The 480,151-nt window shown below is 29.7% G+C and overlaps 84 protein-coding genes, 2 long non-coding RNA genes and 3 other non-coding genes across 138 annotated transcripts; 42 read left to right on the top strand and 47 right to left on the bottom strand.

Annotated features, from left to right (window-relative positions):
• Positions 1–992: 992 nt before the first annotated feature.
• On the top strand, positions 993–5,605 carry LOC124498490 (uncharacterized). The gene is made up of 9 exons (XM_047062249.2): positions 993–2,628; positions 2,705–3,055; positions 3,110–3,290; positions 3,356–3,696; positions 3,755–3,851; positions 3,906–4,167; positions 4,241–4,440; positions 4,509–4,989; positions 5,067–5,605. The coding sequence occupies exons 1-9, from the start codon at positions 1,695–1,697 to the stop codon at positions 5,373–5,375; spliced, it is 3,156 nt and encodes a 1,051-aa protein (XP_046918205.2). The 5' UTR covers positions 993–1,694; the 3' UTR covers positions 5,376–5,605.
• A 482-nt stretch (positions 5,606–6,087) lies between these two features.
• LOC124498498 (uncharacterized) lies at positions 6,088–8,054 on the bottom strand. Its single transcript, XM_047062257.2, has 4 exons — positions 7,588–8,054; positions 7,363–7,523; positions 7,142–7,294; positions 6,088–7,079 (listed from the first exon to the last, which is right to left on the bottom strand). The coding sequence occupies exons 1-4, from the start codon at positions 7,836–7,838 to the stop codon at positions 6,109–6,111; spliced, it is 1,536 nt and encodes a 511-aa protein (XP_046918213.2). The 5' UTR covers positions 7,839–8,054; the 3' UTR covers positions 6,088–6,108.
• A 243-nt stretch (positions 8,055–8,297) lies between these two features.
• LOC124498504 (uncharacterized) lies at positions 8,298–10,225 on the bottom strand. Its single transcript, XM_075729751.1, has 3 exons — positions 9,729–10,225; positions 9,443–9,681; positions 8,298–9,169 (listed from the first exon to the last, which is right to left on the bottom strand). The coding sequence occupies exons 1-3, from the start codon at positions 9,977–9,979 to the stop codon at positions 8,319–8,321; spliced, it is 1,341 nt and encodes a 446-aa protein (XP_075585866.1). The 5' UTR covers positions 9,980–10,225; the 3' UTR covers positions 8,298–8,318.
• A 206-nt stretch (positions 10,226–10,431) lies between these two features.
• Positions 10,432–12,170, bottom strand: LOC142597429 (uncharacterized). Of its 2 annotated transcripts, none has more exons than XM_075729760.1 (4): positions 11,669–12,170; positions 11,446–11,605; positions 11,124–11,375; positions 10,432–11,068 (listed from the first exon to the last, which is right to left on the bottom strand). In XM_075729760.1, the coding sequence occupies exons 1-3, from the start codon at positions 11,938–11,940 to the stop codon at positions 11,346–11,348; spliced, it is 462 nt and encodes a 153-aa protein (XP_075585875.1). In that variant the 5' UTR covers positions 11,941–12,170; the 3' UTR covers positions 10,432–11,068; positions 11,124–11,345. The 2 variants fall into 2 exon arrangements, with proteins under 2 accessions (XP_075585875.1, XP_075585876.1); XM_075729761.1 differs by having other exon boundaries at positions 11,223–11,375.
• A 183-nt stretch (positions 12,171–12,353) lies between these two features.
• Positions 12,354–14,223, bottom strand: LOC124498497 (uncharacterized). Its single transcript, XM_047062256.2, has 3 exons — positions 13,807–14,223; positions 13,440–13,753; positions 12,354–13,377 (listed from the first exon to the last, which is right to left on the bottom strand). The coding sequence occupies exons 1-3, from the start codon at positions 14,055–14,057 to the stop codon at positions 12,392–12,394; spliced, it is 1,551 nt and encodes a 516-aa protein (XP_046918212.1). The 5' UTR covers positions 14,058–14,223; the 3' UTR covers positions 12,354–12,391.
• Positions 14,224–15,089: 866 nt separating this feature from the next.
• Positions 15,090–17,614, top strand: LOC124498514 (crustapain). The gene is made up of 8 exons (XM_075729097.1): positions 15,090–15,420; positions 15,489–15,641; positions 15,707–15,874; positions 15,946–16,197; positions 16,282–16,445; positions 16,496–16,817; positions 17,085–17,398; positions 17,452–17,614. The coding sequence occupies exons 1-8, from the start codon at positions 15,187–15,189 to the stop codon at positions 17,612–17,614; spliced, it is 1,770 nt and encodes a 589-aa protein (XP_075585212.1). The 5' UTR covers positions 15,090–15,186.
• Positions 17,361–19,070, bottom strand: LOC124498502 (geraniol dehydrogenase). The gene is made up of 3 exons (XM_047062261.2): positions 18,929–19,070; positions 18,374–18,841; positions 17,361–18,308 (listed from the first exon to the last, which is right to left on the bottom strand). The coding sequence occupies exons 1-3, from the start codon at positions 18,947–18,949 to the stop codon at positions 17,643–17,645; spliced, it is 1,155 nt and encodes a 384-aa protein (XP_046918217.2). The 5' UTR covers positions 18,950–19,070; the 3' UTR covers positions 17,361–17,642.
• A 124-nt stretch (positions 19,071–19,194) lies between these two features.
• On the bottom strand, positions 19,195–28,453 carry LOC124498503 (geraniol dehydrogenase). 2 transcript variants are annotated; one of them, XM_075729753.1, is made up of 4 exons: positions 28,441–28,453; positions 20,572–20,651; positions 20,045–20,512; positions 19,195–19,981 (listed from the first exon to the last, which is right to left on the bottom strand). In XM_075729753.1, the coding sequence occupies exons 2-4, from the start codon at positions 20,578–20,580 to the stop codon at positions 19,337–19,339; spliced, it is 1,122 nt and encodes a 373-aa protein (XP_075585868.1). In that variant the 5' UTR covers positions 20,581–20,651; positions 28,441–28,453; the 3' UTR covers positions 19,195–19,336. The 2 variants fall into 2 exon arrangements, with proteins under 2 accessions (XP_075585868.1, XP_046918219.2); XM_047062263.2 differs by lacking the exon at positions 28,441–28,453 and having other exon boundaries at positions 20,572–20,788.
• LOC124498575 (geraniol dehydrogenase) lies at positions 26,973–28,534 on the bottom strand. The gene is made up of 3 exons (XM_047062347.2): positions 28,343–28,534; positions 27,815–28,282; positions 26,973–27,752 (listed from the first exon to the last, which is right to left on the bottom strand). Exons 1-3 carry the CDS (start codon positions 28,349–28,351, stop codon positions 27,108–27,110), a joined length of 1,122 nt encoding a protein of 373 aa, XP_046918303.2. The 5' UTR covers positions 28,352–28,534; the 3' UTR covers positions 26,973–27,107.
• Positions 28,535–29,336: 802 nt separating this feature from the next.
• Positions 29,337–42,756, bottom strand: LOC124498491 (uncharacterized). Its single transcript, XM_075729739.1, has 17 exons — positions 42,456–42,756; positions 40,535–40,850; positions 39,933–40,067; positions 39,022–39,141; positions 38,780–38,896; positions 38,583–38,708; positions 38,299–38,526; positions 37,997–38,240; positions 36,696–37,928; positions 36,236–36,632; positions 31,505–31,537; positions 31,306–31,435; positions 30,812–31,243; positions 30,599–30,748; positions 30,217–30,541; positions 29,571–30,148; positions 29,337–29,500 (listed from the first exon to the last, which is right to left on the bottom strand). The coding sequence occupies exons 2-17, from the start codon at positions 40,734–40,736 to the stop codon at positions 29,460–29,462; spliced, it is 4,491 nt and encodes a 1,496-aa protein (XP_075585854.1). The 5' UTR covers positions 40,737–40,850; positions 42,456–42,756; the 3' UTR covers positions 29,337–29,459.
• On the bottom strand, positions 31,795–34,604 carry LOC124498494 (polycystin-2-like protein 1). The gene is made up of 7 exons (XM_047062252.2): positions 34,363–34,604; positions 34,193–34,306; positions 33,999–34,126; positions 32,929–33,924; positions 32,747–32,868; positions 32,558–32,678; positions 31,795–32,502 (listed from the first exon to the last, which is right to left on the bottom strand). The coding sequence occupies exons 1-7, from the start codon at positions 34,481–34,483 to the stop codon at positions 31,960–31,962; spliced, it is 2,145 nt and encodes a 714-aa protein (XP_046918208.1). The 5' UTR covers positions 34,484–34,604; the 3' UTR covers positions 31,795–31,959.
• A 1,043-nt stretch (positions 42,757–43,799) lies between the features above and the next one.
• On the bottom strand, positions 43,800–49,351 carry LOC124498536 (adhesion G protein-coupled receptor L2). 2 transcript variants are annotated; one of them, XM_075729466.1, is made up of 10 exons: positions 49,189–49,351; positions 49,054–49,122; positions 48,666–49,001; positions 48,344–48,597; positions 48,128–48,273; positions 47,933–48,065; positions 47,602–47,631; positions 45,534–46,152; positions 45,232–45,476; positions 44,726–44,865 (listed from the first exon to the last, which is right to left on the bottom strand). In XM_075729466.1, exons 1-10 carry the CDS (start codon positions 49,260–49,262, stop codon positions 44,726–44,728), a joined length of 2,046 nt encoding a protein of 681 aa, XP_075585581.1. In that variant the 5' UTR covers positions 49,263–49,351. The 2 variants fall into 2 exon arrangements, with proteins under 2 accessions (XP_046918258.2, XP_075585581.1); XM_047062302.2 differs by lacking the exons at positions 47,933–48,065; positions 48,128–48,273; positions 48,344–48,597; ... (1 more) ...; positions 49,054–49,122; positions 49,189–49,351 and adding exons at positions 43,800–44,196; positions 44,257–44,501; positions 44,598–44,647; positions 46,238–46,472; positions 47,783–47,921 and having other exon boundaries at positions 44,730–44,995; positions 45,065–45,476; positions 45,534–46,173; positions 46,551–47,671.
• A 7,903-nt stretch (positions 49,352–57,254) lies between these two features.
• LOC124498524 (beta-hexosaminidase subunit beta) lies at positions 57,255–61,500 on the top strand. 3 transcript variants are annotated; one of them, XM_047062289.2, is made up of 9 exons: positions 57,255–58,090; positions 58,165–58,384; positions 58,474–59,100; positions 59,172–59,273; positions 59,394–59,532; positions 59,929–60,126; positions 60,197–60,677; positions 60,784–60,900; positions 61,010–61,500. In XM_047062289.2, the coding sequence occupies exons 2-9, from the start codon at positions 58,217–58,219 to the stop codon at positions 61,422–61,424; spliced, it is 2,247 nt and encodes a 748-aa protein (XP_046918245.2). In that variant the 5' UTR covers positions 57,255–58,090; positions 58,165–58,216; the 3' UTR covers positions 61,425–61,500. The 3 variants fall into 3 exon arrangements, with proteins under 3 accessions (XP_046918245.2, XP_075585853.1, XP_075585852.1); XM_075729738.1 differs by having other exon boundaries at positions 57,255–58,094; XM_075729737.1 differs by having other exon boundaries at positions 57,255–58,100.
• A 447-nt stretch (positions 61,501–61,947) lies between these two features.
• On the top strand, positions 61,948–62,918 carry LOC124498216 (uncharacterized). Its single transcript, XM_047061940.2, has 2 exons — positions 61,948–62,396; positions 62,461–62,918. Exons 1-2 carry the CDS (start codon positions 62,081–62,083, stop codon positions 62,910–62,912), a joined length of 768 nt encoding a protein of 255 aa, XP_046917896.2. The 5' UTR covers positions 61,948–62,080; the 3' UTR covers positions 62,913–62,918.
• Positions 62,919–63,841: 923 nt separating this feature from the next.
• LOC124498394 (cytochrome b5) lies at positions 63,842–72,913 on the bottom strand. 3 transcript variants are annotated; one of them, XM_075729735.1, is made up of 3 exons: positions 65,216–65,345; positions 64,465–65,008; positions 63,913–64,377 (listed from the first exon to the last, which is right to left on the bottom strand). In XM_075729735.1, exons 2-3 carry the CDS (start codon positions 64,894–64,896, stop codon positions 64,279–64,281), a joined length of 531 nt encoding a protein of 176 aa, XP_075585850.1. In that variant the 5' UTR covers positions 64,897–65,008; positions 65,216–65,345; the 3' UTR covers positions 63,913–64,278. The 3 variants fall into 3 exon arrangements, with proteins under 3 accessions (XP_046918092.2, XP_075585850.1, XP_075585849.1); XM_075729734.1 differs by lacking the exon at positions 65,216–65,345 and adding an exon at positions 72,300–72,913 and having other exon boundaries at positions 63,914–64,377; XM_047062136.2 differs by lacking the exon at positions 65,216–65,345 and having other exon boundaries at positions 63,842–64,377; positions 64,465–65,181.
• LOC124498393 (uncharacterized) lies at positions 66,988–70,761 on the top strand. The gene is made up of 5 exons (XM_075729733.1): positions 66,988–67,199; positions 67,296–68,092; positions 69,800–69,995; positions 70,079–70,207; positions 70,300–70,761. The coding sequence occupies exons 2-5, from the start codon at positions 67,539–67,541 to the stop codon at positions 70,408–70,410; spliced, it is 990 nt and encodes a 329-aa protein (XP_075585848.1). The 5' UTR covers positions 66,988–67,199; positions 67,296–67,538; the 3' UTR covers positions 70,411–70,761.
• A 7,247-nt stretch (positions 72,914–80,160) lies between the features above and the next one.
• On the bottom strand, positions 80,161–80,841 carry mRpL36 (mitochondrial ribosomal protein L36). The gene is made up of 2 exons (XM_047062143.2): positions 80,754–80,841; positions 80,161–80,680 (listed from the first exon to the last, which is right to left on the bottom strand). Exon 2 carries the CDS (start codon positions 80,669–80,671, stop codon positions 80,309–80,311), a length of 363 nt encoding a protein of 120 aa, XP_046918099.2. The 5' UTR covers positions 80,672–80,680; positions 80,754–80,841; the 3' UTR covers positions 80,161–80,308.
• Positions 80,842–80,896: 55 nt separating this feature from the next.
• On the top strand, positions 80,897–81,664 carry ND-13A (NADH dehydrogenase (ubiquinone) 13 kDa A subunit). The gene is made up of 3 exons (XM_047062141.2): positions 80,897–81,165; positions 81,226–81,282; positions 81,347–81,664. Exons 1-3 carry the CDS (start codon positions 80,968–80,970, stop codon positions 81,542–81,544), a joined length of 453 nt encoding a protein of 150 aa, XP_046918097.1. The 5' UTR covers positions 80,897–80,967; the 3' UTR covers positions 81,545–81,664.
• A 1,894-nt stretch (positions 81,665–83,558) lies between these two features.
• On the top strand, positions 83,559–88,814 carry Prm (Paramyosin). Its single transcript, XM_047062134.2, has 11 exons — positions 83,559–84,000; positions 84,729–84,785; positions 85,454–85,540; positions 85,625–86,116; positions 86,179–86,375; positions 86,437–86,786; positions 86,845–87,085; positions 87,142–87,337; positions 87,408–87,701; positions 87,777–88,184; positions 88,249–88,814. The coding sequence occupies exons 1-11, from the start codon at positions 83,893–83,895 to the stop codon at positions 88,444–88,446; spliced, it is 2,628 nt and encodes an 875-aa protein (XP_046918090.2). The 5' UTR covers positions 83,559–83,892; the 3' UTR covers positions 88,447–88,814.
• A 255-nt stretch (positions 88,815–89,069) lies between these two features.
• LOC124498340 (pseudouridine synthase 7) lies at positions 89,070–91,428 on the top strand. Its single transcript, XM_075729732.1, is given in 3 exon segments — positions 89,070–89,268; positions 89,332–89,920; positions 89,922–91,428. Coding segments are annotated over 3 exon segments (2,193 nt in total). The 5' UTR covers positions 89,070–89,113; the 3' UTR covers positions 91,371–91,428.
• LOC124498395 (ninjurin-2) lies at positions 91,379–93,352 on the bottom strand. Of its 5 annotated transcripts, none has more exons than XM_047062140.2 (6): positions 93,167–93,352; positions 92,261–92,318; positions 92,166–92,202; positions 92,001–92,088; positions 91,702–91,933; positions 91,379–91,576 (listed from the first exon to the last, which is right to left on the bottom strand). In XM_047062140.2, exons 1-5 carry the CDS (start codon positions 93,233–93,235, stop codon positions 91,748–91,750), a joined length of 438 nt encoding a protein of 145 aa, XP_046918096.2. In that variant the 5' UTR covers positions 93,236–93,352; the 3' UTR covers positions 91,379–91,576; positions 91,702–91,747. The 5 variants fall into 5 exon arrangements, with proteins under 5 accessions (XP_046918096.2, XP_046918093.2, XP_075585851.1 ...); XM_047062137.2 differs by having other exon boundaries at positions 91,789–91,933; XM_075729736.1 differs by having other exon boundaries at positions 91,379–91,567; positions 91,789–91,933.
• A 2,621-nt stretch (positions 93,353–95,973) lies between these two features.
• On the top strand, positions 95,974–106,323 carry LOC124498341 (uncharacterized). Of its 4 annotated transcripts, XM_075729371.1 has the most exons (5): positions 96,055–97,037; positions 102,298–102,526; positions 102,638–102,666; positions 102,882–104,820; positions 104,911–106,323. In XM_075729371.1, the coding sequence occupies exons 4-5, from the start codon at positions 102,978–102,980 to the stop codon at positions 105,882–105,884; spliced, it is 2,817 nt and encodes a 938-aa protein (XP_075585486.1). In that variant the 5' UTR covers positions 96,055–97,037; positions 102,298–102,526; positions 102,638–102,666; positions 102,882–102,977; the 3' UTR covers positions 105,885–106,323. The 4 variants fall into 4 exon arrangements, with proteins under 4 accessions (XP_075585485.1, XP_075585486.1, XP_075585484.1 ...); XM_075729370.1 differs by having other exon boundaries at positions 95,974–97,037; positions 102,638–104,820; XM_075729369.1 differs by lacking the exon at positions 102,638–102,666 and having other exon boundaries at positions 102,952–104,820.
• Positions 106,324–106,399: 76 nt separating this feature from the next.
• Positions 106,400–107,087, top strand: Arpc5 (Actin-related protein 2/3 complex, subunit 5). The gene has a single exon (XM_047061884.2). It carries the CDS (start codon positions 106,523–106,525, stop codon positions 106,982–106,984), a length of 462 nt encoding a protein of 153 aa, XP_046917840.1. The 5' UTR covers positions 106,400–106,522; the 3' UTR covers positions 106,985–107,087.
• On the bottom strand, positions 107,057–109,344 carry CycB3 (cyclin B3). Its single transcript, XM_075729373.1, has 4 exons — positions 109,228–109,344; positions 108,031–108,865; positions 107,541–107,968; positions 107,057–107,475 (listed from the first exon to the last, which is right to left on the bottom strand). Exons 2-4 carry the CDS (start codon positions 108,835–108,837, stop codon positions 107,430–107,432), a joined length of 1,281 nt encoding a protein of 426 aa, XP_075585488.1. The 5' UTR covers positions 108,838–108,865; positions 109,228–109,344; the 3' UTR covers positions 107,057–107,429.
• A 112-nt stretch (positions 109,345–109,456) lies between these two features.
• Positions 109,457–111,591, top strand: Atg3 (Autophagy-related protein 3). The gene is made up of 2 exons (XM_047062291.2): positions 109,457–109,888; positions 109,952–111,591. Exons 1-2 carry the CDS (start codon positions 109,678–109,680, stop codon positions 110,713–110,715), a joined length of 975 nt encoding a protein of 324 aa, XP_046918247.2. The 5' UTR covers positions 109,457–109,677; the 3' UTR covers positions 110,716–111,591.
• Positions 111,592–113,094: 1,503 nt separating this feature from the next.
• On the top strand, positions 113,095–123,348 carry LOC124498614 (uncharacterized). The gene is made up of 6 exons (XM_047062402.2): positions 113,095–114,572; positions 119,002–119,149; positions 119,232–119,513; positions 121,263–121,357; positions 121,527–121,555; positions 121,672–123,348. Exons 2-6 carry the CDS (start codon positions 119,021–119,023, stop codon positions 123,024–123,026), a joined length of 1,890 nt encoding a protein of 629 aa, XP_046918358.2. The 5' UTR covers positions 113,095–114,572; positions 119,002–119,020; the 3' UTR covers positions 123,027–123,348.
• Positions 123,349–123,698: 350 nt separating this feature from the next.
• On the top strand, positions 123,699–124,825 carry LOC124498569 (putative methylthioribulose-1-phosphate dehydratase). The gene has a single exon (XM_047062339.2). It carries the CDS (start codon positions 123,885–123,887, stop codon positions 124,656–124,658), a length of 774 nt encoding a protein of 257 aa, XP_046918295.2. The 5' UTR covers positions 123,699–123,884; the 3' UTR covers positions 124,659–124,825.
• Positions 124,826–126,760: 1,935 nt separating this feature from the next.
• On the top strand, positions 126,761–132,857 carry LOC124498589 (uncharacterized). Of its 2 annotated transcripts, none has more exons than XM_047062366.2 (4): positions 126,761–127,484; positions 130,614–130,778; positions 130,904–131,213; positions 131,424–132,857. In XM_047062366.2, exons 1-4 carry the CDS (start codon positions 127,377–127,379, stop codon positions 132,716–132,718), a joined length of 1,878 nt encoding a protein of 625 aa, XP_046918322.2. In that variant the 5' UTR covers positions 126,761–127,376; the 3' UTR covers positions 132,719–132,857. The 2 variants fall into 2 exon arrangements, with proteins under 2 accessions (XP_046918322.2, XP_046918321.2); XM_047062365.2 differs by having other exon boundaries at positions 127,074–127,484; positions 131,421–132,857.
• Positions 132,842–133,593, bottom strand: LOC124498592 (small ribosomal subunit protein uS11). The gene is made up of 2 exons (XM_047062375.2): positions 133,319–133,593; positions 132,842–133,254 (listed from the first exon to the last, which is right to left on the bottom strand). The coding sequence occupies exons 1-2, from the start codon at positions 133,468–133,470 to the stop codon at positions 132,948–132,950; spliced, it is 459 nt and encodes a 152-aa protein (XP_046918331.1). The 5' UTR covers positions 133,471–133,593; the 3' UTR covers positions 132,842–132,947.
• Positions 133,594–133,762: 169 nt separating this feature from the next.
• LOC124498593 (long-chain-fatty-acid--CoA ligase 1) lies at positions 133,763–139,266 on the top strand. The gene is made up of 19 exons (XM_075729272.1): positions 133,763–133,784; positions 134,238–134,745; positions 134,835–134,923; positions 135,099–135,292; positions 135,360–135,601; positions 136,172–136,307; positions 136,407–136,474; positions 136,583–136,784; positions 136,852–137,021; positions 137,097–137,146; positions 137,194–137,219; positions 137,276–137,373; positions 137,448–137,746; positions 137,833–138,053; positions 138,109–138,200; positions 138,264–138,380; positions 138,457–138,606; positions 138,713–138,814; positions 138,915–139,266. The coding sequence occupies exons 2-19, from the start codon at positions 134,635–134,637 to the stop codon at positions 139,143–139,145; spliced, it is 2,598 nt and encodes an 865-aa protein (XP_075585387.1). The 5' UTR covers positions 133,763–133,784; positions 134,238–134,634; the 3' UTR covers positions 139,146–139,266.
• Positions 139,146–140,419, bottom strand: LOC124498197 (uncharacterized). The gene is made up of 3 exons (XM_075729273.1): positions 140,100–140,419; positions 139,863–140,031; positions 139,146–139,768 (listed from the first exon to the last, which is right to left on the bottom strand). The coding sequence occupies exons 1-3, from the start codon at positions 140,170–140,172 to the stop codon at positions 139,330–139,332; spliced, it is 681 nt and encodes a 226-aa protein (XP_075585388.1). The 5' UTR covers positions 140,173–140,419; the 3' UTR covers positions 139,146–139,329.
• A 13,832-nt stretch (positions 140,420–154,251) lies between these two features.
• On the top strand, positions 154,252–183,763 carry LOC124498343 (uncharacterized). Of its 2 annotated transcripts, XM_075729271.1 has the most exons (10): positions 154,252–155,251; positions 156,489–156,787; positions 156,859–157,004; positions 157,282–157,284; positions 167,558–167,865; positions 167,938–168,352; positions 176,208–177,340; positions 177,414–177,782; positions 180,079–180,174; positions 180,281–183,763. In XM_075729271.1, exons 1-10 carry the CDS (start codon positions 155,107–155,109, stop codon positions 180,967–180,969), a joined length of 3,603 nt encoding a protein of 1,200 aa, XP_075585386.1. In that variant the 5' UTR covers positions 154,252–155,106; the 3' UTR covers positions 180,970–183,763. The 2 variants fall into 2 exon arrangements, with proteins under 2 accessions (XP_075585386.1, XP_075585385.1); XM_075729270.1 differs by lacking the exon at positions 157,282–157,284 and having other exon boundaries at positions 154,253–155,251; positions 167,558–168,352.
• Positions 183,764–193,828: 10,065 nt separating this feature from the next.
• On the top strand, positions 193,829–199,518 carry LOC124498542 (ras GTPase-activating protein 3-like). 2 transcript variants are annotated; one of them, XM_075729208.1, is made up of 14 exons: positions 193,903–194,285; positions 194,878–195,124; positions 195,186–195,306; positions 195,368–195,791; positions 195,863–195,942; positions 196,051–196,152; positions 196,231–196,450; positions 196,675–196,823; positions 197,114–197,534; positions 197,593–197,670; positions 197,747–197,830; positions 197,897–197,970; positions 198,051–198,240; positions 198,308–199,518. In XM_075729208.1, the coding sequence occupies exons 2-14, from the start codon at positions 195,031–195,033 to the stop codon at positions 199,010–199,012; spliced, it is 2,742 nt and encodes a 913-aa protein (XP_075585323.1). In that variant the 5' UTR covers positions 193,903–194,285; positions 194,878–195,030; the 3' UTR covers positions 199,013–199,518. The 2 variants fall into 2 exon arrangements, with proteins under 2 accessions (XP_075585324.1, XP_075585323.1); XM_075729209.1 differs by having other exon boundaries at positions 193,829–195,124.
• On the bottom strand, positions 199,355–200,362 carry LOC124498457 (uncharacterized). Its single transcript, XM_047062213.2, has 2 exons — positions 199,720–200,362; positions 199,355–199,647 (listed from the first exon to the last, which is right to left on the bottom strand). The coding sequence occupies exons 1-2, from the start codon at positions 200,356–200,358 to the stop codon at positions 199,474–199,476; spliced, it is 813 nt and encodes a 270-aa protein (XP_046918169.1). The 5' UTR covers positions 200,359–200,362; the 3' UTR covers positions 199,355–199,473.
• A 248-nt stretch (positions 200,363–200,610) lies between these two features.
• On the top strand, positions 200,611–201,194 carry LOC124498458 (uncharacterized). The gene has a single exon (XM_047062214.2). The coding sequence runs from the start codon at positions 200,611–200,613 to the stop codon at positions 200,914–200,916; it is 306 nt and encodes a 101-aa protein (XP_046918170.2). The 3' UTR covers positions 200,917–201,194.
• Positions 201,195–201,798: 604 nt separating this feature from the next.
• Cadps (calcium-dependent secretion activator 1) lies at positions 201,799–231,830 on the top strand. Of its 2 annotated transcripts, XM_075729206.1 has the most exons (24): positions 201,799–202,329; positions 202,651–203,631; positions 215,144–216,535; positions 218,960–219,040; positions 220,619–220,788; positions 221,856–221,879; positions 222,907–223,004; positions 223,109–223,232; positions 223,490–223,917; positions 225,194–225,385; positions 225,607–225,931; positions 226,010–226,048; positions 226,136–226,237; positions 226,416–226,603; positions 227,040–227,149; positions 228,785–228,941; positions 229,086–229,227; positions 229,398–229,713; positions 229,831–229,905; positions 230,024–230,107; positions 230,247–230,372; positions 230,536–230,640; positions 230,786–230,934; positions 231,032–231,830. In XM_075729206.1, exons 3-24 carry the CDS (start codon positions 215,399–215,401, stop codon positions 231,255–231,257), a joined length of 4,398 nt encoding a protein of 1,465 aa, XP_075585321.1. In that variant the 5' UTR covers positions 201,799–202,329; positions 202,651–203,631; positions 215,144–215,398; the 3' UTR covers positions 231,258–231,830. The 2 variants fall into 2 exon arrangements, with proteins under 2 accessions (XP_075585321.1, XP_075585322.1); XM_075729207.1 differs by lacking the exon at positions 221,856–221,879 and having other exon boundaries at positions 201,799–202,325; positions 203,042–203,631.
• Positions 231,831–231,959: 129 nt separating this feature from the next.
• On the top strand, positions 231,960–237,375 carry MED14 (mediator complex subunit 14). Its single transcript, XM_047062203.2, is given in 10 exon segments — positions 231,960–233,972; positions 233,974–234,558; positions 234,621–234,851; positions 234,955–235,031; positions 235,108–236,284; positions 236,350–236,436; positions 236,500–236,607; positions 236,678–236,803; positions 236,864–237,053; positions 237,138–237,375. Coding segments are annotated over 10 exon segments (4,533 nt in total). The 5' UTR covers positions 231,960–232,097; the 3' UTR covers positions 237,215–237,375.
• Positions 237,376–238,069: 694 nt separating this feature from the next.
• On the top strand, positions 238,070–242,226 carry GckIII (Germinal centre kinase III). The gene is made up of 9 exons (XM_075729205.1): positions 238,070–238,252; positions 238,457–239,760; positions 239,826–240,044; positions 240,104–240,427; positions 240,489–240,674; positions 240,752–240,897; positions 240,957–241,206; positions 241,278–241,859; positions 241,931–242,226. The coding sequence occupies exons 2-9, from the start codon at positions 239,746–239,748 to the stop codon at positions 242,093–242,095; spliced, it is 1,887 nt and encodes a 628-aa protein (XP_075585320.1). The 5' UTR covers positions 238,070–238,252; positions 238,457–239,745; the 3' UTR covers positions 242,096–242,226.
• A 1,987-nt stretch (positions 242,227–244,213) lies between these two features.
• On the bottom strand, positions 244,214–251,703 carry LOC124498182 (DNA-binding protein P3A2). 3 transcript variants are annotated; one of them, XM_075729203.1, is made up of 9 exons: positions 251,006–251,703; positions 247,956–248,902; positions 247,779–247,893; positions 247,588–247,714; positions 247,209–247,517; positions 246,982–247,149; positions 246,348–246,503; positions 246,071–246,272; positions 244,214–245,997 (listed from the first exon to the last, which is right to left on the bottom strand). In XM_075729203.1, the coding sequence occupies exons 2-9, from the start codon at positions 248,473–248,475 to the stop codon at positions 245,771–245,773; spliced, it is 1,824 nt and encodes a 607-aa protein (XP_075585318.1). In that variant the 5' UTR covers positions 248,476–248,902; positions 251,006–251,703; the 3' UTR covers positions 244,214–245,770. The 3 variants fall into 3 exon arrangements, with proteins under 3 accessions (XP_075585318.1, XP_046917859.1, XP_075585319.1); XM_047061903.2 differs by having other exon boundaries at positions 246,853–247,149; positions 251,006–251,702; XM_075729204.1 differs by having other exon boundaries at positions 247,012–247,149; positions 251,006–251,701.
• Positions 251,704–253,339: 1,636 nt separating this feature from the next.
• Positions 253,340–266,543, top strand: Utx (Utx histone demethylase). Its single transcript, XM_047061949.2, has 14 exons — positions 253,340–254,227; positions 254,303–254,369; positions 254,465–254,630; positions 254,695–254,744; positions 254,846–254,904; positions 262,081–262,201; positions 262,288–262,342; positions 262,426–263,080; positions 263,180–263,939; positions 263,995–264,371; positions 264,430–264,774; positions 264,844–265,173; positions 265,257–265,383; positions 265,452–266,543. The coding sequence occupies exons 1-14, from the start codon at positions 253,839–253,841 to the stop codon at positions 265,803–265,805; spliced, it is 3,855 nt and encodes a 1,284-aa protein (XP_046917905.2). The 5' UTR covers positions 253,340–253,838; the 3' UTR covers positions 265,806–266,543.
• A 125-nt stretch (positions 266,544–266,668) lies between these two features.
• On the top strand, positions 266,669–280,806 carry LOC124498371 (cAMP-dependent protein kinase type II regulatory subunit). Its single transcript, XM_075729202.1, has 11 exons — positions 266,669–268,427; positions 276,300–276,383; positions 276,492–276,583; positions 276,749–276,790; positions 277,045–277,109; positions 277,372–277,528; positions 277,836–277,937; positions 278,089–278,163; positions 278,294–278,353; positions 278,641–278,767; positions 278,851–280,806. The coding sequence occupies exons 1-11, from the start codon at positions 266,741–266,743 to the stop codon at positions 278,979–278,981; spliced, it is 2,622 nt and encodes an 873-aa protein (XP_075585317.1). The 5' UTR covers positions 266,669–266,740; the 3' UTR covers positions 278,982–280,806.
• On the top strand, positions 280,774–282,199 carry LOC124498372 (uncharacterized). The gene is made up of 3 exons (XM_047062115.2): positions 280,774–281,152; positions 281,214–281,477; positions 281,558–282,199. The coding sequence occupies exons 1-3, from the start codon at positions 281,002–281,004 to the stop codon at positions 281,971–281,973; spliced, it is 831 nt and encodes a 276-aa protein (XP_046918071.1). The 5' UTR covers positions 280,774–281,001; the 3' UTR covers positions 281,974–282,199.
• Positions 281,969–288,168, bottom strand: Su(dx) (WW domain containing E3 ubiquitin protein ligase suppressor of deltex). Of its 4 annotated transcripts, none has more exons than XM_075729198.1 (12): positions 287,524–288,168; positions 286,341–287,378; positions 285,498–286,275; positions 285,283–285,421; positions 284,509–285,216; positions 284,056–284,440; positions 283,561–283,989; positions 283,371–283,502; positions 283,183–283,316; positions 282,955–283,124; positions 282,625–282,879; positions 281,969–282,545 (listed from the first exon to the last, which is right to left on the bottom strand). In XM_075729198.1, the coding sequence occupies exons 3-12, from the start codon at positions 285,529–285,531 to the stop codon at positions 282,331–282,333; spliced, it is 2,601 nt and encodes an 866-aa protein (XP_075585313.1). In that variant the 5' UTR covers positions 285,532–286,275; positions 286,341–287,378; positions 287,524–288,168; the 3' UTR covers positions 281,969–282,330. The 4 variants fall into 4 exon arrangements, with proteins under 4 accessions (XP_075585313.1, XP_075585315.1, XP_075585316.1 ...); XM_075729200.1 differs by having other exon boundaries at positions 285,498–286,232; XM_075729201.1 differs by having other exon boundaries at positions 285,498–285,556.
• A 785-nt stretch (positions 288,169–288,953) lies between these two features.
• On the top strand, positions 288,954–292,494 carry chic (profilin chickadee). The gene is made up of 3 exons (XM_047062116.2): positions 288,954–290,957; positions 291,629–291,803; positions 291,962–292,494. Exons 1-3 carry the CDS (start codon positions 290,838–290,840, stop codon positions 292,057–292,059), a joined length of 393 nt encoding a protein of 130 aa, XP_046918072.1. The 5' UTR covers positions 288,954–290,837; the 3' UTR covers positions 292,060–292,494.
• Positions 292,495–293,834: 1,340 nt separating this feature from the next.
• On the top strand, positions 293,835–297,037 carry EDTP (Egg-derived tyrosine phosphatase). Its single transcript, XM_075729197.1, has one exon. It carries the CDS (start codon positions 293,835–293,837, stop codon positions 296,715–296,717), a length of 2,883 nt encoding a protein of 960 aa, XP_075585312.1. The 3' UTR covers positions 296,718–297,037.
• Positions 296,949–299,661, bottom strand: LOC124498290 (protein O-mannosyl-transferase Tmtc4). Its single transcript, XM_047062024.2, has 6 exons — positions 299,034–299,661; positions 298,769–298,966; positions 298,129–298,710; positions 298,006–298,065; positions 297,539–297,943; positions 296,949–297,463 (listed from the first exon to the last, which is right to left on the bottom strand). Exons 1-6 carry the CDS (start codon positions 299,502–299,504, stop codon positions 297,035–297,037), a joined length of 2,145 nt encoding a protein of 714 aa, XP_046917980.2. The 5' UTR covers positions 299,505–299,661; the 3' UTR covers positions 296,949–297,034.
• A 282-nt stretch (positions 299,662–299,943) lies between these two features.
• eIF4A (eukaryotic translation initiation factor 4A) lies at positions 299,944–302,832 on the top strand. Of its 2 annotated transcripts, XM_047062026.2 has the most exons (7): positions 299,944–300,358; positions 300,430–300,466; positions 300,530–300,790; positions 300,850–301,015; positions 301,090–301,481; positions 301,725–301,894; positions 301,960–302,832. In XM_047062026.2, exons 1-7 carry the CDS (start codon positions 300,336–300,338, stop codon positions 302,105–302,107), a joined length of 1,197 nt encoding a protein of 398 aa, XP_046917982.2. In that variant the 5' UTR covers positions 299,944–300,335; the 3' UTR covers positions 302,108–302,832. The 2 variants fall into 2 exon arrangements, with proteins under 2 accessions (XP_046917982.2, XP_046917981.2); XM_047062025.2 differs by having other exon boundaries at positions 299,985–300,358; positions 300,430–300,790.
• Positions 302,833–303,184: 352 nt separating this feature from the next.
• Positions 303,185–312,974, bottom strand: LOC124498288 (unconventional myosin-VIIa ck). The gene is given in 20 exon segments (XM_047062023.2): positions 303,185–303,641; positions 303,712–303,852; positions 303,854–303,919; positions 303,987–304,103; positions 304,193–304,259; positions 304,324–304,448; positions 304,520–304,828; positions 304,890–305,210; positions 305,290–305,381; positions 305,507–305,839; positions 305,904–306,453; positions 306,552–307,256; positions 307,374–307,491; positions 307,611–309,235; positions 309,296–310,635; positions 310,700–311,006; positions 311,122–311,268; positions 311,333–311,446; positions 311,542–312,599; positions 312,826–312,974. Coding segments are annotated over 19 exon segments (6,588 nt in total). The 5' UTR covers positions 311,560–312,599; positions 312,826–312,974; the 3' UTR covers positions 303,185–303,548.
• A 1,653-nt stretch (positions 312,975–314,627) lies between these two features.
• Positions 314,628–317,224, bottom strand: Wdfy2 (WD repeat and FYVE domain containing 2). The gene is made up of 9 exons (XM_047062310.2): positions 316,664–317,224; positions 316,499–316,566; positions 316,148–316,427; positions 315,831–316,070; positions 315,665–315,770; positions 315,504–315,605; positions 315,295–315,425; positions 315,115–315,223; positions 314,628–315,049 (listed from the first exon to the last, which is right to left on the bottom strand). The coding sequence occupies exons 1-9, from the start codon at positions 316,798–316,800 to the stop codon at positions 315,017–315,019; spliced, it is 1,206 nt and encodes a 401-aa protein (XP_046918266.1). The 5' UTR covers positions 316,801–317,224; the 3' UTR covers positions 314,628–315,016.
• Positions 317,225–317,306: 82 nt separating this feature from the next.
• On the bottom strand, positions 317,307–318,314 carry LOC124498226 (FUN14 domain-containing protein 1B-like). Its single transcript, XM_047061952.2, has 3 exons — positions 318,165–318,314; positions 317,867–318,105; positions 317,307–317,808 (listed from the first exon to the last, which is right to left on the bottom strand). The coding sequence occupies exons 1-3, from the start codon at positions 318,184–318,186 to the stop codon at positions 317,611–317,613; spliced, it is 459 nt and encodes a 152-aa protein (XP_046917908.1). The 5' UTR covers positions 318,187–318,314; the 3' UTR covers positions 317,307–317,610.
• Positions 318,315–318,374: 60 nt separating this feature from the next.
• LOC142597382 (uncharacterized) lies at positions 318,375–321,547 on the bottom strand. Its single transcript, XM_075729195.1, has 5 exons — positions 320,654–321,547; positions 319,555–320,600; positions 318,963–319,459; positions 318,670–318,883; positions 318,375–318,591 (listed from the first exon to the last, which is right to left on the bottom strand). Exons 1-5 carry the CDS (start codon positions 321,310–321,312, stop codon positions 318,443–318,445), a joined length of 2,565 nt encoding a protein of 854 aa, XP_075585310.1. The 5' UTR covers positions 321,313–321,547; the 3' UTR covers positions 318,375–318,442.
• A 334-nt stretch (positions 321,548–321,881) lies between these two features.
• On the bottom strand, positions 321,882–324,807 carry LOC124498345 (uncharacterized). Its single transcript, XR_012832113.1, has 6 exons — positions 324,771–324,807; positions 324,368–324,705; positions 323,348–324,312; positions 322,460–323,281; positions 322,127–322,391; positions 321,882–322,061 (listed from the first exon to the last, which is right to left on the bottom strand). It is a non-coding gene; the product is annotated as an uncharacterized LOC124498345 (transcript).
• Positions 324,808–324,878: 71 nt separating this feature from the next.
• Positions 324,879–326,041, bottom strand: LOC124498190 (uncharacterized). Its single transcript, XM_075729196.1, has 2 exons — positions 325,831–326,041; positions 324,879–325,771 (listed from the first exon to the last, which is right to left on the bottom strand). The coding sequence occupies exon 2, from the start codon at positions 325,711–325,713 to the stop codon at positions 324,994–324,996; it is 720 nt and encodes a 239-aa protein (XP_075585311.1). The 5' UTR covers positions 325,714–325,771; positions 325,831–326,041; the 3' UTR covers positions 324,879–324,993.
• A 2,708-nt stretch (positions 326,042–328,749) lies between these two features.
• Positions 328,750–330,826, top strand: LOC124498469 (uncharacterized). The gene is made up of 3 exons (XM_047062226.2): positions 328,750–329,296; positions 329,401–330,113; positions 330,196–330,826. The coding sequence occupies exons 1-3, from the start codon at positions 328,750–328,752 to the stop codon at positions 330,259–330,261; spliced, it is 1,326 nt and encodes a 441-aa protein (XP_046918182.2). The 3' UTR covers positions 330,262–330,826.
• On the bottom strand, positions 330,439–339,886 carry LOC124498466 (actin-binding LIM protein 1). 7 transcript variants are annotated; one of them, XM_075729187.1, is made up of 16 exons: positions 334,698–334,791; positions 334,543–334,588; positions 334,217–334,312; positions 333,951–334,146; positions 333,762–333,874; positions 333,530–333,690; positions 333,306–333,400; positions 333,091–333,226; positions 332,837–332,914; positions 332,305–332,688; positions 331,944–332,241; positions 331,755–331,865; positions 331,557–331,691; positions 331,452–331,489; positions 331,194–331,392; positions 330,439–331,104 (listed from the first exon to the last, which is right to left on the bottom strand). In XM_075729187.1, exons 2-16 carry the CDS (start codon positions 334,577–334,579, stop codon positions 330,968–330,970), a joined length of 2,214 nt encoding a protein of 737 aa, XP_075585302.1. In that variant the 5' UTR covers positions 334,580–334,588; positions 334,698–334,791; the 3' UTR covers positions 330,439–330,967. The 7 variants fall into 7 exon arrangements, with proteins under 7 accessions (XP_075585302.1, XP_075585303.1, XP_075585305.1 ...); XM_075729188.1 differs by lacking the exons at positions 334,543–334,588; positions 334,698–334,791 and adding an exon at positions 338,997–339,886; XM_075729190.1 differs by lacking the exons at positions 332,837–332,914; positions 334,543–334,588; positions 334,698–334,791 and adding exons at positions 338,997–339,437; positions 339,531–339,793.
• A 617-nt stretch (positions 339,887–340,503) lies between these two features.
• m-cup (ankyrin repeat protein mann-cup) lies at positions 340,504–345,809 on the bottom strand. The gene is made up of 7 exons (XM_047062224.2): positions 344,891–345,809; positions 343,098–343,685; positions 342,553–342,966; positions 342,422–342,459; positions 342,263–342,349; positions 341,938–342,120; positions 340,504–341,851 (listed from the first exon to the last, which is right to left on the bottom strand). The coding sequence occupies exons 1-7, from the start codon at positions 344,970–344,972 to the stop codon at positions 341,312–341,314; spliced, it is 1,932 nt and encodes a 643-aa protein (XP_046918180.2). The 5' UTR covers positions 344,973–345,809; the 3' UTR covers positions 340,504–341,311.
• A 1,846-nt stretch (positions 345,810–347,655) lies between these two features.
• Positions 347,656–352,736, top strand: LOC124498468 (uncharacterized). 2 transcript variants are annotated; one of them, XM_047062225.2, is made up of 5 exons: positions 349,246–349,851; positions 349,970–350,133; positions 350,768–350,958; positions 351,027–351,464; positions 351,527–352,736. In XM_047062225.2, exons 2-5 carry the CDS (start codon positions 349,995–349,997, stop codon positions 351,842–351,844), a joined length of 1,086 nt encoding a protein of 361 aa, XP_046918181.1. In that variant the 5' UTR covers positions 349,246–349,851; positions 349,970–349,994; the 3' UTR covers positions 351,845–352,736. The 2 variants fall into 2 exon arrangements, with proteins under 2 accessions (XP_075585306.1, XP_046918181.1); XM_075729191.1 differs by lacking the exons at positions 349,246–349,851; positions 349,970–350,133 and adding an exon at positions 347,656–348,788.
• A 40-nt stretch (positions 352,737–352,776) lies between these two features.
• On the bottom strand, positions 352,777–361,396 carry mTor (serine/threonine-protein kinase Tor). The gene is made up of 5 exons (XM_047062383.2): positions 354,595–361,396; positions 354,119–354,522; positions 353,594–354,065; positions 353,368–353,534; positions 352,777–353,306 (listed from the first exon to the last, which is right to left on the bottom strand). The coding sequence occupies exons 1-5, from the start codon at positions 361,374–361,376 to the stop codon at positions 352,789–352,791; spliced, it is 8,343 nt and encodes a 2,780-aa protein (XP_046918339.2). The 5' UTR covers positions 361,377–361,396; the 3' UTR covers positions 352,777–352,788.
• A 78-nt stretch (positions 361,397–361,474) lies between these two features.
• On the bottom strand, positions 361,475–362,671 carry LOC124498595 (glutathione S-transferase kappa 1). Its single transcript, XM_047062379.2, has 2 exons — positions 362,258–362,671; positions 361,475–362,195 (listed from the first exon to the last, which is right to left on the bottom strand). Exons 1-2 carry the CDS (start codon positions 362,552–362,554, stop codon positions 361,755–361,757), a joined length of 738 nt encoding a protein of 245 aa, XP_046918335.1. The 5' UTR covers positions 362,555–362,671; the 3' UTR covers positions 361,475–361,754.
• Positions 362,672–362,679: 8 nt separating this feature from the next.
• LOC124498596 (glutathione S-transferase kappa 1) lies at positions 362,680–363,638 on the top strand. Its single transcript, XM_047062380.2, has 2 exons — positions 362,680–363,039; positions 363,102–363,638. Exons 1-2 carry the CDS (start codon positions 362,815–362,817, stop codon positions 363,537–363,539), a joined length of 663 nt encoding a protein of 220 aa, XP_046918336.2. The 5' UTR covers positions 362,680–362,814; the 3' UTR covers positions 363,540–363,638.
• LOC124498540 (solute carrier family 41 member 3) lies at positions 363,549–367,087 on the bottom strand. Of its 3 annotated transcripts, XM_075729193.1 has the most exons (6): positions 366,669–367,075; positions 366,462–366,515; positions 364,934–365,965; positions 364,543–364,854; positions 364,344–364,478; positions 363,549–364,274 (listed from the first exon to the last, which is right to left on the bottom strand). In XM_075729193.1, the coding sequence occupies exons 3-6, from the start codon at positions 365,790–365,792 to the stop codon at positions 363,796–363,798; spliced, it is 1,785 nt and encodes a 594-aa protein (XP_075585308.1). In that variant the 5' UTR covers positions 365,793–365,965; positions 366,462–366,515; positions 366,669–367,075; the 3' UTR covers positions 363,549–363,795. The 3 variants fall into 3 exon arrangements, with proteins under 3 accessions (XP_075585308.1, XP_075585307.1, XP_075585309.1); XM_075729192.1 differs by having other exon boundaries at positions 366,462–367,087; XM_075729194.1 differs by lacking the exons at positions 366,462–366,515; positions 366,669–367,075 and adding an exon at positions 366,291–366,415.
• Positions 367,088–370,848: 3,761 nt separating this feature from the next.
• On the top strand, positions 370,849–377,814 carry LOC124498267 (uncharacterized). 8 transcript variants are annotated; one of them, XM_075729182.1, is made up of 6 exons: positions 370,849–371,034; positions 371,209–371,294; positions 375,231–375,472; positions 375,621–375,809; positions 376,464–377,168; positions 377,253–377,814. In XM_075729182.1, exons 3-6 carry the CDS (start codon positions 375,266–375,268, stop codon positions 377,718–377,720), a joined length of 1,569 nt encoding a protein of 522 aa, XP_075585297.1. In that variant the 5' UTR covers positions 370,849–371,034; positions 371,209–371,294; positions 375,231–375,265; the 3' UTR covers positions 377,721–377,814. The 8 variants fall into 8 exon arrangements, with proteins under 8 accessions (XP_075585297.1, XP_075585293.1, XP_075585294.1 ...); XM_075729178.1 differs by adding an exon at positions 371,394–371,466 and having other exon boundaries at positions 370,917–371,294; XM_075729183.1 differs by lacking the exons at positions 370,849–371,034; positions 371,209–371,294 and adding an exon at positions 373,901–374,377 and having other exon boundaries at positions 377,253–377,274; positions 377,461–377,814.
• Positions 371,441–374,042, bottom strand: LOC124498265 (uncharacterized). The gene is made up of 2 exons (XM_047061999.2): positions 373,903–374,042; positions 371,441–373,672 (listed from the first exon to the last, which is right to left on the bottom strand). Exon 2 carries the CDS (start codon positions 373,640–373,642, stop codon positions 371,441–371,443), a length of 2,202 nt encoding a protein of 733 aa, XP_046917955.2. The 5' UTR covers positions 373,643–373,672; positions 373,903–374,042.
• On the bottom strand, positions 377,789–378,447 carry LOC124498266 (uncharacterized). The gene is made up of 2 exons (XM_047062000.2): positions 378,353–378,447; positions 377,789–378,290 (listed from the first exon to the last, which is right to left on the bottom strand). Exons 1-2 carry the CDS (start codon positions 378,357–378,359, stop codon positions 377,848–377,850), a joined length of 450 nt encoding a protein of 149 aa, XP_046917956.2. The 5' UTR covers positions 378,360–378,447; the 3' UTR covers positions 377,789–377,847.
• Positions 378,448–378,482: 35 nt separating this feature from the next.
• Positions 378,483–381,891, bottom strand: CstF50 (cleavage stimulation factor subunit 1 Cst50). The gene is made up of 4 exons (XM_075729175.1): positions 380,653–381,891; positions 379,921–380,590; positions 379,060–379,855; positions 378,483–378,988 (listed from the first exon to the last, which is right to left on the bottom strand). The coding sequence occupies exons 1-2, from the start codon at positions 381,802–381,804 to the stop codon at positions 380,249–380,251; spliced, it is 1,494 nt and encodes a 497-aa protein (XP_075585290.1). The 5' UTR covers positions 381,805–381,891; the 3' UTR covers positions 378,483–378,988; positions 379,060–379,855; positions 379,921–380,248.
• Positions 381,892–381,931: 40 nt separating this feature from the next.
• On the top strand, positions 381,932–382,706 carry LOC124498247 (deoxycytidylate deaminase). Its single transcript, XM_047061973.2, has one exon. It carries the CDS (start codon positions 381,989–381,991, stop codon positions 382,652–382,654), a length of 666 nt encoding a protein of 221 aa, XP_046917929.2. The 5' UTR covers positions 381,932–381,988; the 3' UTR covers positions 382,655–382,706.
• Positions 382,707–383,008: 302 nt separating this feature from the next.
• On the bottom strand, positions 383,009–384,755 carry LOC142597380 (uncharacterized). The gene is made up of 2 exons (XR_012832111.1): positions 384,319–384,755; positions 383,009–384,268 (listed from the first exon to the last, which is right to left on the bottom strand). It is a non-coding gene; the product is annotated as an uncharacterized LOC142597380 (long non-coding RNA).
• A 2,078-nt stretch (positions 384,756–386,833) lies between these two features.
• Positions 386,834–389,215, bottom strand: LOC124494535 (uncharacterized). Its single transcript, XM_075729096.1, has 4 exons — positions 389,071–389,215; positions 387,437–387,451; positions 387,231–387,370; positions 386,834–387,172 (listed from the first exon to the last, which is right to left on the bottom strand). The coding sequence occupies exons 1-4, from the start codon at positions 389,213–389,215 to the stop codon at positions 387,020–387,022; spliced, it is 453 nt and encodes a 150-aa protein (XP_075585211.1). The 3' UTR covers positions 386,834–387,019.
• Positions 389,216–391,709: 2,494 nt separating this feature from the next.
• On the top strand, positions 391,710–392,096 carry LOC142597370 (RCC1 and BTB domain-containing protein 2-like). Its single transcript, XM_075729095.1, has one exon. It carries the CDS (start codon positions 391,710–391,712, stop codon positions 392,094–392,096), a length of 387 nt encoding a protein of 128 aa, XP_075585210.1.
• A 1,554-nt stretch (positions 392,097–393,650) lies between these two features.
• LOC142597379 (geraniol dehydrogenase-like) lies at positions 393,651–395,214 on the top strand. The gene is made up of 3 exons (XM_075729174.1): positions 393,651–393,846; positions 393,907–394,374; positions 394,438–395,214. The coding sequence occupies exons 1-3, from the start codon at positions 393,838–393,840 to the stop codon at positions 395,080–395,082; spliced, it is 1,122 nt and encodes a 373-aa protein (XP_075585289.1). The 5' UTR covers positions 393,651–393,837; the 3' UTR covers positions 395,083–395,214.
• A 4,066-nt stretch (positions 395,215–399,280) lies between these two features.
• On the bottom strand, positions 399,281–408,946 carry par-6 (partitioning defective protein 6). Its single transcript, XM_075729173.1, has 7 exons — positions 407,739–408,946; positions 406,934–407,676; positions 404,725–405,198; positions 404,429–404,654; positions 403,351–404,366; positions 399,944–400,772; positions 399,281–399,865 (listed from the first exon to the last, which is right to left on the bottom strand). Exons 3-7 carry the CDS (start codon positions 405,139–405,141, stop codon positions 399,420–399,422), a joined length of 2,934 nt encoding a protein of 977 aa, XP_075585288.1. The 5' UTR covers positions 405,142–405,198; positions 406,934–407,676; positions 407,739–408,946; the 3' UTR covers positions 399,281–399,419.
• Positions 408,947–409,000: 54 nt separating this feature from the next.
• On the bottom strand, positions 409,001–411,130 carry por (Protein-serine O-palmitoleoyltransferase por). The gene is made up of 4 exons (XM_047062051.2): positions 411,007–411,130; positions 409,836–410,930; positions 409,395–409,777; positions 409,001–409,335 (listed from the first exon to the last, which is right to left on the bottom strand). The coding sequence occupies exons 1-4, from the start codon at positions 411,122–411,124 to the stop codon at positions 409,234–409,236; spliced, it is 1,698 nt and encodes a 565-aa protein (XP_046918007.2). The 5' UTR covers positions 411,125–411,130; the 3' UTR covers positions 409,001–409,233.
• A 21-nt stretch (positions 411,131–411,151) lies between these two features.
• LOC124498317 (deoxycytidine kinase 2) lies at positions 411,152–412,512 on the bottom strand. The gene is made up of 4 exons (XM_047062058.2): positions 412,381–412,512; positions 411,772–412,238; positions 411,534–411,702; positions 411,152–411,470 (listed from the first exon to the last, which is right to left on the bottom strand). The coding sequence occupies exons 1-4, from the start codon at positions 412,408–412,410 to the stop codon at positions 411,240–411,242; spliced, it is 897 nt and encodes a 298-aa protein (XP_046918014.2). The 5' UTR covers positions 412,411–412,512; the 3' UTR covers positions 411,152–411,239.
• On the top strand, positions 412,430–413,395 carry LOC124498318 (mitochondrial protein C2orf69-like). Its single transcript, XM_047062059.2, has one exon. It carries the CDS (start codon positions 412,574–412,576, stop codon positions 413,393–413,395), a length of 822 nt encoding a protein of 273 aa, XP_046918015.2. The 5' UTR covers positions 412,430–412,573.
• Positions 413,367–415,691, bottom strand: LOC124498315 (protein-S-isoprenylcysteine O-methyltransferase). Of its 2 annotated transcripts, XM_047062057.2 has the most exons (6): positions 415,535–415,691; positions 415,167–415,463; positions 415,037–415,090; positions 414,901–414,973; positions 413,814–414,298; positions 413,367–413,749 (listed from the first exon to the last, which is right to left on the bottom strand). In XM_047062057.2, the coding sequence occupies exons 1-6, from the start codon at positions 415,535–415,537 to the stop codon at positions 413,579–413,581; spliced, it is 1,083 nt and encodes a 360-aa protein (XP_046918013.1). In that variant the 5' UTR covers positions 415,538–415,691; the 3' UTR covers positions 413,367–413,578. The 2 variants fall into 2 exon arrangements, with proteins under 2 accessions (XP_046918013.1, XP_046918012.1); XM_047062056.2 differs by lacking the exons at positions 415,037–415,090; positions 415,167–415,463; positions 415,535–415,691 and having other exon boundaries at positions 413,814–414,317; positions 414,385–414,973.
• A 257-nt stretch (positions 415,692–415,948) lies between these two features.
• On the bottom strand, positions 415,949–418,098 carry Calr (calreticulin). Its single transcript, XM_047062053.2, has 2 exons — positions 417,654–418,098; positions 415,949–417,594 (listed from the first exon to the last, which is right to left on the bottom strand). Exon 2 carries the CDS (start codon positions 417,591–417,593, stop codon positions 416,355–416,357), a length of 1,239 nt encoding a protein of 412 aa, XP_046918009.1. The 5' UTR covers position 417,594; positions 417,654–418,098; the 3' UTR covers positions 415,949–416,354.
• Positions 418,099–418,732: 634 nt separating this feature from the next.
• LOC124498621 (5S ribosomal RNA) lies at positions 418,733–418,851 on the top strand. Its single transcript, XR_006959503.1, has one exon. It is a non-coding gene; the product is annotated as a 5S ribosomal RNA (ribosomal RNA).
• Positions 418,852–418,923: 72 nt separating this feature from the next.
• On the bottom strand, positions 418,924–421,539 carry LOC142597378 (nose resistant to fluoxetine protein 6-like). 2 transcript variants are annotated; one of them, XM_075729169.1, is made up of 7 exons: positions 421,466–421,539; positions 420,733–421,381; positions 420,413–420,666; positions 420,256–420,349; positions 419,943–420,201; positions 419,690–419,886; positions 418,924–419,619 (listed from the first exon to the last, which is right to left on the bottom strand). In XM_075729169.1, exons 2-7 carry the CDS (start codon positions 421,302–421,304, stop codon positions 418,965–418,967), a joined length of 2,031 nt encoding a protein of 676 aa, XP_075585284.1. In that variant the 5' UTR covers positions 421,305–421,381; positions 421,466–421,539; the 3' UTR covers positions 418,924–418,964. The 2 variants fall into 2 exon arrangements, with proteins under 2 accessions (XP_075585284.1, XP_075585283.1); XM_075729168.1 differs by lacking the exon at positions 421,466–421,539 and having other exon boundaries at positions 420,733–421,442.
• A 186-nt stretch (positions 421,540–421,725) lies between these two features.
• Positions 421,726–421,844, bottom strand: LOC124498620 (5S ribosomal RNA). Its single transcript, XR_006959502.1, has one exon. It is a non-coding gene; the product is annotated as a 5S ribosomal RNA (ribosomal RNA).
• A 68-nt stretch (positions 421,845–421,912) lies between these two features.
• Positions 421,913–424,218, bottom strand: LOC124498312 (uncharacterized). Its single transcript, XM_047062052.2, has one exon. The coding sequence runs from the start codon at positions 424,047–424,049 to the stop codon at positions 422,043–422,045; it is 2,007 nt and encodes a 668-aa protein (XP_046918008.2). The 5' UTR covers positions 424,050–424,218; the 3' UTR covers positions 421,913–422,042.
• Positions 424,219–426,061: 1,843 nt separating this feature from the next.
• Positions 426,062–428,906, bottom strand: LOC124498314 (uncharacterized). 4 transcript variants are annotated; one of them, XM_075729171.1, is made up of 5 exons: positions 428,272–428,688; positions 427,897–427,939; positions 427,474–427,822; positions 426,871–427,389; positions 426,062–426,812 (listed from the first exon to the last, which is right to left on the bottom strand). In XM_075729171.1, the coding sequence occupies exons 3-5, from the start codon at positions 427,816–427,818 to the stop codon at positions 426,558–426,560; spliced, it is 1,119 nt and encodes a 372-aa protein (XP_075585286.1). In that variant the 5' UTR covers positions 427,819–427,822; positions 427,897–427,939; positions 428,272–428,688; the 3' UTR covers positions 426,062–426,557. The 4 variants fall into 4 exon arrangements, with proteins under 4 accessions (XP_075585286.1, XP_075585287.1, XP_046918011.1 ...); XM_075729172.1 differs by lacking the exon at positions 427,897–427,939 and having other exon boundaries at positions 428,309–428,906; XM_047062055.2 differs by lacking the exon at positions 427,897–427,939 and having other exon boundaries at positions 428,272–428,839.
• A 486-nt stretch (positions 428,907–429,392) lies between these two features.
• Positions 429,393–430,491, top strand: LOC124498576 (putative nuclear transport factor 2). Its single transcript, XM_047062348.2, has 3 exons — positions 429,393–429,576; positions 429,653–429,829; positions 429,900–430,491. Exons 2-3 carry the CDS (start codon positions 429,722–429,724, stop codon positions 430,176–430,178), a joined length of 387 nt encoding a protein of 128 aa, XP_046918304.1. The 5' UTR covers positions 429,393–429,576; positions 429,653–429,721; the 3' UTR covers positions 430,179–430,491.
• Positions 430,492–433,578: 3,087 nt separating this feature from the next.
• LOC124498219 (uncharacterized) lies at positions 433,579–434,849 on the top strand. Its single transcript, XM_047061944.2, has 4 exons — positions 433,579–433,696; positions 433,767–433,940; positions 434,015–434,066; positions 434,131–434,849. The coding sequence occupies exons 1-4, from the start codon at positions 433,594–433,596 to the stop codon at positions 434,354–434,356; spliced, it is 555 nt and encodes a 184-aa protein (XP_046917900.2). The 5' UTR covers positions 433,579–433,593; the 3' UTR covers positions 434,357–434,849.
• An 11,868-nt stretch (positions 434,850–446,717) lies between these two features.
• LOC124498570 (uncharacterized) lies at positions 446,718–454,080 on the top strand. Of its 2 annotated transcripts, XM_047062341.2 has the most exons (5): positions 446,718–448,173; positions 449,719–449,948; positions 450,039–450,404; positions 450,468–452,123; positions 452,181–454,080. In XM_047062341.2, the coding sequence occupies exons 1-5, from the start codon at positions 447,443–447,445 to the stop codon at positions 453,605–453,607; spliced, it is 4,410 nt and encodes a 1,469-aa protein (XP_046918297.2). In that variant the 5' UTR covers positions 446,718–447,442; the 3' UTR covers positions 453,608–454,080. The 2 variants fall into 2 exon arrangements, with proteins under 2 accessions (XP_046918297.2, XP_046918296.2); XM_047062340.2 differs by having other exon boundaries at positions 449,719–450,404.
• Positions 454,081–454,290: 210 nt separating this feature from the next.
• LOC124498604 (uncharacterized) lies at positions 454,291–457,081 on the bottom strand. Its single transcript, XM_047062391.2, has 2 exons — positions 456,990–457,081; positions 454,291–456,931 (listed from the first exon to the last, which is right to left on the bottom strand). Exons 1-2 carry the CDS (start codon positions 456,990–456,992, stop codon positions 456,575–456,577), a joined length of 360 nt encoding a protein of 119 aa, XP_046918347.2. The 5' UTR covers positions 456,993–457,081; the 3' UTR covers positions 454,291–456,574.
• Positions 454,484–456,550, top strand: LOC124498602 (acyl-coenzyme A diphosphatase NUDT19). Of its 2 annotated transcripts, none has more exons than XM_047062387.2 (4): positions 454,484–454,698; positions 455,095–455,613; positions 455,673–455,977; positions 456,036–456,550. In XM_047062387.2, exons 1-4 carry the CDS (start codon positions 454,581–454,583, stop codon positions 456,477–456,479), a joined length of 1,386 nt encoding a protein of 461 aa, XP_046918343.2. In that variant the 5' UTR covers positions 454,484–454,580; the 3' UTR covers positions 456,480–456,550. The 2 variants fall into 2 exon arrangements, with proteins under 2 accessions (XP_046918343.2, XP_046918342.2); XM_047062386.2 differs by having other exon boundaries at positions 454,581–454,707.
• A 38-nt stretch (positions 457,082–457,119) lies between the features above and the next one.
• On the top strand, positions 457,120–461,319 carry LOC124498601 (uncharacterized). Its single transcript, XM_047062384.2, has 2 exons — positions 457,120–457,205; positions 457,268–461,319. The coding sequence occupies exon 2, from the start codon at positions 457,296–457,298 to the stop codon at positions 461,211–461,213; it is 3,918 nt and encodes a 1,305-aa protein (XP_046918340.2). The 5' UTR covers positions 457,120–457,205; positions 457,268–457,295; the 3' UTR covers positions 461,214–461,319.
• On the bottom strand, positions 461,251–478,183 carry LOC124498217 (neural cell adhesion molecule 1). Of its 2 annotated transcripts, XM_075729167.1 has the most exons (6): positions 477,993–478,183; positions 477,397–477,793; positions 463,779–464,521; positions 463,543–463,707; positions 463,144–463,467; positions 461,251–463,072 (listed from the first exon to the last, which is right to left on the bottom strand). In XM_075729167.1, the coding sequence occupies exons 3-6, from the start codon at positions 464,482–464,484 to the stop codon at positions 462,783–462,785; spliced, it is 1,485 nt and encodes a 494-aa protein (XP_075585282.1). In that variant the 5' UTR covers positions 464,485–464,521; positions 477,397–477,793; positions 477,993–478,183; the 3' UTR covers positions 461,251–462,782. The 2 variants fall into 2 exon arrangements, with proteins under 2 accessions (XP_075585282.1, XP_075585281.1); XM_075729166.1 differs by lacking the exons at positions 477,397–477,793; positions 477,993–478,183 and adding an exon at positions 475,542–476,210.
• On the top strand, positions 468,995–470,365 carry LOC124490662 (uncharacterized). 2 transcript variants are annotated; one of them, XR_012832110.1, is made up of 4 exons: positions 468,995–469,693; positions 469,822–469,877; positions 469,999–470,038; positions 470,094–470,365. It is a non-coding gene; the product is annotated as an uncharacterized LOC124490662 (long non-coding RNA). The 2 variants fall into 2 exon arrangements; XR_006958883.2 differs by lacking the exon at positions 469,822–469,877.
• Positions 478,184–480,151: the final 1,968 nt, after the last annotated feature.

The raw sequence follows: 480,151 nt of genomic DNA, 5'->3' as shown, positions 1-480,151 counted from the left end.
TACCATTTAAATTGGTGCGTGGACAATTTCCTGTCGTATTGGCTTTTGCTCTGACAATTAATTATTGTTTTAAGGGCAATCTTTCGATAAAATAAGTGTGTACCTTCCTACACCAGTATTGCAACATGGAATGATTTATATGGCTTTTTGCCGCGGCAAAAATCCTAATAATCTGAAGATTTTTGTTCAGGAAATTGAGGAAAAGATCAACAATGACCACAGTATCTATACCAAAAATATCGTATTTCTTCAACTTATCGATTAGCAATAATAATTATGCTGTTCGGTGTACGCAACTTTTTCAACGGTATCAGGTGCAATGCACAAGTGATGGCTGACCCTGCGGTACCAAACCGAAGGCCGAAAGCAACACGCCGTGCATAGAAACCCACCGTCAGGCACGAAGCGTTAAAATTGACACCTTTGGCTGGGTACCAAGCAGGGGGGGCGGCGCAGCCGCCACACCTGCGGGTATCCAGCTATATTGACCGTCAAGGATTGATACCTTTGACTGGATACCAAGCAGGGGGGGCGGCGCAGCCGCCACACCTGCGGGTATCCAGCTATATTGACTGTCAGGAGTCAGCCCCGCGGGCCAGCCTGGGGCAGGCGCGAAGCGCCTGTACCGGGCTGGTTATTATTATTGTTTGAAGCTAATGATCATTATTATCATTTGATCAATTGTGTGTATGTGTGTATGTACAAACATCGATCATCATCGAATCTGGCCAAAAAAATTCCCAAGCATTAGGAAAAAAAAATCTTTTCGGTATATTATAGTTGATTGAATCATTTTATTATCAATAAAAATAAAAAATTTCCATTTCAATTATTATTACCAACAGCACTAATACCGGATATTAATTGAGATTTTCTTGGAAAAGAATCAATTTCAAAAACGAATGTCAAAACTTGATTTTCTTTCCCAAATTCACAATCATCAATCATTCATTCAGTTATCAGGATTGTGATATGTATGTGTTTGTGCAAGATAGATGGTAAAAGACAAGAACAACAACAACAACAACAAAAAAAGAAAGAAAGAAAAAAAAATAAGGTGACAGGATGTTTGAATGTTGTCATTGTTTCATGATGAGACATTTCATTTGTTCATCAATTCAAATAATACAATTCGATAGCAATCAATCACACAGACAATCATCATTTTTTTTTCTTCTTTTTTTTGATTACAATGATGATCATAATCATCGTCATCATCATGACATTGGTCGTCATCATCATCATAGTGTGTTGTTTATTATTATTGTCATACAGAAAAAAAAACCGAAAAAAATACTTTGTTTCACTCCATTCAAACACGTACACACACACACAAAGGATGAACGAACAACAAAAAAATGTATGAAAATCATCGCAACAAAGCTTGGATAACGAGGAAAAAGGCAGTCATTTTTATTTTCTTTTGAATTCAATTAATTCGACACACAAATCAATTATTGTTTTCATTCATGATGACCATTATTGATTTGGCATTCAACTTGTAATACCAGAATCGATCATGTAGAAATTTTTTCATAAATTTCAATCAATTTATCTATAAACAATTTTGTGCTTTAAAGGAAAAAAAAATCTGAAATTTCAAAAATTATGATCATCATTGATTACTATAAATAAGTGATTAATCAATAATAATTATCTCTTGTGTTGAATAAAACCAAATCTATGAAAAAAAAATGATTGCATTGAAAACTTTTCATTTTATTTTCATAATTGCTACCACCACCATTCACCTAAATAATGGTTTGATGAACAATTTAAATGATCCAAATCATGTGAATGTCCCAGATTTTCAACCTCGATTCAGACCTATTGATACAATGATTATGATGATGATGATTCGTGCTAAACGACAATCTAATCTTACTTTATCGGAACTTGATGACAATAATAAAGAGAACATTTTTCCAACAACAATGTTACCATTGACACCTGTAACAATGACTGGTTTCAAAAATTCAACAATAATAACAACAACAACAAGTTCAACAGGTTCGACCAATACAAATCATCATTCAAGTTCGATTGACAATCGAAAAGTTCAAAGTTTTATCAGTTTAATCAAAATTGAAGATGATTTCAAACCATTATTTAAAGGACGTATTATACCGAAAAATGAATTAAATTTGACGGATAAAGCCCGAAAAGTAATGAGTGAATTAGATTATTATGATGATCTGGATAATGATGGTGATGGCGAAGACTATGAAAGTGATGATTATGATGAAAATATTGAAAATGTCATTACAATTGTCACTTCTACCACTGAATCGTCAGTGAAAAAAACGGATGGAAACATCAACAACAATGAAGACAGTTACTCAGAAGAAGATGATATCGATAGAGCTGTCGGTGGTATTAGTGGAATTCTGGAGAAATTAATTCGAGGACCGAATAAAGAAGAAATTAATGCAAAATCCAAACCGGAAGATGTATACATTTTTCTCAGTCGAATCATTCAAAATGAATATGGTAAATCGATTAAAGCAACAATACCAAGAATCTATGATTATCAATTTCCAATTAGTGAACGTATTTCACAACGATGTTTCAATTCTTTTGCTCAATTTGCCGATCGATTACGGAAACATTATATTTGGCCACATAAAAGTAATAATAATAATGACTATCAGGATTACATTACTTTCAATTCAATAAATTTCTATTTTTTTCTCATGATTTCTAGTGATTGAAGCGTCAGCAAGTTTTTCTTCATTTAATAAATTTGCACTCCGTAGTTATGGAGATTTTGATAGCTGTTTGGATATTGTAGCTGATGATGGAGATCGCCGTACTAATGAAGTATTTTTCACTGGACAATATTGTCTTCTACAAGTAGAATTACCCTTGCCGGAATTGAAATCAAGCATCACTTATTATGATCGGATTCTATATTTTAATCAAACAGAATTATTTGGCACATTTAGCGAATATTTTATGATGATAGCACCGTTTCTATATTCAAATCCATTATCATTTGGTCTTTGTTTGCCTTCCACTTGTTCAGCCTCAGAAATTGAAAGAGTTGGCAATTTTTGTTAGTAGAAATTCCATTGATTTAAAATTATTAATTTTTCCCCTCTCTCTCTAGTTCTTCATAGGCTACATATTAATATTCGCCGTTCTTCAGACTGTTATAGCCGATTAAATATGACTGTTGAAGCATTGCCCGAAGATTTTTATGAACTTGATCTAGAATCAATTAAACAGATGCAATCATTTCATATCGGACAATTTATCGGTCAAATGAATCGATATCAAATATTGATCATGCAAGTATCGATTAGCCAGAATAATTAATTTAATCTTGAATCCTGTTATTTTATTTGATTACCAGATTGTTTGCTGTCGCATCAATCATCACTGTACTGTTGGCAACTGTATACGAAGTTTATCATCGATATTCAAATGAAACTTTATGGAAAAGTCATCAACGTGATCGTCCCAAATCTTTTATTGTTTGTTTCTCATTTCGATATAGTCTTGAACAAATATTCATCATTCGTGATCGTTATGTTTGCCAACAAATGCTTGGTCAACCAATTGATTTTCTTAAAAATCAATCACAAATGGTCAATACTGTTTGTTTGGATGCCCTTAAATCAATTGCATTAGCATGGATCTGTCTTAGTAATTTCTATCTTCTTGGCTATCAACCACAAATGATTTCTAGTCTTCGTAAGTTTATTGATTTTTTTTTATTGAATTTGAAATTAATTTCTATATTTCTGATAAGCTCATCTTCGTGATCTCGTATTTAATATGCGAACCAATGTTTTCTATCAAATTGTGATCCAATCTTGGCTTTCATTCGAAATTTTCTTTGCAATCAGGTAGGAATTTAATTGTTCAGTAAAAAATTCTTTCTAAATTCCCAATTCACATAGTGGCTTTCTGCTGGCCTATACATTTCTACCATATATTGCTAAACACGAAGGTCGACCATCGTTATCATTCTTTTTTGCCAAACGATTTGTTCGCCTTTTACCATCAATGTTTTTTCTCTGTATGGCCATTAAATTATTGCCATTATGGAAAAATGCCGGACCATTATATAATTCAAGTGTTGAGAAAATTTTACAACCATGTCAAAATCATATCCTAAGAAGTTTACTATTTTTTGCTGATTTTTATGATTACAATATAACGGTAAATGTTTTTCATTGTTTGAAATTAAAATTGTATTGATTAATGAATTTATTTTCAAAATCAATTCATACAGTGTTTACCACATCTTTGGTATATTAGCAATGAATTTCAGATATCCATGTTTGGCGTATTCGTTCTCATATTTGTCTATAATCGACGTAAACATGCAATGAAAACATTTTTCACATTAATTATGATTGGAATTCTATTTTCCGGTTTGATTGCATATCGTCTTCAACTGAAATCATTGATCATTGTGAATGCAATCATGGAGTAAGTGATTTTATTGTGTGTGTGTGTAAAAAAAAAATTGTTGAAAAATTATTGTTTTCAATTTACAGTGAAATACCTAACATATTCAAATCGATACATTTCAATGGATTCGCTCATTTTCAATCCTATTTTGCCGGTATGGCATTGGGATATTATTTTCGAATGAATTATAGCCAAGCAGCTAAACCATTTAATTTCGTATTACCATTACGAATCCTTATTGCATTGATATTATTAACATTATCATCATCATATGCAATTTATATTCCATTGATATTTTCTCATTATACATCGCCAACAAGTGACGATGTCAACAATTGGTTAATCATTTTATACTATGCAACAGCAAGAATTCTATTCATTGGGCCAACATTATGGATTATTATACAATGTTTACCGCGTAATAATATCTTTACAAAAGTGTTATCATGGTCAATATTTCGAATTTGTAGCCATCTTTCTTTCCAAATCTATTTATGGAATTTGATTATCATTTGGATTTATTTATTCACTAAACGTACATTATTAGAGATTAATCTAATGGAATCGGTATGTTTTTCTTTTCATTTATTATTTGTTTGTTTGTTTTGAATAACTTTTTCTTTTTTCATCATCATTATTATTAGTTTCCTGTTGCAATGAGCTTATTCATATTAACAGTGGTAATATCGATGTTTACTTTTTTGCTATTTGAAGCACCATATCGTAATCTATTTCGATATTATTTTGAATCACCACGTACACATAGTAATTGTTCAACAATATCGATGAATGATCGTAATCAGAACAATGTGAATACAACAACAACAACAACAGCAACAACAATGGACAATGGACAAATGAAAACGACAGTATTAATAGCGAAACAAAATGATTCAATTCGAATGAATGAATATAGAGTTTATGATAATCCAAACATTGTCATCGATTCGTGACCCTGAATTGAAACCTTTAAACAAATTTTTTTTCTATTGCTTTCATCAAAAGTTATACCAAAACAATGTCGATCAAATCATATGATTTATGTATTATAATTGTATTGTTGTTAATTGGATATTTTATGGCGATAAAGTACGTCATTTAATCAAGTAATCAATGATTGATAGGAATCAATCAATTTTGTTGAAATTATTGATGATAAGCTACTGTTTTTTTCCATATTAAAAACAGGATATTTGTCTACAATAAATTTATTGGTATTTTTTCAATTTTCTTTATTATACGATTGATTGGTAATTATGTTTGATCAAATGATCAATGAACTTTTCAAACAAAATAAAAGTGCAAATTTTTTTTAATTGTCAAGGGCATATTATAAAAAACATTTCAGATAAGACAGGCAGACATTTTTTGATCAAAGTTATAATTAAATTGATAATTTCAAACAAATCGATATTTTGTTATTACAAATGACGGTAGTCAAGTATGTTATAACGATAAATGAATTCGAATCGATTGAATCAAGTACTTAATCTATCTGTTGATAATAATCGCCCTATGATTTAATCTCTTAGTCCGTTCGATACTCTAGTGCTTTTTCCGAATATGACTATTGTTCCAGTCAACGCACATCCTTGACCAAAATTTCAGATGAAATTGTCAAAAAAAAAGAAATTGTAAAAAAAACGTAATGATGAACCGTCATAATAAATATTCATTTTTCATATTTTAATCATGAAAATATAAATCCTGAAATAGCGCCAATATTAGACCTAGCAAGGTCATGGCAGCAGAAACATGATAAATAAGGGTAGGATATGTTGAAACACTGGCCGAAAATATGGTGGAAAATATTAATGTGCCAAGAAATGGTACCAATGATTCGATCGTCGAAATAACACTGAAAATTTTGCCAACTTCATCTTTGGGAATTAATTTGGAAATTTTCGTTTTAAGTACAACCGCCGATAATCCACTGATTGATCCGATAACCAATGCTATTAGGTAAACAGTAGGTGTAGCAAATGTACCAATCAAAACTTGGCTGATGAATCCAGTAGAAAATGTTACTGTTAAAATAGTACCATCTTTCCAGTTGAGACGATTGACTAGGATATGTGAGCTTATCAATAAGGCAATGCTTGGTATCACTTTAGACAACGCTGATACATTTGAATAGGTCTTTGAATCGAAATGATAGACTTTTTGTGAAAATTGCAAAAACATTGAATCCATACCATAACTATTGAGAAATTGTAGAAATAACAATAAGATCAGCAACATAATTTGTTCACGTATTCTATTCATTCTAGGCTGAATAAGACATCGAAATGTTTGCCGAACATTTCCAACATCGAAGAATGAACGACATGTATAGTTTATATGAGAACGTAATCGATTTTTGCCCATATTTGTTATATTCGTGTAGGAATTGAAAGAATAAGATCGATTTCGATCACTATTCAATTCAGGATTCGATTCATCAATCTGATCAATGATAGTTTTATCAACATCTCTATGAATTTCTGATAGATTTGGATCTTCTTTTCTATCGATACCAATAACTAAAATCATGATAAAAGAAAAAACTTGTAAGGCTAAAACGATCCACATGTTGAGATCATAATTTCGTAATAATTCGCCACGATCTGAAACAAGCCAAATCAGATGACCACCAAGTAATGAACCCAATGATACAGCTAATGTGATTGAAATAAATAAGTTACTACGTATGATTTGTTGGGAAATAAAGCAAACTCACCAACTATCAGATAAATTTGAAATATAGTGAATCTTAAAGTACGATATTCTTGATCAGTATTAATAATCATATAACGATGCGTTACAGTTAGAAATGTAGCCATACCACCAGTCAAATATCCGGTTATTCCAGTGAATAATAAAATGTATGGATCTTGAGTGAAAAAAAATTTCCATGATGTGGTGATTATAGTCTTTTCAAAATAGAATTAAATGTCATACCAATGGAGAAATCGAAAATATTGAATAGATAAAAAATAGCGGTAAATACACTAAGTAAGCTGATCCATGCAAATATCATTCTGGTTGCACCGGTTTGTCGATCCAAAAAAGAACCGAAAAATAGTGACCAAATAAACATTGGTATAGCCTGTATTAGATTGCTATTATAAATGCAAAAAAAACCAAATTAAGTTTAATTTAATTCAAACAAACTGATGTAATTACCTGTAATTATTGAATAATGCGGCCGAAGAAAGGATTCGATCTTTAATGATTTTATCATCACCTTCGAAAATATCTTCATTTATATGTTGACAGAAAAATTGACTTTGATTATAATGGAGACGACATATTTTATCTTGTAACAATAAATTTGTCGTTATTATTTGTATGCCATAGGTAAACAATGTTAAAAATATATACACATCGAATAGGAAAAAATTATTTCGATGAAGTATTCGAAATATTTTGAACATTTTTGTCAGGTTTGGTCCATTGGATTATTGATCAATCAATCAAACATGAATAATGTTGTCGTTGATTTGTTGAGAATATAGAAATTGACGTGGATGGTTTTCCTAACGTATAAGAATAGCATTTTCTATCTTATCATCATCATTATCATCAACCAAACATAATTATGGAACTTTTAAAAGCAGCTGATCAGAAGCTCCAACAAAATACGTCACATCATTAGTTCGAAATCAAAAATCCAGAAGGTGTTGATTGTTGAGATTTTTTTTTCTTTGATCCTCTCGTATCTTGTCAAGCTAATGGCAATTTATTGACAAATTATGATCATCTCGATTACTTCATCAATTTTCATTTGCTTTATGTGTGGTTTGTTTATAAAACAAAACCAAACTTCTGATAAATAAAATTGATTGATGATAAATAAATGCAGTGTATGCACGATAATAATCGATTTATAAGCATTAATTTTTTCAGATTTTTTTTTATTGATTATGAAAATATAAATCTTGAAATAGAGCTAATATCAAACAAACCAATGTCAAAGCTGCAGCAGCATGATAAATTAGCGTGGGATAGGTTGAAACACTGGCCGAAAATATGGTGGAAAATATTAATGTACCAAGAAACGGTGCTAATGATTCTAATGTTGATATTAGGCTGAAAATTTTGCCAACTTCATCTTTGGGAATCAATCTAGCAATTTCCGTTTTCATTACAATCGATGATAATCCACCAATTGATCCAATAATCAATGCTGCTAGATAAACAGCTCTATTAGTGAATGTACCTATTAAAATTTGACTTATCAATGCAGCAGTAAATGTTATAGCAAAAATGGTTCCTTCTTTCCATTTTAGACATTTGACTAGAACATGTGAACTTATGAATAAGGTGATATTTGGCATTATTTTTGAAAATGCAGTTACATTTGCATAGGTTTTCGAATCGAATCGATAAACTTTTTGAGAGAATTGTAAAAACATTGAATCCAATCCAAGATAGTTGACAAATTGAAGAAATAGTAGCAATATGAGCAGAATGATTTGTTCACGAATTTGATTCATTCGTGGTTTAGTTAGACATCGAATTGTTTGTCGAACATTCTCAATGTCGAAAAATGAACAACATGCATATTTGACATTTTGACATAATGAAGATTTTTTGACCGTTGTTGTCGATTCTATATTTGTATCGGTTATGGATGAATATGATTTTTGATCACCACTTAATACAGGATTTGATTTATCAATTTCATCGACGATAGTTGCATCAAGATCTTCATCGTTTTCCGATGAATTTATTGGATCTGTTACTTTTCGATCAATGCCAATAACTAAAATCATGAAGAAGGAACCAACTTGCAAAGCTAAACCGATCCACATGTTGAGATCATAATTTCGTTAATAATTCACCACGATCCGAAACCAAATGGATTAGATTACCACCAAGTAATGAACCCGATGAAATAGCTGATCAATCAATAAATTATTAGTTATTGATAACTAATAGAATTGCAACAAAATTGACTCACCCACTAATAGACAGATTTGGAATATAGTAAACCTTATAGTACGATATTCTGGATCAGTATTGATAATAATATAACGATGCGTAACAGTTAAAAAAGTGGCCATACCACCGGTTAAATAGGTATGTATACCAGCCAATAATAAATAATATGGATCAATGGAAAAATTGAAAATATTTATCAGATAAAATGCTGCAGTAAATACACCGATTATATTCATCCAGGCAAATATCATTCTGGTTGCACCGGTATGTCGATCCAAAAATGAACCAAAAAATAATGACCAAATAAACATTGGTATAGCCTGTATTATATTGCTATAAAGATTTGGATAAAATTTCAATTACGATTGAACAAATCTTACTTGTAATTATTATACAATGCAGCAGAAGATAGAATTTGATCTTTGGTAATTTTTTCATCACCATCAAAAATATCTTCATGAATATGTTGACAGAAAAATTTACTTTGATTATAACGGATACGACATATTTTATCCTGCACCAAATAATTGATTGTAAGCAACTGTACTCCAAAGCTAAATAAAAATACAACAATATAAACATCAAATAGGAAGAAATTGTTTCTTCGAAGTGTTTGAAATAATGTAGACATTTTTTTTTTGCTGATGCTTCTGAATGATCGATCCAATCAATCAAACAAAAAAAAATGATTTATTTGTTTGTCGATGGCTTTATATTGTTACAGATTTTTTTAAGAATCCGGATCAATCTCATCCTAATTATCGTTAAAAGTAAGTAATTAGGAGTAGCATAAATCTCTTGAGAAGAGAGTTGTAATGATTTTGTTGTGAGTATTTCGTATCCAAATAAAACAAATATCCAAAACATTATGAGGTGTTGAGATCATCATTTTATTTTGTCATAGTATTTATCAATAAAAAAATAAAACCTAGTCTATCGACGTGTGTGTGTATGTGTGCTGATATTTTTTTTCATTTTCTCTCTGATGATAACCAGGCGCGATACTATTTGTCTAAATTTCTAAAAATGATTTCTCATTTAATAAGAAATTGGAAAAAAATTTTGTTTTTAATTGCCATTAAATCAGGTGCCAAAAAAAAATATTTATTGTCCATTTTTATTCCATATGAAACAAAGTAAATATGCCGACCAAAAAAAATTGTATAAACACATTGAATCTATAATTATCATATGGACGTGATGATGATGATAGGTTATCATTATTTGATGAATAATTCTAATGTATCTAATGTCATACCATAACTATTGAGAAATTGTAGAAATAACAATAAGATCAGCAACATAATTTGTTCACGTATTCTATTCATTCTAGGCTGAATAAGACATCGAAATGTTTGCCGAACATTTCCAACATCAAAGAATGAACGACATGTATAGTATATATGAGAACGTAATCGATTTTTGCCCATATTTGTTATATTCGTGTAGGAATTGAAAGAATAAGATCGATTTCGATCACTATTCAATTCAGGATTCGATTCATCAATCTGATCAATGATAGTTTTATCAACATCTCTATGAATTTCTGATAGATTTGGATCTTCTTTTCGATCGATGCCAATAACTAAAATCATGATAAAAGAAAAAACTTGTAAGACTAAAACGATCCACATGTAGAGATCATAATTTCGTAATAATTCTCCACGATCTGTAACAAGCCAAATCAGATGACCACCAAGTAATGAACCAAATGATACAGCTAATGTGATTGAAATAAATAAGTTATGATTTGTCGGGATATGAAGCAGACTCACCAACTATCAAGTAAATTTGAAATACAGTAATACCCCGCTTAACGCGGGGGTTACGTTCCAAAAATTCTGAGTGTAAAGCGAAACAGCGCTAATCGGGGCAGCGTTAAGCGGGGTATGAGTGTATGGTGAATCTTAAAGTACGATATTCTTGATCAGTATTGATAATCATATAACGATGAGTTACAGTTAAAAATGTAGCCATACCACCAGTCAAATATCAAGTTATTCCAGTGAATAGTAAAATGTACGGATCTTGAATAAAAACAAATATTCATGATGTGGTGATTATAATCTTTTCAAAATGGAATTAAATGTCATATACCAATGGAGAAATCGAAAATGTTGACCAGATAAAAATAGCGGTAAATACACTAAGTAAGCTGATCCATGCAAATATCATTCTGGTTGCACCGGTTTGTCGATCCAAAAAAGAACCGAAAAATAGTGACCAAATAAACATTGGTATAGCCTGTATTAGATTGCTATTATAAATGCAAAAAAACCAAATTAAGTTTAATTTAATTCAAACAAACTGATGTAATTACCTGTAATTATTGAACAATGCGGCCGAAGAAAGGATTCGATCTTTAATGATTTTATCATCACCTTCGAAAATAACTTCATTTATATGTTGACAGAAAAATTGACTTTGATTATAATGGAGACGACATATTTTATCTTGTAACAATAAAATTGTCGTTATTATTTGTATGCCATAGGTAAACAATGTTAAAAATATATACATATCGAATAGGAAAAAATTATTTCGATGAAGTATTCGAAATATTTTGAACATTTTTGTCAGGTTTGGTCCCATTGGATTATTGATCAATCAATCAAACATGAATAATGTTGTCGTTGATTTGTTGAGAATATAGAAATTGACGTGGATGGTTTTCCTAACGTATAAGAATAGCATTTTATATCTTATCATCATTATTATCAACTAAAAACCATAATTATGGAACTTTTAAAAGCAGCTGATCAGAAGCTCCAACAAAATACGTCGCATCATTAGTTCGAAATCAAAAATCCAGAAGGTGTTGATTGTTGAGATCTTTTTTTTAGTGATCCTCTCGTGTCTTGTCAAACTAATGGCAATTTATTGGCAAATTATGATTAATTCATTTTTTTCATCCGCTTCATGTGTGGTTTGTTTATAAAACAAAAACAAACTTCTGATAAATAAAATTGATTGATGATAAATAAATGCAGTGTATGCACAATAATAATCGATTTATAAGCATTAATTTTTTTCAGATTTTTTTTTATTGATTATGAAAATATAAATCTTGAAATAGAGCTAATATCAAACAAACCAATGTCATAGCTGCAGCAGCATGATAAATTAGCGTGGGATAGGTTGAAACACTGGCCGAAAATATGGTGGAAAATATTAATGTACCAAAAAACGGTGCTAATGATTCCAATGTTGATATTAGGCTGAAAATTTTACCAACTTCATCTTTGGGAATCAATCTAGCAATTTTCGTTTTCATTACAATCGATGATAATCCACCAATTGATCCAATAATCAATGCTGCTAGATAAACAGCTGGATTAGTGAATGTACCTATTAAAATTTGACTTATCAATGCAGCTGTAAATGTTATAGCAAAAATGGTTCCATCTTTCCATTTAAGACATTTGACTAGAACATGTGAACTTATGAATAATATGATATTTGGCATTATTTTAGAAAATGCAGTTACATTCGCATAAGTTTTCGAATCGAATCGATAAACTTTTTGAGAGAATTGTAAAAACATTGAATCCAATCCAAGATAGTTGACAAATTGAAGAAATAGTAGCAATATGAGCAGAATGATTTGTTCACGAATTTGATTAATTCGTGGTTTAGTTAGACATCGAATTGTTTGTCGAACATTCTCAATGTCGAAAAATGAACTAAATGCACATTTGACATGTTGACATAATGAAAATTTTATGACCGTTGTTGTCGATTCGATATTTGTATCGGTTATGGATGAATATGATTCTCGATCACCACTTAATACAGGACTTGATCTATCAATTTCATCGACAATAGTTGCATCATTATCTTCATCGTTTTCTGGTGAATTTATTGGATCAGTTACTTTTCGATCAATGCCAATAACTAAAATCATGAAGAAGGAACCAACTTGCAAAGCTAAACCGATCCACATGTTGAGATCATAATTTCGTAATAATTCACCACGATCCGAAACCGAATGAATTAGATTACCACCAAGCAATGAACCCAATGATATAGCTGATCAGTCAATAAATTATTATTTATCTATAACTAATAAAATTACAGTAAAATCGACTCACCCATTAATAGACTGATTTGAAATATAGTAAACCTTATAGTGCGATATTCTGGATCAGTATTGATAATAATATAACGATGAGTAACAGTTAAAAAAGTGGCCATACTACCAGTCAAACAGGTAGATATACCAGCCAATAATAAATAATATGGATCAATGGAAAAATTAAAAATATTTATCAGATAAAAAGCCGTAGTCAATACACCGATTATATTCATCCAGGCAAATATCATTCTGGTTGCACCGGTTTGTCGATCCAAAAATGAACCAAAAAATAATGACCAAATAAACATTGGTATAGCCTGTATTATATTTCTATAAAGAATTAGATAAAATTTCAATTTCAATTACAATAAAACGAATCTTACTTGTAATTATTATACAAGGCAGCCGCAGATAGAATATGATCTTTGGTAATTTTTTCATCACCATTAAAAATATCTTCATGAATATGTTGACAGAAAAATTTACTTTGATTATAACGGATACGGCATATTTTATCCTGCACTAAATAGTTGATCGTAAGAATCTCCATTGCATAGCTAAATAAAAATATAACAATATAAACATCGAATAGGAAGAAATTGTTTCTTCGAAGTGTTTGAAATAATGTAGACATTTTTTTTTGCTGCTGCTTCTGAATTATCGATCCGATCAATCAAACAAAAAAAAATGATTTATTTGTTCGTAGATGGCTTTTTATTGTTACAGATTTTTTTTTTAAGAATCCGAATCAATCTCATGATAAAAGTAAGTAATTAGTAGTAGCATAAATCTCTTGAGAAGAAAAGAGTTGTAATGATTTTGTTGTGAGTATTTTATATCCAAATAAAACAAATATGTATATCCAAAACATTATTAGGTGTTGAGATCATCATTTCATGTTGTCATAGTATTTTGACATAGTATTTATAAATAAAAAAAAAATAAAGTCTATCGACTTGTGTGTGTGTGTGTGCTGATATTTTTTTTCATTTTCTTTCTGATTACCAGTCACGATACTATTTGTCTAAATTTCTAATAATGATTTCTCAACAAATAAGAAATTGAAAATAATAACAATTTTGTTTTTAATTGCCATTAAATCAGGTGTCAAACAAAAAAAAAGATATTTATTGTCCATTTTTATTCCATATGAAACAAAGTAAATATGCCGACAAAAAAATTGTATAAACACATTGAATCTATAATTATCGTATGGACGTGATGATGATGACGATGATGATGATGATAGGTTATCATTATTTGATGAATAATTCTAATGTATCTAATGTCAATATATATTCAATTGACAACAACAACAACAAAAGTAACGCCAATATTCATACATTCATTTTTTTCCAATGTCATCATGACAATGGCAAGAAATGAATGAACCAAATGAATTGTTGTTGAACATACATAAACGATTCCATATGAATGATCATGATGAATGATGGTAGAATTGGTGAGCCAAATTTGGTTATAATGATCAAAACAGAATAGGTTAATATATTCACAATATGAATGGATGATTTTTTTTTGTCATAGTCTAGTCATCGTGGTAATCATTATGGTGACAATGCAAATGAAGAAAAAAAAATTTGGGTAAACGAAAACAAACACAGTTATGTTTCGTGTCTCATTTGGTGGATATTAACGGTGTGGCTGTTTAGTGTATCTTGTAATATTACAATTCGAATACAAATCAATTGCCAATTGATCATTCCAATGACTGGTTGTTTATCATCATCATTGATCAATCGATCATGATTCAATTTATTGTTGTATTGTTTTCTACAATGTTAATCATTATGGATCAATCGGCTATGGGACAGCGACGACAATTATTAATAGCTGATTCGAATAAAAATATTCCAGCTCAATCACATCAGGTTGAATATTTACAATTTATGCGTTCAACATATGGAAAACAAAATCTGACTGAAATTGCTGAAGAATTGGGATTAAAAAGTTATGAACAAAATTTTACCGAATTTCAGGTAATGAATTTTTTTCTTTTTTTTTAGCTTTATGATTGATTAATTGACCATTTCATCAAAACGAATAGAAACAATATGATAAACGTTATTACGATGGTGAAGACCTCGAACTACGTCGTGCCAACTTTCTGTATTCATTGAAAATGGTCAAAGATAATGAAAATGATTTTAAAACTGGTAGAGTTCCTTACCGTTTGAAAATAAATAAGTTTGCTGATTTTGTAAGTTTCCTTTGTATTCATTCATTGAGCAAATGATAGTTTTTTTTCTTCATTCAAAATAAAAGGGAATGAATGAAAAAATATTTATCAATCAAAAATTATTGACAGCCAAACATGAAACGGCCAATAAACCGATACCATTCACGAATAATAAAATGTCTACGAATGTCGTTCGAAAAATAAATAAAACATCGATCACATTTCCGGCACAATTTGACTGGCGTTCACAAAGTGTGAGTTTAAAATCATATGATTTGTTTACTCATTCATTTTTCTATTCTGATTAATTGCGATCATCAAACAGATGGTTACACCGATTGAAGATCAAGGACAATGTGGTTCTAGTTGGATATTTGCCGGTGTTGGACTAGTTGAAAGTGCCAATGCAATTGCAGGCAATCCATTAGTTGTTCTATCGAAACAACAAGTATTGGATTGTGTATTACCTCCATTCTATCTAAGTGATGGTTGTAATGGTGGTATGTTAGATGATATATTTCATTATACAAAACAAGTTGGTCTAACCATGGAAAAAACTTATCCATATAAGGGCAAAGTATGAGTTTGATTTGATCAAAAATCCAATGAATCCTTTATTTATTCTTAAATCACTTATGTATTATTATTATTATTATTATAGCAAGAAGAATGTCATCAAGTATTGGGCGAATGGCGTGAATGGATTTATCGTTATAATTATCTTCCATTAAATTCAACCGATGAAATGATCATGTGGTTCATTTACAATAAAGGTCCTGTCGCTGCATTGATAAATGCTGGTGATCGTCAATTTCAGCTATACAGGTTAGTTTTATTAATAAATTGCCATAATTAATGGTCATTTCATGATATAGTGGCGGTATTTTGACCGATGGTGGTGATCGTGGTCTTGATGGTCAACATAATCAATATGTACAGATTATCGGTTGGGGTAATGATAATGGATTAGATTTTTGGATGGTCAAAAATAGCTGGGGCCGTGATTATGGCGAAAGTGGCTATGTTAAAATGATTCGTGGCGTGAATAATCGTGGAATCAATACGGTTGTAGCATATGTGGAAGCATTGCCAATTCGACAACCTGAACCACCGAGACCGACTACAGAAAAACCGGAACCTGGTACCGGCATGACTATTCAACATTCAATCCCACTAACAACATTAATGCTTTCAATTGTGATATTGATTTTTATAACTCATTAAAATAAAATTTAACTTTTATTTATGCTGGTCATTTTCAATTCATTTTCAGATTTAAAGTATAAAAATACTTTTCAAATTGAAAATTTGTTCAAACTATCGAAAATGGCTCGACAACAGTCTTTCATTCTTTTATGGGCTTTGTTAATGATCGTACCGATTGGCCATAGTCAAACATTACCACCGAATGTGACAAACATTCTCAATCAATTGCTTGAACAATCTTTGGCCGATCAACAACAGGATATCAATGGCGATTCAAGTTCTTTAACACCGACAAATCTTGCCGAAATTGTGAGAATTTTCGTCCAATTTTTAGTTGCCATTTTCAATGCATTTCAACGAATTTTCGCACAATCACCAATGCTTCGTAATGATGTCATGTATAAAAGTTGGAGTGATCAAGATTTTGCCTATAATCCTAACATTAGCTTTGAAAAAGTTCTCCAAGATCGTAAGGAAAAATTCAATCAGATTTTCAGTAAGATTTCTAAGATTTTATTTAAACAAAAAGAATTATTTCAACAAATTATTTCAATTATTCATTTTCAGATACGGTACAAAGGTTCAAACGAGGAGCGGGAAAAACATTCAACATGGATGATTTTAGTCAAGAAAATGTGGAAAATTTACTGGAACAATTTCTCAAGAATATCAATGGTTTAACACGAATCAAAAGAAATGTTGAACAATTTATCAATCGTGGACAATTCGATAATAATGCTATTGAAAAATTATTGAACGATTATGTTTCAGCAATGAAACAAAAATGAATTTTTGAGTAAAAATTTCAATAAAAATTTAATTCATTTTTGTACCCGTAAATGTTACTAATGAACGAATAACTTTGCCCGATCTTAAATTATCAAATCCTACATTAATCTTTGTTAATGGAATTTTGTCGGTGATCATTTGATCAATTTTAATTTGTTTTCTTTCATACATTTCCACCAATTCACTGTAGGCTTGTTCACTTTTTTTACCACCAACAAAACCACCAGTTATTGTACGGCCAGTCATCAATTGATTACATGGATAGACAATATTTGTATCATCTGGCGGTACACCAATCAATACAAATGTACCAGTTACTGATAATGATTTCAATGCTTGATCAATGATAATTTGTGATCCAAAACAATCAAATGCATAATCAACACCACCATATTTTTCAAGCAGATATTGTTCCAATGTCTGCCCACCGTTCAATTGTTTGGGATTGACAAATTCAGTAGCGCCAAATTCGATGGCAATGTCTTTTTTACTTGGCGTAATATCGATTGCGATAATATTTTTTGCTTTACTATATTTACATCCTTGCAATACGTTCAATCCAATTGATCCAATTCCCCAGATACCGCATGTACTTCCGGGCAAAACTTTACCCAAATTCACCGCTGAATAGAATCCGGTAGCCACAGCACAGCTGATTATAGCAGAATTTTCAATATTCACTTTGTTTGTCATCTAAAAATTAAATGAATTTTTCACCATTATTCCTATTTGAATAGAATGATTATTGAAATGATTACCTTGAACAATTGATCACGATTGACAGTGATATAATCAGAAAATGTACCCAAACCCATTATTCCATAAAGTGCTTGACCAGATTTGGCCAATTTTTTACTTACACGACTTCCCATATCGGGCAATAAGTTTTTCATGCAGATATTCGTGTTAGGATTTTGGCATAACACACATTCATTACATTGTGGTATAATCGACATCAGGACAACATCACCTGCTTGAAAATCATGGACATTCGAACCGATCGATTCGACGATTCCGGTTCCTTCATGGCCTAAAACTGATGGTAATTTATGGCCCCAGGATTCCATTTTCGCTGTACCCCATACAAAATGAGCATCGGTAGCACAAATACCAACTGATACCATTTTAACTCGAACCTGATTAACATCTGGTGCCGGTACAATTACATCTTCGATGACTAATGGATCACCTTCTTTGTATAGTACAGCGGCACGGCATTTTATTGGCTAAAAACCATAAACATACAAAAATAAGAAATTAAAATTTTATATAATAATTGAAACAACAATAAAATATGATCACCAAAAACATACTTGTGGTGTTTTTGGAGACATCTTAATGATTTTTTTGATGATTGATTATTGGCCAAAATGACACTTTTTATACATTTCGTACTTGAATTCGATACATTGGTTGTTAAAAAAACTGGTGATTATGGATGATAATTAAATAAGAGAAGATTCACTTTGAAATTGAAAATCTATACATTCACATTCATTTGATTGACAATGACGGTTACGTTTCAATAGTGGCCATGAAACATCAATTCTCCCATTACATCAAAACAAAAAAAAATTGTGAATTTCATAAGACAAATTTAGGAAAAAAAACCAACCACAATTTTGATTTTTAATCGATTATTTGTCATTTTTTTAATTTCATCGATTTAAACAAAAAAAAACACATACAAACATGACATACAAAATCAATCAATCAATCAATCAATCAAATACGATTATTGATCGGATACATTTTCCATCTTTTAAAGTTTGAAATGCTTCATTGATTTGATCCAATTTAAATTTGTTCGTTATCAATTCGTCAATTTTGATTTTTTTATCCAAATACAAATCAACCATTTCAGGATAGGCAAGATAAGCTTTTTTAGCACCAAGTAGACAACCCGTGATTGTACGGCCAAAAAGGAGCATAATGACTGGATATTTTAATGTGACTTCAGCTCCTGTCACTCCAACCATGATGAATGTACCAGACATTGCCAATGAATTGACAGCCTGATCAACAATCACTTGGCTACCAAAACAATCGAATGCATAATTAACACCACCATATTTTTCCATTAGATATTGTTCCAATGGTTTATCCAATTCTTTTGGGTTAATAAATTCAGTGGCACCAAATTGCATTGCAATATCACGCTTATCAGGATTAATATCGATTGCAATGATATTCTTGGCTTTATTATATTTACATCCCTGCAGTGTATTCAAACCAATTCCACCGATTCCGAAAACTGCACAACTTGATCCAGCAAAAACATCAGCTCGATAAACGGCAGAATAGAAACCAGTTGCACCAGCACAGCTAATGACACAAAGATTAGCAAGATTGTCTGTTTGTTTGATCTAAAAAGGGTTAACAAATAATTGAATTATTGTTATAACAAAAAAAGTAACCAATTTTATAACCTTGATAACTTGAGGTCGATAAACTGTAATGTATTCGCTATATGTACCAGCTCCGATAGCACCATAGATATTATCACCATTTTTAGCCAATTTTCTTGTCGGTCGACATCCAGTAACATTAAAAGCAAAATTCAAACACATATTATTATCAGGTATGTCACATTGGATACATTTTTGACAATTTGGTACGAACGTAGTCAACACATGATCACCGGGTTTTAAATCGGTTACATTTTGGCCAACCGATTCAACAATACCCGCACCTTCATGACCCAAAACTGTTGGTAATTTATGGAAAAGATCACTAATTTTTTGCTGTCCCCAAACATAATGACCATCACTGGCACAGATACCAGCTGAAATCATTTTGATTCGAACTTGATCATCATCAGGTACAGGTATGATGACCTCTTCAATAACCATGGGTTTACCTTCTTCATATAGAATTGCAGCACGACATTTAATTGGCTAAAATCAATACAAAAAAAATATATTCAAGAATAAATCTCGATAAACAAGACACTTACTTCGGACATTTTTTTTTAAAGAAAATATTTGAAAAAATGCTTTTTACATTTGATGACAATGATTAGACTGAATAAATGTCTTTTTTTTCAAAAAGTTTAAATTTATACCGACATATAAAAATCTTGTTTGTCATTTGTTCAAAACATATCATTACACAAATTCAAATCCTGTTTATATATTGATATATTATTAATATATCATATAAAATTTGACATTGAAAAAACATTGCAAAGATATAGACGATTATATTGCTATACATCATACATATGTAATGTAAATTGACAATAATAATTATTATTATATTATTGAATTCATTTGCAAAAAAAAATCATCATCATTATTGACAGTTGATATGAACAGTTTATATGAATCAAATGTTTTTTTTTATCAATTTTAGAAATAAGCAAATTTGTACAGTCCATGTAATCTATGTTGGTTGTTGTTAGTCAGTGATTATAAATTCAACTATATATATGAAACATGGGATAACACCAACAATTGCAAATATTGAACAAATTTATATTTGATTGAATTCGTTTCCAATTCATCAAATCAATCAATCAACATCAAAATATTTATGCCCAAATTGAAAATATTGTTTGCCATGATGAATGCAATAAATAATCAAAATTTCGTGATAATTACAGGTTTTTGTTTCATGATTCTAACACCGAATCAATGAGTGAATTTTAATGAATCAAGGAGAATTAAGGAGAATAAATAAGAAAGAGATAATGCAAACATAATACAAAAATGGTATACAAATGATGAATCTAGCGATAAAATAAAATCTTGTACCACAATCTATTAATAATTAAATTATTGGACCGATCATGTTGATGGTATTGTTAACGGTTTTAACAATGGTTAACAATCATCAACTTTGTGATCAAAAATCATTTTTCCCAGTGCATTTTTTTTTTACTATCGATCAAATTGAAACCTTCTTCCATTATCGATGTTGATGATATCGGTTGAAAAAACCCCTTGTGACGTCACCACACCCTATTATTTTCTCATCATCATTGTCATTGGTTAATGATTTGACGGCAAATATATATTAACGGATCATCGATAAACGTTGAAAATCGTGGCTAATTTCATATTAAAGACGTCATTTATGATCGATAAAAACAATCAACAAGCGCAATTCTATTATTAATCAATCTAGGTAATTGTTTTCTTAATCGAGAATTAGAAATAAAATATTTATTCATTTTGCTTATAATTTGACTAAAAAAATTTCTCACAAAAACAAATTTATATATCTCAGTCACTATACCAATCAAACAAAGATGATCTTCATTTATTGATAAAACTAAGTGTCCTATGAGAGAATGAGAAGAAAAAAAGGATTTGTTAAGCCATTTTTTAATCAGCAAAAAAAATTGCTTACTTTCGGACGGTAATGTTGCGCCTTCATTTTCATTTAAAATGACTCGATAATTATTACAAAATCATAGTAATTATCGAGTCATTATCGAGTCATAATAATAATATTAATCAAAAAACAATTATTCGTCATCAAAATCCTGAATATGAACTTATTCGTGAACATTCTAAATTTTGATCAACATCGAAAAAAATATCTAATCAAAACTGGTGACCAAAATGGTCAATATTGTATCGTGAAAGATTTACCACCATTGTCTGTTCGTGGTCGCGATCATTCCATATGAATGCCCATACAATAATTTATCAACCTTTCATCACCATGACAATTGGCCAGATCAACAAGTTCGGCTATGTTTTGACGATTAATATGATCCTGTATTTGTAATTTTCATAATGCTAATTCTGTTTTTTAAATAAAATTTACATTGAATAGTATGAATGAGATATAACCACCCCTTATAATTCATTTAATTCGAACGAATTATCCATATGGATGGTTCTGGTAGAAAGGAAAAAAATTAAGCTAAGCAAGTCATTTGAATTGTTTTGATTTTGATTTATTGATCAAAATTGTAAAGAAAAATGAAAAAGTAATAAATTTTTATTTTTTTTAAAACAATATGCAATGAATGATTGTTTATGGTAAAAGTATAGTAAAGATAGTTTTAAAAAATTTTGTACGTTTAATAATAATAATAATTTTATTTTTAATTTGTCCCCTAGAACTAGTCGGGTACGACTAGGGGAGAGTGGATAGAAGAATTTACAAAGAGAGAAAAGAGGCAAAATGTAGAAGAAAAAGATAAAAAAAATACAAAAAGAAGAAAAGAAGAGAAAAATAAAAAATAAAATAAAAATAATAAAAAAAAAGAAATATAGCGCAGGTGTTATAATATTGTTTCAGAGCCTTTTATAGATAGCTTTCATGAACTCTAGCCAGTGGGGTAATTCTTTTGGTGATATACTGAGGGATGTTAGTATTTTGTACGTTTGGATAATGATGATTGTTGGTTTCCATTTTTGTTCAGATGACCAATCTCATCACTAAACGTGTGTGCGTGTTAGAGTGTGTGATCGTGAATGCGGACTCGGAATTTTTGGTTGGAAACATGATCGTTTCTCTCACCGACATTCTCGGTCGAAATAGGAAGAGGGTTACAATAGGCAGGAGCATGCGCAGCCAGTTGACTGCTACAATATGTTATTTTTATATCAAGTAAAGAGGTTATTTTTATTTAGACAGATGGCGCTATCTATAGCAGTATCGAGTTTTGGCTAATTTCTTATTTGTGTTTCCATGTTAATTCAAACGGTTTCTAAATTCAAGTCAAATGTCATCGTTCGATGATCATGATCGTTATTATATATCCATAGGAAATGGTGATGGCTTCACAGCAACAGTTGGTTTTTTCTTCGCCCCATAATAATCAAGTGCAAATTTATTACCGTTGTTTGTAAAGATAAAATCGGACGTCCCGATTCTGACAGATAACCAAGTACAGAATAACAAGCCGGACTTGTATGTTCATGATCTAAAAGAAAACGAAATCACCTTGATAGAAGTTGGTATAACCAACAAGTCATCATTACCGACCACTGAAATTACTAAATCAAGGAAATACGAACTACTGGCAGGAGAATTGAAGATATTGAACCCGGGGGCCAAAGTGAAACAAGTTCCAGTGGTCATCACATGGGATGCCCTGGTTACGCGCCATTTTTCCCGACACATGAACAGTTTGGGGTTGAATGAAAGGCTGCAGGCCTACATCCAAACTGAGGTTTTGCGAAGGACGTGTCAGAGTGTCCTGATTGATTTCAGGGCCAATAGGGAGTTCCCTGTTGACCTGGAGGAGATCATGGACGATCTCTGAGTTTTTCATTGTTTATTTATTTGTTGTTAACATTTCCGATTATTATTGTTATGTTTCGACTTTGTTAGAAGTGAATAAATAAAATTTCTGTTTTATCTTACCGTTGTTCATTGTGAAAACCAAAACCAAAACCTATAAGAATACAAGGCCATTTCATCTATTTTGGCCCTTGAAAAAAAACGAAAAGTCCACAAGAAATCAATGAATCAACCCACTGGTTTCATTTTTCGTCTGTCGTAATGTTTTGGAAATTTCTTTGCTCCTGCGTCGTTCGTTTTGCCCAATGACTCTTCATCAACAGCGTGACACACTCATGTTCGCACCAATGGTATTACAGTAATACCCCGCTTAACGCGGGGGTTACGTTCCAAAAATTCTGAGCGTTAAGCGAAACAGCGCTAAGCGGGGCTATTTTTACATAATGCATTTTTACCCTTCATATACAATGTAACAATGTAATGTAATGTACACAGAGAGAAAAAATCGTCTCAATATCCAGTCAATAAACAACGTTACCATTGAATTTGTATGATAACGTTGTTTATTGACTGGATATTGAGACGATTTTTTCTCTCTGTGTAGGGTAATTGTACAGCGTTATATCGAATCAGCGCTAAACGGGGCAGCGTTAAGCGGGATATTACTGTACACGTATAACAGAAAAAAGGAGAATGAATGTCATTCGATTCACGTATGCGTTTTTAACAAGAAATGAAAGAAAAAAGAACAAAATAATAAATGCAATGCATCGAACTTTTTCAAGGTTAATCTCGAACATATCAATGCACTAAATTGCCATAACATTACAAACGATCAAACAATTCGTTTATAAAGAATTAATTCATTATTTAATTATGAATAATGAACGTTCGATACCAAAATTGGTGGAAGGTTTGAAGCCTGTACAACTAAAAATAATCTATACTTGTATTAAACGTAACGATATACGTGAAATTAAAGTTTCAGATTTAGCTGGATCAGTCAGTGAAATGACTGCCTATCGTCATGGTGAAAAATCACTGATGTGCTGACATTATTAATTATTAATTTGGCCCAAAATTATGTTGGCACAAATAACATAAATTTACTCGAACCGGGTGGACTGTATGGTACAAGATTGAAAAGCGGTAAAGACGTTTGTCAAGAAACAATAGCACAGATGCCGTGAATTATTACACGTCAACATTCGAATATTCGAACTTAATCCAATTTTGTATTTTAATATAAAACTTGTTTTTCAATTGCATATTTAGTTTGGCAACGATAACCACTAAATAAAAAACTACAATTAATTTTATCATTTTACTAAATGTTCTATTGGTTTTTCTGGTTCGTTTAGTGATTTAGAGATAAGTTTTCGTCACAGACGTTGGCAATCCTCGATACCTATCCACCAAGCTCAGTCCATTGGCCAGGAAATTGTTTCCACCTTTGGATGATCCATTATTGCCACATCAGTATGATGGTGATCAAAAAAATGAACCGAAAAACTTAGTTCCCTTTATTCCATTAGTTTGGATATTTTCCCAGTTCGTTTGGAATTATATGCTCGACGTAAAAAATATTATGAAGATATGCCCGAAACTGAAGCATTGAAAAGTGCAAATAAATCACAAATTAATGAGATTAAACAATCAACAAAAGAAATGCTTTGGGAAAATGATTTATAATCATTTCTTGTTGATTATATTCTAAGAATCAATGGCTATTTTACTTGCCCTTATAATGGCTGTAATCGAACATTTGTTTTGAGGGGTAATATTAACAGACACATTAAAGACGTACATCATAAAGTAGGGTATCCCTGCCTGATTCCCGGTTGTGGACATTCATATACCGCTTCAAGCTCACTTAAGGGGCATGAGAAGGTGCATCTTAAGGAGCCCCCGCGACAACCACCACCAGCATCTTCTCCACCACCATCAATCTTAAAAAGAATCAATGGCTATTTTACTTGCCCTTATAATGGCTGTAATCAAACATCTGTTTGGAGGGAAAGTATTAAAAGACACATTAAAAACGTACATCATAAAGTACGGTATCCCTGCCGGATTCCCGGTTGTGGGCATTCATACACCGATCCAAGCTCAGTTAGGAGCCATATCGCTACGGTGCATCATGATGAGCCCCCGCGACAACCAACAACAACATCTTCTCCACCACCATCCCCACCCAAAAAAATTGATGGTTTTTATGGATGTACCTATGATGGCTGCAAAAGAAAATATCGTAGGCTTTACGATTGTCGAAATCATATGAAGGCAAAACATCAAAAACTACGATTTGAGTGCTGGGTATGTAAAAGATTATATTGTTGTCATCTTAAGTCAGTTGAGGTTGAATCAAATAGTGGCACGATTGTCAATATTGGTGAAAAATCGAGTCAAAATGCTGAAAATGAAGAAGACGATGATCGTGAACCAGAAGCGACAACATCAACGAATCGTGGTCGTCCGATTGGATCAACAAATCGCAAATATACGGTTTGTGAAGAACGTTTGAAAACGTTGCGTTCATTTTGTTTGCTGGCTGGTGCAGAACCTTCTACATTTGAAGAAGCTGAAAAATCAGAAGAAAAAGATAAATGGAAGAAAGCTATGGATGAAGAATATGACGCTTTGATTAAGCACAAAACGTGGAAGTTGGTTCCACGACCAGTTGATAAGAATATTGTTTCTGTCAAGTGGATTTTCCGTATCAAAAACGATGGTCGTTATAAAGCACGATTGGTAGCTCGTGGGTTTAGTCAGCGTAAAAATGAAGATTATTTTGAGACGTATAGTCCTGTAGTGTCAATTGAAACAATTAGATTGGCGCTTTCGATTGCAGCAACATTGAATTATAATGTTTGTCAATTTGATGTGTGCACTGCTTTTCTGAATGGTACAATTGATGACGAAATTTACATACATGATTGATTAATGGCCAAAATGACACATTTTATACATTTCGTGCTTGAATTCGATACATTGGTTGTTAAAAAACTGGTGATTATGGATGATAATTAAATAAGAGATTCATTTTGAAATTGAAAATCGATACATTCACATCCATTTGATTGACAATGACGGTTACGTTTCAATAGTGGCCATGAAACATTAATTCTCCCATTACATCAAAACAAAAAAAAATTGTGAATTTCATAAGACAAATTTAGGAAAAAAAACCAACCACAATTTTGATTTTTAATCGATTATTTGTCATTTTTTTAATTTCATCGATTTAAACAAAAAACACATACAAACATGACATACAAAATAAATCAATCAATCAAATACGATTATTGATCGGATACATTTTCCATCTTTTAAAGTTTGAAATGCATCATTGATTTGATCCAATTTAAATTTGTTCGTTATCAATTCATCAATTTTGATTTTTTTATCCAAATACAAATCAACCATTTCAGGGTAGGCAAGATAAGCTTTTTTAGCGCCAAGTTGACAACCCGTGATTGTACGGCCAAACAACAGCATAATGACTGGATATTTTAATGTGACTTCAGCTCCTGTCACTCCAACCATGATGAATGTACCAGACATTGCCAATGAATTGACAGCCTGATCAACAATCATTTGGCTACCAAAACAATCAAATGCATAATTAAGACCACCATATTTTTCCATTAGATATTGTTCCAATGGTTTATCCAATTCTTTTGGGTTAATAAATTCAGTGGCACCAAATTGCATTGCAATATCACGCTTATCAGGATTAATATCGATTGCAATGATATTCTTGGCTTTATTATATTTACATCCCTGCAGTGTATTCAAACCAATACCACCGACACCCCAAATACCACAGGTGGATTCAGGTAAAATATCTGCTCGGTAAACGGCAGAATAGAAACCAGTTGCAGCAGCACAGCTAATGACACAAAGATTAGCAAGATTGTCTGTTTGTTTGATCTAAAAAGGGTTAACAAATAATTGAATTATTGTTATAACAAAAAAACAACAAATTTTCTAACCTTGATAACTTGAGGTCGATAAACTGTAATGTATTCGCTATATGTACCAGTTCCGGTAGCACCATAGATATTATCACCATTTTTAGCCAATTTTCTTGTCGGTCGACATCCAGTAACATTAAAGGCAAAATTCGTACACATATTATTATTAGGTATGTCACATTGGATACATTTTTGACAATTTGGTACGAATGTAGTCAACACATGATCACCGGGTTTTAAATCGGTTACATTTTGGCCAACCGATTCAACAATACCAGCACCTTCATGACCCAAAACTGTTGGTAATTTATGGAAAAGATCACTCATTTTTTGCTGTCCCCAAACATAATGACCATCACTGGCACAGATACCAGCCGAAATCATTTTGATTCGAACTTGATCATCATCAGGTGCAGGTATGATGACCTCTTCAATAACCATGGGTTTACCTTCTTCATATAGAATTGCAGCACGACATTTAATTGGCTAAAATCAATATGAAAAAAAATATATTCAAGAATAAATCTCGATAAACAAGACACTTACTTCGGACATTTTTTTTTGTTAAAGAAAATATTTGAAAAATATATCGAAAAAAATGCTTTTTACATTTGATGACAATGATTAAACTGAATATAAATGTTGTTTTGGCAAAAAAGTTTAAATTTATACCGATATATAAAAATCTTGTTTGTCATTCGTTCAAAACATATCATTACACGAATTCAAATCCTGTTTATTGATATATATCATAAAATTTGGCATTGAAAAAACATTGCAAAGATATAGATGATTATATTGCTATACATCATACATATGTAATGTAAATTGACAATAATAATTATTATTATATTATTGAATTCATTTGCAAAAAAAAATCATCATCATTATTGACAGTTGATATGAACAGTTTATATGAATCAAATGTTTTTTTTTATCAATTTTAGAAATAAGCAAATTTGTACATTCCATGTAATCTATGTTGGTTGTTGTTAGTCAGTGATTATAAATTCAACTATATATATGAAACATGGGATAACACCAACAATTGCAAATATTGAACAAATTTATATTTGATTGAATTCGTTTCCAATTACACGATAATAATCAATTGATTCTCTTTAACTAATCTACATTGGTTAATCAGCAATGTCTAATCAATATTATTCAATGAAACAAAGATTACAATTGATATTTTCCAGATATTTATTCATCAACATCAAAATATTTATGCCGAAATTGAAAATATTGTTTGCCATGATGAATGCAATAAATAATCAAAATTTCGTGATAATTACAGGTTTTTGTTTCATGATTCTAACACGGATGATATCGGTTGAAAAAACCCCTTGTGACGTCACCACACCCTATTATTTTCTCATCATCATTGTCATTGGTTAATGATTTGACGGCAAATATATATTAACGGATCATCGATAAACGTTGAAAATCGTGACTTATCTCATATTAAAAACGTCATTTATGATCGATGAAAACAATCAACAAGTGCAATTCTATTATTAATTAATCTAGGTAATTGTTTTCTTAATCGAGAATTAGAAATAAAATATTTATTCATTTTGCTTATAATTTGACTAAAAAAATTTCTTACAAAAACAAATTTATATATCTCAGTCACTATATCAATCAAACAAAGATGAAACTAATTGAAATGATCTTCATTTATTGATAAAACTAAGTGTCCTATGAGAGAATGAGAAGAAAAAAAGGAATTGTTAAGCCATTTTTTAATCAGCAAAAAAAAATTGCTTACTTTCGGATGGTAATGTTGCGCCTTCATTTTCATTTAAAATGACTCGATAATCACGACTCTTATATCGATAACGGATTAATAGTTTTTTAGGGCCACCAAGATGTGTATCAAAGAAACCAGGTAGATATGATTTCGAAGCTGATGTCAATATTAAACGTGAATCTTCATTGACCAACACTTGTAGGGCAACTTTAAAATCAAAAACATTTGCTTCGGCTGGTATTGGACCATTATAATTATCATATTGTTCAACATGGCTTTCTTGTCCATACAATGCTTTCTCAATGAATAAACCATCGACCGATTTTTCACGTTCAATAATTCGTTCATAAAAATCTTTCATCAATTGTATGTAGGCACATGCATCTTTACGACGTTCTTCGAGTAATAATGCATTCGCTTCTTTTTCTTTTTCTAGTTCTTCTTGTTCCATTTTCTTTACATAAACATCGATTATATAATTCTTGATTAGATAATATGATATTAATGGTAATATTGTTCCATATATTAGAGAACCTGGAACAATCTCTTCCGACAGTAATATTGGTAACATGTAAGTTTGCTGATTTCGTATTAATCTATAGCAATCAACGATATTTACAAAATAATTATAAAGAATTCATTACATTGATTAGATGATCCATACTTGATCCTTAGATTAACACCGGCAATCGTACCGACTGTCATGGCCGCACCAAGTGTGCTATATTGAGATAATCTAGTTTCACAACCATAATCCATCATGATGCCTAAAAATCCGAATTTTAATCCGACTTTTACACGGGTATTATTTTGTTTGAACTTATGCGTATAACTGGACGATATGAATGAATTTCGATAGCCAAATTGCAACGATCCATTAACACGACAATATTCATTTTCGTATATCATTGTCGTATTCATTGATGAATCTATACCGGCCTTATATGATAAATATCCGATAAAATGTTTACTAAATTGTCTGGTCAATACTATTCAAAAAAATTCAAGCATTATTCAATTTGAATTTCAATATTATTGATGCTTACTGAGTGATAGTCCTGGTCGGATACCAAATGATGAAATATACAAATTTGTATTACAGGTAGCATGAAGAGTTGGAGATAATGTACGAAAAACTTTCATACTGAACATTGGACCTTGTCCAGCACCAAATTCTATTTCTCCCCATGTTTTTGCTATAAAATCAATGATTAAAAGAATCGACCCATTTATGATGACAATTATTGTGGGTTACTTACGATTGAAAATATGTCGTAATCCAAGCGCTAGATTACCACTTCCAACGCCATTACGAACGCTTATCATTCCATTCAATATCACATGATTGTTGAGCGTTAATGGAGTATCTAATGATTGAGTTATGGTCATCGAACGAACTTCGATCGATGATGGTGAAATGACCAGTCTTCGATCATCATTATCATCATCATCGTCTGAGTCATCTTGTTGAAATAAATTGGTTGCATCGACCAATACGGTTATATTTCCTTTGGGACTGGTCCGTTGTTGCAGCATACGTTCCTCTTTTGCTTTAATCAATTGTTCATATTCTTCACGAATTTCTTTGACTGATTTGAATTTTTTCTCAACCAATGCCCAGGCTTCATTATTCTGAAGACCTGAAGCTCCTAATGCATCATAAACGGCCCGTTTATCTGGATCGCTTAAAACTAAAATCAGAAAAAAATTGAAAGACAATAATTATATTTAGAATAAAAGTAATGAATCATACCATCATAAGCTTTTTTTAATTTATCAAACATCAACTCGGCTTGTCGTTTGAGTGCCGGATTCGTGTGTTTATCCGGATGAAATTGTCGGCTGAGTAATCGAAAAGAATTACGTATGTCATCGACACTGGCCTGAAGAAAAAATAAAAAAAAATGTGCAAACAAAATTCAAACAAAAAAAACAAATTTAACAAATTTTACATTTTTAGGAACGTTGAGAAAGGCATAATAATCATCGATATGATCATTATTATGGTCATAATTCATGTTTAATTATAATTCCAATGAGGTCAAGTCAAAGGCAACGGGAAATATAATTGATTTAAATCCAAATTCATGGAAATAAAGATACTAAATAATAATAACACAAATAAAGAATTTTTTCAAAGAAAAATTTTTTTTAATCAAAAACAAAAATGTCACATGTATCATTGAAACTGTTCATAAACACTAGTATGGGTGAGAAAAAAAAAATTCAAAAATTCACGCGCTTTTTCTACGTAAAAAATTTCATTCATTTTTTTTATTTATTTTAATCAATCAAAATTTTAAAGCAATTAATTAATTTGAATTTTTCTCAATAAGAATGATAATGATTTGAGTTTTTTTCAAAATTTGACTACAAAAATATCTACTTCAAATCTATGTGATTAATTTTAGTCATCATTTTCGATTCGATTAGCAAAAAGTGAATCCATTTTATTCGATATGGTTGCCAATACATATTCCATACGATCCACACGTTTGGATATCTTTCCGAAATCAAATTGAGGCAAATGTCGTCCATGTAAACTCAACACAGAATCACGACGTTTATTCTTATTTTCTTCCATTTCTTTTTCGATCGATTTCTTTTTACCTTCTAGATCTTCGAACATTGCATGCAATTCAGTTTCATCCAATTCTCTATTCTGATCGATATCATATTTTGCAAACAACATTTCAATTTCTTGATCACTTAGATTTCGTTTCTTCAATTCTTGTCGGATAGTTGAAAAACTCACTCGACGTGAACCATCAAATCCAGATTGTTTGATTGCTTGTTGAATTTCTTCAATTTGTTCTTTTTGGGTACCAAGTTTGTGTAGGATTTGATTCGAAATGGCTTTGAAATAATCCATCATAGCAAATTCTTCATCATCTTTTAATTCAGATTTTACTTCTGCATACGTATCGTTGATGATAGCCAAAAACATGTTCTAAAACCAAAAAGTGAAAGTTTCTGAAATATTTCCGATAGAAAAAAAATCTTACCATCAGCACGAAAAAGACGAAGAAAATGTAGCTGAGGAAAAATATTGGTCCCAATACTCGATTAGCATTTTCAATGGCTTGAAAATCAAAATCACCAAGAATCAGACGTAACAATGTGAAGCTAAAAATGAAATTCAATCGTTAGATTTTTTTTATTGAAGAATCATCATATTACGAATAAAAACGTACACAGCTCTTCCAAATGAACTATAATCTTTGACTTGAGTTCCGAAAAGCAGATAGCCAAGTTGAGCGAATGCAAAGAATACGATAAAAAACATTAGACCGAAACCAGCAATATCTTTAGCGCACTAGAATATAGATAATTATGGATAATGGTAAAAATTTGAGCAAAAAAAAAGAAAACTTACACGACTAAGTGTTGAGCTCAACTGTGACATTGTTTTGTTGAAGCTAATATATTTGAAAATTTTGATCCACGAAACGAATGAAAGAACAGCCAAAATGTTGCTAAATTGAGCTGACCAAAATCCAAGTGTATCAAATTGATAGGTATCAATTTGAAGTGAAACGGTTCGATTGCCCATTTCGACCATATAGCCATGTTCGGCCAATTCTTCAGTGTATGCTTCATCAAAAATTTTTGTTATAATATATTTACGACAAACCAAAAAGAATACTAAAGCTAATGAAATGAGAATGATGAAAAGATCAAGATAATTCCAACCACTTGAACGAAGATAAGGTATGAAACCGAGTGCAGTAATTTCGAAAAATTCTTCAATCGTATAGTAAACAATGAAAATCAAAAACATTATGAAACAAACATAAAGACCAATCTGTGCCTGTGAACTATTTTCCAGTAGATTTAATGTTCGAAATTGCCATGATGTAAACATGCCACCAGTAGCTGGAAATTCGGCAATCAATTTAGTGACCACATATAGATTAATATTTGGATTATAAGTGGTGAAATCAATCAATACGGCACGTGTTCCACGATCAATCCAAAGGAATTCTTTCAATTTTTCAATAGTTTTAATGGCTATTGTTTTATTCAACGATAGATTAACAATATAGCCACCTTCGCCTGAATATGTGGACAATTGTCCCCATACATCATTCTTAGCGAATGATCGTATTTCTTGCCATTCAAATTCTGGTATATGTTTCTCATGAATATCATCACGATCTTCATAAATTTTTGAATAATGATTATAACAGGAAAATATTGCTCGTTGAAAATCTTTATGTATTTCACAGGAATCATTTCGTACACGAATCTGTCGCATACGTGGTGCACCAAGTAGATAATTTTCATACAAAATCGATTTGAATGAACTAGCCGTTTCATTATTATACCATTTATCCCAATACAAGCCATGAATTAATGGACCTTCGACAAACTTTTTTTTATGACAAATTCAAAAAATTGATTACAATTACCAGAGATATTCGAATTCATATTACTACTACTTACATCCCAGAAATGATCCATTTGTGTAGCCATACGAAATGTTATACCTTTTGAATCGGGTTGATCCAAAAACAGATTCGACATGATTTTCGTCTGATAATACATTGTTGGATTCATCATTGAAAATGTGACTGAAAAATGATAGAAAATATTTATGAAAAAAATTCTTCAATAATCTCCAGGTAAATTTTACTTACTATAAGTAATTGTAACCAAAAATGCAATATAGGTCAACAATTCTCGTAAAGTTGTTTTCACCACTTTAGTTTTGTCAGCATCTTTTGGTAGAATTTGTTTAGTGATCCAGAAATCTGTCCAAACTTAAGTTGTAGAAATTTTTTTCACCATAAATTCATAAATAACAAACCTTCGAGATTTCCTTGAATTGTTTGCCATTTAGTCTTCTTATTGATCATACCATCACTTGATGATGCAACCGATGAACTTTCGGCATCAAATTGCCTATCACTAGTAGCTGAATGAATCATTTTTTTTTCACCAGACCGACACACCAGAACAAAACGATAGCCAAATCACAAATGAAATATTTCAAATGGAGTGACTAGAAAATATATTCTTTTTTTTCTCTAGTTATTTGTTGACTTTTGAAGATCATCTTCGTTGTTGGAGACAATCTATTCTGTTTATCTATTAATGAGCATTATTAATTCATAAGAACGGGTGATTTTCAATCTGGATTCTATCTAGAATGGCAAAAAAAATGTATAATTCTGCTTGATAAAAAATGATCACAGATGACGTAAACGAATAAATTTTTTATTGAGCTTTATCCATTCAAATTATTATGGAATACAATTAATAAACAATCAGATAGATGGTCCATTCATGTTGTGAGAACATAATAATAATAATAATAAAATTTTAATAGACAGATAAATCACAGATAAAATGTTTTATATATTCAGGGAGTTTCATTCTGAATTGTTTATCAACATTATGTAAAATGATTGGATAGGAATGACGTAGAAAAAAATGTTGCCTAATTATTTGTCTACACAATTGTTTTAATCGAAATGGTTGATTATTATAATTATAATTGCCATACAAAGATTGTTTCAAAATGAATGTCAAATCTACGGACAATATGTTTGAATCCATAGATTTCAGGAGTAGAATATTCTCTTTCTGATCTTCGGGAAAAACATATCCAATGTTGATCATTTTGATGATTAATTTCGAATCAATATGATAACGAAATGCAACCGATAATGGATTATATGATGAATTTAAACGAAACGATGGATGTGATAGAATTTTATCGACTAGTATTGAATTACGATGTTCCATTGCAAGCATCAATGGTTGACGACAAAACAAATCGGTCACATTGACATTGGTTTCGGTTTGTTCAAGTATCAAACTAGCTATGGAATATTTTCGTTGTCGAATAGCAATAATTAATGGTGATTCTTCATAACCGTTGGATGTTTTATCTCGAGTATTCAAATTAATATGATTCACAATTAAATATTTTGCTATTTTCATTCGATTATGAATTATTGCGTCACCCAAAATTGTCGAACCATTTGCAAGTAATGGGAAATTTTCAAATATTGATTTTGATGATTGAATTGTTGGATTCATTTCACAATGATAATCGAAAATTTTTTTCATCAATGGCAAAAGTTGTTCCAGATTATCATTCATAATTGCTATTCGAATATCGGCATTTATATTGCATAATTTATTCTTCATATTTGATGCCGAGAGAATCTGTTTAATACGTATATGTTAAAGACTTGAGCTAAACTAAATTTAACACATTGAAAACTCTGTGTCAAAGACAGAATTTTCATGCCAACATTTTTTTGTGAGGCAACAGAATAGAGAATATCAGTTGTATAAATAAATATAAAATTAGATTTTGATTTTTGTTTTTTTTTCTGGCAAATTTAGATTTCACCATTTTGATTATACATTATATTGAGATCTTCAATTAAACAAAAAGTATACAACATTCGCACATTATTTTGGATAAAAACATATACAAATACATTTCAACTTTGTTTAGAAATACTATAAATATAATAAGTAGTAGATGAAATCAACATTATCATGTGTTTAAAATGATTTAAATAAATAATACTATAGCATAGCATGAATTATACAAAGAATCGACATTCTTTTTTGGTTTCATTAGTATCATGAGCAACATTCACTTCATCACTTGATGTTTGACTTGGATTCGATGATGATGTACATTCTACTTCGTCTTCTTCTTCTTCTTCTTCATCACCATCATCATCGTCGTCATCATCATTATCGTTATTGATGTTTGGATTTTTATTAAAATAATACGATACATGATTATTACCATTTTTATTATTAATGAGTGTTGATTTTCGTATCAATGAACAATATGGTATTGTTTGATCAGATAAAACTGATGATGAATAACCACTTGATTGATCATCACGACGACCATTCATGAAAAGGCAATTGTCATGTGTCATTTTTAATTGATCACTACAAACATCCGATGAGGATATATTACTTGTTAAATTTGCCGATGATGATTCACCGTTGGCCAATGGATGATGATGAGTTTGATGATGACCAAGACCAAATGAAGAAGGCCGTAAATTATTCAATTGAATTGTTTTGTATTTTTTCTCACTAAAATGAAAAAAATATTAATATTATCATTAGATATAACAAGCATTATTATGTAATTATTACCTGAATTTACGAATCTTTTGACAACATTTTATGAAAACAAACAGAATTATCATTAATATTAATAATAATGATGCAATATGTAGGAAAGAAAAAATTTTCTTGCTCATTGTATTGACAACGTTTGAACAATGTTTTAAACATTGATGATCATCACCATTCATATCACTGCACAGAACATATGGTTCTGGACAGATACATGATAATGTAACATTACAACGATATGGACAATTTAATGGACAATCATATGATTCGTTTCGTGGTTGTTTATACGAATCAATAGTGTCTAGATAGGTTACATTTTGATGTCGTAAACGATTATTAGTAAATAATTCATATATGCCAGAATTACGGCCAAATTTATCGGTCACATAAACCGAACCGGTATGGAGATCGCTCCAAAATACTGTATTATCGAATACATCAATATCGAATGGATGTCCTAAATATTGTTCAGAATTTAATATGATTCGTTGATTACTTCCATCAAAATGTATTGAATTGAGCGAATGTAGTTTGGCATCTAGCCAATAAATCTGCTGTGAAAGATAATCAATTGTCAATCCCATTGGCATGATAACTTGATCGGTAATCAATTTTCGTTCGCTGCCATCTTGAGACATTCGAATAATTTGACCTTTTTCACTCCAAACTATCCACGATTCGATTGGATTTACTTTAATATCTTGAGCTTCATGTAAATTTTCAGCAAATACAAGAACTTTATTCGGTTTGAGCAATTTTATTACTTCGATATGATTTAAATCAGTGTTGATTAAGTAGAGCAAATGATTAATCCAATCTAAAGATAAACTTCTGACACGATGATGACATTGTGCCAGAATGGCAGGTACTGATATTTTTTCCAATCCAATTGGACGATCTTTATCAAAGCGATCCAAATATAATTGACCACGTTGATTTGATGCAACATAATAATTCGAATGAATATTATAATCAAAAACCAGTTGAGATGGCACGTCATCATCATCATCTTGATTGAAGTGAAATAATTTCGTTGAATTATGAATCTTTGGGGCAGAATATAAAGATTTTGACCATCGTATTGTTTGTATGTGATCATCAACCGAATATATCAGCTGATTATGATGATTGGTAAAATTTCGAACACAATAATCATTGAGTACGGTAAATCCATCTGCACATTGACATTGAAAACCACCTAAAGTGTTTATACAACGATGTCCTGAACAAATGCTATAATCTTCGATACATCTGAATATGGAATATAAAATGATGAATGAATATAATGTTCAAAGTAAAGTGCATGAAAAAAAACTTACTCATTTATATCGTAACATCGTTTTAATTTTGGATTCCATCTGAAACCTTTACGACATGATGTAGTATTATTTGGCAGATCAACAATTTGACAATTTGCTTCATCCGAATGATCCATACAATCAGATGAACCATCACAATACAATGAGATCGGTATACATTCTACACCATTATGACAAAGAAATTCTTCGGCAAAATCACATCGATATGTACAATTTCGTTCATCAGAATCGTCACTGCAATCAACTGGATAAAAGTTATCTCGAGTTATTCGCATCTTAATTTATAGTAAAAAAATGCTTACATTTTTGATCACAAACCAAATATTCTGGAATACATTCAAAACTATTGTGACATTTGAATTCATCCGGTTGACAAATTGAACCATGAATAGAATAATGTTGATGATGTTTATCGCAATCAAATTCATCTTCACCATCTGGACAATCATCAATTTGATCACATAATTTCTCTTTTGATATGCATTCATTTGATTTTTTACATTTAAAATCATCGATAAAGCATTGTGTACCTGTGTGTAGATAATTGAATCAAATAATCTATTTGATATACTTAATTATCACTTACAATTTGGTGAATTTTCATCCGAATCATCACCACAATCATTATGGCCATCACATGCCAAATTCAATGGAATACAATGACCATTTGAACATTTAAATTCATCTTTTGTACATAGTGAACGATGAAACACTGAAACAAATTGAAAAATTAAATTTGTTCATCATAGCGAAAGAAAAAACAAACGAAATATGAATACTTACTACATGCAAGAACCGATTCATCAGAATCATCACCACAATCATCAATATGATCGCATACATTTTTCTTATCAATACAACGATTATTAGCACATCGAAATTGATGCTGTTCACAGTTCACTGCCATTGGAATGGATGGATAGAAATAAAAATTAAATTAAATCAAACGAATTGGAATTAATTCATGAAAATGATCATAATGTGTATGATGATGATGATAATAATAATAATAATAATGCACTTACGGCAATCAAGCTCATCGGACCCATCCTCACAATCGGGTTCCCCATCACAACGCCATGCGGCAAATATACATTTCTTTGTTGAATTGCAAGCAAATTCTGTTTCATCGCAACTATTTTTTGCTATATAAATCAATGGATGAAAAAAAAATATACAAAATTGAATTTGAGTTGAAAAAATTATGGTTGAAAAATCCAAATAGAAAGCTACACGCGTCTATTTACATTCAATGAGGAAAAATTGTGTTGTTGTTGTTGTTGTTGTTAACATTATCATCATCACATAATAATTTATAAGTTAGAATTCTAATTCGTTACAGTTGTCCATTGATTTGATTCATTCTCATCATCAATGACAGAATTCAACTATTCTATTTGTATAGTTGGCTATAACTTATCACATTTGACGAGCTGATGGATGAATAAATGATGCTTTCCACAATCAATTAGTGGATTGATGATCACATAGTATACTACTATCGTACAATATCTAACTATTAGAAAATAATTCAAACGGAACGAAATTTGTCATTTCGAAAGAAAAACAAAAAAAAAGTTTTCTATTTGTTTGTCATTGTTCAATTTTGTTCAATAATAATGCATATAGGGACCAAAAAAAAAAAAAAAAAGAAACGGCTTTTTAGCTAATGGCTTGATTTTCGTTCAAATGATGATGATGTTTAAGTCATATGATATACCATATTCAAAAACAAAACAAAAAAAGAAAAAATCCTGTATTACTAATCTTTCAAAGCTTTCGAATAATAATGCATCGATAATAGCATAAAGCGGAACAACAACAGCGACAAATCGAGTGTCAACAATAAGAAATTAATATATGTAGGAAATAAAGGAGCAATGTTTTTAAGCAAAAAAAAAATCAAAACAAAACAAAACAAAATGATTTTACTTACGACAATCGATCTCATCGGATTTATCTCGACAATCCGGATATCCATCACAACGTAATGATAATGGAATGCAACGAATTGGATATGAATTTTCGCATTCAAATTGGCTTATACTACAAACAGCATCATCAGAGAATCCTGTGTTGTCAATTTTTTTTTTTTTGGTCAAACAATAAAAACAAAAAAAAAAATATATCAATAACATCATCATAAATAAGAATATTCTTTGTTTTTCAAATTCACGATTCTACACTTCACGGTTTTTGACCTTTTTGTCAAATTAATTTTGTGTTTATTGAATTAAAAACTTTTTTAAATATCTCTATCATTCTATAATTGCTGCCAAGCTGATTGCTATAATTTATTTTAAATCGTTTTTGTACAATTTAAAGTTTTTAGTCAATAAATTCTAATTTGAAAATTTTTATTTCCATTTTCCAATTTCAATCATGGCAATGATGATCAAACAAATGCCTACCTACATCAGTTGATCAACATGACACATTTCACAAAATCAATGGTTGTAACCTTACAACATAAATCAATCACATATACAAATAATAATAATTTTTCATTGCAATAATAATACAAATTCTTGTGCTTACCAAAACAAATGGTGATAACATTGATAAATGTCAAAATAAATAATAGACGATTAAAGATTTCATTTTTCCGTAATAATAATAATGGCAATGATAATGATGATGGTGTCACCGTTGTTGGAAATTTATTATTATTATTATTATCATCATTTACCGACGACGATTGCCAATCTGATTCCGTTTGTTGTTGATGAAATGATTTCATTTTTTTTTTTTTTTTTGTTGATTTTCGTTTTCACCAAATCAAAATTAAAACATCAACATGATGCATACATTCAAAAAAAAAAAAAAAAAAATTTCCAATATCGATCACAGGACTCTATGATGAGATTGATTGATTTATATGAGAGAAAACAAAAAATATTAATATAATAATTTGATTTGATGAACAAATTGAATGTAAAAAATTGTTGGATTGAAAAACAAAAACATTCACAACGACTAATGACGACGATGATGATGATGATGATGATGATGAAATAACAAATAATCATGTTCAAAAACAGCAGACGAAAGAAACATTTTAAATATAAAAAAAACTGAATTTTAGATTTTTCTCTCTCTCTCTTGCTCTCTCTTATTGGATAAATCTACTACTGTATGGCATAAAAAAAGGTGATGATGATGACACACACGACATTTATCTGTCACACATTTTGTATTTAATAACTTTATTATCATTATTAGTTTGAACTAAAATAGGCTTAAATTTATGAAGAAGCAAAAAAAAATTTTTCTTTTCAATTCAATACCCTTAAATAGGATATATATAATATCTTCTTCGATCCATCATCATGCCGAAAGGCTCGAAGCTATTTGAACTAAGGGATTCAAATTACGGCAATTGAAAGAAGAATACAGGAAATAGAATAGAATATAATACATTATGTACAGTTGACTTTTTTTTTTTTTTTTGGTTTTGGTTTTGGTTTTGGTTTTTGTGATCGTTTGTCTCAAACTACGAATCAATGAGAACAATGAAAAATTCGGGGTTACAAAAATTTGATTATAGTTATCGTCTGAGTCAGTTCTCTCCCTACGGCTAGTTTTTTTTTTACTGGCCCGATATTTACAAAACAAATGACAAAACGCTTTTTTTATAAGGATGGTATGATCCAAAATTTTTGTTGAAAATGTCTCACTATCTATATGTACACACACACACAAAAAAAACACATTTATCGATTACTAAATTCTGACCATTCTGTACTTGTTCATTCAATCATTAAATACATTGTGTGTGATACATCTCAAGGACTAAAATTCATCACATTTTTCTATGTGATCCCATGTGACAATTATAATTCATTTTATTTCAACAACAAATGGTCAACAACAAAATGTTAAGTGCACTTCAATGTCAATGTCGAATGTTTTGTTTTGTTTTCTGATCTCTCTGTTTTGGAGTTGACAACATCCAAGAACAAATGAACAAAAAAAAAATTTGTACCAAAACAATCACCAGATGTAATAATGATAATAATTTTCATTATAATTCTTTTATTGGATTCGTCATCAAAAAAGTCAGCAGTAACAACAACAACAACAACAACAAATCATCAACATTGGATTAATGTTTTGAACGTTTCGAATAATTATCATCATCATCAACAGATTTTATGATATGAATTGCTAATAAAATTTTTCTATGCCTCTCATGTGTATATAGTTTCGAGAAAAAAAAAATTTCTAATCAAAATGCAATTGATAATTATAAATGAGATGGAAAAAAAACAAACATATTTACCAGCCGGTAAATGATGTTTAAAAAAATTTTATGAATAGTTTGATATCATTATCAAAAGTCAAACAGTAAAATGTTTAAAAATTTATTCATCATCATTAGACAAATGAAGAATTTTTTTATTTTTAAATTCACATTCATTAGACCTTGATGTCAAATTTTTATTCGAATGGTACATACATTGGAAATTCTTTTTTTGTTTTTTGTTTTTGTGTGTGTGTGTGGATCGAGAAGAAAAAAATAACACTGCAGTGTCAGTTACATATATATAGTTCCGGTGTTTTATAGTTGTTTATGATTTGTCATATTTTGAATCAAACAACAAGAAAAAAAATGGAAAAATTTTTCACTTTTAATAAACAACCATAAATTTGTTATTGTCACACGAAATTTTTATTTTTTTTTTGCTGATGAATTTAACCAAATCAACATACACCAAGTGCATAGAATAGATGAAATGGTAATGGAATATCAACCATCATCACCATCACCACCACCACCACAAATTAAAGAAAGTTGAAAATGAAAAAAGAGAGAGAGAAAGAAAAAAAAGTGGCGTGATTTAACCACTTTGAAGCACACATGTGCATCAGACTCAAACAATGGAAATTAACCGGCAAGATAAACTACAAAATAAGCATACAAACACACACACAAACAAACACCGTCTGTATGAAATGGTTAAATGGCAACGATTGTCATTTGATGACGATGATGACGACAAAAGCAAAAAAAAAAATGTTAAGAATGATCCAATATTATTATGACCATGAATCATTATTTAGTCATATGTTGAGGTGGAAAAAGAATTCTGTTTGAATGAATGAACCACAAACAAGACAGAATAGTCAGCTATGTATGACAATCGACCGATTGACAATGAAATTTTCGAAAAAAAAGCTCAAATATCATGAATGATGATAGGTTTTTGTGTTTTCGGTAAATGAAAGTGAAATGGAGAAGGGAAAAACACGCGCCGAAAAATTTTTATTCAACCAAAGAAAAAGCAAAAGCAAAAAAAAGAAAGAAAACGGACATGCGAACCCCATACAAAGTCGGTATTCGGTATACCATTATTGATCATCAGTCGATAGCGGTGGTGGTGGCAACCATATGTGGTGCACATATAAGCTATATATATTCAAACGAAGTAGTGAAACTAGATATAACCAGATTTTTCTATTCATTACTGTTATTGTTGTTTACTGAAATTCGAATGAGAACCAAAAAAAAAAAAAAACAAAACAAAACATTTACATTTGAAAATTGATTATTGTCGATTCTTTGTTTTTTTTTGGCCGGATCTTCTTATTTTATTCTGGATTCATCGTAATCAATTTTTTCTTTTTTTTTAGATCGATCACCGGTCATAGGATTATTATTATTTCAAATTCGAATTGAAAAGATTATTATTAGGCCTAGAAAATGAAATGATCCGATTTGTCGAATGTTTTTTCCCCAAGATCAAATTTCTATCTATTTTGTTGTCCAAACACACACACACAGACAAATAAACTAAACACATTTGTTTGTCAGATTTTTATTTATTATTCCGATTATGATTAGTAGTAGTATTTATTTTATATCAATGATTATGATGATTCTGTTTATTAATATTATTATTATTGTGATCATGTTCATCATTTTCGTTCAGATGATTTTCCTTTTCCAACATTTCTGTTCGTCGATATGATGGTTGTATTTCTTGTTGCTGTGATGATGATAAAATTGAATCGCCATTGATTTTATTATATGATGATTTTTGTACTTCATTAAATGATCCTGATCCAGATCCATATGAAATATTACTACTATTTACGCTTATTGATGTACGCATCTTTGTCGACATTGTTTTCGTTTGTTTGATACGATTTTTTCGTTTAAAAAATCTAAAAACTTGTTCAGTCAATAAGAATATTCCCTAACAATCAAAAGAAAAAAAAATAGATGAAAAGTATTCATAGATAAAAATCATTCTTACCTGACTACCATTCAATATAATGAATAATATTGAGAATAGATATGGAATAGGTATTTGTTCATTAATATAAATGATTGCCAATAACCAGGTAAGACCAAAATTACAGAAAAATAAAAATGCATTCAACATGACGGAAAAAAGATGTTTGGTTTTTGAAGATCTAGTATGTATTGGACTTGTACAATAACGATACATAATCAAAACAAAAAGTATGAGATTCGTAGTGAAAAGACCATATAATGGACCTATATATACACATAATTATTATAAATATACGAATAGAGAAATTAATGACCTAGAATAAGCAAAGATAATTCCTGTTTCCGTTGAAGATTATTCACCTAGAAATAGCCAGATATGTTTTGTATATCTATATGATGATAGCCAACAACTTTAAAAAGAAAAAAAATAATTTACAGAATGAGAAAAACATATTTTTTTTAATTCAGAAAAAAAATCAAAAAATAACTTACAAATAACGTCCACATAATGATTCAAGTACATCTTGCCAAACTTGAGTCTCTGTCCAATAGAACCATGTTAAACCAATACCAATGATTGCCATCGGTGAAATGTAACCAATGAGAAGATAATTTCTTGATGAAATGGCTACGCCTAATGGTGAAAACACAATAAACCATGAACAATGAAAACATTTTAGAAATGTAAAACAAATCATTGCCAACAATGAAAATAATAAGATTATTGATATTGATTGACAAAGTAAATTTGGTTCATCCTATTCGTGTGGAATACAACAAAAAAAAATTAGAAAATGATTCGAACAATTTCAATCGATTTGATTTACCTTTTCACGTTCAAGACCAAATAAAATGATCAAATGTGAAACGACTAACCAGATTCCCATATGAAAATTAAGTAGAAATAAATTTGATTTCGTTCGAAATTGATCATTTAAAACATTCAATGTTTCACGATTATAACGAAAAGAAATAAACAATGCAATCATTGTACAAAGAATGGTTATCGTCGATGTAATACGTGTTAGCCATGTTTTTATTTGATCATCACCATCTCGACCATAAATATCGACAATAATGACAATACTGGTCAGATGATTGCATTCACAAATTGAAGCGGAACGATTTGATTGGATTTTGCGATAATAACAACCTTCGGTTGACCAACATTTTTCGGTTATATTCCAATAATAACATGTAGGTTTATCACCAAATATTAGCCGATCATAATTCGTTGTTCTATTCATATATTTCATTCAGTGAAAAATTAAAATGATGGTCATAAAAATAACTTACTCCAGATTGAAATAATGTGGTTCAGGGAAATGAACTGTTTTATTATCATCATTAATGACCATTGAAACGATTGGCGTGTTTAATAGTTGAAATTCGTTCATCGTATCGTTTCCACAAATTTGTGATATGAGATTTTTACTGTTTACGAGAGATGCCGTTGATGAAATTGAAATTTTATCAGTCGAATTACTCGATAGACTCATTGATGGTAATGAAAGTCGAGTATTATTCAATTCATACATCAATGATTGATTCGATTGTAATGTCGAATATTTTGAATGAAGTAAAACATTTGAACATTCAATGACGACTATCGGACGATCATCGAATGGTTCTTCTTCTTGTTTTTTATTCATTAAAAGCGCCAAATTTTCGGCAAGATTTAATACTTTGTCCGAACTTTTTAATCGCTGTACATTGGTCATATTCAACCATGTTTCTGAACGGCCAAGTAAATTATCGACAACCAATAATGATGAATATGTTAAATTAGCCATATTAACATTAGATATAGTTATATTTTTGATTATCTCAGTCAGATCGGATAAAAATTCTTCCAATTTATCCGGTGTTATTGACTGGGATTCATTTTTGATTTGTTCATAAATGGAATCGATTTCTTGAATATGATTACCGATTTCTAAAAAAAATCAATATTTGAATAAAAAAAAATAATTCAAAGAAATCATAAAAATTTAAAATACCATCTGGAGGAAACGGTGTCAACGTTGAAGTGGCCGGTGGTTTATCCGTTGGACCGTTGACAACTAAATGTTTTTAAACATCGAAGATGTTCAACAGATTTTGGTAGATTTTGTTTGCCAACAGGATGTTCAAGTATAATACGATTCGATCGTTTCAATCGATATGATGAAAAACCATTTTCACATGATATTCGTGTATGATTTTTTGGTTCATAACAATTTAGACTACATTTTTCTATTATATATATTATGATTAATATGACATCTATTAGTATAGAATTGGAATTTTTTAAATTAAAATAATTTCAATTACCATCATTAGTATTGTTGAAATTCAATTGTCCAAACACTGGCAATAATAAATGAAATATGAAAATAACAACAACAAATGTCATGTGAATGAGAAACATTGTCACATTTGTTTTAACACAATAACAACAACAACAACAACGAATGATTCTAAATAATTCATTAAATTATTGATGAATCAACAACATTCTGGCCAATAATAATTGGACCATAAATATGAAAATGCATCGATATGAATGAATGTGAGGAATAGCACACAAAATAATGATGATCAGATCATCAAAAAAAAAAAAAAAAAAAAAAAAATAAAAAAATAAAGTAAAAAAAAGCACACGAACGTTGCAAATATATTATTGCCTGTAGGTAAGAAAGAAACAAAATATAAAAAAAATTTTCTTATTATCATCCCACGATGTTTGTGTGTGTGTGTGTATTTGTGATTGGTTGTCCTGGCTAGTTTGTAATGTTTGATTTGGTCTTTCCATACATGAACTGCAACAGCAACAAATTGGCCAATTCGCATAATGATGCTGTTGTTGTTGTTGATGATGATGATGATGATGATGATTGTTAATTGTGATCATCAGTTGATGATCATCATAATACAAAGAAATACAATGAAAGAAAAAAAAAGTCACAAGAAACCAAGAAAATTATCAGTAATCACACAATATGTTTTTTTTTACATATATTTGATTTGGCAAATATAATTACTCTTTCATTTTATTGTTTCATCATCATAATTGACAATTTTTTTGTTGTTGTTGTTGAAAAAGAAAGAAACAAATCATAAAATTTTCATTTCATTGTATGCGTGTTTGTTCTACTATAATGATGATAATTTGTTCGACATCTTAAATGATTAGAGATTGTCATGAAACGAAAAAAAAAACATGAATGTTGATTGAATTAATCGGCGATCGCTTTCATTATTCACATACATACACACACACACACACACGATGTAAATGTGATTGTATCGGTTGATTGCAATAACGAATGCTGCCTTGATCAGTGCAAAGGGGTTTCACTTCCATCATCATCATCATAATCACCATCATCATTTTCCATATCCAAATACACGTGTAATGAAATAGACATTTTTAATGACAATAAATTTCACACCTAAAAAAAATAATCATAATTACTATTACTATAACCACGAAAAATAAATAATAAAAAAAAAATTGAAAGCTATAGGGCAATTAAAGCATTGTATACCACATCACCACCTACCCATTGTTATATTATTAATAATGGAAAATTTTTTCTTTTCCATTATTATTAATAATAATCATCATCATATTCATAATCAACAAAAATGTAAACAACCATTCATTGCCCATCATTAATTGCGAATCATCGATCATCGATCATCATCATTATCGTTGTTATTGACATTTGTTAAATTATCGTCATATAAGTTGGTTAGATTACCATTGAATACATCTAATGGTAATGAATTCAATTCGAATCGTCCTCGTTGAACACCGAAACGATTTTCAATATAACGAAATTCCTATGAATAAATGAATGAATAAATAAATAGATAATTTTATTGATTTTAGCTGATTTTACCACTGGTATGGAATCTCCACGTTGAACCGCTGAAGCATTGGCCAAAAGTTCATCCCAATCGAAAAGCAATGAATCAGTCAATTCACCGAAAACATTCACATCGATCAATTGAATAGTCTGGATCGTTGGTCTTAAAATATCAATGACAACTAAAATAAAATAATAAATAAATAAATTTGAGAAATAAAAAACGAATAAAGCATTAAAATTAAAAATTACAATTATCAAGTGGAAATTTTCCACGAATATTTTCTTCAAAAAAATTCTGTATATCTTGAATGATTTGTGATTTTTCCGAACCAATGTATTCATAAAATGTACGAACATCACGTTGACATATTGCCAACAATGTTTGATTGCCAATGAAACAACGGAATTCCATCGAAGGATTCATGTTGATCCATTTTCGTAGTATTAGTTGATATTGAAATTTAGGTGGATTATGGCAATCGAAATCCGAACAATGATCAAATCTGAAATGAACAACAAATTAAGTCTTTCATGTACAAACGAAATAAAGATAGGTTATTATTAAACATACGGATCGATTAAATCATGAACGATTTTGTCCGAACTTTTAAGCATCAGAAAAACACTGGTTAAATCGGAACATTTTGTACCGTTAGCCTGTACCCAACTTGCATCTTCACATGAACTCCAATTTAATTTGGGAAATAAATTTCCATATCGACGTAATGATCTTCGTATTCGTTTTTCGATCTGAGGAAATTCAATTACATTTATTTCTTCATTATTATCACTTGGATCATCATGGTTATCATCCCAATCAATTCCATTATCGTCATCATGATCATCACTGTGACCATTTTGATTATGTCCATTGCCATTTGTCACATGATAAGATTCAGAATTGCAACTAAACAATATAATCATATAAGATTAATCTAAAACAAAAGAAAAACTCTTACCATTCTGGAAGAATTATTCCATCTGACAGTAGATATTCGCGGAATTTATCATCAATTTCAATAATATCACTATGAACAGATTATTGATAAATGATCAATTTCGAAAAAAGTAAAACAAAAAATTATTTATCAAACCTTTCGATGGATAGATGGCCAAGAATGGAAAACCATGATGAAAAACTGCATTTTAAAACATCATCAACCAACATTGTAAATTTAAATTTAAATTTGACAACACAACAAAATTAAATTTCAAAGCAAAAACATCTAAAACAATTCAAAATTCATCAACACGTGAATAACAAAAAAAAATAATAAAAACAAAATAGGAAATTTCTGAGAAAAATTCTTTGTTGATGAAAAAAAAAATGTTGCAGAAAAAGTTTTCCGATTCGAATTCTGAATACGCGCAGTATAGTTGCTACCGTTGTGTGATATTCTTGGACTGCTAGCAATTCTATGGATTCGAATTCTCTGGGAATTCTCTTTTTTTTTGGAGAAAAAAAATGCACAGATGCTACAATTATTTAGTGGCCTTAAGAATCTTGCCCAATGAAATTCGGCCCGTCTCTTGATTCAGTATGATTCGATTATACTTATAGTGATGATTGAAGGATGTTTTTATTTATCTTGAAAATATATAGTGCAATTTCAGCTTTTTTTTGTTGGGATTTTTGAAAAAAAAATTAATTATTCATCAATGAAAAAAAAAATTAATCTTTAATTATTTGAACAAAACATGTATTCTGTTTGCAATTCAAAAATTCAAGATTTCGTCAATGTTTTCACAGTGACAACAATTTTTTCATCACTGTTCTTACATCATCATCATCATCTTCATCATTGTCATGAGTCGATAAGATGATTTAAAGTTCCAGAAATTTTTTTTTATGTCAACTAACATTCACTAACAATCACCACCATCATCATTGGTATAATAAAAAAAAAGAGAAGAAACGGAAAAAATTTGTTTCCGTCATGGTCGACCATTATATTATATGTACAAAGCATCTTTTGAATCTATTTGTTAGTTGTCAAACATTTTAATCGGTAATGAAAATGCATTAAAATAGTGTTATTTCTGTTCATTTCCGTTATTTGTACAATTTGTTCTATATTTATAATAATGATGTGTGTGGTCATCGAAAATGGTCATTGAATGAATTGAATTTTTTTCACTTATAATTGTCATCAACACAGTGATCATCAATCAATCGATTACTTAGTTGGTTGATTGTATAAATATAAATGATGATGATGATGATGATGATGATAACTCGATTTGTGTATCGACAATTATTACTTATATCGGCCACTATTAACCATCGATGGAAACATTCTAAACATAAAAATCATCATCATCATCATTATAATGAATATTCATTTGTAAATAGAATAATCATGTTGTTCATTAAGATTATACTTATATCATCATCTGTACAAATTCGACCAGTTTGGGCTGTTGGTGGTAGAGGTGTGGCTATATCATCGAAAGGAAATCGTGGCCATATTGGCGCTAAACCAGTGGATTCAGGTGAAGATAGTGGTACATTGACTGTTATATTGGTTGTTATACTTCCTGTTGCTCAAATGTTTGCCGTTCTATTATTAATTATTTTCATAAGAATGTTTTATCGTTGTTTATGTTCATTATCATTATTTCGATCATCATGTTCTGATTGTTGTTCAGATTGTTGTTGTTGTTGTTGCTTGTTGTTGTGATAATCAATCGTCTGTGTCAAAACAAAAATCAAAAAAATCCAAATTGAATGATAAATATCGTGAAAATTCTATACAAATTAAACAGCCAACAAAAACAATAACAACGGTAACAACAACAGCAACAACAAAAAAATTGAATCGTAATAATGGTAGAAATAATCGTGTTAGTGATCGATCATCATCATCACCACAAACATCATCAACAATGATACCAATGACAATGATGACAATGAAACATCAACAACAATATTGTTATGTACCAGAACCATTTGGAAAAGACAACAAAACTAATAATAACCAAGAAAACATTGATCATTCATCAATCAATTTTGTTTTTATCAATAATAATAATAATAATAATAACCGACCATCATCGGTATCGTCGAAAAAATCGGCATCAATCTCAATGAATAATCGACATCATCATCCTCATAATAATGATAATCAATGTTCATCACCATCATCATCATCGAATATATCATCATCAAGATTAAATACTTTTATTACTAAACAAATGATGATCATGCCCAACAGCAGTGCCTGTATGAAACATATGCCATCAATTAATGGATCATCATTAAAGCCTAATAATAATAATAATAATAATAATCCTTCTACAATAATGATCAATGATTATCCAAAACCATGTCAACCACCATTATTATATCGTCCACAACAACAACGATCATCATCAGAATCAATAATGATAATGAATACAAAGATGAACAATGATCTGATTTCTCGTAATCTATCGCTTGATTCACATCAACAACAATTATATTATTTACAAAAATTCCAAAAACAAGATTATAATAATGATGATAATTGTAAACGTGATAATCATTCTAATAATAATAATCAAAATAGTGATTATTCAATAGTCATTGATGATAATATTTACGATGATGATGATGATGATGATAGTAATATTAAAGATTGTAGTGATATGATTGAATGTGATGATGATGATGATGATGATAATAATAACATTGTTCATTCTGCTATCGATCATGATGATATTTACAATCAAAGATCAACAAATCTTTTGCCAACATCATTCTGTCATCAATATCATCAATCATCGAAAAGAGCTTTGTGGCCAACAACATCAATGAATTGTCAATCAAAATCATGTTTAACAACAAAATCATCATCAATTCCACCATGTACAATTGGCAATTCAAATCATTCAAAATGTTTACATACATATTGACAATAAGGAAAACAACAAATTTTCTTTGAAAAAAAAAATAAAATAATAATCCAATTATCATTATTTGCAAATCTATAAATATTATATAAATTTTAATGACGCAAGAATAAAAAAAAAGAAAATGTTATGATTCTATTCACATTCACAGTTTTTTTGTTGTTGTTGTTGTTGTTGTTCAAACATTCGATTCTATTGGTTCACTTTTTTTACGATGACAATGAGAAATTTATTAAATCAATTGGTACCACTATGTACGACAATAACCAGATTTCATTACTCACGAATCCGAAATTAACCCGAAAATCAAAATGAAAATCTATCGTGCAATGAATTGGCAAATAATCGTGTATCCTATCAACTTTTTTTTTTGATTATATTTTTCTTTTTTCTCTTACGCACACACACACACACAGACTTCATTTCAAATTATTACATCCTCGACTGGATTCAGATTTTTTTTTATTAACCAGATGAATCTGTTGATAATTATATCGAAATGAAGTTCACTAACTTTGTACGATGTGTAAAAGTTAATTTATCATTCGTATGTATTGTCAATGTGTGTTTATTATTATCCGATTTCAATGTTTCGGTGGATCTGTTTCGTAAAACGTTTTGAAATCTTTTATTTATTTTTCTTCCAGTCACTGTGTTTTAATGGATTGATATATTCTCCTCGAAATGGCCACAATATATTTCTGTTTCATCATCATCATCGTGGACCATTTGGATTTTTTTTTTTTTGGTTTTGGTTTTTCGTTCCAAAAACAAAAATTGAATTGGTAAATGAGAAAATTTTCATTTCATTTTGGAACTAGAACATAAAACAACAACAACAACAACTTATTTTTTGCTGTTATTATCATCATTATCATAATAATGATCATGATGATCATTTTCATTGTCATTGTAATTGTAATAATAATCATTTTCTTTCTTATAAAAATTCTTATACTGATACTGACTTGAATTATTTGGTCGGTTAAATGTATGATGATGATGGAAAAAAAACAACATACCGGATTACCGAATATAAACAGCTGCTGCTGCTGCTGTTTTTTTTTCAATGGATTTCTTTTTTGAATTTACAAATGTCATCATCATCAAACGAATGAATATTGAGAACAATTTGGAAACAATTTTTACCATCATCATTGTCTTTTTGTCATTTGAAATGACTTTTTTTTGTTGATTCAAATCAATCCCTTGAGATATGAACTTCGTATTCGTTCGATTGAGTATGAGAATATAGATCATAAAAATGTAGAATAATCAAATAGCAATAACAATACACAGTAGTAGTAGTAGTATGACTTTAATTCTGAAATATCAAACGACAGTTAACATTCAGAGAAAATAAAAAAAAAATAAAAACAAACCGTATTTGAACGTGACATTTTTTTTCTAACTTCAACAATCAGTCTCAAGACAGCAGTTTGATAGAATTGAAAATTGTCTTTTTTTTAAGTTGAAAAAAAAGATGCAGAGATTTTTTTTCCAGATTTTTTTTTGTAACATTGATGATCTGATCGATTCTATTTTTGTTTGAAAATTCTTTATCCGGGGGATTGTATTGATGATTTTGTTGTTGTTGTGGTTCAGATAATAATGTCAATGTTTGATTTTGTTTCTTGAAAAATTGTTTTTCATCACTGTGTGTGTGTGTGTGTGTGTGTTGACAGATATGGACAAGGCCACCATATTATTTTGGCATTCAAACAAATCAAATATTTGCCACCGAGAGAGAAACCAAATAGAGAGAAATTTAACTTAAAAATGCCCTAGCCAAAAAAGAAAAAAAAATTGAAATTAAATTTTTTTTTCTTTATTCTGGTTAAATTTTGGAAAAAAAAATTTTAATATTAAAAAATCAGAATTTTTTGATCATCATTTATGTGATAAAGCGGTACAGTATCATTTTTTTGGATTTGAAAAAGTTGAATTAAATTCATGTTCAAGAATAGATTGTCTTTTGAGTAGATAATTTTTTTTGTTCTTTGTTTGCAAATGAAATTGAAAACAACACAAGACATGAGATAGGTAAAGTGTGTGTGTGTGTGTGTGTTTTTGTTGAAATCTAAGATATGATAATGAAGAGGGAAAGAGAAAAAAGAAAAATTCAACAAAAACAAACTGAAATTGAATTTTTTTTTATTTTTAAAAAGATGAGTAGAGAAGTTCCGAATCGTAAATGGAAGCTGGTACCTACACACACATAAATAGACACAAACAGAGAATAAAAAATCTACAGTGTTATGTTATCAACCATTCGTGGATGAAAAATGTTTTTTTCTTTTCGTTTTGTTTTCATTTTTGTTTTTTACACAATCAAATTTATGTACAACATTTGTTTGATGACATTTCTGTCTTTCGGTGTTAGTGTGTGCAGGATGCAAGATGACATTGGAGAAAAAACAACAACGACGACGACAACAACAACAACATTTGGAACAAAGTTGGTCTATGCTGTGATGTGGCCTTATTGTTCGTTGTTCATAATTTTTTCTGATCAAAAGAAATGGCAAAACAAAATTGTTAGATTTAATTTTCTTAAATATATTAGATATAAATAAATAAATAAAATACAAACTGTCATATACATACATCATACACACACACACACACACACACACTTTTTGATTGTTGTCCAATATGAATTTGTTCTTGTTCTTATCATCAACAGGCCAAATAGATATTTTTTTTTCTCGTGTTTCAAAAAATATTGGTTGATGATGATGATGATGATGATGATCATGGTTCATATATTTATTAATTTATTCACATGAATAATTAACATGGTTTTCTTTTCACATGAATTTTCTCTCTCTCTCTCTCTCTCTCTCTTGCTCGATAACAATGAAATGATTATATATGGAGAATGATCAATTCAATTAAAATCATTGTCAAATTCGTTGAAATATTCGTTTATTATTAATACTCCATGCTATTGGATTCAATGGATTGAATCCGATTCAATTCAATTCAATTAAAATAAATTTATTATCCACATTATATAGGGCATAGAAAAAAAAATTTAGATTGATTTGATTGATAAAAATAACTTGCCATTATCATGGATCAGCATCTCATTTTTTTTTGAATGACGTAATGATTGATTTGATCGACATTTTGTAAAATAACATCGATCCATATACATTTATTACAATGTAACGAATGTTTTCTTGGAATAGAACAAAATTACAAACATACTCTGAATCTGAATAAGTGTGTGTGTGTGTGTATGTAACGGTAATTGATTTGCATATGGGAAAAATATTTGACATGACATGCATTTTTGTTTAAGGGGATTCTTTTCCATTATTTTCTTCATATGATAATCTTTTGCATATGGGAAAAATATTTGACATGATTTTTTTTTGAATAAATTTTTCAACAACAAACATTACATCTCTATGGAGCCAAATAAATAAAAAAAAATTTTGTAATTGTAATTCAAGTTTTCCTGATGTGGTATTTAAAAATTGTAAATCAATACAGTAAAAGCAAAAAAAAAAGTCAACATCGTTTTATTATAGTTAATCAATATTCGTTAAGAATATTCTATCACCATGTTTGTCAAAAAAAAAATGTCGTCAGATGTAACAATGAATTATCATTTGAATTATTCGACAGTTTTTCTGGTCTCATTGTATATTATATTGATTGTGAGTTCCATTTTTGTTTAAGGGGATTCTTTTCCATTATTTTCTTCATATGATAATCTTTTGTAGTTGTTTAATGAACAAAATTAGTTGTCTACACAGAATAAACACTGATGATCAGGTAGTAGAATAAATTTAATTTGATTATATATCGTTAGTTATACGGATTTGATGATCCTTTATTTTTGTGTGACAATATATATATTTTCTAATCTATTAACGAATTTATCTACCAGTTTGTTTGCCTATGTTTGTCTGTCATACAATCATTGACGATGAACATGAATGAAAATCCTCTGGAGCATATTCTCACATTATTATTATTATTATTATTATTATATGGACCAAGAATTTCAGAATCCATAACATTCTATGGATTTTGAAATTATGTTTTTTTTCTCTTTCTCTTTTACTCTCTTGCTGAACAATGAAATATGAGACTATAAGAACGAAATTCATTTTCATCAACGATGCATCTGTGTGTGCGTGTGTGTGTTTGTATTTGTCTATGTATTTAAAGATTCAGAAAAGTAGAAAAAAAAACTTTCTTGTTTTGTTTCAACATCATCAGTGTGTGTGTGTGTGTGTGGATTAATTTCACTTATTATTATATATAGTTAAACAATGTGTTTTTTTTCCTTTGCAATTTGTTGTGTCTATTAAAAACTGCCATGATGATGATGATGATGACAAAATGTCATCACAATGGATGATAAAAAAGAGAAACAAATTTTTTCGTGACAAATTAACGATGAATGAATGAATGAATGAATGAATTGAATTAACAAGGCTTGTTTTCAATCCTATAATTTGTGTTCTGTTTGTTTGTTTAAATTAATAAAAAAACAAAACACATTCATTTGAAAAAACATAATTATTATATTATATCGATCGTTAATGATGATGATCGATATAAAACGCATTGCCATTAGCATTCGAAAACAATCGATCGATTTCATTGTCAAAACTATTTGTTGTTGTCGTTGTTGTTTTGATAAGAAACAAGAAAGAATTGACCACAAAGTTTGATTGTGAAAACAAAACGAAAACAAAATGAAAAAAAGTTGGCAATGATTTTGTTTGTTTTCGGGGAAAAAAAATAATGATATGTTGTTCAAGATTTAAAAGTAGAAAAAAAAATTGAAATTTAGATTTCAACTAAAAAAAAAATTGTCATCATCATCATCATCATCATATGATGAACATAAGTAATCCTAAAACAGACAGACAGACAGAAGTGAAAAAAAAACAATTTAGAAAATGAACAAAACGTCATCTGAATTGAATTGCAACGACAAAATGAAATATAAAGAAAATTAAAATTCATATATATGATTCTGTTAGAATAGCCGAGAGAGAGAGAGAATCAATATCGTTCATGATGCTTCTCTGTGGAGCTTCGTATCGATTAAAACCTTGAATTGTGATTGATATGATTTGAGTGAATGTAATGTTACATCATGTTGGATGTTCATTATTATATTATTTCTAATTCAATAAAGGAAAAAAAATCAGACTGACCAGCACATAAACATTTGTAATAAAGAGAAAGAAAGGGAAGGCCAATAGTTAACGATGCATGAATAATGATTATGATGATGATGATTATGATGATGACGAGGAGGATAATCATTAGACCACAACAACAACAACAAACAACAGGTTATATGAATTGTTCACTCTCTTACATTGGTTTTTCTATTATTTCAATCAAGTGCTGTTTTTTTTATTGTTGATGCTAACAAGCACCCATGATCATGGTCATTCAATTCGATGGACTATTATACTATACAATATATCCACACTACTAATATATCTGCAATTGGCAAATTTCCATGAATGAAAGAATAACCAAAAAAAAAATTCCATGGATTCCAACAAATCATCATTCATCAATTTCAATACACACATACAACATCAGTGATTGACCCGATTGATGATTGGAATTTTTTTTTTGATCATTTGATAGAAAAAATTTTCCAATAATCGGAAAAATTCTTGTGTGCATTAAATTTTTTTTTCCTGTTAAGTGTTTGATGTTTTGTAACAAAATTTCACAGCCACAAAGCGGCCACAAAAGTAATTAGCACTCAACAAAAAAAAAAGAAAAAAAAAGAAAAGATATCGAATGTTTGTTTTTTTTGTGTGTGCGTGTGCATGTGTGTTTTTTTTCTTCAAACAACCCAAACAAACCATCAATGGATCAAGTGAATGAAAAAAAATCTAAACAAAGTTTGAAATGGAAAATGTGTCTCTCCCTCTCTGTGTGTGTGAATAGAAAACAACAGACTTAATAATAAAAAAAAACCAACCAAAACACAAATAGTGGGCCTATTCTCTTTTTTTTTATTATTCGCCTGGCAAACAAAATTCCATTATTATTATATAACCGAAATTCCAAATTCACCAATTGTTCTTCCGGTTATTCTACAATTTTATTGTGTGTGTGTGTATGTGTGTGTCCAAATTTTAATCTCTGTCATATATATAAACGTTTTTTTTATTTAAATGTAGAATGTTTTTTCAGTAATAAATTTATTCAATTTGAAAATTTATTATACAAAGAATGGAAATGAACAACGGTAACGACAACGATAACGACGATGACGACAATGGACATTACCATTACAATTACAATGTGATGGTAATGATAACGATGTTATTATTATTATTATTATTACTACCGACAATAAAATGTCATCTTGTTTCAGTTAATCCAAAATATCCATTATTGGTATGATGATTATATATGATAATCTTTGAGAATTTCAAATCTGATCAGATTTATTTTTATCATTTTCGTTATACATGTTTGTAAATAAGGAGCCAACATTATCCGGACCTTTATTATGGCCAGAACCGGAACGTTATCTGATTGATAAAAATCATCAACCATATCGTATTCGATTACCGATTAATTTTGAATTGAATAATGATGATGAAAAAAATACAAAACAATTACAGAAATGTGATATCATTGATTATAATCTGAATAAATATCGTTATTTGATCAATAATATGATTGAACATAATAAATATGTTGTGAATAATGATCGAAATTGTCAAACAGAAACAATGATGATGATGAATGATGATAGAAAATTTTTAAATAAAATTGAAATCCATATCGATCGAATTGATTGTGATCAATATCCTGAATTTGTCGATGATACCATCACCACCACCAATGCATCATCAACAAATCATGATGAAAGTTATGAGATTAAAGTTGAAGCTGAAAATGGAAAATGTCGAATCGCATCGAAAACAATATGGGGCATGATTCGAGCATTGGAAACATTTAGTCAATTATTCTATATGGATAAACAGAATTGTATGATCGTAATTGATGTGGTTCAAGTTTGGGATAGGCCAAGATTTCGTTATCGTTCAATAATGATTGATACGGCAAGACATTATCTTCCATTATGGATAATATTACAGAATCTGGTAATAATTATGAATCTTGACAACATAATTACATACTAATCCGATAATTAATATCATCTACTATGAATAAGGATGCAATGGCATATAATAAATTGAATATTCTACATTGGCATATCAATGATGATCAATCATTTCCATTTAAAAGCGATTTGTTTCCAAATATTTCACGTTTGGTATGTATTGTGTGTTTAGTATGTGTGTTTGCATTTAATAATTTGACATCCCATACCGTGATTGAATAATGATGTCGTAAATTTTTTTTTTTTTTTTGGTTTGATTCTCTTTTTTTTCAGGCATCATATAGCAATCGACATGTATATACTAAACATGATATACAGAATATAATCAAACAGGCAAGAATACGTGGTATACAAGTGATTGTCGAATTAAATACACCAGCACATGGTCATTCATTAGCAAAAGTTTTTCCGGGTAAAATAATAATAATAATAATTAACGTTAATGTTTTAAATGTGACAAAGTTACAATATAATGGTCAGTGTATAATATTATCCCTGTAGTAGTGAATGAAAAAGTTTAGAAAAATTTTTTTTACAGAAAAAAATGTGCACAATATTGATACTTGGTTAATTTGAAACTATACACCAAAGTTTTTTTTTGTGTCCATTTTGATAATTTTTTAAATAATGATGATGTTGTTAATTAATGCGTTTAGATACATATTTTTTTCTTTTTTTTTTGCAAATGGCTGATTTGTTAAAAATTTAGTAAAACCATTAAAAACTAAATGGTCACTCTGTTTTTGACATCAACTTAATATTATCAGCATTAATAATAACGTCAATGTTTTTTTCCCCCCTGATGAAGCAATAATGTCCGGATGTAATAATATCCCGGTAGCAACAGCAGCAGCTGCTGCTGCAATGGAAACATTAAATAATCCCAGTAGTAGCCAAAAAATTCACTCAAACATCATCAATCCAAGTTGTGAATTAACATATGAAATTTTGGAACAAATTCTCAATGAAATGCATCATTTATTTCCATCGAATCGAATACATTTAGGTTTGTTTGTTATTATCAATTTAAGATGTATTAGGATTTGATTAATTATTAATCGATTATTATTGATTAGGTATGGACGATGTTTCTTATGAATGTTGGTCAAATGATCCGAATATTCGACAATTTATGGGCGCAAATCGAATGCATTCATTTGAAAAACTTGAACAATATCATCTGGAACGTATGATTAACATAACTACAAAATTGAAATCAAAACCAATCATATGGCAAGATCCATTCGATAAAGATATTCCAATTCCGGCTGGAACTATTGTACAGGTGTGGAAAGATCACCGATTATTGGATGATGATCCACGTGATTGGCAATTTCATGTACAAAAATTATTACGTTTCAATCATACGGTCATTTTATCGTCATGTTATTTCCTGAATCTAATACAATATGGACAAGATTGGAAACAAATCTATGATTGTGATCCACATGATTTCGATGGATTTGATGAACAACAAAAACAAAAATATGTAATCGGTGGTGAAGCCTGTATTTGGGGTGAATATATTGATCAAACAAATTTTATGTCCAGAACTTGGTAGGTCGAATATACTACGAATTACACAATGTCAACAACAATAAAATGATCAATCAATTTAAATTTAATTTTTTTTTCTATTTGATTTAATTTATTCATAATTTAGGCCAAGAGCTTCAGCTATGGCAGAAAGACTTTGGAGTCATATGAATGACAATTCTAATTATGATGATGATGTTATTGTTCATCATCGTTTGGATGGTCATCGTTGCCGTATGTTAGCGTAGGTTTTCATTTTTTTTTTTTTTTTTTGCAAACAAAATGTTTATCCAATTTGTCAAATGCAATTACCGTATTCTGTGATTATTTTTTTTTTTTTTAATTCAATTTAGACGTGGATTGCCGGCACAACCAATATCGACCGGATTCTGTGAACATTTTGATATTTGGCCAAATTTAATGTCATATTCAAATGGTGAAATGCAAACTTTATTCGACAACGATTTTTTGAACAACAATAACAACAATAATAATTCTACCAAAATGTTACAAGAATTTCTATTGATGGCTAAACATGAACAAAATATGAATATAGAACATAATTATGGCAATAATAAGAATCATTATGATGATGATGATGATGATGATGTTGATTGTTCACTTGAGAATAATGAAGAAAACAATAAATTAATTATGAACCATCATCATCATAATGCTAGTGATAAGTTCACTTGTTCACTATTGTCACCGATTCCATTGATAATGATAATATTCTATTATTATGTTGTACATTTATTTTATTTATAACGAAACCATTCATATTTTACAGTAAATAAATAAATAAAGTGCCTGCATTGTATACAATTGAATTGAAAGAAAAAAACAATGAACAGTCGATATCATCATTTCATTCGCATATATCTCGAATGGAATCGTGATATATGGTGAGAAAAAATTTTTTCTTGAAAATTCAATTCTTGACTGATTCTCTTAGCACAACAATCTAATTAAATTGCAAAACACGGCGCTACTGTTGTGCATTGTTAATGTATCGTTTTATTTATGTTTTGATTCAATATTTCTTCTGGTTTTTTTTGTTGTTTGTTTTTGTTTGTCGAAATAGCCTAATGATTATCAATATTGGTTGTAGACGATGATGTTTTCAATGAAATTCTTCAACTTTCCACTGTGAATTTTTTCTTATATTTTTATCGGGTTAAGAAAGAACAAAAATATTCTGTTTACAATTTTTTTTTTTTTTGATCAACAATAAAATAGAACGTACACGATTGGAATTATTAATAAAATTCGGATGAATGAAAATTGAAATTCCAAACAAACAAACAAAAAAATTGATTTATCCATTTTTGGTTTTAGTAATTGTTGATTGTTGTTGTATTGAAATAGCTTAAAATCGAATCAATTTGATCAATAGATTCGATATTCGAATTTGTAACGAATTCATGAACAAACAAAGACCAAATTTTGTGAGAAATTTCTCCATAATGATGATGATCATGATGATAACAATGGCTTTTGGTCAAAATGATGATGATCATGATGAATATTTTGATCAAAATTGTCATCTAACAATCAATGGTACAAAGAACTGTGATTCAGATCACAATGAAACATTTGTACATATCGGTGGTTTAGGAACATATCCATCCATGAATATAAATGTTTGGGAAACAAAACAAAATCAATCATCATTAACATTTATTGTATGGATTGGTTTCGTCATTATGTTGTCGATATTTATTTTCTTTTCAATCTATTGTAAGTTTATAATTAATCAATCGAATGAATTAATCAATAATTAAATCCATTTCATTTCATATAGTATTATATGTTCCAAGGAAAGATACATCATCACCACATCGAAAAAACAGATATAAAAATAATCAAGGTAAAACACTCAATACAATGGATACAACGGTTTATAGTAAAAAATTGGCAATGTTTAATCCAAATATTGTACGTACATCAATACGTCATAGTGATATACATGGTATCACGGAATTTGGTTCCACAACATCTGAATCAATACAATCATTTAAATCGAATGAAGATAATATTAGTATGAAACGACAACAACAACAACAACAATATCAACAAATGGATCATGGACCAATACGTTCACCACCGGATTTTGGCCAAGATCATCAACAATTCTATAATTCATTGGGTGGTGGATTCATTGTACGACATGATCTAAATAAACAACAACAACAACAGCAGCAGCAACAGCAACAATTTCCGTTGGTGAAAAAAATATCCGAACAACAAAACTAAGATAAGTCAAATAAAAAATCACCAAGGTCGTTGGTGAATTTTTTTTTTTTTTTTTTAAAAAGAAAAATTCATTGTTTTTTTCCATATACAGAAATAATAATAAGAATGGAAAATGATTTCCCAAGACAATTTTTTTTCTGTATTTTATTCACTATTGTCCTGATAAAAATATTTTTTGTTTCTTCACTAGAATTTTTACCTGAACTGTGAAAATACATTTTTTTTGCATACCGACCAAACAAAAAGAAGGCAGAAAGGAAGTGTGAATGTGTTATTGTGTCATTTCAATACTGTATTTGTTTTCTGAAATGGTTGTAAAATTAAAAAAAAATTGTTTTCCAGTAAATAATGTACAGAAAATTTACTATTGTTATATATGTATCTGATGATGATCCATTTAGTCGATAATAATAATAGAAAAAAAATTCTAAAAATAGTTTTCGTTAAAAAAGGTTATCTTTAATGCCAAGATTCTAACAAAAAAAAAATTTGATAGAATCTGTTTATATTGTCATTTTGAATGACACAGTGAATGAATGGTAGAAAAAAAAATTAGATAACATTTTTCCATTCATTCTAATGGATAAAATGTTTTGATTCAAATGAATAGAAGAATGAAAAAAAAGAATATGTCTGGTTCATCAATTCAATGAATCTCTTGAATAAATTATTGAAAAAAAAATTCTCCAATTTTGAATGAATTTTATTTCTGTATCCGGAATATTCATCAATATTTTATTCTCTTTTAACGGTGGTATTCTTTTTTTTTTTTTTTGGATTCAGATTCACCAAACACAAGACAATCTGTTTTGTGTCATAAAATATTTTACTTGTAAATAGAGAGAAAATAATGATGAATGTGAATGTGTATTTGTAATAAAAATCGATCATTTGTCGTTTACAATTTCTGAATAATTTAACCATTTAAAGAAAAGAAAACATCATCACATTGAATTGATAATGTTTTCGAGTTTTTTTTTATTTCAAAATATTTTCATTCTGGCGTTATTATTATTTTTTTTACATGGTTCATTAACTGTCTTTTTTTCTGAATTTTGAAAATAAATTTACGACACACAATGAGATTAAAATATAGGAATTTATGGAATATTCTTATTTTTTTCAATGAAAAAAAACTTGAATGATAATAATGACAATAATTCTTTTTCATGTTTGATTTGAATTAAATGTGTATGTGTGTGTGTGTTTATTAAATACAGAAAAATGAAAAAAATGATAATGTTGAATATTTGACATGATGATGTTTGATGATTTTTTTTAATTCGAACCTGAATGATAATAATAATAGCACGATTGTTGTATAGTGAATACAAATAATTTATTATTCGTCCATCGTTTTTATGGGCTATAAACCTTTTGAAGGTTGTGGTGAACTTCCATATATACTACTACTGTTACTATCATTCGTATTCGAACGGCTACGGCTCCAATAAACACGTTCATTCTATTGTGAATCATAAAAAAAATGTTTTAATTAATAAAAAAATTTCAAATACAAAAAAAAAATAATATCATCAAATGATTAATTTACCTCAATTAGTATTCCAATAAGATATTTATCAAGCATATCATATGCATCTTGACTATGACGACTACCACGAAATACTAATGTAGCATCACGTCCAGCATGTTCCATAACTATATATTGTCCACCGGGATGTTCATCTAAAAATTCAGTTATATCATAAACAAGATCTTCAACGACTACCCAACAATCATTTGTTTGCCAATGTTCTGATACTTGAGCTAATGTATATTCAGGTAGATTTGAATATTTTTCATCATTCGATGATTGTTTTGATTTGATTGCTGATTTTGTTTGATCCAATGGCCATATGCTTGATTTGGCAAGACTCCAAACATCAGATGATGATGATGATGATGATGATGAAGATGATGATGGTGGTGGTGGTGATACACCGGTAGTCACCGTATTCATTAATGATTGTATTAATTCAAGCATTTTTTATTATTATGGTGGATGTGAAATTGTTGATTTTTTTTCGAGATTTGATAATTGAAAAGAAAAAATTTGATGATAAAGATGATGAAAATTTTTTTTTTTTTGTTCAGATCTAAATTGGCATTGGAGATTGTAAAAGAGAAAACAAAGTTGATTATTAGTCTTTTTTTTTATTTGTTCACTTTTTGTGCTCGTGTGTGTGTGTGTGTGTGTTTGAAGTATTTGTCGATTTGAATGAATGAAAATTTTGTCCAAAAAATCCACATTTATATACCCCATAAACATTTCATTTTTTTTTCTCTCTCTCTCATTCGCAGACCTCGAATTACATCGAACCATATTATCAATAATGATGAAATTGAGCAATGATCATCACAAGTGATTATGATTAAGATATATAGGACTATGATCGATGATTATTCTCCAAATCATTGATCGATCAATCGATTGATCGATAACATATATATATATATTTGAAATTGAAAAAAAAAAATTTTTTTTTTTGAACAACAGCCAGACCAGTCAAGTCATTTATAATGATAAGAAACAAAAACAAAACAAAATCAAAGAAGAAACAAAAAAAATAAGTGCCAATTTGTAAATATTTGATTTGATCTTGTATAGATTATTATGTTTTCAAACAAACAAACAAACAAACAAAATTTCAAATCAGGCAAATATGTTTTTTTTCTAATATCAAAAAAAAAAAAAAAAAAAAAAATACGAAAATGCTGGAAAACACTGATGATCCTATATGATGTTGATGATGTAATTTCCGGCTGAAATGTTTGTCATTTATTGATCCTTTTTTTTCGGCAAAAAAAATAATGAAAAATTTCTGAATCGTTTTTTTTTCTTCACAATGCCCTTTGATTTGTTGTATGATGTTTGTTCAATTGAAACGAACAAATCTTATCATCTTATACACATGACAAAAACAATGAAACAAAAAGGATGATTCGACTTTTTGACTTTATAGAATTTACCGAATCACACACATACATACATATATGAATGACACACATATAAATATGTGTGTGTGTGTGTATGTGATATAACTATTGCTATTCTTCAAGGTTCGTTTGTTTTTTTTTTTTTTTTTTTTTTGCTTGTCAAAATAAAATGTCATAAACAAAGAAAAATACGCAAACATCATCATCATCATCATCGGCAATCTAGAATCTAGAATCTAGATTATTATTATGTGATTAAAATAGAGTCATCAATTCTTCAACACAAAAAAAACAACAAAACAATAGAGAATCACTTTCACACACACACACACACGTACAATAATATATCACCGACATAAATATCATCACTTCCGAATTTGGATAGATATTCTTATAATACTTTGAAGTTTGTGTTTTTTGATTATATGTGTGATGTTTATCATCAGATCGATTCTGTCAGTAAGTCAGTCTTTTTGTTGATTAATGTCAACAAACATTCAAGTTAATTGAATCTCAATTCATATCATCAATTGTCATTGTGCGTATTGTGGTGCATTGCATTATGTTCTAATCTAAACATGACGAAAGAAAGATAAATCATAATTTCTGCTAAACTAAGCATCCATTGATCAATTGAATGTCTGTTTGTCTGCCAACAAGTACAAATTCCAATATATGACTATGGCGATTTTTTCGTTGGTTTTATGCTTACATCCGTAAAATTAACAAAGAGAAAAAAAAATTGAACAACCATAATAATAATGATGATGATTGGTGATGAATCTTCTTACTAACCCTTTTTTTTCTTCTTAAGAGGATAATCCAGATAACTTGATTATTTTATTATTGCACAAGAAAACAAACATTCACACCCACACACACACAGAATTAATGTCAGTTGTTGTGTAGTGTAGAAGCATAGTATATTTGACGTCAGTCAAAAAAAAAAACTTTAAACAGCGTCGTGTGATTCTTTATTTCTGATGCTATCGTTGTTGTTGTTGTTGTTGTTGAAAATAAAACGCCCGATGTTCAAAGCCAAGAACAACGAAACAAAACAAAACCGCAAACAAAACAGAAGAATCGTTCGGGAAATATATATGTATATAAATATTCTTATTCTCAAGGTGATATTTTTCCGTTTTGTCTTGATTTTCAAAGTAAAATGAATTTGCTTTTCACTCTTTTGTCGTTTTAGACGTCATTCATTATAATCACTTGACTTTAATATTCTGGCTGAATTTTTTTTCACTTTTTTTTCTTCTCTCATTCACTATAATATAACGTGTGTGTGTGTGTGTGTGTGTGTTTGTGTTGTGATAATAATCTAGTGGGTAGCAAGTAATAAAAGTAAAAGCAAAATTTATCGTCATTTTGTTATGTGAAAATTTTGTTTGTTTGTGCGTGTAGATGCTTAATAATGAAGTGTTGATTTTATTTCCGTAGAAATACTAGAATTCATAGCAGAAAAAAAAATCGTATCGACCATTTTTGACTACACAATTCATCTTAATAATCGTCGTCGAAGAGAAGCATTCAAAAACAACCTTGTTAAAGTTTTTCTTGTTGTTGTTGTTGTTGTTGTTGCCGTTGTTGTCAAGTTTAGATATATAGAATTTAAATTTAAAATTTCAGTGTACGTTCTTTTTGTCATTGATAATTTCATCATCAAATTGTGTATTGTTTTAAATGGCACCAAAATTTGCTCCAAAAGTTTGGAAACGACCATATACAAGTATCTATAACGATAATTATCGTTATGGAAATTCATTGTATTCGGATGCAGTTGATGAAATTGAACGTAAATATAATGAAGCATTGGCTCGTACTAGTTTTCGTCGTGATCGACCTGATTTAGGATTATCAACTTTTGCCGATAGTCAATTGATGGGTGAATCAGTGGCAAGAAATTTACGTACACAGGCAGCAAATGATTCATTATCGAATGAATTAACACGAACATTGTCAACAGAACGTGTTAATAGTTATCTTGAAGGTAGTGAACGACGTGCACATTCAGCTGCATTGGCATCATCGCCATCATTCGATTCATATTATTCATCACGTCAATTGGATCGTTTGAATTCAGAGCTAGAAGATAGCCGTCTACGACGATCCGCATCACGACGATCAATGTCAAGACGACCGGAATCAGCTTATTATACACGACAATCATCATATGAAATGTCAACATTAAACGATGATGTTGGTAAACCACGTGATTCATTCTGGATGGAACGATGGTATAAAAATTCATTGCGAAAAGTTCAAAATGATCTTTATCCTGCACAGCTATTCAAAGCAATGATGCTTGTTTAAAATTTTCAAATTTTTTTTCTGTTGATTTTTGAATTTCAAAACAGAAAATAGCTTCCGCTTTCTTACACGACGACAACAACAACAATTACAACAAAAAAATTATGAATTTTTCAACAAATTTCCTGTTCATCAACGATTACGAATTAAGTGATAACATGAAAGCTAAGCTATTGATTAATCAACCAAATCATTCTATAATTCAGATCCAAAAAAAAAACAGATACAATTTACAAATTGAAACGCAAATTCTTGTCACATACAAATATTATTTTCAAAAAATATGAAATTCTCGTGCTCAATTAAACTGTCACACTATTTTCTCTATCTCTCTCTCTCTGGTCTCATATAAATCAATTTTTCTCTATGTGTGTGTGTGTGTGTTTCTATAAGATGATGATGATTATAAACCATTCAAGATTGGACCAAATGAAACGACAGAAAAAAAACGAAACCGATACAACTACTATTGATGACAGCAGATAAAAAAAAATATTATTGCTATGAAACTAACTGAATAAAATTAAAACGAAAAAAAACCAGAAAAATTCAATAATTTAGCCAAGAATTCTAAGATGAATAATTCTTTTGAAAAAAAAAATTTCTCCACTTCTTCATATTTGTTTTGCTCGGAAATGTGATTCCAAAAATAAAACGACAACGAAGAATATGATGATGATGGTAATGTTTATTTCATTTTTTCGCATCATCATCATCATCATCGAGGTCGACTGTTGTTTTTAACATCATCAATGAATGAAGACGGAGAATATAGAATAGTTTGTTAGTTGATTTTTTTTCTCTATTTCTAACAACATGAAAATTTAATGAAATTTTAGAATAGCAAAAAAAAAAAATAAATTCTTTAGCAACAGAATCAGTCATTCTGTATTAGTAACGGTACTATCAATCGGCAGTATGTTTTCTCTACTCATTTTATTTATGTGTTATGTAATTTTTCTTAGATCTTTTTTCACTCTCTCTATCATTCATTGCTGTCATTGCAATCATTTTTTTTCATCATCAATTCTGTCAAAAATGAGAAAAAAAACAATTATACTCATTCGTTATTTCTAGGCCAGAATTTGAGTCGAAATATTTTGTGATTCCCCCCCAAAAAAAACTTGGCAAAAAGTCAAATTTCATTTATGATTTTTCAAAAAAAAAAAAAAAATCATCCATGAATTATGATTATTGATAATTGAGTCAAAAATTTTGTTTTTTTTCTGGATTCTGAAGAAAAAAAAATTGACATCATTATCAATGAAAAAAAAATCAAATTCAAAACATAATCTTCATATATGGAATTTTAATCTCTATGCTAACAAAATTCAGCCCAAAACTTAAAATCCAAATTCATTCTTCATGGAAATTTTTATATCTCTCTTGTTTTTTTCCAATGAAAATGAGTTCATTACCAGTTATTATTATTATTATTGCGATGTCTTTCCAATGAAGAGATTATGATTTTGTTGTTGTTTTTGTTGTTGTTGTTGTTGTTGTTGTCGTCGTTGTTTGTTGATGCTTTTTTTTGACCAAATAACAATTCTATATGAAGAAAACCCAAATATAGCTCAAAATACACTAAGTTGATTTGTTTTCACTTTCTTTCTTTCTTTCTTTCTCGAAAACAGCAATGAATTATTGAAAGAAGTTGAACTAGTACGTTTGGATCTAAATGAATCGGCTAATAAAATCAAACAAGAACAGGCAGTGTTGAAGGGTAAAACGGATCGTGAAGTAACCGATCTAATGATTACTATTGAAGATCAAGATCGTCAGTTGAATGATTTGCAAAAACAATTACGTAAACAAGCGAAACAAGTTTCGGTAAGTGCAAAAAAAGAAAAGAAAAATAAAAAAGAAAAACCGATTGATCATCATAGGATTTTCATTTTAAAATTTTTATATAGGATATATCGCTTGAATTGCAAGCATCACAACGACAATATCAAGATGTTAATGAACAATTGGGACAATCACAGAAACGTTGTCTAAATCTTCATCATGAATTGGAAGAGATGAAAAATAATCTGGAAAAGGTTTATTATTATTATTATTCGATATATATATGCAAATTCAAATTGATCAGTAACGATTTTTTTTTCTTTTTCATACCCCACATATATACTAGTCACATATCTATACATCGTTTGCAAAAGAATTGAGTAAATCAACATCAACTATGCAAATGCCTGAACATTATAATGTAAAACGTGATCCAAGATTTCAATTGATGGAATAAAATGAAATGAAATGAATAACATGCATACATGAATAGCAAAAGAATCGTGAACAATACAGAAAAAAAACCAATAATTTAAACTGGAACAACAGGAATATACGAATATATAATAAATTCTTGTCAACTGCCACATTTAGAAATTGACATCTTTAACTAATTTTACTTTCATTTGACGAAAAAAAAAACAAAAATCTAATATATCCTTATTTATTTATTTTAATTTGAAAATTATATTTCAACCACCAGCACCACCACCACCACCACCATCAGAAAAAAAAGAAACCTCCACCCTAACCATGAATAGTGTTTATGATTTGTGAAATTTGATTAAATTGCACCTAACACCCAAAACACATATATAAAAGTTTTCATCATCAATGTGTTTATCTAGCAAAAGAAAAAGAGAGAGAATTGAATGAAAATGAGATGAAAATGTCATGTTTATATTATTATTTGTCGTTTTCACTGAGAAAATCTAACCACAATCAATGACATGTTGTTGAATATGTTTGTTTGTTGAATAATCCCAATGATTCGTTGTCGTCGTCGTTGTCGTTGTTGTTGTTGTTGTTGTTCAATTGCAAGGGCAATTAGATATCAAAATCAATAATGATGATCATGATGATGATTTGTAAGCAATATCATTGATGGTGATCAATGATATTGTTGATCAACGAAAAAAAAAAAGATTTTTTGAAAAAGATTGATGAAATAAATAGAAATATATCAAATTGTTTTGTTGGATTTTGCATCGATCATCAAACCATGAACGGAGAAAAATACCAAATATTGAATAGACTGAAAAAACGCGTGCATCTCGCTCTTTGATACTAGAAATAATTGACAAATAATAAACCAAATATATGTTGAAAAAATTTTTTTATTTTCAATTTTTGTTTTATGGTCGTCATTGTGTATGTGGACTACAGAACACAACAGAAGAAAAATCACGCCATTTTCATTTCTATTTGTTCACTAATTATAACAGTGAACAAATAGAAAAAAAAATGATATGATATACAACAATTTTTTCTGTTCATTTTGAAAAAAAACACATCTACTGTTGTCGAGGCTTTTTCAATTTGGTATTTTTGAATTAATATAATGATGATGATGATGATGTGATGTGATTGATTATCATTGATCCAACACACCAACATCTATCAACATCTACATCGAACAGAAACAAACAAAAAAAAATTGACGATTGAATTTTGTTCACTTTTCTCTTTTTTTTCCAATGTTGGAAAAAAACCAATACCTATTTGAATTAAATCATTTTGAATGAAATTTGAATAAAGAATCGATTTCATTCGTTATTTATATTCATCCATATATAAATGAATATGGATCGATATTTGGTCGATAAATGGCAATAAAAATGTACTTGAAAACGTGAAAATAATATTGATGATAAACAGAAAAAAACACAAACAAACAAACAAACAACTATCGTTAAACATACATTAAATCTATGATTTCCGGTCGATGTTTAAATTATTGTTATAAACCAATTTTTAAACATACAACATTACATATACATGTTAATGACATCAATATAATCGATATTGATAACATGTCGAATGTCACGTCGTCGACGTCGTCGTTGTTGTCGTCGCCATTGTCGCGACATTTAACATTCTAACTAATATATGAGGATTTATTTTGGATCGAAAATTGCTTTCAGGCTACTTGTTTATTTTGCCAAAAAAAAAAAAAATATAGGCCATTAGGTAATATATCATCATCAGCATCAGACAGACAGAATTCAGAATTCAGAATAATTCAACTCAACAATTATCACAAACACACAATATGGATTTTTTTTTCTTTGGCTAAGAAAATTTTCTTCAATAATAAAAGATACATAATACAAGAAGAGGACTTACAATTTTTTTTGATAGCCACAATAGTCAAGGAACGAATTTCCGTAATTTTGTAAGAGAATGTTATCTTCTTGAATATCTTCTTTTTTTTCCCGTTGTTGTGGACAATATATTGTTATATAATAATTATATATGTGCGAATGAAAAAAAAACGAAAACGAAAACCAAACGATTATGTTTGATCAGTAGTTATTATTATTATAGTTATAGTTATTAATATTAACAATATTATTAATTGCTGTATTAACGTCAATGATGTTCGTTTTGTTGAAATAGTAATATGATTGGTTGATAATAATGATAATGATGATATCGATAAATACATCGAAAAATTGGATATTTTTCTTCTTTTTACTATTTGATGATGCATAAAAATTTTCTTCTTTCCAATATTGGAATATTGATTCAGCAAATTCAGCGTAATATAATCAGCGATTTAAAAAAAAACAACAACAACAACAGCGATTCCGGATATACGATTCTAAATTGAAATGGACAACAGCTGCACACATCCAAACGCACACACACACACAGGCAGACAGGCAGACAGACAGGCACAAAAGCAAAAGGTTTCAAAAATTTCTGAAATCTTTGATTGCTTGATGATTCTTGAATGATTCAAAATTTACTATCTACGCGAGTTTTTATAACCAATCAACGGAAAACCTTGTTGCGGTCGCTGCCACCATTGACAATGAGATAAAATGAGGAGTCAACTACTAGTGTGTTCATTTCATTTCATAAAAGAGGGCTGTATACATCCGACACACACACACACACACTTGTAGTAGAGAGTCTCTCTTGTTCTTGAACTATTTTGTCTGTTTTTGATATATTCAATTTTAATTTAAACTAACTAAAACTACACTTTGTTTCATGATGAAAACACCACTACATGGATAGAAAAAGAGAGAGAGAGAGAGAAAATGAGAGAATTATAATATTAAATCTGATCTGATCTGATCTGATATGAATATGTGTGTTGTATATGACATTTGTAATGAATGACGTCGATAAAATGCAAAAATTGTCAATGCATAGAGAGAGAGAGAGATAAAAGAGAAAATTTATCATTTATATTGGGGTAAATTATTGTAATATGGTACGTTTTTTTCACGTGAATATTTCATGTACAATATCTAGTAATTGCATCAGAATAATTTTAAATATTAAAATATAAAATTCTATTGAACATCCAACACTTTTCCTAGACGGAAATCTTATCAAACAATCAGGTTCTCGAATAGCCTGAGGTTGTTGTTGTTTTTGATATTCAATATGTGTTTTTTTTGTGTGTGTGTGTGTGTTTGTTTGTTCGATATGGAGATTCCGCCGGAATTATGGTCATCTGATGATTTTGATTCCATCTAAATGATGATAAATGATGGATCTGGATATCTAAAAAATGGAATGTTTCCTCGAATGAAAAAAAAAAGAAAAATGAAATTTTTCTTTTTTCAGTAAACAAAATTTGTTGATGAACTTTTCGCGGTTAAATTGACCTTTTTTTACACAAAATCAAATGATCACTGCATGATTCATATAGTTTATCATTTATAAGTGATGATGTTGATACTATGCTTCTTTCAAAAAATTTTTGACTTTTCATTTCATAATTGAAAAGAATGACCGCCATTACCATTTTCTATGCATGGTTGGCTTTTCTATTCAAAATTTTGTTTTATTTTGGCCTGAATTCCTAGAGATAAACAAAAAAAAAAAAAAAAAGTATAGAAAGAAATCCTTTCAAAATGTATTGTTCATTCATGGAAATTTATTCTCCATCATCTTTTATCTTTTTAGTGAAAATTTATTTTTTTATTTTCATTTGTTTTTCCAATGGACAAAAAAAAAACAAATATGACTGGAATTCCATTTGAATTCCATTCAATATGATTTTGTTTTCGTAGAAATGTTTATTGAAAACAAAACATTCAACCATCTCTTGGGACATTCATTCCATTCATTCATTCATTCATTGCTTTTATGACTGTATTTTAATTTTTATTATCAATTGAATGACAAAAACAACAACAACAACAACAGCGGTAGCAGCTGCAGTTATCATCAATGTCATTATCGGCGGCCATATATTGAAAAAAAAATCCCGAATGACCCGAATTAATAATAATAATCAAAAGAAAAAAAGAAGAACAAAAAAAAACAAACCAGGACAAAAACATAATTTTTATTGACAATTACAACCAAAAAAAAAAATTGCATTTGATTTGACTTTTATGAAATTTTCGATTTCCATTTATTGTCTTATTTTATTATTATTATTATTATATTTTGACCGAATGTTTTTTTTTCTCTGATGACCACCAAAAATCCATTTTTTGTATTGTAAAGTCAACGAACCCTCCACCAGATCACCTGATCAATGTGACAAGGTTCTATTATAATTTCCAAAAAAAAAAAAAAAAAAAATTCAATTGGAATCAATTTTTTTTTTCAATGTCAACGACTTTGTTTCTTCTGTCAACCAGAGGCTATATAGCTAATCGATAGTTGATTTAAAATGGAGAAAAAAATTAATAATAAAGAATTATATATGGCTATAAAATGAAAACAAAAAAAAAAAAAAAATTTCCACAATGTGCAACTTTAAAAGTTGAATGTATTGCAATTTTTTTGTGATTCAATGTCACAATCAATGGCCAATAAACCAATATATATATAATGGATGCAATATGTTTTTTTTTCTGTTGACCGTCTTTTTTTTCTATCTTATTCATTTTGTATGTATACAAAAACAAGTGTAATCACTGTTTGCTTGTTCGGTTCATATCGAAATTCTCCAATTGATTTTTTTTTGATTAGTTGCAATCAATCAGTTATTACTACAACCATAGAATGATGATGATGATACAACCTAAATGAATTGATTGCATCAGCCGTATATCGTCGTCGTCGTCGTCTAGCCATCATATTCATTTCATACTTTTATGTATATATTTTGGACGATTAAAAAACGAAACGTGAAACAACCATACACACTGCCACCGTCATCATCATCATCATCATTATCGGCAATGATTATGATGATGATGATGATGACGGTGGATGATAATTTTTTTTTTTTGCAGTTCAAGATAGCAATCACATTTTTCGAATGAACGTTCTTCTCCCTTTTACATGCACCTACCAATCAACCAACCAACCACGTTGCCTTTGATCTTTGAGCAATTTTACAATAACAACCTATGATTAGCACAAGAAATGAATGATGATGAATACAGGATTATTAGCAAGCACCAAAAAAAACACAGGATATTTACGTATCCATTTTGAATCAAATTACTAATTTTATGATTTTTAAAAAATTTTCTATTGCCATTTCGATGAATGGAAATTTTTTTTTTGTCCTCAATCCGGATGCAAAGAGTGTTGTCTGTAAAACAAACAGATATATATTGTTGTTGTTGATGATTACTAAATAAATGTCTTGATGATATGATTATCAATCAATCAATCATCAACATTTTATTATGAATTCAAAAACAAAACAAAAATTTATGCAGCTAAACTGGCTGATGCAATTTCCAATCATCCAGTGATCATCATCATATGCTAAACATAAATTCATATGCAATGAAATTGAAAAAAAACATTGATTATTCTGACTTTGGTTCGTTTTTTTTCTATGATATGACGATCCAATCATATGCTTTATTGGAAATAGGAATTTGATAGTTACTTTTCAATTTCTATTCTATGGTTATAACTGCAATAGATTCTATGTGTGTGTGTGTACCCATCATGGTCATATTAAATGGAGAATTCCCAAATGGATGATAGAATCGATTAACGATTAATGAATCATTATTATGGCAGTGGCAATGGAAGATATTATGATGGCTATGATTATAAAGATTAAATGTTACTAAATGTTTTATTTTTCACTATACTCAAAGAATTATCGTAAGAAGCTAAAAAAAAATTATTCTTTGAATCAATAAGAATCTCTAATCATAGTGTTGACCCAATGATGATCATGGATCATCATCATCATCATCATCAAAAAAAACGTCAATTAGTTTTAGTTACTTCAAAATTCTTTGAAATTAAACTTGGTTATTATCTATTTTGAGTTTTGTTTGTTTGTTTTGTTTTTTATTTTCTCATTCGACTTGAATGATTATGATGCGGAATCTGACTTACTTATACCCATAATCATTATAATAATGTGATGATGATTTTTGGAGAGAAAAAAAAGTACAATTTGAACCGAAACAAAAAAAAAATACGAAATTGAAACTGACCAGACACGAATAGCGTGAACAAAATAAAAACAGCAACAATGATTGAAAATGAAACAAAAAAAACCCAAACTGGAAATGATTAAACAACAAATATCCAATTCCAATTTTTGGCTATTGATGCCTGAATCGAATTGGAAACTGTGTGTGAACAAACAAACAAACAAACAAAAAAAATTAAATATTTGGATCAAAATGTGTGGACATGATGTAATGAAATTGTGATCAATATTCAGCCTTGAATTTGAACATATATATATATAGCAAACATAAGAAGAATATAATAAGTTTGGACCAAATTATTAATGAATGAGATCATTCAATATGATAGACATATACAGTAGTGAGATATAAATGGAAAAAATTCTTCAACATTATTATCTTTATCATCAATGATCTGTCTGTGTGTCTGTATTTATCATTTGACAATTTTGTTGACAGTTTTTTTTGCTATCTTATTTGAACCATTTTTATTAAATATTTAAAAACAGTATAATGAATGAGATCGAAGTAAAATCCAATCAATTTTTATTTGTTACTGAAATCAAATTTTCTTTTTCAAAGTTTCAAATTATTATTACGCCATGATTATATGAATCATTGATTAATGATTTTTAATGCCAGTGATTTTTTTTTTTTGATTGATCTTTAATTCTACATCTATGATTAACCATTGGTATTCAACCATTTTTTTCCACTGGAAATTCTCTGATCACAACTGATATATTGTTTGCTATAAATTATTGATCAATCGATGATTTTCTTTGTAACATTCATGATGTGTTATTCCGTATTTAATCAAGGTACACTTGTGCCCAATTTATCAATTTGTCTGTAATCAACAAATTTGTGTGCTTGTAATGTTCTTGATGTTTTGTTTTCGTTCTGGATTAGTACAGTAGAAGATTGCTTCAAAGTAACTAACGAAGAATGTACGTTTGAATCAAATTTGAATGCAAAATATTCGTAAAGTACATACTGATTTTGACTTTGATTTTGTATACAAATTGAATTTAGGCAAATACATGTACATGAACTAAAAACTTTGGATTATTACCAACAACAAAAGTGTGAATTACTAACGATTATCAATACAACAACAACAACATCATCATCATCGATTTTTATGATAAAAATGAATGACGTCGAATAATAATTATCAATAATAGTGCTGTTGATTAGTGATGTCATCAATTCCTAAGAAAAAAAAGAAAAGAAAAGAAAAGAAAACAACATTATTGAAAACATAAGATATTCGCAATACTAAAACAAAAAAAAACCAAAACTAAATAAGAAACAAACAACAAAATTCAAATTTCAATTTTTTATCTGACAATCTGACAATAATCCTTTAAGATTGGATGATAATCATCATCTTCATCATCATCATGATTAAAAATCGTATGACATTGGAAAAACACTTGATTTTTGTTATGATGTTTGGCAGTGAAATGTTTTCGGGTTGCATGTGTATATATAATCAAGATTATATCACAGTCACACACACACACACACACACACACAAACAAATTAATTAATCATGAGAATTATCAATTTGGAATCATTCGATTTTCATTATCATGAATTCAATCTATACACCGTTGTTGTTACTAACCAGAAAAAAAATTTATAATTATTATTCCAATGATAAAAGTGTTGTGTTTTTCAATGGAAAAAAACCTGTACATGAATAATAATTCAATCGATTAAATCAGCATATCCATTAGAATATTTTCATATTAGGAAATAACCAATTTATTAGATGATGATCTCTAGTAGGTCAAATCTTATCTTATCATTTTATTTTTTTTTTGTTTGTTTGTTTCCATTTGTTTATCATCATATCCGTGTTTTCCCGGAAAAAATGTGTGTGTGTGTGTTTTTTTTTTTTTTTTTGTTGTTTATTTTAACACACACACAAGATGACTAATCGATTGGAATGAATCCAATAAAATGGAAAAAAATGGGAAAAAAAACACGTTATATATTGTCTTGTGATGATTTTGGAGATTTTCATAAACAATTTTGATAACAAAAAAAATAATTAATGGAAATTTTTTTTTTTAATTCCATTCTAATAGTTTTTATTCTTGGAACTTTTTCACAGAATTTTTCAAACAACATCATCGATACACACACACACACGTACAGCAAAACAAATCTATAGTGATTAATTTAGGATTCAATTATTTTTAAATGATCGGAAAAAAATCAGATCGATTTCAAAGTACCAAATTCAATCAAAATCTTTTATCTATACTCTAGATATTAGAGAATATTCGAATTCTGGAATCGATTTTTTTCAACAACAAAACAAAAACATTCGATTTAAGGAAATACAAGGGATTATTCAAGATTATAATTCCAAAAAAAAAAAAATTCTAATCAATTTCTTCAATTAAATTCCGTCATAATGAATTCTTCATTAATCAATCTATCAATCAATACATTCAATCTAAATATATTTTCATTCAAGGTTATTCTGTCACACAAATATAATGTATGTGACACAAAATAATTTACACTCTCATGATAATGATGATCATCATCATCATATTATAATGATCATTCGATCGATGTTCATTGAATCTGATTTACAGCTACATTCACACACACACATACACACAAAGGATATCACGTGAAGTTCAATGTTTCAATTATTTCCTCTAATTGTTTTTTTTTTGGGGGGGATACAATAACATACATTTACCTGGATTTCGTGTCATTTTTTTTTCTTTACAAAAACAAAATCCACATTGATCATTCATAAATAATATTTAAGAATTTGGTTATTGAAAAATGAAATGATTAAATTCATGAATTGCAAACAAAATGATAAACGGACAGATTATTAAAAATTTAAAAATTGAAAACAAAAAAAAATATTCAATTTTCATACCCTACAGGCTTTGTTTAATGAAAAATGAAATGAAAAAAAAATAATAATAAAAAAATGAAATGAAAATAACGCCAAATCATTCGATTCTATAACAAGTTCATCATCATCATCATCATCATCAAAGAGGGAAAATGATTAATGGCTGATCTTGATGCTGTTCATGTTGTGATTTGGATTTTATTGGATGTTTGATATATATGGTTGATACGTATACAAGGTCCTTTTTTTTCTTTCTTTCTTTCTTTTTTTTTCATTTCTTTTTGTTTTCGATTGCCATTCAAAGTCAAAGTTGAACATCATTGTCACCAACACCATTTTCATTTCATTTCTAAAAATATATTTTTCTTGTTGTTGTTGTTGTTATTGTTGAAAGAAATATACACCTGTATATCAATGATAATAATGATGGCTGTCCATTAATCATTTCATGTGTTATGGATGACAACTTGTTGCCATCATCATTTTGGCTTGAGGCATTTAAACATTTATATATTGATATTTCATTTCATTTAAATGATTGAATTTTTTTTTTGAAACATTTAAACATTTATATATTGATATTTCATTTCATTTAAATGATTGAATTTTTTTTTTGAAACAAATCGATTATTGAAAATACGAAAGAAATGACACCCCTACATTTTGTTGGCCATATATACAGGCAATAATGAGGAAGATCACAAAATAATCTGTTATTAGGACGTATTTCTAACAGGTAATTTATTTATTTTTGTTTTCATGAACAATGAAAATGAAAATACAATAATTATGGGGGTTTTTCCAGCTATTTCAAAAAAAAAAAATAACGAAATTAGACAAATTGTACAAAATGAAATCAAATCCCGAATCAATCAAATATCATGATAAAGATATTGATAATGTTTCTTTTTATATGATCCGGTACGGGTAATGTGTGTGACAATCATTTCATCTTGTTGCTGTATTCGTGACAATTTTTGTCGTTGTTTATGTCGTGGATGTTCATTACAAAGAACCCACCAACGATCATCGATTTTTTTGAAATAACATTTTGAACAACGAAGTTTTAGCACATCTTTATCTTTAAATGTTCGTATTTGTTGCTGTTGAAGCATAGGAAATTTATCCATTGATAACGGTAATTGAAATTCCGGTCTAATTAATGTTGTTTGAATATTTGTTCGTTGAGCAATTCGCCACAAGTTTGTCATGATGTTCAAACAATTTCGAAGCATTATTGTTTTCTGGTTTTAAAAAATCGTTAATTTGAAATCATAAATAAATCATTTTTTAATCAATTAATTATTATCAACTTACAGAGTAATTTAAATTCTAAACAAAAAAAAATCAAAATTGAAAAATTTCAGAAAAAAAAACATGTGACAAAATTTTAAACCATTAAAACCAAATGTAGCAGCTATGAGTTGAAATAGTCGCTAGGTTATTTTTTTCTGTTAAATTCACCTTGTTGTTGTGATTTGTGTTGATAAATAAATTGTATTTATGTTTGAAACAGATTCATATTCCAGAAATGGCCAATCAAATTATGAATAAATTTTGTTCAAAACCACAAATATGGCAACGATTGATGACACAAATCAATCCTATTCGATCACTTTCATCTGATCATCAATTGGATAAACATTCAGCCAACAAAACTCAACCATTATCAAAGGCTGATATACAGAAAATCGATGAATTTGTCGATGTTGAAACACATACCGGACAGGTTTGTATCATAATTGTATTTCCTCATTGTCAATTCTGATCAATTTTTAATCTAAAATAGAAATTTGAACAAAATGACTACCGTCTGTCACGTTTTATTGGTGGTAAATCGAAAAAGGTATTCACATATTCATGTGCTTGACATAATGAATAATTTCTGATTCTCCAATTTATACCATAAGGTGAATACACGTTTTGCTCGTGATCTGATTGCGGAAATACCACCAACAGCTGTAAAAGGACGAAAAGTAGTTTGTGATGGTGGTGGTGGACCATTAGGACATCCAAAAGTATTTATCAATTTAGATCAACCAGGAAATCATACATGTGGCTATTGTGGTCTACGTTTTTATCAAGAACATTCTGATCATCATCATTAGTGTGAAACCTTGAAATTTGTCAATAAAAAAAAAAAATGTAATGTTCTCTGTTATATGTAATTTGAATTCAATTTGCCATGTTTGTATAAATATATTTTGAATAAATAAATTCAAAATGAATTTTTTTTCTCTCTTTTACAAATTAAACAAACAAACAAACTAAAAAAAAAATGGAAATCCATGGAGAATTTGTCAACTTTGTTAACCTAGAATATTTTATTCTTTCATTGTACATTCCCTCTTCTATATATGTGATGGTGATGATAATATTTTTTACGTGTGGCAGTATTGAATAAGTGGAAAAATAAAATTCAAACATTTTTAGTCAGGATGCAACAACTATTTCTTCATGTAGTGGTGAATGAGAATTTTTGAACGAGAGAATTTCTCTCTCTCTCTTCAATTGTTTGCATTGTACAAGTTATCGTTATTTTTGGGAAAAAAAAGAAATCTATGTAGAATAGAATGAATGAATCTTTCGTTTGAAAAAAAAAGTTTTTTTTTCAACAAAAAAAAAAATTTCAATTTGGTCAACCAAGTCAATCAATGTGTTCGTGTGTGTGAATGTGAATGAATGTGTCTCAACATCATGTCTACCATCACTCTCTATGTGCATGATTTGACAAACAGGGAAAAAAAATTGATGCACAGGAAAAAAAATTTTTTTTTTTTATTAATAGAAAAAAAGTGATAATATTTTTTCCTTAAAAAGACCAGGTTTTCATTCAATCGTTTACTTGTCATCATCATCATACGTTTATTTTATTTTTTTTTCGGTGAAAAAAAAAGAATTTCATCCAAGATTGAAAGAAGAAGAAGAAAAAAAAAATTTGTCATTTACACTGTGTTGAACTCAACTAGACAAAATTCATCCATACACAAAAATAAAGGGATTCTTTTCACCATTATTCTTGGATGAAGAAAATTCCAAACTTTAAACCGAAAAAATAAATAGAGAAAGAGAGAGAAAAATGGTTTTTTTTTTATTTTCGAAGGTTTTATTTTAGAAAAATATTCATTTTCGATAACATATAGTAGCATAGAAGCATAGCATTGGGGAGAAATGAATTTTATAAAAAAAAAATATTCCGAATATTCTTAGGAAAGAGAATGTGAAACAAATAACAAATAAAGAATATATAATAATCATCGTCATCAGTGAAAACATTTACATTCCTTTACATAAAAAATTTCCCATATACACATGCTAAATCAAGACCAAAAAGATTAAATTCAAATTGTGAGGAATCCAATTTTTTTTCTAAATCATTCACATTTTCATAATGACGTGTTATAGAATTCAATTCATTGTTGTTGATTTCAAGAATTCCGTCAATGATGTTGTTGCTAGTATGTTGTAGTGTGTATTGAGAATGTCTAAAAAAGGAATGTCGATATATAGGCCAACAACAACAACAACAGGCAAGCAACAAGCCGATGTAGAGAATTTTTTTTTCAATTCAACAATTATTCTATATATTGTCATCATTATCATCATCATCATCATCATCATCATTTGGGAATATTACCACAAAGTTAAGGTGGTGCCAAATCACATATGAAATGTGTGTATTCATATGTATTAACCACCACCACGGCTTTCGACATATCTATCACACACACACCTACACGGCCACATTCGGTAATTATGGATGAGAATGTATTTCATCAACATCAACAACAACAAAAAATTGTTCAAAGACAGAAGAATCAACAAATCATTATAACCAGACAAAATGAAAAGAAAAGAAAAAATATCCCGCTAGCAATTTGAAATTTTCTATTTTTTCAACAACAACAACAACAAAAAAATTCAAATTCCTTATTTTGAATATTCGAAAGGATGCTACTACATAGATTCATCATATCAAGGTTTCTACATAAGAAAATGAAAATGAATACAGTGGAATGATGATGATGATGATGATGATGGACGAAAAAAAAAAAATTCTGGCAGCATTGATCATCAGCAAATCAGAAATATTTTTTCTCTCTTTCACTCTCTCTCTCTCCCATTATTGTTGATTTCATTTGGCTTTGATCTGAAAGAATTTAAAAGATTTTTCATTTTATATTCTGGTAGAAAATCGGCTGCATCTATCACGATTAGTGTGTCAGTTGTTGTTTGATTGTTGGTGTGTATTGGTTTGATCTTCTTGGTTGTCCGTTGTTCGTTTTTTTTATATTGTTGTTAAATATCATTCATCGTTTTGCATCATTCATTTTTTCGAAATCGAAATAAGAATTGAATTTTTCTTCAAAAAATTTTTTTTGATCCGAAAAACGAAAAATAATTGAAGCCGTTTTGATCTGTAACCGGAACAAAGAAAAAAAACAATTTGAAAACAATGTCGGCACGTACAGCTAAATATATGTACCGATCCAGTGGTGCTGGTGCCTCTGGTGATATTTCCGTTGAATATGGTACCGATTTAGGTGCCTTAACTCGACTTGAGGTATGTAATTTGTTCATACATTTTTTGTTTACATATTTGATCATCAACCATTTAATTTTTTTTATTTGTAAAGAATCGAAATTTTTTTCACATATACCAAACATTTATAGTAGACAAAAACAATATTCTAGTTACATCAACCTAATTTTGTTTTCACAAATTTTAAAATTGCCAAATCTGAATCCAATTTTAGCATCTTAAACTTTGATGATGAAAGTGCAATACTTTGTTGTCGCGATGAAGATGACGCCCAGCTAGAATAGGTAATTCTCTATATAGTAGATGAAGAATAACAATCATCGAATCGTTTCCATTTCCATTTCCTTCTGAAACAACGATTCAAAGTCAAGAACATTCATAGAATCACCAATTCAAAAATAAAAAAAAAAATAAAAAAAATTGAAACAGACCATAAGATTTGAACATAAACAAATCTAGATCAAGGTTGTTAATGTTCTACTACTTCTTAACAAATAAACACATGATTAGAGAAAAAAAAATCAATCGATCAATCGATAGATTGATGGCTATATTGATTTTGAAATTGAGCCAACAAATTTAAACTGGCGAAAAATTTTATACCACAAGCAAGCATTATATTGTAAATCGACCTTGAATTGATTATCAATTCGCACACACACACACATATCTACTAACAACTAAGCGATAATTATTTCCAATCTTAATTCTTTATCGTCTTTTTTATTTCTTGTTCAAATGATTTCTAGGACAAAATCCGATTGTTATCCGATGATTTGGAATCCGAACGTGAAATGCGACAACGTGTAAGTTGAATTATTTTTTTTTCTATTCATCACTATTATTGGCCATGATTCACCTTTTTTTAATTATATGTAAATATGATATATTTTTGGTGATGAACTTGATGACACTGTCGAAAATTTTATTGTATGATCAGCAAGATTCCGTTTTAGGCTTGTTTTAGAATTATTATTGCTTGTAAATAAAAAGAATAGAACAGTGCTATATTAATTTTCCGAATGGAACGAGAGAATAATGATATTGGGTACGTAATCAAGTAGGCGAGGCGTTTACACAGTAAACGAATATTTAGCTTCGAAACGGCAGCCAAAAAAAAAATCATACCAACGCCTTAATCCGCCACACTTATACACCATCTATTTTTAGAGATCATCAACATACACACACACACACACACATCACATCACAGAAAAAGCAACAAGAATCCAAGAATTTCATTCCAATGAATGCAATCATAAATATAACGTAAGAGAAAAAATTGCCATAAAGAATTTCAAATAGGAGAAAACAACAGTGAACAAACGATGAATGATTAAATTAAATAAAAAATTAGATCAAGGAGACAATCCTATCCGTCCTATAGAATCAAACGATGAGCCAATGTTTTTTTTCTATAAAATTTCATAAAATGGATCACAAATTGCTAATAATTAAATGAATCAAAATATAGATCGAACGTGAAAAGGCCGAATTACAGATCCAAGTGATGAGCCTTGGTGAACGTTTAGAAGAGGCCGAAGGATCTAGCGAAAGTGTTGTAAGTATACACGATAAATGCACACACACACGCACACACAAAGACAGAACTTTAGACAATTGGTTTTTTCGCCATTTTTCATAGACCGAAATGAACAAAAAAAGAGATTCCGAATTGGCAAAATTGAGAAAATTGTTGGAAGATGTTCACATTGAATCGGAAGAAACGGCCCATCATTTGCGACAGAAACATCAGGCTGCCATCCAGGAAATGCAAGATCAACTTGACCAATTGCAAAAAGCGAAAAATAAATCGGATAAAGAGAAGCAAAAATTTCAGGCTGAAGTTTTTGAATTATTAGCTCAATTGGAAACGTCCAATAAGGAAAAATTAACGGCATTGAAAAATGTAGAAAAATTGGAATACACCGTACATGAATTGAATATCAAAATCGAAGAAATCAACCGTACGGTCATTGAATTGACATCACATAAACAACGTTTAAGTCAGGAGAATACCGAATTGATCAAAGAGGTTCACGAAGTTAAATTACAATTGGACAATGCAAACCATTTGAAGACACAGATTGCCCAACAATTAGAAGACACTCGACATCGTTTGGAAGAAGAGGAACGAGTAAGTTTTTTTTCCATAAATGCTTGATTGGATAAAAATGTTTTAATTTTTGTAATCAATAGAAACGTGCCAGTCTCGAAAATCATGCCCATACATTGGAAGTGGAATTAGAATCATTGAAAGTACAATTGGACGAAGAATCCGAGGCTCGTCTTGAGCTTGAACGTCAATTGACCAAAGCCAATGGCGATGCTGCATCATGGAAGTCCAAATACGAAGCTGAATTGCAAGCACATGCCGATGAAGTTGAAGAACTTCGGTAATTAATCTAATTATCTGTTTTCAATGAATGATTTACAAATATTTCCATTCCAAAATAGTCGTAAAATGGCTCAAAAGATTTCGGAATACGAAGAACAATTGGAAGCCTTATTGAATAAATGCAGTTCATTGGAGAAACAAAAATCTCGACTTCAAAGCGAAGTTGAAGTTTTGATTATGGATCTTGAAAAAGCGACAGCACATGCACAACAATTAGAAAAACGTGTTGCTCAATTGGAAAAGATTAATCTTGATTTGAAGAATAAATTGGAAGAGGTTACCATGTTGATGGAACAAGCACAGAAAGAACTTCGAGTCAAGATTGCTGAATTACAGAAATTGCAACATGAATATGAAAAATTACGTGATCAACGTGATCAATTGGCACGTGAAAACAAGAAACTTACAGGTAATGAAAAACAATATTCAATTGATACAATTGACTGATTGAAATGTATTTGCTATAGACGATCTTGCCGAAGCTAAATCACAATTGAACGATGCTCACCGTAGAATCCATGAACAAGAAATTGAAATCAAACGATTAGAGAATGAACGTGATGAATTATCGGCTGCCTATAAAGAAGCAGAAACATTGAGAAAACAAGAAGAGGCCAAAAATCAACGATTGATTGCCGAATTGGCACAGGTACGACATGATTATGAAAAACGTTTGGCACAAAAAGATGAAGAAATTGAAGCATTGCGGTAAGCAGAGAATTTCCATTTTAAATAATTTCCATTCTAATTACATTTACAAATAGCAAACAATATCAAATTGAAATTGAACAACTTAACATGCGATTGGCCGAAGCTGAGGCTAAACTTAAGACCGAAATTGCTCGATTGAAGAAAAAATATCAGGCACAGATTACCGAATTGGAATTGTCATTGGATGCAGCCAATAAGGCTAATATCGATTTGCAAAAGACTATTAAAAAACAAGCTCTTCAAATTACGGTTAGTTTTTTTTATCAAAGATTCTCACGGTGAATAACATTTGTAATATATGTTCATTTGTAAAATGTAGGAGCTCCAAGCACATTATGATGAAGTTCATCGTCAATTGCAACAAGCAGTGGATCAATTGGGTGTTACACAACGACGATGCCAAGCATTGCAAGCCGAATTGGAAGAGATGCGTATTGCATTGGAACAGGCTAATCGTGCTAAACGACAAGCCGAACAATTGCATGAAGAAGCTGTTGTACGTGTTAACGAACTTACCACAATCAACGTCAATTTGGCATCGGCTAAAAGTAAATTGGAATCAGAATTCTCTGCACTTCAAGCTGATTACGATGAAGTACATAAAGAACTTAGAGTAAGTATTTAATTTAATATTCTATTGCTTGATCCAAATGGAACTAATCAATTCATTATTGAACCGAACAAATAGATTTCTGATGAACGAGTACAGAAACTTACAATTGAACTCAAATCTACTAAAGATTTGTTGATCGAAGAACAAGAACGATTGGTTAAATTGGAAACGGTGAAAAAATCATTGGAACAAGAGGTACGAACATTGCATGTCCGTATTGAAGAGGTCGAAGCCAATGCATTGGCCGGTGGTAAACGTGTCATTGCCAAATTGGAAAGCCGAATTCGTGATGTTGAAATTGAAGTTGAAGAAGAACGACGACGACATGCCGAAACGGACAAAATGTTACGTAAAAAGGATCATCGTGTCAAGGAATTGTTGTTGCAAAATGAGGAGGACCATAAACAAATTCAATTGCTACAGGAAATGACTGATAAATTGAATGAAAAGGTCAAAGTTTACAAACGACAGATGCAAGAACAGGTAATCTATATTATATGATTGAAATTACTTTTCTGACATTTTAAATTACAATACAATTACTTAGGAGGGAATGAGCCAACAGAATTTGACACGTGTCAGACGATTCCAACGTGAATTGGAAGCAGCCGAAGATCGTGCCGATCAAGCTGAATCGAACTTATCGTTCATTCGTGCTAAACATCGTTCATGGGTGACCACAAGCCAGGTTCCAGGCGGTACCCGACAAGTGTTCACGACGCAAGAAGAAACAACCAATTATTAATTAATTTAATTTAATAAAATCAAATCAAATCGAAATTTAACAACCATAGACATATTTGATTTATTTACAACAACAACAACAACAACAACAACGGCAACAACAACAACACCCCAAAAAAAACGTTTATTATTAATAATAAAAAATTATCATAAAATTTTCAAACAAAATACGTCTGTTGCATCGTAATTTTCGGTCCCTGCACAATAACGAATAAACAAAAAAACAAAAAAAAAAATCATTCTGAAACACGCATTCACACACACACACACAGACACATTGACACTGGATTCACAAAGCTTGTTTGTTATTTATTTATTTATAATAATAATTTACTAAAATGATAAAAAAAAACATGCTAAACATTCTTATTGATATTGTGTCGATTATGTTGTGTGTTCGGTGTGTCATTGTGTCCATCGAAGATTGAATTGATTCAAACAAATCATAAAAGCTTTTTATCGCTTTCATTTTTTTTCATTTTTAATTTAGAATTCAATGAATGAATGAAATAAACATGATTATTATTTTACAATTCCAAGATCAAACGTTTTCGTCAGCGGAATTTTTTTTTCAAATTCTACATAGTATAAATCGGATATGCAAGAATCGTATGCAATACTTGTATGGTATGAATTGTCAACAGAAAAATTATTGTGCACGTGTTTAGATGAAAAAAATTTTAAAAATGAATTTTCGACAAGTTAAAAAACTAAAAGTAGATCTTAATGATGTAATTAAACGTGGCTATCTTACTGAACAAAATGTTGGTATAACCGAATTCATTGGTAAACATAAACCATTTCATGGTATATTGAAACATAGGTCAGTATTGGTTTTATATAACTGAATGAAATGAAATTTTTTTTTTAAAAAATTTGTTTCCAGATTTGAAGATTTTGTTGTTCATGAAATCGATCGACAAGGTAATGTCATACGGCTGGAAAACATTGGCAAACCGGAAGATATTGAAACGACGATTGTTGATGAAGAACGACAACGAATAAAATCATCCGAAACGATTCAAATTGATTCGTTAAAAATTGATCCAAGTTTCAAACAGCAAATCGATCATTATGTTCAAAGTAATTTCCAGGCTGTTAATCCATTATTATCTATCGATGGACTTGATAAACAGGAACGTGGTCAGATTCATTTATTCATTAAGCAAAATTATTCGACACTTGAATCATGTACCGAAACAATTGATGGAAAAAGATTTGTAAAAATTTCGCCGAAAAAAGGTGATCGAAATCAACGGCAATATCGACGACAAAATTGGCCATCAAATCGGCCAAGTTTTGTACATTTTGTTTTATATAAAGAAAACATGGAAACCATACAGGTTGTGAATGAACTTTCACGTCGGTTAGGTGTAGGAACGAAAAAATTTACATATGCCGGCAACAAAGACAAACGGGCCATTTCAACTCAGAAATTTTCTGCTTTTCGTACGAATCCGGCTAAAATTTGGCGCTTCTTGTCAAGAATTCAATCAACGAAGTGGTCATCGTATTCGATTACATGTTGGTCATTTTCATTATGAAAAGGAACCATTACGATTAGGCGATCTAAGTGGAAATCAATTCGAAATTGTTTTACGTGATGTACGCCTGGTTGATATTGATGATTCTGATGATGATATGAATCAACAGAAGGGGCTACCATCGTCACTACAACAGCCACAATCATCATCAGACAATATTGATAAACTTTTCGATCGTAATGTCTGTGAACAAGCATTGATGAATGTAAAAACAAATGGTTTCATTAATTATTTTGGGATGCAACGATTTGGTTCACATCGTATTGATTCACATAAGCTTGGTATTCTTATTCTTCGAAAAGAATTTAAAAAATTGGTTGAAGAAATTCTTGTTGAAAAACCGACCGATATTGTACCATATCGTAATCATAATAAAAATAACAGTCGTGAGATTTCATTCAATGATGCCATTCGTTTATGGCGCCAGACAAGAGATGCTAATGAAGCATATCGTAAATTAAATTATAAATATACTATTGAAGGTTCATTATTACGTGGTCTATCTAAAGTCAATCCAAATGATTATCATGGTGGTCTTTGTATTGGTCTGAATCGAAATAGTCGATTATTATATCTACATGCATATCAAAGTTATCTTTGGAATCGTATTGCATCGTTCAGAATTCGCCAATATGGATTGAATGTTGTTGAAGGTGATTTAGTGTTTGTTGGTCCAAATTTCAATGAAACCGTTGATGATGATGCAGATTTTTCACAAGAACAACAACATCAAGATGATGATGATGATCATGATAATGAATCATCAAACATTATCAACAATAATAATATTAAAGCCAACATTTCAAACGACCAGATTGAATTGGTTACCAAAGAAAATTTGGAAAAATTTACTATTTATGATGTAGTAATACCTATCATTGGTGCATTGAGTAAATTTCCAACGAATAGCACTAAAGATTTTATTGATAAAATATTGAATGAAGATTCAGTTTCAATGGAACAATTTTCCAATTTAGGACAACAATGGTGTGTGAATGGTAGCTATCGTAAATTAATGGTTCGACCAATGCAATTCAAATGGGAATGGTGTGAATATCAAGATGATACTGAACCATTAATTGAAACAGATTTAGATCGTATCGGTCAAAATGAACCGAAAATGAATAAGAAAAGAAATGAAAAAAAACGGACACCGATTGATTTACAATTTGATGAAGAAAATAATTATCATGCATTAAAAATTATGATACGATTACCGTCATCATCTTATGCAACTATATGTCTTCGAGAGATAACCAAAGTTAGTACATTAAGTTTGGAGAATAAACCATGGTCTTTTGCGACGAATAATAAAAACATTGACAATGAAAACGATGATGATGATGATGATGAAAAACGAAAGAAAAATGAATCAAAATGAATGAGTAATTTTTTTGTTGTAAAATTTTTTAATTCATTAAATTCATTTCAAAGATTAATGATTATTTATTGGTTACAAATTTGATATTTTTCTAATATTTCATCAATTTTGTTGTTTCCATCTTTGATTGGCTTTTGACCATTGATCATTGTACAATGTTGAATTGAAATCATAATCATTGATTATATGGCTGCCATCTTCATATGCTGATGAAAATGAATGATAACAGGAATTGGGAACAGGAAAAAGAAGAATACCAGTAGTCAATGTAATGAAATGTAGGTCGTAATGTATATATGCACATGAAAAAAAAACAAAACAATAACCATACCGATAATATGTAAAAAAAATAAAGAAAAAAAGGAAAGAAGAATATTTTAATCATAATCAATATCGTTCGATTGATTATTATTGATACCAAAACCAGAGATGAACACATTGACCACTGTGATGATAAACACCAGAATGGTTGTTAAATTATTCAAATTATTTAAACGTTTTTGTCGTTGTTCATTTTCAAGATTATGATAGCCTAAATAGATGAATACGATGCCAACTAGAACCTATTTTTTGTTGTTGTTGTTGTAAATTATAAATTTGTAATAGATCAAAGCAATTACACACACATACCTGTAATAAAATGGATGTACCAATGAGTATTACCATTAATAAATAGAATCTAGATTTATCACCCAACGTAAGTGTATGCTTTAATTGACTGTTATTATTCAAATGACAACAACAAAAAAAAAATAATAATTCAATGTTTAGATGTGAAACCAGAAACCACCAAACCTTGCATTTGCCGTCAACAGAGCAACATCAAACATTCCTATTGAGAAAGATTGTCAATTATAATTTGGATTGATGTCTCGTTGTTTCTACTTTACCTTGTGAAATTGTTTTCTTTGTTGCATATGAATTTGTATTGATACGACTTTTGCCTGACTAAAAAAAAAATGGATGAAAAAACAAAACAAATTGTAAATGCAAAAATGAATTTTTTTTTGAAAATTAATCACAAATTGAAGCTCAGATCAATTACGGGCTAGATACAAGGATGAATAATACGCACACACACACACACACACATGAAAAGGGTTTACCTGAATTACGTTTCGTTCCATTTCCTAAAAAAAACAACTAAAACGTAAAAATAAAACACAACACACTTTTAATTTTGAAGAAAAATAAATATATTTTCTAACAACTTGCAAGATGTCAATAGGAATTTGTCAAGGTAATAAGATCAATAAGTGGCAGATGTGTGTTTGGAAAGCTTATTAACAAAATAAAACAAAACAAAGAATTGAACATTGATGATGATTACGCCTAAAAAATGCCTGCTCATCAAATAAATGAATGGAAACGGATGAATAGAAATCTTTCGTCTGTTGAAGATGGTGGTGGAGGTAGCATCCTGCTATGATGAACACATTATTTATTGTTCATCATCATCATTTTTTTTGCGTGTGTAGGTGTTGCATGAATAATAATTTTTCTATTTTTCCATTATTTTCATCGAATTTTTCTTTGTAAAATGTAATAAAAATCACGCACACACACACACTAATACAAACGCGGATGACGAACAAATCTTTTGATGGAATCAGTTAATTTCGGATATAAATCATATATATAAATGTAATTCGAATCAGAAAATTGTTTCCAATTCATATTCATAACAAAACAAAAAAATTCAATGGAAAAATTGATCAGAAATTGATTTCTATTTTATTGGCCTTGGTGGTTTATTTTCAATCATTATTTGTTTGTTTATCATTAATAATAATTACCTCATCATATTCAGCAATGGATGGTGATGATGATGATGATGATTGATTCATTGGCAATATTGAATTCATTTGAATTTTTTTCCGTGTGTTTGATGGACAATAATGAAATTTTAAAATGTTTTGATGATCTTTCAAAATAAGAATCGTTTCTATGGTTACACAAAAACACCACTCGAAAAAACAATGACAACCATAACCTAATGAAATAATAAAAATACCTGTGCCAAGGAAACATATATCCGACTTGCATTTTTTTTTTTTTTTGGAACAAGAGTTTCAAAATTATTCAAATTATCCCGGTAGTAGTAGTAGTAGTAGTAAAATCAATAATCATCATCATCAATTAAATCGTTACACTTGAATAGGTTTTTTCATTTTATATTTATTTCGATATTTTCATTCGTTTTTTTTTTGTTTTGTTTTTGTTTTCCTATTTTGTAAGTTTGTTTTTTTTTCTTCATTTCTACCGGATTTGACAACCATGATGATAATGATGATGATGATGATAACAATTCGAATGGCGCGCCATTTTTTTTTCTTTCTTGGTCTCTTTTTTTTTGATTGTTTAGTTTGACTTGTTGATAGAATGTCGTGCCACATATATATATAGTTGTCGCTGTGAAATAAATAAAAAAAACAATCGAAACGAAACTATTTTACTGTCATGGGACCTGTTGGCTGGCGGTCTGCACTGTGTGTGTGTGTGTGTGTGTGTGTGTTTGTGGAAATTCAAAAGCAAATTGATGAAAATGAAAACGAAAGAAAAAAAAATAGTCTTCCCGGAAGTATATGAAGCTTCGTTGTTGATTGAGCTTATTTTAAATCCTTTTTTTTGGGTTTTTCTGTTTTTTTTTCAATTTCATTCGTCAACAACGATCATTTCCATGGATATTTATTATTATTGTGATGAACAAGAGACAGTGCCCCGGACATCCATTTTGGATTTAAATTGAAAAAAAAAAATTTTTTTTTTCCCCAGAAAAATAAACATTAAAATAAAATTGTATAAATTGAAAATGTTCGTGGTCAAATGATCAGACATTCACTATAAGAGACTGATGCTGATAATAATGGTGATGATGGTGGAAGGTGATGAATTTTTTTTTTTTTATTAGAATCCGATTGTCATTCACACAGAGTGGTGGCAATTTTTTTTCCTTCATTTATGAGCAACGTCTCTATATTTATATACAATATATTCATTGGGAAAATATTTCCTATAATCAATCAATCAATCAATTTCTGGTGATAAAATTTCCTTACCATTACTGTCACCAATTTATCGCTAATTTAATCGGTGAATGAAAGAGAAAAAATCCGATCAATTGATCGATCATCGAGATGCCAGAAATGAAATTTTTTTTTTATAACTTGTACATCATTTCATGATGATTTGACGGATATTTCCAACATAAATGGCAACGAAAAAATAAAAACACTAAAACACGAAAGAGAAAAAACCTGGCAAATATACATACCATTGACTTCCGTGGTCGAATATATATATATATATAAAAAGTGAAAAAAAAGCCTGGAAGAAAAATCATCAAATTGCCGCCACGGTGCATTCAAAATCCAAACAATCAATCAATCATTACCGCATTCAAAAAGATAGATATCAATCAGGATAGTACACGAATTTATCGAAATGAAAATGTTTCGTTAAAAGTTCGAGGTTGCTAATAATAATAATACTAAAAACGACAAAAAACATGGCAAGCACCGAAATTACAAATATTTTTTTCCGGTACAAATTTGTATCCAACGTATGAAATTTATTGATTCTTTTTATATTAAAAAAAACAAACATAAATCTATTACATACAATAATGATTCCATTGTATCCAGGTATGATAGCATCTTCATATGATCAAGGAAGCCAAACGAAAATAAAAGCAAGCTAGGATTGGCCCCGATAAATTTCCATTTTCATCATAATATCTATCTATCTATCTGAGCAATCTCATCATCATCATCATCATCATATTTTTCTATTTTAACCCGGATAACATTTTTTTATTTTATTTTAGTTGACGATAATAAGATAGACAAGCTATTGTTCTTTTTCGTTTTTTTTTTTTTTTGAAAAATTTATTTCGGCATCTATATGATTTACTACCGCAATTATGGCATTTTTATCTCTCATACAACGAACAACAACTACAACAACAGCAACTGACCGGTACAATCGAAAGTTTCATTCTTTTTATTTCTATAGTCATCATTATTTTAAAATGGAAACAACTGAACCTATGAACACAAAAAACTAATATAATAATTTTCGTATATACAAAACAACAAACGGGAAAACAACGGAAATATAAAGAGAAAAGAAAGATAGAGAGAGAGAGTTAGTAAAATAAAAAATGACCGCGTGTTTTTTTTTTTATTTTTGGGCGTGCAACACGTTGTTGTTGGCGTAATTTTTTTTTTTTTTTTTTAGAAAAAAAAAATCATCCAAATCAGGTGATGTCCGATTAGTTTCAATGTGATGTTCATAATATTTATGTTTTCATATTTCTGTTTTTGTGTTTTGTTCTAATTTCAATCATCTCTTTCATCATCATCATCAGATAGGAAGGAAGGAAGGAAGGAAGACTCTATATTTTGACAAATATCGTCTCTCTCTCTCTCGTTTTATCTTCCCAGTCCAAAAAAAAAATTCTCTTTTTTTTGTTTTGTTTTGTTGTTTTTTTTGGCTTGATCTTTCTTGCCAGATTTTCACTGTTTTTTTTTTTTTTTTTTTTTGGTCGGTAATACCTCGGTCTTTATGTTTTCGTTTGCGCGTGTTTCATTTTTTCACTAGTATTTGTGTATGACTCTTCAAGAGACAAAAGACGTTTTTTTCCAGGTTACACTTGGTACGTGTTGATGATTGTTGTTTGTTGTTTGTGTGTGTGTGTGTGTGTGTGTGTGTGTCTTCAAAACTGTTGTTTTTGTTGGTCCTTCAAAATAATTCTAAAATTGAATCATTTTTTTCTTGTTTTATTTTTTTCATTATTCCGTGTGTTGTTCAACGTCAACTAAATGGCCCATTTGTTATTTTTTTTCGTGTTGTCCTGAAATGAATCGTAATGATACTGAGAACGCGTTTGGATTGATATTGTGATTATTGAAATTCTTTGTATCCATCAGTGATCATTGTGTAAAAAATAATGATGATGATGATGATGATGATGAAATCTAGATCAAATCAACAGGTGATCGATAATTAATCAATCGAAAAAAAAAATTTATCAAAGGACTGTCTATTCATCATCATCATCATCCACGCTACCAGTTATGTTGAAAAAATTGATGATTTACTAAATATTTTGTGGGTGTGTGTGCGTGTGTGTGTGTGTCAGTGTAGGTGTGTATTTGATCTCATTATTTTCCATAAAATTATTATTATTTATGATTAATTTATGTCCATGATCATCATCATTATCATCACAATCATAATCACCATTACCATCATCATCATCATCCTGTATGATATATTTATTCATCAGAAAAAAAAATTCATTCAATTCAATTTTTTTTCCTACCACATTCAACATCCGGCATTATCTTTGAATGAGAAAAAAAATTCTTGATTATCATACGTCATTCAAATATTCACATCCTGCATTTGTTTTTTTTTTTTTTTTTTTGGTTTTGTTTGGTTAATCCAATCCTTATTTGCCATCATTCGTGTGTGTGTGTGTTTATGTTCGTAGTATTTTGTCTTTGATTTCAATCAATTAATTTTTCATCAACTGTGATCCACATCACATCACACACACACACACTGACAAGTGTTAAATTCCATTTTTGTTTTTTTTTCGGTGTTTTTTGAACTGTGAAAAAACAATCATCAAGAATATATCTTGGAGAAAAATCAAATCAAGTGAGTTGTTGATGATCATCAAATTATTTAAACATCTTATGTGATCAATAGTAAACTGGATTTTATTTTTTTTCATACTTAATGCATTTTCTTTTCAAATTAACAAAAAAAAAATCTAATAAATTGATTGAGAAAAGATTGATTTGTTGCTTTATTTTATGTCTTGCATTTCCTAATGATATATTCGTCTGTTTATTTTCGTGTGTACATATATGTAATTTGTGTATGTGTTATATTTCAAGTTTCTTTGCCACACACACACACACACACACACACACAGAAACATCAGATGACCTAAAAAAAAAATTGTTACCTTTTTTTCCGAATATGTTGTTTTCGGAAACAAGCTCTGTATGATATGAGATGTTTTTCATCTCTTGTTTATTATACAACAACAGGTAGCATACACACACACAAACACACACACGAGCCCATTAATAATCTTTTCCGTGTTTGTTTCTCTTTCGATTACTGCTGTTTTTTTTCCACCATCTCGCTCAATAACAATGATGGACGATCAATTGAACAACAATAATTTGTGGGGGTGGGGGAGAAGAAGAAAGAAAACAAAGAGTGAAAAAGAGTGAAAGTTTTTTTTTGGATTTGAAAAATTTCACTCGAAACTTTTTTTTCTCATTGATTTCATTAATTGACATTCTTGTCCGAGATCACTGCTGCTCAATTTTCATAGTAATGTCCAGTAAATGTTTTTTTTTTACAAATTGAAAATTGTCTTTTAAAACCACCACCAAACAAAATGAATAAAATCGACCATGAAATTAATTTAGAAATTAGAATTTATGATTACGATAACCATCAATCAAATGACCATTTCTTTTTCGTTTTCGTTTCTTGCTTTTTATAAATAATTTCTTTGAAAGCAAAGAAAAAAAATTGCGCATAAAAAACCTTATTAAAGAAATTGTAATTTAAACGAAAAATAAAAAATAAAAAAATAAATACGGGAAATGTTCACGGGAAATAAAACCGGTTATTATTGTCTGTAACATACATACATACACACACACATTTACAGACACACAAACAATATATAACCCGTTGCGCGTGTTTGCCGTTATTTTTGAATTGTGTTCCAATTCATTCATTCATTCATTCGTCGTGGTTGTTACTGTTACTGTTGTTGATGATGATTATGATGGAACACCATACCATATTACAATCATTTCATTTCTTTTCTCTTTTTTTTGCGACAAACAACAAACTACTACTGATGATGATGATGATGACTTCCTGGTTGTTTGAATTAAGCTATGGAAAGTAAAAAATTTTTTTTTTCATTTTCGTCCATTTTTGACGTTTATTTTCATCATCAACACATTGTCTGTGTGTGTGTGTGTGTGTGTGTGTGTGTGTGTGCTCCACCTCCGCCTACGCATATAGTTTATTTTCATTTCCATTTTACCCGGCTGAACTGCTTTTGTTTGTTTGTTTGTTTCTTCAATTGTTGTTAATGATGAATAACCGAATGTAAACTAAAAAATCCATATTTTTATCACAATCCTTTAAATGGTTTGAGAGCAAAAATATAAATGTAAAAATTTTCATTTTTCCTTAATGATTCAAAAAAAACAAAAAACAAAAAGATCCTGTTTTTTGTTGTTGTTGTTGTTGTTGTGAAGCGAAATACATATATGATCGATATGTAAAAAGAAATTAAATCACCATAAATAGGCCAATTATTACCGAATGTTTTTGTGTGGATCGACAACAAAACAGGTGTTGTTTTTTTCTTTGGTCAAATCAAAATTCAAATCAATTAAAAAGTGACAAATTTTTACACATTTTTTTTCATTTTCATTTCCATGACCAAAATTGATATTTCGATCAATCCATGAATGATGGAGAGTGAGAGTGAGAAATGTTTAAGAAATTTTGGACACAAGTTATTATTAAAAGATTATTATTTCATTCACAACAAAACAATGACCAACACCACCACTAAGTAATCTATGCGGAAGTGAAACATGTTTTTATTTCATTTCAAATGATTGTCATTTGTTATTTCTTTATGGTAAATCAATGCAAGAGAGAGAGGGAAAGATAGTGAATGTGAATGTGAATGAAAATGAGAGAAAATGAAATGAATTTCAAGATGCAACCAATGAAATGAACAAGAGAAACTGGTTTCAATTCATGATAAAAAAAAATCGACGAAAAAAAAAATGAAAAATTCAATTTAGATATGACTGTTCCGTTTTTTTTGTTTTGTTTTGTTTTGAGAGTCTTCTTCCTATTTTAACAGATTTTTTATTTTGAAATAAAAAACAATGGTTACAATGAGATAATTGTAAACAATTGCCTGTTTGATAATGATGATGATGATGATCGTCATTATATTATTTGTATTATATCACCGGGTTTTGATCAAGATTTAAAAGAAAAGGAATTTTTCTATGGAAAAAAAATTGATTTTGTTTATCTTTTCTGAAACAATTTTGTCTAATCTATTCGTATGAAATTGTAACCAGATGAATAATAATGCCATTAATTTTCATTGGAATTACCTGTTGGAATGTTTTTTTTTCCATGGAATAACCTTACAAAAAAAAGAACCCTTCAATCACACACACCCAAATATGTCTTAAAACATTGTCAATTATTACGACATTTTATGAGGCAACATTTACGTGATTGAACATGATGAATTGGATGAATTCTTGAATTTTTTTTTCTGGGAAAAATTTTCCTTGAAAAACAAAATTTTTAAAAATCTTTATATTCAAATCTTCTGTGTGTGTGTTTATGTTTTTCAGAAAGAAAAATAACACGGAAACCGCTCCCAGCTATTTTACTTATTATTTAAATCAATATATTTTCAATGTCACTAGATTTGTTATGGTTCTCGTGATTGGTAAAGTGTAGGAAACCCTTTTGAAGAAATAAGAGCAAACAAAAAAATTGTAAATAAGGTCAACCGATTCAAAAAAAACCTTGTGATGACCCGTGACAGTGATGACAACAACAACTTTGTATGGGCCATAAAAAAAATCCTAGACCCTCTTCTAACTATCTTGGTTGTATTCAACTCAAAGGTCACTCGCCTTTTTTTTTCTTTACTTTATGTTCAACTCTTTGAATAATGGTGGCCGCTACTGCTCTACAATAGCCCAATGGTGGTTATTCATCGATTGGCCCTCAATAAAAAATATGACAACCATAGAACCGTTATAATAATGATGATGATTTTTATATGACTTATATTGAGATGATGGGTTGGTGGCTGGTGTGATTGTCGCTGTTTGTTGTTTGTGTTGTGTGACAATTTGTGCGACCAAATATCAGTATGTATCCTAAGGGTCCGCCAAAAAAAAATGGTTACGATTATCATTATCATCATAATAACAATAAAAAAAAATGAAACTAATTTTCAAGATGAAACTTATAGGACCGTTGGTTGGTCTGAATTTTTTGTTGTTGTTGTTGTTGTTGTTGAATTTTATATATAGCTTATATGTTGATGTTGTTGTTGTTTACGAATGGCCATTTGATTTTTTCCCCTCCACCCATTTGAATCAGAGAAAAAAAACCCAATCTTATGTAGAACTAGATCATAGAATGAATGATGGCTGTCCATAATACACAGACACACACATGTGTATAGTCTGAAATGATTAGTGACCTAGTTTCTTCTATTTCATCTTTTCAAATAATAATAATAATAATAAAAAATCAATCTACCACCCGCGCAATACTTGACCAATGGCCAGCCAGTAATATTCAGCTAGCTGAATGAATCATTCATCATCATCATCATCATCATATGCAAATGTAAATGCACGCGAATTGCAGTGAAAAAAAAACAGTAACAACAACAACAACAACAAATTTTCCATTGCAAACGAACGAAAAGAAAAAATAAAACGATGACAAACAATAAATAAACAATATTCAGACACACACACACAGCAACCTAGATATTATGTCAAACAACGGTATATGTGGTAAAACTATGGGCCATAGGGTTCACACACACACACTGATAGATTTTTTTTTGTGAATGGCTTAGATGATACACCTAAACCTCACATACATCAACTTGACCTCGGTCGATAAACTTTGCCATTTGGATATTTTTTTTTCTCAGCCACATTTGATATGATATATGAGTGTGTTTTTGGACAGAGAGAGAAAAAAAAATTCTTCAATATTTCACTTTTTTCTTTGGTCGAATTATTTTGTGGTTTTTGTGGAAGAATTTTTTTTCTTTTTTTTTTGACTGATTTCTGACGGTGAATGTATGAGTTTTTTGGTCATTTTAATTTTTTTGTTGTCGCCCAAAAAAAAAATAATAATAATATTCCATCTCCACCTATGAACCATCATTGTTTATTTTTTTGTGTCGAAAAAAAAATTTTTTTTTCTGGTTTTGTTTTGTTTTGTTGTTTTTTTTTCGTACATTTTCATAAATCAACGATGCAAAAAATATTTTAATCAGACTAGAACTAGATGACGATGATGACAAATTGACAATTTACAAAAGATTCAAACGACCAGAAAACTAAACAAAAAAAATTGTCGCATCAACAGTTTTTTTTTGTGATATAACGAAAAAAAAACCAAAATTAAATTAGACCATCCTACCATCAACCAATCTACTAAGTTTCTCTCTCTCTACCGCTAAAATCTTGAACAAAAAAAAATTTCAAATGCCGGAATTATTTTCACGCCATTATGATTTGGAATTTAATTCAATTTATTACAATGGTCGATGATGATGATGATGAGATGCATGTAATATTTATTTATCTGTATAATTTGTAATGTTTGATTTTTTTTCTTTTTTGAATGGTTCGTTGACATTTTGTCATTGGTTACCTGTGTATTAATTCTTTTTTTTCACGTTTTTTTTTTTTGGCTAGAACAAATATTTTTTCTTTTACTCAAAAAAAAAAAAAATTTGAATTAAAATTTTCTATTAGGCTATGTGAATGTTTTCAAGTTTTTTTTTCTCGCTGTGTGTGTGTGTACGTTGAATTTGATTAATTTTTTTTTTTGTTCATCGTTTAAATCTCATTGATATTTTGTTGTTGTTGTTGTTGTTTTTGAAGGGTACACATTATACTGGTGGATTTTTTTTTTGTTGCTGTGATGTGCCCCTTTCTGGTTCTTGTGTTTTTTTTCTGGTGGTGGTGGTGTGAATATTGTTGTAATTTTAAATCTTTTATAGACAAGAAAACCACCAAAACAATTTATTCATAATAAATTAACCTGACTGTTTGTTTTTTCTTATCATTATTAGAATTCAATCGCGATCATCCATTGAAAAGAATTGGATGAAATCATCATCATCATCATCATCATCATGAGAAAATTGAAAAACAATCAGTCAATCAGCTACCACTAGTCCTTCAGTATACATATGTATAATCAATAATCAATGTTTCATCTAATTGATTATTCCAGTATACCACCAAAGATAAAAATTTTCAATCATCCGGTCATCACTCACACACACACACAGCGAAAAGGTAATAGATTCAATAGTTTTTTTTTTATAATTTTTTGGAGTTTTTTGATTAATTTTAATTTTTCAATTTTCAAAATTAAATCTATTGATGATGATGATTGGTCATCTATAGAAAAACACATAGACAGCTGATTGATAACCGTATGTGTGTTTGTGTGTAAACAAACAAGAAAATTTTTTTTTCTAATTATTTATCTTTTATTTTTCTTTATCCTTTTCGACAATTCATAATTTGATCCATTTGGATTTTTTTTTTCATCATCAAACAAATTGAATGGATCGCAACAAAACATCAAAATTCGACAATGTCGAGCACGATTCATCATCAACGTTTTATTTTGTTTTATAACTTGCAGTATTGAATTTTTGATCAATATTTAGTTTGTTTTCTGTTTTGTTTTTTTTTTTTTTGGTTTTTTGATAAAGAAAAAAAAAAGAATCTGTTACAAACTATGAAACCGAAAGAACGTTTTATAAACTATGCGCTATTGTCATCATCAGCAGCCAATCAATGTGTTGAGCCAAATAATCAAAATTTATTTCTAACCAAAGAAGATATTCCTATTGATTTAAGTGTGAAAAAAACATCACCAACAACAATAACAACAACAGCAACAACAACACAGCAATCGATTGTGGTACCATCATCTATCCATCATCAACATGCAAATCATCATCATGTCAAATCTTTTGGTTCATTCAAAGAATATGAACAACATAGACAAGCATTTTTTGGTTCTCCACCACCACCTCAATCGCCAATTAATGATTGGCCATCACCAACAGCGGCAGCAGCGGCAGCAGCTACAGCTGCTGCCGCTTCCGGTCGATATTGTTTCCCTAATCTTATGAAACATCATTACCATCATCCACCACCACCATCACCGTTTCATTCACATCCAACTTCCGGTAATCTATTTCCATATTTATTCATTGATCCAACTGGATGTGGTCAACCAACACCAATACCACAACTACCGCCATCATCATCATCATCATCATCAGCGTCAGCAACATCTCATCCACAATTAAGTCATCATTCGCAATTGAAATCAAAATCATCAATCGATCCAGCTATATTGGATCATTATGTGATGCCTTATCAATTACATGCTGCTGCTGCAGCAGCAGCAGCCGCAGCAGCTGCCGCACAAGATGGAATTATATTTCCATTCACAGCAACGGCTGCCAAAATTGTTGATCATCATCCTATTCATTTAACGAATGGTAGTCACCATCATCATTCGCATTCTCATCATATATTAAATCATCATACACGGGATCGACAATTGAATGATAGGATTGATCATCATCATATTCGTCATCATCATCGTCCACCATTGTCTGCAGAATCGACATCATCATCAACATCATCATCACCGTATGATTATCATACAACAGAATATGGTCAAACAGATATAATTAAAAATAGTGATGATCATCTACCACCGCAACAAGCATTACCATTATCTTCATCTACAACATCTTCATCATCACCACCATCGTCATTGTCGTCATCAACATCGATACCATCACCTACAAGTACGACAACAACAATAATGGTAAAAAATTCACAACAATTATCATCATCATCATCGGTGAAAATCAAATCAAATCACTCATCAATAATGAAATTAAATGGATCTCAAATTGCTTGCTATTACGAAGGCGGCGATGGCGATCCATCACCACCACCACCAGCATCACATCGACGACAAAAAATAAGAAATTTTCGTCTAAAAAAATCATTAAGTTATCCTTGTCTACCATCATTATCGGCAATTTCATCGCCGGCAATGTTATTATTGAAAAGAAATTCTTGGTCATTATGTTGTTCATCATCATCATTACTATTTCGATCTAAATCTGAATCTAGCCTAAATCGACTATTATTGCCAACAACACGACCAATTCTATTTGCTAATAATCATGGAAAATCCATCATCACCACCATCACCAGCACCAACACAACGACGACGACAACAACGACAACGACAGCGACAACAATATCACCAACAAAAATTTGTGCACCAAAAAAATTATTTGCATCCAATTATTTTCTTGATAAATCAATATCACAGAATAATGATTGCAAAGAATCGATTGATTCCATTATAAAAATAAATGAACAAAAACAAAAATGTATTGATTATATTGCTGTTGATTTATCAGAAAAGATTTCATCCAATCACCATCATAATATTGATAATTGCCAAAATGGTAATTCACCGACAAAAATTCAAACAGATTCCAGTCAAACAAAATTTTATCGTAATTATCGAAAAGAAGTTATTGGTAAATTTATTAGAAAAAGTTTTTTTATTTTTGTTCTTTCTTTTTAATTGATTTTTATTTGTTATTTTCTTTCAATTTCATTTTTCATAGAATGTTGGGATAATGAACGTCGTGATAATGAACAAACAACAAGACGACAGAAATCATTGAATAATAACAATAGTGATGATAGTGGTGTTGATATTGGTGGCCATAAAGGAAATGGTACAGTAAACAATATACTCGATCTTCGAACTAATAATGGTCATAATATGAATGTAAATTCTCACTATCATCATCATCATCAAAAGGAAATGGCGATGATGATGATGGCTACAACAACAACAACAACAACAACAGCTTCATCATCATCGCCACCATCATCAACATCATCGATTAAATATATGGCTGCCGATACTAATCATCATCCTGGTACTATAAAACCACAATCACCGATAAGAGAATTTCATGGAACAAAACCAATTGGTCATCATGATCATCATCAATTAGATTTATATAAACATTATTATTATTATCTAATGCAAGAACCGGCATTTGCATCCAGAGCAGCTGTTGCTGTAGCAGAAACTTATGCAAAATTATTATCAACAAATCCATCACAGACAACATCAACAACAAGTTCCAATGATCATCATCTGGATTCATCAACGATGATGATGATGATGAAAAATAAATCACCACCAATGTTGGACACAAAAAGTCATCATCATCATAATCATAATCATAATGGTAAATCATTATCATCACCAACATTCGAAAATAATGGCCTTTATGAAACGAAACGTACATCACCTGATTGTAGCCAAGATGGTGTTGTTGGTATAACGGAATTACGTTCAGCCGATACAACCAATGGAATGAATATGTTCGATAGGAAACGTATTAGTAGACCATTAACTGGTAAACATGTACGTCATGGTACCGGTGCTAGCCCATCAACATTGGTTAGTTTAAGAAATATGATACAACAAAGACAAAAATTGAAAGAAATTGGTAAATTTGATTGTAATGTATTACGTTATGGTAAATCATCGAAAGCAAACAAACGAATCAAACGAAAATAGTGTTATAATATTTAAAAAAAAACAATTTCAAAAACAGAAAAAAAAATTCACATCACCACTATTTATAATAAATGACAATCTCATACACATCATCATTCACCATATATTTTCACAATGTTTCCTGGTACACAAAACACCTACACACACACACACACCCCATTCACCACATAATTTGTTCTATCTAATAATTCTCATGGGATTCTCTTGATTTTGTCAGTCTTCCTATAATTATATTCTATCACATGGTTTTGGATGGAAAGAAATTTATTATTTTTGGAATTATAAAATCAAAACAAAAACCAAAAAAAAAAAAGAACAAAAACAAAAACACATGTGGATAATGAAATGTTTTATTTTTAAAATAATAATCGATTATTACTAATTAATAAAATTGAGATTTATAATTTATTTTTTTTTCAATAAATTGTTCACGGAAAAATATATCTTTTTGTTTCCGATGTGGAATTTCAAGTTACGTACTATATGAACGAAGTGATGATCATATTAAAGCTTGTCAAATCGGGCGTTGTTTATGTTTTTTATTTTTGGTGTGTTGTTTTTCAAATTTTTGCTCGATTTTTTATAAAATCATAATTTGATTATTGTGCAAAGAATATAATTATTTTCACATCAAAATAATGGCCAAAAACACGTTAAGCAGTCAATTTCGTAAGATTGATGTCGATCAATTTGGTGAAGATGTATTCAAAGAAGAAGATCAATTGGATCAATCTAGTCCGGCTGGTTTGAATGTGGACGAAAAAGAGATCTGTAATCTAATAAATTCGGCTAAACAAAAAGATGCATTGAAATTGGTATTGAATTCGGCACCAATCGGATCGAAAAGTCAATATTTACGTGATGCTAATCTTCAATTAGCACTAAAAGTATTATTATCGGTAAAAATATCCGAAATTGAAGCCATTTGTAATGAATTAAATTTTGATGAGATTGATATACTTATGAAATATATTTATCGTGGTTTTGAGCTTCCATCCGATAATTCCAGTGCTCATCTATTAGTATGGCATGATAAAGCATTCCAAAAAGGTGGTGTTGGTTCAATCATTCGTGTGCTTACTGATCGACGACGTGTTTGATGAACAAAAAAAAAAAAAAATGTCATTAATTGTTGAAAACAATCAAATTTAAAGTGAAAATTTCAATCAAATCAAATAAATATTTATACTTTATTATTATTTATTATTCATTTTCTCGCACTTCCTTTATCATATTTTGGTTGGAAAATTTTTTTAAAAAAAAATCAAATCAATAAGAATGATACATATATGTGTGAATAAGTCAAAATATTTGTGGGTAAATACGTTGATTTGCAATTGAAATTTATACAAACACAATGGAATTTTTTGTTGAGAAAGCGAGAGAGAGAGTGAGAGTATTGATGATGAAATGGAAAACAAAAATATTCAGTTAATAATCTAGGTAAATTAATTTATATTAATGGTCTGCCGCTCATCGTGTGTTTGGTCAAAATTTTTTTAAAAAAAATGTTCAATAAAAAGATGTCACAAAAGTCGAAAACAATTAAATATCATCCAATGGTTTGATGTTGGCTACAGCGAAAAATACACTAAAATAAAGAAATAAAATGAAATTAGATCAATTAGATTTGAATTAAATACACACACGTCGTACCTATCGGAATATTTATTTCGAATGGTTTCCTGTTTGGTTTTAGTTTTTATTAATCTATTTAAACGACCAGCCAATTCGATTAGATCTTCTTCATTGTAACCAGTATAAAAATCCAATGTTTTATTCCATTGTAAATGTTTCATACGCATAGCCAATAATAATGATGCGGCAGCCATTTTTGAATCTAATTCATCAACAAATGAATAATCCATTAATGATGATTCAAGAATATAACGACTCAATGTTAATGTTTCCAATGTTTGTGATGAACAACGTGCATAACGACGAAGAAAACTATATGATAATGGATAATTTAAATTAAACTCCAATACTTGTAATATTTCAATCTCCATCTCTATGATATCATCACGAACATATGCATTATCGCTAACGTATACAAAATCTTCGATTATTGGATAGATTCGTTCCTGTAATAGAAAAAAAAGATGAATTTTTTACAATTCAACACACACACATAATTGATACATACATCACATTTAGCGGCAATAAACATTGAAACAATACCAAGCAATTGTAGACGAATCCGTTTAATAGGTTTGTTCATAAGAAAATGATCCATAATTTTGATTGCATGATACAATGTTTCATGATTCAATTCGAATGTTTGTTGTAATTCCACCAGCCAATCAACCAATATTGTACGCATTTTAGGTGAAATTTCTTTCTGATGTTGCATATATTTTTGACATCTTGTTGATTGTTCTTTTTCACGTAAATATTCAAAAATTTTAAATGCATAAATTGGTTCAGAATTGATATTTTCCAATTGTGTACGATCATGATCAATAACATCGTCTGGTAGATTTTTTGGCGGTTGATAATAATCTTGCCAATTGATATAAGGATTTTTACATTTTTTATTATCATTCTTTTTTGGTGATGATGGTTGTTGTTTTTGTTTGATGTTAACATTACGATTTTTAACAGCTTTTATTGTAACTGTTGTTGATATTGTTGTCGTTTCTTGTTTATTATTTACAGGTTTCTTCAATGGTAAATAATCAATTTTTTGTGATATTTTTATATTCTTAATTTTCGTTTCAATTGTACGGGTTGGATCGAATACGACAGCATTTTCATCATTGTTAATGATTTTGGTGGCAGAATTTTTCTTTTTCTTCTGTGCCATCATCATATTTGGTGGTGAATCACGGCCACGTTTCAATAATTTTGGATCATTTTTTGTTGTGGCCAAATTGACGTTCTTTTTTGGACCATCAACATTACCACCACGTACAACAACATTTGCCAGATTAGCCAATGGTTTTTTTTCCATGATATTCTTTATTTCAGGTGAAAATTAGCTAAATAAAAAAAATGAATTTACTACAGGTAAACAAAAAAAACAATAAACACAGAAACAAAATAAAGAAAGATTGATGTTAAAAGAAAAAAAAATTAAATGGCTAGGTGATGTGCTTGAAAAAAAAATCCAACAACGACTATGGCTACAACCAATACGGCTCAAAGTTCATAGTTGAATGTATCAGCAAAAAAAAATCGTTTGATATTTTATGAACCACTTGATTTGTGTTGTGCCTAACGTTGTTAAATGCCATACACAAATTGTCAGTGTCAAATCATCATCATCATCAAACCATTTAAATTTTCAAACGAACCAATCATATTTGAGTATTTTTGTAACGAACTTTTTAAATGTCCTTACCTTTGTGTGTGTGTGTGTGTGTCTGTGAGGTGGTTGTGGTGGTGGTGGGATGTTTTTCGTGCGCGCGCTTAACTTTATAACAAAATAAAAAAAAAACAAAACAAAAAAAATCTTTACTTTATATCAATTATTTGATCTTGAAACTACAGCATCAATCAAAATCAATAATTTACAGAAATTATTTTTCATTGTTTGCAATAATAAATTTGATTAATTAATTGGGAAAAATTTTTTTTAATTTAAAAAAAACTGTCCCGTTCAAATAGAACGTAATCGTATTACGCATCATTTTTTTCTTTTATAAAAGAATGTGTTTACATCACATGATACACGCGCACAGTTTTGTCACCACCGATTTGCTTATTGTGTATTGTATTTCATTTTTTTTACCAAGGTTTTTTTTAATAGTTCTAATAGGAGAATTTAAGATTTTTTACAATTTTCAAAACAATGTCATTGCTTTTAAAAGTAGCCGAATATGTAACACCAGTGTTAAAAGAATCAAGATTTAAAGAAACTGGTGTTATAACGCCTGCTGAATTTGTGATAGCTGGTGATCATCTTGTTCATCATTGTCCAACATGGCAATGGCAAACGGGTGATAAAACAAAATTAAAAACATATTTACCACCAAATAAACAATTTCTAATTACTAAACAAGGTGATAATTGTTTTTTAAAAAAATTTGCTAATAATTATCTTTTGATTTTTTTTTATCCAAAAGTGCATTGTTTCAAACGCTACAAAGATTTGGAATCAATAAAATTTCAGGAACAAATTATTGATGAAAATGATGATGAAGGTGGCTGGGTCGATGCGCATGTCAATGAAACGGAAATGCAAAAAGATGATGGTGATGTAGTTCTTGGCGTTGAAGTAACTGAAGATGATGAATTGATCGATCAGGTTCGTGATTTGAACATGGCTGCTAACAATGATAATCAAAAAAATGATGATGATGATGATGACGATGATAGTGAAGCCGAAGATATTGAAACCTATATGAATCGACAGAATGTTGGTGATGAAGAAGATAAGTGTGTGGCTGATTTGTCGAAAATACAACGAGAATTAATGGAACAAGCAAATCCAAATTCCAGTATACGTTCTGGTGATAATAAAAATGTGATTCAAACACGTACTTATGATCTTTATATTACGTATGATAAATATTATCAAACACCACGATTATGGTTATCCGGTTATGATGAATATTTACGTCCATTATCCATTGATGAAATGTATGAAGATATTAGTCAAGATCATGCCAAAAAAACCGTTACAATGGAATGGCATCCAAATATACCCGGTATGATGGCATCTGTACATCCATGTAGACATGCTGAAATGATGAAAAAAATAATGACAACAATGGAAGAAAATGAAAAACATTTAGAAGTTGATCGTTATTTGATTGTATTTTTGAAATTTGTACAATCAGTTATTCCAACCATACAGTATGATTATACACAAAATGTTTGTATGTAAAATGAGAATATTCGTATTGATTTATCAAAAATATCGAAAACACCAATTATTAGTGAAGAAAATAACAACGACAACAACAACAAAAAAATCAAGATAATCAGACATTATGTCACAATAATGTCTTAAAATTCGTGTGGCCAAACAAACAAACAAAAAATGTATGTCATCATCATTCTATTTAATCATCAAAAAATAATTAATGTTTAATTCGTGAAAAAAAATTGCTAATGTTCATTTATCGTTTCATTTTCTTGTATTTCGCAATTCACCGATAATGTCAATGTATATTCAAATCGAATTCGATTGATTGATAAATTCTCACGATCCCATTTCTTTCATCAAATAGAAGCCTGTTTTTTTTAAAAATCCTGTTTTGTCACCACAAAATTTACCCATTACCAATATTATTATTATTATAATACGAAATGATGGTGATCATAAGCAGAACGAACAAATGAAAAAGGACAACAACAAGCAAAATAATAGAAAAAAAATTGAATAATCACAATGATATACGCCCAACGAATATATAAACCACGAATTATTCGAAATTGAATCGATTGATAATGATAGAAAATGAATGACACAAATGCCAAGACGAATGAAAAAAAAAATCAATCATCTTTCCATAATATTGGATGGAAATTTTTTTTTTCTTTACAATCCAACAAAATTTATCAAAGACAACACACAACATATACACACACACACACACAAACCATAATCATTCTTGGTCTTTTTTTTAAATTAATTATCAAAATTCTTTTTTCAAACATTTACAAAAAAAAAACCAATAAACGATATGATGATAATAAAATGAATTTTCTTTTTCAAATCAAATAAAACAAACAAACAAAAACCCGTGTCTAAGCTAAATTTAAATCTTTAATTTAATTTTTTTTCTGCTCAAATGACAATCGGACATTACCATTGCTTCTTGTTGTAAATGTGTGATTGAATTATAACGATCTAATTTTAGATTTTCATTTTCAATGGCCAAAAAAAACGAAGAAGAACCATTTTTTTTTGGTGCTGGTGTTGTTGGTGGATATAACAATATATGAATGATAATAGAATGAACATTAAACAAAAAATGGCCATATGTAGATAGATTTATATGTTGATTTTTACGACAATCTTTGACTTGTTTGGGTTTGTTTTTCGTATGCAAATGATTTGCATGAATCGTATGGATCGTTTGATTCGGTCTGTCGAATGAATTTTTTTTTCTTTTTTTATTTATTTTTCTCATATATATATATTCATTGGTATGACTATCCATTGTTTTGAATTTTGTTTTAGTTCGTTCATGTTTAAAATAATGGTCAGCATGTTGATTTGTGTTTATTTAATGCTCACAATCAGTACATTATTTGGACACAAAAAAAAAGTGTCCAAATGATGTTGAAAAAACAAAACAAAAATCCATTTCAACAACATTAAGGTGTGTGTGTGATTATTTTTTTTGTTTTGTCTCGATTAAAATGAAAAAAAAAATGGACAAACGAATGATATTATTTAAATATTTTGTCGTTGGTTTAAATATTTTTTTTTTTTTTTGATTTATAAATAGCCACATAATAAATAGGCGTAGGTGTCATCATAATTGTCAAATGATGGTTTATATTAGGTTGTGGTGGTGGTGGTGGTGGTGGTGGACCTCAATGTATGGATTGTGTTCAGGACATGAACACCATATATATAACTGTTTATGTTTGTCTCTCTGTGTGTGTGTGTATGGATATGGATGAACAAATCAGAACAATTAGGTTTGTTATTGGTTGTTATTCAATTCAAAATTATTCTTGGACAACAACAGTGTATGTATTGTGAATAAAGTGAGAGCAATCCATTGACGACGAAGAAAAAAAATTTAAATATCTAAAATAAAATACTTTCTCGAAATATGGTGTATGCACAGACAAAAAAAAATGAATAAACAAACAAAAAATTTTTTTTTTCATTTTGATTTTCACAATGATTTTTTTCGTTTCGTTTCGTTTCGTCGAAACGAAAAACAATTTGTTCGATATGGGAAATTTTCTGGGGAACAAACAGAATTTTTTTTTCTTTCTTTCTTTCATCGATCATCAATTGAATATAATTTTTTGAAAATTTGTGTCACATTCAACAATTCGACCACCAGATCAGACAAAATTTATTTATCGATAATCTATAAAATTAGATAATAATTTAACGATATCATAATGTTGTTCAGACAACATTCAATTCGTTTCATTTATTTATTCGTTTCATTCATTCCTTTTCGTGTAATTTCAATTAGTTTCTTTTGGCAATTACCCTCGCCAACAAAAAAAAAACAACAAAAGTTGACAATCAAAATCATATCATAATAATAAGGTCCGAATGAATATCATTATCATCAATCTTGATGATGATCATCATTATATTCATTGATGATGATGGTATTGCGTTGATTGTTGATCATCATCATCATCATCATGCACCTAATACGACCACCACCAAAGTCAAATATAACATAAATGATCATCGTCTTGATTTTTTTTCTTTTTCTTTTGAAAGATCATTGTCATCATTTTGTCGTTTTGAATTGATTGAATGTAAAATAAATAATAATATCATCATTATAATTCGTTTGAATTTATTCATTCGCTATGCGATGTGAAAAGAAACCCTTCTTCTTCTTCTTCTTCATGTTATCATTATAGAGTAATGAGAATTCATTTCATGATACGACCAGACCGATTCGGAATACCAGTATGTTTGAATGTTATGGTTGTTTTTAATGTTGATGGTCACATAATATATGACAACAAACAACCCAATGAAAAAAAACAGGATTTTGTTCGATCTGATGTGAGGGCGCAATCATCATTGTAAATCTAGGTCATCGGGTGTAGGTCAAAAACTACCAACCAACCAACCATTCGTTCGGTTGCTTGATTTGTCGTCATGTTGTTGTTGTTGTTGTTGTTGTTGTTAGTTTTTTCTTGATTCGACAACGATGATCATGGCTTCTTGGCACATATTATAATATATATATGGTCGGTCAATATGTTTGTGTGTATCCTGATTTATTAGCCAACATTTTCATTCCATTGAAGAGTACAAATCGAAGAAAAACGAAAATTTTTGCCTAAACAAACTTGACCAATTCACAGTTGTTCTGGAATATGTTTCTCTTCATTGACGATTATCATGTCTCTTGTTTTCTTTCTCTTTTATTTCAATTCACGATTTTTCGGCAAAACTTTACGTATGTCTCGTGTGTGTATAATAAATTCTTTTTTTTTCTTCTTCGTTTTCGTTTTTTGTTTCTTTGGTGAGAAAGATATGAAGTGAGAAGATGAGATGAGAGAAAAATAACATGTGAATATTGAACAAAAAAAAATTGGGTGTTATATTTGGTTGTCCAAAAAAAAGATTTTCGGGTTCTTTATATTTACCATTTCATTTCATTACTTTGATCGATATCGTCGTTGTTGTTGAATAGCCGAATAGGTAATAGAATTGTTAAAATATTTGATTGCTTGAAAACGCTTGCCATATGATCGACAGATATTCATCACTTTAAATCGAAAGATTCTTAATCCAATTATATTATATTAATATTAATTTTAAAGTGAAAACATTTTTTTCATCAATTTTTTGAATTCATTAAAGTTGTTTGCGTGGTGGTGGTAGTGGTGGTGTTCTATAATCTATTTTGTGATATCGATTCTATAATCGATAGTGACGATGGTTGCAGTGTTCACTTTGAATTGTTAAATTTTTTCATTTTTTCAAAAAAAAAAAAAAAAAAAAACAACAACAACGATCAAGTGTCATTCATTGGACATTATCAACAAATCTTTGCACAATACCACAACTACAAGGTAAGTTTTGTTTCATTATTTTACATGCATGTCGTTTTTTTAATTTTGATACAAAAAATTCATTCTTATTTTCAAGGTAGACAAATTTTTCAAAAAAAAACCAAAGAAAAAATGAATATTCATGCTATTGATATAATATTTCAAATCGTAGATCATCATGAAAGATAAGATTGACGTCCCTTCCTCAAAAATAAAACAAAACAAAAAAAAATGTCACCCAATCTGAACATTTCCTATTTGAATCAATCATTCAATCAAAACATTCAATATCAAGTTTGTCCACTTGTCTGCTTGTCTGCTTGTCTGTCTGTTTGTCGGTCCATTCCAAATAGATTCGAATTTTTTGTTCAAAGATTTATTAGAAGTTCGAATTTATCTGTCTATATCATCTTTGATTTTTTTTTCTTCTTTTTTCTTCGACCAAAAAAAAACAATCAAGCAATCGTGTAACAATTTTTGCTTGACTGAACACATGAAATCTCATGCCGATCATCATTTTTGATGATGATGATGATGATGATCGAAATGATCATCTCCATCATCATGATGTCATTTCAAGTTTATTCTAGTAAATCAAAAACAAAAAAAAAGAAAGAAAAAGAATTAGACTTATTTATCTATCTGTTTCGCTTCAAAAGAAATTCACAGTGTAAAAGATGAATGAATGAATGAAATGATGAAGAAGAAGAAGAAGAAGAAAAAAAATATTCCGTTACGATCGAACGACAACCAAAACGATATGTTTGATGATGATTATTGATTGAAATAAGGGGCGGACGGGGGGAAATTGTTTACCACACACACTTCTTCATTTCGTTTTATTCGATACTAATTTGGCTTTGATTTTTTTTTGTGGTTTCATTCATGATCATTCTTTTTTTCCTATCTTTTGGCATATGGTGTATCATTTTTTTTTTTTTGATTTCTTTGGTTTTTTTTTCATTGATTAACAACGATTGACACATAAATTCTAGTTGTTCGCTAGTAATGAAAGATATGATGATTGAAATCTGTCACCCTTTTGCTTGTGTGTGTGTGTGTACCCCTTTTCTTATGATTATCACTGTGTATCGTTGTGATGGATAATTTTTTTTTTTTTTTTTTTTTTTTTTTTTTTTTGGTTTCATCATACCATTTTACTAGAATTTCACACTAGGTTAATCAACCACCTCGAAATTATTTCATGTTTTGTTTTATTATTTCACTGTCAATCATTGAATGTTGAATTTTTTCCAGGTTAATATTTTTTTGTGGTGATAGGTGAAAATTATCATCCATCATTTTATATGTGGGTGAGATTTTGAAATAAAAAAAAAAAAAAAAAATTCGAATCCAATAATCGAACACACACACACCATAATATTTCAAAAATCTGCTAATGTTGTATTGTCGATTGAAATTGAATTTTTTGTTGTTGTTGCTTGAAATCATCATCTCTGTGATTATCGATCACCATCTTTATTATTATGATGATGATGATGAATTGAATTCAAATGATCAACACGAATTTTTTTTATTTCGCTATTTTTAACCATTTTTATTTAGCAGCCAAATTGAAAAAAAATGAAAATTTTTTAAAATTTTTTTTTCATTCTTTTCATAGGATTGTTCGTCGAATAATGTTTTTTTTCTCCTTGATCATCGAACCGGTGATTATTATTATTATTATCCATTAAAATACGAATAAATTTTCAAACATCCAAATTGTCGATGATCAGTTTTTTTAACGATCAAATCCGTTCCATTTTTTTACCTCTTTGAAAAAAATTTTGTTAAATGTTTTTTGTTGTTGTTGTTGTAAATGCTGAACATGATTGTTGTCATGGATCATTTGGGATAAATATTCACAGAGTTTTTTTTTCGTCGTTTTGCCACTGATCAATTAAATCAATTTTCATTTACATAAACAAAAGTCATTTTCATGGACTTATGATTCACTTCTTTTTTTTTTTGTTCTCTTCATGATTTAGAATAGAGAAAAAAAATAGTAGTTTTTTTCAGTGTAGTGATATAAAATTGGGTAAAATTTACCGATAGGAACAGAAACAAAAAACAATGCAGATTTAACCATCAATGATGTATATATTGATGATTATTACCTAGTTCGGTTAAATGTAAAATAATTACATCATAATACCATGAAGATTATATGACGGATGATGAATAAAATCATTATCCTTTTTTTCTGCTCATTATTATTATTATTATTATTGTAAATCGAAACTTTCAACAACAACAACAACCGCCACCACCACAACAACAACAACAACAAAGATTATTTTGTTGTCCAATTTTTTTTTATCTTCCGATAAATGGTTTTTTTTCATTGTTATTTTGTGTGTGTGTGTGTGTGTGTATGTGTTTGTTGTTTGTAATTTGTAATTGTGTGATTATAGTCTATGGTCTTTGTCGTTTGTTTTTGTTGTTGTTGTTGTTGTTGTTGTTGTGGCTCTCTGGCTATGGTCATCATCATATCATTCCATTCATTCGTTGTATTGTATTGTCAATCGATTCGATGAATGAATGAATGAGGATTGCATGAAATTTATGATCAAAATTTTTTTTTTTTGAGCAACTGAAGAAAATCATTCAACAAAAGTACAGAGTTATGTTTTTTTTGTATGATTGGGTATTTTTTTTTCATTTTTAAACCAGAAAAAAGTAGAATATCGTTTATGATTATATAATCATCATTTGATTTATTCTTTTCATTTGAAAAAAAAGAAAGAAAGAAATACGCTTTTTATTCGTTTTTTTATTCATTTGGTCATTGTTATGGCCAAAATCAATGCAATGAGATTCATTCATTTCGATTTATAAAAAAAAATATTTCAATGAATCGTTCGACCGACCGACCGACCAACCGACCGACTGACCGATCTAACGTCAAATTATCCATTTGAATTCTATTCAAACTAAATTATTTAGTATTTTTATTTAAAACAAATTATTCACTTGGAATTTTAACTTGTTTCCTTGTTGTGGTTATCATTCAAAAAAAAAATAAAAAAAATAAAAATTCTTAGCCGGTAATTTTTCATCTTTTTTTTCCGGTAAATTTTCGAGGCTAAAAAAATGTGAAAAACGGCTGTTTAAAAAAAAAAAAAAAAATACCACCACGATTATTGATCAAGATGATCATATCGAAAATAAAATAAAAATCTGGGACACCATCGACACACACACACACACGCACACAGAGCAGACGGTTGACATTGAAAATCTACACACACACGAATATGACCTGATTAGCAGCTAAATGGTTGAAAATAAAGATGGTGACCGTGTTTTTTTTTGGTGCTGGTGGTTTCGATCTCAATCCCTCTTTTTTCAGCTAGATTGATCGAGTATTTATCAAAAAAATCAATGTTGCAATGAAAGATGATGATGATTATGATGATGACGGGTAGAAAGAGAGAGAGAGAGAGAGAGAAAACGAGCTACCCATAGAAAAATCTTATTGATTATTAGCTTATGGATTGTGGAACAGAAATTCATTCATCTGCGACTGTGAATTCAGTTTGTTTATCATTTCTTTTTTTTCATTGCATCTAACCAATCTTTTGTTGACAAAATATATTTTTTTTCTTTTCATTGTCAAATAAATGAATCCAAAATGTGTATTGAAAGATGATGATGATCATAATTGCCATAATGATTATGATAATGATGATGATAATGACATTGGATTATGATTATATTGACAGATGAACCGTTTCTTCTTCTTTTATTTATTATTTTTTTTTTTTTGTCGAGACATTCATATTCAACAACGTAAAAGTAAAGATGTACTGAAGTGAGAAGAAGAAGAAGAAAAAAATGTGATAAATAATATTTTTCAAGATAAAACCTAAATTTAACTAAAATGTATATACAGATAAATGTTGATGAATAATAATGATTTTGCCATTTGTCATCATCATCATCATGTAATTATGAAAATAAAAATGTCAAATGTTTTCATGATGATGATGATGATGATAAGAACAAAGATTCATTCGAACAATGTCTTTTCTTGTTATTCGTTATCTATGGTGCATACACGAATACACGAATATAGATGCAAAAAAAAAGAAGAATATCAATGACCAAAGTGTTGTTGTTGTTGTTGTTGTTGACGATGATGTTGATAATGACACAATGACATCCATATTATTATTCAATTTTGTACTGAATACTACGGGGCAACAAAAAAAATTGATTCTTGATAACAGCGAATTGGAATGAATGAATGAAATTTTTTTTTTTTACTTTATAATGATAGATATCATTGTCCACATTTCAATAGCAGTAGATACATGCCATTGTTATTATTATATATAGATCATGACCGGCATTTACGATTTGATCCAGATATTATTTTTTTTTATTTTTATTTTCGATTTTTATTCAAATTGAAATTAATCACTTTTTCTTCCTTCTTTTTCAGATCTAATTATTATATAATAATGTTGAAAAACATTGGCAAAATGTTTACGACAACAACAAGAACAAAAACGGCTCTATTAACAATTGGGACAACAAAATGGTCGATTATAACGACTATTCGTTCGATTATTTTTCTTTGTCTTGTAACGGTAGGTGTCGATTGTTTTTTTTCTGTGATTGATCATCATTGAATTAAATTATTTATTCTATTTTCTATATAATATATAACAGGATATAATGGTAAAAGAAATTGATAGCAAATCAGATTTATTGGAAGAAGAAACAATGGCTATACCTGCAGAACATCGTTCATTTCCTGATCAATATGATATGAATGATGATGATAATAATAATAATAATCATAATAATCATAATGGTGCACCTATTTTTATGAAGAATAAAAATATACCATCAAATTTCTACAATAATAATAATAATAATAATAAAATGCCAATCGATGCAAGTCAAAATGAACTTTGGCCAATGGTTCGTCCGGAATCTTCAATGATCAAGGTAACAAAAAAAAAATCATCACAACAACAACAACAACAAATCAATATATATGTCATACCACACAACAATTGGAAAATTATACAATTAAATCGATTGAATTTGATCGATGATGATTTTCATTCGTACAATTCAATTTGATTCGATTGGTTTTTTTTCAATATCTATCACTTCACCAAGCAACGAATGCTATTCGTATGGTCATCATTTTTTGTTTTGTTTTGTTTTGTTTTTTGTTTATCCTTCATTCTTACTGACCATTTTTCGAATCACAATATATATAAGATAATTGAAAAAAAAGAAATTATCGAACATCAATCTCTCATCTTCATCACCATCACCATCACCATCATCATCTTTATAACTGAACAAATATATGGTGTATAATAGAAACTCTCCTTCAAACACGAAAAAACGTCGATTTGATGATGATTATTGGTGAACAATTCTCTACAAATGTGTTTATAATGAAACAGAAAGAAAACAAAAAATTTAGGTCGTAAGGTAGCATATCTTCGGATATATCGGCCGACTGACTGAGTGACGATGAATACTGAAAACACACACACACACATTCCTCACATGATAACCGATTACCGGTATTTGTATGTGTATGCTTGTCCGTCAAATCGAAATGCAAGTTTACTCATTGTGTTTATATTATTTCTCACGCAACCCATTGTGCGTGTGTGTGTGTGTGTGTGTGCATATTATTTGTAAGAAATTAGCCTTAAACTTGAAATATAGTTTTTTTTTCTTTGCTTTCCTGTTTGGTTGTTTTGACATTCTAAACACATACACACACACACACACACACAGAGATTGAAAACAATGTTGAATTATTAATCATAGAAAAAAAAAATTCTTCCGAGTATATATGAATGAGGATCCACGAGGGTAGTACGAGAAAAAAAATAGCCAAAATTTGCAATGATAATGATTATGATCAATGGTCAGTTCTCTATGTTGATAATAATGATGAAGGAGAAAAAAGAAAGAAAAAGGTGATGAATCTAGCAAGACAATAGTTGAACAAATAACAATAATGATAATCCTCATGGTTGGAAAACAAACGCACATACACACACACACACACAGAAAAAAAATGATCGTACAAATAATCTTGATAATGATGATGATGATCATCATCATGTCGTAGGTAGTATTTTGTTCTGTTCATATTTCATTCATTTTTCTTTCCATTTGCTGACCATGATGATCAATGATGATATGAATTGAATGGACTATAATAACGATGATGATGATGATGATTATAATGGATACCTAAAATGATCAGGGTTTTTTTTGTTGTTTGGGATGCTAAATTGTTTGGAATTTTTTTTTTAATGAATTGGATATTTTGTTACTCCTATTTTTTTACTGGGAAAAAAAACATTGTTATTAAAGGTCATCGTTATCCATTTTTTTTTCATATTTATTTTCATGATGATTTGTATCAGACAAGAAGAAGAAAAAAAGATTTTTCACGGTAAAATTCCATCATATTGAAAAAAATTTGTTCTAAATCCGATGATTTTTCAATGTTTTTTTATGATTTGATGAAAGCTTAAAGATAGATTAATCTATGATTTATGGCCAGCCATAATATTCATCACATTTTAAATTGTCAAATCGATGAAATTTCACACGAAAAAAAACGATGCAATTTTATACATCAGTTTAAAATTTTATTTCATTTCTTTTCACTAACCAACATTTGTTTCTTTCTTCATTTTTGTTTCCCCTACATAGACAATCAACGTAAAATGTGAGAAAAATCAAATGAAAGTTAATATTGAATTTGATCGACCATTCAATGGTGTTATTTTTAGCAAAGGATACTATAGGCAAGTTTAATTTTTTTTCCTTTTTTTCTGAATAATTTATATCAATGAATCGAATCATCATTAATGGTGATGATGATTATTTCGATTTAATTTGACCGACTTTTTTGTTGTTGTTGTTGTAATCATTTCTAATGATTTGTTTTATACCTTTATCGATTAAATTAAATAGCGACCCAAAATGTATCCATTTGCCCGCAGGTATGTTTTATATTCTATTTAATATTAATGTTAACCTTAAAATTGATTCAATTTTCTTTCCATTTAATTTGTATATATGGTTTGATTCGATCATCAATTCCATTCATTTATTAAAGGTTCTGGAAAGCTTCAGGCAAATTTTGAAATCTATCTAGGATCATGTGGAATGGCAAGCAGTGAAAAAACGAATAGTCCATCATCATCATTGGGTCTTTTTATTGAGAATACAATTATTATACAATATGATCCTCAAGTACAAGAAATTTGGGATCAAGCAAGAAAATTACGTTGCACTTGGTATGATTTTTATGAAAAATCCGTTACATTTCGACCATTCAATGTTGATATGTTGGATGCGGTTACCGCTAATTTTTTGGGCGATAATATTCAATGTTGGATGCAGATTCAAGTGGGCAAAGGACCATGGGCTAGTGAAGTTGCTGGCATCGTTAAAATTGGTCAAACAATGACCATGGTATTGGCCATCAAAGATGAAGAGAATAAATTCGATATGTTAGTACGTAATTGTATTGCACATGATGGTAAACATCAACCAATTCAATTGGTGGATGAATATGGCTGTATTGTGAGGCCGAAAATTATGTCGAAATTTCAACGGGTTAAAAATTTCGGTCCATCCGCCACGGTTGTTTCATATGCCTATTTTAAAGCATTCAAATTTCCTGATTCAATGAATGTACATTTTCAATGTGTCATCCAAGTATGTCGCCATGAATGTCCACCGGTCAACTGTGAAGGCGATGATTTTGGTGGTGGCCTACAAAAAGATGATAATCGTAAATTTTTGAATAGATTTGGTGAGATAGCAACGACAACCTTATCGACAGTTCATCATCATAATCATGCTAGTCAACATCATCAACAACAAATGCGACAAAATCAAAGTAATTTACCTATGACATTGAATGCGATTGGTGCCATGCCTAGATCGCTTAATCTAAACAAACTGGAACGAAAGAAAAAATCAATAAATTCTCATGATTATCAATCCGATAATAATGATGATGATGAAACAAAGATTTCGACTGATGTAAATACTGAAAAAATAATCAAAGTAGTTGCACCTGGTGATGTTGCTTTTTCACTGCCGTTAACCAATAATGGTGGTGGTGGTGGTGGTGGTAATGGTCCCGGTTCTACTGATAATTTAATAGAAATCGATGAAACAATAACCGATTTACCTAGTATGATCTGTTTACCAGCTACTGGATTCATTATAAGTATCGTTTTATTTGCATTACTACTATTGATCACTTGTGCAGTTACCGTTATATTGGTTATACGATTAAAAAATACAACATCAACAAAAATGTTTGGAAAACAATGTCAAAAATCATCTACACATATTTGTAATGGAAATTATTGTCCATGTCAATCAGCGACAACAACATTAACACCATCTTTACCTTATTATCTTACAATGAACAGTAGCATGTCAAATGTTTCATAAATGATTTTTTTTTCATTACCTTGGAAGCCAAATTTAATGTCCGTATAGTTTCGGCTCTTCATATTATTTTTTTTTGTGTGTGTGTATTTATCATTATCATTGCCTATTGATTCGTTTGTAATTTGAAATTGGAGAAAAAAAAATTGACAACAAGAATATTTTTGAATTTTCCATGATTATTGATATATTTCCATGTTCTTATTATCATTATTTTTTATTTTTATTTTTTATTTTTTATTATTTATTCATTCATATTTTGTATTTAATTTCACTGCCTATTTGATATATAATGAATAAAAAATTTATTTTTTTTCTATCATCATTCATATTTTGTGTTTTGTTTTTTTTAAAAATTTAAATTTTCATTACTTTTACTGCAAAACTCGAGATGGCAGCATTACTGGTTTTTTTTCTAATCATAATGTTTTATAATTCACACCAATAGATGTCGATAGTGTAGCAATTTTTTTTGTTCATTGATTGATTGATTTTTTATTGCAAAACAATTTTTTTTTTTTTTGAACTTTTAAAATGGCAATTTTTTTGTTGTTTCATCGAAATTGATTAGAAAAAAAAATTGTTGATGATAAGATGATGATGATGATATCAACACATTTTTCATTTGGTTTTACCACTATTTTTTTTTTTTTTTTTTTTTTTTTTTTGCTTCTGTGTTTACCATTTACCACGGAGGAAAAAAAACGTGTAACGTAATTTTTTTTTTCTCTCATAAAATTCTTCCATTCAATTCATTGAAAGATATACTTGTTGATTTAACACAACAACAGAATTGTTTATTTTCTTTTGTTGTTTTTTTTCCTCTTTGCATCAAACAAAAGGTGACAAAATAAAAAAAAAATGTCTACTACTACTAATACTACTATGGTAAATGACCAACAACAAAACAATAACAATGATGATGATATTAATGTTATTATTGTCAATGATGATGATGATGATGAACATCCAAGAAAATTGATACCAAAACTTTGTAGACAAATGTATCAACTTGGTTGGGTAACCGGTACCGGTGGTGGTATGTCGATTCGCATGAATGATGATATTTACATTGCACCATCGGGCGTACAAAAAGAATGCATCAAACCAGAACATTTATTCGTATTGGATATCGATGGTAATGTCAAAAATTTACCACCAAATGAATTATGTTTAAAACAAAGTGAATGTACACCATTATTTTTGGCTGCATATAAACAACGTAATGCTGGTGCCGTCATACATAGCCATTCAATATCGGCCGTTTTAGCTACAATCATAACGGATGGTAATGAATTTTGTGTTAGCCATCAAGAAATGATTAAAGGTATAAAACGTGGTACAACCAATGAAAATTATCGTTATGATCAAACATTAATCGTACCGATTATTGATAATACACCATTTGAACGTGATTTAACTAATCAATTGGAAATGGTTATGGTTAAATATCCGGATACAAATGCTGTACTTGTACGTCGTCATGGTGTTTACATTTGGGGTAGTACATGGAAACAGGCAAAAACAATGGCCGAATGTTATGATTATTTATTCAATTATGTTGTACAATTGAAACAATTCGGAATAGATCCGGTTATATTATCATCAACAAATGGTTGTTCATCAAACAAATGAATTGAATTGAAACTTTTGATTTTCTATGGATAAATAACATACATAACAAAGTGCATAATAATCAAATTAGCTCATGTAGATTTTTTTGTTTTGTTTCTTCTAAAAATAATAATATTACACTTTTTCTCTCATAACAATATAATAACAAAAAATCAAATTGACCAAAATATTATTCAATCTTATGTTGTTCATTATGTGTCTGTGTTGCTTATTGTATTTGATGATACTTGTATTGTAATATAAATGATGATGGCTATAAAAATATACCTTTAAATAGATTCAATTATGAAAATCAATAAAAGAAAAAGAAAAAAAAGTAAACAACAAATATTCCGAAAAAAAAACAAATCCACAATGATTGATGGCTGCTATGTTTGTCCATTTCATGTGTTTATAATGCAAATTGATATGACCAATAATATGATATGATGAGAAAGAAACAATTGAATCAATTTACACAATCCATGAGTATACACACACACACACATCGATTATTATCTAATCATATATATCATGGAAAATGTGTTTCATAAAACAATGAGAATTTTAAATCGACGCCTACTAAAAAATTCGTGTCTTGCTAATTTTCATTTCCATAAACAGTGGGCAAGAAAAAAAAGAGACCGAAAAGAAAAAAAAAACTTTTAAGATCATCATCATCGTAATCATTTTAATCCTGAAAAAAATAAATGTCTTTAAAGGTTAATCTTTGAAAAGAAGAACAACAACAAAAAAAAACGAAATGTTTAAAAATATACCTAAAAAGTATCCAGGTAAATGTAAATGATTCATGTAAATATCCACCAATATACTTGTTTGTCTTTTTTCCTTTCTTTCTTTGAATCGCTTATGATGTGGTTTATGTTTATGTGGATAATCAACAGACAAAAAAACCGACCACTACTTCATTTGGATATTTAGTCCATTTAAATATGAAAATATTTTTTTTAATGATTAAACTACTGTGGACAGTATTGTTGTTTTTCTATATTCATAACGATATATGTTTTTTTTCCATTGTTAAAGTGATGATGATTTGACATATATATAACCATTCACATGATGTGAATGGTTAGGTTTTTTTTTTCTTTTTGAGTAAAGGTCGATTCAAAGATGATCTTTCTCGTATATCTGTTTGTTTTTTTTATTGTTTTGTGTATCATCATTATATTCGAATAAGAAAAAAAAATGACGACGACGACGATGATGATGATGATTTAGACCTTTATCCATTTACCATTCTACCATACCGTTCTATTGTTTATTGTTTTTTATTCAAAACAAACAAGACTTTTTTTCATATACAGCAAAAAAAAAAAAATATTTCAAATGTTTTGTGTTCAAATATATTGATGAAGATATCTATTTGTATGCAGATTCATCACAAAATGAATCGATCATTTTCTTTTTTTTTGTAACGGAAAATTTTTTAGGATTTTTTGTCTCTTTTTGTTCTAAAAATCAAGTTTATTTCTTATCAAAACAATAAATATAAAACAATCAATTCGATAATCATCATAATGATGATTATAAGATAATTATTATGAAATTGATTTAACAATTATCATTATTGAAACACGCCATATATGGAGCAATTAGTAAATTTTTTTATCGACAAAAATATAGATGTTCATCATCATTATTGTTGTCGTTGATGATGATAATGTTTCCATAAATAGGTTTCAAAGTATTTGATGAACAGTAGATTCACAGAATCTTTGTATACAACCAACAGGTGTATATCATATTTATACACACACACAGAAAAAGAACACAGTTCTTTTGTTTGATCTTGATGTTCTCTCTCTCTCTCTTTGGCTTCTTTTTTTCATATCCGATGAATTCAACTTTATCATTGTTGTTGATGTTGTCTCTTAGATCAGAATATAAAAATCTCTTTTTTTTACCTTCTGACACAGAGACATAGATTGAATGAAGCCAGAAAAAAATAACAAACGGTATTGGGTTACCTTCACCTAAATTTTCATCATTCGTTCTTTTTCTCTATTTCACTTTATTTGTGTGTGTGTATGTTTGAGTTTTTCTTGTTTTTTTTGTGTGTTCACAATCATCATTCTTTCCTTCCTATTTTTTTTTGTTACCTGATGTATTTGACTGAAGTTTTCTATTATTATCATCATCATTATTGTCCACATTTAGTATTTCGGACAACAACGACAAAATCAACGTGCCCGACAAACAACGACAAAGATGAGAAACCAACCAACTTGACCACGACTTTCAATGATAATGTTTAGAAAGAGATTTTTTTTTTACTTCGATGAAATAAATTCTGACAACTTTTTTTTGTTTTGTTTACATCACTTTCGTCGTTATTTATTCATCATTTTTTTTTCTCTCTTTCCTATTCTTCACACATTTCTCATCATCATTATCATCTTCATCATTTTTATTTTCGCAGTTTTTTCCATAATCTCCATGTGACATTTGATTTTTAAAAAATATTCATCATTGTTGATTGATCATCATCATCATCATCATCATCATTTTGATTTCAAATTTCAAGAGATATAGAAACTCTGTGTGTGTGTGTGTGTTTTCAAATTTTCTACTTGTTTTTTTTTCTTCTGGTTTTCTTCGAATCAATTGAATCTTCACTTGTTACACACTACAATTGTGTGATTTTCGACAGCAAAACAAAAAAAAAATTCATTCAATGTTAAAATCCATCAATCAATAAAAAAGAATCAGATCGAAATGAAAAAAATGAATTGTGCCACAACAAAAACAACAACAACAACAACAACAACTACGATTGTATCATCATCATTATTATTGGCGTCTATGTTTCTTTCATTATTATCTGTAAGTGTATCCTGTAAATATATATATAGAAGAAATTGTTATATAATTGAATCAAGTGTAAAGTCAATTTATATGTTGACGTAGTAATTTTTTTTATTTGTTTCACCCAAAAAAAAAGAAAAAAAAATTATCACACACACTAATAGAATCATGATCATCAGATTATTTTATTTTTTTTATCTTATTCACCACTATATTTCGTTCTAGTTCAAAGATTTTTATCTTTGTCGTGGTGGTGGTGGTAGTAGGATAAAAAAAATTTCTTCAAACGTGAATTGAATGTCAAATTGAAATGAAATGAAAAAACAATGGTTAAACATAAATATATCGATAAATTATTTCTTTCTCTCTCTCTCTCTGTGTGTATGTGGAACGTGTTGAAATTTTCATTGTTTTATTCCCAGTGGTCATCAAAATGACAAATTAGAGAAGAAAATTGGTTAGAAAATTTTTTAGATGAAATAAGATCATCTTGAATAAACAATCAACAGTGGTATTTTTTTTTTTTTTTTTTACTAAATTCAGTAGTGAGTAGATAAATTGGAAAAAAAACTATGTCAAATCGGATATTTGCATATTATTGGCTATAGTATAAATAAATTAAACTTTTAAAGACAAACAAACAAACAAATGATGATGACCATTATCATCATCAATTGTTGAATGATTATACAAAATTGTTCATTTTTCATTCACTATTTGTTTTTTTTTTTTACTTTTGAAATTGTCAATCAATTTGTCTGACTAAAATAAACGATGATGATGATGATGATATAATCGGGTTAATGAAAGTTTTCGGGTTTGGTTCGGTTTGTTTTTTGTTTTTTTTTTTTTTGGTTGAGAAACAAAAACAAAACAAATTAATGAGAAGCAAAAAGAAAGAAAGAAAAAACGTCAAGTTCAAACCTCATTATATAAGCCATTATTATCATTAAATGTAATTATTACCATCCATGACATTGTTCATCATTGACATCGTTTTCATTCATTCATTCTGGCATTCATTTTGTTGTTGTTGTTGTTGTTATTATAATGTTCATGAATGATAAATTTTTTTCCAAAAATATCATCATCATCATCATCATAATGAAAATGATTAGACAATATCGTAGTAGTAGTAGTAGCAGTAGTAGTAAAAAGTAGAATTTCATTTTCTTTATTTAAATTCATTGAAACAACAACAACAACAACAACAACAACAACAGCACCAACAGAATGAATATGGAAAAAGGAAAAAAAAATAAAAATTAAACGTTTTTTTTTGGCAAATGATGTTACTTATGGAAAAAAGTATGAAGAGAGAGAGAGAGAGAGAGAGCGAGAGAGTAGTGGACTTGACCGCATTATTTATAACCAACAACAATAATAACACACAATGTCCACTGGACAAAAAAAAATCATAATCATTCGTTGTCAGTATTTTTTTTTTTTTTTTGGGCGTAATATTTTACTTTGTTTGTTTGCTTGTATTTTTACATATCTTTCAGTAGTTAGTAGTAGTAGGTAAATACCAAAAATGACCTAGAATAATTAAATTAAAGATGGACATTAGAAAAGATAAACGGTAAATATATGATGCATGTTGTTGATTCGTGAACAGTGTTTCTCATCCATCATCTATGACAAAGATTTTCTATTTTTTTTTTTTTGAGGTTGAGAAAAGTAAACTTGAAATTAATAATAGTGCACCAGACTAGATTTAGATCATTCGTGAAATAAGCTAATCTCATCATCATATGTATGTATAATAGTGGAAATGGAAAAAAAAGTAAATGTGTCAAATGACGATCAATGTGTGACTGAAATTGAAAATAATAATATGATGATGATGATGAAAAGAAACCCTATTTTTTTTATCATCCAGTTGTAATAGTCACCATCATCATCATATTTTTTTTTTGTCACACGAATCGATCACATATCACGATCACAAAATAAATCATACACATGTGTTTTTTTTAAATACATTTTTTTCTATCATGATTTCATCATCACTAGAAAAAAAAATTGATGTCAAAGTTTATAAAATGGGGGAATGAGAGAGAGAGCCATGAAAAAAAATTCACAAGTTTTTTTTATCAATTAAGGAATCTGACATCCATGATGATGCTAATAATAACAATGTGTTTGTGAAATGGAAAAAAAATTGTAATTGACTATAGTGGACAAAGAATAAAAAAAAAAAAACAGGAACATTGTTCATTATTCATTGTCATTGTTGAAGACATGAAAATGTTGACAACAACAACAACAACAACAACAACAACAACGACAACGAAAACAACAACAAAAATTTTGTCAATTGAAATTGTCACCAATAAATTTTCTATATGAAAGACAATGGTTTATATATTACGCTGGATAAATGGATAATGATCTAGCATACTGACACATTGACATTTTGATCATGATGATGATGATGATGATGAATAAAAAAAAACAATCATCAAATTCTCAGGTTATCAACATCAATTTGTTGCAACCATTCATCATCATAATTATCAATTCGAAAAAATTCGAAAATGATCATGATGGGTTCGGTTTGTTTTTTTTTTTTTTTTTTTTGATTTGTTTTTGTTTGATGATTGGGCGATTTAATACATGTATTACAATTGATTGTGTGACCGATTTGTTGTTGTTGTTGTTGTGGTTGGATTTTTTTGTTTGTTTGTTGAATGATATGGTAATATAGGTTTTATATTGTCATTTCATTTCAATTCAAATTTAAAATCCAATGTTGAAAAAGATTGGTTTTTGATGAAACAAAAACAAACCATCAAAAATGATGATCTATATATGTGGATCACAAAATGTCATCCAATCATTTGTAACCCCTACATTCAATATAATTCAAATTGGGTGCGAAAAAAAAATATTTTCCGGGATTTGAAAATTTATTTTTTACTCAATCCCACTCGATGTGTTTTTATGAGAAAAACAACAACAACAACGAAAGAGGGTCAGTTCTCGTTCCTTTTTTTCATTTTCCATAAATCACTTGCCATTGTTTTTTTTTATCTATTTGTTTTATTTCTATCAACCATAATAATTTTTGTTGAAAAATTCTTTTTTCCGCAATTTCATCGTTTTTTTGATTTTATTTTTTATGATTATCTCCATCATTTAAAGGTTATAATTGTTGACGCAACCGTTATCGATCACAATCATATCATTACGAATAATAATAAACACAATCATAATCATCATCATCATAATGGACGGCAAACATCAACTCCAATATCATCATTGCCTCGGAGACAGGTTCGAGATTTTGGTTCGAATCCATATCTACCTGTAAGTTGAAATAGAAATGAATGAATGAATGAATAATTTTTTTACGACCTTAACCCTCTTTTTGTTTCGGTTCGAATTTTTTTTTCATCATCATCATCATCATCATTAAATCCACCAATAAACAGTTGACCGGAAAAGAAATGAATTTTTTATTACTAAGGAATGGTATGACAAGAATATCACCAACATCTTATCAATCAACCATGAACATACAACAACAACAACCACGACCGACATCGCAACAATTTTTCACAAATCGACCTGATCAACACGTCCATTATCAACAACAAACACAACAACAACCATCACAATTACCATCAACGGTATCGAAACAACCACCACCACATGCTGTATTTCAACCACCACCACCAAATTTTAAGCCAAATATTGCTGTTGAAAATAATCTTGAATTTGATCTACAAAGCGATTCATCAAGTAAGTCATCAATGATGATGATGATGATGATGAACAAGGATAATCAGGTCACAATCAACAACCAACAAGCTTAACTAGATCGAATCGATCAGTTTGATTGTTTGCTTTTTTTTATTGTTTGATTTTTTTTTTTTTTTTTTTGGTTATTTTTTTCTGCTCACGCCTATTTTCGTTTTTTTTTATTTTTTACTTATTTTTTTTGTTCAGCAGGAGAAAATTCTGAACAATGGCCATCGTCGAACATTGATCAACCAAAGATTACATTTTTGGATGTCAAATGCGATAGAAATGCTATGAAAGTATCAATACATTTCGATAAACCATTTCATGGCGTAATATTTAGTAAAGGCCATTATACCTATAGAAATTGTATATATCTAATGCCTAATAGTGGAGTGAAAAAATTATTCTTTGATATATCGATCAATTCATGTGGTACTACTGGCAATGCACAGGGAACATTTTACAATGAAGATCTGGGCATTGATAATGGATTATTTTTCGAAAACACAATCATTATACAATATGATCCACAAGTACAAGAAGCATGGGATCAAGCACGACGATTACGATGTACATGGCATGATCAATATGAAAAAGCGGTTACATTTCGTCCGTTTCCTGTCGATATGCTTGATGTGGTTCGTGCAGATTTTGCCGGTGATAATGTTGGCTGTTGGATGCAGATTCAAGTTGGTAAAGGACCATGGGCTAGTGAAGTTGCAGGCATCGTTAAAATTGGTCAAACAATGACCATGGTATTGGCCATCAAAGATGAGGAAAGTAAATTCGATATGTTAGTACGTAATTGTATTGCACACGATGGTAAACGTTCACCAATCGAATTGGTCGATGGAAATGGTTGCATTGTTCGGCCAAAATTGATGACAAAATTTACTAAAATTAAAAATTTTGGATCCAGTGCAAGCGTTCTTGCCTATACACATTTTCAGGCATTCAAATTTCCTGATTCAATGGAAGTACATTTTCAATGTACCATACAGATTTGTCGTTTCCAATGTCCAGAACAATGTACAAAACAATCAAATACTGAAATAATTAATCTTTATAATGAAGATGGTGAAAAGAAACGTAAACGTCGTGATATACATGAAATGCTCATCTCTGGAACATTACGACCAACCAGTGCCAATGATGATGATGATAAAGAAAAAGAAATTGGCCTTAACAAAGCAATACAAGTAGTTTCACCACGTGATTTATCATTTCCATTAGATATATCGAATGTAGAAAAAATGCCATTAATCAATAATATAACCAACAATAATGATCCATCAATGATTATTGATCAATCTTCATCATCATCATCATCATCGAACATAGTCTGCATAACTACAATTAGTTTAATTTCAGCATTCATTTCCATTGTACTTGTTTGTTTTGCATGTGCAACAATATTTCTAATAATGGCACGAAGAAATCCAAATAATCAATTTGCCCATCATTTTCATCCATCATTTTTCAATACTTATTTCCAACAATGATCCATGATGATATTATTTGACGATGATCACATACACAATACACACACACCATGCCATTTATTTATTGTAATTGTATTCATATTACTTGTATTTGAAAATTTGAATAAAAAAAAAATTAGTCCGTTGAATGTCACCAAAATCTTTTTTCGGTTGAAATTTTTATTTTCATTGAAATTTTAGAAAATACAATTTTTCGTTTGGTGAATAGGCGAAAAAAAATATGAATGTTTTACAATCTTCTACCACGGCGACCACCTTTCCTTCGTGTACCACCATGTGGAATTGGTGTTACATCTTCAATACGTCCAATTTTCATACCAGAACGAGCTAAAGCACGTAAAGCACTTTGAGCACCAGGTCCCGGTGTTTTGGTCTTTGTACCACCAGTGGCACGAAGTTTTACATGCAAAGCATTAATGCCTAATGATCGACATTTTTCGGCAACATCTTGTGCGGCTAACATAGCGGCATATGCACTGGATTCATCACGATCAGCTTTTACTTTCATACCACCAGTAACACGTGCAAATGTTTCACTAATTAAATTTCAAATAAATAATTTTAAGAATTAAGAATCAAAAATTTTCGAAAAAAACTTACCTTCCCGATAAATCGGTCACATGAACAAAAGTATCATTGAATGAAGCATAAATATGTGCCACGCCGAATATATTTTCACCATCCAATGCTTGTGGACCCAATTGAACATTTGGAGTTTCCTCCTTTGCCTTTCCTTTACGTTTTCCGGACATTATTCTTGAAGAATTTGATGAAAAACAATGAAAATTCCAACAAAACAACACAGTACACAAGGCGAAAAGAACGAACAGGAAACTTTGAAGCTAGCTGGAAGTGCTAAAAACGTGTCAACACACACATGCACGCTTGAGCCAATGGATACACTAAGCCCAACCCATAAATTGAGTATCCATACCTGTGTTAAAGTATCCTGAAAGGTGTGGCCTAAACTCATGTTCAAAAATTTCTATTCAAACTTGAATGGTTTGTTGATGCAAAATAGATCCTAATTCAACAATTTCATTCAAATTGTATGGATTCAATTGGGGTAAGTAAAAAATTTTATTTTTTTTTTTTTTGGTAGATAAAATAAAAATCAAAATCGTTTATCAATACGCCAAACGAAAACTAAAACAATTTTGTTTTTATTTAATCTATCTAATTTAAAATTCTATTTAGCTTGTTGATAGAATGGACAAAATAATTAATGCATTCTCGTATGCTCAATATATTGTTTACAATTTCATTTGGCATCAAGTTCTCTACTCTTATCTCATCCATACATAATGTCATTTCATGAGAATTTAATTCATCGTAAATTGAAAAAGGTCAAGGGTTACCGATTGATTGATGAGCAATCAAATTTGGATTTCCCTCATTGAATGTTTTATTTCAGTGTGTGTGTGTGTGTGTGTTTGTTGATATATCCAGTTTTATTTTTGTTCATTTGTGATCGGTAATTTTTGTTTCTCCCAATAAATTATTTGATTTGTATATACAGATAACATGGACATTGGGATGTTCATCACCGTCAATCATTATGGTAGCTGGTTGTCCTGTTTTGGTTTTCCGCGTTCCACACCTGTTTACCTTTTTGGCCAATACATACAAACATACAGATAGATTTACAACAAAGTATGATGACCTTTCTCATACACATCATGTCCAGTTCAAACAGGCCCTTTTTTTCGTAATCGTATCAAATCCATACTAAAATTTATATAATATCCAATGATTTGATGAAAATCAAGCTTAGTGTTCAATTGGCTTCATACCAAATCACACTACAAAATAAAACCCTTCACATTTGACTTGGTGAAAATTATCATTCATTTGATTTTTGTTATTATATTGCACGAAAAGCAACAACAAGAAACTTGAACTTTCCAAAATTGAAAATGTTTCGTTTAATCATTTTATTGGCAACAATTTCATTGATTGAAGGTCAACGATTTGTATCCGGACCATGTCCATCTATTCCATCAATGACAACCTTTGATAAGGCTCGAGTATGAAATTATTTTTGTTTTTTTTTTTGCTTTTACTCTGACTAAAAAAAAATAATAATCACAAATTCTTTTTTCTTTATTATTGACAGTTTTTGGGTCATTGGATTGAAGTTGAAAAGACACCATCAATTTTTGATTTTATGATGCGTTGTTTACGTGTTGATTACCTAGGTAGTACAGGTACTTCTGAAATAATCTGAGTGGTTTTTTTATTCAACAAAATTTTTGTTTATTAATTTGTTTGTTCGTAGATAACAATGATGGCAATTTGAATGTGATCGTTAAAGGAACATCACTGTGAGTAATTGATGTTTATTTCTATTTCGCTGTTAACATATTTATGATTATATTAGCGCTGGTTTGCCAATTACCGTCAAAGGTGATGGTCTTCCACATCCAGGAACCAAAGTTGGTAAATACAACATTCGTTATGGTTTTGGTGTACCATTCCAAGGTTCTGAAGTGACAATTATCGATACCGATTATAAGGAGTTTGCTGTTCTTTATTCCTGTACAAGTAGTATTATTCAAGGATTTTATCATACTGGTAAGTACTGAATCAAAAAAAATTTCATTATTCAATATTGGAATAATATTTTTCGCCATACATTCAGAATACTTGTGGCTTTTATCTCGTGATGGTACCTTGTCCAATCCAACTCGTCAAAATATTTATGAAACTTTGGATCATCATAAAATCAATCGTGTTGGATTACAACTTAGTGAACGTTCTACTTGTCCAAATAGTACATTGGTTACACGTGAAAGTGAACAAAATCTTGGCGATCCAGTATTGTTGAATGTACCGGAAAAACCCGATGAAATTAGATTTGAAGTTACCACTGAAGATCGTCCTGTTACCATCAATTAAAACGAATAATGATGACGATGATGATGATGATTTGAAGTGAAACTTATTTATATCGATTTCCATAGTTATATAGCAAATTTTTAAAAAAATTTTCAAAATTCTAAAATGTATCGTATCTAAGGTAACCAGCTCAATAGTTATGATCCTGTTTTTCTATTCTTTTGCTCTTTTGTCAAGAATCTTTAGAATCGAAACAAAAAAAAAACCTTAAAATATTCCCACGGATCGATAATGTTCCATTTGACGTTTTTTTTTCCATTTTATTTTTTTTCAAAAAAAATTTTGTTTGGTTTAAATTGAAATAAAAAAAAATTCAAGGTTTTATTCATTTCACTTTTGATTGACTTTCATCATTGAATAAATTTTGTTACTAAAATAAAAATGGATGATAATAAAGATTCGAATAGCCAAACACAATATGTAAGTTTTTTTTCAGAAAAATTTGCTTACTTTTATTTCTTATCGTTCATCTGAAATTGGTTTTTTTCCTTTCTTTTCGTTGAATTTATCACTTTTCGACGGGATACCACCAATGTCATTGGCCATTTTGATAAGGAAACGACAACGACGACGAAGACTATGGACAGTACAAATATCCGTTGGTATTCACAAACTGAACAATATTTGTTAACCATTAATCCTGAAGTGAAAACTTGCCTAGACTGCATTTATCATGGATTTGAAATAGCAAGTAAGGAAATTTTTTTTTTTTTGGTGAAAGAAAAGAAAGAATCACATCATCAGAACATCATGTGATTTTAAATTTAATATATATTATAATATATAACAGAGGAACAAGATTGTATCGGAAGAAAAAGTGGTTATTCCAGTGATTATGAATGGTTTAGCTACAATCAGGTTAAGTTCATTTTCAATTTTTTTTTTTTTTTTGAAAACTGTCAAATTGATTTAACTTTTCGAATCTTTAAAAAAAAAAAATTTTTCAATGAAAAATTGTATGAATAGACAATATTCAAAATGCATTCATTTGGTTCAGGATTAGTACATATTGGTGGTGAACCAAATAATCATACAATGATTGTATTATATGGACGGAATAATTTTAAATCATTAATTGCTGAATTTGGTTGTTATCATTATTCAATGGTACCGGTGCCTATTTATGATTCATTCAAGGGTAGCATTGTATTGGAAATTCTAAATCAAAGTACTACTGTTGTTTCAATTGTTTTCAAATGGATTAAATGTTTCGTTTTTTTTTTGTTTCATTCCAGTTGAACCAGGTGTCATTGTTACTGATTCAAATGAACGTGCAAAAAAATTGATACGTATTTGTCGTTCATTTCTACATACTATTATTATAACATCGGAAAATATTCATCCGGAAACATTGACATATGGAAAGAAAATGAATATTAAACTTTATCCATTCACTGAGATTGAAGTATTGATTGATTGATTGATTTTTTTGTTTTGTTTTGTTTTGTTAATCAATTTTAAATTCTATCAAATTTATTAGCGGCTAGGTTCTTTACATCCATCACCGGTAAATGTATGTAAGATCCACGGGTTTATTCATGAATTAATTAGTTAATGAAATTGTTAATTGTTGATAGCTTGCCAAGGGCCACTGATTTAGCATGTAAGATTAATGAATGAATAAAGTTTTTAAATTTTTAAACAAAAAAAAAAATTTAGTGATAAGCTATACAAGCGGAGCAACTGGTCAACCAAAAGGTGTACTACTGACACATGGCAATTTAGTCGCAAATTGTTCAGCTATTCTATATCAAATTGTAAGATTTTTTTTTTTTACTAAATTCAATGAAAAAAATTGATATCAAGATTGTGGAATCTTTTTTTTTTGCAGAATGGAAATATTGATTTGAAATTTGAAACAATGGTATCCTATTCATCCATAGCACATTTACGTGAACGTATCATTAAACTTTGTATGTTCTATTCCGGTGGACGTGTTGGAATTTATTTTGGTGATTTCAAAGATTTATCACGTGATCTACCAATTTTGGAACCAACTATTATGGTTTGTGTACCACGAATATTGAATCGTATCTATCATCGTGTAATTGGAAAATTAAAAGGAAATTGGATGAAATCTAGAGTGTTGAATGTTGCATTGAAAACAAAAAATTCAGACACTATTTTCAAGTAATGAATTTCAAGTTTACATTTTAAGCCAACAGCTGACCAATGGTACATTGAATTGTTTTTTTTTTATTTGATATTTCATGCAGTGATAATATTAAAAATTCCATATGGGATAAACTTGTATTCAAAACCGTTCAACAAATGTTGGGTGGTAATCTAAAATTATTGATCAGTGGATCGAATCAGATTTCCGATATGGTTTTGAATTTTATGCGAAATTCATTACGATGTACTGTACTACAATCATATGAGATAACTGAATGTTCATCGTTTGTCACGTTGACCAAATACAATGATCAATCACAACGTAAGTGTTATTCATTTTTTTTTAAATACAAAACAATAACAACATTTAATTTCAGGACATCTAGGCAATCCAATTGCTTGCTGTGCAATCAAATTGATCGATGTACCTGAAATGAATATTTGGACTAAAAATGCCCATATGGGAGAGGTGATTAATTTTGAAAAAAAATGATGATTCCAATCCGATTAATAGTTTTTTTTCCACCCATAGATTTGTGTCAAAGGTACAAATGTATTCTCTGGTTATTATAAAGATTATGAATCTTATATGCAAAATGTGGATGAAGATGGCTGGTTTCATACCGGTGATGTTGGCCAATTTACAATGGTATATTTGTGATTGAAAAATTGTGATTAAAATTCATTTTGATTGTTGTTGTTGTTGTTGTTTTTTTTTGCAATAGAATGGTCTAAAATTTATGGATCGACGACGAGATTTACAAGTAATCCAATATAACAATATAATTCGTTGGGTTGCACCGAATAAAATTGAAAACATTTATATACAAAGTATCTATGTGGGTCAATGTTATGTTGATATCGATATTGAACGGGTATATATATGATGATGATAGGCTTGCTTGAATGATTTCTTTTCTCTTCTGCTATGCTATATCTATAGACTTTTAATTGAATCAAATTATTTTGTTTCATTTCAAGGGCTGTTTAATCGCTGTAATCGTACCCGATATTGATGGCATTAATCTATGGTGTAGTGAAAATAATATGCTATTAAGTTCAGCTGAAGCTTGTAAAAATGTGGTAAATTAATTCAATATATATAAATTTTGATTTTCATTTGATGAATTGTTTCACTCTTTGTTTTTTTTTCGGTCCGGCCAATGTCCGTGTGTTCAAAAAGGCATTCCGTAATACATTGATTAATGATATAAAAAATATTGGAAATCGTGAACGACTTAAAGAATATGAACAAGTACATGATGTTGTATTACATTCAGATCCATTTACACATGATTCAGGCCTATTAACACCAACGATGAAATTGAAACGTTATGAATTATATCATTATTTTCGTGATGAAATTGATGCCGTCATAGAAGCACTGTATAATGGTAGCCATTCACAGCATTAATTTGTTTTTGTTTTTTTTGTTTTGAGAATCATGAAAAAGAAAACATGATATAATTTATAAATTTAAACGAAACAAAAATTGAATGAAAATAATAAAAAAAAATAAAACAAAAATGAAATAATGTCTCTCTCTCTCATTTTCTGTTTTCAATCAACAAGTCATTTTTTTTTTTTTTGGTCCGAGTTCAAGATGATGACGATAATGGACATTGATTCCAATCAAGATTGATACGTGAAATTGAAAATGTTGATCTATTCGTACAATTTTTCGTACATAAAACTTCAAATATGAATGTGTCGCGAGCATTTTTCATTTTGGCCACAAGATTTACATATGCTGTATTCCATACGTTGTTGTTATTGTTATTATTATTTTTATTTTCGATACGATCAAAATGATTTATTTGTTGTTGATTTAATACGTGCAATTGTCCGGTTTCGGTTGATTGTTGACTGATAATTAGCAAAAATTTAACATTACCTTGTATAAGGTAATCAATGGCAAGGCATGCAGCAATAGTGCCATTCGATTTCAGCTGTTTCTGTTGCTGTTGTTGATGATCATAATTATTCAATGATGACAATGATGCTTTGAAATAGAATCTAGCCATTCTAGGGTGTTTTGTAATCTGATTTTGCTATTCCATGATTGCGAATTGATTTAAATAAACAAAACGAAAAAAAAAATTATCGAATGAATTGAATATTATCATTGAATTTACCATTGATTTCGAAATGATAAAAATTTTGTTTTCCATCCGAAAATCGTGTAATATTATTCTTCGGTTGTTCTACAAATCCTTTGACACTGAATATACAAATATCTTTTGTAGATGTACATTCGAATTTATTACTTCGTAATAACATTGGTAATCTAAGTCGTTTGGCTGTTGGCAAAGGATAGAAAAACAAAAATTGTTATAAATATGAAATTTGAATGCAACCAGAAACATACCTGTCGTTGTTAACATTAAGAATATCGAAATAAAAGTGATACAAAATACGTGATAATGGTGAATGGATTTCATTCTTGTTATTATTACAGGAAATCGGTCTAAAAAATGAACAACAATCGAACCAAATAAAATGACAGAAAATGATTAGGTTGATCGATTGATTGATTGATTGATTGAATGTCAGTGTCAGTGGCAATTTATTTTGCATTTTTGTTTTTTTGTTTTGATTGTTTCATCAAATCAATCATCGTCATCGATTAAACACAAACATCATCATCATGTTTTTTTTTAATTAATTTAATTTATTTATTATTACAGATTGATTGACGATGATGAAGAGTCGAATTTCAAACAAGAAAAAAAAATAGATTCCAAAAATCATTTCATTTACAGAACATTGGATGGCGCCATTGTTGCGTTGTAAACAAAAAATTGAGCAATGTTCGAATTTTTGTGACAAAAATTTTCGATTTTTAATCTGATGAACGATCGATCGAAAATATATTAATTACGGTGAACAAAAAAAAAATTGAATTGAATAAATAAACGCGTTCCATTTTCTTCTTAATGGTTATTTTTTGTTTGATTGTGATAAATGTGAAACAGTTTTCCCAGTATTATATATATTAATTTATATCCGTTACTGTAAATATATTTCGTATACGAAGGTTCCATCATCATCAAATATAATTTTCAATACCAAAAAAAAAACGTTTCCGATCATTTTCTATCAATTCTGTTGTCATCATTGTCATCATTGACGATTAAATAAAAAGCGATCATCATCATCATTATCATCGTTATAATCTTCAATAGATGAAACAACAAATTGAAAAAAAATGAATCGAAATGAATCGTCGGTGTTCGTAATAATATTTGCCTCATATACAGAAAAAATATTTAATAACACAATTTCATCGAAATTGATATTAACTATTTTTTTTTTTTTTGGGTGTGTTTACCATTTTTTCCTGATCACCAGACATATATTTCTTCTGAGTTACAATCATCAATTCAACAACAACAACAACGAAAAAAAATCCATTTATTCATTCTTTGATGACACATACACACATGCATACACACAGATGATAATGATACCAGAAAATATTGGTTAAATTCAATGATTCAATCAAAATTGAATTCAAACGTGAGTAAAAAAAAAATTTTTTTCTATTACATTAATATTTGCATGTGAATAATATATATTTTGGTTATTGTCCATAGACATATTAGTATGTGTTTCTGGAGAAAAAAGTCAAATTTTGTTGTTGTTCTTGGTTCCAGGTTCATCGATCGATCGATTTTAGTTTCAAAAATAATAAAAAAAAAACAATAACAAATTTTCTGACTTTTTTTCGGACCGTTTTTCATCATCATCATCATGATTGTCATCGGATCGTGATCATGATCCTGGTTATATCATGATGATGATGATCGTGGATGACGAACAGATTGTTGTTGTTGTTTGTCTGTTATATAGATATTTTTTTTAATTAAAAAATTGAAAAAAAAAGAAATATCCACAACCGACAGCTACTATACAACAAAAAACAACGACACAAACACAAACAATCCATAACTATAACAAAATTGAAAAAAAAGTGTACAACTCCCTGACTCCTGGCTGTCATTTTTTTACTTTATAAAGTTCCGTTTTTTCTGCTGTTGTTGTTGTTGTTATTTTGGATCAATTTAAATTAATGGATCTGTTATTTTTTTCGAGTAATTTTCCCCACATTTTCTATGTGATTGAAAATTTCGGTTGTGTGTGTGTATAGGGCTGTTACCTTTTTTGTTGTTGTTGTTCAAAGGTATCATCACCAGAAAAATATTATTATTATCAACATCATCGTTATGTGTGCGGTGGTGGTGGTGTAAAACCACATGGCCAGAATTTTTTTTTTTTTTTGGAAGCATAAAAAAAAGAAAAATGATGTATGTGTGTGGTTCCTGTCGCCATCGATACAATCTCTACTTTTTTTTGTCATCGTTTCTTATTTATTATTACTATTATTATTTATCCACTTTGAGCGAAAAAAAAGTCATTCCAGTGAGAGAGAGAGAAAAAAAAAATGAAACTAGAATCAATGAAAAACTGTCAAATTTCATTGCTGACAACCATCGATATATTCAGGAGAATCAACTGAATCATAAGATTCATAAAATATGGTTGTTGTGTGTTAATCACTATACTATATTAGCTTGAATTTAATTTTTTTTATTATAGATATCGATGATATTGTTACATTGTGAAAGAATCTCTAGAATTCATCGCTATCATCATCATCGATTCAAGTAACCATAGAATCTATATTCTATCGTTTCGTTTGTTTCAAAATGATATGGTGATGATAATTTTATTTTGTTTTTTCTCCATTTTCACTGTTTCCATCCATTGTCGTGATGATATTCGATGAATCTGAAATGTGTGTGTGTGTGTATGGGGAGATTCTCTGGTTTCATATTTTTGTCGTTGTTGTTGTTTTTTGCTCTATTTAAAATAATTAATTTGATGACATTAACTCTATGTGGTCGTGGTTGTTGTTGTTGTTGTTTTCGTTTTTTTTGTTTGACAAAATTCATTTCTCTTCTTCTCATGTTGTGTGTATATGCAAATGGCACATTTATTTTTTATTTCATTTTTTTTTTTGCTTTGGTAATTCGGGCTCATATTGAATATTAGTGTGTGTGTGTGTATATATACGACATTGTTACCCCATATTCTGAGTATGGTTCGGGTTTTTATAATTGAATTTATGTTGGTTTTTTGCTAACGCTGTATGGCCATAGAAAAAATCCAGTGATGTTTATCGTGGTTTCAGGTTTTTTTTTCATTCTTCTTCTGTGACGAACATATTTTTTTTTCTTTTCGTCGACCATGTTTGGTATTGTAGGTTTTTTTTCGCCTGTTCCACAACCATAACTAGCATTCCGTTTTTTTTTTGTTTTTTTTTTGGTTTTGTTTTTTCTCCATTCTGATTCATCGTCATCATCATCATCATCATCATCATTTGTTTTTGCCCCATACCCACACACACACACACACACACACACACACACACACATTAAATCAATTAGTTGGACAAACATTACCAATGTTGTTCCAATGGATGAAATTCAAAACTAAAAAGTAAATTGTCATTGAATTAGTGAAGCAAATAGAAAAAAAAATGAAAGGAAGGAAAACCATCATCATCATATATCCACACAACCATAATGATCAATTAAATGTGCTAATAGTTTTTTTTCTATTCCACTACTAATTAATGCTGTTGTTGGAACAAATAAATGGAATCTTTCATCTCTCTCTCTTTCTCTCTCTGGAACTGTTGGTAAAACATTAATAATTTGTCATCATCTGAGATCTTGTTTCGTATGTATACATGGAATCTGAATTTTTTGATACAACTGTAATGTTTGAATCATAAACAAGAGAACAAGAAAAACAGAGAAAATGCAAATAAAGAAGTAAAAAAAAACAATTCAATTATAAATGATTAATTTATAATTAGCGTATGTTTGTTTCAGTAGTTCTTTTTGTTTTGAATTTCATTTTCAAAAAAAAAGTTCAAGAATGATGAACCCGTTTTTTTTGGCTGTTTCATTCACAACCATGGCAGCCAGCCATCAAGATTTGGAAATTTTTTTTCCTCGTTTTGATATATGATTCCCTTTCTCGTTTTCATTCACCATGATTGTGGTTTTTATTCTTTCATTTTTCTAATTTGAATCGATTTTTTCGTTTTGGATCGTGAAAATCAAAAATAAAAAATAAAAAATTTCAATCGATTACGATGATGATTGACTTGTGTGTGTGTGTGTATGCATATCAAACCAACAACAACTACAAAGAGAGGGTGAGAGAGAGAGAAAACCACAAATGTTCCTGGTTATTTTCAATTTTTTTTTGTTGCTGTTCAAATCCAAATTGTATTGAATCATGTTTTATTTTTTCATTCGGATGGTAATTTTATGCTCAATCAGTCAAAAAAATCAGTAGTCATTCAGTCTTATTCACTGGAAAAAAGAGAGAGAGAAAGATAGAAGATGAAAAAAACTTTCTGTCTGTTTCTGAAACAACGGCTGTTGTGTTATTATTATTGTATCATCATCATCAACGATTTACTTGGCAAATCTTTATTGTGTTTTTTTTTCATTTTTGATTCAGATCGATTTCAATTTTAGAAACAAATGTTTTTGTGTGTATGTCTGGTATTTGATGGCACGGATGGATGGATCATCAAGTCGTGTGTGTGTATGTGTGTGTTTGTGCATCCAATACTAATGATGATGATGATGATATACATTGCTCAAGAAAAATAATAACTAAAATGGATCGACAATTCAATTCATTTTTTTCCACACACTTACAAAAAAAAGCAATTTTAAACAACAAAAAAATCATTATTTTACGAATCGTATCGATGAGATCGTATCTTGTTTGTGTGTGTGTGTGTGTATCCATTTTTCTCACTCCTTTTTTTTATTCTTGAATTTTAAAATAATTTAAATCTCTCTCTGTGTAAGTGTGTGCGAATGTTGTACGTATCGGATCATCGATAACGTAATGGTAATTTTGATTGCTTGAATTTTTTTTCTTTTGTTTTGTTTTGTTTTAAAAAAATATGAATATTTTCGTTTTTCGTTTTTTGAAAATGTCTGGGTCGTTCTACTTTAACTTATTTTCAGATCGAGAAACGAGAATAAAAATCCATTATTTATGAGATGCACACGCGTTTTATTTTCTTTCACAATTCGTTTGTTGTTGTTGTTGTTTTTCTTCCCGATCGAAAAACCGAGAAGAGAACAAAAAAAATATTCTACGGTTCCGGTTCAATTTTGCAGCTATGAATGGCATAGGGTCGTGAGTGCATCAAGTTTTTGTATTTTTAATGTACTTTCAACTTTTGCTTATCAAGTTTTTTTTCCACTTTTCGTTTCGAGAAACAACAACAACAACAACAACAACAACAATAATAATAATAACAGCAGCAATGGAAACACACTTAAATCGACAAAAGTCATTGATAATAATGATGCATAATAATTTTCTGGTGGTATGGGTTCCATTTCCACAAAAAAAAAAAAAATTATTTCTGGATTCTGGTTTCGGTGTGTCTGTGTGTGTGTGTATCAGTGTGAATGAAGGAATCTCAAAATGGATACGGAGATAACACTCACACACACCGACACTGAGATTATTATCATCATCATCATATTGATTTGTTGGGTTTGAAGAAAAAATTTTTTTTTTATTTTTTCACACAATCAAATTGTGGTCGCTATTGTGTGTTTGCATGTCGTTGGATGGAATTTTTTTTTTCATTCAAAAAAAAAAATTTAAATTTAGAGTTTTTCAAACGATTTGGAAAAATAGAAAAATTTAAATAATGGCTTCGAATGTGTTGTTTCAGAAAACGAAACGAAACAAAACGAAGCAAAACAAAACAAAACTTGTGATGATGATTTGTATGTGTGTGTGTGTGTATGGTGGTCGGTTACATTTTTTGATAAGCGTTTTTTTGTGTTTAAAAAATTTTGCATTCAAAAAAAAAAAGTTTTCAAAAGTCCATTTAGATCCGTGTATGTGTGTGTGTGTGTAATGTAATGACCATTTTTTTTTTGCCTGGCCAAATTCATTTCCATCCATCCATCCATCCATCCATTTGAAATGTAGACCAAGCCTTCGTTTTTCATATATGAATATATGAATTTCACATGATTACATAACATACACACACACACAAATAGACCATACGCATACATTAATTCATTCATTCAAAAGAAAATTAATTTAATTTAAATTGTTTTGAAATTAATTTGAAAATTAATTGCCCTGAATAATGATGATGATGATGATTTGAATTTTTTACCATTTGTAAAAAAAACCATCTCTCATCTTGTTTCATTCCATTCATTCATTCATTCAATATAAATAACGGACAAATGTTAATGGTGATGAACCAAATGTTACCGGCCAGCCTAAATGGCTGACCAGAATGGGAAAAAAAAAGTTTTTTTTTTGAGAATTGAAGACGAAGTTAAATGTGTGTGTGTGTGTGTTTTGCTTTGTTACAAAAAACATTTTTTTTTTCTTTTCTTGAATTGAACGATTAAAAATGCAAATTTTTTTCCGTTTTTAAAAAAAAATCATCATCATCATCATTATAATTGGCCAGCTTTAAAGAACAATTTGTAAGCCTCATTCGGTCATTCCCATTCAATTTATTTATTTGAAAATGTACAACGGATGAACGTGTTGGTCATCATGATTGGTATTATTTACGCGCGTGCAATAGTAGCCATTCTAAATTGTAATGTAATCTATCTATCTATCTATAATAATAATAATTGTTTGTCCACTTACAAAAGAAAAAAAAACAAATGACTAATTATTGAAAAAAAAGAAGCCTGATATATTAATACGAGTTGAAAATTTTCAACTATATTCTCGTCATATGTAAATTCATTACTTCAGTAGTTTGTTTAGGTTTTACGAATGACGACTACCGGGGAAACCTGAACAAATGATTTGAAAGACTGATTTTTTTTTTCTCCGTTTGGTTAAAAAGCCTGTGTAACAGTTTGCTCGTTATTCATATTTTTTTTTGCCTACTGCTGATGATGCTGCTTGTTTTTTTTCGGTTGAAAATTCAGCACACAAACATTGGCCATGATTGTTCATTTCATTTACACTTTTCAAATTTTTTTTTTTTTTTGAATTCCCGAAATGAAGAATTGAATATCATTATAACGAATGTCGTTATACACGATATAATGGTGATATGAGACAGGAAAAAAACAATTAATTTGATCTAGAGCTTAGAGTTTGTGTCAAAAGTTGTTCTTGCTGATCTCTCTCTCTCTCTCACTCTCGCTTTTGGTATACGATTCTAATTAAGTAAATAAGCGAACGAACGTACAAACAAACAAGCACCGTCGTATTAGATTCATGTCGGTAATTATAAATGAAATATTGAAATTTTTGTTGTTTTTTTTCTCTAAATGTTTAGGTGTGCGAAATTGTAACGATAAACAACAACTATCCAAGCGAATTTAATTTTTTTTTTTGTTTTTTCGTTTCACAGAATTTTTAACAAATTGACACACACACACACAGTCTTTTCCGCCATAACCATCATGAGAGAATTGTCTTGATGTCAAATCGTGATGCTTTACATTGAATTTTTTTGTTTTGTTAATGATGTATGAATCATAAAATACTAAAATGATCATGATCTTCATCATCATGATCTTCATCATCATCATCATAAGAACAAGTTTCTCATTTCATTCATTATAATGAAACAATAATAATCATTATTGAATGAGTTTTTTTTATGTTTGATGGTCATAAAGGATACCAGATTTATATATAAAAAAACACCATTATCATCATCAATGGATGTTGATGATGATGATGATGATCATTGATCTTACAATTGGATTCTAAAAAAAAATGTTGATTATAATACAAAAGTCATTACTCCCTTACTATGGATAAGATTTCAAAAACCAAGAAAAAAAATAATAATCACGAGTAGTAGTAGTAGTGGTAATAGCGCAGCAAGCTGAACAAAATCATCATCATCATCATCATCATTCATTTTTTTTATATTCAATAAAAACATCAAAATGAAACAACAAAAAAAAATGGATTGAATGTATTTCTGGTTGTTTTTTTTCACTTTATCATGATTATATCATAATATTCGTAATCATAATCATGATGATGATGATGATGATGATGAAAATCATGAATAAAAACTGATGTTCTATACATACACACACACATGATAATGGTTTTGAAGCTCATCAATTCAATTCAATATATATATCGAATGAATGATTTGAATGGAATGAAATAAAATAGAAAATTATGATGATGATGATGATGATGATGAGATGAAATAAATTCACTTGATTGTCGTCCGGTTCTGTTCTGTTCTTTGAATGAGCCATCATCATTCTTGGATGTATATATAAATGATTTATGTTTTTTGATTTGTAAAAAAAAAAATTTATTTAGATTTTTTTTTTTATTCTACATGATGCCTGGCAAAATTGCACGATATATTATTATTATTATGGCTTGATTTTGATGGTTGCCATCACACACACACACACACACACACACACACACACACACACACACACACACACAACTATGTGTATGCAACAAGTATGAAATTTTCAAGATTTTTGTTTGTTTGTTTCATTTTCTTAATTGCATTTTCATAAAATTTTTTTTCGTCGTCGTCGTCGTTGTTGTTGTTGTTGTTTTTTCTTTTTTGGGTTTTTTTTCCCATATGTCGCACGCGTTTCTATATTTTGTTGTTTGATTTTTTTTTTTGCCAAGTCCCTTAATATTATTATTACTGATAATGATATGATTCTGTTCAGGATTCTGATTTTATGGTTACAGGCAGATAAACAAAAAAAAATTCTTGCCATCATTAATCCACAAGTTTATCCATCTTTGTTTTTGTTTTTGTTTTGAACATCTTGATAAAATAAAATAAAAAAAAATCGTGCTTGAAAGGTGGAGCTGTGGATATCAAAATATTTTATTTTGATTTTGATTTTGATTTTGTTTTTTTTTCGGTGGTCGATAATATTATTATATAACATTGAAAATGATTTTTCCGTGAATTTTTTATGGAAATCCATAAAAAAGCAAGTGTTTTGTATATGTGTATGTTTATTGTCTGTGTGTGTGTGTATGAATCAAATTACTTAGCAGCAGAAACAGAAAAAAAATTCGGTTATTTAGATTTTCATTTCTTTTTTGATGATTAATTAACAGAAAGAAAAAACATTTGTAGCAACAGTGAAACAGCATCAGACAAATATTAATCACACCCTGTGGCATCATATCATCATCATCATCGTCGTCATTATTATAGTCTTTGTTTGATTGCAATGAAGAATTTCTCACACAAAGTCATTGCATTTGTATTTTTCTTTTTTTTCGGTTGTTGTTGTTGTTGTTGTTGCCTGAAAGCAAACGTGCATGCAATTTTTATTTTGAGCATCAGATTTCATAAAATTGTGAATATGCGAGATTTGGTTTTTGGAAAAAAATGACACCTTGATTTTTTTTCCTACAAGTCCTAGGCAATAGTTATAGTGTGTGCGTGTGTGATATAAGATGCCTGCTTATCGTTGATTAGTTGTTGTTGTTGTTGTTAAGAATCTGGTTTCAGGCCTCCTCTTATCGGTTATTGAAACAGATGATGATGTTGATGATGATAATGGCTATTTACAGATAAATTAAACATTTAGATATAGGATTTCATGATGATGATGATGATGATGTTTTTTTTTTCTTTACAAGATTAATTAACAATAAATAAAAAAAAAGAAAGAAAGAAAGAAAAAGATCAAAGATGATTCCATTTCGTCTCGTTTTTGTTATTCACATTTTAATTATATTCACTATAAGTGTGTGTGTGTGTGTATGTCTGAATAAATATCGATTGATCGATCGAATGAATCACGATCATTTCGATTTATATCATCAGGTATATCAGGTATACTTATTTATCCCAAGTATGTATGTAAACGAGCCCGATTTACACTCTGCAAGTTTCAAGTTGCAATCAATGATAATATTAATTACCAGAGACAAATTTGTCGTTTGTCCAATCATCGTTTTATTTTCAAATTGCAAATTGAATGAGATGATGATGATGATAATGATTAAATTCCACATATTTAAATAGATATTATTCGCAAAATCTGATTTGAAATGAATGGTGGTGAAAGTGAGCCACACCTGCTTAAATGAATGTTTTTCATATGTTTTTTTTTGCTTATTCAACTACAACAACAGCAACCAAACGAATTGGTTGATTCATGCTCTCATTCAATTTTGATTCGATTTTTTTTATGTTGCCCGAATTGTGATTCGGTTGTTGATTGCAAATTTTTTGTTTTTTTTTCTTCTTTGAAATATTTTTCTTTTTTTTGCAATGATCATCATTTGAAAAACAATAAAAATGATCTATGATGATGATGATGATGATTATAATAAATTTTTAATTATAGGTTTTTACAACAACAACAACAAATGATCATCAGTGAAAATAAAAGAAAAACTTGAAACACACACACATGGAGCGAGAGAGAGAAATGAAATTAAATTGACCTGTAGCGAGCGCGCGCGACCCAAGTTTACATTTTTTTTGTTTTTTTTGTTCTTTGCAAACGATTCCAAACAAAGCAATTTATTATTATCATCCATCCATCCATCCACCATTTTTATATTCAGATTTGGTTTGAATTTTTTTTTTTGGTCCGTTTATGTTTCTTTTCGTTTCACTTTGTTGTTGTACACACAGTTCATTTGATTATCATAACCATTTTTTTTTCTAATTGCTTCATGGCAATTCTATTCGATCTTGCATAATTTTTTTCCTTCATTTCTGGGAGGAATGATGATGAATACCCCTCTACCATCATCGTCATCATCATCATCTTTGTAGAGGGAATAATAATTCATCGGTTTATTTACCAAACAAAATATATATTCAGAATTATTTCGTTCAGAATAAATGTGGTGTGTGTGTGTGTGTGTTTGCGTTAATTAAACATTAAAAAAAATATCTAAGAATGTTGTACAAAAAGCACTGTAAATGATTAATTGAACATTATAGATTTCATTTCATTTCATTCCATTTTTTGTTCAAACGAAGAAAAAAAAATTTGACATTAACCAAATGTATATTTGATGAACATGGAAACAAAAAACTTGTTTCGATTTTTTTTTCTTGTTTGTTTGTTTGTTTGTGGCCAACGGAAAAAAAAACAAGATGAGAAACAAAATTTAATCATAATAATTAACTGAAAACATTTATTTTTTTCCTTTGATGTTAATGAAATTTACATCTCTCCAACCAGAATTTATTTGTATTTGTATTTTCTTTCCATATATATCTATTATTATTATAAAGATGAATGTTCGATTAATTATCGATTGATTGAATGTAAATGACCGCTTCAATGATTGGCTGTGATTTCAAAATTATGATGGCTAGGCGCCATCCATTAACGTACATATAGAGTTCTGTATGTATATGATGGGCCTGTCTTTTTATTTCTATCACAACCATCATTTAAAAACTTGTGTCTCTGCCAAATCGTCATTCATTCATTCATTCATTCAATTTAAGATCTATTCCACTATACTTGAATTTCAAAGGGCGGTATCTTTACAATTTCTTTTATTTATATGTCTGTATACATATGTGTATGTGTGTTTGTATTTTGGACAATTGTGTGTATAGTTTGTATTCCATTCATATATAATATCATTGAATTCATTCGTAATTCAAAATACAGATATACCAAAAATTGGTACGATTGGTCGATTTTCTTTTACGAATCATCATGATGAACAATCTCAAACCAGATGCACATACACGCTCACAAACACACAAAAATACAATATGATCATTGATCATGAGCAATGGATTGTAGACAAATATGATGATGAACAAAAATTTCTTCATTCTTCTAGTTGCCATTCAGGTTCTCATCCAATACAAGAAAGAAAGAAAGAAAGAAAAAAAACTAGAATGACGAAGAATGGAAATATATAAAAAAAATCAACCGAATAAATGAAATGAATTACAAACAAAAAAAAATAAAAAAAAAAAACTTGTCCTACCAATTTGTTCATGCGCATTGATGAATGTTGATGATGATGTGAATGAATTTTTCTTGTCTTCGAATTCAATCATTGAAAATATATTTGAATGACATGCACACACAGGATGGACAGACAGACGGACGGAAATTCAGAATTCGAATGGCGCCCAATCAATGTAATAATAATAATCATCATTTGTTGTTGATTAGTGCGCCTGTATTAGTGCGCCTGTGTATGTGGAAATGGACGCCATCATCATTTGATTCGAAATCATTCACGCATGTCGTTTAGTTTTCCATAGAGAGAGAGACAGAGAAAAAAAACAGAAATTTTTCCTGTCAAATTCTTTGAAAGACTGAATTTGTGACAATTCTAATGGTATGATTCCAATTATATATGAGAAATGGCTGCTTTCAGTTATTATTTGATTTCGTTTTTTTTCTATCTATCTCTCTTGCTCTATTTGTGTTTGCAATTTGGCACATTCTTGGCTCTATAATGTTTGTTGATGATGATGATGAGCAGGCCCTAGAAAATTCTGGAATTCTAGAATGCCTAGAATTTCAAAAGAATTTTATGTCTCCAAGAGAATTCGTTTTTCTACTTCCACTATATTGATCGATATTTTTTTCTGCATTTTTTTGTGTTTTTGTGTGTGTGTGTGTGTGTGCATGTAGGTTCATTGAGCATCCTTTTCTCGAATAAATTGAATGCATTATGTTTGGTATTTGGAATTTCAATTTGGATCCCATAGCTGTTTGTGATTACGTTTTTTTTCTTTCTCTTTTTTTTTACTTGAAAAGTTTTTCTCGAAAAATGAATAAAAAAAAGTAGGCAATTCTATGGAATATGCGTGTAAAAGATTCTGCAACAATATGAGAATTCTTGTTTTCCGTTTCCGAATGGCAAAAAAAGGATGAACGAATAGTATGAATGATTCGTATTTTGAATGTATGAAATTTTGAATAACAAATGCCACATCCCTAAATTCCACATGCACATTGAACACAAACACAAACCTATTTTATCATTTCAATTCAAATAATTTTTTTTTCTCTTCTAATTTTGTCCATCCTACTATCTATTGCTATACACATCCTTAGAGTTGAAGTTTTATTTCTTTTTCTTCGTCTTCTTCTTCTTTACATTTCTATTTCTTCTCTCTCTCTATATATATGAGTGTGTGTGTGTCTCTTGTATTCTTTTTTTCATATTTCAATTCCAAATATAATATAACCAGCAGAAATAATTCGTGAACACTGAATATGTTTGTATGTATTGAATGACGATTCGGTTCAGTAGAGTTCAGGTTGTTTTTTTTTTTTTTTTTTTTTTGACTGTCATTTTATTTGTTTCTGGTTTCTCCATGAAAAAAAAAACAATACGGAAAAAACTTTTTATTACAAGTTTTAGTTGATTTTTAATACATGATGATGTTTAATAGTAGTGGTATAGTGGCAGCATATTTCATCATAGGAATAACAAAGCCAAAAAAAAAATGTATTTGATATATATATACAAACAAGACAAATGAACCAAAAAAAAAAAAAAAAAAAATTGAAAAAAAACTGAACTGGCTGTTGGAAAGAGAGAGAGAGAGAGAGACTAGAACACAATCTTTTCCATATACTCAATATATATAGCAAAGACACATTACATCTCTTAGTAATGATAGTGATGATAATGGATAATGTAATATAATTGAAATTGAATACAATTGATGATAATGGTGGCCAACAAAAAAAAACGAAAAATTTGAATCATATGAATTTGGCGCTGGATCCACTATCTATCTATCCATCTATCTATCTACTGGTGGAAATATGAAGAATATTCAACACAGACACACATACATTGAATGAATGAATGCCAATGAATTTGAGAATGATTGAAATGTGAATGAAAAAATGAATAAAATGAAATGAATGAATGAGCCAACCAAACAGATATTTTTAAAAAAAAACCAGAAAAAAAAACTAAATGGTGGCAACCCAGAAAAATTTTTTTTTTCTTCCATTTTTTTCTACTGTTCAAATGAGAGATACAGAAAGAGAGAATACAAATATAAAAAGTGGGAGAGACAAACACACACACATACATACATACATACTTCTCTTTGGGTTATATATATAAATTCAATGTGTGGTGTACACACACACATTGGGTGTTTATATCATCGAAACAAAAAAAAAAAATAGTAATTTGAAAAAATAAACTTTTTAACGTTTTGCGTTTGCGTTTCGATTTCAAATCCATTCCCACTTTGGATTGTTCTCGCCTCTTTTTTTTTTATTATTATTCTCCTATTTGGCATTCACATTCACATTCACATTTACAATTCATATTCATTCATTCATTCAAATATACTTCTTTCTTTCTTTATTTCTGGTGGGCATCTTTCTTCTTCTATACATACCATACATACACACACTGTCTCTGTATATATGTGTGTTTTTTTTTCTATTTCTGTTTGCGATTGTATGTATGTCTCTTGTGATTCGGTGTTAAAGTTCTTCATTTTTTTGTTGTTGTTGTTGTTATTCCAATGTTTTTTTTCTGTGTCTGTATGTGTATGTGTGCTTCAACATTCATTTTGGATGATATATATGTATATGTTATATGGAAAAAAAATAGAAAAAATACTTTGGTTTTAGTAGTTATTGCTTCTCTCTGGTATCTATCTATCTATCTGTATATCTGGTATTTATATGTATGTATGTGTGACTGTGTGTGTGTGTGTTGGTTGCACATATATACATTTCTTCTTCGTTTTTGTTGGAACAATTCGAATTTTGTATGTCTGTATATGTGTTTGTGTTTGTGTTTCTGTTTCGGTTTCATTTGGTGTTCAGATTCGATTGTGTGCAAACGTTTATAAAAAAAACTTTTTTTCATTCATTCATTGCATTTGTTTTGTTTGTTGGAATTCAAAGTTTTTTTTTCAAATCATTTGTTCTGTTTTTTAGTGGGGATGTTTTTTTTTTTTTTAAATAGTGACAAGATATCATTGTACACACCCACCACCATATTCACATATAAATGTACTAATAAATCATACGTACACACCTTGTTTTCGAATTTATTCTGTTTTATGTATTTTGATTTCTATGTCCGTATTCTCATCAAATCAATTGTTGATGACATATTTCATATATTTAAATCATCCACATATCCACATATTTTACATTTGTTGCAATAAAAACAATACGCCCATAACATCATAATAATAATAATAATACATCATAACCCACCCATTTTATCACTGCTTTTTTTTCTGTTTTCAATATTGATTGATCTCATCTTTATTATTGATCTTTTGTTTTTGAACAACAACTACAACCAATTACAGAATGTCTCAAGTATCCGTATCGCCAAGCCCAAGACATTCAAGCTATCATCATCAATTACCTGCAAATAGTAGTCCAACATCAACCATCAGTGATGATGATGATCTAAGTAACCATTCGGATTCACCAAATGATCTCAGAACAGCTCGTAAGTATTTTGTTTGGTTTGGTTTTGTTGAAATTCACCAAATTCTTTTGAATGATATGATTATTATCAATATATTTAGACTTTCGGTTAAGAAGAATATTCCTTGCATGTAAAAGTGTCAAAAAATGATTCATTTTGTTGTTGTTTTTGTTTACAAGTCAAGAATATTTCTACTAGATTGATGATAAATATTTTTTTTTCTCACTCAAATCAGGGTCGACATTTCATTGATTCTTGATGATCCTGTTTTTTTTTCTTGGTGAATGGATAGATTGTTTCATAGGGATTTTTGTTTATTTTTTTTTCATTCTAAATATACAATTCAATTTTGGTTCATCATATGGTGGTTTAACCCAAAAGCCCAACCTAAGCTAAGCTCACGCCTTGTATCTATATGTATGTTTCTGGTTGCTCTTGGTGATGATGATGATGATGTTGATGATGACAGTGAGTCGGTTCATAATATTGATGATGATGATATGGTTACCAGATGTGTGTGTATGTGTGTGTGTGTAGTGTCCACCAATCAACTAAACAACCAAACAACCAGATACAATGGCAACCTTTGAAAGATATTCAACAACAACAACAACAACAACAAACACTTTGAGAGGAAAAAAACAAAACAAAAAAAAATAGAAGAAAAAAAAACTATAAGCCACCAGAATATCCTATCCATCGGATAGCTATGGTATGTGTTATGGATGGATGACTAGATGAATGAATGGTATGTGTGTGTGTGTGTGTGTGTGTGTGTATCGGTATGGATGGATGGATATAGCCAACAAACTATATTCTTGAGTATTTTACACATACAAACACTTACTGATAGACTGGCGTGGTTTAAGCGGTGGTTTTATTTTTTGTCTAATAAAGAAACATATAAATGATGTTGATGATGTTTCAGGATCATAAAATGTTAGTAGTATATGTGTCTGTGTGTATGTGTGTGTGTGTGTGTTGTTAATATAATGGGTCAGATCGAGAACGGAATAAAAAAAAATTGAATAAAAAGGATTTAGCCATTGAGTAGTGAAAAAAAAAATTCCATAATCATTTTCTCAGTATTCAGACACAACGTTGTTGTTGTTGTTGTTGTTGTTTTTGTTGTTGATTGTAATGTATTGAATGAATTTCTTTTGCATTTTTTTTTTGTTCTCCATGATCTTTGTATACAATGATGATTATATGAATTCTTTTTTTTCACTATTTCACTAAACAAAAAAAAATTCTGTAGAGAAATCATCACGACATCATAGTAGCGGTGGATTTGGAAATGGTACAGGAAGTGGCTATCATTCATTCTATTCACCACCACAATCACATCATAATAGTGGATCAAATAGTTCACATTCACAACAACCACAATATGTTGCAACTAATGAATGTCGTCTTATTGAATATCGTGGACATCGTATTGCAGCATTTTTGGCTGCAAATCGTCAAGGAGAATATCTACTTTGTTTACCACAGGCATTTGAATTATTCTTGAAACATTTGGTTGGTGGCCTCCATACAGTGTATACTAAACTTAAGGTAATGTTATTTTTTTCTACAAAAACTAATCATCATAATTAATATTAACCATATTATTAATCACATCACAGCGTTTAGATATTGTACCGATCGTATGTAATGTTGAACAGGTACGAATTCTACGTGGTTTAGGAGCAATACAACCAGGTGTGAATCGTTGTAAATTACTATCAGCAAATGATTTCGATGTACTATACAAAGATTGTACAACTGCTCGGTAAGGAAATTTTATTTTTGTTAAAAAATAAAAATTTAAAAAAAAATTAACCATTGATAATAAGAATATTGAAAACTAATCATTGGCCATTTTCTTTGTTGATTTGTTTACAATTGCACTTATCATCTGGATTTTGTCGACAAAAAAACAAAACAAAACAAAAACAAAAACAAAAATACAATGATTCACTTCTATGCGTGGATGGATAATTATAATAACAACACATATGACAATCAATCAAAAATTTGGGAATAAAATGGACATTCCATTCAAGAAGTTGGTAAGTTTCAAAAAAATTTTTTTTTCCACATTCATTTTGTGATGATGATGTTTATTATTACGGTTAATATATCAGTAATATAAACAAATTTTTATTAAATTTTCAAATCTCAAATCTCTTACTCTCAATGTCAATTATCAAACGCACACACACACACAGCCATCATTATAATGGTATGATCTGGTACTTTTGGACACGTTTGAGTGTGCTACGTTCTCATTTTTTTTCTGTTTTTTTTTTGCTAATAATTTATTACGTCAACAATAAATAGACATTTCACAGAAACACAACGATTCAGTTTCGTTTTGTTTTTTTTTTTTAAATCTCAATTCGGTTCCATTGATTCATTCATCTCAAATGATGATGATGATGATGAGACTATGAAAAGGACAAACTGCGAGAACAAAAAAAAAACAGCAAAAGCACTGGCAGCAGCAGCAGCAGTCAATTAATTGGCCAATAAATTAAATGAAATTTGAGATTGTTTAATTGAAAACAACAACAACAACAGCAACAAAAAAACTATCTCAATATACAGCTTATAGTTAGTGAGTGAATATTGAATGAATGAATGAATGGAAAAAAAACATGGAAATTCAACATCACATACACAAACACACACACACAGCATGGTCAAAAAAGCTTTTTTTTCGGGTGGCCATATTGTTTTATTTGAAGAATTGAATCAAAGTATGAATTGAAGTAAAAACCTCACCATTCTCAGGCTATTCATTTTCTTCATCGTCGTCATCATCAACATCAAATAACAAGACTAACAACAACAACAACTCAATTTGTTTATGTTCGTTGTTTAGTCTTGCTCATCATCATCATCATCATGATCAGCATCTAATGTTACATCTGCCTTAAAGAGATATATATCTATCTATCTATAGAACGAAAAACGGTCAACAACATTGGAGATAACAACAGTAACTTCCTACGGATTTTTTTGTTTTGTTTTTATTTTATACACATTGAAATACAATGATGTAGCAGTAGTAGTGGTGGTTGTATTTGAATATTTATTTTTTTTTATTTTTTTGATGAAATTTAATTTTTTTTTCGTTCATTCGATACATCCAAAAGAAGTCAATAAACTAGATTAATATAATTTATCATCGATAATTATTCTGGTTTGCAGAGAGAAAAAAAACTGGTTGGTTGGTCGGTTGTTTTATTTATTTTTATTTATATTTGTTTGTTTGTTTGTGTAATGAAAATAATAAAAAAAAACATGATCATCTCGACCACTGATCATCTGTGCATCATGATTAAGATGATAGCAAAAACAATGGCCACCATCATCATGATCTTTTGGATATCATGATGATCAAAATGATGATGATGATGATGGCCACCATTATTATCATTATCATCAATTGTTTAAATAGAAATGAAACGAAGTTTCAAATGTTTTGAATTCACTCTGTATGTGTGTGTGTGTGTGTGCTATTTTGATTGGCGCCTTAATAATGGTGACCAATCCTGATGTTGATGATGATGATATACGGTATTTTGTGCACAATATAACTATATTTATCATGCCATGAACATTACCATTTGAAATCGAATGAAAAGGAAAAAAAAATAAATGTGAGAATTACATATAAATAAATGAATGAATGAATGAATGAGTGAATGAAAAATATGAATTTCAATAATATCCGCATCGAAATGCCGGATTTGCTGTCGGGTAAATTTTTTTCCATCCCTAATTTTTGATTTGATTTTCATTCTTTGTGTGTATGTATGTGGTTTGACTTGGCAAGAATTTCTTATTTTTTTCACATTGATTTGTTCAATATCTGCGTGTGTGTGTCAGTGTCAGTGTCAGTGTTTACCTTGTTTCAGTGTTTTAGTATTATTAATTGTAAATTCAATGGCAAAAATTTTTTTTTTGTTTTTTGTTTTGTTTTCCATTCCCATTTTTTTCATTTCTGAATCATAAATCTTTTCAAATTGAGAATTTTTTTCTTTCAACTTTGAAAAAAAAAATAATAAATTGGTAACTGACACACACACACACACACACAGGTTTAATTGAGTAGAAAATTGTTGTTGAAACGCCCATCGATTCTTTTCTTTATTTTCTTTGGTTCATTGAAAATGAAATACAGAAAAAAAAACAATTACAGATGATAATTATTACTTTTACATTTGAAAACTTTTTTTTCTTTCGTTTTTGTTTTCAATATTCACAATATTCTAAATGAGTAATGACTAATGACAATTGGCTTGAAAATTGGGTGTCAAATTGAAAATGATTAGGACCAGTTTTTTTTCTCTTGTTTTCAAAATTGAAAATCAAAAGAAATGAAATGATTTTTTTTCCTCGCCAGTATTGATCCGTAATCGCTTCGGGCAGAATTTTTGTACAGTGATCATCAGATCAATCCGTTTGGTTTTGTTTCGTCGTTTAATTAATGTGATTACGCCCTTTTTTTTTGTGTGTGTGTGATATGAATAACAATAACAGGAAAATGAAATGATTTTCGTTTTGTTTTATATTTTGACATTTCAAAACACTCAATTCTCTTGCAATTTTCAACTCAAAACAACAAACAAACAAACAATTTAAATGTGTGTAAAAAGCTGTCAAATAATATGATCATGTCCGTGTTGATTTCAATTATTTTGAATTTAGTTTTTTTTTCATCAAATCTGTTGAACAATTTGTAATTGAACATTTGAGAATAGTTGATTGGTGTACAATCATTAGTCCACTGACAATTACAAGTACATTTGCTATTTGATGTTTGCAATGCTGATTTCTTTGAAGAAAAAAAAACACGCCTTTTTGTTCAAGTGTTATAAATTTTTGAATATAGAACCACCAACGCAATTGGTGAACAAAAAAAAAGGTTTAATTTTTTTTCCCCACTGACCATTATCATTATTTGATTACAATGAATGAAAATAATGATTGCAATGATCATCATCATCATCATCATTTTTGAATTACATTGAAATTTGAATAGTCGAATCAAAAATTTTTTTTTCTTGTTTTTCATTGTATTGGCCATACACAATAATAAAGTGTCGAAAAAAAAATTTTCTTCAAAGATTTGAAAAAATTTTTTTTTTGCCTGACATTTAATTTACATCAATTTCATCATCATCATCATCATCATCATTCATTTTGATGTGAATGAATTGAAAATGGATTTTTTTTTCTTTTTTGAAAAGAAATGAAAAATCCATTTTCAATTATAAATTTTCATCATCATTTCTTTATGGCTCAAACATCCAATTTTGATTCAATTCCATTCCATATATCTAATTCCAAACAACAACAACAACAACAACAAAAACAACCTTCAAATGCCGAACATAGAGAGGAAAAAAAATTAGTTGACAGGCCAATCATGTTTATGCTGTTTTTATTTTTTTTTTCACTTTGTTGTTTATTTGTTTCCATGATAGGTATTTCATCAACAACAACAACAACAACAACAAAAACAGCAATGAAAAAAAAACAACTGGAAATTGGTTGGAAAAAAAACTAAATTCCATTTAAACATAAAATCATCTATAATAATCATAGAAATCATATATTGTGTAGCAACAGACATATAATAAAACAGATAGATTCTATTAATAGATGAATTCTCGATATCCATAGAAAACAAAACAACAATTTAATGATTATCAGACATATACAAAGAGAAAGATATGATATTTGATATGATCATCATCATCGGTTTTCCAATTTGTCCATTGTTGTTGTTGTTGTTGTTGTTGTTATTGTTAATGGAATATCAATCAGTCAGTAAGTCAGTCAGTCAATCATCATTGAATGATTTTTTTTCTTCTGATGATGAGCATGATCATCATACAATGATGTCGTCGAATATTTTTTTTTTTTGATTGGTTGTAATTGCAAAAATGTTTTCATCTTTCCTGTGCCATATCAGTTTGATGATGATGATGATTGGTTCAAAATTGATGATTGCCCATTTTTTTTTCATTTGTCTACCAGATCTGGTATTCAGATCAACCACACACACACACACACACACACACACATACATACTGAAATAGATTCATTTTTTTTCAATTAAATTGTCTATATGATTCAGATGATTTTTGTTTTTTTTCTTTTCTTTTCTTTTATCCATCATCAATGAAATTCGCCACTCATCTTTGTATCATATTTTGGTTATGGTGATGATGATGATGAGTTTTTTAATGTTTCATCAAAAAAAAAAATGAAAAAAAAACCTATTCAAATCGTGATGACCATTTTTATTTTTTGCAATCGTGTGTGTTTATCGTTTTCATCATCATCATCATCATTTTCGATATTTTATATTGAACAACAATTTGTGTTCCAACATTCATCATTCATTCGACAATCGATCGGATCGAATCGAATCGGATCGTGCCGATGTCAAACATACACACACACACACACACACAAAACACAGACTTTGACTTTTTGTATATACACAGAGAAAAAGGTAATAATATCTCATCACTCTCGGTTGGTGGTGATGGTGGTGGTGGCGGCAGGTCTTTTCAAAAAAATTTTTTTTGACGGAATTGTCAAAAATCAATCTCAAAACAATAACACGGCAATAATGATGATAATTTTTCTTTTTTTTTTGCTTCACAAATCAAAACTGAAAAAAAAGTTCAATTTTTTTTCTTGTAAAATGCATGCAAAATTTACAGTTATTTTCTGGCTTGAAATTCAATTTTCAGTTCAATCATTTTTTTTTTTTTGATTAATTTTTCATCAATAAAATATCGACATGTTGATGAATTTGCTTTTTGTTTGGCAAAATGCTAATCATGATGATGATGAAGATGATTAATTAATAAATTAATTGATTAAAATTTTCCATCGCATCATCATAATAAAATAATAGATAACAACAACAACAACAACAATAACAAAAAACAAAGAAATGTGCAAATGAGATAATTCGTGTGTGTGTATGTATTTGTGTCCTTGTGAATCACAACACAATTTCAATTGCAAATTTTGCAAATGAGAAAAAAAAACCAAAATGTAATTTGGCCATCAACCAACAACGAACGAAAAAAAAAATCATTTACAATGATAAGATGATCACCAATCAATGTTGGTTTTTTTTCTGGCCATTCTATTGATTTAATTGCCAATTGCAAAAATTTTCACACTTGTATTTGTACATGAATGTATGCAAAATGTCAAAAGTTAATCACAATATTTTTTTTGTTGTTCGTGATCAAAATTTTTGTTTCTTCGCAAACAAATCCATTTTCATTTTGAATTGCAAAATAGAAAGAATTGTTTGCCCAAAAAAAAGAATAGATTTGTAGTCAGATAGATAGCCATCTCGATGATCAACAGCGATTATTTCATTGAAATCAAATCAAAATCAAATTGCTAATTTGTTTTTCGTTTTTCTTTCTTTTTTTCTCGGTGTTGTGATTATCATCATCAACACATTTGGCAATTTGGAATCATGATATGCAGATGCTCATTTTGTTTGAAAATTTTCCATTTTCATTTCAATTCGTTTTTTTTTTGGTTGGATCTGAAATTGATAAATCTTTGCCCATTTAAAAATCATTTCTGTTGTTGTTGTTGTTTTCACTATACCACTCGATCAACTCGATCACAATATGTTTGTGTGTGTGTGTCATTGGTTAGTGGTGATTGTCGATCAAAGTCGGTTTCTATCTCTCTAGATTGAAATTCGTGTGTGTGTGTGTGTGTGTACCATATACCATCCGTTTTTTTTTCAATGTCACGATTCTTTGAATTTAGACATGGTGACCATCATCATCATCAACATCATCATGCACCAAAAAAAAAAAAAAAAGAAACAGAACATTTGTTGCTTTTTCTGATGGATGGATGTGCATACATTTATTCAATCTTACCCACACACACAACATCCCCCCACTAAAACCATAATTTAAATTGCTCCATTTCCACAATTCATTGATTGTCGAACAATACAATGGCAAACGAATACACAAACACACACACACACACACACATTGCTTGTTTGTTCGTAAATTGAGGCCAATTTTGCATATGTATCCGTGTAATCATTAAAAAAAATGGGCGAATGATATAGAAATCAAACACACACACACACACAGGGTCATTGTAAGTTTTTTTTTATGTTTGCCCATCTTTTTTTCCGTAGATTATTGTATTGTCAAAAATCAACAACAACAACAACAACAACAGATTGTGAAGATATCAAAATTTAGTTTTTTTTCCAAAATCAACTTATATCGGCCATGTTGATGATGATGATGATGATGATAACCGAACAAACGAACAAACAAACAAACAAACAAACCGCACACTTAAAAAATGAATAAGTGTGTCCAATTTTTATGTTTTTTTTTTTCGTTCGAAAGTAAAAAAAAAACATTCAAGTTTTCTGACAAATTTCCAGATATTTTAGAAATATTTTTTTTTCATTCAAGTGATAGACATAAATGTGGTCTAATTGGAAAATCATGTTCAAAAAAACTGAATAATGTTTTTATTTGTAATTCAAAGATTGTTAATCTTGAATTTAAATATTTGTTCAATATGGAATGAATTTTTATTTTTGGAACATATTTTTTTCATCATCATCATCCTCGTTCCAAATTATATGATGATGATGATGATGGATGTGAATTCATCAGAAATTCGAATGTCAAACTGTTCCACTGAAACCATTAACCATTCAAATAATAGAAAATATAAACCATAAAACATGAAAACGTGATCATCTCATCTCATTTGATTGTTTTGTTGCAATTTAAATCTAAATCTTCTATTACCTTGATGAATGGATTTAGATTTCTTGAAAATAACGTTTTTTTTAACTATTTTATTCTGCATAGATTTGATTATTATCATCAACTTCATCTTTTAGTGTTTATTATGTAAATATTTACAATCAATTTTTTGTCCATCGAAAAAAAACATACTTTATAAAAAACTTTGTTTTTCATTTAATGTTTTTGTTTTGTCATGATATACGATGTTGTTGTTGTTGTTTTTTTCTTTTTTACTCTATTTATTCAATTCATTTATATCATCACCATCATCATGTTGATGATGGTTGGATGATGAATGAATATCGAGAATATTTATTTATCGATCCATCGATTGATCATCTTTGTTTGTATTAATGGAAAATTTTACAAAACAAAAATTGATGATGATGATGATGATGATGAAAACCTAACGGTATTATATCCTATATATGTGTTTGGACTGTTATCATCATCAATCAGAAACACAAACACAAACATACACATAGACAGAGATAGAGAAAAACAATAACAAAACGACTGAAATCATAAACAAGTCCAATACTATGTCCTTCAGGCCATTTGGCCACAAACTGATGATGGTAATGTCAAATGCTGATAATCGATTATTTTCCAGATTAAATAATAATTTCGTTTCGTTTCTTTTTTTTTTGTTTGGACTTGCAAACATTTCCACTTGCAGACACACATGAGTCAATAATGATTTATATTACACATCATCATTATATCATCAAATCGAGTGAATCCCTCAGAATAAAAAAAAAATATTAAGTTCCAAACCAAAAAAAAACCGTACCAGAAACGAGAGAAAAAAAACAACACTACAAGTCAAACAACATAACAGCAACAAAACTACTCTTGGGACCGACCGGTGATTTTTGTTTTCAATCATAAAATGGTGTACATTTCCAGATATCCATTGAAAGTGAGGCGAAAAAAAAAGAAAAATTAGATGAAAACCACAACAAAAAACACCAGAAATTCAATTTGATTTTTTTTCCATTTTCGTTTTAAATTTTTTTTTTTGAATTGAAAAATTTCATTCACACACCAAACAAACAAAAAAAAAACGCACACAATACAAGTCACATACAATTTCCGTAACAAATTTATTTTAAAAAATTAAATGGAAAAAAAATTTTTTTCTTTCTTTCGTTTATTGTTGCACAAGAATCAAGCCTAATGCTGCCGGTCGTTTTTTTTTCTCTCTCCATCGATTCTATCGCATGAATTCGATATTCGCATTTGAACGCGAATATCGAATTCATGAACAATAACTTTGTTTTCTCTTTCTCTCTTTCTCTCGTTCTGTCGAATCAAATCGATCAATCATCCTGGTGATGTTTTTTTTTTAAAAAAATAAAACAGTATTCTTGTCGTTTCATGATGAAGAAAAAAAAACCAGCCAAAATTCTTTTTCAATTCATTTCGTTTCTCATTCGCTCATTCATTCATTCATTCAGATGAAAATTTTTTCTGTTGTCTTTTTCCTTTTCCCTTTTTTTTCGTTAGTTCATTCGTTCATCTGTTTGTTTGTTTGTTGTTGTTATTTAAAGTTTGAAAAAAAACTAGAAAATTTTGCCTTGGAATTTTCCTCTTTCTATCTATCTATCTATCTATCTCGATAAACAAAATCGCAACCATCATTCATATTGTGCCCCCTTCCTGAAATCCATTTTATTTCCAATAAAATCATCGATTACCACTCTCTTTCTCTCTCTCTCTCTACTTTGTTTGAGCAAAAAAAAAAGTCTGAATTTCACAAATATTTGTTTTTATAAATTGAAATTTATTGAGCCCATTTCATTCAATAATAATATCGATGTAGAAAAATTGTTCCAGAAACAAAAGAGAGAAAGAAAAAAGTGTTTAGTCAATCGAAATTCAACAACAACAACAACACACCAAACAAACACTTTGTAGTCGTTGTAATAATCAATTTACAATGGTTTTATATTTATTCATTTTTATTTCTCTATATGTTTTTAAATGTGCAATAAATAAATAATTGATTGAATCTGTGGATCTGGTTCTGTGTGTGGAAAGTGGTGTGGATGCCATTTATTATTATTATTATTATCATCAACAAAGAATGAAAATAATGACCCTAAATTGAATGAAATGAGTAGTAGTAGTAGAAAAAAAACAATAAAAATCATCATCAAGTCAACGTCGTTATTGAAGATATATATATATTCTGATGATATTTTTCAACGATGAAAACATTTTAGTTTCAGTTGGGAAAAAAAAGGTGGACCAAAAAGAAAGAAAATAAAAGAAAGAAAAGTTTTATTTATCGAATCAGGCCATCATGGCCACCTCATGAGAAATGAAAATGTTTTTAGTGTGTATATTGTGTGTGTGTGTGTGTGTGTTTTATTATATCATTTAAATGTCGAAAATTTGATCTCGATCATGCCACGTGTACGTTTATATAATAATAAATATAACCATTGATCCAACAAACCGCCTATGGATTTTACCACACACACACACACACACACACACATAGATTTTACGGAAAAAAATGTGTAATATAATACATAATATTTTTTTTCTGGATTATAATCAATCGATCCATTCATACAAATCTAACTTATGGACAATTTTTTTTTTTGGTGATAAATTTATGTGTTTGTGTGAGCTAAAACCTTCCAAATATTAGAACAACATAAAGACGAAGACACACACACCGTTGGTGTTTATGTAAACATCAAAAATGGACCAATTTTTTTTTCGTTCCATTCTGTTGGAACGACAAAAATAAACAAGCGGAAAAACAATAACAACAACAACAACAACGACAACAACATTATATGACGAGCTTAATTATTAATTTTTATTATTATTGGTTTTTTTTCTCTTTTTTTTGCGAAAAAGAATAAACTTTCTATACAAATGTATGTGTGTGTGTGTGACATACGTTTTTCGGTTATATATTGATCCATTTTTTTCAGTGTCTGTGTGTGTGTGTGTTTGTTCCAAATTAATGTGGCCAAAATAGCTTAGCTTTAGCTTTTGATATTTATGACAAGGATGTTGAATGATGACAAACATTTATTTATTTATTTTTTTCTTGGTGTTTGTTTGTTTGTTTGTGTGTGTGTGTGTGTGTGGGTGGGTGGATTTTCAGTTTGTATGGTGATGGTGGTGTATTTGTGTGTGTGAATGTTTGCACCTTTGTTTTTTCTAACGGTAATAATATATTATTATTATTATTCAAGTTTTGAATGTTTGTTCATTTGATATTTGTTTGTTTGTTTTGTTTGCTCATCACACACACACACACACAAACATATGCAAATGTTTTTTTTTCCATTCCATCTGGTTCTTAGTATCCGGATATCCATTATTGATTCATTAATGTTTTTTTCCCATTGAGATTTTGATTTTTTTTTGTATTTTTGAAAAAATTCTTGCATTATTTTCAATGGATGATAGAATATTCTGATCATATTTTCTTTCTTTTTTTTTTTGATTATGAAAAAAATAGGCCTGGTCGTCCACCTAAACGTAGTTCAGGAATACCAAGTCCAGAACCAGGAAATTATGGTACCGTACCAGGATCGCATATGACAACATCACAACAACAACAACAAGCGGCCAATAATTTATTACCATTATTGGGTTTTACTAGTGCAGCTGCAGCAGCCGCTGCTGTATCGAATAATAATTCAAATAATGGCAATGGTGGTGGTACTGGTGGTGGCAATGAAAATATTAATAATAATGGCGGTAGTAATGGTGGTGGTAATAATAAAAAAGCCAGATATTCATCATCCGATTTGGAATGCGATTATGGTAAGCGAAAGAAGCATAATAGAACATCGCTATACGATTCAATACAATCAATTCATAATCGATTACGATCAGATCTCGATTTAAAACAATTGAATAGTGGCAATGTGAATCATACGACATCGGCATCAGTAGCGGCAGCAAATTCAGCCGCAACGGCTGCTACAGCGGCAGCAGCAATGTTAGCTGCAAATGGTTATACTGCAGCTGCATTTCCATTTTTACAACATTTAAGTGCAGCAGCCGCTGCACAACATCAACAGCAGCAGCAGCAACAACAACAACAACAACAACAGAATTCATTATCAAACCAGAATCATCATCAAACAACAACAACAACAACGACAACACCGATAACAACATCAATATCATCAAGAGAACGTGAACAACGTGAACGTGAACGTGAACAACAGCTTGTAGCCGCTGCTGCAGCTCTTGGATTACCAACATTATCCTCATCATCATCAACAACGACAACATCAACAAATAGGTATGTGTGTGTGTGTGTGTGTGGTGGTTGATCAGAATCAATTTTTTTTTTATTCTTTCCCTGATGTCCACTATTTCATTTTGTTCATTCTTTTTTTTCATTTTGTTTGTTGTTGCTTGAAAAACAATTATACCATGATCATAATCATTGATGATCCACTAAGGTCCCTACTGACTCATCATTTTCAGTAAAATTACGCACTCGCCCCACCCATACACACACACACACACACCACATTGACATTTGATTCTAATTTTTTTTTCGTTGGTTAGCTTTTGACATTTTGATGATGATGATGATGATGATGATGTGCTTACGGGCCAATAATTGTCATCATTATTATAAAGCTGGACTTTAATTTACTACCCAAACACATCATCATCATCATCATCCTATTGATCCAGGAACAATAGCATGATGATGATGATGATGATGAAAACTTATTATTATACAAATGTCATATGAGTATATATGAAAATAGATGACATAATTTTTCTATATTTTGGTTCGATAATATTGATTTTTTTTGTTCTATTTTTGGGAACATTTAGAATTACGAAAAAAAACTAATCTCTTTGTTGCTATTGTTGAATTGTTCATAATCAAATAATTTTTCATTTTCAATTTTCGATTATCACGGAGAGAGAGTGAGAGGACAAAACACCATAATAATCATTGAATTCTGTCATTTTTAATTTTTTTTTGTCTATCTAGAATTTTTTTTGCAGTAATTTTTTTTAGAAATGAAACCATTTCCATCCAAAACACCAGATATTTCCAGACCCGAAGTAATTTTCATAAATTTAGCTGAATGATGTCACTTTTTATCACTATTTTTTTTTTTTTTGTTACAAAGCTGAATATTTCTTCTGATTTCTGCTGATTTTTTTTTTTGATTATTAGTTGACTAAAAACGAAGAAAAAATTGCAATTTTTTTTTGTCAGAAACTAGAGAGAAAAATAAAACAAAATTCACCGTCTGATGACCGCGTAATCATTAATCATTTGTGCCATTGAACATCATCATCATCATCATCATTCCATTTGCAATGTCTCATAGAAAGAGCCTATCGCTCGCGCGCACACACACCAATGGAAATGAGAAACTTGAATTGTAGAATATTATAATATCGTAATAATCTTTTACTTTTCACTCGTTGATAATTACTCTTATATAATACGTAGTCGGTTTTTTACTTTCATTACTTTGCTTTTTTTCAAATCGATGAATATGAATGAATATTCTCGACGACGACGACGACGACTACGAGCAGCAAAATCTAAAAAAAAAACAACAACAACAACAATCACCACCACTGCCTTTTTATATAATGTATCAGAATCATTCATTTAAACCTTGTATAAATGAGTAACGAAAGGGTTAAATTCAGACACACACACACACACTCGACAACCGAGAAAAAAAAATACTGATTCCATACGACACCATAAAAGAATTCTTGTGATATGAGTGCGTGTGTATGTGTGTGTGTGTGTGTGTGTGTGTGACACATCTACCGTATCCATTTAATTATCCAACACACATACACAAGCTAAAAATTTTTTTTTTTTTGCTCGCTTGCTGCCATCATCATCATCATCATCATTGAATCACAATCATGAACGAAATTCATGTTGATGATGGTGAATAATAATAATAAAAAAAATAGCAACTTTATCTCGAACAAAACAGAAATCTTTTTTTTTGTAACACAGTGTGTGTGTGTGTGTGTGTGTTATACGATCTAATTAAAAACACATTCGTTATTTTAGGTTTTTTTTCGTTGAATTTTTTTTTCATTCATTCATTCATTGTTGCTTAGGTCCTATGGAAATGTTTTGGATCATTATTCTGATGATTATTAGTACCACCACCCCTGTTTTTCTTGTGAATTAACCAAATTTTTTGTTTTCTAATTTGTTTCGGAAGTTTTGATGATAATTTAAATCAGAAAATTTTTTCTCGTCGTTGTTGTTGTTGTTGTTGAATTGAAAAATTCATTTTTTTTTTGATTTGAATATTATGAAGATATTTGAAGAAATGGCCAAATCAAATTTTGAAATCGATTTTTTTTTGTTTGGTACAGGTGCAGCTCTGTTTTTTTTTCTTTGGTTGTCTTTGGGTCGTTGCCTTTCGTTTTTTTTGCAGTTGCAACATTAGTTGCAATAACAATCATCATCATCCGATTAGATCAGATGATCACACACACACACACACACACACACATACACCATCACCGCTACCCTAATCAATCAAATCAACAAAAGAAATCTATCCCTCCGGCTTTACTATGGCCAACATTTTCAGATGGAGGGTTTTGATGATGATTTTGAAATTTGCTACATTTTCAATCAAGATCAAAAAAAAAAAAAAAAATTCAAGGCAGCAAATGTTTGAATAATAATAATAATATTTGAACAATTTTAATTGCTAGTTCCTGGATCATTCCAGTGATTTTTTTTTTGGTTTGAGCCTTTTTTTTCTCCTATGATGATCGTCGTTGATGGTCTGTTCGGTTGATGAATGATCGTTTAAAAATGTTGAACCAACATTGAAAAAAAAAGTTTCATCATCATCATCATCATTCTTATTTTATATTCAACACAAGATTCGTTTCACTTTTATTTCATAACAGTGAAAATAAAAGATAGAGAGTGAGAGAGAGAGAATGTAATCATTCATTTAAATTTATAACGAATATATTAACAGTGATATTCAAACAAAGTAAAGTTTTTTCCCCTTTTTTTCTCTCTCTCATTTGATCGTTTTTTTTCACTCTGTTTACACACACATACACTATCTATATCCCTTTATACATCTTAACGAGTCATTCATTTTTGAACATTTTATCACATCTTTCCATTGTGTAATTACGTTTTCATAAGTCTCATATACACATCACATCAGTGGTGGTGAAAAAAAAGTTTGTGTGTGTGTTCCAAAATTCCACCCCTTCATTAGCTAGCATCACAACATAATCTCATTGATTCTTGATAGATTGAATGATGAATCAGAATTCAGGAATCAGGAAATATTTTTTATTATTCACCAAAGATCGATATGAGAAAGAAGAAAAAAAAATTATCAGTTTGATTAGTGTGTTTTAATTCATTGTTGTCGGTTCCTGTTCCGATCTTCCGGTTTTCAATTTGATTCAATCCATTCGATGGATAAAATAATAAATAAAAGCTCGATACACTTTTTTTGTGTACCCGAGATAAATTGTGAAATTCTATAAGTTTTTTTTTGTTATTTTATTTTCATCATCGAATGCCTCACAAACCAACCAACTAACGAACAAACGAACGAATGCACACCCCCATACCAATTTTTTTTTTGCTTTTTCTTTTTTGATTCTGTCAACTACCCGAATGATTAATTGCTTTTTTTTCTGTTGTTGTTGTTGTTGTTGGTTGATGGTTCATTTTCATCATTGCGGGTATGCGCGATCTAGTTGTGTTTTCCACTACTACTTTTTTTCGTGTGTGATGTGTGTGGTGTATGTTCCTGTCACATAATGAGAAAAAGAATCAGAAAAAAAACAGAGAAAGAGAGAGAGAGAGAGAGAGAGAGAGAGAGCCTTTTGTCTTGTAGTTTTTTTACTTCTTCATCTTCATCCCGTATCGGATAAATTTCGGATATTTCTGGTGTTGAGATCCTTTTTTTATAATTTTTTTCCCAAAGCTCATACTCTCTTTCTCTCAAATTTCGTCTCAGCAAAAGTAACAAAAAAAACGTCTTTGTCGCCATTTTATGGTATATATGGTATAAATTCGTAATACGAAGAAGAAATAAAATGTAATCAATCATTCTGTCCAAGTAAATTAACTTGCATTCAATTTCAATGATCGCGTCATTGTTGTTGTTATTATTCGTTTGTTGTTGTTGTTGTTGTTTTTGTTGTTGAAATCAAAGATAGATACCAAACAACACACACACAACTATCGATCGATATATTTACACCGCTTAACAAACGAAATTCATTGATGATGATGACAAACACATAATATTCGTGTGTTTGTGTGGGGTGGACAAATTTGACTTTGTCAAATCAATTTCAACTTTTTTTCATATGATGATGATGATGATGATTATGGTCAAAATTGATGATGGACAATTTTTGTTCTGTGTTTTTTTGGGTCATTAAATTTCCATTTTTATTTAATAGCTGAAAATATAGAGTGAGAGAAAAAAAAGGTCAGGTTCGGGTTTTGTTTTCAAATATGAAAATTGTCAACATTTGACACACACACACACACAACAAACATATGTGGATGCCGCAAAAAAAAGAACATATTGACCATATGTTGATGTTGATGATGATATAATAATTAAAAAAAACAAATAAAAAAAATTTCAAATTCGTTGATTGATTGATCGATCGATATCCACCAAAATATCAAAATGAAATGATACCTTTTATTTTTTCTGTTTTGTTTTGTTTTGTTTTGAATTCAAGATTCACAGTCACGCCAAAATTCGATCAAGTTCAATCAATTGATGCACGAATTTTTTTTTTGATTTTTGAAATTGAATTAAATTGTTGAACAAGAACATCTTCATATATCATCATGATGATCGGGAATTGATTTCACGAATTATTATTAATATATACCAATTTAAATGTCATAATTTATAGAAAACAAAAATTTCATTTTTTTCATTCAACCAACTAATTGACACTTTTCATGATGATGATGATGATGATGATAATGATAACATCTTCATTATATCAAACACACACACACACACAAACACAATGATAATGATATAAACTTTGTTCTTTTGCCGAAAATTTATTTGTGGTTTTTTCTTTTTCTTTTTCTTCTTTCCATTCTACTCGTCCATATCCATATTACTTTTATTCTGTATTTGATGTGTGATTGTTTGCCTTTGCTTTTATTTTTTTTTTCTTTGATTGATTGATTCATTTTCATTTCATTCTTTATCTGTAATTTTTTTCTTTCTCATTCTTTTTTATCATCATCATCAAACATTTGTTCGTAAATATGGAAAAATCCAGGAATAATAATGGAAACAAAAATTTATACACGATTCATCATCATCATCATCATCACCACCATAGGCATCGTCATCATACACGCGATCAATTGTTTGGTTTTTTATGCTGGTTATTCGTATGGACAATGTTATTATTGATGCGTTTCGATGCTGATGATGATAATGTCAGTAATGGTGATGGTGGTGGTGGTGATGGTGATGGTGGTAGTTGGTCGATCATGGCTATATTTTTAGTGATTATTTTGGTGGTTATAATGCAAACATTATATGTTCAATTTAGCTAATGTGTGTGTGTGTGTATGTATGTATGTCTTTGAATGATGATCAATGAGATCACAAACACACTCAAATTAAGGAATTTTATTATTTGACTGACTTGTATAAAATAATAATAATAAGAATTTAATGTTATTCTGCGGTATTCTTGTAATGCATCACCAAAAAACAAAAAAACCAAAACTGTCAGACACCTCATCATATTGTGTGTGTGTGTGTGTGCGTTTGTTTGTGGATACGAAAAAAAAAGTTTTCTTTCTTTCTCGGACATCCCTAATGATAATTTAATAGACAAATTGATTTCTTTCTCTCGATTTCGATTTACCACAATCGTATATACATATACAACAAATTGAAACGAAATCAATCGTTCATTTTTTTTCCTGGTGCCATCATTCATGATGATGATGCACGCAATCATATATATCGAATTTGAACGAATGAGCAAAAAAAAAAGATGTATCGATCACTTTTGTGTGTTTGTGTGTGTGTGTTGAAAACATCCGCCACATCAACATAGTCAATGTGTTGTAATGAGCAAGTGAAACAACAACAACAACAAAAACAACAAATTACAAACAAACGAAAAGCATCGGACAAATTGTAATCAATTTATTTATTGAAATGATCAATCACTTAGTTGGTCGATTCTTATTTTTTTTTATTCTTTTCATATGTGTGTGTGTGTGTGCGTGTGAGTGTTTTGGATTTTGATATTCGTGCTTTTCTTCGTTTTTTTTTCATCAAATTGGTTGTGTGTGTGTATGCGATTTCATATCCGCGAATCATTTGCACACACACACACACACGCACACATGATACAATTTGATTCATTTCAACTATTAGTAAAATTTTATTTGTTTTTAAATTCTAAATTCCAAAAAAAAAACAGACATAAACTAAAAACAAAGTAGTTGAACATAAAAACTTAATTCTCGGTGATATATGCTTGATAAGTAAAAAACAAAAAAAAAATCTTTCTGTTCTGTTTTCATTTGGGATTGATTTATGTGTGACCAGTCGATGGAAAAAAAAATACTTAAAAGTCTTATTATTGACATTTACAGGATGCAAACAAACAAACAAACAAATAAATAAAACCAAACCGAAAATGAAATGAAATAAATGTGCCCAGTCATTATGGCGATAATGATGATGATGATGATGATGAACATAAAGATTTTAGTGAAAATTCTGTTTTGTTTTGTCGTTATCCACATACCAAATAGACAGACATACAGCTCAATATTTGTATTGTTTGTTTATTTGGGCCATATATTTTATGGTTTCCTTTCTCGATACAAACACACACACACACACAGTAGCCAAATTCAATTCATTCAATTTTTTTTTTGATTTTTTTTACACCAGAAAAAATAAGTATGTGTGTGTGTGTGTATGATCGTTAAAGTCACCAGAATTTTTTTTTTGGATTTTCTTTTTTTCCATTCAATCAAGAATGAAACAATATGATGATGATCATCATCATGAGAATGATTGAACAACAGCAAAAAAAAAACAATCACTTGAACAAACAAAAAACAGATCCCTGAATTTTCGTTTTTTTTTTGGTTTTGTTTTGTTTTGAATTTCATTCGTTTTTAGAGATGTGTGTGTGTGTGTGTTTCTATTTCATTTCCAATATATTCGTTGTCTCTCTCTATTTTTGATTCAATAAAAACGATGAATTTCATGCCAGCAAGTTTTTCTGTGTGTGTCTTCTGAAAGATAATATGATTTAAAACAAAGCAAAAAAAAAATTTATTTATTTTTTATTCTTCCCCTCTCTATCTCACTCTCAGTCATTCACTCAGGATGATGATGATGATCCATTTTTGGTTACACACGGATATTATTATTGTCGTCGTTGTTATCATTTTTATTCACAGCCATAGACAGAAAGAGAGAGAGCAAATAACATTCAGAAAGTACCAATTTGCTTTATTTTTTTTAACAATATAGATAATTTGGAACCATCACCACCAACTGAGCCCTTCAAATGTCACGTTTCTGAATCATCATCATCATCATCGTCTTCGTCTTTTTCTTGGTTATTGAAATAGTATAGGATAGCTGTCAAAAAGACGTTGTTATTTGTTGTTGATTCAGAGAAAAAAAAAATTTTTTTTTCGCTTGTTTTTCTTTGAACTATTTGTATCCGGATCATCATCATCATCATCATCATCGTTTGATGCATACAGCTTATATAATCCCTCATAATATCAAAAATAAGGGATTGTAATGGTTTTTCTATGCAAATTTTTCTGTTTTGTTTCTGGAGCCCTTTCTATACTTGTTCGTTCGTTCGTTGTTGTTGTTGTTGTTGATGATTGTCGGTGATAATGTCATTGAATAAAAGATAGAAATACAGAAGAGAGAAATAGACATTGAATAATTATTACGACAAACAAGATATGATGAAATACCCTTTTTAGCTTATTTTTGGGAAAAAAAAATAATAATGATCATGATAATAAATAATTAGCTGAGAGAAAAAAAAGATTAATCAATTCTCGTTTTGGTTTTTTTTCGCTTTTTCATTTTTTTTTGTTCTAGATTTGGTAACAGTAGTCCACCACCAGGTATCACTCCACATAACCATCACCATCATCATCATCATCATCATCAGCCACATCATCAACAACAGCAGCAACAACAACAACATTATTCATCGTCACCATCGATAACAACAACATCGACGACATCAGCTGTTGGATCATCATCAACAACTACAACAATAACTGGAAATAATTCAGGAAATTTTGGTTCATCATCATTATCTTCTTTGGGTAATGGCGGAAATAGAAATAATGATGGAATTGGTATCGGTGGTTCGAATACATCACCAACAATATCATCATCAACCAATTCGATAACTGGAACGACAATGGATAATAATCATCATCAACAACAACAACAGGCAGTTGCGGCAGCTGCAGCTGCGGCTGCTGCAGCGGCAGCAGCCGCTGCTGATTTTAATCCAACTGCAGCATATTTGTGGTTATTATCGCAACAACAACAACATTTACCGAATGCAGCGGCAGCTGCAGCTGCATTGAATCTAAGTAATCGTAATTCTTTAACCGGTATTGATGGTCTACAAGCAGCGGCTAATAATTTCCTGAATGGATCCGCTTCATTTGATAAAAATAATTTGAATTCAAATTCCATCAACAATAATAATGGCAATTCAAGTAATTCGGCTACACCAACTATATCTTTGAATGGTGGTATCAGTGATTTGATCAATGAAAAATCATTGACAAACAATTTATTATCATCAACAATTGGTATTGATGATGGTGGTAGTAATGAAAATCATCATATAACATCAGGAAGACATAATAAAATGGATCATCATCATCATCATTCGAAAAATCGTTCATTGGATAAATCTTCTTTATTTCATAATTCAAATAATAATGATACAGATCAATCGACACATAAATCATCATTGATCAATGGTTCATCCAATAACAACAACAACAATAATGCTGGTCAATCAATAATACGATCATCATCAAAAAGATCGATAAAAAATATTGATGATTATGATGAAGATGATGCTGATACAACCGATGATGATGATGATGATAATGATAACGATAATAATCGCGATGATGATGGTGTTGATAGTAATCATAGTGGTGGTAGTGGTAGTAATCGTAGTGATAATCTTAACTATAATGGTAAGTAAAATATTAGAATGGTGGAAAATAAAACTTGAAATAAACCTTTGTTTTTTTTTCCATAAATGCCAAGGTATTGGAAACAATGGTATAACTGGACGAAATTATCCATTTGATAATCCTCATCACCATCATCATCATCATCATCGTAATCAAAATAATAATTCAACAATTGAATCCTCAATATCGAATGGATTGGCAACCACAACAACGAGCTCAGCAGCAGCAGCAGCCGAAGCAGCATCATCAACATCATCGATTATTGGACAGTCATTACAACAACAAACGGCCGTACATCAATTGTTGAATCAATCATTGCAACAACAATCGCATCAACAACCGGAACATTGTCTAGAGACATTATTACGAAATATTGAAGGTTTATTAGCTATTGCAGCACATAATGCACGACAACAACAAGCACAACTTCAGTTACAAAAAGGTTAGTGTTATTGTGTGATGCACATATGTCTTTTTATTTATTTAGAATTTAAAAAATCCTCCATTTTTTTTATCACTCACACACACACACACACACAAATATTATTTTAATACGAAACACGCGTTTTTTTATCATTCATACACTATGATAGATATCCAAGGCTCACACATTCATATTTTTTTTTGGCAATAAAACATGAAAAAAAAATCCGTTGAATAATTGCCATTTGAAAATCAGATCAGATCAATTTATTATGAAAGAGAGAAAAAAAACAATCGACAGAGACCCATCGATACCATCCAAAAAAAAAACAGTGTCATTTCGTTTCCATAATGATGATAATGGTTTTCAATTAAAAAAAACCAACCATGAACTTGATCATAAATGAATAAATTATTCGCATTTTATTATCTTTTCGGCACACACACACACACATTCACACTTGCAGAAAGACCACCATAGAATTTTTTTTTCAAATAGAAAAAAAAAATTTTTTCATTTAAATATTTTGAAAATGTGAGAGAATCAGAAAAAAACAGTCGATTATAATGATGATGATGATTATTACTTATTATGGATTATGGCCACACGAGTTTACTACTACTTGGCTAATTCATTTCATACATCTTTTTTGATTTTCTTTTATCTTTATCATCGTCATCTTTGAATTCTATAGCCATTTTGAATGGAATCACATTTCGGATGAATGAGAAACCAAAAAAAAAAAAAAAAAAGAATGGATGAATAAATGAAAAAAAAGAAACTCAATCCATCATACTAAGCCAAAATAGAAAAAATGAGAAAATGAAACCCAGAAAGATAATTAAACTCTTTTGTAATAAAAACCCACCACTCTCCCGGAATATGAATTCGAAATTATAATCAGAAAAAAAGAGAATGAAAAAAAAATGAAAAAAAAGAGAATCATATCAATATCAAATTTGAAAAACCAGAAAATTCTACGGTTGAACCATTATTATATATTAATATCATCATATCCATCGTCGATTATCATCATCATCATCATCATACGGAAATTAACATCAAATTCATAGTAACGAAAAAAAAAACGAAAAGAAATATCCGCACACACACACACGGGTACCCCCACAATAACAACAACAAAAGTTAAAGTTAATAGAGAATAGAAATAAATTAAATTTTTAGTCACACACACACAACATGAATGATCCGGATTCCTGAGGATCTTTTTTTCTGGAATCAATTCGTATTCGTGTAACATTTCATCAGACATAAAACCACATCAAACAGCAAAAAAAGCTTTTGTTTTTTTCCTCACTTTTTTGTTTGACCAAAAAAAAAAAAAAAAAAAATCCACCACCACCATACAACGATCCGGATCCAGGAACATCATACATTTTTTTCCACTTTCTTTCACTGTTGTTTTTTGTTTTCATAACTGACAACAATTGACTTTTTTTTGAGATATGATTCCTGATTCATACCACACACGTACACACGAAATTCTTTTTGATTCCATTCCATACGGAATTTACGTCCCCTGCCCACACACACACACACACAAAACATATACCCGTATGAGAAAAAAGGATTAAATCACTTTTTACGCTCATATGCGTTCACTATACACGTTCATTCATTCATTCTTTTTTTTTTTTTTATCCGATTCACATCCACGAATTTGAGTTTCGTTATAATGCATTGCACACACACACATTCAAACACACTGGAAAAAGTTTCAAATTCTTTCATCCTGAAGAAAGAAAGTAAAAAAAAAATTGCATGCAAAATATTATTATTTAGTTACATCATCAACTAAATATTTTTCTAATGAATGAATGATATGCGATTCAATGATGCAATAACAACAACAACAACAACAACAAAAAACAAAACAAAAAAAATGTGTGAAATAAAAAAAAATGAGAAATGATGAAAGGGTTACCCAGGCTACGAAACAAAACAAAACAAAACAAAACAAAAAAAAAATCCACACGGGATCAAAACAAAATAATAATGAAGATGATGATGATCATCATCATTATTATAATGGCAGATGTTTATGTGTGTGTGTGTGTGTTTGTGTGTGTGTACGTGTCTTACATAATTTCTGAATCTTTCTGAATTTTTCTCTTGGTTGGTTCAGATTCCATAAATATATAATTTTTTTTCAAATGGGAAACAAAACAAAATAAAATGAAATGAAATGAATAGGAAAAAAATTATATTTTACCACCACGAATAAAGAATGTTGAATTTCTAAAATTCCAATGATGATTTTTTTATTCCTTTTTTGAAATTTTTTTCTGTATAGCTGAAATACGTAATGAATATTCAAATCAATTGGAACGTGAACGTGAACTACGTGAACATGTGGAAAAACAATTGAATGAAGAGCAAAAAATTCGAGGTAAATAACAATACAATCACCATACACCAATGGATTGTAGAATTGGTGTAATTTTGTTTTTTGTTTTGTTTTTTTTTTTATTGAAATGAAACCATTCCATCAATAGTAATATATCAGAAACGATTTAAAAAAGAACGTAAACTTCGACGTAAATTAGAGAACGAGCTTCAACATCAACATCATCATGGTGGTAGTAAAAAATCAACATTGACAACCTTATCATCATCATCATCATCATCAGCAACAACAACATCAACAACAACAACAACAACGACAACCCAAATGGGCAGTCATAATAACAATAATTTATCAATGGCCAATAATAGTAACAATAACAAACAACAACAATATAGTCCACAAACAGTCAATAATAATACAATAGTTGCTAACAATAATAATAACTCATCATCATCATCATCATCCTCACCATTATCTAATGATAATAATGGGTCAATGACCAACCAAAATAGCCAATCACAGCAACAACAACAACAACAACAAAATACAAATAACAATGGCAATAATAATAATAATAACAAATCACCGACAACAACAACAACAGCATTATCACCACCATCATTGTCATCATCATCGTTACCGCCTACACCACCGACGCCATCAACAATACAACAACAGGCACAACAATCATCATCATCGACAACAACTGGACAGCAACAGCAACAACAACAACAACAATCACCATCACGATTATCATCATCAGCATCGCCATCACCATCACCATCAACTTCATCATCATCATCATCTTCGTCATCTTCATCGGATGAAGCTGATTGATTGAAATTTAGTTTTCCGTTTTTGGTCATTTTTATTTCGGGAAATGAATTTGAATTTTATCAATTTGTAATTTAAATTTTCTTTTCTTTCTTTTTTTCTTTTCAAACTTGAGACTTTCATCATTGTTTTTTTTTTTTTTTTTGCTAAAGATGGAACACACACACACACACACCTGATGAGACCACCACGAATTATGATATCACACAGTATACATATACGCCCAACGAAATTAAGCCCAAAATTCAGCCATTTATTTGATTTTTCATTGGAAAAAAAACCGAAAAAAACAAAAAAAAAAATTTTTTGTCATAGAAAGAAAATCATCACTGAATTGAAATTCAAATTATCCAGGCATACAAAAATGAATAAATAGTGATAACAAAATGTTTATTTAAGCAATTTTCAGTTTTCTAGATGCCTCAACAACAACAACAACAACAGAATTCATCTGATCCATAACCCGATCAAACAATAAACAAACAAACACGCACACACACACACACACATTGAAAACTCTTTTTTTTAGAAAATTTTTTTTCCAACCAAAAAAAAAAAAAAAAATAGCTTGTCACATCACACACACACACACACCCACACACGTCATCATCATTGAAATTTTTTTTTATTGTTTCAACAACAACATAACCAAGCCAAATCAATGAATGAACGAACCCGATTATAATTAAATTGGAACAGATTGTGCATCATCATCATGATCAATTTCATTGTTTGTTGTCGTGTGGCCTTTTTTTCAACTCATTCACACACATGCACACATATTCATGTCATTCATACTACGAAAAAAAGAAAATATAAAAACAGCAAACACGTAGAATGTCAATAACAAACAAACAAACAAACATCATCATCATCTCTATCATCATTGTCATCAACAATGAAAATGGATATATGGAATGAAGAAAAAAGAAGTAAAAAAAAAACGGACAATATCTAATGTCAGCATCATCATCATCATTTGATGACAGCCTAAATAGAATAACCAGCGTGACAACGATGAACGAATATATGAACCAGAGAGAGAGAGAGAGAGAGAGAGAGAGAGAGAGAGAGAGAGAGAGAGAGAGAGAGAGAGGGGTGGACACAAGACAAGAATCCGATGAAATGAAATTAATTTGGCAATAATTTTTTTTTTTGGCTGGAATTATTCGTATATAGAAACAATTAGTAGCTGGTAAATGATGAAGCGAATGAATAAAATGGAATGAAAAACTTTTAGAAAATTCAAGAATTTCTACAATAACAAAAACAGATACAGAATTCATGCCGTGTGTGTATGTATGTGCTGGATGTCATTGCCAGAATTCACTGTTTGGGTAATGTCATGAAGTTTTTTTTTTAATAATAATTGTTACAATTGATTCTATTGTTTTGCTGTCACATTATTATATTCACACACACACACATGTAACAATCGATCGACAATGAAACCAAAAAAAAAAAAAAAAAAAAAAAAAACAAAAAACCAAAGAGAAACGATGGAAAAAAAAATTCTTTTGTCTCATTCAAAAAAGAGAATTGTGCTATTTGGACGTCAAGGTGGGCGTCGTCATCATCGTTTCAATCTTTTTCTTTTCATTATTATCAACTGACAAACAATCAATGGATGATGATGATGATGATGATGCATATTATTATATTCTATTCTTAATTAATTAATTAAATAGAAATTTAACTGTACTGCTGCTGCTGATGATGATGATGGTGATGATGAATGCTTCAAAATTATTATATTCAATGTTTGCCTGTGTCTGTGTCTGTGTGTGTGTATGTGTGTGTTTTGATGTCAATGTGTTGTTGTCATAAAAATTAATTAAATTTGTGGATTATCACTTTTTTTTTGTATTGTCATCACCAATGAAAATTTTTTTTTCTTGCTTTGATCTTTTGTTTTGTTTTTTTTAATTTTTTTTCCATCTTTCATTTCATTCGATTCCTTTTTAATGATGACGGTGGTGATGGTGTTGTTGTTGTTGTTCTTGGAACAAACAAAACTTTTTTTTGTTTGTTTGTTTGCATCATTCCATTTGATGCTGATGATGCTATTTATTTTGAAACACACACTTACACACACACACACACATTCTATTGGCTGATATTCTGTTGTTGTTGTTGTTATCCATACACACACACACACACACAAACACACAAACACGTGTTTTATAATAATAACAAATTCTGGAAAAAAAACCTGAAGAAAGAAAAATAGCTGACACATGCACATAAACAAAACAAAACAAAACAAAAAAAATTTCTACTTAAAATCAATTCTCCACAAATTCATTTATAGTGATAATCTTCTATAGAATAGTTTATATGATTCTTCCTCTTTTCACACAACACACAGCACCAGTATTTCCTGTTTCGCATATATATCTACCTGTCAACAACACCTTGATGACACGATGATGATCATCATCACTACATAATGCACGTATACACAAATATTGAAACAAAAAACATGACCACACACACTCACACACGCACAAATCTTGTATTTTATCCTTATATGAAATGTATTCTATTCATATTCTTATTATTTATTATCATAATCACCATAATAATAATTATTATGCAACCTACCACTGACTGTAAACCAAAGAGAGACAGAGAGAAAAAAAATCAATTTTCACACAACCATTATTGATCTATATTGATGATGAATGATAAAATTTGAATATTTGTGTGTGTGAGAGTGAGAGAGAGAGAGAGATGACCAAAATGAAACATGTATTCGATTGAAAAAAACACAAACCAATCATTGAAATAAAAATCTTTTTTTTGCTCGAAGCTGATTTGTTGTTTTGTAACCATTGTGTGTGCGTGTGTGTGTGTTTGTGTCATTTTGAATTCAATCGAATGTCAAAAATTCGATCCTCTTAATGACGATTGATGATGTTTTTTTTCCGACCATCCATTCTTCATTCGTTTGGTTCTGCATATGTTTTTCTTCCTAGATTTTGTGATTATATATGACCAATACAACGACAACGGCGACGACGACGATGACAACAAAAACAGGAAATTCAAGAGAGAGAGAGAGAGAGAGAGAGAGAGAGAGAGAGAGAGAGAGAGAGAGAATGAATGTAGATGACTTGTAGTTGTCGTCGTCGTTTCTGAAATTTACCATTAATAATAAATTGTCATAAAGGTGAGAAAATTTGTTGATGTTTTCAATGTTTAAGTTGATTATTTGTGGATGTTTGTTTGGTTATTTCTCAGTTATTTTTTTTTTGCCATTACAGAGAAGAAAAAAAAAACTTTTTAAGCTGAAAAACACCTGGCCATTATGTAATGTAATGTCCATATCTTTCTCTCTCTGTGTGTGTGTGTGTGTGTGTGTGTGTGTGTGAAAGTGACAATTGTAAATTGATTCAAGTTTGGATCGATCAATTTCGATTTCCAAGATGATTATTGTTGTTGTTGTTGTTGTTATCGCTATTCATTGAAAATAATATTATTCAATTCAATGAATCGTTGAACGATCAAGATCATGGTGTGTGTGTTGTTGTTGTTGTCAACTTGGCTTTTTTTTAGTTATTTCATTTCAAATATTCATTTTTTTTACTTGCTCACCATATCATTGTCGTATCGATTTTTTTTCCAACTATTTTCATTTCGTTATCAGTCTCTCTCTCTCCATAGTTTGAATGATTGATTACCATTTTTTTTTTTGATTCTATTGTCATCATTCATTCATTCATTTTTTTTCTTCTTCTTTTTCTTCGTTCAATTTCATTTCATGTGATTGGATGACAATATAAATAAATGTGTATATATGGCCCTTCTGATGTGTAATATGTATTTTTATTTCTCGATATAAACGCCTTTGGTCCATTTTTTCCATGTCCTGTTACTGGCCCCTGTTAATAATTGCTGGTTGGTAGTAGTAGTAGTAGTAGTAGTAGTAATAATGGTGGTAATCGGTCGTAGATATTACAATGATGATAAAGATGAAGAATTGTAATTCACACAACTACAGGGGAAGGTGATGGTTGAAAAAAGGCAACCATATTTTACACGATGATGATGATGCAAAAAGAAATTAAAAACTTTTTTTTTAGAGAGAGAGAGAATAAAGGGATTTAATGGGCAAAATACGAAGAAAAAAAAATTTTTGCAACACGCGAAAAAAAATAAAACGAACGATTCATTTGAATCGGCCATCATCATCATCGTCATCATTCAAACTTTTTTTTTCTGGATCAAACTCTATTTTATTATTAGTGTGTGTGTGTGTGTGTGTGTGTGTGTGTGTGTGTGTATTGTGCATACCGTATATTTTTTGACTTTGATTGATTATTATTTTTTGTTCAAGAATAACGAGTGTGTGCACACACACACACAGAAAAAAAAGTAATTTATTGTGTTAAAATAAATATATAAAATAAAATGTCGTTTGCTCACATTCACATTCATATATATCTCGATTTCATTTCAATTCAATTCAATTCAATTCAATTTTTTTTTCATTCACTACTTCTGGATCGTTTTTCTGGTTTGGTTTGGTTTGATTTTTTTTTCTGAAGAACAAGGGCAGTGGATGATCCTGGTGTTAGGGGATGGCCATTTCCTATTTATCGTTTACATTTTTTTTTTCATTTCTTATGAAATGAATTTGGTCAGAAATTTATGTGAATGAATGTGTGTGTGTGTTTGGAACAGGATCAACAATCAGCATCGTGATGATGGTGATGATGATGATGATAAACATTCAATCATTATTTGATTAGCATGTTTGTGTGTGTGTGTGTGTGTGTGTGTGTGTGAATTTTTAATCAAAACAATTCAGATTCGAATTCAAATCAAAATGCTTATCTTGAATAACACAGTAGAAATAATGGTGGCAATTGTCAACGACACTTGCCATCATCATCATCATCATTATCTCTGTTGATATCGTCGGATGCTTATTTTTTTAAAATAACAAAAAAAAAAAAAAAAAAATACAGGAGTAAAAAAAACCAATCGATCTCTTTTTGCCAAGGCCACAATATATATATATGATTTAAGATCATCTGTCAATCCATCTCATCTTGCTTGCCCATATTCATATTCTCACACCATAAGTCAATTTTTTTTTTCTTCATCACCATACATGTACTCCTGTGCCTAATGGGCCTGTTTTTGGAACAGTGTCTGTTCTGATTTTTTTTTACTCTCATTCCATTCTACAGAAACCCTCAAAAAAAATTCAAATGGATTTTTTTTTCTCTTCCACTTTACATATTCAATGTGTTGTGTTTAATTTTTGAATAATAAAAAAAAAAATAAAATTTTCATTTTGATCGGATTAATATTCATATTCATATATATAGATTGAAAAAAATGTGTCACATTTAAAGTAAAATAAATGGAAATTTTTTTTTGTTATATCGGCCTGTTTCAAACTGCCACTACAACAACAAAAACGAAAAAAAAATGACAAACGATGATGAAAACACACACACACAGCATCGTTATGCATAATCATCCCAGATGTATACATACATCTATTTGGTCCAATCAATTTTAATTAATTGTTTTTATTCTCCAGTCCCCCCCAAAAAAAAAATCCGTTAGAATGACATATTCGTTGTTCAACAACAACAGAAAAAAATCCCTGTGTTTACATTGTCATTCAATGGGATAGATCGAACCACGGATTCATGAAATTCAACGAGATGAAAATTTTGAGACATTTACTCTCGAATAAGTATTCCTTAAAATCATCATCATCGCTTGTTTTTTTCTTCAAAGATTTATAATCTAATTTTGAATTATGCAAAAGAATCGTTTTTTTTGTTTTCATTCATTTTTTTCTTTTAAATTTTCATTATTTGATTGATGTATGGATGATGATGATCCATGTTATTCACACAATTTGTAATTTGTTCATTGATGATTATAAAGAGATTCACATATTTGATGGATTTTTTTTCTCTTTTTTTTCCATAGAAAAATGTATTTTCAAATGAATAATTCATTCGGGTTTTTCAAGTGAAAAAAAAATACAAAGAAAATTCTACAACAATCACCCGATTCGATTTGAATTTAGAAGAAAAAAAAACAACAACAACACGAGTAATCAGAGAGAAAAATTTTGATGAATCGATTCTCATAGAAATTTCAAGATAAATAAATCTCACGTATATATTCGTGGACAAGTGCAATCCAGGAAACGATGAATTTTTTTTTTCGACGAAAAAAAAAACAAAATATTTCATCATCATCATCAGTGATTATAATTGAACGAGGGATAAATAAAGAGAAAGAAAAAAGATGAATGAATGAATGAATGAATGAAATTGAAATTGAATCGAAATAGAAAATTGACATATCGCGAATATTTTTTTTTTCGATAGTTATTTCCACAGGATTCGTGCACGATTCTCGAATAAATTTTTTTTTTCTATTTTCATTTTCATTGAATTTCTCATTCTTTTCATTGGGTTGCTGTTGTTGTCCAAAACATTAGAATGATCAATCTTGCTTTGGCTTGGGCAATTTGTCTTAACGCACACACACACACACACACACACATTCTTGCTTTCCCCCTTTTGCTTTTTTTTTGCATCCGATATAAATAGAAAGAAAATTTGTTTTTGGTTCTGACGTAATATTCTCTTCCTCGCTCTCTCTCTCTTTGAGTTGTCCATTGTTAGTGTTTTATTTTATTTTTTTTTTTTTTTTGGTTTTGGTTTCTCGTTTGGCTGATCGGCTATAGCTATGTGTGGCAATTTAATTTTCCAAAAGTCCATTCAATCCAATTTTCATATATCTATCGCCAGTGTGTGTGTGTGTGTGTGTATGTTTTGTAAGCTTTGAAAGAATTGAAAATTTGATGAATGCATCTATGATCAAAGATGTATTGAAGATCCGGACTTGATAATAATACAATTGAATGAATCAATTGAATTTGATTGATTCGCAATGCACTACATATACATACATACGCGTATACAGTGTCAATGTAAAATGTATTCAATTCTTGTAACATTTTAACCATGAATAATATTAAACGATAACGAAATAATTTGATGGCTGACAATTAGCTAAAATTAAGGCGAAAAAAAAAAATTTTTTTCTTTTGAGCTTCTCAATGACCAAATGGCCATATATATTTGATGACAGCCGTATTATATAATACATGGCTTTGATTATTATTGGATTAAATGGCATATTCGAAAAGAAAAAAAAAGCCAATGACAACCAGAGCCAAGTCCGATGATTGATTGATTCAAATTGTTTGACCTCTTTTAAAATTGATCGGTTATTTTTTTTCTATTTTGCTTTAGCCCCTTTTTTTTGCCCCACAGAGTGAGGAAAAAAAACCAAACCTACCGTCTTCGGCATCATGGATTTGAATATTTATTTATTATTTTTATTATTGCCCATTCAACACGAATTTCAATTTACAATGCAGTGAGAGCGAAACGAAAACAGTATAAATCAGCATTTCTCATTTCATATATCATGGATCATTTCAAAGTGATGATCATTTGTTTGGGAAGCAGAAAAAAAAATTCTTTTGGCTGATTGAAATCGGATTGCTTGAAAATATCATTCATTCATTCATCCACATATACATCCTTTTTTCTTTCCAGATTCATTCATCTTTTTTCATTTCTTTCAACAACAACAAAAAACAACAACAACAACAACAACCAAAATTGATTGTTTTAGACCGAGAAAAAAAAAATTCTGAAGAATAAATAAAGGAAAAAAAATAGAGATAAAGGCACGTGCCTTATCATTGTTGTTGTTATTGTTAGACTTATTCATTTGAAATTGAAAAATTCCGGTATATAAAAAAAAAAAAAAATGTGCTTACCACGACAGATCTTTGTTTTTGTTCAGAATAAACAGCAACAGAAGAAGAAGAATATTCATTCGTATTTTAAATGAATTATATACGCACCAATTGAAATGAGAATATTGAAACAAGAAAAGAATCTTCTTTAGAAATGAAGAAAAATTCTTTTTTTTTCTCTGTCGGCTATTCAGTTATTGTTGTTGTTGTTGTTACTGAAATATTTATTATATGGAATACAAAAAGAATATAAACCTAGTTGTCAGTTGTTGACACACACACACACACACTGTACGCATATTTATTTTATTCAAATTCATTCATTCATTTAAATTACGACGAAACTGGATTCATTTTCACTTTGTTTGTGTTTTATTTATACGATTAAATTCAATTCCCAAGTTCAAGTTTTTTGTTATTGTTGTTGTTGTTGTTGTTTATTGTCTTGTTCTAGTTGTGTGTGTGTGTGTGTGAGTGTGTTATTATTTCATTTATTTACCCATTTTATTTCAGATCAATTTAACGGTAGCTTTTCGTTTTTGTTTTTCTTTTGGGCAATGGGTTATTGTTGTTGTTGTTGTTGTTTTGTTTTGCTGTTTGTATTGCAAAACTAATCAACGAACCAAAAAGTAAACTGTGTATTTTGAACTGAAATTGTAGTCATCATCATCATCATCATCAGTCGTCAAGCTGTCTAGCTAAATCGATATATAATTTTTTTTTAAAAACATTTGGCACATTTGATTTTGTTCAATTGTTTTTCTACGAGAAAAATTCTTTTTCTCTCGTTTTTTTCCAAGTAATCATCATCATCATTGTAATTTTGAAGAAATTCTCAATTATAATTCATTTGTTGTTGTTGTTGTGAATTTCAAAAAACAAAAAAAAAAAAATGATAAAGATGATGATTCTATGTTTTGAGGAACACACTGTAGTAACTTGTGCGCGCGCGAATCGTTTTATGCCCGTAAGCATCGAATCGTTTAACACACACATACACACACACACCATTCGTTTTCTTTTTCTCTCAATTATCATCGACAGGCTTGTTTTATTCTAAATCATTTTTAGCCATATAATTTAGATCATCATCATCGTCATCATATTTAAATCGTCTAAAATGTTAATGATGATTGTTTGAGAAGCGAAAAAACGAAAAAATTTTTTTTTTCAATTTCAACCAGAGAAAAGCAATAAATTCACCTTGTGTGAAAGTCAATTAACCTAACGAAATTTCCCGAAAGCAATATTATTGAGATTTAATTACTTACAACAACAACAACAACAACAAAAATTGAAAATCAAACCAACAATGAATGAATTGTTATGAAAGAAGAAGAAGACGAAAAAAAATTTATGAAAATATTCAAAATATTTTCATTCAATCTTGAACCATTATCATTATCATCATTAAATCATTCTGATGATCATGAATATATATATATATGGAGAAAGCCATTAACAAACAAAACAAAAAAGACCAGAAATTACCAGAGGTATATATGGAAATGAAATTTTTAGATTTGAAAAAAAAATCTGATGATCAGATCAAACAACAATGATCGATGCTATTACGTTTTCGATGATGAATCCCAAAAAAAATGAATGAATGAATGAACGATACCCTCTCGTTATGTGGAAACAAATAATAAAAAAGAAAAAATATTGCAGATTCAAATGATGAAAATAAATAAAAAAAAATAAAGTGCAACCATTAAATAGTGATATTGTTCAAGAAGAAAAAGAAGGAGAAAAAGATTTATTTTCATTGAAATAAATTGCAATGAAATCGTTATTAACGTTCATGACATTATTATTATCACCATCATCATCATCATCATTATCACCGTAGTAAACACACTAAGAAGATGAACCATTAAGTGTTGGATCTGTTTTTATTTTATTCATATATACACATTTTCACGTTTTTTTTTTGAATATTCACTAACATTCCAATACAGATCCAACGCCCAATGCATACGTATATTCATTGAAAATAAAAAGAAAAAGGGTTTTCCAATGGGAAATGTAGGTTGTCGATGTTGAAAAATTCAAACATTTCCAAACGGCAAGTGAATTATTCACTAGAAAAATTGATAGTGAAGAGAGAAAGCATCTCAATAGATCTATCTTATTATATATTATCATTTAATGTATTATTTATAAATTATCGACATAAAATAAAATTTCAAGGGAATTTTCTCTCTTATTCTCTGTTTAGTGTTCAAAGTTTAAGATGTTACAACGTGTGTAAAAAAAAAACGTATAAAAAATTTATTAGATTTACGGCCGGATATATAATGTGTGTGTGTGTGTGTGTATGATGATAAACTTTATGATGCAAAACGGCAATTCATCGACACACACACAGACACACAATATAATATCAATTGATCCACGATGGATGATCAAATGATTTTTTTTTATTTCAGAAAAAAAATTTCCCAAAACACATCTAGCGAGAGGAAATTGTTATTTATTACGAAAAGTTTTTTTAAATCGATTAATTCCATATATATTGAAAAAAAAAGAAAAATTCAAAATCACACAACACTTCTTACCAGCCATCTAGTGGCAAAGATTAAAACGAAATTTTATTTTTATTTTTTCGAAAAAAATTTTTTTTCGACATTTTTTTTTAAGTCGTCCCTCAATCGTTTGAAGCCAACCGATCAACAAATTATCATCAACGAATGATAAATAAATCATAAATCATATATTTATAATGTGGGTTTATTTGCGGTTCGCCATAGCTCCATCAACAACGACAACAACAACAAAAATCGGAACAACACAAAAAATAATATTATCACTATTTGTGTGTGAAATTGGATAAAAGAAGAAGAAAAAAAATCAACGATAACAAGCACAAAATGATACCATGGGAATCATCATCATTATCATTTGTTTATTATTTTGATTTTAGATAATGATGATGATGATGATGATGGTGAAAATTCAATCAGATTGTTGTAATATTTTAAATATAAACCTCATGGCCAATGCTAATATCATCAACATCGACATCGACATCGACATCGATTAGGATTTTTTTTGTGTGTGTGTGTGTGTGTGTGTGTGTGTGGTTAGTTTTTACGATTTAGAAATTAGATCAAGACAACGGAAATAGGGTTTGATGACTGGTTAAACGCACTTTTTTTTAATCAATGAAAGAGAAAAAAAATATTAGCAACAATAAATCTGATCTCATCTTCTAATCATTAATTATCAAACGAAAATTGATATATATAAATATAGTGATTAATCATGATCAATCACTAATGGGTAAACAACAACAACAACAACGACGGCAATTTTTTTTTGCCTATTGATTTTTAATTAAAAAAAAAATCATGAAAAATAAAAACCGGAAATTAAATTAATTTATTCATATTTAAATTTTCTCCTTTTTCATTTTCAATTCTCTCTCTCTTTTTCTCTACATTTACATTGAAATCCAAAAAAATAATTAATCACAATCAATCGATTCAATCGATCGATCGATTGATATCTGTAATATTCTGTTGTTTAAAAAAAAAAAATTAATGATCTTTGTCTGTTTTTTTTTCATAATGAATGTAAAATGAATAAACAAAATGATGATCACCATCAGCATCATTATGACATCAAACATGATAATAGATCAACTATAGTGTAGTAGCATCCATTCATCCATCCATATGAATGTTATAAACACAAAACAATTTATAAACAGGAAACACCTCCGGAACACACATGTGATTTCATAATCATCATCATCAAACAATCAAACAATCAAAGTTTTAGCTTCCAATTTCATTCATTAAAATTGATGATGATGATGATGATGATTTTTTATTTCATTTCGAGGTTAAAGATGTGTGTGTGTGTGTGTGTAAATCGAATTGAATTGAATTTAATGAATGAATAAAATTTGCATGCATACAAATTTACATTTACAACTACACTACATGTACAACAACAACCACCACCACCACCACCATCATCGTCATCGTCATCATCATTATCGTATACGTAATGAATGATGTTTTTTTTCCATTCATTCAGAATTTTTTTTTTTTTTTTGGTTTTGTTTTGTTTCGTTTTCGAAAACATCAATCGATGATGTTTTGTGACTAATGAACCAATCGTTTAAAGAAATCTAAATTAGATGAACACACACACACAAACACACAAAATGATTGGGCCAAACAAATTCAGGTCATATCATCATAATCCATTATAGTAGAAGCCAAACTAAGACGGTGGCCACCATCGATGATGATCCAATCTGTTTGTCATGATCGAATGAAACAAAACAAAACAAAAAAAAAATCAAATATGAATCTGAATCCGGAATCAATTTTTTTTTCACTCATCGATCAAAATGAATAATAATAATAATAAAAAAATCTGCCAATTTTTTTTTTGTTTTCCAAAAATGATCGTTGGCGCCAGTTTTCTGGTTTCTGACTTACTAAACATCATCATCATCATCATCATCATCATCATTTTTTTGTTTATATTTTGGATTCAACATCATCATCATCATGATCATCGTCAGTAAAAAAAACATATATACAAATACAAATCATTTAATGTAATTAAGTTAACTTAATATTACTCGGAGAGAGAATGAGAGAAAGAGAAAAAAAACATTAAATCTTCCATTCAACCAGAAAACTTTAAAAACAAAAACATTAAAAACATTTTCAATTCTCGTGCATCTTGTTTGCATATATTCTCATCAATAGCGTCATCATCATCAAATCATACAAACATACACCGTATGTTTTTTTGTAACGTCCGTTGTGATCATCATCATCATCATCATCATAATCGTTATACAACAACAACAACAACAGCCAAAAAAAAAAAAACCAATATATCCAAAGCTCACACATTCGTACTTTGATTTTTTTTTTTGTGTGTACAAAGAGAGACACAACATTGGCCGTAGAAAAAATAAAAACGTTTTTCTCTCTCTCTCACTGTTTTTTTTTTGATTTTTTCATTTGCACAACAGATTCAAAGCATTTGCCAAAATGAAAAAAAAAAAAAATTTTGCTCATTGCTTTTGCGTGTGTATTGTATGTATGTATTACACTGTGTGCACAGTGTGTGTGTGTGTGTGTTTTTTTTTCGGTTTTGATTTTGATGATGATTCCATTCACTAAAAGTTTTTTTTTATTATTATTATTAATAATTTTTCAACAACAACAACAACAACAACAATAACCAAGTTTTTGAGAATTGTTGAATCTTTCGATTCTGTCTCTCTGTGTGTGTGTGTTTGACTTTAGTTTTCTCACTGTTGCGCCTTTTTTTTATCGATTATTATCATCATCATCATCATTTTATTATTATTATTCAACGATCATCATCATCATCATCAAATTTATATTGTTGCTGTGTTCATCTATCATTATCATCTATTGTAGTAGCAGCCAAATCATTTTCAAACCATCAATATATATAAATTATAACCAAATAATCATCGACAATTAAATTTTTTTACCAATTAAAGGTGTACTTTTTTTTATTATTATCATCAAAAAACATACATACATACATACACACACAGAGAGTGAAAAATTTAATGAATGACATTCTCTCCCTGTGTGTGTGTGTGTTTTGGTGATTGACGATCATTGTTGTTGAAAATAAAAGTTCAAAGCCAAAAGAAAAAAAAAGTAAACAACAACAAGTGAATTTTGGTTTCTCCAATTGATGTTTTTTGGTTTGTTTGTTATTCAAGAAGAAAAAAATATGAAAATTATCATCATCATCTGATAATTGATAAATTTCATATTTAAAAGAAATGTTTACAAATCATCACGATAATGATGATCATGATGATAATATAAAGATTTCATGTGGTCATTGCTATTGGCAATCATCATCATCAATAACAAGTGATTAAACACGAAATGATGAAATTTCGTTTGATCATAACCAGCATCATTATCGGCCAATTTTTTTTTTGTTGAAATGATTTTGTTTCATTCCTAAGAAATTATCATTTTTTTCTGGTTTCGTTTTTTTTTGTTCCACACGTTTTTTTTTCTTTTGTTTTTTTTTTGTTTTGTTTTGTTTTTTTTTGTCAATGAAAAAAAAAGACTGCCGTCCGTGTGCTGCCACATATTGCATTTTTTGTTCACTTTTTTTTTGTTGGTCCCAATTAAACAAAAAACAATTTTTCCCTCTCTCAAAAAAAAAAAAAAATTAACAATAAATTATTGAAGAAATAAAGAAAAAAAAAATGAGATGACATGGACCAAAGTTTTATTACAACCAAAACAGGCACACAAGATTGTTGCTTGTCAATGAATGTTCGTTTTGTTCAACAAGTTAAAATTCGTATTGGTAAGTTTTTCATTTTTAAAAACAAAAATTTAATGTTTCCATTTATTAAAAAAAAAATTAGGAGAAGCAAAAAATCTTCAACCGAAAAATGGCACCAACAGTCTTAAAGATTGTTATTGTGTCATCAGTTTGGATCGTGAGGAAATATTTCGTACACATAATTCTATCGATAAAACATTAGAGTAAGTTACATTTGTTTACACTATTTCATTTCATTTAATTCCATTTCATTTTTTTTTAAAGTCCATTTTTCGGTGAAGAATTTCATTTCGACATACCACGAATGTTTCGTTATCTATCCATTTATGTTTATGAACGTGAAAGATCCGTACAAAATTGTCGTAATCGTGCCATTGGTAAAGTTACTATCCGACGTGATCATTTGAAAAATTTTGATTCCGAAGAATCATGGTTCCCATTAGTACCTGTTAATCATCCACCCGAAGCACAAGGTGTTATTCATCTACAAATTGAACCACATTATATAATGAATATTAATTCATTACGAATAATAATAACCGTATTTGAATGTCAAGATATTACCGATGATTATTGTGATTCATATTGTTTATTAAATCTACGTATATTTGACGAAACATTTGTAAAAAAATCAAAAATCAAACGAAAAACCACAAATCCTCAATATAATGAACCGTTTTCATTTGAAGTAAGTTTCAAATCAAATAAAAAAAAAACTTAATAAAATCAAATCATTTCTCATCGAACATCGAATCCTAGATCCCATTGGATAAATATTCAAATATCACTTCAAATAGTCAACTTTTACTGGACGATTTGCTCAACAAGTCACATTTAAGGTAAAGTAAAGAGAAAAAAAAATCATCTGTTTTTTTCACATGATTAACAATTGTATACAATTGTTTGTTTGTTTGTGTGTTTTCAACAAACATCAAATTATTATATAGGATTTCTGTACATGAACAATGTTCAAAAACGAACAATAATTATCTTGGTGGCATTAGAATTCCTTTGAATCGACTACAAATCAATAGTACGCACAATGCATGGTATGTTTTTTTTTCGTTTTTCGAATCTTTAAATTATCATCATTATCATTTTTTTGTTGTTGTTGTTTATCGTTTTAGGTATTATCTTCAGCCACAATTATCATCAACATCATTGTCATCATCATCATCTGTATCATCATCAACGAATAATAATAATAATAATAATAATCGTCATCAAAATTGTGATTTCAATCTTGGATCATTACGTTTAAGGATAAATTATATATCTGACTATGTTTTTCCTAGTCCATTTTATGATTCGTTACGTAATTTGTTATTATCATCAACGGAAACAAAGGTTTGTTTTTTTTCACATTGTTCATCCAAAAAAAAACCATCTGGAAAATTTCCACAATCATTTAGACAATTTTGTTTGCAGTAAAGATGATGATGAATGATGATGATGAGAAATTTCCAGAAATAATGTATACATACATATATACATTCGTTTAATTTTCAAATTTTTTTGACCTAAATTTTTTTGTTTTGTTTTTAATCTCCCCCACTAATAATAATCATTAGCCAATTACATCCAGTGTTGCCTATTTGTTGGGTGAATTTGTACTGAACAAAGCCGATGCAGCTCAACCATTGGTGAAAATATTTTTACATTATAAAAAAATCGTCACATTAATCAAATATTTGGCCGAAGATGAAATCTCTAAAGTTAGGTAATTGAAAATAATGAGTGTGTCGGTGTGTGCGCGTGTGATAAAGTTTTATTATGAAAGCAAGAAAAAAAAACATTTATTTTTCCGGTCCACTCGAACACTTTGTGTGTGTGTGTGTATGTGTGTATTGAACACGATTTTAATCAATTTTAATTAGAGTTAATTCATTAATCGTTAAACGATAAATTTTTTTTTTTGCTTGATTTCATTATTTTTATCGGTTTTTTTTCTTCCTTTCTTTATCTTTTTTTGTCTTGTTTTGTTTTGTTTTTTTTGTTCATGTTCCATAGCGATGTCAATACAATTTTTCGTGGAAATAGTCTCGTATCGAAATGTATTGATGAACTAATGAAATTGGTTGGCATACGATATCTACATGAAACATTACGCGATTGTGTTGACATTGTTATACAGGAGAATAAAATCTGTGAAATTGATCCGACAAAAATTCGTGATAATGAATTTTTAATGATAAATATGCAACATTTAAAAAATTATACTGACCTATTTTTCAATGCAATCATTGAATCAATGACCAGATGTCCACAAGTTATGTGCGATATATTCGCTGTGCTCAAAGAATTGGCAATCAAATTTTTTCCAGATAATAAAGATGTCTGTTATTATGTGATATCGGGTTTTGTATTTTTACGTTTTTTTGCACCATCAATACTTAATCCACGATTATTTGAATTGACTGATAAAAAGATTGTAAGTATTTACTTTTCAATAATCGATTAATTGATATTTATTATCGATTTTTTTTTAGAATTTACAAGTAAACAGAACGTTTACTTTGATATCGAAAACCATTCAAAGTATTGGAAATTTGGTTGTATCGAAAAAGGTTGTAATTGATTGTGTTTATAAATTGTAAAATTGAATGAAAAAACTAAATTTCACAATTATTATTATTATAATAGAATACACCATTGATAAAGGAAAATTATATGATGTCGTTCTATAAGGAATTTATAACCGATATTCATGTTTCCAAAACTAAAGAGGTAATGAATGAATGATTGTCTAGAATTTGAAATTGAAAATTTTTTTCTTTTTTTTTTGCTCTCTAGTTTCTAGAATTAATATCATCATCATGTCGTTTATCCACCAAAGATTTTCATGAACCAGTGATTCTAAAGGAAAGGTATGATTTATTGCACTTAATTTTTTTTTGTAATATTCATTCGTTTTATCATTTTCCTCTGATTATATTTTTATATATAGTATTATGTTCAAAAAATCCAACAATGGTTATAAACGTATCGGATTCGGTACAAGTTATAAGAAACGTTATTTCTGTATAACCACACAACATTTTTTCTATGCAAAAGCAAAAAATAAATCACCATTATTTAAATTTCCAATCAGTGAAATAACTGTGAAAAAATTGGCCGATAATTATCCAATGAAAAATGTATGTGGATCATTAATCAATTGATTTTTTATTTTAATTAAAATTTCATTCCAACACCGATATATAGATGTTTCAAGTGATCCATAATAAATGTACATTAAACATACAGGCCAGTAATTGTGTACAGGAACGTGAATGGCTTGATACATTGAATCGATTAATACAATTGAATCAATCATCATTAAATTTGAATAAAATTCAATCATTTAATAATATGGACACAACCACTACCAATACCACGGCGACAGCAACCGCCACCAATAATAATAATAATAATAATTCAGCTACAACAGCAATCAACAACAATTTAACTAAACAAAATCATACATCATCATATTCACAACAGCAAACATTATCATTTGATCTTAGTATACGATTAGATCCTGATCGTGAATTAGCAAGAATATATTCATTATTCATATCAAATATAGAATCGATTCGAACGATTCTTGGTGTATCAATGATGACCATTAATGATCCATGTAATCATCATGATCACCATAATGATGACAACGATGACGATGGTGATGATGATGATGATAATCATAACCACAATCATCATCATCGTAATTGTCATTCAAATATTGTCAAATTTTGGAAAGGAAATTGTCACAATTATCCACCATCACAATTCATTATTGAAGATCGAACATCATTGATGGCCACATTGAATATATTACAAGAATGTATTGGTAATATTGAACAGATGCATAAACAATATTTAACAAGCATAATGGGTTCAGAGATTGCACCAATTGAAAATGTTGGATAAAATTTTATCGAAAGGAAAAATTATTATTTATTCATATATCGACGATTCGAAATTTTTTTTTTTTTTTTTTTTTGAATGCTGTGCTTTATCGTTTGCTCACATAAACAACACACAGGAAAAAAAATCTGTTAACTGATCTCTCTATATATATATTGAGCTTGATATGATCTCTTGTTTATAAAACAACAACAACAACAACAACAACAGCGAAAAAAAAAGAAATGATTCATCACGTGGATTGTAAATATATTTTTTTTTTCTTTTCTTCATAATAAAATAATCTGTTCATTGAAACTGTGATTTTTTTTTGTTCTCATAAATTTTGTAAATCATCGATGATCATCAATATATTCATTTTTATTTCTCAGATTTTACAAACACACACACACACACCATACATATGATATAAAATTATTTGACAAAAAAAAATTTGTATTTTTCTTTTTGGATTGAGATTCTTATTATAAAAATTTTTCAAATTTTCCACGCGAAAATTTTGTTCCAAATGTATTCGATGCTTCGGTGATTAATGTTTTTTTTCGTTTTGAATCCATTTGTGGTGCACAAAGATCTTTTTCACGATCAAATTCACGTCGTTCAGCTTGTGATGATGTGGTGGTGGTGGTTTTTGATTTCTATATTTTTTAAGAACAAAAAAAAAAACGATATGATTTTGAATTTTTGAAACCTGATTAAAAACAACTTACCTTGTTTTTTCGTAAATCTTGTCGATGTATTTCCATTAATGATTGTTCACGTTTATTGGTTTTATCATATTTTTCAAGAAATTCTTCCATTTTTTTATCTTTTTGTGCTTTTGCATGAATTTCCATTTTTTCATCTTCGGTTAAACGTTTATCTTTAGGCGTTTTCTGGCTAAATTTCGTTATCGATTTAGTGGGCACTTGAAATGCTCGACCAAGTGATTTACCTGGTTCAAGCATCCATTTTTCTCTTTTCGGTCCATCCGTTTCATTTCGAATTGATCGATTTTGATTATGAATATGATTCAAATCGATTTCGCCCGGAGGTAATGGTCCTATAATGAAATCGTCATCATCAACATCAGCATTATTATTATTATTATGTTCATTCAGTTGTTTAGATGAATTAAAATTGATTGGTAAGCTTGGTCCAATTACGGGTCCAATAACTGATGATGATGATGATGATGATGATGATGGCAAAATTGGACCATAAACCTCATCATCATTTTCGTCGTCGTCTTCGTTATTAATATTCGATTTTGATTTTTCATCATTTTTTGATTTCAAAAAATTCGCTGGCAATACAGGACCATAAACATTATTATTATCATCATCATCGGAATCTTTTTGTTTTGACATGATTGACGGCAATTCTTTTATTATTAATTTTCAAAGAATTTTCATTTCAATATGCTTATTATGATATTCGGTCATTACTTCTATGAACGTGACACATTATACACAAAACAGTGCACACATGTGAGCTGAAAGAATTTATTTTCAAAACATTTTTTTCATTTTAAAGTTTTGTATTTGTTTTCTCGTTAAAATTTCGAATATATAAACAACAACAAAAAAAAAAAAAAAAAACAATCATCAGATATTATTATTATGGCAAAAACGAAAAACAAGAAGAATAATTCGAAACCATTTCGACGAAATTTAGTACTGGACAAACCGATCAAAACGAATTGGAAGAAAAAAATGCAATTGAAACATGAAAATACACAGATTAAAGCATTGGAAGCTGAATTAAAAGCCGAAAAACGTACATTAATCGAAGAAAAACGACAACGACGTGTAGAGAATCAAAAACGTCGTGAAGAGAATGCAAAAAAAGCCGAAATTGTACAAACAATAAGAAATAAGAATAAGCTAAAAAAATTAAAAGGATCAAGAAAAATACGAAAAGTTTAAATTATAATTTCTCTAACTTTTTTTTATTGTTTTCATAATAAAAATCCTGTCATTGTGTTTTTTTTTAATTTCAATTATCAAATTCTGTTGTTTTGATTTTTGGAATTTTTTTTTCTGTTCATCAAATTTAAATTCCACATAACCCAACCTAACCACATAAGAATTTATCGATTGATTGATCAATCAATCAGGAAATCAAATTACGATTGATTTATTTATTATTGAATTTAATTTTTTTTTATGGAACAATAAATAAATAAAAAAAAAATTAACGGAAACGCTTATCACATTGCAAACAATTTTTAATATATCTGCGCACACGCATTTCCTGTTTTGTTTTTTTTTTGTTATATTTTCATTTTCATTTTCATAATTATTATTATCATTCGATATTGGATTTATTCCACCGTGATATATGATGATAGTGTTTTGTGTTAATGATGATGATGATGGTGGTGGTGGTGGTGGCGGTGACAACAACAACAAAATTTCACCAACAAAATAACTTTTTATAGATCTCTCTTTTTTTTGCCTGTTTGATTATTTGGATCATGATCATGATCATCATCATCATCATTAGTGGATATTATAGCACCAGTTGGTAGCCATTACAAGTAAGTATAGACCATATGATGATGAACCAAAAAAAAAAAAAAACAAAAAAAAAACAAATGATCGTGATCCATTCGTTGACAACAATAACAAAAATGAAAACAACAATGAAATGATCATCATCATCATCATGAAATGCTTCTACCAATGTATATGTTCTACCTTTATCAATTTTTTTTTGTATTTTCCAATATTTCTGGTATCCTGGTAGATCGTCGTTATATGTGTGTGTGTGTGTGTTTCTGGCTGGCTAGGGCCTCCTGGTTTTTTTTATTATTTAGTTTGGTTTCTCTCTTTATCTCCTACTTTACGTTTGGTTGGCGCCATTTGAATTGTGTGCATGTGCATCAAAAATAGAAATAGAAATTTTTTCTTCTGGTTCACCGTTTTCAAAATATACGTATGTGAGTGTGTTTTTATACGACGACGACGAACGAACGACCACGACCAATCGACGGTAGTGTGTGTTCCATTTTAATGTTGTTGTTGTTGTTGTTGTTGTTGTGTCGGCCAAATTGATGGCCAAATTTTTTTTTCTGATTCTAACGTTGTCAAGATTTTTTCTTTAGTGTGCGTGCGATTTAGTCGGTTAGTTTGTGTGTATGTGTGTGTGTGTTTGTATGGTATGTATGTATTTGTTTTTCGTCGACAACGGTATTTCCAATTGGCACCGAATCCAAATATTTATAACGCAAAATAAAATCCACCGAGAATCTATACTATATTCTCTCTCTATCTCTCTCTCTCTCTACTTTATGGGCAAGCAATGATGACGCGATTCTTCAATTCACATGTGTGTATGTATGTATGAATGTTTGTGTGTGTTTGTCGATGGCAAACATTTGTTCCATTCTCTCGAATTCGAATACACTCATCATCATCATCATCATCATCTTGAATCAGATAGAATCAAGAATTGAAATTTGTTTTTTTTTCGTTTTGATTTTAAAATTCTTATTTGTTTTGTTTTTTTCGATGACTGCTCGAATTCTTTTTTTTTCCTGTTTTGTTTTTATTTTTGTTTTTGTTGAGAGCCGTTATCTTTTGTTTGATCAAACATCGTGAATCTAATATCTTTTTTTTTGATCTTATTATCGGATTCTTTTGTTTTTTTGTTTCCAGAAAAAAAATTCAAGTGAATCTTGTCATTTTTTTTCATTTCATTTTCATTTCAATTCGGTCTGTGTTATTTCTACATCCATCCTAAAACACCTAACACCACCTACACCAATAATCATAATATAGTTTTTTACCGGAAAAACTTTCTGGTTTATTTTCTTTGGTATATGAGTTTTTTTTCTCCATTTTTCTTCATCTTTATTTATTATTATTATTTGTTCCATTTTTTTTTTGAACAAATACTCTATTGCTACTACCTGTGTGTCTGTGTACATTTGGTATCCATCACACACACAAAAAAAAAAAAAACATTCGAATTCAAATGTCTGTGTGTGTGCAATACCATTTTTTGTTTTTGTTGTTGTTGTTGTTATTTTTGTTTCCATCAATCCAGAAACCAACAAATGAACCGAAAACCAATATTTCATCAATTTTTTTTTTGCGACGCATTTATTATTGATCTCCAACCACACACACAATGAATGAATGATTTTTTTTGTTGTTGTTGTTGTTGTCAACTTTTTTTAAGCATTGAAAGTATCAATGATAGACATATAAATATAGCAGCAGTCTCGTCTCGTCTCATATTGTTTCATCCGATTTGAAAAAAATCGATATTTTTTTCCAATTTTAAAAATTATCTGACATTAAACTGAATGGAAGAATGTTTTTCAATTTCATTTTGAGGAAATTTTTTTTTTTTTTTTGGTGATTGATTGATTGATTGATTGATAACAACAAAACACCACCTGGAAACATCAACCAAATATTATATATTTTATATGTGTAAACATTTGAATAATTTATCCTCATACGAAAAACATATATATTCATTTAAACGAACAACATCATTCGATTCTTGTTTGACTTCTGTGTTTTCTTCCTCATTTTGAAATCTAATTTTATCGTACGATTATTCATGATTATGGTGATATAATCGTAATAATGTCATCGTAAGAAAATATCCATCTTATTATTCTTATGGTAAGTTTTTTTTTGACAAATTTTTTTCTCTTTAATATTATTCAAATATACAATACAAGTATTACATTATTTCATTGTTTTGAAATATTTATGTCAATGTTTTTTGTTTTTTGTTTTGTCTGTCATGAATGACCAAAATATACACTGAACATACAACAAAAAAGATTCCCTATAGAATAGAAAACACAACAGTAGAACATTATTTGATCAATGATTTCTTTGCTCAAACATCATCATCATTATCATCATCATTTATTACCTCGAAAAAGAAAGCAGTAAAAAATAAATAAATATTCTGGCAAAGATAATGTATACTTACATAGTAGTAGTCTGGTGAGATTAATAAAACATTATATGGACATTATTATATTTTGGGTGGTTTAAATATATCTCTGTTCCAAGCAAACAAAACACATTCGAAATAAAGAAAAAAAAAAGATTTGAGAAAAAAAAATGACAAATTATAGCCCCCTTTTTTGTTTGTTTTTGTACCTATGTTGTGTTATATAAGGTGACTATAGTTTAATATATTCTTATTATGTTTGATTGGAATCCTGTTTTTTTGTTTTGTTTGGCTTCATCATCATCATCATTAGTCATTGTATGTGAATGATGAAAAAAAAATTGAACCCAATTTCCATGAACATTCATTCATTCTTTTTCATTATAATGAATCGTTCATAAGAATTTCAAGGACAAAACTCATAACAATAAAAATAATTTTTTTTTTCATTTTTCTACTGTTTCGTCGTTGTTGTTGTTGTTGTTTGTCATCTGATTGATTCGTTTTTCTTTTCAATTCAAATTCTTTGTCTTTTTGTTTGAAATTTTTTTTTCCATATTCACTATGGTTATTTGAATCATTATATTCCCACCTCTACCATCCACGCAAACAAACGCACACACACACATCCGTTTCATTTTCAGAATTATCAAATTTACAGAATCTCAATCTAATGACAATTACAATTTTTTTTGGTTGGGTTTATGTATGCAATAGAATCATACTAATTGTAAATGTTTCTCCTCCCTTTTTTTTGGACGTCATTTCATTTTAATTATGATATATAATCATTAGATTGTACTTCTTGTGACAATTTTACAATGAATACAATAATTGAATTGAAAAATTCAAGATGAAATTTTTTTTTCTTCATTCTTTCTATTCTATATTCAAGTGGTTTTTTTTCGGATTGAAAATTTTCAAATCTTGAATGTGTCAACAGCCTTTTATGCCTTTTCTATGGGATGCTGTTGCTCAATATAAAATGAATGTCACACTGTCTTGTTCAGACATCCATCATCATCATCATCATCATACATAATTATTATGATTTGAACCAGGATTGATAAGATAATTAGCATTGCAGATTATTTTTCTTTTCGGTTGATAGAATATTCCATCAAAATATGACAATGATTATGATGGTGATGACGCCAATGTCGATAATAAATGATGAGTAAAATAGAGAAACAAAAAATTCTCCTATCTTTCTGGACCACTTGAACAAAAAAAAATTCTGGCTTTTCTTTTTCTGATAAAGATGATGATGATGATGATGTTTATTTAAATGCAAATTCATTCGATTTTTTTCTTCTTCCACTTTTTTTTCAAACGTTTTTAACGAAAACAATTTACGCTCAATTTATTCATTTTATTATTTTTTTTTCTTTTTGTTTCATCATTTTGATTATAATTCTATTCGTCTGAAAATAATAATATTGGCACAGAATTTCTTGCTTATCGTGTTTTGTTTTGTTTTGTTTTTGGCGCCCATTTTTTTTTCTTCCGTTTATTAGTATTTTATGTATTTAAAGCAAACAAAATGAATGAATGAATTTGATATATGACGAAATGCTATGATGTATGGGGAATGGAAAAAAAATCAAATCTCATCTCATTTTTTTTTAGTTTAATTTGCTTGAAGCAATAATAGAAATTATGAATTCTTGAATCTCTTGAACTTGGTAGTTATTAGTTATCAATTGATATCTGAAGTTATATATATATATGGTCGCATAATTTCAAATCTAATTCTATGATGTTGAAGATTCCTAATTTTTTTTTTGCTTTTGGTTTGTCTTTTTTTTCATTTTATTTGATGCTTATATAATCGATCGCCTTTGGGCCAATTTTGTCTGTAGTTTTATGATCATCCACGATATATTATTATTACCTTCCACACTTGATAGTGATCGTCATTGAATTTGTAAAAAAAAGGCAATTTTAAAATTTCCTTTTTTTTCTACTTATGTATGTCAATCTCTACTTTTTTTCCACCATCTTAATTCTCTTCAATTCATGTTGAATTTGGGATTGAAAATTTAATTTTTATTCAATTTTGGTCATGTTTTTTTTTTGCTTTTCGATGATATCATTCTTCGAAAAAAAACATATAATCAATGCATAAAAAGTGTCACTACTATCAACGCAAACGACACACACAATGGCAGGAAGTCTCACAGGAAATCAAAACACAACACGACAATGATTATTTAAGAATGAAAATGTTGTCAAAAAAAAGGTGAAAAAAAAGAATAAGAACAAATTTGATGTGATTTTCATGTAAAATGTCAAATTATTCCACATCATTATATGTATATAGAAAACAACATATATCGTTCATGTGACACAATAATGATAATACCATTGAAGTGATTGAATGAAGAACAACAACACTTTACATTTAATTGATTCAATAATACAATTTATAATAAAATCCATTCGATGAATCCGTTTGACGTTTTCGGATCCAAACCAATCCAATCCAATCCAATCAATTCAATTCAATATATGTGTATGTGTGTAAATTGAAAGAAATTATTCTTGGATTTAATTTCCTGAATCATGTTGTCGTCGATGATGTCTTTTGATGCCTTTATATATAATTGTCATGATTTGCTAAAAATATATCCGTTCCATCATTGTCACGTTGTATTTTTTTTCCTTCGTTCATCTTCAATGGGTTTTGTGTGTGTGTGTGTGTGTGTGTATTTTCGTTTTACCAAATAAAAATTGAACTAAACATAGAAATAATCAGAATTTGATCTTACTCCCTCTTGGCCACACTACGCACACACACACACACACAAACAATAGTTGTTGTTTTTTTTCTTTCAAAAAAAATTGTCATGTTTTTTTCTCGCTATATTGAATTATCGTTTGTGTGTGTGTGTGTGTGTGTGTGTGGGCAAATTGTCTGTTTATAATCATATTTCTATATTATTATTATTCGAGTTTTATTTTCTGGTTCGCTGATTGATTTTGTTTGTTGTCATCATCATCATCATCATCGTCGTCATAGTTGTTGTTGTGATTTTAATTCCATCGTTTTTGTTTGCATCATCATCATTGTAGTTGTTGTTGTTGTTGTTGTTGTTGAAAAACAAAATTTCATGATAATTTTGTTTTGATTTGCTTCGTGACAGAATGTCGAATTCAATTAGACCAGATATAACAACAAATAAGAACAAAAAAAAACCTTTAGTTTGAAATCTATATCTATATATGAATGGATGAAATTTTTCTCTTTTTAATTTATTATTAGTGAAAAAAATAATAATAATCGCAAGTTTTAACAACATCATTGATGACTTTGGCATCATCATCATTATCATTAAATTCTGCTGTTATTCTTGTGTTACTTACATTCTTTAGTTATTTTTCATGTTTTATTTCTTGTAATCAAGAATCGGAATTTTTTTCCCAATAATAATAATAATCATAATATAAAAACAGCAATAGTAATTAGTCAGTCTTACATATACAAATGATGATGATGATGACAAGTTTTTTTTATGGACTATAATACAGTTGTGTTTTGTATAATGAGAATATTAATAATGACGATGATGATGATGATGACAAACAACAACGACAATGGCGGCAATTCATTCAAGAATCGATTCCAACGAAAAATTAAAAAAAAACAAGATTCTCTTCATTTGGATTCAATAACAATAAATTCCATAAAAATAAATAAATGATGGATTCGCCAATTTTTTTTTCTCTCCTTTGTTTGGTTTTATTTTTATTTTTTAATTGAATTTCTTATCCATTCGATTTTTTTTTCTCTCAATGTGTGAAAGGATCGTTTTCGTTTTTTTTTCAATTGCTCTCTCGAACCTCTTTTTTTTCTTTGAACTTCACAAACAATAGTGGTGGTGGTGGTGGTGGTGGTGGTGATGATGATGATGGTGATGAGAAAATGAATGAAAAGAAAGAAAGAAAATTTTGTCTGAATTTCAAACTTTTCTCTTCGGAATTCTTTTGTGTGTGATTGTGTGTGTGTATGTGTGTGCCTTGTTCTCTGGTAGCTTGGCTGCTGTTTATTTTCATTATTATTATTGGTTTGGCCTGGTGGTGGTGTAAATGGAATCAAATTATTCCTGTTCCATATTGGTGACTTACACATTTTTACCCCAGTATATTCGATATAATTTTCTTATTTTTTCACTTTAATTCTGACTTTTATTTCTGTTGTTTTCGTTGTTTTTTTCTGTTGTTGTTGTTGCTGTTGAATGAATGAATGAATGAATGAGAAAAAAATTTGAAAAATGATGAATTTGGAATTCTTTTTATTTTTTTCCCCATTCACTTTCCATTTGTGCACCATATGTATAATGAACTACAACAATATGGTGTTGGAGCCAGTGAAATAAAAATAAAAGAAAAAAAATGATAACGAATGATGATGATGGTTTTAAAAAAAATAGAGAATAAGATCTACAAGAACTGCCATGACAAGGAATTCCATGAATGAATGAATGAATGAAAGAAAATCTTTCTTCATTTTTGTCATCATTCAATTTTTTTTTTATAATCAAATTCAGACCAACCATTTTGTTCTTTATTCTCCATTCATAATAATGTTGAAAATGGTAGAAAGAGTGTAGTGTATTCAGGGCACAATTTGTTGAAAAAAAAATTAGAAAGACCTTATACAACTGAATTCTAAATAATAAGCGGTAAAATTTTTATTATTTTTACAGCATCTTTTTTGATTGCGAAAAAAAAAGAAAAAGAAAACTAAAAAACATTGAATTCAATTAGTTTTTTTTGTGGTTTTTGACTTTGGTTATCATCGTTTATTTTGTCGGTTGATTTTGAATTTTTTTTTTGTTTCTGGAACCGTTTTTTTCTGTCTTGTCTTGTTATATGTGCTTCATAGAGAAATGAATTTTTTTTTTGTTGAGAATGATGTGTATTCGAATGTGTTTTATGTTAGTGAACGCTGACAACAACGACAACATGATGATGATGTCATTGGGTGGGGGGGAGTTGGAACGTTTCACAGCATGTTTTTTTTTTTGGTTTTTTTAAACTCCATATTTTTTCAGGTTATAAAGATTCTATTTCCAATTACATTACATTGTTATTTATTTTCATGAATACTAATGATTTTTGGTTCTTTCTCATTTTTTTTCCAATTTCATCATTTTTATTATTATGAATTTTACGTATAATGAACAAATGAATCGTATATCATACTAGATTATTAAAAAAAATGTTTATGACATGTTCCGAATAATTATAATTATATAATGAGATTGTAAATAGTAAAATGAATGAATGAAAAGAAATTTTTTGTGGTACAATCATTATCATCATCAAATTACGGTGAAAAGAAAAAAAATTTAACTACAAAACACATTGAAAAAATGAATTTTCTTCAACCATTCTCTTATTTTTTTTTGTATGAAAAAAATGCAATTTTTTTAGCTGTCAGATTCTCATTTAGAATATTTGCCCCGTATTGTCATTTTTAGTTTTAAAAAATGAAAGAAAAAACACTTACCATTATTATTATTATTATTGTTATTATTATTTTTTATTCATAAGAATGAAGGCTGGTTTTTTTTTGGTTGCTTCCATTTTTGACCAGAATTTTCCGGTAGATTTTTACCACTTCATCATCATTATCATCATAAGCAATTTGTTTTCACCGGGAGAAAAAAAAATTCTATTCAAGACAACAACAACAACAACAACAACAACAATAAAGAAAATGAAGCATTTACATTTTCATCGGCAGTAGTAGAAGAAAAAAAAAGAGTTATTTTGTCCTTAGTATATAGTTGGTTATTTTGGTTATTATTTAGTTAGTTGGTTGATTGGTTGGTTGGTTGGTTAAAATTTGTGATATATAAAACACACCTACCATTCATGTAGCCAAATCTTTACACACACACACCCACCCACACCCACTAAATGCAAATAAAAGTAAAGAAATGTTTGTATATATTAAAGTTTGCAAAAAAAAGACACAAAGAATAAAGAAAAAAAAAACTTTTCCATCAAATTCAACAACAAAATTGATTGTCATTAATTGCAACATTTCATTCTCTATTTATTCATCTATATAGAGAAATCATTTATTATTCTTGTCATTTAAATGATTTGTTCAATACTTGTTATTGTGTATGTATGTGTGTGTGTGTGTTGTATCAGTATTTTTAAACACAATTATGATTATCATTATTATTTAACCAACAAAAGATGTCGTTTTCAAAAAAATTGACTATTTTAGGTCATATTTTGATGCGGATAATATGGGCTTTGTTTGTCAAAAAAAACTGAAATAAAATTAACATTTTTCTAGTTTTTTTCAGCCACAAAAGAAAAAGTTTGCTTTGATTTTGCTAATAAATTCATTATCATCAAATATTCGGCATCTATAGTAATAATGAATGAAAAAAAAGATGGTTGAATTTGACTTGCCGAACGAAAACGATGTGTGAGAGAATGAGTGAAAAAAAAGTAATCACTGATCGTATCAAGAACAAAAAAAGAGAGTGAGAGATAGGGAAAGTCATAGTGATGATTTGCGTCATCAAATTATGTTGACAACAAAAGATACTGTCTGTCGTTCCCCCTTCTCTTCAATGTATGTACTTTTTCATTCAACGAATAAAATTTGATACCATAATTCCAAAGTAACAATTCCGCTAAAAGTGTCGAATCCTCAAAAGTATTCAAAAAAATTTTTTTTTTTCATAATCACTAGACCTACTATTATTATATAGCATTTTATATGGAAATAAAAAAAAACACTAAAATATCTTCACGTTATATCGAATCTTGAATGGAAATAAAGTTGATTGTGTGTGTGAATATTTTCTACATACGTTTGTCATCATTATTTTTTTTTCTGAATCAAATTTGAAATTTTTTTTTTCTATTCACAAATATTGTAATATATTATTGAATTTAATGCGTGAATTCTGGTTATTTATTAGATTTTTTTTTGTTGTCAATACTACTGATTGCTGATGATTCTGAATCTGTGTTGTTGTTATTTGATTACCGTTGATTCAGGATGATTAACCGTTTTTTATGTTATTGTTATGTCATATGATCATTACCGGTTATATCCGGTAAAAGGATGATCAACAACAGAACACGGAAATAATTCCATTCTTGAAAGACTGAGAATTGAGTTTATAACAATACACAAAAAAAATTACTAGTAGTAGTTTATGCATCACATATTTTCTATAGAAATTTATGAAAAAAAATCCAGTTGAAACAGAAAAAAAAGATTTCAAATTTTGGTAGAAAATTTGATTAAAATACTCGATACACCTATGTTGTAGATGTGGATTCTTTGGAATTCGTTTTTTTTCATTGAAAATTCAAGTACAAATAACCCAAGAGAATGTGTATGCAAGAGAGAGAGAAAGTGGAAGAGAAATTTAAAATTGCATATTTGATCGTTTTTTCTGGTCTTCTAATTGTTTGTTTGTTTTCATTCCATTTTTTTTCTTGATGAATACACATTGTCGATTCATGAATGTTTAACAAAAATTGAAATGGTAAAAAAATAAACATTTCAAACGATTCAAATATTATAGACAGAATCAAAAAAAAAATGTGAAAAGAAATGACTTGAAAAAAATTCTTAATTTTTAAAAATCAAGTGTTTAACATCATGAATCACAATTCCTGTGTTTGTGCGTTTTATCAGTCCATGGTTCCATCATCATCATCATCTTGGTTATAAGTTGTAATTGTCGTTTGCGTTTGCATCTTATTCGTTCATAAAATATCCAGAAACATATACAATTATTCTGGATTCTTTTTAGACTTTTTTTTGTGATATTTCAATGTTGCTGTTGTTGATGATTATTGTCATCATCAATCATCATCATCATCATCATGGCAACATCAATCAGCTTCAATAAATAAATAAAAATGTGAAAGAAAGATATCTTTTTCTCAATAAGTTTTTTCACTGTATTCGTTGTTGTCGTCGTCGTCGTCGTTATTATTGTTGTTGTGTTATTATCATCATCTTTTGGTGATCATTAAGAATGGTGATACACTAATTTAATGACTTATAGTTGACTTATATTGTTTCTATTTTCTGATTATTATTATTTTATTATTATGTAAGACAATTTTATTTGTTCATTCATTCGTTTGAATATCTTATCAAATTACGAATTAATTCCAAGGGTTTTATTATATTATTATTATTATTTTTATTATTATCAAGTCAAATGTCTTTGATGATAATAAAAAATGATACGAATTCAAATGGAAAAATTTGTTATTGCTTCTCTTTTTTTTGGTTGTTTGTTTGCAGTTGTTGGTTGGTTGGTTGGCTGGTTGGCTGCATGTTTGCAAACAACCATTTGGACAATAATAATAAAATTTTTCTATTGGAATTCAATGTCATAGGAATGAATTTTAATTAAACATTCTGTTTGGTATTTTTTGTTGTTGTTTTGGCATTCTTATTTCGAAATTTTACTGGTAGTTCAATAGCCATAGTATGATGAATCTGATCATTATTCTTATTTTGATCAACTAAAATAGTTGAAAGAATTCGATCAAGTACAAAATGTTCAATGTGTATTTCTTTATATTATGAATATCAATGTGTATAATGGTACAAATGTGGAAAATTCAGGTTTCAAGTTTCATATGTCATTTCGATTCGTAGTCAACTTTTCTATTTTTTTTATTCTCACTATTGGATGTGTTTGTGTGTGTGTGTGTGTGTGTGTGTTTCAGGATTCTTGCCAATCGTTGCATGACTTTTTTTCTACTTTACTTTAGATTCTTTTTTTTTACCCACTGGTTCAATCGCTGTTTCCATTTAAAGTGTGGATAATTATTTTTTATTATTCACAATGCGTTTTTTATGTGCAAGTGACTCATTCATAAATTCATTCATTCGTTTGTTCGTGTGTGTGTGTGTTTGCGTGAACACATATGTTCTAAAATTATACCATTTGGAACTCAAAGTTTTTTTTTATTTCTGAATGCTTACTACTGGGTGACCCTTGCTTTTGGTTGTTCATTTTGGTATGTTTGGTTGGTTTGGTATATATCAATTGTTTATGATCCAGATTTTTTTTTCTAGATCTTTGTCGTTATTCATCGTGTTGTTTTTTTTTTACTTTATAGATTTTGGATTTTCTAGTCATGTCGTCGTTTGTTGTTGTTGTTGTTTTTCTTGTCTAGTTTTTCGTTTGGTTGGTTTGGTTTGGTTTATTTTCAACAACAACAATAATTGCAACATTCCATAACAAACAAGAAAGAAAAGGGGAAAAAAGCGGCTTGTATTTTGCTACTGTTCTTTTTTTTATTTTCTCGGTTGTTAGTTGGATTTTTTTTTTCATTCGGGCACCAACTGTGTGTGTGTGTGTATCCAAACTTTTTTATTTTGGTTATTGTTGCTTCTATATTCAACTTACAAGTTTCAAAAGCAAAAATTGTGGTAAATCCAAATGATAGTTTGTTCCCCATGTTTTCTTGCTTTCTTTTTTTTTGGTTAGTTTGATTTTTTTTCTCTGGTGCTGATTCCCGTCGTGCACACGTAAACATAGATAGACAGAATCCGTTCCAAATAGAACAACAACCGGCAACGATCAATATGGCTAGAATTTTTTTTCTTCTCCGTCTTCTTTTTCTTTTGAATCCACCAAATCTTAATGGTAGTAGCCGTACGACTAAATATGCAAACTGTGTGTGTGTGTGTGTGCGTTGTTTATTTGTGTTTACTACATGAAAATAAAATAAAATAAGAATAATAAAAAACTGAAAACAGTGATCTATAATTTTGTTCTGGTAGTAGACCTTTTTTCCCCTGTTGTGTTTTGAAATGACAAAATATTCGTTCAAACGAAACGCATAAACCAAAAAAAAAACTTTGTGTAATATTCCAGCGACCACATATATAAAAAAAATTGATTAAATTAATGAGAAAAAAATTATGAATATTTTTTAGATGCAAATACCATCATTATTATTATTATTATTCATCTCAAAAAAATGAATGTCGAATAAAACTTTTATTTATTATTTGAGACAAACAAACAAACAAACACACATACACACACTTTCTTTTGAAAATTCCAACTCAATCATCGATCCATCATCATCATCATCATCATCAAGTATAATGAATTCCTAGAAATATTGATATCTTCATCAATCTATTCACGATGAAAAGATGATAATGATGATGAAGGTTTCAATTTTTTTTTCTCCTATTGAAAATTGATTTCATATACTCATCAACTTTTGTAAAAAAAAAAAAAAATTTTTTTTTTGCTTGTTTGACATATTTTTAGCATGCATTTTTTTCCATTAATATGGAAAAATATAATCTTCATGAATGATATGACAATCATTGATTGGTTATGGAAATTGAATTTTTCAATTGATAATGGAAAAAAATGTTATTTTATATATGTATGCTTGTGGGTGTTTGCAATACACATGTGAATACACAAACAAATGAAGAATGTAGAGGTGAAAAATGATTGCAGATGAAAATTTTTTTCTTATTGGAATTCAGATGTGTTGATTATACAGGAAACGAAATAAAAAATGAATGAACGAAAAAAAAATGCATCTAATGCAGAATCATGAATGATTGAATGAATGAATGAATCCAATTGAAAATGTAAGCTTTACCTCATTGCATTTTTTTTTGGCATTCTGACTGTTTTGTTTTTTTCATGTTTTCATCAAAGAAAAAAAATAAAAAGAAAATGCCGAATTTTTTTCTCTTATCTATCAACATAACCTTTTGGGGATTTACATTCTGAATGAATTTCATTTTTTTCCCCATAGCTTTCCTGTTTTTTTTTCGGTATTGAAAATTTTTTGTTTCATTCGGAAAAAAAACATTTCTGTTTATTCAAGCATTTTTTTTCCATTTCGGGCTATTTTTTTCGATTATTCGAATCGTTTGTTTTTCGTCTCCCTAGTTGAATGTGATGAATTGATGAAGATTTTTTTTTTTCGTTATAGAGCAATAAATTTTATATATTTAAATAAATTATATTACAACATCCTTGGAAATCGACAATCGACATTGATTCCATTATCATTATGGTTAATTTGTTGGTGCGAAAGAAAGAAAGAAAAAAATTTCTCAATCAATTTTTGTGTCCAAAATTTGATGGAATTTGATTTTATTTTTAAAATGCAAACCATTTCTATTGTTCTAAATGTTTGTTTTTTTTATATTTCTTTTTTTTTGTTAAATAATAGGTTCGATGACCATCAACAGAACAAATTCTTTGATCGACAGTCACGTAATTGCAATGAACATTATTATTTGGATCAAAATTTTTGAGATTTATTGATTACATCTACAATAGTGTCCAGCAGCGTCAATCATCATAATCATTTGATATCATTATAAGAACACGAACACAAACACAAAAGGTTGTAAATCAATCTTCATTTATCGTTTTTTATTGTTATAATTAGATTTAAAAAAAAAATCCGTAAAGCAAGCATAAAATGCTTGAACCATCATCATCGGAAGATGAAAATGAAACCGTAACAATTGCTGAAGTGGATAATGATACATCGAGTGCAATATCGGCAATATCATCACTACGATCCGATGGTGGTGGTGTTGGTATTAATAGCTGCGGTAGTGTTGGACGTCAATTGACGCCTAATATTAATGTTAATCATCCACAAAATCAATTGTCCACAACAACAAATTATGGTATAAATCATCGTAGTATTTCGCCTTGTATTGAACCAAATGCTCAAATATTAAGTCAACAAAATACGAATTATCATCATCATGCTCAACAGCAACAACACCAACAACATCAGCAGCAGCAGCTACATACGAATCAACTACAACAACAACAGCAGCCATTATCAGCAAATGATAAATTATTATTACCAGTACGAGCTTCACTTGCACAGGTTCGAGCCACTAGTCCAAATCCTCCGGAAAGACTTATAGAATCACCAAATAATGAGCTTGATTCATTTGAGAATGATGAAGAAAGAGCCGAACGTGAAGAAGCTGAAAGAAAAACTAAATTACAGCTTTATGTATTTGTTTTACGTTGCATTGCCTATCCATTCAATGCTAAGCAACCAGATTTAAATAAAAGAGAATTAAAAATTACTCTTTCACAATCTGAACAAATAATCAATCGTTTTCAATCATTCCTTAATGGAGAATTGAATATACCGACTGATGATGCATTCACACATGCTATACAGAATTATTTTGATGCATTTCTACGAAGTAATCGGCTTCATATGCTTGTTGTTAGTGGTGCTTGTTCGGCACAGGATTTTCGTGAAGTATTTCGACGAAATATTGAGAAACGAGTTCGTAGTTTACCAGAATCTGAAGGCATGACAAAAGAATTAATTATTAGCCAATGGCTAACCAAATTTGATGCTATATTTCGTGGTGTTGTCGATAGTAGTATTGATGCCGATTCATCATCATCATTGTCATTGACTAAACAGAATGCAACAAAAAACATTAATTTAACCGCTAAAGGACGTCTATTAAATCTAAGTTCAGAAATGATTCTAAGCAAAGAACAATTATATGATATGTTTCAGAATATATTGAAGATTAAGAAATTTGAACATCAACTATTATATAATGCATTACAAGTAAGTTTTTGTTCTTTTTTTCTTGGTTGATTTTCTTGGCAGACTTTTTTTAAAGAATCTTCAAAGTTTATTCATGTGAATGAAACAAGTTTATGCTTATACATTGTCCAAAAAAAAACTCAACGAATTTTTTTTTTCCATCATCAGAAATAGGAAAAAAGAATGAATTTTAGAAACTTTTTAGTTTACAGAAAAAAAATCTTCATTAAAACAAACACCTTCTAAAATAGACAACAAAACTTTGAATACCAAAAATAAAAAAAAACTGTGTAGCTAAACTATTACATTTGATGTTATTTATCGATACACACAATCAAAGTGACAAATATTAACACACATAAGCGGTATTTTTATTGAACTATTTCATATAAACAAAAGAATAAGAATTCAGAACTAAGGAAAAAAATTATTGGAAATCAATATTCCGTTTGTGTGTGTGTATTGAATTGGAAAAATGTTGTTTACTTGTGCTTAGTAGTAGTAAAAGTAGTGGTAGCGGTTGACAAACAAACAATACATACGCATCACGATACTAATCTTTATTTGAATTCTAGATAAGTTTTTTTTTGGGGGGGATTCTCTTTATATTCATCGTTTTTTTTTGTTGTCTCTCCATCTATTTCCATTTTCATTGTATCCAAATACAATACAATACAATATATTAACACAATACATTATTGCAATTTGTTTGCAAATAAAAGAAAAATGATTGAAAATCACAAATTTTTTTTTTTCAATTTCATATATGTGTATGTGGAAGAGAAAAATAGAAAAATAGTCAAGAGAGCAATTTAATTTTTAAATTTAATATTGTTATTATTATCAGTAGTAGTTGAAGCAATAAGTAGTTAATTTTTTTTAATCATCATTGATAATGGTTTTGAACTAGAATTTCTAGAAGAGAAAAAAAAAACAGAAAGACCATCATCATTCTTTTTTTTTCCTGCAAAAAAGCTTAGTTATTTTTAGATTACATTCATTTAATAGAATTTACCTAACACATACACACACACACACATATAGACCATATATATATATAGAATTGGGTGTTCATTTTCGAATTTGATATGAGAATCAGAGAATGAGAGTGAAAAGGTCCTTGTTTGAGCTGAAAACTAATTTAGTTGCCACATGGACGACATAAATGATATTGATACAATGGCACAGAAAATAGTAGAAAAAAAAGAATTTAGCCAACTTCTCAACAACAACAACAACAACAAAAAAATGGTAGATAAAATTGATGAGTTTTTTTTTCTTTTCTCCGTAATCATCATTGTCATAGTTCTGTAGTTTTACGAATGAAAAAGAAAAATGCTTCAATTCCATCTGTGTAAGTAATTTACCTGATACACACACATACACACACACACGCAAAAAATAATAAAATCATCATCATCATCAACGACTACAACAACAAAAACAATGGGAAAAAAACAACAGTAAAATTCAATGAGAAAAACAATATAATAAATGTAACGAATAGTTTTTTTTTCTAGAATTATCATTTTTTTTACCGTTGTTTTTTTTTGTTTTCGTTGTCGTTGTTGTTGTTGTTGTTGTTGTTACCAAAAACAACAGAAAAAACACAAATTATTATTATGTGTGATAGTTGAAATTTCTTTCTCTCGTTTTTCTTTTCTTTTTTTTATTTGTGCCCACAATTCACACATTAACAAACACACACACACACACCGAGATATGATTTGACGATTCCAACCCATAATAGTTTTAGTAGTCAACTACTACTGGGTGGTGGTGGTGGTGGCAGAATATTTATCTTTGTTATCACTAAAATCGAAAATTCTGTCGATTATGGAACCAGTTTTTTTTTATTTTTGCTAAATTATAATTATGATGATTATCTAGCTGAATGAATATAACATGATTGTCGTCATCAATGGTGGTTGTGACCATGGTCACAACTATTAATCTATTTTTTTTTCTTTATTTGTCATCATCATCATCATCATCATCATCCACTTCAAATACGATTATATAATATTCATATTTTTTTTTTCGTTGCTTGATTAAATGATACGTTTACACACACACACACACACAAATATGAATATGATGATGATGATGATGATGATGGCAAACAATAAAAAAAAACCAAATTACAGAATAGACAAAAGTTTCAGAATTCTTTTTATTGTTATTTCTTTTTCATCTTCAAAATGTTTATTCCAAGAATTTGAACAATGAGGAATAAACTTTTTTTTTCATTTGTTATATGATCTGTATATTCTTGTAAGAAATTCAAAATCTAAGTGTATATGAACAGAGATAAGTGATTAATTCACTTATGAATGAATGAGTATTAGGTTTATTTTTGTTGTTGTTGCTATGAATATTAAGATCTCTCATAATTTTATTCATATTCATGGTTTTCATTTTTTTTCTCTCTTTCTTTTTTTTCAGCTTGATTCAGCCGATGAACAAACAGCAGCTATTCGTCGTGAATTGGATGGACGTATACAAAAATGTGCGGAAATGGAAAAAGTAAGTGCTATTGGTGGCTGTCATTGACGTTAATATTTTGTCATCAACTCATTTCCGATTTGATTGTAGGGTTGTTGATCTTATGTTGTCAGTTGTAAATTGGATGATGATAGTGGGTTGTTGAAAGTTTTTTTTTTTTTTTTTTTGGATAAGGAAAATCTAGCCTGCAGGAATAAAAAAAAAATAAGCCAGATCAATCATTCGATTATTCGTGGCCGATGAATTATTGATCATCATCATCGACAATGTTTGTGAATTATAAAAATTGAAGCTGTATTTTAAAAAGAGAAAAAAAATGATAATAATAATAATCAGATTATCCGAAACCAATGGCCACGAATTAAATAGTTTTCATTTCAATTGGTTGTTGAAAATAATTTTTTTTTTCAGTTTTTTCAACTTGCTTACCGGTAAAAAGTCTTTTTTTTCATCGTTTTCAGAATTGTACATCTTATAATTCTACCATCTGATTTTATATACAAAGAGAACGTAGATTCTCATTCTGTTTGGCAATTTTTTTTCTGGCAATTCTATACACTGATGAAAATAATCTTTTAGGTATATATGTATGCAGTACGCTAAGCTGTTATTAATTATTTAACATAATAATATTACTCATGTAATATAAAAAGAGAATTATTTGAATTTCTTCATCATTTTCGTATCATTTCTAGCAGTGTGTGTGTGTGTGTGTGTTTCATGAAAAAAAAAGAAATGATTTGATGATATTGAAGCAAAGTTTTTTTTTACTTATCTCCACCAACAACTTTGAGACTGGAAAAAAAATTGGCTACAATTAGGTCAATTCTCAATTTCAATGTTTTTCCGGTGAATTCTTGATGGTTTTTTTTGGTTGTTGAAAAAAATAGAAAAAAAAAATTTCAAAATGAAGAATCTCTTCTTCCTACCGTGCCATAAAACTGCTTTCATTTTATTTCAGTTTTTTTTCTCTTTATAACTTTTATCTTTTTTTTCCTGTTTTTTTTTCCATGCTATGAAAATTTGCATAATTCTCTTTCGTAATATTAGAAAAAGAAAATAAACTATTCTAGAATTTTCTGAACCAAAATAAAAAAGAATTGCAGCATATTGCAGTGAACAGGAGAAAATTCTTTTCTTTTCTTTTTTCTTTTTTTTTTGTTGATTCGGTCAATTCATATGATGATTCAGTGGGGTATGCAAAACAAATAATAAAAATAAAAATAAAAATTCCAATAAAATATTCTGCATCCGGTATGATGATGATGATGATATATAATAGTGGTAGCGATGTTTGGCTAAAAGTCAAAAAGAAAATGCCTTAACAATGACAGTTCCCTTATGTGTGTTTGTGTGTGTGTGAGGTTTGTAAATAAAAATCAGCCAGCCTCAACTATGTGAGGTTTGACTTTTATAAAAACAAAGTTGATCCCATGTGATTTCAATTTTGTTTTGGCCATTTCTTTTTTTCATTTTTTTTGTCTCTATTCACCATTTATATATATCGTTTGTTTGTTTATTATTTACTATGGAATTTTTTTTTCACTGAAAAAATTTTTTTTTTTGTTTTTCAATTTGATTTCACGTATATTTATATAGAATCGTAAATTATTGCCAAAATTTGTCCTAAAAGAAATGGAAAGCCTTTACACTGATGAGGTACATTCATCGATTAATCAATTGATGGCCAATTTGGAAAGTTTGCCAATATCAAAAAGCAGTACAGATAGCCGTTATGGATTACAGAAATTAAAACGTTATAATAATAAGTAAGTATGGCTATATCGATTCAAACAACAAACAATAATAATAATAACAACAACAACAATTCCAATCAAAATAAGCAAAAAAAAAAAAAAAAAATAGCCACACATGAAAAAAAACGATTGAAAACAAAAATTGATCAGATTTTTCGATTTCTTCTTTCATTGTTCATCGATAAGGTTGACAACAATTGTTATCGTTTTTTTTTAGACAGTGATAGTTTGTTTGTTGCGTGTGTATTTATAGTTAACAAAATACCATCATCATTCAATATTTACTCAATCAAATGACACAAGATATTATGTTTGATCAAACAAACTGAAAAATCATACTGGCCAAAATGATGATGATGGTGATGATTGAGAAAAAACAAAAGATCAAATCAATATCCGATTGTTATAGACTGAAAAAAATATATGAACCTGGTTCTTTTATTATCCCTTTCATTTTCCGCTCCACCACCACCACCCACAAAAAAAACAAAAACAATAAATGGAACAACAAAAGAAATAAATATTAAAAAAAACAGGAAATAATCTACAACAATCCAATCCATTACACATACAACTAAAAAAAAAAAAAACAAACGTAAAACTTTTATTTCCATTTTCTTCTACACAATAATAATAATGGACATTAAGATTGGTCATTTTATATTTCCGGTCACACAGTTTATAATAATAATAATAATAATAATGTCATCACTATTAACAACAAGAGCAACAAAAAAAAAATTCTTTGATTATGAAAATGCATTATTTCTTCTGATTTCTGATCATTTCTTTTTATTTTCTTCTTTTTCTTTTCATTTTTTTTGTTCGTTTCACGATAAAAATAACTCATTAATTCCTGAAATAATTTTCAATCATCGATCTTGCTTGCTTTATATTATGAAAAAAAATTTTTTTTCTAAAAATAACCTTCTCATTCGCTCGCTCGCTCGCTCATAACAAAAACCGAACCAAACCAACAATGTTTTCAACATTTATCCAAAAAAAAAACCAATGTCATTAATATATTACATATATATTCATTTTTCATAAACCAAAAAAAAAAAAAAAAAAAACGATAGTCGCCGCCGGTCATCCGTTTTAAGGCATGTACAAATAAAATAAAATAAAAAAAAATTTCCATTTCATTTTTTATTTCTCAAAAATCGATTTATTGCATTCACAATCACACACACACACACACACTTGCATGCATATATGCATGCATTCAAATGTCCAAATGTTTATGATGGTCTGTTGTCGTTGTTGTACCGTACAACAACAACAACAACAACAAAAAAATTCATTTGCCATGACAATTTTTTTTCTGCTACCGCTGCTTGTGCTTGGAATTTTTTATTTATTTTTCTTTTGAAAATGTGCAAATTTTTTTTATTTGTTCATCTCCAAAACCCCCCCAAAAAAATAGCTTTGCATCATCTGCATTCGTTTGCCCATTCTATTCATGTTTTGATTTTCTTTTTTGTTTTGTTTTTTTTTTCTTCTTAATCGAATCCATTCATCTAAATAAATAGTGGTCGTGACGCTTCTGTTGTAGATTTTCAATCACATTTTATCCATAGAATAAAAAAAAAAACAAAAGCAAAAAATTCTTTAGAATTTTATTCCAATGATAATTTTGTGTTTGTATGTGTGTGTCAGTATATGTTTCAGTGATGTTTATGTCTTTAGAATTTTTCCTTTTGTTTCTTATTGGTTTTTCTATTCACCCACACACACACACACACACACACTTTTTTTCTCAATTCAAAAAATCTAACCTAACACGCTACTTTATATCCACTAATATAAGCATTTTGTATTATTTTTTTGCCTTTTTAATTGTTGATTGTAATTGTATTAGTAGTAGTAGTAGTAGTATTAGTAGTTGCAGTAATAGTAGTATAGTTACACAATATGTGTGTGTGTGCGTGTAGTACAATCTTACACCTATAGGTTTTTAAAAATTAATTAAATTCTGTTGTATAATATGAAAATGATGATTAATTTTTTTTCCATTCTATTTTCATTTTCCAATCATTTTGTTCCTTTTTTTTCTCTTAAATGTTTTTTTTTCTCTAATTTGTTTTTTTTCTACATTTCCTGGTCGAAAATCCGGTCATCATTATGTAGAAGTCAAGCATCATTAGCCAAAGAAGGCTTAGTAGAATTAGAGGCCGAAGTATCGACATTATCCAAAACGGATGTAATGCTTTCATTCACTATTGAAGGTAAATGAATTTTTTTTTATTTTATCTTATTATGACGAAATTCTTTTTTTTGTTTTGTTTTTGTTTTCATAATCAAATTACAACAAATATTATTCGTTCATTAGTTGTCGTTATGGAAGTTCGTGGCCTAAAATCATTACCGTCCAATAGAATCGTTTATTGTACAATGGAAGTTGAAGGTAGTGGTGAAAAATTACAAACCGGTCATGTTGAAGCATCAAAACCATTGTAAGTAAAGAATTTTTTTTTTTTAAAAAAATCACACATGACATTTATTAATGGAATTCATATTTGATAATGGGGGGATGGAAAAATTTTTGTTAATTTAATTCATTGACATTTTTTTATGATGATATGATTATTATTATCATATCATTTATTCTTGTCACATGTGTGTGTATGTGGGTGCATGTTTTTGGAATGCAATAATTATTAGCTTTTATCTCCCACTAAATTTTTTTTTTTTTTTTTGCATTTTACCATAGATGGGCAACACAAGGCGATTTTACAACAACATATCCATTACCAGCCATCAAAGTAAAATTATATGCCGAAAGTCCAGGCATTTTAAGCCTGGATGATAAAGAATTGGGTAAAGTTATCATAAAACCGACACCATTATCACCGAAAACACCAGAATGGTATAAAATGATTGTACCAAAAAATGCAGCCGATCAAGATTTATCGATCAAAATAATAATACGTATGGATAAGCCACAGAATATGAAACATTGTGGCCTATTATTGGCACAAGGAAAACAGTTATGGAAAAAATGGAAAAAACGTTATTTTATTCTTGTACAAGTATCACAATATACATTTGCAATGTGTAGCTATCGTGAAAAGAAATCCGAACCAACCGAAATGCTACAACTGGATGGATATTCTGTTGACTATATTGAACCAATACAAGGTATTTTATATCATAATCATTACAAAATCCCATCATCGTCATCATCATCATCATCATCATAGTTAGATACACACAATCATTTGAAAACAACAGATCATGTAGTGAAAACAAATTTAAAACATAGATGATTTTGCATTCCCAACACAAAAAAAAACAAAATTCACTTTAAATCTTTCCCTTTTCTTTGTCCCCTTCAATATCATCTTTCCGTTTTTTTCCCATCATCATCATTGCCCATTCCATCACATCACACAACATCAATGACAATAGCAGCACATTGTGTGGCAAATGATTTTTTTTTCATTTCATTTCAACTCATAAATATTTCAATTTCTTGAATCATGGTGAAAAAAAAATCGGTTTTTCTCTTTTTTTTCTCTGAAAAATGAATTTATTTTTTTTTATCAGCCATCAAAAATGATAACTGAATGCCCATGGAATGAAAAATCATGGACCATGAAAAAAAATTGATGAAACGGTTCTACGAGAAAACGAAAACGAAAACCAAAAACAGACCAGACCATTTGGGAATGGATTCTGGTTTTTTTTTGCGTTGGTTCTTCATTCTTCTGCTAGAATCAACTAAAACATGTTTTTATGATGCCATATATTTTTTATTTTTACTAGAAAAACAAAATCTCTTGGTGATTTTTTTTTCAGTGGTTAAACAACACGCTGAAATTATTTTATCATATTGATTCATTTCGAAATCAAGAAAAAAATTAGTTTTTTTTCATGTTTGTTCAAATATTTAATATCGGTCTTTGATTTCACTGAAAAAAATTGTCACACTCATCTCATATATGATGATGATGATGATGATGATCAATCTCGTTGATCATGATGTAGCCTACAATGATAAAATCGGTAATAGATCAGTTTCGCGCGCGCACACACACTCAAACATCTTAAATATTGAAACAAAACAGTGGAAAAAATGTTCTCTTTGCTTGTGTTTTAAATTTGAAACTTTCAAGGCTTCTTTTGGCCTTCTAAATGGATATATAGAGGAAAATAGAAACATTCACATCATAATTTTGTGATTACACTTCAAAAAAATAAAAAAAAGTGTCTATTTCAATGTATTTTAAAAACACATTCATTCAGTTATTGTTTACAATGATGATGATGATGATGAAATTAAATTTGACAGATGTGTGTTTTGTTTTTCTTGTCTTATTTCGGTAATTGTAACCGAATTTCATTTTTCTTTTGCACGAAAATTGTTATTTGCTGATGATGATGATTATTTTGTTTTGTTTTTTTACAATTCTAGAGCTTCCTGAAGGTAAATATTTTTTCAATGCTGTTAAAGAAGGCGATAGTATTGTATTTGCCTGTGATGATGAAAATGAATGTGCACTTTGGGTCATGGCCATGTATAGAGCTACTGGTCAAGCGCACAAACCAACACCATTAATGCCCACTACATCGAATAAAAATTCAACAATTTCACGGCTTCAAGGAGGTAAATATTTATATCATCATCATCATCATTACACTATTTCTTTTATTTATTTATTGTATATATTCATTCATGCGTATGTGTGTTTTCATTTGCATGAATAAATTCTGTAAATATTCAATTGGATTCTTTTTATTTCTGGTTCTAATTTATTTTTGTTCATTTTATTCACGATTTAATTATTTTTTTTTTGTTCATTTCTTCATTATTTAAAAAAAAAATAGATGCCGATCGTGCACGAAAACATGGAATGGATGAATTTATACAAGCCGATCCATGTAAATTTAATCATCATCAATTGTTTAGTTTATTACAACGTGAAACACTAACATATCGATTAAATGGTCAATATTGTTCAATGGGCTGGTTTTCACCTGGACAGGTATTTGTACTTGATGAATATGGTGCCCGTTATGGTGTACGAAGCTGTTTTCGTCATTTATCATACATGAGTGATTTGTTGGATTTTGCTGAAAAAGGCATTCTAATTGATCCAACATTGATACATTTTAGTTTTTCATTCTGTTCATCACATGTACATGGTAATATGTATGTATTTCTGAATAACACATACACATAAACACACAGATAAAATTTTCATTTTGTCATTTTTTATTTTATTTATAGAAGCGCTCCACCAATGGGACAGGTAGCCTATGATATCAGGTATATTTCACACGTTACTACTACACATTCTCATTATTCTTCTTTTTGTTCATTGGATTCCTCAAAAAAATAAAAATCTTCCTATAGACCTGGAGGCATATTTACGGTAACCATCGAAGAAAAAGATATGTATATGATCATCAAGGATAGGCTGAAAAATTTGCTTGAATATCAAATAACAAATTTTCGGTTAGTATCATTTCCATAAAACAATTTCACACGTCCATTCATTTTTTTTCTACCTATTCCTATATGATTTGAACAAAAACAAAAACATCATCATCATCATCATCCTTATCATTCAATTCATAATGAAATTGTTTGTTTGTTTGTTTTTGCTTTCAATTATGTCCCATGTTACATATAGCTATTGTTTTCCATTTGGCCGTCCTGAAGGATCGTTAAAGGCAACATTATCATTATTGGAACGTGTATTAATGAAAGATAATTTAACGCCAGCACCACAAGAAGAGGTGCGTGGTATCATCAAAAAGTGCCTTGAAAGTGCTGCTTATGTAAATTATAGTAAAATATCAAGATCGGCTCGTATTGAAGGTATGTATGTATATTGAACTGCTATCATTGATGTTCATTATTGATTAATAAATATTAAGTGTGTGTGTATCTTCCATTCTTTTTCATAAATATTCTGTTCCAATATTTATGGAATAAATAAATGAATATTTCTTGGAACAATGCATAACAATTTTAACAGGATTAATAGCAAGTTAATTCACTTCTCTCTTTCTCTCTTTTTTCTCTTTTATTCAAACAATTCTTCATTGTTTTCATTATCATCATCATCATTATCATCGTGTGTTTAAATGGAAATTCATCCATTTAATTTAATTCAACATGGACAATAACGAAAACGACATTGATTATAACGAACAAATGATAATAATACCCGGGTATTCCAACCGGATAAAACAAAAAACTTTTTTTTTTTGTTTCACAATCACAATTTTCATCATCATCATCGTATGAATAGAAATAGCTCAGGATCCAGAATTAGATTGCTCAACAAAATTACAACGGCTTACACATTTAGCCGAAATGTGTGTGGATCTAATACAGGAGAATAATGAACATTATGCTGAGGTAAGTTTTCCATATTTTTTTTTAATGTATATGTCACGAAATAAACAACGAACTGAAAAAAAATTATAATTCACACATGATGACGAAATAATATCATTTTGATGATAATAATGATCATCATGATGGATATAAGATTGGATTAATGATAATGGTAATATAAACAGTGAATAGTAATAGACACATATTCTGCAATCATAATGATAATGACGAAGAAAATTGGATATTCCTAATTATCATTGTATTCTGGCTAAAAATAAAATTATCATCATCATCATCATCATCATCATCATAATGATAATGATTTATTTATGGACTTTTATTCTGTTACATTTAAAAGAAAATTTTCTGTTTAAATTTGCCATCCATTTTCAGACGGAATTTTTTTTTTATTTTTCGTTTAGGTTTTTATTTGTTTCATTCGGAATCATTCGATTCAGAATCAAAGATTTATTGCAACAAAAAAAATTGCTAGAACTGATGATTCATTGATGATCCCAAATGACCAGAAATGTTCTTTTTTTTTCTTTCATTATTTTCCGTGCTATCATATAATAAGAATTTCTAAGACGCTAATTATTCATTTTATTTGTTTGTTTCTTCAATATATACATCATTGTCATTCGATCTACTTTAATTTTTCTTTTGTCTTTTTTGTGTGTGTCCAAGTTTTGAGATTCATTATTTTTGGATCACACAAAATTTTTTTTTTTCTCTAATTTCTTTTCGCTTTGAGTCTTGATTTATTGTTCATTATTTTATATTTCAATTGAATGCTACAAAGATAAGCATGATGAACATTTCAATCACACACGCACACACACAGACAAAATCCCCATTTAGAAGACAATGATGATGACCAATACACAAACAAAGAAAAACAAAAACAAATTCCTATCATTATAATCAAAATGGTGATGATGATGAATAATGAATTGATCCATTCGAATTTTTTTTTTCGTTTTGTTTTGTTCTCTTTTTACTTTCTTTTTTTCTTTTCCACATTTCATTGAATGAATGCTTTTCCATTTTTGACTAATTTATTTTTTTTACAATTTCCAAAAAAAAACAACTAAAACAAAAAATTATTCTTTTCCATCAAACTCAAACTAAACCGATTCGAACAAAACAAAACAAAACAAAAAAAAAACTGCCAAACTTTGTCTTGATAAATAATAAATAATTAAATTATATCGAACTGAATGACTGGTCTTCCGATTCTCGAACAATGTAATATAGGCAGCATCTGTAAGTTTTTTTTAAACATCTCTCTCTCTCTCTCTCTTTCTCTTTATTTGATTCCATTCATCTTCTTTGATTATCAAAATGGAAATTTCGATGAAAAAAAAAACAAAAAATGAAAATTTTAATCATCAAATTTAAATGGAAAAAAATTGTATGAAAACAAAACTAAACGAAAAAAACTGAAAAATAATCATTTCAATTATCGTAAACAAGCTTATAATTGAAAATGGCTTTTGTTTGTACTTTTATTTTTTGTTTTTATTGCAAAAAAAAAACAAAAGAATCTAATCAAATTCTGTTTTTCTATTTATTCATTTTTGTTTAAATATTTTTTCCCTTGTTTATTTGATGATTACAACAATCATCATCATCATCACCACCATCACTAAAAAGGCGTTTGCCTGGTTTTCCGAATTACTTGTGGAACATTGTGAAACATTTTGGACATTATTTGCTGTCGATATGGATACAATATTATCGTTGCAACCACCAGACACATGGGAAAGTTTTCCATTGTTTCAGGTACTCAATAATTATCTTCGTTTAGATGGTAAGCAATAATAATAATAAAAAAAAAAATTCATGAAACTTTATGTTGACAATTATTAATCTCTCATTCTATTATGTTTGTTTGTCATCACCTGCCTCAATTTTTTTTTCTTGCCAAAAAAAAAAAAAAATTCAATCTATATAGAAAATCTATGTGGAGGTAGATTTCATAATCATCTACGAGATACATTTGCACCACAAGTAATACGATATGTTGATCTTATGGAAAATACTATTGCACAAGCATTATTGAAAGGTTATGATAAAGAAAAATGGGATCTAAAAGGGTAATAATTACGATGATGAAAATTGATTTCTGATGAGAAATTTTTCTTGTTGTTTTTTTTATAATAATATTTATCACATTAACAAACACACATTTGATATATTGCTTTATTGGTTTTCTTTTTTGTTTTGTTTTGTTTTTTTTTTGTTTCTGCACATAAAAAACACACAGACCAGCTGGATGTGCAACATCGGTGGAACTATTCTGGAAATTGAATACATTGCAAAATTTTATACACGATCTTTATTGGCCTGATGATGTATTTGCTAGCCATCTGGAACAAAGATTAAAATTGATGGCTTGTGATATGATTGAAACTTCAATAAATCAAACAATGCAAGCATTTCAACAATGGGAAAGAAAAGGAAATCGTTGGACAACAAGTACTGATTATATAATACCAACAGAAATGTGTACAATGATCAATATTGTATTGGAATCAAGAAATCAATCACTTAAATTGTGTACATTCAGTGGACATGATACGGTAATTTTCTTATTCTTTTTCTTTTCTTTTTTTTTCATGATTGACAATTCATATGTCATCCATTTTTTAAATATTCGAACATTCACAATTTCTTTTTTTTTTATTTCCATTTTATAGAATCAATATCATGCTAAAATTGATCATTTAGTCGATAATACATTGGATATGATGCAAAGTTGTCTTACTAACAAGGTAAATGTTTTTTTTTCATTTATTTACATTGAAAATGATTGACAACAATATATATAATTTTTATTTTATTATTTCCAATAATAAACACCGGACCAAAAAAAATAAAAAATCTTTGTAGTTGATTGGAATATTGGAAAATTGTATCAGTAAACTATCACGTTATGATGAGGGAAGCATTTTGGCGCCAATCCTGTCCTTAACGGTAATTATTACGGATATCATTTTTCTGTTCAATTGATGATGAATAGAAAAAAAACTTTCCGATACATAATAATCTCATCAAAAAATTTTTTCTTTACTTTTTTTCCCCATTCATTTCAAACACACACACACACACACAGTATAATAAAGGTGTATCGAGCACTGGTAAAGATGTGGGAAAATCCTATATAAATTTCATACGAAATTCTGCTGAACAATTACGACAAAAAGTTTGCGATGAACTATGGGCAATTGGTTTTTTTGAGGTAATAAAAGAAACCTATCAATCGATTTGATCTGTTGTTGTTGTTGATCGATTTTTATCAACTTGAATTTTATTGTTGTCATGGATTTTAATATATCATCAATTAATTTATTTTGTTTTTGTTTTTGTTTTCAAAACTATTCAATCAAATTCATCAAACGTAGTCATGGTATGCAGCACAGATTGAATTGATCAACAATTGGCTTCTGGAACGTATCGATAGTAGTCTACATATTTTTCAATTATGTGCCATTTCGCACATTGTTCGGGTATGTGTGTGTGTAACCCGTTGTTGTTGTTTTTTTTTCGTAAACATGATTTTTCCATTTAATTATTCTTATTGATGAAAAAAAAAATTTTCTGGTTTCGTTTTTTTGTTTCTCTGTTTCGTTGGGCTTAAATTACAACATACAGAAAATGTATAGCGATTTTGAATTACAAGGTATTGAAGAAGAAAAATTGAATAATGTTACATATAAAACGGTCATGCAACGAATATTAATGGAAGAGGCAACAGCATCAGTATCCACAAATGATCTTAATCGTGAAAATGAAGATGCTGAGTATGTTGTTTGAACTTTTCAATTTGATTTATTTTTTTTCTTTTTTGTTCCATAAAAACTAATACATTATTATTATTATTATTATTATTATAAATAGTGAATGTCATGCTAATGGTGAACAAATGGGTAATCGTTCGAGAAAAACATCTGCATCAATTTCATCATCATCTGGAACAAATCCTGAAAATTATGTTAGCCGTATACAAAATGCTACAACAAATGTCATGGGTCGAATATCCGGTCTTGGACGTGGTGTAAGCGGTATTGGTGGTATGGCCGGTGGAATCGGTGGTATTGCCAATAAATTCTTGAATAATCTTTAATCATAATAATTGGATTAAATTTTCCATCCGACGTCATTCATGATTTTCGGGACACAACAAAAAAAAAAAAAACACTTATTACTTCTAACAATACAGACACTTTTATGTTTTACATCACTAAATAACAGAAACAAAAAAATTGATTCACTACATTTAAATGATTTATAATCGATATATAATCATCAAGTGCACCTTATAATTATTATTATTCGTTCATCGAATATACCATATTTTATTGGCACTAAAAAAAAATTGATCCAAAGAAAAGAAGCTTATAATCATCATATTATAAATTTTTCAAACGGATCATACCTTTATTTATGCATCATCATCTTGGAAATTCTTATTTTATTTCATTCATTCATCTTCTTTGGTCTTAATCTCATTTTTTCATTTTTTTTTTTTTTGGCATTTCCAACAAACCATATTTTTTTGTAATTTTTATCATCATCATCATCATCATATTATTATTATTATTATTGATGTATGGAAAATATTATTCAACTGTTGCCCTATTCAAAATTATTATCTTCAAAAATAAAAATTAATTATATTTGATGAAAATAATAAAAATCAGATTTTGGATCAACAAAGAATTTGGATTTTTTTTGTTGTTGGAATATTTGTGTAACTTGCCATGTATGAACTTGGCATTCGAATGTACAAATTGGCTCAATATGCTTCACACAATTAGCATTCTGTAAATTCATAGTTTGCTGTGCTTGTCATGTTTTTGTTTTTGTTCAAGGAATTTTTTGTTTCTGTTTTGTTTATTACCGGCTTTTCATTTATTCTAAAAAAATTTTTTGACAAAAAAAAATCATTCAGCAATCATTAAAAATGGCAATCACGATTGCCAATCAGCCAACACAATTAATACCAATGGCTCAAGTGAATAATGGACAGATGCCAACACAAATGGTTTCCATCGGTAATCTACTTGAATTGGCAATCAAAAAAACATTTCGTGATTTATCATTATTGGCCGAATTGTTACCGAGAAAAACTGATATGGAACGTAAAATTGAAATCATGATTTTTGCCAATCGAAATCGTCAGCTATTTGTTCGATTATTGTCATTGGTAAAATGGGCCGGTAGTGCATCCAAAGTGGAAAAATGTTCACAAATCGTATCGTTTCTGGACAAACAATCCATGTTATTTACCGAAACGGCCGACATATTAGCACGATTATCACGTGAAACATTGGTCACAGCTCGTTTACCTGCTTTTCAATTATTGGCCGCTGTTGAAGTGATGACATTGGGAACTTATTCTCGTTTACCAAACATTATACGCGATCGTTTAGTTCCACCTGATCCGATTTCAAATGCCGAAAAACGTGCTGCACTTTTTCAGCTTAATCATATCATTCAACAAAGATTGGTATCATCCGAGTTACCTTTACAAATGCGTAATATTAAAATCAAATTCGGACGTGTAACATTTACTGTGACCAATGAATTTAGTTTAACATTAACATTGTTAAGTGATAATGCCAATATGCCATGGAAAGTATTAAATATTGAAATATTAATCGAAGATAAAGAAATCAATGATATTAAAGATCTTGTACAACCTGACCAGCTCAACTTTATTCGTGGTATCGTACAAACTCGACTAAATGAAAATATCAAACCATTAGTTGAAGCTTATAATATATTGCATACATTTTGTCTTGGTCTTCAACTACAAGTTTTAGCTTTTCAATCAGATTCCGTTTATAAACGATTGAAAGAATTCATTTATATTGATGAATATGTTTCCGGTAAACATCTAGTTTTATCATATTGGAAAGATCAAGATAAATCATCATCTTCATCATCATCATCATCATATAAATTAATTGTTAAAATCGATCCAACTGAACCATCAAAACCATTACAAATACAACATATTCCTGAATTTATTGATTCAAAAGCATTTCTCAAATCAATTCAGGCTAATATACTTTCGATTGAAAAAATTTTACTATTCACAACACATGAAAGATCTAAGCTTAAATTGTTTGATTTGAAAAAATTGATTGAAGAAAAGAATTCATCATTAATTTGTGAACTGAATGAACTTCCGGCTGTACTACATATTTCGTTCATTCAACCATGTATGCCTTCTGAACAATTGCTTGTATCGGTCGATATGCTGACCGGACAATTTTTAGTTCATATACCACAATATGAAGATTGTCCGCTTATTGCCGATGTTGAATCATATCTGAACAAAAGTATTGATCGGTTGTTTCCAATGGTCGATAAATTGAAAATGTGGATCACTCGTGAACGTTGTAAAAAAACGGTTGAAGCTTTGCCTGTTCGTATTATGGATTCATTACCGTTTCCGGCCAATTATTCGCATGATATTCTTAACATTCAAGGAAATAAAATTTATTTCATTTTCACTCGACATCAAGATAAATGTTTAATGGTCATTTTTGATAATGATAAAAGTTCTAGCTTTAATCTATGGATGGACTATTATCTACTTCATTTGAATAATATTTCCATCACAGATAATCAACCTAAAACACATTCACAATCAAATACAATGGATCAATTTGATCAACAAGAATGTCCTAAACAATTTATGGAAATTTTAAAGGTCTTGCCATTAGATTCATCAAGTATACTTCAAAATTATTACTACGGTAACAATGATGTCGATTTGCCCATTATGGTTAATGGTGCTGGAATGAAACGAAAATCAAGCATGATTGAATTTGCCATTGGTAAAACGAAAAAAACTACCCGGCTATTACATTACCGAATTGGCTCATATCGTAAGCTTTTGTGAAGAGAAACTTTCCTACACTTGTTTATCACAAGAACTGTATAAACGAAATATTCATCATCAAGTTGTACCGGATTCAAATGGCTGCACTCATTATATTGATATTATCAAATTTCCATCATGTTCATGGTGTCCACATGAATTAACCGAAAAGATTTTATCGAATACATTAAGCTGTACGATTCGTTTACATGGCAAAAGTTCAAGAGTTTGGAACGTATTAATATCATTTGCTTCGCCACCGATACAGAATCTACCGGTCAAAGAACATTGTTTACGAAAAATTGTCAATAATTCTTATGATTATACAACACTTTCGCAATCGGTTATTGTCAGAATGGTTGATGAATTACTCAACGATTGGACGGCCATTGCACGATTATATGATGTGGTGGAAAAATTTTCACAAGAAATCAAACACAATTCATTGATAACAAATTTATCGTCAATCGAAATTAAATCTTTTAGCTATAAAAAGATTTCCATTGGTTATGGACCAAACAAATCTTTTTTTGTAAGTAAATCTCTTTTAAATTCTTTGATTCTTTCTAAATCTATTCGTTTGAATCGTCGAAGGTTTCAATTTATTATAAATTCTCTGAGAAACGTTTCCAATTATCATTTGGTGTATTACAGCAAGCTTATTCGAATACGAATCCTCATATAATAATATCGACACAATTACAACATGAATTCAATCAACATCTGTCTATTGTACAATTGATACATGTACTTAACTATACATTGAATCCATTGTTGACCATACAGAATCTTAAATCGATTCCTCTCTTGGGAACAGTCAATTCGGTATGGTTTAATTTTTTTTTTCATTCCAAAAATTTTTTTTGTATTCTCATTTTAACTTTACCTATTCTATTTCTACAAAACCATCAAACTTCAAATTATATAGAGACCTCATTGGCCTGTATTATCGTTTTGTGTGTTGCCCGAAGCTTCTACTCATATTAAATTAATCTATCGTAATACGTAAGTTTTTTTCATATCCTTTTCGTAAATGATGATTATCATTGTTAATGAATTCTATTTTTCTTTTCTTTTCTAGATATTGTTTGGATATAGTCATGTATGCGGACAATTTAGTCTCAATTCGTGATGGTGCTTTAAGCAATTTTGATAATTCAAAAGTGATCAGTGATTTCAAACCAATTCAAGGTCTAAAAGCTTTTCTTAGTAAATTTATTGATAAAACTATTCAAACAAGACGGTTATCGCAAACGGAAGATGATAATCCACCATCACCCATTTCTCAAATGGAATTTACTCCTAATGATAATTATATGTTTCCGGGATCTCAAATTAAGCCTAATTCAAATATACAACCAGCAATTAATGAACCAAACCTAGCAAATCGTAGTTCGGCTGTTCCATTGCATTCCAGTCCTCATACACCAGCATCGCCATTGGCCTCAGTACTAAGTGTTCATTCAAATTATGCACCTTCACCGGGAAACTTTTCACTATCATCACCACCATCACATCCTGGATTACAGCAGCAACAAGCCAATCCAATGGCACCATCACCTCAAATGCCACAAATGGAACAATCACCAGCCAGTGTGTTCAATATCAATTCACCAATGAATTCCAATCTGGCTACTCCTTCGCCGTCGTTCTTACCTACACCATCGCCAGGACCTACTACCAGTTTCCATACTCAATCTCCAGCTCCTCAATTCATGTCACAAAATACTCCCGGAAGTCATGAAAGTGGAATAGGATCTCCATTTAATCAACCAAATATACCGGCTTCATTAAGCGCTGCACAGCAATCGATCGCATCACCAGTACCGAATCTTTGGCCTGCAAGTCCTTCGGTTTCTTCACGACCATCACCTCGTCCAGCAGCTGCCTCAACTCAAAGTCCTGGTGGAGCCAGTTTAATCAACAATCAACAACAACAACAGCAATATCAACCTCAACAGATACAATCGCGTTCTTTGCCACAGAAACCATGGGCAGCAGCTTTACCAACAATGTTAACACATCAAGGTTTCGAAATGATGTGCAGACCGGGCAATGATAGTGGTCCTGCTGCATCAAACATTTATTACTCGTATTCCCAATTAGAACGATTTCTTGGTTCAACATTTATGCGAAGACATTTTAGTAAACCAATTGAAGAGAATTTAACCGTCATACCGACCATGGAACCCGGAACGATTATGTTCAAGAATGATACATTACAATTTAAAATCTGGATGGATTTCAATACACTATTGGTATGTAATTTAGATTGATACATTGAATATTTTGATTTCTAATATTCTATATCATTGAAATATAGATTCATATGTTTGTAAAATCAATTTCCGAAATGAATCAATGGACCCGTGAAGAATTGGATATTATTCAACAATATTTTGAAACCAAGGTAATAATCTTGTCTGGTTGTGTTTGAAATATTTCTAATGTGTTTGATTATTTGTTTTATTAGATTGCATGTGCACCATTCAAACCGAATTCATTCAATGCATTCGCTCGATTTTTTAATGTACCCATGAGAGTTTTGAAAGATCTAATTAGAATAATGCGTCTGGAACTTGTAAGTGCTCGCAATCGATACTGACTATTCGATCAATTATCATAATTTGAACTTATTCCATTCACTTTAGCATCCGGATCCATCATTAAAATGGACAGCGAAAATTAGCTTGACAGTTCCACCGTTTGGTTTCATTCATTCAGCCAGTATTGGAATTTCGGCATTTTCGATTTTAAAAACAAAAATTATCATTTTTGTAAGTCATCTTTGTTACTGAATCACATCATGAATAACGTCTTTTTTTTCATTTAATCAGATTCAATTAACACACAAAACCCCGGTACAAGGACAAATGATGGCTGCACAGCCATTTATTCTTTTATTACCATTGATCTATGAAACTTCAATGAATACACTTACGTTGATGAATAATCTATATGAAAGATCACAGAATCAAAGTTTAATACAATTTGTACAGAAAATTTTAAAAAGATGTAATGATTATGGTAAGTAAATTAAAAAAAAAAAAAAAAAATGAATCAATAATAATTCTTTAATCATATATTGTTTTCTACATTTTTTTTACATAGCTCAAAATAACGTTGATTGTATCCTATATTCAGCCATAAGAGAAATAATGAATACATTACAATATCCATTACAATGATGATATGTCCACAACGATATTTTTTTGTTTTACATGCATAGAAAAAAAAACACACACGTGTTGAATCTTAAATTTTATATGTTCAAAATGAAATGAAATATATTATAGAAACTATAAATAACAATATATAAAAATAAATAAAACTTGTAATTTAATATTGATTTCTTTAATGTTATTCGGAAATGATTAAAATGTCATTGAATTTTTGTATTTATGAAAACAACAGTGGTGCTTTTGTATAACACATACACAGGTGTAATATATGAAGTGGTTGATGATGATGATGATAATCTAAAAAATATTTGGTAAAGATTTGAGTGCTAAAATAAAATTAAAAAAAAAATGAGAGAAAAATAGAACAGTGTGGTGATGACGATATATATTAGTGAGATATGTGAGAATGGATTTTGCCCATTTGAAAAATTGCAATTGTGACTGGCTATAATAAATGCTATATATATTTCGCGGATTATTACAAGGTTTCTACCGAGTCAAAAAAAAAAAAAACCAATACAATCCAACATCTAAACTCTTTTTATCATTAGATTAACAGATTTTTTTTTTAGAAAAAAAGACCGAAAAAAAACTGTTAAATTTTTTTTTTGTTGCTGAAAGAGAATTTGTGTTGGAATAGTAGCATATATATATTGGAAGACAAATAACATGTTTTGTCGATCGGGGTCGCCCTTTTTTTTGTTGTTGTGTCCAGTTTTTTTGTGTGTGTGTAGCCAACAACAACCAACCAACAACACTGAATGAACATTGAACTCTTTTTGAGCATCTTTCTTGACGTCGATGACGATGATGAGCAGCAGCAGCAGCAGCAGCCGCAACAGCAACAAATGGGGGTTTGAGTTTTTTTTTTAATTCTATATCATTAGATTCGGAATGTTGTCGTGGTCGTTATCAAACTAATAATAATAATGATGATGATGATCAACTGGTGATGGTCGTCATCATTGAATGTTTTATTATTTTTTTTATTACTATCATAAGCATCTTGTTCTGTTTTTTTTTTTGATCTTATGACCTGACAAAGTGAGTGATTCTGTTTTTGTTTTGTTTCTCATTTTTCTAATCATTTTTTTTTCATTTTATCATTTTGCTCATTATCCAATTTTTTCGTTAAACCAATCATTATCATCATCATCATCATCAATGTTGACGGGGAAAAACAAAAATCAAATTTGTTAATGAACAACAACGAAACAAAAAAAAACGACGATAACATGAAACGAAAAGTTTGAATTTAAAAATCATTCAGTCATCATTATCATGATTAAAACTAACTTTATCATTATCATTATTTTGTGATTTATACCGTTGATGATGATAATCTGAAAAAAAGAAAAATTGTGCCATTCAAATACTACTAATTGATACAAATCGAATGCAAGATAAATTAATTTTGTTTTTTTTTGTTCATTCAAAAATTCATTCCCATCACCAGAAAAAATATTCATTCAATTTAAATCAGATTGATTAATTTTTGTTAATTATTGATAGAGAGAGAGAAAGAAAAAATTGAAAAATTATCGATAAAAAATATCCACAAAAAGATTCAACATGATGAATGATGATTAAATGACATTCACGCATACTCAACCAATCTATATAATAAAAATATCCATCCATTCATTATCATTGTGTTGAAAATCACCGAATATCTTCGACAATAACAACAAGAACAACAGCAACGACAACAACAACAAGGAAGAATTGAGGAAAACAAATTTGGTTTCATATTTCTATTTTCAGTGTTTGTGTGTGTGTTTTTTTTTGATAACTTAAAAAAAAAAATTTTTTTTGTTTGCCGGCAATCGATTATCATCATAATCATCAACATATTGAGGCAATACAAGTGAAAATATTTCCCAAATGCAAATGTTGTCACAATAAATGGAATATTAGCCATATCACAGATTTTTATCCATCACTTTTTCTTTCTCACATCCATTGTCTCAATATATTTGATTTTACATTTTTAGTGTAATAATAATAAAAAAAATTGTAATTGTAATTAATCTAAATACATTTCCAGGCAACCTTTCTATCATTACCTTATGATGGTGATCATCATCATTATTATTAACTGCCATCATCATCATCATAATTTATAATTTATAATTATCGTCATCAAAGAAAAAAAAAAACTAATTTTTCATCTTCCTTAATTATTGTAATATAATATCACAACTAATTCAAGTGCCACCACCATCAAATAACATTCGATTTGTTGTTGTTGTTGTTGTTTTTATTTTTCTGCTTCTGCTGTAAAAATTGAAGTTTTAATTGTTAATATATAATAATTTTTTATGATGATGACCTTTTAAAAAAGAAAATGTTGTAACATCAAAAAATAGCAAAGAAAAAAAAACAAGCCACATCCAATTCAACCATAGTAGTAGCTTCGTTTATTAATTTATTGTATTTTTTTTCTTCAACATTCTTCTGTTTTTTTTTTGTTTCCGATCATTTTCGTTTATTTTATTGATTCGATAAAAAAAAAATTTTCAATTTTTATTATTAAAATGGCCTGTAACGAGGTAAGTTTTTTCTTATAACAAAATTATCTGGATTTTAAAATTTTATTCTCAAACTTCATCTATAGGACCCGGAATTAATTTTCACTAAACAAGAACGTATCGGTAAAGGTTCATTCGGTGAAGTGTTTAAAGGCATTGATAATCGAACACAGCAAGTGGTAGCCATAAAAATTATTGATCTTGAAGAGGCTGAAGATGAGATTGAAGATATACAACAAGAAATTATGGTTTTATCACAATGTGATAGTTCATTTGTGACCAAATATTATGGATCATATCTTAAGGTATTTAAATGTTTTTTTTCTATAGAATTTATTTGATTTTTATGATTAAATTTTTTTAGGGTACAAAATTATGGATCATTATGGAATATCTGGGTGGTGGTTCGGCTTTAGATCTAATGAAAGCCGGACAATTCGATGAGATGCATATTGCAGTCATTCTTCGTGAAGTTCTCAAAGGACTTGACTATCTACATTCAGAACGTAAACTTCATCGTGATATCAAAGCGGCTAATGTACTATTATCGGAAATGGGCGAAGTTAAATTGGCTGATTTTGGTGTTGCTGGTCAGCTGACTAATACGACAAGCAAACGTAGTACGTTTGTTGGTACGCCATTTTGGATGGCACCCGAAGTGATCAAACAATCTGCTTATGATTCCAAGGTATATTGTAATTATTAAGAATTCATTTATTGTACATATTCTTTTATCATATCAATTTTAGGCTGATATATGGTCATTAGGAATCACTGCAATTGAATTAGCAAAAGGTGAACCACCCAATTCCGATCTACATCCTATGAGAGTATTATTTTTGATTCCTAAAAACAATCCACCTCAATTGACTGGCAACTATAGTAAACAATTTAAAGAATTTGTCGAAGCCTGTCTCAACAAAGATCCCGAAAATGTTGGTGAAATTATCATGTCATTGTCATTTTTGTTCAATTTTTTTTAATCAATTTCCCTCAATCTTCATTTCAACAGAGACCATCGGCAAAAGAATTATTGAAATATCCTTTCATAAGAAAGGCAAAGAAAAATTCGTTCCTAATCGATTTGATTGAAAGATATAAACGATATAAAGCTCAAGGTGGTGGAAAAAGTGATAGTGATTCCGATGCCTCTGATTCGTAAGTTTTTTAGAAAAAAAACGTTAATTTTGAAATTAATAAAATCATGATCAATATAGTGATGATGGAAAAGGCAAGTCAACGGTTGATACATTAACATGGGATTTGACAATCAAACAGAATCCAAAACAATCAAATAAAAAACCATTGATAAAAGAAATGGAACAATTATCGATGAATAATCATCATGAAAACAATAATGTTTTACATAATGATTCCGATGGTGATAGGTCAATAAACAATGAGAATAATAATGCTGCTACTGTTACAAACGATGTTAATGTCGATGTGATTGGTAAACCAAACAAGGTAATCAACCCTTTATTCGAAATATCAATCAAATAAATCTAACTAAATATTCAAAAATTTTTTAAATTTAGAAACCTGTTGCGAAATCGCCATCTTCAAAAGAATCAAAATCATCATCATCAAATAAACAGGAAAATTCACATGTTATCAATAATAATAATAATAATAAATTGATGAATAAAAAAGAAAACCAACAACAACAACAACAACAACAGCAGCAGCAACATTCACCATCACAATTACACCATCGATCTTCTAGTGCTAATAATAATATAACCGATAATGTGATTGAAAATTCTATCAATGATAAAAGACATTTTATTGGTGATGAAATTAATCGAAACAAGCGTCATAATGATAGTGATATAAATCATCAACAACAATTACCCAAACATTCATCATCATCACCATCATCTTCATCATCAACATCGAAAAATTATGGTCCTCGAAGCCTTAACAATAATAATGGTAGCCATCATCATCATGAAATACATTCAAACATTAATAATAATAACAACAACAATAACCACAGTCAACCATTATCATCAATATCGAATAAAGGTATCGAACATACAACATCATCGATTATTAGTCATAATTCGTCGAATCATAAAATTCATTCCCAAAATACGATATTTGCCATCCTAAATGAGGTTAGTATTATTGATTGATTTCAATTTTGTTGACCAATAATTTTTTCTGTTTTATATATTCATTTATTTAGCTAAAGAAAAGAGAAAATCCACGTGATAATATTGGTGAATCGAATATCAATATGATTGATAATCTAAAAAATGCATTTGAAACAGCTGAACAATCATTTCCAGGAGTATCGGCATTGTTTATCGATGAAATTGTTTCAAGTCTAGCAGCTTCGAATAGGAAATAGGTGAAAAAAAACAACTACAGTGATATAATTTATCAGAAATTAAATTTTTTTTTTATTCATTCGTTATAAAATATAAATAGCTGAAAACAAAAGAAAATTATTATGTATAATAAAAAGTTTTACCCGATAAATGAATATAAATTTTTTTCGGCATATGAATGTATGTCAAAATCGAATCAATGGCGAATTGAATGGAAGAAAAAAATCAAAACACCAAATAATGATCGATTAATATGACAAATTATTGCTGTCGAGAAATTAATTCTCATTTTAATGATCTGATTATTCATTATGATCATTACGACTCATAATATAGGATGGTTGTAGTCAGTTTTAAGGGAAATAAAAAAAAACCTTGATTCTATAATTCTTTAAATATCATTTATTTTCTTCCCCCATCTTTGAGGTACAGGGGTTTTTATTGAATAAATAAACTGACTAAAAAAACAATAATAAACAAGGTAATACAACACACCGGAATAAGGTTAGGTTGAAATGGATAATCAAACAAAACGACCGTCTTATTGGCAAAACGATGATGATGATGAACTCAACGATGATAATGAAAACACATCAAACAAAAAAAGTGGCACATATTCGAAACAAATCGTATATATTGTCGTGATGTATTTTCTCATCGATCGATAATAAAAGTGTCTACCAAACTAACAATTTTCCTTGTCTTTTGAAGCATAAAATTTTCATTGATGATCAATGAATTAGACAAGGCCGAAATTGTCATCAATATCCAGACCATCCATATAAGCCAAATGACCAACGAATAATAAATAAAAATAAAAAATTCGAAAGCAAATGCTTTTTTATACTAATCATCACACAGTGAATACTGGTTGAATCTTTGGACGAAGATTATGGTACTTGAAAATGATCTGTACATGTGCTTGCATTAAAGTTTTTTTTTTGTTGCATACAACATGCGCAAAAAATGCCAAAATACCACGTTTGAAATTGATCAACCACGGATAAAATTTGAACATCTTGGATGGACAGCGAATTATGGATCTATTTCAAACGGGACAATTAACGTTGTATGGCGCAATTGGGATGTGAAATATGGATGTATTTTATTATTTCCAATTTTTATTAAATTAATATTTCAATAAAATCAATTAAATTTCAATATATATGGATTAAATTAATATGGGGGGTAAAGGGAATAAAAGGGGGTCAAAATTGCTCAACAATCGTGATGAACGACAAATAAAATCGTTTAAAAAAATGAAACTGGTCAAAAAAATTATGATATCTGTGATATAATTTATCAGAAATTAAATTTTTTTTTTATTCATTCGTTATAAAATATAAATAGCTGAAAACAAAAGAAAATTATTATGTATAATAAAAAGTTTTACCCGATAAATGAATATAAATTTTTTTCGGCATATGAATGTATGTCAAAATCGAATCAATGGCGAATTGAATGGAAGAAAAAAATCAAAACACCAAATAATGATCGATTAATATGACAAATTATTGCTGTCGAGAAATTAATTCTCATTTTAATGATCTGATTATTCATTATGATCATTACGACTCATAATATAGGATGGTTGTAGTCAGTTTTAAGGGAAATAAAAAAAAACCTTGATCATCATTGACTGACTAAAAAAACAATAATAAACAAGGTAATACAACACACCGGAATAAGGTTAGGTTGAAATGGATAATCAAACAAAACGACCGTCTTATTGGCAAAACGATGATGATGATGATGATGATAATGAAAACACATCAAACAAAAAAAGTGGCACATATTCGAAACAAATCGTATATATTGTCGTGATGTATTTTCTCATCGATCGATAATAAAAGTGTCTACCAAACACAAGGCCGAAATTGTCATCAATATCCAGACCATCCATATAAGCCAAATGACCAACGAATAATAAATAAAAATAAAAAATTCGAAAGCAAATGCTTTTTTATACTAATCATCACACAGTGAATACTGGTGAACATGGTTCTGTACATGTGCTTGCATTAAAGTTTTTTTTTTGTTGCATACAACATGCGCAAAAAATGCCAAAAACCACGTTTGAAATTTCATCATCGATTTTCAATGTTACCGGTCAAAAAATACTCAACGTCAAAAAAATTATTATTTCAACGCCAATTGTGATCAATTCGAGTTGGTTGTTTATTTATATTTTTATTATTATTATTATTATTCGCATATTTAAATTGTTGAACAAATAATAATAATAATTGTGATTAATGTACATAGAAAAAGAAATGTTTTTGTTTCGAATAGAATGATAATGATGTTGGTGAAAAAAAGAAATTGTGAATTTATAAATGATCATCAGATATAGAATAATTGAAAAGGACTAAAATATTTATAAATAATAAATGTTTGGAAATTAATTTGAAATATAGTTGGATTATTTGGGTGTTGTTTGTTGTCATTCAATTGGGAAACAAAAAAAAAGTGATACATTTCATTCGAATTCAGATACAGAGAAATTCATCGAAATTGATTCGATGAAAACAAAAACAAAAAAAAAACAATTGGAATCTCAACAATTGTGATCTGTCACTGTTATTTTTTTTTCATTTGCTTTTTAAATTTCATTTGATTGCAACGGCCATTTTTGTTTCGAGAGATAATGGTGGTAAACAAACAAAGGGAAAGAAATGATAAAATTTTGGCATCGATTTATGATAAAATTTTCTGGTGAATTAATAAAAAAAAAATTGATGATAACCATGAAGAGAGAAAACAAACGAATAAACAAAGAAAAAAAAATCAGCAAACGAAACGGAAATGGCAACAACGATGAACAGAGGAAAAAAAATTTTGAATTTTCACAGAAACACACACACACACACACACACATGACACAAACAAAACAAAAACACACAAAAATCATATAATTAGGATAATAATAATTGAATTTTAGAAAATAAATTTACATTGAATGCAAGAATCAATTGATGAAGATGATGTGTGTAATAATAGTTTTTTGTTTGAAATATTCAAAAAAAAGAAAGAAAAAAAAATTAGAGAGAATGAAAACGATGTCAATGAAATGTGATATTTCAATCGTGAAATATAATAATCAAATTGTGAATGAGAATATAGAAATGAGTTGAAAAAAATGATTTAATGTAATGGCAATGTGGATTATTTGGGGCCGGATTCTTCGCAATAACGAAAAAAAAGACAGAGAGACATATTAATAAATATTCGATAAAACTTGTGTGTGTGTGGCTGGGTGAATTGATTTACAAAACAGATGATGAGAGAGGATTTTCGTTTAGGGATGGGAAAAAAAATTACAAAGAAAGAAAAACAAAAAAAAAAAATAATTGAAAGGATGAAAGGATTGTTTCTTTCTTCATGGAAATATCTACCGTATATCTCAATTTGATTTGCCTGATGTAATGATGATGATGTAAATAATTTGTTTGTTTGAAGAATAATAAAGGGAAAAAGAGATGCTAATGATGATAATTCAAGAATAAGAATGAAGAAATCGATAATATTAATGTGTTTGTGTGTGTTTGTATACTTTTTGAATATATATCAAGCTATAGGATGATGATGATGATGATGAATTAGAGGTTTGCCTATTTGTATGTTTTTTCTTCTCTGTTTGAATATTGGATGAATTTGAACGATTTTTTCATTATTTTAGGATATATCTTTCCAATTTAACCATTCTCTTCATTAGTCGCTGTAGTGATACGGATTGCATTTTGGCCATTTAAAACAGCTTTAACATCTTCATCATTTTCATCATTTCCAGCTTCTAATTGATTTGTTCCAGTTATTGCTGACATTGCAATTGGTATACTGTTATCGCCTTGTAGATTTAGATTGGTTACCACTGTTTGATACATTGATACCGGTATCGTCACCATTCCAGACATTGGAAAAGCTATTTTTTTCAATTTCAAAATTGATTAAATTAAAGACAACAATTGTTAAAAATTGATTATTTCAACACTTACTGCTTTGTGTGCCATCTTCACCAGTTAAAATAATTTGACCATCTGGACTAATGGTTGCTTCGGCCAACGATACGGCTTGTGTGGCACCTTCACCACCCAATTCAACAGTACCTAATTGGGTAACACGTTCATGATCTTGGCCAGTAGCAATTTCAGCCAATGCTTGCACACCTTGATTGGCATCCGTTCCAGTTGTATTAAACTAAAAAATAATTATAATGTTTACGATGAATTAATTGCATAGGTTAACGAAAAGAAAAGAATTGAAAAAACATACCCTAAGCGGACCAAGTGTTCGAACGCCACCATTACCATCGGAAATGGCAACTACTGCAGATGGATCCATTTGTATGATAGAAACAGTTCCATCTGGATTATTTATCGTTTGAACCACTGGTGTGTAATGGGTTGCGATTGGCTGTGCATATATTGTCTATTGTCATGAATGGAAAAAAATGATTAAAAAAGAAAATTAATTCAAACGTAAATCGTATCCCAAGAGATAAATTGAATAATCATTCCAAATGAAAAAAAAATGAGCAACCAAAAACATCATAACAGCGTCAAGCAAACATAAAAAACTCATTCAAAACAAAATAAAAAAAAGTCATCAAATAAATTCATTTCAAAATGAATCTAGAAATGTCGTAAGAAACGATATAAAACGCAAACTGAAAATCAAAAAAAAAAAAAAATTCAACTAATTGACTATAGTGATTGTGATTGTTTCGTTCTGAATCGATAATAGATTCAAATAACGATACAATCAATCTACGACATACGTTTATGCCCTGTGAAGCTAAACTGGCTGAATCTGCAGTGATCGGTACTGTTGTGATGTTTGTATTAGCAGTTGCGATATTAGCCATATTTATGCTACTATGATGCTGTTGTGTCGATGTTGTGGTCACCGTTGATGTTGTTGTATTACGAGTCTTCACCTTCTCTTTATTTTGTGAACTAGGTCCGGCAGCTGAATTCTTTTCATCATCTTCACTGAATGCTGGCAATAGATCTTCACGGCCATGATATTTGTAACAATTAATGACAATTTGTCTTAGAGCGTGTGTCCATGAAACCTAAATATATTGAAAATAAAAATTATTATCATCAATATAAAGTCCGTTTGGTACAGTACTTTTTGTTTTTCCTCATCATTCCTGGCATCTGAACGAACATTAGCCCAAGGGAGATCTTGTGGCCACCAAGGTGGCCGCGTAGAATCTTTTCCCCAACCAGGTTTACCTCGGCCCGTGGAATATTTCAACATCAAAGGTATGAAAGCTCTCAATTGGGCTTGAGTCATTTTTTCTACTGGAGTGGGAATACCATCAACGACTAGAGGAGGCAATTCATGTAATGATGGATCTTCTTTGACTTGTGGTGGTGCATGTTGAGCTAATGCTGTCTCTAATTCTTGCATTACCATCGAACGACATTGCCGAATCTTTCATGATTCAATAATAAGATCAATTCATTTAGTTTAAAATTTAAAACTTGGATAATCTAATACATACCACACTTTCCAATGGACGTGCACCGAAACATTTGAAATTATTTTGAGGTTTTCCAGGTGTGACTATTAAAACGACTGCTTGTTGACCAACACGGGTTGTATATTCATCAATTGTTTGTTTTAATTTTCTGTTCAAGTGATGATAATCCATTATTTGAAATGATAAACAATTTTTATTTTAAACAATTTTACCTCAATAATCTAGTCTGTTGCCTTTTTCTGATGGAAGGATTCGTTTCGAATGTATGTGGTCGTTTACGTTTTTTTGCTGTTGCAATTGCAGCAGCTGCAGCTATACCAACCGGACCTGGAAATTGAATTTTTCATGAATTATAACAAAATATTCCAACATGACAAGAAAAAACTGACCAGCAGCTGCCAATTGGGCTGTTACTTCATCATGTGCTGTACTAGATAATAGATCACTATCATCAAAATTGTCACTTTCAACTGATGAAGAACCATCACTGAGATCATCAATGTCACCGGATGTATTAACACCGGTACCACCACCATCCGAATGATTTAATGTTTCTTGTTGTAGTTGTTGTTGCTGCTGCTGTTGTTGTTGTTGTTGCTGCTGTTTATTCTTCATTAGTCTTCTTTTCTTTGTACCTAATGGTTGTTTAGATAATATTGTTGGTACAGTATTGGCCGCCACTGTTGTTGGTGCTGCAACCGTTATGGTTGGTGTCGTTATAATTGTTGGATTATTATTATTATCGTTTATACTGATTAAATTCAGATTGGATGTTCCGTTTGTTGTTATTGTTGCTATTGTACCGGTTACCGTTGGTGCAGCTATCGTTGTTAATGATGGTACCAATGTTGATGTTGTTGATGGCGATGATGTGATATCTTGCGCATTACAAAGAATCAAATTCTTCATTTATTCTTGTTATATTTTTTGTCTTGACCAATTTGGCATACGAATTTGTTTTTCAAATAAAAAATAAAAAAAATGTTGATATAAAAAAAATATAATAATGTTTTGTTGTTATTATTGATTCGAAACAAAAACAACATGGAATGTGGACATGATCAAATCGAAAAATTGTGAGAATCGTCGCAATCGAGTCCAATAGTCGATTGTACCATATTATAATGGTGTTTGAGAGAATTCAAAAACCCACGTGCATTAGCCACAGTTTTTAGGGTTACAATTCGGAAATTTATCGCGAATTGAAAATAAATGTTCAATATATAATTAAACTTGATTCAAAATATATAATATGATGATGGCCAAAATTCGAATGATGATCCAAAAAAACAGATGATCAAAAAAATACCAAAAAAATTACTTTAGAAGAATTTTTCTAGATTCAAGAATGAAAAAAAAGATATGAAAAAAATGAATAATTATTCGATTCAATGAAATTAAATGATTAAAACGTATATTAATAAATAAACAATAACCAGTTATATAATATTTATCAACAAGAATCATGAAGAATAAAAAATCGAATCAAAATCAGAATTACACACGCTCCATAGACATACAAATACATACACACAAAATACACAGTCTCAACGATTCTTTAACATTTATTTCACTCGCACAATCTCCCTCTTGTCAACAACAATAACAAAAAAAGAAGAAAAAGCTCACCCAACATTCAGAATTATACTCATCATCATCCGAGAGAAAAAAGAATATTCTTCATTTCAAGAGTTCAATTTTTTTTCGCCTAAAACCAAATAATGAACGAAAAAGAGAGAGGGAAAAAGTAAATTCTGCTTCCTTTTTCATTTGTATTTGTATTATATTATTATAAACATATAAATGATATTCATATATATAGAATATATATTTGGAACTCAGGAGCAAAATAGAAAAAAAACCATTTCCCTCCCTCCTTCTAACCCAACACAACCACCACTCTATGTACACAACACGAATATTCTAGGGAAGTATACATTGTGATGATATATAGAACCAGAAAAACAACAACAGAATCCGTATCGATCGATTGCTGATCCAAACATGCACACACACACACACACACATAGTTCTATATAATTTTTGAGACATCCAACAACAAAAAAAAAAATTCATCATGGATGCACATCTTTTGCACGAAACGATTGAGAATATATAAAGAGCTAACCCGATTGTCTATGGTGGCTTTTGAAAATAGTTGTTGGAACTACCACCACAGCTATCATCATTATCATCACAATCACCATCACCACCACCATCGATGGCTGCCATTGTTGGAATATTCTTCATAATATTATGGAGCCATAACTGTTGTTGTTGTTGTCGTCGTCGGCGTTGTTGTTGTTGAGCCATATTTTTACCGCTATGATTGTTATTGGATTCATTTGTAGCTATCGAAAGATGAAATTGTATCACACACACAAACACACATCCACAATTTTATTCAAAAGGGCATCAACAATTTTCAATTCAATAATTGAGAAAGAGGAAATCAAAAAATTTGAAAAATATTTTTTTTGATCGCAATGATGGAATTTTTAGATTTTCATTTTTTTTTCTTTCGAAATTCATCATCGTTTGATGGCTACTACTGTGATATCAGAAATTGAAATTGATCAGAAAAATCGAATGATGATAAATGTTGATGTTCAGAGGAAATTATGAAACAAAAAAAAAAAACAATGACAAAAAAAAATAATAATCATCACATTTAGGCAGGTTCAACGATTCTGGATTGTGGAAATTAAAAATTAAACTGACTGATGGAATTATGCATTAAATGATAATATATTTGTTAAAATGTTTTTTTTGTGTATGTTTTCACAGTCGTCTTTGTCATTTCTGATCTGTACTGGGGTAAAAATAATTCTTTCTCTTTTTGTGCATTTAATATTATTCTTGTATTCTTTATACTTTTTTTTGTTTGTTTGCTTGTATTTTTTTTCCTTCGATTCTAGTTTTGACTTGAAACGCAATCGCGCGAGGCTGTGCAACACCATTATCATCATCATCATCCATATTATCGTTTCGAAATAAGTATGAGGATAAAATATGAATGAATGAATGGAAAAAAAACGCTAAAAACGAATCGCGCAAGTTACAAAAGACGTTATTTTAGTTATTAGTAGAGTATAATATAATAATATTAGGGAGAAAATCAAAACTATTTAACCATTTTGGTATATGATGATGGTGAGGAGTGGCCGCGCCTGAGTGGTATTTATTGGACGAAATGGCCTTGCGCCCGATGTTAATTGAAATGAAAAAAAAATCCCCGCCAATCATATACACACACGTGCAGCATTTATATTATGATGATTGTAATAAATATATACAATTCCCACCGGTTGATCCATGAACATCGAAATGATCATAAATCACAAATTGATTGTTATCGGTTTTCGATTTTTCTATCGAAAATTTCTTTCAATTAAAAATATTATGCAATAATTGTAATTGACAGCAACATAAAACATACCTAAAATTTTAGGATTAATGATCCGAATAAGCGGATGAGAATCAATCGATGATGATAATGATGATTATTTGATTTTATCATATTTGATTCGAATATGAATTTTTTACCATTTTACAGATGATTATATTTATCATCAAAGATTAAGAATTATTATATTATATATCGATATTATAACACACATGCACCAGAAGTAAATATTGATGAATACAAAAGTTCGAAGGCCGCATGACATCTGTTTCATTCTAAGGATTTTGTTGTTGATTGTTGTTGATGATGATGATGATGGAAAAGATGATCATTTGACTGACGCTTGAGCGTGCGCTGTCCACTATGTTTTTTCTTATTTAAATCACTTTTTAGGCGCAATATAAAATAGTGAATAGATTATTATTTGTTTTCCTGTTGTCAGAATAAATTTTAATTTGAAAATAAAAATGATGATTAGAATAATATCATCAGATTTTTATATTTCTACACTGTGTGAATAGAAAGGATTGCCGAAATTCTATATATCATCTATAAACACCCAAACACACAAATGGATGTGTATAAGTTGACCAATCCATCCATTCAATCATTGAGCAATCTTATTCTATTTTATAAATACAGACACATCATTTATTTTCAATAACAACATCAACTACACAAGGACCGTATTAATTTGAATAAAATATAATCATCATAAGGAGTCATTCAAATAGAGATTAGCATACATATATGCATCAAACACACTAACACTTGCACACAAAAAACACTGAGTCCAGAAAAAATGAAATAGAAAAAAATCAAACTTACCTATCAAAAATATAAGAACCAGAACATTGGTCCGAAAAAAAAATTGATCGAATACGCAACTCGAGAGCATCAAAAAAAACATCAGCTAAAATCGGCCACAAAACGAAAAAAAATAACAAAAATGATGTGTATACACACGAAGGAGAACCAAAGAAGACACACCGTGATCAGTGCAAGTAATGGGGAAAAAAAAGCGAAAGTTCACCAAAAACATATACACAATCAACGATGATGATATTCACTTCATCTGTGAATGATCCATTTATCCTCCTCATCATATTATGATAGTAGCATAGAATAAAGTTATGGTAACAAAAAACGTTAACAATATGGACGACAAAATAATAATTCAATGTGTGTGTGAGCACTACTCATATATTCTTGCTAGTATAGTAGTCGATAGATGGTAGCACAATTTAGAATTTTTTTTGTTTTCTATACTTTTTCCTCTGGTTGACAACAACAAATTGATGGTGGTTGATTGGTGGTAGTGGCAGTATGATGACATGCGCAGTATGGGTGTGGTTAAAAAATTCTATTTTTTTTTATTTTTGCTTATTCTGATTTTTTTATTCGCTGTCTTGATTCCACCATAAAACAATCAACAGACACACACACACACACACATATAACCATCCTCCCGCCAAAAAAAGAAAATTTTTTTTTTTTTTTTAATTTCATTCCCGGGTTTAGTCCGATATCAAGTTCTTGGTGATTATATATTATAATTATTATTATTTTTTTTACATTGCTTTTTGTTTCGTTCGAAATCAGTGAATCAATGAATTCTTTACAAGCATTCTCAATAGGACAATAAAATAATAAAAACAATAAATAAATATATGTTATATATAAGGATTCATTTCAATGTTTTTAGTTTTGTTTTGTTTGAATGTCCCTAATGGCTGCTGACATGATGATGATGATGAGTGTACACGTTGAGAGAAAAAAAAATGGATTCTATTTTTAATTATCATTCATCATTTGAATATGAATGAATGAATGAATGATGATGAATGATGAATAGGAATTAAAACCTTATACTAACCTCGATTTTTTTCGAGAGCGCAAGATTTTTCTCTTTTTCATTCATTCATTTGTTGTTGTTTTTTTTTCTGGATGATCAAGAGCGCAACCGTTTGTTTACAATAAAAATACCGCACGCGGTTGTATGAATACTTTGAATTCAGAATTCGATCTGAGTCTGTCGATTTTTGATTATATAACGATGATGTGATGATGATTAACAAGATAAATTGGCGCCATTTTATTTTCTAGATGAAACTAGGAAAAAAAAATCAATTTTTTTTCGAAAAATGATTTCGATTCGAAATGTTAATTCGAATACGAAGTATGAGAAATTCTATGATCCGGGATATTTGGATTTTTTATCGAACCAAAATTAAATTGATTGAAATTCTTATTATACAAGACGATAATGCCATCTTTTGATAAAGAATCACAACACTGTAACGTTGTGTATGAATCGTTTACAAAAATATGGACAAGTGGTTGGTGTCTCTTGATTATATTCGTGAATAGAACGGAGAGAAAAAAAGAGCGACCGAATGACGGTGAATGGGCGAACAGAAAAAAAAGAAAGAGAAAAAGAAAATAATTTTCGTCAATGATCCACAGCAAATCTAAATTGTATGTAAGAAAAAAAAGAGGAAAAGGGAGAGTGAATTTATGATCATCAATTCTTGAAGAAAAAAAGAGAAATCAAATCCCGAATCTTAAAAGAGAAATTTTAACAACAACAACAACAACAAATATTTCCATGCCTCAATGATGATCATGATCATCATCAACAATGTGAATACCGCCACCGGAATCATCTATTATTCCTTCGTTTTTTTTCCATGAATTCATCATGATTCATTGAATTCGATTCGATCACGTGGATTGAATTTGTTTATTTTTCATTTTTTTTTTTGGTTTTTCATTTTTTTCCTCATTTTTTTCGGTTTCGTTTAAATCATTTTTTTTACATTTGTATTCGAATAATTGATTGATTGAATCAAAAACGAAAAAAAAAATGTTGACAACAATGGTTGAAGATGTAACGAAATCTTTACCACCATCAACACATCATCATCATCATCATCATTTTCATCAAAATCATCAACATCATAATCCAACATTACAATCATCATCAATTTCAACAGCTACGATTTCATTTCAACAACCGCAACAACAACAACAACAGCAACAACAATTAAATAATATTTCATCGATAAATGGTTCGAATGTTGTTGATAGTAACGATGCCGGAATGGCCAATATCAGTAATAATAATAATAATGGTCAGAATCAGAATTCTGCACCACCGCCACCACAAACATCATCATCATCATCATCGTCGCCTTCATTTCAAATGTTACAATTAACAACTGAAGAATGGAATGAATTAAACACTATTGATAGGTGAGTGTAAATATACGATTCGATTGAATAACTTGAATAACTTGTAATGATTTTTTTTCCCATGTCCACAAATAGTCAATTGTTTGGTGTTTTTAAACCAGAAGATTTAAGTTGCCAAAAATTAAAATCACTTTTATTGAAAGTAAGTTAATTTTGAATAATTTTTTTGTCTTATTTTAACTTTTTTTTTCTTCTTTCTGTTATGGTGAATGAACAAAAAAAAAAATGAAAAATTAGGCAATCAAATGTTATGATTTGGCATTATTAAATCGTAATCTAAATGGTTCACAAACAAATTCTGGTGGTAATGGTGGTGCTAACCGTTTGAAATCAAATGCAATTAATCCAAATGTGTTCTGTCGTCTTGGACATTATAATTTTTTACTTGGTAATCGTGTTAAAGGTAAATTTTTTCAATTTGTTGTCATTTTGTATCAATTATTGAATATTTCTCCATTATTAATTAGCTTTATCAGCGTACCAACGATATTTAATAGCCGATAAAAATCATTGGAAAGTAAGTAGTTGTCATTGTTGTTTGATGATGGTAAATGGATGATGAGAAAACTAAAATTTTTATTTTTTGTTTTGTTTTTCAATTCCATTGTTTCAAAATAGAATTCCTCAGCAATATTCGGCCTTGGCCTTACTTATTTCCATTATAATGCATTCAATTGGTGAGTAGAATTTTTTTTCTCAGATTTATTATCTTTTGAAGAAAATTTTACAATCAAAAAAAAAAAATTCTGAATCAATTCCAAATTCAATGTCAAAAAAAAATATTTCAGTCATATTCGGTCTGAGCACAGTAGATGGCGCCATTATAGCAAGAGAATTTTATCAATTAACAAGTGATACCCTAAAAAAAAACACGAGACGATTATCTGTATTCAGACTTTTTTTTTCTCGTAATGATAATGTTGGGCGTTTTCCCATTTATTTTTCTCTTGATAATTGGTTATACATTTGATTACATTTGTCCTTTGAGAACTATAGAGAGAGAGAGAGAGAGTTAATTGATGCTTTTTTTGTCATAAACATACAAAATACTTGAATCTTATCATCAAAACAACACATATTGATAAACAATTTGTTGTTAATTGTATACAAAACTTGCAATTTTTTTCAAGCATTTCCTATTTTATAGGATGATGATATAGGATTCAGGTGAAATTTTGGTTTTTGTGTGTTTTTTTATATGTTGATTCATTGGCCTCAATTTCCTTGAATGGCAACCGGATTCTTATCATCATTTTGAACGGATTTGCCAAAAAAAAAATTTTTTTTTGTTGTTGTTTATTTGTTTTTTTCAATAAAGTGGTGTAAAAGTTTTTTTTTATTGTTTTTTATTGCTTTCTGCATGTGTGTATGAGTGTGATTGTCATAAAAAAACATCATCATCATCATATTTCATCATCCGGTGTTTGAATCATCAAAAAAAAAAAAAAAATATATAAAATTCCTTCTCAAATGATAACAATGATCCGAATTTCCGGTTTTGATGACATTGAAATCAATCAAAATGAAAATGTTTGATATATTTTCTATATTTATTCCCATTATCATCATTGATGATCATCCGGTTCTTGTCACCTTCACACATATACAAAATTTGTTGCTGTAGAATCTTTTTCGTTTCTTTCTTTATTCACATCTTTCACCGGTGTGTGTGTGTCTATTAAATGTGGGCAAGGCCCCTAAATCTTTTTTTTTTTTTTTTTTTTTTTGACTGACTATCTTACCAAACAGGTTTGAATGATTGAAAATAAATAATAATGATGGTTCAAAATATATAAATTCTACACTTGACTGCCTATCTCTATCTATCTATGTATGATAATCCGAATATAATAACATTTTTTTTTTTTTTTGAAACAAAGTCATCATTGTCGAATCCTATTATCATCATCGTTGTTGTTGTTGAAATGATGATATTTTTTTTTTTGATCACAAAATTATACATTGTTTTTTTTTGTATTTGGTCTCGTGACCATGTTGATTTTTTAATGATTTTTTTTCTGGTTTTTGTTGTTTTTTTCTGTTACTGCTGCTGCTTTACATTATCATCTGCAGAAAAAAAAATCTATATTGTCTTTGTCTTATGTGGTTTAGAAATTTGTGTGTGTGTGTGTGTGGCTAGTCTATAGAAAACACAAGACACAAAGATAGTGGATATTATTATAGATGATTTAAGTGAGGCCTACATCCATCGACTTGTTGTAGTCACAAACAGCTGCTTTTTTCTTTCCTATTTTGCTTATGATGATGATGATGATGATCGTAATCATTGTCGTATTGTAAGTGATGAGTCTTTGCTATTATTTTTTGTTTCATATATATAAAAATTGTCGATGATGACGATGATGATGATCCCATACGAATGAATGAAAGCATAGATGGTTAGAATGTAGCTGTTGATGATGATGATGATGGGTAGTATTAGTTGATTTTATTTTGGCCACATTCGACCTTTATAGCTATCTAGCTTATATGATAGTTATATGAATCACACACACAAATATGGCAAAGGTCAAAGGCATTTGCAATTCAATATATATAATTTTAAGGGGTAGAAATAGGAAAAAAATTCTCATGTTGATGATGTTTTGTTGCTATTTTTATAATTTCTTTATGAACGAAATTCTTGTAAAAATTTTTTTTTTATTATGATGAAATTGTTTGTTTATTTTCGTTTTGTTTTTTTTTTCTGAAACTACCCGATTGCAACAAAGTAATGAAAAGTTTTAATATGCTGTGGGTTTTTTTTTCGTTTCTTATATATATTTAATTTAATAATTTGACAACGACGAACAAGTGAGAAATAGGTATTGTTACCGGAAATTGTGCACAGTGTTTTCATTGGAAATTTGATGATTATGATGAAATATCAAGAAATTTTCATATCATATCAATCGTTCTGTTAATAGCGCGTTCGGTGTTTTTTTTTGTTTTTGTTGTTGTTGAAAACTGGTCACCCTTTTTTCTGGTTTTTTCTTCATTTTTGTTTTGTTTTGTTTATTTTTCTTATCCTAAATTTATTTTGCTTTTGATCGAGTTTTTTTTCGGATTGAAATATGATGATAATCTTAACCGACTGATCAAACATTGGAATAAAATATCCAGAAAAAAAAATAAAGAAATCATTCCTTCTACTCTCTACTCCTTTTTTTTACTCTCTTTTTTTCATATTTATCTTCTTAATAATTGTGTTCATTATGATTGAGGAAAGATATTGGTGTGTGTGATAAATAATTTTTTTTGTTGTTTTTGTCCTCTTTTTTTCAATGGTTGCATGTGTGTGTGTAGGTTTTACTGTAAGTTTGAATTTTTCTGTTGACAATTTTTTTTATTTCTTTCTTTTTGGTTTGTTTCACCAAAACAAAAAAAAATTGATGTCAACTTTTTTTTCCTCAAAGATTACCATAAATTTTTTGTTTATGGTTTTTTTTTGGTGGGAGAAGGATGTTTGTTCCTTGATGAAGTTTTCCATTTCTTTTTTCTGTGTGTGAATCCTTTTATTTTATTTTTTTTTCGATTCACAAGTAAATAATTAAAACATACATCCGTAAATTCAATGCCTAAAAACATACGGACATTTGTTAATGAATGTCCACCACCAACATCCATGTACATGATGTATTTTACATCCGGTTTTTTTTCTATCGGAAAAAAAGAATTTTTTTTCATATTCAAATCATAGACCCCAAATAGTTTAGTGATGATGATGATGATGATAATGCATCATGACTGATGTGAAATTCCCTTTAAAAATTTTTTTTCACTTGAATTTGTATTTCTCACTCTCTCTCTTTCTCTCACACTCAAATACACACACACACACACAATTTAATATATTGGTTCATTCAATTTTCATTTCTGGGGTACGTGACCGACCATGAATCTTGAACCATACATACAGTGAATGAACGAATGAATGAATGAATGAATGAATTGAATGGCAATTGAATTTAAACTACATATATATACTACTACTGTACATCATCCACTTTTATTTACAATGAACTTTTTTTTTGGATGTGTGTGTTATATATTAACAACACAGTTTGTAAAAGCAGGAGGATATCTCTCAACTTTCACCTTATACCCTTATGAATGAAATATTAAGTTGTTGTTGTTGTTGCTTTTTAGGTAGTGGTTGTGGTTGTATTTTTTTTTTTTTTTTTTTTTGATCCAATTTATGATTGGTAATTGTGTGGTAGCAGTTTGTATATACAACATTGTAAAATGGAAGCATCATCATTCTTTCGCACACACAATTTCAATTCTGTTGGTGGTTGTCTTGTAATGATGGTGGTATGGATGATGTGTGTATGTATCTTTAAAAAAAAAAATTTTTTTTTTGGGTTGTAGCGGCGAATGACACCCATGAGATCCAAGTTTAATTTAAATAGTAGTGGTTGAATTGGTGCTGGTGGTAATAATAATAATCATTCTTATTATTCGTTGGTTATTGTATCAAAAATCTATTCTATTTTTTCCGTTCAACTTTCCTTTCTCTCTCTCTCTCTCTCTCTCTCTCTCTCTCTCTCTCTCTCTCTCTCTCTCTCTCTCTCTCTTATTTTTTGTTGTTGTTGTTTTTTTTGGGATCAATGAATTTTTTTACCCACCAAAAAGAAATAAACCCCCTTTCCCCCGCCGCTATTGCTTCATTAGCTCCACCACCACCATCACCATTCATACACACTATACCACGACCATTATCATTTTACGAATTGGAGATTTTCGTTCACACACACACACACAATCCGTATGATTTGACGGAAAGAGAGTTTCTTTCGTTCTTTCTTTCTTTTTTTTTTTTTTTTTGCTTGCTTTTGGATAGTTGATCAAGTTAGTCACACAATTTAATAGTTTAGTGGCCATCTGTGCTGATGGTGTTCTCAATTTTTTTTCGGGTTTTCTGTATGATTATTTTGGTTTTGGTTGTGAATATTATAGAGAATAAAAAGAGTGTGTGTGTGTGGTGAGTTGTGTTTGTATATTCTTCACATTTGCAAAAAAAATGTTTGTTGCCTGTTGTTGTTTTTTTGAATCGAAAATATTTTGTTTTTCTTGTCATAAAAAACAAAACACAAAAAAAAATCTTTGATTTAAGTAAAATGATCTCGTTTTTTTCCGTGTTCACATATACATCTGATTAGAGAATTTGTTTTTTTCTCGATTACCTCATTTTATTTGGTGACATTTTTTCTGTATATTTAAATTGAATAGCAACAAGAACATTCCGTGTATTGTGTGCATGTATATAACACATGTGACCAACAATTTTTAAAATTTGAAACCAATCACTGCCAATATATAAGTGTTTCTGTATTATGAAAATTTTCAACAATTCTTCAAAATTCTTATTCCCATATAATTATTGAGAAATTAATTCTTGTCAAAAATACCTCTTTTCATCACATACATACACACATATCTATTCACCCACCACCGTCCACACAAATGTGTTCATATTGATTTCATCGATTAAAAAAAAACAAAAGGTATGTGTATTGTGATTGTGTGTGTATGAGGAAATCATTCTTATTATACAAAATATTAGTCACGATGTTGATTAGAACGCCCAACAAAACTAAAGTGAAGAAAGTGAATCTTTTTTTTTGTTTGGTGTTCATTATTATAAAGAATTTAAATTTCTTTTTTTTCAAAGAACAAAAGCACACATTCACACACATATTATACTATTATAACATGAACAACAACAATTTACACAGGAGCAAAGAACTGGATTCGACAAAAGTTTTTTATTTTTTTTTTTTTTTTTGAACGAGAATTAAATTTTTTTTCTTTATTTTTCTGTTTTGTTGTTGTTGTTGTTGTTTGGTTTATTTGGTTCTGTTGTTCATCGGCTCGAATGAATAACTACGACGAATCTTGTTTTCACTGTGTGTGTGTATGGAAAACTTTGTCGTTTTTTTTTTGGTTTTGTTTTGTTTGAAAATATATCAAGTTGTCCGAGGTTATTTGCCTCTACCCATATATTTATTATTGTTATTATGTAAGGAGGTATTGAATTTCGATGGTTGTAGTTGTGGTGGTAAGTGTGTATGTGTGTAAATAGTTACATCTCTCACCAAGTTGCATAATAATAAGATATTGCATTCTCTCTGTACTGTGCAAATGATCAATGAATCGATGGTGAATTGACCTCGAACATGATAATGATGATGATGATGGTTTATTTATTTTTTTTTTGCAAAGGAAAACTGGATTCCTTATTGCTGTTGTTGATATAATTGCTTTTGATTTTTTTTTTGAATTTTCTTCTGTTCAATTTGATTCTCTTTTTCTCTTTATATTTTTCATGAATCTTGATCTAATTCATTGATTTGATTATCGTTAATTATATAGTATATATGATGAAAAAAATCAGCAATTCTATATTCACCATTAAAGGTGGTCAATCAATTATAGCCAATTTATTCGCGGAAAGAATCTATTTTTGGTAGCTTTTTTTTCTATTTTTACCAAAATAGCAATTTTTATTTGCCATTTTACATGTAAAACATCAATCGATTTGACACCAACATTTTCAATAATCGCGTCATCATTGATGACGTCGAATTGCCGAAAAAAAACCTGAATACGCAAGCCAAATTTCCGGTACAATTCTGGCGCACATATTATCAGATGATCATATGGAGAATGTCTGAAATTTTGGCATTTTTTTCTCACATTATATAGATATAATAGAACATTGTTGGCCTTCAGAATAAGGTCATGCGAATTTCGTTTTTTTTTTCTTGGTTTATCAATGAATTTTCGTTACATTCCTATAGAAATGATTGATTCGCATCTGTTTTATTTGAATTGTTTTTTTTCTGATTCTCTTGATGATGGATTATGCGCAAATAAATAAATAAATATATGATAGTTTGGCGGGTTCTTTGAATTTTTCTAATTTCGTTTTGTTTCATATATTTTTTATCTTAATGATGATGGTGGTGGTCATTTTTTTCATGCAAAACATTTTCTTTTTTAGTTTCACTGTCTCATTCTGAATTTCAGTTCGGCATTTTTTTTCAAATTTTTTTTTGAAATTAGAAAAGAATGAGTTATGTCACATAGAAAAATGGTTATAAATTTTATTTTTTTGTGAGGTAATTACTAGCCACATTCATTATCATTATCATCATCAATGGCAATCAAGTGCTACACCCTGGTTAAATGGGTGGTTGATAATTTTTTCTTTCTTTCTTTTTTGTTTGTTTGTTTCCGAAACAACAACAACAACAACAAGCAACTAATGTGACAGGTCACAAAACTTGCTTACATATTATGTACCACCATCATATCACTAAGCTCCCCTTTCTATTTACAAATTTGTTTCGGTCGAATGAATATCGTAGAGAGAAAGAGAGAGATATTCGATTCATAGGCCCGATTTTTTTTTTAATTTTCCTGGTGATTAATGTTTGGATCTTGTGCATAGTTTTTGTATAGAGGTCGCTCAATGATATTCGACACACATACACACACATGTCCTCGATTTTTTATTATTATTATTTGGCCCTTAGCAGTGATAGACCGCCCTCCCCTATGTTTTTATTGTTCCAAATGGTATTTTCTTTGCTTGAAAAAAAATTTGGTTGACTGGCTGGGACCTACCCGAACAATGGCTGTATATACTGTGATTTAATAAGCCATACGTGAGCCAGCTAGATCCATTTAGCTAGCTGAACTCTGTGTCTGTGTCTGGTTGTTTTGTTTGGTATTTTATTACGAGCGCAGTAGCGTTCATTTTTTACACCCTTTAAAAAAAACACCCATCATTTTTTTTTATTTGTTTGACTTTGGATTTTTATTATTGTCTCTTTATCTTTATTCAGGACAATCAAAGCATTCAAACAATTGATCTATACGGATCGACAATTTTCACGTACGAACGAAGCACATGTACGATTGGCCATCATCTATAAATTTCTTCACCATTATAGTCTTGCTCATAAAGTATAAACTTTGTTTGTTTTATTTCATTTCATTCGTAACTAATTGATTCTTTTTTCTTTAAACATTTTTCCCTTAAACATATTTAGCATTTTCGCATTGCTTTGAATGATACGAATTTTTGTACATTAGGAAAGAATGAATGTAAGTTGTTGCAAATGTTTCAAAGAATTTATTTTATTATTATTTCATTTTTTTGTTGTTTTTTTCTTGTTTGTTTTTTTTAGTAAAATTCCACATAGCTCATCTCTATGAATTAGAAGGAAAAATTAAAACTGCCCGTGATCAATATTTAACGATATTGAAACAGAAAGACATATCACCTTCATTACGTGCCGATTGTTTACGACAATTAGGCTGGATTTGTTATTCGAATGATTCATTACCATTAATTATTGAAAATAATTTACAGCAACCAAAACAACAATCATCACAGCAACAAACACGTTATTATCAGGCAATTAAATATCTAAATGAATCAATTGAATTAGATAATGATCCATATACTGCTTATTATTATCTGGGTCGATGTTATGCCTGTCTAAATCAAGTACATGATGCATTCATTTCATATCGACATTCAGTAGAGAAAACTGAAGCCAATTCAAATACATGGTGTTCGATTGGTATACTTTATCAAAAACAGAATCAACCATTCGATGCATTACAGGCATATATTTGTTCAGTACAATTAAATAAAGAGAATATAACAGCATGGATTAATCTTGGCTTGTTATATGAAACTTATCAACAATATAATGATGCATTCAAATGTTATATACATGCTACGAAATCGACAAAAGAAAAATCATCATTACCAATTGGTGTTATTGAACGTGTCAAGTATTTAAAATCATCACAAAATAATATTATGTCTATTAGGTATGTTATTATTGTTGTTGTTTAGAAGAAAAAAAATTAGCTGCCGTCATTCAAGAGATAACCTTTTGTTTTTTATCATTTTTTTTCTATTTGTCATAGCACTCAGAAATTACCTTCATTAGAATTAGCTTGGAATAATTCTGTCGATAACGATATGGCCTCAAAACGCCATCAATCGTTTGCTGCTGCTGCTGCTTCATCACAATCATCCACAATGGATCCAAATGATCCATTAATGAACAATCATAACACTGCCAAACGACCTAAATTAGAAAATCATCACCATACACATGTTCATCATCCACATCATCACCCAAGTGTTGTCCCATATAATCATCCTCAACAACAAGTTTCCTATGATAATATGAAAAATTCTTTTCAATCAACAACATCAATGTCATCATCAATTGCTCAACCTAATAATACAACAAAACAACAACAATCGCCTACATTCTTTCAGAATAAATCGAAACGTTCATATTCGGTTGATAGTGATGTAATGTCCAATCAGACAATTTCATCCGATGATTCGGGTATCGATTCAAAAGATGTTTATTGTCACCATTCTAGTCAACAACAACAACAACAACCAAATAAAGATAAAGAAGACGCCATCATTTCATTATTATCCTCATCAACAGCATCGGATTCTAGTCAAGATCCGTCCATTAGACAGCCAAAACTATCTATCGAAATGAATGCACAGCAGATAATTGATGAATGTAAAAAATTTCCATCAAAAACAACCAGAATCATAAGCAGTATTACTTCGGATGATGGCTATCCACCTTTTCCGCCTGATCCCCCCTATCCACCCTTACCTCGAGAAAAACTAAATCCACCAACGCCCAGTATCTATGTAAGTTTTTGTATGATTTTACTTATCTTATTAATTAATTGATAACAAAAATTAGGTTGAAAGTAAAAAAGAGGCCTTTTCGCCAGAACTTCAACAATTTTGTCTTTCGAATCATATTGCTGTTATACGTGGCCTATCATCGGTGCTCAAACTGGATTTAGGCCTTTTTTCAACGAAAACATTGGTCGAATCGAATTCCGATCATTATATCGAAGTACGACGTCAATACATGCAACCATCAGATGAGAATTGGGATCCTGAACATCGAGATATGGTTTGGTATTGTGAAAGTCAACGATCACATACAACCATTGCTCGTTACGGTCATTATCAAGCTCTTTCATTCAGTGAATCATTAAAAGAAGATAAGGAGAAAAATTCAACGACAATATTTAGAGATTCAGATTCAGATTCGAATTCAACATTTTCCAAGTATGTCTTAATTGATAAGCAATTTCCGAGTTAGAAACTAATAAAAAAATTTTTTTAGGAATACGAAAAAACATAAAAAATATAGCATGTTCAAACCGGTTAAATTTGGTACGAATGTCGATCTTTCTGATCCGAAAAAATGGAAAATTCAACTTCAAGAACTAGCTAAACTACCTCCATTTGCTCGTGTATCATCAGCGGCAAATATGTTGACACATGTTGGTCATACCATTCTTGGTATGAATTCGGTTCAGCTTTATATGAAAGTTCCTGGTTGTCGTACGCCTGGTCATCAAGAGAATAATAATTTTTGCTCCGTAAATATCAATATCGGTCCAGGAGATTGTGAGTGGTTTGGTGTAGCACCCGAATATTGGGGTGTTATCCATCATATTTGTGAACGGTATGTGATTATGATTGAAGAGAAAATTTTTTTTATAATAATCTTTGTTTTTTTTCGATTACCAAATAGGAATAATATCAATTACTTACATGGTTCATGGTGGCCATTATTGGATGATCTTTATGCTGAACATGTACCAGTTTATAGGTTTGTACAGAAACCGGGTGATATTGTTTGGGTTGGTGCAGGCACTGTACATTGGGTACAAGCTATCGGATGGTGTAATAATATCGCATGGAATGTCGGTCCATTTACTTCATTGCAATATGATCTGGCCATAAAACGTTATGAATGGAATAAACATGAGAATTATAAATCAATTGTGCCAATGATAAATTTATCCTGGAACATTGCTCGTAATGTTAAGATATCTGATAAATCTGTGTTCACTATGATGAAGTATGTATTTTTTTTTTTTTTTTGAATGTTTCAAAATATTGAGAAATTTTTTTTAAAAAAAATTTTTTTTTTCTTTCAATAAGGTCAACTTTGATGCGATCATTAAAATATTCAATAATGTTAACGAATCTAATTGATGATGTTGGCCATGAGATTATTTTACGGCAACGAGATTCACAAGAACCGGCACATTATTGTGTTGTTTGTGACGTAAGTTTCATGAATTTATATCTTATATATTTTTTTTAATTTTACTTTCCATCTCCAATTTACAACAGATTGAAGTATTTAACATTTTATTCGTCAAAGAAGTTGATCGAAAACATGTTGTCCATTGTTTTTATTGTGCACAAAAAATGAATCCTGAATTGAATGATTTTGTTATACTTGAAGAATATAAATTGGATGAATTGACAAAAGTTTATGATAATTTTCAATTGATTACAACACCAGCTGCCTCTACAAATTTGAATACGACAAATAGTAGTAATAATAATCATGCAACAACAACAACAACAACGACGACGACAGCAACAACAATGTCTATTAATAATACGAATAACAGTAATACGACGACAATGACACCCATTACCGTTGGTGGTGGTGGTGGTGGTGGTGGAACATCTTCCTGATATTAAATAGTAAAATTTTATTGCTCACCTTTTTCAGTTTTTATCGCCTTTTTTTATCATCACAGCCATCTCAGTTTTTAATGAATTTTTGCCTCTCCCATTAATGATGAATGAATGAATATATTTATTTTCATCCCTGAAAATTAACTTGAAAAAAATTCGTTCTTTTTTTCTACAAACAAAACAAAACACCATACAGGCAACAACAAGAAATGTGATATGATTTTGGTTGTATTTATCTTAACCCCTTTTGCCCGATTTGTTTTGATCAAAAAAAAAAAAAAAAAAATTTTTTTTGTTCGACCGATTTCTTTCGATAGACATACTACACACCGCCTACAAGCACACACACACACATGTATCTGTAAAATATTTGTTCAACTTTTTTTTCCAGGAAAAAAAGATATTTATTGATCTCTATCTATTTTTCTTCGATTATTTTTTTTCTTGATTATGTAACTTCTTTTTTTTCTACTATATTATTTAACAAATTGAAAATGTAAAATTTTTTTTTCTGTCAATGGAAGAAATGGAAATTTTTAGTTGAAAATCTTTTTTTTTATATTTAAAGTTATCTATTTTTATTTATAAAATTCACAATACACACACACACATTGATGATCAATCAATCATTCAATCATTAGGCACCGCGGTTCCCATTATAATCGAATCGATTATTTGGATCATTTTGGGCACTGTAAAATAAATTGAATAAAAAAAAGTTTTTTTTTCTTTGAATTTTGTTTTGTTTTGATTTGTTTGTTCTAATATTTTGTTTTAAAATGAAAACAGCAAGTCTCGCGCCAAAATTTCGATTTTTGATAAACTTACAGCGTATGAATACTAGCGTACAAACCTGGTATTCATCGTGTGAATATTTGTCAACATTGTAATTGAAATTCTTTGTCGATATGATAAATTGATTTGATTTGATTATGGTCGATTCAATGTCCACAGATTCGGCTAAGCCGGAATTTATCAATCTAAATGTTCATAAAGCTGGATTGGATGGATTGGATCAGCAACGAATCAATCAGATTATTCAAGAGGCAAGTAAAGGTTCGAATTTTTATACATTTCAACAGCGACGTCAAAAACGTATCAATGAACAAATTGAACAATTGAAAAAACGTGCCAATTCGATAACCGATGTCCAACGACAACAAGCGATGAAAAAAGCGGATATGATCATTGCTGATCTTGAACAACGACGAGTATTGAACAAAATTATTGTCCATTTTGATATGGATATGTTTTTCGCGGCTGTAGAAATCAAAAAAGATCCCAGTTTGGCTGATGTACCAATGGCTGTTGGATCATTATCAATGATTTCAACAAGCAATTATATTGCCCGTCGATTCGGTGTACGTTCAGCGATGGCCGGTTTTATAGCAAAAAAGCTTTGTCCACAATTGAAATTGATTAAGCCCAATTTCAAAAACTATGCCGCAGAAAGCGAATTTGTGATGAATATCATTCGTCAATATGACCCAAATCTTCGAACCTTTTCGTTGGATGAAGTTTTCATTGATTTAACTGACTTTGTTTTTGATGGTTATTCGAAAAAGAATAATGTTCCACTTGAAGATCTTTATTGTATGGATGTATTATCCGATGATATTTGGCAATTTACTAATGAAGTTGTCACAGAAATACGTGCCAAAGTTCATGAAGAATCCCGATTGACTGTTAGTGCCGGTATAGCTTGCAATACATTGTTGGCCAAAGTTTGTACGGATATCAATAAACCAAACGGACAATTTATGGTCAAAGGGCAACGTGAAGAAATCATGGATTTTGTATCACAAATTCAAATACGAAAATTCACCGGAATCGGTCCTGTTAGAGATCAAATTCTTTCAGCCTTCAACATTGTCAAACCAACAGATTTGTTTAATGAACGAGTTTTATTGTCATGTTTGTTTGGTGACATTGATTATTATCTCCGAGTTTATCTTGGTATTGGTTCAACACATTTGTCAAACAATGAATCAGTACAGCAAAAATCCCATAGCCGAGAAAGAACTGTGGGCGAAATGAGCAATTTTGATGACATTTGTCATTTGCTAAAAGATATTTCACATCGATTATCCAATGATCTGAAAAACGAACAACAAATTTGTAAAACCATAACATTAAAATTAAAAAAGATCAATTTCGAAATGTTCATCAAATGTAAAACTATCGATCATTACACTGATGATGAACAAATAGTGTTTCGTGTAGGTAAAGAATTGTTATCACAAGAAATGCAAAAATCTCCACAAAATAAATATCGATTAATTGGTCTTAAAGTTTCTAATTTGTGCAATATATCAAATGCTAACGATAAAGTTGTATTACCCAGTGATCAATTAACATTATCAAAATTTTTTCAAACATCAACTAAACGAAAAGCTATAGAATCGGAACCGGATTCGACTCATTCAATTGATCAAATTGATGATTCATCAGATTCAAATTTTAATGAAAATGGTGAATTAGAATGTAATCTATGTGAAAGAACATTTACTAGAATAACGAAATTTCGATATCATCGACAATTTTGTCGTGGTAATACTGGTGATTCTATGTATGGATTGTCTTCCGATAGCGATGATGATGATGATTGTGATGGTGATGGTGATTATTCATATTCTAATTCTGACAACAACAAAGATAATGATGATGAATCGTTTGTCGAAAATGATGATAATCCTTATATTAACAATGGTGAATTGTCATCGGATACGATCGGCAATAAACAAGATGAAAACGAAGCACAATTTCTAAAATGTCCAGTTTGTCAATCAAATACATTGTTCAATACAAACGAAGATCTTAATCGACATATTGACATTTGCCTGAATAGAGAAGTTTGTATTGAATTGACAGCGATTGCTGACAAGCAAAAATCTGATGATTCTTCTTCCAATATGAATATCGATTCATTAGTATCACCAATGAAAAATATTGATTCATCGGCATCATCACATTTATGTAAGTCAAATAAGAAAAAATCCAATAAAAAGAAACGACGTACAAGTACTACTGGGACTGATAGAACATCATCATCATCATCATCATCATTCGATAATACAATCTGCCAATCAAACAAAAATCGATCATTATTACGAATGGCGTAAATGATGAATGGCAATGGGAATTTTCTCTCTTTTTTTTGCAAATCGAAAATATAATGAAATGAATCGTATTATATGTTTGAAAATTGAATTTGAAATTCAATTTGATCCCATCTTGCCAATTCGTTTCTATTTTTTTTTCTTTTTCATTTATCATCGTTTTTTTTCTATATATTTCACATTGTAAATTCTTTATTTTTTTTATATACGCTACAAAATTGATTTAACAGAATTGAATTTTCTTGTTTTTTTCCACTATTCTCCGTTGAATAATAATAATAATAATAATGACAATATAATGTAATGTTGACTCAATTGAATATTTCACTTTTGCAATATAAAATAATAATAATAATAATATTAAAATAAAATGAAAGTGAAAAATGAAAAAAAAAATTCCCAGAAAAAAAAAATTTTTTCCCAATATTTTCATCATTTATCATGAATAAAATGTGGCCAGGTATGGTATGGTATGGTATGCTATGCTATTGTTCAGTGGATATTTCACAAAAAGAAATTGTGGATTTTCCCCACTTGGTTTGTTTGTTTTTGTTTTCGATGCTGATACATTGGTATGGTATGGTAGATTTTCCACGATGGACAAATAGATTGGTTTTGGCTGGATGGTGTATGGCCGATTTGAGATATTGTGAGCTTTCAAAGAAAAAAAAAGTTAATCCCATTATTTTAGTGAATTGTTTTCGAATCCTTTAAACAACGATACAACGATGATTATATTATGATGAGATATGGATATTTATGTGTGTGTGTGTGTGTATGTGTGTGTAATATAAAATGACAACGAGGATGATGACGATGATGACAATGTCATAAAAAATAATAAAAATAACTTTTGCCAAAAAAAAAAAAAAAAAAACAAAAATGATCATCATTCAGGATGATGATGATTTTATCCTTTTTTGAATTCGATCAGTTTTTTTTTGTTTTCTAATATTTTCAACCATCCATTCTGTATTTAGTTATTTTCCATTTTCCATTTTTTGTTTTGTTTTGTTTTGACATAATATTTGTTAATAATAATAAATAACAACGACCATAATAATAAACTATACTATTACTGCCAATTTCATCTTTGATTATCCTCGATAGATCCTGTTCGTTTTCATAATTCTTGCAAAAACACAAAGTGAGTGAGCGAATGAGAATGAGAATTATATTAGGTTTTCGAAATATGGCCAGAAATTTTATTTTTGGTTTTATTTTTTATTTATTTTTTTTTTGTTTCATTCCAAATGATTCTACCATATGATTCGATGTGCAGCACCAGCAGCACTGTTGGTGGTGATGATAATGATGAGCTTATGATGATAATGTTTGGCCCATTTTTAGTCATACAAATAATATAATAATCTCAAACCGATTAATCATCATCATCATCATCATCAATGGTAACTGTACTTTTGGTTTGTGTGAATGTATGTTTTTCTTTACAACAACAACAAAAAATCAATGATATGATTGATTAATTGATTCTAGATATAATTTCAATTTTCCAGACATACACACACACAAACACAAAAAAAATCATATCACAAATATTGAGATTTTCTGATTATAAAGCTGTTTTCGTTGCTGTTGTTGTTGTTGTTGTTGTTGTAATCATAATATTTCTTTTTTTTCATATTCAGGCATCTGCTACTGATTTTTGCATATTTCTACATTATTTACGCATTCCATTCATTTTTTTTCGTTGTTGTTGTTGTTGTTGTTGTTTATCGTCATCATCGTTACGTGTATTCAGGTGCAAACGTGGTATTGGTGTGTGTGTGTGTGTGTATTTAGTTCATAACTTTTTATCTAGTAAATGCAAATGTTTCATAAGTGTAAGTGTTTGGTTAGATTATTTTATCGATAAAATAATTTGATTATTACGCTCGAACAAATATTATTTGCCGTTTGAAGGTCGATAAAGAGATGTGTGTTTGTTTGTTCATTGTTCAAGGTTTCTATTTTCGGGAATAAAGTCCAGGAATTTAGCATGATGATCATGTTTCAAGGATCTCTATTATTTTTTTCTGTTTTTTTTTTTGGTTTTCATTTTAGAATCACTATCACTATCCTGTGTGTGTTCAAAAACATTTAATTATTCTTGAGTGTTGTTTTGTTGTTGAAAATCAAGAATTCGAATGAGAGACAGAGAAAAAAACCTTGTATCAGAACCTTTTTTTTTGCTTTCAATCGATTTTTCCAATGAAACACAAATCATCATCATCATCAAAAAAAAACTGTTGAAAGAAAACGTGCCTTGTCTTGAAAAAAAATCGTTATGGATCATCTTGAATTTCAATGAAAAAAAACACAGAATTCATTCCAGAATCGAATGTTTCCCGTTTTAACAAGGTCTAAGAACTAAAGCCGACTATCAGCCAATCAGTTAATCAGTTAGTCAGTAAAAGTATGACGCCATAAATGTTGAACGAAACGGAATGGAAATAAAAAAAAAAATTCAATCTAACATTAATGAACAAATGTAATTTGAACTATAGAACACATCGTCGTTTGTGAATCATGTATTTAACCCTGCCAATAAAAGGAAGGTAAAGTTTTTCATTACATTTATATATAATATATAAATAAATGTAATGTAATTTGATTGCGAAAATTTTCTTTTCACTACTTTGATTTTTTTTTATTTTATATTTTATTCAATTTCATTTGAAATCGGAAATGTTTACTGTCGTCATGTGTGTGTGTGTGTGTGTGTGTGTGCGTTTGTTTCAAATAAAAAGAAAACTGGAACAAAGCAACATTGAATTCCGTATATTCAGTATGAAAAGAAAAACTAGTAATCGAATGAATGTATGTCAAATTCAAACGTAAACGAAATCTAAACAGAATCGAAATGATGATGATGATGATGATGATGACAATGATTATGCCCAGTTGAATTCCTGTTTATGCAAAAAAAAAAATTGTATGTATGTGTGTTTGGCTGTGTAATAATCACGAATTTGTTTGAGTGAATTTTTTTTTTTTAAACCACCACCGTCACCACTACCGTTTGTTTGTTTTAGAATAGAATAGAATTATAATTGGAACCAGAATGTGAAAATAAAAATAATAAAAAAAAATCTCTTCACTTATATAACTCATCGATATATATGTGGGTGTGGGTGTGTGTGTGTGTGAACGAACAAACGACCACTAGATGCCATTCATTCATTCATTCATACATTTAAATGCCAATCTATGTCACATATCATATATTATACAGAATCTTAAGGAATCCTTAATATAATAAAATAAATGAATGTACCGTTCCAACATGAAACTGTAAACATTATCATCATCAATGGAAAAAAAAGTACAGACAAAAATATGATCATTTTTTTTCATTTCATTTTCGTTCACATTCAATGTATATGTGCAAGTATTCATTCATCGTTTGTATTTTTTTTTTATATATTTATTCTTCTTCTTTCATTTTTTTTTCTGGTGCATCCAACCAATCAGCCAACCCATCAACCAAAAAGAACCAAACAAAATACACACACATACAAAGCCGATTTCAATCTTCGAATATAAATCTTTTTTTTTTTTTTTTGGTGAATCTTGTGTGTGTGTGTGTGTGTTTCATTTGAGAACACGCAATCGGCGTCCACCAACAACCAACGATTCAACCAAGTATATATACCACCTCTGCACACACACACACATTGTTCAAAACGGTGTTTTTTTCTGGTCCATTTTTTTCTTGTATATAGAATCGTATGTGTGTGTGTGTTTTATGTGTGTGTATTGGGATGTATTTTTTTCTCCCCACATTAAATTTTCGTTCATCATCATCATCATCATCATTCTTGTCTATTTTTTCGGTAGTAGTGTTGTATATTATCTGCTTTAAGGTTCGTTTAGTTAGTATTTTGGTATTGCGTGTGTTTCTGGTATCTTTTTCATTGGTCTAGTGAGTGTATCCGAACACATTCATTCATTTTCTTTGCCCGTTGGCCCTAACGTGTGTGTGTGTTTGTGTATTTCATATTCTTCTTCTTCTTTTGGTTTTTCTCTTTTTTCCAATTTTTTTTCCTTTCGCTTCGGTTATTTCATTTCTTGTTTCATTTTTATTTTTATTATTTTCTGTTGTTCACTATTACGATTACTATTGATGCGCACACATAAATCGAACGAGAAAAAAAAATAATTTCATTCTCAATATACTTTTTTTTTTGTTCGGTTGATTGGTGGATTCTACTTTTTGTTTTCTGTTCCATTATTATTGTATTTTTGTTCATCATCAATTCCAGAAAAAACAACAACAACAAGGTTTGTTTTATCGATGATGTCTATATTTGGTTGTTGTTATTATTATTGATTTTGCTACAGAAAGATAACAATAATAATAGAAAACCTAATAGACATATATCAATATATCAATATCGTATACAGAATATGAAGAATTAGGCATACGAAACGGTAAAAATAGTCTGGATAAAAAACCATCATCATCGATAGATAGATAGATCTGGGTATTGAGCCACCACATCGATCGACATTTTTTTTTCGTTCTTCATCATTTCATCGATTCTGTTTTTCCCATCACAAACATTGAAAGTTTTATTATTTCAACAAACAAATTTCATTTGATTTCGTTGGATCATCATCATCATAATTTTTTTGTTTTTGTTCAAATTTCCAATGTTGTTGTTGTTGTTGTTTTTATTCGTGTGTTTACAAAAAAAAATAATGTTGTTTTCATGAATCAACGAAAACAAATTATTTCACCTTTTTTTTATAATTGTGTCCACAATTATTGTCTATCTATCTGTTTGGTTGTTTGATTGTTGTTGTTGTTGACTAATTTTATTTTTTGATCATTTTGTTGAAATTTCTTGTTTTGTTTTGTTTTTTTTTTGCAACTTTTCAAATATCGAAAACACAACAACGGACTCCAAAAAACCAATTCAATCAATCAATTGATCAACAACCCTAATTTTTTTCGTTTAATTTTTTCATTTTCACAGGAAAAAAAAATTTTTTAATTTCAATCAATCAAATGAAAAAAAACCGGTTCAATCTTTTGCAAATCCAAATCAATTTCAACACCATTTTTTTACAGTATAGATGAAAAGAAAAGTTCACTAGTTCCATCCGAAAAAACACCGCAACACAAATTTCTCTCTGCTTTCTGTGTGATGTTTTCGTTCTTTTTTTTTTTTTTGCTGGTAATAACAATAATAATCAAAAAAATTAAACGAAACAAACAATGTGTGTGTGTGTGTTTAGATTATCAACGCGTTGACAACGACATGAATTTGGATAATAATAATTACCAAATAGCCAACATCATAATAAATTGAAATATACCATTATCACCATTGTTAACGACAACGACGACTACGACAACAACAACAACGACCAAGGATATTTTATCTCGACATTACCAGTTGACTCTTATATTATAAACATCATCATCATCAGTGACAAAAAAAAAAAAGAAGAAATCACATTGAAAGCAAACAACCAACCAATCAACCGATCACATCCTAAACATCAACTAGCAAAAAAGAAAAAAAAATTTTTCACAATATTATCATCATCATCATCAACGACGACGACGACGACGACAACGACTCCGTTATCGAATGTATTGTTTTGTGTAATGATAATGATGATGATGATAATAAATAATTAGAAAAAAAAACCAGCAGCATATATATATAAAAACATATACATACATATATATACACACACACATTGAAAGTGTGAGTAGAAAAGTGATGGAAAAAAAATTATGGAAAGATTCATTTGATTTTTTTTTACTTTTGATCCAATGGTTTTGATGTTGTTGTTGTTGTTGGATAATTAATAATAAAAAACAATATCGTCATCATCATCATCATTATAATTTGGATCCTGATTGCAAATTTTACCATTGTCATATATATTTTTTTTCTGTTGAGTAGATTGAAATTCATTTTTTCTTTTCATTTTGACTATTGTGTGTGTGTGTATATATGTTTTTTTTTGTGGTTGACTGTCTGGTTGTGATTTTCAATCTCCTGTTTTTTTTCACATTTTCAATTGTAAATGTTGATGATCATATCATAAATTTATCATCATCATCATCGTCATCATAAAGAACACATTGAGGTAGATAAAGAAAACCAGACATCAGAACGGATCAAACGATAGAGGTGTGTCATTGTGTGTATTGTATTTGTTTGTGTGACCGATTGTGATCATCATCATCATCATCATCCACGTAATCAATTGTGGTCGATTTTTTTTCTTTCTTTATTTCAATCAAATCAAATTGAATCAAAATTTAATTGAAATTGAAAATCGATTATTGAATTGACCGAAAATTTTTTTTTGTTTCCTCCATAAACCATTGTATATTTCATTCAATTGATGAACAATTATTTTGTTATTTCTTGTGTTTTTTTATTATTTTGAAATAATCATTACAACAACAACAACAACAAAAATCATATCCATCGATAGATCGTTAATCAATCAATCAATTCATTTCTGGTTTGCGTGTCAATAGTGAAAAAAAAACCAACCAACCAATGTGCAATACATGTGTATTGTAAATTCGCATTGTATGTGTGTATGTGTGTGTGTGTGTGTGTGTACGTTGATGATCATCATTTCAATCAAATATTTATTTGTTTGTTTCGTTTCATCACGTAATCATTTATGAAATTGATTTTTTTTTGCCATTTCTTTATATTTATATAATAATAAAATCCAATTGGATCGTCTTATCATTCAATCAATCAATCATCATCATCATCCAATTAATTAGTTAATTAATCAAATCAAATCAATACGATAAATCGATATATTTATTTATTTGTCCATTTTGATGCCGGCCAGCAACGCGCATGATTTTTGAATCTAAAGAAGAAGCAAAAAAAAAAAAACATTCAGCTAATTTCATACTTTGACCTATTTATTTGTTTATTTTATTATTTTTTTTTTTGAAATTCATTGCTAATTATCATCATTGACCAATCATCATTATTATCAATATATCAAAAAATGAGTCATCATCCTAATTACGAAATACCAGCCGAATTAAATAATTTATTAATCGATTTCACTGTCAGTGTATTGGTTAATCGACCTGGTGATCTGATTGAATATGCGGCCAATTATTTTAATCGGCTTCTAGATGAACGTCGTAATAGTGCACCAAGTAATCATAGTCTACAAAGTAATCATTGTAATGAAGATGATAATGATTCAACATCAAGTGACATAAGTATGTTTTTTATTCATCATTTTTTTTGTACTTCTTGTTACCAATTAACCAATTAATCAATACTGGATGCCGAAAATTTTTGGCATTTTTTTTGCATTTATTTTTGTTTAATGGCTTGTTGTTGTTTTTTTTTATAAATAGAACCACCAGCACGATTGTCTTTCACTCGCCGTAAATCAGTATTTGCCGAACATTATGATCCTGAAGAAGATGAAGGTGATACTGAACAGGTAATTTGTTCTGTTTGCTAATAATGATGATGATGATCATCATCATGTGATGTGTTAATGAAAAACAAAACTTTTTATTTATTTATTTATTTGTTTTATTTTTGTACAAAGATATTCTATCCAAAAAGTGATGAACAAAGGCAACGTCTTGGTGAAGCTACCAAGAATATTCTACTATTTCGATCTCTTGATCCTGTAAGTTTTTTATGATACTGAGATTTCACCAAAAAATAAAAAAAAACCGATGACGACGACTATTTCGAAACTTTTCCATTTATCTTTTCCATCCATCTATATATTCATCTACTTATTTCAAAAATCTTTCGCAACTAATTTTTTGTTTTCATTTTTTTTTCTTAGACTGACATGAACGAGGTTATTGATGCAATGTTCGAACGAAAGGTATGTTAAAATACAAAACAAAACAAAACAAGAAATCAATTTTCATTGTTAAAAAAAATGATTACCATTTCCGATCTCATCGGAATTGGACAAAAGAAACAACTAAATAACAAAACACACACACACACACGATAATGGATAATTAATTATCAATCAATAATTCCTATTTCTATTCTATTATTCAATTTTTATTCCCATACATTTCGTTTATGAAAATCGAATGGAAACAAAAAAAAATGTTCGAATCAATCAAGGTCGAAGCGAATGAAGTTGTTATTAAACAAGGAGATGATGGAGATAATTTCTATGTTATAGCCGAGTATGTATCATTCTGTATTTGTCTTGTGTGTGTGTGTCGGTAATTGCACATTGATTTTGATCACTAAAAAAAAATCGATTCTCGATTATAATGAAATTCATTGATCGTGATTCATTTATTATTTATGTGTTTGTGTGTGTGCGTGTGTGTGTGTGTTTTCGATTTATATTATTATTATTATTCTTATCATTTTATTTTTATATTTTTTTTCTTCTTTTTTTTTGATGATCAAAACACAAAATAAAAATAAAAATAATTGTAGTGGCACGTTTTCAATCACCGTTGCCAATGATGATGGTACCGAAAAAGAGGTTGGCAAATATGTCGGTTCCGGTAGTTTTGGTGAGCTTGCATTAATGTATAATATGCCAAGAGCGGCAACTGTTCGTGCCGTAACTGCCGGTTCACTTTGGGCAATGGTATGTATCATCTATTTTTTTTTTTTCACCATTACAAATGATAATTTATTCTGTTGCATCCACTCTATATAAATATACCCAACCATACCAACCACCCACCCAACCACCCACCTCCACTCTGTTTACTTCATTATGATGATGATGATGCGGATGACGATGATGTTCATAATTGTCATCATTATTATATCTCACACATCATATAATGGTTTCATTCACTTTCATTTATTCAATTGTTGGATAAATGAAAAAAAAATACACATCCATTACATCCTTTTTTTTCATGTATTCTTAATGTTTTTTTTTCCAGAGCCGACAAACATTTAGAAGAATTGTATTAAAACGGGCTTTCATGAAACGTAAAGAATATGAATCATTTATTGAAAAAGTTGAAATTTTTAAATTTCTTGAGGTACGTAGGTAGTCATCATTATCATCGATTTTTTTTTCAATTCTAATTTTGTCAACATTTTCTCTCCTCTTTGCATTTTCTACTGCCGAAACCATTCGAACCGGCGGCAAAAAAAAAACAAATTCAATTCAATTCATGCTTACCTGTATAGTATTATGAGAAAATGTCACTAAGTGATGCATTCATGGCAAGATGTTATAAAAATGGAGATTTAATTATCAAACAGGTATTTATATATTCTTATTAACTTGCTTACTTGCTTATCATATTATAGGAATTTTTTTTTTTTTTTGATTTAACATTTCATAATTCTAATTATTAATTCATTTTTCCATTATGACAAATTCCTTTTATAGGGAGACCAAGCAGATGGTATGTACTTTGTACAAGAAGGTATTGTCCGCATCATCAAAGAAGTAAGTGTTTGTTTGCTTGTTGATGGCCTTGGCCCGTTTTTTTTGTTGTTGTTGTTAATTTCAATGTTCATCATGATGACGATAATGATTTTTTTTGTGCAATTAACTAGACCAAGTTTTTGCCGTATTACGTCATCATTCATTAAATATTAATTATTACCCGGTTTGACTAATTTGAATTTTTTTTTCCTATTTTTATTTATCCGATTACAAATGAATTTGATTTAAATCTGATTGGAAATGAAATCAAATAAAAAACCAATAAAAAAAACCAAAAATAAAAATAGGAAAACGGACAAGAACAAGAATTATCACGTGTAGAAAAAGGTGGTTATTTTGGTGAATTGGCATTGATAACGAAAAAATCTCGTGCAGCCACCGTTTATGCTGCCAGTGCTGAAGTGAAACTTGCATGTAAGTTGTTCATTTGAACAAAACAAAATAGAAAAAATTGAATTTAAAAATTTTCATTTTTTTTGATTCAAATTCATGAACAGTTTTGGATGTATTAGCATTCGAACGTTTATTGGGACCATGTATGAATATTATGAGACGTAATTTTAATCATTATGAAGATCAACTAGTCAAATTATTTGGTTCAAAATCCAATGTTACCGATCTAAGATGAACTTATTTTTTTCCTTCCCTTCTTCTTCTTCTTCATTTATTTGATTCAATGACGATCTGTCCAAAATTTTGATTATCATTATCATCATCATCATCATCATCACCATCGTCATCTTTATCATCCATAATGTCATTACATTTCAACAACAACAACAACCACAAAAAAAATTAATTAATTAATCAATTATTATTATTACAAGTAAATAATTGGCAAATTTGAATTGGAAATTTACAATGTGCCAAAAAAATAATGATGATAATTTGACAACTAATAAACGCCAGAAAGGATTCACACACACACACACACACACACACAGACACACAATTTATTTCAATCGAACAAATTCTTTTTTTTTCATCAGAATGACAGATTTTTATTTCGACAAAACAATTAAAAAAATTCCAACGATAATTACACAATACAGTAAGATGAATAGCTTCTTCTTTATTCTTTTGATCGAATTCTTTTTTTTTCGTCTCATCAACCAGTTGTTATTCGTCCTTTTTGTTTTCTTCCAAAAAAAAAACCGATTACATAAACGAATTTGTCCTGACGTTCAATTCAATTTTTTTTTGTTTTTGCTAGAATTTCTATTGTTCTTCTATTCTGATTTACATTTTCACATCATCATTTGGATTTTATTTTTCTTTTTTGAATTTATTTTTTCATCCATGGCCATCATAATCAATCATTGATATCAACAAATATCCAGGAAAAAAACATAAACGCCCACAAACACACATCCACACACACACATCGGAATACGAAAATATTCCTGTTATAATTTATAATTCATAAGATCATCATCATCATTTTATTTTTGTTTTTAAAATTTTTAACATCAACATCAACATCAACAACAACAACAACAAAAATTCATATTTCAAATTCAAGAATTATTTATATCAAAATACTATTTTAACTTTATTCATTTATCATCAAAACACACACCCACAATGGCAAGTGGATATAGAAAAGAATTTGATTTGTATTCTTGTTACACACATCATACAAAAGAAACATTTTACATTCAATTCCTGTTATTAATTTGTTCAATTTATGTTTTCAAATTTACTTATTGATGATGAAGATTATTATTATTGATTATTGATATATTAAGATTTTTGTTATTGATATAAAAATCGTGAGAAAGAAAAAAAAAACTGTTGAATGAATTGAAATTGAATATTTGATTCATTTGTAATTTGTGTATCATTTTTTTTTCTTTTATTCTTGTTTTTGTTTCGAAATTCAAAAAAAAACAACGTCCAAAATGGCGAATATAAATCCCAATCCGCCATACATGCAAACATTTCCAAACCATACCAGAACACAAACACACACACACACACTCATCATACTATAAACATTAATATATTTATATAATTCCAAAAATTCATTAATTGTTCTGTAATTCATTTTAAAAAAAACACATACAACAAACAATGAACATGTTGATTTATTCTAATTTCAAACAAAACTTATGAAGAATTAAAACAAAAAAAACCAGAATCCATGATATTTTTAACCACCACCCATTGAGTAGAATAAACACACACACACACACCTACACCCGTCAGCAAGAAATATTTATACATATAAATTTAATGCTGCACATCCGTCGACATATATACACCAGACCAGGCCATTTTCATTCTCATACAAAACAAAAACTCTTCATTTGTACAAATCAATTTGGATTCCAATCCCTGTATTCATTAAAAAAACAAACAAACAAACAAACAAACTATTCAATTCATCTATGTCAAAAAAAAGGAATAAATTAATAAATAAAAACAAATTTTTTTTCTGTTTATTTCAGCAAGTTTTTCTCTCTTGTGTTTTTGTTTATAAAAGAATTTTGTTTCATGACATGACATGAAGCAAAAAAAAAAAAATTCAAATTTCAATTTCCACCGAAACAATGACGGTCCAGTGAATATAGTGCGCGCATCAAGTTTTCGGGCCAATTGTAAATTTTTCAATTTTTAAAATTTTCTTTTTTTTTCATTTTTCAATAATGGATTTCAATCAAATTCCTTTTAAATTACGATTTAATAAAACTTTTAAATTATTCAATGAAGTTAATGAGTATATGAATGAATTGGATAGGATTGTAAAAAAACGTTTGCATCATATACAGGTGAAAAAAACTATTCAACAAATTTCAGGTAAGATTATTTGAAAGCTATATTCTGATTGTATATAAATTCTGATTTTTTTCGAGAATAGAAGAAAATTTTTTCTACATTGGAAACACATTGAAAATGGTACAAAATTATCTAAAATCAGTACAATGTCAAATTGAACAAGATTCATCGAATCTATTGATGAAACAATTGGATGAAAAAATTAAACAATTTCACGAAGATCAACAAGAATATATGACATTGAAAAATATGAAAAATGTCAACGTTTTAATTAATCCACTTCCTCGATGTTGGAAATGTCTAACATGGAAAAATAATGATGATGTATTCATGAAAACTGCTTCTGGTAGGCTAATTTATATATTTTTCAGATCATGATATAAGAAAATTAATTTTTTTCTTCAAAAAATTTTCAATTTTTTATAGTTCCGATATCGAAACCAAAAAATCCATTCTATGAGCCAAATAATATTCATGCTAAATTATATAATGAAGATGATGATGATCAATATGCAAGCATTGATCATTTATTAAATCTATTTAGGAAACAAAATGAATGTTTGAAACAAAAAATTGCCATTCTTGATGAAACAATAATCACATTGTTCAATAATTCACGTGAATATCTGAAAACTTTGCTCAAAGTAGAAATGCTTTTGGAACAACAACAAGAATGTAACCTAAATGAAGAATCAAAATTAATACAATCGGCAATTATGGATTCGTTTTCAATCGAAGATAAAGTTGATTTTTTCTCCACATCACCAGATGCATTCGAATTGAACAATCCTAACCTTCATATGAGAGTTGTGTTGAAAATTCCAGAAAAAAACTCTATTTAGATGAAATGATAATAAGGTTCGAAACTTTTTATTCAATTATTATTGCAATCATATAATTTGCGAAATTTGATTATTTACAAAATGATAATCATCACATTTGTTTGCATGTATTATATATTGTATTGTTGTGTTGTGTTATACCTTAAAGTCAAATTTTTGTTTGTTTTTATATCGTGCTTTGTGTGTAATATAAAATTAAATAAAACAAATTGTCCAAAAAGAAAAATCAACAAAACTTCTTAACAAATTCGAACAAATATTAAAAACCCCAAAGAAATTGTTGGCCATTATCCAATTTTGTTTTTGTTTTTACACAGAATATCAGCATCATCATCATCATCATAATTATTATTGTTATTATTCCTGTGAGAAACCTTCGGTTTCTTCGATTGCAAAATTTAATTTCTCTACCAATTGTCCATACGATTTATATGGTGGTAGATCTAATCTATTGAAACAGGTATGACTTCGTGGAAGCCAATTTTCTTTACCAACTTTTTCAATACAAAATCGTTGTGGTCCATTAGATCCCATTAGTTCAGCGAATCCACCCACAGGTACTCGGCAGGTGCCTAAATAATAGCAAAAAAAATTTTCGGTAAAAATTCCGATCAGAATATGAATAGGTAATTGGTAAGTGTGACGACCAACCTGTAACGAATTGAAGAAGGCGAGCTCGTTTTTCATTATCACATTCTTCACGAACAAATTGCCAAAACCAGATTATCTGACGCGAATTACGTGTATAATGGCGATAGATAGTGTTTCGTTGCCAATCATCAATGTCGATTTTTTGCATACCGCATAGCAGTAATTCCAATTCTCTTTCATCAAAATAATGTAACCATTCCAATGGTAATACTTCGTTGAATCCATCTAAAAATGCCTTTGTTTGTTCTTCTTGTCCTAGTTTTTTTTAATTTACACAAAATAAAGGGTGGATACATCATTGAGAACTATTGTCAATGAATGAATACATACCTCTACTAAATCTCCAATCAGTCATCAATCGTAGATATTCTTCTTTATTTGAATCATCGACACGTTTATCTGCACCACCTTCGCACAAATCATGTGATTGAATTTGGCCTAAAACCTCAAAATCAACCGAGAAATATAGCTCAAGACCACATTCTTCAACGGAATTCTCCCTATAAAATTGAGAAAAATCAATATATTTTTATAGATCACGATAATCGATTAACTTACTTGATCCATTTTAATGAATTATAAAATTCTGGGTCAATCGATTCAATATCTTTCATGACTAATTTTTTACCCAACATTCGTTTATAAAATGGTAATGTAAATCCTGAGTAAATAAATTTTCCGTGGAAAAGTGCCTATTTTAATGAAAGAAAATTAGAACTGGAAAATGTAATAAAAATTTAAAATACCATAGCAATGAATCTTCCGATAAAACCAAAATTAAGAAGATGATCTGGATTTACTGAGCTGGCCGGATTGATTTGCAATGAATAGTTATTCTTGCTAGCATATTCAAATAGACAATACATTGGATTCAGGACCTGATTATAAATGGACAATAATTGATTAGAACAAATTCAGTCAGGAATTTTAACATACCTCATGTGAAAGCAGGAAAAACCATTCACGAGCAATACCACCATAATCTAGTCCTTCTTCACTTTTGAATGTGATAAACAAACGTCTTCGTAATTCATGTGGTTGAACGCGCATTATTGCATGGAAAGAATCCTCGAAAATATTATTCCGAGATACTTGAACTTTGATATGACTTGGTAGAGCATTATACAAACATAGATAACGGAATTGTGTTAATTTCCACCTAAATGACCGTTCATAAGCCATAGGAACGCCATATTGACCATTGATTCGTCTTGGATCTTGATAAGTTGTTGTTTTTGTGTTATGGTCAACAAAATACACTTTTCCTTCTGGTGTGTCTTTGATTTCCCAACCTTGCGGCAATGGTATATCGGCTAAATTGGGCGTTTCTTTTCCTTGTGTTCGTGGATCTTCCCATTGTGTTGTCTTTCAAGAAGAGAGAGAGAGAGAGAGAATTTTATGGACTCAGTTTTTTCTTATGATCAAACTTACCTTATTTTTGTGATTAACAAAATAAACTCGACCACTTTGATCGATACGTTTCTCCCAGCCATCCGGCAATGGTTGAGCATCATCTTGGGATTCTACCGCTACTTGACCATTTGCATTTCCATTGGTCATGTTCCATGATGAAGCATTCGATTGATCATAAAGGAATCGTTGACCACATTGTTGCATCACTGAACCTTGTTGAGCTTGCCAATGTTGATAATTACGAACATGTTCCGGGGTTGGCCGTTGCCATGTCGTTGTTCTTGTGTTATGATCAACATAATAGATACGACCTTTATTGTCTTTCCGCATTTCCCAACCATGTGGCAACGGAGTGGGACGTTGCCATGTTGTCGATTTTGTATTGTGATCAACATAATACTTTCTGTGTGTGTTAATAGAAAATACATTGAAGTAATTTAACTTTAAATGACTTTAAAAAAATATATTTACCTTCCGTATGTGTCGAAACGGATTTCCCAACCATGAGGTAATGGTTCTTCTATTTGCGTCATATTGGACCTTTGAGTACTTTGCTGTGGAGCACTATTTGTTGCCGTCGTTGAAGTTGATGGCTGATGGTCCGTTGGATTATTATCGTTTGTTAAAGTCGATTTTCTTGATGGACTCGTAATTTTTGAATCACTGCCAATGGGCGTTATAGTTCGATTATTGTTTGAAGAATTTGGTTGTTGTTGTTGCTGCTGTTGTTGTTGTGAAGAAGAATATGGATCATTCAAAGACCATTTGGGTAATGATGATGTAATCTCGGCGATAACATTCGATGTAGAGCTTGTACCTGGTTGTTGAACATCAATATTGCAACTATTTTGATCATTATTTATACTATTATTATTATTAGTATTTGGTGTATGATTGCCAGTGTTATTGGCCATAGGAAATTGATTCATATCAATCGATATACCATCTATTGATATGAAAATATAATTTGGACCACGATTTGATAATATCGATTTCGTAACATTTTGTGTAGAAGAAGGAAGCTTGAGCGATAAAGGAAAAGACACATTATTGATCACTCCATTATTCTTTTTAAGAATATCATATAAATCAATGAATGTTTCGCCAATAAGCACATCTTTTTTCAATGAATTGTGATTGAATATACGAAATTTTACATGAGTGTATGGTGTTATAGACCTTTTTTCGAGAATAATGAAAAAAAGAATTAAAATAATCAACATTTTCGATTGATATTTAACTTACAAGTAAAATGTTTCGTTCCATTCTGGATTATTAGTAGATCGTTGATAATTGGTCTTATAAACAGGAGAATTATCCTGTACAATCACAATATATGGATCTGGTTTGAAAACTGATGTAGTAGACAATTGGCCATGTAAAACTTTGAAAAAAAAACAAAAATAAAAAAAAATGATAAACTATTCAATTTAAAAACAAAAATTGCTGAGATTCCATACCTTTTAGTTTTAATTGAAATCTATTTTGAGACATTTGATGAATAATGATTAATAACCAACTATAATTGAACAAATGAAAAAAATGTGGATGAAAAACAAAGAATTGTCTCTTTGACCTAATTGATGAAATTGTTGAATAAATGAATGGAAAATGATGAAATGAAAATGACGACGATATAAACGATGACTATGACAATGATGACGTTGAAGAATTTTATAGAATAATAATAATTACCATCAAGGGCACAAAAAATTTTTTTTTTTTTTTTGGTTTAATATCGATGTGTTCGATTATTGAAAATTTAACAAAAAAAAAATAATAAAAAAATAAACACACCAAACAAATACACTCGAATCGAATCGAACCGAGATAGAGAGAGAAAGAAAGAAAAATTGAAACGCACAAAAAAAACCGATGAATCAGCTGAGCGTTTGAATAATAATTTTCGAATTTTTTTTTGTTTCCCTCTAATTAATTGATTTGTATTAAAAATTTTGTTGTTGTTGTTGTTGTTGTTGCTGTCTACAAAAATTTACAATTCAAGTGATAAAATTAAAAATAAATGAATGATTTTCAGTCGATGATTTTTTATCATTGTGATTTTTACAATTTATATTATTATTATTGTTGTTGTTATTGCCGGAACGCCTACGTTGAACATTTATATATCATATATATATTCATTATTCATTATCGTTTTCTTATCATCAATATAATATATAAATCTTATTATCCTTGTAACCAAAACGACGACAACAAATAAATAACAAAAAAAATCTATATCATTTTCAAATTGATTATTTTAATCATTAAATGATGATGATTATTAATGATAAACTTACGTTTTTTTTTAATTTAAAACGAATGATGATCCAATGGACACTATAACAACAACAACAACAATTACTGTCTCTCACAGGAGAAAAAAAATGATGATGATTTTCTTAAAAAGCTTTTCTTTTTTTTTCTTCTAGTCAAAGTTGTTCCATTCAATCGTCAACTATGGCCTTATCCATCCAGTATAGAAAAACAGAGAGATAGAGAGAAAACAGAAAACTTGCTCCAAACTTTGTTTTGTTGTTATTATTATTATTGTTGTTGTTGTTGTTGTTGTTGTTGTCGCAATATTATATATACAAGTTTACTGCTAATATGGACTTGTGATATGTGTGTGTGTATGATATGTGCTCATTGTATACCATAATGGAGAAACTTTTTCAGAAATCGAATCTGATCATCATTAGATAAATAACATTTTTTTCCCGGGAATATTTCCCGTGGTTTTTTCTTTATAATTTTTTTTTATTGTTGTTGACGATATTTGTTGCTTTTCTCTTTTTGAAAAAAAACTTGAATTTTTCCATTTTTCTGCCTTTCTCTAATGCGCTCATCATCCATCCATCCATCATCATCAGGTCCCGTTATTTGTTTGAATAACAAGCAAAAAAAAAATATGAAAAATTTTTTTTAAAAGAGACCTGTAGACATGGGGTAATCAAAAAAACAAAACAAAACAAAAAAGACTCATAATCATCGTTCGCTCCATTAATTTAATCGCCATTCCAAACACACACACACACACACACACCAAATGGATTTTTCTGGTTATTGTTTTTTTTCACTCTTTTTTTTTGCAATTGTCAAGTTTCACTTTGTTCCATATGGTTAGGTTGTATGCAGAAATAAAGAAAAAAATTTTTTTTGTTGTTCCAATTTGTTTTCTTGTTGTTTTCTTCGAATCACCATACTGATGATGATGATGATGAATTTACAATTGTCATCAATGATTATTGTTGTCATTATGGTCCAAGTCAAATTATGTACCACTTTTTTGTTACTCATGATAATATTATGATTGAATTGTTGTTTGTTGTATGATCCTAAAAAAAGAAAACAAAACAAAAAAACAATCATCATTCGTACTAATTAGATTAATTTACATATATTGTAATAATATGAACAGAACGATGAAGAAAAATTGAAAAAAAAACAATCAATTCAGATCAGAAATGAGTGAATACAAACTTTGGTTTTTTCTTCTCCCCCTCCCTTCCCCTCCTTTCCATCATCACCATTACATTCATTTTTTGTTTCTACACCAAATTTAGGTTGCGCCAATTGTTGTTGTTGTTGTGATTAAATTTAGATTTTTTTTTCTTGTGTTCAACTCTTGTGCAAATTTTGCTTGTTGTTTTTTACGATGGTTGGCATTTCCATAAATTTTTGTTTTGTTTTGTATTATTTCATGCAAAAAACAAATGATGATTGAAAAGGAAAAAAAGGATCATTATATCATATTATCATTATCAAATGGAATCAAATTCCGTTTTCATTGAAAACGATAGATTGTTTATCGTCGTTGATGATGATGGTGAGCATCCGTTTCCTGTTTGATTTTTTTTCCTATTCTTCTTTCGATATCATCATCATATTTTTTTTGTCGTCATCGATTTGATTTGAAAATGAATTATTCTTTCTACATATATGCAAATTATGATTTTTAGTTTGGACGTTGATTTCAATATTTTACGTGATGGTGGCGGTGGCGGTGGCGGTGGTGATTTATATCAGACATAACAGGCAACAATAATGCGCTAATCTATAGTCTGATTTATTATTTTGTTGTTTGTTTGACATAGACAAATTTATTGACACTTGTGTGTAAATGATATGATGATGATGATGATGTCAAACATTCAATAATGATGGTAATAATTGGTTTCCTTGGTTACCATCAATGAATGATTGAGAATACAAAATTTGTCCTTCAAATTGTTTCAGTGGTAAAATTGGTGCCAAAATGAATTAAAAGTGGAATGGATGATGACAATCAAGAATCGAAACAATATTCAGTAACAGAACATTTTTAAGTGCAACAACTGATTTTTTTTTTCACTTAAGCTTATCAAACAAAAAACAATGATTATTCTGATGATTGCCAGGAATAGGTTGTTGTTTGCTGATTTTTTTTTCTTTTTGGTTAGATTTATGTCATATTCTGTTCTTTCTTTCTTTCTTTCATTTTTTTTCTAACCCAATTGCAATTTTATTTAGGGAATAAAGCTGAGTGTTTGATATTATTAGTTGATTACAGAATTATACACAGAGTTAAAATTTCCTTGTTGTTGTTATTGTTGTTGTGGTTTATGGGTTGTTGCATCACGATGATGACAGAATGTCTATTTTTCTGATAAACATTATGATTCTGGCAGAAAATCATTTGAAAAGAATTCAAATGATAAAAAAAGAATCAAACGGAAAGACTGTTACATAGCTATAAATTATAAAAAATCATCATCATGTTTCCTGTGTGTGTGTGTGTGTGTGTGTGTGCAGAAAGAAATTCGAATCAAACTACTATCGATATTATCGATAGTATATCATTCATCATGGACGTATCATTTTATTCAAAACAAAAAAAAAAAAAAAATTCTAATGATTACGTGGCGGGAGTAGCCAAACCAAATGATAATGATGATGATCAAAACAAACACCATCATTCATGTTATATTTTGGATAATGATTCATAGTTTTTTACATTAAATGTTTGCAATCATGATGATGATGATGATACAAACACTTCAATCAACGAAAGTAAACCCGAAAAAAAACTGATATAACTTTTGGAAACCGTTGGATTGGGTTGATTCATCATCATCATCATCATCATCAGATCCTTTTCCTACGCCTTCACCAATTCAAAATAAAAATTGATTGCAACAATTTTCTAAATTAAAAAAAATGAAACGCATGTAGCAGCTGTATATGATCAGCATATTGTTGGATCGTTGCCATGCGGAGGTAAAAAAACCCGGGTTTTTTTTACAAAAAAATTAAAAAAAAAAATCTGGCAAAGCCTCTCCCAAATGCTAGCAACAAAACCAAAACCAAAACCAAAAAAAAAAACGCATCGTAATCAGCTGTCAAAGTCATAATAAAAATCCGATTGGAAACAATCGCATTGTGACAAGTCTTAAATTCATTTTTTCTAATATCATCATCATCATCAACATATATAATTTTTATATAATCCGTACAATCCAATTCTATTGTGACTAATACGGCACACAAAAAAAAATTATATTTTGCGATTACAACGCCACCACCAATACATATAATGATTATCATCATCCACGTATCGAACAAAAGAAAGTATATGCCACAGAAACCACCATATGCATGAACAACAGTGAAAGTTATTCAATTTTTTTTTCGTTTTTGTTGTTGTAGCAGTATGGCGTGGCCATTCATAATAGTAGTAGCATTTATGGTAAAAAAATATAAAAATCACATCCTTTGTGATAGTGATGCTGCTACTACTTGTATCATCATCATCATCATCATCATCAATTGGTAACATTCGAATGATGGCAAGCCCAATATTTATAGCCAAGATATTGCATTGGATTTTTTGAATCTATATTTTTTCGCGATTCGATAGCTAAAGATTGAATGAATTTTTTTTTTTTTTTTTTTTTTATTTTTCTTCATCCGTTTTTGCCTCTTGTGTTTTCTATAAAGAAAATTTTTTTCCATCTTTATTCTTTTCACTGTGTGTTCAAGCAAATCTAAAGCAGAAAAAAAACACATGCACATTTTGTCGTCGTATTTGGTTTTTTTTTCTGGTAATTCATTGCTGCTAGTATAATAACGTCGAAGTGAATTCGAGTCATCAACACACACACAGAGAGAGAGAGAGAGAGAGACACTTTGCTGGTTGTGTGGTGGTACGCCTATTGCACACACGCCGTATTTTTGTGTAAAAAAATTTTTTTTTCTCCTATTTTACATCGTTTTTTTCATTATTTCTCTAATCATCATTCTTTCTCTCGGTGCTCTTATATATATTGAAATCAGCCAACAACAACAACAAAAAAAACCGATTTCATTTAAAATCAAATAGTTTTTTTTATCACTTTCATTCTCCTAAAAAGTTAAAATTGTGTATTTGAATTCGCATACACACACACTCACAACCAACCGACAAACAAACTAGAAATCAATCAATCAAATATCATTATCATCAACGAAATTTGAAAAATCCTAAAGTAATTTGAAAACCGCCGAACATTTTTCTTGTTCGTGTCTGTCTTCCCATCTTCTCAAAAGTTTTTTTTTTGTTTGTTTGTTTTCGTTGTTTCATCTTTGTGTTTGTGATTCTTTTGTAATTTTTACCAAAAAAAAAATAACAAACAAAAGAAAAAAATTCATAACAATCATCATCATCATCATTATATTGCACCAGAACAAACCGGCAACGAACCCGTGAAACGTTTATTTTTGTCTTCTTTTTTTTCGAATAAAATAAATATATTTTTTTCAATTCAAATCCAACAAAAATGTCTTGGCAATCATATGTCGATAACCAAATCTGCCAACACGTCGATTGTACGCTTGCTGCTATAGCCAATATTCAAGATGGTTCTGTTTGGGCCAAATTTGAAAAAGATGATAAAAAGGTATGAATGATTAATCCATAATATTGTTGATTATTATAGTCCTAATCCGTCGACATTGTATACATGTCATCCGGTTGATTTTTTTCTTTTGCTGATTCGATACGATTAATTGTCATGATATATGAATTTTTCTGTGTGTTTGTGTCTGTGTGTGTGTTGTGATTTTTTCTTTTTGGCAACAAAATATCAACAACAGTTACAAATAGGTTATATTTTTAAAAACAACAAATGTCCTGGCATCCTGTGGTAACGAATATTTTTTTTTTTTTTTTTTGGTGACGATCGCCATTACAAAACACAGCCATCGCCCAATTATTATATGGCCTATATGAACACAAATATGGATGGGGGATATAAATAAAAAAAAATATTTGTTTGTGTGCTTTGTGTGTGTGTATTTATGACCATAATGATACCATGGCAATGATATGTTTGATGATTGGATCATAGTTATTGAGATGGTGGTATTGAAATTTTGCTGTAATCATTATTATAATAATTTATCATCATTGTCAATCAACCTCGGCCAATTTGAAATGAAAAAAATAACAAGATTGTAAAAAAAAAAGAAATATTTGCTTCAAATACAAAAAAAACTATATTTTAATAGTTGTTGAATGAAAAATTAATATTTGTATCGATTTCTTTTTGTCATTTTTTTTGATAAATAGATCAATCCTAAAGAATTGAAAACTATTGCTGATACAATCAGACAAAATCCGTCCGGATTCTTAGAGACCGGTATACATATTGGTGGTGAAAAGTATATTTGTATTCAGGCAGATAATCAATTGGTACGTGGTCGTCGTGGTTCATCAGCATTGTGTATCGTTGCAACCAATACATGTAAGTTATTTGTTTTATATTTTTGTCTAAAAATATTAATTTCATCTTTTTTTCCGTTTATTTTCACTTTCATGACCACGGAATTTGAACGAATGATCAAATTATCAAATTGGATTCCTTCTGTGATGCTGTAATGTTAAATATATAAAATAAATTAGGCCTTTTAGCGGCCGCAACAGTCGATGGCTTTCCGCCAGGACAACTTAATAATGTCATTGAAAAATTGGGTGATTATTTGAGATCTAACAACTATTGATGAATCAAGCAAATATTGAAAAATTTAAAACCAGCAAACAAACAGAAAAAATTTGTCAAACAATACAAGAAAAAAAACTCAACATCCTTCCGGAAATGCTTCAAAATATTACAAAACAAAACACCGATAACATGAGTCCAAAATTTGCAAAAAAAAAACAGAATTCAGATTTCATGAAACAACACACCGTTTTTTCAGCAACCAAAATTTTCTTTTTTTTTCTATAAATCAAAAACAAAAATGATACCATCATGATAATTAAATCATCAAAGGAATATGGTGTAAGTGTGTGTGTGTGCAAGAATAACTTGAAATTTTTTTTTCAAATTCTTCTCTTGCTCTCATTATTCTTTATTGCTCTCTTTCTTTTTTTCTTGCTCTCACAATATTATTGAATTATAATAATAATAATAATAATTATAAAATATGGATAAATATGATGAATTTTCATTTTTTTTCTCTTTTTTCTCAAAGTTTTTATTGATTTAAAATTCGAATGTGGAATAATAAATAATCAATAATAATAATAATAATAATGATACAAGAATCGTTTTCAATTTCAATACAGAATCGTATGTGTGAAAATTATTTAAAACACATACAAACTTAAGTGCTGCCACGCCCAATCCATTGAATTCTATTTTTGGAATCGTTTTTTTTTCTTTGCTTGTTTGGTGTTGTGATTCGAAATTAACTCCTTTCTTCTCTTTATCATCATCAAAATATTATATTTGTATCAAATCTTGTTTACGTGTTTTTCGTTCTTTATGCTGATGATGATGATGATGATGATGTCTGGTTCACTATAGAATTTACGTCTTTTTCATACATTCTTTGTTTTGTAATGTAAATCATTTGGTCGATTAGTTTAATTTTATCAATTTTGAAAAAAATGAATAGAATTATCATTTTTTTTTGATGTATTACATCCTATATGAATGATTTTGTACGTCATTTTTGTATGATAATTGATTCGATGTATGAAAATTTTGCATGCATGCATGGCTGTTGATTGTGCTGTGTGTGTATAGCACACTGCAGTGTGCTGTGTGGTATAGAAAAAAAAAAAATTTCCATGAAATACGCATTTCATCCAAATGGTGGCGTTTCTGTTTCGTTTTTTTTTTTGCATTTGAGATTGGCCCGGATTATAAATGATTTGGATGATGTGTTTGTCTGTGTCTGTGTCTGTGTGTGTATGATGTTGTCGCCATCATCATCAACATCAACATCAACATCAACATCATAAAAACGACGGCGACATTCATATAACAAAACAACAACAACAAATCGGTGGCAATATGCTTGATTGTAAAAAAATTTTTAAAAATAATACTACGACGATTAAAAAAATAATTTTAACTTTGACAAGAAAAAAAGAAGAAATTGAATGTCCAGATAATCATCATCATCATCATCATCACTATTATTATAACGGCAAGAAAATTAAATCAATCGATTGGAAAATTATAGAAATTTTCTTGCTCATTATCATTGTGAGTAGTGGTGGTGGTGGTGGAATCCACGTGGATAATTTTATTGTACATGAATTGTTTTTATTCATTATCAGCTAGCCACCGCCGGTATCATAATTTGAATTCAATATTTTGTTTTTTGATTTAATCGTAAAACGATGATAAACGGGTTTTTTTTATAGATAAACAACGTGAATTTTAATTTTTCTTGCTGTATTTTCCTGTATTGTTCATGATGAAGATTTGTTAAATGGACTAAATTTTTTTTGAATAATTTGGTTAATTACGGCAAAACACACAATGATAATGATAATGAATTCGAATACAACGACAACGACAACAACCAATACTTTACCAATAAATAATACAACAAATGGTAATATCATCAATAGTGGTACTAATAATAATGATCAACAATCACATCAACAACAACAACAACAACAACAAACAAAAAGCATCGTAAATAATGTTGATGATGATGATATCACTACTAAAGAACTTGGTGATTTACTTAATTTTTTTTCCGGTAGTTCAAGTTCACCATACCGTAATCGTGATAATAATGTTGATTCATTAACCACTAAAATTGAAGAGCAATGTATTCGTTTAATATCGAAAGATTATTCAAAATTTATTGTCATAAAAAATGATAAGGGACAATTATCAACTAGTTATCCATCGAAAATTGTCATTCCTGAAATTGAAATAATCAATAATAATAATCATTATTATAAGCAACATGTGAATAAAGATAAAGGTAGTGTTGATTCGATTGATCGAAAAATAATGATGGACCATTTTAATGGTGAACAACAAAAATATCCATCATCCAATACCGTATATAATGGTAATAATAATCAAGTGCCTATTGATGAAGTGGATAATATGACTATTAATGTTCAAGACGACGACGATGATGATGGTTTACGGTTAGATGATGGAAAATTACGACAACTACAACAACAACAACAACAGCAGCAGAAACAGCAACGACAACAAAAAAAATTAATAAATGATAAAAATTTCGCTCATGAAAAATTTGATGTTCATAAACTAAAAGATTTGATAGGAAAAGCACGTGTAGCACGTTGTCGTGCACGTTTTCCAATTCCTGCCATTTTATATAAGAATAAATATATTTGCCGTTCAGCAACATTATCAAGTGCTGCCGAAATATTTGGACGTTCAGTACTGGATTATACATTATTTAATGATAAAAAAAATTATACATCATCACAAATGAATTGTGAAAATATTATCGAAACAATTGTCGACGATGATGATGATGATTTTATTAAAGCAAATTATATTGAAAATAATAATATTGTTGATGATAATGATGATTCACCACCGATTGCCAATAGATTGAATATTGCCGATTCTACTAAATTATTTTCACATTTTCGTAATCAAGATATAAAATTATTAAAATATTTAAATGTCAAGCTTATTTGTGATTTAATGTTGGAAAAGAAAAAAGTTAAATTCGGCATGAATGTTACATCATCGGAAAAAGCGGATAAAAAGAATCGTTATTCTGATTTCAATATTTTATCACTGCCATATCCTGGTTGTGAATTTTTTCGTGAATATCGTGACAATAGCTATTCAGGTGAAGGATTGATATATGATTGGAATCAAGATTTTGTTGACGCTGAATTTGGTTTTGATAATTCTATTGAAATATCAAAAATTTTAAACCTAAATTTCAATGAATATCGTTCATGGGATGTTATTCGTTTGACACAGAATTATATTAAATTAATGCTTTATTTTCTTAAAGAATTTGATTCATCATTATTGATACATTGTATTTCTGGCTGGGATCGAACACCATTATTTATTTCATTATTACGTTTAACATTATGGGCTGATGGTGAAATACATAAATCGTTAAATGCAGTGGAAATTTGCTATCTAACCGTTGCTTATGATTGGCTTTTATTTGGCCACGACTTGAATGATCGTTTGAATAAAGGCGAAGAAATTATGTTTTTTTGTTTTCAATTTTTAAAATTTATTACTTGTGATGAATTTAGTATCGATCAAATTCAACAACAACAACAACAACGACAATCTGATCAAACGCCAATTCCAATAAATGGATTTGAAAATGATGAAGAAAAAATGGTACGAAAAATTAGTACCGATAGTTTTACATTGTATGAAGATTTTGTTATTGAAAACATTCCAAATAATGTAACATTAAACAGTAATAGTAGCATTGGTAGTTCATCAAGTTTGAATCGTAATAGTATGGTACCGGTAAACACTATTAATGGTATGAATAATAAATCCGAAGATTCATATTCACTTGTATCAACATTTGAATTTGAACAACAAACAACTGTAACAATGACAACAAACATTAAAGATTCGTCATCATCATCATCAAACAATTTGAATATTCATGATAATAATCTAATTGATAATAATCATCATGAATTAAATGATACAGCAGAAATAATATCATCATCATCATCACAACCATCTGAAATGATTGCTACATTAACATTGGATGATGTTGATGATACTGTTAATCATTTTGGTTCACCACCACCACAACGACGACAACAACAACAACAACAAAATGGTTCATTCAATAATAATGATAATAATTTTTGTGAACATTCAGATTTACATTCATCAACACAACCGGTACAAATACCGAATTCAAATAATCATTATCATCATCATCATCATAATCATCATCATCATAGTGATCAATCACATTCATTATCAAATGGTTCATTATGTCGATCGGATAGTTGGCAATTTGTATCGGAAGCATCAAGCATTATTGATAATCATTCAATTTTAAATCAACATTTTAGCTCACCAGAATCGTTTAGTTCATTGGCCAATGCTAATAATAATAATAATAATAATAATAGTAGTAACAATCGTCATCATTCTAACAGTGGTAATAAAAAATGTCAATCATCATTGAATTTTAATGCAAATTCATCAACACTATCATCATCGTCATCATTATTGATTCAATCAAATAATAATCATCGATCACGAACAAAACGAGGTGAACGTTTACTTGAAGTTCGTTCATTATTTAATAGCGCCTATATGTCAATCAATTCTCATCATCATAATAATGGTGGCGGTGGTAGTGGTGGTGGTTTAGTCACCAATTTTATGGATCAACTTTGTCGTACGGTCAATATTTGATTTTTCTTATACGAATCTTTATCTTGCTGATAATAATCTACAATTTTGGATTTGTTGAAAAGTTTTTTCATTTTTTTTTCTCTCTATCATTGTTTTTCAATTGTTCAATTTTGATCATTTGAAATTATTATACTGTGTTATGAATTTTTTTTCTTTTTTTTTTTACTTTCACAGCATTTCATCGAATTTTTATTATTATTATTTAAAACAAAAAAAAAACAAATTTGTTGATTAATTATTTTTTTTTCACCTTTATATTGATTTTATTCCTTATTAATTATGTGAATTGAATTGAATAAAAAAAAAAAAAAGTTTTTTCATTTTGTCTTTTTCAATAATTTATTCAAATTATTTTTTGCATTCTTATGGCTTGGATCCAGTCGTAGTGTTTGTCGATAATATTGGATTGCATCCGAATATCTACCGATTCGATGATATAGAACGGCTAAATTATTTGAATAGATTGGATTTTTTGGCCGTAATCGTATTGCTTCATGAAAATGATGTTCAGCTTTTGAAAATTTTTGCAAATATTGGCCACAAATATTAGCCATTAGAAAATGTAAACTATCATCATTGGATAATTCAGTCAATGCTTTTGTGGCCAATTCATATGCCATATCGAATGATTGGTCATTCTGTTTCATTAGAATCAAATTATGCCAAGCTTTTGTAAATTTTCTATTCAATTCAATGGCACGACGTAAAGAATTTTCTGCTTCTTTGAATTTTTTTTGTTTGATATACTGTTTTTTTAGCAAATGAAAAGAAAAAATTTGACAAATTAATTTTTCCTATTTACCACAATGGATAATTCTTACCAAATTTCCCATGTTGAAATGAGTGTTTGCATGATCAGGACGAATATCTAAAGCACGATAAAAATAACGTTCTGATTGATCAAAATTTCCTAATGCCATTTCAATGGTTGCTAAATTCATCCAACCAGTTGCAAATTTTGGATCTAATTGACAAGCACGTTGAAGAAGTTGTTTGGCTTCATCCAATCCATCGGGATCTTCTTTCATAATGTTTGCCAAATTATTCAATGCATTTGTATAGTTTTCATAAAGCGTCAATGATCGACGATAATAATCAATAGCTTTCAATCGATTGCCCATATCGGCAGAAATTTTTCCAATATTATAATAAATTTTGGCATTTTCCGGACAAATCCGGGCATCTAGTTCGTACAATTTCAATTCATCATTCCAATCTCCACATCGCTATGAATAGTGATTAATTAGATTTCTTAGAAAACAATAAACAATCAAATACTATGACATACTTGATATGTTCGAATAGTAAAAATAATAAGCAACAGGTAGAAAGAATTATTGAGCAATGTCTATGGATAGCAATGAAAAAATATTACAATGAAAAAGAAATTAATCAAAAAAAAAAATCTTACACAAAAATGTGGTGCTAATAATTTGCTCAAACGATAATGACAATGAACAAAAAAGGCACAATATCCCAGAATCGGAAGAAATAGATTACGTTCAGCAATAACGAAACCAACTGGAAAAAATATATTCGATGATGGTAAAAATGTAACGATTGTAAACAAAATAAATGGCAATAAATTCGGTGATGAAAAAAGAATTTTGCAAATGACAATTATTGTGATAATCCAGAATAAAATGACCAACAGAAAACGATAATCAACGAATGTTTCGATTAAACGTATACATCCCATTGACCAATCGAATGAAAGCCAAATTGGACAGAGAATGATCACAGTATTCAATAAATAAAAATAATTATAATTGATGAATCGAAATATTGAACTTGTCATATGAGAAGCAGGATTATCCATTCGGCTGAAACGAGGTAATTTAAAATTCATGATCCATAATCGAAGATAAAGAAATCCAACAATCGTAAATAGATAAATAAAAACGGTAGATAATAATCTTAAATGTCGAATATTTTTATCACTGGTTAGCCAAGATTTTAGCCATAATTGTATGATAAGAATCAGAACAAAACCCTAACATGTGATTTGATTATTATGAAATTTGAATTTCAAATAAATTATGTATAATTACCAATATGGTGATTCCTTGCTCTTTGAAAAACATTGATGCAAATGCAAATAATATAATGTTTAATTGAATTATGATCCATTTTATCGATGATTTATGTGAATGTGAATCGTATAGATTGAGATTCGATATGAAAAAATTCAATGAAACCAATGAACATAATGCCGATAATATATCAGCCAATCCTACACAAGTGGATACCTATTATTTGTGTGTAATATTTTATCGATTTATCATTTTTTTTTTGATTTTTTTTTCATATAAATACCGGTTCACAATGAAGTGGATGTATGGTGAAAAATAGAGTAATTTTCAATGCAAGTTGACGGAATTCTCCATGACATATTAGTCGTGATCTTAACCAATTTTTAATGATTAGATACAAATAACAACAGCAAAAACAATATGCCAATACATTTATACAATGAAATGGAAATGGATCTAAAGATTTAGATGATGATAACGATGTTTGATTATCGATTGCGATAAACTTTGCAATCAAACGATATATAATCACAGTGAATGGCCTATAAGATTTATGGCTTGAATCGGCGTCGATATCTGTGCCCCAAAAATCATGTTGAAATACATTCAATGAAAAAATGTCATCCAAATTTTTAAGATCTCTATTCTTAATAATTGCTTCTTGATCATCAAAAACGAAATCATTTCGTATTGAACGAATAAATGCCAATAATGCAGAGAAAAATATCAACAAATAATCTTTAGGGCAATTCATCTAACAATATGATGAATAAGAAAAATTTCCAATTATAATCAAATGTAATGGATGATAATAATTTCATTTGAATTTCATCATTTTGACATAAAAACATACGCGCGGGTAATAAATTTTTTGTGTTTGATTACATAATAAGAATGATGATGATGATTCTATTTCTACCGATGAGTCATCCATATATTTTTGATTGTTGGATGAAAATTGCTTCCAATTTCATTAAATTTCTCACTACTATACCACTACTACCTACTACCAGATTGCTACTACTTTTATTGTTTCGATAAAAACTATCGATAGTTTTTAAATACATTCATACATATATACAAACATTACAATCGATACTTGGAAACAATGTGCTTTTTTGGCATTTTCAATGTTTGAAACGCATGCGTTAACAAAAAAAAAACCAATAGACCGGTGTGAAATGTTTCCGGTTATGTGTGTGTGTGTGTGTGTGTGTGTGTGTGAGTGAGTTTTTTTTTATGTCCGCTATATGCTTGCTGCTGCTCAAAAAAAAAAAAAAAAAAAAACTTCACCATACCGAACAAAACCATACACATTTGTAGTGTATATTACCACCATCATCATCAAGTAAAATTCGATTCATTGGCTAAAGGCACTGCATCAGCATTTTGGTGTGGGTAAAAAAAAAAAAAAATTTTTCCTCTCTTTCTTCTCTCGCTTATTTTAATACCACATTTACAAAAGTCGTGTGTGTTTGTGTGTGTGTGTGTGTTTGTGAAAACAAGGCTAACCATATTCGTTTCGTCAAAATATAAGAAAAAATTGAGATTTTTTTTATAATTAAAAATTATAAAATAGTAAATTATGTCTAATAATGTTGATGAAAGGTATGTGTGTACAAAAAAAAATAATTTTTTTTTTAAATTATACTAATTCTTTATGATGTATTTTTTTCCAGATATAATGATGGCTCCGATGAAAGAAGCCAAAATCAGGCATGTTTTTCTAATAATTTGATAATTAAAATATATAATGGGATTTTTTTTTCATTTTTAAAGATGTTCGCCGATTCTTTTGATCATATGGATTTGAAAGAAGAACTTTTACGTGGAATTTACAGTTTTGGTTTCGAGAAACCGTCCGCCATCCAACAAAAGGCAATCTTACCATGTATTTCAGGCAATGATGTTATTGCTCAAGCTCAATCCGGTACTGGAAAAACAGCAACATTCGTTATCTCCGTTCTTCAACGAATTGAACAAAGCCAAAATGAATGCCAGGCACTCATATTGGCACCAACCCGTGAGTTGGCCCAACAAGTGAGTTGTAGTTATTTTTGAAATCAAATCCTTTCATTAATAAAATGCTTTAATACCAGATCCAAAAAGTTGTAGTTGCATTGGGTGACTATTTGAATATCAAATGCCATGCATGTATCGGTGGAACCAATATCTATCATGACATTAGCACTCTTGAAGCGGGAACACATATTTTGGTTGGTACGCCTGGTCGTGTATCTGACATGATTCATCGAGGCCACTTGAGTAAGTTGCATTGGATATATTGATATTTCATAACTGTAATATATACTATTATACTATACGTTTTATTCGTTTAGAAACTGACAAGATCAAAGTTTTCGTTCTTGATGAAGCCGATGAAATGTTGTCACGTGGTTTCAAGGATCAGATTTATGCAGTGTTTTGTTGTTTGTCTCCCGATGTGCAAGTAATATTGCTTTCAGCTACAATGCCTCCTGATGTATTCGAAGTAACGAGCAAATTTATGCGTGATCCAATCAAGATTTTAGTTAAAAAAGAAGAATTGACACTTGAAGGTATCACGCAATGCTTTCTACAAGTTCCTCGAGATGAGGATAAATTGACGGCACTGACTGATCTGTATTCAATTATGACTGTCAGTCAGGCAGTAATTTTTTGTAACACCAGAAAGCGGGTCCATTGGCTTGCTCAGATGCTCAAGGAACAAGATTACACGGTTTCATCAATGGTAAGGACATTTGTATATATTCTTTATTATAACTTTATAGATACAGTGTTAGTCTCGTCACTTTAAAGCATTTGTCTTGAAGATTTTATATTACAATTCTTGATAAATCTGTCGCAGTGACGAAAATTATTTTATGGGATAGTGTTTTGGGTGAGAAAACATTTCTCTAACCCATTATGAATGTATTTCTCAATGACATTATCTACATCTATGATTCTAATGATTTTTTTTATTATATTACAGCATGGCGACATGTCCCAATCGGAACGTGAACTCATCATGCGTGAATTCCGTAGCGGTTCTTCTCGTATCCTCATCACAACTGATCTATTAGCTCGTGGTATCGATGTTCAACAAGTTTCGCTTGTCATTAATTACGATTTGCCTGTAAATCTAGAAAATTACATTCACAGGTATGATTATAAAATCTTTTTTTTTAAATATTTTACAATATAACTTTCTATTTTCAAATTTTTAGAATTGGTCGATCCGGTCGTTTTGGTCGTAAAGGTACTGCTATTAATCTTGTGACTACTGAAGATAGACCAACCTTAAGCCAAATTGAAGAATTCTATCACACCAGCATCAATGAATTGACCGATGAAATCTTAGGAGCTAAAAAATAGACATTGATTTCGAATATACATAAATAGCTCCAAGAATTTTTATCCATATTGTATGTGGGTGTTTATGTGTGTCATTTTGATTTTTAATTTGAAAGCAAACCATTCAAAAATACCAACCATTAAAAAACAAACAAAATAAAATTTAGAAACAACAACCTGTCAATTCGTGGATTCCGTCAATAATTACATAAATACTATACAAACACAGATATACACACACACATACCACATTCATATACAGCTATATTATTTTAAAAACAAACAAAAAAAAAATAAACATAATAATTTTAACCAATTTCTTGTGGAAGAGTGTGTGTGGCCATCATTTCTTATTTGCTACTTTTTAAATTATAATTATTAATTATTATTACAATTTATACTATACCAGATATAATTTGCTAATTAAATAAAAAAAAAAACATTCATCACATACACAAATCAATTATTTGTTTCAAGCACACACCACACACACAAACAAACACACACATTACACTTGATCGATTTTTTTTCTCTCTCTTTTTATCGCCTGATTTTTTTTTTTTTTTTTTGATTCTCCTTATTCATTTATAAAATCAAATCAATTCTTATGGTCATTAATCAATTACACACCTACTATTTGAAAATCTGAAATATTTCACCCCCATTCCCCTGATGTTACTCTATATTCTCTTTTTTATTCTCACTTTTCTCTCTCCCTAAAATAATAATTCCGAGAATTGTGTAAATGTGTGTGTGTTTGAGCAAAAAAAAAAACGGTGATATGTTTTTAATTAATATGAAAAAAATGATGATTTTTTTTTATTATTATCCACTACATTCGCGTTTTCTTTCCACCATCATTTTTTTTTTCGAATCATTCACATTCAAAATTTGAACGGTGAATGAAAATCAAAAAAAAAATCACACTGAAAACTTGTACAATTATTGGCTTCTTCTTTTTCGTTTTTGTACTCTACCATGTTCTTTTTTTTCTAATCAAACAACAAAATTTGCAATGTGACCCTAACACACACACACACTGTGACAAAATCCATTGATAATTATTATTGGCAAAAAAAAACACATTTCTATCCATCATTTTCCATCATTGACAATTTCATCTTTTTTTTATTATATAAATTATAATTGCAGAAATATGAATTTAAAATGATCAGTTGATTGAAAAAAATTGATTTAATTTAAGTAAAAAAAAAATGACGCAAATGACGATCCAAAGATGAGACAAAGAAAATTCACAATTACAAAGACAGTATTGTTTTATCGTCGAGTTTGATTTGTTTGGAAAACAAATTGACATTTAAAAAAAAAAATTTATTTATCACAAAAGATATACAGAATGCAGTAGGTTTTTTGTTCTTCAAGATAGAAATTTTCCCCATTGTCTCTCGTCTCATTGTTTGTTCTTTTGGAATGATGATGATAATGTTGATGAATTATTATATCACTTTGATGATTTGATCGTATTTTTTTGTTTATTCAGATTGTTCAACATTAGACTTATGTACGAAGTAAGTAGATCATCCATTTTATAGCCCTAAACAAGAATCGATTGATTGGAAAATTAAATTTATATAAAATACACAAAAAAAATACACTGCACTTACCAATGAAGTTTCACAAAGTAATTTACTACCACGTACTAGATTGCCGATTGTCATATGAAAATAAGTAATACCGCTACTCCAATTTGAGATTCTTGTAAATGGATGTGTGACCAAAATGTTTTTCGTATTCGGATCAATCAAGGCTGACACCATTTTTATTGATAGCAATTAATAAATGTTCTGGATAATTGGTTGTATCACCAGTTTGCTGTGGAGAAAAAAAAATTAGTTTGACAATTATTGCACATTATTATCAAGAACACTATATGGCTTACTTTGACTTCGAAAAATGCCGATCCAAATGTAGGCCATTTATGAACATATTTTAAGAATGTTATCTTTGCATTCTCTGGTGTCATACCGGTATCTTGATTATATAGATTCAATATTTGCTTTGATAAAACATTAGAAAAAGATCAATAATTGATTAAAATTGACAGGCTATATATAGTCGATCATCAAATGTCGATATGTCGCTTACTTTTTTCCATTCACTTGAGCTTTGTGTTTTTATCAAATCGTTTGGTATGATTTCATGTAAAAAATTGCTGTAAAAATGGGATTAAAATCAATTTAGCATTTTTTTTTTATTTTCAAAATCACTCAACTTACTGAATTGATTGTAATTCCATTGGATATTTACTGTCACCGAATCGTACTCTAAGTATTAGAGCAGCTAGACGAGCTGCATCTTCTTTCGTACATTTATGATAGCCACGAAGTAATTTAGGTAATTCCTGTTTTGATTCAAAAGAAATTTATTAGCTATAGATTAAAAACAGATGAAAAAAAATTTTTTTTGACATACTTGATGATAATGAAATCTGATATCGGCATTACGATCTTTACCGGGAATTGTATTGGTCCAAAGTTTTTTCATGAAAAAAACTTGATAAGTAAATTGTGGTACACTACCATCACGAGATGATCGTGCTTTTCGTATCCAATCGGTTAGATGACGAACAAAATCGAAGAAAAAATCTCCTTCCGGCACACTGATTACTTTGTCGGCAATTTTAACAAACAGACTGAATCCTTCAGCGGATTTTAGATTCAACCTTTGTGCAATTTCTAGACAAAAATCTTTGGCTCTTGTACTTGAATCTACTTCAAATGCCTTGAATGAAAAAAAACATTAATTTTTCAAAATCAAAATTTGCAACACCATTATTGATTACTTCATCGGTATCATCAGGAAAATAGACTTTATGAAATATTTGTGTTGTTTTATGTTGAATGGCTTCCACTTCGACCAAATGTGGTGGATATTTACGTTGTCCATTTCTAAGTGTTTTATGTAGCCGTTGTAATGAATCCATTGCAACCGGATGTCGTCGTGTCTTTAGAAACAATGTCAATTGACGTAATAATGCTTGACTAGGAACAAATAATCCGGTAGCCAGCCACATTAATTCCCATCCTTTTTCTTCGCTTAATCGATTTTTATTATCGGTCAATTGTTTCATTATCTGGCAATAAATCTCATCTCTTAGGATATCCTATTGATTAATTAATTAATTAATCAATTAATTAGATTTATAATTAATTTGGATTATTGTGAATCTCAAAATAACTTACATATTTTAGTGGTCCTTCAAAAATTTGATCAGTAAGATCATTACTGCTACGTGCTCGTCTTGAAGGAAGATCGCCCATATACTTAAGAATTGGTACAATGAAGTTAAGGATAATAATCATCAAATGGTTTTAGAAAAAAAATAGAAAATTAGGCTAGAAAAAAAACTTTGATCATGATAATAATAAAAAATAAATGAATTTCTTGTGAAAAGGATATCATTAAAAGCAAATGAGCTTTCCTGAACCAATTCATCTTTGTTAAGTAATTTTTTCAATAAAGGCTGTTTAATAGGATCGCGTGAATGTTTCCACAATTGTTCGGCATTCCGTTTTCTTGGTGAGGTAAATGTCAATGTACGTTGAAATGTATTCTTTGGTGGTGGTCGAAAATGATCAATTGCATACTCTTCCAGTGTATGTGGTTTTTCATGGCTATTAAAACCATTAGCTTGTGAATAAAGTGTTCGATGTTCTTCGAAATTGCTATCATTAAATATGGCCAATGTTGAATTCGATGGTTTACTTGTCGTCGGTAATACATAAAGATATTCTATATAATTGATGATAATCAGAAAAAAAATCAAACAATCGATAGATTGTAATCAACAAAATACCTGTTGGAACATCGCCTTTTTCACCACTTTTATCCAATCTTACTTGTACCCAGGATTGTTTTTGTACATTTTCACCAGTTAGATTATTTTCCAGAATCATAAGATCTCCTTGAATGAATGATAATGCACTGGATGCTTGGGCCCTGTAATCCTGTGTGGCAATAACAAATTTCGAACGATTTTTCAATCCATCGATAAAAAAATTAACCAATTCACAAATATCAACAGAATTTGGTGATTGAAAGACAAATTTTTCATCACGAACAGTAGTGATGACAAAATTTTGCATAAAAGGTCGATCACTTTTATGGCTTTCAGCGTTTGTTATTTCAGCGAATGATAATTCAAGCAATACTTGCTCTTGGTCATCAACCATATAAATACCAGTCCAATTGATAGCTATAATAATGTCATTCTTTTGTAACAATGGTCCCTCAATACGTAGAGCTTCATAGAAGCGTGAAAACAATAATGGCCATTTATATTTGGCATATTCAGTAATGTCTTCCTTGATCTTGATCGATGCTATCTTTTCTTTATGAAAATAGCTCTACACAAACAAATAAAAACACAATGAACATTATTTAAATTGTTATGATCATCATCATCACTATATACTATAAATAACTATAAGAATAATGTAAATACCTTTTTGTATGCCATTATGATGAGATTAGTCCATTTTTCAATACTTTTTTCATTCGAATGTAAATGATGATCAGGCACATAGTTAGCAATCACGGTAGAAAGATTTTCTGGGTTAAATTCACTACCAATTTCAACATAATATTGTTGTGCAGCAATCATAGCTAATTCTTCTTCTTTTTCGCATCTATATTCACCAAATTTAACGCCACGAACTACCTGTTGATAGATAAGATTAGTGGCTACCGGATCCAGGCTAGGATCATGCCATGGTGCAAATATTTCTTTACGAAAAAATAAACGCCAAGGTGCATTCCGTTCTTGTGCTCCTTGCTCTTTAGCATATTGTTCACATTGTGAGATGGCATCCATTACATGTTCACCACCACTGCCTAACGATGAAACTTTATCGAACAATGCAATATACAATGAAAATCCAAATTGATCTTTCAAATCAATTTTTTCCGACAGCTTAGCACATAATTCACGAGCTGTAGTGGCCGAATCGGCCGACAATGTTTTCGTATTACCATCCATAAATGTTATTGGTAATAAAAGCGGACGTTTCGATTTGGTTGCTTGTAATTCCAGCCACGAAGGTGGCTGTCCTCGTGTACCATTTACAAATGTTCGCCTTAATCTATCTTCACAATACGGTGCATAGCCTGGCGGACCTTCGCGTATAAAATTCAACAGGTATTTGACAAACTAAAGAAAATTAATAGAAATTGAATGAATGAAAGAAGAAAAAAAATTAATGCCTAATCCGAATTCGATAATTTTCTTTGGAATGTCTATTTCTGACATCCGAGAAAAAGTACTTACCTTTTTCGATGGCGCAAAACATCCCACACAAAGCGACAAGAGGATCCAACCTCGAGCATGAGAACTTTTTGATGGATTATGAGTCAATTGTTTGCAAATCTGACAATAAATTTCGTCCCTTATTTGTGAAAGCAAAAAAAAAATTGAACAAATCAAATGAAAAACCAGTTATGTTTTTTTTGTTGTATGATAATTATAATTGGATTATTGAACACCAACAACAACAAAAAAAATTACCTGAGCTCTTCTCGTAGAATACCGTGTCCAATGATAAAATGAAGCTTCTCCAAATTGGAAGTTGGTCGTGATTCTAACCAACTACTATATGTATCGGCAGCAAGATCATCTTCTTGTAGTCGTCGTCGAACATCTTCACTTAATTTATTCTTCTTTTTCAATGTCAACGAAACAAGCTTATTACGGATTGATCGAGATTTTGGTTTTGGCTGTTCATGATGATGTTGTTCATGACCATCATGATGATGATGACCATTCATCTGTGCATCAAGATATTCTTTGCTTTTGATGAAATTTCTGCCCAATGTAGCCGTCACTTTACTCATCACAGATGTATTATCTCGACCTAATGTATGAAAATTTGGCTCGCCTAAATCTCCCATGAATCGTAAGATGGTGATCCATAATGCAATTGATGCCATACAATCGCCTTGTGTTTTAAGAGCTAGTAACGGTTGTTTTAATGGTTTTCTTTGGTATTGATGAGTAACATTGGCCTGGAAATAGGTCGATGCAAATTTCTGGAATTTATATTCGGACAAATCTTCGTCCTCTTCCTGTGGTAATTGTGGTACGATTAATTCGCTACTTGTATCATTACTGATGCCATTATGATTATTTTCACCATTCACTACACGTTCTAGATCGCTAAAAGCTGTCGGACCATTTTGACCACCATTGGCCTGATGATCATTTTGACTTTCAGCACGAGGCAAAAAGTCAAACATAGCATCCACTAATTTTGAATCATCAACCACTTCTTCTTGTCTTAGAACAGCATCAGTTATAGCCGCCTTTTTTTGGGCAATTTTTTTCTGATCTTCAATCTCCTCTTCTTTTTTTCGTATTTCGAATTCCTGTAATCGTTCATTATATTTTTGTTCGGCAATTTCTTTTGCTTTTTTCGGATTCATCTTTTTCATCAATTGATTTACTTCTTGTTCTTTCAATATTTGTGCTTCGATCAATTTTTGACTTTCATCTCGTAATTTAATAAATTTTTTTCTAGCAATAAAACCGCGAATAAAAGATTGAATTTTTAGGGCAGCCTTTTGTCGTGATTTGAATTCTTTACGTAACAGGTAACCACGACTAATCGCTTGTAATGCAACAATATGATTACGGAGACAACGGAATTGATTGGTCAATAATCTAGATCGTATCAAAGCTTGTAAACGATAACAACCGATTCGAATCATATGATATTTTTTTCTTTGTATAAAGCCACGATAATATTTTTGAATTATGATCGCTGCATTTTTTGATTGCAAAAATTTTCTCCTATAATACCAACAACGGATAGCTCGTTGTAATGTAATGATGTGTTTGGTCAATACCCGATCTCGTTCTTGTTCTAAGAATAGATCATGAGCATCTTTTAGAAAAACCTTGGTCTTGCCAAGTTGATAATCCGATTTGGACAAAACAGCAGAACAAATTTTGGCAGTGACAGCTCGACAATCGCTAACTTTGTGAACTGGTGGTACACCGGTAATCAGAAATCGATAACGTTCAACAAATTCGGCAAACGTATGCCGTATTGGATAACCAGCACGACGAATTCGAATGGTTTCCATCATACCAGAATATCGCAATTGTTTGCAACATAGAATTCGATCAAACATCTAGAAAAAAAAACAAAAATGATTCAAAACCGATTAAACACAAACACATTAAATGTTTACCATTGGTTTTTTGTATTCATTTGGTTTTATACATCGAATGAAGAATGGATGACAATTGCTCAATTGTCGCATCAATGAATCTAATGATTTTTTGAATTGAGTGCTCAATGTTGGTGCTTTCTTTCTAGTATCATTACCCATAGCAAAATCCTGTGCAAATAATTGACGTAAAAATTTATTCTGACTAACTTGAATCAATTGTATAAGATCGGCATTGAAAGTGTCACGATTTTTCTCTAAGAAACCTTCGGTTTTATAAAAAACCACACCAGCAAAATGATTCAATCCGAATGATTGATCAATATCAGCTTTGGGTTTCAAATAATTGTCGTTGGTGCTATGAGTTTTGTGCAATTTATTCAACAAAGTAACATCAGTGCCTTTTGGAAATTTGCTTTCCTCATCAATCAATGCCATTATGTTCATTGGTTTGGTGGCTATCAAATCCAATGCTTCTTGATTATCGACGAACTCAATATGTTGCCAGTTGATTGTTTCAAGATTGTATTCTTCTTGCTCCAATTTGAAAATATGTCGGACAAAAAATTGCTGAAGATTTTCATTAGCATAATTTATACAAAATTGTTCAAAACTATTGACGTTAAAATTTTCGAAACCAAAAATATCCAGAACACCGATCGAGCTACGATAATGTGATGATGATGTTTTCTGTCTATAAATTGCCGAATTGATTTTGTTGACAATCCATATGAACATTCGACCATAGATTCCTTTGACGAGGGCATCTCGTATATCTTGTGCTTGTTCGGTGCTCAATGTTGATACCACAATTTCACCATGTGCAAATATAGTTCGAGTGGTCAATGCATCAATCAAATTTTGACGATCAACCTGTAATAATCGGGCAGCTGTTTCTGTACTAGATATATTGATGATTTCTGATGCATCTAAATTCGATACCAACATTGCTTTATATTTGATATTACCAATATGTAGTAATAGGCTAAGAATCTTGAGAATATCCCAGATTTCTGAATCAGAAAACATTAACACTTTCATTGCTGAACGAATATCGGCAAATTCAGCAGCGTCATCACGACCTTCACAGGTGATCGAACCACCTTGTGTAAGATAATAATATTTCGATGCATCTTGTAATTCTAATTTCAATTTATCTTCTTTACTAAGACCGGCCAACATACAATAAAATATATGATAATTTCGTTCATCAATCGCTTGATTTACGATACGTGATTTTTCCAATAGATATTCATCAATTTTAGCACCTTCAATTACACCATGTTTATTGAAATGAATATCAATATATTTACCAAATCTACTTGAATTATCGTTTCTAATTGTTTTTGCGTTTCCAAATGCTTATGGGAATTGAGAGCAAAATTAAAATGTAATCAAAATGAATGTAAAAAAAAAAATAATTACCTTCAAGTATAGGATTTGCTTCAAGTATCTGTTGTTCAATCCATGAATGTTGACCACTAATGGCAGCCAAATATTGTAGAATTAATTTTGTTGATTCAGTTTTACCTGCACCACTTTCGCCACTAATAATAATACATTGATTTTGGCCATAACGTTTCATATTATTATAGGCATTATCTCCAATGGCAAATATATGTGGCGGTAATTCACCAATCTTTTTGTCACGATATAGTTTGATTTGTTCGATTGTATATATTGGTAATATTTGATATGGATTCACTGCAACTAAAATTGAACCGGTATATGTCTGGAAAAATAAATAATGGATTTTTTTTTCAATATAAACATCTTTTGAATATTTGGCTTCAATAAAATAATAGGCAACACACGAACAACAACAAAAAAAATTAATCATAACTCACATAGATTATGCTTTCATTATAACGAATCAAAAGATTACGAAGAATTCCCGATTCATGAAGATCACCTAAAGAGATCATATCTTCTACACCATGCACTGATGTTGGATGCATGGCTTTAATACGTCGTTCCGGTGCGAGCCAAATTTCCTGTTTAAAAATTCAATTTTTTAAATCAAATTTTCGACTCATTCGATTAATAATGAACACATACGTTGCCATCATCATCGATGACCAATGTTTTTTGTCCTTCTACCGCTTTGACACGAGCACCGATAGCAACATCGAATGCCTGTTTGGTTTGTGGTTCAACCCAAATATAATCGTCCTGTATATTTATTAAGGTTAAAATGATGATAATCATAAATTGACAAATAAAAAATCGAATCAATGAATGATTGATTGATGATCAAAATAACTTACCCTGGTAACGATAACCATTGTTGTTGTTGTTGTCGATGATAATCTTGGTTGGATATATTCAACAGGTAGTTATCCAATATTGACGATCATCGCGAAAAATCTATGAAAAACACATCACGTATTTCATTTGGAAAAAAAAATTTATTTATCCACATTAATAAAACAAACAAACAAATAATGAAATTATGCTTGATGACGATGATCAAATCATTTTATCGAACGAATAAGAATGAAAAAGTTGTAATTGGAAGAAAATAAGAAATTATGACGAAAAAAAAATCAGATGAGTTGGGGAAAATAACCTATCGAATATATAAATATTCGAACATCAATTCATCAAATCAATGATTGCACACGCATAAAAAAAATAGAAAATAAAAACACCAAATAATCAAGACACATAAGCAGGTTGATGATTGGCCGAAGGTAAATGGATGACCAATTCTTCTTCAGTGTGTATATTGTGTGTGTGTGTGTGTGTGCGTGCATCTTTCATATATCAATCAGAAGACATTAAAAAAAACAGGAAAACATACACAGACACATATAAACGAAGATAATAATAGAATGGCCTAGGCCATATAAAAGAAAATATAAAAAAAAACCAACACACACACACACACACAATGAATATAATGAAAAAAGAAGAGAAAAAGGTAAAAACAATCGTTGTCTCATTCAAGCAGAACAACAACAACAACAACAACCACCACCAGCACCACCACCACTTGTGATCAGTTTGAAGTCAAAGTTAAAAGTCGACCCGTTCATTTGAACGACGACTACGAATCGTAGCCGAAATGTTGTTGTTGATGATGATGATGATGATGATGATGATGATAAAAAAAACAGAAGAAGCAGAAATAGAAAAAAAAAAGAATAACCATCGAACCCGAACTGAACTGATAGCCGCCAACCTGATATCTGAGTTAGCCAGGTAGAAAAAAAAATAAATTTTTACAATCAAATGTTGATATGATGATGATGATGATGATGACTACTATTACTACTAAAATACTACGACTACCGACGACGACGTCGACATTGACTATAACATCCTAAAATGTTTAAAATAAAAAGAATAGATTGTAAATGATCACATCTGTACAGTATTATATACAAGAAGATTGTTGTTTGGTTAGAAGACAAGAAAATAAAAATAAAAAGTTATATATTTGGTTGCCCTTTAACATTACAACTACTTTTGAGTAAAAGAGAGAGAGAGAGAGAGAGAGATAGATGGAAAAAGATTGAGAGAAAAAGATTGCAGCAGCAAAACAATACCTGGATTATAATAATAATAATAATAATCAACAGGTAGTTGATGATGAGATAGTAAATGCATCCACATTATTGTCATATGTCGCTTATATATTTCCATCCAAGTATTGTCATCCTCATTGTTGTTGTTGTTAGATTGCCGCAATTTTTTTTTCTCTCAAGTTTTTTTTAATTCAAATATTTTTTTTCTAGCTAATCATTGTTGATGGGGATATTTGCTATAGCAGCCCTTCCCAAACTGTGGTCCGCGAGAAAAATTTAAATTAAAAAAAAATTCTATTTTCCGACAATTATCCAATCACTAATTTGTATGATTTTTATGCTTTTTCAAAAAAGTGGTCGGCGTAAAATAACACAAGAAGTTTGAGAAACGCTGCCATACTGGATAGAATTATTGCATTAACAAGTTGGCCAACTGTATTCGGCAAACAACCGAAAACAGAGTGATGCCCTTCAATTTGAAAAAAGGCCATCATCCATGAATACATGTTATCATTTGATGATGATGATGATGATATATCCAACTATCTATGTATGATTCGTTTGTGTCATCAACATTTTCATTTATAGTAAGCCGAAAAAAGGCCAAAAAAAAATGAAACAAAGCAAACTGGACGATAAAAAAAAACAGAAATCCTTGACCATTCATTCATTCATTCAATTGAATTGTCAAACAGTGGTTAGTGGAAAGAAACAAATGAAAACAAAAACAACAACAAATTTTGTTTTTGTAATGACAATTAATTTGTTGTTGAAAAATCATACACACAAGCTGTAATGATTATATTTATTGATTGAATTCAATTTGATGTTTATCATCATTATCATTATCATTATCATCACTTGGTATTACATTCACAATTGGTCAGGTAGAATAATAATGATGACGATGATGACAAACGAAAAAAATTGTTAAATTTTCTTTCACACTATATAATAACAATAATATATGGTCGATGATGATGATGAATTGGTCGTTTTTTTTTTGGCGTTTACCATTTTAAACAATATGGTATGATGGCGTTGGTGGCGGTGGTTTGTGGCTTCTTTTTTTTCTCTTTTTTATTTTATCAATCTATTCACCATTTGTGTGACTGTGTTGAAACTTACATTTTTTTTTTGTTTAGAAAAAATAAAATTTTCTTTCTAAAATGATTATGATGATGATGATGATGATGATGATACAATATTTCACATTTTATGCCACCCGTGTATGATGATAATAATAATAATAATAATAAGGATGACGGGGACAATCATCATTTCAATTTTAGTAAAACACATGCATTTTAAGCCAAAATCTAGTATGATGATTTGTGTGTGTGTATATATGATTTTAAATAGGGGTTAACACCCATTTCTAACAACAATGATAACAACAAACAAACAAACAATCAACGAAAAGATTACACATCGTATAAATATCAAGCTTTTTCTATATATACTTAAATAAATCTTTATATATTTATATAATCTAAATGTGAATGAATTTCAATAAGAAAGACAAATCCTTTGGCTAATAGTAATAATGATAATGTTTTTAATTAAAAAAAACAACAACAACAAAACACAAACACAAAACAATCATGACAATGATGAGTGTGTTTTTTTTTTGGTAAGATTACTTGCTAGAATTAATCAATCAATCAATCAATCAAATGATCAGATTTGTTAGTAGTGAAAATCATAAATATGCGACCGAGAAATTCATCCAATCGATAGAATCGATGATTATAGTTTTTTTCTACACATAAATCATAGTCTTATTTTTTTATTATTATTCGTTCACAAAAAAAAATTGAAAATTTCAAGTTTCAATTACAATTTTTATTGCATTTCAATACAATCATCATCATCAATTAAATTTATGATCGAAAAGTAAATAATTATGTGTGTGATTGAAAGAGAAAGAGAAAAAAACATTTATGGAATATCTCCATATACAAACATAAGAAAGAGAATACAAACAAATTATCAATGTGTGTGTGTATGTAGTATATATGGCCCGGATATCCACAATGTGCTGCTGCTGTTGTGTTGATTATTTCTTTCTGTGTATTAATAGTAGTAGTAGTAATAATAATGATAATTAATTTATGAGTTTAAAGAAGAATATATTCTTTCCATAAGATCCATCATAATTGGTCGGTAATAACGTATGTTTTTTTTTTTTTTTTTTTTTTTTTGTTACCAATTAATTACCAAAAAGACTACTGATATCCCATAGCTTTTGATAAACAAAAACAAAAATTAATATTCAAGAATATCATAATGACAATTTCATACACTTACTTTGATAATACGATCAAAACCGGATGTAATCATTAGATTATGTGGTTCATCAATATGCATATCGGTTATACAATGTTTGCTATCATAAAATTTAGCTAAAGAAATTCGACTAATGTTTGAACAACAATGAAAAAAAAATGTTTGAGAAAATTATTTATCATCTTAATTCTATTCACTTACTCAGCGTCTTCAATTGTAGTAAAACAATCATTGCATACTCTAACGGGAAATTCATAACCATATTTTGGTAATGTTGATCGATTCAAGCTACAATCATCGCAAATTGCTTTTCCACACAGACGACAATGATGCTATATGTGTGAAAACCGTGATTGACAGTTAATTAAATTTTAAGATGACAAAATCAAAAAAAAAAAAAAAAAATTTACCTGACGATAACCAAGTGTTTTTTGATTATACATTGCTTTGATGTTCCAGAAAAATGGCCGATGACATCGTTGACAAAAATCACTTTCAGCCCAATCAGGTGTCTAAATAAAAATAAAATTCAATTTTTTGATGAGAAAATCCAAGAATACCAAATTTATACCTCTTTACGTTGACAAGACATGTCCCAGGCAATAATCATATAATCTTCCGATGTTGAAATCAAATGACGATTTGTATTGGAAAAATATAAAGATGTCACGGAATTTCTATAGGAAAATTTATTTTTAAAAAATGACAAAACAGAAAAAAAAATCCAACATGTTTACCTATGTCCTTGTAGTTCATAAGCTGTTCCTTTTTTACCACCAATATCCCAGCAGATAATTATTTTATCTGCACCACCAGAAAATAGTAATTGATTGACACTATCCCAAGCCAGACACCTTACTGGTGCTGAATGACCTTTTAATGTAGTTACCGGTTTATAGGAATTGTTTTCCAATTTGATCATTTCAATATGGCCATTTAAATCACCAATAAAAGCATGTTTAGATTGATGATCAAACCTAATTTTTTTATTTTAGAAATAAAATTTACCGTTAGATTTTTGGGTAATTTTTAAATGTTTCAAACAAACACATACTGTAAAGCTGTACAAGAATTTTGACAGAAATAAGCTCCAATACGTTGTCCACGTTCAGCACAATGCCAAACAAAATATTTATCACGTCCAATACTTAATAGCCATTCGGTATCCAATGAAAAAAGTATTCCTTTTATCCTATTCTGATGAGCGGCATAATTTTTAACCGATTTAATTCGATTATAATCATCGGAAACGCTAAATTCTGATATGTAACCATTATCAAGTCCAACGAATAAACGTTTTGTTTGATGATTATAATCCATCGAAGAAATTGGTGCTATTATTTTTTTAAACGAAAAAATTCCAGATATACAGAATATAGTCATACAAAATTTCAATTGAATTTACCTGGAAGAACATGACATACTGAAGGCCAATAAGTACCACGATCACGTTTCAACCAAATTCGTAAGGTTCTGTTTGTTTGTTTTTTTTTTTTTTGGGGAGGGGAAGAAAGATGAAGACTGTTGTCAGAATATGTAAAGCAAAAAAAAAAAAATATCATCTTCTTACTTGTCTTCACTGATACTGATGACACCATCATCACGTGGAATGATAACAGCTGCATTCACTATATCCTGATGTCCTTCTAATTTACTCAATAATTGAATTTTTGCATTCTTATAATATGCTTTGATCTCTGTGGTCATTTTGAATATAGGGTGTATATTTATTTCGATGATTAAAAATTATTTTTTTTTTAAAGAAACAAAAAAAATCACAGGTTTATGATTGATGATAATTAGAGATTTATTTGTTTATTGTCGATTGGAACGTCATTCGACGACGACCATTTGACATCAAATATGAATAATCGATCAAATTACAAAATTAGATTTAGTCAAATCAATTTCTTCTTTTCTATCTTTGATTTTTTTTTTGTAATTTTGTTGACTGGTGTTATTTTCTTCTCTTGGTAAAAACACTGGCGGTGATGGTGATAATAATGACGACGAATAGATTGTTTTGATAATGATCAACCCACAACTACAACAAACAAAACAAAAAAAAAATTTTAATTTTTTATCCTGTATCCAACGTACCTCTAATAAAAAGAAAATAAATAAATCATCATCATCATCATTATTATTACCAAACTCAGCTGCTATGTGCTTTTAATAACATTGTTATATTGATGATGACGCTAAACATCATAATTTTTTCCAGTTTATACGTTGAATTATTGATTACAACGTATAAACTCAATTTTTTTTAATATAAAAAAATTTACATTCTAATCTTATTTAGATTAGATTAGATCATAAATAGATAGATTTTTTTCAAAATTAAATGATAATTATAATTTAGAATACAGATTTACAGTGGAACAATAAATGGAATAGCAACGGACTATCATCATTTTGTTGTTGTTGTTGTTCAATTCTATGTTTGATGTTGATAATTTTATATACTATATATGAACTTGGATTAGATTTTTTTGCTCGAATAAAGATAGATAATTAGGCCCAAGCAAATCCAATCAAAAATCCGGACGCAAATCCACCGGCCAACACTGCATTTTCGGTGATAAATTTTCGAATATTTTGTCCAACTACCGGTAGTTGTGATTTATTCTTGTCCATAGATTTCTTTACCACCTGAACATCTTGATTGACTTTTTTCCAATCAATCTCAATATATCCATTGTATTGTGCTATCTATTTATCGATGATAAAAATCATAAATAAGTGAGAGACAAAATAAACAAAACATTACCTGTATAACAAGCATACTACCACCGACAGCAATAGCAGCTAATTTACCAAATTTTGCAGCCAAATAACCAGAAACGACACCACCCATAGCTCCGGCCATTAATTGTTTAGAATTTGAAGATTTTTTTAAATCATTGAAAAAACGTTTGAAAAAATCCGGAACATCATCATTGTTGTTGCCAGTTTTGGCAACATTTTTATCTTTATTCGGTTTTCCCATGTGCGTGAAAGAAATGAAATCTTAGAAAAAAAAATAGATTAAATTTTACAATAATCAAAACAAAATCAAAGATTCATACTATCGTTAGGAATTGCCATCATTAATTGTTCTAATTCAGAGTAAAATACTTCGTGACATTGCTTGAAAACAAAAGAAAAACAAATGTGTTTTTTTTTATTAATTTGTTCGGAAAAACCGATTAGAGACAGTAAAAAAAAAACCGTTGTAAACAGATGAACAGATGAAATGCTCACGTCATCTAGTGTCAACTACGAGAAATAAAATCGAATTTTGTTTAAATAATAAAATAATTTTTCATTTATTTATTTATTAATTTCATGATAAAAAAAATCAAATTTAGAACAATCTGTTGGAAAAAATATTGGCAAATATGGCTGTAATGATTATGAAAAATGATGAAATTTTTATCATATTGGCATTGTTACAGGAAACACCTTTATGGGTGAAATACCAAGCAAATTGATTGATATTTTTACAATCGGCATCTAAAATAGGAAGTATTAATAAAAAATAAAATTCAAGTGAAAAAAAAATCAAAAACCTAAAAATTTCACAATACATACCTGTACAATGTTTATGTACTAATGGTGGATTATAAAGGCTTATGGTGAAAAAGAATGGTGGACAATTATCAGTGCTATATCCTTTACATGGATTATTGATATTCACTACAATATCTTCTTTAGGATCTTTATTAATCTTGCAATTTTCTTCATTATTTTCCGGCATTGCAACACGATCAAAACAAACTTTCATCTGCGATTCTTCAGTACGGAACTAGACATGAAAATGAAATCATTTTTTGTTTTCATCATCATCATCATCATCAAATTACAAATTCTCAAATACTACTTACACGTAATTCAATATGAAAACTTTTTAGAAAATATTCCGAATACATAGCCCAATATTGTTTATAATTAGGTGAAATAAATCCACGATATACAGAATTTTCTGATGGTCGTATTTTACATTCAGGATATTGAAATATTTGTGGTGATTGACATAATTGTTGATTTAGATTTTTCACCACATTTGAATCGCCAAAACTATTTTTACTAATTTGAATCAAATGTGTTGCATCACGAATAACATCACTCAAGGTTGTAGTATTAGTGGCAAACGAATAAAATCCTGAATTTCTTGTATTAAATATCAATTGACGATATAATCGTTCATATCGCCTATGCTGTATCGTATCCGTAGGTATCGATTGTAATGTTCCATAATCAAACCAGAATATTAATTTACTTGGAACACCTGTTTGATTTGCGTAAATCGAATCAAATTGTTCAATCATATTATTGACCTGTTGAAACATTTCTACACGATCATTGATTATTTGTTTGGCCACTGTTTCGAGAAAACAAAAACATTGAAATTAAAATCAATTTGATGATGATGAATTTCAACAAAAAAAAATCTCTTTTTTTTCTTGATTTTCTTACTTGTATCACCATAAATTGCTTTACAAGATGTACATTCTGATGATGTTGAATTATATGCAACCGAATATAATGATGTATTGATTGGTTTCATATAATCATCAACCAATGTTGGATTCTCAACAGGTCGTGCATTATATAGCACAGAAATGGAGCCAGAATTTCGTTTCATCATACGCATATTTTTGGTCAATTCATTTACATATGTTGCCTGTTTTAAACAAAGCTGATAATCTTGACGATTATTTTGATTATTACAAGTTTGACTTATGTCCAATATGAAAAATGTATTTGCCATTGTTTCACATTGTTGTTCTTTAATATTATTCGTAATGGTTTCATAGCATAGATTTTTTTCCTCTTCATTCTGTGTGGATGCTTTTTTCATCACATTCATTACGGATTCTTTCAATGAATAAATATAACCATCAACACGTGTTTGATCATAAATATTATCATAAATATAGTTATTCCAAATTGTTAGAAATTTTCTTGCTTCTTCCACTAAATCATCATTTAATGATGTATCAATATGAATATGGCGATTACAAATACCAGAATTCGGTGATAATCCTGGTTTTGAATAATAAAAACGTAATGCTTGACTTGCCGTTATGTTTGGGAATACTTTGAGCATTGAATTCATCATGATACCAATATTATAACCATCGAGGCCACCACGAAATTCAGCCAAAGTTCCCCAAAGTCCTTGATCTGAATCTAATACAAATTTTGTATGACAAACAGTACTGTTCCATGCACCATTAGCACCGAAAATATTTTTTCCATCATCATTATTGATCATTCCATCGGTATTAACACCATATAAATCGGCCAATGTTACAGCTAAAAGCGGATCAATTTCTTTATTATTAAGTTCATTTTCTAATGGTCGTTTTTCTAGTTTTTTGATTACATCCATTACTTTTGGTGGTTTGGGATTGGCAAATCCAACAAATAATCCCAATAGAACACGATTCGTACTGATGGGATTAGTACGTGACGAAAGAAAACTGGCCACACCATATTCTCTTGGTTTTTTTGTTTTTCTACATTTGTCATGAAAATAATAAATCAATTTTTAAGTGTATTCAAAACTAACCTGATTTCTCTTTTAGTTCGTTTGGGCACCTTAATTTTGGATTCAGATTTTTTATCATTCGATTCTTCAGTAGTCGTTATCAACGGTATTTCATTACCCATATCACGTATTGATGGTGGTGCAACATTTAAATTAGGTGCGCCCATTCTTGCCATAGGTGGCTCATTTATGGTGACAATATTTAATTGATTTTCATTTGCCGTTGCCGTATCATTTATACAATGTGAAATTGTAAAAAATAAATTACATTTTTCATCTTCAGTAAATTGATGTTCAGGAAATGGATCCGAATATGATTCATGATTGTTACCAAGAATGGCATTGATTACTTTTGATTGATGCATCTGTATTTCACTGGGAATGTTTTCCATTCCATCAAATCTTACGCCATCCAAATGAAATCTTTTCAAAAAAATTTCAATCACTTTTTCCGGCTTATAAATTGGATTTAATTTTTCAAATTTTTCAATCATCGAAATTAAATTATCCATCGAAATACCAATCGGTTCATTTTGGCCAAGTATTAATTCATTTCCGGTCGATCTTGAACGATTAAAACAACGTAATTTTATCAGATCATAGTGTCCAACTGGTACAGAAATGCCATTCACACAGATGATTGATATGATAACAATGAAATTTATTTGAATGAAATTCATTGTGACCAAAAACAAAAAAAAAAACAAAAAACAAAAAAAAATTTCTTTTTGTGTTGTCTGAATGAATGAATGGATGATTATGGTGTAAATATTATAAATGTGTTGGCTCTATAGAAAGCTGTCCTTGCATTCAAACAGAAAATCATCATACCCGCTTTTTTAATTTCTACACACACACACACACACACATTGTGTATTTTGATGGTGGTTGCCATATATCGTTGAAACCATGACTGCCGTCATTTGACGACATTACAACAACGATAACAACAATAGTAAATTGCATTTAACAATATAAAATTGACAATACTATCGATATGATGATTAAAATGGAAGAAATTTTTTTTTTTTTTTTTAGGATTATGATCCATTCATCCACACCTATTTTATTTCTATGGTTATTATCCAACAGACAAACCAGAAAAAAAATACTTCTGGATGCATGTGCGTGTGTAATATGTTTGCAATCGAGGGAAAAAAAATTGCTCATACACAGTCCCAGTTGAAAATCAGATAATAATTGGGCGTACAATTAACCACTATTGATCAATATTTCAATGAATCATCTGTAGTGTAGTGTTTTTTTTTTATTTACAAAAAAGATAAAAATTTCATTACAATCAAAACGATGATAAATAATGATAATGAATTCCAATAATTAGGTAAAACATTTTTACAATTATTTTCCGTACAAGTCATACCATCCACTGATATTGTCCATATTGTATCCATTCTTGAGGTACATACATCTTGATTTGAATGAATTATGAGAGGGGATTAATTTTAATCATTCTAAGTGGCTCTATTTATTTACCTTCAACGAATTTTCCATCCGAATGTAAATAATAACATTTATTTGGTTGCTGGTTATTATTATTGTTAACATTCATATCATCTTTACTGATTACGGTAAAATATATTGGCAGACATGTTTCAATCACATTCCATCGACATGGATGTGCAATTATAAATTCAATCATTTCATCATTTATATTCGATTCTCTACATTGTGTATAATTAGTTTCCGGAAATAGATAACGCCCAAGACAGATACGCATACGACCGAATCCAGAATGAAACTTTAAACATATAGAATAGAAAATAGATTGATTGTTGGTCTTTACATTATTATTATTTGATGACTTACTTTAAAATGAATCAATCGACTATTGAGAAAATATTTTGGATATAGTACCCAATATTGTTTACGATTTTTACCTACTAAAAATTTCTGATCAAATGTTGTTCCATTTTTTTGTTGTTGACAATCATTATTATCTATACGCATTGGTATCGGTGTTTGCATTATTCGTTGTACCAATTTATCCACTGTAATTTCATCCATATAATTTATGGCATTCACACGGAACCAATCACCTTTGTTGATAACCATTTGGCTAAGATCATCATCAATATGTTGATCAAATGTTGATAGGAAAAACATTCGTATATTTAGATAATATAATAAATTCCATCTATATTGATAATAATAGGCACGATCACGTTCAATTAATTTTTCATAACTATTCGATTTCAATGAAAACCATAGGAAATTTTTCGAATGTCCATTCATTGTAATCAGTGATGATGCTATCACGTTGGAAAAAATCCATTAAATTGTAAAGCAATGTTTTTTTACTATTTATTGTTGTTTCACGATAATTATACCATGCTAAACGACATGTAGCTTTCTGTATGGATGTTGTATTATAAGCCAAAAGATGTAATGATAAACGTAAATCATCACCTTTGTTCGATATATGTTCAGAATCATATCCTTGTAATGCATTCACCATTATAGTTATTCGTCCTAATGAATTTAAACTTTTTAATTTAACCAATAATTTTGTTATAGCTTCTAGATGATATTTGTAATATTCATGAGCATTATTATCAATCATAATATATAGATCACTTTTTGTTTCGATTTGCATATCAATCTTACGATATTGACTGATTCTTGAACATTCTAAAAAAAAAAAAAAAAAATTTCATTATATTTATCACATAGAATGTGATTATTATAATAACTTACCAGCATGTTTAAGTGTATTTGATTTGACAATGAATTGTCGAAAAATATCCGTCATTGTACGTACAAATCCATCGATTCTTTCATATTCAAAATTTTCATGTAAAAAATTTCTATTCCAATAAAATGCATAACCACGTGCCGTTCTGTATAGATTGTCGATAAAATTTTCTGGAAAAAAATCCACTTTACAAATACCACAATCAATTGAAAGACCATCATGTGAATAATATCGATCGATTATTGTGCTCAGTTTCAATGTTCGAAATATACGACCTTTTTGTGATGATAATTTATTTCCAATTATCCATCCATCAATACCGCCATTAATTTCGGACATGGTGACCACATGACGATTATTTCGATCAGTTATTAGATATTCACTTTGACAATACGTTGAATTCCAATGTCCTTGTGAACCAAACATGCTATCATAATTTTCAATACTTTCCAATGCTGAAATGGCCAATTTATCCGATAAAGTTACAGCATATAATGGATCAATTTCTAGCTGATCTCTATCATTGACAAATGTCAATAATGGTACATCATATAAAGCGGCCGCTATACCAAGAAGAACATAATTCAACGATATGGCCAGATTATCATCATTCATAAGGCTAACGATGCCAAATTCTTTGACAACTTGATTACCATAACTGTAATTTTCCAAAAAAAAAAACAATTACCATTGTTTGAATTGATGGGAAAAAAATTTTTTTTTTTACTTATCAACTGCCGTTTTGTTGACCGTATGTGACATCATGAAATACATGGCACATTTTTCATTTTCTGTAAAAACATCTTCTGAAAACGGTGGTAAACTATCCATTTTAGCCATTCGATCCTGGAATAACATTTCATTCATTTGTCGACGAAATACTTCATTTTCTTGTTGCATTTGTGGATAACGAATCTGTTGAAAATATTCTTCATGACCTAGATTACGTATACCATCATAATGAAATCTATGATATATGAATTATGATGAATGATTATTATTAATAATAAAATCAATCAAACCTTTTCAAAATAAGTGTTATCATTTGTTTTGTATCTAGTTGAGGATAATATTGTTCCAATTTTTCTGTTAATGTTACAAAATAATCAATAGTCATTCCAATTGGTTTGGTTTGACCAAGTATTAATGGTTCACGATATTCAGTACGATTATAACAATGATTCATTATTAATTGGCGATATTGTTCCGGTGTCATTGATATGGCCAAAATAATTGAATTGATATTTATAATGATGAAAATGAATGTTTTCATCAATTGTTGATGATAAATAAATTGAAACATTGTTCATTGCAATTTTTTTTTTCGTAATCATGTGAGTAATAAGTAAATCGATGTCAACTGAAAATATTAAAAAAAAAAACATTATTATGACTACCATGTATACATAAAAGACAAAAATTTACCATACCAATTTGGTTACCATTGGTATTAATCATGTGATTGCTAAGGGCAACAACATTGCACTGTCTACTAAATCTACAATGATCACACCTCAAAATTAAAAATAGGATAAAATAAATTTTTGTTTATTTATGAATTTAAAAAAAAACAAAAACAAATTTTTCATTCAAAATTTCAAAACTGTAAAAAAAATCATCATCATCAAAGATTACAGAATACAGATGATCAACAGGTAGTGATTCTAGCCGATGTTCGTTTAATATCATTAATTTTATCCATTGATTCACGTACAATATGTTGAAAATTTGACTCTAATTCTGTTAATTTATCATGCAATATTGAGCTCAATTCTTTGGATTGTTGGCCACTTTGAAAACAATTATCCACTAAATTATTCATTTGATCAAGTTGTTGATCAAATTCAGTTTTCTGTTCACTTAAACGAAAATATTCACCATTTTCGTAAGCATCATCAATCGTTTGTTTGAAATCATCCAATTTCATAACCTTTTCTTTAATCGTTTGTCTACCCATTTCAATTAGTTCCATACTTTCAATCCATACGGATTTGAATTCAATTTTACGTTTTAAATATTCAATAAATTCAAAGGAAATTTGTTTGAAATTCTTTCGTATCGGTTCACCAATATCGATTTTTCCAATAATATTCTCATATGTTTCTAAATGTCCGCTCAATTGTTCGGCACGTTTGAATAGATAATCAACATAATTATCTGAATCGATATGTGTGACAATCAATTTGTTTAGAATGCTTTCCATTTCTTTAATTTGTACCAGACGAGATTGAATTAGGTGATAATCATTTTCTGCTTTTCTTTCCATACGTATTAATGCTTGTAAAATTCGCGGTAATGATGATGATGGTGATGATGGTGATGATGATTGTTGTGAATATTGATTTTCGTTTCCATGATACCGGCACATAATAACGTTCGTGTCGAGATAGTGTGTTGTTTAAGGGTTGACAAAACCGTTTGACAATCTATATATATATATAGAAATTTAAATTTCATTTTATTAACCATTTAACAAAACACTTACCGAAAAAAAAATTGAAAAAAAACCTTTTTTTTCGTCCTCTGTTAATGACAGTACTGGTTAATTTGATTGATATCAAATATACAAATAATTGAAAAAAAAACATTCAAAACATTGCCAGATGATTTTTCAATGTTGACGATGTTGGATTAAATCCAAAAATAGAATAGAAAATAGAGTATACTATATTAATAATATACTACAGAATACTGACGTTGATGATATTTAAGTAGTGGTTATAGTAATAATAATAATATATAATAATATATGGAAACCAAACCAAAATGGAATATTAGAATAACATCATTTTTTTTTAGAATTTATTCAACGGAAATACACATTTTTTGAATGGCCAAATTAATCATCATGTGTATATTTTATCTCTACTAGTCTATGAGGCTAAGCGTTTTGTGTGTAACTGCGATTTTTACACTCGCCAAGTGCTTGCACTGTGTACTGGCACTGTGTATTAACTTGGCATTTAATGCGGGGAAGCCGACATTCCTACTTATTTTCAGTACAAACATAACTATTTAGTATAAGCTACTCAGTGTGTGTTGTGTGTGTGTGTGTGTCTGAACATATCGAACAGTGGGGAAAACTTTTGAATGCCGTTGAACAGTTCGTCCAGCTAAGAAGTAGAAGTCGCTTCCAAAGAAACGCATTCTGTGGTATGTAGCTTTGACAAAGCTTTTTTTCATTGTTCTAGCTTCAGCACACGTTGCTGCAGCTTTTGCATCCAATAGATGGTGCAGTCATTCAATAGAACATAGAAAGAGTTCGAATTCGAATTTTTCGAATTGATTATTGTGATAATACATGTGGCACGTGATTTTCATTTTGTGTGCCTGTGTGAGTGTGTATTTGATGATGATATCTTGCCTGAAGACTGCATTCATTGGAATGATTTTTTCTGTTTTTGTTCCCGTGATCTATGATCTACTCATCGTTTGGTAAGTTATTTCGGTTATTTAACCTGATTATACCTAAAATACCTGATAACTTTTTTCATTTAAAATAAAGAAAATGGACCATTCACGATATTGCAGAAAGCCACAGCGGTTGACGATTCAATGTTGAGTGTCTTCATGCGATGAACCCACAAGGTTATCCTATAGACTCTATAGACACAAACTTGGATTAAACATTGGATCGATTATCATGTTCAGTCGCAATATTGAACCACAAAGTGGTTTGCTCAATGGCACGAGTTTATTTGTAAATAGACGCAGCATTGAAGCTCGAATATTGACAAGGAGGCTATGATTCATTTTGCAGCAAAACGATCGAGATCTTAAGCTACCATTTAAGTTGGTGCGTGGACGATTTCCTGTCGTATTGGCTTTTGCTCTGACAATTAATTAATGTTTTAAGGGCAATCTTTCGAAAAAAAAAGTGTGTACCTTCCTACACCAGTATTGCAACATGGAATGATTTATGTGGCTTTTTGCCGCTGCAAAAATCCTAATAATCTGAAGATTTTTGTTCAGGAAATTGAGGAAAAGATCAACAATGACCACAGTATCTATACCAAAAATATCGTATTTCTTCAACTTATCGATTAGCAATAATAATTATGCTGTTCGGTGTACGCAACTTTTTCAACGGTATCAGGTGCAATGCACAAGTGATGGCTGACCCTGCGGTACCAAACCGAAGGCCGGAAGCAACACGCCGTGCATAGAAACCCACCGTCAGGCACGAAGCGTTAAAATTGACACCTTTGACTGGATGCCAAGTAGGGGGGCGGCGCAGCCGTCCCCACCTGCGGGTATCCAGTTATATTGACCGTCAAGAAGTCAGCCCCGCAGGGCCAGACCAGGACAGGCGCGAAGCGCCTGTTCTCGGGCTGGTATAGAAAATAATGCATTAAAAATCTTCAAAGATTTTCCTTTTTTTCCGATTGAATGAAATAATTCTTTTTCATACATATGAATTTTTTTCCTAATGAATGACCATGAAAAAAAACTGAAAAAAAACCACTATTATCGATCCAAAATATTATATTGTTCAGTAGAATTTTTTCTTTCATTTTTTTCCGATTATTCCGGTGGAATAAATATGGCAAAAAATATCTTTGCACTGGAATATTGAATCATCAAGTAATTATAAAATCAATTCAAATGAGCATACGCATATATCGAATTGAACTCTCTCTCTCTCTCTCTCTCTCTCTCTCTCTCTCTCTCTCTCTCTCTCTCTCTCTCTCTCTCTCTCTCTCTCTCTCTCTCTCTCTCTCTCTCTCTCTCTCTCTCTCTCTCTCTCTCTCGCACACACATTTATGAATTCGAAAGAAAAAAAATTCTTAAATTTGGAATGGAATTTATAATCACGAAAGAAGAATCGTTTTATATATAAAAATATATTTTTTTTTCTTCATAACCTCCAAATTCTCCACTAAAAAAACAAAAATTCATTGAAATTCACCAACAAAAAATTTCACCGAGTGATCTATTGAAGACTTGTTTGTTTCTTTTTCGATTGTTTTTGGTTTAACAAATGATATCCATCTAGCCAGCCACATGTCTATAGATCGAATTTATTCACATTACGAATGTTGAAACAAATATATTGCTGCATTCGACAACAACAACAACAACAACAAAAAAAAAACAAATTCATGAATTAATAAATAATTTTTATCACGAAATAAAATGAGTTTATTTTTTTCGAGAAAAGAATATTCTCTGATCCATGTTAGATATGTTCAGTTCGAAATACTTTTTTCTATTTTCATTTTTCTGGCCAGAATTTTCAGATCATAGGATCTATTAGATTTGTTAAAAAATGATCAAAAATTTTATTAATTTTCGATATCGATATATTTATATGAATAGATTGAAAGAAATAATTGATGAACATGATACTTACAAGTATCGATTAAAACATCGATTAATAATTGTATTATTTATGATAACAATAATGCGTATAATCATCTGTATGATCAGTTATTATACAAATGTATATAACATCTGGCAATATGATCCATTGTTTAATTTTTTCATTTATGATCATCCACATTTATTTCAACGTTATTCAATCATTTTATTATGTGCACTATTATTCGGTGTTGAATCTGAAATAAAACTTTGCTTTTCACCAATCAATACAATCACATTTCAATTACCATATGAATTATCTGTGAAAAATCTTGATCAATGTGAACAATGTATGATAACGGAAAAAGAAAAAGAAACATTATTATTGAAAAATAGTAAAACAAATACAGCCACAACGGTTAATAATAATCGACTATATAAAAGATTCATATCCAATGAATTATGTCAATGGTATTGTTTACAAATGGCTAAATTAGATTACTATATGAATTTTAAATATGTGGATCAAAAAAAACTTGAACAATATAAACTAGATACAGTACCGAATATTACAAATGAATCCAGATCATTATTAATGATACTCAATTATTTTATCGAACAATTATGTTTTTCAAGTTACATTAGTTTTGGTAAGATTTATTTATATTGTATATTTTTTATTACATTTTTACAAATTTTAATAATTTTTTTTTCTCTAAATTTTTTTTTTTTTGGCCATTTTAACCAACCATAGCACTTTTTCTCATGTTCTTCTTTCCCTATTATTATATTTCATTAATGAAAATATTCAACTATCGATTAATAGCTCATCTATTCATATGGATTGATATTTTATTTTTGACAATACATTTTGCAATCATTTTACATAATGCATTAACACTTGTTATGATGATATCGATCACCACCATTTATCAGATACATGTATTGAAAAAAATAAATTCATCATTACGTTTAATAGCTATTCAAAGTCATTCAATTAATCATCCAATTGTAAATGGTATATATCGTTCATCATTCAATCTATCTGAACAGATAACACTTATGCAGCTATTGATCGAACATAATCGTATTTGTCAATATATACATCATTCTTCACGTGAAATATTCAGTAATCTATTGTTTCGAATACTTATGCTATTTTTTCCATCACATTTATTGGGTGTATCGGCATTATGGAATCAATTAGGATTTTGGTACGACAAATTATTGATCAGTTTGATCATTTTTTTTGAAGATTTCTTATTATTTCCATTATATTTTATTGCCAATCAAAGTAAATTATTACATCGACCACAACGAAATCTTCTATCCATTATACATGGTATTCGTCGTCCATTATCATTGAAAATTAAATATGATCATTTCTTTGAACGTTTAACTACTGAACCATATTATGGCTATTCAATTGCAAACATTGGCACTATTACTTATCGAATGATATTTAGTGTAAGTTACATCATTTCCGTCAAACCAAAATGTTTTTTGATGATGATTGTGATTGTTAATATTCTAAATTTTTCAATTCTAGTTAATGCTCAACTATTTTGGTCTATTCATATTCATTCTACCCAAAGAATACATGCTAAAAGGTTGATAAATTCAATTAACACACCTACACACACATTCACGCACGACAAATCATTTAAACTATATTTCTATTTTCATCAAAAAAATTATGAGGAATTTTTTTTTACCAAGAAAAAAATTTTTTGGATCACTAAAATTGATTTGTTTTTACTCTTGTTTTTCATCAAAAAGAATTACGTGGATCTCAATAATAATAATAATAGTATTTATTTCCGCTGCAAAATTCACAACATGAAATCATTATCATCATCATCATCATCATCATCGTCATTATCAAATCAATTATCAATCAAGACTAGAAAACAAAAAAAAATTTGTTTACAGATTACAAACACCACTTTTCTCGAATAACGAAGAAAAAAAAACAATTTTTTTCTTTTTTTTATCACATTTTTATAGTGACTTTTGTTTGTTTTGTTTCTAATGATCATTATTATCTGACAAATTAGAATGTTGTATTGTTATAAAAATCCAGATATAACATAATTATATAAGTCTTTGTGTGTGTCTCTGTCTGTGTGTTGATAATCAGTGTAACTAATTAATAAAATATAATTTTTTTTTCTAAAAAATAATTGGGCAGTGGGTGTTTGTGGGTGTGTATGTGTGTGTGTGTGCACTTGAGTAGTAGTAATCGATGATTTCTATTAGTCGTTGTATTAGATTATTTATTTTATTTTTCTGTTATTTGTCACTTGGTTTTGGTTGTTAATTTAAAAAAGTTTGACTCGTTTTTTAAGCTCATTTCTTTTCCATTCAGGTAAACGATAAAAATCCATTCGATTCATAGCAAAAATTCGTTCAAATTCTCCATTTTCCAGATGTCGTTCAAGATGACAGCGATCAACATCTTTTGTCAATAAAAAAAATGAATAAATAAATAAATAAATAAATGATCAATGATTGAAAGAATTTGTTTGAGATTTTTTTTTTTGTTACCTGGTGGTAATCGATAATTCGTAATCATTAACAAATGGTACGGATATTGTCTTGGTGGTTCATTGCTCATATGTTGTAGATTGACATTTGGCATTGAACGACGAAAATGTGGACTATAAGAACCAGTAGTGAATCCATGATACGTTCCAAATCCTTCGGAATATGGAGTCGTTCGAAATGTACCACTTGCACTATGATTCTATGATTATCAATAAAATGGTTATGGTTTAGAAATTGTACTTTACTCCAATCACTTACCATATAATAACGATTCTGATGATCAGACATTGCCGAAACTATAGAATTAAAATTTATTCAATTCATATCCAAATAAAAAAAAATATTCACAATATAATCACTTACCATCTGATCTTTTGCTACCAAATTCGGCACTTTGAGTTTTTTCCAAATATTTTTCCGTAAATGGTGATTCAACACCATTTTCACGGTGTTTAAGGCTATAACCAGGCTTAGGTGTATTTCGTAGAGAAGATACGACTATTTGACATGTGTGAAAAAAAATTTTATATTTTTGATAAATTTTAATGATCATTTATATACCATTATAATTAATATATGGTTGACTTCGAGTCATTCGAGAATTACGATAAAAATAACGTTCATATTCATCTTCTTCCCATGGTTTTGGTCGATCAATGTCACGAGATGGAGCTAAACGATAAATGATCAATCAAATCAAATTAATAAATTAATCGATTATCGATTATTTGTCAAAACAAAAAGACATACAAGCATTGACCGGATTATCATAACGTAATCGGGCAAGAATTTCCGTTTTGGCTGATGGTGTACGTGATGCATTACGTGGATCTAGATTAGCTCTACGATGTGCCATAATTTTTTCACGTTCTTTAACCGTTTTTAAGAAAACTTTACCAATTCCTGTAGCTATTTTCGACAATTCTTCTTCTTCTTTCTTTAGCTGTGGATTAACATAATTATCTTCACGTTCTTTTGCAACAAATTCTTCTTCAAGATCATCTCTGGAACTATACCATTTTTTGAGATTTGGATCGGCATAAGGAAACTATAATTGAAAGATAAAATCCATGGAGATTATTTCAAGTCACTTTGCTATTATATAACATACCGGTGGTGCTGGAAAATCATCCCGTTCGATTGTGGGAACATCATTTGGATTTGGTTTCTGTGCACTTGGATAATGAGACAATTCAATTGGCTCTTCATTATTCATGGATGGTGATTTTGGTCTCAATGAATTTGTTGCCTGTAATTGGTCAACCATAGCACGCATTCCTTGTTTTGGAGATCTACTCTGTGTTCTGGTGCGATGATGATATTGTTGATAATCAGGTGGCCTATGGAATTGTGGTGATTTAGGTGCACGTGGTTCAACCGGTTTCCGTAAATAACCAAGTGTTGGTTCAGCTGTTAGATAACTGTATGTATAATAACGGCTCATATCGCTTGTCCATGTTGTATTCTTATCCAAATATGGACTTGATTCACTTAGCTATAAGATTATACAGAAAGAAAAACAGTGATGAATTAATATATTCAGATCATCATTACATAATATATTCAGATCATAAATTGAAAATTAAGCTTAGCTTCATGGAAAAAAAATATTTCAAAGAAAAACAAAATAAGCAAAAACAAACCTGTTCACCATAATTTCCAAATGGACTAATCGAACGAGATAAGGAACTAGTCATGCTTGGTGAATCGGGTCGAAAATACTATGAAAAATAATTTTTCAGCGATGGTGGGTGGGTGTTTTATCAAAATTCAAAATAAGCATGATATACAAAACAAAACAAAATATCAAGCAATCCAACATGCAAAATAATATGGGAAAAAAATAAAATAAAATTATTTTATGCAAACACAGCGATAAAATGAACAAAATTCATACCTGATGATCAATTGGTGTTGGTAAATCATCAGGCATTTTTTCACCAGGTCCTGGTCCACATCTTGGATGCCAAATGGCAGCACCTTGTATGTACATTTCTTCACCATCGCTAAATACATCACCACATTTGATGCATCTGTTTTGTCAGCAAAAAAAAACGATATTATTATTCAGGATCAACTGCTGGTGGGAGGACTAGTACTACTAATACTAACCGTGCACAAGTAGGATGAAAATGATTATCACCAGCTTGTAAAACTTTACCCGTTATATAACGTTCACAATGATGACATTTAATGCCAAATTGTTTCTATATGAGGAACATTAAGACAAATATAAATTGAGATCATGAAATCGTGATCAGGAAATTGTATCAAATTGTTTTTTGTGTTTTTTTTTGAAGAGAAACTAATTAAATCCATATATACAACACACTTACCTGATAATCTTTTTCACAATAAACTTTTCCATCTTTGCTTAGATATTCACCATGTAGAATACAACCACAAGTATCGCATTTGAAACAGGAAATATGCCAATGTTTATCCAATGCAATTAATGCTTGACCATCGGATATTTCATTATTACATGAATGACAAACTATCATGAATGAATGGATGACAATAAATGAGACGAAAATTGTAAATCGATAAATAAATAAATTATTATACTTGGCACAAGTCCATCATTATTCGGTGTGGAAACCGTTGGTATTTGTATGCATTTCGTGCATAGACATTCCTTTCCAGTCCAGGTTACTTTTTCACCACTTGGAAATGGTTGCCTGAAAAATGAATGTGAAACATGATTAACGATTGACCATGTAATCATAATCATAATATATAAATCAATTAACTTACCTGCATCGATTACAACGGAAACATTGTTGATGATAAGTATTACCAAGTGCACTGATTACTTCACCTTCAACAAATTCATTACAAGCAGCACATTTTGTACCGAATGAATTTTGATAACATTTTGTACAATAATAATTTGAATTATTATTAATTGAATGAGTAAAAAATCCACCTTTCGATAATGAAACACCACATTCTAATAACAGGAAAAAAAATTGAAAATTGAAATGAAAAATTCAAACCATCTTCTGATTATAAATACTAACCATGACATTTAAAACAGGCAATATGAAAATAAACTTTACCAACACGTAGTACATTGCCGGAACATTTTTTCAGACATGCTTCACATAATACTTTGCCTATTCGATTATTTTGATGATGATGATGAAGGCCAGAAAAAAGATTAATTAATGGATATTTATTTAAATCAATATGATCATAATATAACATTGATGATGATATTAACAATGTCATCATTCATGTGTGTCTGTCTGTGTGTGTATTTGTTTGTGATATTAATTAATAAAAAATGGCAAACAAACGAAAAAAATTTTTAAAGAGAGAAAAAAAAAACTTTAATCAAACTCACACACTTGTTGATTGTCAAATTGTGAATCATTCGCCATATGTCACCACTGTTCAATTTATTAGAAAGACAATGAAATGTAAATTAACCTCTTTTCCAAAAAACTACTATACTAATACTACTTTTTTTTCTAATTAATTAATTAATTATATACGAACATGAATATATATCCAAGAAATTATGAAAATTAATCCTAGCCATACAACCCTACATACATGAATGAAAACACACACACACACACACACACACACCTTTTCAATGTAATATATTCAGCTTGTAATTTCCAATATCATCATTGACAATATCATTCAAGGATTATTATTATGTTATTATGTATATCGTCATCGAATCGAATCAAATTTCTCTATTGTTTGATTTCAATACTCCTCCTACACACAATGAACACAAAGATAGAACGAAACAATGATTTTCTAGTTGATGAAAAAACATAAACAATATGCTACTCGTAATAATTGGGCGTAAATATGAATATGGCGCCCAATAGTATAGTTCATTTCATATGTGTGGAAAATTACCAAAATTACCAAAAAAAAAAAAAAAAATTCAATCATGTAAAAAAGTATCGATATATATGGTGACATAGATACAAATGTTTAACACCAATACACCATATTTCTTTCTCTTTGTATATTTTTTTTCTGGTTGACAATAAATTATCGATAATGATTGATTGATTTTTTTTTCTCTCTCTCTCTCTTTTCTTGTTATCTCGTTTATGAATAATGAACGGAAAATGAAGACAACAACAAAATTGAAAAAAGGAAAATTAATCTTTGATGATCAAAAAAAAAAAAAAAATGGAAAAAAATCAGTGCTTATATCGAATGACAAAAAAAAATGAATTTTTTTACATGGAAATTGAATGAAAAAAAAAATACGAAAATAGAGATTTTGACAAACAAGTAAATAAAAAAATTGGTCACGAAATTCACGGATCGCCGAGAATATATAGAATTGGCTTGATTTTACTAAAACTAAACCAGAAAACAAAAATTTTTGACAAAGAAAGTTTATTACCCTGTAAACACACACACACACACACACTGGATATGTGACATGTCATCATCATTTTCATATGTATAGGATACACACCCTTCATTTTTTTTTTTTTTTTTGCTTGATATGGATGTTACAAGATCATCATCACGATGATCATCAAGCAAAAAAAAAAAAAAATGGAATTAAACAACCGTTATTATACACTCACATCTGTGATGCTTTTGTGTTCGTTATGTTGTTGTTGTTGTTGTTGTTGTTGTCAAATGAAACAAAAAAAAATAATAATAATGATGACGAGAGAGGGAGGGAGAAAAGTTAAAAATAAATTACGTCATATTTTATGATGTGTGTGTGTACAAATATCATAAACATAAAACATCATCATCATCATCATATATACTGCAGCAGCATTACGAATCATCATCACAACCACCACCGCCACCACCACCAAGGGATATTTTTTTTAAAAATTCGTATCATGGACGTCAATGTGTATAAAACAAACACACACACACAGGCAAACTAATAAATTTTGTTTGCGATTCATTTTTTTTTACTTGGCAAAAAAAAACACACACACGGCTTTTTTGGCAACTGTTATCGTTTTTCTCACTCTCTACATGCGGCAATTTCAATTTACAAAGCGTTAATTCGGTAATTCTTTATTCATTCATTCATTCATTCATATGATTTTTAATGTACATCCAGACACATCCATTATCATGATGATGATCATCATGATTTTACCATGAAATCTCATTCATTTTTATCCATCTCTATCTCATTGGTTTTTGAAGAAAACAAACAAACAAAACAAAACAGTAGCATTTTATATTAGATTCATTTTTGTTTGTATGAATGAAAATTCAAATGATGATGATGATAATGATGATAATGTTCAACAATCATTCAGACATTTATAGTATGAAATGAAATATATAAATATGCAACAAATGTGTATAGTGTATGTGTATGAATGTGATTAGAATAAAAATGATGATGGCGACAATAAAGTTCTTTTCGTTCGATCGTTGTTGGCTTTAATGAATGAAAAATTTTCAAGACTTGATCTTGTTTTTTTTTTGACAGCCAACGCCTCACGACAACGATAATAAGTGTGTGTGTGTGTCTATGTTGATGACGATGATAATGATAAAGTTGCAAAGACATACATGTTCGAAAAAAGAAAAAAAAGTTTGAAAATCAACAACAACAACAACAACAACAACAACAAAAAATCATCATCAATTGAATGTAAATGACAATTGAAATTGAAATGAAAGAAAGAGAAAAAAAAAATTGTAATTATTATCATCATCAAATTATACTTTCTAGAATGAAATTCGTTTGTTGTTGTTGTTGTTGTTGGATTTAATATTTCCGCTTTTTCGGTATATTTTTTTTTTTGATTTCCGATTATTTTATCTATATATAATCATCATCATTATCATCACTAGACTAAAAACACTTTGCCGGTAATGATTTTAGGTCGACATAGCCGCCCTCAAATATAACAAGTTGATTGTTGATATTTTTTTTTCAAGATATCGATTTGTTCATTGATTGATTTTATCATCGTTGCCAGCATTAATAATCTATGATGATGATGATGATATGTTTCTAATCATTAATCTTTATAAATCATCACCATCATGATCATCATGATCATAATTATTATTGTCGGTAAAATGCCTAAAGTAAATTACTTGGATATACTGAAAACATGATTTTTCATTGTGTATTTCTCATATATGATGGTTATCGATAACTATTAGTTTTGATTGATTTAAAAATGATGGTTTGTGTTCATGTTGGGTTTTTTTCACTAGAAAATAGAAATGATAATCAACAACAACATTAGCCAAGGTCATCATTTGAAGAAAATTATATATATATTCTAATGAATGCTATTAGATTAATTAATTAATTAATCAATCAATCAGTCAATCAATAAATCATCAATGAATGAATGGTGCAAAAAAAATATGGCCAAATTCAGACAAAAAAAAACCTTATGATTCGACCAAAAATATTTATTATTATCATCAATCATTGCACATTGCAACAAATGTATCATTGAAAATGTCAATTTTGTTTTTTTTCTGCTGGTCTATTTGTAGATAAGGTGAGAAAAACAAACAAACAAACCAGCAAACACTTGACAAATATTCTGATCATCATCATCATCTAAGAAAATTTTCTTTTCTTACGATTTGGAGAGGCTCGACAATCATCATCATCATCATCATCATCATTGTGTCTTTGAACCGAACCATCTTTTATGATCTTAGTATTTATGGTTGTTGTTGTTGTTGATGATAATGATGATGATGATGTTGCAAATTTCCGTTTGTTGATCATAATGATGATTCATGATGAAATAATAATAATTTGTTTTTCATTTCGGAAAACAAAATGATGGGGCAACACACACGCACACACAAATGACGTTCAAGTGTTTTTCAAGAAAAAAAAACGTTCGAATTTATGGATCGATCCATTAAAATTTTTGTTTTTCTTTAAAAAAAAAAATTAATCATTATCATCATCATCATCATCATATAGCACAGATAATGATGATAATGATTCACTTGAAATTATTATTGCAAAAAATGCTTGTTTTTTTTTAATTTCAAATTCAAATTTAAATTTAATTTATTTTTGAAAAAGGTACGATAACCTTAAAAAATGTAATCATTTTTTGTCCTTTTTTTTTGATGCGTCATTTCGTCATCATCGTTCATCAACATTCCATATTATAACGAAAATATTTTGCATCAACAAATCTACAAATAGAATAATAAAGCATTTGCAAACATCATTTATCGATTAAATGGAATTGAATTGAGAAAAATATAATCATCAAACAGTCAACAAGTGAAGACAATGTTAAAGAAACGAAAGAATGTAATTAAATTATCGATTTATGACAATAATAACAATTGATTTGGTTGATTGATTTTTTTTTTGTTTATTTGTCTTTGTTGTCTGTGACATTCAAATGGATTTTCATTGATAATTGACGGTGTGTTTTTCCCCATATAGATAGGTGTTTCATTTTTTTTTCGCATTCCACTCTCACCCAACAAACAACGAAAAAAAAAATTAAAAAAAACTTTTTTTATATATATGCGACACTTGAATGTTCCAGAAAAAAAATGTTGTTCTTAGCGATTATGATTAGTAATGTGTGGTGGTGGTGGTGGTAGTATATGACAGGACAAAACAAACAAATAGGAAAAATAACAACAACAACAACAACAACAGTGAATATCTGACAAGATGGCTAAAAATGACAAAAAGAAAATTGTCCAAAAAGAATGTCCTCATTTTTTGTTTTGTTTTGTTTTTTCTTCAATTTCCTTTTGTGTAAGTGGTCATTAAAATTGTCATTGTATAGGTTGTGTATAATAAAAAAAAACCAAAATTAAACTTACCCATTATTAGTGGTGGTTATTTTATTTTTTTTTTTTTAGTTGCTGAATTCAGTAATGGAATTTCAATTCAAGTATCTTTTTTTCTCACTGATCTTCGAATATTTTTTTCAACTGCATAATCATAATACATCAAAGAATGACTAATTGATTGATTGAAGAAATTTTTGCCAGTTATCAACAATATTAGGCACCATTAGAATTTTTTTCTTTAATTTGTCCTTTTCATATTGATGATCAATAAATTCATTTGATATTCAAATCGATCACCAAAAAAAAAAAAAACAAAAAAAACAGGAAATAAAAACAGAAAATAAAGACGCTGATGATGGAACGAAAACACAAAACACAAACAAACAGAAAAAAACCGGTAAATGTCGCCGTTAGATGTGCAGGTGAATTCGGGTCGATTATATACAAAACAATGATTTTCGGAAACAACAACTGCAATATACAAACGAGCAGAAGCAAAAAAAGTGTATAATAACAACAACAACAAAAAAGTTTAACCGTATTTACAAAATAAAAGAATTCCACATACACACACACACAGAAAAGATCCAGAAATTTTGAATGAAATGATGATATGAGACTAGAAAATTTATAATTCTTGTTATTATTATGGAATCGAAATGAATGGTAATGGAATCACAACACACACATATATACAGAATAAAGAATTTTTGTTTTTTTTTGCAGCTGTGAAGAAGAATAAAAAAAACCGAAACAAATTCGAACGGTATACACACGAACGTCCGCATATACAACAACAACAACAACAACAAGATACGGCAAAATCCACATTGAATGGTTAAATGAATCGACGATGTTTGCGTGCATGTGTGTGTTTGCGTGTGTAAAAAAACCAAAGAAGAAGCATAACCTAAAGATATGACAAAAAAAAACCCAAAACGTCAAAGAAGCAGCAGCAGCAAAAAAAATGTTAGAATCCATACACAAACACAAAAAGTTAGTCTTTTTTTTCCTGGTGATTTATATGTATAAAAATTAACGGAGTATAAGCAGCGGTAAACGCATATATAAAAATACAAAAAAAAAATGATAAAAATTTGGATAACATGAAAACCAGAAAAAATGCATCACACACACACACACTATTGTACCGCCCAAACAAACACACACACATACACGCATATATAGCTTGTCAAGATATTCAGGATACTGTAATCATCCACCTACAACAACAACAGCAGCAGCAACCATCCTCTCTGTATATCATTCAAAAAAATTTTTTTTTTATATAAAAAGAAAAGGAAAAAAAACATTGTGGATAATCAAATTTTTTTCTTTTCCTTCTCTTTTTTCTTGAATTGAATTGATAATATATAAACAGGCCAAAATTGAAGAAAAAAAAGAAATTAATTCAATGTTGAGAAAAAAGGTGGAGCATTTGTTTTTCTTTCTTTTTTTTCTGGTTTGTATATATAATTGAAAACTTTGCCACTACAACAACAACAATTAGAAGCGCCAAAACGAAAGAATCCAAGAATTTTTTTTTTTTTGACAAAATCAGAATTTTTATTCAAAAATTTTTAAACACAAAAAAAAAATTATTATAACTGTAATTAATGATGATAAGTTTATAAATCCTGATTATCCTGGTTGTTGTTTTGAATGTTTTTTTCCAATATTTTATGGTCATCATGAAATGTTATGTACATAGAAATTTGTTGCACACACAAAAAAAGTATGTCTGTATAATGTGTTATAATATATGTGTTTGTCAAATGATAATAATTATTTGATGATAAAATATTTAGACAATGTCCTAATCAATCAATTAAATGAACAAAGAAATTAGAAATGAACAAAAGAAAAAAAAACAACAACAAAAAAAAGATGATAATCACACAAACGAAGAAAGTGAAAAAAAATTGTGATGAAAAAAAAACGAAAATACTTCAAAATTCGAAATTTTCTCAGTGCAATAATAATAAACATTACGAGTTTTTCATTCAACGTTCAAAATTGTTAGTCCAATAATAATACTAAGATATATAGTCCATTTATTTTATCATCACCATCATTTTTCTTCTTTTTTCTTCTTATTCTTCGTTGATGTGTTTATTTAAAATGATAACAAGAAATCAATTGATTTCAATCATTTCAAGTGATGTTCGAATGTTCATATATTGATCATACAACATTGATGATGAGCATATTTTTGTTTCAGTTCATTTTAAGCATTTTTTTATGCATTTATACAAAACATGATTGCTATTATAAATATGAAGTGATGATTATGATTAATTTTTGTTGTTGTCGTCACAATGCAATGAATGCAATTAATTAGTCAATCAATGAAGATCAATGAACGATTCAATATCTTTAGGAACGATGCCAACATAACGAAGATTAAAGCTCTGTATTTTACAGGCAACCAAACATTTTAATGTTGTATAACGCATTAGATTAATTTCACATTTATTTATAGCTGATAATCGTTTTATCGGTTGATTACCAGTAATATCTTTTTGATCAATATGTGCACCTTTTTTCAATAATAATTTAACAATTTTTTCATTAAAATTCTGATGCAATGACGCAATATGTAATGGTGTTTCCCAACTGCTGTTGATTATATCAACATTATAGCCAGCTTTTAATAATAAATGACATATATGTAGATCAGGAAACACAGATGAATATGTTTCTTCATGGCCATTCACATTTGTTTTGAGTATGTTTGTTTTGCTTACAACCAAATGTAATAAACTATCACCATTACTATTGGTTGGATTGATCCTATTTATTCGACATAATAATGAAAATGTTTGATTTTCCTGTTCTTTTGTTTTACTATTTGCATCCAATATATAAATCAGATATGTCAATATCTATAAAAAAAATGATGAGGAACAACAACAAAAAAAAAGAATTATTGAAAATCAATGACGGAAAAAAAATCAATCAATATACATACCTTTAAAATTTTATCAAAATTTTCCTGATGTTTTTTAAACACTGGACGTATTCGTAACAATTCTTTACATGATGATAATTGACCAACAATCAATTCGATTGTTTCATAAACATCTTGATATCGTAGTTCATCTCGAATCAAACCAATATTGAGCTTATCATTTAAATCGAGAAAAAGTCTTATCTATAAATTGGATAGTTTTGTTTGGTTGGTTGTTCGGAGATTAAAAAAAGAGAAAATTTTTTTTTTTTGAAAAAAAAATGTTCAATTTCCAAGAAAAATGACAAAAACAAACAAAATTCAATAGCAAAAAAAAAACACATACCAAGGCATGAGCAGCAAAAGCAGCTTCAATATGTAGTAATGTATCTTTTTGTATTCGTAAAATGAATGCATATTTCCAAAGAGAAATCTATATGAAAACGAGAAACGAAAATCGATATTAGAAATGTTATAATTCAATAATCAGGAAAAAAATATTTACACAACGCTGATATTGATGTCCATCGGCATAAGCGGCGCCTAAGAAAACCAAAAAAAAAAAAAAATTCAAAGAAAATACCATTTGTAATTATCAATCAATAAACAAATCAATTATCACAATTTCAATAATACCTCGATACATAAGCCTATAAATCATCTCTTTATGTGTTGATCCAAGTATACGTTCACTAATAATTAATGATTGCATACGCATTGCATCCAAATCATTGGCAATTTGATTCAATTCATCTATTGTTTGAAATTCTTTTGCATTCATAAATGCCGCATTCGGTGGTAGAATATTTTTCTTGATTATATTTTCCGGATCTTCATTACGTATTTCTAATGCTTGTTTCCAATATTTTATCGTTAAATTCAGATCAAAATGTTCATCAAGAAATGTTGAACCTAATAGTTCATATGCTTCGGCTAATCGTTTACGGCTATAATTTAATGTTTCGACAAGATAAACAAATATTGGATGAGCGCCTTTCAGACATGCTGTTTGTAATGCATCATCACCATAGCGATTTGGTTTGAATGGATCTTTTTTTTTCGTTTTCGTTTCCATAACATAACATAAAAATAGACAAATAGAAAGAAAAAATTTGTAATAAAAAGTCCGGAAATCGAATTTCATTAATGATTAATAGAATAATCAATGTCAATGGACTTACCTGCACCATGTTCCAATAATAAAATTGTCGTTTCAATTCTATGTTCCTGTATAGCATAATGTAATGCAGTTTTTAGCTGTATATCCTGTGCATTAACATCGGCACCATTTTTGAGCAAATATTCACATAATGGTACACTTTGTACAGAATTAATCAGACATGTACCACCATTATAATTAGGTTTACAAATATTGGCTCCATTTTCCGTTAGAAATTTTACCACCTCTAAATTGGTCATAAAACAAGCTGAACGTACCGGTGTTGAACCAGTATCTGAAAGGCTATTCACATTGGCACCATGTTTGACAAGACATTTGACTACTTCAATTTTTCCAGCAACAGCTGCACTCCATAATGGTGTGACCAAATGTACTGAACGATCATCATGTACTTCATATATACCTTTTAATTCGATATCGGCACCACATTGTTCAATTAAATAATCAACAATGTCAACATTTCCGCGTTTACATGCCATAAACAATGATGAACATCCTTCATATAAACGATTTACAATACGTTTCCGTTCATCAAGTGTCAATTTTTCCAGACGATTACGTAATGAATACGTTAACCTTGCTCCTGGTGCTATTAATAGACAAAAAATGAAATGAAATTAAAAAATAAATAACAAAAAAAAAACAAAATGAAATGACAAAAACAGAACCAAGGCAAAAAAAATGTTGAGAAATGAAAACACGAAAAAAACCTTGATAATTCTTTAGAAATTCTCTTTCTCTTGAAAGTCGGCAATCATTCAATTTTTTTTTATTTGCAATCCAAACATTCCCTTTGCATTTATAGTATTAATTACGTAATATAACCACACACACACACATACACACAAACAAACACACATCAGGTTAATCATAGACAAAAGAAACTTCTCAATGAAATTTTTCTTTTTTATTTTGAATGTCATCAAAAAGATATTTTTAAATTTTTTTTCCCTTTGTTTTTCTCGATTATTTGTGGTTACAATGCAGCATACACATACATTCACAAACACACACACACACACACAAAACAATAAAAACATTTTGACGTCTTTATATATTCTGATGAAATTCTCAAAACAAAACAAAACAAAAATTTTTTTTTTTTGGCAAAGTTAAATTTCAAAACAAACAAGAAAAAAAAACCTTCAACGGTAAACTATAGTTCTAAAGAAAAGAACTATTCATGTCAAGAATTGTTGCTAGCATTGTACTTGCTTTTCATCGATTGTTACATTTTTTTCTTTTCTTATCAATAATTCACATATATATACACAACAAAAATTTTCAATGTCAAAATGTCACCATAGATAAATAATCATTGAGAAAAAAAAGATAAAAAGTCAAAGGTAGCAATGTTTTAAAAATAAATGTGTTAGGGTATCGATTTATATATTGATTAAATGATTTATAATAGGATTTGATCAAAAGAAAAAAAAATTAGAGAACAAAACAAAAATCAATCAAAACCAAAATAACGCCTCATACAATGCAAATGTACAACAATAGTCTAAAATACATCGATCATATAACAATTATATATGATGATGATGACGGTGATAGAAACAAATTTCCTGTGCCTCATATGTCCATGAACAAACAAACAAAAAAAAATTTGTTGGTGTTCATTTATCGATTAATTGACTATTATTAATTATTAATATACGTCATAGATGATTGAAAATAGTAGAATTACGTCTATAATTACGACCATATATTAACCGGATAATATAATCGATAAAAAAAGTAAATACAAAAGCAAACAAAAAAAAATAAAAATAAAAATAATATACGTACCCGCTTGTCGACATTCGACAATTAATTCGGCAAAACATTGATCCAGATGTGAAGCATGATCTAGCTTTGGTGAACTCCACATATTCACCAATGATTGGCTGAGATCAAATATGTCAGCTAAACCAAGCTGAAAACGTAAATTTGGTAATTGAGCAATTTTGAATGATTCTGATGACGTTCGAATTGGATATTGTAAAAAAAAAAATAAAAAATTTCAATTGAAAGGTACAATGATGAGGAATTGCTAATTTTAAAGCAAGATGTTCAGATTGTCATGGATGAAAACAAAAACAAACAAATGAAATCAAATGTTTTTTGTTTATGGATGCGAGTGGGATGAAATAATGCAATCGTAGTCGTCGATGTCGTTGTTCATTAAATGTCGTTTTTCAAATCAATTTTTTCTATAGCCGTTTTTTCATCAGAAATTAATTGATTTGACTCCTTCCCTATCCAAATGTTATGAAGAATTTTTCTTTGTACTAAACACGATCATATCATACACACAGAGACAAAAAAAAAGAAAAAATCATGCTTCACTGCATTAAATTTTCAACAGAAGAAAAAAGTAAAGAATTCAATGAATCCACACAGATCCAGAATCACAATAAGAAGCGAAACGAACGAAAGTTTTCCAAATAATGATTATGATGATGATGATGATGATGAGTATGATGATGATGAATAATGGATTAAGAATGTAAAGAGAAAAAAATTTTACTTTTATTTTTCTCCACGCACACACATTCAAAATACAAAATACAAAATACAAAAAAAACAAAACACACAACTCACGAGATTTTTTTTGTGTTTATGTATGTTGTTGCCCAGGCTTTGATGACTTCTTTTCTGTATATTTTTTTTCAAACTTGTATGACTGCTTGATATATGACTGACTGACTGATGATTTGTTTTTTTTTCTGTATTTTGCTGTGTAAAAAGAGAATAGTTCTTTCTCTCTGTGTGTGTGTGTGTGTGTGTCACACAATATATGTATGTATTTGGGCATACCGCGCAAACAAATACGCAATTTTTTTTTTCTATGTGGCATGTGTTTGTTTTCTACCACTATCATCAACAACAACCAGAGGCCATCATCATCATTTGAAATCCAAAAACAAAAATGAAAAAATTGAAAAAAAAGTACAAAAAAAAAATTGGGGGCAATAATTTTTTATCGTCATTATTATCATCAGTCAGTTTTTTTTCTTATTTGATTTATAAATTTGAAATTAAAATTTTTTTTTTTTTTTGTATTTTGATACATCAACCACACTGACACACACAAAAAAATGTATTCGAAAAAAAAATTGAGGCTAATTACTTCATTTCAATACTGCTACCACTATTACTACTACTACTACTATCAACGCTGCTACTACAAACTATTTAAATACGGTTAAATTAATTTTTGTGGTAGTAGTGGTAATATAGTGGTGATAATTCGAATTTTGTTTTTTTTTTCTTTATTTTGTTGTTGTTGTGATCAAATCTTGATGATGATGGTGGTGATTTTCAAATGAATTTTTTTTCCATAATCCATCAAACATCAGCTGTGTATCAGAGTTAGTTAAGAGAGAGAGAGAGAGAAAGATTATTAAAAACGTTGTGTTCATCTTATCGAAACAAATTCCAGATCAGAAAAGATTGAAATAAAAGTATTTGGCCTTGTTGTTGTTGTTAAACTTGTCATGCATGATTGGAATGAATGAATGACAATTTTGGGAAAAATCCAAAGATCTGTGTGTGTGTGTGTTCTTGCTAAATCATTCACATTAAACCAAAGATTATCACATACACACACACAATGCCAGTGATAATTTTTTTTTTTTTTTTTTTTTGTTAAAAAATGACGTATTTTTTCCTTCAGAATTTTCTGGATTTTTTATTACTCACGAAAAAAAAAATTAAAAATAGCATCTAAATGATTCGAATATTCGATTCGAACAACAAAGCACATCATATGAATCCCCTTGTGACAAAAATGTACGAAATATTTTTTGAATCTTTTGTTAGTTTTTTTCTAATAATAATAATAATCGATCGATAATTGTCATATGATGATGATGATGATGATGACCATTCGTTGTCCTTAATCATCAGTTGTTGTTGTTGTTGTTGTTGGGTAATTTTCTATTTAATTGTCGTCATTAATCTCGTTGACGATAATGATTTAATGTTTATTCCCCTACGAGTATCCGGTGCGAATGTTTTTTTTCAAATTATAATCAAAAATTACCTAAATAAACATGGCTAAATATATATATAAAAAAAATGGTAGTAATTATGTACTTTTTGTTGTCAGAAAAAAAAATTGATTGAATTCCATGGAATAATCGTCATCATCATCGGAATGAATGGTGGTTTTTAATTTCTCCTATCAATAATGATGAACGGATCATGGTGATTTTATCCTTTGATGATAATTTTTTTTTCTCAGAAAAATATCATTATTGAAATTTTTTAGCCTTTTCATTTTTTTTTCTTATGAGTAATTTGATTAGATTAAATTTTTGTTTATGTACCCGGATTGTATCAATATCATTGATGTCATCATTAATGATTGCCCTCGTTGATTGATTGTAGATTTTTTTTGTTCACTCAAGGTCTATAAATTAGTTATCATCTTAGTGGTGGAGAAATTGGCTTTTTGGAGAAAATTTTTGGAAATTGTAAATGGGTAAAAAAATATTCCCGAAAATATTTGTTCTGTCACGTGGATTAGAAATCAGCTGTATATTTTTGTAACATGCATGTTCATTGCATTTGTGTTTTGTTTTCGAATTTTTTGTTGTTGAAAAATTTCATTAAAAAATGAATTCAAATAAATTGAAATTATTCGATGATAATGATGACGAACAAGATGTGGATGAGGAAGAATTAAATTTTGAAGATAAAATTTTCAATGGCAAACAATTATCGGAAAAGAAAACATCGAAATTAATTGAATTAAAATCCCGTCTGGCACATGATTCTCGTTTTCACATCGATGAAAGATTCATTGAAGATGATGATGATGATGATGAAATTCAAAATAAATCCGAGATTGAAGTGGAAAAAGAAAAAAATTTAAACATTCTTGAAAAAGTTATCGGTAAAAATCTAAATCCACCATGGAAATCAAAACCAACCACAAAACCATCATTATTCGTTCCAAGATTTGATCCAACCAAAGAAGAATGTAGTCAATATGAATTGAAACAATCTGGGAATGAATCGATTCGAAAACGTAAACTTTCATCGATAAATCTGGATGAAATTGATCGAAAAATTGAGCTTCAAAAACAAATTGAAACAAACAACGATTGTAAGAAATTAAAATTGAATGAAAACCAAAACGAATGCTATTATGAAGTTGGTCAAAATCTAAAAAATTTATTCGATGGCCAAACCGAAGATTTTACATTTGGATCATCGATTTTCGGACAAAATGAACACGATAAAGACGATGACCAAAAAGAATATGAAGAAATACCGATTCAAGCTCCGAAACTGCCAAAATTTTTAGCCAGAAATCGTCATGATGATTCCAGTGAAAATGATGAAGATGATGGTAAAATTAATATAAAAATTCATGATTCAAATTCGCTACAGAAAGATCGAAAAAAATCAAATCAATCAATCACATTTGGTGGATTCTTTTTTAAAGCTGATGATGCTCGTCTACATGAAACACATGAAGAGGAACAATTTTTCTCACCGGAATTGATTCAAAAAATTAATCAAACATCTAAAGAAAGACAACTGAATATGATCAGAGCATTAAGTTTACGAAAAAAATCATCATTGAAAAATCAAAAAACAGCCGAAAAATATGACGCTAAACAAAAACAACATAAACGTTTTATATTGCAACAGAAACGGCGGAAAAAATATGGCCGACGACAATTCAAAAATGGTACAATGCGGCAGAAAAAATCAACTAATTTTGCAATTGATTCTCTTGTATAAAAAAAAATTGAATAAAAATAATTTTGAAAAAAAAACTTAAAAAATTTTTTTTAACTACACTAGCAACATCTATTGATTGAATAAAGAAAAACTAATAGAATAGTATCCATGGGTTTGCCGGCATATACCACTACTCATGATGATCAAAAGAGAGAGAGAGGCGTATCCATGAATCGAACAATAACTGGAAGAAAACAAAATACGCATGCGTTTTACATATTACAAATACGCGTCGTTTAAAACAAATACTACTACTGCTACTGCTGCTGCTGCTGCTGCTGCCGCCACATGGTAGATGTTGCAGCAGCAGGAAGAGAATTTTTTGTGCATATAATGAATGAATGAATAGAAAGAAAGAAAGAAAGAAAGCGCCAGTAAGATAGATCCTCGAGTGGAAAGAACGGCGAAATAAATGTGTGTGTGTGTGTGTTTGCTTGTGTAATGTGGAGAGAGAACGAGAGAATTTCTTGATTATCATCATCAAGTCATCCGCCATTACCATCACAAAAAAATTATAATCAAACCAAACCATCATCACATAACATCTCTATCGATCCTTTGGCACCAACGCGTGTGTGTGTGTGTCTGTTTGTATTGTATTGTATTATTGATGTGTCCAAAACATCCGACACCAAGAATTTATTTTATATGGACACCGTATAAATGAATAAAATAAATGCAACATCAACAAACAATTAACATCTATATTAAGATCATCAGATTAATTTAAAACATCCAAAAAAAAAGGATAGAAAACAAAAGAAGATTGAATGTATTGATCAATGAAAATAATAACATTATCGTCATTATCATCCATCTAATTCTTCCATCTTTAAGAACAACTTATAAAAGATTCAAATCTCCCCAGTAAAAAAAAAAGAAAATAAAAAAGGATCGAAAACAACAGCATATAATTAATAGGAAAAAATATTGCACACCGGGCATACGACTAAACAACGACAACAACAACACGATTTAATAATCGACGTTTACCAAATCATAAATCCCAGGTTAGTTTATTTAACATTTTACCGTTTTTTTTTGTAATTGATTGATTTATTAATTGTTTCCCTTTTTTCATTTTCATTGTGCATATGTATCGAATGGAATTTTTTTTTTTATTATTAGAAAAATCAACAAAAGTTTGTAAACAATGGCTGAAGTTGATAGTTCAAATCAATTGGATAATAATTCATCATCATTGAATGATTCACCACAATCATCGAATGGTATTGTTGCCGATAATAGTAATGGTAAAAATGGTGATTCAAATCAGGGTAAAAAAATTATCGGTAAGTCTAAATGGGAAAAAAAATCGACAAATAACAAAAAAAAAACACATGCACACAATGTGAATTATATCTTTTGATATATATCTTATAAGTATGTGAAACAAAGAAAAATTTTTTTGTTCACAATTCTAAGCTGCCAGAATTCGAATGGCTAAATTTAGAATCTCTATCCTGTGTATGTGTGTGTGTATGTGTGGGTTTGTGCTATATTCGAATTTAAAACGTAGAATTGAAATTCTTCCGCATATCATTTCTCAACTTGGTTTGAAAACTTAAACCAACAATGAAAAAAAAAAAAAAATTTATAACTTGGATTTTGTATCCTAAAAACAATTTTTGGCAAAAAAAAATATCGTGATTATTATATACTGATAATAATTGGCTATTGCATACGATTGACAATCGTTTATTAGATTATGGTGAAAAAAATAAATTATCCAATTCGACAATTTTTTATTTATTTTTGATGATTATTGCCAACGCGACACATGTACACAATGTGAATGATGATGTATTTGTAAGGAGGATAAAGATTTGCTGATTCAGGTGTTGTTGTTGTAAGATTTGTGTGTATGTGTGAAATAAATAATGACATTTTTTTTTTTTGATTAATAATTTGTTATTTATTTATTAGCTACCAGAATCACTGGAACAGTAAAATGGTTCAATGTAAAAAATGGCTATGGTTTTATTTCACGTAATGATAAAGAAGGTGAAGATGTTTTTGTACATCAATCGGCAATTAAACGAAATAATCCAGGCAAAGCTGTTCGTAGTGTTGGTGATGGTGAAACCGTTGAATTCGATATTGTTGAAGGCGAAAAAGTTTGTATAATAATTATTATTAAAACTTTTGATTTTATGTTTACTCATTTTTTGTTTTCATAATATAGGGAAATGAAGCAGCCAATGTTACCGGACCGAACGGTACACCGGTAAAAGGTTCACCATTTGCAGCTGATCGTAAATTTTCACCACGTGGTCGAGGACGTGGCGGCTTTCGTCGTAGTGGGGGATTCCGTCGTGGACCGCCACGTGATGGACAATTTATTGAAGGAAATGGTGGTGGTGGTGGTGGACGGCCATTTCGTGGTGGTCGAGGACGCCCATACTTTCGTCGCCGTTTCTTCCGAGGTGGTTTCAACAATCAACAACAAATAAATGATGGACAACAAGAAGGAGGAAATTTCGAACAAAATCAAAACTCTGGATTTGAATCACGACGTGGACCTGGTGGTGGCGGTCGACCACGCCGATACATTCAACGTTTTTTCCGTCGTAGACCACGTCGTCCAAGGATGGATCAAGGCGGCGAAAGTGCCGGTGAAGAAGTTAGTTTTTATTATTAATTTTAAAAAACAATTTAATAATTATTTTTTTGTTTGACACGCAGAACAAAAATGATGGCCAACAAAATCAAGAAGGTCAATCGGATGGTGACCAACAACAACAACAAGATGGCCAACAACAATCTGGATTCCGACATAATGGTAATCGACGTTTTGGTGATGGTTTTAATCGTCGTCGTGGAGGATTCAGAAGCCGCGGTGGGCGTGGACGTGGTCGTGGAAAATTTGGCCAACGAAACAACGGAGGCTGGGGAGACCAACAACAATTGGGCAATGATGATAATCAAGATAATGGCGATAATGTTGGTGCCAATAATTCCGGTAACGGTAGCGATGGTGCTGCCGGTGAAACATCCAATTAAACGATTCAAAATGGTGTGAAAACGTCAAAATCACCATCATCATTTATTCAATATAATAAATGACAAAAATACAACAACAAACAGCAAAAATAATAACATCAATAGTCACCACCACCACCAACCATCACCTATTTTAACATATAAAAAGCGAAAGCCATACACACATCTACATCAACAAAAACAAGAAAAAATTCCATAATCGAAAAAATAACACATCCAACAACAATAATCTATCATAATTATCTAATATATTAATGAATCGTTTAGCTTAATTTTAAAAACAACAACAAAAAAAAACTTACTATCCATCAGCCAACCAATTGGACGGCAAGTAAAAAATTTCAACATCAACAACAACAAAAACAACAACAAAAATTTATGGAAAATACCAAGCAACTCATCCATAGAACCAAAAAAAAAATGAAAAAAACAAATGAAAATAATCCACCTGCTAAATTCAATGAAATGATGAATAGCGAATCCCATCTTGAATTGAAAAAAAAAATTTACATTCACTTACACCCACACACACACACACACTTTACTATCATAAAGAAAAGAATATGACAACATCCGATTATATCGGTGGATTATATTATTATTATAATAATTATTATTATTACACATAGACAAATTTTTTTTTCACCATCATCACAAGAAAAAAAAAATCGACATTTTATTCGGCAGCGATCAACAACAAGATGCGCATCCAATCAATTGTTTGATTTTATATTATTCTTAAACGCTATTTTATTTTTAATGAGAAAAAAAACATCTTATATAATAACACTCATTTATAATTGATTTCAAATAAAAATTCACAGTGTGTGTGTGTGTGTGACTCCAAAAAATTTTAAGAAAAACATTTCATTTATTCAATATATAATAATATGTGTTTCAAAAATAAGAAAAAAATGATGATGATTGACAAGTTTTATTTTTTTTTACCAGAATGGACACCAACCAATATAACATTGGCAAAGATTTTCATGACTTGTAGCTTGTTTAATCAATTGTTCGACTTGAGAATTAACGCTACATACACGGTTATAGTTACCGAAATCATGTCCAGTAAGTTTATCATTAACGCGTTCAATAACGGCAACAGCTTTAGAATTTAGTCCTTCATCATGATAATAATCAAGTCGACGTTGTTCAGCATTTTGTATCGATACAATACGTTTAATTGATGATAATCGTTGTGGATGACCACGTGGATGATGATGTATGATTTCGTCATCACCTTCTTGGTTATCATCGCCTTGATGTAATACTGCTGCAGATGGTCCTGGTTTATCATGTGCAGAATCTTCTTCATCGACTACATCCATTACAACTTTCATTGGATTAACAACATCCGTATGGTGATGATGATGGCGATGACGATTAGTATTAGCATCTTTTGTTGGTAAATTAACTACAGGTTTTTTACCATTCAGATCAGTTTTTGATTTCGGTTGAGCTTTTTAGAAAAATTAAAAATTGAAAATAAGATGCAAATTAAAAAAAAAAATATTACAAACCTTCCATCAATCTCCAGTTTAGTAATGGATCATAAACAAATGCCTCGAGTAAAGCCATCAATGATTCTTTATTTTTACGTAAACACATCATTACTTGTTGACAAGTGGTTCGAAATGTTCCATCTAAACCGGTCACTTCCATTGCTTTGATTAACATTCTTGTTAATCTGAAAAAAAAGAAATATTTATCAATTTATGAGGACATGAATGACAAATATAAAATTACCTGAATGGAATTCTTTCCGGATATTTTTCTCTTGTCATCGCTACTTCAAAACAATCACCAAAATCAATGTGTAAAATTTTACCGGAATTACGATCAAGCATTAGATTACTGGGATGACGATCACCTAATCCCAGTATATAACCAACCATTGACATAACAGCTAAACTTCTGGTGTAATTTGTTCGTCGATCAAACCAAACTTCGGATGATGGACTACGAACCCATAAAATTTTGGCCAAATCATCACCAGGTGTATGTTCCAATGCATGTTCGAAAACTTCCACTTTTTGTAACAATGCTAATCGATCATATTCAGGAGCCATACGTAACATCAATCTATGTTCCATATTGAGCAAAATTTTACGTTTATTTCTATAATCACGTATTAAGGAATGAAGCGTATCACAACATGGTACCCAACCGATTAGACCGGAATTGGGACTTAATGGAATCACAGCATATCGTTGAATGGCTGAAACAAAAAAAAATTAAAAAAAAATCAACAGAATCCAAAACAAAACCTACCTAAATTCTGTCTAGAGGTTGCATCTTCCGAATTAAGCAAAGTATTGACTAATCCAAACAATTGCATAACACGTTCATCTTGTCGTAAATCTTCATGACCTTTCAATAAGAACATATAATTATGTCCATTTGAACCTTTTATTGTTAGTTTTCTGGGCCGCTGTTTAGAAATAATTATGTTCAATTGTGGTTCAACTTTGGCTATTCGAATCAATTCTTTATGTGGACAATATGATCCAGGAACGGCTAATTCTAAATTGGTACATTCAGTTAGTTTTGGTGATACGTATTCCAGCTCTAACGATGTCAATTGTGGAAGTTGACGAGAAATTCGTTTAAAAACATGATAATAGATATCCCATGCTTGCGTTAGATTCTGTGAATCATGAGTTATTTTATATTTCCTAAATTTTCAGAAGAAAAAAAAATCAAATTAAATAAAATAAAAAATCAAAACTCAAGATAACAATACTTACTGGCATAATTGATAAGCTTTAGCCAGATCTTGACCATAGTTCTGATAGAAAGTCAACTCTTTACGAGTACTTGGTATTCGTTCAATCATTTTATGTAATGGTTCCAACGTTTCAAACATTGCATCAACATTTTTATCACCAAAATAAAGTCGAGATGCTTCTTCTAGGCCTTCATGCCAAAGTTCATGCCATAATATTGCGATACGTATCAATTCCTCTGAGACTAGAACAGCTTGTTTAACTAGATTTGGTGAATGGACACGCATCAGAACTAATATTGCATTAGCCGCTTCACTACGAGCTTCATTCGAAGATTTTGATGCAACCGTTAATGGATATATCAATGCTTGTGGATGATATTTGCCAATATCGGTCAAAAGCGTATGAATCAATTTGGCAACTGGAACATGTGGCATATCTATACGTGCTATCAATTGTGGGATCACTTGTAGCCATGTTTCAATTGATACACTTTTAATACCTTCCTCGACAGCAGCACGTATATTTTCATCATATCCATCTTCGAACCAAATGGTAAGAATTCGAAGTGTATCTTGTAAGGATGAACCATTTCGACAGAATGCAACCGATTGGAAAAATCCACGAACAGCATTGATGGCAAATTCTTTAGGTTTCATTCGTGGTCCATATTTACCCAATGCATCTAATGGATGATCAATATTTTTCCTTACTTCGGGTAATAATTCTTTACAGAATTTTAGTGCACGAAAATTCATAAAAGCCCATGTATGCCATGCTTTATACCATTGTAAATCACGTTGTGTTGCTTTTTTATATGATTCAAGAATCGATGGAATTGATACATGATCAAAATCAAATAGAAATTCTTCCCATTGACCACGTTTAAGGTATGCACGTGAAAGAACTTTATTAATAGCTTCAGGTGACATATGTGCATCTGGTGCAATATGTGCATACATATAATCACTATTTGTTGTTATAATTTCAGCCGTCGTTGTGGTTGTGGTTGTGTTGGTCATTGATTCATCTGGTAGATTAATATTGAATCGTTGATTATTCTGTTGATTACTTAATTGTGTTGCTACATTGGTACCACTATTCTCTTCTTCTAAACGTTGACAAAAACGTTGCAATTCAATGTATGCTCGTTTATAACGGCCACTATTCCATAAATGATCAATAAATTTCAATGTAACTTCTGGATAGGTAATTGGTAAAGGATGATTTTGTTGTACTAATTTTGTCGGATTCGTTCCCATCAATTTAACAATGGTTTTGAATGATAAATCAAGACGATGATTTTTCTCACAAAGTTTTGAAAATTTTAGCCATGCACGCATATCTTCTTGTGGTTTAAGAACCAATGAATGAATCTGAAGAATTTTTTGCCAATCTTCAATTTGTCGTTGACAACCTTGTAATCTTTGCCACCATTTTTGTCGAATCATTTCTTGACGTTCTGGTACTAATTTATATTGAATCACTTCTTCCAGTTCGCTCATCATTTGAATCTGTACCATAGCAGGATATGCACGTTGATATGATTCACCGGCCATCGATGTTAGATCCGTATCGATAAGTTCACGTGATTTATCAATAAAATATTGAGCTTGTTGAAAATCAGCTTGATGAACACGAATAACCGCTTCATAGAAAGCCGATTCAAACGATTCGGTAGGAATATAACGAGCATATTCGATCATTTCATCCCATTGATTTAAACTCCAAGTAGCTGTAACGGCCATACGTGCCATACGTTGTTGATAATATTCACTAACATCGTTAAATGTTTGCTGTGCTAATGAATACAGTCGTTCCCATTCGCTCAATACTTCTAAACATCTCATCTGGCCAAGTAAAGCATCATGATCATTACAATTTTGTTCATAACGCATTTTATATGCAAGGAATGCACTTTCATAATTATGTAATTTTTCAAACCATTTTTCTTTGATTTCAATATCCTTAATTTCGGTAGATTTCAGTGCATAAGCTAAACAACCATATGCAGCTTGTGGTTGTTGTAGTTTATTATTTATAGTAATCAATGCACCTAGATTTTCTGTTGTTGGACGTTCTTGAAATTCTTTCTCTTTATAATGTAATGCTTTTGCATATGCACGACATTTCATTGCACGTTCAGAAAGAACTTTTACATCAAACATTAATGGTCCTTGATCAATGTGTTCAAGAAATTCGGCCAAATTCAATAAAATTCCTGTAACTTCAGGTACTTCTTGTTCTTTCATTGTTTCTTCCAATAATGTTACCAATTCTTGCTGTTGTGATTGGCTTAGTTCATTCCAACATGACCAGAATGCTGGATTAAATAATTCACGTGCAACATTATTACAAGATTGTGCTATTGGAAAACAAGATCGTAGTGAAAGTGATGGTGATTCTTTAATTAGATCAACATTGAATTTTCGTAGCCAATCAAGCCAATCTTCTTTCGAAATACGACGTGAACATTGATGCCATGCATTTTTTATCTCTTCCAATGACAATGTAGCTCTTTTTGCATCCGATTGACCTGGTTGTTGTTGCTGTTGTTGTGATTCACTTTCATAATTACGACGATTTACACCGGCTTTTCTTACAAGACTTGGTGGTAACAACAAAGCATCTGGATCTATTTCACCAATAGAAATATCATTCTGGATTTTATCCGCTAATAATTCATATTTATCATGTAATAATTTATGTTTCTGCAACACTTTTGATACTAATGATATGTATATTTTAAATTTAGTATCCAATTGAAATACAATTCTACATAATGTATCCATTACTTGTTGAAATAATCGTTTATCATGAGGATTATCATCGATCGTTTTCACCAATGCATGTATGATACGTGGAGCAAATTCTTTCAGAGAAAGATCACGACAAAATATTTCAATAGTTTTTATAGCCGATATTCGTAGATCAGAAGCACGTTTTTGTTCAATCGGTACATCGAACAATCGTAGAATGGGTGTTATTAATAGATGAAAATAATCTTCAAGTGTGATGCCAAAATTTTGTAATGCAGATAATAGTTTCATTGTCACTTCTTTTTGTGGACTAGCATCATGATTGAATACTTTCAATATATGTGGTATCAAATGTGGAACATAATTACGAAATTCTGAACCAAGTGCTAATACAATCTGATCGACAACATTGAACAATGTTAATTGCATTGTTGAATTATTTGTTGTCCATAATTCACGTAGTACTTTGAATATATCATCCAAATAGGATCGGATATGTTTTTTCACGGCCGATATAATTCGTCCTAATTGTTGTAGAAGAAATTCACGGATTTTTGGATCACCAGTTCGAATAATATTGATGAATGGTGGTAGAATGCTTGGCAGATATGGTACTGAACGAACTTTGAGAACATTAAAAATGAAAGCCATAGCCTGAACGGCCATTGTATGTTGACTACTTGCTTGTGGATCTTTCATAACGGCTACCAATGTATTGATTGCTTGTGAACTATAAAAATCATCACTTGAAAATGTACCCCAAATCATTTCATATGAATTAGCTTCTTGTTCCAATGCAGGATCATAACTAATCAGTGATTCACCGGATAGATCGATGAAACCCATGTTAATTTTATGCCAATAAGGATCAACAGCACCCAACAATCCAAGAACTCGTATAGTTTCTCGCCGTATAAGCTGTGATGATTTAGTTGGTTCAGATTTCATTATGGAAAACAATACCTCCATTAATGTGGGAAATTTTGTATATGGTTCAATCACATAGCCACAATTTTCAATCAATCTACCCATTGTCCAGAGTGCAATTTCACGTTTTTGAAATGAATTTGTATCCTGTACGGCATCCAATATTATTGGAAATAATTCATAAAAATAGGCACGCATTTCTAAACCGGAAACAATGGCCAATTCACCGACAGCACTCATTACAGCTGTAACCACAGCTTGTGATTGTTGTGGATCACGAAGTTTAGGCAGAAAAACTTTTAATATTGGTTCAGTATATGGACGAGAAAATCTTGGTGCAGAAGCTAATAAATGTCCTAACATTCTTGCCGATTGTTCCAGATTTTTTGCAATACCAGAATGTTCAAATTCACTAAGAAATTGTAACAATACTCGCAATAAAAATGGCATCACATATGCTGGATTTAAGCTCGATAAACGTCCATTAATACAAACACCAAGTTCACGAATTTCAAAACATTCATCATAAACAGTTAGTTGAAGTGATTCCAGATTAATTGCCTGTGCCAGGTAATAATCAAAATATTCATCCAAACGAGATAGAACAGAATAGCGAACAAATTTATCTTGATCGGTTATGCCAACTATAAGCAGTTTTTGTAAAACATCTTTTGTCATCTTTTCAAAACCATTGTTTGGCTTTAAAAATGGTTTCAATAGTTGACAACACGTATGTACGGCTTCTAATCGTATTTCTCGATTTTCATGCATTAAATATTGATTGGCACAATGTGGTAGAAACATGAAAAAATATTGTGGTTTGAAATCAAATCTTCCCAAAACTTTCAATGCTAATTTCAATGTTTCCAAATCGGTCGTAGACATTGTAATCGATGAATCCATTGAACGATCAATTGAACCACCGCTAAGACTATGAGCGGATAATGACATGAATGATGAACTACCACCATCAGCTGCCAATAATTTAGGACGAATCATTGGACGATCCATTATGATTAAGCTAAGAATCTTCAACAGGCCTTCATGTATATCTCGTTTAAGTTCAGGTATGTATTTACAAATATCATATAATGAATTCACTAATGGTTCACTGAGGCCCATCGAAAGCATTGATGGTAACATTTCAGCTATTTCTGAGCAAATTTTTCTACCAACAGCTTGTGCAATAAAAGATAGACAAGTAAATATGGCAGGATCTGGATGATGGTGATTTGTCATCGATGATTGTTGTCGATGTTTTTTCGATGTAGATGATGATAATGGTGTTGACTGATGATGATGTGTATGATCTTTACCGGGAAAACATTGACGAATCTGGCTAATCATTAACGGTAAATGTTGATCGATAGCATTTTCTGAAACATCTTTGATTGATAAAGCAAATAAACCAAGCGATATGAATGCCAATGATCGTAAGGCTGAATTTTTAATACAAATCAATAGATATTGTATAGAATCATTGACATAATGACCAGTTTGTGAAAAATCTTTAGGATTCAATGATGTTAATGATGGTAGAACCAATAATAAAACCTGATTGATTTGTAATGAATTTTTCAATTTTAACAACGAAATTAAATGTGAACAAATGGCGGCAAAATGATTCTGAATTAATTGATGACAAAGTGTGCTTAGTTTTGAGAATTTACGTTTATGAAAAAATGATAGAATCGGTGCTAGACCCATTTCTTTATGATAATTAACCATCGATTGTAATGTACGAAGACCATACATTAATGGCATTGTTGATGAATCTAGATTAGTATTGTTTCGAAATAATTTCGTTAGATATCCATAATGCCAATCAGATAAATGATCACCGCCACTTTGTCCATGTGATTTTTTCGACGAATTCGATACATTTTGGCCAATTGTATCGAATGAAATTGGATAATCAAAATGGCCGAATAAATAGTTGGAAAAATAGAACGAATTAAAATCATTTAATTCACGAAGATTGATGTAAAGAAAATCCAATTGTCGGCTAATCGAATCACGAAATATGACTGATGAATCATGTGAACATCGGAATAATTCGTTTAATATCAATAAAGCGGCATGAATTCGATCATCACGATCTTTTGATGATCGATCTCGATCTTCAAAACTTTTAATCACTTCTTTGTAACATAATTCATAACACATGGGTATCTGTTGATCAATACGAGAACGAGCAGCCGAAGAGGATTTTGATGATGATGATGATGAAATATTCGATGCTAGACGTTCACGTTGAACAACAACGGACAACGCCGATCTTAAAGCTGCAATTGCGGGTTCTCTTAGTTTCGGCTCATAAATGGCAATGAAAATATTTTCAAAAATATGCATCACATGATTGAAAAAATATGATGGTGTAATATTGGCTAATTCACGTAGATTTAAAATAGCCGAATGGCGTTTTTGGAGATCATTTTTTTCATTCCCAATCAATTCGATGGCACGACGAATTTCAAATTCAACAAAATTTGGTGTCGATGATCCGGAATTCAATGCAATTTTACCAACAGCACAGGCAATCAGATCCAATAGTTCTAAATCAGATGAATTTAGATTTACATTGCGTAGGTGATTAGCGAATGGTGCACAAATTGGTGGTCGTTTTTTTTCCGATATAGGAGCATCCAACAATATACACATCAACATTATACCGGATTTAACATCAATCAAATTCGTTGCTGATTCACCGACCATCAAATCGAATATACGAGTAAGGGCAAAATCATAAAATTGTTTCCGTCGTTCATCGGACATTTCAGGCATTTCTTGTTGCAAATGTTGTTGCAATTTAACAATGGCTCGTTTTTTTTTCTTAAGATCATCTCGAATTGATGAATCCGATGAACCGGATGAAGTACGATCACGTGATGATTGAGATAAATGTGATGATGAATATGATGATGATGATGATGAGGAATTTGAATGTTGAATTTCTTGCAAAAAACAATGAATCCATGATTCATGTTCTTTATTCTTTAAAATGAGCAACTCTTTTTCACCGTGTTTGGTCAACATTGTGGAAAGAATAAAAGATGACGATGATGATGATGATGATGATTGATTCGATGTTATCATCTGGTTTTGATCGCCTAACATTTTATCACCTTATTCTATTTCGAATAATTATGATGATTTTTTAAATCATCATTATGATCGTATGAAAATTCTTCAATTGTAAAAACAGTATATATCAATTTTTTTGTGATTAATGATTAAAAAATTTATTTAAACAAGCAGATGCAAAGAAAAATAAACTCAAAATGAAAGCAAACAACAACAAATCCAATATATAAATTGTATGTAGATGTTTTTATCATCGGTCGAGAAAAAAAAACAAGCACGTAAATCGAAAACACTGTTTTCGTATTTTTTTTTCTTGCATTAACTCATCATAAATGACGTACACATTGTTCGTTTGGAGCTAAATTTATCGAATTTTATACCATTTTTTTTAAATTATTTTCTAATTAAAATCTATCTAAGAATTGGTGGTTCTTTTTCACCCAAATAATGACCAATAATATGTATTCGATCCGAACCAAAAACCCAACTCATTTCCAGTGGTTCATCCGAACGATGAACCAGTGTCATTGGAAGACCAAAACATCCCAATTCAACGACGCGATCTGTATTTTGTTTCAATGCCGTTTTCACCTTGTCATCATTCATATCTTGTTCAATTTTTGCGATCAAATCAGTCGAACATCCTGCTTTTGAAGCCAATTTTTTCATCTCTTCAATGTTGGCTATGTCAACAGCATTTTCAGTCGTAAAAAAATTGGCATATGCAATACGAATTAATTTATCATGTAATTCTGGTGCATTTTCATGGACGGCCATCATAAATCGTTGTGTTTTAACAGTGCCTTTTTCGAAAACTGTATCGACGAATATATCCGGTAATGCAAATGGAATCTAATGTTATGGACAAATTTAATTTATTGATTGATTTATTACTTTTTTTCATAGTCTCTTACCCGATAATATTCGGACAGGTCTTTAAGATCTCTAAACATATATCGACCTTTAGCCTGGACCTTAATTGGTGGTGAATTTGATGAAGCTTTCATTATATGTGCTATCGATACCGGTGTCATTTTCAAATCCATTGATTTCCAATGACCCAATTGACGATCAAGTAAATGAACCTGTAAACAAGTATACGGTGATGCCAGATCATAGAACATTTCAACCATGGTCGGCCGAGATAATGATGTCGAAAACATTCGACGAGAAATTGTCATCATTTTTGATAAATGTATCATTTTCAACATGATTCCTGATTTGACAATGAAGCGCAAAAAACAACATTGATCCAAAACAAAAAGAAAAAACCACTTGAATGGCTAAATCAACAAAAAAAGAAACTATTTAAACAAAAATCACTTTGATAATGTATCAACAGCAAGTACAGTTGAACTTGGAATATAAATTGAAAATTGAATTGATTTTATCGGTTGGATAAAAACTACATTCGCTATTTAAACTGCCATTTATTATATTTTCAATTTATTCCCTTGGAAATTTGTGCAAAATGACTATCGTTGAATTATTTTTCGATATTATTTCACCATTTTCAAGATTCCAGCATGAATTACTCATGCGACAATTAGGTCATTGGAAATCCATGCAATTGAAAATGACACCTGTCATGATACGTGATGTGTTTGCCGCTGCTGATAATATGCCACCGGGTATGAATCCATCAAAAGCAATCTATCTGAATCGTGATTTAAAACTTTTAAGCGATTTTCATAAGGTATAAATGATTTATATTTTGTTTCAAGTTTCTAATCATTTTCATTGTCATCATATCGATAGATTCCATTCGAATTGCCTAAGGAATTCATGCAGATTGCTATTGAATTCAAAGTTGATCCAGCACAGCTATTCATATCGGCCATTAAAGATCATATTGATGAAGCAACTTACAACCGTTTAGTTGGTGTATTTTTCCAGAATTTTTTCCGTTCAAATCCATCTGAAATTTGGAATTCAGATGTTATGCGTAAAATTGCCACAGAAATGAATGTATCATCGGATGCTATCGATAAAGCTTTGAACACTATGAATAGCGAAGAGAATAAAGAAAAACTTGAGAAAAATCTTGAAAGAGTAAAAGAATTGGGTGGATTTGGTCTACCAATAACATTGATTCATTTGGACGAAAAACCGCGATGGGTTTTCGGTTCTGATCGTATGCATATTATTGGACATTTATTGAATGAACAACAACCACCGATTCTTCAATCAAAATGATAATCAATGTTTCAGTGTTGAGAATTATTTTCAATTTAATTAAAATTAAAATTATTATTATTATTATTAATATTAAAATCACAAGAATGTAGAAAATTATTTTAAAAAATGCCAAATCCTCATTCAATAAAATGCATTGGTATAGTCGATAATGATGCCATGAAGTGACTACATCATCATCATCATCATCATCATCATTAACATTGATGAATAAATCAAAAAAATTAAAAAAAATTATTAAATTCATCGTTAAAATTCAATAATAAATGATTGTAGAATTGTTGAGCAATTGTTCAGTCGTCGCAGTAGCTATTGTTGATGTTGTTAAATTATTATTATTATTATAATTCGTAAAAATGGTTGTCATCAAACTGGCATCATTATTATCATTATTTTCCATTATTGTTGTATTTTCATCATTAATCCATTTCAAGAAAGTGAATGCAACAGCCATTAAACAATTACCGAAAACATCGGCCAATGCCGATGTGAATGGTATGGCTGAATTATCAGGATTGATACGATGTTTCCATGCCCAAAATACCGATATATATGCCAAATATAGTAATAAAGCCAATTGTAAGACAACAGCGATTATATAAACTGACATAAATGGTCCGGTTACGACGAAATTAAAATCAAATGTACTTTGTAATGTAAATATGATGGCCATATAGAATAGGTGGGCCGGAACAATGACCATCATTAAAAGACGGGCCATTCGTGCATGTAGATCTGATAAATAATACAATGAATGATAAGATTTTAAGAAATTTTTTTTTTCTTGTTCCGATGAAAATTTACCTTTGGAACAAAAAACAAACCATGGACTAACAAAAGGAGTTGGATTCGATGTAGGCAGCAATCCTTTCGGTGCAGATGCATGTAAAAATGTTGACATACGACTTGTTTGTATGCCGACAAGATTACTACCGATACCTATTAAATTCAAAAATCAGATTAAGAAATGTAAACAAAAAAAAAAATCCATTCAACCATTTACCATTGACCAATGGTTGAAACGTTGACATGACTTTATAATTTTGAAATGCTTTTTCCATTACAACACCACCCGGTTGTTCAATTATAACGGCACCCAGAATGGCCGTCCATCCGGAATAAATTACCGATTTTGTCCAACGATTGCGTCTGGCAAACACACCAAATACAGGTGCTGCACATAAACACAACACCATCAATGTGATCTGAATCTGACGACCATATTGTAATTCATAAAGGTATTGACCAACATGTGCTAGAATACTTATGGTACAAACATCACCCATTGATGCTGCAACAGGTGTCGATATGTTATCTGTAGAGAAAAAAAACCAGAGAAAAAAAATCACCAAAATAAAATGAAAATGATCAGCAAAAAAAAAGAAACAAATTACCTGGATTAATTCGAAGTCGACGTGCTACAAGTATAACGATAATGATCATTGTAGCAATCAATGTATTTGCAATGATCGATGTAACCACTGATGTTGAACATAATAAAATGATTGAATCTGTAGAAATTTTTTGTCTTGTCTCTTCACGTATAGCCGATATAGCTAATGAACAAATTGCTGCGAATAATCCCACTGTGGATGCCTGACATTGAATGACCATAAAATTACCGAAAACAATATCACGAATACCATGCCATGAATCCATTCGTCCAAGATTTGCTTGTGTGGACAGACGTGATGCCAATGTTGTTTCAATGTTTCCGATAAGGCCTAAAAATGCTGTAACCATTATGGAAATTTGTGGAATATCGACAAAAACTGGCCATTGTGTTACGGCATTCAATACGACACCAGCAAATACAGAACCAATTCCAGCGATTAAAAATGGTAACAACATTTGTCGTAATACGGCCCATGATGTTTGTATTTGATACAATGTTTTCTTCTCATCATCATCATCATCATCATCAATCGTTGAAACATTTGTCGATGATACTGATGATTGTTTTTCAATATCACCATTAATCATAGCCAATGATTTAGTATTATTATTCATTTTTTTCGGATCCATATCATCCATAATTGGATTATTATTTTGATCATCACCATTAGTTATTATGATGGAAATTTTTGATTTTTTCATTTCCTTTTCTTCTTCTTCTTCTTCTGCTTCATTCAAATAGGCTTTATTGATCACGCCGTTGACACCTGCAATCGATTCATTTGTTGATTGTTCCGTTGTTTCCGATACATTTCCAATACCATTGCCACAAAATTCATTCACTTCTTTTAATTGCATTTTTTTCGATTTTTTAAGTCTTCTAAACGGTGGTAGTCGTTGTTGTTGTCGCTGCTGATCTATGATACTTTTGATGGTCGATGACTACGACGATGATATCGATATAGATGATGATGATGATGATGATGATGATATTTGGACACACCTACTACTACCAAAACTTTTAAAGTGGCCTAGAGAGAGAAAGAAAGATGGAGGGAAAAAAGAAATTTTTGTTTAAAAATCATCAACAAAAAAAAAATTGGTCACAAACAAAACAATAAAACTACTACACAATAATAATAATTGTCATTTATGTTGAAGAATGACGACAATGTTCAACTAACAGCTGCTGCTGTAATTACAAAATTTCAATGTTCCAATCAATCTGTAGCGTTTTCTTCATTTTTTTTTTTTAAATATCAACCACCTTGGTATGACAAAAAAAAATTCCTGGCCACTTGAAAAAATAAAATCGATCAATCAATCAATAAAAAAAAGAAGAAGAGTGAACCATACAAATCACTTGAAAAAAAATGTAGTAGATCGGTCAAGATCAGATACAAGTGTAACAAATTGATAAACAACAACAACAACAACAACAAATGTCATGCGATACATTGACATTGATAATGTACTTGGTTATTGAAATTTTTAAGAAAAAAAAAAAAATACAAAATTCCAACTTACCAGTTTGTTTTGTTTTGTGTAAAATAAAAAAAAAAAATAAACCAAATGATTTTACTGGCAATTTAATTTAATTTAAAAATTAAAAATTTTTCACTTTTTCAAACAAAAAAAAAAGAGAATTTGATTTTTCAAATTCGGAATGAACAAAAACAAAAATTTCAATAATAAAATAGTCACATCTTGTCACACAAACACACACACACACACCAGACATACAAAGACAATTTTTTTTGATTTTCTCGTGATATAGAATTATTAGTCGGAATCAATCAATTAATCGTTAACAATTTTTCGGAAATTATGATTCGTACCCGTCGTTGTTATCGTTATTATTATTAACGTGATAATAGTAAAAATTTTATCGATTGTTGTAATAGCTACCATTATTTTTAATTTTTTTTTCAAGAAAACAAAAAGGTGTTTGATGATGATGATCGACAATCAATGTGTGTGTGTGTGTGTGTGTTGGTGGTTCTGTATGTGTGATTATGGTGGTAAAATTATAATTTGTCCCTTTTTAACAGAACAAAAAAAAATCGCATGCACACTGTGGTTAACTTAAACGAATTACTGCCGTTCCTTGGACTTGGCTTTTTGGATGATGATGATGATGATTATTGATGATGATGATGATGATGATGAAACGAATTATAGTAATAATATAATTGTACACACACACACATACATTTGATCAGGTGTTTGTGTGTGTGTGTGTGTGTGTGTGTGTGTGGTAGTTGAACTAACTACCAAATAATCAAAAGCGCCATTTGATGATGATGGTGATAATCATTTTTTTTTTTTTTTTGATTATGATTTGAAATTTGTTTTTTTCTTTTGTTTCACTTGTGCGTTTAAATTAGTAATGTTTTTTTTCGGTTTTTTTTTGGCTTTGTCATTGTTCATCAAACGTACTTTCTATCTAATCTATCTTTCTGTGATGACACCGACACCGACACCGACACACAATTATTATCTGTATCTGTACACGTGGAATTTCATATGAAAATGTTTTGTTTTTCGTAAATAAAAAAAAAATTATTTTTTTTTCTCGTTGTATAATTCTATGATTTCAGACAACAACAACAACAACAACAACAAATGAATTGCGATAAATTAATTTCTAAAATACATCATAAATTGATTGGTTGGATTATGAATCCAAATGATGAAAAAAAAAATTTCCAATTAATCAAACCGGAAATCAAAGAAAGAGAGACAGACAGAGAGAGAGAGAGAGAGAGAGAGAGAGAGAGAGAGAGAGAGAAAATCAATTGGCAAATTATACGATTATTATACATAGCCACTGAACTTTTTTTTATACAACCTGGCAACATGCACTTATATACACTTTTTTATTGCTATAAATTAATTATTTATATCAATTTCAGGTAGAATCTCATCAAAAGAAAAAGTGACACAATTGTCATAAAAAAAAAACAAAGATCATCATCATCAGCAGCATTTTTTTTTTGTTGTTGTTGTTATTGCAAAAGACAATATAACTTAAAACTTACACGATTTTCGTAGAAATTGTGTTTGTCGGTTTCACATTAGAAAAAATAAAATCGGTAAGTGTTTTTTTTTAAATTTTGGATTCGAAATTTGAAAAAAAAACTCTGAATGAAAGCAAAAAATTCTACTGTCTATTCAGGTAGTATTATATTATCATTTTTATTTCCAGAAATATGATAACTACAGCAAAAAAAAAACTAAATCAATTCAATGTCACCTGTCTCTTTTGTCAATAAACCGCAGATTTCAAATCATTATTATTTTTTTTTTTTTTGTCTCACAAGTAGAAATTTTTTATTTTCTAAACCAATTCTTTTCCATTTTATCTCATTCTCTCTCTCTCTACGTGTGTATTTTTCATTGTTTTCTCTTTTGAATTTTCTTTTTTTTTCTCTGGAAAAAAAACGTGCTTTGTTGGTACCTGTTCATTCAATCGTTCATTTTTTCCAATTAAAAATGTGCTTAAAAAAATCAATTTTTTTTAATTACATTTTTTTTCTCTTGTAAGTTCCAGTTTGTTTTTTGTTGTTTTCGTTGACCATCGGTTCTGATGATGATGGAAATTACGGAATTATCAACTTGATTGAAAATGAAGATTTTGGATTAATTTTTTTTTTTCGTTGTTCTGGTTCTTTGTAATGAATTTCCTTGATGATAAATATATTTGTTATATTCGGTATATATAAAAAAAAAAATCATCATGTGTGTCAATCACGGTGTTGTACGTAAATTCCATTTTTTCAAATAAAATTTTTTTTTTTCGTTCATTTTCGTCAACGACGATGTTCGATGTTGTCGTCATTGTCATCGTTGTCGTCGTCGTGGTCGTCACAGAAGGCTGAATTCACACAATGACAATATTGCAATGGAGAAAGAAGCGAGAGAGAGAGAGACATTTTTCGTTTTTTTTCTGGGCAAAAAAAAAACATTAAAATTGAATTGAAATTCACAAAAAAAATGAAAAAATTAAAATCATTCTACGCAGATGATGTAACCAGAAAATCAACAAAATTGACCTATATGGCCATTATTATTATCATCACATTATATTTAGGCCACAATCATTATCATTTGTTTGTTTGTTCTATTGTTGATTCGAATTTTTTAAAATGATGATGATCAAATATTTACATTGTTTGTGAATGGAAATATTACTTATCAAGTTCATTGTCATTCATTTGACAATCGAATATATTGTTAGCCTCCGCCCTACGAAAATTGTAAACGAAGATAATGATATTATATTTTTTTTTCATTTCCAAAATGTAAACATTTCATTTTCAATTTCAATTTAATCAATCAATAAGATAACAATATGATGACATACAATTGATTGATGAGAAACTAATCAATTATCAAGGCAAAGATGGCACCACCACCACTCTAATCAATCGATTTTTTTTTCAATTTCGTTTTTTCAGTTTTGTTTGTTTATTTATGAAAATTGATTGATAAATTTATGATGATCGAACTAAAAAAAAAAAGAAAAATAAAAACGACAAAATGTTTATGGTAAATTTTTCTTTTTTTTTTTTTGGAAAGTTTGTTTTTTTCCCAATGAAAACAAACGATGATGAGAGTGTTCCGTTTCATAATTTCCATGACCATCATCATGATTGCTAAAAACACCATGGCACTTGATGATGATGATGATGATGAAATACCGATACCATTTGAAGAAATTGTTCCAATATTTCCCGATGATTCTGAAATAATTAATTGTGGTCCAAATATTCCAATCATTTTTCAACAATTAATGTCCGATTATTCATCATTACGAAATAATAATAATACTCATCATCATGATGATAATCAAACGATAAATGTACAACATTTAAATACAATGATTGGACAATGTCGTCGAATAGCCGATCAAAGTCGCTACAGATTACAAATTTATCATAATCGATTATCACAATTATCGTGGCATAATTTTACCACACGTTTTCGTTGGCTAGTAGCTATTGCTAATTGTCAACAAAATGAATGTAAAGCATCGTGGTTAGGTGCCATACTACTTGCATATCGTGAACAATTTTTTATTCATCTACCAAATCCAGAATCCATTTATTCACATTCTATAATGACGATGATGATGATGAATGATCCATCTAATGAATATTTTCAAACATTTTTGTCCATTGGTTTGAAAATTGATAAATTTTTACATTCATCATCATCATCATTCAATAGCAGTAATAATTCATCATCATCATCATCATCAAATCGATTAATAATTTTACGTGATTTAGATCGTTTACAACAAACAATTGTTAATGAATTATTCAATCAACAACATGGCCATATTATAAAACAAATAACAATACAACAAATTTTACAATTTGAGATACAATCGAAATTTTTACAATCATTACAATTATTAATCGATGAATATAAAGCCAATATTCAACGTCAACAACAACAACAACGTATTGAACATTGAATTTTTTCAAAAAAAAAAAAACGCAAAAGAAAAATGAATAAAATTTTCAATTCAAATTATCCATACCTCCTCTCGTTTTTTTTTCATCATCTCTATATAGCAGTAAACGCAAGCGCCTTTTTTACATTTATTTTTTTATGTGGTGATCCTGGATCGACAATCAACATTTAACCCCCACCACACCAAACACAAGTAAGTGGCGTCTGTGGATAGCCTTGATCATCATGAATTGAATGAATGAATGAATGAAAAACCAGATTTTGTATCCAACGACTGGCTGGCTAGCTGGCTGACTACTACTACCACTACACACACAGAAAAACAACAACATGGTGATGAAAAAAAAAAGAAATGAAATGAAAATGAAAATGTGATCAGTTTTTTGTTTTTCTCTTCGCTTTTTTTTGAGATTGTATACATGAGCATGGCTCCTTGATGATGATGATGATGATTATGGGCGACATTGATTATTTGTTGTTGTTGTTGTTGTCAAATTATATTCAACAAACACACACACACACACACACACACACACAAGAGGATTTAGTATTCATTAATCATCATCATTATCTTGGCTTTTTTTCTTCATCTTCGTCGTAGTTTGTCTCTTTTAAAATCGTATTTGTTGTTGCACGTTCCTCTTTTTCTCTCTCATTATCGCTAACTTTTTTTTTACTCTTTCAACATTTTTTTTTCCGAATTTCAATTAATTTCCAACAAAAAAAAACATTTAATTTTCTCACAATAAGCCGGATTTTATCATCATTATTTTTTCATTGTGAATTCATTTAGTACATTCATGTTGTTGTTGGTCAGCTCAATGGTGTGTTGCACGTGTTTTTTTCAATGATATAATATATATCTCATCAAACTATTGTGTACGTATTGAATGATGTGAAAATTTTATTTTTATAACAAAAAAAAAACCATTTATTTGTTCACTTGGAAACATTGAAAAATATCACCATCACCAAAAGTTCATCGTAATATAATCAATAATAATAATCGTCATTCATTCATTCATTCATTGAATCATGTCATGAGTGTTGAGTAAGTTATTGTTTTGATTATTATTATTGTTATTATTATAATAATTAATATAATTATCCGATTTTCGATATCGATAACGAATCACAAGTTTTTTTCCAAAAAAAATGATTGAAGAATTATTCAAATTCTTTGTTATTTGTTGTTGTTGTTGTTGTTGCTGTTGTTGTTGTATCATAACATTTTTGAAAAAAATTCGAATACCTCTATGAAAACATCGTAACATAAAATTATTAGTTGCAATTGTTGGTTCACGTTCCAAAATTGTATGAACAAATGATTGTAATTCTTCATATATGAATGAATCGCTTAATTCAAATTGACCAATATAGAATAATTTTAAAAATGATCGTATCAATTCCGGACTAAATGTTGATAATTGTGTATTAATCATTTGACCGTCGTTATTAGCGGCACTGGTGGTGGTGGTGTTGTTGGTGGTTTCCATTAAATCAAAAAATTTATAATTAAAACGTTGTAAACGTTTTGATTGTTCCATTGGACAATCCAAAATTTGATCAGGATCCATTATCAATGTTTTTGTTGTTGTTGTTGTTGCTTCTGCTGCTGATGATGATGATGATGATGAAATCGATTTTTTCAAAACAATTTTATTATTTTCTTGTCGTCGAATATTTTGAAAATGAAAATATTTTTTCAACATTTCCATTAATGGTGTTACGATTTTTGATTGAAGAAAATAATTCTGTTCATTCAATGAAACCATTATATCGGATGTAATTGGATCATTAAAACGGTAATAATTTTGATTCGATTTTGAATTATTAAACATTTCAACAACATTATAACTACTAGCCATTGTTGACATATCACCAGATTGAATAAAAATAGAATATGCATCAGGTATTGATTGAAATGCTGTCACTACAAGACAATTTCTTGGTCCAGGCATCTGTTGTTGTTGTTGATTCATCATTTCAACAGTATGATAACCAGATGGATCGATTGGAATTGGTTTTGGACAATAAACATGAATTTTTTCATCCACACCAATAGCAATAAAATTTGATGAATTATAATGTGAATAAATCTGTATGATTGGTATGCTGCTATTCATAAATGTACCAAGTATGTATGGAATGTTTTGTGTAAATATTAAACAATAGATAATACCATTATCTGTAAGTAATAATAATTGATGTTTACTTGCATATATACGATTAAAATATATTGGTGATGATGATGATGATGGATATCCATTGCCGTATTTCATTGGAAATTGTAATTCTTTAAGATCGATCACCGTCATTCGTGGATAAATGTGCTGTTTTTCTGGTTGTATGTCCGGCATGAAACTACCTTCAATCAATAATGTCTGTTGATTGGTCAATGCAATCCAACCACGTGCAAAAACGGCCACATCATGAAATCGTAAACGTGGAAAAGATGTATGTTCAATATGATGTTCGAATAATTGCCGATTATGATTTGGATGTATCAACCATGTCATCAAATGGATTGTTGCCATATTTTTCATTAATATTACTGTATATGTTTCACTTTGATCAAATTTTGCCACATTATCCATAATATATGTTGTTTTTTGTCTTATTGTGGCAAATTTACATTGTTCTTGTTGTTGTTGTTTATAATGATTATTAGCATCACCACCAAGTAATAATAATGATGGCAGCAATGGTGTTAACTTTATACATTGTTCAAATGGATAAATCAAACGATTTTTTTCATAAAAATTCTTATCATTATGTATTGATTGATTGTTATCGGAAATATTTTCACATACATCAAGATCACGACAATGAAGACGATCATTAGCTGTCAATATAAATAACCATCCATTAATGAATCGTATTTGTTTGATTGGACAACGAAAACAAAGATCATTTAGAAGAAACCAACGTCGTAATTGTTGTTGATGTGTTGGTGATTTGTCCATTGATGATGATGATGATGATGATGATGATTTTGCATCGATTGATTTATTACGAAATCCTGCATTCCATAGATAAAGTTTTGTACATTCATTTCTATATGAAACTAATATGGCTCTTGTTCCATGATCACAGATAAATATTCGATCATTTTCGGTGGTTAATTTTGTGGACCAAAAATCTGGTTCTTCAGTTAAAATTTCTTGTATCAATGGCCAACAAGATAAATCATGTATTTTATTCATATTTTCAAGAATTTGTTCCATGTTTGTTTTGTGTTGTTCACCAAATCCTCACTGATTGATTCGAAAATTCAGCAAAAAAAAAAAAAAAAAAAAAAAAATAAAAGAAAAAACACAGAAATCAATATAATAAATAATCATTCAATGTTTAGAAATAAATACAAAAAAAAACAAAAATTATTTCGATTTTTTTTTGATTTCAATTTCGAAATTCGAATCGATAAAATTCTAATTTTGACATTTCATCATCGTGTATATATATCAAACAACCGACAAATACTTACATCGTATGAATACAAAAACGTTATATATAACGAATGGTGATTAATTTTTGTCATCATCATCTTGTGATTGTTGCGATTGTTATTCGGTAACAAGAGTTTCTTGTTTTTTCGTATATATACGAAAATCAAACGTTTTGGATTATGGCCAATTTCTTTGTCTCTATTTAGAGTTGAGAGAATTGTTCCAGAAATTGAATAAAGTCAATTGATTTTGTGAAATGTGAAACTTTTGATTCGATTTTTTTTTTTTTTGGTTTTGTTTATTGTCTGTTCTGATGTCAAATATTGCCATTTTTTCTCTGTTTGTTTGTTTGTTGAACAACAACAATGACAACAACAAGCTTTTTGTGTGTTACAAAGAAAAGAAAAAGAAAAATTTTTCTCCATCATCATATGTGATTCAATGGGGGATTGTAAACTAAAATATAACAACAACAACTTTAAATCATGCTGTTTTTTCATTCATATATATGGAGTATGTATGGAAAAAAAATGTCTAAAACTACTTTGCCCCTGTGCATGTTATACATACATTTGTTTTTTTTTTTTATTTCATTTCTTTAGTTTATTTCCTTGCGTGTTGTTGTTGTTGTTAGTGTTAATCATTCAATTATGATGATGATGATGACGATGATTGTAAAGACAACAACAACAAGGTAACAAAAAGCAACAAGTTGTTGTTTTGATATTTGCCACAAGTGTTACGTATTTTTTTTTTTTCGTTTTTGTTTTGTGTGTTATGAATATTTCGACATGTTTTTCGCAATGGAAAAGTGTGGAACACTTTTGATCATCGTACTATTATTTTTTTTTTGCCCAAATAAATGACGACTTGTTGATCGCCATTTGTTTCCTGAATCAGTTATCGATTTTCAATTATTATTATCATCATCATCATCATTGATCGATCATAATAATAATGGGTAATTGATATTTATCCATCTCTATTATAATGAATGAATGGGGATGCAAAACTAATCATTATCGATTCAATTTTATATATCTCGTTGCATCCTCGTCAATCAATTTTTTTTTCTATGATGGCAATCATATAGGATCGATTGTCTGTGTGTTGATGGACCATGATGATTTTTTTTTCTTTGTGTGTGTGTGTGTGTGTGTCGTACATTGAAAAACAGTCTGTCTGTCAAGTATATATAAAATCGATAAGTCTGGGCACTAAAAAAAAAAAAAAAAAAATTTTCTCCACAATTTTTTCCTCTGTGTTTTTCCACTTTATGTCATTCTTTCTCAAATCAATAATCGATATATGTGACTAATAAATTTATTTTATTTTTTTTTTTTTTGCTGTTGTTATGGATTTATAGTTAAACAACATTCATTTAATAATAACCATTTGACCATGATGGAACATTCTGGCAAACCACGACAACAACCGCCACCGCTACCGCCATCATCATCAACACAACAACAACAACAGCAGCAGCCAACAAAACCACGTAAACATTCAACAATATCGATATTATCATCGGCATCATCACCTTTATCATCAATGATGTTACAGATTGATCCACGTTTAATACCGAAAAGTTTATTTAAATTTCACAAGGTAAACCTTTTGAAATTATTATTATCAATTTTTTTTATTGATTGATAATAAATTGATTAATCAATTTTTGTTTTTTCATTGAACCATCATCATCATCGTCAACAACAACTAATAAACAATAAATAATAATAATAATAATAATAAACAGGCTGGAACGGATGATGAAAAAATGGCAATGCTTGAACGATTCAAAAATGAAGGAATTGATCCGAAAAAATTGAATGATTCAAAAAAATTACCACATGTATGGCGATGGCTAGTAGATGCTGAAATCAATTGTCAATCATTACGACATCAATTGGAAAAGATGCGCATACAACATGAACAAGAGCTACAGGTAACAGAAATTGAAAAAAAAATGTCATGGTTAAAAAATTTATAACAAAACAAAACAAAAAAAAAAATGATAATTTGAATTATCATGACCTCAACAATTATAAACCATGATGATGTGATGATGATGATCGGATCTCGTGAATGTCATCACAAATCAAATTACCATTACATTTTTTTTCAAAATTTAATTGCTCTCTCTCTCTCTCTCTCGCTATCTCTTATCTCTTAATAATATATTTAAGAAAAGAAAGAAATACAAACAAGAAAAAAAAACAACTCGTGTATACTTATCTGATGATTCTAAATGCTGCTGTGATCATCATCATCATCAGTAATGATGCAAAATTCAAATGAAAACGAAATTCGTCCTTTTCGTGTCAATAATAATTTCATAAGAGGATTTATATATATTTTTTTTATTTTAATTTTTTAATTACTCACCTCAATATGTTTTCAATATTCATTTTTCTCTCCTATAAGTCAAAAATTATTTGCCTAACATAAAAATTTAATTGATTGACTTGATTAGATTTTGTATTAATTAATTGTTTTAAACCAACTCTCTCTCTTTTTTTTTCATTGATCATTAAATGTTAGTGGTAGTAATTAAAATCTTTTGTTTTTTTTTGTTGTTTAAATTTAATTTTTATGACAGGAAGTTGAACATTATGTTGGCCATGTCTGGAAATTATCCATGGAACGTTTGGAAACTTTACAGGAAGAAAATGGATTCCTACATTCTAAACTTTTACAACAACAGCAGCAGCAGCAACAACAGCAGCAACAACAACAACATTCAAATAGCAATAATAACAATGAACAATTAAATCATGAAGACAATGATGACGGTGATAATGATGATGATGATGAAGATTCAAATGATTTTTTTGCTAAATATCTTCGCCGTCATGGTGGTTCCAAAAAACTAGTCAATAAAAATTCAAAACTTCAATGTTCATCAAGAACGATGATTTTAGGTGATCATCATCAGATGATGACACATTCACATTCAACATTATCGTTTTTTGATTGCCATAATTTAAATGTGATTACTACTAATGATACCAAAGATAATAATAATAATGTTCATGATGATCATAATTTCTCAAGACGTCCAAGTCGTAGTTGTATTGATCTTGTCCATTCTTTATGCCAAAATGATAATGATGATGATTCTGGAAAAGAATCGAACAAAAATAATGATTGTATTGGCTGCCAAAAAGCCAATGCACAATTGATCAGTTATGAAAATCGTATCAATGACCTGCAACAACAATTATTCGATCTAGAGGAAAATAATTCTGTATTGAAAAAATTGAATCGTTGTATTGAAATTGAAAATGAAAATTTTGCCTATAAAGTATGTTTTCATTTCTTTTTGTTTCGTTTGATTATTTCTCTCATTCTAATCTCTATCTCTCTTTTTTGTTTTACTATAAATTAGCTTGCTGAAACAGAATCTCAAAGTAATCAATTGGAACAACGAATTTTAATGTTAGAACAAGAGCTTAAAATAAATAACCAAAAAAGGTCTCGACCAAATTCATCATCATCATCATCATCATCTTCGGATCCAAGTCAATTGAATCTAGTCGTTCGTGAACAAAAACGATTAATCGATGAGTTAAATGAAAAAACAAAAAGATTGGAAGAATCTTTAGATGCTAAACGTTTAGAATTAGAACAAATGGAACATAATCTATCCAGGCTACAACAGCAACAGCAGCAGCAACCAGCAAAAGAATCTAATAGTTTAAATTTTTCATCATCTTCATGGCTATTTCGAAAAAATGATCCTAATAATAATCCTAATCCTCATCATTCCACAAATACAAAAGAAATTGTTGTCCAACATAGACATACATCCGATTATTATGGATCAAGTGATGGTTTTGAAGAAATTAAATTGTGATTCATTCCTTTACTCTCTACCTCTCTTATTCCCATTTTTATCGAAAATGTATTTTAAATAAAGAAGAAAAATTAAAATTTTATTTTATTTTTTCTATATATTTCAATATTATTATCATTGATTGAAATTAATAATAATAATCAGAATCATCATAATTATAATCTGATTGTCCATAATATCCCAATTTTTGCTGATGTTGTTGTTGTTGTTGTTGTTGTAATTGCCAACAAGTTTTTACGACTTGACCACCACATGGTAACATATTCATACATTCAACTGTATTAACTGTAGTACAACAAGTCATAATGTGTTGACCACATTCTTGAAAAAATTGTTTTCCCAAACATTGTATGAATTTTATGATTTTTGGTGAACCACCAAGTTTATGATAAAGAGTACGTATTGCTTGTTTCCATTTAATGAATGGATTTCCAATTATTGGTCTATTATGGTCATCATAGTCAGGTGGCGGCATCATTAATGGCCGCGATTGATAATAATTAACATTATCACATGATGATGATCCAAATGCAATCATCATCACAATAAACAGGTTGATGAAAATAATGGCTAATGAAAGAAAGGAAAAAAAATCAGTTTTAATCAATCAAGTAGAATATGGCAATAAATACCTCGCATCGTTGTTGAATGATGACAATGTTTGTCTTGAATTCAATATATATCTTTTGTACAATTTGGGTAATACTTGAATAATGATGAAAAACATTGATGAAAAAATTGATTTAAATACTAAATAATGAATTTTGATTCAATAATTTTTATTCATATTCAAATTTAAAAATGTCAAAAGTAAATTATAAAGTTCAACAAAAAAAAAACAAATTTTCAAACAAACAAACAAACAAAAAAATCAATTTTATGATTTTACTTTTTCGGTGAATCAGGTAAATGATTTAAACAATTTGCCATAACTTTTTCCTTTCCACAGACAAGAGATGCCATACAATCTTTTGGATTTTTTGCTTTCAAACATTCGATTATTTGTGTTGAACATGATTCCAGAATTGCGATATTCAAACATATCAAGAAATCTTTCAGTTTGTCAAAACTGCCATATCTTCCAATTGCTAAAATTCTAATTGTTTTTCGAATACTTCCAAACATGATACCTTCAAGTTTTGGATTTTTTTTATCAAATTTTTCACCATCTTTTCTTGAAATATCAAATTGTTCATCATCATCAACAACTTGAGCTTTGGCTGTGATTACCATTATGGCCACCAATAAAAACCCGATAAACAAAGAGGCTAAAAAAAAGCACGTGAAAAAAAAGAATGATAATTAGTTCAAGAAATTGGAAAAAAATTGAAATTTTCACCTTTCATTTTTGTTTCAGTTTGTTTGGTTGATGGAATAAATTTTTTTTTTACTTTTTTTTCAAACAAATTCTGAATGAATTATCAAAATGTGTGTGTATGATAAGAATATGATTGTAAAGTGTGAGCTTTTTATATGACCAATTTTTCATATATTCAATGCATCATCGAATTAATTCACGGGTTAATAAAACAAAGAAATGGCAATTTTTTTATTTTCAACCGATTAAAAGTTCATGATCATTTATATAACATTTAAACCAAAAAAAGAAAAAAGCTGACATTTTCAAACAAATTGATTAAAATATATGTTCAAAGTAAATTATAAAGTTCAAAAAAAAAAAAAAAAAAAAATTTTCAACAAAAAAAACGATCAATTCAAAAATCAGTTGTTGTTTGTTTTTTTTTTTTTTTTTTAGTTTACTAGTGGTTCATTTGGCAGATGATGTAAACATTCCCTGATTTGTTCTCCACCACAGAAAAGAGATGCCATACAAATTTTTGGATTTTCTGTCTTCAAACATTCGATTATTTGTGCTGAACATGATTCTAGAATTTTGAGATTCAAACATCTCAAGAATTCTTTAGCTTTCTCAAAATAACCATATCTTCCAATCACTAAGAATTTAATATTTTTTCGAATACTAGCAAACGAGAAGCCTTGAAGTTTGGGATTTTTTTTATCAAATTTTTCACCATCTTTTCTTGAAATGTCAAATTGTTCATCATCATCAATAACTTGAGCTTTGGCTACGATTACCATTATGGCCACCAATAAAAATCCAATAAACAAAGAGGCTAAAAGTAAACAAAAAAAAGAAGAATAATAATTAGTTCGAGAAATTGAAAAAATTCATTTTCACCTTTCATTTTTGTTTCAGTCGTCGATTGTGTTGTTTTATTAAACGTGAAAATTTTTCTTTTTCAATCAAATTTTTAATGGATTAATATATGTGATGATAAGAATATGATTGTAAAGTGTGGCTTTTTATATGACCATTTAATGCATCATCAAATTAATTCAATCGAAACGGGTTAATAACAAAAAAAAATGTCAATTCCTTTTTTTCAATCGGTTAAAAGTTCATGATCATTTAAGCAAAACAAAAAAAAAATAATGACATTCAAAAAAATTGAAATGGCATTTGATTATACAAAAAAAAAAAAATTTTTTACGAAATGTCATCCATTTCATTCGGATGTAGGCGGTGGTCGATGATACCAGAATCGTGCACGATAATCATCCGAACAAGTTATGAAACAAGGTCCAACAGGTGAATGACAAATTTGTCGTACAGGTTGATTATGTCCTAAAGCCAGTAATGGTTGACGTTCAGCATTTCGTGCATCCCAAACACATAATGATGTTGACATTTCATCGGGCATCATTACAAAATCTTCAGTATGATTAAATGTTGCCTGTGTACGATGTTTCTGTGCATTTTGTCCGGCACCCGTATAGGCAATCAAACAACGTGACATGGATAATTCCCAGAGTTTGACCATTGAATCTTTACCGCTTGATAACAAATACTAAAGGAATCACAAATTGAATTAGCAAAATGAATTTAATTCAAAAACAAAACAATGATTACCTTTCCATTGCGAGAGTATTGAAGTGAACAAATTTCAAGACCTTCATGAGCACGTGGTAATACACAAATACAACGATTTGAGACGGTGTCCCAAATACGAATATCTCCATCTTTTGAACTGGATGCATAACATTGAGTATTCGGTGCATAACATATAGATGTAATTGGACCTTTATGTTGATCAGTGATCACTGGTGAAATGAATGATTGAAATGTTGGCATATGATATAAACGAATGGTAGGATGTTGTGAACCAACTAGAAGATAATCACCAGTTGGATGAAGGGCCAAACAACGAATCGTATTCGATTCTCGTATAGATTTGCAGGCACGTTTTACTGATGGTTTTGAATAGTCAAAAACTTTTATGGTCATATCATGTGAACCAGATATGAGAAATTGATCACGTGGATGAAATACTAGACATGATACTTCTTCCATATGATCATATAAAGTTCGAATAACAGGATGACTATCGGAATTATGTTCCTGTTGTTGTGGTGGTGGTTGTTGTTGTTGCTGTTGTTGTTCATTCTGACCACTACTAGTATTGTTTGTATTGATTGGAATGAATGATTTGGCCAACATACGTTCTACATCCAGAATTTTAATACTAGCATCGACAGATCCTGTAGCCAATAATTGACCATTATAATTAAAACATCCAGTACGACAAGGACCTTTATGTGATGTAACGTAAATGGTTTCATATGATGAAGGAGCAAGTGATGATGCCGATGGTTGTCGTTCGGTTTCGAAATCCAAATCGATTCCATTCGTTAACATATTATCATTAGATGAATATAGTGAATCATTATTGGAAGATTTTGTCGGTGGTTCACCTGCCGTAATCAATGATTGTGCCACTGTTTGATAAAGACGATCGGAAGGTGGACACATATCCAATATACCCATGACTCCAGATATATTTTTAGCTAATTGAGCTTGACCATCATAATATAATTGTGATATTATCAAACGATACATTTGATCACGATAACGATAATCATGATTTAGACCTGGATGGAATTGATTTGAACGTGGTCCATGTTCAGCAGAAGTAGCATTATTAATACCATCATTGCCATTAGATGCAACATTTGTTGTTGTTTTCGATGATGATTGAAAACTTGAATTTACTTCACCGAACATTTTGTCGATGAATCGATTATAGATTAATTTGTCAATAATATGAAAGAATCACACATGTCAAAAACAGACTGCCGAGTAAATTTTCTAGAAATGTATGGATTTCGAATGAGAAATATCCAAGAAAACATGCGGTTCGCGCACATTTCATTGAAAATTGAACTTTTTTTTCTGTTGGCTCAAAAAAATGGGAAATCAAAAACAAAATTTAGATTTACAAGATGATATTGATGATGGCCATGGACAATCGTTAAACACTTCGTTTGGCTATGAACAAAACCGTGATTCAATAATGGAACAGGATTTACCTGCAACGCCTTCAACTAGCAAACGAACCGATTATCTAGTATGGTGGGATTATTTTATGTCCATTTCTTATATTGTTTCATTACGATCAAAAGATCCTAATACACGTGTTGGTGCATGTATCGTTAATGATGACAATCGTATCGTTGGTCTTGGCTATAATGGTATGCCAAATAATTGTTCAGATGATCAGCTACCATGGGATCGAACGAATGTGGATCCAATGCAAATTAAATATCTTTATGTTTGCCATGCTGAAATGAATGCCATATTGAACAAAAATAGTTATGATTGTAAAAATTGTACAATTTTTGTGTTACTTTTTCCTTGTAATGAATGTGCTAAAATGATCATACAGGCCGGTATACGACGTGTTGTTTTTATGACCGACAAATATCATGATGATATTCGATTTAAAGCAAGTCGAAAATTATTAGTAATGGCTGGTATTGAATTGATACAATATACACCTAAACAGCGTCGTATTGTAATTGATTTTGATAAATTTCTCGATAATAACATAACGACATCTACAAAAATATCTTGATTTATATTTTAAAAATTTTTTCAATTAAAATAAAAAATTCATTCCATTCTCACATCACACATCACCTTGACCCTAAAGCTTAAAAATCTAATTTTCTCATCCAGTTATGCACTGTTTTTCGACCCTTTTTTTAGGCCATCATCATCTAATTTAGATCGAAATTCAAAATGGTCTGTTTCAATGATCTAGAAACGTAACAAAAATAATTCATTTAAACGCGCCTCATTTTTTTGTGATCTCAATTCTTGTAGTTTAATAGGGGGATGAACTGCACCGGTGGATTGTCGAACGAATGTTAACGAATCAAAAATGTTTAGTTTAGTTTAGGTTAGGTTTTTTTTTAAATGAAAAATATTTTATTTCATCAATAAACTGGTTTGGCAATGGCAAAACAAATAATTACAAAGATAATAATGAAATCATAATGTTGTTGAATACGACATATTAAATGAATTAATTTTTGAATGAATTATACATAATATAAATTGAACAAATATTGAAATTGGATGGTATTTCTTGGAATTGAGAATCGTCATCTTCATTCTGGTGACATGATACAGGTTTCTTTCAGGTTTAGGTTAGGTTAGGTTAGGTTAGGTTGGTTAGGTTTTTTTAAAGATGAATCTTTATTTAATCGCCGGATATGGCCAGCATGAATAATATAATAAAATAATAAAAAATACAAAGATAAATGTTAATATAACAAAAAAATTTAGAAAAAAACAATAAAGAAAAATAAAAATGATCATTTAAAATTAGGTTAGGTTGGTTAAACCAGACTCAAAATAACTTTTTAAATAATTTTTGAAAATTTTATAAAGTTAAATCATTTGTTAATATTCTGGTTCGATTTTTCCCGATAATAGCAGCAAATGTTATTGGTTAGATTATTGATATCAATAATCAAAGCCTCTCTTGTTTGAGCTTGATTTAAGGAAATGCCTTTATAAACCGTAAATATAATTGGATGCAACCCACTGTCCAATATTTTCCGAATTCTTTGGGCTTTTGGATGTGCATCCAATTTTGTGTCATTCATAGATTCATGAAGTGTATCTAAAAAATGTTTAACTGGACGATAATTTTTTCCTTGACCAACATAATAAATTGATTGAACAATGAATATTCATTGTTCAAGCTAAAATTTATTTCTTTCAATTTTTCAATGTTACAAGGAACCAAAAAATAGATAGACAAGTCTGTCTTTTTCCATTTTCAATTTTGAGAATCGTTGAATAAATTCTTTTTCATAAAAATATGCATCCGAAAATATTCGTGATTTAATCAAGTCAAAATCAATATTATAATTATTGGATTGATCGGGTGTTTTATCATCGGAGGAGTTATCACTATTTTGTATTATTATATCATCAGGTTAGGTTAGGTTAGTGCCAAATATTTTTTTAGCTTTTCGAAAAAAAGCTTGAACGAGATGAAAAAACATCCTTTGATAGAAACATTTGGAAAATTTTCAATTAATGAATTGTGCACAGAACTTTCAAAGTCACACATCACAATCTTTGGGAAAACTTCTTTTGAATTTAAGTAGCCAAAAATTTCGTTGTAAAGTTTTTTCTTTTTGCCCGTCATTAGGCAGTAAACCAATGGGAATGACTAATAAAAAAAAAAATTAACCAAGTGTATTAATAAAATAATTGTTTTACCATTTCATCATGGAAAATGTGTATAGTGAATAATTGAACAAAAATTGAGGGAACCACGGAAAAAGTACCATCAACTGCCCAAATTGGTGAATTTTTTAACATCATCAAATTATCATCTGTTGTAAAAATTAAGATGCGTTGTTTTTTGTCGTTGATTTCGATGCATACATCTTTTTGTAAAAATTGCACCCCATTAATATTCATATCTTCAGGCAACAAAGTCAATTCATCGAGATTCCTTGGTTGTCGCCGTTTAGTACCAGCTCTTAGAATAGTGCGCGTCAAATTATTGTATGATGGTAAATGTGATACGAAAAAATTGTCTCTTTTTTCTAGTAATGTTTCTCCCAAAATTTTACTTGGGCTTCGTGGATAACTTTTCGCTGAATCCTTCATTTGGTTAACAATTTTCTTTGCTCCAATCAAATCAATGTCCACTGGATGTTTGTGATCATTTTTTTGTTTGATTATGTCATTTTTTATGATTAATCGTGCTAAACAATTATGTGTTTGTTTATAACAGCACCGAAAATATTTTGAATCTTTATATGCTTTGTCTTGAGAAAAAACATATCCATTATATGAATGAGTATATGGATCAGAATCTCAAACGACGATACTCGATTTCTTTCGAACGATCGTCTCGCCACAAATATAATAAACCTTGACCACAATCAATATTATAAATGAAATGAGCATTGCATCAACAATGAAACACAGGATGCTTAGTAGCAGTTAATACACCCATACCTCGCTATACGGCAGCTCTTTATACGGCATTTCGCTATAACGGCACTTAACATTTTTTCGAATTCGATATATCGCTACCACAGTCGTTACGTTCTCTTTGAGCGGTACGAAAGAAAGGCGAACGCTGCTGGGTGCATGAATGAATCGTATATTCTTTTCCTTATTCTCTTGTCCATTTTACAGGTTAGGATAGATTAAGGTTATGTTGAGCATTTTGATGACGCATCAAACTATATTTGCAACTATCGCATATAAATTTCTCCGTCTTCCCTTTGGTCTCACATCATCACCGTTCATTCTGAATGTTGTCATCAATCACCATATCGAGAAATACAGAAGTGAATTTCCTGACGTTGTAGCAGCTATTCATTCAAATCTATACGTGGATGATTTAGTTCATTCTGTAAACAGCAAAATTGAGACATCAGAATTTCATACCGCTAGTTCAAAAATTTTCGAAGATGCATCCATGGAACTGAGAAAATGGCAATGCTGGGATCCTGAAATCGACAAGTTATGGTGCGACGGGTTGGGAGAAAATAAAGTGCTTGGAGTTATATGGAACAAAAGTGATGACACCATCCAAGTTGTAATACCACTTATCAATTTCTCAAAGGACGTCACTAAACGATCATTGCTCACAACACTAGCTTCAATATACGACCCTATGGGTTTGCTTTTACCATCTACCATCCAACTGAAATTCTTTATCAGTGAACTATGGACGAGAAAAATCGATTGGGATGATCCTTTATCACCAGCGCTGCATGGCAGAGCCAGCAGAATTCTGAATGACATCCATAATTTAGGAAGTTAGGAAAGCTTCTTAATGACTGTTTAAACCAGATCAAAATTGAATGGCATTTCATAACACCATACAGTCCTCATCGAGGTGGTGCTTGGGAAGCGATGATCAAAACCACAAAGAAAGCTTTATATTCAACAGTATGGGGTAAAGATTTAACCATCGACAACTTCCGAACTATTCTTTACGAATTATCGTCCATCATCAATTCACGTCCGATCGCTGAATTAAACGGACACATCCTCACACCAAATAAGCTTATGTTTGGCTCCGAACTTCGAACATCAAAAATAATGAAACCAAATTATTATAAAAGATAGCTAAATAAATTAGCGCAATAAAAATTAGCGAAAAATAACACGTTATATATGAAAGGTTATGTCACAACAAACACACACACACACATTTGTTCCTGTGATTTGTGCTCGATGAGTGTGTATGTTGATGAAATTAATTTTCTTACTTATACATTTCCATTTTCTTTATGTTCAAATAAAAAAAACGGGCTTAATATTCACGATTTTGATTTTGTTCGTCATTTTTGATTTCGATTTTGCTCATTACAAACACACATAAACAATGGATGGTGATGAAATGATTCTTGGCGCTTCCATCGAATAATACATTTAATGTCCAGCCATAACCACTTTTAATTGTACAACATTTTTCATAATCGCTATTTTCTGTTTCCTACGCAGTTATTTTAATTTTTATTGTTTATCGAAATATTGCAATTTTGAAATCTTGGCGAACGTATTGCTTGTGGTGCACTCACGCAAATCATACCACGCTTTCGCGCATATTTTTCTGCGCATGGTGATGCTGTTGTACGATTTTCGTTGTTGTTAATTTTTAAACCCATCTTGTAGCAATTATTTGAACTATCTGTTTGAATCGACGAAAAAAACCGCGCTTTAACCGCTACATAATCCCGCCCACTATTCATTTGCCATTCATAAATTCAATAATTCAATAATAATTTGATTTTTATTCAATTAAAAAAAACAAAGTTAGAAATATAAAATTATAATTGACAATGATTTATCTTTAGTTTTAAATCCGATGGAAAATATTCTTTTCTTTATTACCATTCGGATATTGCATGTCTATTTTCATTTTATTGCTTTCATCTGATCCTAAATAATTTCACCAATTATCGTTTTGCGGTTGCTGTTGTTCCATCATTGATTCATTCTCAATAATTTGGCAATCATCATCATTGTCATCGTGATTATTGTGATCTTGTAATGAGGCTTTAATTGCCACTTCAATTTGTTCATTTTCTTCATAAGGACTTGACTGTTTAAAAAAAATCTAACATTAGCGATGAGAATCTTCTTTATGCACTGTAAATTACTGTTTGATAATTTTTATACGAAATACTGAGATTATTTACCACAACCGACAACGATGATGTTTGTGATATTTCTGTTGGTGATGGATTTTTATTTAAGAATTTATCAGAATCTATTTCATGCCAAAAGATGATTTTTTCAACTATGATTATGAAATAAACACGAAGTTAAAGAGATTGAAAGTTTTTTGGTTTTTGAATATAATTACCTGCATGATAATCACCTATTTTTGAATTGGCGAATTGATCATCCAATTATTTTTGAATTGAAAAATAAAAGAATTATTATGAGATAATTCCTTAAGTTCTTTTTTGATATTTTTATTTGTTGATTCGGCATATTGCCACAGATTTCAAAGTCACACATCACAATCTTTGGGAAAACTTCTTTTGAATTTAAGTAGCCAAAAATTTCGTTGTAAAGTTTTTTCTTTTTGCCCGTCATTAGGCAGTAAACCAATGGGAATGACTAATAAAAAAAAAAAATTAACCAAGTGTATTAATAAAATAATTGTTTTACCATTTCATCATGGAAAATGTGTATAGTGAATAATTGAACAAAAATTGAGGGAACCACGGAAAAAGTACCATCAACTGCCCAAATTGGTGAATTTTTTAACATCATCAAATTATCATCTGTTGTAAAAATTAAGATGCGTTGTTTTTTGTCGTTGATTTCGATGCATACATCTTTTTGTAAAAATTGCACCCCATTAATATTCATATCTTCAGGCAACAAAGTCAATTCATCGAGATTCCTTGGTTGTCGCCGTTTAGTACCAGCTCTTAGAATAGTGCGCGTCAAATTATTGTATGTTGGTAAATGTGATACGAAAAAATTGTCTCTTTTTTCTAGTAATGTTTCTCCCAAAATTTTACTTGGGCTTCGTGGATAACTTTTCGCTGAATCCTTCATTTGGTTAACAATTTTCTTTCCTCCATCAAATCAATGTCCACTGGATGTTTGTGATCATTTTTTTGTTTGATTATGTCATTTTTTATGATTAATCGTGCTAAACAATTATGTGTTTGTTTATAACAGCACCGAAAATATTTGGAATCTTTATATGCTTTGTCTTGGGAAAAAACATATCCATTATATGAATGAGTATATGGATCAGAATCTCAAACGCCGATACTCGATTTCTTTCGAACGATCGTCTCGCCACAAATATAATAAACCTTGACCACAATCAATATTATAAATGAAATGAGCATTGCATCAACAATGAAACACAGGATGCTTAGTAGCAGTTAATACACCCATACCTCGCTATACGGCAGCTCTTTATACGGCATTTCGCTATAACGGCACTTAACATTTTTTCGAATTTTTTTTCGAATTCGATATATCGCTACCACAGTCGTTACGTTCTCTTTGAGCGGTACGAAAGAAAGGCGAACGCTGCTGGGTTGATGAATGAATCGTATATTCTTTTCCTTATTCTCTTGTCCATTTTACAGGTTAGGATAGATTAAGGTTATGTTGAGCATTTTGATGACGCATCAAACTATATTTGCAACTAAAAACTTTTCCGCAGTCCGGATACGTACACATATTTGGATTAACGGATGAATGTGATTTTAGATGTTCAGTAAGATTATATTTGCAACTAAAAACTTTTCACCCAATCGCAAATATATGATTTATCCGCATCAATTACATTGGCATTTGTCGCATTTGAACCTTGCGTTACGGCTGCAGCAGCAGCCGCACCTAATGCTAATGTTGGAAATAAATTCGTAGCTTGATTATGTTGTTGTTGTTGAATTTGATTCTGTTGTTGTTGTTGATTATGATGATGATGATGACCAACAACATTACCCATCATCATTGCAGCACCAATATTATTGTTATTTTTATCTCGAAGAATATAATCAACAAGAAATGATTCTAAATCATTTTCCCAAAGCATTTCTTTTGTTGATTGTTTAATCTCATTAATTTGTGATATATCTGCACTTTTCAATGCTTCAGTTTCGGGCATATTCATTCCCGAAACTGAAGCAAATTCTCGTTCATCAACAATAGTACAATAAATTCAAATTTCAATAATGCTAAAAGAATACTAATCTCAAAAAAGTCATCGCTAGCTAATACCGAGTACAGCGACTACAACAATCTAGTGAAAGAACTTTAAGATAACAAAATCATTGAAAAATGCAACATTCAACCGACTGAGGGCTACCATATGCCTCATTCAGTAGTGGTCAGGAAACTCGATTCAGAAAAAACAACAACTAAAAAGCGGTTGGTATTCAACGCATCCAATGGTAGCAACAGTCTAAACCAATCAATATTCAAAGGAATTACATCATGGTGTCTGCCAAGATCGTTGATTCATTTTCGCTTGAAGAACATCGCATTCATAGCAGACATCAAAGCTGCTTTTCACAATATCCACATTCAACCTGATCATCAAAAATACGTGAAGTTTTTATGGTTCGACGAAAACAAAGAAAATATTTTTTGCTATAAATTTCTCCGTCTTCCCTTTGGTCTCACATCATCACCGTTCATTCTGAATGTTGTCATCAATCACCATATCGAGAAATACAGAAGTGAATTTCCTGACGTTGTAGCAGCTATTCATTCAAATCTATACGTGGATGATTTAGTTCATTCTGTAAACAGCAAAATTGAGACATCAGAATTTCATACCGCTAGTTCAAAAATTTTCGAAGATGCATCCATGGAACTGAGAAAATGGCAATGCTGGGATCCTGAAATCGACAAGTTATGGTGCGACGGGTTGGGAGAAAATAAAGTGCTTGGAGTTATATGGAACAAAAGTGATGACACCATCCAAGTTGTAATACCACTTATCAATTTCTCAAAGGACGTCACTAAACGATCATTGCTCACAACACTAGCTTCAATATACGACCCTATGGGTTTGCTTTTACCATCTACCATCCAACTGAAATTCTTTATCAGTGAACTATGGACGAGAAAAATCGATTGGGATGATCCTTTATCACCAGCGCTGCATGGCAGAGCCAGCAGAATTCTGAATGACATCCATAATTTAGGAAGTTAGGAAAGCTTCTTAATGACTGTTTAAACCAGATCAAAATTGAATGGCATTTCATAACACCATACAGTCCTCATCGAGGTGGTGCTTGGGAAGCGATGATCAAAACCACAAAGAAAGCTTTATATTCAACAGTATGGGGTAAAGATTTAACCATCGACAACTTCCGAACTATTCTTTACGAATTATCGTCCATCATCAATTCACGTCCGATCGCTGAATTAAACGGACACATCCTCACACCAAATAAGCTTATGTTTGGCTCCGAACTTCGAACATCAAAAATAATGAAACCAAATTATTATAAAAGATAGCTAAATAAATTAGCGCAATAAAAATTAGCGAAAAATAACACGTTATATATGAAAGGTTATGTCACAACAAACACACACACACATTTGTTCCTGTGATTTGTGCTCGATGAGTGTGTATGTTGATGAAATTAATTTTCTTACTTATACATTTCCATTTTCTTTATGTTCAAATAAAAAAAACGGGCTTAATATTCACGATTTTGATTTTGTTCGTCATTTTTGATTTCGATTTTGCTCATTACAAACACACATAAACAATGGATGGTGATGAAATGATTCTTGGCGCTTCCATCGAATAATACATTTAATGTCCAGCCATAACCACTTTTAATTGTACAACATTTTTCATAATCGCTATTTTCTGTTTCCTACGCAGTTATTTTAATTTTTATTGTTTATCGAAATATTGCAATTTTGAAATCTTGGCGAACGTATTGCTTGTGGTGGTTCTTTCAGTTTTCTGATAACCCAAAAAGGAGAAATTTATTCCTGGGGCAGAAATTACTGTGGACAATTAGGTCTTGGTGATGAAATACAGTAATACCCCGCTTAACGCGGGGGTTACGTTACAAAAATTCTGAGCGTTAAGCGGGGCTATTTTTACATAATGCATTTTTACCCTTCATATACAATGTGACAATGTAATGTAATGTAGGGTAATTGTACAGCGTTATATCGAATCAGCGCTAAACGGGGCAGCGTTAAGCGGGGTATTACTGTACACCGAATTACCCCACGTCTTGTTTCAATTCCAAATGATATGAACTTGGTCTTGGTGATGATATTTTACGATCAACACCGACAAAAATACCAATTGAAAATGTACAACAAATTGCATGTTCAAAATTCGACAGCTTTTCATTGGCATATGATGGATCATCGTACTATGCCTGGGGAAAAACCAAATATGGCATATGGTCATCACCTAGAAGATTGGATGATTATTATCTGACATCATTTGTAGCTGCATCGACAATGATTCTATCATCACCAATAACATTCGGATTAACATCAACAATCTATAAATTCAGATCGTATCGTACAAATCGTCAATATCGTACAAATCAATCTTACGATTATTCAATGATCATGATAATTATGATGTGGAATTTAAAATTGACAAAAAACTTATCATGGCGTGCAAATGTTATCTAAAATCTGTATCGGAATATTATCGTCGAATGTTTTCCGGTAATTGGATTGAAAATGATCAAGTGATCATTAACGATTATTCGTATGAAACATATTATGCCTACTTGCTTATGTTACATACTGGTAAAATTTATATTAATCGTGAGAACATTACCGAACTTGTTGATCTTGCAAACTGTTATGGTGATTTAAAATTAATGGAATATTGTAAAACATTCATACGAAACGATTTGGACGATCAAACTATGTCTACATATCTTTTATTAATCAACAAATATGAAATCAAGGAATTGTATGATAAGATTGTTCATCTGAACAAAATTGGAAACCAACAATCTTCATCATCCAAACGTACAAAATTTTTTTAAACTATCTTTACTATATTTTTACCATAAACAATCATTCATTCCATATTGTTAAAAAAAAAAATAAAAATTTATTACTTTTTCATTTTTCTTTACAATTTTGATCAATAAATCAAAATCAAAACAATTCAAATGACTTGCTTAGCTTAATTTTTTTTCCGTTTTACCAGAACCATCCATATGGATAATTCGTTCGGATTAAATGAATTATAAGGGGTGGTTATATCTCATTCATTCTATTCAATGTAAATTTTATTTAAAAAACAGAATTAGCATTATGAAAATTACAAATACAGGATCATATTAATCGTCAAAACATAGCCGAACTTGTTGATCTGGCCAATTGTCATGGTGATGAAAGGTTGATAAATTATTGTATGGACATTCATATGGAATGATCGCGACCACGAACAGACAATGGTGGTAAATCTTTCACAATACGATATTGACCATTTTGGTCACCAGTTTCGATTAGATATTTTTTTCGATGTTGATCAAAATTCAGAATGTTCACGAATAAGTTCATATTCAGGATTTTGATGACGAATAATTGTTTTTTGATTAATATTATTATTATGACTCGATAATGACTCGATAATATATTTGCCGTCAAATCATTAACCAATTACAATGATGATGAGAAAATAATAGGGTGTGGTGACGTCACAAGGGGTTTTTTTCAACCGATATCATCAACATCGATAATGGAAGAAGGTTCCAATTTGATTGATAGTAAAAAAAATGCACTGGGAAAAATGATTTTTGATCACAAAGTTGATGATTGTTGACCATTGTTAAAACCGTTAACAATACCATCAACAATGATCGGTCCAATAATTTAATTATTAATAGATTGTGGTACAAGATTTTATTTTATCGCTAGATTCATCATTTGTATACCATTTTTGTATTATGTTTGCATTATCACTTTCTTATTTATTTTCCTTAATTCTCCTTGATTCATTAAAATTCATTCATTGATTTGGTGTTAGAATCATGAAACAAAAACCTGTAATTATCACGAAATTTTGATTATTTATTGCATTCATCATGGCAAACAATATTTTCAATTTCGGCATAAATATTTTGATGTTGACGAATAAATATCTGGAAAATATCAATTGTAATCTTTGTTTCATTGAATAATATTGATTAGACATTGCTGATAAACCATTGTAGATTAGTTAAAGAGAATCAATTGATTATTATCGTGTAATTGGAAACGAATTGAATCAAATATAAATTTGTTCAATATTTGCAATTGTTGGTGTTATCCCGTGTTTCATATATATATAGTTGAATTTATAATCACTGACTAACAACAACCAACATAGATTACATGGACTGTACAAATTTGTTTATTTCTAAAATTGATAAAAAAAACATTTGATTCATATAAACTGCTCATATCAACTGTCAATAATGATGATGATTTTTTTTTGCAAATGAATTCAATATAATTATTGTCAATTTACATTACATATGTATGATGTATAGCAATATAATCATCTATATCTTTGCAATGTTTTTTCAATGCCAAATTTTATGATATATATCAATAAACAGGATTTGAATTCGTGTAATGATATGTTTTGAACGAATGACAAACAAGATTTTTATATATCGGTATAAATTTAAACTTTTTTTCCAAAACAACATTTATATTCAGTTTAATCATTGTCATCAAATGTAAAAAGCATTTTTTTTCGATATATTTTTCAAATATTTTCTTTAACAAAAAAAAATGTCCGAAGTAAGTGTCTTGTTTATCGAGATTTATTCTTGAATATATTTTTTTTCATATTGATTTTAGCCAATTAAATGTCGTGCTGCAATTCTATATGAAGAAGGTAAACCCATGGTTATTGAAGAGGTCATCATACCTGTACCTGATGATGATCAAGTTCGAATCAAAATGATTTCGGCTGGTATCTGTGCCAGTGATGGTCATTATGTTTGGGGACAGCAAAAAATGAGTGATCTTTTCCATAAATTACCAACAGTTTTGGGTCATGAAGGTGCTGGTATTGTTGAATCGGTTGGCCGAAATGTAACCGATTTAAAACCCGGTGATCATGTGTTGACTACATTCGTACCAAATTGTCAAAAATGTATCCAATGTGACATACCTAATAATAATATGTGTTCAAATTTTGCCTTTAATGTTACTGGATGTCGACCGACAAGAAAATTGGCTAAAAATGGTGATAATATCTATGGTGCTACCGGAACTGGTACATATAGCGAATACATTACAGTTTATCGACCTCAAGTTATCAAGGTTAGAAAATTGGTTGTTTTTTTTATTATAACAATAATTCAATTATTTTTCAACCCTTTTTAGATCAAACAAACAGATAATCTTGCTAATCTTTGTGTTGTTAGCTGTGCTGCTGCAACTGGTTTCTATTCTGCCGTTTACCGAGCAGATATTTTACCTGAATCCACCTGTGGTATTTGGGGTGTCGGTGGTATTGGTTTGAATACGCTGCAAGGATGTAAATATAATAAAGCCAAGAATATCATTGCAATCGATATTAATCCTGATAAACGTGATATTGCAATGCAATTTGGTGCCACTGAATTTATTAACCCAAAAGAATTGGATAAACCATTGGAACAATATCTAATGGAAAAATATGGTGGTCTTAATTATGCATTTGATTGTTTTGGTAGCCAAGTGATTGTTGATCAGGCTGTCAATTCATTAGCAATGTCTGGTACATTCATCATGGTTGGAGTGACAGGAGCTGAAGTCACATTAAAATATCCAGTCATTATGCTGTTGTTTGGCCGTACAATCACGGGTTGTCAACTTGGCGCTAAAAAAGCTTATCTTGCCTATCCTGAAATGGTTGATTTGTATTTGGATAAAAAAATCAAAATTGATGAATTGATAACGAACAAATTTAAATTGGATCAAATCAATGATGCATTTCAAACTTTAAAAGATGGAAAATGTATCCGATCAATAATTGTATTTGATTGATTTATTTATTTTGTATGTCATGTTTGTATGTGTTTTTTGTTTAAATCGATGAAATTAAAAAAATGACAAATAATCGATTAAAAATCAAAATTGTGGTTGGTTTTTTTTCTAAATTTGTCTTATGAAATTCACAATTTTTTTTTGTTTTGATGTAATGGGAGAATTGATGTTTCATGGCCACTATTGAAACGTAACCGTCATTGTCAATCAAATGAATGTGAATGTATCGATTTTCAATTTCAAAGTGAATCTCTTATTTAATTATCATCCATAATAATCACCAGTTTTTTAACAACCAATGTATCGTTTCAAGTACGAAATGTATAAAAAGTGTCATCTTGGCCATTAATCAATCATGTATGTAAATTTCGTCATCAATTGTACCATTCAGAAAAGCAATGCACACATCAAATTGACAAACATTATAATTCAATGTTGCTGCAATCGAAAGCGCCAATCTAATTGTTTCAATTGACACTACAGGATTATACGTCTCAAAATAATCTTCATTTTTACGCTGACTAAACCCACGAGCTACCAATCGTGCTTTATAACGACCATCGTTTTTGATACGGAAAATATTCTTATCAACTGGTCGTGGAACCAACTTCCACGTTTTGTGCTTAATCAAAGCGTCATATTCTTCATCCATAGCTTTCTTCCATTTATCTTTTTCTTCTGATTTTTCAGCTTCTTCAAATGTAGAAGGTTCTACACCAGCCAGCAAACAAAATGAACGCAACGTTTTCAAACGTTCTTCACAAACCGTATATTTGCGATTTGTTGATCCAATCGGAAAAGAAAATTGAATCTTACATGGATAAAATTAAGTCAATTTGGGAGTTCTTTGACTCAAAAATTAAAATTGATAACAATGTGTCACAATGAGTTGCTGATTCAAACTAAACTTTATTAATAATAAATGTTCAATAAAACAATGAAAATACAATACAAAGAAATCATTCATATATGTAGTGATTTAGAAAATATTAATTTTGTTTTATATTAACACAATGCGTGTCGCAACATACCAAAGGTTATGATTAAATTTGATGGCAAAAGAAGGAATTGGTTATCTTTTCGAGAGTTGTTCGTTTACCCCGCTAAAGGGTACCGCTCATGCGCTGTAAAACTTGATCTCATTGCTTGTAACACAACAACATTCAAGAATGTAATTTTTTTTACAAAACCAGATGGCAGCACATTTGCCAAAGAGAGACAAAAAAATATAAATTTTCCAAAATTGATCATCACCAATCATCTTACCGGCCCAACAATTTTATTATTCTTTAAAAACTAGATCGGCAATGGCCAATCCTGAAAATCATCAAATACAATGGAATAAGAAGAAAATGAATTGGTTGGTTAGGTTATGTGGCTTCGGTTCATCAGTGCCTGATGTCAAATTGAATTATTTGTGAAAGACACATGCCCCAAGAAGGGCCTTTTGAGTTAATATCAATTATATAAATTGTTGATTAAAAAATATTTATCAAAAAATTTGAATCAAAATCATCGAAACAAATCTGTTATTTTAAAAGAAAAGTATTTGCTAAAATTAATTAAATGAGACCAAAAGAATTTATGGAAAAAATAAGTTCCGTAATCCGAAATAATTTTGGCTTTCGCTATTTTGGTTCGGAATCAATTGGAAGTATTTCGGAAAATTATCAATTGCAATTCAATTTCCCAAATATTGTATTGCAGAAATCAAAGCTAAATAACCATTTGACATCTATATCAATCACTTACAGAAAAGACATTGATTTTATTGATAATTCAAATGGACAATGAAACGGCATCAAACGAAATCGTGGAAGAAAAATGATGGAAATCTACATTGGTTTATAACGAAAGTCATATCCCAATATCGGATTATCCCATTGCAGCAAAATCCATGGAGAGTTTCGAATTATCAAAAATTCTGGACAATAAAATCATCTTTGTAAATATATTTAAATTTTAATTTGATATTTTCCAGCATTTGTGAAAATCGATTGTAATTGACTTTGTTTTTTACAGCGAAAAATTTTGGTTGACAACAATAACAACAATAACATAACGACAGCTACAAAAACATCTTGATTTAAATTTTAAAAATTTTTTCAATTAAAATAAAAAATTCATTCCATTCTCACATTACATCACCTTGACCCTAAAGCCTAAAAATCTAATTTTCTCATCCAGTTATGTACTGTTTTTCGACCATTTTTTTAGGCCATCATCATCTAATTTAGATCGAAATTCAAAATGGTCTGTTTCAATGGTCTAGAAACAGAAAAAAAACGTAACAAAAATAATTCATTTAAACGCGCCTCATTTTTTGTGATCTCAATTCTTGTAGTTGAATTAAAAATAAACAAAACAACAACGTGTATGGGAAGTAAACCCGGAAACATATACAGACGACGGTGGTACCCTACTTACGAAGAAAATTCGTATGTAGAATTTGTTTAATTCAAGTAGAAATTCTAGCATTTTAATTTCATCTTTTTTTTGACAATAATAAAGGAATAGCTCATAGTTGACAAATGATAATGATGGTGGTGGTAGCGGTGGTAATGTAAAGAAATAACCATTAGGTCGAGTCGATTATTGATTTATTTTGATCGAAAAAAATGAAATAGCCCAAAAAAATTGATGATAATATCCTTAGGTTAGGTTAGGTTATCCTTGTCGACAATCATCAATTGCAATTCGGAATGACCTAACCACATACACCATAGGTTGAGTCTGTTTTCTGGCCTTTAGTTGACCTTTGTTGACCTCTTTCAATCGTGTTGCTGACCTCGGAAGACCAAAACCGATTAGTTGATGGTGCCTCTTTTCTATCATTGAACCGACCTTCACCCAAAGTTAGAAAGTTCATTTACCATATGGATGCTTGGATTTTTTTGAGAAAAAAAGGTTGATGCGTGGGCGCTTCGCGCCGAATCTATTCTGGAAACGCCAAAATTGTTTTTTATAAAAAGCCAACGACCAAGACGTTCAAAAGGTTATACAATTCCAAACCAGAAATAACAGAATGAATGGACTCATCCTATGCGGAAGAGAATATAAATCTGGATCAATGAACTGAACTGAAGAGCATCGATTTGAAATTAGGTTAAATTGGTGCCTCATTTCTCTATTGTTACATAAAGTTGTTGTTCTAAAAATTGACCATTATTGCTTAACTCTTTTAAAAATAACAGTTATACGGATGATACGCATGTCTAAAATATGACCCGGAACTGTTCTAATTTACTTGTATAAAAGAAGAAGGTATAAAATAAATTGAGAATTAGTTATTTTTTAGTTATAGAAATAAAAAAAAGTTCGAAAGTTCATCTTTATTCAAGAAAAAAAAACTAGGATCATACAAACGATACACGAGACCTAGGTCTTTCGGTCGTCTAAAAAATGGGTCATAAAAGCAATGGTGAGAAAGTAAAAATCTTCTAGATCACATAGGTAGATTCATATAAGTTAGGTCATACAACAGGAACAATTGGCATAGGTGGGTGGGTAATAGCTAGGGTTATTGGTTATGTTAGGTAACTATAAACATCTTTCTACACTTCTCCTACCACAATTGATCTTTTCTGGAACAAGACCATACCATTATGTACAACGTTGTGTGTGTGAGAGAGAGAGAGGGAAAATATAGAACGAATGAGCCAGGCCAAAAGGTCGGCGACCGTTTGTAATGATGGTAAAGTATACTATAACACTATATCTGTATGTGATTGAACTTTGTTTCCGGGTCGTTGGCCGTTCAAAAGCAGTCAACGAACCAGAATTTCCGTACGCGCGCGAGACTATGATCGGGTTATAATCGAATCTATATCATTACCGGCGATAGTACAATAACCGTGAGCTAAATTCGGACAATAACCATATATGCGGTTATTATAATTTTTAAGGTCAACAGGGTGTTGACATCATCACATGAATGACCGACCACCACACACACACACACAAGCACACAAAGCGCACATACAGTAGAGAGAGAACAAACAGACTGAACAAAACAACATTGTCGCTTGAAGAGAGAAACTTACCTTTTTTTATTCACTATGTGTGTGTTTGTGTGTGTAAGACAGGCTTTTTAAATGAAAGAGAAAAAAATTAATTCAAAAAATTGACAGCCATTTGATATATAAATTAAATGCAAGCCTTTTGTTTTATCATTTATGGTTAAAACAAAAGATGTGAATTTTTTTTTGTTGTTGAAAATTTTTATTAAAATATCCAGTGTTTTGAAAAATAAAAATTTGTTGTTGGAACTTGTTTGTTTGTTTGTTTTGAGGTTTTTCTTTCTTTGATTTTGTTGTTTTCACCGTAATTTCAATGAATTAACTAAATAATCGCATCAAAGATGGTATGATTCCATTCAAACCATTTTGGCCATTATTTGGTGCAATGATTGGATCCATTTCCCATTCATAATCACCACAATAACCATTTAATATTGGTGATGCCGGTATACCACGCCGTAACATACGACAACGATGTTGATCTAATCGCAATCTGGCCGTATCGATATCTTGTGTTTGTTCTGGATCACTCCAAAGACGTTCAGCAACAGCTGATGCACGTGGCCATAAACGTGATAATAGATTTGTACCATCAACAAATTCACCCCACATACAGGCTTCACCGCCAATAACAAGATCACGTTCTTCATCTGAACCACTGAAATTTCTTGGATCACACATATAATATTTTTCCCAATCATTACCTGGATATGGATATGATATATAATTTAGATACCAACATGCAGATAGAATCATTTTATAACCTTTTTTTAACAAAAAGAAAGAGAGAGTTAATCATCATCATTATCATTTATCATCCATGTGTGTGTGATTTTACATACCACGTTTAGCCACATTACGAATATAATTTTGCCAGAAATCCATTGATGAATCCAAATATTTATCTTTCCAAACAATAACGACTGAATCATCAGACAAATTGACACCATTATCAACTGGATCCTGATACATTAGATATTTGTAACCAACATCACGTACACTACGTAATGTACGTTCAATATAAAATTGTTCCAAATGATGAAAATCGGTCATTCCATTTGAACGCATGAAACGAATAATTTCTGGATTCGAACGCCAACAATCATAGCTAACTTCATCCATACCAAGATGAATATATTCATCTTTAAATGTTTGGCGAAATTCTTCAAACATATCATGCATAAATTTAAATGTAAAATTCAACATTGGATTTAAAACTTCAGATTCGGAAAAGAATGGATATCGTGGTACATGTGGATGAACATTATCACCATAACATGGTGTTAATAGATCAGGAAATGCTCTTGCCATTGCATGTGTATGGCCCGGTGTATCCAATTCCGGTATCACACGAATACCACGCATACGAGCATATTCAATAACCTCATGAATATCATCGGCAGAATAAACATGACGTTTTGAATAGGCACCTTGTTCACTGATGTTTGGATATTTTTTCGATTGAAATGGAAAACTTTGATCATCTACTATATGCCAATGGAATACGTTGAATTTATTCATAGCCATAGCATCTAGATTGGCTAGAATCACTTTTTTCGGTAGAAAATGTCGAGCCGAATCCAGAAGTATACCACGATAATTGTAACGAGGAAAATCATGAATTTGTGTTTCATTTACCAACAATTGTTGATCATCATTAGTGTAGATTATCTGTGTTAATGTTTCTAATGCTCGTAAAGCACCCCAAACAGAATTGGCTGAAATGGCCGCTTGATCTACACGTTCTGGATGTGGAAGCCAAATTGAATATTCTTCTGAACTATTTGCAGATGGATATGAACAATCCGGATTATTGTCCGAAATAAAAACATGAACATTTTCAATTACAGAATGATGTGGTTCAGGCTGATAACGTGGATCGATTAATATAATTTTTTTATAACGTTCCAAAGCATCGGCTAGTACTGAACAATTTTCTGTATTTAAATTCGTTGTGAATGATAAACGATTTGGATCGATTGAAAAAACTCTTTCGGTTGTATTGATTGAACGTGGTTTTGGCCACGGTGTTCCGGGTGATGGTTGAAAACCCTGTCACAAATAATCAATGTTAAATATTGAAAACTGGCGTTTATTTTTTTTTTTAAACCTACCAATAATGGAAGACGAAATTCAATCGGATATAATTTTGTCCATCCTGTTGTTATGATGGTACAGATAGTGATGAACAAAACGAAGAATATTCGTTTGATGATAATATGCATTTTATCAGCAAAAAAAAAACTTTTTATCATAGATATAGATTTCTTATTATGATGATGTTATGTGTATGAGTTACACTTTCACTTTGACAAATAATAATGGAATGGATAGATGAATCGAATCAAATGATCATTGATGAAGATGATCAACAACAATGACAACAACAACAACAACATTGATGACAATACTAATATTTGGTTAGATTTATAAAAAAAAAAAAAAATATATATTGAGATATAACATCAAGGCTGATTTTTTTAAGGATAGATGGATTTATTATGTCAAAATATTATAACAATGATGATGATGATGATGATGATGATGTGATAATATGTCAAGTAACAACAGAAAAATGCAATTATTAAACACATACATTTTGGATAAGATTTTTTGTTGTTGTTGTTGTTGATGATGATGATGATGAAAAAAAACGAGTTCATTCACAATGAACAAACATAAACTTTTCGGTTTTATTTCACTTATTTTTTGTTCTGAAAATGATCATCATCATCACCAAGATCATCGGTTTTTCTTTTTCTTTTTTTTTTTTTTTTGCTCGTGTCAATGCATATTTGATATTTGTTGTTGTCGAGGATAATTTTTGATCATTTATTATTATTATTATTTAATATCAACACAACAACGAATGATGTGCATTGTCATCATCATCATCATCATCATATCTTTGATGACATCGAAAAAAAATTTTTGTCATTTTTGCTGCTCAAAGAAAAAAGAAATAAACCGATTGATTCATTGATGGATTATTATTATTATTATTATTATCACATATTGTTGTTGTTATAGCGGCCATCACCAAAAAAAAAGAATGATCATCACTTTAAAATAAACGACAAAATGATGAAATGTGTCATATATTGGATTAGGTTTTTTTTTCTTTGAATATTACAAAAAAAAATTAACTTTATATTACTTATCCGTAATATGATCATGATCAAAATAAAACAAAACATTTTCTTCGATATGTCAACATTGTTTTGATTTGTGTTTTTATTTTCGAATGAAAATTAAATCTAATACCAGTGCTACACCCTAGTGGCAATCGAATTTGATGATGGAAAAATTTAAAACAAAAATTTCCCGCTTCAACACACACACACACACACGTTTGTATTGTTCATTTGTTTTATTAAATATACAAAACAAAAAAAAATTTATTTGGTATATATGTGAATATTAAAAAAAATGAAATGAAAGGCAAAAAGATGTGTGCTAATATAAATATAAATATATATCAGCAATTGAGAAAAAAAAATTTGTCTGTGTGTGTGTGTGTGTGTATTTTGAATGTGAATGAATAAAATTTGAATAATGAAAAGAAAAAAAAATCCAAATCTCTTGCATTGTGTATGTGTGTGTGTGTGTGTGTAAGTAAGGTAAGTGAAGGCAAAAAGTGCGTTTTCTATAGAAAAAAAAATGAGCAATTGGTTAATTCATGAAAAAATACAGATCAATATGAGAGAAAAGTGATAAGAAAGAAAAAAAATAACAAAACAACATATTTTTTTTTTTTTTTTTTGGTTTGATGATTGAGAAAATCATATTAATCATCATCATTATTTCATAAGGTAACTATATCAGAATCGTTGCTTGATTGCCTCGATGTTCGATTATTAGTATTATTATTATTATTATTGTTGTTGTTGGCAGTTTGTTGATGATTTCCATTACCATTAGTGTTGCTGTTATTGGAATGATAATGTTGTTGTTGATTATTTATCAACATTGTGGTCGTTGTATTGGCACTCGAATTATTTCGTTTACTAACATATGGTGAATGACCAATGTTGATTCCGTTATTATTATTATTATTGTGGATAGTAGTAGTATTATTATTAGTGTTACTATTAGATGTTTTCGATGATGCTGGACCGATCGTAATACATTCGACCATTGTAGGATTGGAAATTGTATAAACATTTGTTGTAAATATTTGAGGCGGTGTTGTCGTAACTGTAGCTGTCGTTGTAGTTACATTATTAGCTGTACCGGAATTCATAGATGCATTGAAATGATCTCGTACTTCATCTTCATCATCATCGTCATCATCATTTTCAATCACTTGAATCATATCAGATGTTGAATGTGTCCGATGATGATGATGATGTGGATAATTTGAATGTGATTGTAACGTATAAGAAGATGATGAGGCATGTGGACAGAACGTTTTTGTTGTCGTCGATGATGATGATGACGATGAAATTTGATGTTGATCTGGTTTCATCGGCATGTTACTCGTACTAGGACCATTGTACATGTTGCCATAATAATCTACTTGTGACACTTTGGAACGATGTCCAGATCTTTCTAAACTGTTTGTATATTGTTGTGAAACACCTGAACTACTTGTTACATGATAATGTGGATGATTATAATATTGATGATTATGGTAATGATGATGTGGATGCCTAGTATCGATTGTCATTGATTGATTCATTCCCATTGATGCTGATGCTCCTGGATGTTGTTGATGAGGATGGTGGTGATGATGATGATAATTGGAAATCGTATTCGATGAATACGATGAAGAAAGAGTGTTATGATGGCCAGCTGCATGTGCTCGTTGGTTGGCAGGACGAATCGTAATAATCAGATTCGAAGAATTGGCCACCATCATATCTGTGACCTGATCTAATGATTTACCATTAACTTCAATACCGTTAACCTCTAAAACTTCATCATTCACTGCTAACAATCCAGTGCTTTCGGCTAAACCTCCAGGAACTAAACGTGAAATAAATATTCCAGGCACTTTTTCGAGGCCATGTTCAGTAATTCTAAAAGAACTTCCATCTCTAATATAAAAACCAAGCGGCTTGTCTGAACCATGTTTGACCAAACGAACACGTCGACAGGTTTCAGGAACAATATCAACATCAATAATCGATGAAACTTGACGAAAATCTTCCGGTGCCGATATGGCTAATCGATTTTTAGAAGATGATGATGATACTGCTGGTAAGATGTTTCCCAAAAAATTTTTCTTTTTACCATAATTATTTAAATAATCGATACTTTCACCTGTGCAAAAGAAAATAAAACAAAATGATCAATGTTTATATATAAACAAAAACTTTTTTCACCTTTTCTTTGTACGATCAAACGTAATAATGGTTTAGCGGATGCGATTGCCAACGCAAAATTTGTATCATTATTAATTGGCAATAAATCTCCATGTATTGGATCCGTATAAAACAGACAAAATGGTATGGAAAAAAGATTATGAAAATGTTCAATTAATTTAACAAAATCTTCTAGATTCGTTATCTCTGAACGTTGAATAGAAAATCGTCGAAATTCGGCTTCAAACTAGAATGAAGGAGAAAATTATTTGAGTTAAAAAAAATTTAATCTTTTTTTAAAATCAAACCAAACATACTTTGCTTTTGATTTCAATCAAATTTTGTTGATGATTATGATGATTATTTGTTAAATTAGTAAATGGCGAATGCGTTTGTTGTTGCTGCTGCTGCTGCTGTTGTTGTTGTTGATGATGATGGTTTGAATTTGCCGTTGTAGAAAAATTTGCCATTGCAGAAGAATTTCGTATACCAATATTGTTGCTATTTTTATTTGTTCCAATATTTATGGTATGTTGTTGTTGCTGATGTTGAAAACTATTGACACCACCACCACTACTACCACCATGATTATGATTAAGATGATGATGATGATGATGACGGATATTGTTTGAATTATTTGATGTTGTCGATGAAGACGACGACGACGACGATGATGATGATGATGTTGATGATGTATTTGAAGAATTTACAGGCACAGTTGTCATTGTTGACATGATGAGAGTGATAACAGAAAAAAAAATTTGATCATCCAATTTTTAAATCATAAGGAACTGTTAAAATTTAACAAATGAACAAAAAAGAAAAATCCATTAATAGATGAATTTAGAAATAAATGGAAAAAAATAAAACAAAATAAAATAAAACAACAACAACTACACAACATCACTTGTTGCTTATGTGTGTATTCAATATATACAAGTTGTTGATGTGGTGGTGGTGGTGGTGATCACAGCAGCATCATTGCAATCATCATCGGTAACAGTAGCTTCAAGTATACACACACACACACACAAAGATTTTATTATTAAAAAAAAGACATTAGCATCATTCTCATGGATATATATAATGGCCACAATCACCAGGACAACCAGAAAAAAATTACATTCTTAAACAACTATATATACAATTCAATGACTCATTCAGCAATGATGATGATGATGATGATATTTCTTCCGATATACAAAATGAAAATTAGTAAGAAAAGTTTTTTTTAAAAAAAATAGGATTAAAATAGTAGCCATTTGTAATTATCAAACATCGATCGATCGATCGATCAATCATTTTGATTGTGATAATGACGAACAAAACAAACAAATGTAAAAGATGGTTAAAGCATCAAGTAGATTTTTTTTTCTCCAATTGACAAGATATATAATTACTGCTATACTATTTATCTATATATGTAAAAAAAACAGTGGATTTCAATCATCCATAACGAAATTAATGATTGGAAACGAAAAAAAAAAATTTTGCTCCAATTGGAACAAATTGTAAATATAGCTGAGAAAACAACTACAACATAATGTTAATTGTGACAAAGAAACAAACAAAAAAAAAATCATATTTGATTTGCTCATTCAAAGTAAAAAAAAAAAAGTTAAAAATAAAAAAAAAAACGTTAAGACAAGCAAAGAAAATGGTTTTTTTTCGTATAAGACAGTGTGGTCTTCAAGGTTTTTGTTTTCTTGGCTATATCGCTTTTTTTGGAGGGGAAAAAATGGTTGAAAATTGCTGGTTTTTTTCCAAATGTCAATAAAGCTCTTTCCATATATCACATACACATGAATAAAACCCAAAAAATGGATGCAACAATACCGGATTAAATCTTTTCTGCTATTGATATATTGTATGTGAGAAAAAAAATGACATCGGCACGAATTATTAGTACGGATATTATCATCATCATCTATAAATGTGATTGACAACCGTATAACACACAACAAGGTAACCTCTAATGGGTAAAAAAAAAGAAGAAAAAATAAATTTCTAGTAACCTGTAAAAATAAAATGAGGTCGATAACCACTACATATACATACAACAACAATTAACTAAAAAAGAAAACTACAAATACAAAAGAAAAATATAAACATAATCAAAAAATTGAATGAATAAATGATAAAGGCCAAAACAACAACAGGTTGATGTCAAAGTATAGTATATATGAATTGAATATAGTAGACACACACACACACAAAAAAAACAAACGGCCAATTTAAGCCAGACACCATATGTATTAGCTTGAATACAAATAAAACAAATTGAAAAACAAATAATAACAACAAAAAATAAAACTTTTAAATGAATCAAATCAACTGTGTATAAAATTCATTTTCAATCATATCAAATCAATAAACAAAAAAAAACAAGACTATCAAGAGTTGTGCAATTTGTGATGCAATTATCAATCATTTGATTATATTTATAATAAAGACAAATGTGAAGCTTCATTTTGTTTTTTCTTCTTCTATATTTATTGCCGATAAAGACATGTCATTGTTACTTACATGTGATAAGAAATTTTTTATTTTTTTTTTTTTTGAATGTTTGCGACAGAGTTTAATGCTTCTGGTTTTTCTTTTCTCTATATGTCTATTTCGGTTTATATTTCGACGTATGAAAGAGGTGTTTTTTTTCTGTATTTGCCGTTATTATCAAAAACCAGAAAAAACAGCTGGACCTGATAATCAATGTGTTGTGTATGACGCAATTTTTATGATCAAAAAAATGATGATAAATATCTTCACATTAAATGATTAATGAGAAAAAAATTTTTTTTTTTATCATCAAATTTCCTTGTTGTTGTCTAAAACAATTTGAATGATGCTAATTTATAAAATGTAATAATTTCCATTCGTTGTTGTTGTTGTTGTTATATCAACAAAAAAAACGATGACGACGATTGAGTTTTTTTTATAGTCACAATTTGTTGTTGTTGTTGGTGGTGGTTTTTTTTTTTTGATTTTAAAATTACATCATATTTTCGAATCAATGATGATGATCATAGTTGTGCGATATATGAAAATAAATTATAATGATGATGATTTGCCTTTGGTTTCTTCTTGACAACATCGAACGAAAATTTTTGTTTGTTTGAATCACAGATTGAAAAATATTTGATTGTAGTGCAAAAATTGAATTTGATTTGTTTCTAAAGAGCTGGATATAATATTGTATACGGCAAATTTTTTGAATCACATTGATCATGGGAAGTTTTTTGTTTGTTTGGTTACGTTTTGATCATCTGGAACTGTCGTAATGGAATGAGAAAAAAAATGATTATTAGATATTGAAAAACAATAGGACAATTACCATTAAAAAAAACTAACTTATCAATTGAAAAAAAAATTAATAGATGATGATAGGCACTTGATTATTGATGATTCCAAATATGTGGAAAAAAACATTGAGTGGATGGAATGAATTTGAAAAATTTTTGTTTTTGTAATAAAAGAAATCACATCATTTTCATGTTTTCATGTAAAATTCATAAGATTCATTTCTTGTGCGTTGAACTTTTTTATTTTTTTTTTTGTTCATCACAAATCAATTGAAATGATTTTTGTTGTTATAAGGCGCTGTAATCATCATGATTGTTGATATGACAAATTTTTTGTTGTTGTTGAAATTATAAACCAACAAAAAATCAATACATTTTGTTTGTATCGATAAATCAGAATCAGAAGAAGTGCACACACACACACATCAAACATAACCCAAACAAAATTCACAAAGAAAAAAAAATTGGAATTACAACCACTATATATGATTGAATGTAAAAAATTTATATATTTGTTTTATTTGATGTGGTTACGGATGAAAGAAGGCCGTTGGTGGTGGTGGTGATGGTTGATGATGATGATTGGCTGGTGATCATTCACCATCATTCATCAGCATCGGCCCAAAATTAGCTTAAGCATCATTATTATTTTTCAAAAATAACATTTCAATAACATTCACAACTTTTTATTGATGATGTGACAAACACGACGACAACGAATGGTGGTAAATTTTTTTGTTTTTCTCAACTCCAAAAAAAAACTCGTTGAAGAATAAACGACAACGTCAATGTTGTTGTTGTTGATGGTGATGATGGTGATGATGATCAAAAAGATATACAATACACAGACATACATACATGGAAAAAGGCTCAGTTTATGAAAACAGTATTTTATTTTTTTGTCTGTATGTGAGTGAGTGAGTGAGTGAATGAATGAGTCAAATCCAGTGAGCCATGATTGGAGAAAAAAATGAAAATTTTTATTTGTAAAGCAGGTAAAAATAAAACCATTTTGGGATGCCTAAAAAAAAAAACAAGATACCTGTTTTCTTTAGCATTGCGGTGTGTGCATATCACAAATGAGTAGCTGCCGTCGCCGCCACCACCACCACAATCATCATTATCATCAATGGTGTGTGGTATTTGAGAATAACTTACACTGCAATGTATGTATATATATGCATGTAGTGGTTGATGGTGCTTACCTTTATTTTAAAATACACGTATTGAACAGGTAGATTTGGCTATTTACAATATATAGGAGAATATAAATCAATGAAAAAAAATCTATAAATTATTATAACATCATTGTTTTTATTGTAAAATTATCATCTTTATTGATAATTTATCAAAAAAAAAAAAAAATTCAATTGAACAAAAAGGCTTGATGAAGAATATATATGAAAGAATTGTGATTCATAGAACATTACTATCGATAGATTCGTTCTTTTTTTGAAGAATTTCTTCCACACGCCATCTATCGACAGGTGATGAAAATTTTGGAGAATTTAAATTTTTTTTTTATCATCATGAAATCATTTTATACAGGACAAACATTATGATCATTGTAATGAATGGATAGAAATGTAAATCTTTCCATACGGTCCAAACGTTTTCTACATTTGATGACTGTGGTGTAACAAAAAAAAAAATCAATAAATAAATGAAATAACCAATGTTCAACTTACATCTGGTTGACCATCGAATGTAGCGCCAAGAAAAGCAAGATGAAATAAAGCTAACAATGTAAAGAATAGATTTATGATTCGTACGATCCAAATGTTTTTAGTTTTTCGATGTCCATGACGACAAACCAATGAATAATTGTCATCATCGTCATCATCATCGTAAACATAATAATCATATTGACATTTTCTTGATTCAACACATGCAGACCAAAAATGTGCCAATGATTTTCGTAGTTTAAATTCGGCTTGTGTAATCAAACCTAATGTTAATAGTACGGTCCAAATTTGAAAATTGAAACCATGTAAATAAGAGCTTATGAAATAAGTTGCCAAAATGGTCAGATAAATATTTTTAAGATTATTTTTCATAACTTGAAAAACGTCTACGAGAAAAAAACGGTTAGAAATTATCAGTAGTAAATTCATCAAAAAAAAACTTACATCTTTTTAGCCATTGATGCATTGGAATATTCCATGCAACAACTACATCCACCAATGATCGTGGCCATTCAATCGATAATGGTTTCGTCACTTGTAGATCGTCAAATCCCCATAAATGGAACATAGATTGACCAAGAAAACAAATGAAATAATGTGAATAATGAAATTGTATCGCAATAGAATAGGATCGAAGAATTTTCATGATAAAAAACCAAAATGTAGATGTTTGTTGTGGATCATCCGCAAAGAATATTCGAATAAATGAATCAAGATATTCGAAAAGAATGTGGCCAAAAAAATAATCAATAAGACACGTAGAACAGATTAAAAATAGTAATGAAAAAAATAATGAGCCAAATGATTGGAGAATATTTTGTTTGAAATTTTTCGTTCTTGTTTCATCATTATTATTATGATTTGTTATGAATAATTTTGAATGATCATTATGTGGATGCCAAATACCCAAAATGATGGCACAAGGATGTAAAACATAGGCACTATATTGTAGAATGATGAATTTAAAATTTCGTATAAAACTACCACTGTTTTTGATGTCTTTTTTCTCCATGGAAATTCTGATTTCATGAAAATATGAAATTGATTTCATTAGCAATAGCATCAGATTTGGTCGTAATTTTATCCAATCAGATGAATCATAAAAAAATATTAAAATTTCATTAAATCCAATGAATAAAAGATGTAAAGGCCATATAAAATGTAATCCATTATGAATATCGAATGCAAGCAATACTGATACGATAATACTTGATATGATGATCACAGAAGTAAGAAATAATAATTGATCAAAGTTATTTGATGAATAATGATGTAACAATAATGAGTAACCACTAATGATCAGAATCGATTCCGATATGATGAAATGAAATTGTTTCATTCTGGTGGATCTCATTACTACAATGATTAATAATGTAAACAATATGATGGCTATAAAATTAGTTGCCAAAATTGGCAATAAAAATTGCCACCAAACATCACGTAATGTTGGTTCAATACAATGGAAAAATAATTCATTCATTGTATGTTCGGAATTCGATCCCATCATCGTCATATGATCATAATAATCAGAATCATCACCTGTAAATGAGGAAATTCTTTTTATTTGGATTTGTTTGTTTATAAATCAAAAGAAAAATTGACAAAAAAAACTTACCATATGAATCAAGAAAATCTTCATGTTCATACGATGAATCTTCATCATTGTGTAAGTCATCATAGATAAAATCGTTAGCGGCCATAATATCCATATCGTTAGCGGCCATAATATCCATATATTTTGAATAAATTTATTTTCGATTCTAAAAATAATGTGATTTATTATTATTATTATTAATGAAAATGAAATTCATAAACATAAGATGTAAAAAAGAAATGATTGGATAAATCTCAATGGCACTGTTTTTGTTTTAAATCCTTAATCATCATCGTCATTCGTGGTTTAAGCCATTTTCGTATGTTGTCGAGAAAATTTTCATAAACAATATCAAAAGGTTGATTGCCATCCAAACAGATGACAGCTTGATCTTTTATCGTTTTACAATGGATTCGATTCCAAATGTCATCCGGTTTTTCAACAAACATTTTATCGTGTAGTTTGTGTATTTCTGTAAGATATTCCTACATTGATAATAATTAAAAATTATTTTGAATTGATTTTTCCAAAATTAAAAAAAAACTTACAATCGAAATTGGATCCTCTTCACGGCGAGATCTTTTTCGTATTCGTTCACGTACAACTTCTGGATCGGTACGAATGTAAACAAACAAATCGACCATTGTTTGTGGTTTTTTTCGCAAATGGTCAAAATATTGATCAAGTATTCGATATTCAACAGGTGATAATTTATCACTGACAAGTGGGCGAAAAAAAAAATTAATTTAGAATGAAAAAAATAAAATAAATTCAGATCATACATACGATTGAGCAAAATTTTCGACAAATCCAAAACGATTCGAATAGATTGAACGTTCCATTAAATGTATCCAGACTTTTTCTTTTTCCAATGTTTTTCTATTTTCTTCAAATTCATTGTAAATATTGGACATTTGAATAAATCTTGTTAATTGACAATAATGTTCGAATGTAAATGCCCATCGTTTTGGATCATCATACATTTTCTGTAAAAGATTATCATGTTTCTGAATTTTTCCATCAGCAGATGAGAATGGAATATTTGTCCATAATTTGATTGGTTCGGGTGTAATCATCATCGATATGTTTGAATCATCAAAATCGATTGATATTTGATCCATTTCTTTGAGTAAATTATGATGATGATCACTAACATCATTATTATTAGTATTCCCGTGATGATTACCGAATCGATCAATTAGACGACATAATAATGATGATTTACCACAACCAATATTTCCTTCAAGACAAATCTAGCGCCGTATTTGAATTTATATCAATCAAAATGATAGACAAAGATAGATAATGATCGAAGCATATAAACAAACACAAACACAAACACACACAGATACAGATACACAGAAAATCGGATGAAAAAAAACAAAAATTACTTACCCGATAAAATTTGCCAAGATTTTTATTCATAATGATGATCGATAAGAATATGATTTTCGTAAAATTTTATTTTGACAATTCGAAAATGTTTCACAAAACTCAAAATTAGAATTTCACGTGCAATAAATCATTCACATAGAACGTGATTTGATTTTTTTTTCTTTTTCAAATTCTTCGAATTCAAAATCAAACAATGTCTTCATTACGATATTTGATGAATGTTGAAGGTATTTCTGGCCGTTTCAATAATCTTATTTATGTTCCATGTTGTATGAAAAGAACCGACAGATTTGTATGGCCAATCGTATGTTATTTTGGTGGTGATATACAAAATTTTCATGATGAAATGATCAAACAAAATAATCATGAATTTTTGTCATATTCATTGGAAAATGTTGCAAAAAAACTATCGAATCGATTCAACGAACATGACATATTCATTGTTCAACCATCAAAAATGATTAATTCATTTTCATTGTATGATAATTTTTTGCAAACCACAAAACCATATGGATCACCATTATATGATGACAATGATCAATCTTGTTTTGATCATTTTTATCGATTGTTGACTAATGCAAGCAAACAAATCAACATAACCATAGACAGTAGTATTGAAGCTTGTTTAATTGCTTTCAGTAAAGGTCAAATTGTAATCAATCAATTGGCTCGATCTATGCATCAGGTTTCACCACAATCAAAATTTAAATTAACCGATCTATATCTATTGGATGGTGGCCATAATGGATCCAAAGATTTTTGGATTATTCAATCGAAATTCATTGATTCACTAGTCAAACATGGATGCCAAAAATTTCATATCGGTGTAACTGATTTTCAGCTGAACAAACCACAGAATATTCGACAAGAATTTGAAAAATTTCATAAAATTCTTCTCACAATGACCAATGTAAATGTTGAAAAAACCTATCTTGCTCAAAATGATTTTGCACATTTATCACCAATTAATTTACATTTTAAACTTTTAGATTATCTATTTGAAAATTTATTGTGAACAAAATAATAACTAATTTTTTTTATAAATTAACACGATTTGGCAATAAGTCATTATTATTATTTTGGCGTGATACATGTTTTGCAAAGCAAATAATAACAAACAAACAAACAAACAAAGCTCTTCATGGTCATCATTTCATAAATGTTACTTGACAAGTGAGAATGAAAGAGAGAGAGTTGATCAATAACCATCGATCCATGGCAGACCAGTGGGCACTTCTTTCTTATAAATAAGATATTTTGGCCCAAAAAAATTGATTAACGTAATTTCTTCGAATTGAATTCGTTGTTTGAAAAAACGCCACGATACAATTGCATATCCAATGAAGCTGATGGGATTTTGTAATAATATCTATTTGATGATGATTCAAATAATTAGAATTATCCAATTAAATGAACAAAAAATTCAAACTAACCTGTGTTCCAAGCGACCAATAAAACCAACCGACATATGATGGATGACGAAATATTGAATAGATTCCTGTTGTAATCAATTGATGATCAGAAAAATAATCGACTTGTATTACATGAGTGAAATTATGGCCAGCCGTAAACATGGCTAATTTTCGTAGACCATCACCAGCTATACAGATAAACAAACCAGTATATGTGATGTATGGATGAAAGATAAATTTCCAATCAGTGAAAAACATTGATTCAATACAGAATTCAGCCAATGAAATGTATAAAGCAAGATGATATTCCACACTATGATTAAGTAAAAATGTCTGTACAGTTATGTCATTGATGTTTATCATTGCTGTTGCTTGAAATTCACCATAATGAAATAAACTTAATATCATTAAATAAAGACCAAGTGTATGCCACATTGGTGATGATGGATTATCTTGTAAATGAGCAACGGATAGATGAAGACCGAATGAAAATACGAAACTTAATCCTAATGTTATGAGAATCACCTGTTTTAAATGTAAAAAAAAAGTTGATTACAATTATTATCATATATTACCTTCATATGATACTGACCACTACATAGAATCGATTTGAATAAAATTGACTATAAAGTAGTATGAATGTAAGAAAAATAATGGCCACAAGTAACGGGAGAAAATATTGCCATTGAAAATATAATTCATTACCAAACAAAATTATTGAAAAAAATAATGATAAAAAAATTGGACCGAAAAATGATTTGGCCGCAATGGATGCAGCCAATTTTTTCTCACTATAATCATTATCATTATCGATGTTTGATTCCATCAAACTTGAATTTTGAATAACAATCAACAATGAAATATAAATTCAAAAAAAATGACAATCGAATTTCAGCTGCAAGTTTGGACACATATAGAGCTTTTAATATAAAACGTTCCCATTTCTTTTTTTTTTCGTTTTCGGAATTTTTTTTTCAAGATTCAGATCAATTAAAAATTGGATTGATTTTCAAAAGAAATTTATTATGTTTTTGAACAAGAAAAAAAAATTAAAAAAGTATTTTTTCAGCTTCATTCATTCATATTCATTTCTTTCCTTTTGTTTTACCACCACCAGCTTTTTCCGTCTTTTTCGATTTGAATTTCAACAATGCTAATTTTTTGTTGACGATTCGGTTGTACTAAAAAAAATCAAATGACAAAAAAATGAATTGAAAAATCAACACAATTTAGTTTATGCTTACACGTTGTTTAGTTTTGTACAACTTGAATCGATCGAAATCAGTCATGTTCGATTTCTGTAATTGAAAACAAACAAAAAAAAAATCGATGAGATTTTTTATTTAAATTCATCAAATGAAATTGAATACAAACCAATTGTTGTTGTTTTAAACGCAATGCCAATTTCGTTTCACCGAATTTTTTGTCAATTTCATTTTCTTTCCAGATCTTTTGAATGTTTCGTGAATTGGTACCGTATGGAATACGCAAACGAAATTTAGTCAAACGTAATCGTTTAAATTGAATAGCCTGTCGTGGAATACCGGATGATGTTCCATCGATTAGAGCACGATTCTGATCGATAATATCAACGATTGCGACCAATTTACCGGCATCTGGACCAAAATTGATCAATGCCACGCGGCCAATTTCAACTTGATATTTGGTTGGCTAGAATTATTTCAAAGAAAAAAATATTTAGTTAAAAAATTTCAGAAAAATCGTGCTAATAATTGGCTTACCATTTTATATTATTTACAAAGGAAAAAATTCTAAACAAAAGAAACAATTCCAAAAAAAATAATCGCTTGATATTCTTATGAAAATAAAAGAACCGAAACAAACACGAAACGAGGCAAAGCAAAGAGGAAACGAAAAGAAACACATGTCATCCGTTCATCAACAATGTTACTGTACGTACCTTGATTTCTCATTTTTAAAATCTTTATCCAGCATTTTGCAAAAGGACTGTTCATAAACATATGTATCACGCTGAAACAACGACCGTGAATAACAGTTGAAATTTACCCTAATTAACCAAAATTTGATTTTCAAGTAGAAGCATAGAAATATGTGTTGCAAGAGGATGAAACGTTGTTGACGTGTCATTAGAATAAAAGTTGACAAAAAAAAAATCAGAAAAAAGTTCCAAAGAATTTTCGAAAAAAAAACAAAAAAAAATTTTATTCATTTCATACAATAAACAAATGAAAAAAAATTGAAAAAATCAGACAATTCTTTTGTAGTTTTTTTTTGTACAAATACCGGAAATATTATTTTAGCACACCAAATCGTTTTCACAGTAAAAAAAAACAACCACCCACCATTCAAAATATTCAGCGTATATAAATTAGAATATATATTGTTTTTCAGAAAAAAAATGACTCGAATATATTTTATATTATAAAATTTATAGCGGAAGAGTTATGAGAAAGTGTATTTGCAGATAATACGAATGACTGGAGAGAAAAAAAATTTAGATCTGAGCGTGTGAAACAACAAAATGAAAAAAAAGGATGTAAATACCGCTCAAACAGTGCGTTTGTTGTTGAAATTTTTTTTTTACAATTCATCATGCTTTTCATCGGCTTTATCTTTATCACCATCATCATCATCGTCAAGATCATTATCTTCATCTTTATCCAATTCTTTATCAACTTCTTCAGCTTTTTTAGCTTCATCCTCTTCTTTTCGTTTCTTTTCCTCTTCAGCATCTTGTTCTTCTTTCATTTTCTTTTCGGCTGACATTCTTGTTTTCAAAAGATCTTCGGCAACTTCATCAGCTTCGGCTTCAGAATCAGTAATAAGGACATTATCGAAAATGGTGCCAGATTTAACTTGCCATAAATCAAAACCAGCGGCACAAATTTCTTTCTGCAAATACAATTGTGGATCAGCTTTGTATTCGGGGTTTGGAATTTCGGGATGAACCCATGGTCCTTTATAGCTTGGATTATCAATTTGTTTCGGTTTCCATTCACCTTTGTATTCTGGGTTATTGATCTGTGGTGGTTCCCATTCACCATCCATTTCATCATCCCAATCTTCTGGTTTAGTTGCCTCAGGATCTGGAATGAATTCTGGCTTATCCCAATCTTCGGGTTTTTTGTCTTCTGGATCATCAATTTTTGGACGATCATCCCAATCTTCTGGTTTTTTGGCATCAGGATCTTTAATTGTTTTTGGTGGCAAGAAATTCCAATCAGATTCTAATTCACCTTTTTCTACAACTTCACCATCGATCAATACTTTATAGGTGTTATCAGGTTTGACAACCAATCGATACAAATGTGTATGTACATCATCTTTGCATCGAATTTCTTTGTTGATCAAATGATTTTTACCATCATAATTGAATATCACATGAACTTTTTTCGTTCCTGGTCCACAGATATCTGGGCCAAACATAATTCGATAAGGTGATTCACCATGTAAATCAGTCTGATCAAGACCACAATCGAATAGTTTGATATAGCCACCACCACAATCAATATTTTGTTCATGTTTGACTGAATATTGAATCACCAAATCTTTGCCTTCATTTGAAAAGGCTTCATCTTCAAATTTCGATGAAAGGGCATAGAAACGGGCATCTTCAGACGTTTGAATACCTTTATCTTTATCGACATCACCATAAAATTTACCAGACGTCCATTTAAATTCACCAAATTCTTTATTCGGATGTTTGGATTGTATCCATCGTTTTGACCAATCAGATTCGGCAAAATCTTCACGGAAATAGATTTTAGCCAGAATAGTTTGACTAAAACCCAGTAACGCAAGTATAACAAAAATTTTCATTCTAAATAATCAACAAAACAAAATGATTAGTTTCACAATGGATTAGAATGAAAAGCAAACCTTAAAATTGTAATTGAAACCAGTCACACACACACACACACACAATGGATAAGTTCGATGAATGAAAAAGAAAAAAAAATGACTTTTTGATGAAATGAAATAAACCGAGATCAATGAGAAGAAATAAGAAAAAACCAAAACGAATTTTTTTTACTGTTTTGATCAAAAAAATAAAACGAGATCTTACAACATAAAAAATGTTGTCGTACGTATGGAAAGAATCGAATAAAGTAATTTTAAGTTTAATATATAAAACGTTTTAAGAAAAAATGAAAAATTTTTTTCTCTAAAATTCTCACATTAATCGAATATATACGATGATGATGATGGTCAAATGAATAAGGCCGGTATTTAACAAAAAAAAAAAAAAAAAATCACTATCGCGTTCATTCACATTTGTTTGCTACGACAACAACCACTACTGCTAGTGGTTGGACACATGTCTGTCTCTGATTGGTTGAAATGAATCAACCAATCCGAGAACGACATGTGGCAATTCAGATTTAAAAAAAAAACACACACACACTTGACTTGTATTCGAATGTTTACGTGTTGTTTGTGCGTGTATACATCATCATTCATAAAGGTGGGGGCGCCAGTCATTTATAAAACAAAAAATGAATTGTCAAAAAAAAAATGATGATGATTGACAAACAAAAATTAACAAACGTGGAATGTGTATATACACAACCGATGATGATGATAATTTTAAATTGCGAAAAAAAATGCATTTTTTCCGATTAATTTAATTCGAATCGAATCATGGAAGTAATTATTTCCAATGTTTTCAAAATTTTTTGATGTAGCGAAACAAAAAAAAAATTAATCTGTAATCGCTAATCAAAAAAAAATATTTCCGATGTTCTCAACGTGATATGGTCGTAATACTGAAGCAAATGGGTTGAAAAAAATGGCAAAATCTAATCTTGAAAATTAGAGCAAACTTAGTTGCATTGTTTTTTTTTTAGAAAATTTTGTCCACTAGATGTCATAAGTGGGTTTATATTTATTTTGAAAATTTAAATCAGGTTAAAATTAAAATTTCCCCTTTAGGAATTGAGAATCATCATATCCTTCCAGCTTACGACCATATCACGTAGAAAAAACTGGTTCTCGTCTGATCACCAAAGTCAAACTACGTCGAGCCGAGTTAGTACTTGGGAGGGGAACCACTTGGGAACACTCGGTGTCGTAAGCTTTTTCATTTTTTTCATTTTTAGACATCTTTTTGCTATTTTGAACAAAAAAATTACTTTTTTTTCATGGTTAAATTAACTTTTTAATGATAATTGTTTGTCGAATGTGAATAAATTAAATTTTTGGCTCAACATTGATTAATTTGAAATCATTTACAATGGGCGATTTCAAATCGGTGGGAAGTAATTTTCGTTTAGCTATATTCATCATATTGATAATGGGCGTTTCAAACAATATGGTGAATATAAAACCAACAATATAGGAAATGGTTAGAATTGAAACACAATGATATGTCCATGCAATCAATGACATTTCAATAAGATTTCGTCGTGATCCATGATCAATATAGATAACTAGAAAATGTGTTAAATACACTGAATATGTAATTCTTGATAATGGTCGAATAGCTGGCCAACTTAGCAATTGCTTAAGAATTGATTTACGTCCACTATTGATACAGATGAATAGTATGGCCGTTAAAATCAATGCCCAAAAGGTACGATTTAATGGCCAAAGTATTGCCGACCAAATCGGATTGAATGGTTGGCCATAAAGCCATGGTGTAAGGCTATAAATACAGAATAGATAACCACCGATTATAATTGGCCAACAAATGTATCTACGATCCATCCATCTGGGATAGTTACGGTCATTACGGACAACATAGAATCCAAATAGATATCCAATCAAATAGACATTAGAATGTGCCCATGGTTGAAAATTAAGCCAAAGAAATTGCCGTAGACTTCCATCTTCATTGATGAAATCACTGTGTTTTTTTTTTGAGTAAAACCAAAATTATTAATATATCACGATATATTGATAACGAGATCATTTACTTTTCAGTAGTTGGAACATAACCAGGTGGTAGATCATGTAGATAGATTTGCATCGAAACATAACATATGGATATGATGATTAAAAATTTGATTAAAATCAATCCAATACGTCGATTTTTCAACATTACAATCGTTGGTAACAATGCAAACCAATGTAATTGCATATCGGCAGCCAAATACCAGATGTGTATGCCACACTAATGACAATAATGATTAGAATGAATTCCATGAAAAAAAAACATTTTAATCTTACAAGATTATTTGGATCATAAATATTCTGTACATAAAGTAAATGTTGCCACCATGTTCGTCGACATTGTCCACCTATTCGTTGAATTAATCCTTGCCAAATTGGTCCATCAAACAATGGTGGTAATAGCGTAATGATTAATAGATAGATTGCTAATTGTGGTGTGAGTCGAACATAACGAAATAATAGATAGGCGGCTGTCGAAAATCGTCGATAATCACCATTGGTCAATTTCATTGTCATATATGACAATAGAAATCCGCTGTATAAAATTTACAAATTTATTTATGGTAATGATAAAATGAAAATTTCATACCTTAAATAGAAAAACGTATCAACCGAATAGAATCCTTTGATAAATGGATGTAACCATAATGTGGTCATAAATTTTTTACGTATGAAAATCTGTCCTAATGTTGGAACGATATGTTTTTAAAAAATCAACAATAACATTTGGAAAATAAATTTCTTACGGAATGAATTTGAATTATTCAATGCAAGTGTATGGCCAACAATAACCATACAGATGGCTAGAAATCGAATACCATGAATACAGGCAAGATCATCTTCTTCTTGACCATTGGAAATTGTGAATAATTTCTTCACATTGGTTATGGGTGAAAATGAAAGTAAAATGTTTTCCATTAATGAATCGGTTTTTTCCACTCGAATCCAATCATAAATGGCAGCCACAATTGTAATGATAACGATATTTGCAATAACTAGACTGAAATTTTTTTTTTCGTTTCAAATTAGATCGAAATTTTTTTTTCATTATAAAAATTCAACTTACATAGCAATTATCTGTATTGTATTTGGTGACCATGATGATGTTTGTCGTTTCTGTGTACAAGAAATTTTATTCAATTCAAGACCAAATTCTTGACCAAAACCTTTTTGAACAATTATTTGGATGTCTTGAATAGTACATGTTTTGGGAAGACAAATTCCTTTACGTATGAATGAATAATAAAAATATGAAGAAACATTGTTTAGATATTCATATATGGTGTCATTGGATAGTTTCTGTGGTAAAAGACCATCTGTTTGATGATATAAATTATGACCATTAGGCATTGGTTTTGGCAGTGGCATTTGCATATCAACAAGACAATATTGTGGCCATATTTCATGATGATCAATTGCCATACATTGATCATAATCACCATAATCGGTTAATGTGCCAAGTAGAAAACCATGCGGTATTGTTGATGCCCATGAATTGAACAATTTAAATGCCCAAGTTTGACGATCATGAATCATTGAATTCATGGCCATAAGCAAATCATGATGACATTGTTTTCCAATACGATTATCGTCGATTCGAAGATAATTTGGTAGAAAAAATTTTCGAAATAATTTCATCCGGAATATTCAATAATGGTTGCCATAGAAATGATGATGAATTGACATATGAAACAATCGATAATGAGATGATCAAACTGAAAGAAAATGCACTCATAATGAATAATTACACAAAAGATTACACAAAACTAAATAAGCGTCGGGGGCAAAGCTGATTTTACCTTTTTGATGGGCCTTATTGATCCATTTTCTCGTGGTCGACATTTTTTTTTAAATTGAGATTCAAGTTTAGAATGAAAGTAAAGTTTTTTTTTTGCCCAATGGATCATTATTCTCTTAAATTTGTTGCTTGTATGACAACTTTCTTACGAACAAGAAAAAAAAGTTGTCACACATGTTACCTTGACCTTTATTTATCATTAATTGGATCAATGATACGATTTTTGATGGTAACGGATTGAAATTTTGAAAAAAATGAAAAAGCTTACGACACCGAGTGTTCCCAAGTGGTTCCCCTCCCAAGTACTAACTCGGCTCGACGTAGTTTGACTTTGGTGATCAGACGAGAACCAGTATTTTCTACGTGATATGGTCGTAAGCTGAAAGTGTAGGGGTGATTTTCGAAATTTTGCACCACATAAGCTTGTAACAATGTTTGATGGTCGTAAGCTGAAAGAATAGTGATGATTTTTATTCAATATAATTTCAATGAAAAAAAAATAAAATTTTGACATTTGACAAAATAGACATTCACACATTCGAAACAAAAACAAAAAAAAATACAAACAAAAAACACTATTAGATTATTCTTGATTTTTGTTTAGGTTTTGGTTGTATCGATGGTTTCATCCGGATCATTGTTGATGATGAATTAATACTATAATTCTTTTGTAATTCATCATCATCAGCAACAACATTTTCACCATCAATTGAAATTGGAAATAAACGATTCGTTAAAAGTGGACAATCATTGTTTCGATGGAAATCATTCGAATTTGAATTCATATTATTATTATTGTTCATCACTATCGATAGATCGATTAGTTGACTGTTTCTTGTTTTTCGTAATAATAATGATTGTTTTCTTGTATCGATCAATGTACGAAGATTATCATCATTATAAAATGATGATGATGATGATGATCTACCACTTAGATCAAAATTTGATGATGTTGATTCATAACCTGAACTATTATTACTTGATGCTGTGTAGCTTTCATTTTCCAATGGCCATGATATTATTGGTCTATATGTTCGAATGAAACGTTGTGATGGTTTCGAATAATCATGACGATCATTGATGACAAAATTCGATGAACATTCGTTGGAATTCTGTCCATTATTTTTAGATTTATTATTCGTTGCTTTGGTTGATTCTTCTGCCGATTTACTTTTCAATGATTTTTTAATGATGAAATTATCAAATTTATTTTTAGAAATTACCAATGGTAATGGTTGTGATCGTATCCGTAATGAATTATTCGGTTTTCGCCAATTTAACATTTGTTCAATAATATTCAAACGACGATTATGGCCACTATTTTCATTGTCCATTGTACCAAAAGCATCATATACTTTTCGTGTCCATAATTCATCACGTCGAAATAGTTTGGCGACGATTTTATCCACTTTGATTTTTGGTTGTAAAACATCCAATCGTATTATTATTGGCTCATATTCATTATCATCATCATAATTACGGTTATTATTATTATGCCATGAATCATTTGACTGTTTCACCGGTAATATTTGTTCAATCCAATCAAATATTTCCATACGATCTAAATGACGATATTGATAACCACGTGTAACGGATGTCAATTGATTATATGATTCAAATAATCGTTTCGTTTCATCAAACCAATAATGAATATGTTGATTATTCAAATTGTTTTTATTGATTATATCTAAATGTATTAGACGTATTGTACGATAAAGATTACGTTTTGCTTGAAGATAACAACGCCATAATGGTATCAATTCTGGTGTTGTCCGATATTCCATTCGTAAATATGAATAAGCAGTATGAAATGCCGTTTCAGCTTCACCGGATATTTCCACAATTTTTGGCCATTTCCATACTGGTCCATTAATTTGTGAACGAATCCATTTGAATAATTCAATTTCACGTTCTTCTGCTATGCATTGATATTGATATGTACGTAATATATTCGAATCCAGATCGGTCTGATGTTCGGTTAAAATAGTCAACGGTGATGATAATGAAAGAAATTGATCGCCAATAATTCGAAATAGTAATGATGCTAAACGTAAACGTTTTTGATCCAAATTATCAAATTGATCCATAAATTGTTTGTTATTATTATCATTATTTTGTTTCATCGTTGTTGTTTGTATCAATAAATTCAATGCATAATGATAAATAATGGAAATCAATTCAAACATTGAATCTTTTTCCGAACGATAATGTTGTTGATGATCATCATTTGGAATATGAATCGAATCAGACCAATTAAATTGAAATTCTGTGGATAATTTCGATGTAGAATGATATGGAATTTCTTCCATAGATTCATCTAAACACCATATAAATCCATAAAAAAGATTGACATATCCACATAATAATTCCATTGATTCATCAATATCCAACGATTGGTTAGTTAATGATTCCAAAAATAATCGTCGTTTATCACGTAAATTTGCCGTTATTTCTGTACATTCAAGACGAAATTTTTGTGAATATTTCATTACAAATGATTCATATGTTGTTTGTTTTGAAAAATTTCGATGAAACCAAATCATTTCGATTGAATTCCAATGATTTTGTTGTTGATGTTGTTCCATTCCATATGATGATGTTGAACTACAATCCCAATCGGTATCCCAACTGATTGGTGTATGACAACCACCACCACCACCACCACACCACCATACAATGAAGATAATGAAGATTTATTCATTGTTTGTTTATGTTCAAACTAAAAAAAATTTCTGATCAGATATGTAAAACCAAACATGTGAATTTTTTTTTTTTTTTTTGTTTCTTCTGTTTGTCTGTTAATAATTATTGATTGATTTTTCATTGATGAGTCACATATACAAAATTGTTCACATGGTCATAGTTTTATTGAGAGAAAAAAAATTTTTTTTTTTTTTATTATTGACTCAAAATTTAAATTTAAAAAAATTTTCTGTTTTGTTTTGTTTTGTTCATTTTTCACTACTATCCATTGGTGGTTTTGGTGTTAAAATTAATTTAAATTTTGGCCGTTCCTGTATGATTGGAATGGCACGTGGTAATTTATCTTCATTTCGATCATGAAACATTGCCAATTGTTTGGCCGATAATGATGCTAATAATGGATCTTCTGGTTGTTCTTGGCCATCCGATTCATCCCATTGCTGATCATCATAACCACCATCATCAAGTAAATCAGCTACATGATCTAATCCTTTTTTTGCTTTTGCTAATTGAATTTTTATAAAATTATATGATTTTGTGAAAATAAAAATGGTCATGATGATTACAATGATATATATTGGATAAATGTATGGATGACGATCATGAAATCGTGTTATTGCCATCCCAGTTGATATATCTGGACAGATGAAAAATCTGTTGTTTGATTTTCGAGTAAAACGAACCAAATGTTTACCATGATTATGATCGAATGGTAACAGAATACGTTTAGGAATGATGATTACATGCTCGTGGAAAAATAAATAAAAATATGATCGATAATCGATTGCCAATAAAATTGGTAAATCAAATTGAACTTTCGTACAATTTGTGTCCAAATAATTAAGCATCCAATAATATGGATCCCATTGCCATTCACATAGAACGAATACATTTTCATCATCATCATCATCATCATCATCATCATAATCATCAGCATCTGTCGTATCATTCTTCGGTAAATGAAATTTAACATTCCAAAATGGTCTCATATACGATGTCCCATTTGATTGGACAATTTTTTCGCTAGAAATTTGAACATTATCACTAGTTGGCCATTTAATCGATAAAAATTCTTCAGGATCATCATATTTAAATTTTACCAATTTATTATTATCAATTACTTTTGCATAACGTAAATTTAGATTAAATGGTGGTCCATCACGTACTATTGTATCATGTAATGATAATTGTATGAAAACGCCACCAATTTTCATTAATTTCAATTGAATTAATTCATTTTCTTCATCCAATATTGCATATTGAATCGGTGTTAATGTTTTAATATAACTGGATGGTTTAAATAATCTACATACATCATATTTTAACCAAATATCCTCGATAGTGGAAGTAGCCGCCATAGCTAATCGATGATAATCAATATCAGCCAATAATAACAACAACAAAATCATCATCATCATCATCATCATTAAAATCGAATGAACATTCATATTTGGTGATGCATATTACAATCGAAAGAACAAACAAAAAAAAATAGAAATGCAAAATTGCTCGATAAATATTCAATGAATTTTAATTTAATAATAATTTTCCAAACAGAAAACTTCATGAACAACAGATTAATTAAATTGATTATAATTAATTTTCAGACGAACAAAAAAAAAAATTCAAAATTATCGTTATTCAATTGGAGAGAAAAAAAAATGAATGAAATTTTTTTCCTGTTTCATCATCAAAACACAGAAGGAGAAATCTGTGTGTGTGTATTGTGTGTATTGTGTATCAATAGAACCAAAAAAAACCCGATTAAATCGAATCGTTTTCGTTTGATTGAACATTATTGAAAGCATGGGACATTGTTGTATGTAATGGACAATCAAGCTGGTCATTCATATCATCAACAAACAAACACGGTAATCAACAAGTTTCCATCTTATTTTTTTTATATAATTTATGTCATTTTTATTTTATCAATCACACAAATATTCGAGTTTTTTTTATCATCATCAATTGAGGGATTTCTCTCTGTGTGTGTGTGTGTATTTTGGGTTTGTTTACTTGATAATCAAAATTACATCATAAATTGGTAGATATTGAAAATGAAAATGAAACACAAAACAAATTGGCTATTTGTGTCCGTCTGTGTCTGTTTGGTGTTTTACTTATGTTAATTTTATCATTTTTTTCTGTTATCTGTATAGGGTTTGTGTATGCGTGTGTGTGTGTGTGTGGGTGGGTGTTTAGGTCAATAATAAAATTGTTATTATTATTACTTGTACTTTTTCTTTCTATATATCCATCCAACATTGAATGGATGTATATTGGTTTGTTTATTAAGCCGAGTTGTCATCTATCTTCGTTGGTTCATTGTTGTTTTCTTCTTAATTTTTTTTTTGTTTATTAATATTAAAAATTTTTGATGCGCGTTGATTTCAAAACATTTTGCCAAAAATGGTTCCAACAATAAACGAAACGACTACAACAATGACCGATATTTTAATCAACAATTGATTATTATCGAATAATGATTCACTTAATTTGTTGCTTGTTGAATTATCGCCATTCTTTGTTGTTGTTGATGATGATGATTGGCTGGAAAATTTACTGGCATATTGTTGTACTTGTTGTAATTTATCTTTTAACAAACGAATCTCTTCTTCGGCTGATTTTAATTTTGATTCAACATCCTACCAAAAAAAAAAAAAAAATGATTTGAAAACAGGAAAAATTTTGCAGATGACAAACCTGGCTACTATTTGTTGTTGACGGTATCGATTGAATATCGAATGGTGATAAATTCGATGTTGTCATATATTCATTCATGTTGCAATGTTGTTTGTTGCCCATTGAACCACCGATAGTTGTAGATGATGTTACTGTTTCATTTTTTTTATTATTATTGCGAATGGCTGATATATGATCATCAAAATGATGACCATTTGTAGATGATCCAATAGAACTGTTCGTATCGAAATTACTATTGTGATTATTATTATCAATATTTTCCGAACCCAATGACGATGAAGAAAATTCACTTTGACCCATCATCATTGTGTTAATGCCGGAACTACCACCATTAACTAAATCATCACCGATACTGCCAACACCATCGGAAAGATGATCATGATCGAAATTTTGTGCTGCAACATTTTTACCACCTTGTAAAGCCATTTGTGGATTAGTCGTCGTTAATGGTGTTGTTAAATCCAAAAATACACATTTAAATTTTGAATCCATTATCTCATCAGGTGATGATGCTTTGAACTATGGAAAATATTTTTCAAAAAAAAAAAAAAAAAATGAAAATGAAAACAACTTGTGAAACAAATTCATTAACAAAAAACTTACCAATTCATCAACATTGTATTGTAATTGATTAACATTATTATTGTTGTTGTTCGGTACGATCACTGATTGTATCATAAATTTATGTTTATGTTTTTCTTGTGTTAAATCACCTGGTTGTAACATGACGGACACCTGTACCGCTCTATTCGGTGTAATAATACCATTATTTGGTCGTACACAATATTTTTTAGGTGCCGTTGTTTTCACTTTAAATGCAATAATAGATTCGGTTGGATTTTTCAATGTAAAATATTCGGTTACAACACGATCATATGGTCCTTTGAATGAAATTTCATTCTTTGGATCGATGATTAGTAATTGTTTTTTACCACCTTCTTTCTGCATGATTCTAATGTATAAATATAAAACGAAATTAAAACTTGTAGAATGAGCTTTGCTAATCGAAAACAGTCACAATTATACAGTGATTGTTTTTAATACGAATCCACGATTAATCTATCTATATCTATTATGGGGGATTGAGAAAAAAAAACAATAATTAGATATTTTGATTTTGCAGACAATATATTATATAAATAATCTATCTATATAAATAGATCGATTTCAATTATGATCAAAACGAAAACAAAAAACGATTGCAGGTACAGCACACAATTGAAAATGACTCTCATCATCATCATCATCATCATCACATAATCAATGACTATTTCAACCCATTTTGTAAAACAAAAATCAAAAATTTTGTTTTTTTTTTTTTTTTGGGGGGGGGGGAAACAAAATCAATTAATCAATCGAAATTGAAATTTTAATTTATTAAATTTTAAAAAAGATGCTTACGTTTTTTTTTATTCTTCTTTTCGTATACAAATCTCACCAGATGGATTATTTTAAAAACAAGAATGAAAATTATTCGATGATGATGATGATAAAAATATGTTTGAAAGGAGAAAAAAAAATGGAGTAAAAATGCCAATGAGAGATGATCAAGATGTTGAAGAAAAAAAAAATTATAAAACAAACATTTGATGATGATGATGATTAAAAATTTTTTAGTTTTTTTTTTAGTTTTGTTAGAAACTAAACCAAGATTAAACACTGAAAAAATAGATTCACTTAGTCATCATCAAATGTGATGATCGGAAAAAAAAACATTAAATTCACACAAACACACAGACAAATCATTTCATATAGAAAAAAAGAAATGAAACAATTTTTTTTTTGTTTTCTTGGACAATTAATGATGATGATGATGATGATGATGATGATGATTGTGATTAATATTAAAACAAAAGCATCTATTTAGTCGACGAGTTGTTGTTGTTGTCGTCGTATTTTTTTTTTATTATTTCAGTTGGAATGGGAAAAAAAATATGTATACACCACCAACATCATCATCAGTCTGTGTTGTCGGTAATTTTGATTTCTTCTTCTCTTCTGATTCACATATAACAACAATAGGGGAGGGAAAAAAGTATGTATTCGTTTCGTTGTTGTTTTGAGTAAAAAAAAAAAAATAATGATGATGATGGACAGTGGCGACATCTAACACCACAATAATTATATTGCTCATTGACAAAAAAAAATAATAACGCCAAAAGAATGGTCACAATCAATTCAAATATGGTAGTAGTAGTATGAAATTCTAAATCATATTCTATATATTCGTATTGTAGTAGTAGCATTTAATTATGGCTTTGTTGGTTGTATTGTGACTTGTCCACTTGTATTTATATGTATTTATGACATTATTTTGCGGCTTTTTTTTTTGTTAAAATCGACAACGGACACCGCGCGCGGTGGAAGGGTGTTTTGTTTTATGGTAAAAAAAACAAAATTTCTACAATCAATCCAAAGATGGCGATAGTGCATCACAGTATGTACAACAAGTGCAGTATATGTGTGTATGTGGTTGTGTGTGTGTGTGTGTGTGTAGCAGAAGCATTTGTTTTTTCTGTTGTATTCTATTCGCGGCGAGTGCCTGTGAAACATGTTGCCATAAATTTGCCTTTTACATCGAGGTTTCATCAATATCGATATTTCGCATTTATACAAAGCCACCAGAAAAACGACGACGACGAATATTATTCTCTCCCAACGCAAACAAATCAGATCAACATTCAAGAACAGAAAAAAAAACAAATAGTAAGACGAGTTATTATTATCATAATAATTGAATGAATGATTTTCATCACTTTCTCCTTTTCATTATTTATTTTAGAAAATTTAATTTTCGATTTCAAATATTTTCGCTCAAATTGATTTCAATATTGAACAAATAATAAACAAAATGGCGTTGAATCCAAATTATGAACAAATTGGTAAAACATTTGTTCAACAATATTATGCCATTATGGATGATAATAATCAACGTTTAAATGTGGCCAATTTTTATTCGGTAAGTTTTTTTTCTTTTGGAATAAAATCGAATTATAATATCTGATTATTATTATTATTATTATATGTAGGAAACAAATTCATTAATGACATTTGAAGGTAGTCAACTGATGGGTCGTGCAAAGATATTGGAAAAATTTCAAAGTCTCACATTTCAAAAGATACAACATTTAATAACCGTTATTGATTCACAGCCAACATTTGATGGTGGTGTTTTGGTCACCGTATTGGGACAGCTTAAAACTGACGATGATCCACCGCATACATTTAATCAGACTTTTGTATTGAAACCGATGGGTGATACATTTTTTGTCGAACATGATATATTTCGTTTAGCACTTCATGCTTAACAAAAACAACATAAACCTAATACGAACACCACATCACACCACAAACTTTTTTTCTCATTCATCATTAACCTACTCGCCCCATCATCATCATCATTATTGTTTTCAATAATTTGATTCGATTTCATCGATCATTCATGGCATTAGAGAGCTACAACAACACAACTTCCACCAAACACACACTTACACACGTCTAAAATTGATTGATTTTTAAATTTTTGATAAAAAAAAATGAAACCATTAATTTAATTACTATGATAACAATCATCATCAAATGAATCTGGTGGTCTACAAATGAAAAAATCTTCATAACTGACCTCTTTATAATCAATTTCACATTGTTTTACCATTGTATGGAATGGATTACATGAATGCCAATTGGTAAGTATTTCAACGTGTTTTGGAAAAAATATATACAAATATTTTTCATATATAAGTACAATATCGGCAACAATAGTAACATATGGAAAATGGTTACATGGTTCATCATTTGTAAATGATAGTAATAATTTTCCATTATCACCGGATTCATTTTCACATAATTGACCACTACGTTTCATCGATTTACCGTTGTTGTTGTTTTCATCATTTCCAAAAAATTCAAATAACCAAATTCTATTCGATTTGAATTGTTCTGGTACCGGTTTAGTGAACAAAGTAATTTGTTGATTTTTTCCTTTTCTAATAATCATATGTTCACCACCATTGTTTATCCACCATTGTGGTTCAAAATTCAATTGTTTACGTTGTTTACCGTTCCATAGATCAATATGATATGGATCTGGTAGAAATATTTTCGATGTCCATTTTATTTCAATAATAAATTCTTTTTCTTCTAATAATAATGATGATAATGATGAATAATTTGATTTCATTGCATATTCAACTGAAATGATTAAATTATTTTCTTTTGAATCATAATAAAATTTTAGATAACCATAACTGAATAATAACATATTATCGATTGCCAATTGAAATTCTTCACATTCAAATCCTGGTTGTTGACCATATTTCCATGGTATACCGATGGTATCCGTTTTATTCATCATCATCATCATCATCACAATGATAATAATCGATATTCTGATCAAAATCGATAGTAACATCACTATTTATTTCGATATATAAAAAAAAAATCAAATCATATTTTGTCGTTTGTTCGATCGTTTTTTTTTTTTTTACCACTGGCCAGCAAACCAGCAAAATTCGAATAAATCTAATTCAATCGACAAAAAAAAATTCGAACAATTGACTGTTTACTAAGTATTAATTTTTTCTTTTTGATATCCAGAAAAGGAAATGAAAAATAAAACATTTTTTCTTCCACTTTATAACAAAATTAATTTCCGCATTTAATAATCGAATCTCAATGAATGATGGAAATCGAAAACAACAGGCGAAAATTCATCATTTCATCATCATCATCATCATAATCATTTACAAAAACACGAAAATGAAGCCTTGAACATCGATCGATGGTTAAGTATATATGTGTACAATTGTGATTGATTGATTGGTTGATTGATTGATTTGAATTTGAATAATAAAATGAATGAATTTCTAAAAATAATTTGAAACTTTAAATAAGATTGATTTGTATTTTGAAAAAAATAAGGGTCTATTGTTGTTATTCAGTGGTGGTGGTGGTTGTTTTTTTTTTTTTTTTTTTTTTGGTTCCGTCATTCAATAACAGAAAACAGATTGTTGTCGTTGTTGTTGTTGTTGTTGTTACAATAATCTGGATGATCAATTTTCAAAATGTTTTCCATTTTCATTTTGATTTTGCTTATTCAATTTGAATTTTTTTTCCCGTTTTTCGTTTCAGAAATCCGAGTATAGTGTGTTACTATTATAAGTTCTTTTGTTGTTGTTGTTGTTGCTGTTTTGTTGCTGTCATTTGGTCAGCTGATGATGATCAGCTGGTATCATATTATAACCAAAAATCTGGCAAAATGTACAGGTTTTTTTTTCTTCTTCTTTTTTTTCTGATGATGATTATTATTATCATGCAATCAATCTTTTTTTTGTATACAAAAAAAATCCATTTTAAACTACCGGGTATTATGGCCATGATGCTGTTGTTGTTGTTGTTTTTTTTTATTGTTTACAAACATCTCGTGATGTCAATCGTGAATCGAATCGAATATAATAACAACATTATTGTCGTTGTACAATGGCAGCAGCCGTAGCAGCAACAACAAGAAGTTCATTTCAACGAAAACGAAACGAAATAATAAAAAAAATGAAAATCTTCATCAGAATTGTCAACTGATGATGATGATGACCTAAATATGTTGAAGATGACAATGTTGTAATTGCAACCTATGTTTGTGTGTGTGATTGACACCTTTTTTTCTAATCATCATAAAGTAATTAATTTAGTAAAGATTTTTTTTTCTTTTTAAATTAAAAACAACAATTCTTTGTTTATAAAATTTGAATAAATCCTAGTTTGAGCGCCACCTGTGGTAAATGTTCGAAACACACACACAAAAACATTCGAAAAAAAAGTTCGACACTTGTTGTTGTTATTGGCTGATGTGATAATCAATTGGAAAACATTTTTTTCTTTTTTTTTTGAATGACCACTGAACTTATCTTGATGGTGATCATCATTTCTTCCTCATCATCATCATCATCATTATTTAATCCGAATGAAAAAGGTATGTTACTTTAATCAATAACGAATTTAAAAAAAAATTATTCAAATTTAACATTCAACAGAAGGAAGAACGATAGTTTTTTCAACAAACAAAACGATGCTGATGATGATGATGATCCAGAAACACTAAATATTTGTCATAATCTTACAAGTGAAAATATTGATGATGATGTGTGATAAATATCACACACACATCAATCGCGATGACCGTTCCATATGATGATGATGATGATGATGATATTCGTGTGTTTGACTTCCGAATTTGATCTTGATTGAAGCAAAAAAAAATAAGGTGAATATGAAAATGAAATGAAAAAATCAAAGTCAAAAAAAATGAAATTGAAGAAATGAAAAAATTTTCGTGAAAAAGAAAGATTTATTAAGGTTAAGCATCCGTGATCATAATCAATGACATATACTTGCATAATGGTGGTACAAAGATGTTTTTTTTCTTCTTCCTTTTCCAACATATTTGACCCCAAAGATGAAAATGAAGATATTATCATCACTATAACTTGATTTTCTTCTCTTAGTAAAGTGATCAATTAATTTCACCAAGTAGCAGTGTCACTGCTGATTATATATTGACCGTCACTTTGTGTGTGTTTGTGTGTGTATATTGATTTCTATCATCCATGATCTTCATTTATTTACTGATGAACAAGTAAAGTGAAGAGAATTCTAGATCAACAACAACAACAAGAATGATTTAATGAGAATGGATCATCATCAATACCACGACTATATAAATGATCAATGTTGCACGTACAAAGTTCATCATCATCATCATCATTTTTATTTCAGAAAATCAAATCACATAATCATCATTTAATCAGATTTTTTCTCAGTGGTTTTGAATGTAAGTTGATTTTTCTTTGAATTTTTTTTTGAAATCATCATTGATTTGGTAATTAATTTCAAATTTTTAGATCAAAAAAAAAAAAAACAAACAAACAAAATGCTTTTCCGTAATAAAATTTCATTGGCATTTTTGGCTATCGTTGCATTGCAAATGATTTTGATTCAAGATCAAATGACCGCTGTTAGTGCACGTAAAAAATGGCTACAAAAATTATTGTTTCTTACGACACTTTTGAATAAAAGTATGGACTACATTTAATAATGTTTTTTTCTCATTTAAATTGCTGTTGTTTATTAATTTTTAATTTCAAAATAGAAACAAAAATCATCCCATTACCATTGCCGTTACCGATCCCAATTCCATTGAGGTAAAATTATCAATGAATTATTATGAAACAAAAATTCAACTTCAAACTTATTTTTGATATATAGAATCCAGAAAAAAGATCATGTAGAAGTTGTGGAAAAGAGTCCAACATATGTACATCAAACCTATGAAGATGTTTATCCTGAACCATATCATGGTGATTATGATGGTTATGGTGATTCATATGCAGCTGCATCATCAAATGGTGATGATGCTGTATCACAAGTGGCACCAGAATCATCATACGATGATAATGATGAATCATCAATCCAGAGTAAAAACTGTTTATAGATCATCATCATCATCATCACCGAAATCAGTACGACGTATTCGTTACAGTAATAGATCATAAACTGAAATTATTGTGTTTTACGAAAAAAAACCAAACTTGATTTGAATAATCTCTCCTGGTGAAAGATATATTGATAAATCCTTTGATTTAAATATCATTGGAATATTTATTAAATCAAATCAAATTATCGTCATCATCATCATCGTCATCATAATCATAATCATTCTAAAGCACCATTATTTAGTCTCTTTTTTTTGGCCAAGGCAGAAAATTTAGTTATTAATCCTATTATCCTACTACTCAATCATTCAATCTCTAGTGAAAGATTTTTATCCATAAAAAAAACATTAAACCAACAACAGACAACTTCAAGATATATTGCATTACGCCCCCGCATTATCGATTTACCTCTTTTTTTTCGAATTGAATCAATAATTCCCGCCGTTTTTGTTTTTCTTTTCATTCAAACATTTTTTATTATTATTATCATTACACTCAATTTGATATACTTGATTATCATATCCTCGTTTTCATTTTCTTATTATAATTTGCTGTATTTTTTATTACTATTATTTTTGTCGAATTTTATTATTTATATTTACTCTTAATTAACATTTTTTTTTGTTGTTGAACAAAAAAAAAAAAAAATTTTTTTTTTTGTTTTTTGTTTATTTTCGGGCATCATATACACCGAAAAAAAACACACACACATCATTTGTGGATTAGTCATAATCGATTGGTGTGTGTGTGTGTGTGTGCTGGTTTCAAACATTCGAAACCAAAAAAAAAAAAAAAAAAAACAGAAAGAAAATGGTCACGCTTTTCTTTTTCCACTGAAATATATGAATTTCATTATCGTTTAATCATCATCTCAATCATCATAATCATCATTGTTTTGTTTCATCATTCAAAACAACAACAACAACAACAACAACAACAACAAGATCTATCAACAACACACATGACGAAATAAAAAAAAAATGCTGAATGAATTTGTGATAATTATTATCCAGTTACCAGTTATGGAAACTGGATAAAAAAAAAGACGCAAGTTTTCTATTTACTTCATTCATTCATTCATTCATTTTCTATTTATTCGTTATATACGGTACAATAATAATTACCCAAAAATAACTACATTTGTGCGTATACCACCACCACCACCACCACCACACGTTGCTTTGTTTTGTTTTTTTCATTTTTTTTTTTTATTTCAAATTTGAAATTGTTGAAAACTTTAGCTTTTTTTTCTTGAGTGATTGAGAAGAAAATCATTTTGTTGTTGTTGTTGTTGTTGTTGATGTTTGGTTAACAGTTAACACAACAAGAAAACCATTTTGCTTTCCATATATTGATGATGATGATTATTGGACAATGAAGAAATGGAAATAGAAAGAAAGAAAGAAAGAAAAAATCAATCGATTTCATCCAAAAAATCGATAAATATCATCAATATACAATCGAATCGATCAAATCAAATCAATTGATTTTAGATTCGAAATTTCGTTGTTGTTCCGCCGATCACATATTTTTTTCTCCACTTTACATTCATTTATTATTTCTAGATATGCGTGTGTGTGTGTGTGTGTGTGCAATATGATGATGATGATGAGTGCGGTCAGTTTACTATCGTGCGAATTAATCAACAACAACAACAGCAACAATGAAGTGGAACTAAGAAAAAAAAGCCAATTTTAGCCAATAATTTTTCTTTTTTTATTTTGTTGACCATTATATATAGCCACAATTGGTCCATCATCATCATCATCATCGTCATTATTTTTCATCAGATTTTTTTTTCTATATGGAGAAAATTTATTCACTCGTTGAGAATATATGATGATGATGATGATGATGAACATTATCGGTTTGGTCAATGAGTCAGTCAATGGAAAAAAAAGATGTATCGATGTATCATCATTCAGTCAATCATCATCATCATCGTCTGAAAAAAATTGCTCATCTTGATTGGTTTTGAATATCAATTTTTTTTTTTTTGATGTTCGTACACATTGAGATTTAGATTTTTTTTGTTTTGTTTTGTTTTTTCATTTTCATTTTTTTTTCTCTCGTAAATCTTTATGGATTTTTCTTTTTTTTTCTCGAATCATAATTCATCATCATATATATAATCCACAAAGTTAGTGGTTAAAAATTCTTCTGTTGTTTGGATTTAGTGTATAAAGATGATGATGATGATGATGATGATGTGGTGTGATGAAGCCTTGTATGGTCATCATTCATTCATTCATTCAACAGGACAAAAAACCTGATGATCGGGCTTTTTTTTATTATTACTGTTATTGTCGTCGTGGTGGTGGCTTTGTCAAAGTTTCCATTTGCAATTATAACTTATTTTATTTTATTTTATTTTCGAGATTCGAATAAAACAAAAAAAAACGAAAATGAATCCGGAAATCAGATGGATTGAATTTGATTTGAATAATGACAATTAACTGCTGAGAATTAGTTAGTGTGTGTGTGTGTGTGTGTGTGTGTGTGCAATCTTGAACAAACGAATCAAATCAAATCAAATTGAAATCATAATCATCGATTTATTGTTATTTTATCACCATAAATCAAATGATGATCATGATGATCATGATAAAGTGACTGATTATTGAAAAAATCATTTATCATCAAAATTAAGTATTTAGATTTGGATGTTTTTTTTTATTATTGATTCGTGATTTCAAATCAAACAACAATCGATTATTGTGATCGATTATTGCGTACATCATAACAATCAAATTATCATCATCATCATCATCACATTATATTTGTTTTGTTTCCTCATTTTTCCAATTGTCATTGTAACCATAAACACCTACGGATGTACCACCCACCATAATCAAAAAATAATTTCATTTTTTATTTCAAAAATTCATTGATCGGATTTTTTTTTTTTTGCTGCATTTTCTTTTGAATAGAATTATGTTAATGATCTCAACCATTTCATGATGATGATGATGATGATCCACCCATAAAGAAATCATTATCATCGTTGAACGAGACAAAAAAAAAAAAAAATTCGTAACATTATATGTGAATTATGTGATTTTTTTTTGTTGTTGTTTTTGTTCACATAATTTTTTTCAATTATTTTTTTCAATGTTTTTTTTCCTTCAGGTATATATTGTATTGTTATTATGGATAATCAAATCTATTATGGCATGAACACATCATCATCATCATCATGATGATGATCATCATTATTGTTATGAAAATCATAAAGATCGACATGAAAATAACATCATCAGTGAGTTGATAATGATTGAGTGGCCCAAAAAAAAAAATTTCGGTGAGAGACATCCATATCTAACGTTATTTTCATATTTTCAAATGAACTTTATCATCGTTTGGTTGGTTAGTGAAAAATTTTTTCTTCCATGGGGGGAGGGAGACATTTTTTTTTATAGGTTAATCTTTTCACTATTTGACGATTGAATACAAATAAAAAAAAACCATATCATCATCATCGTCATCATTTCAAAAGAAATGGATGCTATAATTTTCGGCAAAATATCGAATCGATATATTTATTTTTTTTTCGCGCATTCGTTCATCACCTGTCCTCCTGTCATTTTGTTGTTGTTGTTTTGATATATCATATATAAAAAACACGGGTAACATATTTTTTTTTCTATACATCAAAATGAAAAACATTGTCTTGTGTAATAATTTAAATCATTGGATGATTGGTCCAGAAATGATGATGATGAACATCAGCTGATTGAACAAATATCTAACAAAAAAAAACACAATCATCATCATCGTCATCATTCATGATTATGATGAATGATGATGATGATGACGATGATGGCAACAACTGCTAATCATACCATAGACTGGATCAATATTGGAATCTTGGATTAATTAACTGCGAATTGTCGACAGGCACACACACACACTTGTAGAATGATTGCTGTGTTTATTCCAATTTTTTCTTCCAGAAAAAAAAATCATCTTTTTGATGATGGTAGTCATTTTTTTTTTGTTCTTGCCCGTAATCGTTATTATTACCGACTTTTTTTTTCTTCTTTTCAGTGTAATTTGTGGCTGAACGAACCAAATGAATATATATGATGATGATAATTGAAGCACAGAAAACGACCAGGATGAACAAAAAATTGTCTTGAATTCGAATCGAAATCGAATCGATTGATTTGATTGATCATTGTTGTTTATTTATGGATTTTTATTATCATCATCATCATCATCGTCGTCGTGATGACGATTTGTATTTGCTGAGAATTATAACATATTATATATTTGTTACGACGATACAAACAATCAACATAGTGAGAGTGATGATAAAAGTGAGAAAGAAAAAAAAAACAAAAAAAAATCTTAAGAATCTCTTTTTGTGTAAAGAAAAAAAAAGTGATGGAAAAGAAATCCAAAAATCGAAACCGGGAAACAAAATCTTTATCGACGACAACGACAACAGCAACATGTTGTTAACAACACACTAAGAACGGTCGGAAATTGGAGCCATAATAATAATAACATAACATCACCTGTGTCTGTCTGACATTTTCGTTTTTTTTTCTGCTGGTCAGATTGAGAAATCAATGCTCATTGTTAAAAAAAAGGATGATAAAGATGATGATGATAATAATAATAAAAAAAAATACCGGTAATTTAAAATCTTTCAATTTCAAAAACGCAGAAGAAAATGTTTCATTTTATAAATATAGATCTTGTCCATAGATAATAAAAAGTGATATATAAATACAGCAACAACAACAACAACAACAACAATGGTGATGGACGAATCAATCGACTGAATGAACAACGATAGTGAACAACAAAACAAATGACAATCATCAATGACAAAAAAAAATGTTATAAATTGAAGAGGAAATTTTTTTGTTTTGTTTTGTTTTGTTTCAAGAAAAAAAAAATTTTTTTTTCTTTTTCTGAAAACAAATAGGAAAGAAAGAAAAATTTGCTGCTGCTGCTGCCACTTTGTTCTTTGATTGAAAAATGTGCTCGGTTAATGTTATTTACCGTGTTTTTTTTTTGTTGATGATGATGGTGAAAATGTGTTAAATGACAAATGTTTTTTTTTTGTTGTTCCCCACACATTGGTAAAATAATACATTCTTAACATATTGGTCATCATCATCATCAGAAAAAAAAACAGAAACTTAATGGACCATGATGATGATGATGAAGATGAGCCATTAATTTGTTGTGTATATGTGTTATTGGTGATGGAAAAACACAATGGCCAACAACAACAACAACAAGGATGTAAAAGCCGGTATTTATTTTTTTTTTTTTTTTGTACAGCAAAAGCAACAACAAATTAACAAATCATACACAAACAAAAGGGTTATCACTTGATTAATCAAGTGAAAAAAAATGACTTTTATTTCATTTCAATCATTTCATTCATACACACACACCTAAAGAAATCAAACATTGACCATAATAAATCATCATTGATGATGATGATGATGAACATTCAATTTGATGGAACAGAATTATTTTTCTCTTGAATAACAAAAAATTTTTTTCCTCTTTCTTCGTTTTCAGATGATGATGATGACGATAATCGATGATTTCTGTGTGTGTGTCAAACACACACACACACGGTAATCAATTGTCAATATGGTCAATTTTGTTGTTGTTGTTGTATTCTTTTGTTTTTCTTTTTCAATCGTGAGAAAAGTCATGCAAAATAATCATAATCACAACAAGAAAATTTGAATGAAATGAAATGAAAAATGGAATTTGAATGTCAAGTTTAGTCATATTTTTTTTTGTCAACTTTGATTATGATGTCAAATATTTTGCCACGGTTTTTTTTTGTTTGTTCGAATTAATTTTTTTTGTTTTATTGATTATATCGTCATGTGTCGTCAATTGTGAACAAAACAACTTTGAACTTTGTGAATAAATTTCATTTTCATTTTCATTTTTGTTTTTTTTCACACACACACACACGCGCACGCGCAAAAAGAGACAATTTTCATTATTTTTTTTCGACAATATATATATGTAGATTAATGAACACTAGTTTTTTTTCTGGATCAATTTTTTTTTCCCATTTGTTGATTTTTTTTTTACAATCTTGTGAAAAAAAAGACAGACTTTCCCATCATACACACACACACACACACACTGATTTGTGAGCTAAATATATGAATCTTTCCATCCATTTGATGATGATGATGATCATCATTAGTTTCTGGTTCATTCCATCATTTCATTTCTTTGGAAAAAAAAGGAAAAAAAAATACCAAGCTCTCGCGTGTAAACGAGAAAAAAAAATTTTGACGAAAATTAATTTCTTTTGTTTGTATGTGTGTGTGTGTTTGTCTTGGAAGAAGAATATAGGAAGAAGAAGAAGAAGAAGATCAACGGTACACACACACACACACACACAAAACACATGGCTAAATATTTGTTCATCAAAACAATGTTTTTTTTTTTTTTGATGTGTATAAACAAAATTGTTTGCATGGTTCATCATCATCATCATCATCATCATCGTTTTCATTTCCATTTATTTTTATTTGTTCTTTTTTTTTCTCTTGTTGTTGTTGTTGTTGATGTTCATCATTCAGTAATCCTCCATTTCAATCATATACAAAACCTAACCATTCAACCTAACCAACCAACCAAACGACTGACCGACCGACCGACCGACCGGTCATTTTATTTTAGCAATATATACACACTGATGACAAGCCAAAACATATGGACAATGTCCACCATATCGCCAAAATTGATGAGCATCATCATCATCTTATGAACAAAATTTTAATGGAAAATGATTTTTTTTTCTTCTTTCTTTCTTTCGTTTACTTTCTCTTTCGTTTTGCATCACACACATCTGGTTTATCTGTCATTTGTCAGCTGGTATTTAATCGATGTATATATATTAATATATAGGGCTGGCAATAAAAAAAAAAAAATTTATCGACAGATATATCAGGTCATTCGTTCATGATCATCATCATCATTTTGAACGTTTTCTTTTCTGTTTTGTTTTGTTTTGTTTATTTGTTTGTTTGATTACACATGATTGGTTCAATCAAAGTGCATTTATTAGTGAATCGAATGAATCGAAAACAAAAATCGATAAACTTTTCATTTCATTTTTAACAACAATAAAAAAAAACCGGTAGCATTCCAGCATTGATTTTTGATTTTTTTTCGCTCTTTAATAATGATGATGATGATTACATTTGGATATCACATCACAATAATCATTGTGAGTCTGTTTTCTGTTTTGTTCGTTCATTTGTACCATCATATTTTTAATTCTCATTGTTTGGATTTTTTTTCCGGTTCGTTTCTGGATAACAAACAAACAAACAAACGAACAGACAGACAGACAGACAGACAAGCAAACAAGCAAGCAAACAAACGAAAAAAAAATCACATTTTTTTTCCTAGCTGTCCATTTGAAAAAAAACCCACAGACACATGGAGAAATTTTTTTTTTTTTTTTTTTTGGTTCCGCATGTATTTCATTATTATCTGATCTCGATGGATGGATGAATGGCTGGCTGGCTGGCTAGCTGGCTGATTGATGCCATATAAATGAATAAAGTTAATATGATTGGCGTCGATGGAGCATCTTCATTCATTCATTCATTCATCTCATTTTCATTTTCATTTTCATTTTCATTTTTTTAAATGTTAAATTTCTCCCAATCCAATCATTTTTTTCAATATGTTTCGAAAAATTATTTGACAGACAACTGTGATGATGATGATGATGATGATGAAATTTGTCTATTATCACACACACACAAAATTATTTCCGTAACCTATTCTATCCTAATAGCAATAATGATTCGTTTATAATAATTTTTTTCATTTTATGAATATATTTTATTTACTCATTTTTTTCTATTAATTTTTCTGTTTTTTTTTATGTTTTGTTATTGTAATCAATATTTACGCTATTTTTAGTTTTGTTGCTGTTGTTGTTGTTGTTGTTAATAGAAACTAAATGAAATTATAGCTAAATCGATCAATCGATCGATTGATCCAATTATTGGCTGAAAATCTATTGTACAGAGAGAGAGAGAAAAAATTGAAATTACAAATTTAGGAAAAAAAAGAGAGAGTTAGATGTGGTTGGATTAAACTATATATATGTATATTATATACTATTATTACGACAATCATTGTGTATTGGAATTAAATTGTATATGATTATCATTTGATTGTTTGGTAAAATTGATTGATTGGATATTGGATAATACATATATAAATCGGATTCGATTCAATTCGATTTTTTTTTTTTTTTTTTTTGATAATCATCACCAGGTAAATCGGTTTTTTTTGCTGTTTGTCTTATTAAAATTTAAATTTTTCAATTTTCAATTGTGGATTGGTTATTTTTTTTGGTTCTATTTTTTCGATTTTTCACCAAAAAAAAACAACCACCATATCACACCTTATTCTCTGTTTTTTTGTTTTGTTTTTTTTTTGGATGTTCATTTTACATTTTACGATAAATAAATACCATAAATCGATTGATTGCTTGAGATTCAATCGATGGTCTGTGTGTGTGTGTATGTGTGTGTATCCAATCAATTCATGTGTTTGAATGAAAGAAACAGCAACAACAACAATCGATTATTTGAAGGATAGTATCGATACAAAAAATCGATTCGATCTAATGGATGAAGATGGATGCGCCATCAAACCATCCATTGAATGAATGAATGAATGAACATGAATGAAGCTCGTTATGATTGTTGTTGTTGTTTGAGTTTGAATTCGAGTTCGAGTTCGAGGATGATGATAACAATAACCATCACCAAAACCACCACTACTACTACCACGATGGTGATCATCATCATCATCATCATCATAATAATCAAATCGATCAAAATTCTTTTGTGGTGGTACTATATTTAATTTAATCAATCACTTCCGGATTTATGCCAATTTTTTTTTTGCTATTTCTGTCTTTTTCAAAAAGAAATTTTTTTTTTTTTTTGTTCATTCAGATATAACTATAGATTTATTCACCATTGCTAACGATATAATATGATGGTGGTGGTGGTTGTGGTCAACTAATAATCACTTATAACGATATTTGTGAATATTTTTTTTTGTTGTTGTTCTGATGTGATTAGCTTGACCGGTTGGCTGATTATAAACACACACACACACAAAGTCTCCATATATTTACGTTACGGTTGAAAAAATTTCCAATTTTTTTTCTGACCAAAAAAAAAAAAAAACAGAAAAACAAACGTAATAATTCGTTAATAGATCATTTTAAATGGCCTGTTGATGTTCATTTTCATCACCCAATTGATTGGTCAATTGATTGATTGATTGATTGAATTTCTATCAAATCCAGAAAATAAAATGTTCGTTAATTAATCTAGTATTTGAAGTGGAAAAAAATGATTAAGAATTTGATTGTTGTTGTTGTGGTTGTTGTTGTTGTCGTCGTTGTTGTTGTTGTTGTTGTTGACAGCTACGATTAGCATAGATTTTTTTTTTTAATATATTCAAATTAATACATCAATCATCATCATTCCAATTCACGTTTTTTGCTGTTTTATTTTTGTTTCGAGAAGGAACCGAAATTTACAATTTAAAATTAATTCGAATGTGGGTTTTTTTTTTGCTAGAAAATTAAATTAAATTAAATTATTTTTATTTTTGACCACCACAAAATATCAATAGCCAATTTATTATTAACCACTGGTTATAATAATAATAAAAAAAAAACATGATCATGATGATGATGTATATTCACCAGGTAGACAGACAGTGGTCATCATGATGAAAATATTTTTTTCTCCACTTTTTTTTCTATCCACCATTCACACGTAATAATCTAAAGAAAAACTACATCACCAACATCATCATCATAACATTTATAACAATCAATCATTAAGCATGAAACCATTTTAACCATTTCAAAAAAAAAAAAAAAAAATTCTCAAAACCCATATATATAAAAAAAATATGCAAATGATGATATCATCATGATCCATATCTTGAATTAAATCTGACAACACAACAGCAACAACCACAACAACAACAACAGCAACAACAACAACCTGTTGAAGAAAAAATGAACAACCTGTTGATTTTTGTTGAACACATTTCAACGGTGGTCATGGAGACGTAAACATAACCATCATCAATGAAGATCAAAGATGCCAAATGAAAATCTTTCATTCAATTTTTATTTTCTTTGGAAAAATATTTTCAGAAACATTTTTTTTTTCGTTGTTGCTGTTGATGATCACCCGGTGTGAGTGAATTTTTTTTATTTACAAAAAAAAAAATTCTCTCTCCCTGGTCTGTGTGTCTCCATGATCGTGATTTGCATAATACCATCTTTGATCTTTACCTCTATGGTGGCGGTGGTGGTAGTTGGTTTTGATATTTCTCATGAATTTTTTTTTTTTTTGCAGTTCCATCATTTAGATTTTTCTCGTGTTTCAATTTTCTCATCATGATGATGATGATGTTATTATTAAATATTTATGGGTCGTGTGTGTGTGTGTGTGTGTGTGTGTGTGTGTGTGTGTAATATGTGTGTGTGCGTGGGAGTGTTTTTTAATTCACCACCAGGGATTTTTTTTCACTTTATTTGTTGATTTTATGACAATCTCAATCCGTTCTATATGGAAAAATAACCAGTTTTTTTTACAGTGTGACTGCATTCAATTCAAAAACAATTAACAAAAAAAAAAAATGTTTACAATCCAGAACAATCAAATGAAATCAATCAGCGATGATGATGATAATTCTCTATTCGGCTATTTCGATTCAATTTTTTTTCCTAATATAAATCATTAATTCATATCCGGTGATGATATTTCCACACCAATGGTTTAATATCATCATCATCATCATCATCATGCAAAAAAATTTTATTTTATCCAACAACAACAACAACAACAACAACAAGTGTTTGACATTTTCAATTGTATCATCGTAATAATAAATTTTTTTTTCAGTTCTCCAACCTGTTGTCGACTTTTTTTTTGTTTGTCAGGAATACAAATTCGTTTTTATTATCATCTTCGATCATGATATGCAAAAAAATTTTCGGACATAAAAATTTTTAAATTTTTTTTTTCTTCTCAGCGCACAGTGAAAAAAAAACCATGATAGATTTATTGATGTATGAAAAAAAAACATACACAAACATAATCATTTGTGCAACACATTCACACACTGTTGTATAGTTCCGGTTCTGAAATTTTTTTTTTCGTTTCGTTTCGTTTTGTTTAGTTTTGTGTTGTTCTAAATAACACACACACGTGTATATTATCAACAACTATTGATCCGATAATTTGAATGGAGAAAAAATTTTTTGTAAAATTCAAATTTTAAGCTCCTCAAATATATGACGTAACGAATCGAATGTTTGAAATTTTTTTTTCACTTCAAAATGATGAAATGCATGCATAGAATTGAAAATTGAAAATTTTTGCTCAAAATACAAAGAAAAAGATGAAAAAAAAACACACGTTGTCATCCTTTGTTACAAATTTGCCGGTAAAAACTAGAAATTTACAACAATAACAAAAAACTTGACACTTGCACACACACACACGCAAAATTACTACTAAATCTTTATTTATAACAAGACAAGACAAGACAAGACAAGAAAAAAAATACAACGAAAGGAAATGAATTTTTTTTCCTATAGGAAATGATTATCACCATCATCATCATCATCTTAATTATAACGACAAAAAATTTGATATTGGGACCCAAACAAAACAAAAAACGAAAACGAAAACGAAAAGTGACACCCAAAAAAACAACGAATTGATGGTGATAATGATGTAACAAAAGAAAAGAGAATATTACGTGTATTCACCACCATAATGATCATTGTTGTATTGCGAACTAAAAAACTGAAAAGAAAATCTTCTGTTTTGTTTCTTAATTAATGATTTATTTTTCCATTGGGCAAAAAAAAAAGAACAACAACAGAAAAAAAATAATAATAAACAAATTCAGATTTCAACAATTTCTGTTGAAATGAAGAAAAAAAAAGAAAATAAAAAAAAGGATGGTCCAGTGGAAAAAAAAAATCAATGCATTGTTGTTGTTCCATGTTGTTGAATGATGACCAATCGGTCGGTCGGTCAGTTTTTTTTTTGGAGAAAATATATTCGCATATTGTCTGTTTTTTTTTGCATAACTTGGCTATTTCTATTTTACTACAACGACGAAGACGAACACACAAATCATCATCATCATAATCGTTATTCCAACCATTCATGGATTTTCTCTTTTTCGGGTTTTCATTTTGCCATTTTTTTTTTCTCAATTCATATATAAATTCTTATATGAAGATGCTTCACACACACACACACACACACACACACAGACACAAGACACAGGTGATGGCAAATTGGTGTGGTGGGATGTTTGTTTGACTCTTTACATTCAAAATCGCATCATCTTTATAATAATAATTTTCAGTTGTTTTTTTTTTTTTGTTTTGTTTGCCATTTGTTTGTTCAATCGGTTGGTCCACAAACATACATATACATATATAAAAAGACAACATCGTCTTTGTGGATGGTGAACACATTTCACTTTCACCAGAAAATGAAAAAAAAAAATTTTTTATTTTTTTATCATAACGGTATTCATTCGTTTGTTCTTTTCTAAAAAATTCGATGTTTTTTTCCAACAATAATGATGGTCATCTATATTACATAGTATGTGACAACAACAATGGTTAAAATAGTCATATAATCAATTCCAATTTTGGTTGTTTTTCCCACAACAACAACAAACAATAGTAACAACAACAACAACCATTGCCGATGATGATGATAATAATGTCCACATTTTTAGACAAATTTTTTTTTTGCATCTTCAACTTCATTTCCCAATTCGGAATATATACCATGTTATATGTGTGAATATTTTTTTTTTTTTAAATAACTAAACTTTGTTGTGTTTTTTGTCAGTGTTTTTTGTGTGTGAAAATTTTCTTTGGTTTTTTTTTCTCCGTTCGATAATGATTTCATAAAAAATATTCAAATACATTTGAAATTCTTGTGTTTATTTGGTAAATTTCATCACCACCACCATCACATACATTCATATATATGAATGAACATTCGAATATTATCATCATTATCATTCATAAATTATTATTATTCGATATGGCCCAAATTAGGCTATTAGATTTTCGAATAATTCATCATCATCGTTATGATTTTAGTCAAAAATATTGGTTACTATCGATTTTTATATCGATATATTCAATAATCATATCAACGACTTTTGGTCAACAACAACAACCACCATCACCACCACAACAACAACAAGTATTTCCAATACCATTTTCACCTAGTTTATATCATAATCCTCACCATCATCATCATCATCATTATAATCATCATCAATATTTTAATCCTCAACATCAAAATTTTAATCATTTATTATTATCATCACAACGCTCACCACAATTAGTGCCATCATCATCATCATCATCATCATCATTACCATTGTCATCATCATCATCACCAAATAATGTGGTAACAACAAAAAATATTATTGGAACGATGGTCATACCATCATCATCTGGTATGATGGCAACAAAATCGTCAAAATTACAACAACCACATCAATCATTAAAACAACAACAACAACAAACATTACAATCAATATCGACAATATCAACATTACAGCCGAAATTAAAATTACCAATACAGACAATATTGCCACCGATACCATCTGTAAAGAAAAAACCAATTTTACCGGAATTATCACCACAAGCTGGTTGGATACCATCGAAAATTTTACCATTCGATAGTGTAAGGATACCAAAATTGAAGTAAGTTTGTCATGTGGATTTTTTTTTATTTTTTTGTTGTTAACCTAACCACACACACACACACACACTGGACACATATGAAACATTTGTCCTGTAATAAATAATTAGTGATGATGATTGTCGTTTGATAAAATTTTTTTTTATACAATTAAATATTTAATTTTTCAAAAAAAAAAAAAAAAAAAAAAAACATTAAACAGGTTAGCAACATACTTGGAAATACACCTGTGATAGTTTTTTTTCTGTTTACCTGTGTATAATTAACCTTTAGCTGAAACAAAAACAAAAAAAAAACAAACAAACTATGTTTATCCACACAGATGATATAAGCATCTTTCTACTACTGTTGTTGTTGTTGTTGTTGTTGTTGGTTTTTTTTTTGGTGAGCAACAACAATTATTGAGATTAGAGATTTTATTCTTTCTTTCTTTTTTGTTCATCAAGCTAAAAAACATTTTCATTTTCATTTTCATTTTTATCCACTTTTTTTTTGGCCATCATAAGATGGCCATTGACCAGAACCATTATTATCATCATCATTGTTGTTGTTGTTGTTGTAGTTGTTTTTTTTTACATTATACACCATGATGATGATGTATCCATCTGGTTCTTTGGCTGTAATCATTATCATGGAGAAGAAGATTTTTTTTCAGTTGTTTATCATATATAGAGCTTTAATAATAATAATAATAATAATGTGTGCATATGTTTGTGCACATAATAGATCACTATCTCACCTTTGACCTAATTTATCATTATATTACGAACAAAAAAAAATTGAATGAATTAATTGTAACAGTGAAAACATGATTCTTGTTGGATTGATAAAAATCTTGATCGTGTAAACGATCAACTTCAATATAATCCAATAAACATTTCATATACTGATTGGATTAAATAATGGACAACGATGATGATGATGATCATAATAATAAAAATAGAATCAAATGCAATGCAATTTTACAATAGTTTCAAACGTTATAAAACGAATATAAAAAAAATAACGGATTACATTTATATTCTCACCAAAATTATCTATCTATCACCATCACCATCATCATCATCATCATTATTGATCGTTCAATCGATCATAATCATAATGGTAACTATTTATATATATAAACATATATTCATATATTCTTATCATTTTCATTTTCATTTTCATTTTTTTTTTCATATTATCAAATTGTCATTATATACATCGACAATAATATATAGCTGAGAGTTAGAGAGAAATAGAGATTATCAATTGACAAAATAAGTATATGAATGATGTAGCTACCGTTTATTATTATTCATCATTGATCCATTATATTACAATTGAACAATTTTATTTGAAATTGAATTGATCGTGATGTTGATGATGATGATGATGATGATGATGATGATCATAGTGAATAGATAACTGTTCATTCATACGAATTTGTAATATTGTCTGATTGATTGACATTTTTTTTCCATTTTTTTTTTGTTGTTGTTGTTGTTCCAAATCCTTTTGTTCAATAAATAATAAATGTATGTATGTATACATATTGATAAATATAGATCTCAATCGATGGCTACTGCTGCATCATCGAAATTATCATCAACAACAACATCTATGGATGTACATTCTTCATCATCATCATCATCATCATCATCAGCATCGACACCAACAACTTCCAATGAACAGCAATCATTATCATCAACAACCATATCTACAATATCAACAATTGTTTCGCCACAATCAAAGGCTAAAAATATTTTATCATCAAAAATTGTACCAAATTTATCCGGTATTGTTGTACCATTGAATAATAATAATAATAATGTAATGCCTGTTGTTCAACCTGGTCAACCGAAACCGATTTCATCGATCAAATCAGTTCCAGTTCCGGTTGCTGCATCGACAGCCATCCAACCGAATGCCGTTGCACCAATGTCAGCAACAAAAGCAAAAAATAGTACTAGTGGTAGTGATTTAGATACCAGTGCATCGTTTTCATTACCCATGATGGATAAGGGTATTATGGGTAAAATTCAAATGTTTCAAAATTTATTTGGAAGTTTAATGAATAAAGGCGGTGGCGGTGGAAAATGTAAGCCTAAATGTGCGAAAATGAAAGGCTATGGAAAAATGAAAATGTCGGTAATGCCTGGTCTGGGCGATAAACAAGCCGAACGTGAAGTTAAAAAATATGTTGATGAAAACACATTGGCCATGTTGTTGATGAAAGCTGTTGCTACAAGTGGTATGTCTAATCATCTGCATTAATCCATTTTCTGAGTTAATTTTATTTTATCCATATATTTAGGTAAAGGCAAAGGCAAAGGAAAAGGAAAAGGTGGCCGAGGTGGTAAGGGAAAAAGTGGTGGTTACAAAGCAGGAAAATCTGGCGGCGGTGGTGGTGGTTATAATTCCGGTGGTGGTGGTGGTTATAATTCCGGTGGTGGTGGCGGTTATAATTCCGGTGGCGGTGGTGGTTATAATTCCGGTGGCGGTGGTGGTTATAATTCCGGTGGTGGCAGTGGATATAGCAATGGAAATATGCAAGGCGGTTATAACTCAGGAAATATGGGCAGCGGTTACAATTCCGGTAACTCGGGTGGTGGAAATTATGGCTCAGGGAATATGGGCGGTAGTGCCGGTGGTTACGATTCCGGGAATATGAACGGAGGGGGTGGTTACAATTCCGGTAACACTGGTGGCGGTTATAGCTCGGGAAATATGGGCGTTAGTGCCGGTGGTTACGATTCTGGCAACTCGGGTGGTGGAAATTATGGCTCAGGGAATATGGGCAGCGGTTACGATTCTGGAAATATGAACGGAGGGGGTGGTTACAATTCCGGTAACACTGGTGGCGGTTATAGCTCAGGAAATATGGGCAGCGGTTACGATTCTGGAAATATGGGCGGTAGTTCTGGCGGTTACGATTCTGGTAGCTCGGGTGGTGGCTATAGCTCTGGAAATGTCGGTGGTAGTTCTGGCGGTTACGATTCTGGTAGCTCGGGTGGTGGCTATAGCTCTGGAAGTGTGGGCGGTAATTCTGGTGGTTACGATTCTGGTAACTCTGGTGGCGGTTATAGCTCTGGAAATATGGTCGGAAATTCTGGCGGTTACGATTCTGGTAGCTCGGGTGGTGGCTATAGCTCTGGAAATGTGGGCGGTAGTTCGGGTGGTTACGATTCTGGTAGCTCGGGTGGTGGCTATAGCTCTGGAAATATGGGCGGAAATTCTGGCGGTTACGATTCTGGTAACAATGGTGGCGGTTATAGCTCTGGAAATGTGGGCGGTAATTCCGGTGGTTACGATTCTGGTAACACTGGTGGCGGTTATAGCTCTGGAAATATGGGCGGAAATTCTGGCGGTTACGATTCTGGTAACAATGGTGGCGGTTATAGCTCTGGAAATGTGGGCGGTAATGATGCTGGCAACTCAGGTGGTGGCTATAACTCAGGCAATATGGGTGGTAATTCTGGTGGTTACGATTCCGGTAACACTGGTGGCGGTTATAGCTCTGGAAATATCGGTGGTGATTCCGATGGTTACGATTCTGGTAGCTCGGGTGGTGGCTATAACTCGGGAAATGTGGGCGGTAGTTCTGGTGGTTACGATTCTGGTATCTCGGGTGGTGGCTATAGCTCTGGAAATGTGGGCGGTAGTTCTGGTGGTTACGATTCTGGTAACTCGGGTGGTGGCTATAGCTCTGGAAATGTGGGCGGAGACGGGGGTGACAATTTTGTTGGTGGTGGTGGCTATAGTTCAGGAAGCTCAAGCGGTGGTGACTATGGCTCTGAAAATAACGGCAATGGAAATGGGGACCATTATGATTCTGTTAGTGCTGGAAGCAGTGGACATTCAAGTACTGGAAATACCGGCAGTTTTGATGATGCTACTTCAGTCGGAAATAGTTATACGGGCGGAAATGGTGATGCTTACAATTCTGGCAGTTCTGTGGGTGGAGAAGATGGTATGATATCTATTGTGATTGATTATTCTAGCTAATAGTAATTGTTTTTTCAATTAGGACATGGAGCAAATGATGTTGATCTTGGCTTTCAAAGCGATTTCAATGATGATTACAATAATGGTGGCGACAATTCTGGTGATGGTTTTGATTCCGGATTCAATGATGGTGGCGGATCCTCGGGTTATGGAGGAAATAATCATCAATCTAACTTTAATAGTGGATCATCCGGTTTCTCATCAGATGGATCTTCATCCGGTTACAGCGGTGGATCAGCATCTGATGGTGGTTTTGGCAATAATGATGCGACTTACGGTGGTGGTGGTGGTGGTGGATCAAATGCAAATAGTGGTTCAAACGATTATCGAAGTTCGTCAGCTCAGATATCCGGACCGAATAATTTCCAAAATCCACGTAGTACAGTATTTGAAGATAACAAAGGTTATGATGATGAACAAAATATTGTTGAACAAACAACCGGTGAAGATGATTCTAGTGAAACATTTGTCGGTGGTATACCGATGAATACGATCAAAGAATTGGTGAATGAAGCCATTACAGCTGCTGAACATCATAAACGCCATATGTCACAATCGATACATTCAATAAAATCGAATCAAAAACATTATGGTTCCGGTGAATCGGTCATTTGGAATGATCATCATCAACAACAACAACAACAGATTGATACAAAATTTAATCAAGTTGAAGATAATTCAAATGAAGATAGCCAAAGTCAAGAATATGAAGGCCATGCATCTAATCGTAATCCAGTTGTCAATCATCCGGTTGTGAAACATGTACTAAATGAAATTGAAAATAATCCAAATTTTCTGGATGGAGCACGTGAATTGGTACCACATCCGAAAACAACAATAGTAACAACAACAACATCATTATCGCCGCCATCGTCATTGTCTGCCACAAGAAGAAAAACTGCAAGTCGATCCAGAACATTTGAACAGAAAATTTCTGCATCAACACCACGTATGAATAAAATTTTTCCACAACTATCAACAACACGTACAACACCGATACCAACAACAACATCAAGAAGACCATCGCCTATTCGATCACAGCCACGAAAGAAAACCTTACCGGAACAATCATCATCATCATCATCATCATCAACAACAACATCGGTAACAACATCAAATCCAATATTTAATATTGAAACAACAATGCCAATAATGCAACCGATAACAAAACCATTGAAAAGTCATCATCATCATCATCATCATCCACATCAATCAAATTCATCTAATCGAAATCATCATCAAAATAATCGTCAAAATCGAACAAGACCACAGAAAAATTTAAGTAATTTATTGAAAAAAGGTTTTTTCAATTCAATGGCTAAATATGGTGATGCTCATAATAATAATAATAACAACAACAACAATAACAATAAGAATAATAGCAACCAGAATCAGAATCAGAACCAGAATCACAATAATCGTAATACACGAATATTTAGAAATTCATGATGATTGAAAAATTGATTGTTTTTCTTTTTTTTTGTTCGATCAAATTCTAATTTGATGATTTTTTTTCTCATTCGTTCTGTCTTTACCCACAGTTCATGTACATAGCCAATTGATTAATTAATTGATTTTTTTTTTGCATCATCAAATTCGAATGATAGTAGTATTTTTATTTGGTATGTTTTTTTTCTCTCTTTCTCTCTGTCCATTTTGTTTTGTTACCTGTGTACGTGTGTTTGTGTTTACCACTCTTTCTCTGTGTTTGTTCGAATCTCGAATATTATCATTATTATTATATGAACAGAATTTTTTTTTCTTCTTCTTCTTCTTCTACGTACAAATTGTTATTGGTCTTGCATTTTTATTTGCCAATTATCAATATTGAATGATTTTGTCTCTTTCTTTCTTTTTTTCATTTGATTAACATCAACATTGAATGGTAAATTGAAAAAAAATAAAAAAAAAAATTTTTTAAATTGATTATTGATTAATCCTGATAATGACTGGTCATCATTTTATGAAAAACAACAACAACAACAACGCAATAAATGACATTGATCAGTGAAAAAAAACAAGTTTTTTTTCGAATGATTGCAAACCAACTGAATGGTAGAAATGGGGAAATACCATTTTTATACTCGACGATCATCATTTGGAAAAAAATTAATCAAACTACGATTCAGTTATTTTTTTTTTTTTTTTTGGAAAACTTTTTATTTTCATCAGATTCTGGAATTTTTTTGTTTCAACATAATATATTATCATCGTGAGGTAAGTTTTCAGGATTTTTTTTTCGCATGAAAATTGAATTCATATCAATATATAATCATATTTGATTTGAATGTCAAAAGATGGCACAATAATTTGTTGATTGATTTTGTTGTTGTTGTTGTTGGTGCACAAGATCGACAAAATTGAATCGAATCAAAAATAATTTGAATAATTCCATTTGGATTTATTTTTCAACTTCATCATCATGTTCAATCACCGAATGGTGGCAAAATCATTAACAATGATGATTCAACGATCAACGATACGACAATTATCAATCGTCAATAGTTGGAATAATAAAAAAAAATTAATTTCAAAAACAGGTTACAAGTGTTTGTATTGTACTCTAACTAATAATATATGGTGGATATGCGTGTGATTTGTATGTAAAACAGCTAAATAATGGTACGACAAAAAAAAACTTGAATTTTTGTCAGACAATTGTTTTGTTGACTTGTCTTACCGAGCCACAACAACAACAAAAAATTGAGAGTTTTGAAATGAGTTGAGTTTAAGGGGCTTTTTCAAGTTTTTTTTCTCATATATTCAGGTCACAAGTATTTATGTGTTTGTTTCGGTTGTTTTGTTGTTGTTGTTGATGATGATGATGATGATGATGATACTTGTTAACTAATAAATTTAACAATTTTGTGAGTTCAATTCTTTTTTTCTTGATTATTCATATCATTGTCGTTGTTTTTTTTTTGGCCTACCATTAGATAATCAACTAAATTTGCCATTATCATCATCACGTATTTTCGTACGAACAATATTCGATCATCAAAAATTTCAACCAATGGCACCATATCCAACGGCTTTGGAACGACAACCAGATATGTCTGAAATACCTCCAAAACAATCATGGAAAGAAGCTGCTTCATTAATCATATTAGCTCCGGATAATAAGCAAAAAAATGAACAACATCTGTCCATGAAATTTGATTATAAATCATTAATGGTTAAACGATCAGTAACATCTTCATTTTTTGCATCAGCATATGTCTTTCCGGGTGGTCAAGTTGAATTGGTAGATTTCGAACAAAAATGGTATGAATTATTCGAAAAATTCGGCGTCAAAATGGATGAATTACATAGTATATCGAACAATATTGTTGGACCAAGACCACCGATGGTTACCGATCCTATTACATTGAAGGGAAAATCTTCAGATCTTAAAATTATAAACATGGATCTTGGTCTTCGAATTTCGGCAATTCGTGAAACGTTTGAAGAAGCTGGTAAGTAGTTTTTTACTGAATTATTTTTCTTGTTACTAATGTTGATCATCATGACACAGGAATACTTTTACTCATTGATCCAAAAAATGCACAAAATAATGATTATTGTAAAGTTTTGACATCAAAATCACTCGATTTGGACTTGAATGAATGGCAGAAAAAAGTTCGATCAGATGCCGGACAATTTATTAAATTATGTGATACATTACATATGGTGCCGAATGTATGGGCTCTATATGAATGGTCAAATTGGCTAACACCAATCAGTGTTGGACATCGACGTTTCGATACAATATTCTATGTTTGTTGTTTTGAACAGAAACCACCAGTTTTTGTTGATAATGCCGAAGTTACTACACCAATTGTATGTATATCGTATTGTTTATTATAATGAATGAAGATTCTGACCATTTATTTAACAGTGGTGTAATCCAATCGAAATACTCGAAGAACATCGGCTGGAACAGGCATTTTTAGCACCACCACAAGTGTATGAATTATCAAGATTATTACGATTTCCAATGATGGACCAATTATATCGTTTTATGAGATCAAGACAAACATTGGGTTGTCAACGTTGGCTTCCAGTTTTCTTTACATATAATGATGGTGCTCTTTCTTTATTACCGGGTGATGAACAATATCCGGTCGTACCTGCTCTAGTAAGCAATGGTAAACAAGTGCCTGAAATCGATGGTAGTGTTCATGATGCAAATCGTGAAGCAAAATCTAAAAATCGAATGGAATTGATGGGCATTAAATGTCGGACAATTTGTACTATTGAACCAGGCTGTGGACATGTACCACCAATTACATATCCTTCAAATGATTTCGATGAACAATCGAAACCGATAGCCAAATTATAAAGTTGTTGTTAAATTGAATTTTATCATTTTTTCTATTGTTGAATAATAATGAAAATTTATTTCTCGAAAAATTGGATGATTCAAATTGAATTAATTTAATTATAGCGTGGTAAAACGGGTAAAATTGGATTATAAGTAGAATCCTGAGGAATGTAGAATCCGAATGATGTTTGATGTGCTTGTGTAACAGCTTTCTGTGATGGTGTCATTGCTTCGAGTGTGGAAAAAGCTGGACCACTAATTGATGGTGGTGTAATTTGATTTGGAAGAATTGGTACCGGAATACTGGATCCAGTTACTGGACCACTAGATAAAATGAATGGTGATGGCGATGATGATGATGATGATGATTGTGATGATGAAGTGGTTGGTAATGCATTGCTCGAGACACCAATCGTTTGTTTTAAATGTTTACTTTTTAATTCATCGAAAACTTTATTTCGTTGCGAATTCTATAAATTTTTTTGATAAATTAATTTTCAAATACGAAAAAAAAACAATAATAATTACCATTGTGATGGACAGATCAAACCAAATCGGCGTCGAAATGAAACAAAAAAAATTCCGAGAAGAATTGAATCCAAAAATTTTTTTTTTTTTTTTTGGAGAAAAAATAATGATCCGTTCATAGATAATAGTCTGGAATTTTCGGCTGTGAGCTCGTTGTCAGCGTGTTTAATTTGAAAATTCGAAAACTTTTTTTTTTGTTTGACCGTTATCATAGAGGTATTTGGCGGTAATATTTTTTTTTTTAATCAAAAATTTCATTGATATTTTTTTTATTATAGGAAAATCAAAAATTCAAACACATCCACTATGGATTTTAGCCAATTTATCCTGAATGAATCATATACATTATCACCATATAAAATTTGTGTGGCAAATTTCATCTGTTCATATCTTGAATATCGTCAATTACATGAAATGTTAGATACTATTTCATCATCATCATTAGATGTCAATGCTCATGGATATTTAGCATATAAACTTATAATGTCAATAGATTGTCCATATGATGAATTATTATTTCGTATTGAAAATGGTGAACATCGATCAAAAATTTCATCCGAAGTTTTACAAATATTTCATAAAGAATTGAACCGTTTACGTCGATTGGATATCAAATATTTTCATGATTTTTTCGATAAAGTTCGTTCAATGGCACAAAAAAAATTCTTCAAAAATCGTATCAAACTTTTAGCTGAATTGTGTGATCCTGATCATTCGTCAGGTTTTTCTCATCATCAGATTCATAAAATGTCTTTGATTGGTATATTTTTGCGTAAATTAATGATCTACTATGAACGATTATCGTATTGTGAAACTTCCACTTTGTTCGATCAATTACAAAAATATCTCATTATCGATGATGCCGGTAATGCCGATGAAAGTGAAATTGATCAAAATCTTGAACAATCGAAAAAATTGAATACAGATCAAAGAAGCAACGAACATTTCGATCATTTAATTCAGATTGAATCAAAACTGAAGGAGAATAAATCCGAACACAGTGAAACATTTGTCAAACATTTATTGAAATTGATTGCCAAAGTTCGATTACAACAATCAGATCTCAAAACTAATGATAATGAACAACAAAATTGGCAAAAAATACATAAAAATAGCACATCAAGCAAACGAAAATTAAGTGATGGAAATTCTGTTGTATCCGAATCGATCGATATCTCAATGGATATCGATAATTCGATGACACCATCATCATCATTTAACATACGTCCTGTTGCTAGTCAACATTCGATACCGATGGATCTTGATATTACGCTCAATGATGATAATGACATGTCAATCGATCGTACAGTATTCGATTCAAGTGGTCAAAAATCGAACATAAATTCCATTTCAAACACAACGGTTGGCGGCTATGAAGATGATAAAAAAATGAAAAAATTCTCTAAAAAATCTAAACATAACATCTATGATACATTTGAACATTATATTGTAAAACAAATCTATAAGATTCAATACAATGAAAAGCTAGCTTTAACACCTCAACAGGTAATGGAATATTTACGAGAAAAATTCACTGAAGATAATATGTTCTATTATAATCGTTTCATTGCTTATAATTATTTGGCCAATTTGAATCTGATTCGTGGTAATGGTTTCGATGGACAAGGTCAAGATACTGCATTACTTTCGAATGGCACTGCGATACCGATTGTACCGGCTTTGGATAATCGTGCAAATAATATTAACGGTACAAATCATGCCGCTTATCATGCTGCCGGTGGAATTATGGTTACCACAGCTGGTGGTGGTGGTGGTGGAACTGGATCTGGCCTATATGTTCCACCAATAGCAAGTACTTCCGCACCGATTACAGTGGATTCATTGAATAAAAAATATCGATCATTATTTCGTTCAATGAATTTTTTCAATGATATTGAATATCTGAAATTTATCAATGCTTTACGTGTGAATAATTTTACAATGGCGCGAAAAGCATTTTTTGATTATTTTGATTTGAAAAAACCAAGTTTTGAACTAGATCCTGAATATATACCCAATTCTTTGACACATTCTACAAACATATTGATGAGAAATGGTGGTATTGGAAACGGCGGTGGTACACATCCCAATCATAATGGTGCAAATGTTCCACGTACAATTGATGGACATCCAACCGTTGCTAATGTTGGTGGCCATCTACATCATCATCATCATCACCATCCGCATCATTTTCATGGTTTTCGTAATCAACGTGGTGGTGGACATGGCACTGATACGACAATTTCAAATGATTCTGGTTCAGGTCGTAATCTAATGTTTAGCAGTTCAAATTATTGTTGGTCATCATTGAATCTGGCTATGATGTATTATCATTTTAAATATTATCGTCTTGCATATGATGCTTTGGTCGATTGTCTTTCATTGGCACGTGAAAAATGTGATGAACGTTGTCTACAATATGCAATGTTATGGATTTTACAAATTTCACAACATTTAGATCATTCAAAAACAACAATCACTGCTGAACATTTGAATTTGTGTTCAGATGATTCGGAAATTAATCGTAATCAACAGTTAAAGAAACGACATAAAGTTTATGCAGATTTAGAACTGATGGAAAATATTATCCGCTTGATTCTTACTAATCCATTAACATTACCATATATTTCGGCTAAAACATTTCTACATTTTCAACGATTACAGTATTTGAAATCTGATCCATTACTTTCTGAACAATTATCATTGTCTGATGTTCTTGATGGTCCCATGAATTGTTCAAACCAACGGTCACCATTTTTGCCACAACCAATTTATTTGGCTATCAAATATCGACTTTTCGATGTATTAGGTGAACAATTCAGTATGACATCAGCAATATTAAATGCATATGGTGCTACACATTTAGCTTCAACATACGCTAAGCTATGGCTTCGAATGGATGTAATCGAAACGATCATGGAAGAACGTATATTTCGTCTGGATGAATCCACTCCAATAGCGGTGAGAAATATGGCTCATTATTTATGGTTTGTTCGTGGTGATTTACATCAGGCTATTAATTTGATTAATCGTTTCCTCGGACATTTTTCATCATACAATCAAAGTGCCAAACATATAATGGAACGAGCTTTGATTGAGATAATGTTCGACTATCATGTCAATAGTGGTCATTGGAATGCTGCAACCAAATGTTTGAATGCAATTCGTTGTCTAGATCGAACACGATCATATCTAATGTTAGTTCAACTTCGTCATAAACAAAATGAACCAATAACAGCTTTAGAATGTCTTGATATGATCATTCCATATGTTTCAGGTGGTGGATCATTTAAGCAAACACAAATGTCAACTGCTACTGAATCACAAACATCCAAATTATCTGGATCAACATATCTTCGTCAAAATCTTTTCCAATCTTCTGCATCGAATCATACGATTGACAATCAACAAGAAGATCATGTAATTCTGAAAACATCCAACAAAAAACAAGTTAATCAAACACCATCATCACCGGAACAATCAATTGATTGTAATCATTCAAAACCGATTCCATTACGTTCATTTTATTCAGACAATCTTAAATATTATGAACGAATACAGCCAGCACCACCAGAAGAATTAGAACCAGAAAATGAACGAAAATTAGTTCCTGAATTGGATCCGTATACAACAATCGAATGTCATCTGATTCGTGGTGTAATCTTGCAGGATTTATCCATACTATTTGAATGTGTTGCACAATCATTAGCACATGGATTTAAACAACTTGAATGTCGATCATCAATACAGATTGCTCGTATTCAATCCGAACAATATGGACAACACCATGATGCAGCTGAAATAATGGAATCATTAATGCATCGTATTCTATCACAATCAACCTTACGTGATATGGCTGAATCATTTTTTGTTTATGCATCAATTTTATATCGAATCCATCGACAGCAACGATCATCGTCGTCTTATGAATATCGTTCAATAATGAAACGATTAATTATAATCGATAATGATGATAATCAATCAGATAATAATCATCATAGATCCATACTACTAGAACCGGCTAGCAAATTAATAAAACGTTCAATCGTATTATGGCAATTCATAAATGATCGTCAAAGACTTTATGATTCATTAAAACAGGCGGCTATAATTGAAAATGATCGTCAAAATTATATGGCAAGAAATTTTTACAGTAAACGTGCACGATTAATACGTACAATGCCAATGCCAACAACAACAACATCATCATCATCATCATCATAATACAACAAATCAAATAGTCATCAAATTCTTTATATACTATATTTATATAGAGATTATTTTTATTTTCATTTTTTTCCAAATAAAATATGAATGGTGAGAAAAAAAATAGAATTTACAACTTGTGTATTTTTATTTATGTTTGTGTAATGTGTGTGTCATACTGATTATGGTAATCATCATCATCATTGTTTATAATTCTTACATTGATTCCAATCATCAATCCATTCAAAAAAAACCTCAAAAGCGAGTGACCAATTTTTTTTTAGATATGAACGGAATTTCATTATAATAAGCAGGTGTTTGTTTATGTTTGTGTGTGTGTGTGTATGTGGAACAATATATATCATTCATTTATTTATAAGAAGAAATGACCAGGGAAAAAAGGGAATTGAAATTTCAGCAGCAAAAAAAAAATGAAATGAAATAAACAAAAAAAAAAAAAACATTGTGTGTGTGTGAACAATGGAGAAAAATGGAAAAAGAAGAAAAAAAATGGATGATTGATAAATTGAACAAGGGAAGTCTTACGTTCGGTTCATGTTGATAAAATATTTTCAGTTTATCTGTGTTTTTTGTTGTCGTTTTTTTTTCAGGGAGAAATTGCAAAAATAAAAATCAAAAATGTAGTCATTGTAGCGTCTGTGACCAGATGAATATCGATGATAATTTGTTTTTTTTTTTTTTTTTTGAATATTTTGTGGATAAATGTGTGTCTGGAAATTGGAATCAAACAAAACGACTATAGATATCGAATATTTGATGAATGAATGAATGAATGAATAGAAAGAAAAATGAATGATTGAATATGAACCAAAAGAAAAAAAAATGTACAACAATTTTGAATGAATAAAGATCCACTAAATTTTTTTTTCTGTTTTGTTTTGTTTTGTTTTTGATGATTCCCAATACTATATCCAATACTATATAGTGATACGATTTTCATGGTTTTCATGTTTTTTTTTTTTTTTTTTTTTGGTGATTTAGCTGCATTCTTATATATATAATTGAATTGAATTATAACTTGTGGAATCGCAGATGATGATGATGAAATATAAGATGCGTGTTTTGCCAGAAAAGACCAAAAAAAAAAAAATGAATAAATGATGGTATATTGATGAAGATAGCAACGACAAAAAAAAGAGAAAAGAATTACGATAACGAAAAAAAAGTGACGATAAATATTTGTGGTAGTGTTTGAGATATATTGTCATCATAGAATATAATATTGAATGGCAGCCTCATATAATCGTTGTCGTTTATTGACAATAAAGAATGGAATGGAATTCAGTCTTTTCAGGAAGCGAATTGCGATGATGATGATGATGATTTTCTAGAATTCTTGAAAATTTCATAAACGCACACAGATTTTTATGGAAAGTTTTGTTTTGTTTTTTTTGTTTTTTTTTTTTTGGATATCATTATTGAAAAGGAGATGAGTGGTTCAAACAACTAACAATCGAATAATAATAATTAAAAAATTAGTGATGATGACGATGATTATTATTATTATTATTATGAATATATATGAAGAGGTCTTTGATTCAATTTGATTTACTGGATGACTAAAAATCATTTGCTAACAGCTGTTTGATGATGATGATGATGATGATCAAAATGAATAGATGATTGTAATTGCATTAGACTAATAATATTAATGACTAGTATAAATAGATAACATGGCCAATATTGTGATGATAATATTGATGATGGACGATAACCGGCACTGACTACTTGTAAGAAATAGCTTGAATATGGTTGTTCCGACCAACCGACCGGATTATGAGCATAAATATTCACTTTATGTTCACCGCGTGGTAATGCCGTCTCAATCACATAAGTTGTGTTATCTTTTGCGTTCGCTATATTAATCGAATTAGATTTATCAATCAATCAATTGGATGATATGTAATTTTCATTTTTGTTCACTTACATTTATTAAAAAGATGAGCTTGTTCATCAGATATCTCTAAACGATATATATCGATTGGTGGTTCAACATTCGTTTCATTCAATTCCAATATAATGGCTCCATCTTTATAATCAAGACCGACAACCATCGGTGAATCTGGTATGCGGCCAATTTTAATCTCAAACAAACGACTATCAGCTCCTTGTGTGTTTTCAGCACGGCATTTATATTTAATACGTGAATTTGGTCGTGGATTTCGTATTTCATCAATATTTCTAAATGTCAACATCAATGTTGACATGTTAATTGAATCGACGATTTTCGTTTTAACGCCACCTCTTGGTTCTGTATGTATTGTTTGTGTGTTTAAATCATTAATTGGAATTATTATTCAATTTATTGACATTCCGAATAACTTACGATTATGATCAACAGGACGATTATCAGCTGTAAACCAACCAATTGTTGCTACCGGATCAGCATAAACAATACAAGATATGTTTACCGATAATGGTCCACCTTGTTGAACAGCTTCTTCTGAAACCCATATATGTGATGGTGTTTTTTCATCAAAACGAGGTTTATCTGAAAATTTTTTTTTCAATTTTATTAAAAAATAATTCATTCATTTTCAGCTATCTATCTTCAACACTTACATTGAACACGAAGAGTCAATTTGAGCTCTTTAGAATCCGAAATAAAACGATTTGTAGTATCCACAGCGCAAACATAATTACCATCATGTTCTTTGCTTACGTTTCGTATTTCCAATCGACTAATGGTACGAATTTCATCCGGATTTGGTGAACGATCACGATTGATTTCAATTCGATATCTTGGATCTTGGCTAAGATCATATTGGCCAAATGACCACATAAATTCAATGGTAGCATCTTTATCTGCAGTAACCATACAATCGATTCGTACATTATCACCTTCATTAACTTGATACGATTCTTTTGGCGCTTTCACTACGGTCGGATTGAATACATGTAATTTGAAAAATGCTGATGAAATCTCTTGATTTTGTTCATTACGTGATACACATTTATAAACACCAGAATCTTGTTTCGTTGGATTTTTTAGCTCTAATTTGATCGTATTCTTTTTAACAATATGAACCGTATATATTCCATTATTTGGATCATTTACAATCTCTTGTCCTTGTGGATTGATCCAATACAATTTTTCTTTATTACTTGAACCAATACATTGAAAATATTTAGATTCACCGGACATTATTCCTACTTCACCATTTGGTTCAGGTCTAATCGATACTTTAGCTTCAATGCTACCGGTAATGATTAACAATATTGTTAATAATGAAATAATCGACAATGATTCCATTATTGATGTGTCCATATTTGACAAAAAAAAATGATGGTGGTTTCCAAAAATTCTATATACGTAAAATGAAAAATTGTAAACAAAAAAATCAATCAATCAATCAATAAATCGATCAACAAAATCAATTTCAACGATATTTGTGTGAGAACCACGTTAGTTAGTTTGAATTAATTATGTGTAAACTTGATAAGTGGATCAAATTTTCTGCATGATGTGTGAAACATGCATACACTGAGAACAAGAGAATGTGAAAAGTTTAATTAACACGAAACTCGATCAAAATACACATTGTTGATGATTATGTAGTACTATAGTGTGCCATACCGCGGAATATCGTTGCTTGTTCGAGTGGATTATCTTGATCGCATATTATTTTATAAATTATAGACCACTCGACTCTCAATAGGCCTTATTTTTTGTTGTCATTGTCGTTATCGTCGTTGTTGTTGTTATTGAATTTTCAATTCAACACAATCACTACAATGAGACAATCTCTTTTTGACATGAAACTAGACGACTATTCAACTAATAAATAACAACAATAGAACATTTTTTTTTAAGGGACCTTATGGTCCCAAATCAAATTCATCTTCTCATCGCTGGGTTTTATATATAAATCGAAATAAATAATGACCACACATTGTTCAAATGAGTGATCATCAATATAAATATAAAAAGTCTCAGCTGTTATTTTTGTCGTCGTCGTCATCGTTGTTGTTGTTGTTGTTGCCTGTAGGTTAAAATATTCATCAGCTAACAAGAGAAAACTCAAAATGATAATGATGATGATGATGATGACGACGACAACGATAACGGTTATTCATCACAATAATATAATAATCACAAACATTGGTGGACAAAAAAAAAACAACAACAACAACGGGAACAACTTGGATTTAAATTCTATGGAAATGAATTGTAATCAGTAAAGTCGTCAGACAATAACGACAACAAACAACATCCGGATTAATTTGAAGTAAATGAAAAAAACATGAAGATTATATTTACCAGAAAAAAATGCTGATTTGTCGATATTGACAGAAATTTTAAAATCCGATTTTTTTTCATATGTAAAACTCAGGTTGGATATTGCTCTCCAATATACGCGATAATTATAATTAGTTAACCCGTAGGTTCATCAATATTCATATATATTGTGTTCAGTGCGAGAACCAAAACAAAACAAATTGACTATATATCCACCTTTATTTGAAACCCATCTGTTGTTAATATAATTTTTAACAACAAAAAAAAGAGAGACTTGTTTGTAATAAAAATTTTTATATATCATATCCCATGAAAAGTCGTTATAATAATAAATAAATAAAACCCACACAAGGTTGTCTCCCAAGTAGTTATAGACCCATAAAGTTTCTTTTTTTTCTGAAAAAAATTAACCAGTAAAAAAACCTATATTTTCAACGTTATATCTCATATAATTGATGAACATCTACCATTTACACACACACCACAAACGGGCGCTTCATATTCATCAACAGCAACAACCAATCATTATTATCGATATTTATATTATGGAAAACTATTCGATTGGAAACACAAACATTGTACATTCACCGACAACAACAATACAAACTGTATATGTTTGGAACAAACGCAAATAAAAGGACCAATGACACACACACACAAATAAACACCGAAAATGAATGTTGTACAACAATGGACGAACACCAAAAAAAAAAAATTAATTGTATGAATGAACCACCCGTATGTCCGTGTGTATGTCTATTCGGTGATGAAACAACAACAACAACAACAAAAAGGTCAAACATACAAAATGAAAAATTCTGGAGAAAAAAAGGGCCATGTGTTTTTTTTGAACAAAAAAATGATGTTTGAATCCAGAATAAAAACCTGACTGTCTCTCTCAATGGATATATTCAATTAACAAAGAAGATGAAATTTTTTTTGGACTAAATAAGCAGAATCTTCTTTAAACATTTATATATGCGAATTATTCTCATTATCATTCAGTTCAAATTTGTACACGCACACACACACATTACACCAAAACTAACAATTTTCAAATGGTCGTTAATTTGATACAAATAGGATTTGTCCGGCTTTGGTCGGTAAGATGAGAAAAGTAAAAAAAAAAATAAATAACGACATTCGGGAATTCATTTAGGGATCACACATACATACGGAAAGTAATTTGGTAATAAATCGAATGACCAGTACACGAAATAAAAGGATGAGTCCAATATTAACCGTGTTTTTTTTTCTCGTGACAAACATCGTCGTCGAATCATCAACAAATATGTGTGTAGTATAATTTGATTTGTGTTATTTCGATATAAAGAACTTTTGTTTGTTATTCGTTGTATTTCAGACTAGAATCCTGGAATCGATATTAGCCTGATAATTATAGCCTCGATATTTTGGAATTGAATGTCATCTCGTATAAGTTGATCAAAATTCGAATTCAATTTCTAGATTTGATGGATTTTTTTTTTGTCGTTGGAAATGTCAATGTCAATGATAAACGACAGACAACGAGTGTAAGTGATAATCGAATTTATTTACCAGTGATCAAGAATTACTATAGTCATCAATATATGGATGACTCATACAAACATTTTTGATTTACTGGACTAAACTAAATACTACTAAACATCTATCAAATATATAAACACATACCGATCTCCGGTATTATACCATGCACACCATATAGATCCACCCATTTGTTTTTCATGTTTTTTTTTTGTTTTGACTTTGAACTTGATTTTTGGTTTCACATGACAAAATTCTCCGCAAAAAAAAAGAAGAGAAGAGTTTTCTCAATGTCATCACCATATAATCATTATGATAATATTCCCATTTGGGAAAGGCCAGAAATAAAAAATTTTTTTTTTCAAGTCAAAAAAAAACCTGGTTTCTATTTTTATTATTATTATTCATAATAATTGTCACATTCTCATCATCAGTATCCAATGACAACCAGACATGATCAACAACAACAACAACAAAAAAAATTCATCATTTCCAAAACCAGAAAAACATTTCCCATCTACCCGAGTGAGAGAGAGAGAGAGAAGTTTATTTACTACCGACCACTATAGACCACCACCAGACCAGACCAGACCAAAGAGTCCATAATTTTGTAAATGAAGTTCAAAAGTGAATTCAGGCCCGGGCATGGACTGAAAATAAAGTAACTTTTTTTTCATGGTGCTGCAGCAATTGAATTCAAGAGTGAGTCACTCACACACGCACGTACTACATGCATCAAAAATGTACTGCTGCTGCTGTTGTTGTTGCAGTAAGTGTGTGGACACGTGGTCGTGATCCATAAAAATGATTACTGTGTATATTTATTCATTCATTCATTTTATTTCAAAATGGCAGATGGCCAAAAAAGACACCACACGCACAAGCCGGTTGAGAGTGTATCAATCAAAACAAAACAAAGCAAAAAAAAAACAACGTAGATCAGAAAATTCAATGATAATAACCCAGGTATTATCATAGGGTTTCATCATGTTTCTAGTTTGTCAATTATTATAATTTCATTTCCATTTCATTCATTCATTCATTTATTTTTTTTTGTTTCACCTGGGTGGTGTTTCGCCTTTGTTACATCATTATATATCATTATTATTATTATGAGAAAAATGAAAAATACGTAATGATTACATAATGAATAAATGAATGTGGTGAATTACAACTAGGATCTCATAGTTGCTGATATGTTTTTTTTTCAGGCCATGTCATATCATCAGCAATCAACAGACCTGAACGAATTTTTATTTTTTTTTTGTTTGATTTCGTTTCATTTCACTTCTCTTGTGAAAATAAAATAACGAATTAGATAAATGTAATAAGGATTGATAGAGATAGATAAATGACTGAAAACGAATGGAAACAAACTTGGTAAAAAAAAAATTCAACATTGGAACCCACACACACACACACACAGAGAAAAAAGCATGTAGTGTACTATTCGATTTGGTAGTGTACAAATGGTAGTGCACACTACCAAATGTATAAGTACTTAACAATTAGGTAGTGTACATTACTAGTTGGTAGTGTACAAATGGTAGTGCACACTACCAAATGTATAAGTACTTAACAATTAGGTAGTGTACATTACTAGTTGGTAGTGTGCAAATGGTAGTGCACACTACCAAATGAATAAGTACTTAACAACTAGGTAGTGTGCAAATGGTAGTGCACACTACCAAATGAATAAGTACTTAACAACTAGGCAGTGTACACGACCTCAGCTAGGTAGTGTACACGACCTCAACTAGGTAGTGTACACTATCATTTTTGAAAGTAGTTTACAACAATTTAAAAAATTACAACATTATAACATTGTCTATGAACGGCATTAAATATATTTCATACATGTATTGACTTATAATTGCAACAACTATAAAAATGCCCAATCATCATACTCTGTTTCAAAAAATTTCAACATTGAATTTTTTCATGTTCGAAATGTTTAACTTTGATATTTTTTCTATTTTTTTGCCATGGTAAATAGTAAGTAGCTGATTGATTTTTGGAGCAAATATGTAACAATGTTTTGTTGTTATTAAACATATTGTAAAATATTGGGGCATTTATTCATTTATTTATTAAAATAATAAGATGCGAAGTGTCATGCACTATTGCATCATTTTTTTTTATAAAAAATCAATTAATATTTTTACAAATATCTCTAATCTCTAATATACGTAGATTAATATTGTTTTTTGGAAAAAGATAAAATATTTGAACAAGTTCTGGTTTCCTAAAAACGAAATGAATATTTTATCGTTTTTGATTTCATATATGTTGAAATTAAAGACGTGACTTTTGTCCCATTTAAATCCAAGAGTATGAATCTGAATTGATTAATGATAACGACAAATGTCTTTTCGTTTAGTATTTGAGTCTTAGATCGAATTCAATATCGGCTAGATTTCAATCAAAGAGAACCAGATAAGTTATGTTTTTAAATCATGCTAACAACTGATTTTTTCTTTACTATGTGTTGTAGATTGATTGTTCAATAATTATTTGAACTGTTTGTTTTGTGTATTTCAATACGAACGTGTTAAGTATAATATAACTATTTTTATTTTACTATTAAAAATTCTTCCTATTTTCAAGTCATAATCAGATTTCCGTCGATGTTGATGCATTGAATCTCAACCAATTTCAATTTATCAATGACCACGGAAATCAAATCACGTTTGAATCATCGATACAAACACAGGTATTTTTATTTATATTTTTTTCTAATATTTTTAACTTATTGTAATTGTTGTTGTTTATTTTTTTTTTTTCTTTTTCTTTCTCTTTTTTTTGTAATATTTACATGTTTTTCCCCCTATTTTTGTTAAGGTATAGGGGTAAATAAAGAAATCAAATCACGTTTAGAATCATCGATACAAACACAGGTATTTTTATTTATATTTTTTTCTAATATTTTTAACTTGTAATTGTTGTTGTTTATTTTTTTTTCTTTTTCTTTCTCTTTTTTTGTAATATTTACATGTTTTTCCCCCTTTTTTTGTTAAGATATAGGGGTAAATAAAGTTTATTTAAAAAAAACAAACAGGTATGTAATTGAATTGAAAATCCACGGTTACAACTAATCCTTTTCAATTATTTAGTATAATGCCATGTAGTCAAATCTCTCAATGCCGCTGATATGATTCGGATTGCCATATTAACATATTTTTGGGATTTGTAAACTCGGACATTGTGTTGAAAACATTTAGAACTTGGAGAACGGAACAATATATCTTTTCTATTGGACAACAAAAATTCATACCATAAAATGTTGGATTTTGGATCAGCATAATACAATTTGTGCATTATCATGATATTTTGTTTTTAAAAATAATTTATACTTCATTTATTATTCATTTAATTTTGCAATAAAATTTAAATTCAATACAAATAATGAAGAGGAGGTCGAAAGGATTAAAAAGGGGGAGAGGTCAAAAATCAAAGTAGTGTACTATTCGATTTGGTAGTGTACTATTCGATTTGGTAGTGTACTATTCGATTTGGTAGTGTGCACTATTTTGGTAGTGTACTATCGATTTTGGTAGTGTACTATTCGATTTGGTAGTGTACTATCGATTTTGGTAGTGTACTATCGTTTTTGGTAGTGTACTAGCTGATTTGGTAGTGTACTAGCTGATTTGGTAGTTTCGCCACTCCACTACGATTTAGTAGTGTACACACAGGGCTATTTTTTTTGTGTGCAGCAACAACAACAACAACAACAAATCGGTGCTTTGGATTGCCAATTTGGATTTCATTTCATTCATATATCATGCAATTATGGTTATTATTATTATTATCATCGTCATAATCATGTTTGATGATATAATGATCGATAAAATGATTGATCATTTCTCACGAATTTTAAAAACCAATTTTTCTGTTGTTGTTGTTGTTGTTGTTATTTCCAATTTTCAATTCGATACACACACACACACAGAGAGGTTTGACATTACTCTCTGATGAGAGAATGAAAATGTTTTCTTTCCTTCCACTTCCCCATTATCGATACTCTTTGGTACTATATAAAAGTGCAACTACTATGAGGTCGTTGTTGTGGTCAAACGGTAGTGACAACACTTCCCATCGATTAGGTTCGGCAACAACTATACTCAACAGAGTTCAATAAAAATGAAAAGTTTATTTGATTTGATAACCAACAAAACGGAATAATATGTGGAATAATAATAAATGGATCTATAACTAACATAATGATAAATGACAAAGAAACAGAATTACAAGTTAAATGAAAGAAAAGAAATGTTTCCAACCAATTTTTCGTATAATATTGATAACTTATCATGTTCCGAATTGATGATATTGATCGATGAAAATAATGCTGAACGTTCATTTCCAAAAATTAGATGATATGGTGTGATAAACGTTCCATCGGAACTTCTGAATAATGGTCTGTCATTTATAACACCCTGAATTTCGGCCAATAATGTTCTAAAATTTTCTTGAGAATATTTCTTTACTTCTACAACCGATAAACTTTCTTTTACTGAACGGATTAATCTTTCGTAAAAACCTCCGTACCATGGTGCTGCTGGTGGATTGAATTCCCAATTTTTATGTTATAATTCTGTTGTGCTTTCTCTTTGGCGAAAATCAATTTTGTTAGAATTTTCTTAGTAGTTGAAAAACTTTTTTCGTTATCAGACCAAATTTTTTCTGGAATGCCATATAAACTTATGAATCTGGTTAAACATTGAAATATGGATTCTATTCCTTTATTTTGCACAACATCAAGATGGACAGCTCTTGAGTTTGCACAAACAAAAATCATGGAAAAGATTTTCATTTCTTTTATTTCTCTAGTTATGAATAAATCGATTCCGATGTTGCAAAATGCCTTTTTTTTGGTATTAGCATTCTTTCCTTAGGCAATGGTGGTGGTTCTGTGATGAATCCAACCTTCTGATTCACCAAACGATCATACAAAACTAAGAAACAAAACGATTGGTAAAAAGGATGAATTTTAATAGTTTATTATTTTAGTGAGATACATATCGGCAAATAAATCAAAAAGCCAATTGAATTTTTAGAACAAGTTTGACATTAAAATATAAAATACATTTCGAATATAAATTTAGATTATGTTCGATTATTAGAACATTTTCGTGTAATAATTTTGCAATTACGACAACTGCGCTGTCGTTTCTTAACATGGTTCAAAACCATAAGCTTTCCCCTTTTTAATCTTTGACACTTTTGACAACGGGCAATTACACTTTTCACTAAAAAAAATATAACTTTGGAATAATAAAAGTTTTCTTAATTTCTTCTATTGTTCAAAATATGCCACCATGGAAAATATTAATGTGAATTTCTTTTAACAAATCTCTTACCTGATCTGTTTTATCGACAAGAATATTAGAAGTTAGAAGTTGAGATTAAACATTACTGTGTTAAATACACCAGAAATGAGTAATTCAATTATTAACTCATTGACTACCAAGCGGCACATATGTGTGCCACTCAAATTTTCCACAATAGACCAGCGGCTCATATATGCGCCAAAAACACATGAAAATTCGAAAAGTTGGTCTATTTTGAGACCTTTTTTCTGTCTATGGCGGTAGTCGATGGGTTAATTAATAAATTAACTCGTAACACCACCACAATCAATAATTACATTAAACATTTTGAATTCAACAATTATATTTACAACAATAATTAACAAACGAATTTGAATTCAAAACATTTAAACAATTTTAAAGATTTATTTTATTTCATAAATTCATAAATGAAGTTACATTTTTTGTGACATGAATGAACCAAAAAAAAAATTGATTTACGTTTTCAAAATTTAAACATCACACATCATTATTAGTGATAATAGCAAGAAAAAAAAATCAAGATAATTTGAATTTGAAGAAAAAAAAAGAAAATTATACCCCACTTTTTTGTTACTATTCGGACATGATTGACGTTTTTTTTTTTTGGTTGTTTCATCCACTATAGACAATTCGCTTGTTCTCCATCTCTCTCTCTCACTCATATTATTCTCATCCATGACAATGGCTACAACGACCAAAGATTGTTGTTGATCAAAACCAAATGCTGTAATCGATGAAAAACGAATATTAAAAAATAAAAATAAATAAAAATGTTTGACATGTGGTCATCATTATCGTTTTCAGGATCTTAGCTTTCAATCCAAAGAAAGAAATGATGAAAAAACTTTAATTTTTATACAAAAAATTCTTTATTCAATTTACATCGGATTCACAACAACAACAACAACAACAAAAACAACAACGACAACAATGGAAATTTTCATAAGGGCGTGTATGAGTGAATGTCGGAAATTATTATTTTTCTTTTTTTTCATTGAAAAAAACCAAGGGGTTTTCCGTCATATCAACAAACAAGAGCAGTTGAATAGTACTCTAAACCATACACGCACACACACACACACATAATCAATTGATGATGATAATAATCAAAATTTAGCGGCTCGCTTTCACCATTTGTTATTTGCCTGCCTGTGCGCCTGATTGATTGATTGATTGACTGGTTTTGTGTTTGTGTGTGTGTGTGTGTATTAACATGAAATTACGTGTATTAAAATTGAGTGGAAAAAAACTAAAACGAAACAAAATGTCATTATAAAAAAAATGTTTCAAATCAAATCAAATGTCAAACAAAATTTTCATGTATTTTTAGCCACATTTCATTTCATTTCATTTGAATTGAATGTCAGATTTTGAAATTTTGATTTTTTTTTTTTATAAATCCAGCGCTGATTCTTTCATTGAATAATAAAAAAAATGTTGTATAATTGCAAAAAAAAACACATGTAACAAGCAACAAAACGACATATTTTGTGATTTTATAAAATACAAATGATTACGATGATGACCCACAATAAACAAGCTAGAAAAAATAAATAATCAAAATTGATATTGACTGATTGATTTTTCATCGATGGTTGTGGTCATCATCAACATCATCATCATTATCATTATAATCATCTATAATACAATGATTTTCAATAGACCATCTGATTGATTTCGAGGAGAAAAAAAAATCCAAATCGAATCGAATCGAATCGATAATCATCATCATTATCATTAGTATCGATAAACAGCAGAGAAAAAATAATTACAAGACAGAAAAAAAAATGTTGCATATAATTGCAAATGTCAATGATCATTTATTAAGGCCATGATAAATCTGCTTTTTAACATCCGTATACACACACACACACACAGACAAACAGCAGATGTTTTTTTATGTTTGAATTAAATTCAATTAAAATTGATGCGCTATTTTTTTGTTGTTGTTGTTGTTGTTCAGATTTTACTGTTTTTTTGGGCGCAAAAAAAGAAATAAAAACCTGTGGAAAACTTTATATTTGTCAAAATTCATTTGGATTTAAATCACAACAGAAAACGGAAAAAATTTCTGGAATACCGCTAGATGATGATGATGGCGATAAATGTTTCAAATAAAGCAGCAGCAATGTTTGTGGTGGTGCTGGTGGTAGTAGTGGCAATTAAATCGCTAGAATCCATAAGAATCCAGTTAAAAAAAAAATCTCATTCATCCTTGAACTAGTTATTCTTTTCTTTACATCATCATCATCGTCATTTTTTCATGTTTTATACAATCCATCAAACAACAAATGAATTTTACACACACACATATATATAACAAGTAGCATGCGCATATTAAACTGAAAAAAAACTTTTTTTTGCCCCATAATATACATGTCTAAGAATTGTCTCTCATTCATTCATTCATTCAAGGAGAATCAGAATTTTTATTTTTATTTTTTCATCACATATATATATTTGTAAGGATGTACAATGGGGAAAAAAAGGCTGAAAGTTCAAGGTTTCTTCTTTTTTCGAATAAACCAAAACAATTCCTCAATATACATCGATGTATGTAGTGAATAAAAATTAGGCCACACCTAATTATTACTATGTTTATTATGGGGATGTATGTGAGTGTGTTTGATTGAGAAATTTTATTTGTAAAAAAAAAATCAAAATACAAATAATTACTATTGCCGGCAAACGTTTGTGACGTTTTGTTGTTATTGTTGTTTGTTGTTGCTAAATAATCATTGAAATGTTTGCTATGTTTTTAATCGTTTTCGATACGGTAAATTTTCATCATCATCATCATCAGATGATTTTCGTTTGAATTCTTGTGAACAAAATGACAACAACAACAACAACAACACTGTCAGTGAAGATAAACCAACAAACACTATCGAATGATTAATTGTCACAATAATAAAACCGAATCGAATCAACAATAGCTTTTCTGTTCGAGATTCTTGAATGAAATTAGAATTCTGAATGTAATGGTAAAAAAAACTGGGTGTGAAATAAATCGTCAACGATAGCAACAACAACAACAACAAAAAAAAAAACAGAAATAAATCCTGACATATGACGACAATTTTTTTCTCCTTTGGTTGTCCTGGTGAAACCAGAAAAGCCAGGAAAAAAACACCACCACACAGAATAATTTAGAAAATACTAATTTCCAATCGATTAGATTGATAATTTGGACAACGGGAATCTTACCTTTTTTTATCAGTGTAGTTTAAATGAAAAATATGTGAATGTCAACACTAATACTAAATCTCACTTGAACACTGGTTAATTGGTTGAGCGTCGGTTTTGTTGTCGTTGTTGTTGTTGTTGTTGTTGTTGTCAATTTCGTAGATGATGATGACCAATGATGAATCAAACACAAACACATACAAAATTGAAACAAAAATGCCAAAAATCAAATAAAAATTATTTTTGATTTGTTCATTCGTTTATTTCATCATATCCACCATTTGATATTGATGATGAAAATAAATTTTTTCACCAACACTAATAGCACACATACACACAGTCGACCTTATTTTGATCTAAAAGCTAACAAAAAAAAAATTTATATTTACAACTACTACAAACCACCATTGGTGACGTAAATGACGAAAAAAAAGATGGACAACACACACACACACACACACAGAATCAAAGAATTCTTACCATCACCAAATAAGAATATGGAACACACACACACACACATTCTATATATTTCTAAAAAAAAGAGTCAACAAAAAAAATATATCCAGACATAGAAGAGGTACATTGGATTGTTGTGATTATGGAACAAACAAACCAGAAAAAAAACCAGGAAAAAAAATCCGTATACAAACCATAAACATTATAATATACAAGAATTTAGTACCAATGGTTCTATATACAAAAAAAGAGATAGTGAGAGAAAACTTTCAACAAAATACCGTGTATATATAGGATCTGGAAATGTCTATTTCCACTCTATATATAAAAAAAACATATCGCACCGGTATTACAAAACAAGATCCCAAAAATTACTGCAGCGATGATGATGATGATTACATTGAAAAATTAACGTATCCATTATGCTACTACTGTCCAATAACAAAAAAAAAAGATCTGTTGTTGTTGTTGTTGTTTGGAATCATGCGTGGATTAGTTTGAAGATTTTAGTGTTTTTTTTTGCATTTAGAATTTAGAATTGATGAACCGGAAATGAAATATAAAAAATTTTTTTGGTTTTCATGTCTAACCATGGACTAATGAACATGATGATGATGATGATGATATGATGATGATTGTTCTCATATTTAGCCATTAGATGGAAAAAAAAGACCTTTGTACATTCAAAATTATTTGGATTTCAATTTCTTTTGATTATTATGGTTGCCCTTGTTTAATTTTTAATCATTTCAAACGATAACGACGACGGCGATGATGGTGATGATGATAACAAACAAAAACAAAAAGGAAATATAGGTGATGACATTCAAATTACGAATTGAATTATTTTTTTCAGATCAATAGATCAATCAATGAATGACACGAATGATTAATGAAAATCAATGGATTTTTTTCAGGCAAACAGGCAGGCAGGCAAAAACAATATAATTAAATGTGTGGAAGAAAAAACAGTGTGTGTGTGTGTGTGTGTGTGTATGATTCGAATGAATCAAGTTCAATCTGCAATAACAACAAAAACAAAAATCAAAAACAAAAAAAAAAATCAAATCGAATGATGATGGCAAACGATGTGATCAAGTAATCACAATCACAATCAAACAAACAAACAAAATAAAATAAAACAAAGACAATTGAATTGAACAACAATTTCCTTCTGTTGGCTATGTGTGTTTTAATCAATCATTTTTTTTTAATTTGATTATCATCACAATAATATATTGGAAGACTATTTACACCTTTCGGGCATGACACCACCAGACATACACTTGAAATTCGAATTGGAAAATTTTTTTTTTGTTTAAAAAAACCATGAAAAGGTCAAAATGACAAACACAACAACAACAACAACAACAACAAAAAACAAAAACGAAGAAAATGAAAAGAGAAGAGATGGACGAACCTTTTTATGTTGATGGATTTTTTTTTCGTTTGTCGTAAGAATAGAAAATTGATGTCAACTTGAATGGATGGATGAATGGATGGATGGATGGATAGATGAATATGAAAATGTCAAGAAAAAAAAATAATCAAATCAAATGATGATAATGGTCACTATTTTTTTCTTCTCTCCATTATCATGATCATCATTATTATTATGTCAAATCAGGCACAGAATTATTGAGCAGGATCACAGGTCACAACACAGCACACACACACACACACACACACACATAAACACCAGTGATGATGATAAATTTGATTTCACTTGATTAACCAGAAAAAATATAGAGAAAAAACACACACATACAAACAAACGACAACAATTACGTCCACATTGATCGAATGCCAATATTCAACTGATGATGATTTCAAAAAAAGAAAAAGAAAATTTCACATTCGACAAATTGTATTCAGAAAAGGCTCTCTCTCACTCACACACACTAACTATCGCGCGCGCTTTTTTAGTTTGTTTGTGCGTGTGTATGTGCAGTAGACAGGAAATCTTTTTTTTTTTTTTTTGGGTGCACATCACATCACACACACACACATACATACATTGTGAATGTGGTTTTTTTGGTGGTGGTGGTAGTAGCGGCGGCGGCGGCGGTGGTGGTGGTGGTCTTTATTGTCATTAGGTGGTTTGTTGGTTGTTTGTTTGGATCATCATCATCATCATCTTTATTTGTCAGATGAAATAAACAAAACAAAACAAAAAAAATTAGACAACTCTGGTTATCATCAACATATCGACAATCGTCAATCGTTGATGACACACACACACACTGATGAAACCAAACATTGATGAAAATGAAACAACAACAACAACAACAACAACAAAAAAATAGATACAGAGAAGCAAATGAACAAATGAAAAATGGGCAAAACTCTATTTGTGTGTGTGTGAGACTTGATGCTTGAATGGACATTATTACCATTCTAGCTCTCTCTCCCATCAATAAAATAACATTTGCAAATTAAATGAATTGAAATGAAATAAAAAAAAACACACACACACACAATTCTCATCACCAAACAAGTGAAGAAAAAGCAAAAATAAATATGAAATGAAAAAAAAACTTTAAAATACAATCGCGTGTGTGTGTGTGTTTTTTGTCAACAACAAAAATAACAATAAAATAAACCACCCAGCCAAGAATGTGAATACTGATCATGAAACCTGTTTTCGAATGACCTCACACTGTTGTCTATATATCATATTCGACCATATGTAGCATTCAAAGAGTTAATAATACAAAAAAAAAACAACAACAACAACCATCACCATTTAGCATCTTCCTGTAAATTTAGGTTTTTTCTTTAGAGAAAGTTTCTCATTTTTCTCAGTTTGAGTTTTTGAACACTAACTTTAAACCTATACCGCTTCTTTGCTTATAGAGCGGGTGGTTTTTTTTGTGTGTGATTCATATATTTAAATTAGTTTCATTAATTTATAATTTAGTTTTGAACTGGTGGAGAGAGAAACGCTTGTTTCACCGTTGACTAATTATCATGATCATCACACACATCATTGTTGTCGCTGTTGTTTGTGGTTAATCTAATCTAGATATTTTAATTTCATTTTTTTTCCATGTTTTCCAAAGGGTTTTTTTCTTTCTCATCAAAACTTAATTTTTTTTTTCTTTTTTAGTTTTCATTTTCCAACTTATTTCAAAAAGATAATGATATAGTAAATGTGTGTCTGTGTAATTTTATTCGCGTGCATTTTCGATGTGATCCAAATCTCTCTTTCTCGGTCTATGTGTATGTTTGCGTGTTATACATCCATCAGTCAGTCAGTCAGCCAGTTCGGCAAACAGGCAACAATTCAGCCAGGATAAGAAAAGAAAAAAATATTGAAACAACGAAATCTCCATGTAATGTATATAGCCAGTTTTTTTTTTTTGTTTTGTTTTTGTTTCTTATCTATAATTGTAGCCAATAATTGCAAATTTTCATTCGCAATATATCAATGTATATATCAAATCAAATTGAATCGAATCGAATTGAATCAGAAATGAAAAAAAAAACAAAATAAATACCCGTTAATCCATCATCAATCAATCCAATGATATGCATATATCTATTATTACAGAAATCCATCATTTACTGCATCATTGGACTATCATAGTGTAATTACGTAATTTACATTTCCATTATCATCATACATGTCTAGATGAATAGATCTACCAGAAAAAAAGGTGATGATTTGATCATCATCATCATCATGATATTCAGCCGGTCAGCTGGTTGATGATGATGATGATGATGTTGAGTATATCTCGATTACATCATTAAATCGAAATAGTTGCTGGTTTGTTGTTGTTTCAATTTTGAATATATATGATGATAATTTTACATAAATCGTGTTTTTTCCATTTATAATGATCGAACAAATGTATCAATTTTTTGTTTCTGTTTTTTGCTTTTTTAAACGGATAATATTTGATCCACAACAGTTAATAATTATATCAGTTATTTTTTTCTGGTATGTGAAATGGAATTTTTTTTCTTTTTTTTCTGTGAATAAATGATTCAATGATGATCTAATGATATACCTTGCATGATGGTCATCTATTGGGGTGATATTGTTGTTGTTGTTGTTTGGGATTTTGGGGTTTTAGGTGTGATTGGTGTGATTCTCCTCCCAATACTTTTCTCCCATCATCATCTAGTCAACCAGAGAGGAAAAAAGTCCTCATCCATCCACCAAAAGA

Source organism: Dermatophagoides farinae, chromosome 3, assembly GCF_024713945.1.
Source record: "Dermatophagoides farinae isolate YC_2012a chromosome 3, ASM2471394v1, whole genome shotgun sequence".
NCBI classification, from domain to species: Eukaryota; Metazoa; Arthropoda; class Arachnida; order Sarcoptiformes; family Pyroglyphidae; genus Dermatophagoides; species Dermatophagoides farinae.
This window is presented reverse-complemented; position numbering and strand designations above follow the sequence as displayed.

Coding starts and splice junctions, on each gene's coding strand:
- LOC124498490 (XM_047062249.2), top strand. CDS start 1,695: ATGATTGCATTGAAAACTTTTCATTTTATTTTCATAATTGCTACCACC. Junction 2,629..2,704: donor TTATATTTGGCCACATAAAA/GTAATAATAATA, acceptor CATGATTTCTAG/TGATTGAAGCGTCAGCAAGT. Junction 3,056..3,109: donor TGAAAGAGTTGGCAATTTTT/GTTAGTAGAAAT, acceptor CTCTCTCTCTAG/TTCTTCATAGGCTACATATT.
- LOC124498498 (XM_047062257.2), bottom strand. CDS start 7,838: ATGTTCAAAATATTTCGAATACTTCATCGAAATAATTTTTTCCTATTC. Junction 7,295..7,362: donor TATTTTCGATTTCTCCATTG/GTATGACATTTA, acceptor TTTTCACTCAAG/ATCCATACATTTTATTATTC. Junction 7,080..7,141: donor TCAAATTTATCTGATAGTTG/GTGAGTTTGCTT, acceptor CAATCACATTAG/CTGTATCATTGGGTTCATTA.
- LOC124498504 (XM_075729751.1), bottom strand. CDS start 9,979: ATGTCTACATTATTTCAAACACTTCGAAGAAACAATTTCTTCCTATTT. Junction 9,682..9,728: donor GCATTGTATAATAATTACAA/GTAAGATTTGTT, acceptor AAATCTTTATAG/CAATATAATACAGGCTATAC. Junction 9,170..9,442: donor TTTTTTAACTGTTACGCATC/GTTATATTATTA, acceptor TCATGATTTTAG/TTATTGGCATTGATCGAAAA.
- LOC142597429 (XM_075729760.1), bottom strand. CDS start 11,940: ATGGGACCAAACCTGACAAAAATGTTCAAAATATTTCGAATACTTCAT. Junction 11,606..11,668: donor GCATTGTTCAATAATTACAG/GTAATTACATCA, acceptor CATTTATAATAG/CAATCTAATACAGGCTATAC. Junction 11,376..11,445: donor CATTTTCGATTTCTCCATTG/GTATATGACATT, acceptor TTTTTATTCAAG/ATCCGTACATTTTACTATTC.
- LOC124498497 (XM_047062256.2), bottom strand. CDS start 14,057: ATGTCTACATTATTTCAAACACTTCGAAGAAACAATTTCTTCCTATTC. Junction 13,754..13,806: donor GCCTTGTATAATAATTACAA/GTAAGATTCGTT, acceptor AATTCTTTATAG/AAATATAATACAGGCTATAC. Junction 13,378..13,439: donor TCAAATCAGTCTATTAATGG/GTGAGTCGATTT, acceptor TTGACTGATCAG/CTATATCATTGGGTTCATTG.
- LOC124498514 (XM_075729097.1), top strand. CDS start 15,187: ATGATTCAATTTATTGTTGTATTGTTTTCTACAATGTTAATCATTATG. Junction 15,421..15,488: donor AAAATTTTACCGAATTTCAG/GTAATGAATTTT, acceptor CAAAACGAATAG/AAACAATATGATAAACGTTA. Junction 16,446..16,495: donor CGTCAATTTCAGCTATACAG/GTTAGTTTTATT, acceptor TTCATGATATAG/TGGCGGTATTTTGACCGATG.
- LOC124498502 (XM_047062261.2), bottom strand. CDS start 18,949: ATGTCTCCAAAAACACCACAA. Junction 18,842..18,928: donor TGTCTCCAAAAACACCACAA/GTATGTTTTTGG, acceptor TATGGTTTTTAG/CCAATAAAATGCCGTGCCGC. Junction 18,309..18,373: donor ATCGTGATCAATTGTTCAAG/GTAATCATTTCA, acceptor TTTAATTTTTAG/ATGACAAACAAAGTGAATAT.
- LOC124498503 (XM_075729753.1), bottom strand. Junction 19,982..20,044: donor ATCGACCTCAAGTTATCAAG/GTTATAAAATTG, acceptor AACCCTTTTTAG/ATCAAACAAACAGACAATCT.
- LOC124498575 (XM_047062347.2), bottom strand. Junction 27,753..27,814: donor ATCGACCTCAAGTTATCAAG/GTTAGAAAATTT, acceptor AACCCTTTTTAG/ATCAAACAAACAGACAATCT.
- LOC124498494 (XM_047062252.2), bottom strand. CDS start 34,483: ATGATTCATTCAGCTACTAGTGATAGGCAATTTGATGCCGAAAGTTCA. Junction 32,869..32,928: donor TGAGCTCAACACTTAGTCGT/GTAAGTTTTCTT, acceptor TCTATATTCTAG/TGCGCTAAAGATATTGCTGG. Junction 32,503..32,557: donor TCGTCTTTTTCGTGCTGATG/GTAAGATTTTTT, acceptor TTTTGGTTTTAG/AACATGTTTTTGGCTATCAT.
- LOC124498491 (XM_075729739.1), bottom strand. CDS start 40,736: ATGAAATCATTTCATCAACAACAAACGGAATCAGATTGGCAATCGTCG. Junction 31,538..36,235: donor ATGGTGATGAAGAAGAAGAA/GAAGAAGACGAA, acceptor GATCATATCGAT/GATTATTATGCCTTTCTCAA. Junction 29,501..29,570: donor CGCAACATTACCATCCGAAA/GTAAGCAATTTT, acceptor ATTCTCTCATAG/GACACTTAGTTTTATCAATA.
- LOC124498536 (XM_075729466.1), bottom strand. CDS start 49,262: ATGTTGGTTGATGATGTTTTAAAATGCAGTTTTTCATCATGGTTTTCC. Junction 48,598..48,665: donor GTTCATGATTTAATCGATCC/GTATGTTTAATA, acceptor TGTTCATTTCAG/ATTTGATCATTGTTCGGATT. Junction 48,066..48,127: donor AACGTGGAGATTCCATACCA/GTGGTAAAATCA, acceptor ATTTATTCATAG/GAATTTCGTTATATTGAAAA.
- LOC124498524 (XM_047062289.2), top strand. CDS start 58,217: ATGGAAATGAACAACGGTAACGACAACGATAACGACGATGACGACAAT. Junction 59,101..59,171: donor GGATAATATTACAGAATCTG/GTAATAATTATG, acceptor ACTATGAATAAG/GATGCAATGGCATATAATAA. Junction 59,533..59,928: donor ATTAGCAAAAGTTTTTCCGG/GTAAAATAATAA, acceptor CCCCTGATGAAG/CAATAATGTCCGGATGTAAT.
- LOC124498216 (XM_047061940.2), top strand. CDS start 62,081: ATGAACAAACAAAGACCAAATTTTGTGAGAAATTTCTCCATAATGATG. Junction 62,397..62,460: donor TATTTTCTTTTCAATCTATT/GTAAGTTTATAA, acceptor CATTTCATATAG/TATTATATGTTCCAAGGAAA.
- LOC124498394 (XM_075729734.1), bottom strand. CDS start 64,896: ATGCTTGAATTAATACAATCATTAATGAATACGGTGACTACCGGTGTA. Junction 64,378..64,464: donor TTATTGGAATACTAATTGAG/GTAAATTAATCA, acceptor GATTCACAATAG/AATGAACGTGTTTATTGGAG.
- LOC124498393 (XM_075729733.1), top strand. CDS start 67,539: ATGGCACCAAAATTTGCTCCAAAAGTTTGGAAACGACCATATACAAGT. Junction 68,093..69,799: donor TCATTCTGGATGGAACGATG/GTATAAAAATTC, acceptor TCTCGAAAACAG/CAATGAATTATTGAAAGAAG. Junction 70,208..70,299: donor TGAAAAATAATCTGGAAAAG/GTTTATTATTAT, acceptor CATATATACTAG/TCACATATCTATACATCGTT.
- mRpL36 (XM_047062143.2), bottom strand. CDS start 80,671: ATGCTTCGAAATTGTTTGAACATCATGACAAACTTGTGGCGAATTGCT.
- ND-13A (XM_047062141.2), top strand. CDS start 80,968: ATGGCCAATCAAATTATGAATAAATTTTGTTCAAAACCACAAATATGG. Junction 81,166..81,225: donor TTGAAACACATACCGGACAG/GTTTGTATCATA, acceptor AATCTAAAATAG/AAATTTGAACAAAATGACTA. Junction 81,283..81,346: donor TTGGTGGTAAATCGAAAAAG/GTATTCACATAT, acceptor TTATACCATAAG/GTGAATACACGTTTTGCTCG.
- Prm (XM_047062134.2), top strand. CDS start 83,893: ATGTCGGCACGTACAGCTAAATATATGTACCGATCCAGTGGTGCTGGT. Junction 84,001..84,728: donor GTGCCTTAACTCGACTTGAG/GTATGTAATTTG, acceptor AATGATTTCTAG/GACAAAATCCGATTGTTATC. Junction 88,185..88,248: donor AACGACAGATGCAAGAACAG/GTAATCTATATT, acceptor ACAATTACTTAG/GAGGGAATGAGCCAACAGAA.
- LOC124498395 (XM_047062137.2), bottom strand. CDS start 93,235: ATGAATTCAATATTGCCAATGAATCAATCATCATCATCATCATCACCA. Junction 92,319..93,166: donor CCATTGCTGAATATGATGAG/GTAATTATTATT, acceptor TTTTTTTTTTAG/TCAGGCAAAAGTCGTATCAA. Junction 92,203..92,260: donor AAAGAAAACAATTTCACAAG/GTAAAGTAGAAA, acceptor CTTTCTCAATAG/GAATGTTTGATGTTGCTCTG.
- LOC124498341 (XM_075729369.1), top strand. CDS start 102,436: ATGTTTCATCTAATTGATTATTCCAGTATACCACCAAAGATAAAAATT. Junction 102,527..102,951: donor CACACACACACAGCGAAAAG/GTAATAGATTCA, acceptor TTTTTGATAAAG/AAAAAAAAAAGAATCTGTTA. Junction 104,821..104,910: donor TTATCGAAAAGAAGTTATTG/GTAAATTTATTA, acceptor CATTTTTCATAG/AATGTTGGGATAATGAACGT.
- Arpc5 (XM_047061884.2), top strand. CDS start 106,523: ATGGCCAAAAACACGTTAAGCAGTCAATTTCGTAAGATTGATGTCGAT.
- CycB3 (XM_075729373.1), bottom strand. CDS start 108,837: ATGGAAAAAAAACCATTGGCTAATCTGGCAAATGTTGTTGTACGTGGT. Junction 107,969..108,030: donor TTATTGCCGCTAAATGTGAT/GTATGTATCAAT, acceptor TTTCTATTACAG/GAACGAATCTATCCAATAAT. Junction 107,476..107,540: donor CGAAATAAATATTCCGATAG/GTACGACGTGTG, acceptor TCTTTATTTTAG/TGTATTTTTCGCTGTAGCCA.
- Atg3 (XM_047062291.2), top strand. CDS start 109,678: ATGTCATTGCTTTTAAAAGTAGCCGAATATGTAACACCAGTGTTAAAA. Junction 109,889..109,951: donor ATTTCTAATTACTAAACAAG/GTGATAATTGTT, acceptor TTTATCCAAAAG/TGCATTGTTTCAAACGCTAC.
- LOC124498614 (XM_047062402.2), top strand. CDS start 119,021: ATGTTGAAAAACATTGGCAAAATGTTTACGACAACAACAAGAACAAAA. Junction 119,150..119,231: donor TTTTTCTTTGTCTTGTAACG/GTAGGTGTCGAT, acceptor AATATATAACAG/GATATAATGGTAAAAGAAAT. Junction 119,514..121,262: donor CGGAATCTTCAATGATCAAG/GTAACAAAAAAA, acceptor TCCCCTACATAG/ACAATCAACGTAAAATGTGA.
- LOC124498569 (XM_047062339.2), top strand. CDS start 123,885: ATGTCTACTACTACTAATACTACTATGGTAAATGACCAACAACAAAAC.
- LOC124498589 (XM_047062365.2), top strand. CDS start 127,377: ATGAAAAAAATGAATTGTGCCACAACAAAAACAACAACAACAACAACA. Junction 130,779..130,903: donor GTTCGAATCCATATCTACCT/GTAAGTTGAAAT, acceptor ACCAATAAACAG/TTGACCGGAAAAGAAATGAA. Junction 131,214..131,420: donor TCTACAAAGCGATTCATCAA/GTAAGTCATCAA, acceptor TTTTTTGTTCAG/CAGGAGAAAATTCTGAACAA.
- LOC124498592 (XM_047062375.2), bottom strand. CDS start 133,470: ATGTCCGGAAAACGTAAAGGAAAGGCAAAGGAGGAAACTCCAAATGTT. Junction 133,255..133,318: donor GTGACCGATTTATCGGGAAG/GTAAGTTTTTTT, acceptor AAATTTAATTAG/TGAAACATTTGCACGTGTTA.
- LOC124498593 (XM_075729272.1), top strand. CDS start 134,635: ATGTTTCGTTTAATCATTTTATTGGCAACAATTTCATTGATTGAAGGT. Junction 137,220..137,275: donor AAGGGCCACTGATTTAGCAT/GTAAGATTAATG, acceptor AAAAAAATTTAG/TGATAAGCTATACAAGCGGA. Junction 138,201..138,263: donor AAAATGCCCATATGGGAGAG/GTGATTAATTTT, acceptor TTCCACCCATAG/ATTTGTGTCAAAGGTACAAA.
- LOC124498197 (XM_075729273.1), bottom strand. CDS start 140,172: ATGAAATCCATTCACCATTATCACGTATTTTGTATCACTTTTATTTCG. Junction 140,032..140,099: donor CTTAATGTTAACAACGACAG/GTATGTTTCTGG, acceptor CTTTGCCAACAG/CCAAACGACTTAGATTACCA. Junction 139,769..139,862: donor CATTTCGAAATCAATGGTAA/ATTCAATGATAA, acceptor AAATCAGATTAC/AAAACACCCTAGAATGGCTA.
- LOC124498343 (XM_075729270.1), top strand. CDS start 155,107: ATGTCTCAAGTATCCGTATCGCCAAGCCCAAGACATTCAAGCTATCAT. Junction 155,252..156,488: donor AAATGATCTCAGAACAGCTC/GTAAGTATTTTG, acceptor AAAATTCTGTAG/AGAAATCATCACGACATCAT. Junction 156,788..156,858: donor CAGTGTATACTAAACTTAAG/GTAATGTTATTT, acceptor ATCACATCACAG/CGTTTAGATATTGTACCGAT.
- LOC124498542 (XM_075729209.1), top strand. CDS start 195,031: ATGGACCAAAGTTTTATTACAACCAAAACAGGCACACAAGATTGTTGC. Junction 195,307..195,367: donor TCTATCGATAAAACATTAGA/GTAAGTTACATT, acceptor TTTTTTTTAAAG/TCCATTTTTCGGTGAAGAAT. Junction 197,831..197,896: donor ATGTTTCCAAAACTAAAGAG/GTAATGAATGAA, acceptor TTTGCTCTCTAG/TTTCTAGAATTAATATCATC.
- LOC124498457 (XM_047062213.2), bottom strand. CDS start 200,358: ATGTCAAAACAAAAAGATTCCGATGATGATGATAATAATAATGTTTAT. Junction 199,648..199,719: donor AAGATTTACGAAAAAACAAG/GTAAGTTGTTTT, acceptor TAAAAAATATAG/AAATCAAAAACCACCACCAC.
- LOC124498458 (XM_047062214.2), top strand. CDS start 200,611: ATGGCAAAAACGAAAAACAAGAAGAATAATTCGAAACCATTTCGACGA.
- Cadps (XM_075729206.1), top strand. CDS start 215,399: ATGCTTGAACCATCATCATCGGAAGATGAAAATGAAACCGTAACAATT. Junction 225,386..225,606: donor AATTTCACGGCTTCAAGGAG/GTAAATATTTAT, acceptor AAAAAAAAATAG/ATGCCGATCGTGCACGAAAA. Junction 226,604..227,039: donor AAGATCGGCTCGTATTGAAG/GTATGTATGTAT, acceptor TCGTATGAATAG/AAATAGCTCAGGATCCAGAA.
- GckIII (XM_075729205.1), top strand. Junction 240,045..240,103: donor ATTATGGATCATATCTTAAG/GTATTTAAATGT, acceptor AAATTTTTTTAG/GGTACAAAATTATGGATCAT. Junction 240,428..240,488: donor AATCTGCTTATGATTCCAAG/GTATATTGTAAT, acceptor TATCAATTTTAG/GCTGATATATGGTCATTAGG.
- LOC124498182 (XM_047061903.2), bottom strand. CDS start 248,475: ATGAAGAATTTGATTCTTTGTAATGCGCAAGATATCACATCATCGCCA. Junction 247,518..247,587: donor CACGTCCATTGGAAAGTGTG/GTATGTATTAGA, acceptor GAATCATGAAAG/ATTCGGCAATGTCGTTCGAT. Junction 245,998..246,070: donor TGAAGATGGCACACAAAGCA/GTAAGTGTTGAA, acceptor TGAAAAAAATAG/CTTTTCCAATGTCTGGAATG.
- Utx (XM_047061949.2), top strand. CDS start 253,839: ATGTTGACAACAATGGTTGAAGATGTAACGAAATCTTTACCACCATCA. Junction 254,228..254,302: donor GAATTAAACACTATTGATAG/GTGAGTGTAAAT, acceptor GTCCACAAATAG/TCAATTGTTTGGTGTTTTTA. Junction 263,940..263,994: donor CACCAACGCCCAGTATCTAT/GTAAGTTTTTGT, acceptor AACAAAAATTAG/GTTGAAAGTAAAAAAGAGGC.
- LOC124498371 (XM_075729202.1), top strand. CDS start 266,741: ATGGTCGATTCAATGTCCACAGATTCGGCTAAGCCGGAATTTATCAAT. Junction 277,110..277,371: donor AATTTCTATGTTATAGCCGA/GTATGTATCATT, acceptor AAATAATTGTAG/TGGCACGTTTTCAATCACCG. Junction 277,529..277,835: donor CCGGTTCACTTTGGGCAATG/GTATGTATCATC, acceptor TTTTTTTTCCAG/AGCCGACAAACATTTAGAAG.
- LOC124498372 (XM_047062115.2), top strand. CDS start 281,002: ATGGATTTCAATCAAATTCCTTTTAAATTACGATTTAATAAAACTTTT. Junction 281,153..281,213: donor AACTATTCAACAAATTTCAG/GTAAGATTATTT, acceptor TTTCGAGAATAG/AAGAAAATTTTTTCTACATT. Junction 281,478..281,557: donor ATTCATGAAAACTGCTTCTG/GTAGGCTAATTT, acceptor AATTTTTTATAG/TTCCGATATCGAAACCAAAA.
- chic (XM_047062116.2), top strand. CDS start 290,838: ATGTCTTGGCAATCATATGTCGATAACCAAATCTGCCAACACGTCGAT. Junction 290,958..291,628: donor TTGAAAAAGATGATAAAAAG/GTATGAATGATT, acceptor TTTGATAAATAG/ATCAATCCTAAAGAATTGAA. Junction 291,804..291,961: donor TATCGTTGCAACCAATACAT/GTAAGTTATTTG, acceptor AAAATAAATTAG/GCCTTTTAGCGGCCGCAACA.
- EDTP (XM_075729197.1), top strand. CDS start 293,835: ATGATAATGATAATGAATTCGAATACAACGACAACGACAACAACCAAT.
- LOC124498290 (XM_047062024.2), bottom strand. CDS start 299,504: ATGAATTGCCCTAAAGATTATTTGTTGATATTTTTCTCTGCATTATTG. Junction 297,944..298,005: donor TTACTATTCGAACATATCAA/GTATGTCATAGT, acceptor CACTATTCATAG/CGATGTGGAGATTGGAATGA. Junction 297,464..297,538: donor ATTTCAACATGGGAAATTTG/GTAAGAATTATC, acceptor CTAAAAAAACAG/TATATCAAACAAAAAAAATT.
- eIF4A (XM_047062025.2), top strand. CDS start 300,336: ATGTCTAATAATGTTGATGAAAG. Junction 300,791..300,849: donor CCCGTGAGTTGGCCCAACAA/GTGAGTTGTAGT, acceptor CTTTAATACCAG/ATCCAAAAAGTTGTAGTTGC. Junction 301,895..301,959: donor CTAGAAAATTACATTCACAG/GTATGATTATAA, acceptor TCAAATTTTTAG/AATTGGTCGATCCGGTCGTT.
- Wdfy2 (XM_047062310.2), bottom strand. CDS start 316,800: ATGACCACAGAGATCAAAGCATATTATAAGAATGCAAAAATTCAATTA. Junction 316,071..316,147: donor AATTCTTGTACAGCTTTACA/GTATGTGTTTGT, acceptor TAAAAAAATTAG/GTTTGATCATCAATCTAAAC. Junction 315,606..315,664: donor TGTCTTGTCAACGTAAAGAG/GTATAAATTTGG, acceptor ATTTTTATTTAG/ACACCTGATTGGGCTGAAAG.
- LOC124498226 (XM_047061952.2), bottom strand. CDS start 318,186: ATGATGGCAATTCCTAACGATA. Junction 318,106..318,164: donor GATGGCAATTCCTAACGATA/GTATGAATCTTT, acceptor TTTTTTTCTAAG/ATTTCATTTCTTTCACGCAC. Junction 317,809..317,866: donor GTAGTATGCTTGTTATACAG/GTAATGTTTTGT, acceptor ATCGATAAATAG/ATAGCACAATACAATGGATA.
- LOC142597382 (XM_075729195.1), bottom strand. CDS start 321,312: ATGAATTTCATTCAAATAAATTTCATTGTTATCATATCAATCATCTGT. Junction 320,601..320,653: donor CGAACTAAAAGAGAAATCAG/GTTAGTTTTGAA, acceptor TGACAAATGTAG/AAAAACAAAAAAACCAAGAG. Junction 318,884..318,962: donor GTTTTCATATTGAATTACGT/GTAAGTAGTATT, acceptor TTTCATGTCTAG/TTCCGTACTGAAGAATCGCA.
- LOC124498190 (XM_075729196.1), bottom strand. CDS start 325,713: ATGTGCCGGTATCATGGAAACGAAAATCAATATTCACAACAATCATCA.
- LOC124498469 (XM_047062226.2), top strand. CDS start 328,750: ATGCGTATAATCATCTGTATGATCAGTTATTATACAAATGTATATAAC. Junction 329,297..329,400: donor TTCAAGTTACATTAGTTTTG/GTAAGATTTATT, acceptor AACCAACCATAG/CACTTTTTCTCATGTTCTTC. Junction 330,114..330,195: donor CTTATCGAATGATATTTAGT/GTAAGTTACATC, acceptor TTTCAATTCTAG/TTAATGCTCAACTATTTTGG.
- LOC124498466 (XM_075729185.1), bottom strand. CDS start 334,430: ATGATGACATTGTTAATATCATCATCAATGTTATATTATGATCATATT. Junction 333,401..333,529: donor ATTGTGAAAAAGATTATCAG/GTAAGTGTGTTG, acceptor TTCCTCATATAG/AAACAATTTGGCATTAAATG. Junction 331,692..331,754: donor ACCATATATTAATTATAATG/GTATATAAATGA, acceptor CATGTCAAATAG/TCGTATCTTCTCTACGAAAT.
- m-cup (XM_047062224.2), bottom strand. CDS start 344,972: ATGTGGAGTTCACCAAAGCTAGATCATGCTTCACATCTGGATCAATGT. Junction 342,350..342,421: donor GACATCAATATCAGCGTTGT/GTAAATATTTTT, acceptor GTTTTCATATAG/ATTTCTCTTTGGAAATATGC. Junction 341,852..341,937: donor ATTTTGATAAAATTTTAAAG/GTATGTATATTG, acceptor TTTTTTTTATAG/ATATTGACATATCTGATTTA.
- LOC124498468 (XM_075729191.1), top strand. CDS start 347,705: ATGAATTCAAATAAATTGAAATTATTCGATGATAATGATGACGAACAA. Junction 350,959..351,026: donor ATATTGTTGAAGGCGAAAAA/GTTTGTATAATA, acceptor TTCATAATATAG/GGAAATGAAGCAGCCAATGT. Junction 351,465..351,526: donor GCGAAAGTGCCGGTGAAGAA/GTTAGTTTTTAT, acceptor TTTGACACGCAG/AACAAAAATGATGGCCAACA.
- mTor (XM_047062383.2), bottom strand. CDS start 361,376: ATGTTAGGCGATCAAAACCAGATGATAACATCGAATCAATCATCATCA. Junction 353,535..353,593: donor CCGGAAAGAATTCCATTCAG/GTAATTTTATAT, acceptor CTTTTTTTTCAG/ATTAACAAGAATGTTAATCA. Junction 353,307..353,367: donor AAACTGGAGATTGATGGAAG/GTTTGTAATATT, acceptor TTTTCTAAAAAG/CTCAACCGAAATCAAAAACT.
- LOC124498595 (XM_047062379.2), bottom strand. CDS start 362,554: ATGTTGAAAATGATACATTTATCAAAAATGATGACAATTTCTCGTCGA. Junction 362,196..362,257: donor ACCTGTCCGAATATTATCGG/GTAAGAGACTAT, acceptor CCATAACATTAG/ATTCCATTTGCATTACCGGA.
- LOC124498596 (XM_047062380.2), top strand. CDS start 362,815: ATGACTATCGTTGAATTATTTTTCGATATTATTTCACCATTTTCAAGA. Junction 363,040..363,101: donor TTTTAAGCGATTTTCATAAG/GTATAAATGATT, acceptor TCATATCGATAG/ATTCCATTCGAATTGCCTAA.
- LOC124498540 (XM_075729192.1), bottom strand. CDS start 365,792: ATGCAATTAAAAGAAGTGAATGAATTTTGTGGCAATGGTATTGGAAAT. Junction 364,855..364,933: donor TCGACTTCGAATTAATCCAG/GTAATTTGTTTC, acceptor TTTTCTCTACAG/ATAACATATCGACACCTGTT. Junction 364,275..364,343: donor GTTTGTTTTTTGTTCCAAAG/GTAAATTTTCAT, acceptor ATTATTTATCAG/ATCTACATGCACGAATGGCC.
- LOC124498265 (XM_047061999.2), bottom strand. CDS start 373,642: ATGGAACAAATTCTTGAAAATATGAATAAAATACATGATTTATCTTGT.
- LOC124498267 (XM_075729176.1), top strand. CDS start 374,350: ATGCTGTTTTTTCATTCATATATATGGA. Junction 375,473..375,620: donor GTTTATTTAAATTTCACAAG/GTAAACCTTTTG, acceptor AATAATAAACAG/GCTGGAACGGATGATGAAAA. Junction 377,169..377,252: donor ATGAAAATTTTGCCTATAAA/GTATGTTTTCAT, acceptor ACTATAAATTAG/CTTGCTGAAACAGAATCTCA.
- CstF50 (XM_075729175.1), bottom strand. CDS start 381,804: ATGTTCGGTGAAGTAAATTCAAGTTTTCAATCATCATCGAAAACAACA. Junction 380,591..380,652: donor AATACTCTCGCAATGGAAAG/GTAATCATTGTT, acceptor TGATTCCTTTAG/TATTTGTTATCAAGCGGTAA.
- LOC124498247 (XM_047061973.2), top strand. CDS start 381,989: ATGGGAAATCAAAAACAAAATTTAGATTTACAAGATGATATTGATGAT.
- LOC124494535 (XM_075729096.1), bottom strand. CDS start 389,215: ATGCCCGAAACTGAAGCATTGAAAAGTGCAGATATATCACAAATTAAT. Junction 387,173..387,230: donor CGTATAAAAATTATCAAACA/GTAATTTACAGT, acceptor TTTTTTAAACAG/TCAAGTCCTTATGAAGAAAA.
- LOC142597370 (XM_075729095.1), top strand. CDS start 391,710: ATGGCGTGCAAATGTTATCTAAAATCTGTATCGGAATATTATCGTCGA.
- LOC142597379 (XM_075729174.1), top strand. Junction 394,375..394,437: donor ATCGACCTCAAGTTATCAAG/GTTAGAAAATTG, acceptor AACCCTTTTTAG/ATCAAACAAACAGATAATCT.
- par-6 (XM_075729173.1), bottom strand. CDS start 405,141: ATGTCAACAATGACAACTGTGCCTGTAAATTCTTCAAATACATCATCA. Junction 404,655..404,724: donor TGATTGAAATCAAAAGCAAA/GTATGTTTGGTT, acceptor CCTTCATTCTAG/TTTGAAGCCGAATTTCGACG. Junction 400,773..403,350: donor AAGTACGAGATCATTTCAAT/GCATCTATGAAT, acceptor ACATTAACACAG/ATAATCTACACTAATGATGA.
- por (XM_047062051.2), bottom strand. CDS start 411,124: ATGGATATTATGGCCGCTAACGATATGGATATTATGGCCGCTAACGAT. Junction 410,931..411,006: donor AGATTTTCTTGATTCATATG/GTAAGTTTTTTT, acceptor CCTCATTTACAG/GTGATGATTCTGATTATTAT. Junction 409,778..409,835: donor GCATCAATGGCTAAAAAGAT/GTAAGTTTTTTT, acceptor TTTTTCTCGTAG/ACGTTTTTCAAGTTATGAAA.
- LOC124498317 (XM_047062058.2), bottom strand. CDS start 412,410: ATGAATAAAAATCTTGGCAAATTTTATCGG. Junction 412,239..412,380: donor ATCTTGGCAAATTTTATCGG/GTAAGTAATTTT, acceptor ATACGGCGCTAG/ATTTGTCTTGAAGGAAATAT. Junction 411,471..411,533: donor AAGAGGATCCAATTTCGATT/GTAAGTTTTTTT, acceptor TTATCAATGTAG/GAATATCTTACAGAAATACA.
- LOC124498318 (XM_047062059.2), top strand. CDS start 412,574: ATGTCTTCATTACGATATTTGATGAATGTTGAAGGTATTTCTGGCCGT.
- LOC124498315 (XM_047062057.2), bottom strand. Junction 415,091..415,166: donor GTTTAAAACAACAACAATTG/GTTTGTATTCAA, acceptor TTTCAATTACAG/AAATCGAACATGACTGATTT. Junction 414,974..415,036: donor TGTACAAAACTAAACAACGT/GTAAGCATAAAC, acceptor GATTTTTTTTAG/TACAACCGAATCGTCAACAA.
- Calr (XM_047062053.2), bottom strand. CDS start 417,593: ATGAAAATTTTTGTTATACTTGCGTTACTGGGTTTTAGTCAAACTATT.
- LOC142597378 (XM_075729169.1), bottom strand. CDS start 421,304: ATGAAATTATTTCGAAAATTTTTTCTACCAAATTATCTTCGAATCGAC. Junction 420,667..420,732: donor ACAATACAGATAATTGCTAT/GTAAGTTGAATT, acceptor AAAAAATTTCAG/TCTAGTTATTGCAAATATCG. Junction 419,887..419,942: donor TTTATGATCCAAATAATCTT/GTAAGATTAAAA, acceptor TATTGTCATTAG/TGTGGCATACACATCTGGTA.
- LOC124498312 (XM_047062052.2), bottom strand. CDS start 424,049: ATGGAACAACATCAACAACAAAATCATTGGAATTCAATCGAAATGATT.
- LOC124498314 (XM_075729172.1), bottom strand. CDS start 427,818: ATGCAGAAAGAAGGTGGTAAAAAACAATTACTAATCATCGATCCAAAG. Junction 427,390..427,473: donor AATACAATGTTGATGAATTG/GTAAGTTTTTTG, acceptor TATTTTCCATAG/TTCAAAGCATCATCACCTGA. Junction 426,813..426,870: donor CAACAACAAATAGTAGCCAG/GTTTGTCATCTG, acceptor TTTTTTTGGTAG/GATGTTGAATCAAAATTAAA.
- LOC124498576 (XM_047062348.2), top strand. CDS start 429,722: ATGGCGTTGAATCCAAATTATGAACAAATTGGTAAAACATTTGTTCAA. Junction 429,830..429,899: donor ATGTGGCCAATTTTTATTCG/GTAAGTTTTTTT, acceptor TATTATATGTAG/GAAACAAATTCATTAATGAC.
- LOC124498219 (XM_047061944.2), top strand. CDS start 433,594: ATGTTGCACGTACAAAGTTCATCATCATCATCATCATTTTTATTTCAG. Junction 433,697..433,766: donor TTTTCTCAGTGGTTTTGAAT/GTAAGTTGATTT, acceptor TCAAATTTTTAG/ATCAAAAAAAAAAAAAACAA. Junction 434,067..434,130: donor CCGATCCCAATTCCATTGAG/GTAAAATTATCA, acceptor TTTGATATATAG/AATCCAGAAAAAAGATCATG.
- LOC124498570 (XM_047062340.2), top strand. CDS start 447,443: ATGAATGAACATTCGAATATTATCATCATTATCATTCATAAATTATTA. Junction 448,174..449,718: donor GTAAGGATACCAAAATTGAA/GTAAGTTTGTCA, acceptor TGATAAATATAG/ATCTCAATCGATGGCTACTG. Junction 452,124..452,180: donor TTCTGTGGGTGGAGAAGATG/GTATGATATCTA, acceptor TTTTTCAATTAG/GACATGGAGCAAATGATGTT.
- LOC124498602 (XM_047062386.2), top strand. CDS start 454,581: ATGTTCAATCACCGAATGGTGGCAAAATCATTAACAATGATGATTCAA. Junction 455,614..455,672: donor TGAAACGTTTGAAGAAGCTG/GTAAGTAGTTTT, acceptor ATCATGACACAG/GAATACTTTTACTCATTGAT. Junction 455,978..456,035: donor CCGAAGTTACTACACCAATT/GTATGTATATCG, acceptor TTTATTTAACAG/TGGTGTAATCCAATCGAAAT.
- LOC124498601 (XM_047062384.2), top strand. CDS start 457,296: ATGGATTTTAGCCAATTTATCCTGAATGAATCATATACATTATCACCA.
- LOC124498217 (XM_075729167.1), bottom strand. CDS start 464,484: ATGGACACATCAATAATGGAATCATTGTCGATTATTTCATTATTAACA. Junction 463,468..463,542: donor TCGTCCTGTTGATCATAATC/GTAAGTTATTCG, acceptor CAATACATACAG/AACCAAGAGGTGGCGTTAAA. Junction 463,073..463,143: donor AGCTCATCTTTTTAATAAAT/GTAAGTGAACAA, acceptor CGATTAATATAG/CGAACGCAAAAGATAACACA.